Source organism: Martes martes, assembly GCF_963455335.1.
Source record: "Martes martes genome assembly, chromosome: 6".
Classification (NCBI taxonomy): Eukaryota; Metazoa; Chordata; class Mammalia; order Carnivora; family Mustelidae; genus Martes; species Martes martes.
Window position 1 is genome coordinate 22,331,079 of NC_137893.1, and position 422,836 is coordinate 22,753,914.

The window sequence follows — 422,836 nt, forward strand, 5'->3', positions numbered from 1 at the left end:
GTCACATCACGTTTGGTAAACAGAAATCCACCAGACTTTAGGATTCAGGCAAACTTGGTCCTCCCTGCATTGACATCCACAGTCCACACGCCATTCTTATTTTGCATTGGTGTTCAGGACATCTAATTTTTTAAAGGAAGATGAGGACATCTTTCTCAAGGTGGAATTCTCCATGTGGAGGCAGCCTCAACCTAAGTGGAAAGAGAGCTAGAATAAGACCCAGAAAACTTGCCTTATCACTGATGTAGCTGTAGGACCTTGAGGAAGTCATGCAGCCCAACTGGATGAAATTTTTCTCATCTGTAAAGAAGGATGATAAAGTCTCCTTCACAGCCAGGTGGATATAGTTAAGTAAATTGGTTTATTCATTCCATAGTTATCTGGGGCTGGGAATATTTCAAGTGAGCATGAGACAAGGTATCTGCTCTCATTCTAAGGTACATAAATAAGGGAAAAAGAGAATAAGTAGGGAGTAAATGGTGTGCAGATGAATAAACAGAATCTGTGAAGGAAGGATTGGACAATTGCTTTAGAAGGGGGAAGGTGTCAGAGCAGGTATTTCTGAAGAAGTGACATTAAAGCTGGAATCAGCATGATAGGTAGACACCAGCCATGCAAAGATGATGGGGGAAATCCTTTAGTGGAAGATGCTTATAGTACAAAAGCCCTGTTAAGGAACTAACTTGGGATATTGAGGAACCAAAAAAAGGGTAATAAGCTTAGAGCATGGTGCAGGAAGAGGAGAGGGAGGCAGGGTCCAGGTCTTGCAGCCCTTTGTAAAACCCAGGAACTGCACTGAGATTTTATTCTAAGAGAGATAGAAAATCATGAGAATGCTTTCAGAAGGTGTGGGGGGGCAGTATATCATGATTTGATTATTGTTTTTAAAAGATTTCTCTGGTCACTCTAAGGAAAGTGGAAATAAGAAAACCAGGTAGGAAGTTATTGCTTGAGTCCAGGCTGAAGATGATGATGTGCTGTTCTAGGATGATAGCAGAGAGAGACAGAAAGAGAGAGGAATGGATTCTTCTGAGCTATGTGTTATGGATAGTACAGAGTTTTGCTGATGGATTAGCTATGTGGGGAAAAGACAAACAGAAGGCAGGTTAGAGTTTTGACTTGCACAGTTGGTTGAGTGAAATAGGGAAGACTAGGAAAGGAACAGGTTTGGAGGGATCAAGAATTCTATTTTGTTTTAGAATCTTGGCATCCATATTCATCAAATTGGCAAAGAAGAAGCCAAACTCTCTTTCTTTGCAGAAGACATGATACTTTATATGGAAAACCCAAAGACTCCACCCCCAAACTACTAGAACTCATACAGCAATTCAGTAATGTGGCAGGGTATAAAATCAATGTACAGAAATCAGTTACTTTCTTAAACACTAACAATGAAAATAAAAAAGGGAAATTAGAGAATTGATTCCATTTACTATAGCACCAAGAACCATAAGACACCTGGGAATAAACCTAACCAAAGAGGTAAACGATCTGTACTTGAGGAACTATAGAACTCTCATGAAAGAAATTGAAGAAGACACAAAAAGATGGAAGAGCATTCCATGCTCATGGATCAGAAAAATAAACATTGTCGCTGCCTAGAGCCATCTATACTTCCAATGCCATCTCGATCAAAATTCCACCGGTATTTTTCAAAGAGCTTGAACAAACAATCCTAAAATTTGTATGGAACCAGAAGAGACTCTGAATTGCCAAGGAAATGTTGAAAAAGAAAAACAAAAGAGGGGCATCACGTTGCCTGATTTCAAGCTTTACTACAAAGCTGTGATCACCAAGACAGCATGGTACTGGCACAAAAACAGACACATAGATCAGTGGAACAGAGTAGAGAGCCCAGCTATGGGCCCTCAGCTTTATGGTCAAATAATCTTCGACAAAGCAGGAAAAAATATACAGTGGAAAAAAGACACAATAAATGGTGCTGGGAAAATTGGACAGCTATGTATAGAAGAATGAAACTTGACCATTCTCTTACACCATACACAAAGATAAACTCAAAATGGATAAAAGACCTCAACATGAGGCAGGAATCTATCAAAATCCTAGAGAAGAACATAGGCCGTGACCTCTTTGACATCGGCCACAGCAACTTCTTTCAAGACATGTCTTCAAAGGCAAAGGAAACAAAAGCGAAAATGAACTTTTGGGACTTCATCAAGATTAAAAGTTTCTGTACAGCAAAGGAAACAGTCAACAAAACAAAGAGACAACCCGCGGAATGGGAGAAGATATTTGTAAATGATAGTATAAACAAAAGGCTGATATCCAGGATCTATAAAGAACTCCTCAAACTCAACACACACGAAACAGATAGTCATGTCAAAAAAATGGGCAGAAGACATGAACAGACACTTCTCCAAAGAAGACATACAAATGGCTAACAGACACATGAAAAAATGTTCATCATCATTAGCCATCAGGGAGAGTTAAAACAAAACCACATTGAGATACCACCTTACACCAGTTAGAATGGCCAAAATCAAGAAGACAGTAAACAACAAGTGTTGGAGAGGATGTGGAGAAAGGGGAACCCTCTTACACTATTGGTGGGAATGCAAGTTGGTGCAGTCACTTTGGAAAACAGTGTGGAGATTCCTTAAGAAATTAAAAATAGAGCTTCCCTATGACCCTGCAATTGCACTATTGGGTATTTACTCCAAAGATACAGATGTAGTGAAAAGAAGGGCCCTCTGTACGCCAATGTTCATAGCAGCAATGGCCACAGTCGCCAAACTGTGGAAAGAACCAAGATGCCCTTCAACAGACAAATGGATAAAGAAGATATGGTCCATATATACAATGGAGTATTATGCCTCCATCAGAAAGGATGAATACCCAACTTTTGTAGCAACATGGACAGGACTGGAAGAGATTATGCTGAGTGAAATAAGTCAAACAGAGAAAGTCAAGTATCATGTGGTTTCACTTAATTGTGGAGCATAAGCAATAACACAGAGGACTTGGGGAGAAGGAGAGGAGAAGTGAGTTGGGGGGAATCAGAGGGAGAGACAAACCAGGAGAGACTGTGGACTCTGAGAAACAAAGTGAGGGTTTTGGAGGGGAGGGTGTTGGGTAATCCTGTTGGTGGGTATTAAGGAGGGCACGTATTGCATGGAGCACTGGGTGAGGTGCATAAACAATGAATTTTGGAACACACACAAAAAAATAGAATTAAATTAAATAAAAAAAAAGAATTCTATTTTGTTTTAAACATGGTAGGTTTGCAATAGGTCTTTTTTAAATATCCAAGAAGAAATATTATCTTAGATCTAAAGGTCCAAATTTCAGGAGGTGGGTCCTAGCTGGACATAGAAATGAGGAATTCATCAGCATGGAGGATTTATTTAAAGCATGGGACTGGATGAGGTCACCAAATGAGAGAGGATATGCAGGGACTGAGACGTCGGCCTCTTCAACATTCAGAGGATGTTGAGGAAGAGACTGAGCAAAAGGGACTGAGAAAAAACACATGTCCTACTCCCAAGTATACCCTATGTCATTGTCACCTTTTCACAGATGTCTTATGAACATCTTTATGGGAGGGCAGTTTATGTTCTTTGTCACCATATACACTGATGATGTACAACAATCATGTTCAATGCCCCTAGTGTAATATTTCACATAAAGAGTTTTTTGACTTGTCCAAATACTCTTGGAGCTCTGGGATTCATAGCTGAAATGTTCACAGTCAGTGTTGCAGATAGAGGTCTCTGAATTCGGTTGTGAAATTTCCCTCCTCAAACATGAATTTCAGTTGGTTTAGATGAGAAAATGAGTAGGTAACCAAAAATGCCCCAACAATCACCTCTCAAGGCATAGCAAACCACGTGGGTTCCAACCCATGACAGGTAGCCCCGTGCAACCCTGCAGAAGTTTGGCTCATTATTTCTCTCCTCTTCCTCTAGCTCTGTACCTTTGACTTTGTTTGTATAGTCTTCCATCTGGGGGGCTTGGACAAATAAGAAAATGTGGAATAGTGAAGATAATATTTTTGGAAGAGCTCATAAATGCTTTATTGATTTAAGAAAAAGTTGAAGGCAACTAATAATTGTATGACAATTGCTTCTGAGGAGGCTGCTGAGCCTCTGGGAAAATGGTTATGAACACATTATTATGTCAATTAGCACACAAATAATCAAATGGCCTTCTTCTCACATTCATACACCTGGATATGGCTCAGGAGATCTGTCATGGGAGTTGCTCTGCTGTGATATCTTTATTAATGAGCAAGAAGCAGAGGTAAATATTGTGCTAATTAAATCTACTGTGGATAGTAATCTGGGAGGCACAGCTAGCCAGGGGGAAGCACAGACGCCACACTAACTCACTCTGAGCTTTTAAGTATGTGCAATGAGAACAACAAAATGAGCTTTGACGGCAGAGAATGAAAATGAGGGGAAAATATCCTAGATGCACAGATTATTGGTAAGATGATAGGAAGAAAGAAATACCAGTTATTACTCTTGCAGCTCACCAAGAACACTGATCAGATCTCTAGAGGGGACTGGAATATTAGTTGGAAAATTAGTTTTCAAGGACAGGAAGAAGGAAGCCAGGTGGTTTGAGACCATGTTTACAGAATGGGGTTTGTTGAGAGCCAGTCGGCAGGGCCCTAGAAGAAGTTGAAGCAGCTTGCCTTAGTGGTAGAAGTTAGGAGGCAATTGAGGAAAAGGAGAACTGATGTAGGAGCTCCTTCCTTGCAAGCCCAAGGAGACATAGAACCATTTGACATAGAGATGGAGCATTTAGGGAGACAAGAGGATACCAGTTCTGACATGGACTGCTGTGTCCAACCTTCTTGGACCTGGAAAGTCTGTTTGGGAGTGGGGCCCATGAGAAAAGACCTCAGCCCTCCCCAGTAAAGTGCCACATTCATTCATTCAATATAATTTTATACACATCTACTGGGCAACTACTACTGTCAAGGTCTATGTCAGGATCTTAGGACATAAGGCAGCTGGAAGAAGAGATACATCAATGTCAACACGGAAAGCCAAACTCAATAACTTGTTCTTGTTCTCGTAGCATTAAGGAAGGTGCAAACCATTCATTGTTGGGCCTAACACTATCAGGGAAGGCTTCATAGAGCAGACAGTCAGTCTTGTTTCTGAAAACCATGAAGGAGAGTTTCCCAGATGATGTGTTGGGAAAGAAAGAAAGGCTAGGAGAGGTGAGAACATAGGAAAGAAGCATTCCAGAGAGTGGGAAAACACGTGCAAATCCATGGAGGCATCACACAGCAACAGATGCTACAGTGACCATTGTTTTGGGGAACACCAAGGGCACAAGGGGCACAAGTTGATATTACTAATGTTGAACCATATTTAGTTCTACTTTCTTGCCCAGCACATTTGAGATTACACTTCCTACCTTCTTTGAGGGTGTGTTGTGTTGAAACACAGTGATCTGGGGAGTTGTTTATTAAGTAGTATGTCCCAACCTATCCTGACTCGTAGAGTACATGTGGGGAATGATGAAAGGTGAGGCTGAAGAGACTGGCAGGGGATAGATCTTGGGTGGGACACTTGAGGGCAGTTTCTCTCTGTGCCAAGGAGTTTGGATATTCTGGGCCATGGAGAGATGTGAAAGGTGTTTTAAACTTGAGAGTGAAAGGACCGGGTTTGGTGGCTAGATGGGAGGGTGTGGCTGAGGACAGAGATCAGCCAGGGAGTGATTGAAGCAGCTGAGTAATACTGAAGTCCTGAACTAAGGCCATGACAGTGATAGAGGAAAAAGTTAATATGATAGAACTTGGAGGACTTAGTGGCTATTTATATAAGTGGAGAAAAAGAAAAGCAAGAATGTATTGAGAATAGTCTTTGGTCTTTGGCTTGAGTGACTATATAGGTCATTTCATCATTAACCAGGACTCTGAAGAGTGGACGGGTTTGGGAGAGAGATTATTTATTGTTTTTCTCTCCTCTGTCAATTACCCAAATGAGCTTGGTGCTACACCCAGTAAAAGGTTCAGTCCACAGGTTGTAGCTTCCAGATTCTTCCTCTACACTGTTTCTTGCCATAGCCTGGATCCAACCCCACAATTGGAATCATTCCCAGTGAGTGTTTCATGGCCCTGCTGCCCCACTGATGGAGAAAATGGTCGAGGTATCCTTTGAGAAGGTTGGGCTGTGAAATCAGAGTCTACCTAGGCTTTGCACGACACACTTGTGGCTTTTGGTGAAGTCATACCACTTGGAACAAGAAGTAGTAACAACCTGTTAGACTCCAAATGCTCAGAAGTCACCATAGACCAAGAGAAGGTGAGCCAAATCTGATCCTTGGCCCAGAAAAACCTCCCCATTACAATGGTGAAGGGAATCTCCTGGCTGGTGACTTGGGATCTAATGACCACCAAAAGCCATTTTTCCAGATGTTACTCGATCACCCACTCTCCTCACCAGTCTTATAGGTCTTTAGAATCCTATGGCTAAGTTTGTAAGTCTTGGTTATCACTTGAAATGATCACATACCAAATCTAAGAATTTACATACTCCTGCCAAAAATAATAGCAATGAGCATTCATTGTGAATTGGCCCGATATATAGAGGCACCCAGCACCTGGACTCCGTGGTCAGCTTCTGTACTTATTAGTGGGTGGATATATCCCAATCCCAGGGCTGGCTGTCCAGATTAGCACAGGGTGCAGTCTAAGGGGCTGCATGGAGAGTGGAGGGAACTGGCCATTTCTGTTTGGAAATTACACGAGGATCACGAATCTGTTCAGAAATAGGGACATGGGGAGGGGGACAAGAATTAAGGGAGAAAAGGTGCAGCTTGGTGCTCATACAAGTGCCATATGGTTACGATGGGTCATGAAGGTGCATTCTAGCCTCTGCCTATTGGCCTGCTTGGCCTGTCTTCCCCGGGTTTGGCAGCAGGAGAGACCTGAGTCTATGTTTGCTGGACATCAGAGTGAACAGAGCCCAGTGATGACCTCTGAGACCTCCATGAGAAAAACAAGCCCACAGTAGAGGCTACTTGTTCAGCCCAATACCCTTTCTTGGGTTCCCTTCCTCAGAATAAGAAATATATGGGAATTAGGGGCTGTGACAATTACCAGGCTCTTAGAGCTAACTTCTGTGTGTTTCATCCCCCCCAGAGGCTTTGGACTTCAGTGCAGTGGTCAAGAGCACTGGCTGACTTCACTATTTAAGTAATATTGGAAAATGGGCCTGTCACCTTCTCTGAACTTTATATTTATTTCTTGAAAGTGCAGATAACAAGACCTGCCTCATAGAAGTACTGTTGTGAGGGTTAAATAAGTTAAGTCATATACAAGGGAAGATCCACACTCCCACCAACAACTTCATGTGGAAGGGTGGTCTAAAAAATGGAGGATGGGAGCCCCCACCTTGGGCAGTCTTTAATCATAGAAGAACTTGGAAAGCAAATGCAGGAAGGACCTGATGGCCATGGACTTAAGTCATAGGGCCTTTATTCCTCTCATCTCCCATCTACAAATCTCTACTATAACCTTTGTCAGAATCTGCACCCAGAAATAATGACTCACTTGGGGTTTTCTTTCATTCTTGGTTGCTATGAGCAAGTCCCACATGTGTGATGAATTTTGTGCTTGTTAACTACCTGCCCAGTAGACTGGGGATGCCTGGGTAGCTCAGTTGGTTAAGCATCTGCCTTTGGCTCAGGTCATGATCCCAGGGTCCTGGGATTAAGCCCCATGTTGGGCTCTCTGCTCAGTGGGGAACCTCTTTCTCCCTTTCCCTCTGCCTGCTATTCCCTTTGGCTTGTGCACTCACACACTCTCTCTCTGTTAAATAAATAAATAAAATCTTTAAAAATATAAAAATAAATAAATCTTATTTCCATCTGCAATCACAGTTTCACAAGGTCTTTGAACTCACTCCGGGGAACATGTTTCTCCTCATACCTGCAGTTCCTGACATGTGCTAGAACACCAAACTGGACTTGCCATTTCAAAGAAGATAAGAATGAAAGCAGGATGCCCAAGTTGGCTGCAAACCTAGCTGATTAACAAAGCAGTCAAGTTTTCCAAAGATCTAGTGCAGCGGAATCTCCCAGATGTTAATCTTCACAAACACAATGTTGAGCATTCCAAAGGAACTCAGTACACACTAGTTCCGAGTGGTTCAAAATGGCACTACAAACAATGGGAATTTGGCAATATTTAGCTCAACTACAAATAAATTTTCCCTTTGAGCAAGTCACTCCACCTCTAGGATTCTTCCTCACAGATACCCTGGGAATAATACTTGATGATGTATACATGAAACTAGTCACTAAGCACAACGTGTAATAGCCAAAGACTGGAAACAACCCAAATGTCCATAGACAAGGAGTCTGTTGAATAAACTATGGAACATACTAAAATTGAATACCATGCTGCTGTCAAAGAGAATGAGAAAGATCTCCACAAACTGCTGTGGTGAGATATCCAGAATATACACGCACACACACACACACATTGACACACACATGTGTGCGTGCACACACACACAAACGCTCATTTTAAAAGAGTTTCCATTGGGGAGTGGAGAGGACAGAAGGGAAGGGAGTTGAATAGAAGCTAGACTTCTCTGAATGTACCTTGTTTTATGGTTTGATTTTGGAACCAGTAAATATTTTATCCAATTTTTAATTAGGTACAGAGTCCCCTAAAAATGGACAGCAAACAAAAAACCTTACATATCTAGTTGATAGAATAACTACTTGTAGGAGGGTTATTTCAAAAGATAATGCCACAGTATTTTCACTACACATCCTTCGTGGGATATATCCCAAGGACAAAGAAGAACCACAAAGATATCCAGAGACCTTACTCTGCATTTAGTGCTCTTGTTGTTGGTGGTAGTATTGATATTATCTTGAAACAAAAAAATAGGATAAAACAAAATATGTTTGCCCTAATCTTATTAAAAAGAAACCAAGATTTTCAGTGCAAGGAGATAAAACATAGACACATAAACAAATAAAATCAGGAAATTTAAATAAAATCCTGTCATTCTTACTTCAAATTGAAAATATCATTATTAAACTCATGATTTTTCATTTTTAAAAAAATTTGGTATTTCCTAGCGATGTCCACTGAAAAGACTTGGAAGCAATGGTAACTCAATAACAATAAACACCCCTGGTTCCCAGATTGTACTTTCTAGATGCCATTCCCCAGGAAAGGGAACAAGGGCTCCTTCAGCTGGAACATCTTGTCATGCCTGAAAACAAAGAAGCTGTCAAAGATTACTATGATCACATCGAAATGACATGGTAGCCAACATGAAGGGGCTCCCACTTGCCCAGGATGGGACAGTTTGAACATAAAGTAAATACTGCAATGAGTTGAAATATTTAGTAATAGTCCTGGCTTCATCATGATACTCCATATCCTCTACCCCCTTTTCCCACTGCCACGATAGATGAAGCCTCCTTAGTTACCCTTAAAGTTGCCAGAACACCAACTCATTATCCTGAAAATTGACAAATAAAGGAAAATAATCTAATAGTTATCCTGCCTTTCCTAAACTACACCTCATGGCAACCAAAGAGTTGCTGTGGAGAAGTTCTTTACAGAAGACACACGACTAGCAAGTGCAGTGGGAATGATAACATTGGCTTGCAAACCCTAACAAAATAATGGTTTGAGGCAACAGCCACAAATGGCTGCTAAAGCCATTTGGTTAAAGGTTAATGGGGATTCTGTAATGGATGGATCAGACTGACACCATCTGAACCCAAAGATCAAGGTTAAATAAAACAGGTATCATGTACATCCTAATGAGATGCAACAGAAGTATACAACATCACCTGTGAAGTATTCTTCCCCCTCCCAAAAAATGAAGAATCTGAATGTAATCAAATCCTAGCTCTAACTCCCAGGTCTCAGGAAATAGAGGGAATAGAGGAATGCATCAAGTAACATCATGAGTAATTTAGCCAGAAATATTAAGTACATGGGGGACGCCTGGGTGGCTCAGTGGGTTAAGGCCTCTGCCTTTGGCTTGGGTCGTGGTCCCGGGGTTCTGGGGTTGAGCCCCGCGTTGGGCTCTCTGCTCGGCGGGGAGGCTGCTTCACTTCCCTCTCTGCCTATTTGTGATCTCTGTCTGTCAAATGGATGAATAAAATCTTTAAAAAAAAATATTTGTAGGATGAATGTATGTATACAGTGGTGGAGGCAGGGTTTGATCTAGTTTAAAAAAAAAGAAATATTAAGTACATGGGAAATTCTACAGGTCAAATAACTTAGTTTAATCAGAAATAAATGAGATTTCTTAAAAAGAAGTGGAACAGTTAGAGATGAAAAGAGATATAAGACACATGCCAACTTCGGTGACATTTATTAAAAGATATACTGGTGTTAATTTATACTATTCTTTTGACTTTTCTGTAGGTTTCAAATTTTTCAGTTTTTTTTTTTTTTAATCAAGGGGAGAAAAAGACTAATCAGCCAAATGAGGTGTGTGGCTCATATTTTGAGGGTGATTTGAACAAGTCAATTTAAAAAGACATATTTGAGGCAACCAGGGCTTTATTGTGAACTATTGTTAATTTTGTTGGGTATGAAAATTGTGTTATGGTTATGTTGAAAAAGTCATTATTTATTAAAAATTCATAGTGAAGGAGTAATAAAGGAAAAAGTATTAACATAGGGCTAAAGCATGAGGTATAGTAGCAAGAACATGTTGGGTGTTGTTAGAGCTAGATGCTTGGGCTCAGATCCTAGTCCTTTTATGTTTTAATTCAGAGAACTTGAGTGAGCTCCTTGGGCTCTCTTAAATTTAGTTTCCACCAAATACCACCTGCTTTGTAGGAACTGTGAGAATTAAATGAAATAATATTTTCTGATAGTGCCTAACCCATAGATGATACTTGACACAACTTTTTATTTTTAATATAAAGGGTTATCCCATTACAGATGGATTTGCATTTAACCAATGACATCTTTATCTAGTGGCTCATGATAGATTTTCAAGCATTCACTATAGGCTAATGACTAAACTATTTTTTTATTGGATTTATTTATTTATTTTGGAGAGAGAGAGATTGAGAGCATGAGCAGAAGGGGCAGAGGGAGAGGGAGAGAAAATTTCAAGCATACTCCATGCTGAGCATGCAGTGAGACATGGGGCTCCATCCCAGGACCCTAAGATCATAACCTAAGCCAAACCTAGAGGCAGATGCTGTGCCATCCAGGTGCCCCATAACTAAGCTATTCTTTACATCACATGAGCCCAGGTCACCTATAAAAGGCAGAAATCAAGGAGAGATTTTAAGGAATGGGCAGCCCCTCATTGGTCCTAATCAGTGAGATGATTACATCATGGTTTGACGAAATGAGTTTCTCTATGTAAATTGTTTAGAACTGGGCCTGGCTCATGGTACTATCATATAAGTATTATTATTATTATTATTATTATTATTATTGATGACCTAGCAGAATATAAGCCAACTTCAACCTCTGCATATTTCTCCTTTTTCTGTTTCTCTGAGCTCCCTCTCAGGTACTGAGGTGACAATCTATAAATTGATATATTTTTTCCTAGGCTTAGAAAGGATGACTCAATCTCTTAATTCACAGATTCTGCTCTTGTCTTAGACTTGAGCCATTTTGAGTTTCCATTTTGACTGCATTATCGCTAATGGGTCTTTGGCTGTCATAGTTAACAACTGCCTTGACCCATAATGATGAGGGAATCAATGGTCCCATGGGGTCCTCCCTTCAGCCTCATCCTGCTGCTCCAAGGGAAGTCTGGTCCTTGTTGCAGTCAGTGGTAATCAGGAATAGAGACACGAGGCCTTTGCTAATACACGGAGAAGTTCTCAGAGAAGAGCTTGGGCTAACTAGCACCCTAGGAAGTCTGCCAGTTTGTAGCCCTTCTGCTAGAAAGGAAATTTCTATGTGTTTCAAATCCTTCCCCTGACCATGGCTGCATGGTATACAACTCTATGTAACATGTAACATGTGAATTGCTTTGTGGGTGGTCACTGTGGCTTAGTGATGCTGAAAACAATGAATGTGACCTTCAGGAGGACATTGGTAAAATACGGCATCCTGAAAAAAACAAGTTAGCAGCAAGACCTATGATTCTGGGATGCGTGGGTGGCTCAGTCAGTTAAGTGTCTGCCTTTGGCTCAGGTCATGATCCCAGAGTCCTGGGATCAGGTCCCATATTGGGTTCCTTGCTCAACAGAGAGCCTGCTTCTCCCTCTGCCTGCCTCTCTCTCTCTCTCTTTCTCTCTGGCAAATAAATAAGTAAAATCTTAGGAAGAAAAGACCTATGATTCTGAGGTCACATCAGTCTTAGAATAAAACATTTCATTGTCTTCACCTCAACCTGAAATTGAAGGAAAGTCAGCTCCCTAGACCCCATGGCTGCCTCAGTTATTCCCAGGTTCCACCAGGCTCACAATTCCAGCTTTCTTCCCAGAGTGGTGGTCATCATTAACCTCTCCTCTCTGGGTTCTCACCACCACGTCCACTGCCAGGCCTCTGATTCTCACCCAGAGGGAGTGGTTCCAGAGCTACTACAAAGCCTCCTGAAGGTCACTCCTTTCCCTGTCTATGATGCTGCTCCCTCCTCTGATGTCATGTTGATTTAAAGGAACAAAGATACAGGTTGGGGTACAGATGGCCCTTCTTTTCACTACATCTGTATCTTTGGGATTAATACCCAATAGTGCAATTGCAGGGTCATAGGGAAGCTCTATTTTTAATTTCTTAAGGAATCTCCACACTGTTCTCCAAAGCGGCTGCACCAACTTGCATTCCCACCAACAGTGTAGGAGGGTTCCCCTTTCTCCACATCCTCTCCAACACACGTTGTTTCCTGTCTTGCTAATTTTGGCCATTCTAACTGGTGTAAGGTGGTATCTCAATGTGGTTTTAATGTGAATCTCCCATCTGTACCCCAATGTTTATAGCAGCAATGGCCACGGTCGCCAAACTGTGGAAAGAACCAAGATGCCCTTCAACGGACGAATGGATAAGGAAGATGTGGTCCATATACACTATGGAGTATTATGCCTCCATCAGAAAGGATGAATACCCAACTTTTGTAGCAACATGGACGGGACTGGAAGAGATTATGCTGAGTGAAATAAGTCAAGCAGAGAGAGTCAATTATCATATGGTTTCACTTACTTGTGGAGCATAACAAATAACATGGAGGACATAGGGAGATGGAGAGGAGAAGGGAGTTGAGGGAAATTGGAAGGGGAGGTGAATCATGAGAGACTATGGACTCTGAAAAATAATCTGAGGGTTTTGATGGGGCGGGGGGTGGGAGGTTGGGGGAGCCAGGTGGTGGGTATTAAGGAGGGCATGTATTGCATGGAGCACTGGGTGTGGTGCAAAAACAATGAATTCTGTTACGCTGAAAAGAAATTAAAAATAAATAAATAAAATTAAATAAAAAAAAAAGATACAGGTTGGGTGACAAGTGGTGTTGTTGGCTGATTTGGAGAAAGGCATGTGGGTGAGATAGTTGGGCGGATGGATGGCTGGTTCAAGGAGCTACTGGACCATATTTGCCAGAGTAGATTGGTGAGGCTAGGTTAGGGCTTGGGTTTTATGTCAACGGGGCCTGTCAAAAGACTTAGAAAGAGCATGAGGACATCTTAATCTGACCCAAATGGCTAGGAGCAGCCCTCTACTGAGAGAAGCCAGCACCAGCTATAACCGTGCTGGTCTTAAAAGTATCTGTCTGAGCGGGGTTGTCTGCCTAGCACCCATTTTCTAGGAAAGACCTAATCTCTTCCCATGAAGCAAATTTACATACATGTCCTATCAGCGCCTCACACACCTATCCATCTCATAGCCATGAATTGAGCATAAAATACAGAGAGTTCTCAACACACCCTAGTAGAGTAGTAGTTTTGTTACTACTAATGAACCCATGTGCACACATCATAAGTATCCAAAGTCCATTGTTTACATTATGGCTCACTCTTGATGTACATTCATTTTATGGGTTTGGACAAATGTATAGTGAAATATTTCTATTATGGAGAATAGTCATGCTGCCCTGATCTCCTACTCCATCCATTTCCCTTCCCTCTCTCCAAACCCCTGGCCAACACTGCTCTTTTTACCATCTCCATGGTTTTGCCTTTTCCAGAATGCCATATACTGGAATCAGACAGAATGTAGCTTTTTCAGGTTAGCTTTTTTCACTTAGCACTACTTAAGATTTCTCCATTTCTTTCCCTGGCTTGATGGCTCATTTCTTTTTATTGCCAAATAGTAGTCCATTGTGTGGGCATACCAGTTTCTTCATCCATTCACCTACTAAAGGACACCTTGGTTGCTCCTAAGTTTTGGCAATTATAATAAAACAGCTGTAAATATTTACGTGCAGGTTTTTGTGTAGGCATAATGTTTCAACTGCTTTAGGTAAAAACCAAGGAGTGGAATTGCTGAATCACATGGTAAGACTATATTTAGTTTAATAAGTGTTTTTCATACACATCATCTGGTTTTATCTTTAGAGGAAAGCTCTAGGGTCTCTTGGATGAATCTCACATGTCACAGTTTAGCAAACTGAGACTCCAAGCAGTGAAGTGACTTCCCCGTGGTCACCACACTGAACCACGTGTCCTTCCTGAGGGCGAAGAGGAAAACTTCTTCACCACCGCTGAGAGTCACAGCCCCTGCCAGATTCTGGCCCCTTTCAGGCAGCCCCATCAGCTGGCTCCCTTTCCAACGCACCTCTCCCATGTGTTGGTGGTTGGCCAGGATGCCTAGAAATGAGGGTCCAGTGAACACTACTGCCCACCTCTGGCTCAGGGGTTCCTTGTAGCAACCCTTGCCCATTGCTCACCTCTTCCTCCCCAACCCACACTTCATACCCCTTCACCCTTGCCTTTGTAAGAACAAGAGACCATCTTTCCCCTGAAAGGCTTGGGGAGCTGCCTGGCTCCCCACACACAGGGTGACATTAGTTCAGACACACAGTTATCGTGGAGATGGAAAATCTCTAGGCTGCGCCATTCTGTGGATGCCAGAGTGTTCTCACCAGGTGAGAGCCTGCGCAATGCAGTGGCAGGGGCTGGAGAAGGCTGAACGGCAGAGAGAATCAGTTTATGGCCACTATTTTGCACACTGGTTGGCAATAGAAGGAAGTTTGAACCTTGCTTTCTCCTTGAAGGACAAGCAAACTCTAACAACAGGCAATCATTTGTCTTGTGGGTTTCTTCTTCTTCTTTTTGTTTGAAAAGACTTTCAAGCTCTGTTCTTTAAGCAATTATTTGTTTAAAATCGTTTCTTCAGAATTGCCTGTTTATACTCTCCTAAATGTACTACTTTGTGTTGCCTGTACAGTATGTCCTCTTCAGGGGACATAGAGAATCCATGCTAATAAGGACCGTGCACATTTTGTTCTCTTAACAATTTGTGGTGTGTATGTGTGTGTGTGTGTGTACAAATCACTCAGAATCTGGAAATTTTCTTTTTGTTAAGATACAGGGCAAATTGTGGTGTGATCAGGATCATCTTTTCACAATTGTGACTGAAATCAATTTATCCAGCCTGAGTCACTATAGGAAAACAGGAGGGAGGAGCTGCAGGAAAACACAGCCGCTCATTTCTCCTCTACTTCTTTTCTTTTTATTCCATGCAGTAAGGAGACAGATACAAAAGAAGGTGACATAATGGCTTTTAAACATGGACTAACCATCAGGCACATCCAAATCCACAGGGCAGAAGCTCCTATACTGAGGACTTTCTCACCCCCAGCCCAGACCTGGCCCTGCTCCATTTGGCTCCTGTCTCTTCCACTGGGCGGGTCCTGAGTTGTATCTTTTGTAATAAAACTGTAAATGGTGTGTGTGTGTGTGTGTGTGTGTGTGTGTAAAATATATGTATTAAGAAAAATCACGAAGCATCAGGATGTATTGAGCACTAAGACAAGGGTGGTGAATGTCTGTAATGTTCCCTTCGAGGAGCCTTTGCAGGATTTGGAACTCTTGGAAAGCAACTGGGTGAAACACAAGGCAAGAACAGGGACAATGAGTGGCCATCCCTGACAATGCTCATCAGTCATCATGACAAGGCATCCTTCCAGCACAGAAACGTGCTGGTGGGCCTCCACCTCAGGAGCAGTGAGCACTGTGTTTCTGGTAAGATGGAATCATCAGGACTGGTGATGTAGGTATGGGACTTCTGAGTGTCTGTGCTAAGGGGAGCAGGAGAATTAGTGGCTGTCTCTTTCATCCAGGGATCCAGGCACCTTCGGACTTAGGGGGCAAAGATAGGGCTGAGCAGGAGTTGCTAGGAGAGTAGGTCTGGGAGGGCTTTGTGGTGGAAGTGACTTTTCCCATTGGGTTTTAGTGGAGAGAGGTGGTGTGAAGAAGAATGGAGGGTTTCCTGGCTTGTGTTCAGGCAGCATGTTCATCCGTAGTTCATCCAAGCTGATGATAGTCTTGGGGAAACAAGTTGTCTAAAATGGAGTTGGATGGTGATGGAGGACAGTGAGAGCACTCTCCTTCGTACTACGTAAACAGTGCTTTCCATCGGAGGCCCAGAACCTCTACCAATTGAAAATCATTTGCAAATGGTAAAGCGAGATAATATCAGTGCTGTTGCCATTAACCAAGGGTTTTTTCCCTTTCCATTTTGTTTGGTTTTGGTTTGGTTTTTTGGGTTTTTGTTGTTGTGGTTGTGTTTTTTGTTTTTTTAAAGAGAGATTTTTTTTTAAAGGATTGTATTTATTTATCTGACAGAGAAAGAGACATTGAGATAGGAGATCATACAGGGGAAGTGGAAGGGGGAGAAGCAGGCTTCCCGCAGAGCAGGGAGCCCAATGTGGGGCTCCATCCCAGAACCCTGGGATCACATCCTGAGCCGAAGGCAGACGCTTAATGACTGAGTGACCCAGGTGTCCCTTGTTGTTTGTTTTTCAGAAGCACAGGGGGATTTTCTGCCATTCATTGGTTCCTTTCTCCCACTTAACCAGAAACATGTGTTACATTCAACTGTGGCTGGAGATGGAACTTGCGGAATGGAGAATGCTTGCTCCCTGCCCCCGGGAAATTTAAAAATGCTTTAAAAACCTTTAAATATATAAGAATGATTCTGTCAGAGACACTTGCAGGATGCTCATATTAATGTGTATTTATTTCAAAAAATATTTATATGAGCTTCTTATGCACGAGGTGTATCGCTGGGTCCTGGAAATTCAGTGCACCCAGGGATTTGAGTGGGAGTCAGGACATGCAGCTACCTGCAGTGGGACAGGACCAGGGTGTAGACACCAGACACAGGAGGCCCTGACCATGGGGGAGCCACCTCTGAGCCTCCACCTCTCCCAGCCCTTCTCTGTATCTTTAAACACACTCATGGCTCTCCCTGCAAGGAAGCAACTCCTCCTGGTCCCTCACACGAGACACCACTGGCTCTTCACCTCAGCATCTGAAAAGGATATAATGCCCATCTCACAGAGTTGTGTGAATTGAATAACTGAATGCAGACAAACTAGTCAGAATGGTGCCTGGCACATAATAAGCACCAGTAAATGTGCACTATTGTTATTAACTCAGTCTTCAGAAGGAGTAGGAGGAAAATGCATCTACTTAGTCCATCAATCTGAACCAGAACCTATTCTGTCTCTATTGGCACAGAAATAGTGCATATTAAAACAATTTTTAGAGCAAGTTACAAAACAGCCATTACATTATGATTTCCTTTTGAGGAGAAAGGTATATTCTTACGTGGAGATTAGTAGGCTGGATCCTGTACCCCCCAAATTTATATGTTGAAGTCCTAACCCCCAGTATCTCAGAATGTAACTGTATATGGAAATAAGATCTTTAAAGAAGTAATTAAATTAAAATGAGGTTATTCGGGTGCATCCTAGTCCAATCTGACTACTGTCTTTATGAGAAGAGAAAATTCAGAAACAGACAGGAGCCGACACAGAGGTATGACCGTGTGAGGACACAGCAAAGAGGTGGCCATCTGCAAGGCAAGGAGAGAGGCCTCAGAAGAAACCAAACCTATTGACACCTTGATCTTGGACTTCTAGCCTCCAGGATTGTGAGGAATATGTTTCTGTTTTCTAAGTCCCCCAGTCCATGGTTCTTTGTTATGGAAGTCCTAGCAAGCTAATACAATGGAGAAAAGTTTTTGAAGGATACACGTCCCATGGTTATTCTCAAAGTGAAGGAATTTCAGCAGGTTTCAATTTAACTTATGTTCTGATTTTGACTCAAAACAACGTTTCTTATCAATGAGTTTTCACAGAGGATGACAAGACAAAGTCATTCCTTCAGATTGAGTTCCCTGTGTGGTAAGATTTCAAATCCTGTCCACCATCCCATCATTTCCCCTGGTTCTCTGCTGCCTGTACGCAGGGCTGATAATAGGAGTGACTGGCCCGGAGCCGGCCTGCCATGGTCCTTCTTCAAACACCGTCAGGGGAATAATGAGCATCCAAACCTGAAGGATTTTACTGGGAATTGAGCAGGGCTTCGGAAAATGATTCCGTTCAAGAGAAAGGATGGTTTATTTTTACCTAACGAAAATTTGAGTCTTGGTCATATATAAAATGTTAGCTTTTTCCATGGGAATTCTTCAGGACCCTTCCAGAAACCCTCCAGAGAGGCCTCACAGCCTGGTCTGCATCCCTGGGGTTGATTGAGGACTTGAGCCCACATTGGTAGTGGGGATTCTGATTCCTGACCTGGTGAGGTCATTCCGAATGATAAGATGTCAGTCTCCAAGTACACTCTGAAAGTTCCCACATGTCTTGGCCTTTTTTCTTGCCCAAAACAGCTTGGGGACCCTTCCCCAAGGCAGCTGGACCACAGACAAATGATGGGGTGGGGGTGGGGCAGACAGTGGAGGACTACAGAAGCCTCCTCTCCCCATGTTTTCCTTGATCCCAAGAGAAAAGCCAAAGAGACGAAAGCAAATCTGTGAAGGAGGAAAGCAAGAATGCAGTTTCCCTCAAGGGCCTGGCTTCAGTCTGTCCTATTAACCCCTCCACGGGGCACACTCAGGAGGGGCGGGCTGGCAGCAGATACTCCCTTACACCCTTGTTTGCCCCCTGCTCCCGCTGCTCCCCTACCTTGGGGGCAGTGGGAGATGGGGAGGAGATTCTTTCCACCAGGTAGATCTGTGGAGTTTCTGGAAACTGTCAGTTCCTGAGCCATTTGTGAGGACCGGTACTCTGTTTCCAGCCGGTGAGGGGTGCTGGGAGTGCCTGACCTGCTCTGCTGCCCTGGCAAGAATAGGACTGTGATGGGGGTTAAAGGAGTATTTGGGAAGGCTGTCTTGAGTTGCCTTCTGCCTCAGTGATGTCCCCCTGAGCCAAAGAAAGTCAACCATGTCTAACCTTCTCATTGCTGAAGGTTGAGGATTGGCGCCCAACATTGTGTTCAATTGCTGCCCAGAGCCCAGCAGTGAATGCTTCCGAGGGAGAGTGCAGAGTAGCCCCTACGGAGCATCACCTGGTATCAGACCCCGAGCCTGGAGCCGGGAGTTTCCCTCCCACCACGTCCTAAGACACCGGCACCGGTGCTGCTATCCTGAACCCATGGGCTTTGGGGCTGGGTCACATGACTCAAGCTTTTGCAGCCATGGGTTCCTCATCTATAAAATGAAAGTAAGAATGCACATACCTCACAATTTGTCAGGAGGAGAAAACTAATGCAGTTCCTCTTTGCATAAAATAGAAGGATGGGTAGGGTATGTGCCTGCTGTGGGCTGAACCATAATTTGAAGTGTTAACTGGTCATTTTTCTTGTATTTTCCTCCTTTGTCTTGGGCCTGCCAGGTGGAAAGAGCTGAAAGTGTGGACTTGGCAGAGGCTCCCCACCAGGATCCACCTTCAAGGTCCTGGAGCCCCAGGAGAGCCAGCGATGACCTGTGGAGCCAGCTGCCCTACACCCCTTGTTGGGGACAAAGACAGTCATTCCTTAGCCCAGCAGCTTGGAAATCGGACTCCCACAACCCAGCTAGGTGCCTGTTCAGAGCCCCAGGATGAACCCTGGCTGTACCCCCATGACTTGGTTCTATCTCTGACCAATTTCATGTCGTATGTATATAATATAATATAATATAATATAATATAATATAATATAATATAATATGATATATATCTCCTCCACACCCCTACAGTGTCCAAGTACAACCAAGACTAGTGGGTGAGACTGGGATACCTGGGGAGGGATGCCTGAACCCTCCTTCCCCAGCTGTGGAACGACATGAGGACCTCCCAATCCTGGTTCTCTGGAGAAGGGCACTGGAGGAGCTGAGGTGGGACGGAGATTCACTGTGAAAGCCTCTACTTCAGTTTCTTCTACTTTATGGCTCAATTCCTGGGCATTACCCCCTGCTAGGAGCTTCCCTTCTGTTCCTTCTCCATGGCTCACATCTGCTCCATCCTGTCATAGGTTGAGGGCCTGAGGGCCCTGGGGTTGAATCTCGGCTCTATCACTGTTGTGACCACGAACAAATCATTTCATCTGCTTCCATTAGCTTCCACATCTATAAAATGGTGACTATTATAGTACCCACTTTATAGGGTCAGATTAAATAAGATAATGTTAAGTAACTGCATAACATGGGGCAGGCACATAGCGAGCATTTGGTAAACAGTAACCAGATCTACTAAAGAGAAACCTTTAAGCCAGTGGGATAATTTAATTATGAGAGTATGAAAAGATAGTGGACGGAGGGGAGAGGAAGTCCTCACAGGACACAGAGTAGTTCTCTGGAAACAAGCAGAGTGTCGTCCTGTCAGAGATTGGCCGAGGGGGAGCTAAGGTGACTTCCTGTGGTACTCCCGGCTTCCGGCTACACTGATGGGGAAGACTGGACCCGGCACAGGGCTGGTACCTGATAAAGTTTTACTGGATGGTATTGGGAGAATAGAAAACAAAATCTCTCCCGACCCAGAAAGGCCCTCCTCAAGGGGAGTAGAGACCGATGCCACAAAGGTAGTCGAATAAGCATTAAACCAGAATGTGATATGCATTGGAGGGGTTCAGAGTGTGCCGCCCCGAAATATGCCACTCTGGCATAAAGATTCTTTTCAAGCTGGAGGCAACTGAGAAAAAGCAGACACAAGAAAAACTCTCCGCCCTCCCCTTTCTACCAGGAAGGGCTGGACAATTCTTTAATCACCGGAGACAATTTGAGACTCTTACAGCCCAGAAATGGCACCAAAGGATTCACATAACAAACCCTACTAAATAACTTATTTAGTTATTGTAAGTATTTACACTGAAAAGGATGAGAAAGACACAAAGCAATCAGGGAGAGAGAGAGAAATCGCTTTCCTTATTTTCAACAGGGAGAATTAATCTCTAATTCATACTTACCTGCTCTTCTAGTCCGTGATAAAAACTACAACAACTATAAAAATTATTGAGAGCTTGCTAAAGGACAAATAGATGTTAATTTAATATTCACAGAATTATGGATCTATGTTACCGATGAGGAAACTGAGGCACAAGGAGATTCTTTTACTTGCCTAAGGTCACTTGGAGGTAGAGCTATCGATCTCATGAGTGGATGGATGAAGATGGATGGGTGGGACCTGGAAAGGGATGAGGTGTTCTTCAAACCGCAACTGAATTTGGAAATTGCTGCAGAAGGCTTGTGGGAAGTCTGCGAGAGATTGCACTCGTCTGAAGATAAACATTTTCTCTAAGTTTGGCAAGGCAATTCCTTCTTCACGCCCTTTTCATTCCAGTTTCTGGGTTCAGTACTCATCATCTCCAAAATTCTTCCATCAGTAACCATTTTTGATGTGTTTTAGCGGCAAAATTACAAAGCCAGCCTAATGGCTGATTTTAATCTTTGTACACATGTCACGCCCTCAATGATTTGTTTTCCCCAATCTTTGCAGTTTGGGAGGAAGAAGCTCAGTTGGGTTCCCAGCTGCTGGCATAGTCTGAGACTGCTGTTTACTGTGTACCCTCCGTTTACAGGAGAGAGGGGCTGAGGCTTTACTTTTAATGCCCCCTTATCTTTAATTTCCCTTCCCACCATACAGAGCCATGTCAGAGGATTTGCTTGGGGGAGGAAATCTCTCCCTTTTCTTTTCTCAGAAATATAGTTCAGCATTTTGGAAATATTACTTTAAAAATGTTTTTAATGCTTTTTTAAAAATATTTATCCCAAAGAACGTAAGATTTGCTGAATGGCATTCTGATATTAAGCACCATCGATTGTGAAATTTAAGATTATGTCCCATCCTGCCCAAGAGGCTGACATTTCCACTCTAAATTACCTGATTAGTGACATGTGTTTTAGGGAGATACGTACGAAATACACGGGATCAAAAAGGAAATGCATTCTGTGGGGTCCCCTGTACATGAAATACTGCCATTGAGTTGATACTGAAAATGGCTCAGAGTGGTCTCCGCCCTGTGTTCTCTGCAAGAGAACCGTGAGGCAGCAGACAGCCTGAGAGGACAAGAGGAAGGACACAAGGAAAAGAAGGGGGGAGTACTGAGCCTGTTCCTGAGCCGGCCATACGGTGTCATCACGCGCCGGTTGGCTCAGAAGTCAGCACAGGCGGAGAGAGCCTGTCAGTGAGGGGGGCTGTTGTGAATTCACTGTGTCCCCCACCCGCCACCCCGCCTCCTGAAAAAGATAAATTGAAGTCCTAACCCCCCAGCACCTGTGAATGTGACCTTATTAGGAAATAGGGTCTTTGCTGATACGATCAAGTTAAGATGAAGTGATTCGGGTGAGCTTTAATCTGGTATGACCGGTGTCCTTCTAAGAAGAGGGAAATTGGATCCACGGGGAGCACACCATGTGGAGACACGGAGACATACAGACACAGAGGGAAGACTCCGTAGGAGGATGGAGACGGAATAGGGTTTCACTGCCATAAACCAAAGAACACCTGGGACCACCAGAAGTCAGAAGAGGTAAGGAAGGTTCTTCCTCTAGGGGCTTCAGAGGGCATATGACCCTACCAACCCCACAATTTTGGAGGTCCTCTGTCATGGCGGCTGAAGGAAATGAACACATGAGTTCTGTAGGGTAGAAGCACAAACCAACTTTATTTCCTTCCCTCAACTGACTTTCTACAGCCACGCCGTTAGACTCGTCATGCCCACCCCTGCGTGAAGTCACAGATCCCACAGCTTTTTCTGGTCAGTTCGCGGTATGAAAAGTCCACTTCTGTCTAAAATCAAAATTTCAATCCTCATCCCGTTTAAAAATTCTTCTCTTTTACGGGGTGCTTGGATGGCTCAGTCATTGGGCATCTGCCTTCGGCTTGGGTCATGATCCCAGGGTCCTGGGATCGAGCCCTGCATCGGGCCCCCTGCTTGGTGGGAAGCCTGCTTCTCCCTCTCCCACTCACCCTGCTTGTGTTCCCTCTCTCGCTGTGTCTCTCTATCAAATAAATAAATAAAACTTAAAAAAAAAATTCTTCACTTTCCAATTGTAGGTTTAACTTAAGCTTAGAAACCTACAGTGGTCAAAGGCAGCATTGATGGTGTCTCTAGTATTTCTCCACCTGACTGGCTACCTCTTTTCACACTCACTCGCCATATTGCACATGGTTGAGGCAAGGGGGCAGAGGAAGAATGGGGAACAAAAGAGTCCTTATTTGATATGTGCACTTATTATCTGATGGTGGATCTCTAGGTAAGACAAACATCGATAGGTAAGACAAACATCTGGCTCTTTCTTTTGTGGGGAACAGATTACATTCATTTCAAATAGTGGGTCCACCTTACAGGCCTTGTTAACTGGGGCCTTCCTACTCCAGGGGACCCCAGGATGAAAGACGCTCTCTCTGACAGATCATTTATAACCCACCCCAGTGAGGCACCACGCCCCTTTCTGTTATGTTTGCCTCTCTCCTTATAAGAAACCACGAAAAACATGATCCTGCTTATACGGTCTTACATAGGCAGTTCTCTAAAAAAATAGACCATTAGCTTAACAAGATACAAAAGGATGGGACACCAGGGGGGTGCAGTCGGTTAAGTGTCCCCTCTTGGTTTCGGCGCAGGTCGGATGTCAGGGTTGTGAGACTGAGCCCGATGTTGGGATCCCCACTCAGGGCACTGTCTGCTTGAGTTTCTTTCCTTCTTCCTCTGTCCTTCCCACCACCCACCCCCTTAATCTTTCTCTCTCTTTCTCTCTTTCTCAAATAAATAAATAAATCTTTAAAAAAATGTTTCTTCTCTGAGAAAACACCGAGTGGTGGCTGACCCTGGTGCTGGGGGAGGGCCTGGAGGGCCCAGGGTGCCCGGATGCAAGAAGTTTGGAAAAGAAGAAGGAGGAGGGGGAGGGAGGAGAGGGAGAAAGGAAGGGGAGGAGGAGGAGAAAATTAAGACAAGAAGTCATTTTTTCACGTGTCAAATTGACAGAGAATTTAAACTGTTAAACTACTCAGGGTTGGTAAGGATGCAGGTACCCTATATCCTTCCAGTGGGCATGTGAATTATAACAGTGTTTCTGGAAGATAGGTAGAAATCCTTATCAAAGTGTTCACAAACGCACACCAGGTGGCTGGGGAAAGCCTTGCATTCAGGCACAAGCCCCGAATAACAGTTTTTCTGAAGGACAAAAAGGGGAAAAATCTCTGTATCCTGAATGAGCCTCAAAGTCAGGAATATCTCATGTGTATCAAAATGCCCCAGCTGTGTCCTATCGTGATTGCTGATGCCACACAACCTGAACTACAAAGTTTTCCCTCTTTGCTCCGGAGCCAGTTGTCCTGAAACCTGGACTTCCTGGCACGTGCTTGGCTATCGCAAGTAAAAATTCCACTCAGTACTCAAGAAACGGCTCGGGTTTTCCTTTTCTTTTGTAAAATGTGTCAATGTATTAATGAGGAAGAAAATGAAAGTACTATTTTAAAATGATGAAAGGAAAAAAGGAGGGGGAGTTCTTCCTGATTATTTCTAGAAAAAGCAGTTTTAGGGGTTCTCCAATTACCAAGAACGCAAACCGTAACAGAAACCACGTATCTCTATAGATCAGGTCTGTTTTTAGTGCTCTATTTTAAAGCAATTGTTTGTTACAGTTGCTTAAAAATCTCCGTCAATAGAGGAGGCAACAACTAGTCAGTTCTACCAGTTAGCTCATTCCGTTAAAATGCCAGTCAATTTTTTTTTTTAATAGTCAATGGGCAAAAAAAATCTCGCCAATAGACGCCTCCCCAGAGAAGACAGGCAGATGGCATATACGCATACCATGAGATGTTCATCATCGTACGTCATTAGGGAACTGCGAATTAAAACAATCATGAGATACCATTCCATGCCTATCAGAACAGCTAATAACCCGTTAATAACGCTGTTAATTAATTTACCCGTTAATAACACTGACAACAGTGCAGGCAAAGATGTGGAGCAGCAGGAATTCTCATTTATCTCTGTTTAAATGCAGAATGGCACAGGCACTTTGGAAGATAGTTCGGTGATTTCTTACAAAGCCAAACATACTCTTCTCATAGAATCCTGCAATAGCGTTCCTTGGTTTTTACCCCACGTTGTTAAAAACTGACGTCCACGCAAAAACCTGCACAGACGTGTTTATAGCAGCTTTATGCATAACCACCAAAATTTGGAAGCAACCCAAATGTCCTTCAGTAGGTGAATTGATAAATGTGGTACATCCAGAAACTGTGATATTATTCAGCAAAAAAAAAAAAGGAATGGGCACGTGATGTAATGAGCACTGGGTATTATATAAGACCGATGAATCACTGACCTCTACCTCTGAAACCAATAATACATTGTACGTTAATTAATTGAATTTAAATAATTAAAAAAATAAATTCCTGTAGTTTTAAAAAAGGAATGAGCTAGCGAGCCACAAAAAGACATGGAGGAAACCTAAATGCATATTGTTAGGTTAAAAAAAAGTCTGGAAAGTCTCCATAGTGTATGATTCCAACAATGTGACATTCTGGGAAAAGCAGAAGTGTAGAGAAACAGTAAAAAAAAAAACATCAATAGTTGCTCACTGGTCCCAGTGGTCCCTGCTGAGTCCAAGTGTTCCCACTAATCCTGTCAAGGGACCAGAGATCTGAGTAAGTCTTCTTGGGTCTTCCTGCCCTTTGGGGCCTCTGGACGACTACAGCTGAAACCAAATGACACGTGGAGCGGGATAATCATCAGTGGAGTCTCCCTAACCCCTAGAATGATGAAAAATAATAAACAGTTGTAGGGGCACCTGGGTGGCTCAGTGGGTTACAGCCTCTGCCTTTGACTCAGGTCATGATCTCAGGGTCCTGGGATCGAGCCCCACATCAGGCTCTCTGCTCAGCAGGGAGCCTGCTTCCTCCTCTCTCTTTGCCTGCTTCTCTGCCTGCTTGTGATCTTCGTCTTTCAAATAAATAAATAAAATCTTAAAAAAAAAACAATTGTAATTAAAAAAATATATATCAGTAGTTGCCAGGGGGTGGGGAGGGAGGGAAGGATGAATCAGTAGAGCACAGGGGCTGTTTATGGAAATGAAACTATTCTGTATGATACAGTAATGGTGGGGGCATTTGTCAAATCTATAGAAGGTAAAATACAAAGAATGAATTTTAATGTAGACTTCTGCATATAGAAACTTATAGAAGTTTAATGCAGACCTTAATAAGATAATAAAAATTAAAAACAATAATATACAATAAACATAATATTTACATAAATGTAAAAATAAACTATAAATATGCAACATAAACAACGTATCAATATTGGTTCATCAGCACTAACAAATGCACCACGCTAAAGCAATATGTTAACAGGAGGCAAAAATGCGTGTGAGGAAATGAGGGATGGGCTATACGAGAACTCTGTTTTCTGCTCAGTTTCTCTGTAAACCCAAGGCTGCTTTGAAAAATACAGTCTACTCATTAAAAGAAAGAGTCAAGCCCATTGTTCTTCTGAGCTGGCATCTCAAAAGGTAGATCCCGTTTGACATGGTTTTGGAGTAACGATACTGGGTGGGACGTTAATTTGTTCTCTAAGATCTTTGACTAGTGACTCTGTGTGTTAATTCTGTTGGGAAAATATCTATATGTTTTCTATGGTTAATTGGGAATGTTCAGGACCTGAAATAGTGAAGAAGGGGTTTCTTTATAAAAGGTTGGTCCCTTTTGTCTCCAGTGCCAAGAGTCTCACTGCCTCCGGCCCTTTCCCTGGGCCCCTTCCACGGCACAGCCAGCTCCTACTAATGCAAGGGCATCAACTTTCCCAGTTTGTCCTGAAAACTTGGCTTCTTTGAGCTTTTCCCCCTTTCATATGGGAGCAAAAGAGTAGTACAGTATTGCTCAGCTCCCATAAAGCAGTCTGCTCCTACCCCCAGAGTATATTCAGGTTGGAACAATGTGTGTGTTGGCATTGGGCAACCCAGGAGAACGCCCATGTGACGGTAAATCAGAACTCAGAGTGAACATTTGTATTAATGCCTCCACAAAAAGTCGTGAGACTGGACCTTGTGGCTGTACAATCTGTGTAGACGTCTTGGTCCTGGGCTTCCCACAGCGTACACGGACACAACCCTGGCATTAAATATGGGTAGGTCAGCCTGCAGGCAGATCGAAATCCCAGGCAGTCCTTACTGTGAGAGGAGATGCCTGGAGACATGTGTCATGTTTCTGAAGGTTTCCCTTGAAGGGAACCAAGCTTTTCCCAACCTCTGGGGCTGCGCTCCACAACTCCCTGGCCAGCCTGGGTCTCCTACACCTACTCCCTTTAGTTAAGTAGAAGTAGGTAGAAATAAGTTGAACTCTTTTTTAGCTCCTGCCCTTCTGTACCTCTTTTCTCTAGCTCTCTAATTTAGTAGCTGAAATTATAACCAGGAAAAGGACATCTAAAAAAAAGTGTATCTGTCTGAAATTGACAAGTGGACTAGGTCACGAAAGTGATCTCTTGGCAAGCATGTGTTCCCTCAACCAATATGGATCAAAGCCCTCCCATGTGTCGGAATCTGTTCTTGGTGCTAAAGATAAAATGAGGCATAGGAAAATGCAGCTCCCCCCACCCCTCCAGCTCCAGAAGCTCACAGTCCATGGGAGAGATAGACATTAAAGAGGTGATGACAATGATAATTCTCCAGAACCACAGTTCCCCTTACATGAAATTCTAGCATCTATCTTAGGAATTCCAGTCCTAGTATTTATGCATTGAATCATTCTCATTTGAACTAATTAGATTGGGGCTGGGGAAGAAGACAGAGCTTGGGGCAAGAGGGGAGAAAGGGGATATTGTGAATGGCAGGGCTGAGAGAGACATTTTCACTGCAACACTGGAGGAGAGAGCAAGGAAACTGGGAGTCTCCCTCAGGAGGGAGAGAAGTGGAGATGTTTACTAGAAAGGCTAACAAAAGGGATGTGGGTGAAGTTATCATGGTCAGACCCAAGGCTGAATGACCTTGTGTAATGGGAAGGAGTTGATATACTTCTATGCATCGAGGCTTCTCAATTCTCCAAGCTATTCTGAATAAGTGAGAGCTGGATGTCAGGAGCTAACAACTCCAAGACATAAAATCAGAAAGGCTTTGAACATTTGGGTGGCAAAGCAAGCAGAAAAGTAAACACTTGTATTGGGCATACTTATCTATAAGAAAGTAAAATTTTTATTTTTAAGCATTCTGCTGAAACATTGAGGAAGGGAAAACCTGAAGATTTTTCTCTTAACAAATGGATGTTAATTATACAGTGTGTATTATTACGACTAATGCAGGATGTGTAAATGTTATTAATATTCTCTTTAGGATGCCATCTTTATTATTTTATTTTAGTGGATATAATAAATAGTTTAATGGAGTCACATAAACTTCTGTTTCCCAATGTATATTTTCATATAAGGGGTTAAACTCCTGACTATTTGATTCCCTAGGGATTTTCTGATGTCGACTCTATGTTATAAGGTTGGAGAGAAATCTTACCATAGATACTATTGGAGAACAAAGAAGGGCAACCCCCTGTTGACCTGGGGCTTTCAAGGCTGTCTTCTCAGGGGGTGATTTTTTTAGACTGGGTCTTGAAAGATTGAGATGACATCAGCCAGGAGACTAAGAAGGAGACGCAGGTCCTTTTTGCACTCTGGTTCTTCTCGTAGTCTACACTAGACCTTTCTGACCTTACCTGGTTGTGTTTCCAATTTAAGAACGAGTTGAGTGGGGCTATCGGAGACTAGCAATACTATTAACAAGCAACACCTGCTTACATAATCCATGTGAGCGTCACAAAAACCCTATGGATAAATGCAAAGAGTTCAATTTAAAAATGAGGAAATTGAGGCTCAAAGAAATGGAACAACTTGCCTAAAATCATGCAGGTAGTAAGTAATGGAGCCAGGATTTCTCCCTGGTCTTCTGATGCTCGGCCATTTTATACTCTCAATACTGGCCTACTATTAGCCTATGCATGCCAGAAGGAATGCACCCTATCAGGACGGATGTGTTCTATTGTGACCAGAAGGAGACTGGGTAACATTTGGAACTATTTTAGAATGGAAAAATCCATTATTTGAAATCTTAAAAAAAATACATTTTGACGTAAATGACTCCAATAAATGACAGTAAGCAAGACAAGTTGGGAACGAGACAGGGCCAAGCCCAGCATTACATATTTAGAGTAATATTAGTCGAGACAACTTTTTACAAACCAACAAAAAGGAAAAAAGTCAAGAGAGCATCAGAAATCGATAACACAATTTTAGCGTTAGCTGCATTTAAGTGAGACAGCGCTGACTCATCCAACATGTGATGTCAGGCCAAGCAGGTTACAAGGGGCAAAAATATATTTTGGGGAAAAGTTGAAAAAGGAACGATAAATTTGAATGGACCACATCTTGGTAACGTACCCCTGTGATGAAGGTAAAAGAAATCATGAAGGACCTTCTTGGAGCCCTGAGGAATCTGTACTTTTTCTTAAGTCTTCAGGGCATGACAGAGCATGCATTGCACTACAGGAAACCAAGGCCGTAGGCAAATCCCTGACAAACAAGTGGACGGTAAATACTGGGAAGCCTGAAAGGGAGAAGGTTCTAGGGACAAAACAAGAAGAGTCCTTCTAGCCCCGGTGCCTTTAATCTCTGCAGGTAAGGAGTGATCTATAGCGACATAGAGAAAGAAGGAAGTATGTAACTGCCAGGAAAAGGAGGGTATCTGATGGGTTTTGGTGGTCCAACCCACGGTCTTTAATAATACTTGCCCTCAGAAGGGGGTCTTTAGTTATATTAACTTAATCTCTTGTTTACAATTAATAGACACTTTAAGCACCTGCCCTATTCTCAGAGTCCCTACTTTTTCTTTTCTCATCCTTTATCTTCTTGAGCAAACATCAGTGGCCGGACTCCCTAGGTGCTGCTGTTGGAAGACAGGATTGGCACATCACAAAACTGATGTTGCTGTTCCACTCTGAGAGGCATAGTTTGACCCAGAACTCTCTGGACCCAGGCAACAAAAGATCGGCGTAGGTTTTGTTTTACTCTATTTGTGTTTGTTATCATTTTTTGCTGGGAAGGATGTTTCACCCAACAATATTCATGAATTTCTTTCCTAAGTCATAAACGTCTCCGTTACAAATATGACTTTGCTGAGAATTATTTCTCCCCGTAGAATTCCACAGAATGTAGAAAAGATGGTTAAGATGGGCGGTGAGATTCCAGCAGGCCAGAGAAGATGAGCTCTGGGGCAAAGGATATGTGTGCACTGCTTGGTTTATAGTGAAATTCACAGCAAGTTCTGAGGTTGTGATTTCCAGGGACAGGGAGCCCTGTGCAGGAGGAACTCCAGAATGCGCCCTTTGCTGCCTCTGAGTGAACCAAGCTTAAGTCATTGCAGAGTGCCCTTCAGCTGTAAATCTGTAGAAGGCCACAGCAACTTAACTATATCGATGATTGCCTGGGTTATTGTGCCCATGAACTCAGTGTCTGGGCAATGCCTTTGGACTTGGCAGGCCAGGCCAGCTGGTCACCGTAACTGCAGGCCATACAGTTCTTTACTCTCTAAGCTGCTCAGCTTTCCCATCTCCAACACCTTTGTGTTAGATAACTGGGACCTTGGGGTGTCATGAAATAACCAATGTTCTTTTGAAATTCATTCTTTCTTTTTACCTAGAAAGGGGCAAATCCACCCATGCTCCTGGTGTAGGCTCTCAGGAGACGGAGAGTGATTCATCTCCACTGTAAAATGAAGTGTTTTACAGGATATGAAATACTGTTGTTCAACAAGAAAACCCCTAGATTGTTTGTTCTCCTTCACTTTATTGAATTTTTTAATACAAAAGTTACCCATGCTTGTTATTACAAATCAGACAGGGAGCAAACAAACCCTCTCCACCTCCCCGCCCCCTCCCCCCCATAGCCCTGCAGTCAAGTGTGTCCTAGCCTGGTGTGCATCCTTTCATGCCTTTCTCGAAGTGTGTCCACAATTTCAGCGTTCCTATGCTGGTGCCACAAAGCTTGAGTTCTGACCTCTTCTGTGGGTCTCTCCCACCTTCTCAGTTGGAAACCCTTCCTTCCTCCTAAACATCTCTATTGTGCTTGGTGTTTCTGGAGTAGCCCTTACTCAATCTGCTGGAGAAACGCGATGATGGATTGTGGAGGAAACACAGTACAGGGGATGGGCTCCCCACAGCAGTGCTGTCTGCTTCCAGTGGTCAACTAAAGGGAACAGCAGTCAAATAAATCGAGCCATTGAGTCTCTCTCTGGTCTAAGCTTGTTGAAGGTGTGAGGATCGACACAATGAGATACTTGTGTTGACCCTGGTGCAAAAAGCAGACTCTGGAGACATCTGACCAAGTGGGAGAAGCTGGGGAGAAGATGGTTGTTCTCCTTTGATAGTTCTGGAATATTCTGCAACACTGAGTGGATTATACAGGACTCTTACTTCTCCTCCACAGCCTCCTGCTGAGGACAGTGTCAGGGCTCATTAGCACTTCTACTAGAGGCAAGCCCTTGCTGTGAGAAGAGGTGAGAGCAGTCAATTTTGCCACTCATTAGCAACTCCGGGCAGAGAGTGGTGGGAAGATTGACCCTATTGGCAAAATGAGAGTCTGCTTCTCTGAGGGCATGGTTATCCATCTAGTCCCTTTGCCACCTGCATGTCACCCAGAGTGGACTGTTGGCTGGCCTCACAGAGCAATGAGCGAGGCCGTAATTTTTTAAGGTACTAGTTACTTTCAATAATAACTCGGTGAGTCGCCAGTGTTGTTACCCCCAGTGTAATGGCAGAGACGGCAGGAGGAGGACTCTCTCACGTAAAACAGACACCACAACCATCCTAGTACCTCATTGTTCTAGCCTAAATGGTGAGACAGTTTGAACTGCTTTATGTTTATTCACGTGCCCCACCACAGCCGAGTCTGATCAGCTTGCCAGGATATTTTTACAATATTTTACAGTTCGCAAAGCACTTCGGCATGTCCTTCAATTCTTATAACAACGCTCTTAGGTCATGACTTTAATCTTCATCTCACTGACAACTGAAGTTCATAGCAGTTAACTGAGTTGCCCAAGGTCACAACAGGTCTGGGGTTCTTTCTCTGACCCCAAAGTACGTATATGGGGGTATACCGGGGCTTAATAAACAACGAGAGGAAGGGCCTCTCTTGACATTGTTTGATGAATCGGGAAATGAAAGGGTCACAGAGGAAACTGAAGTGCATTCCCGCACTCTGAAGTGTATCCAACCTTAGTAAGATGGGTCATTGAAGAGGTCCCCGTGTGGCTCAGTGGGTTAAGCATCTGACTTTGACTCACATCATAATCTTGGGATCCTGGGATTGAACCCCAAACTGGGAAGTCTGCATGTCCCTCTGGCCCTCCCCCTGCTCATGCTTACTCGCTCACTCTCTCTCTCAAATAAATAAATTAAATTAAATTAAAAAAAGATTAGTCATTGAAGGTGCAGGTGGAGGGTTGGACCAGCTAAATTAGGTAGGAAGGATTTCTTTTTCCTGCCACGTCATCTTTGGAACATTGACTTGTTTTCATACAACGTAGCCCCTCATGCCACAACATGGATGATCCTTGAGGATATTTTGCTGAGTGGGATATACCAGACACGAAAGGACAAGTGCTATCTGATTCCATTTATCTGAGGAATCTGGCCTAGACACATTCACAGAAAGTGGAAGAGAGGGAGAGTGGGGGAGAGGGAATCAGGAGTTACAATTTAATGTGTACAGAGTGTCAGTTTGAGGTGGTGACAAAATTCCAGAAATGGATAACAGTGTTGGTTGCACAACATTGTAAATGTAATTAGACACCATTGAATGGTACATGTAAAAATGGTTAAAACGATGTTTTATGTCATATCTATTTCACCATGATTTTTTTTTTTTAAAGACAACTTTTTAAAATATGTTGTCCTTCTAGTGCAAAACCTTGATCTGTGGTCCTGCACAAAACTTATCTATGGCAATCTGCCCTGATAATGAATTGAATTACTTCCTTTCTGGTTGAACAAACACTTTAACTTTAAAATATTTCGCCCAAGGTTTTTGTCTATTAACTATTTTGTTTGTTTTCCTTTGTTTCGATTTCCAAGCTCAGACAAAAAGCTCTTTTGAGTTCATAGAATTATAGGTAGTTTGATAGTTCCTCTCAAGATAATCATTTCCTCTTTGTTAATTGATCGTTTATACTTAAAACAGAAGGGGCTATTAGAAAATGAATTGAAATTTCCACATGATTAAAAGCAAATGTCTCATTAGGAACTTAACAAATTTGGGAGACACTTTAATAAATACCTGAGGATAGCATCACGAGATTGTACACCTGACAGCAATATAACACAAACATGAATTATACTAGAGTTAAAAAACAAAACAAAAACCTGAGGAAACTGGAAGAATCACAACTTTTTTTTTCTATGTTAAAATCAAGTTTTATTTCAATCTGTTAAATTGGAGGCATACAATGACCTAAACACATCCCTTTAAACTCCTTTCCTTGAGAAAAGCAAATGATGGTGTAAAAGAGTATGTCTGAGGTTTGAACAAAGTAACATAGAGCAGAACCTTCGGTAAGATAGGCAAAAACCACAGCCAGTATGGACCAGAGCTGAGGGGTTTTTTGTTTGTTTGTTTAAAGATTCTATTTATTTATTTGAGAGAGAGAGAACATGCGCATACCAGTGAGACAGGGAGGGGCAGAGGAAGAGGGAGAAGCAGACTCCTCACTAAGCCCTGACCCACAACTAGATCTCAAGACCCTGGGATCATGACCTGAGCTGAAGGCAGACACTTAACTGACTGAGCCACCCAGAAACCCCCCCAACCCTGTTTGTTTGTTTGTTTCTTTTTTTTTTTTAATTGTGGTAAGAAAACACCTAATAGGAAACTTCCCTCTTAACAAATTTTTAAGTGTACAGTACACTCTTGTCCACTATATGTTCACTGTACAGCAAATCTACTTTTTCATCTTGCCTGACTGAAATGAATCTCCTCCCCTTTCTCCTGCCTCCAGCCTCTGAAACCACCATTCTGCTTTCCACTTTCATGAATTCGATTTCTTCGGATACCTCATGTAGCTGTTATCATGCAGTATTTGTCCTTCCATGACTGGCTTATTTACTTAGCACAGTGTCCTCAAGGTTCATCTGTATTTAGCTTGTGACAGGATTTCCTCCTTTTTTGAGGCTGAATGATATTCCATCATGTGTAGTCGTACCACAGTTTCTTCACCGTTTACCTGTCTGTACGCATTTAGGTTGTTTCCACTTCTCGGCTCCTGTGGATAACATTCCTTTTGAGCAACAGACTCTTCTTGGGTTGGGGAGGCATTCTGTCTCCAGAGCTATTAACTACAGGATTGGGGGCTGGGGGTAGTTTTCTTTTCTCTTTCTACTGAGTTTGCTTTTTGCTGTTTACTTATTTCTATTTCTATTTTTCATGTGAAAAACTTCCCTCAGATGTCTGAGAATACTTGAGTCATTCACGGAACCCTGAAAGGTTGAACTCTGCGGGCTGTGGGGAGGGGCCTGTCCATGGGTGCACAGGATTTAGGGCAAGGATCTATAAGGTGATTCAGGGAAGACTCGGGTTTCTTTCTCTCTTTTTCCTTCCCTCCCACCCCCCGAGAAACCCCAACTGTCATTATCCTTATACCCTTTCTTTGGGATCATTCCTTGTCTTCACAGAGAATGCGCTAGTTTCCTGCCTGCGGGCTCTATGCCAGGTATCCTGGGAGTGGGGAACAAAGCACAAGGCTGGGAGCCTCTGGTTCAGAAGTCAACGTTCACTCTCAGAACATCATTTTGCCCCCTACCCCACCCCCACCCCACCCCTACTGTGACTTCATCCCCTCTTGGTTCTGCTCTCCAACAGGAAACCCCCTACTTGAGTGGGGAGGGGTGGCCTCTGCTTGCTGTTCCAGCCCTGGGATCTAATTTCCCCTTAAACAGAATTTCAAGCAGACCTCTCGTTTTCCATCTCCTACCCACCCCGGCCTCCCGCAGCTCACAATTCCCGCCCGGTGGGTTCTGCACCCTTTGTGGGCCCTCGGCAATCAGATGGCTCTGTTCCTCTCCTTCCTCTGTTCTCCATCCTACCAAAGCTGATGACCTTTCTCATTTGCTGTGGTCTATTTTCCAATTCTCTTCGCCCCTTTTTTGTTTGTGCATACTTCTTTTTTTTTCTGTTACTCTCATTTTACTGCATTTTCAGAAGCGAGCAGAGAAACCCATGTGTGTTGAATTCACCCTGTCTCGTTGGAAGGTCATTCCATGCCACCTCTTTAGCATGTAGAAGCTTCTGCATTACGTCCAGGCTCCAATCCATGGCTGCTTATCTGCTTTTCCCGTGGACTGTGCTTTTTCCGAGGGCAGCGGTCTCCTTGTCTCCCCAACCCCTCACAGAGAGGGAGTGCGGTAATGATTTATTCAACCGAATGGAACTTAATTTACATAGTTGGTGCCGCCCATGGGAAAGCTGGAGAATAAAGCAAATGATCACTTAAAGCCTCGCTGTTCTCCCAGCCTCTATTAAAGATGGCCCCGATGAGGGACGCTTTTCAAGATTGAAGCAGAAATAGCAAAATGCTACTCGCATTGCCTTGTTTACAGTATACACAGCTTTTCCTGACTCGTTCAGAGAAGTGCTTATTTTACTTAGAAGTAATTGCTTTTTAAAGGCTGGCAGTTCTCATTAGTTACCAGGTGAGTGAATCTAATAAGAAGTCTTCCGACTGAGGTAGGAAAAGCAATGGAACAGAATGTATAGTGGGGATTTTTCCCACCTTGCAAACTAAATAGCTCCTGTGCTACATGTAATTGAAAGAAAATTGACATGTATTATCTAAGAGGCATTTTCCCATGTGCACAAAGAAAACTGGGAACTCAGGGGAGAGAACTTTGAGGTCCAGAAAAGGGCTGTGCTGAGGAGAACCTTTCCCTCTTCTAGAGAGATGTGATGGGGCATCGTTTCTCTGTTCCCCGGGGGAGACCTCTGAAAGGGCTGGTATGCATTTTCTAGGGCTGCTGGAATGAATGACTACAGGCTGGGGGTCTTAAAACAACAGGCTTATTCTCTCACAGTTCGGGAGGCCAGAAGTCCAGAATGAACAGGGTTGGCTCCTTCCAGAGGCTCTGAGGGTGAGTCCACACCGTGCCTCCTTCCTAGTTTCTGGAGGGGGCCCGAAATCCAGCAGCTACATCATACCCGTCTCCACCTCTGCCCATGTGTAGCCTTCTTCCCACTGTTTGCGTCTCCAACTCTCCCTTCCTTGTAAGAAGATGGGCTGTGGGGCCCATCCTAATCCGTATCACCTCATCTTACCTTGGTGACATCCGCAAAGACCCTAACAAGGTCTTATTCTAAGGTTCCAGGTTGATGTGAATCTCTCTTTTTTTTTTTTTTAAGATATTATTTATTTGGGAGAGAGAGCATGAGAGAGAGAGAGAGAGAGCAAGAGCGCACAAGCAGGGGGGATGAGCTGAGCAGGATGCCCAGTGGGGACTCAACCCCAGGACCCTGGGATCATGACCTGAGCCAAAGGCAGCGCTTAACCGACTGAGCGAGCCACCCAGGCGCCCAGACGTGAATCTTTTGAGGGTACGAGTCAATCCAGGAAATGGCCGAAAATGCTTATCTTCTTGCTTCTAATTGTAATTTTGGAGACCACATTTATAATCAAATGCTTTCAGATGGTTGACGGAGGAGAAGACACAGGGGACTCCCGGAAAAGGTGCCTGGAAGAGGAGGAAGGGGAGCTTGTGTGTGAGGCTCCTGGGCTTGGGCAGGGGTTCTTCACCTGGGCTGCACTCCGGTCCCACTCTGGCTTTCTGCTGTGGAGTCAGGTGTTTTTAGAGCCTCCCGGGGGTTCCACCAGGCAGACCTCAGCTCCGGGCACTTTCCCTGAAACAGCCAGAGGGAGGCTGCGTTACCGAGCTCTGCGGGCCCCCGTGGAGGCAGGTGCGGTGTACGTGCGGTCTTGCTGACTGCTGAAAAGTTGGCACCAGCACGTGCCGATTTTCTCACGGTGCCTTCATTTGCTTGGAAGGAGAACAGCCTCGTTCCTGCTGAAAACTCGGAAGTTAATAAGGAAAAAGAACATTTGGAGGGTGGTGTGGGTAAGAGGGAGGTGAACATGTAATTTTATTTTTCAGTGATAATTTTTGTGCTTATCAAAGGAGCACGTGCTCACAGAAATGTGAAAATCCCCCAAGAAGCAGAGAGAAGAAAAGAGTAACACCTATAATTCTATCCCTCTGGGAAAAACAATAGTGTGGTGAATGTTCTAATGACTTTTTTTCCCCTATACGTAATAAATTACATGATGTGTATTTTACAGATATGGAATTATGTGGCTTTGGAGTTCACGTTCTTCGTTTAATGATATATCATTAAATAGACATCAATAATACATATCAATAAATATTTCCCATTAAGTAGCCTTCAGATTTTGAATGGCTAAATTTTATTCCTTTGTAGAGAATATACCATTATTATTTAACCAGTTGCTAAAGGAGAATTTCAAATGGAGTTTTTCCCCTTGCCTGATTAATGGGGTAAGCCCCAGAGACATGCCCTATCTTTCCATCCTAGGGAGGGCTCCCACACCCAGCCCCACAGTGCTCCACTAATCTCCCTGCCGCCCCCAACCAGGTTTCTATAAACTCAAGGTGTGGAAATTAGAGGAGGCATTGGGTAGGCAGTTCCTGACCTAGGGGAGAGTGTTCCCCTGGCCCCCATCCAGTTGGATCATAGGATTTGAGGGCATCTGCAAGGAAACACAGGCAGCTCTCCTCCAAACATTTGCTTAGAGCACAATTGCTGCTCTGCATCCCATGCTGACTGAGCAGGAGAAAGGAACTGGTTAGCCATGGCACGGCAAAGAGGGGGAGCAGCCCACCTTGCTCCACACACCATCTGTCGTGATAAGGAGGCATGAGCTGCCTGTGGCCAAGTGCATGCCGTGGCAGGAAGCTGTAGGTGCTGTGTTGCTGGTACCCTGCAGAGAGGCAACAACTGGCTGCAGGGAAATGGACCAGCAGCAAAAGCCTGTGGGTTTTCCGGTGTGGGCTAAAAGTTAGTGGGGAGGGGGAGGTCCAGTGCAGGCACACCTCCCTCCCACATGACAGGAAGCGTCCCACAGACCTCTCAAAGGACTTATCCTGTGCTCTACAGGGCACTGAGCACTTGGATATGCAATACTCAGGGGAAAGGCAATTTAAGACAGAGCCGTACCAGGTACAAAGACTTTGCTCCTTTTCTATCTCTTCCACTCCTCCCCGCACTCTGCTCCAGGGGACCAAGAAGCAGGGAACATGGAGGAAGAAAAAGCAAGAAAGGACAGACCCAGCCCTCTCCCCAGGCAGCTCCCCAAGCCTTAGGGGGGAGGTAGGGCATTGAGTCAGTGATGTGACTCGACGATGCGGTCATGTGGATCAATAAAAAAATGATCAATAACACAATATGCATGTCATTTAACCCAGCAGGTCCATCTCTAGGAATTGATCTGAGAGAATAATCAGAGATGTGTGGAAAGGTTTACGTGTTGGAGGATTGCCTTCCACAAAAACATTTCCCCACATCCTGAAAAGCCATAATTTTTTGTTTAAAAAAATCACCCATTCTTTCAACAACTAGCAGGTAACAAAATTCTGATAGCTTAATTTTTATATACACAGCCCTTATAATAACCAGACTCACTCAGAATTTAAAAAATGAGTTTTAGGAAGGTGGCCATTACACGGCGGTACCGTGTTCCAGTTACTGTTGCTGGGAAAACCTACCCCAAATATGGCGGCATAAACAACGGCCCTTGGATTGATTATGCTCCTGAATTTTGAGGGTCAGGAATTTGGATAAGATACAGCAGAAAAAAGCCCATGTTGGCTCCAGGATTCTGGAATTCTAGCTGGGCAGCTGAGTGCCTGGGGTGCTAGAAACATCTGGGGGCCTCCTCACTCACACCTGGCAGGCACTCGATGGCTGGGCTCTGCTGGGACAGTCAACCAGACACCTTCCTGAGGCTCTACTTGGTAGCCACGACTTCTCACGGTGTGGCAGACGGTTTCCCAAAGGGAACATCCCCAGAGGGAGAATTCTCGGTGAGAACCAGAGGGAAGCTGCTATGATCTAGCTTTGGAGGTAAACGGGGTCGTTTCTACCATACTCTGTTGGTGGAAGCAGTTGCAAACCTGCCCCTATTCAAGGGAGGGGACATGACCTCTATCTCTCAATAGAAGGGGTGTTCTGTAATTCAGTTCAGTTCTGACACTGAGTACCCAGATTAACCCAGACCGAAGTTAAGGGCTCAGTTCCACAAATCCACCCCTCACTTCAGATCCCAGTTGCGACGCAGAGTCCCCAAGCTACCCATACTTCCATGCAATTTGGCTTCAAATTTGGGGGTTCCTGTTACTCCCTTTCAGATTTAATAGTCAGCTAGAATGACTCAGAGACCTTGGAAAAGCACTTTGCTAATGATTTCTAGCTTATCATAAAGAATACAATGCAGGAAAAGCCAAATGGAAGAGATGCATACATAGGGCAAGTTATCAGCGGTGGGAGATACAGAGCGTCCATGCCCTCTCTGGGGGTAACACCCCTCCACCCCACCCCCGCCAGCACGTCGACGTGTTCACCGACACAGAAGTTCCTCCTCCTCATTGTTTCAGTTTTGACCAAGACCTCATTACCTAGACTTGGCTGATGACATCATTGACCACTGGCGACTGAAGTCAATCCCCAAATTCTCTCCCCTCCATAGGTGTTGGAAGGTGGGGCTGAAGGTTCCAACTCTAATCACATTGTTGGTTTTCTGGCCATCAGCCCCCCATCCTGAAGCTATCTAGGCCCCCCATTGAGTCAGGTCATTGGCAGGCAAGACATTTCTACCACTCAGGAAATTCCAAGGGTTTTAGGAACTGCGGGCTAAGAACCAGAGTCAAAGAACAAGTACGTCTATTTTTTACTATAGCACAACATAATACTCCTTAGCTCTATGCCTAGCACGAGGCTGGGTGCTGGAAATCTAGATCTGGGTGCTGGAAGAAGGTACAGGGCTTGCTTTTGAGGACCTCTGGATCTAATGGAGAAGACAGGAACCAATCAGATTTCAGCAAATGCTGGGAAATACGCACCTCTTGGACTCAAAGCAGGAGTGACTAACTGTGCCCTGGGAAGCAGGTGCTTTTAGGATTGCTTCCCACTAAAGAAGAAAGTACTTGCTTGTTAATGTTCCCCTGACTGTTCAGAATGATATCAAAGGATTTTGTCATCGACTCATTGCTTATAAGGTGACGGCTTTTCATCCGACCCTAAGAGTACAATGATTTCCAAGTCAAATGGTGGAAAATCAGATAGGGGGGACTAGAACACTCAACAACCAGAAATGATCTCTATATACAGTGTTCTTCATAATACCCAGGAAAAATGCAGGAAGGCTCTTGATGTGAAGCTAGTTTGTTATGTATTTGACACACGTGGTGGCGGGTGCCCCTGAGCATTGCTCGCTGAACCTCCACACAGGAGTACGAAGGAAGGCCTGTACCTTGATATAAATCAAGCTAATGAACTGCTAATGAACTGAGAAATGTATTCTCTATTTGAGAAATGTATCTTCATAATGACTTGGATGGACCAGCTTCAAGTTTAGGATCTCTTTTGTACTTAAGTACAGAAAGTAGAATAGAGATTAATGGAACTAGATAATATCACCAAGCTGGTCTCAAAACCAATTCAGCCACAATTCCTCTAATCAGGGGCAGACGTAATATGATTTTCAAATGAAAGGTGTAGAGAACTAGACTAGTCTGAGCTTGGTGTCCTTTGGTGGCATGCGGTAGGGGCTAAGAATATTCCCAGTTTCTTTCCACAGAAGAGTCTATCTGAAAGGCCATGGGTACTTGCTTCTCGCTGCAACTTAGTCTGGTATGGGAAGGTCAGGTTTTGCAGGGTGTGCGTTGGTAAAAGAGCTGTAGAGTTTGCAGGAAGGCAGCCTTGCACTGGGCTTCCAAACTTTCCAGAAGGTAGCTGTGATGTGGGGAAAAACCAGTAGGTACGATGCAGTGCTAGTTAAAAGCAGGATAGGTTTCCCTCAAAGGAGCTCTTCAGCCCACTTCATGGGTGTGGAACCCGTGCAAGCACCCGAGGCCTGGCACTTTGAAGGTTCCCATGCGAGGTTTAATGTGCTATTGTCCCTGTCTGGAAATTCTTAATAATTTTTGGACTCCGCAGTTTTGTTTTGTACAGGGCAAATTATGGAGCCGATTCTGCTCTGGAATCAGAACTTGTCTGAACTCAATCTTCTCGTATTATTATTACTACCACCGTTCTTACTATTTCTGCAACTATTACTACTGCTAGCTATTATTTCCTGGGCACAGTAGTAGGTGCTGGGCTAGGGGCTTTCCAGCCATGGCTGTCTTGAATCCTCACCACAAGATTATGCTTGTTACCACTCATGCCTTCCTTTTACAGAGGATAAAACTGAGGCACAGAGAAATTAGATAACTTTCTAAACTTGTGTATGATCCCCAGAGTTTCATGTCAGAGCCTGTCCTTGTAACCTCTGTACTATTAAACCTTACTTGCTTTGTGACTTTGGGTAAGTTATTTAACCTCTAAGGTTTCCTATCTGTAAAATGGGTATACTCTAGTGGTGAGAAGAGAACGATCCATTCCCACACCCAGCCCACACACCCAGAACTGAAACCACACTTACTGTCTAGTAACATGACTCCACAGTCCTCATTTGCAAATCTTTAGCATGTCTTTATTAGCCTGACTTTACTTTTCTAGGACTGGACAAAGTTTGATTGCTCATTACAGGAACTTCCTAGAAGATGCATCAACTCTTCAGTGCAAAGCATCAACAGAAAATATCCTTTGAAGCCCTCCACTCCAGATCCTCACCTTGCTGTTTCCACCAATCCCGGGCTGTCATATCATGATTCTTACCCAGTCTTAATCAGGTCCTACACTGTAAGACCCACCTTGAGCCAAAGTTCTAATTCTGCATTGATTCTAACCTTCCCCTCCCCTACCCGAGACCCCACCAAGGTGGAGTGAGTGTGGCCTCCTGCATTAAAGAATAAATTCAACTTTGTTTTATCAACAGAGTCTCTTGGTGCTCTTTGGGGAGCCAGCTTGTGATCGCTGGTACAAATCTTGGACCATAAACTCACATGTGTCTAAAATAGATCTCTTTGCTTCTCCATAACTCCATTTCTATATTTGGTCCCCTCTATCCCCTTAAGCTGATGGAGGCTTACTTTCTGACACTTTTGTGTTGTAGAGGAGGAAAGACTTCCTCTACTCTTTTAGGGTCTGGGACTGGACATAAGAATTAAACTGGCCAAAAAAACAAAACAAAACAAAACAAAAAACAGGTGAAAAACACACAAGTTTTATTTGATGTGATTATTTTTATAAGTACATGGAGGCTTTCAAGTACTAGAAATGAAGCCCTAAAGAAGTAAGTAGGCCTGAGAGCTTCTACCCCATTTTAACAAAAAAAACCAATGAGTTTTGCAGATGACAGAACAGAGGAAAAGGGCAGTTGGGCTGGGTCAGGAGACAGTGGGAAAGTGACTTGGAAACATATGGGGCAAATTAATGCAAGATCAAGGTTATTTTAGTGGGTTGTTTATGCAGGTTCATCTCTGCTTTGACTCTCCATTTCCAGTCCTAAGAATGTTCTCCTCTTCCTGACATCAGGAGGTCCCCTTTCTCAGGAAATGTATGCCCTACTTTTAGGTAGAAATGGGGAGGTCAGAGAGCCATTCTTGCATCTGTTCCTCAGTTGTCTCTAGGTCAAAATGATGAGTATGACAAAGTGGCATATTTTGGGGTGACATGTTTTGATCTCTTCCAGGGTCCTGGCCATTCATATTTTCCAGAATTATGTGCTTGCCCACATGTTACTAGGAACATGTGGGACAATGAGCTGGGAAGGTCTACTAGGCACTCAATCTACTAGAACATCCGTCACCCCCTCTGTGATCAGCCATGGGTTGGCACAAGTCACCACTGAGACCTTCCCCTTCCTTTCTGCAAGCTATCGACATCCCTTGGCCGTTTGCAACTTGTAAGTCCCTCTTGACTTCAGACTTGCTAGAAGAGAGTTCAGAGTTCATAGACCTCACCGGGAAATGTCAAGGCCAATCTGCCTCAGCAGACCATGTGACCATTTCCCCTTCCAGGGCTTCTATCAAGGAAACTCAGTGTGGAACCCACCAGCCTTTTCCAACCAGGTCGTGGCAGCCTACTGCAGGGAAGAAAGTGAGTACTGGCTGAGTCCACACTCCTGTAGATCCAGAATTCCTACTCTGTTCCTTCTGGTGTCCAAGATAACTCCACCCGAGTGCACCTCAGCCTCCTTGGTACTCACTATATGGGCTCTTTATGGGTATGGCCCATCATGAGACTTGGTTTTCCTACAAGTCATCCCAAGGAAGCATGTTTGCATCACCTCCAGCTGGGAGCTACTATGTGGGACACATGCCTGCTGGATACTGAAATAGCAAATGTTTCTCCCTTTTCTCGGCACGCTGGTTCTCCCCTGGAACCAAGATTTTGTCCCTAGTCTCTAATCCTGGGAATCCAGAAGGGCTCTGTGTTCTGTAAGCAGCACAGCCAAGGATTCTTAATTGTGTCTTGGTTCTGGGAGACTCACCTGTTGCCGGGCATTTGGTGGGGCTGCAGCAGAGAGTGGCATCTGGTCTTCAGTGCCATCCGGCCACATGGATGTTGTCTGAACCACCCTGTCTGACCCTAGTCACCTGCCCTCACAGGTGACCACTTCTTTCCATTCCTTCCCATCTATGCCATGCTTGAGGATAGAGGAATTGTCCTGCTAACTCCAGAGTATGCTAAGTTCTAGAATCCAAGAGGCTGCCTAAAGCCCTATCTGCTATCATGTAGCCATATGTCTCTGAGATCTTACCCCAGAGCTCCCAGAAGCAAAGATCCTCAGTTCTGGAATCCTCTAATAGGATCTAAGATTTTCTCAACCCTGGGGGCAACTGGGTGGCTCAATAACCAAGACACAAGTGTCTATCAATGGAAGAACAAATAAAGAAATGAGATATATGGGGCACCTGGGTGGCTCAGTGGGGTAAAGCCTCTGCCTTTGGCTCAGGTCATGATCTCAGGGTCCTAGGATCAAGCCCTGCATTGGGCTTTCTGCTCAGCAGGGAGTCTGCTTCCTCCTCTCTCTCTGCCTGCCTCTCTGCCTACTTGTGATCTCTCTCTGTCAAATAAGTAAATAAAATTAAAAAAAAAAAAAGATTTTCTCAACCCTGGAAAAAGAAGGCTGGGCCCTGTTCTGGTTATTTCTGTGTAACAAATTACCCCCAAACTTAGGGCCTTAAAGCAACCACTTTATTATGCTCATGGATTCTATATGGGAACACCTGAGCTCTCTCTGCTCTGATGTCTCAGGCCTCAGACAGGCACAACTTGACAGCTGGGAGCTGGAATCATCTGGAGGCTTCTTCCCTCACATATGTGGTTGTGGATGGCAGTGGGGACCTCAGCTGGGGCTGCTGGCCAGGACCCCTTCCTGTGGCCCCTCATGTGACCTGGACTTCCTCAGAGCATGGCTGATCAGGGCTCCACAGGTAAGTGTCTCAGTTCCCAAGCAGAGCTGCATGGCCTTTTAAGACAACTCAAAGAACCCACAGGCCACTATTACCATTAGTCTCCAGCCTGCCCAGACTCAAGGAGAGAGGCATAGTCCCCACCTGTCTTTGAGAAGTCTGCCACAGTCAAATTGTAAGGAGAGCATGGGTGGTGGAGGGCACTGTTGTGACCATCTTTGGAAACTGTGACCTGCCACCTCCCCTCCAGGACCCTCCAAAATCTATTCTTATTTCTCTATCATCTTTTCCTAGTGTGGTAGGTTGGGGGAGGGCTGCAAAAGAGGATTCCTGCTTTTTTTTTTTTTTTTAAAATCCTTGAGCATTTTGGTGATTCTAACAGTCCTGTCTTCCCTTCCCTTCGCTGGCTTGTGGAAACCAAGAGAGAAATGCTCCTTTTGGGGGCAACTGGGTGGCTCAGTCAGTAAAGTGTCTGCCCTTGGCTCAAGTCATGATCCCAGGGTCCTGAGATCGAGTCCCTGCTCAGTGGGGAGTCTGCTTCTCCCTCTGCTTGTTGCTCTCCCTGTTTGTGCTCTCTCTGTGTCAAATAAATAAATAAAATCTAAAAAAAAGAAAAAGAAAAAAGAAAAGTGCTCCTTTTCTTTCCTTTGTAGTCAATGGCTGCCGTCCTTAAATGGCCTGGTGGGAACACTCAGGGGTATCTCTCCCAGTACTCTCCTACCACAAGGAAAATAACAAGGATCCCAGAGACTTGTGAGAGTTAATGTGAGAACATATCCCAAAACCCTAGCGACACACGCGAACTTGAACCTGTCTGCCCTTGCTCTGTAGAGACAACCTCATGCAAGGGCATGGCAGAGTTGCTGTTGCTAAGCAGGGTTGACTTGAGGAGAACAAATTAATATAAACTTAAACTCGATGGCAGAGATTCATAAGTAGTCCTTTAAGAGCATCTGGAGAAGGAAATGCTATTTCCTCAGGCCCTTTATGGCTCTAAACTGCCTCTCCAGCTCTTAGAATCCATTCCACTCACCAGCCTCGCAGCGCCCCAAGAGTCACTCCGGCAGCTCCTCATTTCAGACTAGACCGTCTGCCGAGGCAGCCCACTTTGGGGGGTATTTGGTCCGGCTTAGTGGTGAGCGGTGCTTTTTCAAATTCAATATCTGGGTCCCTGAAGAGCTGAGTCTTCGGGTACTGCTGCCTGTGGGAGTTAACTGCTAAATCCTGCAGCCGAGGACAGTAAGGGTAGGAACAGAGGCCACCCCTGCTGGCACGGAGTCACCTGCCCCCTCCTCAGGTGAGCCAACCTGCAGGACGGGCGCAGCCCCTGGTGGTGTCCCCGCAGGGCTCCCGCCTTGACAAGTGCTGTGGGTAATCTGTTGCCTGCAGTGACAAAAAAATCTGTTACCATCTCCTCTGCCCTTTCTTCCGAAAAATGGGAGGAAAGTCCAACTCTCATAATGAAAACAATTTTTCAAGAGAATGCGTGGAGAAATTGCTTTGTCATGTATGGCAAAGGGGCAAGTTTGCCTCGACCCTTTGATGGGGTGAGTGGTCACCGTCTCAGAGCAAGGAAGAGGCAGGCACCCGGCTCAGACCCGGGTGGTGGTTGTTCCTGATGTTGAAAGTGGAAAAGGAGACCCCTTGGCTTCTCTGTGGTTTCGGCTACAATGCGGCAATTCTCAACCGATGTTTCTGGGATTGCAACATTCTTTCCAAGGCCAGGATCTTCAGCCAGCTATGGGAAGCTGTTGGAAGGTGGCAACCCATGCAAAACCAGTCAACGATTTTCGCACACAAACCTGACCACCACATACCATCAGTGACTGTCTGATGCTACGGCCACTGCCTGTGCCGTCTGGCTGTTTGGACAGAGCGGTTGCTCCCTCGGCTGCCTCGCAAGGGCTCTGGGATCATGTCTCCCGCCGTCCCGCAGGTGGAGTCCTCCCTGTGCGGGGGTTTCAACTGTGCCTTATTAGATGTATTAATCTCGACCTAACCAGCAAAATCCTGCTGTCCTGGGTGCCCTCCTGCATGCTCACCCCTGATCCCCTATACTCAACCAGATATCACCAATGTTTGCCATTACACAGCCGAAGTACCCTTCCCTCACCTGCCTTCCCTACCAAACCATAGGCTCCTTGAGGAAAGGAATGTTTTGCTTGCCACTATATTCCCAATCTCTAGCAAATGGCCTCGCACCTAGCAGGTGTTCAGGTCTAATCCTGTAATTAATGGTTCTACTGAGCTGCATTTTCCTTTTGGAAGCTGGTAGGCATGCTGGGGGAGACCTGGTTCCTAATTCTACAGTCTCCCTATGCTTGGACCAAGTCTCACACATAGTGGATGCACCAAAAAAAGAAAAGAAAACGAGTTTGGGGAATGAATTTGCTGGAGGTGTGTTTAAGCCAAGGAGTAAATGGATGCATTCATTTAGCTAAGCTGTCATCTTCTCATAGTCTTTGGGTCCTCAGTTGGAGGAGAGTGGGGACCTCTTAAGACAGGAAGAGTGACATAGAAGGCTGCGGCTATGTGGCTGGGGATGGGAAGGGTCAATGCCCAGAAAGGTGAGCCTCAGAAGCCCCAGGAGTGCTCATCTCTGGAAGTGTCTGGAAGTGGATGTTTGTGGCTCACCGCTAAGGCTGAGAAGTTGTTCAGGGCTCCAGGTTTGTCTAGTTGGGCTCACTCTCAAGTACAGGGGCTCCCATCAGCCAGATCTGGGCACTACGGCCACCTTCCTGCAGTGTTATCCCCACCCCGTGAGGCTCGGCGGGACGCTCCATTCCACGTGGGCTCCAGGGAACACTGTTTTCCCACAGAGGAAGGAAGCCTTCCTGTGGATTTCTCCACAGAAATTGTCTGCCCCATAGAAAGTTCCATTTCATAATGTATTTCATAATGTATTTCCCAAAGAATGAAGTAGTAGACATTGGTGTCTCCTAAAGTTTCAATCAGAAAGCCTTCTCATGCTGAGGAATGCACAGCTATTTTTTTTCAAATATGCAGGCATTTTTAAATTTGAAACTGACCTCAGTGTATTAGCACACACACAGGAACTGCCTCATAAACTGGTTTCATTCAAAACCCATGGTCCTGGGTGGCTCAGTTTGTTAAGGCTTCGGCTTGGGTCAGGATCTCAGAGTTCTGGGATTGAGCCCTGCATTGGACTCCCTGCTTGGCAGAGAGCCTGCTTCTCCCTCTCCCTCTGCCTGCTGCTCCCCTACTTGTGCTCTCTATCTCTCTGTCAAATAAATAAATAAATAAAATCTTAAAAAAAAAAACCAAACACAAAAGCAAACCGACAGTGTTGACATGTACTAAAGAGGAGAGTCAGAAAACCAGGGCAATCAAGAGCCACTCTCTTCAGAGCCCCAGGTTGTATATCACTCAGACCAGGATGCCCTGGCTCCTTCTAACAATGAGAAATCTCTAGTCAACACTGGGCCTCAAACTGCGATTTGAGATCTACCCATCAGTATACGCCTAACACCCCACTCAAAAAATAGTCATTGAACTGGAGGTAGACCCTCCCATTCAATCAGATTCTCATTGCTAAAAAGGGAATCCACAATATATAATTTTTTTGTTTCTTTTTTAAATTTAAATTCAATTAGACAACATAGAGACATCACTACTTTCAGATGTAGAATTCAGTAATTCATCAGTTGTACATAACACCCAGGGCTCATCTCATCATTTTAAATAAGCTAAGGATTTTCACATATAGGGTTTTTCTCGATGCCAGATCCATGACCTTAACAGAATGACTTTCTAAAATGAAAACGAAATGGTCCCTTTGAAGGGTTAAATGTTCTGCCCCCCTCACTCACATATGCGACTTTAAGGCCAGCCTGCCATAGGAAGCAACTGGGTCCTGTTGGCCTCCTTGAGTTACTCAGTTCCTGCCTGGCCCTGCCCCCACCCCCAATAAAGAGAAGCCCCGCCCTTTTTCTCCTAAGCATATGTCATCCCCAGGAGTTGGAACCCTGATGCTTCCTGAGGTTAAGGGCTTATTCCATCGGTTCCCCTCTCCCAGAGCAGTTCTTGGTGGAGAGGGCCCGAGGGGCAGACTGTATCCCCAAGACCGGAAAACATCCTGCCCCATCCTTCTCTGTATGCTTTAAGCTGAGGGAAAGTTTGGGGGTCATTTGCTCTGAACTTGGGGTCATTGTCCTGAACTCCTGTGGTTCTGGAAGGTGCTACGTGTCTGGTCAGAGAGGCAGTCTCTGCTGTGCTTCATAGAGCTGGGGCCAAGGAGGGTGGTCCCAACTGTGCAGTGTGGCTACAGAGAGGTAGGGCTGTTGTGGCCCCCCCAGGCATTGTGGAAACAGCAGCCGTCCTCAGTTTCTAACCCAAGGCATCTTCCCCTGTCACCATGCCAGCCTTTGCAGCACATGTGTGTAACCCAGATACAACTTAGCAACCTCTAGGACCTGTCTCAGGGTGATGCCACATTTTTTAAAGATTTTATTTATTTAGGGGCGCCTGGGTGGCTCAGTCATTAAGCATCTGCCTTTCGCTCAGGACACAGTCTCAGGGTTTTGGGATCGAGCCCCTCAGTGTGAATTCACCTTTAAAAAAGTAGTCCAACATGGGTAAAAGACCTCAACATGAGGCAGGAATCCATCACAATCCTAGAGGAGAACATAGGCAGTAACCTCTTTGACATTGGCCACAGCAACTTTTTTCAAGACATGTCTCCAAAGGCAAAGGAAACAAAAGCGAAAATGAACTTTTGGGACTTCATCAAGATCAAAAGCTTCTGCACAGCAAATGAAATAGTCAATGAAACAAACAGGCAACCCACAGGATGGGAGAAGATATTCGCAAATGACACTACAGACAAAGGGCTGATACCAAAGATCTATAAAGAACTCCTCAAACTCAACACACACAAAACAGATAATCACGTCAAAAAATGGGCAGAAGACATGAACAGACACTTCTCCAAAGAAGACATACAAATGGCTAACAGACACATGAAAAAATGTTCATCATCATTAGCCTTCAGGGAGATTCAAAACAAAACCACATTGAGATACCACCTTACACCAGTTATAATGGCCAAAATGAACAAGACAGTAAACAAGTGTTGGAGAAGATGTGGAGAAAGGGGAACCCTCTTACACTGTTGGTGGGAATGCAAGTTGGTGCAGCTACTTTGGAAAACAGTGTGGAGATGCCTTAAGAAATTAAAAACAGAGCTACCCTATGACCCTGCAATTGTGCTATTGGGTATTTACTCCAAAGGTACAGATGTAGTGAAAAGAAGGGCCATATGCACCCCAATATTCATAGCAGCAATGGCCACAGTCGCCAAACTGTGGAAAGAACCAAGATGCCCTTCAACAGACGAATGGATAAAGAAGATATGGTCCATATATACAATGGAGTATTATGCCTCCATCGGAAAGGATTAATACCCAACTTTCGTATGAACACAGACGGAACTGGAAGAGATTATGCTGAGTGAAATAAATCAAACAGAGAGAGTCAAGTATCGTGTGGTTTCACTTACTTGTGGATCATAAGGAATAACACAGGACATTAGGAGAAGGAAAGGAGAAGTGAATTGGGGGAAATCGGAGGGGGAGAAGAACCATGAGAGACTGTGAATTCTGAGAAACAAACTGAGGGTTTTGGAGGGGAGGGGGGTGGGGGTTTGGGTGAGCCTGGTGGTGGGTATTATGGAGGGCACATATTGCATGGAGTACTGGGTGTGGTGCATATACAATGAATTCTGGAACATTGAAAAGAAATAAAAGAAAAAAAAAGTAGTCCAGGTATATTTTTTGTAAAATATGTTTATATAAAAAAATACATACACAAACACACTTAAAGCCTAGTGAAATTCCTTTTCAAACTCATTTTGTGACAATCCCTTTAAAACTTTTTCTCACTCTCAATCTTAGCCTTCCTTCTCTCTACTATACCTCCCAGGGAAGACTTCTCTTGCCATTATGTGCTCCCCATTTGCTTCCCCGCCGGACCTCACTGCTCATGCACACCATGTCTCCAGCGTGTGGATAATCTTCCTCTGATGATTTTTCTGGTGAGAATCTGCCCCTCTAGGACTGGAGTAAACATGCTCCACTGTGCTATATGCAGACGGATAAAGCCAACAAACCATGCCCTCCCTGCAAGGGCAGGTTGCCCTCCCATCCAGTTTAGGTTACTCTTCTAGACCCATAACCTCTGTCCAATATCCCAGTCTTGGCAGTTCTGTATGTTTCTTTTAGCAAGTATTTTCTCCCAGAAAGAAGCCTGGGACTCTTGCATGAATGAAAGAACCATTCTAGGCCCTGCTTTTCTTGGATGTATATCCTTGGATATATCTTGGATATAGCCCTTGCTACACAAGAGCCCTGCTGGTTGACAGAAGTTTAATGACACCCAAGGGCTAGTGTCTGAGTCAGCACCTTGTGTGTTAATAGTATTGTCAGAAACTTCACTGGCATCAGCTGCCTCGCCTCTCACCACCTCCCCTTGTATTTCTCATCTTTAAATAGGAGTGGAACTAGCTTCTGAGCTATAGAAGATTGCCTCGTCTCTCTACACTTCTCAAGCTTTCAGCAAAGTATTCCCCGGCTGTAGACTCTCAGATGGCCTGGAGTTTCCTCATAATATTCCTGGAATTTTTAAAAAATTATTTATTATTTATTTATTTGACAGACAGAGATCACAAGTAGGCAGAGAGGCAGGCAGAGAGAGAGAGAGGAGGAAGCAGGCTCCCTGCCGAGCAGAGAGCCCGATGCGGGACTCGATCCCCGGATCCCGGGATCATGACCTGAGCTGAAGGCAGAGGCTTTAACCCACTGAGCCACCCAGGCGCCCTATTCCTGGAATTTTAAAGTGCTTGTTATAGGCCAGGAATTCTTCTCAACTCTTTGAATGAAATGTCTCATGTAATCCTTATGGGAAACACAACGAGGTTCATACTATTCAAAAGTCATCCTATGCCATGTAACAGAAACAGAAAACGAGGCCCCCAGAGGTTGAACATCATACAAAATCCTTGTTCATGAAGTGCAGAACCAGGGATTTGAACCCAGGATCTCTGGCTCTAAATCCTATTCTAGGTACACTGTCTTAGAGCAGTAATCCTACCTTTTGAAAGTCATCGGTAACCTAATGGCTGGGCCAATAACATATCCTGAAATTACAGCATGCCAGCACCCCTACCTTTCTACATTGTATCAGAATTATCTCCTTCTGGTTTTCTTCCCTGCTCAACTAAACCACAAGCTCCCCAGGACATGGATGTTACTAGGTCTTTCTCATTGTTGTGGTCCCCGCATGGATACAGTCATGGATACTTAATCAATGGTGCAGAACTCTGTTTAGCGGTGACAGTGGGAGCCACGAAGGGACACCACTCAGCCCTACCTTTGAGAATCTTCCATCAAGCTGTGAGCCGTGCAGTTGGGTGACAGCCCCGAGCTGCAGTGGCAGAGTGTGGGAGCTGAGACTATGATCTTGGCAGACCCCAGCCCATGCTTGGGCAGGTGACAGTACTAAGGTCTAGTCATCTCTTTTCAACATGGGGCTCCCTTACGGGGCGCTCATTCCCTGGAGCTCCAGGTCAAGCTGGATGGGACTTCCTCATACCCTCATCACACTGGGAGGTCTCCACCAAGTCCTGCTTCTTTCTCCCTTTCCTCATATGGAGATCAGACTAACATTGCGATCTGAGCTTTCACTGCCCAGTCTTGCTTTGTCTCCTTCAGTCTTTCACAGACTTGCCCCCCATAAATCTCTTACATGCCTAACTTGGCATCTGGTGCTGGAAGGACCTGAACTGACAGAATGACCAATAGGATGCTCTTCAGATCTCCTGCATGGGGAGCATAGTCGAGGGAGGGCCCTGGCCACAATCCCTCTGGGCCCGCCATTGCAATTGTGCTGAGGCCACATTCCTCCAGGCTGCTCCCAGATACTCTGAGCAAGGTACTGGGGTGATGCAGAATCCCTCTGATGGGTGATTTTGGCAGGAGGACTCCCCAGCAGCCTGGCCAAATCATACTTGAGCTGTGCTGGAGTCTGGGACTCTTCCTACCCAATCCTCCTTCCATCCTGTCTCCCCTTCACAAGTGTCAGAGAGCTCCCTGAGTCCCTCTCCTTTATCCTTCACAGACACGTCCCCAGTAAATCTGTTCTACTTCTTGGAGAACCTGAACTCACATAAGTGGTACTGGGTGTATGGTTGTCAGGTCTAGCAAATAAAAAGACAGGCTCACCAGTCACACTTGAGTTTCAGACTAATAATAAATTTTTAAAGCCCAAGGATGTCCCAAATATTGCATGGACCATAGTTATACTAAAAAAATCATTGCTAATCTGAAATTCAAATTTACCCAAGTGTTTTGTATTTTATCTGGCAACCCGAGATAGGAGTAACCCAAGAAAACGGGCATTAAGATAAATTCATGCACGTCCTGGTGGCCAAAGAGAACACTGAGAACACTGAGCTCCACATACCCGAGCTGGGTTGCACTGATGACTCTGAAATATGATGGATGCCTCTGGGAGGATACTGTCTCTGCTGACCCCTTGAACTCTCAGGGGTTGAAGAACTCTTGTAAGAAGAGTGAGCCCTTCTCTCATGCTAGAATGTGCTGCCAAGGCCTGTCCCCCCACAAGGCGACAGGTGACCCCTTATGTCACTAGGCCTATAGCCAGGGTTAAATCCCAGTAAAACCTGGCTGGGGAGGTGCTAGGCAGGTGAGTGAGAGGAGGGCTCATACACCGAAGGAGCTCTATTCGTCAGCATGGGAGGCAGGAGCCAGGACGGTGCCCTAGAACTGGATTTTGATGCCTAAATCATTGTATCTGCAAGGAGACTTGCCTTTTCGAGGGGCTTGATCAAGAGGCCAGAATGGAAGACTGAGTAAGCAAGAACACACGGACCTGGGGATACTTTCTCAGAAACAGGACTTAGTTCCCTGGCAGGGACCCTCTAAGATGAGACTCTGTTGCTGCTGGTGTGGTTCTTAGAAGCCCAGGGAAAGTGATGCTCCATGCTGAGCCAAGTGGAAATGCTTGAATTGCCCCAGCAGGGGTTAGAGGAAGGAATAGAGAATAGGAGGCTCAAGCAAGTGGGAACCCTAGGATGGATTTCTTATGTGAGGCCGGAAGACATAGCTTTCAGCAGGGCTGTCGGGAACCGTCAGGAACGGGCTGGTGAGAAGGGCCTTGGCATCACCAGGAAGGGCTCTAGAGGCCTCCGCTGGCAGGCCAGGACTAGCACAGGCAGGAGAAGTGCCACAGAGTTGAGCTTGCTGATAACCAGGGGGACGGTGGGGGCCTGAAACCATAGAGGTCAGGTGACAGCACTTACCTGCCAGAGCCAGGAGGCCGCAATTGCTGTAATGACCAATCAAGGGGGACCAGCAGCTCAGGGGCTCACCCACAAGGTGAAGGTGAGAAAGCACAATGTCCCTGCGAGGGGGGGGGGCAGTAATTGGGCATCCAGCAAGCATGCTACTTCACAAGCAGAGAAAGACTGAAGGAGCAGGAGGCTGAGGATACCCCAATAAAAAAGGCCACAATAAAAGTAAAGAGCCATGATGCCTTGCTCAGTTCCCAGACCTGAGCAATTTCAGATGTAGTGCCCACTGCCCAAGAAAGGGGCTGTGTGGGCAGAGAAAAGGACACTGCTCCATGCGGCAAGGGTCCCCCATGGCTGTTGCTCTGAACCTCCCTGCCCATGACCTATGACCATTGACTTGAGTGACTAGACCCTGGGGAGGGATAGATAGACCTATCAATGCACCTTAGACAAGGAAGTGGGTTGACACTGATACCTGGAGAGGCATTGTCACTGGGCTCCCCAGTTAGAGTGAGTGGCCACTCACAGAGGCCAGGTAATAAATGGAGTCCAGCTCACTGTGGACCCACTGGGTCTGCAGTGGCCACCTCCCCCGATGTCAAGTGTGTCATTGGAACTGACGGACTTGGCAGTTGGAGTCATCTCCACACTGGATCCTTGGACTGACTGTGGGTTAGGAATTCTCCGAGTAAGCATTTGAAATGTCTCCCTCCTCATGGGCCAGGGTCAGGAATCCGAAATACCATATCCCAGGGCACGAAGTGGAGATTAGTGCCACTATTAAAGAAAAGAACAGTTTCCTACAGTCCTGGATTGGTCCCAGCCTCCTGGGGCACATGAAGGGCTCTGGGTAAGTGTGAGTGTGGGACATTTCCACTGACAGCCAGGCCTGACCCAGGTCCAGATGAGCTCTTGCGTTGTAGCTGCCAACGTCCTGCAAATTTCGTTTAAAAAATAAATAAATAAACTCACCTTAATAAGCATATAAAATGGAGATCCTTAATGCAGGTAGTAATTTGAGTGTCCTGAATAGACTAATTTTTTAGAGTATTTATGACCGTTATTTTAATACAAATTTATTTAACTGCAAGTTTATATCACTTAATTTCTTTATTTTTTTAATTCACATATAATGTACTATTTGTTTCAAGGGAACACGTCTGTGAATCATCAGTCTTACACAATTCACAGTACTCACCATAGCACATATCTTCCCCAATGTCCATCATCCCGTCACTCCATCTCTCCCTCCCCATCCCCTCCAGCAACCCTCAGTATTTTTCCTGTTTCTTTATTTTTTTTTTAAAAAAGGTCTATCTCTGAATAGACCATTTTTTTAATGCAAAAGACTCTCAGAAGATGTAGACATTTAATTCTATTATCCCAAAGATTTCATAAGGAAAAGATAAAATGGATTTTTTACCCAACCTTAATTAACCCAAAATGATGATTAGAAAGGTCACATACTTCCATTTACTAAATGTTTTCTGTGAACAAGCTGACCGGCGAATTTCTGTCCCTAAAGATACAGACAAAATTAAATGTTTTATTGAACTGAATTAAAGATGAGTTTATAATCAGGGAAGAGAGATTCATAAAAGCTTTTACCACATGTGATTTGCCAACATGTGGTATCTTTTCTCAAATTGATTTTTCAGAGGCATTAGACTTTATTGAGGCAATGCCAAACTTAACAAAATTGTTATCCATATCTTTCGAAAAAACCCAGACCTTTATAATCCATCTGGAAGTGGAAAATGACATTATAATTCTCCACAGTTCAGTGAATAGTTAACAACAACAACAAAAAAACCCACAGTGATATAATCTCTAGTATACCTTCCCCTGCTAAAAAGCCATCAAAAGTAAACACATGAGGTGAAAATATCCATAGTTAAGAATTTTCAACTTTGCCAGTACAGTATTTGATGTTACAATGACCCAATTCGACAAAATTAGGATTTGGCATGGCTGATTCATTTGGATGTGATAAATAAAAGCAAAATCTATATTCACATAAATCTCTTTTCTCCAGAAAGACAAAGTTCATGGTCTGTTCATAGCACGCCCTTGCTATGTAGCAGGTAGAGGCATGCAACAGGTTGGGGAGTGGGGGTTAAAGGAAGACACACTCAACTCTCCCTTGGATGGCTTTGAGAGTGGGAATGAATGAACATTGTTTTAATGGGTTAGACACTCGTAGACAAGAGGATGATTCAAGCCTCCTGCTGGTCCTGAGCCTCCACAGCATATACTGAGTGCCAGCCAGAGGGGTTCTGGGCTGGGAGATGCAGAGAAGTGTGGTTTGGCTCTGTCTCCCAGTGCTCAGTCTTCTTGGGGGAGATAGACACCTAACTCGCTCGACAGAACAGTGTGGTATGTACTATAAGAAGCCGGGATGCTGGGAATACCCAAGGAGAATGTGTCCTATTGAGGCGCTCTCCCAAACCCATCAGTGGGTCCCACCTGTCCCAAAGTTGATACTCAAAGCCTGTTAATCCCTTAGCATATTAGTCCTCAAAACATGCCTCACGGATGCATGGGAGTTCTTCAAACTTGTTCAGGGAGTCAGCCAGGTCAAACTATTTTCATAACGATACTAGATACTATTTGCTTTACTCACCATGCTGACATAGGTACTGAGGGTACAAAAGCAATGGGGAGAAAACTGTTGGAAGCTGAGTGTGAATCAAGGCAGGGACACACTGTTGTCCCCTGTGCCTCGCTCGCTGCCTTCCGTGAACAGCCGGCTTCACTTAAGAATGTCCCTGAGGAAGCAGTAAAAATTATTTTTATGAAATCTCCACACTTGGGTATGGTCTTTTGAAATACTGTGTGATGACAGGGGAAGGGATCCTAAGTGTTTTGGCTGCATACCCAAGTAGAGCGGCTGCCTTTGAGGAACATTGCAATTGTTTGAGTTGTGAGCTGAATTAGCCACTCTTCCCAAGGAAGACCATTTTTACTTGAGAGAAGGACTGTCAGACAAGCTATAGTTATCAGGTTTGGATATTTGGCAGCCTCTTTTCTTGAAAATGAATCAAATCAGCCTGTCATTATATAGAAAACTGGCTATATTTGTTGCCAATGATAACATTTGAGCTTTCAAGCAAACATTAGGATTTTGGAAATTCTATGTACTTGGCAGCTTCTCGGTGCTGAAAGTTGGCGATACATGAACATGTCAACATTTGGAAGATCTGCCTATCTCACTGAACAAGTATTTTCTAAATGACCAATGTGTGATGTTACAAAATCAAGCTTGGGTAAAAGATCTGTTCTAAGTATAAGTTATACCAATTTTAATGTCACAGACTATGCAAAGTTCATTGATATAGTTTTGGATTTCACCATGCAATGAACCTTTAAGGAACTACCACTTACTGGGTTTTGGTATTGTAAGAAAAATTATCCGCAATAATCCAAAAGAATTATTGTTAAAATATTCCTCCATTTCTCAACTTTGTATCTGTGAAGATGGATTTTCTTCACATGTTTTAACCAAAACAACATAATAAAACAGACTGAATGCAGGAGGTATGAGAACCCAGCTGTCTTCCATTAAGCCAAGCCAGACATTAAAAAGATTTGGAAATATGAAACAATGCCAATCTTCATTAAATTTTCTTTTTTGAAAAAGTTACTTTTCATAAAAAAATGCTATTTCTGTCAACATGGGATGGGTTTATTATTATTTTTTGTTTTGAAAAGGTTCTTTTTCATTAAAATATGCTGTTTGAGTGGGATAGTTTTATTATTGCTATTTTTAATGAATTAATAAATATTTAAGAGTTATTAGTTTCTGGGGTGCCTGGGTGGGTGCGGTTGATGAAGCATATGACTCTTGGTTTCAGCTCAGGTTGTGATCTCAGGGTGTTGCGATCGAGCCCTAGGTCGGGCTCCACATTCAGGGTGGAGTCTGCTTGAGTTTCTCTCTCCCTCTCCCTCTGCCCCTTCGGCTTGTGCTTTCTCTCTCCCTCTCTCTCGCTAAAATAAATAAATAAATCCTAAAAAAAAAAAAAGGAGTTTTCAGTTTCTGAATGTGGTCAATACTGATAACTGAGATTCATAAAAAACAAAAGCTCTTTGGAGGTCTTCAATAATTTTTAAAATTGTAATGGGGTTCTGAGAGCAAAAAGTTTGAGAACCACTGCACTAGCCCATTCAGGTCCTCCACAATCTCACCTGACCTATCTTTCCAACTTTTTTCCTGACCTTTTTCTTCCCAACACCTTCCCCTCCTTCCACCACCATCTCTCTGCCCAGCAATGCCAAATGACTTTCTGGCCCCCCAAATAGGTGGTTTTGAATGCCTTCTCTGCTATCCCTCCTTGTCAGGTTTCCACTCATTCTCTTAAAATCAAGCTCAGTAAAAATTTCCTTCATTACCCTGTAGAGCTAGTCACACCCTCCTCAGGCCCCCAGCGGCTGTGCTGAGCAGTGAGCTTGAGAAACCATTCTGTGTAAGATTGTTTACACATCTGTCTTTCCCTCTATGCTGTGGGCTCCTCGGGGCAAGGAACAGTTTTTTTTTCTTCACCCTTAACTCATTAAACTCCAGCAGCTAGCCTGGCTCTAAGCACAATGCTGGTACTCAGCAAATTCCAGAAGAAAAGTGGCAGAGGAGAAGACTTTCATCTCACTCTCCTGCCCTGACCTGACTGTGGCGCAGAGGGAGGGATGGTAGCGGGAGGTGTGGCGAGGCACTCCTCAGAAGAGGGACTGTGTCGCACACACTCAAACCCTAGCTGCCCAGCACACACACACAAACCTTCTTCCTTCCTCCATGTACTTCCAGAAATGTCTTCTAACCGAAGCCAGAGAGCTCCACACACAGATTTGTCTGCACTCCCTCCCCTGAGGAAATCCTCCAGAATCCTATCTATCTTTACTCACGAGAGATGATGTCATGACAGCCCTCTTCCCTGACTGCCAGAACTTTGGGGTGCACATGTCTTAGCCATTCTGCCACCTTGGGACACGATGGTCAATGTTAGCATCAACCCAATCATCTCTAAAGTACAATAATGGAGGGGGGAAGAGAGAGATAAGGGAAGAGAAGAAAACTCTGTGTTTAAATTATAATTCTCGTTTCGAGGAGTCAAGATGGTGGAGAAGTAGCAGGCTGAGACATCAGGTAGCAGGAGATCAGCTAGATAGCTTATCAAACCACTGCAAACACCTACAAATCCAACAGGAGATCGAAGAGAAGAAGAACAGCAATTCTAGAAACAGGAAATCGACCACTTTCTGAAAGATAGGACTGGCGGAGAAGTGAATCCAAAGCAACGGGAAGATAGACCGCGGGGGAGGGGCCAGCTCCCAGGAAGTGGCAGAGCAACGGAACACAAAATCAGGACTTTTAAAAGTCTGCTCCACTGAGGGACTTCGCTCCAGAGGCTAAACCAGGGTGAAGCCCATGCGGGGTCAGTGTGGCCACAGGTCCCGCGGGGTCATGGAAGGATCGGGGGTGTCTGAGTGTCACAGAGCTCGCAGGTATTAGACAGGGGAAGCCGGCTACAGCAACAAAGCCGAGGAGTGAGCCCTCAGCTTGGGGTTACCTTGAACCGGTTGCAGGCTGGGTGAGCTTGGAGTGCAGCCAGAGGCCAGGGAGACAGGAGTGATTGGGCTCTTTTCTCTGAGGGCGCACTGAGGAGTGGGACCCCAAGCTCTCGGCTCCTCTGGGCCGGAGACTGGGAGGCCGCCATTTTCATTCCCGTCCTCCGGAACTCTACGGAAAGCGTTCAGGGGACAAAAGCTCCCGAAAGCGAACCCGAGCAGATTACTTAGCCCGGCCCCTGGTAAGGGCGGTGCAATTCCGCCTCGGGCAAAGACACTTGAGAATCACTACAACAGGCCCCTCCCCCAGAAGATCAACAAGAAATTCAGCCAAGACCAAGTTCACCTACCAAGGACAGCAGCAGAATTCCAGAGGAGGAGAAAGCAAAGCACGGAACTCATGGCTTTCTCCCCATGATTCTTTAGTCTTGCGGTTAATTTAATTTTTTTTAATTTTATTTTTTTTCTTCTGCCAAATTTTTTTTAACTTTTACTCTTTTCTTTTTTAACGTTTTTTAACTAGTTTATCTAATATATATATATATATATTTTTCTTTTTTATATTTTTTCTTTATTTGTTTTCTTTTTTAAATTTTTTTTTTCTGAACTTCTTTTTATCCCTTTTCTCCCCCCCACAATTTGGGGTCTCTTCTGATTTGGTTAAAGTGCATTTTCCTGGGGTCTTTGCCACTCTTTCAGTATTTTATTTGCTCCTTCATATACTCTTTTTTTTTTTTTTAAAGATTTTATTTATTTATTTGACAGACAGAGATCACAAGTAGGTAGAGAGGCAGGCATAGAGAGAGGAAGGCAAGCAGGCTCCCTGCTGAGCAGAGAGCCCGATGCAGGGCTCGATCCCAGGACCCCGGGATCATGACCCGAGCTGAAGGCAGAGGCTTTAACCCACTGAGCCACCCAGGCGCCCCCCACTGAGCCACCGAGGCGCCCCTCCTTCATATACTCTTATCTGGACAAAATGACAAGGTGGAAAAACTCACCACAAAAAAAAGAACAAGAGGCAGTACTGAAGGCTAGGGACCTAATCAATACAGACATTGGTAATATGTCAGATCTAGAGTTCAGAATGATGATTCTCAAGGTTCTAGCTGGGCTCGATGGAAGATGGATATCTTCCATTGGCATGGAAGATATTAGAGAAAATTAGAGATATTAGATAAAAGCCCTTTCTGGAGAAATAAAAGAACTAAAATCTAACCAAGTTGAAATAAAAAAAGCTATTAATGAGGTGCAATAAAAAATGGAGGCTCTTACTGCTAGGATAAATGAGGCAGAAGAAAGAATTAGTGATATAGAAGACCAAATGACAGAGAATAAAGAAGCTGAGCAAAAGAGGGACAAACAGCTACTGGACCATGAGGGGAGAATTCGAGAGATAAGTGATACCATAAGACGAAACAACAGTAGAATAATTGGGATTCCAGAAGAAGAAGAAAGAGAGAAGGGAGCAGAAGGTATATTGGAGAGAATTATTGGAGAGAATTTCCCTAATATGGCAAAGGGAACAAGCATCAAAATCCAGGAGGTGCAGAGAACCCCCCTCAAAATCAACAAGAATAGGTCCACACCCCATCACCTAATAGTAAAATTTACAAGTCTTAGCGACAAAGAGAAAATCCTGAAAGCAGCCCGGGAAAAGAAGTCCGTAACATACAATAGTAAAAATATTAGGTTGGCAGCGGACTTATCCACAGAGACCTGGCAGGCCAGAAAGAACTGGCATGATATATTCAGAGCACTAAACGAAAAAAACATACAGCCAAGAATACTATATCCAGCTAGGCTATCATTGAAAATAGAAGGAGAGAGAAAAAGCTTCCAGGACAAACAAAAACTGAAAGAATTTGCAAACACCAAACCAGCTCTACAGGAAATATTGAAAGGGGTCCTCGAAGCAAAGAGAGAACCTTAAAGTAATAGATCAGAAAGGAACAGAGACAATATACAGTAACAGTCACCTTACAGGCAATACAATGGCACTAAATTCATATCTCTCAATAGTTACCCTGAATGTTAATGGGCTAAATGCCCCAATCAAAAGACACAGGGTATCAGAATGGATAAAAAAACAAAACCCATCAATATGCTGCCTACAAGAAACTCATTTTAGACCCAAAGACACCTCCAGATTTAAAGTGAGGGGGTGGAAAACAATTTACCATGCTAATGGACATCAGAAGAAAGCTGGGGTGGCAATCCTTACATCAGATCAATTAGATTTTAAGCCAAAGACTATAATAAGAGATGAGGAAGGACACTATATCATACTCAAAGGGTCTGTCCAACAAGAAGATCTAACAATTTTAAATATCTATGCCCCTAACATGGGAGCAACCAACTATATAAACCAATTAATAACAAAATCAAAGAAACACATTGACAATAATACAATAATAGTAGGGGACTTTAACACTCCCCTCACTGAAATGGACAGATCAACCAAGCAAAAGATCAACAAGGAAATAAAGGCTTTAAATGACACACTGGACCAGATGGACATCACAGATATATTCAGAACATTTCATCCCAAAGCAACAGAATACACATTCTTCTCTAGTGTACATGGAACATTCTCCAGAATGGATCACATCCTGGGTCATAAATCAGGTCTCAACCGGTATCAAAAGATTGGGATCATTCCCTGCATATTTTCAGACCACAATGCTCTGAAGTTAGAACTCAATCACAAGAGGAAATTTGGAAAGAACACAAATACATGGAGACTAAACAGCATCTTTCTAAAGAATGAATGGGTCAACCAGGAAATTAAAGAAGAATTGAAAAAATTCATGGAAACAAATGATAATGAAAACACAATGGTTCAAAATCTGTGAGACAGAGCAAAGGCAGTCCTGAGAGGAAAATATATAGTGGTACAAGCCTTTCTTAAGAAACAAGAAAGGTCTCAAATATACAACCTAACCCTACACCTAAAGGAGCTGGAGAAAGAACAACAAAGAAAGCCTACACCCAGCAGGAGAAGAGAAATCATAAAGATCAGAGCAGAAATCGATGAAATAGAAACCAAAAAAACAATAGAACAAATCAACGAAACTAGGAGCTGGTTCTTTGAAAGAATTAGTAAGATTGATAAACCCGTGGCCAAACTTATCAAAAAGAAAAGAGAAAGGACCCAAGTAAATAAAATCATGAATGAAAGAGGAGAGATCACAACTAACACCAAAGAAATACAAACAATTATAAGAATATACTAGGAGCAACTCTACACCAACAAATTTGACAATCTGGAAGAAATGGATGCATTCCTATAGACATATAAACTACCACAACTGAACCAGGAAGAAATAGAAAACCTGAACAGACCCATAACCAGTAAGGAGATTGAAACAGTCATCAAAAATCTCCAAACAAACAAAAGCCCAGGGCCAGACGGCTTCCCAGGGGAATTCTACCAAACATTTAAAGAAGAACTAATTCCTATTCTCCTGAAAGTGTTCCAAAAAATAGAAATGGAAGGAAAACTTCCAAACTCATTTTATGAGGCCAGCATCACCTTGATCCCAAAACCAGACAAGGATCCCATCAAAAAGAGAATTACAGACCAATATCCTTAATGAACACAGATGCGAAAATTCTCACCAAAATACTAGCCAATAGGATTCAACAGTACATTAAAAGGATCATTCACCACAACAAAGTAGGATTTATTCCAGGGCTGCAAGGTTGGCTCAACATCCGCAAATCAATCAATGTGATACAACACATTAATAAAAGAAAGAACAAGAACCATATGATACTCTCTTAATAGATGCTAAAAAGCATTTGACAAAGTACAGCATCCCTTCCTGATCAAAACTCTTCAAAGTGTAGGGATAGAGGGCACATACCTCAATATTATCAAAGCCATCTATGAAAAACCCACCACAAATATCATTCTCAATCGAGAAAAACTGAAAGCTTTTCCGCTAAGGTCAGGAACATGACAGGGATGTCCATTATCACCACTGCTATTCAACATAGTACTAGAAGTCCTAGCCTCAGCAATCAGACAACAAAAAGAAATTAAAGGCATCCAAATCGACAAAGAAGAAGTCAAACTATCACACTTCACAGATGATATGAAACTATATGTGGAAAACCCGAAAGACTCCACTCCAAAACCACTAGAACTTGTAAAGGAATTTAGTAAAGTGTCAGGATATAAAATCAATGCACAGAAATCAGTTGCATTTCTCTATGCCAACAACAAGACAGAAGAAAGAGAAATTAAGGATTCAATCCCATTTACAATTGCACCCAAAACTATAAGATACCTAGGAATAAACCTAACCAAAGAGGCAAAGAATCTATACTCAGAAAGCTATAAAGTACTCATGAAAGAAATTGAGGAAGACACAAAGAAATGGAAAAATGTTCCATGCTCCTGGATTGGAAGAACAAATATTGTGAAAATGTCTATGCTACCTAAAGCAATCTACACATTTAATGCAATCCCTATCAAAATCCCATCCATTTTCTCCAAAGAAATGGAACGAATAATCCTAAAATTTATATGGAACCAGAAAAGACCTCGAAGAGCCAAAGGAATATTGAAAAAGAAAGCGAAAGTTGGTGGCATCACAATTCCGGACTTCAAGCTCTATTACAAAGCTGTCATCATCAAGACAGCATGGTACTGGCACAAAAACAGACACATAGATCAATGGAACAGAATAGACAGCCCAGAAATAGACCCTCAAATCTATGGTCAACTAATCTTCGACAAAGCAGGAAAGAATGTCCAATGGATAAAAGACAGCCTCTTCAATAAATGGTGTTGGGAAAATTGGACGGCCACATGCAGAAAAGTGAAGTTGGACCATTTTCTTACACCACACACGAAAATAGACTCAAAATGGATGAAGGACCTCAATGTGAGAAAGGAATCCATCAAAATCCTTGAGGAGAACACAGGCAGCAACCTCTTCGACCTCAGCCGTAGCAACGTCTTCCTAGGAACATCGCCAAAGGCAAGGGAAGTAAGGGCAAAAATGAACTCTTGGGATTTCATCAAGATGAAAAGCTTTTGCACAGCAAAGGAAACAGTTAACAAAACCAAAAGACAACTGACAGAATGGGAGAAGATATTTGCAAACGACATATCAGATAAAGGGCTAGTGTGCAAAATCTATAAAGAACTTAGCAAACTCAACACCCAAAGAACAAATAATCCAATCAAGAAATGGGCAGAAGACATGAACAGACATTTCTGCAAAGAAGACATCCAGATGGCCAACAGACACATGAAAAAGTGCTCCACATCACTCAGCATCAGGGAAATATAAATCAAAACCATAATGAGATATCATCTCACACCAGTCAGAATGGCTAAAATTAACAAGTCAGGAAATGACAGATGCTGGCGAGGATGTGGAGAAAGGGGAACCCTCCTACACTGTTGGTGGCAATGCAAGCTGGTGCAACCACTCTGGAAAACAGCATAGATGTTCCTCAAAAAGTTGAAAATAGAACTACCCTATGACCCAGCAATTGCACTTCTGGGTATTTACCCTAAAGATACAAACGTAGTGATCCGAAGGGGCGCGTGCACCCGAATGTTTATAGCAGGAATGTCTACAATAGCCAAACTATGGAAAGAACCTAGATGTCCATCAACAGATGAATGGATAAAGAAGATGTGGTATATATACACAATGGAATACTATGCAGCCATCAAAAGAAATGAAATCTTGCCATTTGCAATGACGTGGATGGAACTAGAGGGTATCATGCTTAGTGAAATAAGTCAATCGGAGAAAAACAACTATCATATGATCTCCCTGATATGAGGAAGTAGAGATGCAACATGGGGGGTTAGGAGGGTAGGAGAAGAATAAATGAAACAAGATGGGATTGGGAGGGAGACAAACCACAAGTGACTCTTAATCTCACAAAACAAACTGAGGGTTGCTGGGGGGAGGGGAGTCGGGAGAGGGGGGTGAGGTTATGGATGTTGGGGAGGGTGTGTGCTGTGGAGTGCTGTGAAATGTGTAAACCTGGCGATTCACAGATCTGTACCCCTGGGGATAAAAATACATTATATGTTTATAAAAAAATAAATAAAAAAATTGTAATTCTCACTGTAAAAGGAAAAAATGATGATTATTCGGGGACAGCTGGAATGATTTACCTTTCAGCAGCAATGAAAACGCAGATGGTGGCACTTTCCTTGTCTCTGTAATTAACCTTGGGGCAACAGGATTTGTGATCCTCTTCTGTCAAGCCATGTTTCTCTTTGATCAGCATCTTGGCCACTGCCTGGTTTAGCAAATCCCATTTCCCATTCCTTTTTTTTCCCCTCTATAAACGAATACCAGTGGCTTAGTTTTGTGATTTTCTTTATGAAAAACCTTCTTCAATTATGGAGGCTCTAGTTTTTACTTCCCAGTTGGATGGCCATCACGTTGGGAGTCCACTCAGACGAATGTCCTGAAGAAATGAACCCATAAACTATTTTGTGTGTGGGTACCAAGAGTTAAACAGTAGCTCACTGTTCTTTATGAGTAAATGGCCCTCCAGCTTCTGAAAATGAAAAGGGGACTCAAGAGTCTATTGAGGAAAGCTGCTCGTGTGCACGTAGATAGAGAAGCCTGACCTCTGCTAGGAGCACGTCAGAACACGTGCAGTTTCCAGAGTCATCTATCAACTCTTCCAAAGGGAGCAAATTAAGTCTCAACGAGGAAGTAAAATAGATCATTTTCCCTTCAATGCAGGATTCACTTAACTATCACAATCATCCGTTAGCTCTGTCGTTTGTCAGGCAGGAGAGATTCTGAGAGGTGGTACAGGTCTCAGCAGAACAAATACAAAATGCCAGGGGGCAAACCAGAAAAAGGGAATGCATCTTGAAACTGATAACAAAAGAGGAAAATGTGATTTGCAAGAAAAGGTAATATAGGCCAGCTTTGCCTTCTCTGGCTACTCTAAGCGATTTACCCTGACCAGACAGCCCCAATGGCACACGTGAAGACAGGTCGTTTCCCAAAAGGAGAAAACACTTCTGGACTCGGCAGCTGGTAAATTCTAGGAAAGAGAAAACTCATGAATTGGGAAAATAAAGCTTTATTGTGAAACATATAATAAAATACAGAATGATTTTTGAACTCTCTACCTGCAGAAACCCAACGAAGTTGGAATCTCATCTTTAAGCGACAACTGATTTATTCACATGGAAGAATCCAATTGATTTAAATTCTGACAGGAATTGTTCTTCTGTGGAGAAATGGAATTCACATGAAACTATTTCAATATGGAGCCACAACATCTAAAATTAAACTCCTCTGAATTTAATGTTAACAGTCATACAGATTTTGCCTCACGACCACAGAACGATTTTGCATGCCCAGTCATTTGTGCCGTGGATGCTTCCAGCCTTCTCTACGGCATGGCAGCCGTGAGTGAGCGGGAAAAACTCATACCAAAACATCTCTCGGTTTCCCAAAATAAGACCTAGCTTCTTCTGGTGTGTAGATTTATATCAAGTGGCTTTAAGAAAGCACGTCCCCGGGGTGCCTGGGTGGCTCAGTGTGTTAAAGCCTCTGCCTTCAGCTCGGGTCATGATCTCAGGGTCTTGGGATCGAGCCCCGCATTGGGCTCTCTGCTCAGTGGGGAGCCTGCCTCCTCCTCTCTGTCTGCCTGCCTCTCTGCCTACTTGTGAGCTCTCTGTCAAATAAATAAATAAAGTCTTTAAAAAAAAAAAAAGCATAACCATGTCTTTCACCTTGAGAAATGAGTTTAAAGAAAAAAAGAAAGCACATCCCCCACCATCTCACACACACACGCCTAAGAATTTCACACTGAATTGTGATGTGGATGTTTTTACTTTGCTCTAAGGTATGATAACATGGTCAACAGAATTTATTTCATAGAATGTCCTCATTGTTTGCTGATATTTCAATTTCTGATCTACTGTGTTTCACAGTTCATTCATATTGCTTGATCTAAATTAAAATTAACAATGCCAAAGTGACGTAGGAAGGCTTCTCTGTTTTAGGTGACAGTGGCATGGTGACAGTGCAGAGGTGGTCTTGCTCTGAGATGATGCTCAGCACCAGGTAAGGAAGTGGTGGCAAGCACACATTATCGGTGATCTTATCGAGCGAAAGTTTACTGAATATTTGCTATGTGACAGACACCATTTCGGATGCTTTATAGGTATTTTCTCATTTCTTTCAACCACCCTCTATACTAGATGAGAAAATTGAGGCTTCGAGATTACTTGTAAGTGACAAGGGTCCCAGCTCATGCTCTTAATCAGTACAGGTTTCTTCTCTTTGGGTCTAAAAATTAGAGCAGCCTTCTATACTCTCTTGCACATATTAGCTTTTTAGTGTTTTCATAGATACATTCACTTCATTTACATGCTCCTTGAGATCAATAAGCTCTTTCAAGAGATTAAGTATTATATCTACTTTGTTATCAATTTGTACTTCCCTGTACAGCTAAAGAGGAAGTAATCTGAATTAATGACAAAATTAATAGTTCAGCTACCATCTTTGTTATGTCAAAACAATGTTCATTTGTCATGTTGAGAACCATGCTAATCATGTTTAAGCCACTGCCTTATACTGAGAACACTGTGCCACCATCACCAACCACCACCACTGCACACAGAAACTACGCATTCTCTGAGTGTCATTTATGTGCCAGGAATTGTGGCTACATGTTTCACATACATTCCCTCTACATTTCACAACACACCAGAGGAAGCATTGTGAGCCTTCCTTCACAGCTGAAGGTTACAAAAGCAGACCTAGATTCTAGATCTTCACAAAGACTTCATTCTCATCATAAGGAGATAGATCTCCCAAAAGAAATGTTAAAAATCAATTTTAAACTGAAGATCCAGGTTTGAGCTATAACTCAACACTTTCCCAGCAATCTGAGATGATTTTTTGACTTGGGAAGACTTGAGAGAGATCCCACATGCAGTAGAGCAAGCTACCGTGGTAAGTAACAAGACCATGCCAACACAAATTTTCTCTCACCTGTTGTGATTCTCTAATCCTGGTTTTATGAATGATATCAGTAAAAAAAAGGTCTGCTGATTAGGGGCTTTTAATCTGCAGTGGAGAACCTTCCACAGACTTCCAGCTTCTCAGGGTTGGAGACCCCCTAAAGGTCATTTAGATAGTCAGTTTTCCTTCTCCCATTAGACAGCTTGGTTTTCTTCTCTATTTTATTTATGAGGAGGGAGAATTGAGACAACTTATAAAAAAAAAAAAGCACAGGCATAATGAGATCACATCATTTGTGTCCAACTTTCAGGAAAGGCAGGAAGTTGTCCCTGTTATGTGTGACTCTACAGTGAGCAAACCGTGTACATGACGATTCAACCCTGACCAGACACCAGATGTCAAATCAGGTAACACAACTGCACACCACAGAAGTTCTGCAGGGTAACACATTTTTAATGTTTTATTTTGATAGATAAAAATTGTAAGAATTTTTTTATTTTGATAGAAAAACTGTAAGAATTATTAAAAAAAAAAGTCCATTTACCCTTCCCCAGACCCACTGATTAATATTTTGCCCCATTTGTTCTTTCTTCCTGAACCACTAGAGAGCACTTTGTTGACATCTTGTCTCTTTATTCATAAATATTTCAGCATTTATTTCCCAAGAACAAGAGTTTTCAAAATAATACTTTTTCTTATCAAATCACAAAGTTAACATAAAACCAGAATAAATTTTTAAAAATACATTGACTACAAAGAAAAATACTCTGACTTCATTTGCACAGAAGAGGAACTTTCTGGCCTGTTTTGCTTACTGTGATACTCCTAGACTCTACCATAGTACCTGTGTACACAGCAGGCGCTCAACAACTCCCTGTTAATTTCTTAATTATGCTGTGATATTATATTGACTGCATTTTTTAAAAGATTCTATTTATTTTAAAGAGAGACAGAGAGAGGTTGCAAGCAGGGGGAAGGGTAGAGAGAGAGAGAGACAGGAGAATCTCAGGCAGCCTCTGCACTGAGCGTGGAGCCCAACATGGGGCTTGATCTCACGACCCCAAGATCATGACCTGAGCCAAAATCAAGAGTCGGTTGCCCAAGTGACTGAGCCACCCAGGAGTCCCTGTTGACTGTATTTTCTAAAGAAAAGCAAAGGCAATAACAGCAATATATTCAATCATTTCTTTATTTCCCATCATTTATAGTTGCCCAGTTACAAAAAGGAAAAACTTTCAGAGGTAAAGGACTCCTAGGAAATTAACTCTCTAAGATGAGACAAAACAGATTACAACGTAAGCCAACTGATGGGTTGGACCTGCTCTCTTCACAGGTAGCGGTTCCTGATGTATTCTCGGTACATAGCTGTGTCTTCTTTGCCAAGGGGCTGCATGATCCCTTGACTGGCCTGAATGTGGGCTTGGAAGATCTCTGTAGATTTTCTGTCTACTCTCGGAGGCTGAACTTCATAGATGTTGTCTTGTGAGAAAGCTGAGATAGGTGTTCTACAAAAGGGAAGAGAAGACAAGGCTATGTTAAAGAGAATAAAGTGAAGGACCCACAAGGGAGCTATGGTCTCAAAGCATTCGAGAGGCGCCGACCTTGACGACCATGCGGACTTAACAGTAATAAGTGGTGGTAGTGACCTCCCCTGTATCTCGTAAGCTGGCTTCCTCTCCTGCCCACAGGACAGAGCTGGCCCAGCAACTGTGCAGGGAATCTTCCCTGAAGCACAGGCTAGGTAGGCACCCCTCCTCTGTTCCTGCAGCCCCAGGCACACCTATGACTGTGCACCCATATGCCTCCCTCACACGACCGGAGTAACTTTAGGTGGGGGCTGTACATTTTTTGCTCCTTGATACATCATAGGAACTCAGTGGGGTTTTTTTTTTTTTTTTGGTATATTAATTTTGTATCCTGCAACTTTACTGAATTCGTTTATTAGTTCTAACAATTACAGTTTTTAAAAGGAAGATTTATGAGGAATCCATGAAGTAAGGGATATGAATTCCTTCCTCACATGGAGAAGAAGAGCAGATAAGTTTATATGTATAAAGGGCTCCCTTAGCATAATGCCTGGCACAATGTAAGTGCTCAGTAAATGTCAACTATGATTAATAATTACAGGTGCATAATTCTTTATCTCTAATTCTGAAATCCTAAAAGCTTTAATGACCAAGTGTTATTTGGATGGTAAAACATGACCCAGCTGAAATTCATTTGGTGGCGTATCCTAACCTGAACCAACAATATTCATTCCACTTCGTGTGAATATTAATGTGTTTCATTATCAGACAAGTCCTCAGATCACACTAGGGATGTACCATCCTGTTATGCTAACACTCCAAAACTGTGAATTCTGAAACACATCTGGCCTCAGGCTTTTGCTGAGAGATTGTGGATCTGTAAGATCCAGCTTCCTTCCTTTCTGGGGTATTGAAAAGCACCCAAGAATCTCTTTATTCAAAAATACTCCCCCATTCCCAACCACCCAGCCTAACTTCATGTGTAGAATTTCCTTCTACCCACTGGAGAAGGTGCTGTCTCCAGAAGGGCCTTGTCAAAATGCAGTTCGGTGTCTGACACAACCTTTAATCATTGAAGACGGAACAGCTACTAGTTATTCCATCCTTAGCTGACAGCAGGCCCTCAAGGGATGAGCCAGTCAGCCAAGTCAGGTGTGATGCAGAGTGTGCATGTGTGTAGAGTGTGAATGGAGGGTCAAGAAGGGTCCACTGATGGGGAGGACAGTCCACAAAAAATGGTGCCATGAGGGACCGGTGTACAATGACAACACACTCCATCACGTACCCCAGGGCTGGTCCTGTGAGGTGGGTGGCACTCATACACCAGGGCATCAGGGTAACACAGAGAGAGAAGATCCAAATAATCTATTCTGCTGGGCTGGACCCTAGCTCTCCCACTGTTCCAGAAGCCCATCAAGAAGGCATCCTGGATGCCTGGCGGTTTGCTTAGCTGGGGTCCCTGCAGCTGGGGGAGTTGCTCTGCTGGCAGGAGCAGAATTGGGCCTCAGCCCCAGCTAGGTCTGGACTTGGGATGTCAACACTTCAAAAGACATCGGGAAGTGCAGACACACAGTGGAAGACAGGAGTTGTACAGTAATGCCCCACCCTCTTAGGACACATTACCATCAAGTGGGGGGTCTTTCTTACCCAGAAAACAGCGTGCTTTGCCTTTCCCTGGAATGCTAACACATCCTGCCATGGCTGGAGATGTATTAAATTCCATGAAAATAAAATAGAACTGGAGGTGGAACATTCTCTCTGGAAAACCAGCCTCAATTGTTTTCACCTCAGGAGATACATTTCAACTCAAATTTGGTATACAGTTTGTGAAATACTCCTATTTTTGTTTGTTTGTTTTTTATTTTTTAATTTTTTAATTTTTATTTTTTGAAATACTCCTATTTTTTAAAGCACTTAAATAATTTCACTCAATCTTAGAATGTGACCTTTAAGTAAATAAAAACCAAAGGAAAATGATTTACTCAAATTAAAAAAAAAAAAAAAGAAAGACGAAGGTAAAAGACATCCTGAGATGTCTGAACCTCAATCTGGCCTCCAGCCTAGCAGCAGAGCTTTCTTCAAAACACACAAGTGACAGCTATTCTGATGTCTGTGGAGAACACACTGTAATGGTGAACAAATAGGATGATTAATAATACGAACTCTTCTCCTCAATCTTCCCTCACAAAAACGGCAACTCTCCAGTCATTCACATAATTCACACTGAAATACTAGAATTCTTTAACGGTAGCTAATATTCAGGAGCAAACCTTTTTCAGCTGAACCTTTGACTCCATTAGGGTTCTTAGAGATTGTCATCAAAGTACCAGTCATAGACAGCAACTATGCCTGAACCGCACCATCTACACCTGTCTAGTGTCTTCCCCTTCTCAAATCTCTTTTGTATATGATCTTACTTAATTTTCACACTCATCCTGGAGGCAGGAAGCATAGGGATTAGATCCTCCATGTCACAGAGGAGATATTTAAAGTCAATTTAAAAATGGGGCTAATGGTTTCTGCCCTGCCTTTGAAGCCAGACCTCTGCCCAGAACTATCTGAGCATTAGTGACGACCTCTCTGGCAGAAATCACACCAGACATTTGATAGATGTAGGAAGATACCATCTGGGTACTCAACCTTCAGGGGTTTAGAAAGAGGAAATGTCAAGTGACCAAGGCATTGTCTGACCCTTCAGAGGCCTCGGCTGACCATGCAGGTGGGCCAGCTGTGGAATGTCATGGCGGCTGGGCACAAGCCTGTGGATGTGGGGCTGGGGCAACCTCAGATGGGGCTGGAGATCAGCTACTTCCACCCAGGGTCTTTGCTTTCTGACCAGTAAATCAACCAGGAGTCCTCACCCTACTTCTTGGTTAACTGCCTCAGGGCCAAGTGGAAGCATGGAGACCATTACCACAGTCAATATGAAAAGCCAGACATCAGCCTGAAAGGACATCCAATTGACTGGAAGGTGGGTTTAGGGTTCCAGCACCACCTCACCATGGTTTCAAAACAACGCAGGGAGTCAGAAAATGCACCAACCGTCCCCCTTGTCCTTTCTATTTTTCTAGATTCAAAGTCTATGTTAAATAACAAAGTTGTAATATTAGAATGCTTATTACTAGATTGGGACCAGAAAGACACTTCAGAGATACCCAATATCATTGGCATAATCAGAAAAATGAGGAAGAAGAAACTGATTCACAGAGAAACTTTTGTTTCTTTGTTTTACTCGGTTGTCAAGAATCCAGTGACAATGAGCTCCCCATGGTCTTAAGGCAGTGGCTCTCCAAGTGTGGTTCCCAGACCAGGAGCATCAGCATTACCAGGGAACTTGTTAGAAATATAAATTCTCGGGCCCTACTCCAGACCCACTGAGATGGTTAGCAAGGCCCGTGATTCTGACACTTGCCAAAGTTTGAGACTCTTTGGTCTAAGAAGACCAAAATGTATCTAAAATGCTAAAGAAGATCTTATTTGTGGTCAGTCAGCAGCATTGAACCCTTGGAAACAACAACTCTCTTTTCAAATGATATACTACCGCTAACCCTCCATCAAGAATCATAATTCGACATTTAATTGTAAATATACTAGACACCACACATTTCCTCATGAGGAGATGCATCTGATTTCTCCATTAGCTTACACATTTCCAAGGTGGGAAAGAAATACAAAAACATCCAAGACCCTCACAGGGGGCTGCTGGTCAGCACCTTGTCTCTGAGGGTATTAGAGAGAGATGGGTAACCCAGTAATGCTTTCAATACTACACGGAACAGTCTTTATTGGCTTCCATGGCATCTGTTTCGAAGACAAAAAAGACCAGTATTTAAACACTAAATGAGGTGGAAATTGTGAAACTACTTTCTTTTCCTCATTCCAGTCGAGAAATCTGGCTTACTACTGCACTTTCATGGTGGAAAAAATGGTTCCACTTTTCTCTCCTGACCATAAACAGACATAAACAGAGGGAATTTTGCTTTCAACTTCTCACAGCCCCCAAAGGGATAAGACCTCCTGCTCCTAGTTCAAGTAGTTCCCAGTAGTATTTCTGGACATAAAAGATTATAATTACAAATGTGTGGGCTCATTTCTTTTTATCTACGGAACCTAGTTCCATCTTCAAAGAAGAGCTCTGTATTTCCCCTCAAGGAATGTTACGGTCTTATTTAAAATAATATATGTGCCAGTTCATTTACGGGCTGCTTAACCCAGACTGCTCAGTGTGCTCAAACACCAGGGACCGAGGACACTTGCCCTCTGGGGCAGTTCCCGCTCACAGAAAAGAAACAGTTCAGGCGGAAATTCAGAAGACACACCACATGTTTTTAAAGAACATACTTATTGATGCCCTTTTATGTTCTTTCTTAAACGTGGCATTACTTGCTTGGTTATAATATGACCATGTCTGATAATAATCCTATCTTACCCTTGGCTGCAGAACTAATGTTTGAGTCCCTTTTGAAGTTCAACTCCTATTGAGGCTTTTTATCCTAACACATACCGCATACTCAATAAACAGGCTGATCAGACAATGAAATATTTAATTGGTCAGACTGAAATGTCTTCTTAATTTAGTTACGTCCCAGTAATTTGTGGCTAGTGATAGAAAAACGGGACCATATTTGTATAATTTCAACAATACTATACACGTGATACTTATGCATCTGTTAAAATCTTCTATTTTTCCCATGATTAGCATTTTGGCATACATCAGACCGATTTGGCACTTCCAGAAATTTCTGTGATGGTTCTGGTCACAGAATCTCTTTCCCATCTGTGGCTATCCCAAACTCCCAGTTTTCTGTTTCTTTCAGAGCACCAAATGATTCTTTGTTGATCATAACTGATCATTAGGTCATTTCTTTCATTATTTCCTCTGCTTTCCGAGAGGAACTATCACAAGGGCAGGTTCAAATTGCTCAGGTGCTCTGGTCTCAGTGGAGTAAAACCTTAGGAAATGCCTTAAAATCACCAGTCCTTGATTATTAGTCTATTTGTCTTTCTGCAGGTCTTACAATTACTTTTAGAAAATAGTAGAAATAATATTAAATTACCAATATTAATAATATTAAATTATTTAAACATTATTATTAAATAACATTAAACTAAATAGAAATAGAAAATAATAAAAAAATCTAGAAAATAATTTCTAAAAAATTAGAAAAATGTGGCTCTCAAAATGCATTCATCCAATATGGTGGCCATTAGCCACATGTGGCAATTTAAATATAATTAAAATTAAATGAAATTTAAAATTAGTTCCTCAGTAGCACGGGTCCCATTTCAAGTGTCTGACAGCCACACACAGCAAATGATCGCTGTTGGACACAGTATAGATAAAGAATATTTCCATCACCAGAGAAAGATCTATTGGACAGAATGTTTTCAAACCTCTTCCCTATTATTTTTTCCTCACAAATTCTTGCTAATTTTAGGTCTTTCTAAGCTCATTACCCTAATATATTTTTGTATGGTATTTATCACTCTCTGATCTTTTATTTATGTATTTATATACTTACTAGGAATATGAACACCATTTTGATCACCTCTTTCTTTATCTCCAATGGCCAGAAGAGCACCTGGCATATGGTAAGTGCTCAAAAGTTATTCATTGAATGAATGAACGAATGAAAGATGTCTGGTTAAGGAATATTGGGTTTCTAAATTCAGAACCTGAATTTAGTGTGATTTGGATTACTTGAGATGATAGGGAAGCTAGGGTTTCCCATCAGAAGCTTTCTCTTTAGTTCCTTTCTTCAGATAATCCGTAGGTGGACAAGGAAACCGAGGGCAAGCCGGAGTGCCTTCTAGTGGGATAAAGCCATCTAAGTTGCTCAAAAAACAACGGTGAGGCAGAAGGAGTAGGTCCTTACCCTCTAGAGGTGAGAAAACAGTGACTCATTCAGATTAATAAAGTTACTACATAGGCTGAAATCAAGAAGAACGTGTCAATCTTCAAATCACCTCTAATACAACAAAAGGCAAAATATATCCCTCTGTTCCAGGGTCCAAGAAAGCAGGCACAGCCTACATTCACTTTTACATACCTGTCGTGCCAATTTCAACACCAGAAATATGGGTAAGCTCTCGTCATTTGCTGCCTTGTCCCTCTAGGATACTTCCACATGTCTTCGGGTATATACATGTGATACCACAGACTGAAGGTGATGGGCTTGAGGGGCAAGTGCTAACCCGTGTAACGGGAAATTGAACCATGTTAGTAGCTGCTAATGACATTCTAAATGTTATCAAGGGAAAGAAATTAATTTCCCTTTCATTCCTACTAAAAGACAAGTCTATATTAACACACAAAATGCTATGAATCTATGGGGCCCATGGGTGGCTCAGCCAGTTAAGCCTCTGACTCCTGATTTTGGCTTAGATTGTGATCTCAGGGTCAGGCGATCGAGCCCTATGTTGGGCTCCATGCTTAGCGGGGAGTCTGCTTCTCTTCCTCTCCCTCTGCCCCTCCCCTTGCTTGTGCACGCACACACTCTCAAATAAATAAATCTTTTTTTTTTTAAATGCTATGAATCTAATATATGATCTCTAACAAAGCCCAATTATTTCAGCCTTATTATGCCACTGAAAGCTAATGAGCATGTCACAGAATAATGAACAAATCTGATTTCTTTATGTGCAAACATTTCCAAATCCTTTTAATAGCTGCTATTATAACAAGATGATTGGGCTGTCCTCCAGCAGAGACACTGAAAGGGAGGTTGGAAATCCCATAGGCAGGTTAAAATTCATTAAGGAGAAGAGGACAATAATGCCAGTCTTTAAACAACCCACCACAGAAGCAAAAAGCGGTGATAAGAAGGAAGCGAAGAATATAATCTGTGCTGGTGGGACGTAAAGGGTATAACCTCACACACCAGAGACGCAGGCTGCTCGGTGTGTATATGAGGCCCTTCAAAGGCTCAGCACTAAGGAACCTTGACTCCACAAAGCAGAGTACGTCTTTTAAGATTTTGACAGGAGAGGAGCAGGTGGCATTTGGGGAATGGAGAGAGCACGAGGACAGCACAGCCCTTCTTGGGTGTTTCTCAAACACTTATCTGCCTTCTACCATATGCATTCATCACGTCTAAGGCTGCTAAACTCTATCTTTGGAAGACTCATTTGTCATTTTTCACTGGATCCATTAGATGAAGAAATAGCATATGTTTACACACAAACATGCTACATATACAGATAAAATATTTACATATAATACAGATTGATGCTCATATACACTAAAATATAATATATATTTGTGCTTACATACATTATATACATATATGTGGTCTTTGAACACATTGCTGTGGAAAGGGCAATCTGTATATTCCAACACTCCCCACAAAATGACGTGCTTCAAATGAGCCCATGTGAACTCATTTTTACCATGTCCATTTTATGGACCTTTACAACGCACAGATACTGGAACAAAAGGATAGCTGATGAGCCTCCAGGGCAATGGAGCCAGGAAATCTAGAAAACATACTGTAACATTTGCTATTTCTTTGGGCTGGAACACCTTGGTCTTAAAATGTGACTTTTTATATTGTTATATAGAAAAGAATCAATGTAATATACATCTTAGAGGCTGTTACAGGTTTGTCGGAGTAAAGTTTCAGTGACAGTACATCTCTGCCGTAAATTAAAAGTGATTTTTATGTCAAACTTAAACAAATTAACAATGTTTACCCAATATTTACCATGGAAAAACTACTGTGTTTCAGAATTGTCGATGCATTTCACACTTTTATTGCAAAATAAAACACAGATACAGGAAGCCACACAGAACAGACACATAGAAATATTATAAAGTGGACACCACCTGGGTCAAGAAACAGAAATTTTGGCAGCTAAACCCCTTCCATGTGCCCCATTCCCGTCCAAATCATAGTAGCTATTATCCCAACTGGTATAGTAATCACTTCCTTGTGCTTTTAAAAATGAGTTTTTCATTCAAATGTGCATCTCTAGACCTTACAATTCATCAATGGAAAGATCCAGGTTGTAGAGCTTCTCTCAGCCTAGATTTTGCTGACGGTGTATTTATAATGCAGTTCAAAATGTTCCTCTGCCCTTTATATTTCTGCAAGTCAGCAAGTGCATCCAGAAGCTTGGTGAGAATTTGCTTCTCTTGCTTTGGCAAGTCTGGAGGCGGTGGTGTGCTGGTTCATCAGGAGGGCTGGACTATCTAAGTTGTTTATCTCTTTTGATGTTAACAGCCAATAATGCTCAATGCCTACATCTGTTAACACTGGGGATTGCCCATGCTATTTCTTTTCCATTAATTAGTTGAAACACTGTTTTTTTTCTTTTTAAGGATGCTTTCCCTCACCTCTTATTTGATTATCCAGTGGTATAATTCATACGATTCAAAGTGTCATATACTTGATTCTTTTTCCCTTTATTTTCCAGTTTTCTGGATAATGAAATGGTTCCCTATAGCCCTTCCAAAGTGATCAGGATTTAAAAAAAAAACATTATAAACTCATGGATTTAAACATATTTGATGAGTTCCATTCCACTGCAATTATTATTGAAGTTCAAATTATCCTATCCTTGTCCAGCGGGAGTCTCTTCAAGTTCATTCCTGAGTCCTCTTGATATGACCCCAGCAATCTTTAATGGCTTTCTTGCTATCTAGATTGACAAGATGCTCCAGGATCCTTTTGTCCATTTCCTGACACTGACCTGGAATCAGCTACTTCTCCCAGAGCTCTGGTTCCTTTTAGTAGGGGAATTGGTATTTCAAGACCACCACGTGGGTACTGGGGATTCTCCCTGTTCCTGGGGCCATTGTATGTGTGCATGCATGTACTTATACATTTTTACTGCTTTTCAGGGACAAAGAGGATGACAGAATTAGAACAGCCCATAATTATTTACTTCATGTACCCCATATTGAACCTATATCAGCACTGGAATTACAATTAACTATTGCCACCAATATGATTCCTGGAGACACTCCGCCTGTCCTTCCCACAGTACCTCCCCATTTTTTCACATACTGTACTCTCCCTCTTTTAACCTGCATTTTGATCCTGTAAGTTTATAACTCACAGTGGTCTTTATGTCACTGCCTTTCCAGTCATTTTAATTGTTTCAAGTTCCTTCTCCACTACATCCCACAGGAAGGCCTCGTGGGAACAATATGCTGAGTTCTTACTTGTAACAGTTTGTCTCTGCTTTCATAGTTAAAAGATTTGGAAATAATACCTTCAGCTCACATTTCTTTCCCTATTACTCCTTTTTTTTTTTTTTTTGATATAATGAGTTCCCCATGTAAAAAGTCTGAGGATGATCTAATTATTTTTCCAAGTCTTTCCTTTGGTTTAGATAGCTAAAGGATTTTTTTTTCCTTTAAAGTCTAGTTTACTTACTATACTGTATCATTCTGGGTCAGCATTCACATGTATGTGGTGTGCTCTCTCAATATATAGTTTTTTTTTAAGATTTTATTTATTTATTTGACAGAGATCACAAGTAGGCAGAGAGGCAGGCAGAGAGAGAAAGGGGGAAGCAGGCAGCTTGCTGTGCAGAGAGCCCGATTCAGGGCTCAAACCCAGGACCCTGGGATCATGACCTGAGCCAAAGGCAGAGGCTTAACCCACTGAGTCACCCAGGTGCCCCTCAATATATAGTTTTAAATAGTTATTTCAGAAGGTTTTTTTGGCATTACAGTTTTTAGTAAAATTTTTGCTAATATTTATTTATTTATTTTGGAGACAGAGAAAGTGGAGGGTGAGGAGGGGCAGAGGGAGAGGGAGAGAGGCAAGTAGACTCTCTGCTGAGAGCGGAGCCCCACATGGAGCTCGATCCCATGACCCTGAGACCATGACCTGAGCCGAAACCAAGAGTCGGACGCTTAACTGACTGAGCCACCCAGGCGCCCCTAGTATTTTTTGTTGTTGTTGTTCCCTTGCTTTATTTTTCTTCTTCAAGACTCTTATTATCCCTAGTAGATCTTCTTTGCCTATTGCCAGTATCTGACACTTTCTCTTAAATCTTTGTGTTTTTTTTTTTTCATTTCTTTTGCATTTTTAAGTTTTGTATTTTAAGCACGTTTTGAAACAGCATGCTTCAGTTTTGATCTGTTTTGCTGATGTCTTCCTGGCATGCTTTCATGGTCTGCAGGGAAACAGGCCTCCCCTGTCTTCTTCTGTTCTTCTTGTCACCTTATATGGTGTGGAATCTTGATACTTTTCTGATGCTCATTATGCAAAATGAGTTTTCCCGAACCTTTAGAAGGTGTAGAAGAAAGTCTGACTGACTTGACAGAACTCCCTCTTGGGTTGCTTCTGTGATGTATTCAAAGCCACGGCACACAGCTTTCCCAGAGGCCTTGCACCTCTCCCCTTTCTCTGCTTCTCTTTCCTTCATGTCTACTGTCATTGTCCTGCTCAATTTTGACTCCATGGGGAGTCAGATGGGTCACCTGACCTGGAGGGAGCTCTGGTGGTTGGTTTCAAACATCTATGTGGCCCAGACTGGTCCCACTCCTTTCAGAATCCACCCAGAAGCCCCTGCACTCAGCTGGTACTGAATCGGGTACAGCCTCCAACGGGCCCCCATGCGTTCCTGTTCACTATTCACGTGTGTCAGATACCCTGTTGTTCCTTCCCTGCTCCTTCCTCTTGTACAAACATGGATATGATGTAAGCCTGGTGACCCTTAGACCACCGCCTGCTTGTATTAGGGACCCTGTATTTAGGGACATCTTCTCACAGTTTTGAGGTAAATGCCTATGGGTATTTGCTTTTGCTACCTGGTTGTTCAGTTTTATGTGAGATTCAGAGTTTAAAACTATGTTGTTGCTGTCTTCTTCCCAGAACCAACTGGGCACAGCTGTATTTTTAGAGGCGGGGGAGGGGTAGAGGGAGAGAGAATCTTAAGCAGGTTCCACGCCCAGGGCGGCGGAGTCCAACGCAGGGCTGGATCTCAGGATCCTGAGATCATGACCTGAGCCAAAATCAGGAGTCAGACACTTAACCAACCAAGTCACCCAGGTACTCCTATGTAAAGCTATTTTTAAAAGAATATTTTTCACCTACCTCCAAAGCTGATCCCTAAATTTGACACATCACTGCCTGTGTGGCTATCCCGTCCCTGCTGCCGAGGCAGAGATCCTATCACGACAGCTCTGCCCATCCAGGGCTGCTCTGTGAGAAAGTCTTCTCCAGCTAGATTCCCGCTTCTACTCGGTCAGGACTTGCTCTCCTCTGAGACAGCTGCGCACTGCAGATGTCCAGATGTGGTAGCTGTTCAGTGATTCAGAGACTTGGGGGATGTAGGTAGAAGGTGGTGGAGCCCTTCGTGTTGTGGTTCACCTGCACCTGGCTGATGAGGCTGGGCCTCCAGAGCGGCCACAGTCCAAGCAGAGTTAGGAAAATCAGCTATTCCTTTATTGTAGTGGGTGGGAAATGGCCAGTAGATCAGTTAGATTTGGGCCACGGGGCTTAGTGGACAAGGCAGTCTTTCCTAAGAGCTGCCCAAGGACCTTACCTCGCTATCTGAGCAGGGTGCCTTCACCATTCTTGCCTAATGGGAGTTGTATGTTTCCTATTTTCTCCCTTTCTGAGTTTTTATTTTCCTTTGCAACCACTGTACATAGGGAGCAGACAGGTAGTTTTTTTTGTATACAGGTCAGTAGATTACGAGAAGCCTCATCTGGACCCGATAAAGATGGCTGCACAGAACCTAGAGACTGTGGGCATTGGGGGAAGGAGTGGGTTCTGTGGATAGCACAGGAGTAGGCATGGATACCTGGGTGGCTTATTGAGTAGACTGTGACAGATAACAGCATTTAGATTCCCTAATATCTACCTGAACTCCCCTTCTAGTGTGTGGGGGCTGAAAAGTGAAAAAAAAATCCCAGACTCCCGGGCAATTTGGGTTCAAAATGTGGTTTATGTTCTACTCAGCACTTGTACTCACAGGAGGCTTTGATTTAAAACCGAGTCATATGGAAAGAAGCAAGTTATTGGGTATTAGTTCAACAGGCGGCCGCAAAGGCAACACGTTCTTGAGTTGGCTGCGGGGATGGCGGCTTCCTGGTGAGAGCTGAGATGGTTGGTGTGGCACCCGGCAGCTACTTGGGACAGCTTCCTGATTAGGGCAAGTGCAGAAGCCACTCTGAGGGGAGTTGTTCCTTAAAAGCTCAGTCTAGAGTTTTTTCTTCACCCCTCCAGTGATTCTGAAAGTCACTTCAAACCCTACAACAAATCACTTCTGGTTTACTCTACCTGGAATGGATTATGTTTTCGCAACTGATCTCTGACCACCAGAATAGCTTTTTATTGCAGAACAAAAATGAAACAGCTCTGGCTCTCTCTTGCTTTACCAAGGGGCAGGCAGCCAGTCTTTCCAGGTGAGAGCTGTTCCGAGATGGTCCTGGCGGGAAGGGGATACTTCCAGCACTCGGGCATGGGTATGCTTGCTGCCCGAGGGGACAGAAGGGACAGTATGCCACCAGCACACCGATGAGCAGCAATGTGCTGGTACTTTCTATGTTTTGGCCATACCCATTGACATTTTTATTTGTCCATGTATGGCACAATGACACTGCACATTCTCTCAGAGAACTATCAAATAAAAATGTCATTTGTGTTTTTAAAAGAGCTTTTGGGTTCAGAGAAATGAAGCAGAATGATTCTCAGATCGAAACTATGTAAAAGCCAATTTAGGATGCAATTTATAAACTGTATGGTTTCCCTTCCGTTTAGAGGACACATTATCTGTCTTAGTACAAAAAGAAATGCAGTTTTCCCTCTATTTCAGCTCTGTTTTATGACAAACACCAGACGAGCAGCCAGTGATATTTGGCTGCATTGTTCTGCAGGCTATAAGTTGAACATTTCAGCTGTTGTATAATGAGAGCACACTTGGCTTCGCACCACAGGCAACAGGGGCTGGTTCTCCTACATAGCACTGGGACTGTCCTGCCACCAAAGGATAGGGTGCACATCAAGCACATAACAGCTGTTCTCAAAGGGCAAAGAACATAACTGCACCTCTCAGAGTCAGCCCTTCCCTGCCTGTACGCAGGCCCAAACTCTCCCCTGGGGCAACCAGTCATCCATCAGGCATGACACAGTGACCTCTGGGAACAATCTGTCCTTTTGGTCCTCAAATTTCCTGGAACATCAGCAGCAGTGGCCTGTCCCTCCTGAAAACTCAGGTCAATGGGTTACAGAAATGGTCATGTGTCTTTTCTCCCTCCCAGAGGTGATGACACCCAACTTACAGTCTTCAAGCCCACTTGGATATACTTACCTTTCGATTTACCAAATGCTACCACTGAGTTTGCTATGTCACATCAATACATGTCTTGTATCCTGCATTTTTTTTCTAATAAACTTTTTATTTTAGAACCTCTTGAGACTTGTAGAATCATTGTGCAGAGTCAAGAGAGTTCCCATACAGCCACACCTAGTTTCCCTGATCATTCACACCTTCCATGAGTCTGGGACATCTGTTGCCATTAATGAACTGATATCGACACATTATTATTAGCTGAAGCCCAGACGTGTCCTTTTCCTGATCTAGGGTCCCATTCAAGATCCATTACATTTAGTCGTGTCACCTTGGTTTCTTCTTGGAGGTAACAGTTGATTTTCCTTGTCTTTGATGGCCTTGATAGTTCTGAAGAGTACTTAGCCTACCTCTTTTCGGAGCCATCCTTCACTAACAAGGAGATTCAGAGAAAATGGTCCTTTGGAAGGAGGTATCAGATGGATCATGAGCCTTCAAAACAAAACCTAACAGTCCTGAGATTCCTGAAAGACTCCTATGGCTTTGTCTCTGTCAATGTTCACCTGTGATGGAATGCTGGGTGCGTTTCCCAGTGGACATGTGGACAGCTGCTCAGGGAACTCCTACAGAGCAGGGACTCCCCAGCCTGGCTGATCATTACATTCAATTGGAGAATTTCAGAGAACACAGATTCCCAGCTCTAGCCCAGATGTACTGAATCAGAATCTCGACCAATAGGGTCTTAATTTCTGTATTTTGTATATCTTTAAAAAATAATAATGCTAATTATGGCTTCAATATAGAAAATTATAAAGCAAGGCCCATAGTCTGTTAGTATTATTAATGTACATAAAAGTATATATGTAGAAAATTTAAAGAGTAACCAAAAGTCCAAAAACGAAAAGTGAATGCTTCCCTATAATCTATTTAACCATTTTCTAGGGACATTTTGGTTGTTCCATTTTTATTGTTGTCTCTTGTTTGCTTTGGTATTTGTATTCCAACAAGTTTCCCAAGATATTCTGGGGTCGTCAGAAATTTGGAACCTAGCACTACAGAAGAAATTCACAACTCATCTATGGAGGGAGAGAATGGCCCTTTCAGAATGACACCCTTTATAAAATCATAAAGCCCTGTTCTTCCCCTTCCTCCCCTGAACGAGTCAGCTCTAAAGCCATTAGATGGGGCAGAGCAAGGAGAGGCAGCCTGTAACAGCCTGTAGGTGTTCGAGCCCAAGTGGGGTAAGAGGGCATCCACATTGGGAGGGAAGGCTCGAAGTGGGGAATCAGAGCCCAAGCAGGGTACGGAGGGCATCTCTACAGAGGACAGGTTGAGGGGTTAAGGCCTGAGTGGGTGAGGAGGGTATCCACGTGTAGGGGCAGCCTGAGGTGGTATGTCAGGACCTGAGAGGGAGAGGAAGGTATGGGTATCCAGGGGGAGGGGTTGCCTGGGGTCCAAGGGGTTGAGGAGGCCATTCATGAGGGTGGGTACCACTGCAATGGAAGTCGGAGCCCAAATGGAGAGTGTTTGTATGGAGTAAGGGGTAGATGTAATGGTGATAGGAGACTGATCATGTCAGAGGGATAAATCATATAAATTAACACACTAAGGGTAACAGAAGCCAAGTTTCTCACTGTTGAAGAAAGGGGTTCCTAATATGGAAAGAGAGAGAAGGACAGAGACCCTGAATACCCTACAATTAGAGGTATCAATATGAACTCAGAGATTTAAATATATGTATATTTAAATTTACTGTATTTATAAATATATACATTTGTATTATGTAATATATAAAACATATGTGTAGTACATACTTGTATATACATATATGTATATTTGTGCACAAATCTGTGTTTACACATATATCTATACATATTTACATAGATACATATGCAAATAGGCACATGTCTTTTGAGTGGCTCCGGGAGCAGCAGCACCTTAAAAGCAACAGACACACCCAGTGCCCAGACCTTGGCTTTTAAACCATTTTCCACTAAAAAGAACCAGGGATCCTTGGAGAAATGACTGATCTCAGGGCTGGGGCAGGCAAAGAACATGATGAGCTTAGAACATCTTGTGCCAGAAATCAAGGGAAGTGTTCAAAGAATGATGAGGACATGTCCAAAGAACACAGGAGCCAGGTTGAAGGGGCTCAGGTAAAACTTGGGACAATTTGAGCATGAAAATAAATAAGGACAGTAACAGATTACACCCTATTTAATAAAATAGGAAGCCAAGACCTCATACTGGGAGAAATAACTGAACAAGTGGTAAGTTTGATAAAGAACAGGATATTTACAGAGTTTCAAAGTATCTCTCACAAAATATTCATCAATTAAAAGAAAAAAGATCAACTTCATAGGGGAAACGCCTGGAAGATACCACTTTTAACCAAGGGATGGAAATAAAGATCCTTAGAAACGGGGCGATTGAAATTGTGTGCCACCTGATAGGATGCAATGGAAAGAACCCACCATCACTTTCGTGATACTCCAGCATGTACTCATTTTGTACCCTCAGTCAATAAACATTTACTAAGTCCTAGTTTCTGGGGGGGTCAGATGATTGTGGTTGAAGTCAAATAGTCAGCTAGGGGGACAGTCAACTCAAGGTTTAACTGGGGCTGGAGAATCCACTTCCAAGCTCACTCAACATTGTTGGGAGGCCTCCTGGCTGTTGGGTAGATGCTTCAGTGGCCGTGCAGGCCTGTGCTTAGGGCTGCTCATGACATGGAGGCTTGCTTCTCACAGAGCACGTGATCCAAGAGCATGTCATAACTTAATCACTTCTGCTATATGCTCTGGGTCACAAAGATCAAGTCTGGTTGATCTTTGGGGTGGGGATAACAGGAAGGTGGGGCCAACATAAGGGGGAGGATAACAGGAGGTGGGGCCAGTTTGAAGGTTGACTATCATACTGCCAAAGGTTCATAACCTGAAGATAATCATGACCAACCCAAATCTTTGGCTATTCTACAAAATAACTGGCCTGTATCCATCAAAGTGTCAAGGTCATGAAAATCAAGGAAGAATGGGGAAGTGTTCCAGAGTGAGAGAGACTAAGGCAACATGACAACTAAATGCAGTGTGAGATGGGAAACAAGGTCCTTTTGGGATTAAGGACATTACTGGGACAAATGGCAAAAACTTGAATGGGGCCAGGGGACTAGTTGGTAGCAATGTATTGATGTTCATTTCCTGATTTTACTAGATTGTAAATTGTGATTTTGTTGGAGAATGTTCTTATTTATAGGAAATATCCACTCGAATGCTAGAGAGAGAGAGAACATCAGGCCTGAAACTTACTCTCAAATGGTTTGGGACATTCTTCTGTAATTGCAACTTTTAGGTAAGTTTGAGATTGTTTTCATATTAAAAATGTATATAAATTATAAAGACCTATGACAGAAATTTAAGTGTCTAAGGGAGAAAATTCTAATTCTACTATAGGTGGAATTACGTGATGGTAATTTTTATAGGTCGAAAATTGTAGGTGAATATTGCTAATTTCATATGGTTCAACGTAATACAAGAATAGTCCAATAAACTAATCAATATCAAAGATAATGAAACTATGGATTTCAATAAAAATATAAAACACAATGCCCTTTCGAGGATCTCTCTCCTGCAATCACCTCTCTTTTTCCAGCATCCCTAATATCTGCCTCTCTGTAGACCCCCTGCCATCAACACACGGAGAAGCTGCTGGAATAAGCTGATGTAAGAAAATCCCTTGATTTCACATTCCCCTCCAGATATGTTCCTATTTCTGTGCACTCCTTCACAGCATTTTTTGAAAGAATGGTTTCTATTCCCCATGTCCTCTTACGCACTCCCCATTTTTCTCTAAACTCACTCTAAGTGGGTTTGCAAAGCTACCACCCGAAAACATTTGCTCATCAAGGCCATCAATAACTTTCCTGCTGATTTTTCTGTCTTCAACACCGCTGCCCACTCCCTCCTTCTCGAGACATTTTCTTCTCTTGCCTTCTGTGAAACCACATTTCTCTTGAGTTTCCTTTTTTTCCTCTTTGCCTGTACCCTTGCCCCCTATAATTCACCCTCCAAAAAAGAAAGCACAGTCATCTTTTACAGGTGTGAACTGGAGCACGCCCCTCTACCGAAAACCTTGCAATGGCTTCCCAATGGACAGAGGAACGCTAAGCTCTCGTGAGAGCTCCTGTGAGATCTGGCCCCTACCCATGCCCACTCCCTCCCATACACATCCTTCTGGCCTCTCACTCAGCCTTCTGCCTGCTTCTCAAACCTGCCAAGCTTGTTCCTACTCTGCTCTCCCATGCATGACCTCTCTGCTTCAAACATTCTTCCCCAGTCATCCCAGGGCAGATGCCTCGTCTGCATTCCAGTCTCCGCTCATTGGTTGATTCCTCCAAGAGACCTGCCCTCTAAACCTAATCTAAAGCAGATCCCCACCCTTACCTGCTCCAATCTTTCTCTCCCATCATGCTGGCTAGTGTTTTTCAGAGCATACATCCTAATAGGAAATGGTCTTACTTATTCATTTATTCTTTCAGTGCCTGTCTGTCAACCCAGAACACAAGTGCCCGAGTGTCTTGCCAGTCTTGTTCTTTATCTCTAGTGTCTTGAACAGTGCCTAACACATAGTAGGTGCTCAATAAATATTTGGTGAGTAAATGAACCACCTGCTTTCTGTTTCAAACGGCTACTGATCTCAAGCCATCACAGGTCTCACAGGTATGATAATTACAGAATCTAAGAGATGACCTTTCTTCCAAGTCACCTTGTCCACACTCAGATCAAATGAAGAACCTCTTCACAACATGGCTGGCAGAAGGTTATCCAGCCTCTTCCTGAGCGCTCTCAGTGATGGTAGAACTCATGACTTCTCATAGTGGACTGTTTCCAGGTCATTGCTGACAGTTCAGTGTGTTGGAAAGATTCTCTCTACAGTGATCCTAGATCTTCTTCCTTCTATATTGCACTTATATTAGTCCCTAAAGCAACTTGAAAAAGCCCTGCTTCACCTGACAGCGACTCAAATATCACTTGAGGGAGTGATCACGTGACTCCGAAACCTCTTCTCCCAGATAAATACTCGCAGCTATCTCAATACTTCACGTGACATGAAAAATGGACCCACACAGCATCTGAGAAAGACCTGCAAAATTTTAGCAACTTGGTTTAAAACAGTAAAACCTTTCTGACATCTTATCTGAAAAATAAAACGTAAGAGTGCCCTGGAGTATTCCAAGAACACAGTCTCATTTCTCATGACTGTCCTTCTGTTCTCTGCACGCCTGCTCCCCGCCTCACAGCCGTCCTGGGACTGAGGGAACCTCAGCGATCACAGCCAGCCGGGCCCAGGGGCAGCTTCTCTGAGACAAAGACCCATCTCTGTCAAAATATGACTGTGGCTCTCTGTTCCCATTTCTGCATAGATTTTACATTTTAATAAGAGGAGAGAGAACTCTAGTGATGTCACTATCTGCTAATGAGCTTTGCAGTGCGGGCTCTTTGCCCAGGGCATTAAACAATTTATTCTATGAGAAAAAAAAAAAAAACAGTTTGGATCTGACTCCCCTTGGGATCTCATTGTGTGTGTAGTACGGGAGGAAGAGCAGATGGTTGTGGTTAAACAGGCAACAGTCTGGTGTATGTCGCACCCTGTGACTTCCGTCACAGAGCAAGCACTCTATAAATACCACTGAATGAAAGAGTGAGGGAGTGAATGAAGGAACCAGTGAACCACAGGGTCTCAGAACTAGCGCACTAGTCCGAGCCCTCCTTTGACAGATGAGGAAGTAAGGCCGTGACAGGGGATTCAGAGCCCAGGAGTGTCAGATGTGGGACCAGACTCCAGGGCTCCTGGTTCTCAGGCTTAGAACACTTTCCATAGATTTGCGCGGCCTCTCTTACTGGGCATCTGTGCAAGTGGATTTCCAGTTAACTGAACAGGCCCAAAGGATTTTGTTTTGTTTTGTTCTGAATAACTAAGTCATTATAGATGACTTCCTCATATCTGGCTCCCCCCAAAATGATTATTTTAATTAACAATCTACAACCCTTGGCAGTGACACAGTTAAGGACTGGATGTGACCCAATCTCGACCACTGAGGCACAAGGAAAAGTCTGCTCAGCGGGTTCAGGAGCTCCCTGCTCCTAAGGAGGAAATACAGGGGAAACATCCCTCTTCTCACTTTAGCACTACCGTGTCTCACGATGGCACCTGGACATGTTACAGCCATCTTGCTGCCACTTTGAGGATGAGGTGACACTGGGGAAGGGAAAGCAGAGAGATAGAAAGAAACTGGTGCTTCTCCTCAACCAATCAAGCCTGGGGTCTGCCCTATCTGTGACCCTTCAGTGACATGAAATTTTAAATCACCTTATCATTTAAACCAGCTGAGTTAGGTATTCTGTTATTTGGACCTGAAAGTATCCTAAGAGGTTCAAGTCATTTTTTGATAGAAACATTTAAAAAGAAAAGATTTGCTTCCTTGATTTCTGAAACAATAAAAAAAAAAAACCCCAAAACAGAAAATAAACATTTCTTCAGCCAGTCAGGGATCTCAGTCTGTTGGCAAGGACTGAGCAAGGCTGTTATGTAGAAATGCTTTGTTTGCCTCGGTGCTGCATTCTGATATAAATGGTCAAATATTCTAAGTCATTAGGGCTCAAACTTTTTCACCTCAGGACCACTTTATGCCTTTTTTTTTTTTTAAAGATTTATTTATTTATTTATTTGACAGACATCACAAGTAGGCAGAGAGGCAGGGAGAGAGAGAGGAGGAAGCAGGCTCCCTGCTAGGCAGAGAGCCTGATGCGGGGCTCGATCCCAGGACCCTGGGATCATGACCCAAGCCGAAGGCAGAGGCCCTAACCCACTGAGCCACCCAGGCACCCCCCACTTCACACTCTTAAAAGCATTCCTGAGGACACCAATAGCTGGTTTATACGGGTTACATCTACTGATATTTACCATATGAGAAATTAAAACTAAGAAATTAAAAAATATTTACTCATTTAAAAATAACAATAGTAAACCCAGTAAATGTTAACATAATATATTTTTAAAAGATTTTATTTATTTATTTGACAGACAGAGATAACAAGTAGCAGAGAGGCAGGCGGAGAGAGAGGAAGGGAAGCAGGCTCCCTGCTGAGCAGAAAGCCCGATGCAGGGCTTGATCCCAGGACCCTGGGATCATGACCTGAGCTGAAGGCAGAAGTTTTAACCCAGTGAGCCACCCAGGAGCCCCAACATAATATGTTTTAAGAAAAATAACTACATTTTCCAAAACAAAAGAAAATTAGTGACAAAGAAGTAATGTTTGGCATGTTCACAATCTCTTTAACGTCTTAATACAAGACAACTGAATTCTTAAATCTGTGTCTGGCTGAATCTGTCATGATATTTTGTTCTGGTTGACGTATATGAAGAAACTCTGTATCAAGATACAGAAGTAGTGAAAAGAGGGAGCACATGTATCCTAATGTTTATAGCAGCAATGTCCACAATAGCCGAACTGTGGAAAGAGCCAAGATGCCCTTCAACAGATGAATGGATAAAGAAAATGTGGTCCATATATACGACGGCATACTACTCAGCCATCAGAAAGGATGAATACCTTCCATTTGCATTGACATGGATGGAACTGGAGGGGACTATGCTAACTGAAGTAAGTCAAGCAGAGAAAGACAATTATCAGATGGTTTCACTCATATGTAGAACATAAGCAATAGCACACAGGACCATAGGGGAAGGGAGGGAAATCCAAAGGGACAGAAATCAGAGAGGGAGACAAACCATGAGAGACTGGACTGTGGGAACCAAACTGAGGGTTCAGAAGGGAAGGGGGGTGGTGGGATGGGGTAACCAGGTGATGGGTATAAAGGAGGGCATACGTTGTGATGAGCACTGGGTGTTATATGCAACTAATGAATCACTGAACACTATGTCAAAAACTATGTACTATATGCTGGCTAACTGAACACAGTTTAAAAAAAAAAAGGAAAGAAACTCTGACATCATGGAGATGTGTAGTTAGAAAATGAAGGAGTATTTTAATAATCATTCCAGATAATTGTGAACATTCTTCTTTGATACTGCACTATAACTTAACAAGTTTTTTTTTTTTTAAAGATTTTATTTATTTGATAGAAAGAGAGAGAGAGAGTGTGTGTGCACATGTGCGAGCACACAGATGGGAGAGAGGGGCAGGGAGAGAGGGAGAGGCAGACTCCTTGCTGAGCAGTGAGCCTGACACAGGGCTGGAGCCCGACATGGGGCTTGATCCCAGACCTGGAGATTTTGACCTGAGACCAAGTCAGATACTTAACCAACTGAGCCACCCAGGTGCCCCTTGACAAGTTTCTTGAAGGCTAGTTGCAGTGGAGATGAACAACACAATATCAACATTAACAAAAGTTTGGAAGAAGCTGATTCCAACCCTTAAGGATGGCTCTGAGGGACTCGGGGGGGGGGGCGGAGTAACTTCAGATGTGGTAGAAACAGCAAGAGATCTGGAATTAGAGGTGGTGCCTGCAGGTGGGCCTGAACTGCTGCCATCTCATGAGAAAAGGTTGCTCTCATGAGGAGCTGCTTCTGATGGCTGAGCAAAGACAGTGGCTTCCTGAGATGGAATCTACTCCTGGTGAAGACGCTGTCAAGACTGCTGCAATGCCAACAAAAGATTCAGAATATGACAGAAACTTAGCTGATAAAAGCAGCATCAGGATTTGAGAGGTCTGACTCCAATTCCGGAAGTTCTACTGTGGGTAAAATGCTATCCAACAGCATCTCATGCTACAGAGAAATCATTCATGAGAGGAAGAGTCCATTGATGTGGCAAAACTTCATTGTTGCCTTATTTTAAGAAATTGCTGGAGCACCCTAGCCTTCAGCAACCATATCCATAACCAGCAGCCATCAACATCCAGACAAGACCCTCCACCAGGGACGCCTGGGTGGCTCAGTTAGTTAAGCGACTGCCTTCGGCTCAGGTCATGATCCTGGAGTCCTGGGATCGAGTCCTGCATCGGGCTCCCTGCTCGGCAGGGAGTCTGCTTCTCCCTCTGACCCTCCTACTTCTCATGCTCTCTCTCTCAAATAAATAAATAAAATCTTTAAAAATATATATTAAAAAAAAGACCCTCCACCAGCAAAAAGATTATGACTACTAAAATGTTAGCATTTTTTAGCAATAAAGTATTTTTAAGTTAAGGTCTGTACGTTATTTTTGTAGACATGATGCTACTGCACACTTAATAGACTACACTGTGTAAACATAATTTTTATATGCACTAGGAAATGCAAAATTCATTTGAATTGCTTCATTGCAGTATTTGTTTTATTGAAGTAGTCTGGAACCAAATGCATAATATATCTGAGGTATGCTAGCAATTTTATTTAGAGTTCCCAAAAAGATACCTAAAATTACATTTTGCTCTTGTTCTATCTATTGTACATTTACTGATTCTTCTGAGATTATCAGAATGTTTTTCTTAGCCCTATTCCATTATTAAAAATAAATGTATCTAACATATTAACTATAGTCAATTTACTTCCCTGCTTCCTAACCAAATCATAAAGGAACTATCAATTTAACCATTCATCTTTTGAAATAAGCCTCAAAGTTTTATTTTCAAAGAAATATTATTTTGATGTACGGTGCTGGTTGACTTTATTTTAACTTTAAGTAACAGATTTCTAACACAATTATACATAGTAAAACAAAATGGTTAAGAAAGTCAAGATAGTCTCAATCCCTTTTTACTTCTGGAGGACAGGATACATCTTATTCAGATATTCTGGGGCTTAATTAGTGTTTTGGTGACATCACACATACAAAGTAGAAACCATGACCCCTTTCTAATGGATATAAACCATCTTAGAGTTTTTTACAAGCTAATGGAAAAGGGTTTGAGAGAAAAGATTTTTAAAAATGGAAAGATTTTCATTCTTTTCAACTGAGATCAAACTGCCATAATTTTTTAATCATAAGATTCTAAGAGTGAGGTAAATATAAAAACAAAGCAAAACTTTTAGAGCTTCATGTATTTGAAAACAACAGGCAAATGGAAATCAGGAAGTCATGGTTCTATTCTAGACATGCTGATAGGATTCTAAGAGCTAGTTATATATGGGGAAGGAATTCTTTTGAAGAATTCTTTTGAAGAGCTTCAGCAATTTGGTAGCAGCAGGCAACTGAAAATCAGAACAGCACGGCTCAAGATGGTGACATAGGTCATTCCTGACTTCAGTCCCCTTTGCAAGACCAACTGGCAAATATGCATAAGGACAATAATGTGAATATCTCAGAACCCAGGGATGAGGCTGAAGCACCGCCTGAAAAACAAAGACTGAGAAGGATAACCTTAGAAGGGTTAAGAGGAGTGGCTATACTCTGACCACATTGCCCACTCCCAGGCCCGCACAGTGCCATACCAAGAGGGGCCCCAAGGACCAATGGTTTCTACAGTGGAAGGAAAAAAGAGCCCAAAGTGGACATCTAGTTCCCCCAGCACTGCAGGGTCCTTCCCAGGAGGCCCATCTGGATGTTGCCTCACAGGGGTCATAGGAACCCTGAAGGGCTTCACCACTGAGAATCAGAAGCAGAGAAGGTAGGCAGGGTTTACAGTAACCAGTGCTCAATTTTGGCAGACCACATTTCTCTTTGGAGCTGTGCCCCAGCAGAGATCCTAGGCAGTGGCTATGCTTATTTGCAGAGCCAACCTGGTGGCCCCTTGTGGCCAGGGGCCTGGTGGGCAATGGAAATTAAAGAATGCTAATTAATATCACAAAAACATATGAATGTGTAATACTCACTGGTAATAGTAAATATATAATCAAAGTCAGATTCTCTAATACTGTATTGGTGGTGTGTAATTCATTTGCAACTCTAGTTTAAAGGTTAAAAAATAAATGTGTCTAAAAAGCTTAACTACAATAATTTGTTATTGGATAGATAATATAAAAAAGTTATAAACTGTAACATCAGTAACTAAATGCAAAGAGGAAGAGATGTTAAAGTATACAGTTTCCATATGCCATTGAAGTTGTTATCATTTTAAAATAGATAACAAATGGAGTTAAAGCATACTACTACAAAAAGTCATCAGATCACAAAGGAAGACAGCAAGAGAAGCAGCAAAGAACAAAGAAGGTACAAAACAGAAAGCAATGAACAAAATGGCAACAGTAAGTCTTTACCTATCGTTAATTACTTTAAACATAACTGGATTCAATTCTTCCATCAAAAGACTAAAGTAGCTAAATGGATAAAACACAAGATCCAGCAATATGCTGCCTATAAGAAACTTACTTTAGTTTCAAGGATACACATAGACTGAGAGTGAAGAGATGGAAAAAGATATTTTAAGTAATTTATAACCAAAAAAGCAGCAGCAGCTTTAAGTTAAAAATGGTCAAAAGAGACAAAGAAAGTAATTATATAATTGTAAAGGGGATCAATTTACCATAAAGATGTAAGAATTAAAAATATTTATTCACCCAACATCGAAGCACATAACTATATAACTAAACTAAAAGGAGAGATAAACAGCAACACAATAATAGCTGGGAACTACTGAACATAATAAAAAAATAATAATAATGCACAATAAAATACATAGGAATAAATCTAATCAAGGAGGTAAAAGATCTAAACAATGAAAAGTGTAAAACATTGATAAAAGAAATTGATGACAAATAAGTGGAAAGATATCCCATGTTCATGGACTATAAAGAATCAAGGCTGTTAAAAAGTCCATACTACCCAAAGTAATTTCTAGATTCAATATAATCCTCATCAAGATTCCAATAGCATTTTTCTTTTCTTCTTCTTCTTCTTCTTTTTTTTTTTACAGAAAGAGAAAAAACAATCCTAAAATTTACATGGAACCACAAAAGACCTGCATAGCCAGAGCAATCCTGAGAAAGAAAGGCAAAGCTGAAGGCATCACGCTTCCTGATTTCAAACTTCTTTATAAAGCTACAGTAATCAAAACAGTATGGCATTGGCATAAGAACAGAGAGCTAGACCAAAAGAATTGTACTGAAAGCCCAGAAATAATTCATGCATATACAATCAACTAATATTTGACAATGGAGCCAAGAACACTCTGTGAAGAAGACAATCTCTTCAATAAATGGTGCTGGAAAAGCTGGATATTCACATGCAAAAGAATGAAACTGGACCCCTATCTTATGCTGCAGACAAAAATTAACTCAAGATGGATTAAAGACCTCAATGTAAGACCTGAAACCATAAAACTCCGAGAAGGAAACAGGAGAAAATTTCCTTGAACATTTGTCTTGGCAATGATTTTATGGATGTGACACCAAAAGCATAAGCAACAAAAGCAAAAATCAACACGTGGAACTACATCAAACTAAAAAGCTTCTACATAGTAAAAGAAATCATCAACAAAATGAAAAGGCAACTTACAGAATGGAAGAAAAGATTTGCAAACCACACATTTGATAAGGGATTAACATCCAAAATATATAAGAACTCATGTAATAAAAAGTAAAAAAAAAATAATAATAATAATAATAAAACCCAAACAACCCAATTTGAAAATGGGCAATGGACCTGAATAGACATATTTCCAAAGAAGACACACAAAATGGCCAACAGGAACACAAGAGGATGCTCAATATCACTAATCATCAGGGAAATGCAAATCAAGACCACAATGAGATATCACCTCTTATCTATTAGAAGAGCTTTTATCAAAAACACAAAACAAAACAACAGCAACAACAAAATGATCTCGCTTGTATGTGGAATGTAAAAAATCTGAACTTATAGAAACAGAACAGATTGGTGGTTGCCAGATGCAGAAGGCAGGGGATAGCAAAATGGGTGAAGGCAGTCTAAAGCTACAAACTTTCAGTTATATACTGTATTATATATTTGAAAGTTGCTAAGAGAGTAGATTTTTAAAAATTCTTACCACACACACACACACAACACAAACACATATACACAAATTGTAACTATGAGGGGTGATGGATGGGATAATTAGCCTTATTGTGGTAATCACTTTATAATAGATACATATATCAAATCATTACCTTGTATACCTTAAACTTATTCAGTGTTGTACGTCAATTATATCTCAATACAGCTGAACTTAAATAAATGAAAAAAGAAAATCCTGGCCCTATTCTAGCTTGTTCTACTAATAGAATGTATAAGTTAACTAATAAGGACAGCAATATTTCTCAATTGAGAAACTGACGAGATATCTGACAAGAAATTTGAGTTACTACCTCTAAAACTGAAAATGAACTACAGGTGATCCTTGAACAACATGGGTTTGAATGATGCAGGTCCATTTATGGAGGTTTGTTTTTTGTTTTTATAAATATAGTATAGTACTATAAATATATTTTCTTTTCCTATGATTTTCTTAACAATTTCTTTTCTCCAGCTTACTTTATTGTAAGAATGTAATATATAATGTATAAAACACACAAAATACGTTTACTTGACTTTATGTTCTCAGTAAGGCTTCCAGTCAATAGTAGACTATTAGTAGTTAAGCTCTGGGACAGTCTGCAGTTAAACACAGATTTCAGACTGTGCAGGGTAGGGGGTGTTGGCCCCCCACACCCCCCATGTTGTTCAAGGGTCAAGTGTATAGTCCAAAGCTTATAAAGAGTTGTCATCTGTCTATCCATTTGCTTCCATTGGTTAACCCTGGTACTTCTCCCTCCCAATTATAGCATGATATTACTAAAAGAGATTAAAAAAAAACTATTAAATATTGACTAGTACTCATTCATAATTTATTTAATGCTTACTGTGTATCAGGTATCCTTTTAGGGCCTGGGGATACAAAAGCAGATAAGCTCTGCCCTCAAGGAACTCATAGTCTTTTTATTTATTTATTTACCTTTAAATTTCTTCTTCCTTTTCCTTTTAAATTTGCTTTCTTTTTCCTTTGAAGATCTTACTTTTAGGCACTTTCTACACCCAAAGTGGGCCTCGAACTCACAACCCCAACACCAAGAGTCGAATGCTTCACCAACTGAGTCAGCCAGTCATCCCTAGATTGGTTTTAGATGAAAAATACCATATATTAGGGGCACCTGGGTGGTGCAGTCAGTTAAGCATCCGACTTTGGTTTCGGCTCAGGTTGTGATCTCAGAGTTGTGAGACTGAGCCCCGTGTCTGACTCTCTGTTCAGTGCAGAGTCTGCATAGGATTCTCTCTCCCTCTGCCCCCTCCCTTTGTTCTTGCTCTCTCTCCCTCTCAGATAAATGAAACTTAAAAAAAAAAAAAAAATCCACATATTGGGTTCTATTTACCAAGGATTTTCTGTTCTCATAAAATTGGGAGGGAATGGCAGAATGATGTTTATAAAATACGAGCAGACTTCTAATCATGAAAACATAAGGCAACTGATTTCCATGGTAGTATTCCTCAAATTTCTTCATAAGACCATGAGGAAAATGAGTGATAATATAAAATGATAAATAAGAAAAATTATTTCTATTAACATCAAAAGACGACTGATGCCTATCGGTGAATATTAAACATGATCAGGACTTAATGGGATTTGTACTTCATTCTTTAAAATCATGTGTAAAAGCACTGAGGGATTCTGAATAACACACTGAATAGTACAGCTATGTTTAAAGACGAAATCAAAAGCTTTTTTGTCTTTCAACCAAAAATTTATCTCAATGAAAAGACTTCTCATATATGATCAAAGGAGGCAGGGGCCAAGAATACATCATACCCGGGCACACATTCTCTTTGTGCAAAAGGAATGAAGCCACGGTGACACAAGCACAAGGCTCAGTCATCATCGCATCTGCCCCAAACCATCCCACTCACCTTCCATACAGAAAACTGATAATTGGGTAAACTAACAAAATAACAAAAGGTTAAACAGTTACAAAATGTGACTCCTGTATACGGAGGGAAGAAAACCAATGAGTAATGCCCCTCACATGGGCCTATCAGATATTGAGATCTGCTCCCCCAGGATTAACCTGCTTGCTCATATACAAAATAAGACAGTGCTTTATGGGCTAAAAATACACATAAAGCTCTAAAATTCTTCACCTCTATCAGCAACTGAAAGATTTTTTTGTCCTCTAATATGAACATGGGTCTCCAGAAAAATTTAAAAGCATGTATAATAATCTATTTAACCTGGAACCCCTTTAGAGAAAGAAATTTAAGTTGCTTGTTTTTTAAATCAAGAGCCAAAAAAACCCCAAACAAACAAAACAAAAACACAAACTTAAATTTATCTAATCTCTGTAATCTAACAAATCATCTTGTATGTGCTCTTACTGTCATAAATGAAACAAGTTAGCCCCCAAACTTAAGTCTGTCATGCATCTCCAATCCTGGTGACCCACCGCCAGATCTAGTCCACCAAGCTAGAAAACACCTGGCCTCTTGCATGTTCCTCACACCCAATCCACTGCACCCAGTTTTACCAAGCCCTATAGATTTTACCTTTGCAAAATAATCCCCCTTCTTTATTTCAATGGCCAAGAGTGGACTGCAATTCTTTTCTTGTACTGATGTTTCCGACAGATGCGTTGTTTATCCTCCGGCCTCCAATTCATTCTCCACACTATTTCCAGAGTGACCTTTCTAAAATTCAAAACTAAGCCTATCACTCCCTGATTAAAACCAGCTTCTAGGATAAGGGCCACGATCTTCCACTTAGCATCTCCACTTGGTCTTGTTCCTATCTGCCTGTGACTCTCATTGACAACCCCCTTACTTTAGACACAGAGTTACGTATGGATCTCGAAAGCTGCTGCACCGTCAGAAGCCTCTGTCCAGAGCCGCCTTTGTCTTCTTCTACCAAATAACTCCATCTTTCCTTTGGAGTCTAGCCTGATAATAAAGCCTACCCAGGAATCTCTGTCTGATTTGGGTTCTTCTCTGCACCCCCAAAGCCTCCTCTGCTAACATCTTCATAGCACCTCCCCCTAACCCCATAGTTCAGTGCAAATCCTCAGAGGCAGGGACTGTTTCCCTTTCAACTGTGCACTGAAAACACCTAACCTAGCACAGAGTGAGTGTGCATTAAAAAGCTGCCATTGAAGGCCTTTCATGCTTTATGAGTAAGGTAAGAGCTTACCCTACACAAGTTTATCTTACCTTTCCTGAAAACAGCAACAACAACAAAACCCATGTCAAGGGGGTACTTAAGACCTCAGGTGAACCTGTGAAGGTTCCCATAAGTGGGAGTCACCAAAATAAAATAAGCAATATACATAATTTTAAAATATACAATAAAGTCATTTTGATACCTTACATTAATAACATAAGTACCTACAATTAAATTTACATTTATTGAGATTTTGCTCTCTAAGCCCCTGGAAACGAGCCTTGTAAATCCCTTTCATGAAGATGGCGCTGAAAACTAAGAGGGAAACCCCTGTCCCTCTCAAAGCCAAAGCCAAAGCAAAGGCTTTAAAGGCCAAGAAAGCATTGCCAAAGCCGTCTGCAGTCACAAAAAAAGGAAGATCCGCACATCACCTATGTTCTGAGGACCGAAGACTCTGCGCCTCCGAAGGCAGCCCAAGTATCTTCAAAAGAGCACCCCCAGGAGAAACAAGCTTGATCACTAAGCCATCATCAAGTTCCCCCTGAGTACTGAGCCAGCCATGAAGAAAACAGAAGACAACAACACACTGTGTTCACTGCGGATGTCAAGGCCAACAAGCACCAAATGGAACAGCTGTGAAGAAGCTCTACGACATTGATGTGGCCAAGGTCAACACCCTGATCAGGCCTGATGGAGAGAAGAAGGCCTATGTTTGACTGGTCCCTGACTATGATGTTTTGGATGTTGCCAACAAAATTGGGATCATCTAAACTGAGTCCTGCTGGCTAAATTGAAATACAATTTTTTCACCATAAAAAATTACATTTATTATTCCTTAAATGCTAGAAATCTTTCAGGATTTCACCTTGTTCCATTAAGTTTCTCTTAACATAGTAGGCAGACCCTATTGTAGGTAATATTCAAACAGAGACATTTGCTTTATCTCAGTATCTAATGGCTCGCTCATTCTGACTTTCCCAGGCAGCTTGCTGCCAACTCTTCCCTTTACAGGCTCATCCTAGCTCTAGATTCCTTTTACGTATGCGAATATACTTTTCAAGGCCTGCATTTACGTTACCCACTATGGACATACCGCAGAATACCCTCTCACCCCTTTCCAACTCCTTTTCTTCCTGACTCCCTTCTCTGTTTCTAATTATTCCCAAGAATAATCACTCACACACACACATACACACACACTTTCATTTAATCAACAAACACTTATCAAACACCTACATGCCAGGAACTAAGTTTTTTAATTCATGTGGTTCCAGAGAAGGTGCATTCATGTAAATCCAACCTGTGACTACCACCGGCAATAAGAAATGCGCTTTGCATCGCAAACCAATGTATGGCTGTATTCATACAGAGAAAGAAGATTCTATTCAACAAGACAACTATACTTTGTGCCTTGCACTGGAATTCTCTTTTGGATTCAGTTCAGTTTTATTTTATTTCACTGTGTGGAGGCCTACTCGATTAATTTCATGGCCCACTTATGAGTCAAGAATTACAGTTCGAAAAGCACTGTTCTTTTTTTTTTTTTTTTTTAAGAATTTATTTAAGTGAGAGAGAGAGACTGAGAAAAAGCATGAGGGGTTGGGGAGAGGAAGAAGCAGGCTCCCTGCTGAGCAAGGAGCCTGACGCAGGGTTCTATCCCAGAACCCTAGGATCATGACCTGAGCCAAAGGCTGATGCTTAACCAACTGAGCCACCCAAGGGCCCCTGAAAAGCACTGTTGTAAAATACAGGAAGGAAACTTGTGTTTTGGAGTAGCTACTATATTAAAAAGAAAAACAAAACAAAACAAAACAGCTAAAACTACCCTGGAGGGATGGAGAGACGATGGCAAGGGAGAGGAGATGGCCAGAGAGAGAGGAAGGCAAAAGTAAAAGAAATACAGAAAGGGAGAGAGTGGACAGAAAGGGATCGTTTAGGAATAGAAAATATAAAAAAGGAAATGCTAAAGAGGGTACAAAAGAAGAAAGAAAAGTAAAAGGCCAGAAGGAAGGAGGAACAGAGACTGTTATGGTAACTCCTGGGGTGAGGAAGAGATCACAGACTGGCCTTCTTGTCACCTTTCATCTCCCCGAGTGTGGAGGGAATTCACTGATTCATCACTGATCCCTGCCTCCCAACTGCTCTGAATCCTTAAACCTTTAATGACAGTACTCAGGGTGTTTAGGAAAGCAAGCAAGTGTTACCCATCAAGGTAGAAATACTGGGCCCGCAGCACAGAGTCCAGAGCATTGTCTGCAGAGCACTAGATGAGATCAGCGCAGGGAACCCCAGAGAGCGACTTGCGTATCGGGAATACACTGAAAATGACTCCCAAGAAAACAAAATTGAGTTCATCATAGCCACTGGGCCATCCTCATCTCAACAGTGTGAAAAGGTGCGCACATTCTCACTGTGATCTGGGAAGCAGGTCCCCTAACAGAAACCCTTACCCGGGGGCATTCACCTCAAGGTCAGTAAATGCTTATTACTCTGCGATGGACTGAGGGAATAAATGCAACATGATGGTCCTAATAGAGTAAATATCCGTATTTACCTTATTCATTTTCAGCTAACTCTGTGTTGGAAGAACCCTAAGCAAGAGTATTCATCCACTCTATGTATTATATTTTGAACCATTTCTTAAGAGGTTAGTTTTGAAACAAGTGAGACCTATTCCTGGAATAGGTGAGCCGTAGAATAGCAGGTACTAATAATATATGTGTTCATGTTCTTTTTAATCTGCGCTGATTGGCATTTGTTGCTCAGTGAAAAACTCCCAGAGAACTGGTAGGAGTGTAAAATGAGAACAGGTTGGTCTTGCATGAATACGGTGAGTCACCGCCGGGCCACATGTCACCCTGCCTGTCCTGGCACAGCCAGGCCTTCCACTCGGGGCCTTCTCGCTCTGCTTTTGGTCACAGGTGTATGTGGAAACAGGATAGAGGGGGGAAAAAAAGCTAAAAACTTGGTTCACTTACTTTTTTCTTCTATCAGAAGGGAACAAAGAAGTAGGGGAGGGCAGAGGGCTTATGAGCAGGAAACAGAATAGGGGAAAAACAAAAGAATGTTCAAGGATGGGGGGAGAAAGGAGCCACTGGGAGGGTGGCTGAAAACCAGGGAGATGCTGGTGAGGTGGGCTTCTAGGTCGGGATGCTCAGGGGGCCTCATACAGACTCTGAAAGTAATGGGAGGGATGGCTGGGACGAGATTCAGAACATTCCAACAAATATTTACTGAGTACTTAATTTAACATATTATTGTGGGTGCAGCCCGTACAAAGATGGGCTCCCTACTAGGAACTTATAACCTAGTAGGATAGCAGCAATCAAAAACAGTAGCAATATTGTTCTGATAATGACTAAATGGCCTCTATACCGTGCTTTACGTCATGCAAACTATCCTTGCTCAAGAAGCATGTCTACATTGGGGACAATATGCTGGGTACTAGGAAGAGAATAAAGTTGTCTTATCTTAAATATTACATTTAAATGTGAAAACAAAATTCAATATTAACAGAGCAGAAACATTACGTCTGCATGCAGAGACGTCTACAAACCCAGATGAGGTCAGAGCATCAACTTGAGGGCTGCTCGCTCTAATGACTCAGGATTTCTACCACTGTGGTTATAAAAGCAGCGGGTGACATGAGGCATGTATGGCTTAGGGCTGGGCAGCCAGCCTGTCTGGGTTTGAATCCTGGCTCTTCCACTTCCTGTTTGTGAGCAAGTTACATGATTTCTCCGTGTTTCAGTTTCCCCATCTGTACAATGAGGCTGATAGAAAGGTCATAGGGTAACTATGAGAACTGACTTAATTCAGGTGAAGGTATTAAGTGAGTGTCAGTGAAGGTCGGCTGACATCATTTCTCCCTAGTTGCCACCATTCACTCAGGAGCGGTAGGAGTCAAAGGGAGGGGTCACACTCAAACGAAATACAGCTTGGAGTGGCTGGGCTAACAGTGTAGACATGGACCAGTTTGGATTCAACACCCACTTCTATGAAATGTCCCCAGAATCTTGGATGAAAGGTGCCCAGCTACTCCGCCCAGGTTTCTGCACCTCCAGATATACCAGGGGCCCCTGCTACACTGGCTCTCTGTGAGTTGTTTACCGTCGATAATTTTTATATCTGGTGTTGTGTTTACCTAACATTTAGAAAAGGAATATTAGTTTGTCTCAGGATTTCAAGAAAAATGGGTAAGACTGCAAATTATCAAGAGATGAGTAGACACACACACACAATTAAACTTATTACTGTTTTAAAATATCTTAAAGCCTAAAACATAACAAGATGAGAAGTCCAATAATCTTATATAAATCTAATTGCTCTTGGTTTTGGCATAGCTTTCAAAATTTAAAAATGAATAGTTGACATTTTAAGATTCTAGTTAGAGAATTTCAGTTAAAAGCAGGCACCCATGCACATACACAGAGACATACATCCCCCCCCAAAAACAACCACAACTCTACTCTTGGGCAGTTGCCATGACAACACAATGCTGAACCTACTGGGCTCTCTGTTACCCTGTTGAAGATGTTCTGTGAAAAGACACTCGTGTTAGATTCTTTACTAATTAAGTGCAAAGGTTAAAAAAATTCTAGATCCATAAGGTTTTCATATGGTCTAGGACTCAGAAAAGTAAATACCAAGTATTTCAAGAAAAGAATTTAAAAGTAATTACTGCAAGGCCAATTGTGGATCAAAGCAGATGCAATATGGAAGAAAACACAAAATATTTTTATTTTGTATGTTATATTCATGTCATCTTTTTTTCCCAAGTTATGCCATACTATTTTAATGGAATAATCAATTCATATAATATAACTTAGTTAACAGAATCTATTTTTTTACCAACACATTTAAATACTTTCCTTTTCTGGCCAATCTATTTCGATTCATTTGGGAGCCCAAACTTCCATTTGCTAATTAGACTTAAGAAAGAAAAAATGGTGTCTAAATTAATAGGAGTTTATATATTTCAAAAAGAAAAAAAGAGGGAAAAAAAAGAAAAAGAAAAAAACAGTGGTGGGGAGAGAAGGGAGGGATAAGCAGGCCTTCTTCCCATTCCTCCCCCTTTTTGGATTAGCCATCTCTGCCTTCTTTGGAAGTTTCTCTCGGTCTCAGATGCTAGACTCAGATCCCCTCAAGACTCAGTTGAAGACCCTTTGTCACTCTATTCTCTTTTCCTAGGTGGTCTAAGCCCTAGCCAGTGACTTCAATTACCACCCATAGGCATGTACATCCCCAGAAGGAAATGACCATCCCCATTTGTATCCCCAGAACTTCCAGATCAGTCAACCCAACTGCCTCCTGGCCATCTAGATAGTGCTGTAAGTGCAAACTGCTTCCTCCTGCAGCATGCCTGACCTCAGTAAATGAAAGCCATGAATGGTCCAGATACTCAGTACCTATCTGCAAATGAATAAATGTTTCAATCAACCAATCAAACCCATTACACAAACCAAAAAATCGAAGGGTCATTCTTGATAAGGACTTCTTTCTCTCCTTCCATGATGAGTCAGTATCCAAGTCCCATTTTGCCTCCCAAATATTCCCCAAATCTATTCAATTTCCTAACTCCTAGCCACTACTCTCCAAGGCTCAAGTCTTTGCCTGCATTATGATAACTGTCCCTGCATTATGATAACCGTTCCCTGCAGGAACATGCAGATGTAGTACACAGAGAAGGTTAGACCATCAATATCGATCAAAAGTGTATTAAATAAACTGATAAAGTTGCTCTGAGAAAAGGGAAGAGAACATTTGCTAAACATTAACCAAAGGCAAGGCACTGATCTAGACACCTCACGTATACAACCTCATTTAATATTCACAGTGACCCATTTTCTGGAAGAAACTCAACTGAGTGAGCACATAGCATCAGGAGCCTCTCCTGGTCACAACCTTTGCTTTGTTTGGTCCCAAAAGCAGAGAATGATGATGATGATGATGATGATGGTGGTGGTGGTGGTGTTGGTGATGATTAGAACTTACTGAGAACTTTTTCCAGATACTGTTTCTCATCATTTTGAATGCATTATTAAGCTTACCACCCTCCTACAGAGTAGGTGCCATTACCAACCCATTTTGCAGATGAGGAAACAGTCATACAAACTGAAGTCACTTAATCAAGATAAAAAAAATTAACAGAGCTGTGATCTAGGATATGAACCTGAATCTGTTTAAAAATTTGCTAAACACCTGTTTAACTTACAGCAAGTCATTAGAAGCAGTGGGGAAACACGGCTAGAACAGACAAACCCATCACTGCCCTCAAGGGTCTGGTACTGAACCCGAGGAGCCTGTATCTATGGAGGGGAGCCTCCACCAACTCCAATCCCACATCCGAAGGGTACATTTCAAGTCATAGCTGCTGATCTCTTTCCCATGCCCACAGCTACCCAGTTATTCTTGGATAAGACATCAGGAGGAGATGCTTTAGTGCTTACACTAATATGGTGATAAGACCGAAAAATTTTCTTTAAAAAGTCTGCAAAAAAACCCACTACAAATGGCATGAATACAAGCATTTTTCTAACGGTCTAATCTAGTACTTACAGTTTTATAACTCCATCTGGGCACCTGGAACAGAGCTGCTGGCTGCTCCTGTCTTGTTTATGTCGACGCTGACCCAGCTGAACAAACCTACAGATTACAATGGATAAAAACGAAGCTAAAGTTCAGCAGATTACACAAAATGGTATGAGCTTTCAAATGACAGCAGACTCCTTATTCCAGAGAAGCACATGACAGTGCCCTATGCAACCCCAGACTGTCCTTACAAATGGGGACCTGATTTTACAGTGGGTTTGTTATAAATGAAGGAGGAGGAATTCTGTGTTTCAGTCTACCTCAAGGTGACACAGAACTTGAACTGAAGTGATCTTGAAGCCAGGAAGATGAACTTTCAGAGCCTCCCTTATCTAAGGGTGAATGCAGCAGGAAGCTGGGAAACATGAAGAGAGGCATTTGCAGTGAGAGATGATGAAGAAAGAACAGGATCAGGCCGGGGACCCATCTCCCAAAGCAGGGACACTGCTGGAAACTCAGCATGTGGACTCTGTCTCCTTAGGGCCACAAGAATCCCTAAGTGTATTCCAGCCACTCCCGTACTTTCAACTATGAAGGACAGGGGACGGAGGAGAACACCTGCTGAGCCCCACGGCCACACCACCCCTCCCGAGAGAACAACACCCACTCAGATTTGAAGCTAAGAGTCACAGGGACTTGCCGCCTGCCAGTTTCATAGGATAGGAGGATACCTTGGAGTAGGCCAATGAGGTGATGGGCCAAGGACAACCTGCTATTTCCCAAGCGCGTACCTGTCCTAGTGTGGTTTGTGCTCCAGGCCTCCATCTTCCCCTCAGGGACACAGCTTGTAATTTTGTTCTAAGGTGCCCCCAGGAGGTTATGCGGCAGGATTAAATTCCAGTCCCAATTTTCTACTATTTTAAATATTTTCTTTTCATAATTATTGATATTTTTATAATTTATTTTTTTATTAGCTTTTTTAAAGGTCAAGAAAAGTACTGCAGAAACTACCAATTACTAAGGCATTGGGGTGCTACTGGAAAACATTCAAATAACTTACTTTTATCCAATTTTTATCTTTAGCTAGTATAAACATTTTTTACCCATTTTGGGGGAAGAATATCACATAACACCTGTTATTTGTACAGAATTTTAAACATCCCAAATCATGTGCACCATAATTGTCAGAATATTTTTTTTAAAAAGATGCTTTATTGGGCGCCTGGGTGGCTCAGTGGGTTAAAGCCTCTGCTTTCGGCTCAGGTCATAATTCCAGGGTCCTGGGATCGAGCCCTGCATCGGGCTCTCTGCTCAGCGGGGAGCCTGCTTCTCCCTCTCTCTCTGCCTGCCTCTCTGCCTACTTGTGCTCTCTCTCTCTGTCAAATAAATAAATAAAATCTTAAAAAAAAAAAAAGATGTTTTGGCACAGGGCTGAAGCTTTGAGGAGGTAAGAAGAAAACTTTCAGGTCCAGTTGAGATAGCAAACCAAAGATATCAGAAAAGCCGAGGGCACAGGAAGGTGTAGAGAACAGGGCTAAGCGATTAGAACCAAACTACAAAACCAAGAGATCTTCAGGAGTTTGGAGGTAGTTGAGGCCAAATGTAGGAAAAATAGGCAGGAGAACAGGAAGCTAGAAGACAGGCTATGGATGCTAGTTTCAGCGCATTCCTTCCCTCCCAACGTCGTCCGGTGATTGCCTGGTCGGGAGCTGCGACAGGGAAGCCAGGCCAGGCCACTGTCTACACGCACAATCTTTGGTGGATACTAGCCAACTGGGTGCAGAACTGCGGTGGGAGAGGGCAGAACTTTTGAGGCCAGTTTAGGCCAGAACTACATGGACTTTCACCCTGTCCCTGAATCTCTGCCCTCTGGATCAGACAAGGCACTAAGAGAGCCCCAGAGCCTGCGTGGGGCAAGAAGGGTCCCAGTCAGTTCCTGAACATCCTTGGCCATCCCCTGGCACAGCCACACCCTCAATACTGATGGAGGGAGGCCTCCTCTGCCATAGCAATGCCCATGACAGATGGACAGGGGAGACGCCTCTGCCGCCAGGAGAAGTAGTCTGCCCACAGTAAAAAGCGACTCGAAGAGAGGGGAAGAGATACCAGACCTCTGTTTGTTTCCCTTTTCCCCCCAGGTCTGCATCATAAGCAGGGGCAGCTGATATTACCAAGAGAATAAAAAAGGATTGCATAGTCCAAAATCACAGGTACCCATAGAGCACAGGAAAGGTCTCCTAAATAAGTCATTGAACGGCTCTTTCTCGGCTCTTGACCTATAAAGAGGGATAATCTTTTCAGCGCACTACACAGTTGTCGGAAGAAGGAATAAAACACTGTCCGCTGTTATGCAAATCAAAGGAGGAGGTGTTGTTCTTCAGGATATCAAACACAGAATCTTATTCCAGGACATGGATTCCTCCCTTCCCGGCAGTACTCCCTTCCCCGTGGGCCTGCTACTGTCCCCTTCTTAGACTGGTTCCCGGGGGTATTGTGGCAGAACAGGGCTGTGTCTCACTCTCTGCGAAGGGAGGACTAGAAGTGGGCCTCTGAGGCAGTCTGAGCTAAAAAGGCTCCACGCAAAAGTCATGCCTGAAGCAAGAGACACTTTCTTTTTGCTTAATTAAAGTGAGCCAAGATGTCAGTCCTTGACCGAAGTGCTCTTGCTCTCTGCAATAAGCAAAGTCCTATTATTCAGTTACTAACCCCAGATAATTCCTTCTTCCAGACCATGCTGCTTCTAAGGGCTCACTTCAAATGCTGAAGAGTTGAGCTGCACCCCTGAGACAGCTGTGGTGGGTAAGTGATTGTGCACCTGTGTGTCCGGGCCTGAACTGGGTGACTAAACTGGCTTCTGTTAAGACAGTAGTAGTACGAGAGTCATACCAGTGTTTTTGCTGTTAGGAGATGCTGCGCATTTTATTTTATATTTTACATATGTTTTTATTATATTTTACATTATATTTACTTTATATTATATCACATTTTTATATTATATATTTATGTAAATGTATATTTACATATATTTTATATTATATTTTACATATAATAGCAGATCTTACTAATCTGAATGAAGTAAAAAGCATCAATATCCAGTTTGATGGATTAAGCAAATGAAATACTCCCCTTAAAAAAAAGTGGAACATCAGTGCTCATTTATATTGTAGATATTTGTATTTATTTAGTTATAATATTTATATGATATTATATAATATCATATATTATACAAGCCAAACTTGTATGAATAAAGTGGGATGGTATTCACATGCAATAATTAGGTCTTCTCAGTGCATGTATTAAGCTGAGGAAGTGTTAACAGTGGTTATCTTAGGTTCTTGAGGATTTCTATGTGAGGGATTCTTTTGAGACTTTGATAACTCTAATTCTGTTTCTCCTCAGAAACACACACACACACAATTATGTATAGGATTTCACGGAAAACCTTTTGGTGGATCCTCTTTCAGCTTAGTCTGTCTAATTAAGTTCTAGAACATTCTGACTTGACGTTTTTCCTCCTCAACTACCACTCCCACCAGCACCCCAGAGCTAATGCAAATGCAAGGTCCTCAATCGTCAGGTTCATTTTGTAAGAAGGTCCCCGATTTGGGGACTTTGTTAATGCAAGAATACAGAAATGTATGTCCACTTCAGCTTGCAGCTTGTATATAGGTGGTGAGAAGACATGGACACATCATCAATTTTTATCACTGAGGGGACTGAGAGTCTCAGGTAGTAGGCCCTTTAACTCCAAATAGAAACCAGTGTTTCAGAATTTGACCTCCTAAACACTATTATTGTATTCCAAGTGGAATTTATTTCCTTCTGTATTGTTGACCACTTTCATTTTTAGAAGTTATACTAGCCATAAGTTATTATAATAATATATTTGCATTTCTTAATTTTTTTCCATTTTATTTTATTTTATTTCTTTTCAGTGCTCTAGAATTCATTGTTTATGCATCACATCCAGTGCTCCATGCAATATGCATTTCTTAATTTCTTTTTCCTTATTTTATTTTTTTTTTAAAGATTTTATTTATTTATTTGTCAGAGAGAGAGAGAGAGAGCGAGCACAGGCAGACAGAGTGGCAGGGGGAGAAGCAGGCTCCCTGCGGAGCAAGGAGCCCGATGCGGGACTCGATCCCAGGATGCTGGGATCATGACCTGAGCCGAAGGCAGCCGCCCAACCAACTGAGCCACCCAGGCGTCCCTGCATTTCTTAATTTCTACATAGAAGTAGTTTACCTTGAATAAATGGAGAGATCCTCTTCTGAGAGACCATCTGAGAGGTTAATTCCATATACCTCTTTCATGGGTTGGACCACATTCTGGGGTTAAAAACAAAAAGGAACCAGGAAAAATTTTTAGACATCTAGCATGTTAATTATTTCCAAAGATGAAGAAAATGAACCTGTGAAATTTTCCACAAAAGCAATCACAATATTTCTTCAGTCCATTCATTAAACTTCTCAGTTAATTATTTTTTAAAAATCCGATTTTATTTCCACTAAAAATACTTTGTTTTAGGGTAAAAAGCTATTAAGTAACTACTAGTTCCTTTTGTATAATGCAGGAATTAGAAAACTTTTTCTGCAAAGGGCCAGATAGTAAATATTTTAGGTTCCTTGGGTCATACCATCTCTGCTACAACTACTCAACTGTGCAGTTATAGTGCAAAAGCCCCCATACACAATATGTAAACAAGTAGGCACAGCCGAGTTCCAATAAAACTTTATTTATAAAAGGAGGCAGTGGACTGGATTTTGACAAGTGGCTGTCATTTGTCAACTTCTGGAATTATGGATTCAATCCTTATATTATCACATTTTACTTGCCATATCTACTTCTATGACTTCCGGCTATTTCTGGGAATCAAATTTCCCTAAAGCTAAATTTGGTCCTTTTGTAGTTATGTTCCCTTTTAGGTTCCCTTATATTGGTAATGTCAAATTGAACAGGGTGAATTTCCCACTGGGGTTATGCAAAGACTGTGAGGCTCAGGTCCAAACCCTACCTTCCAAAAATATGCTAAGCAAGGAAATAAATGGATCTCAAGTGGATGTGCTGCTCAAAAGTGGACAGGATTCTCTTAAAAATTCTGAAGTGATAAGAAATTTATTGTTATACATGGGAACAAAAACACCAATTTTATTTCAAAATGAAACCATTTCAATAATGTCTATGCTAAATGTATTAATCTCTTAATGACCTAAATGTGAGACCCAAAAGCATAAAACCCCTAAAAGAAAACATAGACAGTAATCTCTTGTACATTATTCTTAGCAATATATTTATGATAAGAGAAACAAAAACAAAAATAAACTACTGGAACTACAAACCAAAATAAAAAGCTTTTGCATAGCAAAGGAAACCATCAATAAAGTCAAAAAAGCAACCCATTAAATGGGAGAAGATATTTGCAAATGATATATCCAATAAGGGAATAGTACAAATGATATATCCTCAATAAGGGAATAGTAGCCAAAATATATAAAGAACATCTACAATGTTCTGATGTTTTATCAGAACAAACGATCTGATAAAAAAGATGGGGAGAAGACCTGAATGGACATTCTTCCAAAGAAGATATCCAGATAGTCAACAGACACATGAAAAGATACTCAGCATCACTCATCATCAGGGAAATGCATATAAAAACCACAATGAGATATCACTTCACACCAGTCAGAATGGCTAGCATCAAGAAGACAAGAAACAGCAGTATTGGCAAGGATGTGGAGAAAAGGGAACAATCATGCCCTGTTTGTGGGAATGTAAATTGGTGCAATGACTGTGGAAAACAGAATGGAATTCCTCAAAAAATTAAAAACAGAATACCATATGATATAGTAATTCCACTCCTGATTATTTACCTTAAAAAACATAGTAACAATTCAAATACAAAAGACAGATGCATCCCTCTGTTTATTGCAGCATTATTTACAATAGCCAAGATATGGAAGCAACCTAAGTATCCATCAACAGACAAATGGATATACAAGATGTAGTATTTATATACATATACACATGATGGAATATTACTCAGCCATAAAAAACAATGAGATTCTTGGCATTTTTGACAACATGGCTAGACCTCAAGGGTATTATGCTAAGTGAAATAAATCAGACAGAGAAAGACAAATACCATATGATTTTACTTAGATGTGGAATCTAAAAAACAAACAGACAAACAGAAACAAACTCATAAATACAGAGAACAAACTGGTGGCTGCCAGAGGGGAGGGAGTACAGGCATGGGAAAAGCAGGTGAAGGAAATTAAGGGGTACAAACTTACAGTTATAAAATAATTAAGTCACGAAGATGGAAAGTACAGTATAGGGAATATAGTCAATAATGTTGTAATAACATCATAGGTGACTACAATCAAGGTAAGCATTAAGTAATGTATAGAATTGTGAGATCACTATGTTGTACACCTGAAACTAATATAACAGTGTATGTCAACTATAGTTCAATATAAAAAAAATATTCTTCTCTGCAGTGCCTCAAACACCACACATTAGAATGGCAAGCATGAGAAATAATGTGACTTTTTCTCTCAGCCTTCTAACAGAAAGTAGAATTTTAGAGATCATTCCCCAAGCCTCAAGCCAGACCACATAAGCTCCTCTCCTACACACCTCGGTCACTTTGGCACTGTCTCCTGTGTCTGTCATCTTCACTGGGGTGGAGCGCTGAGACACCGAGCCCTCCTCCTCCCGGTCAGTCCCAGAATCATCCTCAGAGCTGCTGGACACAGCCTCCTCGCTGGGGGGTGGCGGGGCGCTGGCTGCTGTTTTCCGTTGTAAGACAGCTTCTTCTCTATTGCTTTTGTTCCTTTAAGAAAATGAATATTGATATAAAGCATCTTTAAACCTAACCCTTGACACTCGCTATGTATGACTCTGTCCAACACCTTAGTCCTGGTGAAGCACAAGAAAATGGCTATGAGCAACTAGTTTCTGGGTTCACATTGTGATGAAGGGAAAACCTTAACATTTTACCATGTACATGTACTGACTATATATGAATTTAAGCCGTTATAAATTCAGAACATAAACTGGTAAGTGCATGTAAACCAATGCAGAAGTCTTCTCACCACTTGGTTACTGTGCCTTCCTTTGGTAACTGAAATCAGTATTTTCAAAATTTTGGTACAATAATAGAAGACTGTGTTTGGGACATTAGTAAATTATCTAGCTACAACTTGTAAAACCTTCAAGGGAAGGTCAATAGCCAAATCCATGTAAATTTCATTCCCTTCTACGATTTTTATCAATCACAGCATCAGCTGACGATTTGTACCATAGTAATGGGAAACTGATGAACATAAACTAAATTTTAAAATCCGTGTTATTAGGGTGAGTATTAAGGAGGGCATGTATTGCATGGAGCATGGGTGTGGTACATAATGAATTTTGGAACACCAAAAAAATTAAAAAATAAAAATCTTTTTAAAAATCTGTGTTATTAGTAAATAACTATATTTGCTAGACATTCCTACTAATAGTAGGGAATAGATGGGGGGCAAATAAACCTCAAATTCAGATTTATAAAAGCATTTACTTTAGTTCCAAATATGAGAGTAGTAAGAATATTGTTTTCTTTTTTTTTTTTAAGATTTTTTATTTATTTATTTGACAGATAGAGATCACAAGTAGGCAGAGAGGCAAGCAGAGAGAGAGAAAGGAGGAAGCAGGCTCCCTGCTGAGTAGAGAGCCCTATGTGGGGCTCGATCCCAGCACCCTGGGATCATGACCGAAGCCAAAGGCAGAGGCTTTAACCTACTGAGCCACCCAGGTGCCACTATTATTTTCTTTTAAACTCAGAAAATATTTTATAGTAATATTTTTGGCTTTGATGAAAAATGCTTAATATTTCAATCTTTAAAAACTACTCTCTATAAAAAAGTTAAAATACCGTAATATTCTGAAATGTTCTAGGAAAGGAAAGTGCAGTACTATCTGACCATGGGTTATTATATTACTATTATTATATAATAGCATCATATAATATTTATAATAATCATAATAAATAATGTTATTTTTATTTAATTTTATTAATTTATAATATTTACCTTTATAATAAAATATAAAGTAATAAAATATTATTATATAATAATTACTATATTATTATTATAGAAAATAAGCTAGTTTCTGACTTTCTGTAAAGTAAAAATTGAAATCAGTGGAATTTCTGTGCCATACAATAATGCAGCTGGTCATAACTTCGTGAATTCTGAACTCCTGAGGACATCTCTTAAATTTCTTAGTTTCTGGTCTAAGGCTTAACATGCAACTAATATTTAAGGCCACAGAAATGGTGTATCTGGAAATAGTAATATATATCTCATTGCATAAACCACATGTAGCTAGAACCCAACCAGGATCCCATACACACCTACAAATATGATTAGGACTCAATATCTACAGTCTGGCCAGAGTTTCTGGCCAGAGTCTAAAAAAAAAGAAATCTCATCACTGGGATCGTTCAGGTTAGCAACAATAACAGATTATGTTAGGACACATCACCTCTCAGTCCAGTTTCTAAGCATGAAGACATAAACATGGTTTGACTTCTTCCTCACATTATTGGATGTAACAGTCTTCCCCAAAACAATGTTACAGTAATACACAGAAAACTTACTAATTTCTTTATCCGAGCATATTTATTTTAGTGGTTCCTCAGGATGCCACCAAAAATAAATAAAATGATTATAAATTTTTACCTAAGTATTTTACGTTGTAGGAAACTGAGAACGCCGAGTTTTTTTATAGGACACAACACATATTATCTGCTACCTGTCCCTATGCCATCTGTGATATTCCTAATTGAAAATAATAAAATGCACCATGTTGCTGAAATTCCTATAAATTCTTTCAATGCTGAATTCTTTAGTGATCCCAGCACGATGAATAAGCTATCTGCACAGATGCAATAAATGGAATGTGCTCCAAACTATGTGACTTGAAGTTATTCTTTTTGGTGCCAATTACATTGCAAGTGCCATATCGTTTTACATGAATCTTTAAAATTTCATTCTATATGCAAATCTTACCCCAAGACTGATTTTCCGGTTTCATCTGGTTTACGCACTGTAAATGGACTTGGATCTATGCCAATGGTCTTAGGCATAAAGTCACTGAAGAACGAAAAAAGAAATGCCATATGAATCACTGTCCATCCAAAGGATACTTTCATTCAATTCACATTTTTATACTATTTCTTCTTAGCCCTTACATATATTCTGAACCAAATGTTCAGGGGAGCTTAGGTGATCAAGGCCATAAAGTCCCATGAACTTGAGTCCCATGAAGTCCCAGTGACTTCAATGCTATCGGTCTTCACTGGGCATTTGCTTCATGATTATGAGACCCAGTGGTTTTGAATTTAAGATTTTTTTCTGCTGGAACAGAGTTCTATCTAAATCACTGCCACTATGTGTACACTTTGTTTAGACACCAGAATTACTTTTCAGGTAAAACTAAACTCATAAGATCAATGGCAAAACACTAAGCTACTTGGTTTTACCATGTTTTTATTACAATAGACTACCTCGGGAGGCTGACATAATAATCAAAAACACCGGAGTGTTTGAGTTGAAGTATCAGCATCTACCTTATTAGGCTGGGGTTAATTCATTAAAACACTATCGGGACTCTTTAAATAGAAACTTCTAGTTTACCACATACTAAGATAGGCTGAAGCTCCCTCCGCACTGTGCAAGGCCTACCTCCCGATTATTGTTGTAACCAGACTGAACTCCTCAGAGGTGCCAGAAAGACCGGAGTTGCATGGTTTATGCTGATGAGACTTAATGGCCTGGCAAGGATACCACTCCAAGTGTGACCCATTACATTTTTTGAAGGAAAAGAAAGTAAAATTGAATCTGATCCAAATGCCTATTGCACTTGTGGCAAAGTAAGACATAGCTATATAGACTAGGAAAACTCAAGTTCAAAAATGCTTACAACAGTCTCAGGACACTCACAACGTACCGTGCTGAGCTTGTCATAGCCAAGCAAAAGGTATCATCAAAACTACTCAGTTCATATGGTCGAAAGAACTCGCTGTGGATGTCAATCTCTTCTTCATATCGGTGGAATTTCTTCACTATCAACTTCTTTAAGTTCGCAGCACAGATAACTAAGAGAGATATGTCTATTACTCATAAAGTCTTCAGATGACATCTGGCAAACAAGGTTCAGCTCCTGCCTCTAGCACTCATACACTTGGGAAGGAGATGACATATGTACACAGAGTATACAGTGCAAAGTCAAGTGTGACAAGCTCCAAGGAGGCAGGAAGGACCCTGGAAGTCTGGGTGGGAACAGGGAGTTGTTTTAGAAATCAAACTATTCAGCTCTTTAAATTCCTTTTTGATCATAAATAAATACCTTCTGCCTTCTAGATAAAAATTGTGCAGCTATTTCACTGTATTTTCCTTTATATTTCAAATCATGGCCGACAGTAGATTGCTGTTCATGGCCAACATTAGACTGTTAAAGTCCTTTCCTTTCTCCTAGAACAAAAACCTTCTCTGCAATATGAGCTATGATTTTTCCCAGAATTTCAAGGTTGTAAGTACTTTTTAAAAATTAATTAATAATTTACTAAGAACTAAAAATCATTTGTAATCTTCTTAGTTTATGGCCTTTACCACCCAAAGTTGGAATACCTAACCATGATTAGATGGGAGGCCTCAAGAGGAACATTCCAGATTGGGAATTGATCTTACTTAGTGCCCTTTCACAACTGGGAAAATGGACTTCTTCAAGGTCGGGGAATCAGTAATAGCACTACACTCTATTTAAAACCAAGCAATTATTTCAATTTGGAAACATCATTCAAATGTATTGTATATTTGAGGTCATTCATTTAACATAAAAAATATCCCGCCTTTCTGACAAATTAATAAAATGAAATTTAAACTTCAGTGTCTAAAATGTACTTTTATATGCACATATGTATCTTTTTCCACTGCTTAGATACAGGAGAATATTTTATTTTTCCTTGTGAGTGGGTCTTCACTTCCTTCCCATTATCCCCAAATATCTAGAAATATAATCAGTACTAACTTAAAAGGGTAAACTAATATATTATATCCATTAGACATTTCAGGGACATAACTAATAACTATAAAACACAGTACAAGGTACTGGTCTACTTGGATAAAATAAGTATAACATAATCACTGCCCTTAGAAAGCTATCTAAGATGTTAAAATCCCCTATTATAGCAGCAACATGAAACTGAGTAGTCATTCATGTCTTTTTAACGAAATATTATATGCAAAGAATTTAATGCTTCAAGTTCATTTAGGAATAATTCTAAAATATATTGGTATAAAAACCAAGAGAAAAACAGTGTACCTACCTTCATCATATGGTAGTGGTAAATGTTTTATTACCTCTGGAGTCCACCAGTAAGTGTAACTATGAAATTTAAAAAAATAAGTGAAAGGATAAGATGGGCCAAATGTAAGGGCTGGCTTTCTATAATTCACTGGGTAAAAAAGGGTTTATGGTCTATTGTAAGATGCTGCTGGGCATAGGAGGTCTTCAACATGTTCATTTCTTTCCCAACCCCTTTCTTGTTTCAGTTATGTCACAGATCTACAAAAATGCCATGAGCACACCTGAGAGTCAAGAGGCTCTGATGTTACTGACTTTTAGTTAAAAAATATTTGGGTATACCAAGCCAGATTTTAGGAGGGGCTGGTTACTCTCCCCAGAGACTGTGCCTGCATTACTCAGCAAGCCAATGAGCAGTGGGACCTTGACCCAAGTTCTATCACCAATACTGTCTTGCATGTGGCCATCTAAGAACCAGATTACTTTTTCCGCTCTGCTCTGTGGATAGGGGTCTGTGTGTATAGTTAATTACAACAGTTAAGCAAAATCATTAAGTGAATGGATAGTCCTAAAGAACAAGGTCCCTTAGAAAATAGTGGAGGCCCTGTTAATCTTTAACAGTAAATATTCACTACTTGATTACAGAGGCCAGTCAGAGGAAGGTAGGGAATTTCAATCACCTGGATTTCTGCCAGAAAACACATCTGCTCTGAGCCAAGATCTGAAATATCGGATCTAATTCTAAATCAAATTCTGATATATTGGATTTTTAGGGGAAAAACACTATATCAAAGTTCCTGAGTGCTAGGAAGGGGGATGATATGAAATAGTATATCAAAATGTATTAAAAACATAGATTTTCGGGGCACCTGGGTGGCTCAGTCAGTTAAGTGGCTGCCTTTGGTTCAGGTCATGATCCCAGTGTCCTGGGATCAAGCCCCATGTCAGGCTCCCTGCTCAGTGGACAGCCTGCTTCTCCCTCTCCCTCTGCCTGCCGCTCTGTCTACTTGTGCTCTCTCTATCTCTCTGTCAAATAAAGAAATAAAATCTTAAAAAAAAAAAAAGATTTTCAAAAGGTTCAGAAGTAAAAAAAAGAGCCTCTGACCAAAAATGCTAAAAGAATCATTTTAAATAAATGAAAAGCTTTCTAAAAATAAAACGCTGACATTACAATCTTGGATAATCCCAATTATGAAGATGTGGGGTATTTAAATGAAATGGGCAACAGAGAGAAGCCTCCTAGAGATGGCAAGCAGAATACATAACCGAGGATGATCGAAAAAAGGAACATGACGCCTAATGAACCGTGAGCGGGAAAGTGAGATGGTAACAGGAAAGATTCTTCAAGTTTTGCTTGAGACTGAAGTTATGCTTTAGAACAGTCCTTCTTGAAATTCAGTGCATGCACAAACACTTGGGAGATCCTGTAAAAGGACAGGTTCTGATTCAGTAAGGCCTGAGATTCTGTGTTGATGAGAAGGTCCTGGGTGACGCCAGAAGGGTTGGTCCTCACACTGCTTTTTGCATAGCAAGGCTTTAGAGCATGAAAAGAACAGAAAAGGATTATGCCAGCTGCTTGTGGATAATTCATTCAATCTTTCAACATTTACTGAGCACTACTGTGTGTCTGACACATAGAACAGTGTTAGAAATGCTGTGTTGAAAATAATGACAGAAAAAGGAGAGCTACTTAATCCCAGCACTCTTTCTTTCTATCTTCAACAGTCATGAGAAGTTTTCATGCTGGAAAGATAAAAACAAGAGAACAGAGTAGCATGTACAGCCCAAGAGATGAAAGGAAACAGCAGAGCATCTCTAAAAGAATTCAAGTGTCTTGGTACCACTGGGGCTTAATCATCTTTCCAAAAAGAGTGAAGAATGGAACTTATACTAAAAATGGGCAAATGCGTCTCAATGCTCAAAAGTGAGAGGGTAATAGATTTTGAAACCATACACCAATGAGTGTGATGTCAAGATAACAGAATCAAGTATTAAGTAGAGAGGTGTTGTGAGTAACCTAAAAAGAGGACCAGTGACTTCCATGAATCCACATCCAAAATACACCAGTCTAATCTCATTTGCTTTTCTAATATGAGAATCAGACTATCAGATCAGAAGAATGAAAAGGCATGGCCTAATTGTTTAAGGAGTGTGTGTGTGTGTGTGTGTGTGTATACACATGCATGTGTACATGGGTGTAAATTCTATTTTGTAATCACTTAATCTTGGCAGAGGAGGAAAATAAAGTAAGTATCGGCTAGCATATAAGGAATTTCCTAAAGAATGTTCCTCACCATTAGCTTCCCTAAGATAAAGAAGTAAACATGATAAAGAATGTGTTTAAGCTCAGAATGTATCAGGTGGAGAAAAAGAATTAAGAGAGCACCTATTAGTGACTTGAAACAGGCCATAGATTTTTTTTTTTTCCTGAATGTTACTAAACTGTATCACCCTAAGCAGGTTAAAGCAATGTAACCATACTTTTTAAAAAGTCCAGCTCCACGGGGTGGGTCTCAGAAGCACAAAAGCCCCTGAGAAACCCCTGCCCTAGGGAAGATGAACTGAGATCAATGGAAGATGAGAGCATCTGAGAGGGCTCAGCCCAAGGCAGGGGCGAGATCTTGGTTACCACCACCCCCGAGTACGTTTACTCAGAGGAAGAGACCGGAAGCAGGACAGAAACCTGCTTTGGAACCAGGGATCAGATGACTGAGACTGCAAGTTTGTGCTGCTTCTTCCTTTGCAAACAAAACCTCATAAGTCAGCTGCTCTCTCTTCTTTGGTCCCTGGTATGAAGAGTGCTCAATTCCACTGGCTCACTCACAAAGGAAGGTTAGGGAGACTTTAAAAAAAAGACTCTTTATTTCCCCTAACGAACATGGAACCCTCTGAATTAGCACATGGACTTTAGCAAAGCAATCAATATTTGTGAATGAGATAGAGAAATGGAGGCAGGAGGACAGTATAGTTAAATGATGACAGTAGAGTCAGTTACAGCCATTTCAATAATTCCAACCCAAAATTATGAAACAATGTTAAGGTGGAAGGAGTGGTCTGGTGGTGTCCCAGAGGGCACTGCCCTCTACCTTATTCTAGTCAACATTTTTCATCAAGGATTTGTATCAGGATCAAGATGACCAGCTGATTATATCTGAAGAAGCTGCAAATGTATTTGTAATGTTAATAAAAAGGTAATACATTTAAACCTTTTATTTTGGAAGCAAGCAAAGCATATATGAACATGACCAAGAATGCCTGAATGAGCATACAAGAATGGTATAGATAAGGCCTGGTAGCAGGTCACGTTAAAAACACTTGGGAGTTCTAATGGACAGGAAGCTCAGAGAGTCAACATTATGATGGCATTGCTAAAAACAGCTAGTGCAATCTTATAGTTAATGATAAACGCAGAGTAACCAGGATAAGAGGAGTAATGGCTCCAATGGGTTCCATGATATCTGGCACAAATCAGATCAAACTGTGACCATTACTGAACCCAGGTCTGGGCACCACAGTTGAAAAAGAACACTGCCGTGGACTGGGATCCATAAGAGAAGAGCATTCTGAACCCCGAAGAGACTTGAAATCACAGTCTGGGAGGAGCAGCTGGGGAGAGTGGGGCTGTTTATCCTAAAGAAGAAGAGATTCTGAGAAGGTGTGAACTTGTTTTCAAATAGTTAAAAGACTATAAAGTGGATAGGGAAATCGTGTTCTTAAGGTCTCAGCGGGTTGAACTGAGATTAGTAGGTAAAGTTACAGAGCAGCAGATCGCAGGTGATGTGGGGAAGAACTCTATAAGTGGACTGTTTGAAAAGAACCTCCTCGACCAGACGTGGCCCAGGGGACAAACCAGGACTGGTCGAGCACAGGCCAGATGAAGTCTCCTGGGGAGACACAGAGGAAACTCACATATCAGACAGTGAATAGGGCCAGGAAACCATCCAAATCTGGGTTAATGAATTAATTAGCGCTTAATATGCAAAAACATCTCAGTGACATGATAAACACTGAGTCAATAAATAGCATCTTGGATGATGTATGACATATTAACCTAAATCAGGACAAAGCTTCATCTAGTGGTTCTAGGCAGATAGATAAATGTGGGATTCTGAGTAATGGAAGTAGTTACTTCAAGAGGTCCTGGTTTGGATGAACTCTAGTCAGAGCAAGAATTATTCCCCCTTCCCTTATCATTCAATAAAAATATACCAGAGTTGGGGCACCTGGGTGGCTCAGTGGGTTAAAGCCTCAGCCTTCAGCTCGGGTCATGATCTCAGGTCTGGGAATCGAGCACCGCATTGGGCTCTCTGCTCAGCGGGGAGCCTGCTTCCTCCTCTCTCTCTGCCTGCCTCTCTGCCTACTTGTGATCTCTGTCTGTCAAATAAATAAATAAAATCTTAAAAAAAAAAATATATATATATATACACCAGAGTAAATCACTGGTAAACACAATATAAAATATGGTATGGTCACCCAGTTTGGAAACACAAGCAAATACATATAAAGTGGGTATTGATATCATATTATAATAAGTGATAAAATAATATTATCTAAGTTTCCAGATTTTATGGTCATCCTGGATGATTTTTAAATAAATTTTACAACTAGGGAATAGATTCTCCTTAAAGAATAATCACAGTACTGACATCTGTTGGGTTTGCTGTGTGGTAAGCATTTGTATTATTCCATCTGATGCTCAGAAAAATGTACAAGTTAGATGGTATTATTACCTCTATTTTACTGATAATGGCCACTGAGACTGAGACCAGTTATATAACTTGTCCACAGTCACTCAGGTTTTAACTGGACGCCATCTGTCCAGAGCCTGGCCACTTCAGGACTGCGTGGATTCTGTGTCAGACCCAGTACTAAGTAATTTCCACACAGTTTCTAACCTAATCTTCAAAATGACCCTGTGAGGTGTGTGTAGTCCTCTCCATGTTACAGATGAGGAGAAGGGTTTCCGGAGTTCGCCAGGTCAGAGGTCACACACTGTCAGAAATTCTAACTCTGCCCCATCTAACCCTGAAGTCGAAGCTCTCACCCAGTTAACTGCCTGTGGCTAAAATATTCATTTTATCTGAGAATTTTAATATTAGCTGTCACCAAAATAACCAGTTTCGTGGGTGACATCAGAAAGTCCAAAATAAAAACACTGAAATTTGTCTTACAGTATTTTTAAGTACTATTTAGGACCAATATGTACTCTTGATAGCATAAACTGATTTTTTGGAATTGTGATATTCTGGAGAAAAAAAAAACAAACACAAAAACAGAAGACCAAACCAACTGAGAGAGCCATATTATCTACTTTGATAAAACTTTATTTTCAGTGGCAGGCTTGCAGCTGATTCTTGCTGAGTCATCTAATGAGCTGAATTATCTCAGTCAAGACACATTCTCTCTGCAACCTCAGTTTCCTTTTTTTTTTTTTTAAAGAAAATGGGGCTATAACAGCAGCTTCTTTTGATGCCACAAATAAGCTCTGACCACCACCTGCCTTAGTGATCGGTTATGTAACTCAAGGTACGCAAGTGGTTTAACGTACACTTGTAATACACGAGCTATCTTCTGCAGGAGCAAATTGAGTTTTGGTTCTTCCCAACCTGTGTGTTAATAGCTTTAATACTGGAAGGTAATATTTAATTTTGGAAAATCACCCACATTTATCCATCGTCAGTTGCATCACTAGAGCTAAATATGGGTATTTACACTCATCTCTCACCCAATAAACACAATTAGTTCCACTTTTTTTAATCAGCAAAAATTCAGAGGCAATCATTTAATGCAAAAACCAACAGTGCTTCATTAACAGGGAAAGTAAACTCAAATAGTAAGTTGGTGATTCCAACAACATGCACTTACAAGAACAAATCTGAGAAACAGAAACTCAGACCCGTCCCTATATATTCTAAACACTCCTGAAGTAACACAGAATTTGATAACAGCTATTATCAAATCAGCACTTGCTAATTGTCCAGTTGCCTGTGGTCCATCCACACAATTAAGCCCAGACTAGCACTGACCCCCATAGTGTTTGGGAAGTACTATTGCACAAAATAAGGGCTATAGTAAACTGATGCTGTGAGAGAAAAGCATTATGAGAGAACTTGACATTGTAGGCCTCTAAGAAGAATGCACCAATCTCCAGCCTCCTGTGTGTGAAAATTTTGCTTGTGTGGCCAAACTCACTACATTAGTACATGACGCCTCAGTTAAAAACACTAATGAGTCTTCTCCCTAAACCCTCACAATGACTCTGAAGTGTGTCCACCATTCACATCTGCAAGTAAGAAAAATGAGGTGGGGAGAGGTTAAAATAACTAATCCAAGGTCACTCAGCTACAGAGAGTCAACCTGACCCTGAGGCTACACTACAGGTAAAAACTTTATTTCTTTTGAGAATATTAATATCAATTCAACTGTCATCAAAAGAACCTAAAATGGCTACTGACTCTAGAAAGGCCTGAGTAAAGGAGATGTTGGGGATGGTGTCTGCCACCCGGGTCACTGCTCTATTTCCCTGTCTTCACCAGTGTCACCAACAGCAGGTTGTGCTTCTGGAAAGAAACACCATTAGCATTCCAAAGTGATGCTGCTCAGACCCCTCACTTGAAAAACCAAAGACTGACTCCTTAAATATGAGGGTTCTTTTGAGTTCCACATTTGTAGGAAGCATTCAGAAATAATGTTGATGGTTTGTCTTAATAGAGCTACAACTTATGTTCCATGATGAAGTTCTGAAATTTTCTATCTTACAAAAAATGAAAGCCGCCAATTGTTAATGACAATTTCCCAGATCTAGTATCAGGACACCAACAATATGGAATTCCTCACAGCAAACATATAGTAAGACTACATTAGCCTATGCGATTATGACTCAAAAATGAAAGTATCTCATACTCAAAGTAACATCAAATCTGAGTTTACACAGTAGACTAGAAGAAAAATACCTTCTTCTTGTTGGTAAAAGTCTCATGGTATTTTTATGATGCAAATAAAAATCTGTTGGGAGTTCCCAGAGATGAGGTTTCCCTTCAGTGGGATGAAAAACCCCCAGGAAGAGATTAATGGAATCTTGTCTATCAGCATCTAAAAAACAAAAATATGCATTTTAGGAAATCACTACTGAGATATACAACTCAGGAGAATGTTTTCTCAGGAGGAGAAGGGTACAACTGTGATTTCATAAAACATACCTTTGAAAATAATAGTATTTATACTTCAGAAGTCACACACATCTAAAATCTAAAATAGTCACAAAATCTAAAATAGTCACCAAGATTTTGAGCAGAATTAAGATCTTGCTTCCAGATGTTTCCTTTTTGCTCCATTCCTTTCATAATACAGAGGACAGTGAACACACATTGCCTCTTGAATTTTGAGAGACTCTTAAAAATCAAGAACTGCCATAGTACCATAGTGATTTTATTTTTAGGTAAGAACACATTTCCACCATTCTTCAGTCTACCAGAAATAAATACATCTTTACTTTGTTACAAAGACAAGCAGAGACTGTCAGAAACAAATAAGCAAAATGATCCCACAGCTACCCCTATTCTGTTGCACAACCTTGAACAAGTTGCTCTCCATAGTTTCCACTTCTAATCCTTGAAAAGACAGTCTCCATTTCTTTAGCAGAGACAGTGTTTATAACATTTTCTGTCCCCTCAGCTGTGGGCCTGGTCCATTCCCTTCTGTGCTTGATAATGAAGGCAGAGTGGGCACATGGATAACAGCCTCATTCTAACTATTCAACCACTCCAAAATTACTAACCACATATGCACATATATTGTACTTCCTTCCTTCTATAATTATATTTTGGTAAAAATGATGATGAGCACTCAAGGGTCTCATGAAGCACCCTTCCCATTCTGCACTGTCTCCCCTCCCCTCACCCCCCACCAGCATCCTTCATTGTTTCCCCTCATTTCCTGCCTCCCATTCTTGTCTCAGAGCCCTGTATATTCAAGTTTGGGGCAGACATGCACGATTAAAATAATACCCTCTTTCTGAAAATGAGCATAGAACTAAAAAGCACAGTAGAAATGACTGCTTTCGAAACAAGATAACATTACCATAAAATCAATCTTCTTCCAACAGCTATAGTGAACACAGCTATCTCTAAAATTAGCAACATTGTTCTCATTGAACTATTTGGTCATCTCAGCAAAAGCAATAAATGAAATACGGCACATCAAACATGTATTAGTGTTATTACTTTTTGGCAGGAAGTGTTCCATTAAAGCAGCATTTACCTCTCAGGCCAAAAGTAATGTATAAAAGGGATGTGTTTATAACCTGAGCAAATTTGGGGCCTTTCTGCCACTTTTGAGGGAAAACAAGTATTAAATGATGCAGACATTACCTCCCCAATTTGTACCCTCTTTACATCATGCAAAAGTAAACATACCGCTTTTTCCCCTAAGATTTGATCGATTGATTGACTGATTGAGTTAGAGCAGGGGGGAGGGGCAGGGAGTGAAGGAGAGAGAGACTCTCAAGCTGATTCCACACAGAGCCTGGAGCCCAGTGCAGGTCTTGATCTCAGGATCCCGAGATCATGACCTGAGCTGAAAGCAAGAGTCAGATGCTTAACCAACTGAGCCACCCAGGGGCCCCCATATTGCTTTTATAGTAATTACATTCTTTATGCTTCCTGAATAGTCTTAATGGCACTTAATAATTCATGCTACGCAGGACCTCAAGACATCTTACTACTGTCTAGAGAAGCTTTCCATTTTCAGCCACGTTTTCAAGGAGGCTTTCATCCTTTAAACCTCATAGCTGCTTCTTTTAATTTTTAACAAGTATGATAAAATGTGAGCGGTGAGAAACATAACCCAATGAAGGCTACTGCTTCAAAGGATCATAATGAAGACTTGCTGAATGTGCTGCTGTTTCTATAAATACGTATCTGTGATGGATATGGTCACTAACCAAGGACTCTTAAGGCCAGTTTAACGATCCTGGGAGTCTTTTCCAGGCTAGTCTTGACTGCAAGTAAGACAACCACCCTCAGGAAGACAGTCGAACTTTGGATATGGACAAGAGCTTAACACAGGTGGGTTCTCTGCTGTTGTGGATAATAAAAGGGCAAAGATTGCCTATTTTTGTACTCAATCACACTTTAAAGGAAAAAAGAGTAATATACCATTCACGCTTCACTCAAATAGCTAAACACTAACCACTTTTATTATGTATGTATTAAATAGATCAGGCTTGAATATAACAATTTTTTTATAACAATTCTTTTTATTTTTAATTAGCAAAAAAAATTTTAGAACTAGAATATTTATTATTCTAATGTTAAATTAATTTTGTGATGAAGTGGGCTCTGAAATCAATAATGGAAAGGAATGTTACTCAATAAATAGTACTGTTTAATTACTACAGGGGAGGGAACGATAAAGTTAGATCCCTACTTCATACTATATGTTGAAATAAATACCCATTAAATGTGAGAAAGGCAAAGATCAACACCCTAACAGAAAAAGAGAAACGTGCAATTTTTGAAAGAAATAGAAACAGACAAACCTACCAAAATTCAACTTTACTAGTTATCAAACAAATGGAAATTAAAACAGAATGCCACTTTTTACTTACTTAGGCTGGCGAATACTTATCAAAATGGGCACTCCTATAACTCTGCCCAGGGAATATTAACTGCTATACAGTATCCTTTCTCTAAGGCAATTTGGCAACCCAGGGGTTCCCTGCTTTCTGAAAGTCTGCATTATGCCACTTTGCTTGGAAAAGACCTACATCAGTACCTCTCATGTTAATGGAAAGAAATGTGAAGAGGATTTTAACTTTTATGAAAATAGCTGTTACTATGCTAACACAAGTTCTTCCTAAAAGCAAAGTAGTGTAACTCAAACTTCTGGAAAGTGGGGGGATACTCCCACTTTATGTCATTTCAGCTTACCAAAGTTTTTGTGGGGTATACATACACACACACACACACACACACACGTAAATACATACATATTTATGTATAGATAGATACAGATACGGATATGTTCAGGGCTTTAAATATATATACATATGTATAGATAGATATAGTTGAGATATTTTCAGGGATTTAAATATACATATATTTATATTTATTATAAACACACACACACACACACATATTTAAAGCCCTGAAAATATTTATGCTCTCTGACCTAATAAATATGCTTCTAGAATTTCCATAAAATAACATCAAAGATATGCAAAAAAAGAATATATGTTTAAAGATGTTTAAGAGGAACCAAAATGCAAAATAATAACTAAATAAATTATGATTTGTTTCTGTGTTTCTAAAGGATAAGTTTCTAAAGGATAGACTGCCATAAAGCTAATAAAATCATGTTGTAGAAGCATATTTAGGTCATAAAGATTGCTCACATTATCTAAAAGGGCAAAAACAGAACATAAATATTATGTGCAAGGAAGGCTCATGTTCTAAATCTGAACAAATGGCTGTCTCTGGAAGGTGAAGATTATCTGACTTCATTGTGAGGTTTCTTTAAAAATTTAATTTAATTTTTTTTTCAGTGTTCCAAAATTCATTGTTTGTGCTCCACACCCAGTGCTCCATGCAATAAGTGCCCTCCTTACTACCCACCACCAGGCTCACCCAACCCCCCCACCCCCTCTCCTCCAAAACCCTCAGTTTTTTTCTCAGAGTCCACAGTCTCTCATGGTGCATCTCCCCCTCCGATTTCCCCCAACTCACTTCTCCTCTCCATCTCCCCATGTCCTCCATGTTATTCCTTATGCTCCACAAGTTAAGTGAAACCGTATGATAATTGACTCTCTCCGCTCTGGAAGGTGAAGATTATCTGACTTCATCATGAGTTATTCTGTACTTTTTATAATTAACATCTATTATTTTCATAATTGAAAAGAAGAATTACCCTTCATTCACTCACCCAAGAACCTACTCTGTTCTGCACTAACTAGGGACACAGTTATGGACAAGACTGACTGTGGCTGTGGTGGGGCTTACATTCCAACTGGCAAACAAACATACATACAAGTGAATAATGGACCAGGTACATTCAGGGGTTTTAAGTTCCGTGAAGACTTGTAAGTTCTGTGAAGAACAAGAGAGTGACATGAGAGCCAAGGGAGGGGACACGGCCCCTTGAATTGGGTAGTGAGGGCAGGGGTAGAGGCTATAGGGTCTGAGGAAGTAACAGCTGAAGTGTACAAATGAGAAAATACACAAAGCTCTGGGGGCTGTGCCCACGCAGAAGGACAAACACATACAAAGGCCTGAAGGAGGAACAGACAGCAGCTCCAGGACAGACGGAAGGCCAGGGAGGCTGGAGGGCAGTGGACAAGGTGAACGGCCATATTAGAGACAGACGGGGCCAGGCCACACAAGGCCTTGTGGGTCTCTGTAAAGAGTCTTATTTTAAGTGCGATGGAAAGCCCTGGAAGGGTTTTTAGAGAGGCACGTGATACTATCTGACTTCAGTTTTGAAAAGATCCCTCTGGTGGCTGTGAAGAACAGGAGCCTGAAGAACAGGGCTGAAGCAGAAGCGACTGTGGTTGTTCACACAAAGGGGACCGTTTCTGGCACCAGCATGGCGGCAGGCGGGACAAAAAACAGCGGAAGCATTTAGGGTATATTTTGGGGCTGAGACAATGAGATTTGCCAAGAGATGGGACTGGGACAGTGGGGATAAGTAAGGAAAATAAAGAGATTAGGGATGATTCCAAGGTTTCTGAACTGAGCAACAGGTGCTGAGGTGGGAAAGGCAAGCGGGAAAACAGGTTTGAGTCAGAGTAAGGAACTTCTGCCTCAGAAATGATTGACTTGAGGGACGCCTGGGTGGCTCAGTGGGTTAAAGCCTCTGCCTTCGGCTCAGGTCATAATCTCAGGGTCCTGGGATTGAGCCCTGCATTGGGCTCTCTGCTCAGCAAGCAGCCTGCTTCCCCTGCTCTCTCTGCCTGCCTCTCTGCTTACTTGTGATCTCTGTCAAATAAATAAATAAATAAAATCTTTAAAAAAAAAAAAAAGATCGGCTTGAGATTCTTATTAGATACTCGTGGTAGTAAGAAATTTGGGCCCCAAGGGATGCCTGGGTGGCTCAGTTGTTTAAGTAACTGCCTTCCGCTCAGGTCACGTATCACAGGGTCCTGAGATTGAGTCCTGCATTGGGCTCCTTGCTTGGCAGGGAGACTGCTTCTCCCTCTGCCTGATACTCCCCCTGCCTGTACTCTGCTCACTCTCTGACAAATAAAATGTTAAAAAGAAAGAAACAAAAAAGAAATTTGGGCCCCAAGACCTTTCTTCCCTAGCTTCATACCCATAAATGTTTCAGATCACGCAGCAAAAGGGACTTTGCAGATGTAAGTGAGGTTACTAACTACTCACTTCAAGACTGGACAATTATCCTGTATTATCTTGGGGGGGCCCACTGTAATCCCATGGATCCTTCAAAGGCAGAAGAGGAAAGTAGAAAGGAAGGCAGAGAGATTAGAAGCACAAGAAGGATTCAACGTGCCACTGCCAGTTCTGAAGATGGAGTGGGCCAGAAGTCAAGGAAGGCAAGTGGCCTTCGGGAACTGAGAATGACCCCCAGGCAACAGCCAGCAAGGCTGTTGGGACTTCAGCAGGGACTTCAGGCATGGGATTCTGCCACTGACCTCAAACCTCAACAAGCCTGGAAGCTTCCAGGTAAGAGCCCAGGCTGGCCAACACCAACTTAATTTTGGCTTCTTTTGACTTCATTTGACTTCACTGCTTTCATTTTTATCAGCCTTGTGAGACCTTAAGCAGAGAACACAGCTGAGGAATGCTGTGCCCAGACTTCTGACCCACAGAAACTGTGACATAATAAATGGGTGTTGTTTTAAGGCCCTAATTTTGCTGTAATTTATTAAGAACCTATAGAAAACTAACATAATATTCAAGAAGAGATGCTAGCTAGGTGGGCTTTTGGAAAAATGAGTCTGGAGTTCAGTAGAGAAGTCAAGGTTAGAGACGCAAAGGTGAGCGTCAAACGCACGGTATTTATGAGCTGGATGAGATGCCCCTAAGGTAAAAGTATAGAGAGAAAAGAGAAGCGGGTTTAGGGGCAGGAGATGTCACCAGGGAGACTGAGTGAGAGATCACAGAGGTGAGTTTCAAGAAACAAGGAATAGTCACCGTGATAAAAACTGTTGAAAGGCTGAGCAAGATAAAGACAGAGATATGACCTTGGATTTGGCAATAGGGAGATGGCTGGTGATTCTGACAAGCACCGGTTTAGCAGGAATGACAGGGCAGACGCTGTGAGGCAGGTGGAGAGAAAAGGACAGGAGAGGAAACAGGCACACAGATCACTCAAGAGGTTTTGCTTAGGAAACCAAAGAAATAGGACTGTCGCTAGATGGGGGCATGGGACGGGGTATGTTAAGGAAAGATCCGATGGAAAATACTAAGGAGGGCTTTCATGCATAATGGGAATGAGGCGGGGGAGCGGGGACTGAAGATGTGCAGCCATGAGAGTCTACTTTAGGCAAGCATGAAGGGATGGGATTCAAAGCATGGCAGAGGGGCTGGCCTAAGATGGGACAGGGCTGCCACATTACTGAATTGCTGTATGAGTTCTAGTAGTTTGGGGGTGGAGTCTTTTGGGTTTTCCATATAAAGTATCATGTCATCTGCGAAGAGAGAGTTTGACTTCTTCATTGCCAATTTGAATACCTTTTATTTCTCTTTGTTGTCTGATTGCTGTTGCTAGGACTTCTAATACTATGTTGAACAAGAGTGGCGAGAGTGGGCATCCTTGTCATGTTCCTGATCTCAAAGGGAAGGCTGTCAGCTTTTCCCCACTGAGGATGATATTTGCTGTGGGTTTTTCATAGATAGATTTTATGAAGTTGAGGAATATTCCCTCTACCCCTATACTTTGAAACGTTTTAATCAGGAACAATGCTGAATCTTGTCAAATGCTTTTTCTGCATCCTCGAGGAGAACATAGGGAGTAACCTCTTTGATATCAGCCATAGCAACTTCTTTCAAGATATGTCTCCAAAGGCGAAGGAAATAAAGGCAAAGATGAACTTCTGGGACTTCATCAAGATAAAAAGCTTCTGCACAGCAAAAGAAACAGTCATCAAAACAAAGAGGCAACCCACGGAATGGGAGAAGATATTTGCAAATGACAGTACAGATAAAAGGTTGATATCCAGGATCTATAAAGAACTCCTCAAACTCAACACACACAAAACAGATAATCATATCAAAAAATGGGCAGAAGATATGAACAGACACTTCTCCAATGAAGACATACAAATGGCTACCAGACACATGAAAAAATGTTCATCATCACTAACCATCAGGGAGATTCAAATCAAAACCACATTGAGATACCACCTTACACCAGTTAGAATGGCCAAAATTAGCAAGACAGGAAACAACGTGTGTTGGAGAGGATGTGGAGAAAGGGGAACCCTCTTACACTGTTGGTGGGAATGCAAACTGGTGCAGCCACTTTGGAGAACAGTGTGGAGATTCCTCAGGAAATTAAAAATAGATCTTCCCTATGACCCTGCAATTGCACTGCTGGGTATTTACCCCAAAGATACAGATGTAGTGAAAAGAAGGGCCATCTGTACCCCAATGTTTATAGCAGCAATGGCCACGGTCGCCAAACTGTGGAAAGAACCAAGATGCCCTTCAACGGATGAATGGATAAGGAAGATGTGGTCCATATACACTATGGAGTATTATGCCTCCATCAGAAAGGACGAATACCCAACTTTTGTAGCAACATGGACAGGACTGGAAGAGATTATGTTGAGTGAAATAAGTCAGGCAAAGAAAGTCAAGTATCATATGGTTTCACTTATTGGTGGAGCATGACAAATAATATGGAGGACAAGGGTAGATGGAGAGGAGAAGGGAGTTGAGGGAAATTGGAGGGGGAGGTGAACCATGAGAGACTATGGACTCTGAAAAACAACCTGAGGGTTTTGAAGGGGCGGGGTGGGAGGGTGGGGGAACCAGGTGGTGGGTATTAGGGAGGGCACAGATTGCATGGAGCACTGGGTGTGGTGAAAAAACAATGAATACTGTTACGCTGAAAATAAATAAAAAATTAAAAAAAAAATGCTTTTTCTGGATCAACTGAGAGGACCATGTGGTTCTTCTCTCTTCTCTTACTGATTTGTTCTATCAAAATCAATGTACAGAAATCAGTTGCTTTCTTATACACTAACAATGAAAATACAGAAAGGGAAATTAGAGAAATAATTCCATTTACTATAGCACCAAGAACCATAAGATACCTCGGAATAAACCTAACCAAAGAGGTAAATGATCTGTACTTGAGGAACTATAGAACACTCATGAAAGAAACTGAAGAAGACACCAAAAGATGGAAGATCATTCCATGCTCATGGATTGGGAGAATAAACATTGTTAAAATGTCTATACTTCCAATGCCAATCTGATCAAAATTCCACCAGCATTTTTCAAAGAGCTAGAGTAAACAATCCTAAAATTTGTATGGAACCAGAAGAGACTCTGAATTGCCAAGGAAATGTTGAAAAAGAAAAACAAAAGAGGGGCATCACGTTGCCTGATTTCAAGCTTTACTACAAAGCTGTGATCACCAAGACAGCATGGTACTGGCACAAAAACAGACACATAGATCAGTGGAACAGAGTAGAGAGCCCAGCTATGGACCCTCAGCTTTATGGTCAAATAATCTTCGACAAAGCAGGAAAAAATATACAGTGGAAAAAAGACACAATAAATGGTGCTGGGAAAATTGGACAGCTATGTGTAGAAGAAGGAAACTCAACCATTCTCTTACACCATACACAAAGATAAACTCGAAATGGATAAAAGACCTCAACATGAGGCAGGAATCTATCAAAATCATAGAGGAGAACATAGGCAGTAACCTTTTCGACACTGGCCACAGCAACTTCTTTCAAGATGTCTCCAAAGGCAAAGGAAACAAAAGCAAAAATGAACTTTTGGGACTTCATCAAGATCAAAAGCTTCTGTACAGCAAAGCAAACAGTCAACGAAATAAAGAGGCAACCCACAGAATGGGAGAAGATATTCGCAAATGACACTACAGACAAAGGGCTGATATCCAAGACCTATAAAGAACTCCTCAAACTCAACATACACAAAACAGATAATCACATCAAAAAATGGGCAGAAGATATGAACAGACACTTCTCCAAAGAAGACATACAAAGGCTAACAGACGCATGAAAAAATGTTCACCATCATTAGCCATCAGGGAGATTCAAATCAAAACCACACTGAGATACTACCTTATACCGTTAGAATGGCCAAAATCAACAAGATGGTAAACAAGTGTTGGAGAGGATGTGGAGAAAGGGGAACCCTCTTATACTGTTGGTGGGAATGCAAGTTAGTGCAGCCACTTTGGAGAACAGTGTAGAGATTCCCGAAGAAATTAAAAATAGAGCTTCCCTATGACCCTGCAATTGCACTACTGGGTATTTACCCCAAAGATACAGATGTAGTGAAAAGAAGGGCCATCTGTACCCCAATGTTCATAGCAATGGCTACACTCGCCAAACTGTGCAAAGAACCAAGATGCCCCTCAACGGACGAATGGATAAGGAAGATGTGGTCCATATACACTATGGAGTATTATGCCTCCATCAGAAAGGATGAATACCCAACTTTTGTATCAACATGGATGGGACTGGAAGAGATTATGCTGAGTGAAATAAGTCAAGCAGAAAGAGTCAATTATCATATGGTTTCACTTACTTGTGGAGCATAAGGAAGAACACGGAGGACATGGGGGGATGGAGAGGAGAAGTGAGTTGGGGGAAATCAGAAGGGGAGATGAACCATGAGAGACTGTGGACTCTGAGAAACTGAGGGTTTGGGAGGGTAGGGGGATAGGGGTTGGGTGAGCCTGGTGGTGGGATTTAAGGAGAGCACATATTGCATGGAGCACTGGGTGTGGAGCATAAACAATGAATTCTGGAACTCTGAAAAGAAATTAAAAAAAAAAAAAAGAAGATGGGACAGGGCTACTCCAATCACTGTAATACAGTACAGAAACTAAAGGTGCAGATAAGGACAGGCTCTGCTTTGAGAGGGATGTTGAAGAGGGAGTTCCCCTCAATGACACGCAAGGTCACAGTGGAGAGTGGGCTGCTATAGATTTCAGGAGAAGACATGAAATGGTATGAAACAGTCCTTTTGGAAAGTGGTCATTTCCCAATGGTCATTCCACTAGAAGGAATATACCAGAGAAACGAAGTAGGACTGGCAGGCTATTTTAGTGTTCTTTGGAGACCTGTAGTCAGTTTAAAATGGAGCATAATTAGCTACAGTGTTTTCTCTGTTGCAGGACTGGTGAGCAGATATTAATGTTATTTTAAAGGTTATTAAAACAAAACATTTTGCCAAGTGTCTTCTCCCTGCCAGAGCCAAACACAGCTTATCCACTCTAAACCTGTTAGAAGGATGACCTTAGTAGGCTGCCTCACTAGTCTTGATAAACTAAAATGTTCTTCTCCCTTGCACGCCTCTGTTCCAGTGGTGAGCAGAAAGTGAGTAAAACCGTTCCACAACCTTACGGCATGACCACAAAGCCGAGGGATGCCTCCTCCACGTTTCCCATGTGTGGTGAGCTTTGCAGTCCTTACCTTGTGAACGTCTCTTTTTTGAAATCTCTGTTTGAGAAGGATAAGATTCCCCTACGTGTGTGCCCACACACACACCCCCCCCACATTTTTAAACTGCATGTATGTGTATGTATGTATACATGTATGCATGAACAGAGCAGATATATTATTAACTGCTAAAGGTATCCTGTATCTTTTTTTTCTTTGTGTAACAGGACTGAAATTCAACAAGCTTCAGCAAGAAAATTCAGCTAACCAAAATGCAAAAAAAAAAAAAAAAAAAAAAAAAAGGTTAGAAGGAGCTTAACAAGTTCCTTCAGACAGTTATAATAATAAAACTCTTCCTAACACCTGAAGGGAGTTCCTAGGTATCTCTTTTTGCCATCCTCCAACTGCTGATATAACCAGCTGTGTTAGAAACCAAAGGTACTTCTTAAAGACAAACCTCAAAACATGCTACTATGTGAAGCCTCAAGAACAGTTTTTTAAATGAGCCTGAAAGAGAGTGAGGTGGGTTGCCTATATGGCATCAGTCTGTCTATACAAACCAATGATGAAATTCCCAAGGCAACAAAAGTAAAATGAAACAAAAGGGACTACATCAAACTAAAAAGCTTTTGCACAGTGAAGAAGACCCTCAACAAATGAAAGACAATCTACTGAATGGAAGAATATATCTGCAAATGATATATCCAATAAGGGGGTAATATCTTCACTATATTAAGAACTCACACAACTCAGTACCGAAAAAAACAAACAACTGATTGAAAAGTGGGCAGAAGACCTGAAGAGACACTTCTCCAAGGAAGGCATCGAGATGGCTGACAGACATACAGAAAGATAGTCAACATCACTCATCATCAGGGAAATGCAAATCAAAACCACAATGAGATATCACCACACATCTGTCAGAATGGCTACTATCAAAAAGATAAGAAATAACAAGTGCTGGTGAGGAATCAGAGAAAAGGGAACCCTTGTGCACTGTTGGTGGGAATGCAAAATGGTGCAGCCACTATGGAAAAGAATGTGGAGGATCCTCAAGAAATTAAAACTAGCACTACCATATGATCTGGCAATTCTAGCTATTTATCCAAAAAAACCAAAAACATTAATTCAAAAAGATGTACCCCTATGTTCATTGTAGCATTATTTACAATCACCAAGATATGGATGCAACCTAAGTGTCCATCAATAGATGAGTGAATAAAAAAAAGGTGATACACACACAATGGAATATTACTCAGCCATAAAAAAAGGAATGAAATCTGGATAGACCTAGAGGAATTATGCTAGGTGAACTAAGTCAGATAGAGAAGATAATTTCACTTATATGTGGAATCTAAAAAATGATACAAATTAACAACAAAACAAAACAGAAACAGATTCACAGATACAGAGAACAATCTGGTAGTTGCCAAGAGGAGAAGGGGAATTGGGCAAATTAGGGGAAGGGGATTAAAAGATACAAACTTTCAATTATAAATAAGACATGGGGTTGCAATGTATAGCATAGAAATATAAATAATATTGTAACAACTCTGTATGGGTGACAGTAACTAGATTTACTATGATTACTTCATGATTACGTGAAACTAATATAAACATCATGATTATGTGAAACTAATATAATATTATACATCAACTACACTTCAATGACTAAAAACCCTTGTGAGGGGTCCTGGATCAAAACCCCAAGGATCAAAAGGTCCCAAGGATCAAAAACCTTTTTGATCTTTGTCGATGTATGAAGCGGTACTCTATCATAATTTAATTTTTCTTATTATGAGTGAGGTTGAGCTTTCTTTCATATGTTTAGAATCCGTATGCATTGCTTTCCCTGTGAACTGTACATGTCATTTGCTCATTTTTTCTCCAGAACTTTTGGTCTCTTTATATTGGCTTATTATATCTAAAGGAAATACTGGCTCTTTACATCTAAAGGAAATTAGCATTTTTTGGTAGGTTTCAAATTCCTCCTTAGCTTGTCTTTTGACTTAATTTGCCGTTTGTCCATCTACATTACATTTTTTGGGTAATGAAAGGGAAAAAATTCCCAACAACCTAATGTCAAGTGTCTTCCTGCCCACCCCAGAGGAATAACATGAGGAGATTAAATTTTGTAAAGTTATCTTGAGTGTTTTAAAGAAAATGGCTCTAGAAATATATTAACATTATATGATATCCATTGTAATTTTAAAATAAGTTGTATGCCTCAAGGACACCATGCTTCTCAAAATAAAGTCTGTTTTAGCCACACTATAAGATAATTGCTTTCAAAGTAGTTTCTCTTTCAGTGGTACAGTTTTGCTTTATACTTCCATTATGTGCATGTTACACTTTTTCTTGACTATCTTCTATCTTTTAATAGTCCTCCCTGCTTTTTAAATCACGTACACCTCCACATTCGTTCTCTCTGTCCCCTAGTTTTATCAAAAAATACTTCAGTTGGTTCTTATCTGTCAATAATGATTCCCATTACAGGGACAATAATGTCAGAGGGCAGAAGAATGGATGTTTCCTTTCCATTGGGGCAGTTTTGCACCTTTCCCATGGTAAGCCATCCCCTGAGAGATATGTACTTGTGGGCACACAACTTACACAAGTGTAGTAGGTTGAACCGTGTCCCCCCAAAAAAGATACGTTGAAGTCTTGGGATGCCTGGGTGCCTCAGTCGTTAAGCATCTGCCTTCAGCTCAGGTCATGATCTCAGGGTCCTGGGATGGAGTCCCACATCAAGCTCCCTGCTCAGCAGGAGGCCTGCTTCTCCCCCTCCCACTCCTCCTGCTTGTGTTCCCTCTCTCTCTTCTCTGTCAAATAAATAAATTAAAAAATCTTAAAAAAAAAAAAAAAAAGATATGTTGAAGCCTTAAGCCCTGGGACCTGTGAATGTGACCTTATCTGGAAGTTGAGTCTTTGCAGATACAATCCACTTAAGATGCAGTCCCACTAGAGTAGGACAGCCCATAATCTGATATGACTCATGTCCTTACAGGAAGAGTGAGACTCACAGGGAAAATGCCATGTAGACACAGACACAAGGGGAAAATGTCAGGCAAAGTCAGAGGTAGGAATGAAAGTGCTATAAGCCATAGATCACCAGAAGTCATCAGAAGCTATGAAGCAAGTAAGGATCCTCCCCTGGAGACTTCACAGGGAGCACGGCCCTGCTCATCCCGATTTTGGACTTCCAGCCTCCAGAACTGTGGGACAATAAACTGCTGCTGCTTCAAGCCACTTAGCTTGTGGTATTTTGTTACAGAAGCCCTAGAAAGCTAGCACAACAAAGAGGAGCCAGTGAGCACGCCTTCGGGTAGATAACCCTATTTTAATCAATGCTCTAATTGGTAAAAACAAGTGAAACCCATTGTAATTTCGTGTTTTCATGATTGATAATAACCAATTACTTCTAACTCACATTGTAGCCAATTTGAATACATCAGTACATATTAATGTCCTCACTGGTAACGAGAGCATTAGGGATAATAAAAGATGATGGAAATGCTTTAATATTTTTCCTTTAGAAATCTAGAATTGAAACTTATGCCACTGGCCAGAATCTCTAAGTTCAATTTCCCTAACTCTCAGTTTCTGCTTGGATTACTCTACTTTGATTTTTAAGTTTTAAACCCAGTTCAAGGAGCAGGCATAAAGAGGAATATCTAAATTCTCATTAAGGTCCGCAGTGGACTCTGTGGTTTATGTTATACACTGAGCTTACCCAGAGTACTACAATGGGCTCAGAGATGCAAAAGAAATGATCTGAGCCGTCTTGGGGCATCACTGATAAGCTACATGTTACTAGGCTGGCATCCTTAGTCCTGTCAATTTTGTAATTCAGGGAAAAGGGGAAATTGGGGAGGACACAGGTAATAAATTAACTTATGTGTTTATTAATTCATCCCACAAATATTTAGTGTGCCATGAGCAAAGCACTGGGGACACTGTGGTGAATGAGCTGCCCACGGGGCTCTCTGGTCTCATGGCAGGAACTAATGGCATCGTGAATGATTTCACGGCAACTGTGCTAAGTGCTATGAAGGAAAAGCACAGAATGCCATTAGAACAAACCCTGGAGGACCTTCTTTGAGCAAGTCAAAGTACAGTGAGCTCTCGAGCCCGGCTAGGCATCAGGAGAAGACGGCAGTCATGTGTTCCAATGGGTGGAACAGCATATGATTAAGCAGCCCTAATTTATTCAGGGAATGCGAGAGCGTCAATGCGTCTGGAGAGGAGCAATGGAGGACAGCAATGGAGTAAATGACATGCAGGACCTACAGATTGCCTTGTACTTCCCTCCCACGCCCACCAGGCTACCCACCAGCTTCTGGCTCCTCCAAAGTGTGTGAATAGGGAAGGTCTTACTTGGTGCGGCGCGCCCCAGGGCGAACCCTATGATCCCCACCCTCCCGGTGCTCGTACTGTAGTGTGATACTCTCTGCTATACGGTGAGCTGTCTCCCCCAAAAGATACGTTGCAGTCCTAATCCCAAATACCTGTGAATGTATAATCTTATTGGAAAATAGAGTCTTTGCTGATGTAATCAAGTTAAAATGTCACACTAAATTAGGATGGGCCCTAATGCAATAGGACTAGTGTCCTCATGAGACCAGGGAAATCTGACACTGACAAAGACACAAGAAGGAAGACGGCCACGTAACCACGGAGGCAGTGACGGAGGTGCCACAGTTGCAAACCAAAGAACACCAGGGATTGCTAGCAAACTACCATTAGAAAGGAAAAAGCAAGTCCGGATTCTCACCTATCGGTTTCAGAAGGTGGGTGGCCCCACCAACAACTTGATTTTGGACTTTCAGCCTCCAGTATAGTGAGATAATAAATTTGGGCTGCTTTGAGCCACCCAGTTTGTGCTACTTGGTTACAGCAGCCCTAGAAAACTGATACTGATTTCCCTTACAAGGGGTGGGAGATATGATGTGCTTCTAACCAAAGGGATATGGCAAAGGGATGCGCCATCGCTCCCACAATTATAAGACTCTCTTGCTGGCAAACTCATTCTAGAAACTCACTTTCCCTTGTAGGCTGTGAAGAAGCAAATTACTAAGAGTCCCAAAGTCACAAAAAAAACCATGAGGAATTGAATTCCACCAGCAAATGCGCAAGCAGGGAGCAAATCCTTCCCTAATCAGACCTCCAGATGAGACCACAGCCTGCCTGACATCTTGACTGCAGCTCTGTAAGACTCTATGCAGAAAATCCAGCTAATGGGGCGCCTGGGTGGCTCAGTGGGTTAAGCCGCTGCCTTCGGCTCAGGTCATGATCTCGGGGTCCTGGGATCGAGTCCCGCATCGGGCTCTCTGCTCAGCAGGGAGCCCGCTTCCCCCTCTCTCTCTCTGCCTGCCTCTCTGTCTACTGTGATCTCTCTCTGTCAAATAAATAAATAAATAAAATCTTTAAAAAAAAAAAAAAAAGAAAATCCAGCTAAGCTGTGCCTGGACATCCCCCCAAAGACATCGTGAGATAAGAAACACATGTTGTCTTAGGCTGTTCTTAATAATTTGTTACGCAGCATGGAAAACTGATTTGCTTGCATTGTAACACAGCAAACTGACTTTGCATTCTCTCTGGGAAGGGAAAATGTTGAAAGCTGACTCTGGGTGCTTTCAGGCATGCTTCAGAAGTTCCCGTCACCAGAGACTCTCTTGCAGTTCCCTTGGTGTGCACCAAGCAACTTTTCCTATCAGTTTTTCACAACTCCTTCCTTAAGAATCCAGGGATCGCCTCCTGGTTCTTGCTGCTGGGTCCCTCCAGCCAGGACTGAGGTCAATCCCCTGCTACCACCCTCCCTCATGAAGCCTACGTCTGGTCACTAGGAAACCACTCAAAGATCCTTTGGCCCAATCATATTTAGGAGGGCAGGCCCTTCCCAACATGGCAGCCCTCTCCTCAGTCCATAGCTGTACTTCAGCTTTGCTACACGGCAATCCAAAGTTAACAGTTCTATGCCATCCCTCCAACAGAAGAATATGAGGATTTGGTCTGTGATATCTATTATGTTGGAAATTCCATCAGAATGGAGGCAGCAGAAGTACCATTTTAACAACTTGTTACTTTTGAGTATTCACAAGTCATAAAACAAAGAAAGATATAATTTAGTGTTAATGCTACTATTAATTTCTAGCTGACATTTTAAAAATTGGCTTGTCAAGACTATGAATCCTATTTTCAAAATAATGATTAAATACCCTCAAACAAATTTATCTATGTATCACAAGGTGACAGAAGCCAAGGAATCAAAATCTTTTGTATTACTAGGTGCCTGGGTGGCTCAGTCAGTTGAGTGGCTGCCTTCAGTTTCTGGGATCAAATCCTGCATTAAGTTCTCTGCTCCTGCATTAAATTCTCTGCTCAGCAGGGAGTCTGCTTCTCTCTCTCCCTCTGCCCTCCCACCCGCCCGCACGTGCTCTCTCTTGCTCTACCTCAAATAAATGAATAAAATAGACATTTTTAAAAGAAAGTCTTCTGCATTATTTAAGAGTTCCTATTATGGGTGGAAAAATGCAACACTGCACTATTTAAAATACAAAATTTATTCATTCATTTATTGAACAAATGTTTATTTAGAACATTCTAAGTGAGATTCTATTTTAAACTTTGGTTTTACTTAGCCAGATTGCTCAAAAAAGGTGTATGTATAAGAAGAAAAGTGCATATCAGGTAAAGTTTTAGAGCTGCTTATTATTCCAGAATTACCTGAAAAAGCATTGCTGTAATATCTAGACAGGGTCTGCATGATGTCTTTTGAATGCTGGGTCCATGGTGCTATCTTTCTGTAGGTTTTTACACGATGAACAAGTTGAGAACCACCATACTGAAGGGAGAGGGTGTCCCCATGATCTTCATAGAGTTCCTCAAATAACCTAAATCAAAGAAAAATAAACATACAAAATTTTACCAAAAGTATTACACACATGGTTCAGTTAGCCACATATGAATTCCTAACAGTCTTTCAAGCAGATTCTTGATGATTAAATCCATATGTAAAATATATGCTACAGTAATAGTCTAGTAAGTAAAAAAAAAGTCATAGAAAACACTAAGATGGAAGCTGGAAAAACAAAAACATAAGGCATCAAAGCCAGACCAAGGTGATTCCAACCTGACTAAAGGACTCCTAACTTTCTTCAGGCTGCCAAATCAATTTACCTCCCACAACAGAATTTGACGAGCTCTTGCCACCGACAGATAAACCATACTCTTTCCTCAGAACACGTTTGAAACCTATATTTCTCCAAGTGCCTGTTAAGATTTTCAGTGCTATGATATCCGTGGATCTGGCCACTTGGAAGTTGTTCATTTTCCTAACAGAGCCTTTATGACTACCTCAGATGACCAATAACAAGCGTCATTATATTTTCAAGAAAGAGCACTCCACGCAGTGGCATAGATCCAATGGACAGTGAAGAAACGTAATCCTTCATGAAGAATCAATCTTTCATGTATCTTATATTTTTAATTCAAAATGCATGAAGGCACATGACTTCTTTCTAATGTAATCGAAATTTTTTTTTTTTTTTAAGATTTTATTTATTTGAGAGAGAGTGCGCAAGAGAGTGCGCATCAGCCAGGGCAGGCGTGGGGGAGGAATAAAGAGGGAGAGCAAAGGAGGGGAAGAGAATCTTAAGACAATTCCATGCTGGGCACCGAGCCCACCATGGGGCTCGACTCGATCTCATAACCCTGAGATCATGACCTGAGCCAAAACCAAGAGTCAATGCTCAACTGAGCCACCTGGGCACCCCTGGATTTGTTTGGTAAAAACCCACCAGTTTTGTAATTATCTAAAGCACTCTGGATTTATATAAAGAACATAGTATTTATTCATAATTAACACACACAAAAAATAAAAACCATGGCAACAACACACAGGTCTTTAATAAAATATTACAGAATTATTTTGAAAAATGTCCTTCAGCAACATAATTTTTGAGAAATTAAAAGAAGAAACAAATTCATAGAAGTCCTTATTATTAATCAGTTTTGCTCTCTGTGACTAACAGCATTCAAAAGGTGGAAAATAAGATCTACCTAACTGCGGGGCGCCTGGTTGGCTCAGTTGTTAAGTGTCTGCCTTTGGCTCAGGTCATGATCCCAGCGTCCTGGGCTCGAGCCCCATATCGGGCTCCCTGATTGGTGGGAAGCCTGCTTCCCCCACTCCCCCGCTCATATTCCCTCTCTTGCTGTGTCTCTCTATGTCAAATAAATACATAAAATCTTTAAAAAAAAAAAAAAAAAAGATTTACCTAACTGCGTCTGTATCAAACTGCAGATTCGGCTTGTCGATCAGTCCCAAGGAGTACAGCTGGTAAGCCAGAGCGCATTTTCCCACCATAAACTGTGCTGTGTTGGTGCGGTCTAAACAGTCCACACAGTTGGTTCGAAGAACGCCAGTCTAAAGAGAAATACCATAAGACTGTCAACCGTTATTCAGTGGCCAAAACTGCTTCTATCCCACTTTAGATGTCCTTCCTTAAAAAACAGAAGAAAAGCTGTAGGCAGGGTATTATTCCTGAACAAACAATGAAGAACATTATAGAAAAGTTACATTTGCTGCTCACTTAAAATTGCTGCATTGGCATCATTATACCTACTAGTCTGTATTTGAATTTTCTTCCTGAGTTTAACATAAAACAGTGAATGTTTTCCACATGGACCAATTACTAAAATACATGCTTTTATTTGGATATATCTCCAAATAAAAACCAAATATTCAGTGGTTGAGGCCATATCTTTCTTAAAGCATAATTATTATATGTACATATATTGTGATCGTTTCTGGCTTATTTTCCAAAGTGATTCTAATTTATTCTTTTCCCATTTCTGTTTATGTTTTAATTTCCAATAATAAAATCTATCTTATGTGGAAAAAATCCACAGGCCATTATTATTTTAGCTGCACATCATTTGTAAGAGTTAAACACTAGCAGTTAGGCTTTTAAAAATCATTCCCAAACAGTTAATAATTTTGCATTAAATAAGAAGTATCTCTCTCATGGCTGCTTTCAGAAAACATCGTACAGGGGCGCCTGGGTGGCTCAGTGGGTTAAGCCACTGCCTTCGGCTCGGGTCATGATCTCAGGGTCCTGGGATTGAGTCCCACATCGGGCTCTCTGCTCAGCTGGGAGCCTGCTTCCCTCTCTCTCTCTCTCTCTCTGTCTGCCTCTCTGCCTACTTGTGCTCTCTGTCAAATAAATAAAAATTAAAAAAAAAAAAGAAAGAAAACATCGTACACTGCAAATACAGATTCTTTGTATTATTAATAGAGTAGCATCTATACCTGCAGGCGACCAGCGCGAATCACACATCCTCCTAGTTCATTCCACCTGTGTTTAAAAATAGATGTTTAAGAAAAAATTTAATAGCATAATCTATATCCATTTTTGGTTCCAGCTCTTTATTAGGAATCAAAGGAATAGGGCTGAATGCGTCAAAATAATCAACTGATTCTGCTTACTTTCATTCTTTCTGGTAAGTGAATATGCAAAGAACTCAGAAGGAAGGCTATGCATGCTCTCTTTCCTCACGGAGGCCCAGGAGAGAAGCATCTTATCTCGCCCCAGTGTCCCACACTCAGGCATTTGTCACCCATGTTCAACCCAAATCTCTCTTGCTTTAATTTAAGCCCATTTCCTGTCTGGTTTCTACAGACATGAATAGTAATTGAGCTTTATCCTTCTCCCCTCAACAGTCAGATTCTCTCCCTCCTCCAGCATTTCTTCATGGAGCTTTGCTGCATTCCTTTGGTTGTTTTTGCAGATCTCCTTATTATTTTCCTTCCTACTTATTTTCTCCATGTGCTAAGGAATGCCTGGGAATATGTTCTAAGTAATAAACAATGATATTGAGATTTTATTTTAATGATTTAAAGCATTTTAATGATTTAAAATATTTTAATTTCTTAAAATATCTTCATTATTTTAAAGAAGGTGCAGTTTAGAAGACAGTTCACACAACAGGCCTGACTGCTATTCTCAGAAAGGCCTGCTTATATGGTTGGGCCTTGGTTGACATCCGGGAACTTGAGTTCCCACCATTCCCAGACGGACGAGAGTGGCTCACTGTGCCTAAACTGTGTGTTGAAACAATATGGTTTTGCTGAACATCCAAGTTCCTTCTGGAAGTCAGGAATTTCGGTATGTGCCAAGCAAAAGCTGCCTAAGGGACCAGACTCCAGTGAAAAACCCTGGCACTGAGTATCTAATCATCTCTGGTTGGCAACATTTCACCCATGCTGTGACAACAAGCTGCTGGGGGAATTAAGCATGTTCTGTGGGACTCCATTAGGAGAGAACTCTCAGAAAGCTTTACCTATTTCCTCTGGACTTTGCCACACATGCCTTTTCCCTGTGCTAATTTTGCTTTGTATCCTTTAACCTTAGTAAATCACAGCCATGAGTACAACAATATGCTGAATGCTTTGAGTTTTCCTAGTGCATCCCTGAGCCTGGGAACGGTCTTGTGGACCACTGTCACAAGTACCCTAAAATTCAAATTACAACAAAAGGAGGACTTCTGAAGACACACAAACTATATAGTTGGTTGGGTTTTTTGCTCCTTTTTTTTTTTTTTAAACCATTATAGTTAACTTCGTAGCTGAAAATAAAATGCTGGGGATATACAATATCAGATCCTAAAAAGATAAATAAAACATGATCCTTGATCTGAAGAAACTCACAAAGTAGTAATGAAGAAAGATCTGTGAGAAAATAACTGTAATACAATGATAAACATTATTTTCATTAAAATGTTAGTATTTAGTCTATGGAAAAAAAATTACTGCTCCTATTAAATGCTGAAAAATAGGATGCACTGCAGAAAACTTCACAGAAATAGTTTATGTAATGTTTATTCCATGAAGTAAGAGATAAAGATTCCTCGGCTTCCATCTCAAGATACATGACTAGAGGAAATCCTGTGCCCACAGTGAATGTTCATTCCACAATCACCTGAATGTCTTGTCTGCCCCAATAAATTTGTCCATCTTTCAAGCAGTACAAACTGCTCATATTTAGAATAGTTATCCATGAGAGCAAAATGTTTGATTTCAGTTTTTAAATACCATACGTACTTTTCATCTGGCCGCAAGATGCTACAGTAAGAATCGGGGCGGTTTACAAAGAAACCCGTTTTCTTCACCACGCTCTCTGCAATCACGTTCAGTCGATCAAGGACATTACACAGCTTGCTGATGAGAGGAGGAAGAATGAGAAAAGTGAGAAGAATCCGTTTAATATATATTTACCCTTTATATCTGAAGCAAATAGAGTCAATAGTAATGATATTCATGGATTTAATTTTTAAAATCTCTGGTTTGTATCCAACAGAACGCTGTAATAATTAGTTTCTATCGTATAACGTGTACTCAGTAACGAACAAGATTTGGTGCAAAGAGACATGAAGGGCCTGAATCAGCTCTTGGCAAGCCTTAATCTTGGCACATTACATACCCCGGAGAGCTTTTCCCAAAGCCTTTCACTACTTAAGAGTCCCGGCAGTCAAGTCAATATGCATTCATTGGATGACTGTGAGGAGTGTGTGATATACAGTGGAGGTGGCAGGGGAAGAAAACCCTGGAAAATAAATACAAATGGTGCCCACCTGTGATCAGGCTTAGACGCGAGGACAATGTGTGCATATGTGTGTGTGAGGTTTGCATGGGTATCTAACCACACAAAATGATTCAGGAAAAAGCACAATGAGTTACAGTACAAAACAAGCTAGTAACATTAAAAATATGAACAAGACCTGAAAATAAACCTTGTGTTTCTATGATGCCTGGGAAATGAGTAAAAGGAGAAGGCAAGGTTAAAGAAAAGAGGTCCCTTGGATGATATGTTTTGAGTCAGCTCTTGACAGGTAAAGGAGGGGTGGGAAAGTACCTCAGAGAGGTGGGGGTCGCGAACAACAGGGACAGAGGCTCAGGAATGGGACCCCGGCGGCCACACTGGGAGGTGAGCACACAGTTTCAGTTTTCAGGAACAGACTGGCCCCAGAACAAAGAAAAAGTTATGACATTCTGGAACCAACCAGGCGATGGGGCTTTAACACTAAATTAAGGAGTTTGGATTCACTACCAACACTCAGGAGTTACTGCAGGTTTATCCACAAGCGAGATCGTCTGAAAGTGGTGTCTGAGAAAGTGATTAAACAGGGGGACAGGATGAAACATGGAAAAGTGAAGCCAATGCCTGTGAGGGAAAAGTCGTGGAGCAGGGATATCCTGAAGTGACTAGCTACTTCAAAGAGAATGTCCAAGTGATATAAGTCGTGGGCAAAAAAACAAAAAACAAAAAAAGAAGAGTCTTGTCAATTAATTGAAGCACTCAAATTATACATCAGTAGCAAAACAGCTCTCAAGCAGGTTCATAGAAGAAATTAAAAGAGAACATTTACTTTTTTTTTTTTTTTAACATCTTATTTATTTCTGAGAGCAAGCAAGCTAGCAAGAGAGAGCATGAGCAGAAGGGAGTGGCAGGGGGAGAGGGAGAAGCAGACTTCCCGCTGAGCAGGGAGCCTGATGTGGGGCTTGATCCCAGGACCCTGAGATCATGATGAGCTGAAGGCAGACGCTTAACCAACTGAGCCACCCAGGTGCCCACGCTTACTTTACCATAGAGATCAGTTTCCTGCTATCTAACATCACAACAAAAGGATAATGCCAGAATGAAACATATGAATATCTACTCACCTTTTGGTGTACTTGGCCATATCCCAAGGGATATAAATAATCATGTGTTCAGGAGGCAAAAACTGGTTGAGGTACGTCACAGCAGCTACAAGCTCTTCACTCAGAATTCTCTCGTGCTTTCTTTTCTCTCGTTCCTTTATCAAAAATTAAACATTTTGGGGGTTCTAATAACCTCAAATCAGAGGAACGGACTTTTAACAGTCTTACTTTTCAGCCAGGACAAGAATCCAAAGTCTTAAATATATGAAATAAAACTTAAAATAAAAATAATATAAATGCAGAGAAATAAATGCTTTGTTGAATTAAAATCAACAGATAATTAGCTTCAAAAATTCCAGGAGATGAGATTTCTTTTTAGTAACTTCCTGGAGCCCTAAGAATCCCAGTTCACCTTCCAGGGGCTGGTCTACATACTCTACACCCCACTCTGGCAGAGGACAACTCCCCAAAGACCAGAAGAAAGAAACCCCCAACTTCAGCCAGCTAAGGGTCACACCGAAATCTGCTGGGTCTGGATGGATAATCCCTCAACTGACTGAGAGTGCTTCGGCAGCCTACAGGCGTTCTTAAATTTGACTCTCACAAAATCCCCTGTGAAGTAGCCAAGGCAGGCCCTTCCCCCTCTCCCCCTTTTACACTGTGGCTGAATGAGGTTAAGAGGTGTTCACGAGAATCTTACCTTCTGCCTCCCTGCCTGCTGTATACCCGGTTACATATCACATGCTCCTCATTCGAGAGCTCTCAGGCTGCTGCCTGCTAGCCATGCAGCCTTCGGCAAGGCTCTCAACTTTCCTAGGTCTCTATTTCTTCATCTATAAAATGGGGCAACAACAGTATCTTCCTCACAGCAAAAATGTGAGGCTTAAAAGAGATAAAACATGATCATCTCTTCTCAGAGCATCTGGCACATGGGGACTATTCATCAAAATTAACTCCTTTTATTGTTATCCTGTTCAGGACTTCACTTAAAGACAAGGAAAAACAATTCAGTGATAGTAACACTGACATGGTGTGGAGGCACTACGGCTGGCTTCAAAATGGGTCTCCGCTGTTTTCAATCATGGTGATTAGCTATCAGTTGTCATGAATTTAATTAGCAAACCACTGCGGAAACAAAAAGGGCATCTATTTTGCACAGCTGAGTAAACCAAATGGGAGGAATTAGAAAAGAATTGATTAAGAAGCGTTAAATCAGTTTAGGACGAACATGTAGTTAGCTTTTTACATCTGAGAGAATTAAATATCTGGAATTTTTCTCAAAAGCACTTCACATCAACTAAGGGAAACAAAACCTTTTTGAAATTTCATCAAATCTGACATTTCATGAGATGGGGAGAACAAGTTATCCAATCAACCATCGGTCATCTCTGAGGAATTTGTTCTGTGCCCCATCTGGCTGTCGGGGGTTAGCGTTAGTGAGCCAACCTCCTTTGGGGCACAGACCCTGTTACAACCAAATGAAAACATCACACACACAAGCGGTTTTGCATATCATCTCAAGGGTTCAGAGACTCCCCCAGTGACCATCCAGGGCCCTCAGACTAAAAACCACCAAATAGTTATGCCTGACTACAGGTGGACTTCCTATTGATTCCCCAGTAACAGCACCGAAGGCACGAAGATTGTGGTGAAATGTCGACCAGCGCCTCAAACTTCCATAACGAGGGAAGTGGGGGGCAGGGGTATTCACAGCACATGGTAAGAAAGAAAAGAAATCAAGGAAAGTATTTCACTTTAGTGACTTCATATGGAGGTGGAAAAAAAAGTGAAGATCCCTCAGTATCATTCCACACACACAAACGCGTTCTTGCGCAGTAATCACAAGTTAATACTTTTCCCAATTGAACTGAATAAACACCTTCTTTTGTCCTATGAATAAAATAACTAATGACAAAAACAATAACAACAAAAACCCTTTTCTTTCCATTCCGGTAACTTAATCTTTAAACTATTTTCTAGTTAATATCCAGTTATTGCCAGGATTTTTATGACAATGGAATGATAAACAAGTATAATTTCTAAGTCCGCCGACTAGCCTTTAAAGATTAAAAAATAAATGCACATTTGAGAAACCCAGGCAAGAACAGTTTACAACCCCATGTATTGGATATTATTTTTTGAATCTAAGTATTTAATGCAGAATTATTTCAAGCATCATAGACTGAATCTCCATTTAGCCATAGCTTTTAACAACAGTATTAGGACTTTGTAAAACACGAAGTAAAGTCAGTGTTCCCTGTTTCGGTGAATGGCATCACCATCCAGCCACCTGAAGTAACCAGCAACCTAGGAGTCAAGCCGGACCTCTCCCTCTCCGTCCTCTCACAGCCAGGACATCGCCCAGTCTCTGCCCTCTGCATGCTTCTCTCCAGCTCTACCATACCACCCCAGTTTAAGCCAGGGCTACCCCTTCCCTGGACAACTAGAATAGCCTCCTATGTAGTCTTCCAGCATTCTTTAACCTTGTGCCTATCCACGTGTTCTCTTTGTTGAGGTCAGGATAGCCTTTTTAAAATATAAGTCTGATCACAATCCTCTTACTCATGTGAAACCTTCAGTGGTTTCCCATTAAACTCTAAGGATAAAGACCAGACTCATCGACACACCCTACAAGGCTCTGCATGGTCGGGCCAGAACTATCTCCTCAGCCTCATCCCACAACAGTGCCCTCATCATCTCTCTGGCCCTCATCGTCAGGACCCCTACTATACGTGGTGTTTCCTTCCCCAAACACACCATATCCCCTCTCCTGACCCAGGGCCTTGGAACCCGCGATTCTGAACTGAATACTATTCTCTCTCTTCTTGGCCTAGTTAATGCCTCTTCTTTCAGTCTGCACGGACTTATCACCTCCTCAGAAACTTCTCTCCCGTTATAAGCTCTCATGTGTTGGTACTTCCGCATTACTTCACCATCTCCTCCGTTAGACTGTCAGCTCTGTGAAGGCATGAGTTGTTTCTATGACTGCCATGGCACAAAGGAAACCTTTGAAAAGACTTGTTAAATAATGAACTAAACGGACATAGGATTCCTTGTTTTTTGTTTAAACTGAGTTACATTTATGAACCAACCTCTCAGAATAATCTCACACTATTAAGTTGTTGGCCACTGCTACAACCGTTACGTAACAATACCCTTGTTTTCAGGGTTTTCTTGGCTGTGGAAGGAAATCCCTTCAATGCACGTGGTTGCAACAGATATGGAAACAATTTATGATCTGGTTTCCTTGTTCTCCGTTCTAGGCTGTTGACCCAAGGGCCTACTCATGAACATGACATCTGCTGACCAGTGTACTCTCACAAGGAAGCATAGGACTGTAAGGCCAGGCCACCACTTTGTCCACCTTGTCCTTAAACCATCCCAGTTCCTAACTCCAGCCTTCAGATCTTACTACTGCATAGGAACCTTCCTAAGAGATCTCTGATTGTCAAGGGAATGGGTTATATCAAGGCTAGGCCGTGGCTCTGGGATCTCCATGCTTCCTTCTCCAGGCTGTCTTAGAAACTAAGGCAGAACTTCACTCGTCTCCAGTTCATCCAAGGAAATCAGAAGACTGACAGCATTGCTTTCTTCCCTTGGAAACATACTGTTGCTTCTCCCCAGGGAAGAGGCCACACAGAACCTAGGCCAATGGACAGTGGCTTAGACGGTCAGACACAGTACTCTGTCACAACACGGGAAGTCTAGAAACCTCTCCTCTGGGGAGAGATAAAGCAAGCTTGTAAACCCCTTTGTGCTGAGGAAAAATATTCCTCCATTTCATAACCAAACAGACAGGCACATCATACCTTCACTAAATTCAAGATGATGATGGGGGAGCCAAACCTTTGAAGCATCTGGTCAAAGTGAAGGGCAGCCACGTGTGCAAATGGATCTGCCTGATCCACTAAGGGGGGATAAAAAAGATGAATAAATACCAGAACGAAAATCATAAAGCAAGAATAAAAGAAGTATAAGGTTTTGTTTTCTTTTTTAATGTTTAAAGAAATGCAATTCAACTAATCTAGTCGTTTTACTTCCCAAGTTCCTCTTGAGCTTATCAGATACTCACTTGTCACATATTTACTGAATTTGACCGATTCTCACATTTCTGAAGTAAAATACAATTTACTAGCAGCCAAAATTAAAGAAAAATTATGTTACGGAATAAAATAACAGAAGTCCTTCTTCTAAATTATCTACTTTCCAGTACTAAAACTTTGATAGAATCTAAGAATTCATGGATTTCTCTAATAGTGCATCATCTCAAAGTATGGGTAAAGAAGAGTTTTTATTATTTATTTATTTATTTACTCATTTTGGAGCAATCTTTTTAATAGTAACTCTTCTATTAAAAAGAATTTTGGAACACTGAAAACATTTTCAAAAAAATAAAAATTTAATTTAATTTAATTAAAAAAAACCTGAAGCTCTCTTTAAACCTAAAACAAAACATTATAGAATTCTTGAAAGAATTGGTGTTATACCTTATGCTCTACTGTGAAATGGTAGCAAATATAGTGGAATTGATATTTTAATTAATGGCTGATATCTACAAGCATCAATGTAGTTCTTTTCTGGATTTACGGTGAATTAAACTAAGGTCTAGGAGTGCCTATGTGGCTCAGTGGGTTAAGCTTCTGCCTTCGGCTCAGGTCATGATCTCAGGGTCCTGGGATCAAGCCCTTCATGAGGCTCTCTGCTCAGCGGGGAGCCTGCTTCCCCCTCTCTCTGCCTGCCTCTCTGCCTACTTGTGATCTCTCTCTCTGTCAAATAAATAAATAAAATCTTTAAAAAACAAACAAACAAACAAAAACACTAAGATCTACCCTTAATATTATATTCATGTAAATATGGTCACTTTAAATAATAGTAATTCTCTCTGACAAAATATAGTAAGTATACGAATGCAAATGGACCTGCAAAAAAAAAAAAAAAAAGACTGCTCCAAAAAATAAATACACAAATAAATAAATAATAAAATTTAAAAAATAAAAAAAAAGACTGCTCCACGCACATGTAATAGGTGGTTTAGGCATCATAGTTGAAATGTCCTGAGACCAGTATAAAGGAACGGATCCTCTAACTTGGACATAAGAAGAGTAACTTCCTGCAGTAAAAGACATCACAGAAGCATCACAGAGTATTTGTTCCGTCTCCACTTCATTTGCAACATCGCCCTGAAAAGAAAGGTGGCATTTAAAGATATTTTATGTTCTTAGAATTTTTTAATGGAAAAAAATTTCCAAGGATACAATGAAATTATAATTCCCTTTCTTAGAACATTTTAAAAGAGGTAAATGTTGATCAATATTCAATGTGCACATTAGGAAAGGAAAACCATTAAAATGCAACAAAGGAAGGCAATTAAAAATAGCCCAGAATAGACCAGGAAAAAATCAAATTAAATAGCTAATAATACAAGTAGCAGACAGAGAACAGCTTGAGTGATATAAATGGCAGAGAGGGAGAGAAAAGGAAAACAATTACATGAAATTATACAGGAGGTTAGGAAGACCAGCAGAATATAAAACTTCAATTCTGAAGACCAGGGAGGAAGGAAAGGACAATAGAGTGAGATTCAAATAATGCCTGATGGACAGAAGGGAAAAAAAGGTCTAGAGTTAGCTTGGCTTATAAAAGTACAGACGGATATGACAAAGAATAATTTCAGAGGCATTAATAATATGTCTGCTTAATTATCCGTAAAATATTCAAAAATAAGTAACATAGCAGAATTGTGATTTTTCTCAGAGCACCAGTCATAACTATTTTCATTGTTGATACAATTTTAAGAACAATGTTGCTATTTTAACCCAGCATTAAAACCCAATGTCTCACTCAATCTGTCCACTCGATCGCACATCTGCGTAAGACTCAAGCTGTCTACTGCAAATAGAGATGAAACACTTGGAGGAGAGGACATGACTGATGGAAGGATAGGACTTCTGTCATGGTTATTTTCCAGGGCCAAGCAGACTAAGACCCTGCCCGGAGCCAAACTAAAGCAGAGGTGGGCGGGGGAAGGGGTTTCCATGCTTCGCTCTACTTTGTCTTCTCATCAAAGATGCGTTTCCAATGAGTGCTCCCCTCCCCTTACTCCTCCAATGGAGGCGCTTTGCTATTTTAGTCACTACACTAAATATGCACTACGTTTTTTCGTATCTTACAGAAATGGCTCAGCCTCCAAAACATGAGACATGTCATAACTCCCCAAGGCAATGCATAAATCGCTCTAAGATCGCTGATTTTTCAGAACGTCTGTATACTAGTCACATTCCTCACAAGTTTCAGATACCCTGGAGCATTAATTATTCTCTCCATCACATCCCAAAGTAAGAAATGCCACTTTCTAGAATTCCACTTGGCTGCCTCCGTCAGCAAGGCTGATGTGAAAGGTTAAGACGTCAGCAGTGCTGCTGCTTCCCATCTTACCTCACAGTTCGCGCCCCTCTTGAGAAAGCGGGTCCCCGCAAACTTACTGGATCTTCTAGCTATTAGAGTCACGTAGACTGGTCGTCCGTAGATCAACAGCTCTTAGAAAATCAAGTTAAAGCTATTTGAGCATTCACACCAAACTGCCACACCCCACCAAGAGAATCATTAGACCTTAAATATGCATTTAAATATAGCTTGTCCAGACGGTTAAAGAACACCCAAAAGTTCCACCCAAGAAGGGAACAGCGTTGGGTCTAACTGTTCTTCTGAATGAGGCAGGTATTAAAGCAAAAACAGGCCACCCTAAGGAGTGGTTTCCATGCATTTCAGATGAAACAGTAAAAAGGTGTCGTGTTGGTGGCCAAGGGAAGACCTGGTCTCTCCTTATCGCCAACTAAAGGATGTAAACAGGTACAATTAATCCTTCTTTAGTCTTCAGAGATCATACACCGCTCAAAGAGAGCAATGCCGCTTAACAAGGGGTTAAATATGAAGCAATACATCATACTTAGGGAATGGAGTACGTGTAATACTGTAAAAGTTCCCCAAATGTGTCACCTAACTGCAAAAACTAAACACTGTGAATTATTGAACCGATACACAGCTGATTATGTCACCTTATTTAGCTTTCTGAGCCTCAGTTACATCTTTTGAAAAATGGAGTAAGTACTAGTAAATTAACTAACTTTATGAGGTGGTTGGGGGGACTAGGTTAGGTAACGCGTGTAAACCAGTGCCTGTCCTATAGTAAATGCTGACTATACAGCAATTTCTTTTACCATCGTAAAGACTTCTGCAATTCATTAAATGCTTGATAACTAGGAAACTAGTTTCATCACCTAAGCTAATGAGCTTTAAAATTATAATCCATGGTGCTATTCGCTATTTTTAAAAACACGAACATTTACTGTGCTTAATATAGGTCTGGCCCTGAGTTATCTCTTGACGATACAAAACAGTTTAGAACTGCCTCTTGGAAAATACCTTTAGAAACTGTAGCACATTCTTTTTGGTGTCCTTGGTGGTGAAAACTTTGTGTTCTTTCCAGGTACATTTTACTTTTGGCAAAAGAAAAGGTAATTCAGGGCCAAATCTCATTATTCAGTGAACAAACCAAGCAGATACTAATACTCACTGCTTGGAAATTATTATAAATTAATGAGCCTGACTTGCAAGTTCAGGGCATAAATCTTACTCATCCTCATTTTAAACTTCCTTTGTGTCAGCATCTAGCCTCTCTTCTCCTTTATATGCCGTAAAGAAGGCACCATAGGTGCTCTTTAGGACTGATCTCTCCAACTATACCCCTCGACCCCACTCCTCCCAAATGTCCTAGTGCAAAATATGCGTAATCAAATTTACTCACTTAATGATCTCAAAACAACCACTCCTTTAAAGTTTTTACCATAGGTCTTAAAAAATCTAAGACACAAGAAAGAATGTCAACTGGAAAACAAGCTGGGTGTACAAATGCCCTACATGATCTCAAAAAGGGACAGGAAAAAACAAAATACTACTCGTAGAAAGTATACACTGCCTCTCTAAGCCTCGTAGCATAATAGCACTTTCTGCAAAGGTTTCAACCATAGCGACAAGTTAAATAAAAGGGAACAAAAGTATTTATAAAATTGAACTCAAAATCAGCTTAACCTAAGGTTCAACCTGCATCTACTTAACCTCTATGTCCCTTTCCAATCCAGGCCTTTCTTACATTATGCCTGAACCACAGCAAACTCTTCCTAACTCGTGCTCCCTGTTCTAGTCTCATCTTATTTAATCCAACTTGAAGACAGCTGTCAACTCAACCTTCCTAAGTATTCCCCTCTACGTTACCCTCTCGAAAAAGCTTTTCAAAAGTTCAGGCACCAAACCCAGAATGCTTACTTAGTCTGACCACCAAAGCAATCTGGTGACTAGCTACCCCACTACCCACTAGGTTGTACTTCCCAAGGATTTTACACCCCAAGGCAGGAGAAGACTCCCATAAACTTTTCTACCCCTACACTCATGGTGCTTTCCCCACCTAGGAGCTTGCTCCCTGCTCAGGTCTAACTTTTGCTTAGAGCTCAGGCCAGGTCTGATTTTTTCCTATGAGCCTGCTGTGTCCTACCCACCTGTCAGTGATTCTGCTCCTCCTCTCAGGTATAAATGATACTTATGGCCTATATCACTTCCTAAGCACACAGCATTTTCTTCTCTGTTGTTTATCTCTCTGTGTACATAAGAGATCTGTTTAAATGGTTTGCATTCCTCTTTGTATTTCCACTACCTGATATCATCAGTAAGTTTTCCTGCTGGGTGCAGAGAATGGTAATGAATAATCTTATAATTCCTGTACAGTCTTCTACAGATTGATACAGCTTAAGTTTAATAATATATACCTTAGCTTTTTTTTTTAAGAAAGGATACTTGACTGCCCACAGAACCCATGAATAATATACAACAGCCAGTCACGATGCACGGCATTTTTAATTATATCCAGAAGTTCACCATTCCACACGTACTTCATATAAGGCTCACTAGAGATCCCAAATACACCTGAAAAATAGAAGTTGGTACCAGAAATATAAGGAAATGGTCTATACTCATCTTTAAGTTCTAAAGTTTTTGTTTTTAACTTCAAAATAAAATGTCTGATTAAGAGCACTGTCATTTTCAGTGGATATAACTCATATCACCCAGAACACTGTGCTGATTCTGTACAAAGTAAAAGAATAAACACATTTTTCTGATTTGTGGGAGTTTTTAACCTAAGAGAAAAGTAAACAAGAGGGAAATTAAGGACACATGGACAAATGCATGACTAAGGCCGAGAGAGAGCATCAGGCAGTGGCTGGGAGCGCTGCTCTGGGGGTTCCGAGTGCCTGGGTCCAAACCCCGGCCCTGCCTCTCATCAGCAGGGTGGCAGGTGTGACCAAGAGTGCTATTTGCTACCACAGTGTCCATCTCATACATCTGTACCTGTATCACGTGGTTGTTGTGAAGACGGTAATGAAGGTAATGCACAAAAATTGCTTCGAACATGCCTGGTGCCTTACTGTTACTTCTGTAAGTGGGAGTTATTACCCTATCGGGCCTTTTCTATACAAAGAAATTAATTTCATCAAATGTGATTTTAGCATATCCAGATATACTTATTAAACATCAATGAGTTTTACAAAACTATATATAAAGGGCAAAATGAGAACTAAGTATGTTTTTGATTAATGGCTTAAAAGACTATAACAGTGGGATGCTGGGATGGCTCAACCAGTTGTGTGTCCAACTCTTGATTTCAGCTCAGGTCATCATGATCTCAGAGTCCTGAGAGCAAGCCCTGGGCCAGGCTCTGAGCTCAGTGGAGAGTCTGCTTAAGGAATTCTCTTCCTCTCCTTCTGCCCCTCCCCCTGCTTATGCCATTCATTCACTCTTTCTCTCTCTCTCTCTCTCTCTCTCTCGAATAAATAAATAAATCTTAAAAAAAAAAAGACTGTAACAGTTCTGGATAGCAGGCTGTTGTTCTTCTCAAAACATAGTATGTTAAGAGTGTTTATATACTGTAACAAATACACTTGGTTTGAGTCATAAAAATTGAACCTTCTCTGCCCTTTCAATGCTTTACACAGAGCACGAATAGTACACACAAGAATTAGAGTCCTGTCTTTGCCACTTACCAGTCTCCATGAGCTCTGGCAAGTTATTTAACATCTCTGAACCTCAATTTTCTGAATTGTAAAATGATACTATTATTCACTTCAGAGATATGTTCAGATTAAATAATACATGCAAAGTGACTAATACACTGCCTGACATGGTACAGACTTTCTAACAGATGTATTATTTTCCTTTTCTACCTACCCCTATATCTTCTGCCCTTACTCTCTGGTTCCTATCAGTTTCCCCCTATGTGGTAGAAGGCTATTGTCCCCCCAAAGATGTTATCCTAATCACCAGAAGATGTGACTACCTTATGTTACATGGCAAGGAAGAATTAAATTTGCAGATGGAATTAATGCTGTTAACTCAGATGACCTTGAGATGGGGAGAGTATTTTGAATTATCCAGGCGGGCCCACTGTAATCACAGGGTCATTATTTATAAGTGAAAGAGGAAAACAAGAATCTAAGTGTCAGAGTGATGTAATGCAGGAAAAGCCTCGGCTGGCCATTGCTGACTTTGAAGATGGAAGGGACCCCAAGCCAGGGAAGTGGGCAGTCTCTAGAAAATGGAATGGAAAGAAAATGTCTGCACAGTCTCAAAAAAGGAACACTGCCCTGCCAACATCCTAATTTTAGTCCACTGAGACCTATTCTGACTTCTGACTTCTCTAACAGTAAATTTGTATAGGTTTAAGTCCCTTAGTTTGTGGTAATTTGTTATAGCAGCTATAAAAACCTAATACACACTGTTACTCATATCTGTCATGTAGAATTGCTCCAGAGATAGTAAAAAATTAAGTGGCTTTTAGAGGCTTACTTCAGATTCCAAAACAAATATTCAAATTCAGATTTAGGATGACATACAGTACAAATTTAGAAATACTTTTAGCTTTTCTATTCCTAAGTGGGATATTTAGAATACATGATGCAAGCAAACATTCAGGCACACATTTTTTTGACCTCCACCTAGTAGTATATGTTACAATTTGGGAGTCTAAACCAGGGCAAATTTATGTGATCTTGATGTTCTGAGGTAGGGACGTTACACTGAATTTGGCCTTAGCACAAGCGATAGTCAATCTAGTAGATTAAGGGCAATGCTACAAATGGCATCCAGTTTAAGTAACACTCTAAGTCTTGGAGTGAATGGTTACCTTTGGCAAAATGCTAAGAGAGCACAGGCTCTTTCTGAGGACAAACCTGCTAGAACTTTAGATTACAGGCCTACTCTGCACCCACATCTGCATCACTATTATTCAGATTGCACAGGGCAAGGTGCCCAAGACATTATTGACTTACTATGTTTCCAAAGTATATGCAATTCAGCTAAACTGCTCTAAGTCTGAAATGATTCCTTCACAACATTCACTTTAGCAATGTCCCTGGCTTTAAAGTTCTAGACCAACCCAAAAATCTAGGGATAAGGGTACCAGTCCTGTTGTGTGACTGGTTCATTTCGGATCTCCAGGATGATGCCCACACGTGGTCCTGCACTGATCCTACAAGTGGTCCTGGAGAAGCAAGGCCTATGAGGGACACCTGGGTCAAGCTGGGACCAATCAAAATAAGGACAACTTCTGACCTGCTGCCTTGGTTCCCTGGCACATTGGCCGTGAGATCTTAATCTCTACGCCTCAGTTTCCTACTTAGTCTTTATTTCTTTGAAAGTGGCGTCGTACCTACTGAGCAGAGTTTTTATAAGAGGGTTAAAGCCTCTGCCTTCGGCTCGGGTCATGATCCCAGTATCCTGGGATCAAGCCCCACATTGGGCTTTCTGCTCCGCGGGGGGCCTGCTTCCTCCTCTCTCTCTCTCTCTCTGCCTGCCTCTCTGACTACTTGTGATCTCTATCTGTTAAGTAAATAAATAAAATCTTTAAAAAAAAAAAAGAATTAGAGATATTGTAGTAAATTTCTAGGACACAAGAGATAATCCACAGTGAATTTTTTCCAAAACTCTCTATGAAGGAAAGTAAGGTGTTGGTGTGTATTCTCCAATGTTGAAAAAAACACAATTCTCCATTCAAACTTCACCAAAAGTCTAGACCTAAATGTATTCCATTAAAAATACAGGAATGTTTGCTAGGGAAGGTCAGCATACAATTTTCCGGCTGGCCCACAAATGAAATCACATTGTGATTAATGATCTCTATAAAAATGAATTGGTCAAGTTTATATATCTAAAACCTCATATAAGGACACGGAGGAATAATGGTCAGAGAAATATGAAGGAAATGTGAGTTAATTTAATGAGGTGCCATTTCACAGATGCCATATTAACCTACATTAGATGTGCTGAAAATCACCTACCACTTCCGCCCTGTGTAATTAATCCTTCATCTTCAAAGATGTCAAAACTCTCCTGGCGAGGCTGGGTTGTTTCTGACTTTAACATCTCCAGGGGCATTCGCAAGACAGTGAGATTATACTGAAGTGAGTGGGACAAGTCATAGCTGTAACTGAGAACATAACTGGAACTTAATTAAGAATTAGAAAAGCAAAACATATTTCAGTCTTGGCTCCTATATAGAACTAAAAACTGTGAACCACATTAGCACTTGTTCAATTACTTGGGAGCAAAGCTATTCAAATAAACACTGTAAAATACAGTAAATCATGAATATAATTAGAAACTTAAAAATCATTGCATCCTCAAACAATTAAAAATAGAAATACTATACAATCCAATAATTCCAGTTCTGGGTATTTACCCAGTGAAAACAAAAACACTAATTTGAAAAGATATATGTACCCCTATGTTTATTGCAGCATTATCTACAGTAGCCAAGATATAGATACGGAAACAACCTAAGTGTCCACTGATAGATGAATGGATAAAGAAGATTGGTATATCTATACAATGGAATATTACTCAGCCATTAAAAATGAGCTCTTAGCATTGTGTGTGGTGCATAAACAATGAATCTTGAACACTGAAAATAAATAAATTAATTAATTAATTTTGGGGGGAAAAATGAGTTCTTGCCATTTGCAACAACATAGATGGACCTAGAGGGCATTATACTAAGTGGTATAAATCAGACAAAGACAAATCCTATATCATTTCACTTATATGTGGAATCTAAAAACCAAATCAAACAAACCAGAAACAGACTCACAGAGAACTGATGGTTGCCAGAGAGGAGGGGTGGTTGGATGGGCAAAAAAGGTGAAGGAGATTAAGAGGTAAAACTTTTGGTTATAAAACAAGTAAGGCACAGGAATGAAAAGTACAGCAGAGGGAAAATAGTCAATAATATCATAATAATGTTGTATGATGACAGATGACTATACTTACCATTGCAAACACTGAAAACCACACAGAATTGTCAATTCACTATGTTGTATACCTGACACTAGTAATAATATTTTATGTCTACCATGCTTCAGTTTAAAAAAATTATTGCATGACTTAGGTATTTGCACAATTAGAAATATATAATACAATGCAAATGATCAGCATTCACTGACTTGCAATGTGCATTTTTTGCTTCCCAGTGAAAGCACTCTAATTTCACAGTCTTATGCAAAGGGGTCATTCTCTCATATATATCTGAATGGAGCTCCATAGATGTTACAATATCTACAATATCCATTCTAGTTTATGTATGAACAAAAATAATTCTATTAATTATTAGTGGCAGTACCATAACCGACTTCATAATAAAACAGGAATAAGCAAATAATATAAGCCATTATGATAAAACATCTTTTAGGAGAGTAACAGCCATCCAAAAAGTTGTAACAGTCTTTGAAATGTAATTTTGGCCTTGCAGCCAAAAGAAACCCATTTTACAATCTTGATTTCACATTATTAATAATTTTTAAAATATCTCTAGCTATACATTTTAGCACAGAATTTCAGAAAGCATCTAGAATTCTTTAGATTTGCCTGGAGACTCACATATGATTTCAATTATTAGTTCTTCTTTAATTTGTTCATCTAATTTGACTGAAATTGATTTGTTTCATCTGTGAAATTCAATTTTACCATATTTGCTAGATGGGGCCATTAATTTTACTAGCATCTAATCTCAGGGATAAAAGTTGTATTAAGACGTTGATTTTTTAATCACATTTATAATAACATCAAAAAAATAAAAATATGTAGGAATAAATTTAACCAAGGAGGAGAAAGATCTTACACTGAAAATTATAAGATACTGATGAAATAAACTGAAGAAACAAATAAATGGAAAGATACTTCATATACATAGAGAATTAATATTGTTTAAATGTCCATACTATCCAAAGCCATCCATATAGATCCCTATAAAAATTTCAATGACATTTTTCACAGAAATAGAAAAAACAATCCTAAACTTTGTATGGATCCACAAAAGACCACTAATAGCCAAAGCAATCTTAAGAAAGAACAAAGATGGGGCGCCTGGGTGGCTCAGTGGGTTAAAGCCTCTGCCTTTGGCTCAGGTCATGATCTCAGGTTCTGGGATCGAGCCCCACATCCGGCTCTCTGCTCAGCAGAGAGCCTGCTTCCCCCTCTCTCTCGCTGCCTGCCTCGTTGCCTGCTTGTGATCTCTGTCTGTCAAATAAATAAATAAAATCTTTAAAAAAAAAAAATCACCTGTTTAAAAAAAAAAAAAAAGAAAGAAAGAACAAAGATGGAGGCATCGCACTTTCAGATATCAAACCTTTTAACAAAGCTACAGCATTCAAAGTAGAATGACATAAAAACAGACACATAGATCAGTGGAACAGAACTGGAGGCCAGAAATAAACCAATGCATACAGAATCAACTATTTGACAAGGGAGCCAAGAAGACATATAGGGAAAGGATAATCTCTTCAATAAATAGTGCTGGGGAAACTGGATACCCATATGCAAAGAATGAATTGGACCCTTGTCTTAGACCATTCACAAAAATTAATTCAAGATGGATCAAGACTTAAATATAAAATTAAGACTTAAAAACTATAAAACTATTAGAAGAAGATAAAGGATAAAAGCTCTTTGACATTGGTTTTAGCAAAGATTTTGTGGATATGACACCAAAAACACAAGCAACAAAAGCAAAAATAAGTAAGTGGGACAACAGCAAACTAAAAAGCTTCTGCACAGAAAAAAAAAAAAATCAACAAAATAAAAAAGAAACTTATGTAATGGGAGAAAATATTTACAAACCATCTATCTGATAGGGGGTTAATATCCAAAATACATAAGGAACTCATAAAACTCAAGAACAAAACAAAACAAACCCCCCCTAAAAAAAAAAAATCCGATTAAAAATGGTCAAAGGACCCGAATAAACATTTTTCCAAAGAAAATGGCCAATAGATATGTGAAAAAATGTTCAACATCACATTATGAAAATGCAAATTAAAGCCACAATGAGACAACAATTCATACTTCCTACAATGGCTATTATCAAAAAGACAAGAAACAAGTCTTGGGTAAGCTATGGAGAAAAAGGAACCCTGATGCACTGTTGGTGGGAATGAAAATTGGTGCAGCCACTATAGAAAAGAGGTTCCTAAAAATTTAAAAATACAACTACCATATGATCCGGCAATCCTACTTCTGAGTATATGGCCAAAAGAAATGAAATCACCATCTTGAAGAGATATCTGTAGGCCCATGTTGACTCCAAGTATAATTCACAATAGCCAAGACATGGAAACATCCTAAGAATCCAGCAATGGATGAATGGGTATAGGATATTACTCAACCATAAAAAAAAAAAAAAAGAAGGAAATCCTGCTATTTGGAACAACATGGATGGAATTTGAGGGTAGTATGCTAAGTGAAATAAGTCTGATTATTTCCATATGTTCTTCACTTCCATGCAGAACCTAAAAAAGCCAAAGATACAGAAATAGAAAGTAGAATGGTAGTTGCCAGGGGCTGGGGCATGGGAAAAGGGTAGGGTGGGAAAAATGGGGAGACGTTGGTTGCATGGTACAAGCTCCCAGTTTAAGTTAAATAAGATTTGGGGATCTAACGCATAGCATGGTAACTGTAATTAACATTAATGAATTGTAACTTGAAATCTGTTGAGAGTACGTCTTGAATGTTATTACCACACACACACTCATAATTATATGAGAGGATGGAGGTGTTGACTAACCTTATTGTGGTAATCATGTCACAATACATATGTGTATCTAATCACTATACACCTTAAACTTATAGATGTTATATGTTAGTAATATCTGAACCGGTGGCAGGGGGAGGGGGAAGAATGTTGATTTTTAACTTTTAAAAATCAATTTTTCCTAGTTAGAGTAATTACTTTATTCCAGCCTATTCTCAAGAATGTAGTATATCCTTTTTAAGGCTTACTTATGGACATAAAAACAATAACTGACATACTTTTACTTATAGGATGACTTGATCCCAGAGCTCAGTATGGGGATCCAAAGTTGAATTCATGGAGACCATTTCTAACGACACCACCAAGTTTCAGTGATAACTTGAGAATGGTATAAACATAAAATTAAGCGATAAAGACAGAAAAGCAGATGACTTGCAATAACACAATGGAAATATACATTCAATAAACATCTGTGGACGTGATAATTCTTTCTTTAGGAACCCTCCATTAGACTACTGTTAAAGTAATGAACTTCCTTCAGTTCTACAACAATGAAGACATAACCCATTCTATATAGTAAATTTGTTTTTATTTCACAGATAAATAAGTGGTTAACTATACGAACAATATAAAAATAAAGGTAAACAATGCAAAGTATCCCATCAGTGCATAACACCAATAGCCACAACACTCTTAGGCTTGTTTGGTCCTTGGGACTCAAGTCCTTTTTGAAGCATGCTATTTTGTGTTCTCAGTTTTTAGTTTGGATATTAAAGCTGACAGAATTTTCCACTTAGTGCAATAACTACATCTCCTAGGCCTACATATTGGTCACATTGGTGGTGGTATAATGCTCTATCATAATGTGCTGTTAGAATTTACTTGCCCATCGTTCAGTTACTGCTATTTGAGTTGTCCCTGCATTGACTGGTTTGTGGTTTTGGAACTATCATAAATAGTGAAGCTATATATGTCTCTTTATAAGAAAGAATTAATATTTTGTCTCCTAATTTATTTTCTTAGGATATGTTTTCATAAATACCTATGCCACATTCTTCTTCAGGAAAATTATTAATTTAAAAGACCATTAGCAGTATGTTGGTATTGCAATAATTCTTCCTTTTATGAATTTATTTTTACCTAATTTTGCTAGATTGTTAACTAAAACAATATGTGACATTGTTACAACTCTGTATTAGAAACTGAATGCAAACTTCATTTTTCTAACTAAAAATTGCAAAATAAGAATATTTCATTAAAAGCTCCACCTAAAACACAGATGATTTTTATAGTGAGAATAATTCCCCTGTAATTGGTCCATTCAATATTCAAACATTAGATTTTTCAGAGGATGAAACGCCTTTATGCTTTTAGATGAAATTACTTGGCCAATGGAAAAAAAATAGAAGAAGTATCAGTGTGTCCTCTGATTCTGTTTTTTCACCCTGGAAAATAATATAAATATTTAAGTGACTGACAGGAGAAAAACTAAGTTCAAACTTACCTAAAGTAAAAATTGCTAGATAGGTCCACATTTTGAAATATTCGTAGATACCTAAACAAACAAACAAAAAAAAGCATATTACATTCACACAATACTATTATTTTTTCACAGCTTTACACATATGTTTATATTTATAAATGCTCTCATTAACACTGAGGAATTCAGGGGTACCTGGCTGGCTCAGCTGGTAGAGCATGCAACTCATAATCTCAGAGTTGTGAGTTCAAGCCCCATGTTTGGTATAGAGATTACTTAAAAATAAAGTATTAAAAAACAACAACAACAACAACTGAGGAATTCAATCCAGAATTGCAGTAGGGATTGCTTCTGAAGCAATTTCTAAGTCTACTGATTGTCCCTTCAGAGTCCCTTAACTTTATAGTTTGACCATTTCCTCATCACTGATTATGCCAGAGAGGAAAAGTCATGCACTTACACGTGTGGGGAACTTAGACTTGGGCAAGACAGAAGTAAACACCATTCTTGTTTTTACAATTATGTGCTTTGTAAAAGCTGTGAGGTTGGAGAGAGGAGAGTAGCAAAACCAAGCAAAAATGTTTGCAAAAACCATAATTTGAAGTTGTAAAGTTTTGTAACTTAAAAAAAAAAAGTACAGAATAAAGTATGTGCATATCTACCTCACAGGATTAATAAATGTTAATTTTTTCATATTTTCTCAACTTTTTAAAGACTTGATCACAAATGGGTATTGAATTTGTCAAATATATTTTCTACAAATATTAAGATGATCATAATTTTTCCCAACAATATTTTAGTATAGTGAACTGCTCTACCAAAATTTTCTAGTGTTGATACAACCCAGTGTTGCAGGGATAACTTCTACTTGTCTTTATGTATGAAATGTTTAGCAGTACTGTATTTTATTTCCTAATATTTTACCAAATCTTTCTTTAAGTTCATTTAGTTTTTTAGTGATCTCTACACCCAACGTGGGGCTCAAACTCATGACCCAGAGATCAAGAGTCACACATTCCTCCAACTGAACAAGCCGGGCACCACCAGATCTTTTTACTTAAGTGAATTATTGAATTATATAGTTTTATATGTTAAAAGTTTTACCTATCTAATAATAGTAATTCAGTCTACCTATAACAAGCTATTAATATAATTGTATCTTATCCTCAATAATGTCTATTGCTACACAGTACTAATACTAAAATAATTTCACTCTCTCAAGAAAGTCAAGTCACTATATAGAACAACATAAGTTGTTTTACTATTCCTGGCTATAGAATCATAAAGATGAGGTTTATAAGTAATATAAACTTCTTCAACTTTTTCCCATCCCTTAGATTCATATGTGCTAGTGTGATTCACTGTTTTAAAAAAATTTATTACTGTAGTTGACAAAAAATGTTGCATTAGTTTCAGTTATACAACATGGTGATTTGACAATTCCGTACATTACTCAATGTTCACCATAATAAGTATACTTACCATCTGTTGTAATATAACATTATTATAATATTATTGACTATTTTCCCTATGCTGTACTTTTCATCTTCATGACTTATTTATTTTGTAAGTGGAAGTTTGTACTTCTTAATTCCCTTCACCTATTTCACCCACTCCCTACCACCTCCCCTCTGGCAACCACCAGTTTGTTCTCTATATTCATGAGTATGTTTCTGTTTTTTGGTTTGTTTTTTTTTTTTTTTTTTAAAAGATTTTATTTATTTATTTGACAGATCACAAGTAGGCAGAGAGGCAGGCGGAGAGAGAAGTGAGGAAGCAGGCTCCCTGCTGAGCAGAGAGCCCGATGCGGGGCTCGATCCCAGGACGCTGGGATCATGACCTGAGCTGAAGGCAGCGGCTTTAACCCACTGAGCCACCCAGGCGCCCCTGGTTTGTTTTTTATTTGTATCGTTTTTCAGATCCCACATATAAATGAAATCGTATGGTGTTTGTCTTTCTCTGATTTATTTCAATTAGCGTAACACTGTCTAGGTCCATCCACGTTGTCATGAATTGCAAGAGGTCTTTCTCTTTATGGCTGAGTAATATCCCATGGGTGGGTGTGTGTGCGTGTGCGTGTGTGAGTGTGCGTGTGTGTGTCTACCACATTTTCTTTACCCATTCACTTTTACTGATGGATACTTGGGCTGCTTCCACATCTTGCCTATTATAGATAATGCTTCAATAAACACTGGGGTACACACACCTTTTCAAATCAGTTTTTATTTTCTTTGGGGAGTACCTAGTCTGATTTTAGTGAATATACTATGTCTGCCTGTAAGCTATGTGGGATATAATTTTTTTTAGTTAGTGAAAGACAGAAGGACCACCTTATCCATTAAATTCTTATTTTCATCTGACACAGATTATTTTTTAACAACCCCATTTCCAAATATCATCAAAGACAGTATCACCAGACTCCAAAATATACTGTCTAAGAGGGTCTTAAGCAAGAGAGCCACACTATCTTTAAATTTTGGTTTATATATCTGGAACAACACTATAAAAGTATAGAGTGTAATTAAAATGTAAATTTAAAAACTAAATGGGGGTACCTGGGTGGCTCAGTCAGTTAAGCATCCAACTCTTGATTTTTGGCTCAGGTCATGACCTCAGGGTCATGAGACTGAGCCCCATGTTGGGCTCGACACTGGAGACTGAGCCTGCTTGAGATTTTCTCTTCCTCTCCCTTTGTCCCTCCCCTACTCTCTCTTTTTAAAAAAACAAAACAAAACAAAACAAATAAAAAAAAAACCTAATAAGATCTAACTTTGTTCCTTTTTAACCTTTATGTTTATAATTAACATATTTATACATTAAAATAAATCAATTCTACTCATTTCTCTATCAACTTAATAATACACTTTTTCCACATTCACAAGGGACCAATAATTTCCCTCCAAAACTTAAATCTACAGAAAAATTAGAAGGAAAAAACAGTATAATAAATATCATTCTGTCTTTCGTCTGAATTCACTGTTAAATCTCTCTCCTAAACACACACATATACATTCTCTCTCTTTAAATATACAAGTTACATTTTATTCTAAACCGTTTTTAGTAAGTAGCAGACATGATGACACTTCACTCATAAATATGAAGAAACCTTGGGGCACCTGGGTGGCTCAGTGGGTTAAGCCTCTGCCTTCGGCTCAGGTCATAATCCCAGGGTCCTGGGATTGAGCCCCGCATTGGGTTCTCTGCTCAGCGGTGAGCCTGCTTCCCCCCCCTCTCTCTGCCTGCCTCTCTGCCTACTTGTGATCTCTTTCTCTGTCAAATAAATAAATAAGGGGCGCCTGGGTGGCTCAGTGGGTTAAAGCCTCTGCCTTCGGCTCAGGTCATGATCTCAGGGTCCTGGGATCGAGCCCCGCATTGGGTTCTCTGCTCAGCGGGGAGCCTGCTTCCTCCCCTCTCTCTGCCTCTCTGCCTACTTGTGATCTCTGTCTGTCAAATAAAGAAATAAAATCTTTGAAAGAAAATAAATAAATAAATAAAATATTGTTTTAAAATATGAAAAAAAAAAATCTCCTAAGTAAGATTATCATTTTTACACTTAAAATTTAATATTGATTTAATATAACCTGGTATATTATCCATATACAAATTGTCCCAATAAAGTCCTTTACAGCTACATGTGTGGGTGTGCAAACACGCCTGTATAAGCATGCATACATTTTAATCCAGGATCCAACAGATACTCATGCATTGCGTTTTGTTGTCATGCCTGTTCTAAAGTCCAGAACAGACCTCTGACTTTTTCTGTCTTCGATGACATTGACATTTTTAAAGAGTCCAGGCCAGCTGTCTTATAGAATGCCCCATAAGGATGGATTTGTCTGATTATTTCCTCATGCTTAGATTTAAATTAAATGTTTTTAGTAAAGTATCATCAGAGGGGAGGGTGGGTGAAATGGGTGAAGGGGATTAAGAGGTACAAACTCCCAGTGATAAAAAAGTCACAGGCGTGAACAGTACAGCTCAGGGAATACAGTTAATAATAATATAATAATATCGTATGGTGACAGATGGTAGCCACACTCACTGTGGTAAGCACAGCAGAATAAAACAAAAATATATGTATTTTTAGCAAGAAAACTACACAGGTAATTTGTGTCTTTCCCACTGCTTCATATTGAAAGGTAAATAATGTCAGTTTTGTCTCATTATTGGTGATGATAAGTTTGAACATTTGGGTAATTACGTTTGCCATTTCTTTTTCCTCTTTGTAAACAAAGTGATTCATGGAGTATACGTTGAGACCGAGTGAATATTCTGTTCTTCAATGATAACATCTCACGTAATGGCTTTAGCAGCTTTTGTTGATTTTTACCTAAATGACCCATGATAATAAAGGTTTATAATAGACCTTGAACAAAATTATAGGATTCTGAGCTAGTATTTTGCATTTTTAACATGATATCTATAATCTTTTGAGTATATTTTGTCTTCTAATTGGTCTACCACATTAAAAAAAAAAAACAGTAGTAAATAGTAATTACCACCACTACCTACCGAGCTTCATCAGGATGAGTAATTCGTACAGAATCATTAGGTATATAGATCATATTTGTATCTTCAATCTTATATATCGCATGACCGCCAATATCTGCCATCTTCCTCCTTTTAGTTATTAACACAATATAATAGCCTTCTAAAAACCTAACAAAACCTACACAAAAAGAGAGACAAAGATAATGTTTCCTACACTTAGTAATGCTTTTAGATATGTATTTAGAAGGTAAAAGATTTTTGACACATTTCCTACTTTATTTCTATGATTTATAGCTGTACAAATTTTCAGTCATATTATAATTAATCTCTAGAAATATCTGTACTGATATTTATCTCACTTAAAAAATACTGTTCTAAACAATTTCGTTTCATTCATTCTTTTATAAATAGGATTGAGGTGCTGTAAGCAAAAATATACACAAGATTAAGGGGAGTTGTTATTTAATAGGTATAGAGTTTCATTTCACAAGATAAATAGTCCTAGAGATCTGTTGCACAAGGCACATATAGTTAACACTATTGTAGTATATACTTAAAAATGGCTAAGACTGTAATGTATATGTAAAATAAGTCAACATATATACTAGCAAGAAGTATATAAAAACAAACAGAATGTGAATTGTGTAAGACTGATGAATCACAGACCTGTACCCCTGAAACAAATAATACATTATATGTTAATAAAAAAACAAACAAACAGAAAACCAAGTAAGTCCTCAGAAACTTATAGAACTATGCTAACATGCACTGTGAACCTCAATGGGGGATAAAAATTAAGCACCTCCCTAGATTTGTTTGATCACAGAACCTCATCCACTTTTTTTCTTTTTTAAGATTTTATTTATTTATTTGACAGCCAGAGATCACAAGTAGGCAGAGAGGCAGGCAGAGAGAGGAAGGGAAGCAGGCTCCCTGCTGAGCAGAGAGCGCGATGTGGGGCTCGATCCCAGGACCCCGGGATCATGACCTGAGCTGAAGGCAGAGGCATTAACCCAATGAGCCACCCAGGCACCCCTCATCCTCTTTTTTTAAAAAGAAATAATTAACCAATGGATAAATGTTTCGAGAAACATACTTTGGGATATATTGCTTAAAAGGAAGAACAAACTACACAGACTCCTGATTACTAGTGGCAAAACCCAACTTGAGCCAGCTTTTAAAAAAAGAAATTTACATTAAGGATACTGAGGGGATCCATGACACCAAAGGGCAACAATAGGATTGGGCCTCAGAAAAACACCCAGTCAAGATGCATCTCTGCACATGTGCTCCATTCTTGTCTCTCTCCATAGACTAGCCTCCCCCACAGACTAGCCTCCTCCACTTCTCTGGGTGATGTGTTGAGAAACACAGCTGCTAATAGCTCTAGACTTTACATCCAAAAGCTTCACTGGGAAAAAACAAATTTTTTTTTATCAAGTCCAATTCCAGAATTCCTAGGGAAGGACTTGGACTGGCCTAACTTGGGTTGTGGGCCTAGCCCTAGACTAATCAATGGCTGCCAAGCTATAGAATCATACTGTACTGAAAGCCATTTATATAATAACTAGGTGACTTAGATGGGGCAAGGAGAGGTGGTGCCAGATCCCAGAAAAGTGGAGGGTTTTAGCAACCAATATATCCAGTAAATTGCATATCCTTCATGCAATCTTCCACAAGTATCATTTGTGATAGTTAAGCCTTTTATGAATGTTGGAGTATTATAAAGTTATATTTTATGTCAAATCATTGGAGTACACATGTTGTACATTGGTGGGTAAAGAAAGACCGTATGTGTTATGTTCAGAAGCACTAAGTTCTCCGCAACATGCCAATTACTCTACAGTCTTGGTTAACATATTTCTGGCTCCCAGAACTTTGACTTTGGGAGTAAAAACTAACTCCCTTTGGGGAGTAAGGTCATTTCCAAAATGCCAACATGGGGGCACCTGGGTGGCTCAATGGGTTAAAGCCTCTGCCTTTGGCTCAGGTCATGATCCTAGGGTCCTGGGATCGAGCCCCGCATCGGGCATCGGGCTCCCTGCTCAGTGGGGAGCCTGCTCCCTTCCCCCACTCTCTCTCTCTCTGCCTGCCTCTCTGCCTACTTGTGATCTCTGACTGTCAAATAAATAAATAAAATCTTTAAAAAAAAAATGTCACCATGAGGAGCCCAGCAGACTCTCTCTCCAGTGAAACTAATATAACTGGTGAAATTTATAAAAACAAAACAAAACTTTGAAAGTTTCTGGAAACTGTCCTAATAGCATATAGCAAATGGAGAAATATTTATTCAAGAAAATCTACTGAGCCTTCGTAACAACAGCAAGTGTGTGGTATCTGAACCATAACCTGCTTCTCTTTGACACCCCACTCCCAGTCCAGTGTGACAGAATATCTACTCCTGGCAGGAATAGCCAAGAAGATAGTGCTTTCCCTTCTCTCCCCACTTCTCATTATAAGGCCACAGTTTCTGCTCAGAAGATGCAAGCCACTTGAATATCTCATCCACTTCAGCTCTGTGATACTGGAACTCTATTCCCAAGCAAGCTGCGCTGAGATCAGGGGCTTCCTTCTTCTCCCCAGCTCCTACTCGTAAAGTGGTGGTTCTACTCCAGTATAACTGGTCAAGAATACTGGGTCTGCATTGACCTCACCTGCGCTCACTCATAGGATGAGTCAGATACAATCATACAGCTGACTTCCTACCAGAAACAATGGAGGCCACAAGGCTGTGGGATAACATATTCAAAGCACTGAAAGAAAAAAAAAACCTGTCAACCAAGAATCTTATATCTAGCATGACTATCTTTCAAAACTGACTCTCTCATCTGCACATGTACTCTCTCTCTCTGTCTCTCTTAGAATGTTACATTCTATAAAGTCTGAGCCAGAATCTTGATGCTATGAATTTTCACTCTAGAAGTGACAAATACCCACTGTGTCTTATAATTCTCAGCTGACAAAAAAAAAAAAAAAGGAAATTAGTAATTGACTATATTAACATAAATGAGCTAAAACATATAAGAGAAAGATGCCTCAAGGATTTTGTGAGCCAGACTGAGGAAAGATGCCGTTAAAATAGTGAAAAATACTTTCATTTTAGAGATTCACAAAGCACAAACTGCTTTCAACAAAGTGTTCATTTACTCCTTTCTTTGCTTTAGAGACTAGCAAAAATATTCCCTGATTAAAGATAGAGGACGTAGGATTAGGGAGTAAAAAAGCTGATGACAATCTCATTAAAAGCAAGTTAGAAAGAAGCTACCCTTTTAGAAGTATAAAACTTCTAAAAGTAAAGCCCTTGAAAGCAGCATAAAAACTTCCATGTCTCATCATGGAATAATAAATATTTCCAAAATGAATGAGTTTTCCTTTTATTCTTGTTATACTTATTTCTTTTTTTTAAATGATTTTTTTATATGAATTTTTATTACATATATTTTCACACCATAAAGGTACATGGATTAAGAAGTGAACCTGCATGTACCCACTACCTAATTTTTTTTTTTTTAATTACTTTTCAGTGTACTAGAATTCATTGTTTATGCACCACACCCAGTGCTCCATGCAATATGTGCCCTCCACAATACCCACCACCAGGCTGGCCCAACTTCCCACCCCCTGCCCCTTCACAACCCTCATTGTTTTTCAGAGTCCATAGTCTCTCATGGTTCATCTCCCCCTCCAATTTCCCTCAACTCCCTTTTCCTCTCCATCTCTCCATGTCCTCCATGATATTTCTTATGCTCCACAAATAAGTGAAACCATATGATAATTGACTCTCTCTGCTTGACTTATTTCACTCAGCATAAACTCTTCCAGTCCCATCTATGTTGATACAATATACTTATTTCTTATACAAAAAAATCTCTGTAGTAATTTCCCAACCTACATTCCAACTGAATTTTAATTTTATGTTTTTAGCTCAAGACTACTTATACCATTCTACTTTTCTCTTCATAATTTCAATACAGGAAAGAAAATATATTGCACAAAAGAGACTTTTCTACCAGCACAAATGCCTTCCGCTTATGATAAGTGAAGTTATTTTCTTCTTCTTTTTTATGACCAATGGGAATTGTCGCTCTCTTTTTTAAAAGGTTCCTATCCAAGCTAGCCAACAATTAAAAGACTTGAGTACAGCACAGACAACTTCAGGAGTCAGCCCATTCATCACTTTAACACACTCAAATGAGAACAAGTTTTTTCATCTTCATTCTGTGTACTTCTGACCCCAGACCAATTTCACTGAGTACTTCCAAGAAGCCAAGATGACAGTCATCATGCAAAAACGATTTCTCTCTCTCCAAGTAGAGAAGGCTGTTTCATCTGAAATGGACACCAAGCAAAGTATATAAAAAAGGACAGTGTAAGAGGTTGTAGTGGGAGTGCTGGTGGCTGAAGAGGATCCCACCAGCCCACCAACAGTGAAGAATGCAATATTCCTGTTTCAGAGGTCACCATGCCAGCTAGTCATTATCTTAAAAGCCTTCAGGAAGAATAGCACTTTGGCAGAGAAACATGAAAAACCTCCACAAGGTGCATAGGACCTTTGCACAACAGAGCTCTCTAGAACCAAAGTGACACTCTAATACCACACTTACTGCTCCCTCACTAGCTTGAGGCTCACACTCTGTTTTTGTTGTCTTCATTATTATCTTGGATCTGCAGTCCATTTCTAAGGGTTGTGCTTTAAACAATAATGGAGTCCATCACTTATTCTGCTACAATGATACTTATTCTACTGCCCCCCTGCAACATACTAGCAACTGAAAAGACTATCCTCAGACAGGTGACATAAGCAGAAAAAGGCCATAAACCTGAAGCTATGTACCAAAAGGGGCTGGGATGGTTACAGAGCTAAGTCTAGTGGACTACAAGTAACCAGGGGCATCTGAGTGGCTCAGTCAGTTGAGCATCCAACTCTTGATTTCAGCTCAGGTCATGATCTTAGGGTTGTAAGATTGAGCCCCACATAGGGACTCTCTCTCTCTCCCTCTGCCCCAAGACCCCCTTCTGCCCCTAAAAAAAAAAGAAAAAGAAAAAGACTACAGGTAACCATCCACTGACTCCGTCCATGTACCCCAAGACCAGGTAAAACAACTTTGGGAGGGATGCTCATGATCCTATTCAGTGGTTTCCCAAATCTCCTGCTGGCCATCAAATAACAATGGAGCAGGTCAGAAATGTACAAGGTAGACAAATTTCCCATGTCTAGGGCCCAGCAATGAGAGCAATGCTCCATAAGCTTTTCATGGGTACTAAGCCCATGAAAAGACAAGTAAATAAACTGAAACTAAGAATATAGAAACTTTAGAGCAATTCAAGATTGTTACAACATCCGAGGTGCATGACCAATGAACTTGCCTTGAACAGACACAGACTAGTCTGGGTATTACTGAACTTGTAATTGTAACATGTAATGTGTTACATGTGGCCAAGCTGCAGACTAGTTATGTACAGTAGGATCATGTGTTGGTCTGTGACACAATGGTGGAAAAAATATGGTCTATTACTACAGATAAGTAAGACTCATTACTCTCGATTCTCACCAATGGTGAACTAAATGAAGCATGACAGCAATCTAAAAACATTCCAACAAAATACTATTCACAAATCAAGCAGCTGAAAAAAATTAACTGAGAAAATATTTGGCCATAGGATAGAAGACAACCAACCATTCTAGTCATTTCTCATACACATTATTCTGACAACAAGATTATACATTTTTCAAAGATAGGCATTTTGCATTTTGCTACTAGGTATCCCTCATTATTTCTAAGACAGTACTTACTAGACAAATCATAGACTTCCATTAACTCCCTATTTACTCTTCACTCATTCTAAGCTTTATTTACAGGGCTGAACAAGAATACATAAAATACATTTCCATAAAAATAATAAATCCTTACTTAGTATGTTATTGTGTCACTTTACTGGTAGGTCAGTCTTTCAGTGACTTCATTACCCAAGGACAGTCTCAATCCTAAGAGGCCTTTAACCATAAGAGAAACAGCTACCACAACAGCTATGAATGTCAGAGAAATGTCAGAGAATGTCAGAGAAATAAGACACCTTCAGCTCTCACCCAAAGTTTACTAATATTTGTGTATACAGTGAATGACTAGTTATAACCCTAATTATTTATTGATACAAATCAAGCTTCTGGTTTTACAAGTTTAGTTATCCATAGATTTAAAATGAGGCAGAGACTACTGCTAGAAGCAACTATGCCAAGAACCATGAAGGATGACTAAAGAACCATAAAAACAAAACAGGACCAGGGTCTAGAGGCCATTTAATGTAAAGGCAAACTGCCCAGTACAACTCCAGAATACCCAAGGACAGCTATTTTTAAACAGTTCAATAACTGATCTTCACTTCATTACTCTCAATCACTAAGGAAAAAACCCTGGCTAATGAGGCATTCAATACTGCACACACCTTGGGAAATTTCCACTTAAAGAAGTTATCATAAAGTATCAGCATTTTTTAAAGATTTTATTTATTTATTTGTCAGAGAGAGAAAGAAAGAGAGAGAGCACAAGCAGGGGGAACAGCAAGCAGAGCAGGCAGAAGGAGAAGCAGGCTCTCTGCTCAGCAAGGAGCCCCATGCGGGACTCGATCCCAGGACTCTGGGATCATGACCTGAGCCGAAGGCAGCAGCTTAACCGACTAAGCCACCCAGGCATCCCAAGTATCAGCATTTAAAGAAATAACTTTAACGTAATAAGTAACTAATACTGAAATTAAACCTACTGTATTTAAGACACATTGTATTTCCAGTTTTTTTTTTTTTATTTAAAATATATGTAACACTTAAAATGGAACTTAACACTTAGGGAATTTATGGAATTTGAACACATGAACTCACTTGACTTCCATCTACAAGCACACACATCTGTTGAATATATAACTTCAACATACTTGTCAAGACTAAGCAGAAAGTGTAGAAAAGGGGCCAGTCCTAAGAGGAAACTAAACCCACCTACCATTCTTGACCTTCCCTAGACACAAAACAGACCTGAAGGGATCACATATGAAGAGCTGTGAGAGCGCACTGAGAAAAACTTCAAATACTGCAGAACGTAACCAAAGATTTAACAAATACAGAGTCACAGAATAGAAAGTGCTAATCAGAAAAATGCAAGAATTTGAAACTATATAGCATAGTTGAGTCCATATTAATTTTGTTAACATCTATAGCTACTAGTCAGTCAACATTGCATACAGTCTAGCAGGTTTAAAAAAATACAAAGATAATGTTGTTAAATGTTAAGAAAAAAAAAAAACAAAACGCAGACTCAAAATCAGGCTCTGGCAACAGAGAAGCAGAGAGAGAACTGCCCTCTGCTTGACTGCCAAGGCCCCATGCGATCTGGCCTCACTCAACTCCATGACAACATTCCAGGACCCACGGACATCTTCACGCCTATGCCTCTGCCATCATCCCTACTGGGGTTCTCTTACCTCGTCCCCACATCCATCCAAATCTTACTCCTCTTTCAGGTCCAGCTGGAGTCTCATTTTTCCCAGGAAATCTTTCCTAGACACTCCTGGTCCAAGTCATCTACCTCTTACATAATCTCCACTCCCGTTTAATTTTCACTACACAGCTTGGCTCTTAACCATCATCTTGGAGTTACCTCGTGTATATTCATTTTTGTCCCTCATCCTAGTGTTGTCAGCCTAAGACTCCCAGGGACAGATCCACAGTACAGAAAAGACAGGTGTATTGACTCACTGCAAAGAAAGATGGTGTCCACACCAGAACTGTAGGGCCTCTCACTGCTGTCCCAGAGCTAGACAGCAGAATCCTTAAAAGCCAAAACCATGTTTGACTTTGGCTGTGAATAAATGAAGTAAAGGCGTCATTATCAGATTTGGGGGAAGGAAGGAATTTAAGTAAAATTCAAATGGAGAGGTTCAAACAAAAGCAGAACTGTATCTCAAATGATCAACATCAAGTCTGGACTGTGAAGCAGATGTTCATAGTCTGAGCTAATTTTTTACTTTTTCATTCCTCATCAAGCTAGACAATAGACTTCGTAAAGGCCGAAACCACTTTTATACTTATTCATATCCTATATGAAACCAAGCAGCACATACCAGATGCTATATAAAGGCTATTTGAGGGCGCCTGGGTGGCTCAGTGGGTTAAAGCCTCTGCCTTCGGCTCAGGTCATGATCCCAGGGTCCTGGGATCGAGTTCTGCATCGGACTCTCTGCTCAGCAGGGAGCCTGCTTCCTCCCCTCTCTTCGCCTGCCTCTCTGCCTACCTGTGATCTCTGTCTGTCAAATAAATAAATAAAATCTTAAAAAAAAAAAAAAGGCTATTTGACATCTGACTGATGGATAATGAAATTTTAAACAACCAAAGGCACAGATGATAGGTTATAATTATAAAACCACATAAAGCAGTCTTTTAGTAGTCTATCTAGGAAAAATAAAAAAGAGGTAGTAAGAAGGAGGTATATTTCTTACCTACAACACCAAATGCTGAAACAGCTCGAAATAACCCGGAGGAGCCTTTCTGTCCCATCTTTGTTCTATTTCCTAGATCCAAGCGGCCAAGAAGTTCTCTGACTTCCTGTTGAGTATATACGTGCTAAAAATAAGCAAATTTAATCCGTAAGGTTGTGCTTATTCTTTAGATAATTTATTGCCTATAAGAATTACTAGCTATTTCACAGAGAAGTACATAATAGTGCACAACTAAGCTATAATGTTAAAAACCAATAAATTTTTTAACATTAGCAATTATGGGTGGTTACTGGATCACACATCGCTATACCAAAAAATTTTGTCAAAACCTCACCTTCTGGGGCACCTGGGTGGAGCAGTCTGTTAGGCGTCCAATTCTTGGTTTTGGCTCAGGTCATGATCTTACAGGGGTCATGGGATCGAGCCCTGTGTCGGGTTCTGTGCTTAGTGCAGAATCTGCTTTACATTCTTTCTTCCTCCCCTTAAGCCCCTCCCCACTTGCTCACACTCTCTCTCAAAGAAATAAATAAAATTCTTAAAAAAAAAAAAACCCACAAAACTTATTTTCTGAACCACACATTAAAGATCATAGGCAAATTTCAAGAAATCTGTGAACTTCTTAGAGCTGTGTGCAAAGTTTTGAATGTGCATACACATAGGTATTTTTATGAGGCCCACAGATTCTCAGATTCTCAAAGAAATCCCTGATCAACTGTTCCCATCCCCAAGTAAAACCAAGAATCAATACATTATATAATAAAAACATAAATAATAAATAATAGGGGGAGAATGAAGAACAATCCCCAAGAGGGCTAGAAATCACAATATACAATTTATCCAAAATTATTATAACATAGAAAATAGTCTTTTGCAAAGAACTTAAGTGAAAATGGGCTGCAAACTGTAGCTACCCACGTATTTGAGAAACCAGCAATTGGTGCGGATTCAAGATATTCCCAGACAGAAGGTAAGTCAGGTTATCTCATTTGGAAGAGTTAAAATTGTTCAATACCATCATGCTATATTTCACTTTTGACTAACAGTCTCATGTTTTTGTGTTACCTGAATTAAGTCTGTATTCCTGCTCTGGCTAATACAACAACTGGATAAGAACAGCCTCACATTTCTCTCATGCATAGCAAGTCACCAGAAGATCACCCGGAGGTGATTTTTAGCAGCATAATAAAAAGTCTGCAGCACAAAAGTCCGCCCTGACTTCAAGTAGCTTCATATTAAAGCACAGTAATACATAATCTCTCCAGTACATGCAATACTGAGTTAGATTAAATCCTGAAAATACCACTTCTTCAAGAAAATATATTCATTACCTCATCCAAAGAGTTTGCTTTGTAAAACAAATCACAATGAAGGACAAAGTGTAATTCCAGCATACTTTGTAACATCAGTAATTCCTAGAAACCAGATGAGAGATTTAAATTCTAGCCACCATGAAAAATAATTGTAATTGTCAGATGCCTGATTAAAAAAGGAAAATAAATATATCAGTAAAAGCTGTTTGTACCTTTAAAAGGTACAAAAGTTACTGTTTGTCTTCAGGTTTGCAAGATACTTACCCTATCATCAATTACGACCAAATCTTTAGGTTCTGTTCTATCAATCTTCAAAACACGGTATTTTGTTTCTGCATGATTGCTCCCAACTAGGAAGTATCTCTATAAATGAAAAGAAATGTCATTAGTTTTTTAAGGCATTTTTCCTTATACACATTTTATAACCACTTTGGTTTTTGAAATTAAATACTGTAATAAAGTCAGGTTACTTTTGGAAAGAAGGATTTCTGTTAAACATAACTGGCAGATTAAAGAAAGGCTGATTCTAAAAGGTCAATTTTAAAATTGAAATATTCTTAGTGATGTCATGATAAATATCAGTCTGGTATTTGAAATGTACCCAATAACCAGGTCAGGTTAACTTAATTAAATTATACACAGATTAACCTAACCGATTGGAGACTGATGTTTAAACTTTGCCAGGAAGAAGCAGCTCTAGTAAGAATTAGAAAGCTCAACATACAATTAGGAATGCTTAGACAATTATAGCTGTGAAAATATTAAAATTTTATCAAATCAATCTTTATAAATTTTCTGTAAAACATTTATAAAAAATTTAAATGAGTATAGTTTCCCAAATGGTTTTTTAATATTTTATTTATTTATTTGACAGAGAGAGAGATCACAGGTAGGCAGAGAGGCAGGCAGAGAGAGAGGAGGAAGCAGGTTCCCCGCTGAGCAGAGAACCCAATGCGGGGCTCGATCCCAGGACCCTGAGATCATGACCTGAGCCGAAGGCAGAGGCTTTAACCCACTGAGCCACCCAGGCGCCCCACCAAATGGTTTTTTATAAGTAAGCTACAGGAAAATAATTAATATTCTTTCTATTCTGAATACGTCCTTGGTACATTATACCTGAGCACATCAGTCTTCTTAAATAAACACTAAGAATAAAATTAATAATTAAAATATTAAAAAATAATAACCTTAAATTTAAAGAAAATGTTTTAAGAAAACTTAAAGAAAGTGAGTAACTTTAAAGAAAATAAATGAAGCCCATTAGGAAAAATACATAAAGATATTCTGCTCTAAAAATGTCTTTAAAAGTGGCGCTTTTTCAACATAGCAAAAACTGAGAAAACATTGCTCCAATCAACTGGCATCTTACCATCTCATCAGTCAATTAATATTTAGATACACAAAATAAATAACAAATAAGATTCTCTAGATTAATGGCCAAACTGAAGTATGCAGACCATGGGAATTCAGAGCAAGAAAGATTAACGTGCAGTGGTAGAGGTACAGAAAATGTCAGAGAAGTCTGGACTTGAATTGAGCTTTAAAGGATGGGAAAGATTTTTAAAAGTAAGATTTCAGTGTATATCAGAAGATGAGTGGGGTGCCTGGGTGGCTCAGTGGGTTAAAGCCTGTGCCCTCCGCTTGGGTTGTGATCTCAGGGTCCTGGGATCGAGCCCGGTGTCAGGCTCTCTCCTCGGTGGGGAGCCTGCTTCCCCCTCTCTCTCTGCCTGCCTCTCTGCCTACTCGTGATCTCTCTCTCTGTCAAATAAATAAATAAAAATCTTAAAAAAAAAAAAAGAAGATGAGCACTTGATTATAGTAATACTAGATCGGCAGAAATAGGTGGAATTTTTTATTATTAAGTATAAATCTGTTTACAAAGTTCTGACCTAGATTCCAGGCTAAACAGAGCTAAACTCTATGTTAAAAGATGACTGGTTCTGGGGGCATATACTCCAGCCCCTGCACCACCCCTGCTAAGGCCTGGGGGTGGGGAGGAGGTTGGGAGGAATGGTGTCTATAATTATTAAACACAAATTCAATTAAAAGATGATTTAGCCCAATCTTAAGAGGAAAGCTAGCAAAAAAAAAAAGAAAAGAAAATAGAATCCCTGATCTCCTAGGAGGGGTACAGTTTGAAGGACACTACCAGTTATAATGAGATAAAAATAGAGCAATTTTAATAAAAATTAGTAAACTAACTTAAGATACCCAGTGACCAGGACTTGATGCACTGGGGGAGCAGCCAGAACGCCAGGAACAATGAGAGGCAGGAGGTCAAAGACTCAGGGCATGGCTCCAGCTAATTCCCATGCCTGGGACCCCACTCTCCACTGAGAGGAGGTTGGTGGTCACCAACCCAATAAAATGAACTTCAGAAGGATGGTTTGTAAGTTATACACATTTGTTTCTTTGGTTTTTTTTAAGATTGATTTATTTGACAGAGATCACAAGTAGGCAGAGAAGCAGGCAGAGAGAGCGAGAAGCAGGCTCCCCGCCGAGCAGAGAGCCCAGTGTGGGTCTTGATCCCAAGGACCCTGAGACCAGGACCTGAGCTGAAAGCAGAGGCTTAACCCACTGAGCCACCCAGGCGCCCCAGCTATACACGTTTGTTAGCAAAAAAGGGGGCCACTTTCTTGAGGACTTGAGGAAAACAGTCCCCACAAGAGGAAACAGAAAGCACAAGGACCCAAAGGGGAAGAAGCTTGGCATGTTTGTTCGAGGAACAAGATGAAGCGAGAAAATTCTCATGAAACAGCTAATACAGTGACGAGTGTTCAACACAAAGAAGGCACTTGATGGTTGTTCATTCCTTTTCTCCCCTTCACTTTTTAAGATGTCAGTGAGTCTCTGCCACTGAATTTAGAAAGAGATACAAACTCAGAGGGGAAAAAAGAAGAGTACTTTAGAGAAAGAAAAACACATACAGGACCAGAATGGAGCCAGAATGGGAGAATGCACAAATCTTATTAGCAGTCCGTCTTTGTCCTCAGGAGAGAAGAGCATGCAAATTAACAACCGTGAATGGCATGTCATAATAGAAGGATGAACTGGGTGATGACAACACAGGAAGGACACTCACTTAACTCATCTGGGGAGGCTTCGAGCAAGCGATCCAGAGGCTGGTGTGCCGATGCTGAGTCCGGCCTTGAAGGACCTCTCATAAGGACTCCATGTACAGCGCCAAGATAAGACGAGTGATACCTACCGTCTCCACCTGCAACCATCTTCTCTCGTCGCCTGCTCCCTCCCAAAACACTTTCATTTTTATGTATAGCACTGACTTCTGAAGACCTTACCTGAATTTATTTAGGATGTCTGGCCCCTTCACTTAATTCTATGCACTAGAGAGGCTGGGACTAACTCCCTGACCTCTGGTTGGTACCTTGGTTGCATAGGCATGGAGTAAATATTAGGTAAAGAACGCCACCCATTTAATTTGCTGGGTAACTTTCTACAAGGTTCACCCATCTTCTTTGGGTAAGTTGATCTCTCAGTAAGGAAGAACACCACAGCTTTAATAAGGGAGGCAAAATCCCTGAATGAAGTTCCTAGAATTTTAACAGATCCAAGGAAATTGAAAGAGAAACTGCATTAGGACTCTGCTTTGGCAGCTTGTGATTAGAAAGACAGTTGTGATTCCTGGGTTCTAGTGGGCCTATGATCTATGGGTCTTCAGACCACCCCCATGGGAGGGCAGATACCGAACGTATCCAGCCAGACTCTCTCAAAGACTCCATGAAGAGGAGGAACAAACAGCTAAAATCCACAGAATTTACAAACGGATCTGTGTGGGGAAAAAGAAAAAGGAAGCAAATGTAACTATCCACATTTTCTCCTGAAGTGGTCTGAGAATCCTAAAACTGTTTTGTGCAGAGAAAAGCGACCTCATGTGGAGCTAGTTAGGTGGGAAAGAAAACCACAACTGCTGCTTGGCCTGTTGTGGATAGACTCACTTGGCTGCACTGCCCTCTGGTGGACAGTTGGCCACCAACTTTTACACCCATTTTTCTAAGCGTGTCGTCAATCCATTTACTTTGGTTTGAGCCTGATGGTGCCACTTACTGATTTAGGGAAGGACTGCAGGGAGGCAGGTTGGAAGGGAAACCAAAGAGTTCTGTTGTAACATGCCCAAAGAGGTCAAGTGAGAACTTCTGAGTCTGGAGCTCAGAGGAGAGATCTTAGGGTGTGTCAATAGCACATACACGGCCTTTAAACTCACAGGACTGGATTAAACCTAGTATGGAGAGTGAAGATAGAGACAGAGCCCCCAAAACACTAGCTTGAAGCACTCTATATAAAATTATTCAGAGGCTGGATATAGATAAGGAACCAGGTTGGAAGACTGAGAAAAATGGCCAGCGTTTTTGGAAAAAACCCCAGAGCAGCATGGAATCATCAAAGCAAAGGGAGGAGACCATCTGGGAAAGAAGGAAGCCATCACATCCACATCAAATGCTGCTGAGACTGGGCAGCTGCTCCGGAAAACAGTACGGAGGGTCCTCAAAAAGTTAAAAATAGAACTCCCCTACAACCCAGCAGCAATTGCACTACTAGGTATTTATCCAAAGGGTACAAACATAGTGATTCAAAGGGGCACATGCACTCCAATGTTTACAGCAGCCATGTCCACAAAGAATAGCAAAAATATGGGGACAGCCCAGATGTCCACTGACAGATGAATGGATCAAGATGGACTACTACTCAGCCATCAAACATCTGCACAACATGAACGGAGCTAGAGGGTATTATGCTAAGTGAAAAAAGTCAGTGGAGAAAGACAAATACATGATTTCACTCAAATGTGGAATTTAAGAAACAAAACAGATGAATGTAGGGGAAGGGAAGGAAAAATAAAATAAGATCAAAACAGAGAGGGAAGCAAACCCTAAGAGACTCTGAACTCTGGGGAACAAACTGAAGGTTTTTGCAGAGGTGCGGGGAAGGATAGGGTAACTGGGTGATGGGCATTAAGGAGGGCACTTGATGTAATGAGCACTGGGTGTTACATGCAAATGATGAATCACTAAGTTCTACCCCTGAAACTAATAATATACTATATGTTAACTAAATCGAATTTAAAAATTTAAAAAGAAGTTTTAAGGAAATTAAAGAGAGAAAAACAAAAATAAAAACAAAAAATGCTGAGAGGTCAAGGAAGATGAGGACACGGAAGTGCCCAGGGGATCTAACAACAGGATCTTCTGAGTGGCCGTTCTGTGGGCAATTTCAGTGATACGGTGGGGACAAAATCCATAACACAGTCGTTCGAAAAGCCAATGAATAGTCTTCTGGATAAAGACAAAGAAGTGAATACCTCTGTTCCTTACAAACACCTTACTAAAAACTATAGTAAGTTTTTTTATGTTCACTTTTTTTTTTTTTTTAGACATAAACCCCAAGGGCAAAGAGAAGAGTGGAAATAGCAACCACAAAAATCAAAAAAATCATTTGAAACTTAAAAGCATGCCCAAGAAAGCTGAACCGTAAGCGGACAGTGGAGAAGTCAAGAAAGAATCCAATTTACACTACAGAACTCCCAAAAGGCATGACATTTGTGGCATCTCTTATCTCTGGTAGTGGGAGTGTAAAATTTCAGAAAATTGAAGATAAAAAGAAGATGGCGCAAGCTCCTAAAGAGAAAAAAAAAAAAAAAGAACAGGCTTCAAACCAAAGATCAAGAATGGAGTAATATTATAAATTCTCAATAGCAACACCAGAAGACAGGAACATCACGCCTTCAGAATTCTAAGGGAAAATGCATTTCGATCTTTAATTCAACATTAAATCTGTTAATCAAATGTGAGGCTGGGATAAGGACATTTTCGGAACGTACAGGCTCAAAAAAAGTACTGCCCAGGAATCCTTTCCCATGGAGCAACTAGAGGAGGGACACCACCAAAATGAGGCCACACATCAAGGAGGACGAAGACGCAGGATCTGGGGAAATGAGTCCATCCCAGCTGGACTGCCTGAGGGCACACGCACGGGCCAGTACCTATGACCCAACACCCGCTGGGGAAAACGCTTGTGTGCGTGTTTGTACATATGCTGGGGGAGCGGGGGTTGACAGGAATGGGGGTGAAGAAGTAAGATACCCCAAGAAAGCCACATTTAAATGCCCATTAAGATGGAAAATGATCTGAGTCGGCCCTCTTCTGAAAGTGAAGTATCACTTTTCAAGAAAAAGCTTAACATTTCAACATGTAGCTTTAACGGTGGTGACTTAGTATGAAGATGAATGTGTTTCTAAAATATATACATGAGCTGCAAATGGAATATAATAGGTAATCCATTTAACAGGAAGTTCAGTATCTACTAACATTATTATCTCCTTTTATAATGACAGGCTAATTAATCACTCACTTTTCATCTGAGGGAAGAAAATCAGCTTTCTTCAAAGAGAGGAAATTTTAAAGTTGCCTGACAGCTTCAATTAATGTTAAACTTCACTTGAACTTTCAGAATAAAGATTTTATTTTTTAAAGATCACCATGAAGTTACTTCGCACAATCTAACAGTATCACGGGCCTGCCTCTTCGCCTATTCCAGCAATCCCACAATCAGTAAGGCAACTCGAAAGAAATGAGCCTCTGAGGGTCAAAAAGGATGTCTCCAGGTTCACGCTTTAAAAAAAAAAAAAAAAAAAGATTTTATTTATTTATTTGACACAGAAAGAGAGATCACAAGTAGGCAGAGAGGCAGGCAGAGAGAGGGGGGGAAGCAGGCTCCCCGCTGAGCAGAGAGCCCACTGGGATCATGATCTGAGCTGAAGGCAGAGGCTTAACCCACTGAGCCACCCAGGTGCCCCCAGATTCACTCTTTACAGCTTCAGGGTTTAACTGATGGAGAAACTTCAAATCCCCGTAGAAATAAGTGGAAACTTGGTCACCTTCAACCCCACCTTCTAAATCAGCTATAATCACTCTGCTTCTCTTTCCTGTTCTATATCCTTTGATTTCCTGCTCCAATCCCTTAGCCAACTGTGTCTTATATTGTTCTCTCCTGTTCCCTCATTACACAAACGGAAGCTAACATTCGGGCTAATGAAGCCTACATTCTTCATGATGTGGTTCTTACTTATTTTATTCTATTTAGTATGATAGGATGGACAGGAGGAAGAAACTTCCTTGAATCCTTTTGAACAAGGTAGGAATTAAATAAACAAACATGCATACACACATACTAACAATTTTGAACTAGCAAGGGTAAGGATCATCCCAACAACTTCACCCCTACACATGCAGACACAAAAATCCACCACAGTTCTGTTCAGCTACCAATTTTAAACTCAACTACTACATGTTAATTTGTTAGAAAATGATCACGGGGGCGCCTGGGTGGCTCGGTCGGCTAAGTGGCTGCCTTTGGCTCAGGTCATGATCCCAGCGTCCTGGGATTGAGCCCCACATCGGGCTTCCTGCTCAGTAAGGAGCCTGCTTCTCCCTCTCCCACTCCCCCTGCTTGTGCTCTCTCTCTCATGCTCTCTGTCTCAAATAAGTAAATAAAATCTTAAAAAAAAGAAAAAAGAAAAAAAGAAAATGATCACTTACTGCAATGGTAAGACCTGTAGGGCATTCTATATTAAGCAAGGACTATAAATTGGAAATCATCTAAGGTAAACTGCACTTTCATCCAGCGTACCTTCAGGCTGCTAAATCCACTGTGGGCAAGTCCTAGTGGCACTAGACTGTATGAGCAGTAGGGCTGCATCTGACCTTAGTTTACCTGTAAGACCAGGTCACAGGACAGACAAGGTCCAGGACATCGTCATAGGAGTCGAAGGGCAGCATGAAGGTGTGGGCGCCATAGAGAACAGGGAAGTTTTGGGAGGAAGCAGACCCTTCACAAAGCCAGAACTACAACTCCTGCATGCTATCTACCAACCCATCCCCCTTCTTCTCCGGAGACCTTAAAACCCACCTACAAACAAAAGTAACAATGAGCGTCACCGCAGAGCAGTTCTGCCCAGTTATCCTTCAAAATGAAGGCTCAGGACAAGAGGCAGCCCATCTTGTCCACTGTCTCTTTTGTTCTTTTGTTCTCCTAATCCTTTCATAACCAATTAATACACTCCCATCAACCAAAATAAGAATGCCCTTATTCTGACTCATACACTTGCCAACAATGACTTTTGTCAATCTCTCTCATCTCTGCCATTCTGACAGGTGAAAATGGGAATCTATTTTCATTTTATTGCTTTAATTATTAGCAAGTTGAATTAGCTTTTTATATTCACATTTCTTTTTTGTCAGATTACCTATTCACGTCCTTGTCCTTTTTTGGCGGGTGTTTTATTTTTCAGAACGATTTACAAAACTTTTTGTATATAGGAATATACAGCTTTATTTGTTGTCAGGTTACTGATATTTTCTTTTTTAAAGATTTTATTTATTTATTTGACAGAGACAGAGATCACAAGTAGGCAGAGAGAAAGGAGGAAGCAGACTCCCTGCTGAGCAGAAAGCCTGATGCAGGGCTTGATTCCAGGACCCTGGGATGATGACCTGAGCTGAAGGCAGAGGCTTTAACCCACTGAGCCACCCAGGTGCCCCAGGCTACTGATATTTTCATAGGCTTTTTTTTTTTTCCCCATAGGCTTTTGACTCTTGTTTACATTTATCATTTTAAATGCTTTCTATTAGAAAAGAAAAAATCTCAATGACCTAAATTTCTACCTTATAAAGTTAGAAAAAGACCAACTGATTAATCCAAAATCCGTAAGAGGAAAAAAATTAATAAGACTAAGAACAGAAACTGATTAGAGAAAATTAACCAAGCCAAAAGATTCTTCTTTCAAAAGAGTAGTAAAATTGATAAATGCCTAGCAAAATGGATCAATAAAAAATGAGAGAGAACACAAAATACCAATAACAGGAAAAAAAGGGAAGTTTTAGTACAAATCCTAGAGACATCAAAAGTTTAATAAGAGGGGCACCTGGGTGTCTCAGTCAGTTAAGCATCTGCATTCGGCTCAGGTCAGGAACTCAGGGTCCTGGGATTGAGCCCAGGTCAGTCTCCTTCCTCCGCGGGAAGTCGCTTCTCCTCCCTCTGCCCCTACCCCTGCTCGTGCTCACATGCCCTCTCACTCTCTCTCTGTCAAATAAATAAATAAAATCTTTTGAAAAAAATTAAATTAAATTAAAGAGTTTAACAAGAGATTATGAACAACTTAATGCCAATAAATTCAACAACTAAGATGAATTAGACAAATTTCTTGAAAAATACTATTTATCAAATGTGATTCCAGGGGCACGTGGGTGGCTCAGTCAGTTTAAGAGACTGACTCTTGATTCAGGCTCAGGTCATTATCTCAGGGTTGTGAGACTGTGCCCTGCATAGGGCATGGAGTCTGCTTAAGATTCTCTCTCTCCCACTCTCTCTACCCCTTCCCCACTAAGAAAAAATGTGATTCAAGACCCACTATAAATTTTCACAGCCCTATAGCTGCTATAGAAATTGATGATCAAACTTTGTCCCACAAAGCAACCCCAAGCACTTTCAGTAGTAAATTCTACCAAACATTTAAACAAAGAAATAACATCAATCTTACACAACCACTTTCAGAAAATGAAAGAAGGAACACTTCTCAACTTATTTTATGAGACCCAAGTTACCTCTACCAAAATCAGACAAAGATCTTAAAGAAAATGATAGACTAATAACCGTAATATCCTGAACATAAAAATCCCTAGCAAAATATCAGTAAATAGAATCTAGCAAAATACAAAAATAATAACATAGCATGATGGAGTAGAAAATATCCCCCCAATACAAGGCTCTTTTAACCTTTGTAAATGAACTAATATAATCCACCACACTAAGAAAATAAAGGAAATGTCATATGCAGATGCAGAAAAAACATGGAACAAAATTCAATATCTATTCATGATTTTAAAAAACTGTCAGCAAACTAGGAATAGAAAAGTATCTTCCTCAATCTGATAAAGGGCATCTCTGAAAACCTACGGCTAACATCACATTTAATAGTGAGGCTGTTCTCCCCATAAGATCAGGAACAAAACAAGAAAATGTCTGTTTTTGCCACTTTTATTCAACTTTGTACTAGAGATCCCAGCCAGTGCCAGAAGGCAAGAAAAAAATAGAAGGCGACCAGATTGGGAAGGAAGAAGTGTTCCTCTCCCTAAATGATACGATTTTTTATGTAAAAAAGCGAAGGAAATTACAAAAACAAAACAAAACAAAACACACCTATTAGAACTAATATGTGAGTGTGATAAGAAAAACAACTATTTTGTGTCAAAGCCTAAGTATTTTACAGTATGATAACCCTGTTCACACCCAGAGTGTGAACATTTAGATTAGGACCTAAGCTTAAGATTCCCACCATCATTTCCCACTTTGCTCTTCCCATACCTTTTAAAATAACTACTTAAGAATCAAGCCCACAAAAAGTTAGTGACTTCTGCTTCCTTTTAAGTAATAGGTATTTGCTACCTTGCTCTCTATCTCCTGCTCACTTATGGCTAGGACAAAGGACTGCCCTTCCCCTAGATCATTCCCTCCCCATCCCCAACCCTGCCACCCTACCACTTCTAAATCCTGTGACTCTACCTCCGTTGTGTAGGTGTACTGAAACTGTACCTTCAACCAAAATGACCCTGTGGGTTTCACTTCCCAAAGTGAAGGTTCAATGTTGAGTGAGCTGTTGACCCCATATGAGTGGCTTGTGCCCCCCAATTCAGCAGGTCATAATCCACATATTCTTAATTCAACACACCAGCTCCAGCTTCTCAACATGATGACTTTGGCAAAGTTTCAGGATATAAGGTCAATATATAAAAATTAATTCAATTTCTGTATACTAGTAACAAGCAATTGTTAAATCAAATTTAAAATCCCATTTGCAATAAATATCAAAACTCGTAAAATACTCAGGAGTAGTAAAACTTCTACACTGAAAATTACAACACATTCCTAAGAGAAACTAAATACCTAAAAAATGGATAGATACACCATAGATTAAAGGACTCTATTATGTGATCCTAAAATGTATAAATTCAGATAATCCCAATAACAAACATTTTTAAAAATTTAATCTGTAATGCAAAGTCCATGTGTTCTAAACTAACTGAAAGAAAATGGTCTCTATACACATGGTTTAAGTGTTTTTCTAGCATAATATCACCTAAAGGTAAGTTTATTTTTCTTTTTCCTTTATCAGTGTTTGCTATGCTCTGTTTCTATGTTTCTTTCCCTGTTATTTTCTCTACTACTATTACTATTACAATAGAGGTTTTTGGTTTCATCTTGTTAGTTTGCTTGCTTGCTTAAATTTCTTTATGAAAAGAAGTGCCCTATGTATGAAGTAAAAATGAAGAAAATCTTCTTGTAGTAGGTCATGTGCATGGAATTTCATTCTATATAAATCTGAATTACACACATGTGAAATATCTTAATAATTCAAATATTAATAAATTTTCATTTTTAAACAAATAATTTTAATTTATAGAAATATTTCAATTGGGGCACCTGGGTGGCTCAGTGGATTAAGCCTCTGCCTTCGGCTCAGGTCATGATCTCAGGGTCCTGGGATCAAGCCCCGCATCAGGCTCTCTGCTCAGCAGGGAGCCTGCTTCCCCCTCTCTCTCTGCCTGCCTCTCTGCCTACTTGTGATCTCTCTCTCTGTCAAGTAAATAAATAAAATCTTTAAAGAAAAAAGAAATATTTCAATTAAAATAATAATCTCATCATTTAAAAAAAAGATTCAATGTTACTAAGATTCAGTTCTCCCCAAATGGATCTATACATTCAATGAAACCCAAATCATAATCCCAACAGGCTTATTAGAAATGGAAAAGCTGACTGTAAAATTCATATGTAAATCCATAAGACCTAGAGTAGCCAAAACAACTTTGGAAAAGAATAAATTTGGAAAACTTATACTTCCTGATTTCCTATTACTATCAAGCTGTAATAATGAAAACAAGGTAGTAATGCCATAAAGAAAAATAAACTGATCAACTGAACAAAATAGAGAGTTTAAGAATCAACTCACAGTTATCCAACTAATCTTTTACAAGAGTATCAGAGGAATTCAATAAAGAAAGAGTGATCTTTTCAACAAATGAGACTGGACAATTGATGCACAGAATGCCAAGCCCTGTGGTTGCCAGCCTCCAAGAATCCTTAATGATTCTCATTTCCTGGTATTCATGCCCTTACATAGTCCTCTCCCACTAAACAGAACTGACCTGCATAACCAACAGAAATTGTGGAAATGATGGAGTGCGAGTCCTGAGGCTAAGTCGAAAAAGACATTGTAGCATCACCCTTCTTTCTCTTAGAACACCCTGTCTGGGCAAATCCAGCAACCACATCATAAAGACAGTAAGGGAGTCCTATGGAAATGTCCATGAGGTGAGAAACTGAAGCCTCTAATCAACAACCAGCTCAACCTGCCAAGCACATGAAGTGAGCTATCCTGGAAGTAAATCCTCAAGCCCAGTTAAGCCTTCAGATGACCGTAGCCTGGATGACATCTTAACTGCAATTTCATGAGACTCTGAGCCCGAACCACTTAGCTAAGTCACTCCCAGATTCCTGAGCTACTGAAACTGTGTGAAATATTAAATATTTATTGTTGTCTAAAGCCACTAAGTTTCAGGTAATTTGTTATGCCACAATAGATAAGTCATACAACCACATTAACCATAATTATTTTAATATGAAACCTACCCCTAAATGTAAAAGTTAAAAGTATAAATCTTTCAGAGAAACCACAGGAAAATATCTTTGTGCTCTGGGAGTAGGTAAAGATTTCTTAGGATACAGAAAACAATAAACACAAAAGAAAAACTTGATAAATTAAACTTAGTTGAAATTAAAAACTTTAGCTCACCAAAATATCATTAACACAGTGTGTACATATATCAGATCATCACACTGTATACTTAAAATATCTTACAATTTTGTCAGTTATATCTCAGTAATGCTGAAAAAAAAAATTAAAAAATGGAGTAGGCAAGCCACTGACTGAAAGAAAATAATCACAAACATATATCACAAAGGACTTAATTCCAGATTATATACAAAACTACAAATCAAAAATAAAAAGACAAATAGCCCCATTATTTTTAAGTGGGCAAAAGTCTTTGACATTTCACAAAGGAATATATAAAAATTGCCAAAAAGCACGTGAAAAGATGCTCAATATCATCAGCATTCAGGGGATGCAAATCAAAACCATAATGAGATACCACTATACAGGCACAAGAATAACTGAATCTCAAAAAACTAACACCACCAAATGCTGGCAAGGATATGGAGCAATGGAGATTTTCATACCCTGCTGTTGTAACCACCTAACATCGCTTCTGTGACTAGCAATTTCATTCATAGGTATTTACCAAAAGAAATGAAAACATATGACCACAAACATACTTGTTCAAGACTGTCCACAGCTGGCCTGACAACAGCCTAAATGCGGAAACAGTCTAAATCAATAAGGAAAATGGATAAACCACCTGTGGAATATGTATACAATGGACTACTACTCGATAATAAAAAGGAACAAACTACTGATACAATATGGATGAACTACAAAGACATGCCGAGCAAAAAAAAAGCTAGACTCAAATTGGAAAGTTTTTCAATAGGCATATTTAATCTAAGGTTAAAAAGGAAAGAATATTAGTTGCCACTAAAAAAAAGGGAGCAAGTGACTGGATAGGGACACAAGACAACTTTCTGGGGCAGGACAGGGACGTGGTTAACATACATGTATACTTTCTTTCCATATTCTATAGCTTAGATTTGTGCCTTTCAATTAACCTAAATTTTAAAAAAAAGAACCAGTGCGCCTGGGTGGCTCAGTGGGTTGGACCTCTGCCTTCAGCTCAGGTCGTGATCTCGGGGTCCTAGGATCGAGCCCCGCATCGGGCTCACTGCTCGGCGGGGAGCCTGCTTCCCCCTTTCCCTCTGTCTGCTTCTCTGCCTACTTGTGATCTCTCTTTGTCAAATAAGTAAATAAAATCTTTAAAAAAAAAATAAAGAAAAAGAACCTTATAAAATAAGTGATGGGTGGGGAGTGGAACGAGTTATAGCTAACAAAGTTAATTTTGTGGGTGCCTAGGTGGCACAGTTGGTTGAGTGGCCAATTCTTGGTTTCAGCTCAGTGGTGATCTCGGGGTTGTGAGATCAAGCCTGGCATCAGACCCTGTGCCCTGCATGGATTCTGCTTAGGACTTACCCTCTCCCTCTTCTCCTTTATCCTGCAGTGTGTGCTCTCTCTCTCTCTCTCAAAAATAAATAAATCTTTTTTTTTTAAAGATTTTATTTATTTATTTGACAGACAAAGATCACAAGTAGGCAGAGAGGCAGGCAGAGAGAGAGGAAGAAGCAGTCTCCCCGCTGAGCAGAGAGCCCGACGTGGGGCTCGATCCCAGGACCCTGGAATCATGACCTGAGCCGAAGGCAGAGGCTTTAACCCACTGAGCCACCCAGGCGCCCCTCAAAAATAAATAAATCTTTAAAAAAGAAAATAAAGGTAATTTTGGAGCTGGTGATAGTTATGTGGGAGTTTATTATTCTGTTTATTTTGTATTTTTTCCAAATTTCCATAATAAAAAAGCCAAAAACAAAAAACCCAAAGACACACAAACCACAAACCCAATGTTCTAAATTATTTGGTTCATCACAATCACAATTACTCTGTCAAATAGAGCCATAAAGGTTTCTAATCACTGATTCTCAGTTTCTATATGTAATCTGTCCCAATCCAGTTACAAACTACCTATGCCTGCCAACAGGTACCAGACCACACTTTCAATAGCACTGTTCTCTCTGCCTCATTCTTTTCTTCACTGAATAATAGTGAATAGTAGTGATAGTAGTAACAGGATCTCCTTCTTCAAGATTTTATGAGGATTAAATAACAAAATATACGTAGAGTTCTTTGACCAGCAGCTGGCATAAAAGTTCCATAGGCGTTAGCTATTCTTCTCATTAATTAAACCTGCTACAGCTTTTTTTTTTTTAAATTCCTAGGATCTACTTAGTTGCCAGTAATTTCATGTTTTTTTTTTTTTTTCTGAGCTATGTATGTCCTTTAAGCTTTGAGCTTATTACTCAAACAAATCTGTCTGCTTAAATTTTTAGGTCAAATATAAAAAAGAAAAGTCACATACTCTACTGATGAGGAAACTGAGGTTCAAAGATTAAATGCAGCAGACACTTCTCAGGGTGGTTTCCCTGGCCCAACCATTCCTGAAAACAAAGTCAGGATTGCCAGATCCCATCCCCGCCATGTGATTTGTCCATCCAGGGCCAGATTACCAATCACAGCTGAGTCAATCAGATTCCTTCTCCTAGTACCTACGGTCTAGTCTTTGGGAGCACCCTGAGTGGGTTCTCTAACCCTGCTGTCTTGTTCCTGCCTTTCCAGAAGCTAGGGATTTAGGCTCTTCCAGTGATTCCATGCAATGGCTCCTCCAGCATCCTTCTGATAAACTCATCTCTTGTCTCTAAGCTGGCTGGAGTTAGTTTCCATTCCTTAGGTGACTGAGAGGTGACAACCAAGTTCTAGAACACACATCTCTTCATGTTAGACACTGTCAACCAGTACCTATTGGAAGCCTACTGTCTGCAAGGCACGGTACCAGATCTGTGCTGGGCGGACCGGCAGGTTGTGACAAGAGAAGGAGGAGTGGGACTCTACAAAGGAAGAGTGGCCGAAAATACTCCAGGTAGGTATAAGGAACTGAAAGCAATACAGTTTTACTGCAGAATAAGGCACATAAAGGCACAGAGTTAATCCTCAGTAAATATTTGTGGAATTGATATTGAATTAGATATAAGACCAGACAGGTTTTGGACAAATCACCTTAGGCTTTGAATGCCAAACTAAAAGATTCAGAATCTACTCCCCTCAAATGGGGGCTATTGAAGGTTTCTGAGCAGAAGAGCCCTATAATACGAGTTGTGCTTTCGAAAGAACACTAACATCTCAGCCAGTCCTAATGAATGCTCAGCTTATTAAGGTGCTTAAGTTTCTGGGTTTTAAGCATAGTATTTATGTTTCCTACAAGGACATTTACCACCACATTGTACAGAAAACAGGTTTTATTTCAATGTCAAAATACTTCTGTATGACTTGCCCCAGAGGACAAATGAAGACATCTATGAATATTATAATTTCATCTTCTGGTCTGGATCTAATCAAATGAAGTTGCTTACAGAATTAATTTAGGGTCAACACTGTTTCTCCACTAATTGTGACCCGAGGCAGATGTGCAATAAGAACCATGTTATAACCAAGAAACTGTTAAGTACCTACTTAATCTAATGGAAAACAACTCAAGTTTCATTGAATGCGCCTTATAAAACACTCTACAGCACAACAGGAAGGTCTCTGGCATATGCAATCTTATTACTATCAAGTGCAATTTTAAACACAGATCCTAACATCACAGTTACCCCAAGTCAGAAAAGCTATTCTTTATTTTTCAATCGCACAAATGACAAAGTGTGTACTTCTATAAACACTATTCCATTAAATCTTTGAGAACTAGAATCTAAACACAAAAACTGATCTTATTCTACTCGTAACTGTTTACATGGCCACTCGAAGTAATAAAAAGTGTTGTAAAAAAGTCAAGTGAAAAGCAAAATAACGTTATCTAAACAAATGTCTTTAAACAAAGTAAGTCTTCCTTTCAAATAGAGAGAGCCAAGGATTTTAGCAATAAAAGAGCACATAATTAACCTCAATCACAGTGACTGGTATGCCATGGAATAGGAAAACACACAAATTAGCCATCCAAAGGTCAAAAATATTTTTTCATAGCCTTGCCTGTACTGTAAGTAGCGAACTGCAAAACGCTAACAGACTTTCTGAAAGTTTTTTAAAAGTATCCAGTAACTCGTTCAGAACTTCAGGAAGAGTTTCGGAGATACCACAAGCACCTGTTTCCAGTGTGTCCCAATCGTTGCTTTTAAGTGGAAACATGTACAAGCAAAAGCAGCAGTTCCCTGGGTGCGATGACAAGGCGAAGCCCCCTCAGACACATGCCCAAGGCTGGGACTAGGGACCCAGGGAGGCGGGTGCTGCCACCGTACCCCCGCGCGTGCCCCACTGTGCCTCACCGCGCAGGGAACTTACAGCTCTGGTCTCATACAGAACCAGCTTCTGGACTGAGCTGATGATGGGGGCGGCGGCCGCGGGCATGGTCGGAGCAAGTTGGGGCTCCCACGACAGGACACCAGGCCGCGGCCCAGGGTGCGGCGGCCTCCGGACTGCCCCAGGAGGCCCGGAGAGAAGACACCTCAGACCTCTGACAGCGGATCTAGCCAGAAAACACCACTTGGGCACTAAATACACAGGAGACCGGGTACAGCTCAGGTGTTTCCTGGTCCCGGCTCCCGACCTGCAGGCAAACCCCGCCCCAGGCACGTCGGAGGCGGGGCTTCAGGACATTCCGTAGAGAGGGCGTGTAGAGGCTCCCAGAACCTGCGTGCTGCCTAGGGAGGAAGCGAAGGGCGCCATTTTTGGTGCGGGCAAGAGAAAAAGTGGGCGGAGAAAAGTCTCGCGGTTTGTTTAGACTCTCGCTTTATCTGGTCCACCTCTGTGGAAAAGGGGGAGGATTTGCGACTGAATTGCTTCTTTTGAAGCGGTTCGCCGAATTGTAGATAGATCTATTCGAAGTTGGTCTTTTTTTCTCTGCCTACCTCGGCCCTCTTTTTCCTGGAAACATATAGAATAGCCCTTCATCAAGTGTCGGTGTTTTTCCCCTTGCATCGCTTTGTTATCCATTTTAACCCTTTCAGAGTCTTCTTTAAATCACCTTTTAAAAAAAAATATCACCTGAAGTTGAACGTCGTGGACTTTGCCACATATTTGTGGCGGAGACTGGCTATTTGTCAATTCCACAAGGGGACTGCCAAACGTAGCGCCCTGGGGTGTGGCACTGGCTTTGGAGACAGGCTTCCATTTGATGTGTGTGAACGTAAGTGAGTAGTGTACATACCGTCTCTAATCGTCACCTTCTATACCTGTGAAAAGGAATGTGTAATAAATACGAAGTGAAGTGCAAAAGTGAATACGTAAGATTTTAAAAAACGAATGAATTACAAGCCGGCCTCCCAGGAGGCCCTGCGCGAAGCCCCGCCAGGGGTTACCTAGGCAACCGGTCCACACGCGGAGGCACGCGAGGTGGCTGCTGTGGCCAGGCGGGTGAGGTCCTGTGCGCTCCTGAGGACTGTGCTGTGGCGGGGTAAGTAAGGGTCGTAGTCCCCCGCCCCGACGCGTTTTGTATGAATTGAATGGAACCTCACCTCCTGCGGGGATCCCAGACCGGTTAATTTTCTTATAAAACTGAACTTTGGGATCTCTCAGTAAAGTAATTTTCACACCATTTTCCCTTCCAACGACTAACGTCTTCATTCCACAACTATTTACTGAGCACCTGCTAGAAGAGTATAAGGCGTCGCCACAGCAGAAGTACTAGGTTTTCCGGGGTGGGCGGGGCGGGGGGGGGCCTGGAAACCACAGAACCCACTGCTAGAGGGTTTCCCAACGGCTAAAAATGTGAGGGAACTTTTAAAAACTCTGCTGAATTATAGTATAAACGCATAACATAATGTGATATTCGAGATTATGTTACTTAACAAGGAGATGTCAGAGATCATATTGTAAATTTAAAATTGAGAGATTACCAAATTTTTAAAACAAATGTTTAATTATTTAGTATTTTAATTTTCTTTCATAGTTTAGTCCTGCTTAAGAACTGGAAAGATGGTCAGGTCAGTTCTAGCATTTTACGTTGACTTGGATCTTTCAGCTGGGAAGAATATTTCTGTTTTGTTTCATAATGGAAACCAATTAATCTGAAATCAAGTATTAAATATATGAAATCAAGTATTAAATACATATTAAAATTTCATATGAAATCAAGTATTAATTAAATTAAATAAATTACACTAATATTTTCATTTAGGATAACAACTTTTACAATATCTGTGGATTTCTGGTTTCCAATATTAGTTTTCATTTATTTTATTATACTGTAACAGCACTTCCGTTTGAACATTTTCTCCCTTTGGTTCACCCAGAAGCAGATCCTGAGACAAAAATGCGAAGTCAAGAGCTTTATATGGGAAGTAATCCCAGGAAACAACATCAATGAGCAGAAGGATGTTGACCAAGGGGATATTATCAAGCAAATGTCTCTGTGGGCTGAAATCACTGGAGAATCCTGAGATGTGTGTCTCAGAGTAATTCACTCTTAAGGGAGAGCACATTAAGGGAAGGGAATAATGACACAAGGGTGTGATTGTTAAAGGTCGCCACAGAGTGTGTTTGCTAACCCCTCTCATAGTTTCATTCACGTGCCTGTTCCCCAGAAGTCGTTTTCTTTTGTCTTTCAATCTTGCTCCTCTAAGGCCCTGGGCCAAACCATCAGTATTGTCCTCCAACCTGAGGACCTAGGAATACTGCTTAAATCTCTCCCCACAGGGCCACCTGGGGGGCTCAATCAATTAAGCGTCTGCCTTCGGCTCAGGTCATGGTCTCAGGGTCCTGGGATGGAGCCCTGTGTCTGACTCTCTGCTCAACAGGAAGTCTGTTTCTCCCTCTCTGCATTTGTGCTCTCTCTCTCACTCCCTCTTTAAATAAATAAATAAAATATTTTTTAATAAACCTCTGCCCTCAAGGAGGATTTCCCTTAATCATCATCATGCAGGGCTACCCCTCAAGTGGGATTAAAGTCTGGAAGGATTCCATTTATAGCTTGCACTAATATATCCTGATTCATCCATGATTTTCAAAAGATTTTCTATCAGCTGTTCTTAGGGAATTCCATATGAGGTGTGAGCTACAAGAGAGACATTGGTGAGCAGGAGACAGGTGACATGGGGTCTGGGCTGCTTTTTATGAAACTTATTTGTACCCTTCAGATCTGCTTGGAACTGATCCCAGTGTTCCATTTTTATCATTTGGTGGATTGCTGCTATGACTGTCCAACTTGAGGTCTTGATCTGACAGCTCATGATGGCACTTCCATTTCCAGAGTCACCTGATGTCCCATGGTCAGGCATTCATCCTCTCCCAGAGCCCAGAGCATTGCCAAGAGCTGCTGCTTGATTGGGGGAATGGTTCTCTGCTACAGACAGCAGTGATCTACACTGAGAGGTTTCTGTTGTGGCTTTGCTAAGACTCCAGAAGAATTCTTCCAGCTCTAAGTACCTCCCTGTTGCATCCTGGGATCTGGGCAGGTATATGGCCCAAGAAGCAGGCCTCTGGTATCATACACCAAAACTTCAGCAGAACTCTCTCTTTATTTGAGCTTCTCCCAAAACTGGTAGCTTTCCAAGTCACCCATTAAATGGATCAGAACAGTATCCCCAAGTGTGCTACATCTATCTCCCAAAGTGAGAGACTTATAAAATACTACACCCCTTCTTTCAGAGGTACAATAACTTGTCCTTTACCTTGGAGAGAATATCACAGAATGACCCAGACCACTGGTCTTTTAAAACTTCACCAAAGTAACAAGCCTTTAAATCCTTGTGAATTTATCTTCCACTTTTTGCTGCTCATGTGTCTTAGGAAGGCATCCTGGACATTTTCCAGTCCCTGCTCACCCGATACTGTAGATCAACAAGACCCCCTTTTACTCTATTTGCTACAAATATGAGAGAGAGTCCTGGTGTAAAACTGAATGTCCCTTGCTGACATGAATGCAAACTGCTTCTAATATTCTTTTCTGACGGGGATTTAAAAAAACAGAACACATTGGCCAGGTGAGTAACTACCTACCAAGAACAAGAAGCTGTGTCCAGCTAGTAAAGCTCTCATCTGCACAATGGTTATAAATGAGGCTATTCCTTAATTAAGTTTTCAGTAATCCCCCATCATTTGTCATGATCTGTCTTGTGTGTTTTTTTTTTCAAAAAGCCACACTGGAGAATTAAGCAGGGCTATGCATCTTTTAAATAGTTTTGGTTAGCACCTTTCCATTCCATTCAATCAGAATGATTTACTCTTATTTATCTGGCCCAGGAGCCAAGGAGCCAGTAAACAGTTTCATGAGCTTCCACTTGGCTTTTCTACCACATTGGCTCTTACTCCACAGGCAGGGAATCACTGTGAAGGTTTTGCCAGCTGCAATCCCTGTTACGTACCAGGAAAATAATCATGAAGTGATCCTATAGACCCTGTACTATAGGATAGACTGGAGCCAAGTTTCCATTGATTACTGGTTCTCCATTTGCTTTCACTCTCACAGGAGGCCATGATGACATTTTGAATCCACTGGTGTTGGTGTCAGCTCAGAGCCTGTGTCCTATTGACTTGGAAAGAGGAGGATAGTCCCATGTCCTCTGTGTGTATTTCCCCAGTTAATGGTTATAGGTTCTTTTGGAGAAGGATTGGGGAATCCCTATTGTGAATACTTGTTAGGTGTTGTAGGGTCTATTCCTAAGGGCTCCTTGCCTCCCCTTCAAGAAATGGGTTTTGGAGTTAAGAACGGGCAAGGAATCATGATTTTCCACTGTGGCTGCTGATATCAGCCTTTGATTCATTTGCCTTTTGTCATTTTTAGATATATAAGTTCATCAGCATTTTTGCTGACTGCTTATCTGTTTTGCCCCTAGAAATTCCGTGGCTTACCAGCCATCACCACGGATCTCTGTGGATCTTGCTTGCTGCCATTCTGGACTTCCTAGCCATTCTAGTAATTACACCTACTTTGCTTCTGATAGTTAAGTGCTGCCATCTGGCTTTTGCTCTCCCAGACTCTCTCATCCCCCTGAAACATGGGACCCCAGTATCATAGCAGCCTTTCTCCTACCTTCAGTCCTGGCCTACAAAGGATAGCCACCACTGAGCTTAGTAATGATACTAGTGCCTCACTAGTTCATTCCTTGTAGTCTTAAAGAAGGGAGTGTCCTCTGGCCATCCCAAAGAGCGGAGTTGGCTGATGTGTTCTCTGGCCTCATTTAGCATGTCCTCCTTTAACAAATCCATCTAAAATGTCACCTCTGTGAACCTTTCGCACCTTACTCTATATTCTGCTATTCTAGAGGCATAGATTACATAAGGACCAGAGGCTACTTTCTGCATAAGTGCAATAAGCACAACAAACTTAATCCTTCCCCCATTGAGATGTTGTAACTGCAAACCAACTGCCAGATGGGTGGAGTGGGGTGATCCCCAGACAGTCCTTTGCTGGGGATGTGAGGATGGCTAAGGTCCATCCTATCTCTCATGCCTAGTTTCCTGCCTAACACAGATAATCATGGGGTTCAAAGTACCTAGACATCCACATAAATGTTCCATCCCAGGCCTTAGGGTCCTGGTTTTAGTGCACTTAATACTCTTTAATAAATGCACCATCTGTCTAAAAGGTTTAGATGCATTGTCTCCTTTATAACTACATTTTATGGTAGCGTTACTTATTTTTTGTTACTAAAAATAACTTGAAATTTTAGTTCTTTTGTCATGAAGTTTTCATCTCAATCTTTTTAATATACTAGTAGTAATTCTTACTATGTCTTGTTTCATAATGACATCTTAAAGTAATATTGGTATATTAAGCCCATTTGAATATTCTTAAATTCCACAGAGAAGTATAATCATATTCCATTTACCTGGAAGCGTATGGCCCACATAATCCACTTTCATTGCCATGAACATTGTCTCCGACCAATGGGACATAGTTATGTTCCATTTTTGAAGTCTGCTTATTAAAGTCATTTTATAAGATTTTGTAATTTTTCCATAAAGGGTTTATATGTCTTTTATAATATTTAATCCTGTTCACTTTATTATTTTGCTGCAAAGATAAGTCTTTTTATCCTTAGTTACATTTTTTAGCAATTCATGCTATATAGAAATGCAACTGAATTTTGAATTTTGTATCATTTTGAATCCAGCACATTGGATTAGCAGATTAATTCTCATAATTTATCTGTGATATATTTGTTTTTATGTGGGCAATCATATCAACTGGGAGTAATTACAGTTTTTTTTTGTCTTATCATGACCTGAAAAGAACATTTTTAATATTTAACCATTAAATGTAAAGTTTGTCTTTTGTTAATACTTTTTATCAGGTTAAAAAATTCCTTTCTATTCCTAATTTCTAAGAGAACTTTTTCTATATCTACTAAAATAATCATACAGTTTTTCTCTTTTATTTTAATATGATAAATTAATTTCTCATATTAGGCCAACCTTGAGTTCCTGGGGAAAGACCAACTTGGTCATGATGTTACCTTGTTATATATTGCTGGATTCAATTAGCTAATATTAGGATTTTGTAAATCCTGTTTTTGAATGAAATCAGTACATCATTTTGCTTTTTCACACTATTCTCTGATTTAGGTGAAGTTTATAAGACTGATAAACTGATGTAAGAAGTCTCCACTTTATCTGTTCTCTGAAAGAGTATAAGATTGTAAGACTTGGAGCTTTTTGAAAAACCATCTGGTTTCTTTGGTGGGAAGATTTTTAGTCACTGACTCAGTTCCCTTATGGCTATAGAACTACTCAGGTTTTCTCTTTTTTTCTTGAGAAGCTGATTTTTCTAGGAATTCATCAATTTTGTTTAAATTTTCAAATTTATTTGGGATAACTTTGGTTTATGATATCCCCACCTATCTATATTACATCTGTAGCATTGTTACTCTGCAGTCCTTCCTCTTTTATTTGTCTAATATTGTTTGATCAAGTAGACAGTAAATCAGTAGCCATTATGGAAGATTTAACCAATAATATTAACAAACTTAATGTAAACTTCATTTAAAGAACACTACATTAAAAAAAAATATAAATCACATGTCCTTTTTAAGGAATCAGGGAATTTTTTTTAAAAAACTACCATGTACTTGGCCATAAGGCAAACCACAACAAATTTCAAAAAATTATTATACCATGGAGAACATTCTCTGACTAATGACAGATATAAAAAAACAATAAAATCTTAATTTCAAGATATAAGAAACCACACTTCTAAAATTGTTTAATTATGCCTTCTATCTTCTTGATCTATCTTGACAGAAGTTTTCTATTTATACTTTTTTTCAAAATACCACTACTTAGCTTTGGTGACCCTCTCTGTATGTTTGTTTTCTATTTTATTAACTTTTAAAATATATTTTTCTATTTTTCCTGGGTTTTTTTCCTCAACATCTTAAAAGTGGTGAGCTTATCTCATGTACTTTTCAGAGCTTCTTTGGTTCTAATGTAAGTACTTAAGGTTTCTAAATACTACCTTAGTTACATCTTCTAACTTTTGTTGTATATGTTCTTTTTCAGTTTTATGTATTTTCTAATTTCCATTAGGATTTCTGTTAGAGCTATTGATAGTCCCTACACATGTACACATAGACACATATGTATCTGTGTAACATATATATGTATGTATACATATAGTATATTTAATTTGATCTTTAATCAAATATACACATCATAACATATATGTTTATGTATGTATATATTTTTTCCCTTAATTTAGTCTTGCAGAAATACTTCATTTTAGCTGTCTTTTGTACAATATATAGTTAGATTTTGCTTTTTATCTCAAACTAAGAGCCTATTATTGTTTTAATAGATAAGTTTAACTTACTTGTGAATATCAGCAAAATCCTTGTGTTTAGTGATGTGGAATGTCTTCTAGGCTAAGTAAATTCTCAGGATAGTCTCATTCTCCCTCACTTGCCTGCCTCTTCTAACTAAATTAATCACTGACAATTTTATTCTTTCTTACTGTAGTAGTTTAATTATGAATTCTCAAGAGGAGACAGAAAAACATTCATTTGCGGATATATTTAGCGAAGATGAAGCTGAATATAACTTTTTGCTGTCTAAACCTGTTTGCTTTGTTATATTTGGGAAACCGGTAAGTTATCTTTTCTAACTTATTATTTACTCTGTTTTTTTATTTTTAAAATCATGACATTATGTTACCATACAAGAATGAAAACCACATAATGTTCTAATTTTTTCGAGTATTAGGCTTTCATTGTATGACTTTAAAAACTGATATAATATTGGTTGTAAGTTCTTAACTTTATCTTGTCTTATATACTCTAATTGAAAAGGAACCTACATTGTACTTATCTTTGTTTTTACATTATGAAGAAATAGAATTCATCAAAGCATTGCACCATGACAATTGTTAGTAGTCTGTGATCAAAAGTTATTTCAAACATAATTTGCTTATAAAACTTTCTGTGAAATTTGTTATGAAGCTCTCTGGGTATGTGAAGACAGGACACTATGGAGACAAACTGGGGCTCCCCCATTAATATCTGAAGATACTGAGAGGCAATGTTTTACCTTTGCAGTGTGTTCACGAACCTATGTATTGTCTTTCCACAAAATAAAAAGAAACCAAAATGGATGACACAAGGTATCCTGCCTTACTAGGCATTTCTAGTAAGGACCTCTAAATGAACAGTATTTTCAGTCATTGAACTGGTTGGTAATTACCATTAGAGAGCCTGAACTGGTAAATTAAAGGGCCTCTCCAGAACAGCACATACTAAGGGCTGGATCCCACCCTTGATTTGATTTTATGTAGACCCTGGGACAGGTACCAAGAAATGGTTCCAGTAACTTTCATTATGTTTCTTAACATTCAGTAGAGTTTCATAAGTCAAGAGTGAACATGTATGGAACTAGAAGGTATTATGCTAAGAGAAATAAGCCAATCAGAGAAAGACAACTGCCATATAATCTCACCAATACGTTGAATGTAAGAAACAAAACAGAGGATCATAGGGGAAGAGTGGAAAAAATAAAACAAGATGAAACCAGAGAGGGAGACAAACCATAAGAAACTCTTAATCATAGGAAACAAACTGAGGGTTGTTGGAGGGGAAGTGGGTGGAGGGATGGGGTTACTGGGTGATGGTCCTTAAGGAGAGTATGTAATATAATGAGCACTGGGTATTATGTAAGAGTGATGAATCACAGACCTGTACCTCTGAAACAAAAAATACATTATAGGTTAATCAACTGAATTTAAATTTTAAAATGTTTAAAATAAAAGTCAACAGTGAGAACACTCAGATGCAAATGTTACTACATTAAAGTGATCTACCGTCTTAAAAATATTATACTTTTCAAAGATGTCCATTAAGTAGGAATTTTTTGTTCTTGGAAGTTACTAAGTGAAAGTCTGTCAAAACAGTCATGACTAAAAACTTTAGAGAAGAGATACAGTGATGGATTTCAATATAATCACAATATGTATTCAAAATTACAAAATTTGGCAGTCAAAAGAGGACAGTACCTGGAATGCCATAATGGTACAGCTGCCTGATTTCAGGGTTATTTTCTTAATTTAAAAAAGGTTATTTAAATCACTTCAAAAATGTGGCAAATGTGACAATAACTAGAGAAAAATTAAGCTATAAATATGTAGAGGCTACTGTTCATTAATTTTTGTGGACAAAAAATTCACTTGATAATATTCATGTATTGTAACCATCAATAGAGTCTTTTAAAATGAGAATATCTGTTTCACTGGCAAATGCCTGTGGGTTTTAAATAACGTCTTTCTTTTTAAGGGGGTTGGGAAGACAACGTTAGCTCATCAGATAGCACAGACATGGAAATGTATTCGTGTAGAAGGTAAATTTTACCCTTCCCCCCAATATTTTATTATAAAAACTTTCAAATATGCATAAAAATGTAAAGAATTATACCATCTAGATTCTGTGATTAACATTTTGCTGTAATTTATCACACATCACTACCAACCTAGTGAATGTTATCTTCATGATAGCATCAGGCTTATTTCTGCTTTTCAGTTAGTCTTAGTTTTGTTCATAGAAGTTAGGAGGGTGTATGGAATGTCTGACTTCATTCTATGGCCTCCAATTCTCTAATTCTGTCATTTAGAACTACTGGAGACATATGTTTTGGGTATCTCTCTATGAAAGATGAGAAGAGAAGAAACTCTCACAGCTGTTCTTAAGAGCATTTTTCAAGACTTAATTATTTTTTAAGATTTTATTTATTTATCTAAAAAAAAAAGATTTTATTTATTTATCTGAGAGAGAGAGAGCACAAGGCAGGGGCAGGGAAGAGCAGAGAGAGAGGGAGAACCAAGTTCCCCACTGAGCAGTGAGCTGGATGCAGGGCTCAATCAGAGTCCTGGGATCATGACCTGAGCCAAAGGCAAATGCTTAACCTACTGAGCCACCCAGGTGCCCCAAGACATAATTATTTTCAATGATAAATTTTATTTTTTATTATTTTGCTTTGCATTCTTTGCAGTATATAAGACAAGGACTGCTATATTTATATAAAATATTCTTTTAATCAATAAAACTATTTTTGTCCTAATAGAAAAATAAGCAAAAGAGTGAATTGTCAATTCATAAAAGTAGAAATAAAAGCAGACAAATATAAGAAAAAAGTTGTTATTCAAAGAAATGCTAATTAAAATAACACTGATCCGAGGTGCTGGGTGGCTCAGTCCTTAAGCAGTTGCCTTTGGCTCAGGTCATGATCCCAGGGTCCTGGGATCAAGCCCCACATGGGGCTCTCTGCTCACCAGGAAGCCTGCTTCTCCTTCTCCCACTCCCCCTGTTTGTGTTCTCTCTCTCTCCCTATGTCTCTTTCTGTCAAATAAATAAATAAATAAATAAAATCTTAAAATAAAAAACACTGATCCATATTTGCCTATCAAATTGACAAGGAACCTTTAAAATTTTATAATTATTTTTGGCTAGAATGTTATGAAATGTTGATTCCATGTGCTGTTAGTGAAATTGCAATCTGGTACAATTTGGGGGAGAACAATCATAGGTGACTAGCAGTGAGGGACTTAATTCAGTTCCTGAGTCTTCCCCTAGGTCTTGTCCCTATCACTTCTGTCCCGAGATGTCTTCCATAAGGGATGGAATATTTCCTCTTAAAAGGAAACAAATCATTGGAATTCCAGCTTCAGGCCCCCTTTTTCTAATCAGTGTTTACCTATTTTTACATTTCTTGATGCATAGTCCTTTCATTTAATCAGAGAGCAAAGTTAATGGGCTCTGGATATAACTCTAGGGTTATAAAAGTATATAGACTAATAATACTTTGTGTATAATTTTGAGTGACACTTTACAATTCCAAATCATTGTCCTGTACACAACATCATTTCATCTTCACATTCTCTTGTGTGCTATACAGGGGATAAGCATGCAAGGCCCAGAGGTATTTAAGAAGTTAGCTTCCTCAAGATCTTTTAGCTGAGAGTAGCAGAGACAAGTTCTTTGTGGAATACAATCTGCTGCCTCATGCTTTCATTAGCTTAAGTGACATAATGTGTATAAATGTGCTTTGTAAACTCTTAAAGTGATATGCAAATATTAATCTTTGTTACCATTATAAAACACAAATATGTTTCCTAATTTGGCAATTCTAATATCAGTTTGTGCTAATATTTTGAATTCATATTTTAGCTTTACCAATGTTGGAAGAACAGATTGCCAGGGAAACTGAATCAGGAGTTATGGTAAATCTAAGTGTCAAAATTATTACGATAAAAAAAAAAAAAAGCTCTGTGTCACAGAGGTATATACACTAATATACACTATCTTTGTTGGTTCTTAGTTGCAGTCAATACTGCTCAGTGGTCAAAGCATTCCTGAAGAACTTATCATAAAGCTAATGTTGGAGAAGCTCAACTCTCTGCAAGTTTCTCACTTTGGTATGTTTGTTTTTATAAATCGGTGGCTATCAAAGCAGCCTTAAAACTCATGCTTTAGTTGAGGCACACATAATTTCTGGAGTTGCTGTTTCCTTTGCCCTGAAGTAAGAATTCCAGAGCCTGAATTCAGGTAAGCAGCTTAGGTAATTTTTTTTAATATTTTATTTTTTTATTTGACAGACAGAGATCACAAGTAGGCATAGAGGCAGGCAGAGAGAGAGGAAGGGAAGCAGGCCCCCTGCTGAGCAGAGAGCCCAATGCAGGGCTCCATCCCCGGACCCTGAGCTCATGACCTGAGCCAAAGGCAGAGGCTTTAACCCACTGAGCCACCCAGGTGCCCGCAGCTTAAGTATTTTTGTTTACTTCCTTTCATTCTTCAGACTCTACATTTGTAAACAAATAAATAAATTTAAATGGTTCCATCTTCTTTGAGCTCTGTGTTATCCAGGAAGGGATCGACACCCTCCCGTGGTCCTCACAGTGCAGACAGCCTCTGCTGATGGCTTTCCCATTCACTCAGAGTTTTATTACTGAGTCCTGTCCGCCTTCTTTGCATTAATCCGCACTTATAAGGCAGGAATTTCTTGACTGGCGCCAGCTTACCCTCCTGCCTCAGATATTGGCAGGCTTTGGTCTGTTCACCCAGTCCACCCTCTCACTCTGGACCCAAGAAGTCTCCCTGCATTCCAACAGATGCTGAGCAGGAGTTTGGGGCCTCATTTCTCAAGACAAAGACTACTAAAGCTTAGAACGACTAAATAGAAAAGAGCATACCCTATGATATTTGCAAAAGAAGGAAGAAGAAGATGGGCTGGGGAGAAATTCACCCACCCGAAATAGATTTATTGAATTAAAGAAGAAAAACTTAGCAAGCTGCTTTATATCCTTAGGAAGTTAGGAGAGGACGTTGTGACTGTTAAGAATATAGGATAGAGCACTGGGTGCAGTGCATAAACAATGAATCTTGAAACACTGAAAAAATAAAATTAAATTTTAAAAAAGAATATAGGGATAAAAATAAAATGCAGTAAAGTAAAAACCATGATTGCCAAAGGAAGTCAATAATGGAAGTAGCAAAAGCAGATGTCCCTGCAAACTATGTCTGTATCATTTACATCTATGGTAGAAAGATTTCTCTACATGTGGATGATATACAGAACAAACTACACCTATCCAGCCACATATAGAAAAATATCATCTATTATATATGTTATTTTATATATGTATATACATATACTTTGTCTACACATCAGTCTTCTAACTATTGATCAGTGATAAAGAAGTTGAGCTTGGGAAAACATCCAGAACGTAGGAAGTTAAATGAGTAAAAAGGACAATGACAGAATTCCAACATAGGTTGGAACATAAATGACCTCCAAAAGCATAGTGATTGAAGCTGAAGCATGTATATGCATAGGCAGGCAAATATCTCCTTGTTTTTTATTTCATCTCCCCTTACCTCTTGAAAAATTTAGAGTAATTTACCCCCCAAAACATGGTATAAATGATAAATATAGGCAAAAAGAGAAAAAATAATGAAAAAATAAACCTACTCAGTTTTGCCATTCATGATGTTCAGAATCTTTTTAACTTCTTCTTGTGGAAGATTTCAAACAAAAGTAAAAGTGATATAAAACTCCCCCCATGTGTCCCTCACCCCAGCTTCAATGACAACTCTTGTCTCATTTTGTTTTATGTGACCTCCTGCCCACATCCCTCTACTAACCTACTTTATTTTGAAGCTAATTCATATCATATCAGTTCATCTGTAAATGTTTTAGTATATATTTCAAAAAGATAAGGAATATTTTTAAACCTAGCATCACATTACATTATCATACCTACTAAATTAATAGTAAATCATCTACTGACTACCTGTGGTCAGATTTCATTATTTGCCTTGTGTATTTTTTTTTCCTAGCTGATTTTTTGGGTTTTGCTGTTTGGTTTTCTGTTTTGGGGTTTTATTTTGTTTGTTTTTTGGACGGTTTTTTTGTTTGTGTGTGTGTGTTATTGTTTGTTTGTTTTGTTTGCTTAGTTTTTTTTTTTTAAGGATCCAACCAGGTTTCACATATAGCAATTGGTTAGTATGTCTCAAGTCCCTTTTAAACTATAAATTCCCTCTACCTCCTTCTATCATCTTGTGTTTTCTTTGTTGAAAAAGCAAGTTTTTTGGGTTTAAGAATTTCCTACATTTTGGATCTTGCTGACTGACATCCCTTCAAAACATTTAATGTATTCCTCTTTCCCCTAGACTTGCTGTACACTGATGCTTGCTCTGGGAGCTGGCAGAGGAAAAGCAGTATAAATGATTTCTTGAGTCTGAGGGCCACACTATTAACATGCAATTGCATGGCTGTGTTTTAGGTATGCACAGCTGGGCTTTTTAAGGGCTCTAGTGGGGATGGGACCTAGAACCCCTTCTGCCCAAACTCCCCCCACCTGTTCTATAGCATCCCCAGAGGAATTTCTGTGGAACCTAGCAACTTACTAAATGCAGTTTAAAAGTCTTTGCTCATCAAGGAGTCTTTATGATGTTTGGTCCTACCCACCAGCCTGGTAGATGGTAGGAGTGAAATTGGAAGTAAGGAGCTTTCAAAACAGGGGCATTAATTTGGGTCAGGTCTGGGTGAGGCTAGGTAACTGATGACACTAAAATCCGTAAAGACAGGTGTGTGCTGCTAGGGACACTGCACCACAGAATATTGCCAAATTCAATCTTAATTTTTTTCTGTACCAGAGCCCTTTTACAGTTGAACCTTTCTATCACTATTTAGAAATAACTTACACAATCTGTAATTACAATCCTTTCATTCACAACCTGTCATGCTGTGTTGGCTTTTGGCCCAAATCAATTTCCATGAACTACATCCTTACCCAAGAGGAAAAGGTAGAGCCAATGCCTGGGCATCCTGAGAAGTCCCTCTTTGCTTCCTGTTTCTAGATTCCAGAAAAACTCACTTTCTGCAGTAATGATGGACAGCCCTAGTCTGGGCATTCCCTGTCCCCGACATATCCCATTGTGGATGGTCTCGTAAGTCATTGGTCACCAATGTATCCACACAGAACAGGCTGGCATGAGGTCAGGTACCTATTAGGGCTGGATGAACATAAACTACTTGTTATCTCTGGATCTCTCATCACTTCAATCTGAAAGCAGTGGCATGCCATCTTCAGTTTGGTGGAAATAGGAATTCATTCCACTGTACCAGAAAGTGGGGGCAAAGGGATGGCATGGACCAAGTAGTTACCCTTGGGCAGTCATATGGACAGTATTTCAGTTTCTCCCTGGTGGGGTTGATACAGGCTGAACACTAACCTGCAGCGTGTCTACTCTGCCAATGCTGGTACAAACAGAGCCTCGCAGCAAGGAGTGGTGGGAGCATCTTCAGCATTGAAGGAAGGGGCTTGGCAATGGTATCAAGGAGATATGGGACAGAGAGGGGAAGTCCTCATCTATGCTTCCATCTTCACACATGTCTCTGGGGTTAGAGAGGCTGGCGGTGGGCTTGGCAGCTCTGATCTGTCTATAAAGAAATGTCCTTGTAAGTATCCAGAATTGGGTCTGGAGAGCTAAGATCTTCCACTCTACCACATCTCTTCCATAGACATGTTCCTAGGGCCTGGGTGTGATGATACTGGCCACCTCTCAATGGGTAAGACCCTAAAACTCATCACTCAGAAAATTCAGGCCGCCCAAATACTGGCCTATTAGCTGAGAACCAGACCCCATGGAAACAGCCCACTCTTCTGCTGCTTCCACTAGGAAAGAGACCAGGTTTTAAACTCATTCCAGTCCACATGTATGCCTGAGGTTTAGGATATCTACAAACAGTTGTACTTGAAATGCCTGATAAGCTGTCCCTGCAGTAGCCGTGACTGTGGTAATATACAGGGTCCTGGAGAGCACAGCATACAGAATGCCAAACATCTTGCTGTCATCCCTTTGTAATACACAGATGGTGGGCGGTGCTGCCAGCAGAGCAAATGAGAGGAAGTTACTGTGTAATCCCCTGTTGCTTGGAAGGGGAAGGCATGAATTCTGGAGACTGATGGTCTCTGGAAATGTCCAGTCAGGAGAGGTGAGCTGGGCAAGAGTTGCATTCAGTCTAGGACCAGGCCACTGTACCACAATACTCACCCTTAAACCAGGAGGTTAATGCCAGACATTACATCCCAATGTCTTGACAAATTTCTAATAAGGTTGTTAATCAAATGGAGGATAATTTAACAATAAGATCCAAACCAAACTAAGGAAGTAGGAAGCCAAGGGGAAAAAAAGCAAAAGCAGCAGGAGGTGGTAAGCAGAGAAAGGTCTGGCCCAGTTCCTGAGACAAGGCCAATGCATGTGGCCAAATTTTTGCAGGGGGTTGTTGGATTCATTTAAGGAACCTTGAATAGAATTGGTGCCTGAGGATACCACCAGTATTTCAAAGTCTTTCAAAGACAAGAGCAAAAGCAAAAGAATAGGCAGAGTTGGAAACTAAAGATTATAGCAAGACGGGAGAGAATCATGATTATAGCTCATGTATCGAAAACCAAAGATAATAGGTCTCCCTTTCGGCCTTTTGAAATTAAACTACTTGGGATTGCATCCAGCATATAGTTAGCAGATGGTAAAGTGTTTGAAAAAGTTTAGCAGAAATGCCAAAGGATTTGATGAGATTTTGGATTACTATGGTAGTTGTTGGTCGGCTCTTATAAAATAAAAAGATAATAATAATATGCATGTGATAAGCATATTCTAAAGAGAGAATTTTGAGATTGGCTTACTAATAAGCCAATTCATTTATTCATCTCTCAGCAGAAACTTAGTAACTTTTTAAAAATCATACTATTCTATGCATTGCATAGGATAGCAGTTCTCAAACTTTTTAGTCTCAAGACTCCTTTATACTTATAAAAATTATTGAGGCCCCAAAAGAGCTTTTGCTTACTTGGGTTATATGTATCAGTATTTATCATATTAGCAATTGAAACTAAAAAATGTTTAAAACATTTCTTTAAAAGAAGAAAATAGGGGCACATGGGTAGCTTAGTGGGTTAAGGCCTCTGCCTTCGGCTCAGGTCATGATCTCAGGGTCCTGGGATCGAGCCTTACGCAGAGCCCCACATAGGGCTCTCTGCTCAGCGGGGAGCCTGCTTCCCTCTTACTCTCTGCCTGCCTCTCTGCCTACTTGTGATCTCTGTCTGTCAAATAAATAAATAAATAATCTTTAAAAAAAAAAGAAATATGAGGAAAATCCAGCTTCACACAGATATGTAGTTAGAAAGGGGAAGTATATTTTAATAGTCTTTAGAATAATTGTGACTATTCTTGATCCTACGGTAAAACTCACCGAGGGGAACTTTCTTAAAAATTATTTGCATTGTAGAATCTGAAACCACATGAAGGAGTTTTCAAACTCTGTTCCATTAAAACCCATTTGTCTATCTTGAACTTGGACTAGGTCTTTTACCCATGCATGACTTGGAGGCACCATGCAGTGGTTATTTTGGAGAATATTGACTCACTAAGTTGTGCAGGTTTTCCAAATGTTGATACTTTTTATTATACGCTATCAAAAAATCACTTTTATTAATTTCACCACCAATTTCATTAAGAAAAGCTCTAAAAATTGGGAAGTTGTTAAGCTTATGGCAGTAGATGCACTCTTTCTAAAATTTGAATTTTTGCTGGAATTTTATCATTGGAACAAATACTGTCAGTTGTCCTCGAAGTGACCAGCTCACTCTGCTCACTTTTTATAAAATGTCTGCCAAATATCCAAAACTGAATAACCACAATTTGTCTGTCAGTTCTTTCAAGAAAAAAAGTTCCTATTAAAATAGTAAAAAATTGACTGATGTCCTTAATTCTGAGGGAATTGAGAATAATAATAAGAGAAAATTTACTCAAGCAAGAGAGCGACATAAAGAAATATATTAAGGAAATTAATGTGATGATGGCAAATGGGGTGAATTTCAATGAGCAGATTCAGGTTTCTGGGTGGGAATGCAAGATAATGTGCTAAGCCAAAATCATATTGAAAATGTTCTGTTTTTTAAACAGTATGGGGAGAACATGGGTGTTTTATTACTCCTCATATTTATATAAACACTATATATGTACATATTATATTATAAAATATTAGCTTTAGAAGGAAAATAATATACTATACACGCCCTATAATATACCTTTACAGCTTTCCTAATGTTCAAAGAATTATTATCATAGATTTTCTTTCCCAGACATCTCATATGCTTAAAATAAATTGATTTGGAATTTTTAAAGGTGTCTCCTCCTAGCTCAGTGATTTTATTTATGATCAGAAAAACAGTATTCATAATTGTGCTTCATGTGGCAATAAACTTAACAATTAATTGAAAATATTTGAAAATTTGAAGATCTACATTAATCTTTTCATCCATAAGCAAATGACATCTTATAAAGCAATAACTAATCAATGCTCTCATACATTGATAATACTATAAAACTTTAAAAATTATATATTTTACTCAACAGGTTATGTTATCACTGAACTACCAACTCTTTCAGAGGATGCCATGACTACTTTGCAGCAAATAGAATTAATTAAAAATTTAAATTTGAAACCTGATATTATAATCAATATTAAGGTAAGAATATTAGTTGTTTCATTACTATAGTTAACCATTCTTTTTGATAGTAGTGGAATTCAAGGAATGTCTGCAAGAATATTAATGGGACTCCTGAGGGGCTCAGTCTGTTAAACATCTGCCTTCATCTCAGGTCATTATTTCAGGGTTTTGGAAATGGAGCCCCGAGTTGGGCTCTGCACTGAGTTGGGAGTCTGCTTCTCTCTCTCTCTCTCTCTCAAATAAATAAATAAAATCTTAAAAATATATTAAGTAGTTAGGGAAATGATAACATATGTCAACCACAGGGACTACTGAGTTATACTTTCTGATACCTCCGTGCTTCTGCACCTGCAGCTCCATCCACAAGAAATCTCTCTGCCTCTTCAACAGTCTTCAACATAGTCATCCTCTTGAAAGTCATTTCAGACGTCATCTGTTTCCCTGATGGCCACCCCTTCCACACCAACACACCAACTAACTCTCTCGCTCTCTCTCACTCTCGCTTTCTCCTTTTCTCTCTCTCTCTTCTTCTCCTTTTCTCTTCCTCCTTATCCCCTATACCTTACTTACTGCAGAAAAGTTGAATACTTTTCTGATGACCATTCATGTTGCTCTCTTCTATCGTATTATCTTATTATATATTGTAATTGTCCATTTTCTTTCTGGACTCTGCCTTATATGAAGGCAAAAACCAAGTCTTACTCATATAAACATCAACTAACACAATATATAGTATCTAACAGACACGTGGTAAGTCTGTCAGTTAAATAAAACAAAAAAAAGAGCAAATAAGTTGGACATATGATTGTTAAAAAACATTGCTAGATTGATTAAGAATCAAGCCTGGATCCTGTTCCCAATCTCTCCTTTATTAACAGCATATGGTAGATGACATTTAGAAGACACAATTTCCTCTTTACAAAAATAATAACGGCCTCATGGGGATATGACAAGAATTCAGGAAGTCCAGGTCTGCTTGTTTATATGAAAATTAATGATAAGCTTTTATATCCATATCTGCCTGATTCTCCGAAGGGTTTGACAGCTCAAAGTAAATGAGATGATTCTCAGCGCAGATGCTGGCACCTGGGAATGTGTTAGGGTTAGCTGTGAGAGAGAGAAGGTGTTGCGGTGCTGGGCATGGTATCATCTATAGCCCACCACAGGCTGTGGTTAGAGACCAATCAAAATCCCTGCATGGACCTTGAGAATGTCACACGTGTGAAAGGGAGAGAAGAAAAGATCTCAAACAATTAACTAAAACCAAATATAAAGTCCAAGCCTTGGAAAACATAGATTGTATTGGAAATTAACACTTGGTGGATTAAAGTACAGATACACAGGCCATTAGCCTCCAAACGCTTACTAATTTGGGGCATAAATTTGCTTCTGAGTTTGATGAGCCAAAGTAGAAGGGGAAATGTGACCACTTACATAAAATTCACATTGTCCATGAAAAGACAAGACATTCCTCAGAAAAAACAAAATGAAAGAAATTAGAATTAAAATTTTAAGTGAGAGAAATATCTTACATGGGTCTTAGTATAAAAGATCATCAATGTAGGGGCACCTGGGTGGCTCAGTTGGTTAAGTGGCTGCCTTCTGCTGGGTCATGATCCTAGGGTCCTGGGATCGAGCCCAGCATGGGGCTCTCTGCTCAGCGGGGAGTCTTCTCCCTCTCCTTCTGCCTGCCACTCTGCTTCCTTGTGTGTTCTCTCTCTCTGCCTGTTAAAGAAAGAAAATAAAATTAAAAAAAAATATATCATCAATGTAGAGAATAAAGCCCTTAATCTCATTTATATTATAAATGTGATAGTGGGTATCCGGGTGGTTTCTACACATTGACCTAAGTGTAATCAGAGGGCCTAATGTGAGACAGAACTCAATACAACACATATTTCTCTGGTGGTTTGGCCTTATTTGGGGATAAATCTTGGAATTTCTAGAGCAGAAGCTCTTAGCCTAGAATCCAGGAATCCTTAAACATCTGTGAACCTTCTGAAATTATTTTATTGTGTATATCTGTTTTTCTGAAGCAAAAGCCTATAGCTTTCCTCGTATTCTAAAGGGGTCTGTACTTAAAAAAAATAAAATGAAATGAAATGATTACGGACCAGTACTGGATCTACTACAGCAGTGGTTCTCAGAGTACTGTCCCAGAGCCAACTGCATCAGCAGCACTCAGAAGTTTGTTAGGAATACATATTCTCAGGGCCCACCCCAGAACTATGACTCAGAAACTTGAGGGAGAGCCAGAAGAGGGTATCCAGCTATCTGTGTTGAAAAGCCCTTCACATGACTCTTGATGCCAATGAAGTGTGAGGACCACTGCTCTGAGGCATGTCCTTCAGACTCACTCTCATATGAGTCCCTTCCTGCAAGTGAAAGTAGGAGATAGCCGAAAGCAGTAGTGTTTGTCAAGGACCTACAGTGTGGGTATTCTGGGTTGCTGAATAAGGAAGGGCAAACACACATTATAAAGATGACTTGAGAGGGTTGAAATCTTTCTTGTGAATTAGGAAGCCTAAATAAGTCTTGCCTCAGTAAATACCCATCCCATCTAACTCCACATAGAGCTGGGCTGAAGAAACCCGAAAATGAGCAAGGAAGGTCCTAAAGTGTTGTTTCTCAAAGTGTGGTGCCTGCTGTCAGCATCAGAATCACTGAGGATGCTTGTTAAAATTACTAATGTTGTTCCTTAGTGCCCTGACTACGATCTATGCCAAAGAGTTTCTGGGCAAAGGCAGCATGGTAATACAGGGTACATCTACAGAAGAGATCAGTGGGATCCAGAAGTCATTGAGAATCGTAGGAAAAGAAGGAAAGAAGCCCAAAAAGAAGGAAAAGTAGAAGAGGAAGGGGAAGAGGAGGAAGAGCAAGAAGAAGAAGAGGTAATATCCCAGTATTATATATTACACTTCTAAAATTTGCTAAAATTAAATTAAATAATAGCATGGATAAAGAAAATAGAAGATACTATGGAAAATTACATTTGAAATTTCTATTTAATCTGGGGAATAGAACAAATATTTCACATTTTCAAGAACTATTAGATCATAATCTAGGGCCATCAAGTTTAACCTTCTTGTCAGTACGGAAGTCCTCCCACATCCTGACAGCTAAGCTGCTTCATTTCATAGCAACAGAGAGTTCTACGTGGCTCCTTAACTTTAAATTAATTAAAATTATATAAAATTTAAAATTTAGTTCCTCAGTAGTACTAGCCACATTTCAAGTGCTCATGACCAAATATGGCTGCGTCTTCCAAACTGGACAGCACAGATACACACCACTTCTATCACTGCAGAAAGTTCCACTGGGCAGCTAGTGAGTGCCTGCGCTTCTTCAGAGGACAGCTGCCTCTGAGGTCCAGCCTAGCCAACTCTTGCCATGTGGGAATGCTAGTCTATTTTTACCAGGTAGTCTGATTTTTCCAAAGAAGCCCAAATCAGCATTTTAAAAGTAGTTGGCAACTAATCCAAAATTTCAAAAACACAGTGTAGGCCAATGTTATGGGATTTAATCAAATTAATGTCTTCAGACTGAATTCAGCCCCCTGGGCCTGGTTTGCTGTGATGTCTGCCTAGTAGCACAGCCATGTTTAGAAGTCAGGCATGCAAACATGTCACCCACTTGGGTTGATGGCCAATAATTTCATGGAACTGTTCACCCTTATATACACACAACTGTTAATCTCCCTAAGCTGTTGTAATAGCTTTGTAAATGTTCTCTCGGCTTCCACTTTCCTCTCCATCCCCATTCCATTCTTTACAAAAGCCAGAGCCATGTTTTAAAAATATGACCCTTAGTGACTTTCTATTACCTATAGCTGAAAATTCAAACACCCTCATATAATTTGAAAGGCCATAGACCTGGTCTCACTGATCTCATCCCTGACCGTCTTGCCTTGCTTGCTCGCTGTGTTCCAGCTGCTCCATTGGCCTTCCAGCTAGTCTTCAACTATGCTGGACTCAATCTTACTTTCACCCTTGGGGCATTCAGTGTCTCTTAAATAAAAATCCTCATTCTCCCTTCTACTGCTTCTCATTCATCTATAGGCATGTAGATGTAATGAGAGAGAGGTGTGGCTTGTAAATTAAGTAATCATTAAGATAAAGATTTTGAAAATCTCTTTTTTTCCATTTAGGCATTTATTGCAGAAATGCAGATGGTGGCTGAAATTCTTCAACATGTAGTTCAGAGACCTGAGGATTATTTGGAAAATATTGAAAACATTGTTAAACTTTATAAGGAAATAATTCTTCATCCTTTAGAAGTAAGAACAAGATACATTGTTAAAAATAGAATTATTGATGTTTGTGTTCTCTGACTGGTTAAATAGCTTTCACATTTTTCATCCTCTGTATTATCTGATTCTCCACCACTTAATTTTGATAAAATGCTGTTAGAATAAGACTTCCATTCCAAAGGCTGTTTTACAGAACAGTATTAGTTGACGCTTTAAAAAGCTGCAGTATTGTTGAAAAGTGATAAATGAAATACATTTTTCAAAAGTCACTAGGGGAATTTATTTATGGTTGGAGGTTGGAAAACCCATGTTAAGAGACTATTTTGTAAAAACATTTTCAATCCATAATTTATGGGTTTATCAAAACAATTGTGCATTTAAGATGCATCTTTTATTCTAAATTTATTTAAATTGCAATCTACAGAATTATCCCCAGATTGGTTTCTATGGTTATCCCATTCAAAGCTGATTATATGTAAACATGATTAAGGCCATTACATATTGGAATAGGAAGGTTTTAATTAAAATAATTAACATTTTAAAAATATGATTACTAGTTACAATTATGTGAAAAGCATATTTTATACGGTCAAAAGTCCAGGGCAGACTCTGCCAAATTTGTGTTGGAGATTTATTCAACAAACATTTATCAAACTTGGGTATTTGGCCACACACCATGCTGAGCAATGGAACTACAAAGACGAAAACATCCTCAAGTTGCCTCTTCCATTCTGATAGAGAAACTAAAAGGATTTGTTTCATGCTCTCTTATAAAGCTTATATATTTTTATAGATCAATGAGTGAATCATTTTATTCTCACTGTTTGCCCCCAAGAGGGGAGCCAAATTTAGTTTCTTGCTTATGTATGACTTTCATTGCTCCCTACCTCTTCTTCTATTCCTGGCCTTTAAACATAGCTTCTTAAGAGTACTTTGCATATCTATCTATAATGTTCTACTTCCTTCAAATAGAAATATCCTGCAAACTCCTTAAGTGGCTAGCCCTGAGGATGAAATAAAGCATAATTAAAATAAGGTTTGGGGGACACCTGGGTGGCTCAATAGTTAAAATAAGGTTTGGAAAGTTAGAAAACTATTCACCGGAATAGAACCCAACCTCACATAATTTTGTGAAAAACAAAATGCTCTGGACAATTAAGGTGATTTTGTTCAGACTATTTTAATAGGGAGAACATTCACTACTGAGAAATATCTCAAGGAAAAGGAAGGGGGGACCTAGGGGTTTTATGGAGGCAGGTGAACAAGGGAAACATCTTCAAGTCTTAGGGAATGATGGAGAAGGATGAAGACAGATCTTATCTGAATCCTTGAGGAAGGGTAGAGATGGGTCTTATCTCTGAACGCTCCCTACTTTCTGGGGATACAGGGTTCAAATAGAGTTCAACATTGCCAATGTACAAAAATGAAATCCAGTGGATTTTAGATTTTAATATTAAAAACAAAAAATAGTAGAAGAAAATTTAGAAGAAAATTTAGAATTTAATATAATCTTGAAATAGAGAAAATCTAATTTCAGCAAGAAAGCAAATCCAGAAACAATGAAAATGGATATATTTTATTATAAAAATGTTTTATATTATAGAAGATTACATAAAGTCAAAAAGATAAATCTTTTTTTATCATTAATGGCAAAATATTTGCCGTTGATATAGCTTAAAGACTTTCCATGAATGTTAGGGAAAAGAAACAATCTGATTAAAAAATGCACAGACATTATGGTTAGACAGTGTACAGAGATGGATATCTAAATATCGAACCTCACCCATAGCTAGGGGAATAAAAAGTAAAACAAACCAATCTCATTTTCAATTATCAGATTGGTAGAAATTATTCTATGAATATATGCAGAGAGATAGATGCCCCAGAACATTTTCTATTTGGAAGGACTCTAAAACATCAATGTAAAGAAAAACTGAAAAGAAAAAAATCAGAAAGAGAATAAAAGTCATGATAAGAAGACTAATTTAGTGTTTTTTGAAAGAGCACTTAAAATAATATACATTATATCATGTATAAAGCAAACAACTTAGTTTTAAAGATTTCTTCATAGTATGTTAAGATTCTGATCTTATGTTCGGTTTTGCCAATGATCCTGGACCATAAGGTTTCTATTTTCTGCAGGAAGTAATGGCTGAACATGATTCCCAGTATCTCATTGAGCTAGATGGAAATAAACCCCCAGAGGAGCTCTTCATGGTAAGTGCAATGTTTGTAAGAATATCCCAAGGTTTGAAAAATCAAAAAGTTACTGACTGGGTTGTACTTATTTTAATAAACATTAAAAATGTATTTATATTTTAGCACCACTTACTTTTGGAAAATTCCTCTTGACTCTTAAAATATGATGTTATACATATTCCTCTGTCCTTATTTAAATCAAAACTACATTTGAATTTAAAATCTCTGTGTAACAAAAAGTGCCTCAAAGAAAAGTAAAAACAAATAGTGGTCAGTAAGCATAAAATGCTTACCATGAGTCCTTAAGGAAATGCAAACCAAAACCATAATGAGTTATCACTTCACACCCACTAAGATGGCTAAAATTCAAACAAACAAACAAACAAACAAAAACCAGACAATAGCAAGTGTTTGTGGGGATGTGGAAAAATTTGAGCCCTCATGTTGCTGATGGGGTTATAAAATGGTGCAGCTGCTTTGGAAAATAGTTTGGTAGACCTCCGTAAGTTAAACATGGCATTACCACATGATTCAGCAATCAACATCTTGATATATATACCCAAAATAATTGAAAACAGGTGTTCAAATGAAAACATACATGAAGGTTCATGGCAGCACTATTCACAACAGCCAAAAGGTAGAAATAAGCCAAACGTCCATATACTAATGAATGGAAAAGTAAAATATGGTCCATCTGTACACTGGAGCATCATTCAGCAATGAAACAGAGTGAAGTTTGGGTACAGACTACAAGATGAATGAATCTTGAACACATACTAAGTAAAAGAGAAGTTACAAAAGATCCCATATCATATGATTCCATTTATATAAAATATCCAAAATAGGCAGACCTATCAAAATGGAAAACAGACTAGTGGTTACCTGGATTGAGGTTTCCCACAATGGAAGATCTCAGGATAAATGTGGGGTGACTACTAATGGGTAAATGGTTTCTTTTTGGGGTAATGAAAGTATTCAAAATTCATTGTGGTGATAGTTGTGCAAAACTATACTAAAAACCACTGAACTCTACACTTTACGTGGGTGAATTATATGTGAATTGTATCTCAGTGAAGCTGTTCTTTTAATAAGGAATATACTCCATTCTACCTCACTGAACAGTCTACATCTCTCACCTCTATAGCTGGAGAATCCCGGGGCTCACTCTTTATGCACCCTTCTCTGTCTGCCCTACTAAATGCTGGTAAATTCTGAAATTCATTTTGCTATCCCAGACCTTTCCCCTGAATTACACGCCTATATAATCAACTGCTACTCGGTATATACAACTGGATGCCTAGTAGTTATCTCAGATTTAAGTGTGCAAGAAAAACCCTCTGATCCACCTACCCCAGATACGCTCCTCCCACAGTTTTCCCTTCTTGCTACGTGTTGAATCCACTCTTCAAGCTGCTTTTCTCTTTTTCTCACATCCCACATCCAAGCAGGCTTTTGCTTCGAAATATATCCAGAATTTGGATTTTACAACACAAGCACACTTTTCTCAAGGTAGAGAGCAGAAGCTCCGATAGGCCTGGTTGAACGTTGCCAAACCTTGCCAGGCCTCATTTTCCAGAAAGGCCTGACCTTTCTGCCCATTCCATTGGCCAAAACAAGTTACATGGAGAAACACCATACCAGTGGGCTAGGGAAGTGTATTTTACCCACAGCGAGCTAGGGAATTAACATGTGAAGGGAGGGAAGGATAAATTGTGAACAAATAATACAATCTGCCACAGATTCTCCATCTGCCACCATTCTCCATCAGAACTTTGTCGATCCGCCATCTCTCACCTCAGAGTCAACATTTCATATCCTTCTGCAAGGTGTCCCTGTTAGTTTCTAATTCACCATAGCGAAGTACCACAGATTAGGTGGTTTAAAATGACAGAAACTTACTTTCTTATAGTTCTGGAGGCTAAAAGTAAAAAGTCAAGGTGTTGGCAGGGCGCTGCTCCCTCCAAATCCTCTAGAGGCTGATCAGACATTGCCTCTTCCAGCTTCTGGTGGTCCCAAGCATCTCTTGGATTGTGGCAGCATAACTCCGATCTCTGCCTCCATCTTGACATGGCTGTATTCCCTCTGCCGGAACAGGCCCCATAGAGCTAGACCTTTAAGGACATGAATATTTGGGGACCAGAGGGCAGACTTTATGGGTTAAATAGTGTTCCCCCAAAAGATATGTTGAGCTCCTAACTGTTGGTACCTATGAATGTGACCTTATTTGGAAATAGGATATTTTCACATATAAACAAGTTAAGGTGAGTTCTTACTGCATTAGGCTTGACCCTAACTTAATATGGCGGGTATCCTTACAAGAGAAGAGACTCAGACACACAGGGAGAAGATGGCTGTGTGACAACAAAGGTAGAGATTGGAGTGATACATCTACAAGCCAGGGAACACCAAAGATGGCCAGCAAACCACCAGAAGGTAGAAGCAAGGAAGTATTCTATGCATAAGCTTATCACTTTAGAATATTTGAGATGTTCAAATGTCAACATATTTAAATATTTGTTCTTTAACAAATTTAGACAGTTATGGACCGACTTAAATATCTGAACCTAAGAAGAGCAGCTGTTTTAACTAAACTGCAGAGTGCAGAGGAAGAAATTACTGACATAATGGAAAATGTAAGTTCTTTTTGACAGTTGGAAAGTCTATCTTTTCACTACATTTTGTGACCTTAATGTATCCTTCCAAAGTATAAAAGGAATTTCAGGGTACCTTTCATAAAGACGGATTTAATTTTTAGGGAGAAGCTATAATATTAGCTCAATATTTTTGTGAACACTACAGAAAAGTTTTGAAACAAAGACAATAAAATCAGAACAATTAGCTACAAGAATAATGAGAAAGAAAACCAAGTTCATTTTTAAATTTGCAATCCCAAAGGAAGCAAAGACATTAAAGCCCTCAACTCTACAAGCACTCATTTATTCCTTCCATCATTCAACCCATTTTTAAAATAACTACTGTGTTCCTGACACTGATGTATTATGGATGTGACAGTGCTAAGTGCTAAAAAAGCTCCCAGGCCTTTTTTTACTTTTCTTTTTTTTTTTTTTTTTAAGGTTTCTGTCATTCATGACAGAGAGAGAGCAAGAGAGGAAACACAAGCATAAAGTAGCTGGAGAGGGAGAAGCAGGATCCCTGCTGAGCAGGGAGCTCGATGGGCTCAATCCCAGGAGGCTGGGATCATGACTGAGCCGAAGGCAGCTGCTTAACTTACTGAGCTACTCAGGTGCCCCTCAGGCCTTTTTTTAAAATAAGATTTTATTTATTTTAGAGTGAGAGAGTGAGAGAATGAGCACGAGCTGGAGGAGGGGCAAGGGAAGAGATTCTTCAAGCAGACTCCCCGCTGAGCGTGAAGCACCTCACAGGACTCCATCCCACCACCCATGAGATCCTGACCTGAGCTGAAACCAAGAGTCAGATGCCTACCTGACTGGTCCACTCAGACCCCCCATTCTCAGGCCTTTAATTGGAGGATGTTATCCACTTTGAGAAGTTCAGTTTCACCTCTATGAATAGAAATTGAACAACAAATACGAGAATCATGAATAGATACCATAATTTGAATAAAATAATCTTTGAAGGAAGAAGTTACTTTGTGATCCTGGACTGGGTCATCCTTATGTCTTAAGCACAGTTGCAGTATGTTCTGGGACTTCAGTTGTCTAGTGCTAAAGAGGAAGAAAGGTGGGCCTGATTAGAGTCTCTGTGCTAAGCCTCCTCGTCTAGGTCATCATTAGAGGAAAAATTTAAAGTATCTGTAAAACCTGGGGGAATTTCCCAGGTAGAAAATTTGTCCTTAGAAATTATTGTATGTGGGGTGTCTGGTGGTTCAGTCAGTAGAACATGTGACTCTTGATCTCAGGGTCATGAGTGCAAGCCCGACACAGGGCATAGAGGCTACTTTAAAAAAAAAAAAAATGTTGTATGCATAGGACTAAGGTTATAGTTCATAATATAGAGGACTAAAGATGACTTCCCTGTTTTTCATAAAAGGGCAGAAGTTATGACTGTGTATACTGGGGTCATTATTCATAACCCTTAAGCAGTATTTCTCCCAGACAGCTCAGATCATCTCCAAAAGAATCACCTAAGAAGCGTCCTACAAATACAGATTCCTTAGGCTCAGATTCCAGATTCGTTGAACTAGAATGTCTGGAGGTGGGACTAGAAATGTATTTTTTACAGGATACATAGAGGATTCTTATACCCACTTAAGTTTAAGAACCCCTACTTAGTTTGGGACACTGAGGGGTATCTGGGTGGCTCAGTCAGTTAAGCCTCGGCCTTCTGCTCAAGTCATGATTTCGGGGTCCTGGGATCAAGCCCCACATTGGGCTCCCTGCTCAGTGGGAAGCCTGCTTCTCCCTCTTCCTTTGCCCTCCCCCCTCCATACACACTTGCGCTTTCTCTCTCTCTGTCTCTCTCATAAGTAAATAAAATCTTTAAAAAATAAATAAATAAAGTTTGGAACACCAAGGGAACCTGATTGATCAACCTTGATCAACCTTTGATATCACTTTGATATCCTGTTCTAATTAATGCCGGAGTCCTATTCCAGATTCTGTTTTAATTGATCTGGACATTAATATATTTAAAGAGCTTCCTAGATGATACCACTGTCAGGGCTAGGAATCATTGCTTTAAACTTTCCCATTACATTGGTTTTCTAAAAATCACCTACCTTTAGCTGAAAGACATCTGTCTAAAGTTCTTTGAAATACAGGAACCATACCAAAGGTAGAGGCAACAACAAAAAAAAATAGATGAATTGGACTCCATCAAAATGAAAAATATTTATTCATCAAAGGACACTATCAATGGAGTGAAAAGATAACCCACAGAATGGGAAATGATATTTGTGAATCGTATATCTGATAAGAGATTAATATCCAGAACATATAAAGAATGCCTACAACTCAACAATAATAAAACAACCCAATTCAAAAATGCATAAAGACCTAAGTAGACATTTCTCCAAAGATTTACAAATGGCTGATAAACACATGAAAAGATATTTAACATAACTAGTTTTAGGGAAATGCAAATCTAAACTACAGTGAAATACTACTATATACCTATTAGGATGGCTATTATCCCAAAAACAGAGAGTAAGTTTTGTCAAGGATGGAGAGAAACTAGAATATTTGTGCATCATTGATGGATAAAATGACGTAACACTATGTGAAACAGTTTGGTGGTTCCTCAAAATGTTAAACACATACTTAACCATAAGACCTAGCATTCCACTCCTAGGTATATACCCAAACAAACCAAAAGCAGGGACTCAAACGGAAACTTGTACACCGATTGTCATAGCCACTTAATTCACAATAGTCAGAAGGTAAAATTAACCCAAATGTCCATCAAAGGATGAATGGATAACAGTGATATATATACATATACGTACACACACACACACACACACACACACACTCTGAAATGTTACTCAGCCTTAAAAAGAAATGAAATTCTGACACATACTAAACCATGGATGGAACTTGGAAACATGCCAAGTGATGCAAGCCAGACACAAAAAGACAAATATGATTCTACCTACATGAGGAAGAGTGGAATGGGGAGTTATTGTTCAATGGGTGCAGAGCTTCTGTTTGGGTTAATGAAAAAGTTCTGGAAATGAATAGTGGTGATGGTCACAACACTGTGAATGTACTTCAAGCCACTGAATTGTACACTTAAAGATAGTTAAAATGGTAAATATCATGTCATGTATATTGTACCACAATTGAAAAAACAAAACCCAAAAACCTCCTTGCAGATTCTACTGTGCAACCAGGGATGGGAACCACTGGTTTAAAGGGGTGAGAGAGACACAAAGACCTCATTGTGAACTCAAACTTCCTGGTGAAGAGTGAACCCTGTAATGAGTTGTTGCTGGGCAGTGGGGAGCTATGTGGGTGAGGAGGTGGGCGGGGATGGGGGGAGTGTGGTGGGAGGAAGGACAGTGTCAGGTTGGCACCCAGCACAGTAGATGGTAAACAGCATTGATTTTCAAATCAGACAGATACAAAGCCTACCAGATTTGTAGCTTACCCTTTATTCAGTCATTAAAAAAGGGATGATAGGGATGCCTGGGCAGCTCAGTCAGTTAAGCGTCTGCCTTCTGCTCAGGTCATGCTCCCAGGGTCCTGGGATTGAGTCCCACATTGGGCTCCCTGCTCATCAGGAAGCCTGCTTCTCCCTCTGCCTGCTAATCTCCCTCCTTGTGCTCTTTCTCTCTAACAAGTAAATCTTTTAAAAAAAATTTTTTTTAAAGATGACAACCTCTACCACCTAGGGTTATTGTAAAGATTATCTGAGATGATGCTTGTGAAGTTTCCAGAACCAAGGTAATATTCAGAATATCTGAGAGCTGTATTGCTGGGTAAGACTGGCTTCGTGGGCTAGCAACCCATGCAGTCACACAGGATACCATCCTTAGGACACAATTCGTTTAATGAAATTTTTTATAGCTTTAGAACAAGGGCCCAGCATTTCCATTTTGTACTGGGCCTGGTGACTTAGCTGATGGAAGGCAGGGACTTTCACCCAGCTGTGACAGAGGTGGCAGTAGAGCTGAAGAATCTCCTTTGTGCTGGGCATTAACCATTTAGTTACTGCATCATGGAAGGGTCCAGAAGTTCTTCAGCAAGAGGCTCAAGTGGAAGGAGAGCTTGAGTGTAGTGGTTGTAGCTGCCAGCTTTCTCCTGCCTGGCTGTATCCCTCTCACAAGATCCTCACAAGATCTCTCCAGAAGGTAAGCCTCCAGTTTTCTGATGAAAGGAGAAGTGGTGGGAGGATTGAGGTAAAGTTGGCTGACTGGGGAAAATGGGGAGTAGCTCTTGCCATTTTCAACCAATCCCCCGGTTTTTTGCTGTCACCCCCTTCAGAGGTACCTGATGTCAATAGGTCCTGAATCCCTCTAGGATTTTGCAGAGTAAATCAACTTGTTTCTTGTCCCCAGCCCATCTCACACCTATCCCTGCCACCACAGACACTGAGCCCTCCCTTTTCTCCAGTTTAAGTCTGTTTCCACCACCTATCTGCCTTCTAGCTTATGAAAATGTGTAGCCGCGCTGGTCAGCCGTCAGCTCCTCTGGTGTCCCCTCCCATTCTGTGTTCTTGTGAGGTCATTCCTTTTTGCATTCTCTGCTGTCATTTCTGTGAAGTTTTGGGAAAGCAGCTAATACAAACACATGTGTTCAGTCTGCCTTGTTTAGCCAGAGGCAGTCCTGAGCTCTTTTAGACTATAGTATCAACTCACTGGAAAGGTCTGTTCCTCATCACCCCTCAGCACCTACTAGATATGTGGCCTCAGAGGCTTGAGGTCAAGAGAGGAGCATGGTTTGCCATTTAAACATGTTTCCTTTGCGAGAATGCCCGCTGTCTGCTAGTCAAACACTTTTCGCAAGATTGGACAAGAAATAAGGATGATGAGGAAAGAATGATGGCTTCCTGACTTAACTAGTTCCATTTCAGTCCCTAGTTCATTGTAGACTCCATGGAGAAGGGTGGTAGCCCAGTGTGGCCCACCGAGGGGCTTCTCTGTCTCATGCAACTCCCCTAAGCATTGACAGTTTCCTGAACATTAAGGGACTTCTTTCAGCCTTCAGTTCGGGCATTCATGCCACATCCTTGCAGCATGTATGGTCTTTGCTCTCTGATGCAACAGTGGTCCAGATAAGACCGTAGCTCCCATTCTCATCTGTCCTCCCCAGTCGGCTCTGGAGCCAGCAGATACATGTGAGATCTACATCTGAAGGCTGGAGAGAGCCAACCTGGACCCTTTTCCCCCAGCAGTTGCCCACCATGCCCTCTCTCCCCATTTCTCTCATCCCTTGCTCAACAATCTGCAATCTCTAGAAATGGTTCTTAACATCTCTGGAGGTCACCAACAGAAGACTGCTGAGGGAGACTTTATATTTTAAGAAGAACAAAAGAGCTAAGTAAATGCAAAAAAAAAAAAGCCATCTGTATATTATCTTGCTATTTAATAACTTAGATTAGCTAAGAATCTGGTACATTTTCAAACTTTTTCTTTTTTCTTTCTCTTTTTTCTATTAGAGAGGGAGAGCATGCATGAGCATGCAAGTGGGAATGCAAGTGGAAGAAGAAGGAGAGAGAGAATCTTAAGCAGAGAGAATCTTCACTATCTCACGACCCTAAGATCGTGACCTGAGCTGAAATCAAGAGTCACATGCTTAACCCACTGAGCCATCCAGGCACCCCAAACCTTTTCAATAAGAATTTTTCCAAATCTGGGGCGCCTGGGTGGCTCAGTGGGTTAAAGCCTCTGCCTTTGGCTCAGGTCATGGTCCCAGGACCCTGGGATCAAGCCCCAAGTCGGGTTCTCTCTGCTCAGCGGGGAGCCTGCTTCTCCCTCTCTCTGCCTGCCTCTCTGCCTGCTTGTGATCTCTCTCTGTCAAATAAATAAATAAAGTCTTCTTTTTTTTTTAAAAGAATTTTTCCAAATCAGATAACAAAAAAATTTTAAAAACACTCTATCTACCATATGTTCATTCTACCTTATAATAGAAAATGCTTGGTAAAATTTAAAACAAGGTCTTAGAAACAGAAAACTATTTGTCTTACTAAATTTTGGGCAAGTACAGAGTGGTTCCAATTTTTTTTAAAGATTTTATTTATTTATTTGACAGAGAGAGAGAGCACAACAGGGGGAGCGGCAGGCAGAGGGAGAGGCAGGCTCCCCACTGAGCAGGGAGCCCAATGACGGACTCCATCCCAGGACCCTGGGATCGTAACCTGTGATAAGGTGCTGAGAGCCAAAGGCAGATGCTTAATTGACTCAGCCACCCAGAGTGGTTGCAATTAAGAAAAAAGCCAAAAATTGCTTTCCAAATTATCTCTTAAACAGTAAGGCACCATCAAATAAGAAAGCAAATACTTAATACCGTTAATTTTAGCAAAACTATGCCCACATTTTTAGTGTCGTATTTGTTACCGATAGGATGAGCTCTTCCGTACTCTTGCATCTTATAAACTTATCGCACCGAGATACAGATGGCAGAGAAGCCGATGGGGACGTACATGTCCTGTGACTCTAAAAGAAGGTAACATTTTTCCAGGATTACCAGATTTTTCTGTGAGGTAAGTGAGATTTTCAAAACTTAATTTTAAAACCTGCCCATACTTCTTTTCCATTGTTTGTGATTATGGCCTATTTTAAGTTTCCTAGGTAAAATATACTGTCTTTCATCAGAAGAAGCATTAAAAACATTCTTATTGAACCCACGTCCCTATCTTCTTCCACCTATGCCGGCACCACCATTCAAAGTGTTCATATTTGGGCCTCAGTCTTCAGGGAAAACAACGCTTTGCCATCTGCTTGCAGAAAATTACAAAGGAAAGGTAACTACCTACCCAGCTAGCTAGTTACCTATCTATACTTGATTAAAATTTGTAGGACTCTGGGATTCACAGGATTGCTCTGTTTTCTTAATTTTGCACTGTCAGTTGGGTAATTGTCCCACTGGGCCGGGAGTGGGGAAGACCTCTTCCTGCCTGCTTGTTGTGGCTGCCAAGACCACAGGCTCTCCCTGCTTCCCAACAGCCCCCAGACTCGACTGTTAATGTCACACCCGTTATTGCCACCCATGACCTATTTTGGTTTCCTTCATCTCCTGTTTCCTGGGTCCTCCTAGCTCTCGGTCCCTCTCCCCACACAGTCACTCGTACCTTCATTCTTATTACCTGCAAAGACGCCCCTCTTTGGTGACACATACCCTGACCTGTCAGTCCCTTGGCCTCTCTCCTCATGGATCCTGTTCTCCATGCTGAATAAAGTCAAGAGAAGTTATTTTTAGTTTAGACCAGAATGATAGCAGGAGAGATGGTGAGAAGCAGGCAGACTGGGGATATGACTAGAAGATGGAGCCCATGGAGTTCATGAGGGATTGGAATGGAGAGGATTCTGCGAAGGCCAGAGTGCTGAAGCGGAGAGCAAGAAGGGGAAGGCCGAAGATGATGGGCCGAAGGCGTCATCAGAGCAGTGCAGCCTTGGGAAGGGGTGTGAACTGATTTCAAGTGCCATTCCTTTGAACGCAGGGGTAACTTCTTCTATTTGCTTTTAACTTTTTAGTGTAAAATATGACAAACAGAAAAGTGAAGCTCAGTGCATTGTCACAAAACAAACCCCCATATAACCACCACCCAGGTCAAATAACGGTCACCACCCTGGAAGCCCCCTCATGTCTTCTCCCATTATCAGTCCTCTTACCCCTTCCACAAGGGTAACTGCTGCCCTGAACTTTTTATGACATTCACTCCTGTTCTTTTGTGGTTTTTACCATGTGAGTGTACATCTAAATGCCACAGGTTAGTTTTGCACACTTTCTTAACTTTCTAGACTTAAACAACTTAATGTTCTTTATGCCTGGCTTTTTTTTCACTTCACATTATGATTGTGATATTTATGAATGTTATTTATACATGTTACTGCATATAGCTACAGTTCATGCTTTTTTTTTTTAGTATATTCTCTTGATTGAATTATACTCTAATTTGCTCATCCATTGGAGTGTTTATGAAACTTGGGTTGATTCCTGTTTGAGTTTGGGTATTATGAATAATATTGCTATAAACATTCTTGCACCTGTTTCCTGGGGCACGCTTGATATCTTTATATATTCTGGAGATAATATCTAGCAGTAAAATTCCTGGGACATGGACTATGCATACATTCAACTTGTGTAGATAATGCTTAACTGTTTTCCAAACTATTTCTATCAATTGTGTGGGAGAGCTCTGTTAGTCCATATTCCTGCCAACTTTCATTATGGTCAGTTTTTCCAATTTAAGCCATTCTAGTAGATGTATCTCACTGTGGTTTTAATTTGTACTTCCCTGAAAATAACGAGGTTAAACATTTTTTCTTTTGTTTACTGGCCATTCAGATACTCTCTTTTTAAAGTGTTTGTTCAAGTCTGTTGCCCATTTGAAAATTTTTTTCATGTTATTGGTAGGAATTCCTTATATTGTCTATATACAAGTTCTTTTTTGATAATAAGCTTTATGAATATTTTCTACCACTCTGTGGTTTGCCATTTCATATTATATTACCGTATGTGTCAGACAAAAGAATTATAAATTTAAAATATAAAGAGCTCTTATGAATCAATATGCAGATGAAGCCCCAAAGGAAAAAATAGCAAATAAGCAATTCACAAAATAATAGATACAATAGAATAGCCACTAATCATGAGAAAAGAGTTATCACCTCCCTGATAACCAGAGAGGTGCCAAAAAACTAGAGAGATGCCATGTCAATCTCACCGTTGGTGTTGAAAGATCACTATTAACACCCAATACTGATGTGTGGCTAGGATGGGAAGAAATACATTTTCCTACACTGCTGGTAAGAGTATAACCATTAAGGATGACAATTAGATCTATGTAAGAGCCTAAAGTCCGTACATATCCTTTGAACTGTCAATTTTATTTTATAAATTTTTCCTAAAGAAACTATAAAAGATATATACATAACTGTGTTTATCATAGCCTAGTTTATAATAGCAAAAACATGTATACCTTAGTATACATTATTAGCATTTTAGTTACATAAAGTTTAATATGTTCATCTAATATAATACTGTATATCCATTAAAAAATGATGATGTGGGGGCGCCTGGGTGGCTCAATGGGTTAAGCCTCTGCCTTCGGCTCAGGTCATGATCTCAGGGTCCTAGGATCGAGCCCCACGTCGGGCTCTCTGCTTGGCGGGGAGCCTGCTTCCCCCTCTCTCTCTGCCTGCCTCTCTGTCTACTTGTGATCTGTCTCTCTCTGTCAAATAAATAAACAAAATCTTTTAAAAAAATGATGTGGCTATATATTTTTTGGCATGGAATAAAGTAATACAATCATATTGAGGGAAAAGCAAAATGGAACCTAGAAGTATGGAAATATCATTTAAACTGAAAAGTTTATAGATATATAAGTATATATATCTATATATAGAATGTATAGAAATCTACTTCTAAGATCTTAAAATCTTATTTAAAATTTCTACATGAAATTTCTATATGAAATTTCTATACTTAAAATTTCTATATGAAATCTAGGATTTCATGTAGAAATCTACTTCTAAGATCTCAATATTCAGTATGAGGTATATTATCTAACTTACAGTGGATTTATATTCATAATACATATAGAATTCTAATCCAGTTTTTTAAATGGGCAAAAGTTGAACATATGATTAAAACACAAGGTAAGTGAATGACCAATAGCACATAAAAGTAGCTCAAATTTATTTGTGATTAGAAGAATATGAATTTAAACTACAGTGAGATACTTCTTCACACACACTAGAATGGCTAAAATTGAAAAGATTCAGAGAAACAAATGTTGGTGAAGATGTGGAGTTAACTGTAATTTCCGTCATTGCTGCTAAGAATGTAAAATAGCTCAACCACTTTGGAAACAGTGGAATGGCTTATTACAAAATCAAATATACACTTACTGTATGACCCGGTAATTCCACATATAGGTATTTGTCTAAGAGAAATAAAAACATATGTCCACAAAAAGACTTCCTCAGAAATGTTCATTACTAGTTTATTTATAACAGCCCCAAATTGGAAAAGCCCAAATGCCCATCAAAGATAAGTGGATTAAAAAGAACACCACCACCACCTGTGGCATGGTTACACAGTGATACTACTCAGTAATAGAAAGGAACAGATTACTGGTGTACACAGTTACACTGATGAATCTTAAAAACATTGTGCTAAGGGGGAAAAGCTTAGAAAAGATTGCATACTCTGATTCCATTTATATGAAATTCTAGAAAAGGCAGAACTAATACATAGTGACAAAAAACAAAGTGGTAGCCAGGGGCCAGGAACTAACTATAAAGAAACATGAGGGAAATTTTTTCAGGTGATATAAATGCTCTACATCTTGATTTTAGTTGTTGTTATGTGTATATATATATTCGTCAAAACTCATCAAACTGTATACTTAAAATGGATGCTTTTTATTGTAAGTTATACATGTAAAATAGATTTTTTTAAAAATTATGTGTAACTTGAATATTTATTACCTGATATATATATATATATATATATATATATATATATATATATATAAGCATATCATACTATATGAAAAGTATGGCTGAATTTCTGTGAAAGCATGTACTCAAAAATCACTGAATTCTGAAAATAACACATCTCAAGTGACATTAAGATCTTCGAGGTAGATAAGTATAGATCTAGAAATAGATATAGTTGAACAATGTGTTAATATTCACAGTGATTTGTGCTTCTGTTGGTTTTCTCAAATATTCTTTGCAGGTAATTGACTACGCCACGTTTGTTCAACCGCGTTTTGATAAAGCCCTTGAAACATTAGTGAAAGATACAATAGCGGAGGCCACTGAGACAGCCATTAAAGCTGTAAGAGAGCGGCTATTCATTAAACTGCAAGCTAAAAAACAAGGTGAACCCCCTCTGTCACATGTGTGTTCTAAGCGGAGGTCAGCAATTCAGCCTGTCTGCCCGAGGGCTGGGACTTGCTATGCTCGCAAACACAATGTTCAAAACAGTCCTAAGGCGGTGAAACTGGAAGAAGCCTTAGTGATAATTAACACAATTCTGTAACTTGACAGATGAGGAAAACTTTTCATATAAATTGGGAAGCTTCTATCATTTTCTGTGCTTGAAACTATTAAGTAGCAAGGAAATGATCTTCCGACATGGCAATGTTAAGCTTTTGCTAGGATAGAACGGGTTACTTGCCTAATAAATCTGTCTCTTCTTTCTCAGCAGCCTATAAACAAGTAAAATAAATAAAATAAATATAAACATGGTGCCCAAGGGATTACAAAAGCAATAGCAAAAAGACCAGCATTAAAATTACATGCCATCCTTGGGGTGCCTGGGTGGCTCAGTTGATTAAGTGTCTGTCTTTGGCTAAGTCATGGTCCTGGCTCCTACGATTGAGCCCTGCCTCCTGGTTCCCTGCTCAGTTTTGCTTCTCCCACTCCCTCTGTTCTTCCCACCACTCGTGCGCGTTCTCACTCTCAAATAAATAAAATCTTTTTTAAAAAATTAGGAATAGTGTGGAGGACCATAGGGGAAGGGAGGGAAAACTGAATGGGGAGAAATCAGAGAGGGAGACAAACCATGAGAGGCTCTGGACTCTGGGAACCAAACTGAGGGTTACAGAAGGGAGGGGGGCAGAGGGATGGGATAACCAGGTGATGGGTGTAAAGGAGGGCACGTGTTATATGCAACTAATGAATGATACATAACTAATGAATCCTTGAAAACTATATCAAAAATTAATGCGGTACTATATGTTGGCTAATTGAACATAATAATAAAAAAAAATCACATGCCATACAAATGATCATCCAGATGATCCAGAATGAATTTGTTTTCAGTATATTATCTTCAAAATGAAAACTGAAAGTTTACTAAATACTCATGGACAATTCACAAACTAAAGCTCGAGAAATATTGGGGAAGACTAATAAGGTGGCTTTTTATTTAACTTATTTAAGACTGGACAAAATGAATTCATTAATTCATTCAACCTAGTACTCTGTGTTAGACATGATTCTAGGCACTGGGCTACAGAGGTGAACCAGACACATGAAACTCCTGTCTTTGTGGTTGTTACATTTTAATGGGGGTGGGGTGGTAAGTGAACAGATAGAAAAATATAATACGGTACTGGGTCAGGCAGTGACTGGGGCAGGGGTGCTGGAGTGTTAGGATGAGCAGGGAAGACCTTTCTGAAAAGAGAACATTTAACTGAAACCTGAGTCAAGAAGGAACTAGCTGGGCTCCAGGAGGAAGAATAGTGATTGATGGTGTTTCTTGGAGTCTGTAGTGATTCCTTTCACATCAAATTATGGCATGAAATCATAGATTTTAGATTTTTCCACAAATTGCTTTCTCCCACCAGAACGTAGAAATAGATGACATTTCTCATACACTGCAAACTTAAAAGCCTCTTTTTCTTTTTCAAATTTCATAATTTAGAATTCAGATGAATCTGACAGTAGAGTTCTTAAAAATTTTTTTTTTAAGATTTTATTCATTTATTTGACAGACAGAGATCACAAGTAGGCAGAGAGGCAGGCAGAGAGAGAGGAAGGGAAGCAGGCTCCCCGCTGAGCAGAGAGCCCGACGCGGGGCTCGATCCCAGGACCCTGGGATCATGACCGAGCCGAAGGCAGAGGCTTTAACCCACTGAGCCACCCAGGCGCCCCTAGTTCTTAAAATTTTTTTAATTGGAATTTTCATGCTGGTTCCACTAATTTGCTAACTTTGCGATTTCAGTCCCAAATATACTTTAAAGAAAAATTTGTCAGTGAAGATTACTGAGGTTTTTTAACATGGAAAATTCTATAATACAGCGGATGGTAGCTAACACGCATTAGGCTTCCTGCGTGCCAAGCATTTTCTTAGTGTTTGAATCTATTATCTCATTTAATCCTTACAACAATGCTTTTGGCTTGATCATCCTCATTTTGCCCAGTAGAAATTGAAACAGAGAGATCAAATGATTTGCCAAAGCCATACTGCCTGGGTCAGAACTCACACTCAAGTCTCTTTAGAGCAGAAGACTTAATCTCTATCCTTGTCTGCCTACCCCCAACTCTATTTTGCTAACGCAGCCCCTTACTATCTTTTAGCACAGTCAACTTCAAGAATACTTGAAAGAGAATTTGAAAAGAAAGAATATGACAAGTTCCCATCTGATGCCTTTAAGAGCTTAGAAGAGTCACAGTCTTCATTTGATGAAGGTGGTAAAAAAAAATATATTGCTGATGTTCTTGACCAAATCCTTTCTGATCTTTAGATCAGATTAGTTGATAAAGCATATTATTCTTTCATGCAGCGTTCACTCATGAACCCCCAAAAGATGGCTCTTTAGAAGACAAGGAAGACAAAAAGAGTTCAGAAAATGTCCTCGATGATCAATCCTCTAAGACTGGTAAAGACGATAACAGAATGTATGGTTCATGCCATGTTTATGGATCTTATTCCATGTATTTCTTGTTTTATCATGTTTATATTGAAACTTAATATTATCCCCCAAATTGGGCATTTAGGTTGAAAAATAATTAGCTTTTCTCTTATGGATTTAAACTGAACAGCTATAGAACAAAATAGATTTATTAGAATGAAGAAAAAACTAATAGGATAATAAATTCTTTCTTAAAATCTGTCTAATGTACTGGAATCAGAACATCACAAACCTAGAGTTTGAGCTGTGAAATGTTACCATTTAGTGCTTGAGAGTATACAATGTAAACTATTTTTACCTTTTTTGATTTAAAATACAACATTTAATTATATTACTTCATTACAAAATATTTTAATCCTCATTTTAAATTATTGCACTATTTCCCCGTTCATAGGCAATAATTTTAAGTAGTTTCTATGTTGTAAACTTATTTTTCAGATTTTTTTTTACTAGTTTAATGGGTATGAAGTTATAGACAGAGTCAAATTGCTTTGCATAAAAGTTATTCCAAATTTTGTTTTCCTCAGTAATATACAAAATATGTGTTATTGTTCCCTTGGCATATTTTCTTTTAAAATATAATTTCCACGATTTTTATTTGATGATTTCTGAAATTTAATATTTTAATATTTATTAACCATTTATATTTCTTCTTTTCTGAGGTGACCATTTTTGTCTTTTGCTCATTTTTCTAAATTGTTCTATCGGTTATATGTTTCTAAAAAAATTTTCTGTATTAGTCCCTTATTTTGTATATATTTTTTCCACATTGGGTCATTTGCTTTTTAAATCACTTTGCTGTTTTTGAAGTAGAGGGACTTTTTCATAGTTTTGTAGTCAAATCATTACTTTCACTTTATTGATTTCTTCCATTTACTTTCTGATCTTACCAAGTCTTCCTCTCAACCTGAGATTTAATACATACTTATATTCTTTTTTTTCTATCGGTCCAACCTTTTGGCATTTAGTGTTTAAATGCATCTATAATTCCTTTTGTTATATAATGTAGAACTGATTGTTTGTTTGGTTGGTTCCTCCTAATTCAGACAGATAGGTCCTTGGCCGGTGTTTATTTTAAGCCTAGTAGGAATAGAACTGGGCCCTGTCAGAAACTCACATATGGCACGCCACCTACGATACACACACACAGTCTTCACAAGAGGACCCCAGACATTAAATTTTTGACCAAGTAACATCTGGGAGCCCCTTCTCAGCTGCTGCAGAATTCCTAGCACCAAAACAGAAAGAAAGCCCTGGACCCTCGCTGTTTTCTCTTTGGGGGAGGTAGTGCAAGGTAGAAGTAGGAAGCATCAGTGTCTCTATCCTCCACTGAAGCGATGTCAATGCCGCCAGGATGCCCTGGGAAAAGGCATGCTCCCTGCGCAGCCTTTACCTCTTGGAGCCAGGAGACTGTTAGTTCCATCAGGAAGGGCAAATTTGATTTTTGTTTCTAATTTAGATCCACTGGCATGGTATGAAACTAAAATTACTCTTGGTTTTGTGATAAGTCACTATCTCTGTTTTTCACTCTGTATAGTATATGCCCTATTGTTGACCTCTTTGATTATTATGATTGTAATATCAGTTTTAAAAAATTGGGAACATGAGTCCTGGCTCCCTGGGCCTATCATACCACACTCTTCATTGGGAATCACCTACAATGTCTTGTTGTTCTTGGAGTGTTAACAATGTTTTATTCATAGATGAGAAAGAAACCAGTGAATCATCTACATTTAAAAGGAGTTTTCAAAGCTCTGGTCAAGATTTTAAATTGGACCCCCAAAAAGTTAATTAATATTTGGTTAATATGGTTCTCTCAGATTGTGGATCTCAAAATCTCAAATAATTCCTTCAGAATTTTGAGAAATTCTGTGTGAGAAATGTGTGATTTAAAAAATATATATAGGGGCACCTGGGTGGCTCAGTGGGTTAAGCCTCTGCCTTCGGCTCAGGTCATGATCTCAGGGTCCTGGGATCGAGCCCCGCATTGGGCTCTCTGCTCAGCAGGGAGTCTGCTCCCTGCTCTCCCTATGCCTGCCTCTCTGCCTACTTGTGATCTCTCACTGTCAAATAAATAAATAAAACCTTTAAAAAATAAATTTAAAAAAAAATATATATATATCTAGGGGCACCTGGGTGGCTCTGTTGGTTAGGTGTCTTCCTTCAACTCAGGTCATGATCTCAGGGTCCTGGGATCAAGCCCCGTGTTGTGGCAGCTCCCTGCTTCGCCAGGAGTCTGCTCCTCCCTCTCCCTCTTCCCCTCCCCACCGCTTGTGTCCCCTCTCTATCTATCTATATCTCTTGCAAATAAATAAAATCTTTAAAAATAAATAATAAATTAAAAAACATTATTAATACTCTATCTTAAAGGCTACTCTATCTTCTTTTTTAAAAATTAACACATAATGTATTATTTGCCCCAGGGGTACAGGTCTGTGAATTGTCAGGCTTACACATTTCACAGCACTCACCATAGCACATACCCTCCCCAATGTCCATAACCCAGCCCCCCCATCCCTACCCTCCTACCCCCCGCCAGCAACCCTCAGTTTGTTTCCTGAGATTAAGAGTCTCTTATGGTTTGTCTCCCTCCTGATCCCATCTTGTTTCATTTTTTTCCTTCCCTACCCCCCAAAACCCCCTGCCCTGCCTCAGATTCCTCATATCAAAGAGATCATATGATAATTGTCTTTCTCTGATTGACTTATTTCACTCAGCATAATATCCTCTAGTTGCAAACAACAAGATTTCATTTCTTTTGATACCACATCTTCTTTATCTATTCATCTGTTGATGGACATCTAGGTTCTTTCCATAGTTTGGCTACTGTGGACATTGCTGCGATAAACATTTGGGTGCACGTGCCCCTTCGGATCATTACATTTGTATCTTTAGGGTAAATACCCAGTAGTGTGATTGCTGGGCAGTAGGGTAAGTCTATTTTCAACTCTCTGAGGAACCGCCATACTGTTCTCCAGAGTGGCTGCACCAGCTTGCATTCCCACCAGCAGTGTAGGAGGGTTCTCTTAAAGGCTACTCTATGATGAACAGTTAGACATGCAAAAACACAGAAAAAAAGAAAATGTGGTATATTATTTTGATGAAAAGAATATTGGGAAGACAAGGGCTCTTTCTGTTCTGCTATCCCTGGCATGTGGCTACCAAGCTGCAAAATGGCTGGTGGTACTGCAGCCATCATATCAGTCTGCTTGGCAGGAAGAGGAAAGAGGCAAGGGACAAAAACTGGCACTCCACCCAGCCCAGTTTTTCCTCGCTAGAGAGAGGACAGGAAGACTCACCAGAAAATAATCTGGCTCCATATTATCTAAAGGCCATCTAGGTTAGAAGGGAAGTGGAGAGATGCAGTGTTTTTAGCTGGGCACATTGCTGACCCCCACAAACTCAGGGTTCTGTTATTAAGAAAGAGAAGAATGGATATTGAGTGAACAACTAGCAGCTTCTAGAACATTTGGTATATCTCTAGGAACTGCTGGTTCTCTCCACCCTTAAGAATAAGCTTCTCAGTTCCCAGCAGCTGGGCAGTAGGCAGCTGCTCTTTGAAGGCCCTTTGGCATTTTTTTCTGGGCTCGGATAGATGAGGCTCTAGCAGGAGACCCTGGTGGTGGAGTGTTAGGACAGCAGTTCAGGAAGCAGAACTGGAAAAGCAGAGGTAGAGGAGCCAAGGGCAGCTGCCGGTCTTCTGTCTTGTTAGAGGAGGGGATTAATACTTATATTCTGATGAAGCCTATGAGCCACGGCAGCCGTGTGAGTAGTCATTCAGCTTGAAATGAGGGTCAGAATGAAGTAGAACACTTGAAAACCCTGCCTGTGCCATCCTCTCTTCCATCCTGGCCAACTTGCCTACCTCTTTTCCTCTCACTGTTGCACGTGGTCCCATGCTTGTGACTGGAAGTATTCATCTTGTTTTCTGATTCATTCCCTCGATGCTCATGATTTAGCTTGACCCAGGAATCCTTTGCTCCCTCCCTCTTCTACCTGGCTTCCTGGGTTTTGGCTCCTGCTGGACATGACTTCTTACCTCACTCACTTTCATTCTGACCTTCTGATGTTTTATATTTCCTGACTTCATGTTTCCTCCCCAGTCTGTTTCCCCCTTCTTGGAGCATGTACTGCAGTAACACAAAAATCGTACTTTCTTGGATCAAGTATTAACAATCATGATCTATTGCAAGTAACATTGTCCACTAAAATAATTAATGGCATTAGGTTATTTTGCTTTAGACACATTAGAAGACTCAATAGAAGACGTAACTGCAGAGCATCCAGAGGTTCTTTCTATGATAGAGGAGACTGTGAAAATGACAAAGGACATGAACTTTGAACAGCCATATGAAAAGCATGCTGAAATCTTAGAGGAAATCATCAAAGAGGTAAGAAGTCCAGACCCAAATGCGTATGCTCTTTGGTAGTTCTTAACATCCAAACCATTATGCAATATAATTTCATAGCTTTGACATTAATCCTTCATTAACTTTTATTTTCTTTAATTGAGTTCAGTTCAGTTCATTAAAATATGGTGCCTGTGAAGCATGTACCAAAGTTAGATATTTCTTCTATGAGCTAATTAGTTGTAAACAGAGACAAATTTCACTCTATAACTAACTTATTTCTTCTTACCACCTTGAACATGCATTCATAGGGGAAATGGATGGACACACAAGTGATTGTCCAATCTAAGGGGAAAATAAAGCCTCAGATGCTATGTCCTACCACTGACAAATCAGAAGGTTTATCTTTGGTTTATAAAGAACAAGATATCTGGGCGCCTAGGTGGCTCAGTGGGTTAAAGCCTCTGCTTTCGGCTCAGGTCATGATCCCAGGGTCCTGGGATCGAGGCCCGCATCGGCTCTCTGCTCAGCGGGGAGCCTGCTTCCCCCTTTCTCTCTGCCTGTCTCTCTGCCTACTTGTGATCTCTGTCAAATAAATAGATAAAATCTTAAAAAAAAAAAAAAAAAAACCACCAAGATATCCATACGGGTCTATTTTGTACAAAGACCTTGAGTAAGCATTCAGGGCAAAAGTCAAAGACAACAAGTCTGTTTTGGACTCTCAATGAACTTCTTTGGTATTTTTCTGTAATTTGAGAATTATGTCATTTAAAATTATTTGAGAGGAGGGACACCTGGATGTCTCAGTAGGTTAAGCCTCTGCCTTCGGCTCAGGTCATGATCTCAGGGTCCTGGGATCGAGCCCCACATCGGGCTCTCTGCTCAGCAGGGAGCCTTCTTCCCCCCCACCCAACCCCCCTTGCCTCTCTGCCCACTTGTAATCTCTGTCTGTCAAATAAATAATAAAAATAAAAATCTTTTAAAAATAAAATAAATTGAGAAGAAAAAAATATTCTATGAGAGTATAAAACCACTCTGTAACACATTGGGTTGGCTCCTTGAGCCCGAGGCTGTACCCAAGGTGAGTTGCTGTCCCCCTCTGAGCTTCCCATAGAGATATTTCAACTTCTTCTGCATTCCTTCAGGTTGTTCTGTTGCTAGTTGTTTCCTTCAGAAACATTCTGAGAACCTACTATTTGCCCTGTCATGTGCTAGGGCTATGAAGATTCTAGGGCTATGAAGATGAATTAAACATAGCTCTTTAAGGAGCCATCAGGCAGGTGCAGAAGGCTGATATATAATCCAGTATTTGAGTTATCATGAAATTTGCAGTAATTAGATATGTACAAGGTGTAGGAATTCCACCTACCGTTAGGGTTCTCAGCTCTGCATGGAAAGTGAGACAAAGTGTCCCAGAGGAGAGACAGGCAAGTGAGGGACGTCTATAGCACTGTGGAAGTCCCATCCTTGCCCTTCACTGAAGATTTCCACCATTCTCTTCAGAATTTATTCTGGAGGATACACATCTACAAGGAGTACTAAAACTCCTCTGATACAGGAATGTATACAGTGTCATTAGAGGACAAGCTGCCACTCTGGGATTGCGGAGGACTCTAAATCACATGACATTTTAACATCAAATATCTCATCAGATCATCTTTCTCAAGAGAACAGAGACCTGTACAGGAGACCTTTTGACCTTTCATCAGTTTTGATGGTCTCTGTGAGTAGTCAGACTATTTTTAAAAAGTAGCTAGGTTGAAACTAAAACTGCTCTAAAAATAAATAAATAAATAAATAACATCCTTTAAAAAAAAAAAAAAGTAGCCAGATAAAGAGATCTACTCCTTTATGTCATTTGCTCATTTTTAATAATTTATCTTTGTTTTCATTTGCAGTTCTTTATGTGTTCTGAATATGAGTCCTAGATGTATTGCAACTACCTTTACAAATATCTTCTATTCTGAATAATAAGAGTTAATTTTAATGAAGTCCAACTGATTAATTTTTCTTTCATAGTTAGTGCTTCCTGTTTCAGAAATCTTTGGCTGGGGGTGCCTGGGTGGCTCAGTGGGTTAAAGCCTCTGCCTTCGGCTCGGGTCATGATCCCAGGGTCATGGGATCGAGTCCTGCGTCTGGCTCTCTGCTGGGCAGGGAGCCTGCTTCCCCCTTTCTCTCGGCCTGCCTCTCTGCCTACTTGTGATCTCTGTCAAATAAATAAATAAAATCTTAAAAAAAAAAAAAAAAAAGAAATCTTTGGCTGTCCAGGTCAGGAGGATATATATATTATTAGGTTTTCTTCTGTAAATTTTGCTTTGCCTTTCATAGTTAGATCTAAGGTTCATTTTGAATTAATTTCATGTATGCAAAAAATATATCCAAATGGCCAGTAAGCATGTGAAAATGTACTCAACACCATTAGTTATCAGAAAAATACAAATTAAAACCACAACATGAGGAAGGGGATGAAGTATAAACTTCCAGTTATGAAAGAAGTCAAGGGGATGAAAAGTACAGCATAAGGAATGTACTCAATAATATAATGACTTTGTATGGTGACAGATGGTAACTACATTTATCATGGTGAGAATTTTGTAATGTATTTAATTGTAGAACAACTATGTTGTACACCTGAAACTCTTATAATATTTTATGTCAACTATACTTCAATAACAATTATAATACATACATACGTACATATTTTACATGGTTTTTTTTAAAAACCACAACATGATGATCATGATTAATTTTTTTCTAATATGGATATCCAGTTATGTTCCAGCACCATTTATTGTAAAGACCAAATTTCCTCACTATCATAAATCAAGTGGCCTTATCTGTGTGGTCTATTTCTGGACACTCCATTCTGTTCCATGGACCTATTTGTCTATCTGCATTCCAATACCACACATATTAACTGCTGTAGCTTTGTAATAAATCTTGAAATCTGGAAAGAGGACTCCTTTAACAGCTTGTTTCTCCTGTCACTGCATCCTTCCCTGTGTAATAAGTTGTTTCGTTCTCCTTACTTTTTCAAGGGTATCTTGACTATTATAGATCCTTTTTACTTCCACATAAATTTTAGAATCAACTTTCACTACACACACACACACACACACACTTGCTGGGGTTTTGATTGGGTTGCAATGAATCTGTAAATAAATTTGATGAGAACTACCATCTTCACAATATTGGGTCTTCTAATCCATGAACATAGAATAACCTTACTTTGGAGCCTGGGTGACTCAGATGGTTTAAGGTCTGCCTTCGGCTCAGGTCACGATCTCCAGGTCCTGGGATCAAGCCCCATGTCCAACTCCCAGCTCAGCCAGGAGTCTGCTTCTCCCTCTCCCTCTGCCTCTCCCCTTGCTTGTACTCTCTTTGTCACTGTCTCTCAAATGAATAAATAAAATCTTTAAAAAAGAAGAATAGCCTTACTTTATCTCGGTCTTTAATTTCTCCCAGCATTGTTTTGTAGTTTTCAGTGTAGAAGTCTTCAGTATCCCTCATTAGGTTTATTTTTAGGTATTTGATGTATTTTGATGCTATTTTAGATACTGTTGTGGTCCTATTTTATTTTTCAATTGTTGTCTCAGTAATCATTTTTATCCTGTTTTTCTATTGTACCTCCCATTAAATTTCATATTCTGATCTGAAGGTCATAGCCTACGTGCAGAACAGGTATGAATAATGCATTTAGGCATAATGTATGATCCTGTCCAGGAAAAGTGAATAGGTTTTATTTCATTTGCAAACTGGACAGTTAGGCATGGCTCCCTGGAGTCATGGGTTAAGAAAGATTCTGGGGGCACCTGAGTGGTTCAGCGGGTTAAAGCCTCTGCCTTCGACTCAGTTCATGATCCCAGGGTCCTGGGATCGAGCCCTGCATCGGGCTCTCTGCTCAGCAGGGAGCCTGCTTCCTCCTCTCTCTCTGCCTGCCTCTCTGCCTACTTGTGATCTCTGTCTGTCAAATAAATAAATAAAATCTTTAAAAAAAAAAAAAAGAAAGATTCTGAAACACATCTGTGTATTAGCTCCTTTTAGCATTTTTTAGAATTGCAGTTTAACAATATTTTGAAACCTTAAAAATACAGAAATAATGATAGGTGTCATTTCTACCAAAGAGAAAGAAGAGTCACTCCCTTGCAGTGGAGAATGCACAGAAATTTTTCCCACACTCAAATTTGCACTTTGACCTGGTTCCTGCCCTGACAAGTTACAGAGCACACAATAGAAGCAGAGGTGGGGGAGGGGGGACACAGGGAACTTCTTTCTGCTTCTATTGCTCTGCACAGTTGTGTTAACTGAAGCTCTTACATAGACATATGCCAAATGTATTTGCCCCGTACCTCACAGAAAAATGTCAAGGGGACAACATCAAGGAAAGTGAGGCTTTTGTGTCAAACCTGCCCGAGTATGTTTTCTAGCCCACGAGCTATCCAGCGGCGCGTAGTGACCACAGCCTATTTCTCTAGTCACTGCAGCCTTCCCAGTGTGATACGTCATTTTTTGCTCTGCTTCCCTCATGACATGGTTTTTCTCTAGAGCCTCTCCATATCTGCCCTTGTATCTGTGTTCTTCACATGGTAATTGGGTTTTTCTGTGCCTCCCATGTCTCTGTGTCATGCACTCCCAGGCTGTGTCATGATTCTCCCAGTCTCTTCTCTCAGTCCCTCTCTGTCTAGATACATTTCACAGCGATAAATACTTGGATGTACAAGTGATAAACATACGTCCGTGTCTATATACGTACACACATATATGTATATCTTTATTTATGTATTCACAAATGGTAAAATTAAAAGTAATCACAGAATAGCATAGAATAAGGGAATTCAGGAATAGCATGTTTAAATGCAGGGGGGATATTTTTATTAAGTTAAAAGTCACAAAACGATAAAAGGATGAATAATGCATGAATATTTCTACTATTTTTCTAAATATTATTTTCTCCCACTCATCCCTCCCCTGGGGATGTCCGAAGAAAATGCCACTTTATTTTCATCTGAGAACCCACTTCCATGGCTCTGGTGACAGTGGGGCCAGACACAGACCATGCACAAAGGCTGCCCTGGGGCCCCCTCCCTACCACTTGTCCCACAAGGCTCAGAATCCTTCCACTCCTCTGCTGGGCCATACACTCTGAAATTCTTTCAGATGTGAAATCTTAAGGAAGGTTCCCCCTTCTCTTCACAGTGATCTCAACTGGGGAAACTTTCTCAATAGATTCCTGCACTGAAGTTGTTTTGCTGCTACTTCCAAAACCTGTATCCTCAGGCACCCAATCCTCACCTCCCAAAACTTTCCTCTCTTCAGCATTGAAATGTCCAGGCCTGAGTGCCTTGTGCATCTGCCCCCCACCCGGAGTCAGCGACCTCGCTCCCTGAGGCAGTGGATGTGCCCATAGTGTTTCACTTCTTCCTTCCGCCTGAGTCACTTGAGATAAAGTCAAAAAGACAACTTCCACGTTTGGACTGCACAAGCACAGTGGGAAAACTCTTAAAGCAAAAGTTTAGTAGAGAGGCTACTTAATAATGATTCTCTCTATAAAAACATACAAACGAACATGAAAATAATAATTTTAGGACAAAGGTCAAAAAGTATTTATAATAAATATGACCTAACAATTCCTTATACAAGGATTTCTTACAAATCAAGAAAAATGGAATACCCTAATATAAAAGCAGGAAAAAGATATAGATGGATTGTTTCATCAAAGAAGAAATGCAAATGATTAATTGAAATTGTTAATGTTCAAATTCCAAGAAAAATATGAAACTTAAAACAGTGGGATATAAGTTCTTACCTGTCAAATTGCCAAAGATTTTTTAAAAACATATAACAATCCATACCAGGAAGGCTATAATGAGATAGTCACATAGGAGAAGTGAAAATTGATACAGATGTTTTGGAAGCAATGTGGCAATGTGTGTGAAAGACCTTTAAAATGTTCATTCCTTTATGAGCCTAAAAACACATCTTCTAGGAATCTAACCTAAAAACATAACATTTAGGCATAGATTTGCATATACAGATGTTTGTCACAGTGTTATATTAAAATTATAAATTAGGTAAATATTTACCAGTGAGAATGATTAAACAGATTAAGAACTATTCATTTGATGAAATACTATGAAGGCATTAATTTTTTTCAAAAAAAATTTGAACGAGATGGCGAAATCATAAATTATCTCCCCATGTTGCTTTTATTTTCATATCTTTGAAACTGGACGGTAAAATTTTCATTAACCATTTATATTTCCTTTTTTCAGTTTTATTGAGTTGTATTTGACATATAACATTATATTAGTTTAAGGTGTATAACATAATTATATGTGTATATATTGTGAAATGTTTAACACAATAATTTTAGTTAACACCCATCACTTCACATACTTATTTTTGTGTATGTGTGATTGGAATTTCTAAGATCTACTCTCTTAGTAACTTCCAAATATACAATGTAGTATTGTTAGCTATAGTCAAACCATGCTGAATATTATGCCCCAGGGACCTATTTATCTTCTTTTTTTTTTTTTTTTTTTTTTTTTCCTATTTATCTTCTAACTAAAAATTTGTACCTTTTGCCCACCTCCACCCATTCTCCCCACCCCCACCCCTGCCTCTGGCAACCACCAGTCTGTTCTGTTTCTATGAGTTCAGTTTTTTTAGATTCTACATATAAGTGAGATTATACAGTATTTGTCTTTCTCTGACTTATTTCATTTATATTTCTTTTTTATAGCTTTTTCTTTTTCCCCTTAATTCTCTTAAACATTTCAAAGTGCTTAAAAATTTTTTTAAAAGACTCTTCAATCTGAAACTAATAATGCACTTTATGTTAACTAATTGAATTTAAAGAGTTCAAAGTTAAAAGAATTTAAAAAAAAAGACTCTTCATTCAGATGGAAATTCATAAAGTAGAGAATCTTAAGTTCTGCAGAGGCCAGTGAGTTATACCCATCCTCGTGACATCTCTTCCCCTCTGGCTTCAAATATCATGTGATTACCTGATGACACACAAACTTGAACTTCTCAGAGCTGGTATATTCCCAGGTCCATATTACCAATTTCCATACTTGCACTGAAGCCCTAGCTACTGCACGGCCCAAGGGGGGATGGGAGCAGAGTTTAGCAGAACTCCCTAAGCACCTGCAAGGTCTGTTTTGACCCGATTCCTTCCTATTTTTTAGTAACCATATCAGTACCTTCTCAGCTCTCACACTGAGGGATGGAAAGCAAAAGGGAGGTGAAGAGTGTTGTCACTAAAACAGGCAAGCTGGACTGGGCCCTTGCTACTCAAAGAGTGGTCCACGGACCACCGCCACCTTGGATCATGTTCCAAATGCATACTCCTGGGCCCAAGACCTCCTAAATCAGTATCTGAATTCTATACAGAATAACAGATAACAAAAATATACTGTTCATTTATTTAATAAAGGCTTTGCTTCCCATTCTTCATTTTTAAAACTTAGATAGCTTTATTGCTTTAAAATTAAGTGTCTTTTTAAAAATTAAATGACTCTTTTTTTTTCTTTTGAGTCCGAAGAATTCAAAAGATAATTGGTAATTCAATTCAATTTGAATTGTTAATTCAAAAGATAATTGCAAAAACGATATATCAAAGTAGTATCCTTGGGGTGCCTGGGTGGCTCCGTGGGTTAAAGCCTCTGCCTTCAGCTCAGGTCATGATCCCAGGGTCCTAGGATCAAGCCCTGCATCAGGCTCTCTGCTCAGCAGGGAGCCTGCTTCCTCCTCTCTCTCTGCCTGCTTCTCTGCCTACTTGTGATCTCCGTCTGTCAAATAAATAAATAAATAAAATCTTAAAAAAAAAAAAAAAGTAGTATCCTTGACTTCTCTGGCTATCGTGGTAACATCAGTGTGTCATTTTTCACAGGTAGCTGAAGAAAACACGAATAGGTTTTCTGGTGCCCCAAAGTTTGGAGGATGGATACTGGACAACTGCCCCGTTATAAAAGAACTGTGGATAGTCTTAGTCGAGAAAGGAATTATACCTGATTTAGTAATCTGTTTATCAGATACAGAAAACAATGGTTGGTAAATATTTATCATGTGAATCCGAAAGTGAAGTTTTTATTGCTGATAGTATGTTTACTTAAAATACAAAATAGAAAACTCTTCACTCTCCCATGGTACAAATACCACCCCAACAATCCCTTCACAATCTAGAGGTACACAAAATGAGGCAGCCTCTCACCGTGTAGATGGCCAGGAATGGCGTGCTGGGTCACTGGATGTTCCCTCAGGCCCTTATGATTCTACTTTGGAGCTGGGACTTTAACACCCCATTCTCAGCACTCTAACTTCTAAATGAAAAATATGTAAGGCTGAGAGTAAAGTCTGTATATTAGTCCTTATACACCTCCAATGGGAAATATTAAATACATAAAGATAGCAAAACTAAATTTTAATTATTCTGTCACTTTGAAAAAAGCTATAATAATTAAAACAGTATGATGCTGGCATAAAAACAGATACCTAGGCCAATAGTATAAAGTAGAGCGCCTAGAAAATACACCCAGACCTATATCGTCAAATAATCTTTGACATAGGAGGCAAGAATATTCTGTCATCTTGCCTTTTAAGGAAATATATTTGAAAAGAAGAGTTTCCAAGGGGAAAATATGATACACCACCTCTTTTCATGTTTTAGTTATTTTTACCATGCTGATGTTCACATTTTAGAAAGGATTTCAGACAGTCTTGATATTTTAAAGAACCTGGACTCTATTTAAATAAATGCTTAAAGGGAAATATATTTGGATATAGGCAGGAACAATATTTTGTCATTAATTTCCAAAGTTTCTCACTATATTTTATAGAGCTTCAAAATTAATGTTATTCTCTTTATCTGTATTTCAGGGAAATATTTACTTAATAGACTGTATTTAGAGAATAAGACTGAAGTTGACTCTAAGATTTTAGAAAGATTATTAGATGATCTACAAAAGAAAAAAAAAGAGGAAGAAGCAGCAAGGTAAAACATGCCCAGAATCATAAAACAAGTTAATGAATCTTTTATAACTATTAAATATCTACTTACAAGTTACATTTATGAAATGTCTTTAGTATCAAAACAGTGGTCTACTAAGTAGATCCAATTCTAATGAAGTCTAAGAAAAAGAGTGAGTTTACAAATATTTTCAGTGTCTGAAGTACTGAGTTGTGGATATTTTCATGGCCCCAAATCAAACTATTCTAGAGCAAATGTCTACTCTCAAAAGACACTGTAAAAAAAAAAAAAAAAAAAAAAGCACAGCTAAGATTTTTTTTTACCATATTTATCTGTTACTTTAATAATTTTGCTGACCAGTATCCACAAATTGAAGAAATAATACAATAATAAGTAAATGAAAGGGGCACCTGGGTGGCTCAGTCAGTTAAGCTTCCATTTTGGCTCAGGTCATGATCTCAGGGCTGTGAGAGGCCCCCTCCATCCCACCTCAACCCCTTACCCCAGTCATCAAGTCTGCCTTGGCTCTGCACTCAGCAGGAATTCTCTGAAATTCTCTTACAGGCTTTTCCCTCTGACCCTACCCCTGCTCACACTCTGTCTCTCTAAAATAAAATCTTAAAAGAAAAGAAAGAATGGCTTTGTTACTGTTTTCCTGACATATCTCCTGTAGGAAGTGTAGTGATGTCCTTTGAAGAGGATAGAAAGAACTAGATTTTCACAGGATGGGGAAAGGATGCCAAGAACACTGAATATGGAGAATGACAGACCTATAAAATAGTCAGGAAAACTGCCCCAGAGTGGGCAGCTGATACGAATGGGCTCTGCTTAACTCATCCCCTATTGGTGAATACTTGATACAGTTTTTTTATATTATTTTTAAAAGAGGCAATCAACATTCATATACATGTTTCTTTGTGTAGTAGTATGCTGATTCCTGAGAGCTAAATTCCTAGATATAGAATTTCTAGGTCAAAGGTATACACATCTTAATTTTTCATAAATATTACCTTTCTCCATCACTTTACTAGCTTTCCTTATACCTGTCTATCTTCACCATTAAGGCAGGCTTAGTGCTGCAACCCTATTGAAAAACAACCCTATTGAAAAACAAACCCTATTGAAAAACAATTGTCTAGAGGGATCTAGACAATTAAGTTTTCATATCTCATGTCTTTTCAAATTTCATTATTACTGTGTTGAAAAGAAAAGAAATTAGGAAATAATTTATCTGATTACAAAGATAATCATCTGTTTATTCAATATAGAAAAATTTTTAATGTAAAAAATAATAGAAGTAAAAACTCTCATAATGCCAGTATCCAAAGATAATTACTATTAACAGTTTATCCTTCTGGGCTTTTGATCATCATTTATATAAACTTCAAGTACAAAATTAAAATTGTATTATACATAGCCTTGTATTATACTTTTTTGTCACTTAACTTTTTTTGTGAACATTTCTGACTTATTCAGAAGGGAAAATGGTACAACTTCTCCCATTTACCTTTTCAGCTTAGACAATCTTTAATGAATTTTAACATTTCTTAATTAATAGCCAAAAATTTTTCAAGTATAACATTGCAACTTTTCTTAACCAAAAAAAAAGGGAAAAAAAAGAAAACCCTGAAATTAAGTGGCTTTAATATGAGCAAATTAAACATTTACATTGTAAAGTTAAAGAGTATAATGAACATTATACAAAATTTACTCAATTTTTAACCACTATAAGCCTTAAACCCTAGAATGTTGTAAAATATCTGAATTTCCAAAGATGATTAAATTTTGGACATTTTCGTTTCAGAAAAGCCACTGAAGAAGCATTGAGAATAGAAGAAGACCAAAGGCTATTGGAAGATATGAGCGAGAAATCAAAAGGCAAACACAGATTTACATCATTAATAATGTGTCATTTAATTTGGTACCGTTACTGCAGGCAACTGCAGTATTTCAAGCGAATTACGGAGAACATGACCACACTTCCCAGTTTGCCCATGAGAGTCTAGGTCTATGCTATGCCTATGGTACTGAAATATTTGTTTGACCCACTTTCATTCTCAGTGTTCCAATTTGGATAATAAATTGTGTGGTCACTAGAGTAATGGAGTCATAGGAAAAGAGCTCTGACACAGATACCTGCACTTGCTCCTTCTTGGGGTCCACAATAGACAGCTTATGCAGCATGTCTTAAAATGGCTTCCCGTGTCACATAGGACACATGGATGTTGGAATTACTTCTAGTATAAGGATCCTGCAGGAGTTGAGAAAACAGCATCTCCTGCTATACCCATCGTCTTTGAACTTAAACTTTGATCTACATTATAAAAGAACTTACTCCAACAGTTTCTTTTAAGATCAAAGTTCTTAACCTGGAGTTCACAGATAAAATACAGAGGTCTGTGAACTTGAATGGGAAAATAATTACAACTTTATTTTCACTAACCTTTACCTGGAATTTAGTATTTCCTTCACTTAATAATTAATATAGACAACAAACCATAATAATATAAGTAGCATCTTGATTTTCTTACCAATAGAAACTAAGATATTTTCATATCACGTTATAGCTCTATATATCCTGTGTATGCTTAATCATGATTCCAAAATGATGGTGATTAGACCAGCTGCTAGTTCTTATTATGTAATGCATTAGTAAAGATGCACAAATTTCCTACAGCACAAAATTTATTTTGATATCTTCATAACTATGTTTCAATATAATTGGTTTCTTATGTATTTTATTTTATGGGATTGAAAGCATTATTCTAAGGAGTGTCCATAAGTTTACCATACTGCCAAAATGGTCCATGACTCAAAAGAGTGAAAAGTACTTCAGTTTTCCTTTGTTGACAACAAGCCACCCCAAAACTGTAAAACAACTACCGTTTTTATTCTGTACACGTTTCTGTGGGTCGGGACTTAATACTGGGCTTATCTCTGCTCCCTGAGAAGTTCAGTTCAGGCTTTGAGTGGCCAGCTGGCAAGTCAGTCCTCCAGCCCCAAGCAAGCCTTCAGGGATTGCAACCCTGACTGACATCTTCATTTGACTTCAGGAGAGACCCAGAGCCAGAAGCACCAATTAAGCTACTCCCAAATTCCTGACCCCAGAAACTGCAAGGATGATATGTGATTACTGTTGCTTTAATCACTAAATTTTGGAGTAATTTATTATGAAGCAATAGATAACAAATATAACACATACTTAGTAAAAATCACAGGTAGTGTAAGGGTCTTAGAACACTTTTCAGGCCATCTGTGACTTTTCTGGCATATAGATTATCCATTAGAATTCTTGAAGAATATTAGAACTTTTTACACCTCTCTGCATCATTATAGAAACTCTGTTTATTTGTATGTTACATAAAGTACCTAATATGGATAAGAATTAAAAATAAATAATTTACATGTATGCATATTGGAAGTTTTTTTTTTTTTTACTACGAGAGATACATTGTGAGTTTTTGCTGTACAGAACATAAGTTCATTCCAAACCCTAGTAGTATTCAGCAAATGCTACTTCCTCCTTGTGTGTATCACCATCATTCCTCTATATGACACAAGAGAGTCACCACAGTTTAAGTCACATACTTAGAAGCTACATGTACTGTAGTCCTGATGTAGACCCAGAACATTTTTCTTTTTTTTTAAGGTATGTTTTGCCTTTCTTCTTTTTTTTTTTTTTCTTTTATAAGAATCTTTCATTATTATAGGGGTGGCCTGGGGGGCTCAGTTGTTAAGTGACTGCCTTCCACTCGGGTCATGATCCCAGGGTCCTGGGATCAAGCCCTGCATCTGGACTCCCTGCTCAGTGGGAAGCCTGCCTCTCCCTCTCCCACTCCCCCTGCTTGTGTTCCCTCTCTTGCTGTGTCTTTCTCTGTCAAATAAATAAATAAATATCTTTTAAAAAAAAAAAAGAATTATTATTATTTATTTATTTAAGAGAAAGAGAGAGAGAGAGAGAGACACCACGGGGGTAGGGGGTGGGGGGTGGGGGAGGAGGGGCAGAGGGAGGGGGGGAAGCAGCCTCCCCACTGAGCAGGTAGCCCAACAGGGGCTCCATCCCAGGACCTGGGATCATGACCTGAGAGGCTTAACAGACTGCCCCACCCAGGCATGCCAAGAACACTAGGTTGCTTTGCTCTGGGTGTTTTAATCATGCAGATTCAGATCAAAATTCGGATGCCAAAGGCAATCATACCTGATAGTCCTGGAAGGTACTCACTGGGGGGAGAAATTTCCACAGGAGTCCAGAAAACAAGCTCATTTTTTTTTTCATATCGTCTGCATAGAAATATCTTGTTCTTCAATTTCATGAATATATTAAAAGGAATAGTGGAGATAGGTTTTTTGACACGATTCACCCCATCTTCTTCCCGAAAGACTTCCATGCAACTACATAAAGCTTGGTATTGTGCTTTTAAAATTTACATTTGACATACTGATCTATTATTGTTCCATTATTTGTAATTAGGTATAAGAAATCCATCATTATACATTAAATCTAGCCTCATGCTGCCAAATGGAAATACAATGCAAGCCACATACATAACTGTAAATTTTCTAGCAGCTGCCTAAAAAGCAAAAAGAAACAGGTGAAATTAATTATATTTATTTTTTTAAATTATATTTATTTAATATACTATATCCAAAATATTATTTTAACAATCAGTACAAAAAGTACTGAATATATTTCACGTTTGGTTTTTCTAACTAAGTCTTTGAAATCCATTGTGTTTTCATACTTTCAGCACATCTCAATTTGGATTAGCTTCATTTCAATGGCTCCATATCAGACAGTGTTGTTCTATCCATATTCTTATTGAATGGACTTTGGGGCTGTTTCCAGTTTCTGTTAAAACCCTTAAGCTGCTATTCCCATAGGACTCTGAGCACATGTACTGCACACTGTGGCTACATTTGGATAGATGAAATATGCAGACAAAATATCTGTCTGTCCCATCAAACCCCATGCTCCAGGAGGGCAGGGCCATTCCTTATTCTTTGTTTTGGTCTCAGCACTGATCAGAATATCTAGCACCCGATTAAATATTTGTTGACCTAAACCAAATAATAATTTATTTCTCCTCATTTTTTTTCTAGAAGTAGAAGAGGCTGAACTGGAGGCTGACGAGGAGATTGAAATTGAGGAGCCTGACGTTCAGGAAGGTTCTGAGGCCTTGGAGATAGCCGAGGACACCAAGGGATCCTTACCTGAGGAGTCTGAGGCACCTGAGGTCCCTGAAACAGAACCTGAATCAGGTTAGACTCTGTTGAGGGCCGTGTCCCTCCTTCCACTCCAGTCTATTGGGTGTGTCTGTGTGTGCGCACATGTGTGTATTTGTCTTTTCTATGTTAACAAAATGGCAGCAGGTGAAGAATGGTGACGGGAGCTCCCAGAGAGCAGCCATTTATTCCAAATCAGATGGTTTGTAGTGTGGTAGGAAAGCCAGATCTCTGCCCTGGTACTGGCACTCAGCTCCAGGGCCAGCCATGTAATCTGTGAGTCACATGGTTCAAAAAGCAGGAAAAAGTGCTTTTAAACATACTAAAATATAAAGCTTCTTCTTTTCTTCCATGGCCTCTCTCAGTTTGTCATGGTGCTTTTTATCTGCTAATTAATCTTATTCTAAGTAGACAAAAATTTTAAATTTTATTCACTGGCATGAATTTTACTGTTTGTCTTTATGCTATACAATGCTATTTTAAAATGCAAATATGAGAGCTTTTAACTCATGTGCCGAATCACCATAATTATACAATTTGTATTTTGCAGCTTGGACATACATTGCCTTTCATTCTTTTTTGGGGGGGGGGTGCGGGAGGGAGAGCAGGAGCAGTGGAGGGAGGGGCAGAGGAAGGAGAGAGAATTTTAAGCAGGCTCCATGCTTAGTTCTTAAGCAGAGCCCAACACCCAGACTCCCCTTACATGCATTTCATTGTACATTCAGCTTCATGCGCAAAACTAGCTGAGCTTTTAACTTCACTTCTTAATATGCACGTAAGTTCTAGCACACTCTCTAACTTTAGCTTCCTAATGGTTAAGGAAAGACTGCAAGATAGGGAACTCTGGATTGCCCTATCTTTTCCTTTCCTTCTGTGTCATCCTTTTCAGCCTAAGTGTTTCGCTAATACAGGAAAGTAACATGAGTAAGAAAGGTTCCTTGGTTATTCATGTCTCTGAATATTATCACCTTCTTTCAGCATCTGGAGCAAATTCTAGTTTGAAGGGAAAGTGTGTTATCTCAGGGCTGCCAGCATCCTCCCCTGCCCCCACCAGTGGGTCACAATCCCTCACATGTGGTCTCCTGGAATTCTAGGGTAATGTCAGGGCATCAGGAATGTTCATGAGAACGTGAGGGCAAGGGATGGCAAACACATACTGTGCCTATTTCTGCTCACATGCCCTCTCTTTTGTCCCATTGGAGCCCCTCTGGATTTTGCTTTCGAAACAGTTCAAAGGTAAAATTACTAAAAATTAAAATGACAGGGAAGAGCATTAGTCTAAGTGTGAGACCATTCTAAGCAAAAGACCTTGTGCAAGTGCACAGGTCCCACACTCATTAAGCCAGCCCTACCGCAGGGGTCCAGTTCGGTGGACTAGTACAGGGCAAGAAGTAGTCTATGGGCAATAAAAGTCACTCTCAGGACCAGAGAGGATCTTAAAGCAGCAAGATGGGAGACCCCGCTGTGGTGGCAATGAGGCACAAAAGTACTTTCAAGCACGATTACTACTGGATTAGAAACTAATCCTGCAAACTAGAGGTCTTCAGATACCTGCAGCTGGATGCCAGTCTAGAGCAGTTAAGGGCTGGGAAACTGCTGTTAGCTGTACAAGGACCAGAACTTGTAACCAAAACTTGTAATTACAGTGAGAAATCTCAAGTTCAACACACATCATTTTTACTACAAGATTAGCATTAGCTTTATGGGACAATAAGTATAAAATCAGATACCTTGTGCCAGACAGAGGAGTTAGCAGGATGAAACACACAATTGCCTTTTAGGAGTCCCACAACTCTGTTGACTTGAGCTCCTACCTAGAAACTTCATTGTTTTTTTTTGTTTCTTTGTTGTTTTTTTTTTTTAATTTAAAATCAATCAATTAGCATATAGTGTATTATTAGTTTCAGAGGTACATTTAAGTGATTCATAAGTTGTATATCACACCTAGTGCTCATTACATCATGTGTTCTCCTTAATATCCATCATCCAGTTACCCCATCCCCTCACCTCAAGCAACCCTCAATTTGTTTCCTATAGTTAAGAGTCTCTCTCAAAAAAAAAAAAAAAAGAGTCTCTCTTTTTTTTTTTTAAGATTTTATTTATTTATTTGACAGCAAGAGACACAGCAAGTGAGAGAACAGAAACAGGAGGAGTGGAAGAGGGAGTAGCAGGCCTCCCACTGAGCAGGGAGCCCCAAACAGGGCTCGATCCCAGGACCCTGGGATCATGACCTGAGCCAAAGGCAGACGCTAGTTTGAGTCTCTTATGGTTTGTCTCCCCCTCTGATTTTATCTTATTTTATTTTTTCCTCCCTTCTCCTATGTTCATCTGTTTTGTTTCTTAAATTCCACATATAAAAGAGATCATATGATATTTGTCTTTCTCTGGTTGACTGATTTCACTTAGCATAATACCCTCTAGCTCCATCCATGTTGTTGTATATGGTAAGATTTCATTCTTTTTGATAGCTAAATCATATTCTATTGTATATACATATACCACATTTTCTTTATCCATTCATCTGTCTAGGCCATCTGGGCTCCATCCATAGTTTGGCTATTGTGGACATTGCTGCTATAAACATTGGGATGGGGGTGCCCTTTCAAATCACTGTGTTTGCATCCTTTGGATAAATACCTAAAGTATTTAGGTACACGCTGGGTCATAGGGTAGCTCTTTTTTTAACTTTTTGAGGAACCTCCATGCTGTCTTCCAGAGTGGCTGCCAAGCTTGCATTCCCACCAACCAGGTAAGAGGGTTCCCCTTTCTCCTCATCCTCACCATCACCAACATCTATTGGTTCCTGACTTATTAATTTTAGCCATTCTGACTGGTGTGACCAGAAACTTCATTGTTTTTTTGCAATACCTAATCAATTTGACTGACAACAATTCTTCCACCCACCTATGTTTTATAAGAAGACAGGCCATAAAATACTAAAAGAAATAAAAGAAACTGACATCCATTAAACATGGCACATCAAACACATCCCAATAGTTCCAATATCCACAATATCTCACAATTAGTATTTATTAATGTAACAGGTCTAAGGAACAATATAGTTTTGTTGCTTTTAATCTGATTATTTCCCCCAGAGAACCTACTCTGGATCTTTTAAAGTCAGTGTCCTACTCTAGTTAGGGTCAATCCTAGACCAATGCTAGTCAGTGTAGACATGACTGAGCTTCTCCAGGACAGGTTCGCTTCTGTAAAATGATCTGTTTTGACCACATTGAACCACATTATGTTTCACAAAAGGTCTTGCATCTGCTTTAGCCAGTGATTACTTCTTCTATTCAAAGGTCTCTTTTTCCACAAAGTCTTCTCTTCTTTTTTTTTTTTAAAAAAGGTTTTATTTATTTATTTGAGAGAGAAAGAGCACAAGCAGGGGGAGCAGTAGAGGGGGAGGAGGGAGGCAGGCTCCCCGCTGAGGAAAGAGCCCGAGGTGGGACTTGATTCCAAGACCCCGGGATCATGCCCTGAGCTAAAGGCAGACACCTAACCATCTGAGACAACCAGACACCCAAAGTCTTCTCTTCTAAATTACTTACGGGGGCAATTTTTTTTTTTTCACTTAAAACTGCCCTGTCTAATCACAAAAAGACAAAGACCCTATGATTCCACTTATATGGAGTACTTAGAGTAGTCAAAATCATAAAATCAGAAAGTAGAATAGTAGTTGCCAGGAGCTTAGGGGAGTGGGAAGAATGGGGAGTTATTATTTAATGAGTAAAGAGTTTCTGTTTTACCAGGTGAAAAGAGTTATGGGCTGAAAAGGGGTGACAGTTGCACCACAGCATGGATGTATTGGATACCACTGAACTGTGTACCTAAAATGGCTAAGATGGTAAATTTTACAGTATATGAATTTACCACATGAAAAAAAAAAGAAAAAGAAAAAAACGTTCTAATATAAATCCATTACTTTTGGAATTTTTAAATTTTATCCAGAGTACTCAATGGTAAGCAAATGATGGCTGCCAAAGAAATGTCTACATCCTAATTTCTAGAACCTGCAGAAGTTACCTCATTTGGAAGAAAGGTCTTTGTAGATGTGACTAAATATCTTGAGATGGGGAGATCATCCAGGCTTATCCACATGGACCCAAAATGCCGTCACAAGTGTCTGTATACAAGGGAAGTAGAGGCAGTTTAGACTCGCCCTCAGAGCAGAAGGCCATGTGAAGATGGAGGTAGGCATTGTCATGATGCAGCCTCAAGCTAGGAAATGACAGAGGCCCAGAGAAGCCCGAACAGGCAAGAAGTGATTCTCCTCTCGCATGGCGGAGGGGGCACAGCCCTCCCAACACCTTGATTTCTGACTTCTGGCCTTCATAATTGTGAGAGAATAGATTTCTATTCGTTTGTTTTATTTATTTTTTAAAAAATTTTATTTATTTATTTGACAGAGAGAGAGATCACAGGTAGGCAGAGAGGCAGGCAGAGAGAGGGGGAAGCAGGCTCCACACTGAGCAGAGAGCCCGATGCGGGGCTCAATCCCAGGACTCTGGAATCATGACCTGAACCAAAAGCAGAGGCCCAACCCACTGAGCCACCCAGGCACTGCCCCCCTTTTTTAAGTGTTTTATTTATTTGCTTAAACCACCAAGTTTGTGGCAATTTTTTTGACAGTCACAGGAAACTAATACATAACCAGAAAGGTTTTTTCTGCCTCATGCTAGAGAACACATCTTTTCCTTTGTCATGGGCCACAAGGTAATCATTGCCTCTGTCAATACTCAGATAGGACACCTGAAGCTTCATCTCAAACCTGTTGTCCCTCTAGCCTTCTTAGAATGGAATGACATATGTATTGCTTAGAATCAGTGCTTTAAAGGTCATTACATCCAGAGGCGCCTGGGTGGCTCAGTCAGCTAAGTGGCCGCCTTCGACTCAGGTCATGATTCCAGGGTCCTGGGATCGAGCCCCACATCGAGCCCCACATTGAGCCCCACATCAGGCTCCCTGCTTGGCAGGAAGCCTGCTTCTTCCTCTCCCACTCCCCTTGCTTGTGTTTCCTCTCTCGTTGTCTCTCTGTCAAATAAAGAAAGAAAATCTTAAAAAAAAAAAGGTCATTACATCCAGATGCATTCAGAGGCTAGTTAATACTTTGATCTTTCCCAATTTGTTATTTATGTACTAGTTAAGTATAGGCAAGTTATACGGAACTTGCAAGAAGTTGGGCTTCCAGTAACCATTGGCTCTTATCACAATGTTTTATTCTAAGCACTTCATGGTCCTAAAATAGAGTCAGCTATTAATAAACATTAGGAAATACATTCCTTTAACAAATATTTATTGAATTCTTTCTAAGTGCCAGGCAAAGCAACAGGCACTGCCATAGGTACTAGAAACTCAGCAATCAATGATCAAGATAGTCAAGGTCCCTTTCTTTTTTTTTTTTTTTTAAGATTTTATGTATTTATTTGACAGAGAGAGAGAGACGGAGAGGGAATACAAGCAGGGGAGTGGGAGGAAGAGAAGTGGACTTCCCACTGAGCAGGGAGCCAGATGTGGGGCTCTATCCCAAGACCCTAGGATCATGACCTGAGCCGAAGGCAGACACTTCATCAACTGAGCCACCCAGGTGCTCCTCAAGTCCCTTTTCAAAGAGTTGTCATTCAATGGTAAAGAATAAGAATAAACAAATAAATAACTAAAATAATTATGATAGTGTTAAGTGCTATGGATAAAATATATGAAGACACTAAAGCAGAGCCTGGGATCTAGTAGGTGCTCAATAAATGTTTGTTGAATGAATGAACAAGCTGGAGGCCAGCAGGGTAATTTGGAAGGAAGAAGCAAGGGTAAACATTATGGCCAAGGAAGAGTGTCATCTGAGAAAATGATATGTGAGGCAGAAAGACTGAAAAGGAGCTGTGCAAAGATCTTTCCACTGCGAAGGCTCAGAGGTGGGCATAACTCGATGGGCAACGAAGAAATTGAGTGTGACCAGAGCATAGCGAGCAAGAGGGAAGGGGAAGATGAGATTGGACAGCGAGACGGAGGCCAGAGGTTTAGGGAGTTTGAAGCTTTCTCTAAGTGAAGGTAATCCATATGACCTCGTTAACACTTTTTAAACTTCACCTTGGCTGCTATATGACACCTTACATCATTTGTTCTGCACCTCAAGTTCTTCATTAACCTGGGTTAGGAATAGTTACCAAACATTGTTTTTACAGGGATAGAAACATTTTATGTAAAGCGCCTAGCAAGGTGTCTGCAAGTCGTTGATGCTTCAGCAACTTCATCACTGGCTAGCAGTCAGCCTTACATAACTTCTAGAAAGGCCAGAACTCAGGATCCCTACCCCCAGATAAGGCTAAACTGAATCTCAGCATTCTCAAAGTCAATAGTCACATTCCATCCCCTGATACCAGAAAGAAAGGAACCAACGCTTTGGGCTTGTACCAATCAGGATAAATTCCTGGAGCTGGAGATGGGGTCGCCCTCTCTCAGCCGTGAGGGGAAGGGTAAACACTAGAACAAAAGCTCGGCTCTGCCAGGAAGAAGAAGAGTGAGTTACCGACAGGGTCTGCTACAGGATGGATGACAGCAAGTCCCCTTCATTGCTCCCTTGCTGAATTTTCACTAAATTCCACATTGCCCTCCAATGCGTGGTTTCAATGAGACTGTTGATGAATGTGTTAGCTTCCTAGGGTTGCCATTAACAAATTACCACAAACTTAGTGGCTTCAAACAGCAAAAATTTATTCTCTCACAGTTCTGAAGGCTGGAAGTCCAAAATCAAGATATGAATGTAGTCTCTTTCTCTCAGAATATCTTATTGTACTGTACTCACCCGTCTTGGGATACTGTGAGATGATAAAGCGCCAGCATGGTGAGATGAAGTGAGGTGAGTTATGTATGCATGGTGACGTGACCGTGAGGCTACTGTTGACCTTCTGACATCTTGTCATCTGCTTCTGGACTGTGGCTGACTGCAATTTACTGAAACCACAGAAAGCAGAATGTGGGTGAGAGGACTACTGTATATACAGTAAATGATCCGCATCAAAATCACCAAAGTCTCTGATGGCCAAAAGATACATGAAAAGATGCTCAACATCCCTCATCCTCAGGGAAATACAAATCAAAACCACAATGAGATACCACCTCACACCAGTCAGAATGACTAAAATCAACAACACAAGAGACAACAAGCGTTGGCTACGATGTGGAGGAAAAGGAACCCTCCTGCCCTGTTGGTGGGAACGCAAAAACCGGTACAGCCACTGTGGAAAACACTATGGAGTTTCTTCAAAAAGTTGAAAATAGAACTACGCTAGGATCCAGTAATCACACTACTTGGTATTTACCAAAAAAATACAAAAACACTAATCTGAAAGGACATATGCACCCCTATGTTTATTGCAGCATTATTTACAATAATCAGGTTATGGAAGCAGCCACGTGTCCACTGATACATGAATGAATAAAGAAGATGTGATACAATCACACACACACACACACACACACACACACACACAGGAATATTACTCAGCCATTCAAAAAAAAAAAAGAATGAAATTTTGCCATTTAGATCTAAAGGGTATAATGCTAAACAGAATAAACCAGTCAAAAGACAAATACCATATGATCTCACACATATGTGGAATTTAAAAAACAAAACAAATGAACAAAGGAGAGAAAAAAGAGAGGACAGACTCTTCGCTATAGAGAACAAATGGTTACCAGAGGAGAGGTGGGCAGGCAGGTGGGGGAAATAGGTGAAGGGGATAAAGAGCACAATTACCTTGATGAGCACTTAGTAATAGATGGAAGTGTTGAATCACCATATTGTTCCCTTGGAATTAATATTACATTGTATGTTAACTACACTAGAATTTAAATTAATATAAATTTTTAAAAAAGAATCACCTAGGGGTTCCTGGGTGGCTCAGTTCATTAAGCTTCTGACTTCGGATCATACAGGTAGAGTAGGGCAACAGGAAGGGTAGGTAGAGTATTTATAAGAACCACACCCAACCCCCCCGAACACACATATGTATCCATACATGTCTTTCATATATGGATACATATGTGTGTTCGGGGGGGTTGGTACTCTTTTGCCTGGTACTCTCCAACATAGACCTGAGGGTCAAGTTAATGTGCATTGACCTAGTTCAAGTGGTGATGTTTAGTAAGTATACATCTTGTCTGTCTCTTCTAGACTGTGGCTGAATCTTCATCATTTCTGACTTGCATTCTGTAATTAGAGAAATTAAGACAGTTTAGAATTCTCTGTATATTCTTGGTGTTCTTGTCTTTGCCATCATTTATAATGCTTTTCTTTAGATAATTGAGCACTTAACAATCACATGTCACCACCAGAGCAGCCCTAGGCTTGTCCTCCTCTACATCCTATTCTCTTGAGTTTTAATTATAGAATTCTGTAGAAAGAGAACCCAGCTACTACTTTAGCTTGGAAGACAGTTTCCAGTGTTACAGTGTTTTATATATATGTAAATATAATTACATATCATATAATTATATTTTTAAAATACTAGAATAATATTATTATTCTAGATATGTAAATATGATTTAATATAATGATATTGTTATATTTAATTATATTATACATTGTTATTCTGAATATGTAAATACAATTAAATATCACATTATTAGAATATTAGAATATTCTATTTCTATTTATCTGAATATTCTGGTTAATTAGAATCTATTCTAATTCTGTTATTTAGAATACTCTATTAGAATACTCTAGTAGAATATTATTCTGATATTAGAATAATATAATTAATTATAATTATAATATTATAATAATTGCAATCTATTATAATTAATTATATAACTTAATTATTATGATTGGTACAATTATGCATTCTATAGATAGATATATAATGTATACTATATCTCATATAATCTTATACAAATATAAATTTGGTCTACACAAAATTTGTGTCTCAGAACTAGAAAAGACTGTGGGGTGAGAAGATAGATAATTAGTTCTTCCTTCCCTGAACCATCTATGCTGAATGTGCATGTGAAGCAAGTCTTACATCATCCAGGAAAACAGTGTTTGCTCTCTACCTTCAACAGTGATATTATGGAGATTCTCCTGAGTTTTGCCACACTTACGCCCACAGCTGGGGCTTTGGTATATCATTGTCTTTCCTTGCCATTTTACGATCTTTAGGAGTATTTTCATGCATATCTTAAGAAATTAAAAGAAATATCAGGAACTGCTAGTCTGATGGCATGTGAACAGAAGTTTGAGTGATATTTAACAACAGTTATCTGTCAGACTTATATGTGCCATGTGTCAGTTATTATTTTGTTCCATGTCTTTTTATGTGTTGTTAAATCTTCTTCATTTTCTGCCCTACGTTATTTAATATTTAATGCCATACTTTACCTAACAGGAAAACTGTATTTTCACTTAGACATAGTATATACAATTAAACTGTGTTTTGAAATTTTCTTTGTGCCAGAAACTTCATAAAGGAATAATGTTTTAAAATTCAAACACTAACTATCAGATTTCTTTTTTAAGTAGTTGAGCCTGCTGAGGATACCACAGTTGGAACAGAAATTTCAAAAGGATCCAAAGATGGCCTGGAAACTAAAGAATTATCTGAAACAGGTTAGATTGTAAAAATAGTCTGTGAAAATACTTTTCATATTCTTTTAGAAAGGTCCAGTCCGTTATTTTAAGCACCAACTTCCTACCTATTTCTTTCTATGCTGTATGCCAGCTGATATGCAATTAATTTAGCTTACTACATTAAAAATGTATGTAGCGGGTACCTGGGTGGCTCAGTGGGTTAAGCCTCTGCCTTAGGCTCAAGTCATGATCTCAGAGTCCTGGGATCGAGTCCCACATAGGGCTCTCTGCTCAGTGGGGAGCCTGCTTCCTTCTCTCTCTCTCTCTCTCTCTCTCTCTCTGCCTGCCTCTCTGCTTACTTGTGATCTCTCCTCTCTGTCAAATAAATAAATAATAAATAATCTTTTAAAAGATTTAATTTTGTTTAGTACTCTTCTTCACCAAATTTTATTTTATACATTTTACTAATAGTTGAAGTTGCCATACAAAATTCTTATTAATTATCCATGACTTTCATCTTATTAGTAGATAATAATTCATCTAAGCCAATATAAAAAACAAAGCATAAATTAAAACATGAATTTATGCATTTATATTATTACCTAGAAAATGAAGTATATTTCTTTCAAATGTTTTTAAAATACTATAAAGTATAAATTATTTTGGCAATATGGCTAAAGATATAATATTTTAAGAATCTTTTTTCTTTCCTCTAACCTTTACCTCAGAAGTTGTACTCCCTGAGTTTCCAGAAGATGCTTATCCTGATGTTCCTGAAATGGAGCCAATTAAAGAGAAGATTAAACATTTCAACTACATATGGAAACAACTGGAAGGAACAATCAAAGAGTCTTTCGTTCAAATTTTAAACTTGGAGATTGCCGGCAAAACTCCAGAGGAACTACTTCAAAAAGTAGTTGAGACAATGGAAAGTAAGAACTGTAATCTTAACAGTTATTGTCAAGATATTATTATATCATTAAAAGCATCATGAAAGTTTGAAGCCCTCCTTGATGGTTTATGAAGTAAAGCATCCTGCATATTTAGGGTCAAGACTTCAAATATTTAAATCTGTCAATCAGAACAGCACCAGGCCCAAAGAGCACTGGCCAACCCAGCCAGTTGTCACTTAAAGAATTCGTGAAGACCTGTGTGTGTACACCTTTCAACTAAGATCATTATAATCACTCTTCCTAATCTTTGACTACTGTAATATGCCAAAATCATTTTATCCTAAAAATATCTTCCCAAAAGTTAATTTTTTATGTATTTATTAATTTTTTTTACAGGACCCTTCCAGTATGTTGCATGGGAGTTAACTATGGAAGATTATGATGAAGAAACAGAAGACTATCAGGCAGAAGCTGAAGCCGATGAGGAGCTGGAAGAGGAAGAGGAGGAGGAAGAAGAGGTATGACTTCTTTATTATTGCTCGTTCACATTGGTCACATCATTGAAAATGCATATATCCAGTGTGGTAACTAGCACTTTGGACCCCAAGAAAACAAGCAGGCTTCCTCAATTTTATAAATAAATTATTTTCTAAATTTTTCAATACACTTGGCCTCCACCCAACTTCACTTGACACCTGAAAATGCCAGGGCTTCTTAGACAACATATTACACCCATGAAAAAAGAAAAGGGAAATCTTTTAAATTTTTTCCATGGGAACATCTATAGGTGTTAGAGACAAAATTTAAGGGAAGTGAGTGTTTCACATAAGACACAGATGGCAATGGCCTTGGGAGGCCACTTGCGTGATAATAAGGGAAGTATTTGCAAAAGGAACAGGTCATTTTCAGACCCTACTCTACTCCCTTAGCACCGGAATTTTAAGAACGATTCTCATTTGATAGCCACTCAATTAAATATCTATCAGTAATTAAATAAAAACATATTCTTTTAATTTGGGGCCTTATCAGTTCTTTTGAGCTTCCTAGACCCAGTTCCAACATGGGAGGAGGCTCTCCCCAACACACCAAGCAGTTCCAGAAGATGACACCACCAGGGTGTCTGAGAATTCAGCTCAATTCTGATGCCATCCACCTAGAGATATGTCAGATTCCACAGGTTAAGGGTTCAGTACTAAAGGACTTCTCCCCCAACCCCCACCTCAGCCCCAGGTTGTTTCCTGTGCTTCTGACCAATGGGCTACAGATTAGGGATTCCAGTAACCTCCTCTTTCAGTTCAATTAATTTGCTAAAATAGCACACAGAATTCAGGAAAACATTTACGTACATTTACTGGTTTAGTAAAGGATATAATAAATAATGCTAATTAACAGCCAGATAAAGCCATACATAAGACAAGGTCCTGGACAAAGAAACTTCAGTCTTTGTGGAGCTTGGGGCCCTGCTTTGTGGCACATGGAAGCTCTTCTAAAAGAAAAGCCCAAAAAGCTGTTCTCTTAGGTTTTTATGGAGGCTTCATTACACAGTCATGGTTGACTAAGTCGTTGGGCATTGGCTGATTCAACTTCCAGCCCCTCTCCCTGACCCCATCTTGGAAGGCTGAGGGTGGGACTGAAATTCACAACCTTCTAATCATCGTGCAATAACCTGGATGAATCTGAAGATAATTATGCTAAGATAAAGAAGCCAGGCAAAAAAGAATATATCCTGTATGATTCCATTTATATAAAAATTTAGAAAATGCAAACTAGTTTAGTGCTAGGAAACAGAGTGGTGGTTGCCTGGGGATGGGGCAGGAAGGAGAGATTTTACGAAGAAGTGTGAGCAAACTTTTGGTATTCGTGAATATGTTCATTATCTTGGTTGTGGTGAATTCACAAATGAACACTTTTGTCAAAAATTATCCAATTTTATACTGTAAATATGTGCACTATTTTAATGTCAGTCATACCTCATTCAACCTGTTAAATGCATTAATGGTGGTTATCTCTCAGTGATGGACTTACAGTAATTTTTATTTTTTAAGTGCTTGTCTGTATTATCTGATTTTTTAACACTAGAAATGTATCATTTTTACAATAGGAAAAATCAACAACAAAGATATTTCCCTTTTGCCAAACAGAAAATACAAAAAGAAACAAGAGTTCTAGGGGCGGCTGGGTGGCTCAGTGGGTTAAGGCTCTGCTTTCCGCTCATGATCTCAGGTCCTGGGATCGAGCTCCCGCATCGGGCTTTCCGCTCATCAGGGAGCCTGCTTCCCCCTCTCTCTGCCTACTCACTCTCTGTCAAATAAATAAATAAATCTAAAAAAAAAAAAAGAAAGAAAGAAACAAGAGTTCTAATACCACTCCAGAATTCAGGAATCATACCAGATATGTCCAAGTGTTTGTCTTTTCTCATCAAACTTTCCTATACTTGGGGTGCCCTTAAATCTGTATGTGATGTTTTTCTATATCTGTGAGAAATTAATTCTGGCCTCTTCTCCATCTTTTCCTTTTTTCCTTCCATAATACCTGATACTAATTAGGTCTCTTAGACCTATCCTCCAAATATCTTTATCTTTTCCCTCAAATTCTCCATTTCTTTATTTTTTTTGTTCAGATATTTGTAGATATGTCTTCCATTCAGTCTTCTCATTTTAGACATTCATAGGGATCCTATTGCTATTGCAATAAATTACCACAAAGTTAGTAGCTTAAAACAACCAAATCATCATACAGTTCTCAAGGTCAGTTCTCTAAAATGAATCTTACAAGGACTGAAATCAGTATTAGCTAAGTTCCTTCTGCAAGAGGAGAAAATTTTCCTGTCATTTCCAGCTTCTGGAAGCCACCTGCATTCTTTGGTATATGGCCTCTTCCTCCATCTTCAAAGCACATTACGTCAACCTTTGCTCTCCATCATCTCATCTGCCTTTGACCTTCTTGCCTCCCTCTTAAGGACCTTTTAATTACATTGGGTCGACCTGGATGAGTTTTCCATCTCAATATCCTTAATCACACACGCAAGGTAACCCACTCACAGGTCCTGGGAATCTTTGAGGGGCCATTATTCTAACACAAGTGGTCACTCTCTTTTTAGGCTCATTTACATATTTTATTGGTGCTTGTGAACTCTTTCTTGTGTTTACCTGCATTTCTATTAATGTTTTCATTATTTTCCTACCCTGATATTGGGTTCTATCCATCTCTGTTGCAAAGTTTTGTGATCTATTTGATCTGACTGATCTTTTAGTTGGCTAGACTCCCTTAAATGGGTGGTGGCTTTCTTTTTTCTTTTTCTTTCTTTTTTTTTTTCTCTCATGGGGTTCAGGATTATTGCTGGGAGTGTTTTAGGTGACAACATTCTCAAGAATTATAAAAGGCAAGTGACGTCTCTCCCTGTAGGTCAGGAGTATAGAGGTAGATAAGGCATAGATTCATTGCTGAGGCCTAAGACAAACCTGGTTAGGATTTCTCATACTTGCCCAGATGCAGGGTTGGAGAGAACTCTTCCCACCCATATAGCTCCTTCTTGATCTTTTGTGGGCCAGAGAGACCACAAGCATTTCCCTGGTAGTTGCTGATGCTAACATTCTCCAGGAAATCCAGAGGTCCCTGCAAAAAAATTCCTCTTAGGACTTGACATCTTAATAGTCTGTTCTCTCTGATGTTTGTCTCCAGGCGCTCATCTAGCCCATAGTGGTAAATAATGCCATACAGTTTCCTTCCCACAGTTGTTGATGGATTCCAGCTGCCTGCCCAGCAGCTAAGACTAAGAAAGTGAAGAGAGAGGAAAGGGGTATCTTCGGATGACCATTTTCCCCGAATCCCTTGTTCTAAGATACCTCCACCCTCACCCCATCGCCTCTGCATACATACCCCACATTCTGTTTTAAAATTTATTTAGGGATGATTATAAATCCACCTATTATAAGGAAAAACTGGAGTCAACCAACAAAAGCCATTAAACAACTGGAAAAACAAAAGGACTCAAATAGATTGAGCTATAAAGAGCAAATGCTAATTAAAAAGAAGAAACAGCATTCTGGGTATCAGTGAAAGTGTAATTCAAGGAAAAGTGAATTAAAACAACAACAAAAAAGATACTTTACACTGTTAAAGATAAGCAAAACTGGGCACTAAAGTGGTAAGGACAGTTTTTTGTTAATAGGGAAAAGAGTCCAGTGTGAACTGAAGTCTGATTTGGACAGAGGTAGGTGGAAGTTTTAGAGGAAAAAATTGTTTAGGGAGCAGGGAGGGAGAAAAGCGGGGGCCCTGGAGATTCAGGGAAGTGAAAACTTACAAGTGTCCATTTATAGATGAATGGGAAAGGAGTGGTACACACACACACACACACACACACACACACACACACACACACGAATATTATTCAGCCATGAAAAAGAATGAATTCTTGCCATTTGCAACGACACGGATGGAGCTAGAGGATACAATGCTAAGTGAAATAAGTCAGCCACAGCAAGACAAATGCCATATGATTTCATTCATATGTGGAACTTAAGAAACAAATGAACAAAGACAAAAAAAAAAAAGATGAACAAAGAAAACAGACTTAAATACAGAGAACAAACTGGTGGGTGGAGGATGGAAGAAATAACTGAAGGAGATTAAGAGGGCACTTACCTCGATGAGCACTGAGAAACATAGAAAATTGTTGAATCATTATATTGTATACTTGAAATTAATCTCACTGTATGTTAATTATACTAGAATTTAAATAAATAAATAAATAATAAACACATACATACATTGTTTAAAAAAATGCTTTAAGTAAAAAAAATAAAATTCTCGTGAAACAAAATTATACTGACTTTCACAAAGGTCAGAACTTATACTTTCAGTATTGTTTGAGAGCATATATTTTTACTGTGAATTCCACAATACTTTTAAATAAAGTTGCGTTTTGGGCGCCTGAGTGGCTCAGTCAGTTAAGCGTCTGCCTTCCACTCAGGTCATAATCCCAGGGTTTATGATGATATGGTCATCAGGCTCCCTGCTCAGCAGGGAGACTGTTTCTCCCTCTTCTTCTACCCCTCCCCTCTGCTTGTGCATGCTCTCTCTCTCTCAAATAAATAAAATATTTAAAATTTTTTTAAAAATGAGAATAAATTGCATTTTATAATTGACTGCATTACAAAAAGTCATATAAATGAGAATAAAGGTTTGAGAATTCAACACAATTTTAAATGTCACATGACCTTATTTCAGCTTTAACAAAATCCTTAATTTTGATAGATTATACATTTCAGCTTCAAAAAAAAAAATGTTGTTTTCTAGCCCTTCAAAAAAAATCACGTATAAATGCTTTATAGTATGGCAGAAGTAGAAATTATAGTTGTTGCCAGATTTAAAAAGCACGATACCCAGGTATATTTGAATTTCAGATAAAAGAATAATTTCTATGTGTAGTACAAGTTTATACTAAAAAAATTATTCATTATCTGAAATTCAAATATAACTGGAACCCACATTCTTATTTTTTAAGTCTGGCAACCCGACCCGAGGTGGACTTATTAGCAGGGAAAATTAATTAAGTATTCAACTCGAGAATCTGGGGAAAAAGCACAACAAAATTAACCAAAAGAATGTAGAAAGGAAAGTAAAGGCAAAAATTAACAAAATAGGAAAAGAAGACAAAAACAGTAGACCTAACCTTATTTTTTCTTATTTTTATGTTTTTTAAATTTTATTTATTTTTTCAATGTTCCAAGGTTCATTGCTTATGCACCACACCCACTGCTCCATGCAATAGTGCCCTCCTTAATACCCACTACCAGGCTCTCCCACTCCCCCCCCCACCAAAACCCTCAGTTTGCTTCTCAGAGTCCACAGTTTCTCATGGTTCATCTCCCCCTCCAATTTTGGAGTAGACCTAATTTTAAAAAATGAAAAGTCAGTCCACTGGCAAGTGTAATAAAATAGGCAAACTTCTAACGAATCTAATTAGATAAAAAGAAAAAGCAAATAATATTTGAAAAAAATAAGTATACAATCAAATTTTAAAAACAGGGCTGTTTTAAATTATAGGAACTTTATACTAATAAATTTTAAAACCAAGATAAAAAGGATATTTGGAATATGAATTACTGAGATTTACTTAGGAAGAACTATAAAAGCTGAACAAACAAAAAAGATAAGGGGGATTACAAATCACTACTAATCTACCTTAGTTGATTCGATAACTCCTATGTTGCTTAAAATTTTCACATCAGAGGGGCATCTGGGTACCTCAGTTGGTTCAGTGTCAGACTCTTGATTTCAGCTCAGGTCATAATCTCAGGGTTGTGAGACTGAGGCCCCCATCATATGATGCTCAGAACAGAGTCTGCTTGGGATTTTCTTTCTCCCTCTCCTTCTGTCCCATCCCCGACTCCCACTCTAAATAAATAAATAAAATCTTTTTAAAAAAATCTTCCAAATCATAGAAAAAAGCAATACTTCCTAGCTCATTTTGGAATTTGCATAGCTCTTATATAGAAATTCAACAAGAATGGTGTAAGAAAATTATAGATTAGTTTCATTTTTGCATCTTTATAGAAAGTTGTTCATTATATCATGTTTTGGAGGGAAAAAAGAGGTTTGTTGTAGAATAGTCTTGTAAAACATTATCCCATTTATATTTATATTGGTTGGATATACTTTGAAAAAAGGGTCTGGAAGGATACACATAAAATTGTTGAGTGTTTAAAAGACATACTGTTATGGAGTAGACATTATTCAAGATGTGAACTCAGAGGGATATTAGAAACTGATGTTTTAATTAATTAATACAAGAACTGGCCTTTTGTGGATTGTTTTAAAGGCATGTTGTTATAGCCTCAATATTATTCAAGATGCATTATTTTAATTTATTTTTACTTAATTTTTAGTCTTACATCAAAATATTTTTAATACTATTCTCCACACTGAATAATATTTGTAGAATGAAGATAGAATTAAAGAGAAGAGAAGGCACTTGGGAGATACAAAGCATTTTTGTCCTGTGTTTCTCAAAGAAAACTTCATCCTACAACCAGGCAGCGCAGAAGAAGCAGCTAAATATCGAGAAAAGATCTACTACTTCTCAAGTCCTGAGGCTAAAGAGAAGTTTCTGGAGCATCCTGAGGAGTATGTGGCTCATAAAGAACCATTAAAGGTGAAAACAATATGCCTACCCAACCCTAACGATTGCTTCTGAGTGCTTTTTCAAGGACTTACTGCCAACCTTCATCATTTTACTTAATAGTGAAGTCCCCAATCTGATATAACAATATGGAGAAAATATCTAAGTTCCAAGAACAACTTTTTGAAAAATAAATAAGATAATTATCTTTTTTTATTTCTGCAGTAATGACTTGGGTCAAACCAACACATACTGTCTTTTTAACTGGACACAGCTGCATTTATTGCTTGCTACCTTAAGAGTCAGCTGGGTTAAGTGGGCAATTTCATAGGCACAGAAAATAGAATAATGATCACTAGCAGCTGGAGGCGGGGTGAGGGGGGCGGGGGGCGGGAGGTGGGAAGAGAATGGAGTTATTGTTTAATGGTACAGAATTTCAGTGTGGGATGATGAAAAAGTTCTGGAAACGGATAGTGGTGATGGTTGTACAACATTGTGAATGTACTTAATGCCACTGATTTATACACTTAAAAATGGCTAAAATGAATATCCTCAAAACTACTGAATTATATACATTAAAACGGTGCATTTTATGGTATTTAAGTATACCTTCTCAATAAAATATTTGAATTTAAACTGAAAAGATGGTTAAAATGGTAAATTTTATGTTATGTATATTTTAATACCATAATAAAAGAACACATTGTGGTAATATTTTATCCATTTTAAAAAATAAAGTACACACATAATTGCACCAGTTTTAGACAAGAACCTTCATTTTTTGAATTTTACTTTCACGGGGCGCCTGGGTGGCTCAGTGGGTTAAAGCCTCTGCCTTCGGCTCAAGTCGTGATCCCAGGGTCCTGGGATTGAACCCCGCATCGGGCTCTCTGCTCAGCAGGGAGCCTGCTTCCTCCTCTCTCTCTGCCTGCTTCTCTGCCTACTTGTGATCTCTGTCTGTCAAATAAATAAATAAAATATTTTTAAAAATAAATAAATTTTACTTTCACCCTCTTCTACATGGGTACTTCTTTCCAGGGTACATAACATTTTATAATCTGCTTTTTCACTTAACATTTATCAATGAAAGCTTATATATTTCTACATAGACCTCTGATGCTCCAACAGTTTCATATACCATTTTCACATCTAATTGTTAGACATTTTTCACAGTATTTTCATTGTGGATCATTGTCATTGTGGATATGAAATAACACTTAGGAAATCTTTGGGCATGTCATTCTTTGTTTCTCTTGAATTTTTTTATTAGTATAATTCCTTAGCATGGGATTACAAGATCAAAATAAACAAATCACAATACATAGTCACTTACACTTTTGAAAACACCAATGCTTTCTTTTTTTTTTTTTTTTCCCAATGAAGTACGGTTCACACCCAATGTGGGGCTTGAACTCACAACCCTGAGATCAAGGGTTGCATGTCCTACGGACTGAGCCAACCAGTGCCCCTAATTCCAAAGCTTTCTTAAACAGAACATATAGAACACAATTTAAATGCTTCTGAATAATTTGGGGTATTTTCATGAACTTCAGTTTTTATATGGTGCCCAGGAGGACTATTGAAATATGTATATGGTTGTCCCTTCTGACACTATTGGTGTTGTGAAGGGATAATTCAGTTTTAGGGAGAGCAACTAATAAGCCTTATGTTTTCTAAATGACTCAAAACTTCCTTGTCTTCACTCTCCTCCTACCCTACCTCTTCCCAACCCACCCCCTGTGGCAGGCTCCTCCAATAAGAATATGCCTTATTGGCCCCCATGGTTCTGGCAAAACTGTCTGTGGAAGACAGTTAGCGGAAAAATGGGGCATTTTTCACATTCAGTTTGAAGAATTTCTTCAAGAGAAACTAATGCTCAAAACCGAAAAGAAAATTGGAACTGAATTTGAGGAAGATTCTGATGAAGAACGGTTTGCAAAACAAGAACTTGAAGAACTTGCAATTCAGGCCAATGTCAAGATTGAAGAAGAAAATACAAGGAAGCTGGTAGTAACATTAATACTCTCTTTGAAGATAATTATGTTTACTGGTATTACTTTTGGGAAGTAGAATATAAGCAGTATAAAACTAAAGTTTCTAGGAAGAAGAAAAAAAATTAGCCCCCATGTGTCATCCTCCGCATATGTTAAATACATATCTTACTGCTCCATCTAGAATACAAAATGCTAAGTTTTACATGATTCCAATAAGAATCTAAATAGCTTTGCCTGACAAGACTGTCACACAACATTTATTTGGGACCCTGTTATTTGATATGTCTGACGTAGACTATAAGGTTTTCCTTTATTTTGTTCTCTGTTTTTTTATCAAATATAAAAATCTGCCCCAGCCCCAGCAGAGCTCTCAAAATATTAATTTCTAATGATGCATTGTAAGAAATTTTATATACTCTTCAATGGTTTCTTTCTGGGATTGTGAAGAGAGAGTTCTTAATTCTAATTCATTTTTAACCATTTCTGATATAGTAAGACCCTTTCCTTTCCTTCTCAAATGATCCCTTGTAAATGGACCCAGATATATATTATACTCCAGATGACTGCCTGGTTGGCCCATCCTTTAATTAGGATCTAGGTTGAAGAATTATAAGATAAATAACAAAAATTAGTTAAGCTTCATGTGTGTGTGATATAGATTGAACAAAAAAGTGAAGAGAGATATCCTGAGTCCATGTTTGAAAATCAGTCATGCTAATGTCTAGTAACTCCTCTTAGCTACAATATATAACTTAATATTTTAAACCATATTAAATACTGATTTAAAGAAAAAAGTTTAAGTTTTAAAATGTTAACAAGCAGCCATATTAAAAATGACCAAGAAGTTCTCGTCCTAATCAACTATGTAACGGACTATTATTTATTAATACAGAGTTTTAAATTTTTTTGTTTTCTGATTTTTGTTTTTAGCCTACAGATGTACAATTTACAGAAGAAGAAGAAGCAATCAGATTAAATCTAACGGAAAATGAGCCATTACCTCCCGAAATTCTTGAAACAATTCTTTCTGAGTGGTGGCTTAAGGAACCAATACGGTATCTAATTTTTTATAGAACTATACAATTGTTGACTTTTATTTGTTTTATTCTTAAGTTAAAAATGTAATCCAGCATAAATTTAAGATTTTTCTCTTACTTATAAACTAGTGATTCTACACATTACGAACATTTGAGGAATTAAAAAATACTGATGCCAGGGGCCCTCCTCCCCAAAAGAATCAAAATTTTTAGCAGTGTGAGATTGAGACCCAGGCATTTGTATTTTTGAGAGTGCCCCAGATGAGTCTATTGTGTCATCATGGTTGACTATCCATATTCTAAAATCCATGTACACTGATGGTGGGCTGGACTTTTTTCCTTGGAGTCTTTCAATAATTACAGTTAAGACCACTTAATAACTGTCCACAGTGTTATCCCTTTCTTAAAATCCAGGAACAAGCTTGACCTCAGACAGGACAAATTTAAGAACCTCCATGACATCAGAATTTAAAACTTCATTGTAATTTCCTAATCAGAATGTTTGCTTTGGTATCTGTCAGAAGAAAGAGAAATGATACTTATTATAGTACAAATAATAGCAACGCTTATCTGGAACTTACTACGTGCCAGATACTGTTCTACTTATTTTATTCACATTAGCTTACTTAATCCTTACAACTACCCAATGGAATAGAAACTTTTATTATCTCACTTTGGAGATGAAGAAACTATATTATCGAGAATTCAGGTAACTGGCCAGTCCCAGTGCTCCTCTGGGCAGTCTTTTACCTAGTCCATCGCCCAAACGATTGGTGAGGTTATTGGCCACCAACTTTAATTCTAATTTCCTGTTGCTTAAATTGTCTCGTTAGTTGTGGTAAATTCAGGCAGGTCGACTGCAACAATGTAGTCACGCCGACCACCAGGGTGGTTCCCTCTCTTAAGCATCTGACTCTTGATTTCAGCTCAGGTCATGATCTTGGTATCATGGGATCAAGCCCTGCTTCAGGCTCGGTGCTTAGCATGGAGTCTGCTTGTCCCTTTCCTTCCGCCCCTTCCCCTGCTCATGCTCTCTCTCTCTCTCTCAAGTAAATAAATAAATCTTCAAAAGCAAAACAACAACAAAAAACCAATGTAGTCATTCATGGGTTATTCTTCATTAATTTAGCTCCTGACCTCACACCATACATTAACATTTTTTAAAAAAGCATATGAGTTGAATAATTAAAAGTAAAACAGTGAGGGGGCACCTGGGTGGCTCAGTGGGTTAGAGCCTCTGCCTTCGGCTCAGGTCATGATCCCAGTGTCCTGGGATCGAGCCCCGCATCGGGCTCTCTGCTCTGCAGGGGGCCTGCTTCCTCCTCTCTCTCTGCCTGCCTCTCTGCCTAGTTGTGATTTCTGTCAAATAAATAAAATATTAAAAAAAAAACAAAAACAGTGAGGGATGCCTGGGTGTCTCAGTGGACTGGGCATCTGCCTTCAACTCAGGTCATGGTCTCATGGGATAGAGCCCAGCACCAGGCTCCCTGCTCAGCGGGGAGTCTGTTTCTCCCTCTCCTTGTTCTCTATCTCTCTCTCTCTTTAAAGAAAAAAAAAAGTAAGAAAGTGAAATTGTAAAAAGTCTAAATAAAATAGTTAAGTATTATGCAACCATTAAAATGTATTAAAATGAAGAATCTGTAATAGCATGAACAATGTTATTATGTAACATTAAGTTTAAAAAGACAAAGTTATTTATAATAGCAAGATGACACATGAGGAACAAGCTGGAAAGAAACGAAACAAAATGTCAGTAATCTCTGGGATGTGAGACTATGGATAATCTTGCCCTTTTTCATTTTTTCTCTATTTTCCAATTTTTCTAAAGTAAGATTTGTTTCTTTTATAATCAGGGGGAAAAATCAACACATTTTTAAAGGGCTATTGCATGAGTCCTGGAGAGAGATAATACGATATCTATATCTATATCTGTAGATATTATAAGATATAATAAGGTGAACCAAAGTGTAATGGTAGAAATGGAAATAGAAATAGTAGAAATGGGTATAGAGGAGGACATGCCAGAAGCATGTGAAAAGCAAGAGGGGGTTAGGGGGCAGTCGAAGTGTCTCTGAAGTTTGACACCTGAATACCAGTGAGTCAGAAGCAAGAGCAGTATGAAAGGGTAACAATGAGTCTAATTTCTAACAATAGGATGCATATATAAGTCTTGAAAGGCACTTCGATGAAGAAATTAAGCAGCTTTTTGAAAGTTCTGAATTGAAACTGAAAAGAGAAGTTGGGTATAGAGGTAGAGATTTAGAAGACATTGACAAAGAAGGGACAGCTGGAACAGTAGGGATGAAATTGTTCCTCAATGACGAGACAATGCTGAAGGCATCTCTAAAGAAAAAGGCGTACATCTTACAGCCAAAATATAAAAATTTGCCCACTTAATACAATAGGAAATATTTTAAAATGTCAGAGAAGGACTCAAACTATGAAATGTTCGTAAAAGTCCCATGAGGAAGAAAACATGTTTAAATATAAATACCAAAAACAAGCCAAATTTTAGATAAACAGGATAAATTCTCATTCAAAAGGGGACCAATATTGACTCTTTGAAATAAACAAAACCAAGTTCTTGAAGCCTGATTGTTTAATGATAAAAATGTAGTCACATTCCAGTTATTTTTCTGATCCTTATAGTTTCATCATACCTGGGCAAGTTTTACAGTTCTATTTGAACATAGTCATCTTATACATATGAGCCATATGCATACATTAGTAATTATCATTGATCATAAGGGGACCCAAGGAATGGGGTACAAACTGTCTCATGAAAGGAAGTATCACTAGAAGAAAAACTATACAAAGTGGATTCCCACAAGAGGTGAGCTGGCCAAAGCCACCTTTACCTAAGTGTGAAGTCATTAGGCAGGGCATTCCTCCCAAGCAGAGAACTTATTTTCTCTTAAATTTTTATCAAATATTAAGATTAAATTTAAAAGAACTTATCTATAATATGAGCATAAATATAAAATACTAACATTTTAATAAATTCAACACATTTGGGAGAAGACACACCATGTTTACACAAGTAGAAATATCACAAGAAATAAAAGAAACTGCAATAAACTTTTAAAACTATTTATTGCACATCTTATATAAAGTTGTGATTTATTAATATTTTTTCATTTTAAATCAATATTTGTAATATAATATTTTAAGCAAATAAATTATGAAATTTCTATCAAGTTCCACAGGTTTTATATTAGATGGATTCCCACGGTATCCTGAGGAGGCTCTGTTTCTGGGAGAACGTGGATTTTTCCCAGATGCTGCTGTTCTTATACAAGTCGATGATCAAGATATTTCTGATCGACTCCTTCCTTCCCAAATCGAAAAGTGGAAAGAGAAACAAAAGAAAAAATTAGAAAGGAAAAAGCTCATCAAAGAACTGAAGGCAAAAATCAAGGTATGTATCCGGTAAAAACATATGGGAATAAATTTGTTCAGCATCTATTCAAATTATAATGGTCTTCACAAAAATGCAGTTTTCTGGGGCACCTGGGTGGCTCAGTCGGCTGAGCTGCTGCCTTAGGCTCAGGTCATGATCTCAGGGTCCTGGGATCGAGTCCCATATCAGGCTCCCTGCCGAGCAAGGAGCCTGCTTCTCTCTCTGCCTCTGCCTGCCACTCTGCCTGCTTGTGTGCTCGCTTTCTCTCTCTCTCTTTCTAAAAAAAAAAAAAATGCAGTTTCCTGATTTTAATACCAAAGTCAATATGAAAACACTTTTAATCATATATTAATACTATTTATAATTAAATAGTTAAAAATTATTTGCAGCCTCTCTGATTTGCAATATGTTAATGCTTTTCTGTCCTAGACAAATAAAATTAAAGATAGTGGCAGCACTAACATATCCCTGTATCAGACATAGGACCAAAGTGGGAGGGGCAACATAAAGAATTAAACTTTTCAGTCGCTTTTTCACTAGTTCCTGGAATGATGATGCCATCCATCAAGATCTAGATATTGGTTTAGGACATCTTTTCTAAAACTGAAATCAGGTGTATTACATAAAATGTTCAAAAGTGTCATAGGGAATCCAGCAATTCCAATTCTAGGAACTTATCCAACAGAAATGAAAACAGATCCACATAAAGATTTATATACAAATGTTCATTACAGCATTATTCATAACAACCAAAAAGGGAAAAACACCCAATATCCATCAGCTGATGAATGGATAGATGAAATGTGGTAGATAGTATACCCTGGGATCCCACCCAAGATGGTGATATAAGAGCCTCTTGATTTCATCTCCTCCCACACACACAGCTACACATGAAGTGATTCCCTCTGAAAGAAATCCAGAAATTAGCTGAGCAACTTGTACACATCGGACAAATGAGAAAATACCCGTATCGCCCACATCAAAAGAGTTGCTACCCGAGAGTCCAGCTTCCAATCCATCTATCCAGTGTGTGATCCTCCCCTTTGGGACACTGACAGGTTGTGGCACATGCTCAATGACTGGGAGCCACTGAGAACAAAAAAAGTAGCTTGAACAATCATGAAGGTTTGAGAGACAGCCAAGAACTCAGTCCAAGCTGATTGATAAGTTTCATCTCCTACACAAAACCACTCTGTGAAGACTAGGAGTTGTGGCTTCTTTACCTAATGTGCAGAAACTAACACAGAGTCAAAGAAAATGAAGAAAGAGAAGAGGAAATAGAGCTTACTGAAACAAAGATAAGTGATTTACCTGACAAAGAGTTCAAAATAATGTTCATAAGATGCTCACAGTGTCAGGAGCACAATGTATGAACAAAGTAAGAATTTCAAGAAAGAGAGAGAAAATAAAAGAAAATAAAAAAGCTGAAGAATACAGTAACTTAACTGAAAAATTCAATATAGATGTTCAATAGCAGACTAGACGCATAGATCAATGGAACAGGACAGAGAGCCCAGAAATAACCCTATGCCTATACTGTCAATTAATTTACAAGAAAGAAGTCAAAGATATATGATGGAGGGCAGATAATCTCTTCAGTAGATGCTGGGAGAACTGGATAGCTACATGCAGAAGAATGAAACTGGGCACCTTATTGTATACTATCCACAAAAATCAACTCAAAATGGATTAAAGACTTGAACATAAGACCTGAAACCATGAAACTTCTAAAAGAAAACATAGGGGGTAAGCTCCTTGACATTGGTTTTGGCAATTACTTTTTTAGATTTGATGTCAAAAGCAAAAGTCAACAAATGGGAACTACATCAAACTAAAAGGCTTTTGCACAACAAAGGAAGCCATCAAGGAAAATCCACAAAATATGAAGACCTTATACAGCTCAATAGCAAAAAGAAAAAAAAACTGATTAAAAAAAATAGATTAAAAATATGAAAAGAATTTGGAGGATCTGAATAGACATTTTTCCAAAGAAGACATACAAAGGAAGAAGAGGTACATGGAAAAAGTACTCCGTATCACTAATCATCAGGGAAATGCAAATCAAAACCACAATAAGATGTCACTTTATGCTTGTTAGAACCGCTGTCATCAAAAGACAAAGGATAACAAATGTTGGCTGGACTGTGGAGAAAAGAAAACCTTTTGCACTGTTGGTGGGAATGCAAACTGGTGCAACCACTGAGGAAAATAGTGTGGAAGTTCCTAAAAAATGTTTAAATACAAACTACCATATGATCCAGCAATCCTACTTCTGGGTATGTATCCAAAGGAAATGAAAACAGGATATGGAAGAGATATCTGCACTCTCAAGTTCATTGCAGTAGCATTTAAAATAGCCAGAATATGGAAGCAACATGTCAATGGATGAATGGATAAAAAAGATGCTGTGTTTGTCTGTATAGTGGGACATTATTCAACCATGAGAAAGAAGGAAATCCTGCCATTTGCAACATGGATGGACCTTGAGGATATTAAGCTTAGTGAAATTAGCCAGACAGGGAAAGACAAATAGTATATGGTATCATTTATATGTAGAATCTAAAACAAATTCAAACTCATAGAAACAGAGAGTAGAAAAGTGGTTGCCAGGGACTGCAGGGTGTGGGAAACAGGGAGAAGGTGGTAACAGGTACAAACTTTCAGCTATAAAATGAATAACATCTGAGGATCTAATGTATAACATGGTGACTATAGTTGATATCATCATACTGTATAATCAAAATTTGCTAAGAGAATAGAACTTAAATGTTGCCAGTAAAAAAAAAAAAAGTAAATATTGAGGTGATGGATATGTTCATTAATTATATGGAAGGAGTCCTTTTACAATGTATGTCTATATCAAACCATCACAAAATACCCTTTAAATATCTTACAATTTTACAAAGCTGGATGAATGAATGAATGTGTGGTATATCCATAAAATGGATACTATTCAGTAGTTAAAAAGAACAAACTATTGATAACACTCTACAACATGGATGAAAATCATTATGCTTAATGGAAGAAGCCAGGTCAAAAATAAAAAATAAAAATAGTACGTACTATGTGTTTCATTCCATTATAAGATATGTCCTGAAAGGGCAAATCTATAGGTCTAGACTAGGGCAAAAAGATTGAGGCTTTCAAATCTGTAACTAGGAAGGCAAAGATGGGACATGACAGCAGCATTAAAGAATGTGAAGGGCTTTCATACTGAAGAGAGCTTGTAGGTGTTCCAAATGGCCACGGGGAATGAACTACTTGTTGGTAGGAGGAAGGGACAGGGAGATGTATTTCATTACTAGTGATAGTTTCCAAAAACGACACAAAACAAAAAAACAAAACCAAGATTGGAAGCATTGAGCTATTTGTCAATAAATAAGCTAATCAATTAACTCCAGCTCTGAGAGACACTATGACTTAAATTATTTAATAGGTTGTTAGACTGTATTTTATTAGTGTGATAAAAGATTATCAAACATTTTCAACAAATTGCTTCCAAGTACTTCCCTATTTCTCCGTGTACATAATCTACCTCTTTACCAAGGCAAACAAATAAATAATAAATTCAAAAAGGTGTTCTAATGTTTGTAGAAAGAATGGCTGCCCCCATGTGCTGTTTATCCTCTGGAAGGAAAGAGCTAATGAGAAGTTCCAGAAGTACAGGTTGTAGTAGCGTAATTACCACCATCACAAGCTTTTCTGGAAAGTTTACCATCCTTCCCTCCAAATTTTATTCCCACTTTGCGAAAAAGTAGATTTACTAATACATAAAAAGTGATTTAATCATCATCCATTAAAATGTTTAAATGTCTCTATAACAGGATGATATGATTTCTAAAAGAAGGGCTGAACTTCTAGCAGAGAGAGAAAAAAGACATAAAGTGGAGGTAAGTAAATAAAATGGTTGCTTTTTTTTTAAAAAAAGCAGGATATCCATAATATAATGTTTATATATTATATATATTTTACATATCAACAGCATAAAATAAAAAGATGTTTAGAAAAAGTCTTGAAGGAAGTACACAGAGTTTATGTCTGAGTAGTAAGATTATCACTTTTTTTCTTTATACTTTTTGATATTCCATAATTACTTATAAGGACCCTCCATTATTTTTATAATCAGAAAAATGAACATTTTTTTAAAGGAAGGAAAACCACTGAAGAAATCTAAAAAATCAAATTCAAAATATAGTACTACATTAAACTATATTTCTTTCGGATTTTCATTTCTGCCTTTCACACTTGCAGCCCATGCCCCCAGGGAGGTAGTCTGGGAGTCTGGGATTGAGGTCTAGACAGGGAGTCTGGGAAGCTTTGCTGGCCCTAAAGTAAAGATTATGTCGAGATAAAGAATGGAACAAGGCAGAACCTGTGAACTCTCAGACTTATATATTGCGCAAGGGTACTCAGTGCAGTTCCTTTTCTCCATCTGCTGATTCTTGAAAAAGACAAACCTGAAGATCATGGATTTTGTTTTGTTTGGAGAGGAGCTGATCCCGAAATGACCTCGCTGACACCAGTGCTGCAGCCAAGCTTACTCAGGGGTGCAGAATTTAAAGAGATGTGACTAGACATGCTAGTTCTAAGAAGTTACTGGAGGCTCATATTTATGCAGTCAGTTTACACGTAACCCCTGTAAACAAGGCAAACAGTAAGAGGGTTCCTGCCTTCCGCCATTTCCTTCTGGCATAAAGCACCCTGTACCATCTTTTCAAAACTGACTCTCCTGTGATCTGATTTCCAATCATATAAAAACGTTCAACCCAACAAGGGGAAGGAGAGAAGAGGGATCCCAGGAAATAGGACTTGCTGCACATGGAACCGTGTCTCCCCCTGGTATGGATGTGCTGGACTAAGTACAGAGGACTGCTGATACACAGCGACCGTAACTGGGGGTCCAAACATTGCAGAATAGGGGCCAGGACAATTGTTTCTTTGTCCAAACAAAGTATCTATAACCAAACGTCGATCAAAAACCATTAGACCGAGAGCCATCTGGCGCCATCTAAGGAACAAGAAACTTCCTCTCCATTATTTGCCTTGATCTTCACTGATCCATCAGCAGACTTTAATGGAGCACTCACTGCATGCCTGACACTAGGGGTTCAGCCATGAAGAGAAGGGACAGAAGTTTCTGGCTGCATTCTACTCTTCATTCCCTGAACCAACATGTTCTGAAATTCTACTCTGTTCAAGGAGTTATGCTGATGTTTAGGATTAAAAGAATAATACAATCCAGACATCTAACATGGGCTCATGCAAAATTACTACCTTTAGTCCTTGGGAATCCCTAGTGGTCCCCTTAAGAATCACCCCAATAGGGGTGCCTGGGTGGCTCAGTTGGCTTAGCATCTGCCTTTGGTTCAGGTCATGATCCCGGGGTCCTGGGATCAAGCCCTGCATCGGGCTCCCTGCAGAGGGAGAGCTTCTCCCTCTCCCTCTGCTATTCCCCTGCTTGTGCGCTCTCTCTCTCTCTCTCTCTGTCAAATAAATAAATGAAATCTTTAAAAAAAAAAAAAAAAGGAATCACCCCACATGTCTCAGCAACATATTACCGAAAAAGTCCAGACTTTGGGGTTGAGCTGAACTAGACTGTTATCCTTTCTCTAGTTCTTGCTGACTCTGTTCACTGCTGGCTCCCCAGTGCCTAACAGTGCTGACACATGGTAGGGACTCAACAGTTGTTTTGTTGCTATTGTATAACCTTGAGCAAGTTTCTTAATCTCTCTGAACCTAGGATTTTTTAATTGTAAAATGAAAAAAATATATTAATATCTAGTTTCCTGAATTAATAATACTTTAATTTCTCCTCTTTGCTATTTTTTAGTTAAACCTGTTTTGTTTTTGTTTTTGTTTTTTTGTATGTAGCTGAGGGGCACCTGGGTGGCTCAGTCGTCAGGTGTCTGCCTTCAGCTCAGGTCATGGTCCCAGGGTCCCGGGACTGAGCCCCACATCTGGCTCCCCGCCCAGCAGGGAGTCCGCCTCTCCCCCTCCCACTCTCCCTACTTGTGTTTCCTCTCTCACTGTCTCTCTCGCCGTCAAAAAAATAAACAAAATCTTTTTTAAAAATTCATGTAGCCGAGATAATTTATATAAAAGACACGAAACCTAGACTATAATTCTTTTATGCAGGAAAGATGTATACCTTGTTTTTAAGAACAATAGCTTAAATTACATTAATAGACATGTTGAGAGATCTGTAAGAACACAGGAAGTCAAGCAATTATATATGTGAGTGTGTGGGAGGTGTATTTATATAACTATATATATATAAACTTTCAGAGTCACATACACATGTCATTATATATATACACATATATACATTTTCAAACAGACTAATACTTTTTAAGTGATTGTTTTACTTGCAACAGCTATGCTCATTTTATTTTTTATTTGGCAGAGAGAGAGAGATCACAAGTAGGCAGAGAGGCAGGCAGAGAGAGAAGGGGAAGCAGGCTCCCTGCTGAGCAGAGAGCCTGATGTGGCGCTCAATCCCAGGACCCCAGGAAACCTTCTTTTTCTTAAGAGAATCCGTTTTCGGGATAAATTTTAAATGTTCTTAATTTATAATTTTTCTATCTGTTAACATTAGAGTGATGGGATATTTTAAACTAATTTTCATTAAAAATTTTGATATTCTATCTTATAAATTAAGTAGGTTTTTGTAAGTTAGCTCTCCTAAGACTTACTCGTTGACAAAATTGGCTCTATATCCCCACACAATTAATTTATACAAACTGACATTGGGAATAAAGTTCTTGAACTTTTTAATGAATCAAAGATGAATACTGTGTATGGATTTTCTTAACTTCTTTGATGAGAATTTTATGGTATGTCCTGCTACTGCCTCAGACAAAGAAAAACTAAACACGTGTAACATCCTAAGCCTCACCCAATGAGATTGCCACAGTCAGTTAATGGGACACCCTGACTCAAATCCATTCTGACTCTACACAGACCTTGGAACCTACTTTTATGAACAGAACCAGAGGCCTTTTCACCATTTGCCTTTTGTATAGAATGTGCAGCTCCATGACTCACCTTGACATGACAACTAATTGGGAAACCATATGCTAATAAAGCCCTTCCCAGGTTTGTCTTCTCCTCCTTAACAGAAGTCATTGCCCTCACTGTCTGAATTTTTTGCAGCAGATAATACATTTTGAACGTTAGAAATTACTTCAGTCTGGGGGAGTGGGGGAAGCAGCTTGCATTAATTTTGTAGGAAAATGTCGCCATCTTGTGGAATTTTAGTCTCCAAGTGTAACTCAAGAATAATCTATAATTCAGCCGCTTTGTATAGAGATTTAGTTTCCATACTTTCCAGTTCCTCAGAGGCCTCCCTTCTACTCCTGGTCCTCGCTCCAGAATCCTGGCCCTCGTCCTGTTCACTGCCTCCTTCTCTGGTGCCTCAGTCTCTTTGACTGAATTGTGAGTAGCCATCGACAGGAAAAAGCCAGAAAGAGCCAGGACAGGGAGCCAGACTGTAAAGGAGCAGAATTGTGAGGGACCATATCCAGGTGAATAGTTAATAGAGATAAATACCCTGAGTACTAAGGGGAAGCCAAAGTCAGGATCTGAATGAGGTTGAAACAAGGTTCAAAACCAACCACCAGGCCAAGACCATCCTCAAGGCCTTCTAGGGAGAAGGTAGAGTATATAAGCCCAAAGGTCTATATGCAGAGAGCTCTTTGGGATGGAATGGAAAGTAAAGGTGTGTATGGGGTGTACAGGTTGGGGACCGAGTTTTTTTTTTAAAGCTTTTATTTAAATTCCAGTTTAACATACAGTGTAGTATTAGTTTTAAGTGTACAATATAGTGATTAAACCCTTGCATACCACACCCAGTGCTCAAGGCAAGGGCACTGCTTAATCCTCTCACCTGTTTCACACATTCCCGACCACCGCCCCCTTCCCCGACCCCAATTCATCTCCCTTGGATTGAGTTTCAAGGTTTGAAAAACAAATGGTTTGGAATAGTGTCTCCAAAAATCCACATTTAGAAGGCAACCAGGTATAGTAAGGGAATTTAGTGTCTGCGTCCGTATTGGGAAGCCTTAGAACTCCAAGTCTTGCACTTCTCCTCTTTCCATTTCTTCCTATCTCATTTCTTCCCTAATTGTAAGCATTCTAAGTATAATTTCCATCACCCTCCCGGCATAAACTTCCACAAACTAGCCTCGCCCTTCCCTTCCCCTACAGACAGAAAGTTACGAGAGCGCTTACCCCAAATCTAGTCCTATTTCTATGAGACCGTGAATTTTGTTTCCTGTTTGTCTTCTTTATTTTCTCTTTTCCCTTTCCAGCCATCTCTGGGACTGTTTGAATGTACTTTAGAAATCCATTTTATTTATCTATTGGCTTTTAAGTTATACCTCTATGTACTGTTTTATAGTGGTTGCTCTATACACGCTTAGCTTTTCCCACTCTACTTCGAGTCAATATCATTCCATGTAATAATAGAAGCCTGTGACTATAGAAGTCCATTTACATCCAGCCCTGCTCCACTAACACTCTTTATGCTCTAGTTACTTGTTTTATAGCCAAATTTATTATAAAGTCCATAAGAAAAAAATTACAATTTTTGTTTTAAACAGTCACATGTATCTTGAAAATTTTAAGAGGAAAAATAAGTCTTTGACATTTACCCAAATACTTACCATTTCTGTAGTTCTTCATTCATTCCTGTGGTTGATGGAAACCAGAGAGATGAGAAAAGAATGTGGTCATTTGAATTGTTTTCTTGTATGATTTTTCTCGACTGTTTTCATGATTTTCTCTGTATCTTTGCTTTTCGATAGTTTATGATATACCTGCATGTCATTTTCTTCATTTTATCTACTTTGGGGTTCACTAAGCTTCTTTAATCTGTAAATGTATGTCTTTTGCTAAATTGGGAGAACTTTGGACATTATTTCTTCAAATATCTTTGCTGCTCTGTTTGCTCTCTGTCTCCTTCTGAAAATCAATTTCACATAGAACATTCACTATCATTCCACATGATCTTGGGGCTGTTAACTTTTTCAGTCTTTTTCTCTCTCTTCCTTAACTTTGATAATTTCCTTTGATTTATTTTCAAATTCACTGGTCCTTCCCTCTGTCATCTCCAGTCTGTTAAACCCATCTGGTACCTTATAATTTCAAGTACTATATTTTTTTGCTCTAAAATTTCCATTTGATTTGTTTTTGTATTTTTTTATTTCTGTCCTGGGATTTCCTATCTTTTCATGTATTTTCCTTTTCCTCATTAGTCATAGAGATAACAACTGCTTTAAAGTTCCTCTTTGGTAACTCTAATACCCAGAGTGGGTATTTAATAATATCTTTTCTTATGAGAATGGGTCATGTCTCATGATCCTTTAATATTTTGAGTAATTTTGGATTATATCCTAGAATTATGAATGTTATGTTCGGGAGATTCTGAATTCTGTTATATACCTGCAGAGACGGCTGGTGTTTTTGCTTTAGCAGGCAATTTACTTGGTAAGACTAAACCTGCAAAGTCTGTCATGCGGGCAATGGTGGCAGTTCAATTGATACTGTTCTCAAACAGCCCATATGTGCCTGACTCAGAGACGTGGACAGTCTTTACAAACTAAATATGTTGTTCCCTTATCTGGTTCCCTCAAATCTGAAGTTTACGCTCACTCTTCAGTGCCCTGGTTGTGTCTCCTTCCCCTGGTTGTCCCAGCTGAAAATACACCGAGCTCCCTATCAGAGTTTTAATCACCCTATGCCACCACCACTGTAACAGAGGCTGCCCTCCGAGCAAATGCACAAAATTAGAGAACTCATCCTAAACCAAATGCTCCCTCCTAATTTTTACTGTTTCCAAAATCTGCCTTTGTTTACTCTTAAGCCCCTTAAATGAATGAGATAAAGTGTGTGTGTGTGTGTGTGTGTGTGTGTGTGTGTGTTGGGGGGGAAGGTGTACTGTTCATGGTTTATGGTGGTTACCTATTAGAGACTAAATTAACTTCTTCCTTCATACTAGAAGCAGGTCTCTGAGACCATGAATTTTAGAATATGTATCAACTAACATAAGGCCTAAAAAGTATAATATATCAGAAAAAGAAAAAAGCAACACTATCTCAAAAAATGAAAAAATAAAAACTTTTTTCCTAAGAAGAATTAACCTGTGGATATTTTTAGGATATTAACCTTTAAAAAATTCAACATTGTATTTAAGGAACTAGCAAAAGAAATATAATAAGAAAAAAAAAACAACATACATGTTGAAAAGTTCTATAAGGATAGAACTCCTTATGTGCCTATAATTTGATTATCTAGAAAGTCCAGGAAAGTTAATTGTACAAAAATTATTTAAGGTGGCCATCACAGCTCTTCATTAACAATGACATTTGCCCCCATGAAGAAGAAAAGGAAAATAATTTCTAAAGTAATTAATTAATCCATCTTGAAGTGATAGGTGCCACGGAATGTTGGATGGGGCCCTCCCATCATTTGGAATAAGATCCATCCTGCCTGTCTCATCTCATTCTATAGCTCATTCAAATGCAAGCACAATACAACCTGCCCTGCTCACATACCCAGAGCTTGCAGACCAATTAATCAACTTGGTCCTCCATTCATAAAAATGAGTGAAAAACCAAGGATTACCATATACTTGAGAAAGATTATCAATACTAAGGAGTAACAAGATGAGCAAACAGAACAATTGAGCCTAAAATGAATAGGCAGTTCAGAAAACCTTAATAAACATTAAAAAAATTTTTCAATCTTTCTCAGAAAATTTAAGAACTTTTATCCAGAAAACAAAAACAGGATGTTTTGAAAAATCAGAGAGAAAAAAGAGTTCATAGAAGCTAAAATATATAATGTAAATTACTTAAAAATTGAATAAAAAGATCAGAAAAGTCAAAGAAGTTTCTCAAATATAGAACAAAAATATAAGAGATAGAAAACATGAAAGAAAAAACTGGAGATATGTGGGGTCAATCCAGGAGGATCAACATCCAATATGCGTTCCAAAAAAAAAAAAAAAAAAAAAGAAAGGAGAGAAAATAAAGGAGGAAATAATCTTAAAAATATTGAAAGAAATGTTCAAAATATTGAAGAAAGCATAGGATCTTCAAATTCAAAGGGCTCAATGAATACCGACTAGAACAAATTAAAAGAGATGTACATTAGCTACTTCCTCATGAAATTTAAGAGTGCTCATTATAAAGAGATTTTAAGCATTTCTACAACGAAGAAAAGATCCCTACAAAGGAATGTGGATAAGATTTGTGTCAGACTTCTCACCAACAGTACTGGATGATGGAAGACAAAGACAATGTCTCCAAAATTCTGAGTGAAAATTATTTTGGACTATTTATAATGTATGAGGATGAAATGGAAACACTTTTAGATATTTAAGTTCTTTGAAAATTAGCCTTTTGTATGTTATTCTTTAAAAAAGCAGCCAATTGATTTTGTGAATAATGGTTCTTCCATATAAAAAACAAAACAAAACCAGAAATATGGGGTAGGTGAGAGACCAAAAAAAAGCATTATCCACATACAGGGCAGATTAAAATGCATGCTCTTGCATAATAAGAAAATACGGTGTTTGACCTTGATACTTCAGATGATACACATTTGTTGATAGAGGGTTGTATCCCTGCTGTAGTGAATAAGGATTATGTAATTAAAATACGGCTGGTGCTGTTTATAGGGTTTCAATTTCTAGAATCAATCAAACACTGTTTACTTTCAATTCTTAGAATCAATTTCTACATGAAATACTAAATACTAAGGTACAGTTACAGACAAATGTAAATGTAGACCTATTGGAGACAAAAATTTGGAAACTAAAGAGAGGGAAAAGTGAAGAGAAGAGTAAGGACATTCTCTTGAATTGAGGGGAATCAAAACACACATCTAAAAATGGTAACTCAGGGGCGCCTGGGTGGTTCAGTCCGTTAAGCGTCTGCCTTTGGCTCAGGTCTTGATCCCAGGGTCCTGGGACTGAGCCCATGAGCCCTTGCCCAGCTCTCTGCTCAGGGGGGAGCTTCCGTCTCCCTGTCTCTCTTCCTGCAGCTCCCCTTGCTTGTGCTCCCTCTCTCTGTAAAATAAATAAATAAAATCTTTAAAAAATTAAAAATTAAAAAAAAAAGTTGTCGCCGCTCAGTTGTAGAATTAAGGAACTAAAAATAAGACTAACACTGGGGAAGAGGCAGAAGAGAAAGAAATGTAAGTTAGCTGAATTCCTCATCCTCCCTAGTACGAGAGAGAAAACAAACATCACAGGTGTCAAAAAAAGGCTACCTTCCACTATTTACTTTGTTAGTTCCTAACTTGGTTTCCATAGAACAGCCAAAAAAAGTGGGGGGGGGGGCGCCTGGGTAGTGCAGTCAGTTGAGCCTCTGACTCTTGGTATCAGCTGAGGTCATAATCTTGGGGTCTTGAGATCAAGCCCCACATCGGGCTCCACGTGCTCAGCTCAGCCTGGATGCTGCTTAGAGTTTCTCTCTCCATCTCCCTCTGCCTCCCCCTGCCCCTACTCCATGCACTCTCTCAAATAAATAAATCTTAAAAAAAAAAAAAAAAGCAAAGGAAACATTTTTTAAATGCAAGAATGGCTAAATAAGAATAATGAGACGTATGTTTTTATATGGATGGAAATTTAAATGCATTGCTAAATTGTATTTTTAAAAAACAAGTTGTACAATATAGAATGATCCCATTTATTTGTAAAATATAATTTTGTGTGTGTGGGAGTGTGTGGAGTTGTAAACATCTAAAAGGATCTTAATCAAATTGTTAACCAAAATTTTTTCTAGGTAGGAAAGTGGAAATAGAGATGGGAGTATGAAGGGAATTTTTTTTTACCCTATATAATACTGTATAATTTTATCCTTTTAGCAAAAATGAATCTATTTTTATTTTTTCATATTTTAAAAATATTTTATTTTTTTATTTTAGAGAGAGATGGCAGGGAGGGAGAGGGAGAGAATTTCCAGCAGATTCCACACTGAGTGCAGAGCCTGACTTGGGGCTCAATCCTATGGCCCTGAGATCATGACCTCAGGGTGGCTCAGTTGGTTAAGTGTCTGCCTTCAGCTAAGGTCATGATACCAGCGTCCTGGGATCGAGCTTCACGTCAGGCTCCTTGCTCAGTGGAGAGCCTGCTTCTCCCTCTCCCTCTGCCAGCTACTCTGCCTACTTGAGCTCTCTCTCTATCACTCTGTCAAATAAGTAAGTAAAATCTTAAAAAAAAAAAAAAAAGAGGTGGGTGCTCAACCAATTGAGCCACCCCGGGCACCCCCAAAATGAATTTTTAAACTGATAGAGTTTTTTTAATTAACAAAAAAATTGGAAGAGATATTAAGTAGAACCAAGAGGGTGGTAAAAGTTCCTTTAGAACTGAGATGCCCCTATTTTGTAGTGTGGATTCATCCCACCATACTTCCAATGATCTTTAAAAAATCAAGTCTGAGGATTTTTTTTTGTCGAAGTATAAGGAAAAGGGTAAGAGAACCAAGTGGTTTCAATATTCAAATAAAAAAAGAACAAGAACTGAAAAACACTGCCCTATAGCCAAACTCCTGTTGCAGAGAGAGGAGCTTGGGCACGGAGCAAGAAAGGACCTTATCCTCTCATCTTACTCCTTGTACCTGCCAGGCCAAATCCCATCTCTAGGTGCTCTTTAAAGGAACCAGGGTCTAATCGTAGAAAGATTAGGAAACAGGGAGCTAAGCCCCAGACTGCAGGCAAGAGATAATGAAAGGCCAAACAATGGAACAGTACTGGAAAGGACAGTCTAAGGCATTGTTTAGGATTATGGTCCTTGGATACTGGATGAGCAATGATGCAGAGCAAGGAATGAAGAAAACTACTGCCAGGTTTCCAACCGGAAGGCAGTGCTCCAGCTGATAAAAGGAATACTTCAGGGAGAAGCGTGTGGAGGCAGTGCAGGAAGAAAAATAGTAAAGCCTATACAGCACCACTTAGTGCCAATAACCTGTCGTGGTCTTTAAGAATCATTTGTGTATTATTCTTCTTTCTTCAGATCCACTATAAACCCTAAAGGGCTGGGGCACCTGGGTGGCTCAGTGGGTTAAAGCCTCTGCCTTCGGCTCAGGTCATGATCCCGAAGTCCTGGGATGGAGCCCCGTATTGGGCTCTCTCTCTGCTTGGGAGGGAGCCTGCTTCCCTTCCTCTTTCTCTGCCTGTCTCTCTGCCTACTTGTGATCTCTGTCTGTCAAATAAATAAATAAAATCTTAAAAAAAAAACCAAAACCCTAAAGGGCACATACTGTTCTATTAGTATAGTGCTTTATACAAAGTAACAAATAACAGCGATAATGTTACAATAATAGCATTAATAGCTATCATTCATGCTTTCCATCTGCCCAAGACTTTTCTAAGGGAAGGGATTTGCATATATTAAATAATTTAATGCTCCCACCATCCCTGTGGGATAGGTACTTTTATTATTCCTATTTTACAGATGAGGAAACTGATCTTGTCCGAGCTAACACAGCTGGTGCATGGTTTATTCTCTTTGAATTCCATTAAATGCTGTTATTGAAGCCTATTGAGGACATAGTTTTCATGGATGGGGTGAGAGGGTATTATGCTAAGTGAAATAACTCAGCCAGAGAAAGATAAATACCGTAAATCTCACTCACATGGAATTCAAGAAACAAAACAAACAAGCAAAGAAAAAAAAAAGACAAATCAAGAAAGAGACTCTTGCCCTTTCCGACTTCCATGGTGGTAGTGAGAGGCGCCCTGTCCACCCACCGGCAACAGATGGTCCCATGGAACCGCTCCAGCTCCCTGATCGAGAGGAACAAGCAGACACACAGCGCCCAGCCCAATAACCTGAAGGCTCACAACTCCTTCCACCAAATGGGCTGCCTCACTGCAAGGCTGTGGGTGTGAAACCACCCGCGCACTGCAAAAAGCTGATGATGGTGGTCAGGAAGCAGAGATCTGGCCAGTGAAAACGCACCACCTCCTACCTGTGGACCACCATTAGCTAGAACGTGTGGGCCCCCATCAGCAGCATCAGGCACGTGCCGCAAGAACCAAGTACCACCCCGATCTGCACGTGGCTGCCATTTGCAGAGCCGGTGCCATCCTGAGCACCAGAAGCCTGTGAAGGGGAAGAGGAAGCCAGTGCCCCACCAAGAACTCCTGCGCCCCACACCTCGACAGCAGCGAGGCTATCAACCACCGGGGGAGGTGAGGGGAAGAAGAGGAAGAACCAGACTCTTGATTGTAGAGAACAAACTGATGGTTACCAGCTTTGGAGGTGGGTGGGGGGAATGGGCTAATCAGATGTTGGGGACTAAGGAGCACCATTGTGATGAGCACCAGGTGATGTATGGAATTGCTGAATCACTGTATTGTCCACCGGAACCTAATATAACCTATGTAAATTAACTGGAATCAAGATAAAAACTCTAAATAAACAAACGCAACTTTACCACAGCCATAGGCATAAGTAACATTTAATATCTTGTTTATGTATTTACTATGGGATCAGTATGGGATCAGTATGGTGTCAGAGTCTTGAAAGGATTAAATTTCTGGGTGCCGGATATTTAACATTTTACTGCGTCACTAAAGGAATGTTGCCATGCCATACCAACCAATAGCCGGTTACACAGAATATTCCAAAGGATTAGTTAGCAGAGTCATTTGTTGCATATTGTATATATGTAGTAAAAGAGAACATGTCCTTCCTTAGGTTGGCAAAGAAGATGAAGATTTCAGTGAGGAAGAGCCTGAAGAAGATGAAGATGATATTGAGAACATCCTTGAAGATGAATTTCCAAAAGACGAGGAAGTGATGAGTGAGGAAGACGAAGAACAGGAGATGGAGGCACTTGAGCGCCTAAGAGGCGAACTGGGAGAAAAATTTGAAGCAGATATGAGTAACTTACAAGCAATCCAGGTTACTACTCTCCCTTCACTTTTCACAATTCAAAATGTAACATTTGGGAATGGAACAAATACTTGGTTTATGTCTTGGTTTCTTTTTAACATTTCAAAAGAAATGCGTGTTTTAGGGTTCGCTTCCCTTTTGCCAGCACCCCTTGCAATTATGAAAACAAATTAATAAATCAAGGGCAACATGGAAGCCACATAGAGTCAAAAGTTTTAGCTGCCGGGGCACCTGGGTGGCTCAATCATTAAGCATCTGCCTTCAGCTCAGATCATGATCCCAGGGTCCTGGGATCGAGCCCAGAATCAGGCTGCCTACTCAGCGGGAAGCCTGCTTCTCCCTCTCCCCCTGCTTGTGTTCCCTCTGTCTCTGTGTCGAATAAATAAATAAAATCTTAAAAAAAAAAAAAGTTTTAGCTGCCAATATGCAGCCACTTAGAAACTGAAAAGTATTTGTTTTTTTGTTTTTTTTTTTTTTTTGACTGAAGCATTCTGTCACCAGCAACGTCTATGTGCTGTGACTGGACTTCGTCCCATTAAAAATATTTAATTTTATTATTTTTTTTCATCAGGATGAATTTGAGAAGCTTTTGATACCAATAATTCTCATCAATGGAGCTCGGAAAATCCACATTGTACAATATAATATGAATATGAAACTGCAACCACTGGTGGAGAATCGTGAGAGCATTTTTGAAAAATGTTATCCAATAGCATCACACCTTGCGCAGAAAATGCTCAGCTATACCTATAAGTATATAAGCGCGTTTGGCTACTGGGACCCTGTAAAGGTAATGCAGCAAATGCACCTAAAAGCCATGTTCTTTCTTTTATTTTTTTAAGTATGTCTAAGAAGAAGACAGAGGGTAATTTCAAAAATCATAAGCATTATACAGTATAATAAAATATACTGTATATAAAATATACTTGCTATAAAAATATGTGATTGTTTTATCTTTCTGAAATATGGAACGTAATCAAAGGGTTTAATTTCTTCCATCTACTTCTGTAGAGATAACACAATTCCAACTTGGTTTTAACTTTGTAGCTGAAGATGGGTAGTAGAAATATTTTCAAATTACACATCTAAAGGGCTGAGCCCTGGTACTAATTTGCCACCTAATTTTAGGCAAGTCATTTAATCTCTTTGATTCTTTACTGGACCCAGGGTCTCAGACCCTGTACAAAGACCTAGTTCTATTCTAAGACCCTGCCTGATTCCTTACCTTTAAGATGAAAGAATAACACCACCAGGCCACTGTGATCAAATACAAGAGTATCAAGTGATACAAAATGTGGCATTGATATTCATAACAAGCATTTCTAAGGACCATATTTTTATGCAATGCGGACAAACAGATTTAATCCAGGTGGAATTCAGTAACCTTGAACGTGGGATGATTTTCAACAAATCTCAACCAAGAATATGCTAGTCACTGATCTAGTCCCTGGGAATACAGTAGTGAACAAAACAGACAATGTTTCTTTTATCTTCCAGCTTATAGTCTAGTTGGATTGGGAGGGAGGACAAGCAATAAATAAGTAAACAAACAAATATGTTCTTGAGAGATAATATGAAGTGTTATAAGGACAATTAAAAAACATCATGTGATAGAGACCCCATGTACCTTTTTATTTCCATCGATGATATAGCACAGTGGAAAAGATTATGGCCTCTGGAGCCAGACTGCCTAGGTTTGAAACCACTACTTATTAGATGAATGACCTTGGACAAAATTACTTAACTTCCCAGAGTCATTTCATTTGCATAATGGGAATAAGAAGAGTCCCTACCTTACAATATTGTTACAATGATTAATTGAGTTAATTATTGTAAAGTGCTTACAACAGTGTTTGGCTTTTTGTAAGTGCTCAATAAAACTTACAGCTGTTATTAATATGTATTACTGGTATTGGCCACGAATAAAAAGTATTTCGGAAGATGGGATCCAAAATGGAGCCTTGTGCATTTACTTGAAACCTCCTTCTTGGTTGATATTGACACAATCAATTTCAGTTCTACTTAATTGTGCCATCTTCTTTATCTTAGCCGTAGGATGTCAAGAGAAACATTTTCAAATATTATGCTGGAATATAGTGCCCTCCATAGAGAATTAGATAGAATTAAGCATGTATTAGAATCACCTAGTAAGCTCTTGAAAGATAGTCATGCCCTTCTCTCTGAGACAAGAAAGAAAGGGGAGGAAGCAGACAAAGTCAGAACCGTATTTAGGGAGAAAGGACTTATGTCCAAACGTAACAGGACCACACAAAACTGCCTTGTGGAGAAAGGAGTGCATGGTCATAAGAAGGGTTTAAGCATTTAAATAAGCATTTTTCAGGGCTTTTTGAATCTTTCTGGGTTCCTGACAGTTCTTTTTTTTTTTAAGATTTTATTCATTTGGAGAGAGAGAGAGCATGAGTGGTGGGGAGGGGCAGAGAGAGGGAGAAACAGACCCCCCCACCCCACCCTCCAGCTCAGGAGGGAGCCTGATGTGGGGCTTGATCCCAGGACCCTGAGATCATGACCTGAGCTAAAGACAGCCCCTTAACTAACTGAGCCAAGTTTGATATTTCTGATTTGATGACACTATGTGTAGTCTGACCTACAGAGGAGAAAGGATACATGCTAGGTATTTTGAGTAACAACAGAAACTACCGTAAGGACTCTCAGTTTGAGAATTTGAAATGGAATCATTAGACTTTCAGCTTTTTTTTTTTTATTACCAAATACAAGACATACAGCAGACAGGCCCATGCCACCCCTGTGTTTCTTCTTATACCTAGCATTTACACCAGCCCAAAAATGTTGATGTAGACAATACCATTGACCTGTGACAACAGTCTTGGTGTAACTCTGGTAAAGGAGCAATATTGAAACATACTGCTTCACACCTCCTTTGTCAAGTATGGGCTGATACTTGGCCATCTGATGCTCTAAAAAAAAAAGATATCCAAACCTAAGATCAATCAATTACCCAGTTCTCATCTTGACCTAGTGCAAATATGTGAGACTATTCCTCCCACTCCATTCCACACCTAGACCTTAAACAGGCTTGTAGGTATTTTTCCCCTTTGTGACTGCTCTTGATGTTTATGTGAGTGGTATTTGCCTATATAAAATGTGGATAAGAAGCCTGTGGGATCTGTCCTACCAGTATTCCCCTAAAGATAACCCAGGACCCCGCCTGTAGTAGTGTACTCAGGCTTCCAGAACAAAGTACCACAGACACGGTGGTTCAAACTGCAGAAATTTATTTTCTCACAGTTCTAAGGCTGAAAATCCAAGATCTAGGTGTCAGCAGGGATGGTTTTCTGGTGAGACCTCTCTTCCTGGCTTGCAGACGATCACTTTCTCACTATGTCCACACATGACCTTTCCTCCATGCTTATGCACTCCTGGTGTCTCTTCCTTTTCATATAAGGACACCAGTCTTACTGGATAGGGCCCCACTCTTACAGTCTCAACCTTATTACCTCTTTAAGGGCCCTATCTCCAAACATAGTCACTTTGGGGATTAGGGCTTCAACCTATAGAGTGGAGGGAACACATTTCCATCCATAACACCACCTTAGGAATGGACCTGTTTCTGAGGTTAAACTGGCCCATGAATATACACAAACAACTTTCCAGTCCTTGGCAAAAACACACTAAATATATGATAAAGGAAGTAAGAGAACTAAAATTGTCATAAGCTGCAAGCTAGTTGAGATTTCATCAACTGCATGTGGGTGTAAATAGTTTATTCTTTATGTATAAAGAATAAGTGAAGTCTTTAATAATAATATTTGGCTACAGTTAGTTTTCTTATGTAGTGTAAGAAAGATTTTATTTTACAAATTTGTTCAAATGTATTTGGGGGAAATCCTGAATAACTTAAATCTGTTGAATTCAATTGTGTACATACTGCAGCTAAGTGAAGGAGAGACAATCAAACCAGTTGAAACTTCAGAGAATCCAGTCCATGCTGTAATCCATCGTCAGTATATTTATTTTTTATCTAGTAAGGAAACTAAAGAAAAATTTATGAAGAACCCAATCAAATATATCCGCCAACCCAAACCTAAGCCTACTGTGCCCATTAGGATTATGATTCTGGGACCTCCAAAATCTGGGAAAACGACAGGTAAGGGTGTGTTTTTGCCTCTGTTTTTGTTGTTGTTTTAATCCCGATGTAGTTATCGTACAGTGTTACATTCACTCCAAGTGTACGATATAGTGATTCAGCAATTCCATGCATTACTCAGTGCTCATCAAGATAAATGTACTCTTAGTCCCCTTCACCTGTTTCACCTGTCCCCCCACCAACCTTTCCTCTGGAAACCATCTGTTCTCTATACTTAAGAGTGTGTTTTTTGGCTTGTGTCTTTTTTTTCTTTTTTCTTTTGTTTGTTTTGTTTCTTAAATTCCACGTATGAGTGAAATCATGTAGTATGTGTCTTTTTCTGACTGGCTTACTTTGCTTAGCATTATACTCTGTAGATCCATCCATGTTGTTACAAATGGCAAGATGTTGTCCCTTTTTATGACTGGGTAATATTCATGTGTGTGTGTGTGTGTGTGTGTGTGTGTGTGTGTGTGTACCACCTCTTCTTTAACCATTCATCTATCAATCGCTTCTCAGGCTTTTGGCTAAGATCAAGTGTATCCATTCATCTATCAATGAATACTTAGGCTGCTTCCATAATATGGCTATTGTAAACAAGGCTGCAGTAAACATAGGGGTGCATGTATCCTTTTGAATTAGAGTTTTTGTATTTTGGGGATAAAGACTCATGAGTGTAATCCCTGGATCATGGGTAGTTCTATTTTTAATTTTTTGAGGAACCTCCATACTGTCTTCCACAGTGGCTGCACCAGTTTACATTCCCACCAATAGAGCACAAGCATCCCCATTTCTCCACATTCTTGCCAACACTTGTCTCTTGTGTCTATTTTAACCATTCTGACTGGTGTAAGGTAATATCCCATTGTGGTCTTTGACTTGCATTTCTCTGATGATGAGTAATGTTAAGCATCTTTTCATGTGTCTTTTGGTCATTTGTATGTCTTCTTTGGAGAAATGTCGGTTCATGTTTCCTGCCCATTTCTTAATTGGATTATTTGTTTTTTGAGTGTGGAATTGTATAAGTTCTTTATATAATTTGTATTCAATTATATAATTTATATCCTTTATTAGATATGTCATCTGTAAGTATCTTCTCCCCTCAGTATGTTGTCTTTTAGTTTCGTTGGTTGCCTCCTTTGCTATGCAGAAGCTTTTTATTTTGATACAGTCCCAATAGTTTATTTTTCCTTTTGTTTCATTTGCCTCTGGAGGCATAAATACAAAAATGTTCCTAGGGCCGATGTCAAAGAAATTACTGTGTGTGCTCTCTTCTAGGATTTTTATGGTTTTAGGCCTTACATTTACGTTCTTAATCCATTTTATTTTTGTGTCTGGTGTAAGAAAGGGGTCCAGTTTCATTCTTTTGCATGTAGCTGCCCGTCTTCCCAACATCACTTGTAGAAGAGATTGTCTTTTTCCCATTGCATATTCCTTCCTACTTTGTCAAAGATTAATTGACTGTTTAATATGAGTTTATTTCTGGGTTTCCTATTCTGTTTCATTGATCTGTGTTGTTTTTGTGCCAGTACCATATTGTTTTGATTACCAGAGCTTTGTAATATGACTTGGAGTCTGGAATTGTGATGCCTCCAGTTTTGTTTTTCTTTTTCAAGATTACTTTGGCTATTGGGGATCTTTTGTGGTTCCATACAAATTTTAGGATTGCTTGTTCTAGTTCTGTGAGAAATCCTATTGGTATTTTGATAGAGAGTGCATTAAATCTGTTTTGGCTGATAGAGACATTTTAACACTATTTGTTCTTCAAATCCATGAGCTTGAAATATCTTTCCATTTGTGTCATCTTCAATTTCCTTCATCAATGTTTTGTAGTTTTCAGACTGCAGGTCTTTCACCTCTTTGGATAAGTTTATTCCTAGGTATGGTACTATTTTTGGTGTAATTGTAAATCGGATTGTTTTCTTAATTTCTCTTTCTGCTGTTTCATTATTAGTATACAGAAATAATACAGATTTCTATACATTGATTTCATATCCTTACTTTATTCATTTATCAGTTCTAAGAGTTCTTTGGTGGAGTCTTCATGGTTTTCTATGTATAATAAATATCATGTCATCTGTAAATAGTGAAGTTTTTCTTCTTCCTTACCAATCTGGATGCCTTTTATTCCTTTCTATTTATTGTCTGATTGCTATGGCTAGGACTTCCAGTACTATGTTGAATAAAAGTGGTGAGAGTGGGGGCACCTGGGTGGCTCAGTCGGTTGAGGGTCTGCCTTCTGCTCAGGTCATCATCCTGGGGTCCCGGGATTGAGCCCCAAATCGGGCACCCTCCTCAGGTGGGAGTCTGCTTCTCTCTCACCCTCTGACACTCCCCCTGCTCATGTTCTTGCTGCTCTCTCTCTCTCAAATGAATAAATAAAAAATCTTTTTTAAAATGTGGTGAGAGTTGGGACGCCTGGGTGGCTCAGTTGGTTAAGCGGCTGCTTTCGGCTCGGGTCATGATCCCAGCGTCCTGGGATCGAGTCCCACATCGGGCTCCTTGCTCCGCAGGGAGCCTGCTTCTCCCTCTGCCACTCTGTCTGCCTGTGCTCTCTCTCTCTCTCTCTCTCTGACAAATAAATAAATAAAATCTTTAAAAATAATAATAATAATTTTAAAAAAATGTGGTGAGAGGGGACATCCTTGTCTTATTCTTGACTTCAGGAGAAAAGCTCTCCCCATTGGTTTGTCCCCATTGAGTATGATGTGGGTTTTTCATATAAAAACTTTATTATGTTGAGGTATGTTCCCTCTAAACCTACTTTATTGAGGAATTTTATCATAAATGGATGTTGTACTTCGTTAAATGTTTTTTCTGCATCTATTGAAATGATCATAGGTTTTTATCTTTTCTCTTATTGCTGTGGCCTTTGTTACTCTTAAGTATAAAAGAATCTCCTGAAAGCTACTGGCACTTCTCCAGGAAGCCAACTATCCAAATTCACTCAAAAAGAGATAGAAAACCTAAATAGGATAGTAAGTATTAAAGAGAAATCATTTGAAAATATAATCCCATTCCAAAACAGTCCAGGATCAATCAGTAGTTTTAGAGAATAATTATATCAAACTTCCAAAGAATCAAAAAACTCAAAAGATAATTCCTGTGTTTTTGTAAGCTTTTTCACAGCAGGGGAAAAAAAGACAATGAGTTTCCCAATTTATTTCCAGTGGTTTTTTTTAATTAAGGAGTAGAGTCCTCACTAAATATAATCAAATATTTATATGGGCTAAATTATTGTCCATTTATCCAAAAAGTTATAAAGAATACAAATTGATTTTTAAATTAGCATAACTCTGATATTAAAACCTAACAAAATAATACAAGAAAAGATATGACAAATTAATATCACTTACAAATAGAGTCAAGTAACAGTATATTAATATTATACTAACATATAAATTATAGAAAAGATTTTAATATAATATTTTTAAAAATTGAAATATAATTTATTGTGCTAATGGTTTAAAGAGTAAAAATCCACTGTCTTAATCATTGTTGAGAAAGGCACAGGGTAAACTATATCCCCATAACGTTTGAATTTTGTATAACTTTGTACTGTGCATTTTTTTTTTTTAAGGCCAATAGTCCATCAAAAGGTTGGTTGTAGTATTTCAGGATGATATACAACAACATGAGCAACGGTTGGTCGCAATGAGAATAAAATGGAAAGGACAGATACAGGAGATACTTCAAAGGAAAACAATAGGACTTAAGGACTGAATAGAGAATGAAGGGGAGAGATGAGGTCAAAGATAAATTTGTCACCAGGAATAATAAAGGGGAGTTTTGTGTTCCAGTTCAAAAAGTTTGTTTTGCCCATTTAAACCTCTTAACATGGTGGAAGAGACTTTAATAGTCATATTCTAAACATTCACAAACGTAAGGGTTCCTGGGTGGCTCATTTGGTCAAGCGTCCAGTTCTTGATTTCAGCTCAGGTCCTGATCTCAGGGTCATGAGATTAAGCCCTACAGCTGGCTCTGCACTGGGCATGGAGCCTGTTAGAGAATCTCTCCCCCCTTCTCTTGCTCTCTCCCCCACTCCTGCCACTTGCGCATGTACTCTCTCTAAAAAAAATTCTTTTTAAATGTTCACAAACATTTAAAAAAACCAAATCCATTGACCTTTAAAATAAGATCCCTCAACCAGAGCAAAAGGTAAAAATGTAGATAAAACAACCTGATTTCTCATTTACTGTTTTGTGCGCCTCTTAATCTCCCTCACCTATTTCACCCATCCCTCCACCTCCCTGCTCTGACAACCATCAGTTTGTTCTCTGTATTTACAAGTCTTCTGGTTTTGGTTCATTTGTTCATTTGTTTGTTTAGATTCCACATATAAGTGAAATCATAATAGTATTTGTCTCTCTCTGTCTGACTTATTTTACTTAGTATAATACCCTCTGGGTCCATCCATGTTGTCGAAAGTAGCAAGATCTTATTCTTTTTATGGCTGAGTAGTATTCCAGTGTATGTATGTGTGTGTGCACGCGCACACACGCGCGTGCATGCATACACATGTATTACATCCTCTTTTTCCATTCATCTGTCAACGGACACTTGTTTGATTCCATATCTTGGCTATTATAAATAATGCTGCAGTAAACACAGGGGTGCGTATATCTTTTCAAATTAGTGTTTTTGTTTTCTTTGGGTAAATATCCAGCAATGGAATCACTTAATTGTATGGAATTTCTATTTTTAACTTCTTGAGGAACTTCCATACTGTTTTCAAATGGTATACTGTTTGCTGCACCAAATTATATTCCTGATACAGTTTTATTATTTTGCATGCAGCTGTCCAGGTTTCACACCACCATTTATTGAAGAGATTGTCTTATCCCCATTGTGTATTCTTGCCTCCTTTGTTATAAATTAATTTACCATATACATGTAGGTTTATTTCTGGGCTCTCTATTCTGTTCTATTGATCTATGTGTCTGTTTTTGTGTCAATACCATACTGGTTTGATCTATGTGTCTGTTTTTGTGTCAATACCATATTGGTTTGATTTCTCATTTCTTTGTTGAAATAGAAGTGAATTTTTAATAAGATATCAAGCTATGGAAGTTTATATAATATATTATATAACAATATATTATTGATATCAATAAGATATCAAGATATGCAAGTTTTTATTATTATTAGAACTTAAAAATAAATACCAAATATTAATGGTACACATAGGATGCCATGTAAATTTCTCAAAATTGTTGCTACCTGGTGCAGAAGGAAGAAGACACTTAAATGTCAGTTTGGTTATGAGAAAACTCCACAGAGCTGGCTCCTTACCAGATCCATCAGCCACATACTTGGAGGACTAATAATGATTGACCTTGGACAGTATTAACACAATAAAATGTTACAATTCTGATTATCAAAATTTCTTTGGGGAATGTGAACATTAGTTAGCTCACCATGGATGTCAGTTAACCAGAGATAGAAATAAGGTTAACTAATGAATCTGTGACATGGAGTAAGTTTAAAGTGTTAATGTTTTCCAGTGGCCCAAAAAATTTCAAGCGAATATGGCTTAAAGCGTCTGTCAATAGGGGAAGCTCTGCGCTATGTCTTAAACAGCCAACCAGACACAGAGCTGGCGCTCATGCTAAACTGGCATCTGCATAAAGGAATGACAGCGCCTGACGAACTGGCTATTCAGGCCTTAGAGATCTGCCTGATGGGGAGTGTGTGTAACACTGCAGGGTAAGTGGGGGTTGGAGGGGGGAGGTTAAAGACTCTTTCAAGAATTACTGCCAGAATTTAAAACCGTCACCTTAAACAAGGTTTAAAGCTCTTATAAAGGGTGTGATCTACTTCTCAAACCTAAGACCCCTACGTGGTTATATATTATATATTTTAATTTTCAGTCAGGCTACAACTTGACTTGAACACTCATTGGGCAGGAGAGCAAGCCGGCCACTTGCCTCGCCACAGCAACCCTGTGCTGTCCAAGACTCTCTGGGTGTACAGTGCCAACAAAGGGTGACTTCCTTTCCAGTGTGACTTCCAGTGTCTAGTAGACCTCCTCACTCCTCCATGGAATGTTGAAGGAGTGGCCCTCCCCTGTCCCCTAGAAGGTATTGGTCTAATGGAGACACAGTCTCTCACTGGCCCAGCTCTCTGCACAGGGAGCAGTGCTCCTCCCTTAATGCTACATTTGGACCTGAGGGCCCTCTTCAGTTTACAATCCTCTGTTCAACCATTACTCACCCAATGTAGCCACTGGTCACACCCAGGTGTAAAAGCCACGGCAGCCTAACGCCCTGCTCTTGAGCCCAGGTCACTGACCTAGAATCCCACTGATTTCCTCAAGCTTGTATTAAAAGGCTTTTAGCCCTTCCCTGCCACTAGTCCTTAATCAAGTCTTAGGACAGTTCTGATTTCCATTATGAAGAGCAGATTCCGGGGTGTCCGATTTTTTTCTCCTAGAGAAGGCCCTGGGAATTCTGCAAACTGAGTTTACCTCCTCCCTGGCATGCATCTTTGCACACAAGGAATCTCTGTGAAGGCAACAGTCTTATTTCACCTTAATACCAGGACAGTGACTGCCCAGTCATCCTGAATTTTTCTAATCTTGAGGGTCACTCAAGCAACCCTTCACAAGCGAAGAAATTGAGCTACTCTCTATTTTGAAAACTGCAAAACACAACCACGGCACTCCCATAACATTCTCTATTAGGTTTGCCTGACTTACAATCGTCTCTGTCCTGGAGCTTAGAACTGGTGCCTGGAGAATTTTCTGGAGAACACTGAGTAAGGGGATCCCGTGACCTCCTCTAAACCAGCCCTTCCCGATGACCAGCAGCCCGCAGACCCAGCACGCTCCCACCCCAGAGGGAGCTTCCTGACTCTGGCAGCCATTCCTCTCAGAATGTGTGGACACCCTTTATTCCTCCTCTGTTTGATAGTTACACTCTCATTATCTCAGATTGTTGGACTAGCTAAAATTCTCTGTCATTTCTGCTCAGAAGCATGATGGGTCCTGATGGGATGATTCTTTCCCAGATATCACAGGTCTCCTCTCACCAACTCCCCAGCTCTCCTCCCCTCGCCACCCTCCAGCCTTCCCACAGAACTTTCCTAGAAAAGCAAGCTTAGAGCACAGTTGTTTTCCCATATTTGCTTAATCTCTTACTAAGATACTATTTATTGTGCCAGGACCCATTCTAGTTGCTTTACATACCAGATCTATAAGTCTTTTAGACAACTCGCAGGGTTAAGTATCATTTCCCCCATTTTACTGAAAACCGAGACTCAGAGAGGTCAAACTAGGTCTCAGTCTGTGTCTGTCTGCCTCTGAAGCCTGTATTCTTTGCACTGTTTCATGCTTAGGAAAAAAGCACCAATTGAATAACACAATGTTCAAAGTCTTACATGTGTTACCTCTTGAGTTCTGTCCAAGCCTAGCTCTGCGATGCTAAGTGTATGACTTCAGAGCTGTCTCTCTTCGTATGCCATCCTACATCTGGCTGTTGGGCTAAGTGGGGTTAAAAATACAGAGATAAAGAGCACAAAGTGCAAAGAAGATAAGTCAAGTTATAAAAGAAAGAGCAAGAGATTATTCCTAAAGAGATAGCCTGGTTCTAGAAGACAGGAAGGAAGATAGGAGAGAAAAGAAATCTGGAATTATTTTCTTGTTTCTCCTTGTTAGTGTTGTCATCGACGGCTACCCTGTAACTAAGTATCAAGTGAGTCTCTTGGAAGCTAGGTCAATCATCCCCATGGTCATCTTTGAGTTGGATGTGCCTTCCAAGGAGATTTTCAAAAGATTGTTCCTGGAAAAAAAAAAGGAGCAAAGGTAATGTATGTGACGAAAGCAACGATAAAGGAATAAACTTTAATCATCCAGAAAAAAGTGTATTTTTGACAGCTTTTCCCATTCACTCTCTTTCTCTATTAGTTTGCTTTATCCACTGCACAACAGCACACAGATTACAGCTGTCAAAAACTCAAAATACCGCAAAAACATTGATGAGATTAGGAAATATTATCAAGAACAGCATCAGAACTGGTATGTGATGGATGGATTTCACAGCAAATGGTGGGTATGGAATGAAGTCATTAAGAAAGTTCATATGGTGAATAAACATATGCAGATATACCTGGAAAGAATAAAAGCAGGTAAGAAAACATTAAATTGTTCAAATAGAATAAAACATTAATTGAAAGTCTACACATGCCTGACTCATGTTACCATAATTCATTCAATTTGAACATTTGTTGCCACAATCTTAATCAGTCTTTGAAGTATTTGGTACTAGCCAATTATTATGGGCATCTATACTGTTCTCATAAAAGACCGCCACTACTCTATCATTTATTGAGCTCCTGTGTGAACCTAGCACATAAAAATAATGCATAACTTCTGACTAGAAGAGTTTATAGTGTTTGGAAAGCCATTTAAGAAGCTAAGTTTCAGAAGTGCTGGTATAGGAGAGTAGTGGGCTATGGAATGACACTTGGCAAAATTTTGTTTATGATTCTAGAATTAAAGCCATTTTTGGTATTTATATTATACCAATATAATGGTATATTTTTGTAGATTTCAGCAATGAATCTATAAAAAGTTAAACTTGAGCATAAAATGGCTTTTAATATATATTTGGAATCCATGAAAGAAAATGTTTGATCATATATTCCTATAAGTTTCTTGACTTTTCTCTAAAAATACATAAAATAGAAGGAAAGTTATATCTGATATCTCTAAAAAGAGTGATGACTCTAGAGAATTGAGCTGTAGGGTTCTCACAGACATCTGGTGAGTGACTTTGTTTAACTATGGGAATACAGAGAAGATATAATGAGGTATGAGAGCAATGTGACTAAGAGAATCTTATAAAGAAAGAATTCCGTGAGGATTCTGCATCATTAAATCTTGATTAGCTTCATTATTTGGGTATAACCAGTATCTCTGGTTCCTGTTTGTCTGCAGACTGGGAATTTGTTTTCACCTGAGGATTACAAGGCATGACAAGTACAAGGAAGAAAGAATTGAGATTTTAGAAACCTACTCGCAATAAGTTTTGGAAAGCATTGCACTTGTAAAACCCTCCACGGCAGACTGAAAGCAAACTTGTGCATCATTCATCTTTTTGTTACCCTAGTTCACCCTCCCTATTGTAGGCTGAGTTCCTTGGAAACAGACTCAAGATTAAATAAGATTAAAAGTTGTCTGCAGAAGCTTTATCAGAAAGTATTCTCAGGATTTGAGTTGCCACATTTAGCAACCAAAAATATAGGATGCCCAGTTAAATTTGAATTTCAGATAAATAACAAATAAGTTTCTAGTCTAAGTATGTCCCAAATATTGCAGGGGACATACTTAGACTAAAAACTCTTCATTGTTAATCTGACATTTAAACTCACTGGGCTTCCTGTGTGTTAATCAGGAGATACACCTATGGGGAATGAGGAACATAGAATTGGACAGAGGAAGAAACTGACCCGCCGTGGGGTGGAAAGGAAAGCTTCAGCAGATCTAATAGGGAAGCCCTGGAGCTAGGGTGGGCCTTCAGAATTTCCCAACTGAGGGGAGTAGCCAGGCTCTATAAACCTCCGTTGGCCTGCCATTGACCACAGGTACTCTGGGAGGGGGTTAACCAGTGACAGATGGGCAATTCCCAGTGCACGGGAGACCCATCAGCACTGATGCGCCCAGCATCTGGGGGATGGCAGCATCAGCCCTGAAGAGGGATCTGGATGAGGCGCCATGGTACCCACTTCATTATTCCATATACACTCGCCTCTGCCTTGAATAGTTAAATCTAACAGAAGTCAACTTTATTGCTCTTCTGCTTTAACTTCCACCTAATAATCTAACCTGTACCTGATTAAATTTAGTTTTGACTTTTTTGTTTTGTTTTCATTCCACACTTCCTTGTATGCTATTCAAATGATCCTCTCCCTATCAGAAGGCCAAAGTTTACTCGGACTAATGAGATGGAACAAGGTCAGGGCTAAAAGATTAAAGAGATTCCTCCTCATTCTGCCACATTCCAGATTAAGATATACGGACATTGCCAGATGTCATCAAGAATACAGAAGAAGAGATATTTGAGTATCTTTATCTCTTTAGGACTTAAACCATGTGATTCTAAATTACCCTGTCACTAAACCTGTCAGGATTGGTGAGGTTCAGCCCATTTGAGCTGAAGAACAGCTAGGATTGTAATACTGTAGTACCATATAGTATAATATTATAGCACTATATAATACTATACACTTTAATAATAAAACATATTATTATACCATAGTACTGTGCATTATAACACTCCAGAATAATATTATGGCACTACAATATTATAGTAGTGTCATATTCTTTGTAGGGAAGGAATATTAGGGCTTCTTATCTTTTTCATCTGTGTCAAAAATAACAGATGGGATAGCATATTAGTTTATTCTGCATAACAAATTATGAAAATCCATAAAAAAATAAAAACTTAGCAGCTTAAAATAACGGACACACACACACACACACACACACACAATTTCTCTGGGTCAGGAATCGAGTCACAGTTTAACAGGATTCTCTGCTCTGAAAGCCTGACTCGGAAGGAACCTACTATCACACTCACTCATTTATTGTTGACAAGATTTCATTCCTTGAGGAATGTTGGGTTGAGGGCCTCAGTTTCTTGCTGGCTGTGGGGCACAGACCACTTTCAGTTCTTCCCATATAGACCTTTGCAACCTGGCACCTTCGTTCTAGCAAATGAACAAGCTGTGAAAGCAAGAAAGTGCCAACAAGGCAAAAGTCATGGTCTTTCGTAATTGTCTGAGTTTCCTAAGCCTGCTGTGAGGAAGTACCATAAACTGAGTGGCTTAAACATGAGAAAATTGTTCTCTCATGGTTCTGGAGGCTCGAAGCTCAAAATCAAGGTGTTACAAAGGCCATATTCTCCCTGAAGTCTCTAGGGGAGAATCTGTTCCATGTCCTTCTCTTACCCTCCAGTTTTGCCAGCAATCTCTGCATTCTTTGGCTTGTAGACCATTACTCGAAGCCTGAGGATCGATTTTACATGTTTACATTGTCAACATAACAAGCTCTCATTTGTGATTCATAATTTTATAGTTAATTTAAGACCTTCCTAGGCATAATAATAATTTTTAAAGACAAAACTTATCAATAGTGAAAGGGACCAATAACAAAATGTATTAAGGGTCAAAATTTACTCATTATAACTAAGATGTATGAAAAAATTTTTCATTTTCTGTAGCATGTCTTATTTCTTCAGAATCCCCCTTCTGGTGCAGTACTGGGGAGAAAACTCTTAAACCCATTCACTGAAGGACCTTGGGCTCTTCCTTTTTAAATAGACTCTTTGGGGTAAACCTAGTCACTTTTGGAAAAACATTTCTTCCCTTCTCTCGTGTGCCATCTGGGCATGGTAACGTCATGTCCACAAATTATTCGTACTTTTTGAAATCTACCTCATAGAAAAATTTAAAATAGGTAGCAAATTTACATGTGTGTCTAAGTGGGTTTGCAGACAGACATATAACATATATTTACATACACATACATATATATGGTTTATAACATATATATAATTTATAATAGATAAGAATTAAAAATAACCAAAACATTCATCAACAGATAAATGGCTAAGTGAACTATATGTATATTTTTACAAGGAATACTATGTGTCAGTTAAAAAAGAATTAGGAAAATCATATAAACTGACACAGGAAGACGTCAAAGACCATATAACTGATAGAAGTTGCTGAATAATGTTTATAGCATAGTGGCAAAAGCATGCTATATGCAAAAAATAAGTTTGTATATGCAAGTGTATAGAAAAAAGTCTGAAAAAGATACAAATCAACAGTGATTACTCTCAGGAAGGATGATGAATTGAGAGGATGAAGGTGTGAAAAGAAACCTTTACTTTTCTGTTGTTTGCAATTTTACAATGTTTATGCATTTGTATTGTGTGTGTGTGTGTGTGTGTGTGTACTTGAAATCATTTTAATTTCTAAAATCACTGTGTTTTCTATGAAAAGATATACATATACATATACATATACATAAAATAGTGACTCTGTTACTGATAGGAAAAGCTGCCTGCATTGACAAGTTATGTATCACACCTCAAGAACTGATTTCTCGCCTGGGCGAATTTGGACAGTTCTGCCCTATCAGCCTGGCAGAATCACATGAACTAGTCGATTGCTCTGTAACTGACTCATTGGAATTTGCCGCCGAGTTCAGAGGGCACTATTATAAAATGAGTTCTCAGGAAAATCTGAATGTAAGTTTGTTCCTTACGCCACATATTTACCAGGGAAGGAAAATGCATGTCTTGGAATTCATCAAATAGGAAGGGGTGGGGGCGCCTGGGTGGCTCAGTGTGTTAAAGCCTCTGCCTTCAGCTCAGGTCATGATCCCAGGGTCCTGGGATTGAGCCCCGCATCGCATCGGGCTCTCTGCTCGGTGGGGAGCCTGCTTCCCTTCCTCTCTCTCTGCCTGCCTCTCTGCCTACTTGTGATCTCTATCTGTCAAATAAATAAATAAAAATCTTTTTAAAGAAAATAGGAAGGGGTGGGTGCAGCTGGGAACACCCCGGAACCACAGACCAAGATCCCCATTATTGGAAACTATGACATTAGGACCAATGAGGCAAATCGGAGGCCAGTCCTGAGGCTGCACCCCAAGATATATTTTGGCATACAGTGGAGGTTCAGAGTCGGTGATGGGCCCTCAGCTGAACAGCTAGGGAAGGCCAATGGCGATTCCCACCAATGGAGGGGATGCTGAGCATAGGGACTCAGCCCACAGTGGGGCATCCGGGGGATTAAGGTCCTACAGTACAGAAGGGAAGTCACGGGAGAAATGAAGCAAGATCTCGCCTATGTCTCTCCTGTGCTTTAAAATGTTTCCATCACTCGGGTTCCTGTATATCTGTACAGTATATTTCTGTTTAATGCAACAGAACACACGTCTGTTCTAACAGGATGTCTGTGATTTGTGAAGATAAAGGTTCGTGGCCAAAAACTAATCAGATGCCTCTGAACATTTTATTCTCCTCTAAAGAGGTAGAATTTTTAAAATCACTTTATTAAGGAGACATTTATTTCTTCCTGTGTATATAAATGGCATTCACAGAATTTTAAAACTGGAAGTGCTATTGGAGATCATGCATCCAGTCGGCCCCCTCCGTGGTGCAGAGAGCAGACTGAAGCTAGAGAGTGGACTCCCCCGCCAAACAGCCCCGAGCTAGCTCCTGGTCCTGCAGAACCAGAAGATGGGCCAGAGAGTGATGGGCACACCCCCAGTGCCTGGCAACAGAGCACGAGCTCCAGAAATACTGCACATGTGAATTAGCGAGTGAGTGAGTGAGTGAATAGTGAGAGAGATCAGGAGAGACCCTTGGATGTCATCACTTGGGACCATCACTCTAAGGATGGTCCTTCCCACCAGGAGGGAGTTACTACAGAGCAGAGATGAGATGGGAGCTGGGTTGCTGCTGCAAATGGAGAGTAGCAGGAGAGCTCCCCCCACCCCCAGGGTGTTTGACTGGCGGTGGACTCCAATTTTGAATGGTCTTATTGCTGTAATCATTTCCTGCAGAAATTTTTGGAGAACCCAGAATTGTATGTGCCTCCGTTAGCCCCTCATCCACTCCCACCTGCTGACATGATCCCCAAAAGGCTGACACTGTCAGAACTGAAAAGCCGATTCCCCAAGTGTGCGGAGCTGCAGGGCTACTGTCCGGTGACCTATCAGGACGGCAACCACAGGCAGGTCCTTGCCCCCGGGGGAGGGGAGGGTGGCATCTCTACTCAGAATAGGCAGTTCTCATAACAATCTTAACATCTGGGTCAAAAGGTCACTATTATTTAACTGGAAAATGTTGTATTTCTTCCTTGAGTTGTATAGATAGAAAATGAAACATTTTTGACATTTTATTTATACAGTACCATGTATTAATTATACAAATTTTTTTTCTTATCTTTCAGATATGAGGCCCTTGTACCTGGTAACATTAAATTTGCTTTAGAGTATCGTGATCGTATATACATTTGTGAGACTAGAGAAAAACTTGAGAAATTTTTGAGGTGAGACTATTCACCAACTTACCAATGTTGAATATCTTCTGTGTCCAATGCACCATGCCAGCATGTGTGTGTGTGTGCATAAATATATTTGTGTGTATTGACACATGTATGCATACATTCATGCAAACATCAAACATGCATACACACACATCGTGCATGCGTGATGATGACTACGAACTGGTTCTTGCTGTCCCAAAGCCCGAGGCTCTGAGGTATGTTGGACTTTACACACCTGTTTATAACAGAATGCAATGGCACTTAGATGTGGCCAAATGCCAGGGGTTCTGGTAACATGTAGCCCCAAAGTCTGACTGAATTGTCTGTTGGAGAAAGGCCTGAGTGAGGAGTGGGAATTGGGTAGATGAAGGGGAAGAGGGACATGTTCCAAGCAGAGAGACCTACAAACAAGCCTCGCCCAGGGGAATCCCAGAACGGCAAGAAATTCAGCATGGCTAGGCATGATGTAGAGAAAAGGGAAAGGACTGAGAGGTGAGTCTGGAGATGGCAGCAGGGCCAGAGGGTGAGGGTCAGATAAAATCACCATAGAGTATTTGAACTTGACCCAAAAGGCAGTATGAATACATTAACTGGTTTTGAGTATTATATTCAAATTTGCTTTGGGGAGAGACTATCACTGGAGTGTTGATAATGGATTGGAGGCAGGAATACAGTGCTGAGGCTGTTAGAATGATCCTGTCCAAAATAATACAGCACGTCTGAGGTCACCCATGAAGACTACTGTGGGGAAAGCAGTGGCCTTAGGACCAAGCTCTGAGAAACGTCAACAAATGTGAGGAGGAGAGCTCGCAAGGAGAATGATCAAAAACCTACAGAGTGGCAAAGGAGAGCCAGGTCCGGGAGGCTCTGGGAGGAGGGAAGAGAGAAGGTCTCAGCGAGCTGGGGGCGGTAGCCCTGTACACCGCCCCCCTCCCCCACCCCCGGCAGTGGTGGCCAACAAGCTTAAACACAGTTTAGAGGTCAAGCAAGAGAAGAACTGAAAAGTGTGTCAGAGTTCGGTTGTAACAGGTCATCGGTGAACCTGGCAGGAATGGTTTCAGTAGAGTGAGCTCAGTGGAAGGTAACTACAGTGGCCACGGAGGAAAGGAAGACCTCGCGGAGCCCAGAGATCACACACACACAGAGGTTACCTACAGAGGGCGAAGCCTACAGAGGGTGAAGCCCCTGGGGGAAGGCTGCTGGGTGTGAGAGCACAGGGCGCGGTGGGGTCTGCTGCCGACAAGCCAAGGAGCAGTCCCCAAGTAAGGAGAGCGTCGTGCCAGATGCTTCTGTCTCACAAGTTGGAAACCAGATTTCTTTTTCTTTTTAAACCAAATCGTTCTTTTTGTTGTTGTTGTTAATGTTCTTGACTGATCTCAATTTCTGAAAATACTGTGTGGATCAGATGGGATGGAATTTGTGCAGTAGTGTGTTACTTCTAAAGCTCACGGTTTGAAGAAGTTCAAAAAGAAAAGACACTAGTTGCTAGAAGTGATTTAGGATGGAAGGAGTGAAGGTTGTTTTTCTTTTTCCTTTTTTTTCAATGAGGAAGCTAGGAGCACGTTTAAAATGCAGGTGAATCAGGAGGATCCAATAAAGAAGGAAATGCAGAAGGGGAGAGAGAGAGATTACTCTAAAGAGGCTAGGGGGAGAGGGATCCAAAGTGGGGCAGAGAGTGGGGAGAGGGTGGAGGCAGCTCTGACCGGGAGGTTAGCTCCCCCATGGAAAGAGGAAGTGTGTGCAGCTCTGCCTGTGGTGAGCCGTTGAGGAAGTGCCATGGACGAGCTTCTGTTTGTATAACACGGCATCTGTGTCAAGGGTTCCCTGGGAGTCAGGAGGATGCAGAGAACAAAGTTTTCTATCGTTGCCGTGAAAAACAAGAAAAGTGAGGCATAAGTGAGCAGCCCTGGGGACCAGGCAAAGTGGAGGGTCACAGATCTCTAGCAGCTGCCATCTCCTCACTGGTCACATTCCCTCCAGGGGAGAAAACCAGCTGGTGAACTTCAGCTCTTAGTGCCCTCTGACACATCCCCACTCCCGTGTACTCACGGGGACTGTGCTTGTGAGCATCCGTCTGACCAACTTTGTGTTCTCAGGTTGCCAGAGAAATACTGGAGCCAGAAGCTTCCGTACAAACTGCCCCCATTGAAGGAGCCCATCCATCTCACGAGCCTTCCTTTGCCTGGATATCTGGAACAGGTTCGGTTCTGTGATTGTCTGTGTACATGCATTAGTGGAGTACAATGATCTCTTTTTTTAACAATTTTTTTTTTTTTTTTTTTTTTTGGTAACACTGCAATTCAAGGCAGAGTTTTCTGACTTGAAGCTGCAAATCCCCTCTGAACCCATTTTGGTTTTGGGTGGCTGGGAAAATAAGAAATGAGAAAGCCCCCTGCTTCTCTAGCTCATTTCCAGATATCTGCAACAAAGCGGAGAGAGAGAGGAGATTGTCGTGAAATTGTTTACATTTGACTTGTGGTTAGATTCTTACTTTGAATTTCAGGGTCTGTAAAACTTTTCAAATTTGAAAGGCGCAGATTCAGTCTCTGAGAGCTCTGCTCACCACCGCAGCTGAACCACCCAAGTCATATTTTGCCGCAAATCTAGGGGCAAATGTCCCCCAAAGCTACTCGAGTCACATTTTATTTATCTAAATATAAATCTTTTTAAACATAATAAAACTTAGCTATAATCAACCACTATTGTAAAAGCTCTTTTAAATTTTTCTATAAAATTAATGCCCGGGGCACAATTTCATACTTTTCTCAGAAACTCTTAACCACTTCCTTTTTTTTTTTTTTTGGCTTGCCTAGATGGTAAGCCTTCAATCTGGTTTAATATTGAAAGGCAAGATGCAGCTCACCCAGAGAGGAGTATTCTCATATAAGGCCACGTTTCATCAGGAGGGCCTCGCCAATTCTTTGCCCGCACAGGGCTCCAGAATCTTTACTGTGGTGACCGACAACGGTGGTCTCTGGAATTTCTTGCAGGTGGTCAAGGGCCCTGACAGCAGAGGCAGTCTGGCCAGTTCTGGAAGTAGAAAATGGGCCAAGACAACTCAAAGCCTAGGGATCCCTTCCTTCTTTGATATTTTGTTATGGAAAATGTCAAATGTAAAAACAGAAAGAATTGTGTAATGAGGCCCCTGTCTCTATCAGCCACCTGCCATTCAGCCAATTTGTAATTTTCAGTCTTTCTAATCAAAAGTACTTTGTGTTCCTTTCCACGTTGGTTAAGTGGTCATAGAACCACCTTATAAGCCCCATTCCCGACACCAAAGAATAACCTCTTTATCTATTTGCCACTAAGAAAAGAAGCCAAACTCACATATGCGCGTGGTCTACATTGTGCCGCCTACAGGGTATTGCAACCTCACTGATTAAAGCAATGAATGCCGCAGGGAGCTTAAAGCCCAAATTCCCCTTCTTGAGTGTAAAGAGATCTGCACTACTGTATATAGCATTTCACCTAAAAGGTATGTCTTCTTTAATGAGATGCTACTCAGAACTAATTTAACATTATTTGTAGGGTATGCCGTAAATATATAGAATTGTTGAACTGAGTCAGCTGCCTGCATTAGCATGTGTGTTTCTGTGTTGACAGCGAATACTTTACTGAAAATATCAGATTTGAGTTTCTAGCCTTTAAAGCAAGGACTACGAGTAATACAATTGGCTTTCAATAATCCACGCCATAGAGGAAGGTGAATAGAGGTATTTATGATCTAAAATGGAATAATCCTTAAATCTTACTTGGGATTTGGATATCTTCTCAGCAATAGCTGTGCAACAATCTCACACACAAAGTTCTCTTTCTTTTCAATTTAGTGATTCACTAACCTAACAGAAAACATTCAGTTCTGTGACATTTTCTGCAGCCTTCAATCCCCAAAGTTCTGAATATTCAAGAAGGAAGTATAAGAAGAAATTGGAGCAGTTTGTGGAGAGATGTGAACTCATCACATACCTGGGTGCCAAGATGACCAGAAAATACAAGGAACCTCAGTTTAGAGCCATTGACTTTGATCATAAATTACAGACCTTTCTCTCTCTTAGAAATATAGACCCAGTTAATGGATAGTTTGCTTGGGCAACTGCAACCAGGACGTCAAGAGTTATCTGAAAGGGGGAGAAGGAAATAGGTTGAAAATCTGGCCCTGTCTGCTGTACTTTTCCCCTTCTGAGTGCTATATGTGGCTGCGAGCCCCCAAAAGCTCTACTGGCCCAGAAGTGCTCTTCTGGAAGCATACATCTTGACATAATTTAAAAATGTATTGCTCTTTGCCTGAACATTCATGCTTTAATGACATAGTTATTCCATTTAGAATATTTAGGTAACTTATTTTACTTAATAAATCTATTGTTCAATTTCCTTTTTAACATTTTCAGCCTCTGTTAAAGAAAATTACTCAGTAAATGTTAGAAAGCTTCAAGAAAAAAATTAACATTCATATAAATAAAATAGAAACATTGGTTACACTTTCTTTTTTTTTTTTTTTTTTTTTTTTTTTTTGGGTTACACTTTCAACATAAGGAGCTGTTTGTAAACTTCATGAACCTAAGATACTTTATCATTTTCCTAACAAAATAAATGCATTTAAGATAACTGAATGGCTGCCTCTTTTCTTTTTCTTAAATATTCAAGGAGCAAGCTTTATACAATATTTTGTAATTAGAAGTCACTGGGAGTTTTGAGAAGGATGAATCTGGAGTCTTATCACTATCCAGAAGTATATATGTTAGAGGAAAACTCACTAAATTGCATTTGAATGAGATTTTTTAAATATTATCAATTTTTCAACAGCAGTATAAGAAATGTAGAATATGAAATAGCAAGATTGGCTCTTCAAAAAATAAAGAATACAACCACTAACTGTGTCATCTTGGGTAAATCTCAGTTTCTCTGAGCCTTTGTTTTTTAATCTCTAAAATGAGTGAGTGAGTTCATCTTTTTCCAGCTTAATGAGGTTAACTGACAAGATTATATATATATTTAAAATGTACAAGATGGTGATTTTGATACAGGTATGCATTGTGAAATACGTCCCACAATCAAGTTAATTAACTCATTCATCACCTCACATAGTTACTTTGTGTGTATCTCTATGTGTGTGTAATAAGAACCCTAAGAGCCACTCTGTTAACAAAATTTAAGTATAGAATACAGTATTATCAATTATAGTCACCATACTGTACATTAGATCCTCAGATTTTATTCATATTATAATTGAAAGTTTGTACCATTTGACCAATATCTCCCATTTTTCCTACTTCCCAGCCCTTGGCCCCAGCCCTTTCTACTTACTTTTCTTCTAATGACCTTGAACTTTTTGGTACCATGTATTCCACAAATACATGATACCATTCAGTATTTGTCCTTCTCTGTCCGGTTAGCTTATCTCACTTAGCACAATATCCTTCAGGTTCATCCATGTTGTCTTTGACCCTACAATTTCAATAATGTTATTTAAAAACTAGAAGACTATCCTATATATTTTTGTATAATATATTTTCATAACAAAATATGTCGAAACAAAAGAAAAAATAAGAATTGAGATTCTAACCACAGAGTGAAAGACATTCCGGGAATTAACAAACACGTGTATTTACCACATGTGAGCCAGGCATGGTGAAGTCTGCTCAGTCTATACCAGCATGTATATATTTACGAGGACCTCTCTCAGTCCAGGGTAAGAAATAAAAATGTCAACAGATACACATCACCCCTACAAAATTCAGGAGATATGGGGCCTAGAAATTGCAGCACTACTGAATTAGTCTTATAAAATCTCTATAAAGTGCGGGTATTGTCCCTATAAAGATGCCCTATTGGCACTGAACAATGTCAATTACTCTTCTGTGCCCCTCAAATACATTTAAGTCACGAGCTTTGGACTATAGTTTCCACCTGCTGCAGTTATCAGTCAACCGTCACAGCCTGCAATGATGTTTTTGATGCCCTTCATAATGTCGAAGGACTTCTGCCAACTGCTAGTTGCTAGATGACTGTGACCCTCTCGTTCCTTCAAACTCTAGCTGGGTTCTCCATTGACCCAATTCACCCTGAAGCCAGTAGGTACTGGGCTTTGTTGAAGTCTGTGCAGCTTCCAGGGCCAAAAGATGGGGAAGAAGGGTGGAGATTGAATTTGGAGGGGAAAAAGAAAAAACCTGGTTAGCCTCTTCCGTATCAATATTCACTCTGTAAGTGATCTTACAAGAATTTACAATCTAGGGGCGCCTGGGTGGCTCAGTGGGTTAAGCCTCTGCCTTCGGCTCAGGTTTATGATCCCGGGGTCCTGGGATCAAGCCCCGCATTGGGTTCTCTGCTCAGCGGGGAGCCTGCTTCCCCCTCTCTCTCTGCCTGCATCTCTGCCTACTTGTGATCTCTGTCATATAAATAAAATCTTAAAAAAAAAAAGAATTTACAATCTATATTCTGATAACTCTAATATTAATACCCCAAATTCTGTTCTCACCTCTGAACTTCAGACTCCTGTCTACATGTACCTACTGTCTATCTTTACTTGGTTATCTGGTTGACATCTCAAATTTAATATGCTCACCCCATACCTGTTATTCACCCAGCTTCTCTCTCTCCAGTTTTCTCCCAGATTACTTCACGGTAATAATGTACACTCAGTTGATTTGGTCCCAAACCTAGGGATGAAACTGGATTGCATTCTCTCCTTCACTCCCCACATCCAGTCTTTCAGCAAGTCCCGTCAAAGGTTACCTCCAAAATATACCACGAGTCTGGACTCTTCTCATGTTTTGTACTGCTCTCACCTACTTTCCATGCTTCTGCTCATGTTCCTCTGGTATCAACTTTCCATCCAGCACCTGGAACACTCTTTAAATATATAAATCAGATTTCATCATTCTCTTTTCAAAATCTTCCAATGGCTTCCTACTTCAGTTAAAATAAAATCTAAACTCTTTACTCTTGTCAGATGTGTGATTAATTTTATATATAAACTTGGAGGGTTTTTTGGATGAGATTCAAATGTAAATCAGTGAACTGAGACTAAGAATGACCTCCATAATGTGGGTGGGCCTTATCTAATTAGTTGAAGGCCCGAATAAAACAAACAGTGCAACGTCCTTGAGTAAAGGCAATTCTCCAGTAGACTGCCTTCAGACTTTATTTGCACCATCAACTCTTCTGGCTCTCAAGCCTGTCAACTGACACTGCAGATTTTAGATTTCCCAACTTCTATTATCATTGAGCCAATTCCTTCGAATAAATGCAAATCTCTTTGCATATCACATTGGTTCCGTTTATCTTGAGAACTCTGGCTAATATAGCATAAAACACCTTGCATGATTTAGTCCTGCCTCACTTTCAACATCTTCTCCACTCTTTTATCTGTTCCCTCCTTCTTTTGGATTAAGGAGGACTTCTTAATTTCATTTCTCCTCTGAAGTTTTTAAAGTTATGCATTCTATTTCTATCCATTGGACAGTTATCACTTCTCTTAACATTATGCTTAGTCTGAAGATAATCAGTGCCTCTATCCTTAAAACACTTAATACTATTCACTAGTTTGCCATCTTAAATGTTATTTTATTCAGTATTTCAGACCTAGTTTATTATCCAAATTTGACATTTTCTTTTCATAATCCATGCTTATAAAGATTTCCCTCATGTTTGCTATTTTTCTCTCTGTCACCTCCTCCAGACATCTTAGACTTTCCTTGTAGGGTTATTTTCCTTCCTATAGTAAGGGTTTTTGTTGGGGGTTAATACTTTCAATTTTTGTTTGTCCAAAACTGTTTTATTATTGTCCTTGTTCCTTATGATAGTTTTGTGGTATTAAAAAAAATAGAAATAGACAATCTCAATAAGGCTATACCTATTTAAAAATTGAATCAATAAATAGTAAAAATGGGAAGCACCAGGCCCAGATCCTTCACTAGTAAATTTTATAAAATATTTATGAATTATTTAAGGAAGAAATTATACCATTTCTCTACAAAATCTCTATCTCTCTATCAATCTCTTTCAGAAGACAGAAGCAGAGGGAATACTTTCTAATTCATTCTTTGAGGATACAACTGCCCTAACACCCTAATACCAAAACTAGACAAAGACATTACAAGAAAAGAAAACTACAGACCAACAGCTCTCATTAACATGGATGTAAAAACCCTACACAAAATATTAGCAAATTGAATCCAGTAAGTATAGAAAGAATTATACACCATAACCAAGGAATTTATCCCAGGTATGCAAGGCTGGTTCCACCTTCAAAAATCAATGTAATCCTCCACATTAATAGGTTAAATAAAAATTATATCATCATATTACATCACTACATTATATAAACAAAAATTACATCGTATCAATAGATGCAGAAAAAGCATTTGACAAAATCCTTCATACTCATTCATACTAGAAACTCTCACTGAACTAGGAATAGAAGAGACCTTCAACTTGATAGATCATTTACAAAGACCTGAAGCTTACACCATATTTAATGGTGAGAAACTAGAAGCTTCCCCACTAGAAGCAAACATAAAGATGTTCCCTCTCACCACTCTTTCTCAACATTATACTGGGAGTCCTAACTAATGCAGTAATACAAGAAAAGGATGTAAAAGTTATACTAATTGAGAAGGAAGAAATAAAAATTCCTTTGTTCACAGATGACATGATCATCTATGCAGAAAATACAAGGAAACAACCAAAAAAACCCTGTAATTAATAAGTGTTACAGCAAGGTTACAGTAAACAATGTTAATATATAAAAGTTAATCACTTTCAGATATGCCGGCAATGAACAAATGAAATTTGAAGTTGAAAACACAATACCATTTATATTAGCACCCAAATAAAATACTTAGGTATAAATCTAATAAAATATGTGTAATATGTATATGAGGAAAACTTTAAAACTCTGTTGACTGAAATAAAAAAACTAACTAAATGGAGAGATATTCCACGTTCACAGATAGGAAGACTCAGTATTGCCAAGATCTCAGTCCTCCCAACTTGATCTGCATATTCAACGCAATCCCAATAAAAATCCCAGTTAGTTAGTTGTGAATACCAACAAACTGATTCTGAAGTTTATACGGAGAGGCAAAAGACCCGGAATAGCCAGCATAATATTGAAGGAAAAGAATAGAGTCAGAGGACTGACACCACCCAACTTCAAGATTTATTATTGGGCTTCAATAACCAAGACAGTGTCGTTTTGGCAAAAGAATTGACAAGTAGATCAGTGGAACAGAAAAGAGAACCCACATAATTATATATACCCAACTGATCTTTGACAAACGAGCAAAGATGGTCTTTCCAACGAATGGTGCTGGACATCCACATGGGAAAAAATGAATCTAGACACAGATTTTTACACCCTTCATAAAATCACCCCGAAATGGATCACAGATCAAAATGTAAAATGCAAAACTATAAAATCCCTAGAAGATAACACGGGAGACACGGGAGAACCTAGATGACCTTGAGTAAGGCAATGACTTTTTAGATACAACAATGATTGATAAACAGGACTTCATTAAAATGAAAAACTTCTGCTCTGCCAAGATCCAGGCAAAATAATAAGAGGACAAACCTCAGACTGGGAGAAAATAGTTGCAAAAATATATATCTGATTAAAAACTGTTATTCAAAATATACAAAGGACTCTTAAAACTCAATAATGAGAAAACGAATAACCCAGTCTAAAAATGAGTAACAGATGCGAATAGACAACTCACCGGAGAAGATATACAGATGGAAATATGCACATGAAAAGGTGCTCCACATTTCCTTAGGGAAATGCAAATTAAAACAATGAGATACCATTACACACCTGTTAGAATGGCCAAGATCCAGAACACTGACAATACCAAATGCTGGTAAGGGTGTGGAATAATGGGAATTCTGTTCCTCACTGGTAGGAATGCAAAATACTACAGTCGCTTTGGGAGACAGCTTGGCAGCTGATTACAAAACTCAACAGCTAAACGTACTCTTACCAGATGAGCCAGCAACAGCATACCTTGGTATTTACCCCAAAGAGCTGAAAACTTATGTCCTCACAATGATGCTGGAGGTTACGGTAGGAGAGGTCATGCATGTTGGGGACAGGGGGTGTATGGAAACTCTGTACTTTCTGCTCAATCTTGCTGTGAACCTAAAACTATTCTAAAAAATAAAGTCTATTTAAAAGGCGAAAAAATAGGTGAATTCTGAAAAGATCACTCCACTCAAGACTTCTTGCTTCCACTGTTGCTGTCGAAAACTCAGCTGTCAGTTAACTGGGTTTCTTTGATAGGTAATTAGTATTTTCTTTCTACATCCTTTTAAGATCTCTTTATCTTTGATGTTCTGCACTTTGACTACAAGGTATCTAGTTGTGAATTTTGTTTGTTTAGCCTTCTTGGACTCTGTTACGTTTCCCAAATCTGGAGACTTGTGTTTTGCACCAACTTGGGCAAATTCTCATCAGCATCTTTAAATATTGTTTCTATCTCATTCTCACTAATCTTTCTATCTGGAATCCCAATTAGATTATATGACAAATCATTCTTATTCTCTTCTCTGTGTCCCTTGACCTCGCTTACATACTTTCCATCTCCTTTTTTGCAGACTGGCTTTCTGGGAAATATTTTTAGATTTACCTTTTAGGTAGATCACTTCATCTGTTTAATCTGTCCATGGAGTTTTGTGTGTGGTTATGTATAAACATTATTGAACTATTATCCATTGATTTTTAAATTTCATTGATTCCATTTTAACTTCTGGAAGGACTTTCCAAGTAGTGGTTCTTTTAAAAATTCTGAATGGTTACAAATTTTTGGAGGAGACTTGTCCTTCTCACCTGGAGCCAAGACCAGGGAAGATGTGTTCTCTTGCTATCTCCCTTTGCCAGGAGGCATATTTTTTTTCCCCCCTAGCGCACCCTTTCATGAGGATTATAGCCCTTCTAAGGGGCCTGGTTTCTGCAGAAGCGTCTCTGTTCAGACTCCCTACCACATACACATCAAAGGCGTTGTCTTCTGGTCCCAGTTTACCCATTAAAACCTAAGCCTCTAGCTTCTGGTTTCGCTAAACACCATGGCTAAGGATTTCCATGGCTCCAAAGCTAGTTTACTACTCTGATTTCAATTCCATTTTTCAGCCCTTTACTTTCCTTTAAGTTCTGTTACACATTTTCTGCTTGTCATTTCTAGCTATTCCGTAGTGGAAGTGTTCTTCATAATTGTCATAAAAGGCTTTCATAACTTCCTGTATTGTCAGAATCAGACATCTTTTCCAATGAAGATAGTCAGATAAAACACAGAATGCTCAATTAAGGGACGCCTGGGTGGCTCAGTCGGTTAAGCGGCTACCTTCGACTCAGGTCATGATCCCAGTGTCCTGGGATCGAGTCCCGCATCAGGCTCCTTGCTCCGCGGGGAGCCTGCTTCTCCCTCTGCCTCTGCCTGCCACTCTGCCTGCCTGTACTCTCTTTCTCTCTCACTCTAACCAATAAATAAATAAAATCTTAAAAAAAAAAAGAATGCTCAATTAAATCTGAATTTTAGATGATCACATAACACACATTATTTTAGTATAAGAATGCCCATGCTATATTATTCATTGTTTATCTGAAGTTCAAGTTTTGCTGCATGTCCCCTGTTTGTATTTGCAAAATGTGGCAACCTTACTTCTGATCTCCTCCCCACTCTCTGTGCTCCCAGCCACAGGCCTTTCTGTCCCTCAGAATCAGCAAGCTCACTTCCAGTCTCAGAGCCTTTATACTTGCTTTTCCCTTACCTGGAACATTCTTATCCCAGACCTCCACAAAGCTGGCTCCATATCATGGAGATCTCAGCTCAACGTCACCCTACTCCCTCCACCTGCCCTGTCAATCTTCATCATCATTATAAAGCTTAACACTTTCTGAAATTACATGATCTGTTCACTTGTGTTTTTGTCCTTCCTCTTCTTTGTAGAGTTTAAGGCTCACGAGGGCAAGGGCCTTGTTAGTTGCTGCACCCCCAGCACCTGACACAGAGCCTGGTACTTAGTAGGCACCGAATAAATATTTGTTGCATGAATAAAAGTGGCACCCCAAAACCTGTTCTGCAGGATGTAAAGTTATGAAGATCAGTGGGAGGTAGAACAGCCGGCTATAACCAAAGAGAACAACAACGAATATGTCAAGAAAAGTCAATATGGGTCCTAAACAAAACTGCCTTGAAGAAAGGACTGATCTCGGTGACGAGTGGCAGACGCTGGGAGATCCCCCAGACCCACCTCCTATCATGGTGCTTGGGCTGTAGTGAGCAGGGGCTGAAACAGAGAGTGGGAGTGCTTGGTTACCTGGGCTGTGATCTTCAGCTGGATTGAGGACCTGCATAGGACCAATGCTTTTCCTGCACTTCTGTGGCAAAGAGAAGTAATGGGGTAGCTGACCCCTCAGATTGACTTTTCTGCTGATGTAGAAGTCAGGCAGGGCACCCTATCCCACGTGGACCCCCACAAACCCTGGGGTTTAGAGGCAATTCAAGACAAAAGGAAAAATTCAGAAAAGGGGCTAATTTAATACAAACTAGTGAAATTTTAAAAGAACCAGGCTGGTAAATCACATCTTCAGTTTCAAAATCTTGGAGGCCTGGGCGTCTGGGTGGCTCAGTTGCTAAGGGTCTGCCTTTGGCTCAGGTCATGATCCCTGGATCCTGGGATAGAGCCCCACATCGGGCTCCCTGCTCAGTGGGGAGTCTGCTTCTGCCTCTGCCCCTCCCCCTCTGCTCCTGCTCTCTCTTTGGCTCTCTCTTTCTCAAATAAATAAAAATCCTTAAAATAAATAAATAAATAAATCTTGAAGGCTAATAGGTAGCATGCTGGAGATCTGGAAGTGTATATTGGGAGGGATAAATTACAGATGGTCCCTGACTGATGACAGTGTGACTTGGAATTTTTTGATTTTACAATGATTTGGAAAGCAATACATATTCAGTAGAAACTGTACTTCAGATTTTGAATTTTGATCATTTGCCAGGCTAGTGGTTCTGGTCACTGGCGGCGAGCTGCAGCTCCCAGTCAGCCACTTAATCACAGTGAGGGTAAACGACCCATACACTTACAACCATTCTGTACCCAGACAGCCATTGGTTTTCACTTTCAGTGCAGTATTCAATAAATTACAGGAGTGAATAACGAATATTTACTTCAAAATAGGCTTCCTGTTAGAAGGCCAAATAATATGATTTGGCTCAGCTGCAGGCCAATGTCCGCGTTCTGAGTACGTTTAAGGTAAGCTAGGCTAAACTATGATGTTGAGTTGGTTAGGTGTATTAAATGACTTACAATATTTTTAACTTATGATATTTTCGAATTACAATGGGTCTATCACTGCACACCTTCATTGTAAATGGAGGAAGATCTGTGTAAGCAATTAGGTATTGGTGAATCATAAACTGAGAGAATGAAAATGCTGAAATAGTTGGAGAGAGAAGTAGGAGGGGACTGAATTTGGCTGGGGCTGGTAAACCATATGGAGAAGCTTGGCCTTCAACAGGAGGGTACATGGGAGTCACGCTGGATTTTAATCAGGAGAGTGACTCCAGTCTCTGGATGTGATCTGTACTTGGAGAGATCTCCCTACTCCTGTGCATTGGAGAGAACAGGACGGCAACGAAGACTGGTCAGAAAGACAATGAAAGCCTGAATAACCATAACGATAATTCTAATCCTAGTAGATATGAATTCAGCTAAACACTAAATCCATTACCTACCTAATACTGTTTACCCCACAGCTACGCAACCCAGCTGACACTGGTGTTAACTTGTCCATTTTACAGGTACGGTAACCAGGTTGAGAGGATGAGGGCTCTGCCCAAGATTACTCAGTACCCAGTTCCGTCTGACTAGATCGCCTCTCTCCACTCCCGTGGACTAGGCATAGGAAGTGGGAAGGAAAAGGAGAAGACAGATGTGCAAAATAATTAGGAGACAAATAATAATTATTATATTAGCATCAGATGAAGACAGTGGTGATGACGGTAACGAATGCAAAGGCAATTTCATTCATTCGTCACACACTCGAGACCTCAACGCGAGCTTCCGCGTTTGGGAAAAGACAAAGCTGATTAAGGTGCCGATGAGATACATTCTGTCTAACACGACAGAAAACTTACACCACCGCAGAGTGACAACGCCACTCCCCATCCGCCGCCCCGGTTCTCCGCAGTCGCCAGAGCGGCCCCGCCCCGGGCGCCTCCGCGGCCACGTGGTCCGGCGTCCGCGCGCAGGCTCCCGGCGCCGGCGCTTCCGGGTTGGCGGCGGCGGCGCGGGGGCCCCAGTCCGGGGGGCGCAGGAACCCCGGCGGCCGGTTCTGCGGAGCGGGGCGCCAGGGCGGCCCCGGCGCGAGTGCTCCCGCCAGGCTGCGGGGTGGGCCGGGCGCCCCGAGAGGTAGGTCTGCCCCGGACCCGCCAGCCGTGGGCGCGGAATCGCGGCCGTGTCGGGCGCTCCCCAGCCCTGCGCTCTCCTGTCCTGCCGGTGGGGGCCCAGCCCCGCGGGCCCGGAGCTCGGGAGAATCGCCTCCCGCCAGTTCGGGCGCTGCTTGGCGGCCAGTCTGGGTGATCGTGCCACCCCGTTTCCGAGGGAGGCCCGATGCGCCTTCGGTTATTACTCAGTTGCGGCTATCTCCAGATTCGTGTACATTTTCTTCGCCTCTTTTTATGTTTTCACAGGCAAAATGGTTAAAAATGCGTGAAATCGAGACACCGTAGTTCCCACTCTAATCTGTGCAACTGTGGAAAGTTAGTGCTGGGAAAGGACTTTCAAGATGGTTGATTCCCATTCCTTAATTTTACAGAGGAGAAAACAGACCCCCGAGAAGTAACATGGATGTTGGAAATTCACCTAGCTAGGTAACGGTATGACAGGGATGAGAGTCGCAGTCTAAGTTTTTAAGTCCACTTCTGAAAGTGGTAAATGGTCAAATTCATTTAACCGTGTGAAGTGAATAGTAGGTTCGCTTGGGCCAGGTTTAATCTGTTTAGATGATGATTCCTCCTTTTTAATCATTATTTTCTTATTTCAGGCTTCACGCTTCTTGGCCTCTAAAGAAAATGGCAGAAACGTCATCAGAGCCTTTGGGGCAGCTCGTTGTACACTCAGACACTCACAGCGACGCAGTTCTGGCCAGTTTTGAGGATCAGCGGAAGAAAGGCTTTCTCTGTGACATCACGTTAATCGTGGAGAATGTGCATTTCCGGGCTCACAAAGCCTTACTCGCCGCCAGTAGTGAATACTTCTCAATGATGTTTGCTGAAGAGGGGGAGATCGGCCAGTCCATTTACATGCTGGAAGGCATGGTTGCCGACACATTTGGTATCCTGCTGGAGTTCATCTACACGGGTTGTCTCCAGGCCAGTGAGAAAAGCACAGAACAAATTCTGGCCACTGCTCAGTTCTTAAAGGTCTATGACCTGGTAAAGGCTTACACAGATTTTCAGAATAATCACAGCTCCCCAAAGCCAACGCCTCTGAACACCGTTGGCGCTCCGGTGGTGGTGATTTCTAATAAGAAAAATGGTCCTCCGAAACGGAAGCGGGGGAGACCGAGAAAAGTCAACAGTGGGCAGGAGGGGAAATCACAACTGGCTGCCGAGGAAGAAATACAGCTGAGAGTAAACAATTCCGTTCAAAATAGACACAACTTTGTGGTGAAAGAGGGAGACGGTGGCACACTGAATGAACAGATTCCAGCGAAAGATATGGAAGAGCCGGAGCCTGGCTGTGAGCCGGGCAGAGGGGAGGAAATGCCTGCTGAGAAAGACGAGAACTGTGATCCCAAGACCCAGGACGGGCAGGGCAGCAAGAGTCGGTACAGCAAGCGGAGGATTCAGAGGTCCGTCAAGCTTAAAGATTACAAACTTGGCGGGGATGAAGACGAGCAGAGTTCAGCCAAAAGGGTCTGTGGAAGGAGAAGACGCCCGGGGGGCCCTGAGGCCTGTTGTAAGGACTGTGGCAAAGTGTTTAAGTACAATCACTTTTTGGCAGTCCACCAGAGGAGCCACACGGGTAATTGTCCTTTCGCAGCTTAGTGGAGCGCGTTTTGGCGGGATGATGGTGATAGCGTTTGTTGATTGTACAACTTCCGGGTGAAAGGCCTTATAGTAAGGCCTTTATGCATAAGGTACTGCAGCTAGTTCTCACAACAGGCCTGTGAAAGAGGGAATGTTATCCCCATTGGACAGACGAAGAGACCAAGTCCCAGAAATGATTTGCCCAGGTCAGCCATTTAGGGACAGAGCTGGGATTTGAACTCAGGTAGCCTGATGGCAGAACCCTGTTTTTACTTGGCATCATTGGTTCAAGGCTTTAATACCCGGATGTCACACTCTAGCCAGATTTACTCGGCTTTCTGATTTGTGAACATTCTTCATCTTGACTGCTATAGCTATGCTTTTGCCCAGGTCTGTGGGGACAGCTATCTCACTCAGCCATCTAGCTGTAAATGTCTTCTCTTCGGTCCTTCTGGCTCAGCACTGGCCAGTAGACCCGTTTGTGAGGACGGAAATGTTCTGTCTGCGCCATCCAATATGGTGGTCAGTAGCCATGTGTGATTTTGAGCACTTGACGTGTGGTGAGTGTGACTGAGGAACTGAATTTTTTATTTTAATTAACTGGCACCATATTGGACAGTGCAGCCCTAGGCAGAAATCCCTTCCTCCTTTTGAGCTCTCCCTTACTTAACCCACTCTGCCTTGGGTCAGGTTGTAGTTAACCAGTTAAATACCCCTCAACCTAATTGTAAACTTCAGTCTAGGGACTAGAGCTAGTTAAGTCTCCTCTCATCCAGCAGAGCTAGCCGTGTGTTTCTCAACCTGACCACACAGTAGAATCACGTAGGGAGCGTCTAAAACTGCCTGTGACTGGGCGCCCGCCCCCAGAGCTCCTGGTTTAATTGGGGCCTTGGTATTTTTGAAAAATGGGCTGAGAACCCTGAATTCTGGCTCTTGAAACAAAGTAGTCACTTGGGAAATATTTATTGAACTGTAATAGAGGATAGTTTAGAGAGTTAAATAGTTCTGTAATATTTGTTAAGGAAAATAGCACTTAGGATCTTCCCTTTTGCCCCCAGCCTTCTGAAATTTTGCAGTGACTCACTCTCGCCTGGGTCTGTGTTTGTCCCATTTCAGTGGCTACCAGTAGATCCAAGACAGTTTGGAAACTCCCATCTTTCAGTTCCAGAAAAATTTTCTGGGACTGTTTCATGGATAATATCTCCTGTTGGTTTTCTGTGCTCTCTTTTTTTAGAATTCCCTGGAATTTGGTTGTTGAACCTCTGGACCCACCCTCTAAAGTCCTTACCTCTTACATCCCATCACTTTCAGCTCCACATTCTGGGGGATTTCCCCTTTATCTTTCAACTTTTAAGAGTTTTGTTTCTACCCTGTTTTCCCTCTAGGAACCCCTTTTTATTCTCTATATATGCTCTTTTTTTTTTTTTTTTAATTATCATAAACCCTCTTTTTGGTTCCCAGTGTAGTATCTTCCCTCTGTGAGCTCGTTAATGACAGCAGTCGCTTGTTTGTCAGTCCCTAAGGTTTTCTTTCCTTTGGGCAGCCTCTGTTTCCCGCAGGTTGCTTTTTTTTTCTTAGGTGATTTGGTATCCATTTCAGCTACTAAAAGGCCTTCCTTGAATGGTGATTTTTTGAAAAATCTCATTTAATCCTATGTTGGAATGGTTGACTACTGGTTGACTACAAGCTGCTGGCCACCACGTGGGTGTGGAGCGGGCCTGTGGCCGGCGACCTCACTGGGGGCGGCATGGCTGGACCCCACCCCGTCCCCCACACCTGGCATCGCAGCTGCAGCCCTCTTACCCTGGCCCACCACGTTCCCGAAGATGTTCTGCCCTCCCACCTGAGGCTCTGGGCCTGGCTGCCAGTGTCTAGAGCAGGAGCAGGGGAGAAGGCTGGGCAGAGTCTCATCACCCCAGATGTAAACTTGGACTTGCTGTCTCTGGGGCAGTCCCACTCCACTGTACCTGGAGACCCTCAGTCCAGAGACTTTTATCCTCTTCAGAGAACAGCCCACATCCTTTGTTGGGTAGCAGGCTGGCATTCTGGCTCCTTCGGCCTTGTCGGGGTGTCTCAGTGCCTTTGGCACAGACTGTCATATAGCCCCCCTTACCCCCTTTTTCAGAGATGAGAAGTGCCATCGATTCCTGGGCATTGTGAAGGCTCTGTCTTGGGTTGTATCTCAGCGCTCCTCACCGCTGGTGTCGGATTCATCTCTTCCGGCTTGCCAGACTTTATTGCTGAGGTTTTCTCTCCTGTTCTGGGCCTTTGGGAGATGTGCCGGTGAAGAGAAATCCCTCTGTTGTTTTAATTTAAGAGGAAACCAAGATGTGCTTGTTCATGCTCACACCGGGCTTCTGGGGCTCTCATTCCAGGGGAGCGACCTTTCAAATGTAACGAGTGCGGAAAAGGCTTTGCCCAGAAGCACTCCCTGCAGGTCCACACCCGGATGCACACAGGCGAGCGGCCCTACACCTGCACCGTGTGCAGCAAGGCTCTCACCACCAAGCACTCGCTGCTGGAGCACATGAGCCTGCATTCAGGTAGCTGGGCTTGCACCAGAGGGCCACCTGCCGCCGGGGTCCTGGGTTGGGCCTTCCCGTGGTCACAGTGGTCTTTTCTCCGCCTGGCGGCATCTCCCATGTGGTATCTGCCTCTGCCAGGCCATAGTTTAGAGTTGTGCACAGTGTTCTGGCTTAACCAAGGGCTTATAAAATGGCTGCCAGGTTAAAACATATTTTGATTAACTCCCAGAGCTTAGAATTTTTTTACTTGGGTGACTTTGGGGGAAGCTTGAATTCTCTAGTTCTGCCCCAGTCCCCACCACTCCCTACTGCCTCACGTACCTTTGCACATTTATGGTACTGTGCTTTGACTCTGAGGGCATTTGGGTACGTAGGCAAGTCACTTGCATCATTCATGGAAAATGGGGACCTGGGCCCACCGTGTTATTGTTCTTTATAGTTTTTGCGGGTTTTAGTGTCTTGTTTTTTCTTTGGCAGGACAGAAGTCTTTCACCTGTGATCAGTGTGGAAAATATTTCAGCCAGAAAAGGCAACTAAAGAGCCATTACCGAGTTCATACAGGTACAATAAAGGGAGAGAAAAATTTGGTGGGGGAGAAACATAAATACAAATTACTTCTGAAATAGTAGGGTCCTACTGTGGAAGATAATTATTTAGGGAAAGACTCTTAAAAAGCAATGTGAATTAGAGGTCCTTGTGTAATTGTCTACTACCTTGTAATTTATATTTAATTTTATACTACAGTTTGGTGCCATACACAGAAACCCTACAGGATTGATATCTTTCAAAAGTGCTAGTTGAGGGGCGCCTGGGTGGCTCAGTGGGTTAAGCCTCTGCCTTTGGCTCAGGTCATGATCTCAGGGTCCTGGGATGGAGCCCCGCATTGGGCTCTCTGCTCAGCAGGGAGTCTGCTTCCCAACCCTCCCCCCCCACCCCCCCAGCTTCTTCTCCCCTGCCAACTGACCAGAAATAAATGAGGGGTTGGGAGTAACACTGGAGTCAGTTGACCACAGTCACACCCATGCTTCAGGGGAAAAAAAAAATTACTTTTAGGGAGATTGGAAGGGGCACAGCTCTCCTGGGGAAGCAGTGAGTTGCAACGCATAGGAAAATATTACCTGTCCCCAAATTAATAAAAAAAATTGTTGTTGTTTTAATTAAGGTGCCATATTTAAAGTGATTATTTTTCAGGGCAGTGCTTTAACACAAATCACTGAAGAAATGCAGGGAGAGAGCGCATACATGCACTGACACTTTTTTTATTGTTGCGACAAGGCCACTCATTACCGGAATGCAACCACTGCCATCGCAAGTTCATGGACGTGTCTCAGCTAAAGAAACATCTGCGAACACACACAGGTAATAAAACTCCCATCTCGGCCTTCCTTTCTGGTACACGTCACGTTTTCAGAGGGATGAGAAGGAGTCCCCTCCTCAGGCTCCATTTATTACAAATAGGGTGGGAATTTTAGATGATCATTTAAAAGCCCAAGGCGGAAGGCTGTCAACACCATTCTGTGGGGAGATCCCGACCCTATTTCTTAGCAACGCAGAGATGTGCTTACTGAGCACTATTCCTGTATGAAAATTCATTTGAGAGGCGCCAGGGTGGCTCAGTCGGTTGAGCGTCTGACTCTTAATCTCAGCTCAGGTCTTGATTTCAGGGTTGTGAGTTCAAGTCCCGCGTTGGGCCCCACGCTGGCTGTGGAGCACACTTAAAAAAAAAAAAAGAGAGAAAAGAAAATCCATTTAATACCACAAAATAGTACAAGTCTGAATCTGGTTCTGTTCTCTGGTTCTCAGTGAAGTACACTGAGAGTGTACTTGAGCGCTGAAGATGACTGAGATAATTTTTTTAAGAAAAGAAAGTAAAACAAAACAAACACAAAGGTAGCATAGGCACCAAGGGTTTTCCCACTTGTTCCCCAAAACCCGTACTTAAAACTTAAGCATCGCCACCTCTAGAAAAATCAGCTTCAGGGATAAAGAGGAGGCAGGTCAAATTCCTTCATTTAAGAACAGCAAAGAGGGGCGCCTGGGTGGCTTAGTAGTTAAGTGTCTGCCTTTGGCTTAGGCCCTGATCCCAGGGTTCTGGGATCGAGCCCCATGTCAGGCTCCCTGCTCAGCAGGAGTCTGCTTCTCCCTCTCCCCCTGCTTGTGTTCCCTCTCTTGCTGTGTGTCTCTCTCTCCCTCTGTCAAATAAATAAATAAAATCTTAAAGAAACAGCAAAGGAAAAGTGCGGGTCTTTTAGACCTTTTGGTAAGGAACACTTCTTACAAGTGAACCTGTTAGATTTTCTAAGAGAAGTTTCCTCTTACAGTTTGGTTCTTTAATGATTCAGTTAACTTGTTTCCTAAAATTATATATCAGATTAACTTACGCTGCTTTGGACTTTTTTTTGTAAACACAGGTTCTTCTCCTTAAACGTAATTTGTTTTCTTAAAATAAGTGGCTCATAGGGTAGGAGTTCTATGAAAAGGGATCTCTTTACAATCTTTCTGCGGACGTTATCATGAATAGGTTCTGTGACATTTAATTCACCCATTTACCCCGTATTTGCAGAACAGCTCCCGGGTCCCAGGCACCGCTCTGTCTGGGTGCTGAGGCTGCAGCGGTGATGAGGTGGCCGGAGCCCCCGCTGCAGGCCAGGGAAGACAAAGGACAGTGACTACTTAGCATGTTAGGTGGGGCCCGGGCCCATGGAGAACTAAACGCAAGGGAAGGGGGTTCGGATGTGGGAAGCGGCGCTGCCCTTCTCCGTGGGGACGTGTCTGAGAAGGCCTCACTGATGAGGGCACACCTCGGATAGAGATCTGAATGCTCTGGGGAGGGAGACAGCCATTGCGGCTGTGCAGGGGAAGAGCATCCCACGCAGAGGGAACAGCAGGTGCAAAGCCCGGAGACACAAGAGTTTCCAGCTTGTCCGAGAACTGCCAGAAGGCAGTCGTGCCTGAGCCTGAGCCTGAGCCTGAGTCTGAGCCAGGCCCGTGGGCATCGGAAGGCTTCGGGTAGGGGCACAACCACGGCAACTAGAGTCTGTGTAACAAACAGGGCTTCTTGGCTGAGCGGCTGAGGCTCAGGCCTCAATCCCCTGAGACGCTTTGAAAAAAGAAAAAGCCTGGTCCCAACCCCAGAGATTCTGAGTGAATTAACCCGGGGTAGTGCCTTGGAACTGCTAGGTGTAAAAATGTCCTCGGGGATTCTGGTGTGCCCTCAGGCTTCCAAACGCTGGAGGCCACAGTGAAGACTGGATTTTGTTCCGAGTGAGGTGATACGACTTAGAATTTGTATAGGATCATCCCAGCTTCCGTGTGGGGTGGGGCGAGCCAGGGGCTGAGAGACCCGTTCGAAGGCTGTTGCAGTAATCTGGGGCTTGCACAGTGCGGTGGCCGCGGAAGTGGTCCCGAGTGGCCCGGTCCAGGTAGATCCTGGGGGCCTGTATGTTCCTGGAAAGAATTTCCATGATTTTAAACACTTGCAAACAGAAAGACTTCTGAGATGTTGTCAACCCAGATGGCACCGAATGGTAGGGTGAACACTGTTAGTAGGTTTCCAAAACGGACCTTGACATGACAAGCAGGTCCTCAGTCTTTGCATCTGGAGAAGGGAGCACATACACCGGTGTCAGCGTGGGCCCCAGCTCTGGTTTGGGAAGCCTAGCGAGGAGAACGGCAGTGGGCTGGCTTTCACCTTCAGAGTGGTAGAAGTAGCTGATGCGGAGATGCCGACTTGCCCAAGCTGGCACCGGCGTGCTGTGCCCGGACGGAGCTTGGAGAGCTATCTGGCATCAGTTTTCCAGCAGAGGCTGTGAAAGGGAAGCCAAGTTTCCAACTGCACCCACCCGAGGCTGTTACCTGGTTAGGTGAGATTTCGTTCGGTCTTTTCTTCAAATGCATAGTTCCCTTGCGTGCATGAGGACCACTTCCTTCGGTTTCCGGAGGACGGGACAGTCTGTCGGGTGTATGCGCGGTGTACAGACTAATGCCGAAGAAATGGTTGTTGAAGCTTTATGAATTCCTCGTGGAGTCTGGAGCAGCCTTGTTTTGCATGGGCCTTAGTTTCCACCCTGGGAAATGCATTCATTCAACAGGGGTTTCTGGGACAGTGTGCCAGGCCTGATTGCAGGCACAGGGGTAGTGGGAGTGGACGAGCCCACAAAGTCTCCTCCTGCGAACGGGGGAGATGGATGAGAAAGAACACGGACAGTCTGCGAAGTGGGGCTAGCACTGTGGGGACACGGACGGGAGAAGGGGACTAAAGACTGTTGGCCCCGGAGGCGGGAGGGGAGGACAGTGCTTTCGGTGGTGGTGAGGCTTCCATGCTGGGAAAGTGACATTTGAGCAGAGACTTGAAGTCAGTGCAGAGGGTGAACCACACTGGGAATCCCTTAGGTGACATATGCTGGGGGAGGGGCGCTGCGTGCAGGAGCCCCGCACGGGGCTTTCTCGGGGTGGGGTGTCTGGTGACTCTCCATTGGGCCTGGGAGGCTGAGCAGTGAGCAAAGGGGGAGTACCTGATGAGGTTAGAAAAGCTTAGGGCAAGGACTGGGGGTGGGCAGACAGATACGTGATGCCTTGTAGGCCTAGGGCTTTGGTTTTTATCTCCGGATGGGAACAGGGGGCCTTGGAGTGTTTGCATCAGAAGTGTGAAATGATCGGACTGCCTGCAGGGTCACTGCGGTGGCTGCATTTATTGTGGACAACAGGGAAGTTGGGACAGAAGTGGGCAGACCCGTTCCGCTGCTGCAGTGAGACGGGGGGGTGGTAATGAAGGTGGTGAGAAGTGGTCAGACTCTGGGTACGTTGCAAGGCAGACATAAATGTGAATGATGTGCAAGTCACCCCGGTGCACCGGTATCCCTGGGAAGGTCAGGTATGAGAGTTGTGAGTTATCTCCGGGAGGACCGTAAGGGAGTAAATGTAGTGTGTTCTCTTGTGTCCCGTGTATAATCGTGTTCCTCCTTGTCTCTGGTTTTAAGGGAAGGAACTCTATCTTATACTTTCTCTGTATCCTTTTAGCACTTAGCACCCAGTGCTTAGGTACACAGTAGGTGCCTGGTAAGGGCTTCATTCATTCATGCTCATCAAGGAATCAAGTGGTATTGCCTTTTTTTTTCCTCCTCATATTGTGAAATTGGGTGATTGCCTTTTGCTCTGTGTTGGATGTATATTTCTAAACGCTGTCCCTTTTTTAGGTGAGAAGCCATTTACTTGTGAAATCTGTGGCAAATCTTTCACAGCAAAGAGTTCTCTTCAGACCCACATCAGAATCCATAGGTAAAGTTTTACAGATATTTTTCTTATATGGGAATCCTCATTGAACCCTAGTGTTCAGTTGGATGACATATGTTACTTATACAATCTTTTTCCCCAAATTATTACACGGGTAGAACTTTCTGTGTAGTTTACTATATTTTATCTTTTCAATAAAGCAATTCGTCACTTGGGCAGAAATCAGGAAAGCTGGTTCTGGCCAGCAAAAGTTTGCATTACTGATTTCATTTCTTGAATTTTTATTTTGTGCTGGGGGCTGATCCAAAGCTTAAATCTTCAGTTAAAAATAAATATTCAGGGGGTGGACAGCAGGAAGAAAAAAAATTAATGTTTTCTGAATAAATGTTTTTGTTCACACAACTTCCAGATTTGATTCAGTAGTTCTTCTAAGACATATAATTAAAGGTTACTCAACTTGGATTTTTTTTTTTTTTTTGAGAGGGAAAGAGGGAGGGAAGGAGCTGGGGGTAGAGGGAGGAGAGGGGCAGAGGGAGAGAGAATGTAAAGCAGGATTCACACTCAGCAAGGAGCCCCAATACAGGGCTCGATCTCACAACCCTGAGATCATGACCTGAGTGGGAATCAAGAGTGGGAAGCTTAACTGACTGAGCCATCCAGGCCCCCTACTCAAGTTTTCAGTATTGAAGTCAATCCCATATACTTAAATTTAGCCACAAGAATCTAAAAAGTTGGCCATGAAGATGAAAACAAAACAAAAAGGAACTTTGTGTTTAATATATATTTGCTTTCTTATCTAAAATACAGACTACAGAATCATAAAATGTTATCACATGTAGCCCAGCCCCAGCCACCACCCTTTCTCAGCATCCCCGCCTTTTCCCTTTAGGGTTAGAAACGGAAAGCCCTGAAAAGTGGTGACTTGCTCTGACTCCTTAAGTTAGTAGAACGCATGACTTACGACTCCCAGTTGAGTTACTTTTCCTCTACTCTTGACTTCTTCTCCCTAAATAATCAGGAAGTAATAAACAGAGCTGTTCTTAAAGTCCAATGTGTATTTTTTGTAGAGGAGAGAAGCCCTACTCCTGTGGCATATGTGGCAAGTCCTTCTCGGACTCTAGTGCCAAGAGGAGACATTGCATTCTGCACACGGGCAAAAAGCCTTTCTCCTGCCCGGAGTGTAACCTGCAGTTCGCGCGCTTGGACAACCTGAAGGCTCACTTGAAAATCCACAGCAAAGAGAAGCCCGTGTCAGATGCCCCCGGCGGTCCTAACACTGAGGAGGTCAGGAATATTCTCCAGCTGCAGCCGTATCAGCTCGCGGCCTCTGGAGAGCAGGAAATCCAGCTTCTCGTCACCAATTCTGTACACAACATCAACTTCATGCCCGGCCCCAGCCAGGGAATCAGCATCGTCGCCGCGGAGGGCTCTCCGAACTTGGCGGCCGAGCAGGCTGCCGACCTGGCCCTGCTCACGCAGCCACCGCAGCCGCTGCAGAACTTCCTTCTCTCCGCCCCGCAGGAGCCCACGGAGCACATGCAGGGCCTCAGCGTGATCGAGAGCCCGCTGGAGCCCGCGCAGACCGAGCCCGTGCATGTAATCACGCTCTCCAAGGAAACCCTGGAGCATCTGCACGCCCAGCGGGGGCAGACCACGGAGTTGCCTTTGGCAGACGCACCGGATGCCGCGCCGCACCTGCCGCTGACACCCGCTGCCCACGTGCCCCCACCGGCTGCCCACGTGCCCCCGCCCACCCCGCTGAGCCCCGACCGCAGCTGACCTGACCTGGACACGCCGTCCGTCCATGGACCTCTTCCGTGGACCTTGGTCCGAGGACGGCAGGCTTTCTGAACCACTCCGAAGGCAGCCTTCGGGTCCTGGGACCGCTCGCTGACAGTCCTCCCGCTTTTCACCCAGGCCGCGAGATGTGCGTTTCGTGTCCTGTGTGCTGTCCTGATCTGGATTTAGCCTTCGATGCTGATGAACGGTCTTCATTTTCCTCGACATCTCTGAAAGTCCTGGTAATTTTGATTTGGGGGCGCTGAATTAGACTTCTCGAAGTCTTGAATGTCCACGGCCACAGGTTATGTGGTCTTGCTGACCTTTCCAGTTAGCTTTTCTAGAACAAAGGAACCCCTGTACTGGTTGAATGCGGTAGAATGGTTTGTTCCACTTCTTTATTTCTCGTAAGCAACACAGTTGCTTCTTTAAGGTAAGTCAGGGCTGAATGTGACAGATGACAACCTTGGAGAATCTGTCCTTCTAATATCTTCTAATTCCCTAAGACAGAGTCACTGTCAACATTTAATCTCTGTGTGGTACAGTGGGCTCTTTATGTCATATTTAAGGGAGATTCAAAGACATAGAAACTGAAAGTCTGTTGTAACTCAAAATGAATATAATAAAGTCAAAAAAGGTACAGGATTATTTTAAAAATTTTAACTCAGCTTTTCTGAGAAACATGGATTTATATATTTTTTGGATTTACATATTTTTTAAAAGCAGGTTATTGAAAATTTAATTTAAAAGTCTAATGAAATTGGATCAAGACATTCAGCCCATAAATTCTGAATTTTTGTCAGCAGTGATACTTGTTTGATGAAGTTAAGACTCCATTATCCTGGAATATAAGATTTTATTCAATGTAATTTAAGTGTCAAATATACTCTACTGAATTCTAATTGATCCTGAAAGTGATCTGTGCATTGTGTCTGATAACTTTCTGGAGATGGGACCTTATAATCTATTTTTATTGCCAAGTAGGTTAAATCTCACAAAATGGACATCTCATTTTAAAAAGTAAATATCATCACCTAATCTTAAAAATAATCTGAACCTCAGAGCCTTAGTAACCTGTCTATAACTGTGGTATGATTTTAAATTTAATTGTCAAAAGTTGAAATTATGTGTGGGTTAGGTTTTCAAGCCCAGTGTACTTTTTGAATACTTCGATTGCTTTCTCTCAAGTGAACTGATAGATTTTGGAGAAAAGAGGGTGGGCACTAGTACATCTAAGTTAACATAATGCTAGTGGAGAGTAGGGCTAATCTGTCCTAAAATGAACAGGATCTTGAGATCAGTTACTTTCTTGCTTTAGACATCTTTGATTTCTACCTGAATCAAGAAGGTTTTTTTAGAGGTTAAGTTAATACATTTCTTCAGGTTTGAGGGAAGATGAAAGCTTTTTTTTTTTTCCACATATTTGCCAAATTAGATTTGATTATATATAATTCACAAGATTTCTAAAATGTTTATCTTAACATGTATCAGCCAAAGTAATGTTTAAATCACCCCTGCGTGGAGCCAAGATAAAATTTTTACAAATACAGTTATGACCTAAATGCTATTTCAGGTTCTTAGTCATTTAAACTATCTACTTTAACCTTATTCTTAAAATGCAAAGTTTTTACGAGCTCTTCGAAGCTTGCTGGCCCCCGGTTTCTCCTGGAGGTACACAATATTAACGTAAATGAATTTTTTAACTACTCAGTCTGGAGAGCTGGAGAATTATTCAGGAAATATGGTCACATAAGTCAAGCTTAACTAGCTTTGTGACAGTCTACCTCTGCACTAGGAGAAATAGAATATGGGCCACATGTAATTTTAAATTTTCTAGTAGCCGCATTAAAAACAAGGTGAAATTAATTTGAGTAAAATGATTTAATCCAACATGTGCCAAATATCATTTCAACATGTAATCAATATCAAAATATATTAATAAGATATTTTATATTTTTTCATATTAAGTCTTCAAAATCTGGTGTATATTTTCCACTTAGTGCACAATTTGGATGCTAATGTTCTTTGGACATACATGATCTGTATTTAGAGTTCATACAATTTACAATTGAAAACCTAGATTCACATACAGTTGCAGACATACTTAATTAATAATTAATAGAAAATAATAACTGAAGTAATTACTGGTTTAAATTTATATTAAAATTAAAACCTGGGGCACCTGGCCAGCTCAGGCAGAAGAGCATGTGACCGTTGATCTCAGGATCGTGAGTTCAAGCCCCACATTGGGCAAAGAGATGACTAAAAAAAAATACTGAAAAAAAAAAAAAAAAAAACCACCCACCACCAGTTCCTCAGTCACACCAACCACATTGTGAGTCCTTGATAGCCACATGTGTGGCTAGTGGGTTCTGTTGTGTATGACATAGGCGTACCTGTTTCTAACTTGAGAGCCAGTCTCAGCCATAAAAGTATCTTCCGTCAGAGTTCTGGTTTGTTTGACCAGCTGTCAGAGGGAGAGGAGGAAATGAGAGCTTTATAAATGTAGCCTCTCTTTTGTGTCCCAGATACACATTCTGCCCTCTGAAGTTCCAAATTCTAAAGTTCAGTGCCTCTGTACCCAGAGTAAATGTCATGTACATAAAAATGTTTCTATTGTTTGAGAAATTGCCGGCTCAGTGTTTCACAACTTATTTTGTACTAAACTTGTACAGTTTTTTAAATTGTTTTAACAAATGCAGAAATACAAAGTGTGCTTCATAGGATATAGAATATTATGCTTTGGGTTACTGAAATGCACATTCTCACTTTCAAAAATGAATCTTTGGTAGTGGGCTCTTAGTAGAGGGCTAGCCTTGGAAAGACTGGCACTCCCACCATCAAAATGAGTTATTTATTCATTTGATTGCATCTGCTGCCTTTTTTTTTTTTTTTTTTTAAGTACTTAAGGACCATGCCAGACCGGGGGCTTGAACTCATGACACTGAGGTTGAGAGTCACATGCTCTACTGACTGAGCCAGCAAGGCACCCCTACATCTATTTCTTGAAATTTTCTACCTCTACTCTATTTAATGCAGTTGGTTCCTGGGATTCTAAGTGTTGTGAGCAACCAGTTAAATAATGCTGAAGAATATAGTGATATTCTCATTATAGATGCTTACATTTAGGTTTTCATAAATTGGATGATAATAATGTCTGCCACTTACTGAGTCTTTACTACAGGCCGGGAGTGAAGCCAAGTGTGGTAGGTCTGTATCTTATCTAGTGCTTCTCCATTTTCTCCTGTGTCGTGGCGCACAAAGTAGGACTTACACGGCAGCCCGCGGTTAGGGAACTTCAGGGAACCCCCAGTCATGACTGGCCTGTTGGCTTGCGAGGGCTGCCGTGACAGATACTACAGACTGGGTGGTTTAAAGCAACAGAAATATACGTTCTCAGTTCTGGAGGCTAAAAGTCCAAGATCAAGTTGTTGGCAGGGTTGGTTTCTTCTGAGGCCTCCTGACCTCCTTTCCTCCCTGTGTCTTCACATGGTCTTCCCCGTGTGTGTTTTGTCCTAATCTTAGAAGGACACCAGTCACCACTGGATTCGGGCCCACCCTAATCCTAACGACCTCATTTTCACTTAGTTGCCTCTTTAAAGGCCCTGTCTCCAAACACAGTCACATTCTGAGGTGCTGGGGTTAGGACGTCACCATGAATTTGGTGGGGGACACAGTTCAGCCCATAATAACACACATCTGGATCGAGGAGAGAAGCAGCATCTGGGAGGCACCTATACCCTGTCTGAAGCACAGTCTTACTTTACTTAATCTTCATGACATTACCAAGGGGTCTGTAATGTGCCTATTTTGCAGATGAGAACATTGAGGCCCAAACAGATGAAGTAACTGGCAAAGCCAAACTGATGCACAGGGCCAGCAGAGCCCACTACACTGCTTCTACCAGATGGACTTTCCATCATCAGTCTTTTAATACTTTAAGCTGGATTTCTATTTACATATGATCTGCTTGATGTAATAGGAAATTTTTTGACTAAAATTGAGAATCTGAGGCACCTGGCTGGTTCAGTCAGTTGAGCATACATACAGCTCCTGATCTTGGGGTTTGTGGGTTCACGCCCCATGTTGGGCATAGAGCCTACTTAAGAATTGATCTGTGTCTGACATTTTAGCACACCAACTTCTTACATAAAATAATAATTATAAAAGGTACATAGTCTTTGTCTAATGGAAATGATTACCATATTAATATTCATATTAGTATTTTACTACGGTTGGTTTAAAGCTTAACAGAAATTTACCTATTGGATGAAAGTTACTGCTAACATGAAAATGTCTTTTTTTTTTTTTTTTAAAGATTTTATTTATTTATTTGACAGACAGAGATCACAAGTAGGCAGAGAGGCAGGCAGAGAGAGAGGGGGAAGCAGGCTCCCTGATGAGCAGAGAGCCCGATGTGGGGCTCGATCCCAGGACCCTGAGATCATGACCTGAGCTGAAGGCAGAGGCTTTAACCCACTGAGCCACCCAGACGCTCCTAACATGAAAACGTCTTAACATGAGCTTTTGTGAGCCTCTTTTTCAAACTCCTATCAGGATGTTTTACGTTTAGGTCAGAACTTTTTTTTTTTTTTTTTAAAGAGGGCGAGAGAGCATGGGAACAGGGGAGTGGGGGAAGGAAGAGGGAGAGAAAGAATCTTAAGCAGGCTCCACACCCAGCTTGGAGCCTGATGCAGGGCTTGATCCCACAACCCTGAGATCATGACCTGAGTTAAACCAAGAGTCAGACACTTAACCAACTGAGCCACCAAAATACTCTTATTTGTTAAGCATTGAGGTGAATTGTTACCCTCACTTTTCAGACTGAAATAAGCCTAAATTCTTAAGAATTGAAAGAAAACTCTTGGTCTTACTCTTGTAAACAGCAGGCTTGAAGGAATGACCAAAAAAAATCCCCCTTGCTTTTTGTAAACAGCAGATGTTGAGGAATGACCTCTAAAAGATGCAGGAATGTCACTGTGATAGTTTATCTAGCTTTCAAATTCTTTGCACATAATTAAGCAACAAACACTTTTGTTGGCTGTAATATATATATAATGTAATATATATTGTATATATATAACATATACACACACACTGTATATCTAAAATCACTGTCACTTAAAATGTACCACATTAGGAGAGCTTTTTTTTTTAAAGATTTTTTTATTTATTTGAGAGAGCGAGAACACGGGAGAGAGAGCATGCCTGTGAGCAAGCGAGCGCATGAGCAGAGGGGAGGGGCAGAGGGAGAGGGAGGCAGGCTCCCCCCTGAGCAGGGAGCCCAGTGAGGCCCTGGATCCCAGGGTCTGGGATGGTGACCTTGGGTGGGGGGGGCAGGGAGGCAGACGCTTAACCAACTGAGCCACTCAGGTGCCCTAGAAGACCTTTCGAGTTAAAGTTCATTAAATCATATTTTCAACACAAAATGTAGGAACTTGAACACATTTAGGTAACTAACAAGACTTTGTAGTCTTTTTCTTTTTTTTTTAACCTGAGTCTGAAAAGTACTACTATATCCAGTATGACATGCAAAAGGAGGGAAAAATTTGCAGGGGTCAAGACAGCGAACTAACTTCCTTGGTCTTAGATTATGGGTTTATTATTTATTTTAAGTTTTAGTATCCATAGATTAGTATCTTAATATCCAGTAAATCATTTAAAATATGGGTTTGAAGGGGCGCGTGGGTGGCTCAGTGGGTTAAAACCTCTGCCTTCAGCTCGGGTCATGATCCCAGGGTCCTGGGATCAAGCCCCGCATCAGGCTCTCTGCTCAGCGGGGAGCCTGCTTCCCCCTCTCTCTGCCTGCCTCTCTGCCTACTTGTGATCTCTGTCAAATAAATAAAATCTTTTAATAAAATAAAATATGGGTTTGAAGATTTTAAAAATGAATAGTTTGGCCTTTGGTTTTAGTTTTTTTATCCTTGTTGAATGAAGTTAAACTGAAGCCTCCTTAGGCTAAACTAGAGTTCAAAACAAAACTCTCCACTTAAAAAATCTCCCTCTCATGGGCGTCTAGGTGGCTCAGTTGGTTAAGCGACTGCCTTCGGCTCAGGTCATGATCCCAGAGTCCCGGCATCGGCATCGGGCTCCCAGCTCCATGGGGAGTCTGCTTCTCCCTCTGACCTTCTCCCCCTCATGCTTTCTCTCACTCTCTCTCTCAAATAAATAAAATCTTTTTTAAAAAAATTAAAAAAATAAAAATCTCCCTCTCAGATAATTCTAGTACGATTAAATGGCTTCTGGACAAATTTAACCCATAATCTTGCCTGGGCTCCTGCCAAGGCCTGAGCTGCCTTTTCTACCCCTCCCCCACACCCTTTTCACCACTGGAAGTGTCATCTATTTGGGCTCACCAGGGTGCCTTCAGTGGCAAGCAGAGGGTCTTGCTAAACGAATGGGTATTATCTCATTAAGGCAAATATCGTATCTCTGCTTAAAATCCTCCTGCAGACTCCCACTGTGCTCAGAAGAAAATCCAAAATGCAGCTTCCTCTTGGGCCCCTTCCCCATTCTCACTTCCAACCACACTGGCTTCCTTGCTGTTCCCCAAACACACTCAGCGATATCCTGCCTGAGAGCTGGAGGCTGGTGGTTTCTCAGGCTTGGAAGGCTTCAGCCCCTACTTCCTGGGACTCATGTCTGCTCATCTGTCAGAATTCAGTGTGTCACTTCCTCGGGGAGACCTTCCCTGACCATCTAACTGCAATTAAGGTGCCCTGTCCTGTCAGCTCACAGGACTCTACACTTTGGACTCTGCTCATAATTACATTTACATCAGGAAGAGAGTCCGCCTGGTCACAATGCAGCCATAGCTCCGGGCCCGGGACTGTGGCTGTGCTGTTTGACCTCACGGACCTACAGGTGGGAGGCCATATTACAGGGTGGCTAAGACACGTCACCCGCAGGACAAAGGACGACTTTGCTGAGACACAGAACCCAATGTGGGTCAAAGGAAACGGATCCTGTCTTAACGGCTTGGGGTTTAGGCCGTCGAGTCTGTACATTTCTTGGGGTCACCAGCATTGAATCACGGGATTTTAGAATCGAAATGGGCTGAGGAGGTTGAGTTCTTCAACTGCCTCCATTTAGAAATGGTAAGGCTGGAGCCTGCTGGTTGGTGACTTTGTCAAGGTCACACTAAGCTCTCGAAGCCGAGCTGGAAGTCTGCCCACACCTTCCCGATTCTAGACCGGGAGACTCCCCATCACTCTGTGCTCCCAGTGTGTATCTTTAATAGGCAGAGAGTGAAACTCCAAGTCAGCAGATTTTTGGCCTTGAAGTCGTTACTGTCCTGTGATCTTCTTTAAAGACAAATTTTACCATTTATCCTTCAGAGGGCCACATAATCCTGTTTGGCTGCAAGGGCAGACAAAGTCACCAAGTCAAGGGCCAGATCCTCCTGGGCCTTTGCAAACACACGAAGTTGGGGCAGCCCATTGTTTACATCTGCTAATGAAAGGGAAAGGCAGGAGGGGGTTCTAGAAGCCCGCAACCCATTTCTAGTGGATTACAGAACACTTTTGACACTGTGTATTTAAGTATGGGTGTGGCTGATTTTGGGCACATTCATTTCAAGCCAAATGACGAGTCACACTCAAGAGCTAGGAATGGCCCCGGCTGGGAGGCTGCCCTAGTTTCCTGAGTGTGACCTGGCTGAATTCCCTGTCTCTCCAAGCAGAGAGCAGGCATTTCCCCTTGCCGGCCTTCGCCTGCCTGCTTCTCAGCTAGAGCTGGGACCAGTGAGTGCTCAGGCCCTGTGGGTTTCCAGGGGAAAACAAAGTGAGAATGAAGAGGAAGGGAGAACCACAGGTCACCCAGCTCTTTCTGGTCCCTGGAGCTCAAGGAGAGGGACCCTCGCATTTATTCCTCTAATGTCTCTCATGTAACCGTGTCACTTCCTCTAAACAAGAAACTGCTTCTTCTAATGCCAGCCTTTCATTTGTCCTACTGGCTCCGCAGGGGTGTGGTGGAGTGCACACGGACCTGGGCCCCACGCCAGCTAGCTCTGCCACTTGCTGCCTTTCATGCTGCAAGTTACAGAACCTCTGTGACCCTCAGTTTCTCTTCCAGTAAAATGGGACTGTTGTGATCATTGAAATTATAGTTATACTCATAGTAGCTGCTCCATACATGATAATTGATGTTTTATTAACTAGGTGAATGACCTCGAGGACCTTCACATTCAGCCCTGTTTCCTTATCAAGAATTTGAGGAAGCTGATCCCAAAGATTCCTTAAGCCCTTTTCAGTATTGACAGTTCTGTGGGTCCTTTCTCCAAAGCCCGCTTTAACACCGGAGATCCAGCCTCTCTTCCACACACCCCTCCTATTTGCCCCTTAGTAGCGGTCGAACCCCACCCTCACCCTCACCCCCACCCCACCAAGACCCCGTTGCCCTCTCACTTCTCATGCCGCTGTGGAAGCTGCCGACTGCCAAGTTCCCAGAACTTTTTAATCCGTGCCCATTGCCCTCAGCCCGGGTCTAGGAGCAGATTTGTCGCAGGGGAGCCCGAGCCTGGATCCATCGTGGGAGCCCGGGCCGGGCCGTGGATCGCCTGGTAAGAGAGGTGAAGAGAGCACCTACGGACCCGCCAGCTTCTGCAAACTTCCTGCCCAGCCCGAGCGCCCCCTCCGCCCGGCGTTCGGAAGCGGCTCGCAGAGTTGGTACCGCGCAGGAGTGGGTGGCCTCGCCCGCCCGGGATGGGCTAGGGACGAAGACTCGGGTGTCGGGATGCAGCCGGGGGCCGCGCTGTGCCGTCGGGCGCCGGGCGCCGGGCGTCCGGGACTCCGGGCTCCTCGGTCCCCGCCAGCCACGCCCGGGTTGCCGACCCCCAAGCGGAACAAGGCGTCGGCAGCGCCACGCCCTCAGGCACCACCCAGCAGACGTGGGCGGCCCTGGGGCTGCCCCGAGCCCGGGATCGCGGGGGTAACGAGATGCTAATGAGGCGCGAATAAAGCCTCGCGGGCCCGGCGCCGGGCCGAACTCCCCGCCCGGGCGCAGCGGGCGCACCGCTCCGCGTCCGCCGCTTTCCCTCCGCGTCTCCGCCGCCTCCCCTTCGTCCGCCCCCGCCCTCCCCCACCCGCCCAGCGTGAGACGCCGGCGGGGCAGGAAGCGGCCCCTCCCCGCTCGCCCGAGGCCGGGTAAGTCCTCTTAGCTGCGCGGGCTGCGCGCCCCTGCCCGCGGGGGCCGGGGCTGGGGGCGGGGGCTCGCTTCCGGGGAAACGCGGTCCCCGGGGCTCGGGAATTCCGCCTGGCGGGTTCGGCCCGTCTTTCCTCGCCTGCTCAGCCCCTCTCCAGACTTTCCCGTCCCGAGCGTCGACGTCCAACCCCCCACCCCCACCGCAACTCCGGTGCCAGTGGTCCAGCTTCCTCTCCATCCTTCCACATTGCGCCCCACTCGCACATCCTTTGTCCTGGCCTTTCCAGGCTGAGTCGCCCCTCTCTACCCCTTCACGGAGGTTTTCCTCCTTCCATTCCCCTGAACCCACTAGAGAGACCTTTGCCCTTCCTGATGTTCCGGCTGCCCACATCCAGGTGACACGCAACGGGTAACTTTAGTCTCCTCCTTCCTCGCCGGGCTCCAGCAGGGACCGGTGGGGTGGCCGAGTGCGCGTGGGGTCAGTTCCAAGGACCTGCCCCAACGATGCCACCGAGTTACCCCGTGGGCAACCTCTTATTTTTCCCAGTTCCATCGTGAGAGGCCCCCCTCGACACCCCTCAAGTTGCGTGGGGGCTCGAGCGAGGGAGAGGGGGACAAAGGGAGGCCTTGTCTCGGGAGATTCCTGGGAGAGCGCGGCCGGGCGCCCGGGGGCTGGGGCGGAGCGTCGCTGCGAGTGGGAGGAAACTGGGAGCAGCTAACCCCGGCTGTCGTCCCCCCCCCCCCCCCACCACCGCTCCCAGGCCCACCGGAGCTGCCGCCAGTCACAGGGGAAGTGTTTTAACCACAGTGAGTCAGAAATAGACCCAGTCCTCCGTCACGCCAGTCAGTCGCAACATCCTCCGACAGTCTGTTGAGGTGGTTTGGGCGGTGGGAAGTGGAACCTAGGGAGTTGGGGACTGTCTCCTCCTCTACCTCAGGAGGCAATCACTGGTGCTCTGGAGGACAGCTTTGCTCCCGGCATGAGTCGCACCCCATGCCCGGCGTGGTGCTGGGGTCCTTGAGGGGTGCCGGCACAGGGAGCCGTGGGGGGAGAGGGGACAGGATGTGTGCCCAGCAGCTGGGATGGCAGGTATTGGGTCTGTCCGGGTCTGCCCCGCAAGGACAGCTCTCTTCCTGGGCTGCCTGCCCTCTGCACTTCTGAGATCTCCCATGCCCAGCTTCCAGGGCCCCATCGAGGCAGGGTAAGAATTCCTGCTCCTAGTGCCCCAGAGATGGAGGGGAGCTCATAGCTCCCTGGACAGGGAAGGTGAGCTGGAGACTCCCCGTCTTCCCTCCTGCCTGCTGTGCCCAAGACTGCTGATTGTTCACTTACAAATTTGGCAGATTTCACTTGGGAGTGGAAGGACTAGCAGCTGTTTCTGGAGCAGACCGGGAGTGGGCAGGGAGAGAGGAGCAGGGCCAGTCAGGGGTGGACCCAGAGCCCCCTGGGGACACCAGCCTGCTCTCTTCTCCTCCCCATCCTTTTCCTTTCTTCCTTTGTCCAGCCTCTTCCCCTTCTCTTCCCTCCTCTCCAGCAGCTGCCTGCCTCTGCTCAGCTGCTCCCTGCCTGGGAGCCTCAGGGCCTCCATGGCTGAACCCGCCTCCACCAACCCAGCGCACGCCCACTTTGAGAGCTTCCTACAGGCCCAGCTGTGCCAGGATGTGCTGAGCAGCTTCCGGGGCCTATGTGAGGCCCTGGGGCTAGAGCCCGGTGGGGGGCTGCCCCAGTACCACAAGATCAAGGCCCAGCTCAACTACTGGAGTGCCAAGTCGCTGTGGGCCAAGCTGGACAAGCGAGCAGGCCAGCCAGTCTACCAGCAGGGCCGGGCCTGCCCCAACACCAAGGTGGACACATGCTGCCTGGGACAGGGCTTGGGCGGCTGGGTGGGAGTGAGAGCGGGAAGACGGGACGCCATGCCCATACTGCCGCATGTGTGTTTGCAGTGCCTGGTGGTGGGTGCCGGACCCTGTGGGCTGCGGGCTGCCGTGGAGCTGGCCCTGCTGGGGGCCCGTGTGGTGCTGGTGGAGAAGCGCACCAAGTTCTCCCGCCACAACGTGCTGCACCTCTGGCCCTTTACCATTCACGATCTTAGGGCCCTCGGCGCCAAGAAGTTCTACGGGCGCTTCTGTACAGGCACCCTGGACCACATCAGTGAGCACCACGTGGTAGCCTAGAGGGGCGGGTGAGCCTGGGCCTCCAGACAGGCCAGTGGGGGGCTGCTGGGACCTCCAAGGGGCAGAGTGGACGAGATCCACTCTAGCCAGGCGACCTGCAGGACTCAGGTTCCTCATCTGTAAAATGGGCAGTGGAACTGAGTGATCTTTAAGACCTTTTCCACCTCTGACTGGGAGCACACGGATGCTTGGGGGCCCTGTGCAGCCCTGGGGTCCCTGTTTGTAATCTCCTCTCCCTTCCAGGCATCCGGCAGCTTCAGTTGCTTTTGTTGAAAGTGGTATTACTGCTCGGGGTGGAAATTCACTGGGGCGTCACTTTCACTGGCCTCCAGCCCCCTCCCAAAAAGGGTAAGTACTTTTCTGCTTCCCAGACCCCCCATCTGCTAAGGATATTTGGCTCGTGGAAGAAAAAAGGGAAGAAAAAGGGACTCTGTGGGATTCGGAGTCAACCGAGCCCTTTGCAATAGTGTGGCCTTGTGCAAACTACACTGAGCCTCATTGTGAGCATCTGTAAAATATGTCCTTCCTTACCTACTTTACACAGCTGCTGTGAAGGCGTAAGTTGAAAGACAGTGTGTCATTGCTTGCTAAACTGTCAACCGCAAAGGGCTTTACGCGTTTGTTTCTTTCCCTGGCTTGTCCTGGGAATGGAGAGGCGCCTTCAGACTTCCACACCTTTGTGCCTCTCACACTTTCTGCCCCAGGGAGTGGCTGGCGTGCCCAGCTCCAGCCCAGCCCCCCAGCCCAACTGGCCAACTATGAATTTGATGTTCTCATCTCCGCTGCTGGAGGTAAATTCGTCCCTGAAGGTGAGTGATCCCTTCTTTCAAAGAAGCCAGCATCTTAGCCTCCTCCTGTGCCTTTCTAGGCTGTATCACGCTCCTCATTCTCTTGCTGATACCTACTACCCTCACTTGCCCCCACTCCTAGGCTTCACGGTGCGAGAAATGCGTGGCAAACTAGCCATTGGCATCACAGTCAACTTTGTGAATGGACGCACAGTGGAAGAGACGCAGGTGCCTGAGATCAGCGGCGTGGCCAGGATCTACAACCAGAGCTTCTTCCAGAGTCTGCTCAAAGCCACAGGTCAGGACCCCCTCTCCAGGATCTCCCCTCCCTCTGGCTGACTGTAGGCTGGTTCCTCCCCCTCCCACCCTGGGCCTGAGACAGAGGGCCCCTCATGCCACCAGACCTCCTGGCCCCTGTGTGGGGGGCACCCACCGCAGTCTAAGCTGTGATCCCAGATCACAGAGGTCAGGCATGGCTGGGTGTTTGGAGAGGTGACATGGAATGAGGAGACCCATCTCATCTCCCCTGGTGTTGCCCTCCCCAGGCATCGATCTGGAGAACATCGTGTACTACAAGGATGACACCCACTACTTTGTGATGACAGCCAAGAAGCAGTGCCTGCTGCGTCTGGGGGTGCTGCGTCAGGTGGGCCCGGGCCTCGGGGGGTAGAGGCCAGCTCTGGACACAGTGTCTCACCCTGGTGTGAAAGGAGCCTATCCTCTTCCGTCTTTGCCCTGACATTTTCTCTACCTCAACAAGCTCTTCTCCCTTGGGGTGTACATGGCAACCTGAATCATATTCTAGGCTAAATGGTACCAGCCACAGAGCTACATATGTAAGCTCTGCGAGGGCAGGGGTTTTGTGGCTTCATCCTTTTTGCTTGCTGACGATTCCCAGGGCCCGGAATGGTACCTGAGTGTAGTCAGCTCCCAGTAAATATTTGCTGAATGAACTAGTTGAAAACCTGCTATGTGCTAGGTACTGTGTTGAGAACTTTATGTGCATATCCTCACCTAAATTCTCATGAATACCTTGAGAAGTTAGGTATGTCATTTCTAAATGATGGGGAAACTGAGGCTGAGAAGTTCAGGACTTGTCCAGAGAAAGTGCACCATTAACAGCCATGGTCCTAGGCCTTGGGGGCAGGGTGGGGCCGGGGCCCATGCTGAGGAAGGGGCTGGAGGATGGGAGGCAGGTGTTCAAATTCTAGTCGAGCCCGGCTGACCCTGTGGGTTCTGCTCTGTCGGCCTGTAGGACTGGCCGGAGATCGACCGGCTGTTGGGCAGTGCCAATGTGGTGCCTGAGGCTCTGCAGCGCTTTGTCCGGGCCGCAGCTGACTTTGCCACCCATGGCAAGCTTGGGAAGCTGGAGTTTGCCCGGGATGCCCATGGGCGGCCTGACATTTCCGCCTTTGACTTCACAAGCATGATGCGGGCAGAGAGCGCTGCTCGAGTGCAGGAGAAGCACGGCGCCCGCCTGCTGCTGGGGCTGGTGGGGGACTGCCTGGTGGAGGTAAGGGGGCCAGGGCTCTCTGACTGGGCGGGGCGGGGGGAGAGGTTGGGGCTTCCAGAAACGGGAACTCTTTGTAAAGAGTTGCAGGGGTTCCATGGTTGTGGGGAGGAAGGTTGCCTCCTGGTAAAGGAGGGGGTGAAAAGGTTTGCTGGTTGCGGGGAGGAGCTGAGGGCTGCTTGGTGTGGTGTCAGACCCCATCAGCTATGATTTTGGGGGGCATCAGGGCTTGGGCGCTCCTGTTGGACTCTCATTGAACTGTTTCCTATCTTTTTGATCCTACAGCCCTTCTGGCCCCTGGGCACAGGGGTGGCTCGGGGCTTCTTGGCAGCCTTTGATGCCGCCTGGATGGTGAAGCGGTGGGCAGAGGGTGCTGGGCCCCTAGAAGTGTTGGCAGAGCGGTGAGACCCGAGTTGGGGGGTGGGGAGGGCAGGGCTAGAAATAGGACAAGAATCAGGAAGAGGGTGGGATGCTGGGTGGATAAACGGGGAGGGGGGGGGCGGTGAGAGAAGAAAGAAAGGCGTAGGGGTTCTCAAGGGGTGGGTGCTGATGGGTGCCCTCCCACGTGTGCCCCTGCCCTCCCTCACACTTCCTCCCTCAGGGAGAGCCTGTACCAGCTCCTCTCACAGACCTCCCCGGAAAACATGCACCGCAATGTGGCCCAGTATGGGCTGGACCCAGCCACCCGCTACCCCACCCTGAACCTCCGGGCTGTGACTCCCAATCAGGTCAGACCCCCTGGCACCCACCAGACTCCTCCAGGGCAGACCCCTACCCACGGGCTGAGGCGGGTGGTCAGCCTGTCTGGAGACCTGAAGGGGGCTGCCTTAGGTACGAGACCTGTATGACGTGGTGGCCAAGGAGCCTGTGAGGAGGAACAGTGACAAGACGGATGCAGGAAAGCTGGCCGCAGGTGAGCAAGCCTTCCTTGGCTGAGGGTGGAGGGTGGGGGGGGCGGGTTGTCTAAAATATTTGCCACCCAGTGTGGTGCCAGCCCCACCCATCAGCCCAGTGGCAGGCGGAGGGAGGACGGTGGGGAAGTCCGGGGCATCCAGAGGGCATGGGGGCAGCAGCACGCAGAGCAGGGGCCCATCTGCGCGCCCGTAAGTCAGTATGGTACCAAGCCCTACAGCCCCTCTGGCGGCAGCCCATGGGCCGCTGAGCCCTCCAGCCTTGCAGACTCCAGACCCACCCTCCTTGAGGCTCCGGGCCTCCCGTGTCCCTCAGTTCATGGCCTCCTGCCCTCTCTGTGGTTAGCGGGGATTCCACTTGATTGGTTCCTCCACTTTATTCCATACAGAGACAGCTGGGATGAAGGCAGTGTTGCTCAGTGAGCACTAAATTGGCGCCCCCGGAAGGGATGGGCCCTGCCTGCCCCTCCCAGACTGACCTCCGTGCCCAGCGACCGGGCTCCCTTCCAGCCAGGGCCCTGGGGCACAGCACAGCATCCTCTCTCAGGGTCGGCAGGCACCCAGGAGGAATTGCTACGCTGGTGCCAGGAGCAGACAGCTGGGTACCCAGGCGTCCACGTCACTGACCTGTCCTCCTCCTGGGCTGACGGGCGGGCTCTGTGCGCCCTGGTGCACCGGCTGCGGCCCGGCCTGCTGTGAGTTCAATTCAGGCTTGGCGCTCCCTGGCAGACCATACCTCTCTCGTGCCTCTGCAGCAGCGTGGACTGGGACAGAGCACTGTGTAGGAGTAGCCCCCCACTCCCCACTGAGGGCCAGTGCACCACTTGCTGGCAGTCTTCCTGCCCAAGTCACTGCACCTCCCCGAGTCTTGTGGGAGTCAGATGCATTCAGCAGGGAGGCTTGTGAGCGCTGGAGGCCCCCAAGGCCAGAAGTCGTCAGTGGGCAGGTGGGGAGCAGGTCTAGGGCGGAGAATAAACCCCTTGTGCCCTAGCCTCCCTTCGTGCCCCACCAGCCCCTGCCTGCTGCTCACTCCTCATCCTCTTCCCCTTTGCTGGGTCCGGTGCTGGTCTCCCATGGACTGTTCTCCCCAATGTCACACAGGGAGCCCTCTGAGCTGCAAGGGCTGGGGGCCCTGGAAGCGGCTGCTTGGGCGCTAAAGATGGCGGAGCACGAGCTGGGCATCACGCCTGTGGTGTCCGCAAAGGCAGTGGTGGCAGGGAGTGACCCACTGGGCCTCATCGCATACCTCAGCCACTTCCACAGCACCTTCAAGAACGTGCCCCACAACCCAGGTGGCCTAGAGGGTAGGAGCAGGGGAGGGGGGGTGGGGGGATTGGAGGGTGAGGTGTCCTCTGAGGGACAGCTGGGAGCGGGGTCCTGGCTGGACCATAGCTGTCTGGAGGCACAGCACTGACACCCCGTCCACCCGGACACCCCCGCTCTCTGCAGGCCCTGCCAGCCAAGGCTTTCCGGGGAGCTCCAGTGCTGTGCTGTTCCTGGGCAAACTGCAGAGGACCCTGCAACGGACCCGGGCCCAGGTGGCGCGTCTGGGCAGGGCCGGAGCTGAGCAGTGGGGGTGCCTGGGATGATGGGGAGGGCATTCATGATGGCGGCAGGGCTGCAGCTCAGAGCGCCATGCTGAGTGTAGGTCTTGTTGCAGGAAAATGGGGAGGATACTGGTGGAAAGAAGCCGCGCCTGGAGGTAAATGCATATAGGGCTGCAGTTCCCTGCTCTCTTCTGGGTGTTCTCTCCTTCGTTCTCTAATCCTCCTACCCAGGTTCCCTTCCTGGCTCACTTCTCTCTCACATCTTTCTAGTCTCTGCAAACAGCCACTCTCCTGCCCCTCCACCTCCCTCCCTGAACACTTACATCCTTAGGTAGAAGCTAAGAGCCCAAGTACTGAGGAGCCACCTGCCCCAGAGTCTGGTGTACCCCCGACACCCCCATCCCAACCCCAGGAGGTGAGAAAGGGGGCCCTGTCTGCAGAGACCTGGGAAAGGCAAAAAGGGGTGTTTCAAGGATAAGGAAGAACTCCACAGCTGGCCTTGACCCCAGCTGACCCTGTGGTCTGGGGGTCGATGCAGGCCGGTGCCGGGGACCTATGTGCCCTCTGTGGGGAACAGCTCTATATCCTGGAACGCCTCTGTGCTGATGGCCGCTTCTTTCATCGGAACTGCTTCCGCTGCCGCACCTGTGAGGCCACGCTGCGGCCGGGTGACTATGGGCAGCACCCAGGAGATGGTAAGCAGGCCTGGCCATGTCTGGGGGCATGGAACTTGAAACTGGAGGGAAACTAGGGTCCTGGGTGGTGGCAACAGGATCAAAATGGCACTTTTGTCCCCTGAGTTCAAAGTCTTCTCTGTCTCCTCCGTATCTCCGAATGTGGGGTTCTAAGGAACTGGGCCAGCAGAAATTCACCTGCAAATCAAGTCCTGTCAGTCCTGCCCTCACTGATCAACAGAGTATCTGGGCATCGGGCTGCCAACATCTTATATCTGCTCCCCTCCTCTACCCTTCCCAGGATATTTCTACTGCTTCCAGCACCTGCCCCAGCCAGGCCACAAGGAGGATGGCCCTGACCCAGGCCCCAAGAGTCAGGTAAAAACTATGAAACAGTGTGTTGGGGGTGTGGAAAAGAGTAAAGGGTTCTCTCCAAGCCTAGCAGACTTCGCTGGGGGTAACTGAATGTTCTCCTTTAGAAGGAAAGCTGCATGAAGGCAGAGATTTTTATTACTGACGTACCTCAAGTGTCTTGAACACTGCCTAACACCGCTCACTGAAGGGTATCAGTGAATGAATAATCAGGGTCCACATCTGTCTAAAGGGGCGGCCTTGGCCCCACAACGGGCAGGTCACTGACCAAACTACATGGTGGCTTTTCTAGGACCTCCCCACACCGGATGAAAATAGCATGCCATCGGGGCCCTCAACTTCTGTCATCCCCCAGGAGGGGACCAGTGCTGTCCCAAACCCCAGCCAGCCTACCCGTCGGCTGATCCGCCTCTCCAGCCCAGAACGCCAGCGGCTGTCCTCCCTTAAGCTTACCCCTGACCCAGAACTGGAACCTCCCCCCAAGCCTCCCCGCAGCTGCTCTGCCTTGGCCCGTCAGGCCCTGGAGGGCAGCTTTGTAGGTTGGGGAATACCAGTCCAGAGCCCTCAAGGTACCTGCTTTACCCAGACGCACTCACCCAGGGTCGGTGGTACTGGGATTTCTGAAAGGGGAATGCCAGGGAATGGGAAGGGAGGCCATGGGGCCCAGGCCATGTCTACTCCCCTGTTCAGCTGTTGTGACCATGAAGGAGGAGCAGGAACAGAGTCCTCCCTCCAGTGAGGAGGAGGAGGAGGAGGAGGAGGCAGAGGAAACCATGGCTTTGGACTCAGACACACAAGAGGTGAGGAGGAACCTGGCCACCTATCCCACCAAAGCCAGCACATCCTCTAAACATGCCCCACTGCCCACCCCAGGAAAAACCTATAGAATGCTCCCTCTGAGCCAATCTCTCAGAATCTCTAAGCCTTTGTCTGTTGTACCAGAACTTACCTTATCTCCAGCCCAGGAAGTTTTGTCTCCTTCCAGCTTTCCCAGCCCCTATCCAACAAGGGGGCCGGGAGGGGGGCAGGTCCTACCTCTGACTGGCCCGACCCTGCCATAGGCTCTGCTGACCTTCGCCAAGAACTCAGGCACCATGAGCAAGTACCCAACATGGCGTCGGGCTCTGCTGCGCCATGCCAGGGAGGAGGAGATGAAGCGGTTCTGCAAGGCCCAGGTGAGGTCTAGGGGTTCGCCATTCTGACGGGGTCAGAGTTTCTCTGAAGCTCTGCACTTGAGCCATCCAAAGACTCCTGGGCCTGTCTTGTCCTGCTCAGGCTGTCCAGCGGCGACTACATGAGATTGAGACTGCTGTGGGGGAGCTGGAGGCCGAGGGCACGAAGGTGGAGCTGGCCTTGAGAAGCCAGAGCAGTGAGTAAAGACCGGGGGGTGGGGGGGGAACAAGCTAGGACATCCCTCCACACCCAGCACTCCCTCCAGCCACCAGACTCTGCCCCCGCAGGCTCCACTCCTCATGCTCCTGACACCTCTGACCCTGGCTAGAGGCCTTCTGACCCGCCGTCCCCATTCTTCGTTCCCATCAGGATCCCCAGAACAGCAAAAGGCGCAGTGGCTGGAACAGCTGCTACAGCTCGTTCAGAAGAAGAACAGCCTGCTGGCGGAGGAGGCCGAGCTCATGCTCACGTAAGGCGCAGGGGTGGGGACAGCTGGCACCGGAGCCAGACCCTAGCCGGGTCCTTGGACACCCTGGACAGCTGTGCCTCTTCGATCCCTGCCCTCCACAGGGTGAAACTGCTGAACCTGGAGGAGCAGCAGTGTGAGGTGGACCAGGAGCTACGAGGCTACATGAACCGGGAAGGTAGGTGGGACAGGGGGAGAGGCTGGCGTTCACACAGCCTCACGACCTCAGATACTGACCAAAGCACATGGTCCTCTGGTCTGAGTGCCTCTGAGGCATTTCAGGAGGAAGCCAGGGAAGGGGGCGCCAAGCCCCTACTCTGCCTTCACTTCAGCTGGGGCTGCACAGCTGGGCTTTTAAGTTAAGATTACTTATTTTAAAAACGGTGCTACCGCAGGGGCACCTGGCTGGACGAGCATGTGACTCTTGATCTCAAGGTCGTGAGTTCAAGCCCCATGTTCGGCGTACAAATTACACATATATCATATGTATACAGTATATACCGTATCAATCAATCACTCGACCTAGACTAAAAACAGTGCTGCTACTACCAGTGCGAGCAAACCGCTCATGTGGACAGACCCAATTTTACAGATGAGGAAACAAAGCCCAAATTGTGAAAGTCACATAGGCTGGGATTAAGCTGTGCCTTTCCTGCCTCCTTGCCCAGTTCCCTGTTCTCTAAGCTTTGTCGTCTTCTTCAGAAACTCTAAAGACCCCTGCTGATCGTCAGGCTGAGGAACAGCTTCTGAAGAAGCTGCTGGATGTGGTGAAGGAGCGAGATGAAATTATCCGCTTCCAGGAGGAACGCAGGCTCAGTGAGCTGGCCTCAAGGCCGGGGGCCCAGGGCTAAAAGGGCGGGCTGCCTACCCTCTTCCCTACACGGAAAACCACCTCAACCCAGGACTGTGCCACCCTGCCCATCTGGGCTGCCTGGGATGGGGCCTCACTGTTTACAATAAAAATGTTTCTGCCAGACAGGGCTTAGGCTGCCTACAGGTGGGAGGTAGGGTGTGCAGGGAGAGTAGACATGTAGGAGGCCTGACCGTCTATATTATGACAGTCACAATGACCCGTGGCCCCAGTTGCTGCCGCTACAAGGAAAAACCGGAGCCACGAAAGTGTCAAGCTTTATTGTTCCTCAGTTCCATCCCCCTCCTGCTGCCCTAGGAGCAGGGCTGGCTGAAACTCTGGGCCTGAATCCCGGGCCTCCCTTGCCCTTCCCAGCACATGCTGGAGCTCAGCCCGAGCCCCAGATAAGCCCTTGGCCTCCTGCATGTGGAAGAGGTAGACCGCCCCCGCCCCTAGCAGCAGTCCTACACTGGGAGTCCAGAGTAGTATGGCAACTTCCCTGACGCCTCCTCCAGCTGCCAAGGCGCACAGCAAGGCCAGGAGAAGCAGCCCTAGACCAATCACGTAGCCGGCGAAGGTGGCCCACCAGCGGGCTTGAGCCACACCCAGGTCCAGCTCTCTCCAGGCCTCCTTTAATACACTGATCAACTGTGACCCTTCTGGTCCTAGAATAAAGCAGGGCAGTGGGGCAGGAGAGAGAGGGTCAGCGTGGAGGGGCTGCCTTGTGGTAGGGAGGGACCCAGGGAAAGGGTGGGGGTGGCTTACCATGAGTAGGGCTGGGGGTGTGCTGGGGGGGGCTGTGTCTCACACACAGAGTAGCCATCAGGGCCTCGTGATCAGAGAGGGGGCTGCCACTGTGAGGATCATGGCCTGTAGTGGTTCTAAGAGTCTTACAGGAGATGTAGAAGCCAGAAACCGCCTAGTTAAAGTCAGGGCCAGAAACATCTTTGAGGGCCTCTTCCCATTCTGTAGGCATCAGTGATCTAAGACTAGACTAGCTGGACAGAAGACGAACACAAGCTGGTGAAAGAGACACGGTGGGTGAAGACATATGGAGAAGACTGACCTTATACAGCACGTAGTCAATGCGGATGCCAAACGGAAATGGCTCTAGCTCCCGCTGGTTGACGTAGCAATTCTCAGGTACCATGGTACAGCCTTCCTCAGAGCCCTAGAGAAACAAGTGGTTCACACTAGGATGTGGGGGAGAAAGACGAGAGACGCTGGGGGACTAGGCATGGAAATAATCAGGCGGGTCCTCACCTTGAAGTCCCGGGTCTCCAGGTAGGCATCATGCAGCCCCGTCCACTCCTTCAGCAGGCGGCAGCCCAGGTCCTTTGGGTGCAAGTTGAGGTCCCCACACAACAGAACCACATCGGCCTTCTTGGATGTGTGGCTGGGGGAACCAGGTCGGTGAGGCAGGCGTTCCTCCCTGACCAGCTCTGCCCTCCTATAAGTGGGGCCCTGGCCACCCCTCAACCCCTGATCCCATCCCACTTCCCCTGTCAAGCCCAGGCTCACACACTGGATGAACTGGGCCAGTTCCCAAGCTTGGGCCACACGGTGTGTTAGGTAGATGTCCTTCTGTCGACTGTACTCGGCATGGAGCTGAGTGAGACAGGTGAGCGTATAGCACATGAGGCTGACGGTCCCTACTGAGGATCTAAATCACGCATGTGTCTGTCTCTTGGCATGATACTTGGTTAAAAAATGGGCAAACCTTGCCCGCTAACCTCAGGCGATCCCGCCCCCCAGCCTCACCCTCAGGCAGCCCAACTAGAGGAGTCCCATCTCTCCCTCCCAGGACCAGGACGCCTGTCCCAGCCCTGCCAGTTTCACTCACATGGGTCACGTAGACATTGAGCACCAGTCCACTTAGATGGAGCACCAGTAGCCCCACAGCCTTCCCGCAGAACCAGTCTCCATGATGGATCTACAGGCAGGAGGGAGCAGGAACTCAGGGCACCGCTATCTTCCTTCTACCCATGCCCTGCAGCCCAGGGAAGTCGGCCTCCTTTACCATGTGTTACTGGGGTGGGGATGGGGGGGATGAAGGTGGAAGAGATCTGAGATAAGGCTTACCATGTAGGGGTACCCGTTGAGGGTGTAGACGTGCTGGGTGAATTCCTGGATAGGATGTTTGGAGAAGACGCAGAGGCCACTGCCAATGATACCACTGCAAACCAATCCCTGATTAATAGCCCAGAAAAGCAGAAAGAGAAAGACCCAGGCCTGCTCCCTTCCCTCCTCTCCCAGCTTGTATCAGCTTTTCCTTCTCCGTTTGCTGCTGAGATCAGCACCACAGGAAAGCTCCAGGCAACAGCCTTTGTGGGATGATACAGTGTGTCCTGATAAGGCTGGGATGGGCTGGAGAGCGCCAATCTTCCTGATTCCACCTACTCCCGCGCCCACACCCAGAGGACAGAGGGAGGGTGCAGGTAGGATAGGGAAGGGCGGGTGGGACCGAGAGCTTCCCGAACTGAGAACAGGCTTCCAGACCGGTTAGGCGTCTCACCTCCTGAAGTAGTGGGCAGCCGGGTAGGTGGGCAACAGCTTCTGTCTCAGGTGCTGGAAGTCCTGCTCACTCCACACCTGAGGAAAGAGGTGAAGCTGCCTGCCTGCCCCGGGAGAGGTCCCCTCAAGCGTCCCCAGCCGCCCCCTAGCCCGTCCCAGTCAGGGGTGCACACCAGCTCCACACTGCCCACCTCTTCCAGGAGAGCTAGGTCGAAGCTCTCCATGTTCAGAAAGTCTCCCAGGCGCTTCATGCGGTCGGCCCGGCGCTTGCTCAGGTAGGGAATGCCCCTGAGGACGACAAGGGCCCGGGAAGGCGATGGCTGGAGGCGCGCGGGAGCTGGGGCCGGTGTGGGCCTGGAGGTGCGGGCACCCCCCGTCCCCGGACGCTGGAGGACAGGGTAGAGCCGGGGCCCGGATGTGAGGGAGGCCGCCTTCCTCCGGCTGAGCGTGCGACTGGAGCTGTGGCCCCGGACCCCCCCCCCCGCCGGCCCTCTCACCAGCAGTTGAGGTTAAAGATCCTCAGTCGCAGAGTGAAGTTGGGCTTCATGGCGAGCACGCTCCGCGGACGCGGGACGGCACGGCCTCCCCGGCGACGGCTGCGGCGGGAACCGGGGCGGGCGGGCGGCGCCGCCTCCCGGGGCGGTGCGCACAGGTGGTCGGCCCCGCCCCCGTGCGCCCCGGAAGGTCCCGGCCTCCCAGCCCGCGCCGCTCAGGCCCTGGGCCGGGGTCCGACTCCGCGGGCAACCGGCCCACTCCCCGCGGCCCCCGCGCAACTGGCTGCACGCCAACGCGGAAAGGCGATCTACCGCGAAATCGGGCGCTGCCGGCGGGCGAGGCCGCGCGCGACGTCCCTGTAGGGGGAAGACCAGAGGGGTTCGGGCGGCCGGCCGGGCCGACGCACGCGGGGCTCCCGTGGAGCTCCCCGTTCCTTTTCGCGGAAGCTCCGTCCCCCGCCACGGCCGCCCGCGCGCCCTCTCCCGCCCCTCGCCCGGCTCACCAACAACAGGACCAAAGTTGAGAGACGACCGGGCTGTCGCCGCCGGCCCCCTCGCGTCCTTCCTCCCAGCTGGGGACGGGGGCGGAGCCGCGCGGTTGCCCCGGCGACGCGCAGTGTTTGTGCTCCGAGCAGTCCCCCAGCGCCGCCATGGCCAGCCCGAAGCAGAGTCGGCCCAGGTCGGCCCCGTGCCGCTCGCGGTCGCCACCCGAGCAGCCGCTGCAGGTGAAGGTGGTGGGGCTCTTCAAAAGCTCCAGCTTTCAGGTGGCGAAGAGCGCTGCTGAGGTAACCGCGAGAAAACCGCACGTATGGGCGGCCCTTCCGGTCTCCCGGTCTCGCGCCTCCTGGTGACGGGGGTCGATGTTCCGGGAGGTAGTAGGGATGTGTCCCGGCCGGCCAGGCTCAGTCCTTAAGTCCCAGGGGGCAGGGTCGGGTCGGTGGACGTTCCACTTCGAGAAGGGCTACCTTTAAAGGGGGATCGGAGTGAAGGAAGGTTCAGAACCTTGCTGCGTGAGGGAGGGTAATTCCCCCCCTCCTTGGTTATCCACATATTTTATTTCCACATCAATTTTTACTTGCGTTATACATTTTTTAAAATTCATGAAAAAATGTTTAGGAAAAAGTGATACGGTATAACCACTGATTTTTGTTTTTTGTTTTGTTACGAACTCCCTCCCCAAGCGATTTTTGGAAACTTCATTTGGCAAGTTTTTTGGGACCCCGTCCTTTTAAATTTTCTCTAGCATTTACTGCATTCCAATCGAATTAGGTGCTTAAGGGATTTCTCAACAAATGACCCACAAGTGCTTTGGAGAATCCAGATATTTCTTTGTAAACACACGGAACGATATAGAATGCTACTGTTAAGATTATCCCCAAATTCTCTCCTTCAAAACCCCACCAGACTCTGGGACCATGCCCTGTGCATGTTTGTGTATCCCAAAGTATCTAGCTGGATACCTGACACAAAATGTTCTCTAACAGAAGAAATCTTAAGCAACTCCTGCGTTCTTGCTGGCTCTAAGTCCACAAAGTTAAAGAAAAGTTATAATTATATCAAGCACAGAAATAGTAACTGTCGACCTTAAAACAGCCAGTTATTTTACTAGCAAAATGGGTACATTTGATAATAGCACAAGAGTTGCAATTTGGGACATAGAAGCTATGGCAAACCAAGGCAATCTGGGAGATCAAAGGACAGGAACATTATGGAGAAGAGGAGGAAGCTGGGAGGTGCTGCTCTGAAGAAAACTCCATTGACAGTGAGAGAGTTCAGGGTGGTGACAGTTTCTCACTGGCTGATTATCTTATTGGCTGCGCTTGGTGCGGAGCAAGGAGACGTTTTTCCCTTCCTTCTGCTGGAAGAGTAAAATAGACTCATTCCTGTTGGGAATGCAAGGTTTGTCTCCTCCTGACCTACTCAGGTCTGCAATTGAGGAGGGGTGGTAGTAAGGCATGAGAGCTCCCCCTTCTGGCCTCCCGACGCCATTTTAAGTGAGGTTTCCTGTGCTCAAGTTTCAGAGTAATTTGTGGAACAGGTGAGGTTTACATCAAGAGGAAGAGAATAAGCAGTAAGTCTGTGAAAACGATACATGGATCATCAAAATAAGCAGAAATTGTGGGCTGTTAGCTGGGCTGATGGGATCTATAAAGTTCATGGCTCAGGCTGTATTTAATGAATTTAAGGAAAAAATTTTTCCCTTGTTTTTCTTTAGCTCCTTTTCTGAGGGCACAAGTTTTTTGTGCCTGCTCCACACTGTAGAGAAGGTGTTGGCAATTTTATTCTGTAAAGCCTAGATGTTAAATTATTAGGCTTTCAGGGCCACAGGCTGTAGGTATCTCAGTCACAACTAGATTTTGAACAAAAGTGGCCAGACAATATGTAAATGAATGGTGGTCTTCCAATAAAACTTAATTATGAATACTGAAATTTGACTTGCATATAATTTCACATGACACGAAAGATGTCAACTTTTCATCTTTTTTCAACTCCTTAAAATCTGAAAATTCTTCTTAGCTTTCAAGTCTTAGAAAAACAGACAGATTTGGCCTACTGGCCATAGCTTGCCTACAATGTCTTTGTTATATTAGTAACGTTAATTTTCCCTTGCTTAAGCTATGGCCTACTGTAGCTCTATTTGGATATGAAAACCTATCACTGTAAATTGAGTTAGTTTGACCTTAATAAAGGATATGGCTTTGAATAATTTCTCAACATGATCATTTGGTCAGCAATCCTCAATACCTAATTTACTGTCAGAAATTTAGATTTGTGAAGAGTATTACACAGATTCTAATTTGGATGTAGTCTGTTCTAGATGCTAAATTATGAAGAAAGTATGACGAAGTATGCTTAATTTGAAAACTGTTGGGCTTATTAGTTATTCCATATGGTCCCCCAGTTAGAAACACAATTGCCCCAAACGGAGCATGGATCCTAGAACTGCGACAAAGGACACATCATCACCTGTCAGTTGGGCAAGAGTCTAGGAAGGAAATGACCCAACTGCTATTGCCCTCTGGTCCCAAGGGCAGGATACACTTACGCCCTGGCTTTCTCCCACTTGGAAATCCACCCCGATGAAGCATGCCAGGCCAGTGTCCTCTTTTAGGCCACAGTCGGACCGCTAAGCTCTGTCCTTAGTGGAGACGGCGCCCAGTGCAGCCTCCAGCTGTCACTTTTCCCTGTTGGGCAGATCTCTTCCTCAGCCCCCCTCAGAAAGATGAGGCCTGTTCATGCCTCACCTGCCTTCTCCTGCTTGACCAGGAAACAAAATGCAACATACCAGGAATTAACTTTTTTTTTTTTTTTTGACAGGGATTGTTAACCAGTAAGAATTTTCTCTGATCCATATAGACAAAATAATATATGTTAAACCAGAACATGCTCAGGATCCAAACCTAACATATTTAGTATTTACTTCACTTTTTTGCAAAGGGTGTAACCATACCAATATCCTTTTGGTCATTCTCCACATATCAATAAATTAAAATAATAACATTTGCTTTAGTTCAAAGTATCTGTAGAGGGAGGGGGATGGGTTAAACAGGGGCTGGGGATTAAGGAGGGCACTTGTCCTGGTGAGCACCCATTGATGTATGGAACTGTTGAGTCAGTATACTGTACACCTGAAACTAAAAAAACACTAGTTAAAAAAAAAAGTAACATCGTCTTTTCATTAAAAAAAAAAAAGTATCTGTAGATCCACTACAGTTTAATAAGAGTTTAATTTAGGGAAAAACTGGTCCTAAAAGAACATGCCAAATCACAAAATTTATTTGTTCATTTGCTCATTCGTTTGCTATGTGTGGATGGTCCACTGTGTGCCAGATGTTGAGACCAGTAGGAGTACATGAAAACTAGGACATAGTCTTGGCCCTCAAGGAGCTCATACTCTAGAAATGAGAGACAAGTAAGCCAGAGCCCCGGGATGAGCCAGGGAGTGACTTAATGGAGGTAAACACAGGGGCCTCTGGGAGCAAGAAGGGGGCATCTAAGCCAGATTGTGTGGCCTGGGTATGTGCTGTATAAAACCTGAAGCCCCCATAAAAAATGGAAATGATTTCAACTTTAAAAGAGAACTCACTCTAAAATAATTATTCTATTTTGAAACCTAGACTCTGAAGACTAATTATCCATCCAAATTTGAAGATCCTATAATAGTTCCTCTTCAAGAATTTGCATGGGATCAATATCTACAGGAGAAAAAAAGGGTAAAGGATACTTGGGGTATGGGGAATGAGCAAAGTTTTGCCTCAGTCACTCAACTATGCATTGTTTTGTAAAAACAGGAGTACTGATTTTAGAGCAACTAGATTTAATTTCTCTAAATTATATACTTTTCCTAAATCATTTCAATCATTTTACCAGGCTGATTTTAAGAAAAAGTAAAACATTTACAGGATTTTCTTTTGGAAGCCATGGGATAAAGGTAAGTTTCAGACTCTCAATGCTGCTAGTTAGCCCTGCCAATGGTTAGCCCGCTCTCCCTGCACACTGCTTACTCACACTTCCTGTGACACCCTGGCACTTGTGGTCTTTACTCCGGAAGGTCTTGGTGGTCTACAGCACAGACACAGTGGGGGGCTTGTGGCCTTGGGAGCTCTGTGACAGGCAGCAAGTTCCCATACGACCACCTTGTCCTAATTAAGCTTCCTCTCTGCCTTCTCCCCACTAACAGCACCCTTGGAGAACCCCAGGCCCCAGGGCTAGCAGAGCCTGCCTAGAGACAGCAGATACATTTCCTCTTGGGTGTGAACCCTGACCATTTGGTAATGCTGCCTAGAACATGTGACACGAAGAGTTCTAAGGTGGCATCCTGGCCCAGCCATACCTCATTCTGGGGTGAGGTGGAAATGGGGTACACTTCCTGCTTGCCATCCCTGGCCCAGAACTATAAAGTCCTAGTCCTGGTTTCCCTGCCCCACCCCATCTCCCCTGTGGCTGATGAAATCCCATGTTCCCTGACCAGCGCTGGTTGCATGAGGATGTCCTGTGACCCTGTGGTCATCCTGTAGATAATGCTGCTGTACAGTACCATGCCACTGTGCAGTCATATGAGTGCTGCAGGATGGAGTGCACAATACATTTGTTAGGTCTCATACCATTTTCAGAGCCATAATACATTCTCATTGAATTCAGATAGAATAGTAGCAAACACCTACATATGGCGCTTATTATAGGCCACACACTATTCTCTTGACGTAGGTATAGATTAACTCCAATCCTTACAACTGGGGCGTCCAGTGGTCCTGCTTTGCCTGGTTCTGAGGGCTTTCGTGGGAGCCAGAATTTCAATGCTAAAGCTGGGGCAGTCCTAGACAAACTGGAACAGCTGGTCAGGACAGTTGGTTACCTTAACAAAAATATGTTTTTCTTAATTTTTATCACCAAACTACTTAAACTGCCTACGAGTCTCACGCTCTCCACCTACAGGAGAGCCATGATCTCGAGCTCTGTGGTCTGTACCCACTCCTCTTACAGATCCCACTGGATTCTTAGACCAGTGTGGATTCTTTTCTGCGGTTTCCTGTCATCTCAGCCTGGGTTACTGACCTTGGGATGTTTTGTGTTCTCTTCCTTCTGCTCTTCTCACGGGGCCTGAAAGAGGCTTTCTAGGTAATCACCGCTGCTTCTCCCCACCTTTTCTTTATTCCCTATCCTTCCTTCCTTCCTTTTCCCACCCTCCTCTCTTGGACACCTGTCACTTTATCCTTTTCTTGTTTCAGGCCAGGTTTTGTCCTTCCTCAATGTAAGCATTGTGCACTGTGCCATATGTGGTGCTTCTTAGCATATCTGAGGTTAGGTCTGTGCTGGCCTGATGTTTTAGCAGAATGTAATGCCTCCCCTGAGTGGTGGCTTCTGGGCCTCTGGGAAGGCCTTTATCTCCCCTCTAAAAAGGGCAGCATCTTATGTCTCAGTGCTGGAAAGCCCCAGAAACCACTGGGTCCAGGCCATTATCTAGAGGCATAAGAGGAGCCTCATGCACAGAGGACACACGAAGATAAAGCATCTGCATCATCAGGCTCTGAGTAAAGCATACCTTCTACTGCATTTCTCCCACCAGGTTATTTTTTTTATTTTTTATTTCTTTATTTATTTGACAGACAGATCACAGATAGGCAGAGAGGCAGGCAGAGAGAGAGGAAGGGAAGCAGGCTCCCTGCTGAGCAGAGAGCCCAATGTGGGGCTCGATCCCAGGACCCTGAGATCATGACCTGAGCCGAAGGCAGAGGCTTTAACCCACTGAGCCACCCAGGCGCCCCCCTCCCACCAGGTTAAATAAATATCCACGTTAGCCATAGCTGGGATAAATAAAGGTCCCTTTTCAAAGTTATGCATTCTATAAAATGTGATAACACTGATAAATCTAAACAGTTTAGGGGCTATTGACCCACATGCTTTATCAGTGATTTATAGTTCAGCATGAAGAAGTTTATTCTTTTCCTCGAACCAGGTTTTGATATGGGTGTCAGGATGGGATATGAAATCTGGGAGAAGAGCTGGGAGTGCAGCAAATTGGCAAGCTGGAGGTAAACTCTTCCCCAAATCAGCAGTTCCCCAAGTGTGGTCTCCAGCCCTGCAACATCAGCATCTCCTGGGATGTTGTCAGACATGCAAATTCTCAGGCCCCATTCTAGAATCAGAAACTTGGGTGGGGCTCAGGAATCTGTAATTCTGCTTGCCTGCTAAAATCTGAGAACAGCTGTCCCAAATTATTCATACTTTTGCCAGGACTGGGACTGGGTCATGATAAACCGGATCTATCTTCTGAGGGGGCATTACTCATGGTCACACACTGAGGATGTAGGAGGTTGACCGTTAGTGTTTGGATAAACACACCAGTGTACTTCATTTTAAGGGGCTTAGATTTAAAAGTGTTGACAAAGGTGAGCTCTCTTCCTCCTTACACTGGGGTGCACCAGAAGTCCCTGCTGGCCCCCAGGAGGCATTTCCTTTCCCTGACCCCACTCCCCGAGAAAATCATTCTTTCTATCCTTGGCACTGCAAACCATGCATTACTCAGAACCCTTAGCCTTTCCAAGTATACACACAGTAAAATGTACTCAGAAAGGAAGCCAGAGACTACATTTTGTTTTCAAGTTGACATAACACATATGCTATGCACAAAAATTTTTATTACCAGATCACTGTCTACTTTTAATGACGGTACCATTTTTAGTATTACTTTCAGGTCCTTCTTTGCTTTCAGTGATGTTGGACTCTTAAAAATAGTCTTAAATTCTTAAATTCTAAGAGAATTGAGAGCAAAATTCTAAAAGATGGCAATAAAAAATCCATTTTTTCAAAGATTCGATTAGAGTCTATCCCAAGCTTTGGCTTGTGCTTATAGCAAGATAGGTTCCCCCCACAACCATGACCACAATACACTTTTTTTTTTTTTAATCCTTTTCCTTTATAGGAACTCAAGAATGAAATCTGGGAATATTCTTCCTATGTGATGTGTTTTGTTAACGATCAGCTCCTGGGTGATGCATTTGATCTTCAGAAATGGGCTCAGAAGATGTGGGATATAGTTGATTTTAAGCCCCCTGAACTTTATGAGGCACTTACTGTGGATTATGCTGCTAAATTCTTAACAGGCACCAAGGCAAGTTACACTAATTTTTAAAGAAAAATAGTGGAATCTTTGAACATTTATATTGATTCAGCATAAATTACTGATATCCTCACAGAGGAATATAAACGGTAGAACACTAGGTTTTAAGTTCTCAATGGTCTATAATCCAGTTGTAAAGGATTATATATAATATTGCAGGATTTGGCTGAACAGTGTGCAAAGCAAGCATACCACACAGCAGGCAGACTGCGTGGGGAGAGCATCCCTGTTCAAACATTTCTACTCCCCATTAGAGATTTATATGCATTAATTAGCCACTTTAAAACATAAAGAGCCTCCCCCTGCTTCAGGGAAGTTCGAGCCAATCATCTATCCCCCTTTAGTATGAACAATTTTAATTAGTACTTTCTAACACCTAAGTGAGAGGTACTGCGCTAAGCAAATGGAAAGTTTGAGAAGAAAGGTGACGTTTTAAAGATTTTATTTGAGGGAGAGAAAAAGAGCACAAGTAGGGGGTGAGATGGGGTAGAGGCAAAGGGAGAAGCAATTCCCCACTGAGCAGGGAGCCCAATGTGGGGCTCGATCCCAGGACCCCAGGGTCATGACCTGACCTGAAGGCAGACACTTAACTGACTGAGCCACCTAGTTGTCCTGAAAGATGACATTTTAAATTATGACACATAGTTGGCAAGAGCAGGACCAGACAAGCTGAGGCCCTGGAGAGGTTTCCAGTGGACAGTCATGAAGCTTGAGGTCCAGGAGGGTGAGAGACAGATATCAGGGTGGAATGGCAATAGAGTTAAGAGTCCTTTGTAGTTCTGCTCAGAAGCTTGTCGCAACACCAAGAACCACGTGCCGAAGATCATTTCATGCTTATAGTGGCCTGTGCCCACAGAAAGACCCAGTGCTAGGATCTGAGCCATAAAAAGGCAAAGACCTTTGTTTCCTTCATCTTCATTTAACTATTAATTGCCTTAAGCACAATCTGAAACATAGTATGAACTCAGTAAATGTCTGATGAATAAACAATGTGCCTGGAAAATACTAGAAACTCTGTGGTAAGGGGAGGAATGTAATATTCACAGCAGTGAATTCCCAAAAGGACAAGGGTCTAAAAGTGCACGGTGTATTCAGGGAAGGGTAGGGGACAGCAAGGAGGCCAGAATAATAGGAAATGAGGCTGGGAAAGTGAGCATATCAGTCACTACCAATACCAAGACTTAAAGAGAAAAGGTATGCATTGAAAGGATATTGGTAACCTCACAACTGACAGGAAAGCTGGAGAACCAGGTTTTGGAAAGCAGGTAGGAACCAAGGGAGGCCTGGCAGCAGGAAAACATGGCCAGAGTCCCGTTCCAGAAATGTGCAGCTGGGATGCTGCCATGGGTGCCTGCTGGCCCTGTGTTCACATTGCAACCTTCACTGAGAAGTACTTCTCAACTGGTGTCTTTGCATCATTCCCTGGAGATCCAACGCCCTAGGCAGGAGCACCAGACTAATCCAACCCAACTCATAACCCCACACACCCTGGCTCTCACAGAGTTGGGGGGAGGGAGAATAGTGTCTTTAGTGTCTTGAAAGTGTCCAAATAGGAAACATCCCCAGATGTTAAGGAGGGGGAGGAAAAAAAAAAAACCCAAACAGATCCACTAAAGAAAGGTTGAACGTAGTCCATTCTGAACTCCATTCAAAACTAAGGAGTTAGCTTTTTTTCTAGAAGGAAGCTGAGTCAACAGAACTTTTCATAAAGAGTATGACTTAATCTTTGCTTTTTTCGGAAAAAGTTTTAGGGCTGTGCAAAAACAGGGTGGAGTAGGGAGAGCTTGGTGGCAAGGTGATCCCTTGGAACACTGCTAGTGTAGTGTGGCTTCGAGACGATGACAGCCTGAATTTATGGCAGTGAGGAGGGAGGATCCGGATTCCAGAGAAAATCTTTAAATTTTTTTGTGCAGAGGCTAGATTTTTCCTGCTGCCGGGACTTGTTTACTTCTGGGTTGCAATGATATACCAAGTAATTATGTTTACATGTTTGGCTGCTAGGTGACATTACCTGGTGGTGTGCTTATTTACTCTTTCATTAGAATTGTCAGAATTATCTACTCTTGACAACTGCATGAAGATAATATATTGACACACAGAGAAGTTTAATGATGCCTGAATGGACTTACCCATTTCATAAATGAATCGTGATTTCTAGTGTATCATCTTTTTCTGCCCAAGCCTGTGATGTTTACTATGTTATACCTCTTATAATGAAGTTATAATATTCTTTTATAATTTAGAACTTGTAGTACAGAAGCTGAGAGGCACAAAAAAGTTAATCATAATTACTATGGACATAATACTTCATTCCTGCGTGCCAGATAACACAATATTATTACAGTCTCTTAATTTAAAAAAGAAAGGCTTAAGTGACATAAAGTAGTGACAGTGATACCATAAAAGTGATCTTATTTATATTTCCTAGGTTCTTAAGAAATGGGGCAGGGCAAGTTATGCAGCCTGTTAAATCAGGTGCCATCTTTCTGTATGAGAATAGTGCCCGAGAATTGAAATGTACCCCATTAGATGTGCTCTGCTCCCTAAATGAATGCTACCATGATGGAGACCGTGTTTTCATTCTGGATGCCTCTTTGTAACACTAGACGAGATCACACAAACATTAGCTGTCTTTACCAGAAAGGATGCCAGATGAAAACGGGAGCTGGGAGCATCTGGGAACATGAGATCATGACTGAAGTAATACGAAAGCACAGCATATTCTCTTCCCTTCCCCCGGTCCCATACCTCCTATGGATATGATGTCCTTGTTTTCCCACCCAGAAAGGACGTGGCCTTGGCTCTGGGTAGCTCCTTGGCGCTCTCTCTCAAACTCTAGCACACATGTAACCAAACCCATGGCACTCGTGTTGGATGTTTCCCAAAATTACTCAGGACAGAAAATTCCCAAAGGGACCCACTAGTGTTCCTTTTCACATCTAGCTTGCAATGTAGGGGATAACTAGGCCATGTGCTCTCAGTCTGGCGTGCAGGTAAAAGTTATTTAAAGCTTCACTACTAAAGGGTTTTAAAGAGCGTGTTATTTAAATAGGTTGGAAAGACTTGATGTAATAAAATGAAACAAACTTCTTTAAGTCATTCCTTTAACTTTGCTGTTACATTATCCACTGTTGATGCTTTTGAATTTTTTCAGAGAGCAAGCGTGCGCACAAGCAGGGGTAGTGGCAGACAGAAGCATAAGCAGGTTCCCCACTGAGTAGGGAGCCCAGTGCGGGTCTTGATCCCAGGACCCTGGGATCATGACCTGAGCTGAAGGCAGAGCTTAACTGATTGAGCCGCCTAGGCATCCCTGCTTTTGAAATCTTATCACCAAAAACATTATTCTGTGGTATTTTTGGTCATTTCTAAGACTCTTCTAAGACACTGACATGCATTCTCTTTTTCTCCCTAATTTTAATAGCATGCTTTTGTGTTCTTGGACATTTCTATTGATTTTTATCCAATTGGAAGACTGGTTTTTGAGGTAAGAGGCTTTTTGTTGTTCTTATTTTTGCTATTTTTTTAATAAGTGGGAGGTGGAGGTAAGAATCTGTAACTGTCAAAATACTAAATATTTAATCTTTGAAACTTTTATTTTTATTTGTAGCTCTACTGTGATGCATGTCCCAAGACATGTAGAAACTTTCAAGTCTTGTGCACAGGAAAAGCAGAGTATTCTCAAAGTGGAATCAGGCTACATTACGTAGGTTCAATTTTTCATCGAGTAGTACCAAATGGTTGGATACAAGGAGGAGGTAAGTTGAAAATCTTAAATGCAACTTAATTTTAACATCAAATCAGAATGTCCAGAATTTTATCTACCTTTGTGAAGTATGTATAGAATTAGATATATTTATATTAGATATTACATATATTGAAAGGATATTTTATATGCCCGAATGATTAAGATATTCACTTTTTAAAAATGTCATAAATTTTGAAATAAACAAATCTATAAAGTTTTGTTACCCAGAATATTCCAAATTAAAAAGTGATATAAGAAAGGAAGATACCTTTTATATAAAAAATACAATTTTAAATGTTCATCTAAATAGGGGCACCTAGGGGCGCCTGGGTGGCTCAGTCCTTAAGAGTCTGCCTTTGGCTCTGGTCATGATCCCAGCGTCCTGGGATCGAGCCCCACATCAGGCTCCCTGCTCGGCAGGAAGCTTCCTTTCCCTCTCCCACTCCCCCTGCTAGTGTTCCTGCTCTCACTGTCTCTCTGTCAAATAAATAAATAAAATCTTTTAAAAAGTAAATAACTAAATAAATAGGGGTGCCTGGGTGGCTCAGTTGGTGAGCATCAAGCTCTTGATTTCGGTTCAGGTCATGATCTTGGGTCATGAGATCAAGCCCCCAAGTCATCGAGCTCCACATCAGGCTCCATGCCCAGTGTGGGGCTTGATGAAGATTCTCTCTCTCCCGCTCCCGCACCTCTTTTTAAAAAAAAATGCTCACCAAAATAAATAGGAGTACCTAGAAAATACAGTGCTTTTAAGACACATCCTAAAGGTAGGAATTTGAAAACAACTTAGTTCTCACCAAAGGTGTGACATTGTTACAGTATAAAAGAAAGAGGTAAAGCATTTTGTTCTCCATTTTCGCTTTCTTTTCAGGTCAGTCCTTTGACTTCACACAGACTAGCTCTCTAACAGCACAAAATTAAATTTCGAAGGCCTTTTGGAAGGTATCCCACAGGGAACAATCAGGCAGCAATTTAAAAATAATTGGCTTAGGGTGTAAGGAGATTTGCTTGAATTGATGAAATACGCAGAGGCTTAAAATTAATAATGCTTAATTATTTTTCTGCAATCTGGAACATTCTGAGGCTGATGAGAAATATGCCAGGCATTTGTATGAAAATTAACTGTTTTTCCCCTCAGTTTCTCCAAAACTGAGATCATATCACCCATAGTGTTATCTAACCTCATTATTTTCTCACTTCATATACATATATGGTATGTCTTCCTGTGTCAATAAACATAAACATGTACAATTTTTAGGGTATGCCTAGTTTTTCATATATTGCTATACTAATTTGCAGTTGGCTCTTGAACAATAAGGAATTTGAACTGTGGGGGTCCACTGATTTTTTACACTACAGTACTGTAAATGTATTTTCTCTTCCTTATGATTCTCTTTTTCATATTTATTTATTTATTTATTTGAGAGAGTGAGATAGAGAGCATGAATGGGGGAGGGGTAGAGAGAGAAGCAGGCTCCCTGCTGAGCAGGAAGCCTGATGCGGGACTCAATCCCAAGACCCCGGGATCATGGCCTGAACCAAAGGGAGACACTTAACTGACTGAGCCACCTGGAAGACCCTTTTTCTTTCAAAGATTTATTTATTTGAGAGAGAGAGAGTGCGCACACACGGGGCAGGGGCAGAGGGAGATGGGGAGAGAGTCTTAAGCAGACCGTGCTGAGCACGGAACCCCATGTGGGGCTAGATCTCATGACCTGGAGATCATGACCTGAACCAAAACCAAAAGCTGGATGCTTAACTGACTTTGCCCCCCAGGCGCCCGCCCCTTCCTTATGATTTTCTCGATAACTTTTTTTTCCCTCTAGCTTCCTTTATTGTAAGAATACAGCATGTAATACATAAAACACACAAAATATGCATTGACTATTTATGTTACTAGTAAGGCTTCTGGTCAACTGTAGACTATTAGTAGTTAAACTGAAATTTAATTTAACCCCTGCATTGTTCAAAGGTCAACTGTAACTAATTCCCCATTGGTGAACATGTAGATTGTTTTCAAGTATTTTTTAGCATAAAACCATCCTCAAGGGGGCCAATATCAGGGTCTCCTGAAACTTAGTTCAGTGTTGACTATTATGTTCTGGGCTCTCAGATGCCATGTTCTTTTTTGTTTTATTTGGTTTCTGGTTAGAGGTACACCTCCCCTTCCAGAGCCCCAGAGCAAGATTTGGGAAAAGTGGGTCATATGACTTGTTTGTTTACTTATTTGAAATAAAATTTCCAAATAGTAGCATGCACAGATCTTGGTTCATGATTTCGAATGACAAAGCAACAATGTTAGTTAAGGACAGTTTGAGAACAAGTGCTGATTACTAGATTCAAACCTAACTGATATACACCAGTTGTTCCACTTAGGACATAGGCACTTAGCATCTCTCAATCAGTTTCTTAATCATAACATGGGGGAAATTATGATATCATAGGATGTGGCAAAGATTCAGGATTCAGTGACATGGTATATTGGAAGTACCAAGCTCTATAAATGTTCTCCCTTCGGATACCAGATTTGCACAGGGCTGTGGAGAGAATTTTGGAATATGGTTAATGTGGGGTTTTTTTTTTTAAGATTTTATTTATTTATTTGGCAGACAGAGATTACACGTAGGCAGAGAGGCAGGCAGAGAGAGAGAGGAGGAAGCAGGCTCCCTGCTGAGCAGAGAGCCCGATGGCGGGGCTCAATCCCAGGACCCTGAGATCGTGACCCAAGCCGAAGGCAGTGGCTTTAACCCACTGAGCCACCCAGGTGCCCCGGTTAATGTGGTTTTATGCTAAATGTGGTTTTATGCTGTGCTTCAGGATGCCTCCCAACACTGCTGGTTGCCTGATGGGACCAGCAGGACCTACATGGTCTACACGACCCCTAGCCTCACCTCATCCTCTGACATTTCCTCTTGCTCTGCTCCACACACTGGTCTCCTTGCTGTTTCCTAAGCACATCAAGCATTCATGAGCTTAAGGTCTTTTGCTTTTCCTCTGCCTGGGACACACCCCACCCAGCTATGCCTCGGTGAGCCCCTTACTTCAGCCTCTAATCTGTTTTGGATTTTTGCCCAGAGTTCATCTCAGCAAGACTTCCTGACCATTCTATTTAAAACTGCCACTTTCCTATCCACACAGGTCTCCTCATCCTCTTCCCTGCTGCTCTCCTATCCCCTAATTTTTATTTTTAAAATATTTTATTTTGGTTCATAGCACTTTTCATCACTGGACATACTATTACATAATTCCTCAAGAGTTTGTTTAGTGTCTGTTTCTCTTCATTAGACTATAAATAAGTTTCACGAAGGTAGAGGATTTTATCTATTTTGTTCACTGTTATAACCCCAGGTTCCAGAACAGTGCCTGGTATATAATAAATGCTTAAAAAAATATTGTTGAAAGGATGAATAAATAAATGGACAGATAAATAAGAAATATACATTCTACTCATTTGTAAAGTACAAAATGAAAGAAGATATCAAGTTGTGAAGCCACTTTGGTGGGATTCTCTGTCTGTGGCTCCCACAAGGAGCTTTCTGAAGGACTTCTTGGGATAGAGTTTAATACATTTGTCATCATAATCGTCATCAATATAATGAGGGTGCAGATGGTGGTAATGAGAAGATGCATTCCCTAAGCACGCAATGCTGCATGACCATGGCCACCCGTGGCCTGATCCTCTGCCCAGCATTGCACTAAGTGCTGTCAGTAGAACACGATTTCCTTTAATCCTCAGGATTACCTGCAAGGCACTGACCATTATTCCTGTCTATACAGATGAGGAAACAGGCTTGAAAAAGGTAACTAACATCAAGATTGAAATCAAAGTCATCTGATTTTAAAGTTTACTTTGGACCACTACTCTGCATTGTGGAATTTTTCGTCAGAAGTACTGAAATAACATTAGATATAGAAGGCTGAATTTAAGTACTGATTGAAAGGGTGTCAATATAAAATATTTCCCTGGGAGATGGGAAGCAAAGGGCAAGAGGAATGGTGGGTGTTCTAGAGAGACAGGGCAAAGGAGTACCACAGATGCTGAAGTGAGTCAGTAGGGGTGGTGAACCACAGGCAGATCTGTCCGAGCAAAGTGAACTCTACGATCAGAAGGAGTTGGTGCTGGAGGACCTTCGACTTCCCCAATCCTGGATTTAGTCTTCAGCCACTGCAGAGTGCTCCTGAGAGATGGGTGAACCACGCGGGGAATATCAGGCAGAGCAGGGTTGAAGACTTCCAGCTCAATGATCAACTTCTGAGCCCGTTCATGAATGGAATTTAAATGCCACATGCCTGTCCTGAATCAAATCTCTACGCATGCTTGCTGATGCATCCGATTTCTTTAAAACAGTGCACATTTATTATAGGTAACTCACTCACACTGAGTTAAAATGGCACAGTCTTTCAACAGAGATGTATTGTATGCTGTACTCCAGGAAGGTGAACGAGAGAGAGGAAGAAGTAAAGAGGTGCTGATGGGGAGGCTGGGGGTACAGAGCTTAGAGACCCTTGTTTCTACTAGAGTCCGCTATTTCCAGTAGTCTGCTCTGTTTCCCTTTCAGCGGTGGATAGAGAAAAAGTCACTTGTGTGTGGAGGACGTTTACAGTAGCAGCGCTGCCTGAGCCCAACTACGAGCATGATGCACACAATGCAAACCGGGACATGATAAATACTTGTTAAAAAAATCCCCCTCATTACGTTATAAGGGAACTTCCTTTCCAGGATACTGCCTAATAAATGAATTATCACACTGGGGGTTCCAAGGAATGAAAATTTGAACACTGACTCTTTTTAGAGCATCTATTTTTATTCCTCCTCTAAAAAGACCTCACTGTTCCTATTTCATTTTCTCAGTCTGGTCTTTCCATTTTCCTGAAAAGCAAGAGGGACTATGGAATAACTTGTGAGGCAAGCAGAATTTATATGAACACACTTCCTCTAAATTGTGACCACAATTATAATTAAATACGTCATCATTTCAAAGGTTCTGCATTATAATTTAGCCTACTTCAAAGAGTTATTGTCGGGGGAAATGGGATTCATGAGTGTTAAAGTGCTTACAAAATGCAAGTCAAATCACTATAGTAATATTTTCATGGTTTAGATATTGAACAATTATGTATCTTATAACTTACTCTAGTCATTGGTATAAATGGAATCACAATTTAAAGCTTTTTCCTCCAGCCTTTACTCTACTCTTTTTTAGGCTCAAAATTCTAATGTTTGTTCATTGTTATTTATCAGATATAGTAGAAGGAAGAGGAGACGATGGAGAGTCGATTTACGGACCAACGTTTGAAGGTATGTGTCTTTAAATTGTGTCCGTCTATATCAGCTGATAAATCTAACAAGACTGGATGATTCATAACTCCAAAAAGGATGGTGTTTGGGATAACACTGAAAGTGGGAGTTAAAAGTGGGGTGGGGAAGGTGCCCCAGTCCAGTCCAGAAGAACTTTGTATACACATTTTTTCCCTTGCCTAATTATATTATTCCTTTAGGCTAAATTCCTAGAATTAGTATTGTGGGGTCAAAGGGAATTTATATTTTTAAGCCTTCTAATTTGCCATGCCCGTACCCAGAATTTGGTACTTTGATAATCATCCCATTAAGACTGCTGCTGGGGATCCTTGGAAGATGGGGTCGTGGTGATGGCATAGTTTTTGAATTTTTTGAAATTCTAACATAAAAACACTGTGTAAGTAGACAGAAAAACTAGAAACCCATGGATGACCTTTACAACAAAACTAGGTGACAAGGTATCTAAATGAATTCTCAATACAAACAGATGAGGACAAACTACCTATAGCTATGAAATCGGCATGGTGTCAGCATCCGTGTGGGAGAAAGAAGCACATCTGGTGGACTTGATGATAGCAGAACCTCCAAATAGCCAACAGTGGGTGAGTGTAAGAGGTCCCTGGTAAGGTTTGAGGCTGGAGCAGCCTAACTTCTCTGAACTCTTGAAACTGATCTGAAAGGACTCTTCCAGGACAGGCCCACAATGAGGAGATGTTACTGTGAATGGAATCAAAGTAATGCAGGATAGCAGGGCAACAGTGACAAAGGGAATGGGGACAGAGCCAGGAAATCGCAGAAAGCAAGTTGCCATATTGTCGAACACTACATGAAAACAGCACAAGAGGGAGCTTTATGAATTGAGAAAAGCGACCTCCTAACACGTAGGAAACCTAATTTTATATGAAAACTGGCAACAAAAAGTTTCATGGTTATTAGAAGTAAAAGAGAATAAGGAGCAGAGGAACATCACTACAGATCATGAAAGTACACTAGAAAGACATGCTCACAAAACAGATCAAAATTGTACAAATTTTCAGAATGAGCCAGAAGACACCGAGAATATGATACAAGACAGGAAAGAACTCATAAGTCAGAATTAGAAAAACTTAGAGGTTGCAGAATTAGGGAAGAATTAGCAGTAAAAGAACATTTCAGAAATAAACTCAAAGGAACATAGGTCAAATAAACATGACAGTTATGCATGTCTTAAAAGAAGTAAAAGGTGGAAGGGGGGAATTTTTAAAACCAAAAAGTAATGAAGATAAAAGGATTTATAAGAAAGTGACAAAGAGCTAGAAAGAGAAGATCCAACATATGGATGGCAAGTTGTCCCTAAAGGATTAAATGAATGCAAGGGAATGGGACAAATACTAAGAACTAGTGTTGAAAAAAACTGTCCTGAATTTAAAAAGGATTTGATGAATTTCACACAAATTATGAGAGACCTTGACATAAAGATTGGTGATGAGCAATAATCACATAGTTACTGTGAAACTAAAATTTAATGAGGAATAAAGGGTGAGAGTATGATATGTAATGACTGTATCTTTAGCCTACCTTTTCAAAACTGGAAGAAAATGTAGAGAATGTATGCAAAAACTTTTAACTATTTTCAATAATTACACTGGTGATGGTATTATTTTGAGACTTTTGTATATGTAATATGGAAAAAGTAATTATAGCATTTCCTAAATTCATCATTTCATGTGTCCTTGAGAATCATGATTTTCAATGTGCAAGAAGGGAGATACAAATGAAATAGACAGAAGCCAATAAGTCAAATATTCTGTACTGGAAATACCCGTTTAAACTCACAAAGTATCATATCTACCTGTATAGCTCTATCCACTGAATTGGACAAGGACTAACTTAGTAGCATCACACACTCCTAGCACATAGATTGGTGTTCTGAAGTGTTAATTCTCACTTAAAGAAACCAGGGCTCCTAGGGGAAATGGCAGGCCTCAGTTCCAGGACAGGACATTATAAAATGAGCCTTGAAACTCATGTGTAGTCATGCTATTATCAGATAGCAAGAAAGCTATTAAAGATTTACTAGGGTCATGTCAAAGGCCTTGGGAGACAACTTGAAGAGGCTCTCACTGGCCAAAGATTTGAACTTCAAAAAGAATACTAATCGCAAATAATTGAAACCCAACAAATATTTTAAATCCATGAATTCATAATGACATCATATTATAAAATAAAGCCTAATAGCTTATCTTTGAGGGAATGATGGGAAACAAATTCATTATCTTAAAAACTGATAAACAAAAGCAAAGAATCAAGCATTTATCTTGCCTTTCCTATATGAACTGTACCAAATTGTAGGTAAGAGAAAATTGCTACTTACAACAGCATTCCAATAGATAGATGAGAAAGAAATAATAGAATTAGAATAGTACCATTTTGCCGCCCCCAGTGAAATAATGGATCTAGGCCTTTGCTGCATTGTTATCTGTTAACTTCACAAAAACAGGGGCAGCCAGACATTATGAGCCTTCTGTGGAGAGAATGCACCACCAAAGGGACAGAACATGAGTCTGATTAAGCCTCTGGACCCAGCTGCCAATCTGTAGGAAATACAGCTAGTTCTGATGTCATGTGGTCCTAAAGATCTTTGCACTATGAAAATCATGCATTAAAAACTGCAGGACTTATGGCAAACATGAGGTACCAAAAAACCCTTTATCAGTGACACATTAAAATATAGAGTAACCTCATAAAACCAGAAGCAGTTTAACATCTATTTTGTGGTCAAGAAACACAGAAATACTAGAATAAACTTGACACTGTACCTGAAAGCTCCCTGACGTCTGAGGAGGTGGTGTGGGAAGAGGTGTAGCATGTGACTGGTTGTGAGGTGGTGGAAGGAGGGCTCTCTGAGACTGGAGGCAAAGCTGTAGCATCAGACGTGGGTGGACGCAGCTCATACTGAGGTCACCCGTGGCGGATGTCTGAGGTGTGGGTGTTTCGATGCAGCTCAGTTCAGCTGCGAGCCATTTTCTACATTTACCTGGTGTTTCTCCTAGACATTGCACATAAACATGGGCAAGATTCGTTAAGCTCAGATGTTCCCAATATATCAAACAAGCTGAAATTGACTTGCCCTCTCAACACAAGTATTACAGGCAAGAGGACAGGACAGAGAACACAGAAACATACTGAAATGCCCCATGCAGGTGCAGTCAGCAAACTTTGGACTGGGAAAAATTCTAGAGGTTAAACAGCTCAGGTTTATTAACAGATAAAAGTTAAGTAAAGGAAAACAGCAGTCTCTCTCTACTGAGTTAAAAAAAAAAAAAAAAAGTAAAGGGATAGAGGCAGACCTTGAAGATTAAGAGACTTAAAAGGCATAACAAGTCTTTTAAAATGCTAAAGACTGGGGAACCTGGATGGTTCAGTCAGTTATGCATCTGCCTTCAGCCTGGGATACAGCCATGCACTGGGCTCCCTGCTGAGCAGGGAATCTGCTTATCCCTTCTCCCCCCTACCTCTTCCCCTGCTCTCTGTCCCTCTTAAAATAAAAAAATAAAATCTTAAAAAAAAAAAAAGGGAAAAAATAAAATGGCAAAAACTATACTACCTAGTAACTACTAATAGCTGTGGACTAACTACTAACACTGTTGACCTGAAGCCTTATCAAAAACACAAACAGTTGATTAACCATTTTCTCCCAACCAACTACTAACCAGGCCCAACCCTGCTTAGCTTCTGAGATGAGATTGGGTGGGTTCAGGGTGGTATGGCCGTAGACTGATTAACCATTTTCTTACAATGAAATAAGCTAAAGAAAATGTTAAGAAAATCATAAGGAAGAGAAAATACATTTATAGTTCTGTACTGCACTGAAAAACATCCGCATATGGGTGGATCCCTGCAGATCAAAGCTAGTGCTATTCAAGGGCCAAGTGTATAAGGAAATATTAAGCATGAGAGCATTTCAAAATCAGGGAAGTGGTTACTTTTGAACTAGACAAGAAGGCACTTTTGGGAAAGCGGGCCTGAGTGGGGATGAAAAGGGTGTTTCCCTTATAATAACTAATAATAACTTTAATTATATATTAGTTTTCTATGGCTTTTGTCTCAATTTTAATACAATGAAAAGGTTTTTAAAAAGTAATATTGAACCGATACCAAAGTGAAGGGAAAAGGGAAAGCCAATTTCCTTCTAAGTGCACGTGGAGCCAGCTTTATCACATGGAACCGGGCCAGTGACATCATTTATTTATTTATTCATTAATGAAGATTCAACTCTTGGGTGTCTACATGGTGCTAGGACCTTAGGAAACAAAGATGATACGACCAAGCTTCTGGCCTCGAAGGTTTTAGGTTTGGTGCAGACAGATACTCAAAGGGATCAGCTACCGGCACGGTGCCAATGGCGGTTACAGAGGAAGAACTGAGCGCTGTGGAAAAGAACCAACAGCTGCCTGGGAGAGTTGGGGGCTTTTGAGTTGGGTCTTAAAATAAAACATTGCAGATGGGGAAGGGATGTTCCTGGATGCTTTCCTAATAAGCTGAATCCCTGACGAAAATCCATGGTATGGGTCCACCCCATGGCCGTTGTCAGATCACCTGGAGTCCTGTTCGGAGTCACTGTCTCAGACAACTTGGGCTTTCTGCCCAGCAGGAGACACATCTCTTAGCTCCTGTCCTTGCCTGCACCTTGGACAACCTGTGCCTCTGGTGATTGTCCCGCACTCCTATTCTTACACTGTTACAGAGGAGGCGACTGTCCTCTCGTGCTGGGGGAGGCCCAGTGTGTTCAGGGAAGCCTCCATTACTCAGGATATCTGCGGGTGCAAGATTAGAAACTCAGTAACCCAGCAAATGAAAAGGAGAGATGCCCCCAAGGAGAGATGAGTAACTGCTCAGAACAGCAAAGCTTTGCTGGGTTTCCTCCCTCATCCACCTCCCGGGGAATATGTACACAAGGGCTAGCCAGTCCTTCCTCCTCCACATGTCTCTCATTGAGCCCTGTTACTACGAGCTGCAGATCTGAAACCCGGGGCTTGTTAAAAAAAAGACTACAACCACTAAACTCACTTTTATTAAGCTAAGCACAGTTAATTTAAAAGAATGTAATAAATAATAATTAGATGATTGTTTTATAAATCGGTTAATCATTTTTTTTTAACTTGAGGGAAGTCTGCTTTGCTTTGTTTCAAATCGCAAGTTTTTAAAATTGTCTCCCCAAATCCTATTCTGAATGTTAAGAAACTGAATATTAGCCCTTTCTTTCCTCCATGTATAATATCCCTAATCCTTCTCCTGGCCAAGGATTGGCAGTTAAGTGGTTTGGGCTGACTAGAGAAAAATGTCATTTATATAAAAAGCAAAAGAAAAATATTTTAAAATATTGGATTATTCTTGTCACATTAAGTAGACCAGTTTGTTAATGTCAGCTTGAGCCCTAATTCACAGATACAGCACTTAATATCCATTTGTCTAGTTCTTAGATCTCCTTGCCTTTAAATGAAAGTGTTCAGGGCACCTGGGTGGCTCAGTTGGTTAAGCATCTGCCTTTGGCTCAGGTCATGTTCCCAGGGTCTTGGGATCGAGCCCCACATCGGGCTCCCTGCTCAGCGGGGAGTCTGCTTTCCCTTCTGCCCCTCACCCCTCTCATGCTCACTCACTCTCTCTCATATAAATAAATAAAATCTTAAAAAAAATGAAAATGTTCATTAATAAATGGTACACAGCCTGATTTACTGTCAGTACTGAATAACTGAAAATAGTACAGTCTGGGTAGCCATTTAAGGGCTATTTATTTTTTTAAAAATTGTGACACTTCTATATGGAAAGTGCATAAGTACAATTAAGATATAATTATAAAGAAAATCCCTGTATTACCATCCTTGGCAAGGAAGAAAATTTGCCAGCATACCAGAAGCACCCTATTTGTCCATCCTCAGCAATACCCTACCTCCCTCAGAGGTAACCGCTAGCCTGCCTTTCTTCCTTGCTCTCCTTGATAATTTAACCACCCAGGTAGGTATCCCTAAAAAATATAGTTAAATTTTGCCTGGTTTTGAATTTTATGTAAATGGAATCACACTGTAGGCATTCTTTGTGTCTTAATTCTTTTGTTCATCCACTGCCTATGAAATTCATTCATGTTCTCTATAGCTGGAACCCTCTCATTGTCACCAGTGTTCAGTGTTATAAACATACACTAAGTGTTTATCCCCTTAAGTGTTCATGAATACTGGCTATTCATTCCTAATGTCACACACATGATCAACATGTGTACTTACAAATGCTTCATTAAAGCAACAATTAAAAAATGCCAAGTAGCACAATTTCATGTACTTTAATGTAATAATAAAGAATATATAGCTGTTATTATTTAAATATGATAGTAAAAATAGAACAGTTGGTTTACAAAATTAATATTGCAATATTCAGGTCAGATTTTGACTTGATATTACTGCCTTCAGCAAATTCTATGGAAATGTCCTAAACTATCTGATTATACTTTTACCAGAGAGAATGCATGGCAGTTTTCCCAGACTTGTGGTAGTTGCTTCCTTTATAAGCATAAGAATGACTTTATTTGAAACAGATTCAGAAACTGATTTTCTTCAGCCCATAAATTGATTTTTTTCCATAAATTCTGATTTCTATTTCAAATAGTTACATGTTGCCCTTCCCGTTGTATGTTATAAATGAGGCCAGTTTTGACCACAGAGCAGTAACTACGATTCCTATTTTATGGTAAGTGGCAGAGGCAGGAATTCCTGAGTCACAGACAACGGAATGAGAGGCTCCTGAGATCCTACATAGCTTTTAAACTTCCTTCCATGCCTCAATTAACATGACCTAAAAATAAAATTAATATTAATTATGCTACTTTAGCCAGCACTCAAATTTTAAAATTTTTCTATTTTTGCCCAGCAATAAAAAAGATGTTTTTTGTTCTTCCTACTTCACTTTCTAGTAGGTTGTTGAAATTTTTCCTTTCCATTCAGGGCTGCTGATAGAGTTAAACTAATCTAGAACAGTTAATTATCCCATTCAGAAAAAGTTGGGGGGGGGTGAAGGGTTGGTTGACTTAAGGATCCATTATTTTCCCTGTCCTCAAAAAATTTTGTGAGCACATTAACTTTACATTTTTTATATAACTGAAAAGCCTGAAGCTCTGCACTTAACCCTCAGAACACACTAGGCACTGTAAAAATATTTGTCAAATAAACAAATGTTGACGTAAACCTGGGATTTTTCACTCTTCATCTTGTTACTGATTAAAAAAAAAAAATACTTCTCTATTAGTGTAAAAATACTGTTCGGATAGCCATTTTTCAGGAAAGCTTCTCTAAGGGCAGAATTTTATGTGGAACTCTATTTTGTCACTGGTTCTGGTCTTTAAGTAGATAATCTGTTCCTGCAAAGCTGGGGGTCCACTCCGTACCCCAAGTGAGCTGTGAAGGAGGCACCAAGGGCCCCGTCCTAGTGGCAGCTCATGCAGAGTTCATATGGGAGGGGTCACTACAACCTGTTTCAGAGCAGAGACTCCCACCAGTAACTGTGTAGAGAACAAGAAGGGGAGGGGTGACCCTCCCCCCCCGTGGGAGCTTTCCAAGAGTAGGAACAGGTGGAATTCTACCCAAGGGCTTTACCTGGTGTGGCAGAGTCACCAGCTGAGTCCCCCCTGTCATGCCGTCACTGCCAGTCTTGAAGTGACAAGCCTCGGGTCCTTAAGTTCCATGGCAGCACTCTGTTAAAACAATTGTTATCATAATTATTTAATTTTCACACATTTTTTGAGGTGAACACATTTTAAATTTGTAAGTCAAGGGCTGCCTATACCTATATATTAACTTTAAAAGTTAATGAAACTTTAAAAGTTCTCCCATAATCACAGAATTTTGGGTAAAAAAATGTTATGCTATAAAATTTTCTTTTTTAATGTTTACAGAATTTAAGAAACATTTATCATATATCTAAGAACAATGACATACCATTTTGTTAAAACTCTGAATTTTTACTTTGGGCAGATATCTGTGCCACGTAATTTTCTGTAAAATTAATGGATTATTTCTTAATTGCTCTGAAATGAATACAGAGCATCAATGTAATTATACAGACTCATTTGTACAAAAAGTGCTTTATTTGCATTTCACAAGATTTCAGAGGTTTTTACTCAGTTGCAATTTAACAAGCTAAAAGCTACTACTACGGATATGGCTTAATTGCTTAGTTGGTTTAGCTGTGAAACTTCAAATGCTTAGCAACTGCAGCTTCAGAAAATCTTGACACTTAATGCTCATACCTCCCAATTACTCCCAGAATCTTATAAGGTTATTGAATGAAAACTTTTCATGAATTTCTCTTCCACCACTTCCTTCTGTGTTTTTGAGTTTGGAGGTAAATGTAACCTCATGCTACAAATGGCACATCCTGAAACAGCAGCCTAATTCACCACCATACACTTCTCTTTACTTGTTAACTTTACACAAAAAAATAAAAATAAAAATAAAAATCACTTTCCACAAAATCTTGGTCAATCTACATAAAGTTTGAGATTAAAATTTATTTAAAGTCTCCAAAAAAAAATTATGAATCCCCTTCCTTTCATCACCAACATTTAAGCCCACATACATACCAGTTAATGTGCTAGGAGGCCCTAGGAGTAAGGCTATCCTGAGACAAGGTCCCTGCCCGCACACACTAGAGAAGAAAAGCCATGTGAATGACGGCACAGGTCATAAAGACGACCACAGATGTCTGTGTAAGATGCTGTGAGGAGAAGGGTCAGATCCAAAAGCCTTCTCGAAGAGGGTATTTTTAATGATCACATCGGTAGTTTGAATGAACTACTACTGCCAAACAGCACAAGAAAATGTGCTGACCTTTATTCCTCAGCAATGTACTTCCTTTTACATTATTAACCTAAAGTACTTCCTTTTACATTATTAAGTTTCTTAGCACACTTCTTTTTAGCTACAATAATGATAAAGTAAATGTAGAAAAATGTTCAAAATAGTTCTAATGAAGATTTTCTAGCTTATCTTTTTTAACAGCCCAGTTGGAGTGAAATATGAAGCAATACAATTTGGAAATATTTTAATGAGCTACTATTTACTGTCTTTTCTAGATGAAAACTTTTCAATTCCTCATAATAAAAGGGGAGTTCTTGGAATGGCCAACAAAGGCCGTCACACCAACGGGTCACAATTCTACATCACACTACAGCCAGCACCCTATCTAGATAGAAAATATGTGGCTTTTGGGTATGTACATTATAAGTTTGTCTATATTATATATATATATCTATATATGTGTGTGTGTGTGTATGTCTATATATGTCTATATAATATAGATATATACATATGGTTTGGGGCATCTGGGTGGCACAGTCAGTTAAGTGCCTGACTCCTGATGTTGGCTCAGGTCATGATCTCAGGGTTCTAAGACTGAGACCCAAGGAGGGCTCCACGCTCACCATGGAGTCTACCTGTCCCTCCCTCTCTGCTCCTCCCCCTGTTCATGCTCTCTCTTCAAATTAAATAAATAAAATCTTTTTAAAAAATGTGGTCCACATAGTTTACAGATAACTGAAGATATAATTTAAAAGCAAAAATAATACAAATACAGACAAACATTTAGAATAAATATTTCATAAGAATCTTGCTATCTATAAAAAACACAGAAACCATTAAGGTCCAGCCATTATAATGTCCTGACTATCCATCCATCCATCCTTCTATCTTCAGCCTCAAGGATACTGTCATTCTTATTTACTATGGAAATACCATAGTGCTTAATCACATAGAAATATTTAGATGCAGAAGTGAGGTGAAGCCATTTAAGTGCCTGTCCATGAACACGGTGAAGAGATAGATGAAAACTATCCAAATTCCAAGTAAGTTTTTTAACTGAACAATTTATAGTATGGAAACACCTCAGGTAATAATGATTAGAATATTATTAGTAAGTTGCTTACAGGCATGTGGACCTAAAATGGATGATGGATATACTGTTTATCACTCCAGTGTTTATGTCTCTATTTGATTAGTGGAGTGAATATAAGTTGAAGCTTACTTGGTCTTCCCTGAAATGATGCAGAGTATTGGAATTTTTCTGAATAAGTATTAGATTATTCCAACCACTCCAAAGGGATAATTACTGACTCTTCAATCCATGAAGAAATTTCTTAACAGTTTTAATTTAAACCACAATTATACCTTCAGTGTAATGCAAGTGATATTTCTAGACTGAAAAAGCAGAAAGTGTATTTTCATCCAAAGGAGATTTCTTTAAAAAGATGATTTTATGGGGCACCTGGGTGGCTCAGTGGGTTAAGCCTCTGCCTTCTGCTCAGGTCATGATCTCAGGGCCCTGGGATCCAGCCCCGCATTGGGCTCTCTGCTCATCAGGGAGCCTGCTTCCCCCTCTCTCTGCCTGCCTCTCTGCCTACTTGTGATCTCTCTCTGTCAAATAAAAAAATAAAATCTTAAAAAAAATGATTTTATATTAATAGACGCATAACCTAAAATGATGTGTTATCTTCTATTTTCCCTGGTCCTAATAAACTGTATTCTGATTTTGAAAATGTATTCTTCAATTATTTAAAATCAAAATAATATTCACAATATCTTGGATCATTTAAGTGTCTTCCTATCATCTTAACCACATGATTAGGTGATCCTTCCTATCTTTCCAAAGGTGCCTTCCTCAAACACAAACATGACTACTTTGAAATGTCTAACATCTCCTTCTTCACTATCTGCCCCCTCTCTGGATGCATACAGCTTAAAGTCTACAGTGGCATTCTGGGCCTTCATTGTCTGGCCCCACATCTATTTCAGCTTTCCCTTCTGTTAGCCTCTTGACTCATTCATTCAACCAGCGTTTTATTAGGCACCTACTATATGCCAGTCATGGTGCTCAGTTGTGGGGAAAGAGTGAAGAGGCACAATTTATGCCCTTTAGGGAGTCTATAGTGATTTAGAAAACCAATAACTCTAAGCCAGTGAGACACAGGCTATGGCAGTTCTGTGAAGAGCGCACTGGGGATACAGGAAAGAGGGAAGACAGCTCCTCTAGCAAAAGCGAACACAGATCCCTAGAGGATGGCAGTGGAGTGGAGGATGTGATCTCCTTTTGATGACTGTTATTTTCCATGTGATTCACCTTCCTCCAGGGGAATCTTGCTCACTCAATTTTGTTGTTGCCACCACACTGGTTTGGGGGGGGGGGACACTGCACCTCTTTTATTGTTCTAGCCCAAGTATCATCTCGATTGATCTCTTAAATCCCCAAATCAGAGCTGAGTCTGAGCTGAAATATTTAAACAAGACCTTAGAGAACACTAGGGAGCAGAAAGGTGATACCTTAAGAGGCAAGTAGATACTCTGACCAAGTGTAACTCCTTCAGGGGTACTGTCTCTCCCCACTGCAGGGCTGCTTCTGGTGTTAATTAATGCTTTCTATCATCTCAGATAATCCCCGGGGTATTGTGAGTTTCTAGAATTCCAGACATGGTTAGCAAGGTCCAGAGAGAGACAGACCTTCTTTTTGAGCCCTAGTTTCTGGTACATGAACTTTTCCCTTCAGATAAATGACACTAGAAATGCTCTTCAGAGGAGACTGTCTTGCTCATTGGCTTCATAAGGAAAGAATGTCAAAACACAAATCTGTAAGATTTCCATTCATACATGCATAGGTAGAAAGGGTAAATGTTGGGGACAGTGATGGGGGGAATTAATTTTATTATAGGGGACTCCCAAATGGGAGTGGGCATAGAAAGCTGCATGAGGAGGTGAGATAAGTATTGAAATTCAAGTAGAAGTTAGCCAGAGAAAGCTGAAATCAAAATGAGTAAAATCAAATTTTAGGAAGAGTGAGGAGCATTTGCAGAGGAGCCCTAAGGAATAAGGAGAGCCTCTTATCTACAAGTCATTTGTTCTGGCTAGAGCTTAGCACACCAGGGGTGGATGGAGAGAGAGAGGAGGGTAGAGAGGAGGAGACGGTCAGGCCCAGGTCCCAAAGGCTATTTGTGTCATGCTGTTAAGCAGGGACCCCCACTCAAAGGGGATGGGAAGCTATGGAGGGATTAATCGGGAGCCACATGACTAGGTTCTCATTTTGAAAAAATACTTTTCAGCAGAAGTGAGGAATTAATTGGCAAAGGATGACAATGAAATTGGAAAGGCCGGTTAAGAAGCCTATGGCTTCTACAGCACTATGATAACAGTGCCATAAATGAAGTCCTGGTCCAAAGCACCGGCAGTGCAGAGAAGTGAGGGTAAACAGAAAGATTCAAGCGATACTCAGAAGTTAGATTCAACAAGACTCTAGTGACTCTTTCAATGGTGGTGGTGAGATCATGGAAGAGTATCGGGCAGTGGTATGTCACAGAATCTTCTGCAGTGATGTAAATGTACTAAAACCTGTGCTGTCCACTATGACAGCTGCTGGCCACATGTGGCCACTGCCCACTCGAAATATGACCGGTACAGCTGAGGAACTAAATTTACTAAGTTTCAAATTTAAATACCCACCTGTGGCCAATGGCTACCATACTGGGTAGTGACAGTCTAGAGAAACTCCTAGATTTTTAGAACTGCTTGGATGGTTGATGCCATTCACCAATATAGAGAGTATGAGGATATGGGAGAGAAGATCATGGATTTAGGATAGACAAGTTATGTTTCTGATTAGGATACCTACAGGTGAGGCAGAAGGCAACTCTGGGATACCATAAGTAGGTATTCAAGGGGGGCAAGGCCGGAAATAGAGATTTGGAAACTCACCATGGCAGCTGACCTATAGCCAGACCACAGTACCATCACTCCCAGGACAGCCTCTGGGCCTTTGCTTATCTTGTCTCTTTCTGCCTCTCTCGAGTCTGCCAAAATCCTTTCAAGGCTTAAGTCAGAAACCTCCTGATTACCGGAATCAACATGCTTCTTTGTCCTCCTTGGCACTCTGTACAAACTTGCATCTTCTATTTTAACACCTGTCACAGTGGAGAGATGCACATAGTAAGTGCTCCTTCAGTATTTGTGAGACCAATCTGGAGAACAGGCTCTACAGCCTCTTTGGTCAGAGGTGAATCTGTCCATTTGTCCCTGCTCATCCTCAGAATGTACCTTGTGTTGGGCTCGGTGTCCTGGCTTCTGTTGGGGACAGCCAGAGGCGGACGGAGTTGCCTAGAGCATGAACAGTGTCAGCACTGCCGTGTGCCTATAAAAGTTCATGAAATGGAAACTGTACCTTCCCCTTAGCCACTGCCTCTGCTCAAATAGTGCCAAAGGGAACCAGTCCCGTGTTTAGCACTGTCTCTCTAGCCCATGTTACTCTCTTTCAGTTGAGAGAACCATCCTAAGTCTAGTTCCACTCAGGGAGTTCTAGCTCATGGCCAGCGAATGTCTAGAGATCCAAACTAGCATGGCTCTGAGCTTTTGTTCATGTATCCAGCGGTGTTGATGAGGTGCCTACTAGGTGCCCCGCAGTGTGTTAGGCACTGAGTACTAAGTAAAAGCATGAACTATGTCCTCATGGGAAAATCAGAAACTAATCAAAGCAGCATACAAATAAATGTCAAATTAACTTTGACAACTCCTATAAAGATGACGGGGAGCTTGACATAAGCAAGGAGCGATGAGGAGCGAAGAGTAAACTGAGATCTGAAGGGAAACCAGGAGGTGGGGAGCAAAGGGAAAGTTGAGGGCAGGAGCACAACAGATAGACACAGCAGGGAAGCAACATGGGATACTGAGGTACTGAAGTCAGTCCCGCTGGGGCAGAGAGCCAGGGGAGCATGGCCCAGGAAAGCACTGGAAGGCAGCAGGGAGGCAGCCCATGGCGGGTCATGGTGGAGATTTTTGGTCTTTATCATAAGGATAATGGGAAATTACTGAAGTATTTTAAGCAGGGAAGTGAGATCAGACTTGCAATTTTTTTTTAAGGTTTACATTTTTAAGAGATAACCCTGACAGCAGTGAGGATGACAAATTGGAAGGGTCCCAGAACGGATGTGAAGGAACCGTGGCAAAGTGGACACATCTGGAACTATTTATACTTATGACTGATAATCTGATTTACAGGAAGTAGTCATAGCTAAACAGGATAACACTTGATTTAGGGATGGAAGCTAATGTGAAAATTTATGACTAAATTCTCCATTTTTTCCTCCTATATAGGCAATTGATTGAAGGAACGGAAGTTCTTCAAAAATTGGAATTGGTTCCAACAGAGAATGAAAGACCAATACAACGATGCGTAATTATTGACAGTGGAGATCTTTATGCCTGATTTTCATATCAGTATTTTCTGACAACTTATTATTATGCATCTGATCAGCTGTTTTCTATATTTAATTAAACGGTGCTTGATAAAATTTAATTTGAAAGCTGTACAGATGCTGTAGGTTGGCCCTCCCAACACCCAATCCCTCCCCATTTTCCTTTCTTGTCTCTGCCACAGACTATAAAAGCAAAACACTTAATTTCCCACCCTCTTTTGTAGCCAGTAGTGGCCATGGAATACCATCTCGCCAGTGAGACAAGAGTAGAATGCCAGTGATCCTGCCCCTTCCCCTCAACCAGCCTTGAATGCAGACAGGCCAGAGCTGTGAAGGAAAGGCGAAGAGAACTGGAGATGTCAGCCCCAACTCCTGGGCTGCAGAACCAGTGCCAGCAAGTACCTATCTCTGGCTTCTTACTGTGAGACAAATAGACTCCTGCTTGTTGACATTACTATTGGTTGATTATTTTGCTACTTGTAGCCCAAACCATTCTTAGCAGCAGGACCTAATGGCCTTCCAATCCTACAGCACTTGGAACGGAATTATGTTGTCTATGAACTACATTTCTGCCCTAAGAAAGTTGGTAAATAACCAAATAGAAAAGAGGCAATAGAAAAATTCACTGTAATATTTCATAGTTTACATGCAGCATTCAGAAAAAGGCATCTACTTTGGATATTTTTATCTGACATGAAGAGGATGCTTATCTCTGAGCCACACCAACCATATGAAAACCAAAGGCTTGGGTTAAGCATCCCAATGCAAATCAGCCCTGTGCTTGTTGACTCCTGAGATGTTATTGGGGATCCTGCTTCATCAGCTGCTCCTTAATCTGAGATTCTTAAACCCATCACCAGGGGAGCTTTTAAAACACAGACTGCAGGACCCTGTCCTTGATCTACTGAGTCAGAGTGTCTAAGTGTGGGAAAGGGACTCTGTTCATTCATTTAGCTCAACCCAGAAGTTCCTGCTTGGTCAGCTGGGCACTAGTCATTTAGAAGTCACGGCAAGACGTAAGTGACTAGTTTCAGCCTCCTCTTTGTAGTTACTGAAATGAATGACTCTGTTGGTGGTGACCTTGCTCAGCTGCCTCCACCACTGCTGCCATCGCATTCATGCTATGCCCAAAGCCATTAAGATTTTGGGTTTTCCTTGCCCTTTGCGGAAGGTCTGTCTTCCAAGAATGATCTCTTAAGCAGACAGGCCTCTACTTGATTTGGGGTTGCCAAAAGGAGGCATATGCTTTCTTTGACTTTTCATTTTGAAAGGATTATAAATTTACAGGAAGTTGCAAAAATAGTACAGAGCAGTCCTGTGTGCTGATCATCCAGGTTCTCCAATGGACATATCTTACACAACTATTGTACAATATATAAACCAGGCAATCGACATCAGTACTGTGTGTTATCATTTTATCATGTGTAGATTCATGTGACTGATACCGCAGTCAAGTCACGCAAGTTTTCAAAAAGACCTCCCGTGGGCTACCCCTTTATACTTACACCTACTCCCCTGCTCCCCACCATCCATCTCTAACTCCCGACAACCGAAATGTGATTTTTTTTGTTGTTGTTGTTGTTCAATCACAGCTTTATTGCTATTTGGTATATGCCTTTATAGTAAGATTGGAGGTGGATGGGGAGAAAGCATACTGCCTATGTCACATTCAGCAGAGTGTTAAGAATGTGCGTTCTGGAGCCAGACAGCCTCGGTTTGAATCCTAGCCCTGCCATTCCCTAGATGCATGCATTCAGGCAAGAACTTCCCTGTGCCTCTATTTCAAATCTTCATGTCAAAGCATAGTCACTACCATACAGAGTTGTTGTGAGGGTCCAAGGAATCAATAATTTATATGCAGCATCTAGAATAGAACCTTTTTATGCTATATGTGCTCATTAAATGTATGCTTAATAAATTACTGGTATACCTTCAGGAGTTGGCCTAGGAAGTTGTATTTTTTAAAAGCTCCTCAACGACTCTGATTAATAACAAGATTTGGGAAACACTAAAGAGGAGATAGTTCTTCTTCCTCTGTTCTGAAAAGTTTCTGCCAACCTGAGAGGTTAAGCTATTTGCATGAAGTCTCCAAATCCTCTCTCTAGGCCTTTGGATGGGTTCCTCTGGTCATTCTGGTGACATTTCAAAGGGGAGCTAGGCTTGCCACAGGGCCTCTCACCAACTAGTGAAGTGTGTGATGAACGAAACTGATGCTTTGCAGAGATCCTAGTTAAAACAAATTAACAAGCATTAGTCATGTAATAACAAGCAGCACAGCAGTTATTACTTGCTCTTACTTGCATGAACCCATATACTGGGGAATTAAGCATTTTATCTGATATTGTGAAAGAATGGAGATATCTGCATGGGTGTAAGAAACTGATTCCAGCTCCCTTTATTTTTCAACTTACCTGCAATGGAAAGGTAGATCTCTACCGACTTTCTTAAGGATGGCAAGTTCCCAGTCCCTTTGTCCACTCCCACCTCCTCTCAGGCTGTGTAGAAACTTAAATCATAGATGTGAATATGCAGTGGTTCTTCTTACCACCATTTAAAGGTTCACACAGTGATACTTCTGTATTAGAATGTATTCTGTATCAGAACATGTATGTTAGCCATGTAATTTGAAGAAATTAATTCAAAGATTCAAAACCTTATCCCTATTTAACTCCAAATATGACTTTGATTTAACCAAATTGACTTTGATTTGATTCAACAGAAGGAATTATAGACTGTTCCACGTCTACAAATATGAAACGCATTCTGATAATTTATACAAAATGTTATATGATCTTGCCCTAATTGCTGATATGGCAGAGCCAAACTCATATCCTGTAACTTACACTAAGTCATGTTAATAAGGGGCGTGTGGTATCTGGACATTTTTCTTATTATGGGAGATTTGAGATAAACATTTAAAATTTGATCTAAAGAATTTGTTTGTCCCAACTGCAAACCATGCCCATTATTTGTTAATGAATGAATGGTCTGGCAACCTCAGGATTCCATATTGAGTTTTTGTACTTCATACATATCTTAAATTAGGAAGAGTTTTACTCCTAGTTACTTAGTAATGTAGTAATCAAATAACTTAGTCTTTCACCTTCCTCATTTAGAAAGAAGAGATCGAAGTAAAGAAGCTGTTAGCTCTGTCTGACTCTAAAACTTTAGAGATTCTCTGAGTAAATTTACGAAATCAGTAATAGTACTACTTACTTTGGGTTTCAATTTTTGTAAAATGGGGGTACATCTATCTCACAGTGGTTTGAGGGCTGAGATAATATATGAAGACACTTCTGATGACGCTTGACACATAGCAACTATTCAGTAAAAGTGAGCTTCCCTTCTGGAATGTTAACCCACAAAACCCCGTCAAGCTGCCACTGACCGAAAGAATATCATCACCACCACTTCAAGAAACCCCAAGTCTCTCTAATGCTCAGTCTTAGCTCATCACTAACATCACATTTTCAATTGACTGGATTTATTCAAAAGTATATCCTCAAAATTAAAATGGATTGCCATCACAGCTAGTGATATGCTCTCTTTATTTTTAAAAACTACTATGTTAATTATATAATCTACCACCCTTCCTAAAATGGAATCTTAAATTGGGCCAATCTAGCCAGCCATCTCTCACATAAATTTTATATATCATACAAAATATCTGAAACAACCTTAAAAGTTAACATATATAACATGAAGTACAAAGTTTGGTATTTGATTAGAGGTCTTTGAAAATGTGATAAATCACAGGTTTTTCTACTTCAGTGTGCATGAGAAATGCTTGAGCCTATCAACAAAACATGGGTTTCTGAGTCTCATTCTAATTTCTGATCCAGTGGGTCTGTAGTGGGCCAGAGAATCTGCATTCTTAACATGTTCCACATGGTGCTGCTGCTGCTGCCCTGGAGACCACACATTAAGAACCACCGGGCTGTATTAAAGACACACACAGGGGTGCCTGGGTGGCTCCCTAGGTTAAGCACCCAACTCTTGATCTTGGCTCAGGTCATGATCTCAGGGTTGTGAGATTGAGCCCTGTGTCAGGCCCTGCACAAGGGTAGAATCTGCTTGGGATTCTCTCTGTCCCTTTCCCACTGCCCCTCCTCTTGCTTGCACATGCTCTCTCAAATAAAAAAATCTTAAAAAAAAAAAAAAAAGACAGGGGCACCTGGGTGGCTCAGTGGGTTAAAGCCTCTGCCTTTGGCTCAGGTTATGATCTCAGGGTCCTGGGATGGAGCCCCGCATCGGGCTCTCTGCTCAGCAGGGAGCCTGCTTCCTCCTCTCTCTCTGCCTGCCTCTCTGGCTACTAGTGATCTGTCAAATGAATAAATAAAATCTTAAAAAAAAAAAAAGACTGGTATTGGGAGACTTGTGGCATGCAGGTACGTGCAAGAAAAAGTTATAACATGCAAGATGTGACAGCAGAATACAATGAGGAAAAATGGTAAGACAAGAAACTTTGATTTCATCAAGGTAGCACAGACCTAGGCAAACACTGACCAATCAGAAGGGACAGCAACTAGAGGCCTGGTTCAGGGTCCTGGAGCTCCTGCTGGACTGGAGGTGAGCCCTCCAGCTGCAGGAGAGGCAACAAGGCAGACGGGTCTTAGGTCAGGGGGACTGGGACACGTGTACTGCTCAGCGCAGTGCCCTCTAGCAGTCAAGACAAAATCCCTTGAATATTTTAAAAACCAGAATATCCACCTGGGAGTGTTCTGGCTGAAAATCAGCTCTCCAAGACAGGATGAGGAGGAACATAATACCCGGGTACACGGAGAGGTAGTAGTAATGCACAGTATCAGAGAGCTGCCTGAGGTGCAGTTTAGCCTGAACTTGGGTTGTTCCTAAGGGATATGTTAGAAAAACGGATTCCATCTGTTTTCTAAAGGACTGAGACCTGTAATGGAAAAAACTCCAGCAGACCCAGGGTTTGAAGCAGAGTAGAAATAAAAATAAATATGTCTCAGGTGCCAGCCTAGAGAGAATCTACATCCAAGAGTCTTGCATTTGTACCCTGCCCTTACATATATTTATAAAACAAAACAAAAACTTTACATGTTTTGCTGGATGTTATCTTGTAGAGGAGTCACGATTAAGAAATGCAGCAATTTAATAGTTCTCCACAGGTTATAACATAAAGCAGTCTTCTCAAACTTTAAAACACACGTACATATGGATTTCAAAAAAAAAAAAAAAGCAGATTATCATTTGGGAGGTCTGAGGTGAGGCCCAAGATTCTGCGTCTCTAACAAACTTTCAGGCGATATGAATGTATTAGTTCATGAACCATACTTTGAGTAAAGCTGTGGTTTTCAACCTAAGCTGAAGATTAAAAACACCTGGAGAGCTTTGAAAAATCCTGATGCCCAGGCATTTTTCCAGAGTAATTAAATTGATACCCTGGCATCAGGATTTTTCAGAACCCCCCAGGTGATTCCTATGTTCAGCCAAGGTTGAGAACAACTGCTCTTAAGCGTAATGCTCCCTTCTGAAACCCTAGCACAGTCATGGAAGACATATCCATAGCCAGTGAAGAACTTCTCTAATGACTGTATCTCTAGGATTTTATCATCAATCCTAGTCACAGTGTTAATAGTAAGATAGTAAATCTACAATTATAGCTCACTATTAATCTTTGACTCATTACCACCCTTTGTTGAAACGTACTTAAAATATTTACAATGTTTAATGCACGTTGTTAAAACTGTGTTATAGATGCCAGTCCTTGCTCTGGAACAGTGAAGTGACTTTGGAAGCCTTCCCTGAGCTAGTGCAACAGATGCCACGTAACATAAAATAAGCCAGTGCTTTTCTAGCCTTAAAACAAGACAGTGAAATGTCTTCTTATAAAGACTATAAAAATCTGAAGACTAGAGTTGAACACCCAGATGACAAATTGTAAAACAATGTCTTCCACAATGGGGCGTATTCCTCCTAGAGTGTAAACAAGATGATCCATGGGGGTATTGGGAAAAAAACATAACTTCTGTTGTGTTTTTAACCTTAAAGAAGAAAACCCACAAAGTTGACTAGTGCTTTCCTTTGTCTGGGTGTCAGATAGTCAAGTGCTTACTGTGGAAGCCATAACCTGAGAAGAGGAGGCAGTTCACTGAAGGCTGATAATGGGACCTCATTTAAATATCTGGCTGCACTTTTTTTTCCCCCAAGTTCCAGAGGGCAAAGCATTTAATTATATTTCACAACAAGAGATGAACTGTTGTGACTCAACCAAATACGGAACATAGTTCTCTCCAAATTCTATACAAACCACTATTTTCTTAATTTATTTAATTTGATGAACAACGAAATCAAGTTTTCCTTTTTAGCATTTATCTAAGATGTAGAAATAACAAAGTAGGTGCAATAAAGTAGTGAAATATTTAATAAGATTATACAAACATATAACCAACATAAACTGAAAAAAGATAAAAGGCTTTCATCTTCAAACAACCCATTTTTCTAGAATGAAAACAGTCAGCTCTCCAATGGGGAAAATGATCTGCAGTTGAAATAAGTCTCCCAAGCAGCGCTTGTTTTCTGCACTCGGTCTTTGCAATGAGAAATGATTACTTAACAGAAAACTTAAATTGAACAGCATATATAAACATCATATTGCTCTTTTCAGTTAAGGAGGCAATATCTAGTGATCTGTCAAAGCAAATTTGTATTCATGAATTGTCAAAAGACCCACAACATAGCCATGTCTTCTTTGAAAGTCTTTCAATAATTCTGGCCATAGGTTGGATCGGTCAAACACTGTATCGTGTTTACATCAAGCGAATCGCCAGCTAGTGTAATCAACAGAACTAATACTCAGTGACGAAGGTACAAGAGGACCCCGCAGATCAGATTCTAGAAAGTTTTAAAGCCTTCAGATTGAGGCAAAAAAAAGCTAAAACATTTAGAGTCAACTTTTTTGTGCTGTTTTCATAGCAAAGCAGATCTCATAAAAGCAATTAATGTTCGCGTGTTATTTTATTAGGGTAAACGTGCATAATTAAACTTGCCGGATAAATGCAAGCAACGGGGGAAAAAAAACCCGGCACTAAAAACAGCTTTTATAATCCAGTTTTTACTCGTTAATATAAGCGCGGCTGCAATTGTGACTATTTTGTGAGGCTGGACATCAGGTGGCGCTCACCCTTCCTAATTAAGCCGGAGCAGTCCCAGAACATTAACGGGCATTTCCAAAATCCAGTCCTGATGTCAAGCATCGAATTTCGGGCAAGTCACTTTGTCTGAGTCTCGGTTTACCTCACCTGTAAAGTGGGTTGGGAAAGGACCAGATGGATTTCCAACCCAACTCGTCTCTGATTCTCTGTAGTGGTGGTGGCGTTGATTGACTGCGGCTACCGCTGATTTAAATAGCAAGAAATTCGGAAAAGACAGCCTGGGAAAGTGGGATAGAGGTAGACGGTGTAGACAGAGCTCTGGCTGGAAGGCCAGGGGCCGTTTTCGCTGTTTTGGCCGCTCACCGTGAGTGGGCGGCGGAGCAGAAACTCAACCACGTGGCTTCTTCATTTCCCTGAGGGATCCCAACACAAGGTTACTTCCAGAAAAATTCGAGAGAGAGAAGCGCGGGCCCTACTAAAAATCTGTGCGAGCACCTTCTGAGTAAGGGAGCACACCACAAACTTGATTCACTGGGTGGTTCTAAACGCACCCCACGGAAACTAGCGCCAGGCTGACTCCGGTCCCAGAGGCGAAGCCCGGAAAGTCACGTGGGGCCGCGGATTTACGGCCTCCCTGGTTGCCCGGGCGGACGCCGAGCGCCACCTCATGTAGATTGTTCCATCCGACTCAGGGTGGAAGCTTTCCCTATCGCGGGAACTAGAACAGCCCAGCTGCATCTTGGATGGTAACCTAAGAGCAAAGGAAAGAGGTTCTTGCTCCTGGGAACTTCTTCGCTACATTTCGCTAGTCGCTGTGATGGAACAGCCTCCCTCCATTGCCTCTCGCTGTCCCTGTTCCCCCTCCTGTAGGAATGCAGTTGGTATCGTCCGCAGCCGCCCCCGCTCCGCCCCGCCCCGCCCCCGCACTCCGTGGCCTGGGGGCCCCTCACGTGACCCCGGCGCGCTCTCGCGGGGGCCCAGACTCTCCGAGGCGGTGCCGCAGGGGACAGAGGGACGGACGGAGTAGAGTGCGTCGCAGCTTTCGCCCGAGCACCAGTGCGGAGGACGTGATGTCGGGGCTCTCCCGCCAGCTGCCTTGGGCCGCCGCCTGCCTGGCCGCGCTCTGTGTGCTGACCGCGGCCCAGAACTCCAGCCTGGCTCCGACCGTGACTGCGATCCCTCTTTTACCGAACACCACCACCACCGCCAAAACGACAGTTCCGACGACGGTGACGACTCTTGCGCCGGTGACCATTCCAGCACAAGGTGGGCGCCGGCCCAACGGGCTTCCTGTCCTCGCCCGCCCGCCGCGCGGAGCCGCCCGCCCTGCCCGCGGTGCGCGCGGGGCCGGGGCCGGGGCCGGGACGGGCCGCGCTCCAGCAACATGGCGGCCCGTCCGAGTCCAGCCCGGGCTGGGATCTGAGTGGCGGGGGTGAGGGAGCGCCCCGGGGAGCAGGGGCGGCCGAGCCTCGGTGGCCGTTGGGCTCTGGTCCACCCCGAAGTGTCCCACGCCGAGGTGCTCTTAAAAAGTGCCTCGTAATCCCCAGTCTCACTTCAGCTTGGGAAGAGGGGACGTGGCTTCCTCCCGCGGTGGCGGCAGTGGGGTTGATCGTGGGGCGAAGCGACTCGCCTCCAAAGTTGGGGATCAGTTCGAACTCCCTGTGTTTGGGGCTAGTCATTTGCCCACCCGGATCCTGTCTCCGCAAGGGGGCTTCTCCGGGAGTTGGCAAAAGAGGAAAAAGAAACTGAAGACGTGAATGCTCGCCAGTGTCTCAGACCTGAGTCTGAGAAAAGTTGCCTGTGATCTAACCATATTGATTTTGCAGATAGGTGTGGGGGTATATTTGAGGTTTGGGCATTTGATTAGTTAAAACTTTAAATTTGCTATGTGCCAAAGAAGCAAAGTACCCATTTGTGTATCCGATGCTTCATATATTCGTTTTGGTATTTTAGGCTAAACTGGAAGATAGGTGGTGAAATCTGGGAGGAAGATGGAAATAAAGTGGCTTGCGGGGAGCATAGGTTTAGTTGATTGTGAGCTGGGATTGAAACCCAGGTTGTCGATTTTTTAAACTCTATCAGGAACACGCCCTTTGTTAAGCTCTGCGGTCGATTTGGGTACTGGTTGAGTTGTACACTGAATCTTAAAGCAGAAATTGGCAATGCCGTGACAACACAAAAGAGAGGGGAGGATAAGTTCGAGGTGAAAACTCTACATATATAAAACCTGATGTAGTGTGATTGGTTATTCTAGTTAATATTGAGTAAGGAATAACTGGCATCTTGACCGAAAAAGTGCTCAAGTGTCAGGATTTTTACCTTGGCTTTCTTCCCCTCCCCGAGACAAATGTCTTCCCTTGGTTTTTGTGTTTTATAGATAAATGAAGTGTATAATTAATATTCGGAAAGAGGTAATACTGAAGTTCAAAAACTGTTAAATAAGGAAAGTACATTGCCGTAGAATGCTGGACATTCTAACTGCACTGTTTTTAAGATGATAGAGCACAATATGTTTTGTCTTCTGCTTATTTGACAGTTTCTTTCCAGAATTGTAGTTTTGGAGTGTGTGTTTTTCCAAAGAGAAGCATGGAGATAGCCAAGTTAATTGCCTTTTTGTAATTGAAAGTCATACAAAGGAGATGATTTGTTTTCTGTAAGTAGCAGTTGCATAAACTGCAGTCTAAAATGAAAGGTAGCAAGTTTAGTTCATTGTAAATAACATTGTGCTGTTCAAACATATCAGGCACAAAAGATTTTAGACAACTAGCATTTTTTATCAGTACACAAACCTCTGCAGAACTTATTTTCTACTTTGTGAATCCCTTACTCAAGGGTACTATATATGTCCTTGTCCCTGATAAATATTAGTGATAAAATATTGAAATGCATGGCCTCTGTGCAGAACTTTTTTTTTTTTTTTTAAGGCACAGGGAAAGCAAATGTGAATGTTTTTTGGAGGCATCTAGCTTCCAGGAAAATGAAGAGCCCTAGACTTTTTGGGTCATTTGGCCTAAATTAATGACAGAGACCCTCCTACTTTGTTAAATTGTATGCACATGAATATAGCCCCTTCCAGAGTTGCTGTCTCTTATTCTTCAGTTACAGCGGAGAAGATCACTTACGAATTACAAATCTCTCGGGTTTTCAGAATGGGCATCATCCGAGTTTCGGTTCAACCTGTAACAAGTCTTTTTACTATTAAAAATTCCAGTGTCTTAACTGATATTTGGGGGCAGTGATTTCTCTGTGTGTAATGTTGGCCTTATAACACAACTTTTTTCCCAATATTTTTATTTTTTTAAGGATGCTTTGAAATGATTCAAGAAATCCTGAGTGTCTGTGAAATAGTTGCCCTGTAAAAAAGGGTTGTTAGATACTGAGCATTTCCACTAGCTTGTGGGTTTTTTCCGCCCTTTCTCTTGAGTTTATTTCAGCGTCATCAGTCATTAATTATGGTTTGAATTTCTTATTAAGCCAATTAATGAAGTGTTTTTGTGTGTGCAGTTAAAAACACAGAAGACCTACCATCCTAACAATGTTTTAAGTGTACTGTACGTTATTAACAGTAAGCACGGTATTATACAGATCTCCAGAACTCTGCATCTTACTTGAAACTGTACCGTGCTTGAGGAGCAGATCTCCATTTCCCCTCCCCCTAGCCCTGGCAGACATCATTCTACTTTCTGCTTCGGAGTTTAACTATTTTAGATACTTCATATAGGAGAGAATCATGCTGTACTTGTCCTTCTTTGAATGTCTAACTTAGCATAATGTCCTTAAGGCTCATGGATGTTGTAGTGCACGGCAGGATTCCTTTCTTTTATATGTTGGAATACTATTCTATTGAAAAATGTATACCACATTTTTTAATCCATTCATTTGTTGATGGGTTATAACGTTTTACCATTTCTCTGAATTAAGTCTGGTACTGTATGTAATGCTCACTTTAGTTTAAAAAAAGTAAGTTGTACAAACTCAAAAGTGAGGTACCAATTGATTGGTTTTATATACCCCTCCCCACCAGATACCTGTGAAAACCGCAGCAGCTGTGTTTCCTGTGTGAGCGTTAGCCTTCATAATTCTACCTGCTTTTGGATAGAATGTAAAGGTAAGAAGCTTTGGGATGGCTTTAATTTTGAGAATGCAAACTGTTTTATCATTTTAAGATATTCTACAGGGTATTCCTGAACACTTAAAAATTATGTAGAAAATTAGGTATATTGTGTACTATCTATTTTGCAAATCAAATACTTTTCCTTTAAAGTTCCTGTTGCTTAACATTCCGGCTAAAATCTCCGGACTCCCATTCTGTCCCCACCCCTTTAATTCCTTAGACTTGATAATTAAGGCTGAGTGGTTTTTAAAGGAAGAGAGATTTTAGAGCTTTGGAAGATTAAGAGGACAGGTACACCAAAATCAGCTGTGAAAGAAAGTTGGGAAATTTTCCCCTAAAAATGGTTTCCCAGAAAAAGAAGGCATTTATCTTCTGCAGGTGTTCTGCTAGATGAACTATAGAGACCTTATAAAACTTAGTTGGATATTTAGAATATGGGAAAGAGTGAGATGGAAAGAGTTGGTGTTTTTGTTCAATTTTAAAATTAAGCTTTAATTTGAGGAGTAAAGAGCTAGTTAAAGATACTTTGAAATGCCAATAACGTTTTTGTTAGAACTATGGGATTACAGCAAATTCTGTTCTCAATGGGAAGTAGTTGCTTTTTTTTCTTATCAGTAAAACCGTTTATCGGGTGTGCGTGTGTATACGTAAAAAGCCAAAGCTATGTATTAAGTGTCTTTATTTGTTTAAAAGCAATCTAATATGAGTTCTGGGCAGAATCCTTATGTCACGACATAACGTTGTTTAAGAACTTCTTATAAAATTAAGGTATTAGCTTAATTTGGGGTTAAATTTTTTTATTGTGTGAGAATCACTTTTTTTTTAATGTTATAAAATGGAATTTAAGTGCGCACCTCTCTCCTGCTGTGTATAGCAGAGTTGGCATGTTTTGGGGGCTTGAATGCTCTACTGTAAGATATGTTGAGGAAGAGTCTCCCTTACTCTTGCTACAAGTTTGGCTGTCAGGAAAGCAGTTTTATTAGAAAGTGTAGAAAACCAAGAAGAGAGGTCGTACTGCTGCTAATGGGGTACCTCCTGTGGTTACTAAGCCTTTATTAGATCCTTTCGGCTTCTCCCTACTCATGTGGAATCTAGCAGCCTTTGCTATGCAGGAGTCGTGCCCCAATTCTGATCTAAGTGTTTCCGATTTATCTGTTTAATGTATTCATGTAGGTTGTAGACAAATATTTGGAGGGATCCTGGGTAATCTTTCTTAATCAATGAGGGAAAGAGCATAACAGTATTTTCTTGGTCCCTGGACTTCTGAAGCGTTTATGCCTGAGTTTGATTTTTGGAAGCAGTTCTGGAGCTTAGTAACAAAACAAAGATAATATAAACAAGTGATTGGTGCTCTGTGTCTTTTTCCTCCCATAACAGAGAAAAGCTACTGTTCACATAATGCAACAGTTAGTGATTGCCAGGTGGTGAATGGCACACAGTTCTGTTCTGGTAAGTATTCACATTGGTTGCTGAGGAAAGTGGCCAAGAGGTGAGGAAGATCTTTGCCTCAGAAGCCTTCTTTCAGTATTTGGTTTGCTATTTCTGGCAGTCTAAACTGACTATAGTTTAGACCCTCTCCATTTGCATTTTACTGGACTGGACAATCTTGTTCTGGCCCTTTTCCAGATTATGGTGTTGGTGATTGTCGCAGTCTCTGGCATATTTTGTGTTATGGTTGAATCTTTCCTGTATTCATCTGTTTTCTCATTTTTGTACTTTAGTTTGAAGAAATTGGTTACTTTTTAACCTTAAGTCTTTGCTCAGAAAATAGTTAAAAATTCCTAGATGAAGCAACTGATTTTCCTAACAAGATTACAAATGGATAGAGAAGTCAAACTTCTGATTTGGTGCTTAGTTAATAAATAGAGCAAAAGAGCTTTCTGGAGTGTGTCAGTAACCTTGAAAGACTACCTATAACAGTTTTACTTTTAGTAGGGGATTTCCCATCCAAACTTGAACTTCATGACTGAGAATTTCATTAGTGTGAGGTCAGTTACCCCTTTTGTAGAATGTGCATAATTTGGTTTAGGTGGTAAAAAAACAAACATTTTTAGTATCTATTTTAATGTGTCAGAAAATAATAATTATATCAAACCTGTGGTTTCATGAAAATAATTGCTTAGAAACAAGGTTAAGTAAAACATTTTAAAAGATACTAATTTAGAGAAAAATTGAGTAAATAATTCTACTTAATTTGATGATGTATCAGAATTAGTTTGGACTATGTAGCACTCTACCCCCAGTAGGGACCCAGGCTGTTTACTGTCATTCCTTAAAAATATCTTTGACCTTACTCTCCGAGGTGAGTGCTCCTGTTCCAGCCATCGAATTGGTTTCCCTGCCAACAGAAAGAGGAAAGAGGCCTGTATCTACCTACAGATGCTTTCTAAAAGTTATACTGGGCTACCTACCTGCAAGGGAGGCTAAGAAATGTGTGTCTTTCTCCAGGTGGGGAATTGTCAACTATAGATTGGTGCTTCTATTTCTAAAGAAGGGGAGATCAGTATGGATTAGAGCAACTGTCAGTCTCCTCCACAAGGTGGTACTTAAATGTAAACATTGTAAAAGTGGTACTCACATGACTGCAGTTTAAAAAAAAGTGTAATGGATTGTGATATTTTTTATTGTGCTTTGACTTAGTGTTTGTTTGTTTTAAATAGCACCCGAGCCCACTCTGATGCCAACGAATTCTACAGGTAATACAAGATAATTAACTCTTTCCTCCTCTTTCAGGATTTGTAAGGTCTCTCGATGGACTTTTGAGTAATTAAATACCTAAAAGTTGTTAGTATAATTTTTAAAATTAGTAGATGATTTGGTCTTGAACCGTAACGATTACATTAGTACGAACTGTTGTTGCCAGTGTCATGGAATTCCAGTGTTTGACGTCTATTGACTATGGTAGGATTTGCTGTGGACATTGAGTCCATAAACCGCTTTTTGTGGATTTTTTGAAGATCTTGGGAAATACAGAAGCCTAAAGAAAATTAAAATTCCCTGTAATTCCCATCATCCAGAGGTACACCAGGATGTTTTCAGTGATAAGGTTTTCCCAGTCTTCTCTCTGTGTATCTCTCAATAGATTTATTATGAACTTGCATAATATGCCCATGCACATTTGAATTGTTTTCTCTTTTACATTGTTGTATACACTTTTCTTAACCTGCACTTGGTTGGATAGTTAGGTCATCTTTCATTCTTCCTGCATCACACGTTCCTGTTTTGATGTTATCCCTGACAGAATTGATTGAAACAGCATTCCTAGGTCAGAGGATAGGATTATTTTAAGACTGAATATTGATTGCTTTCCAGAAAGATATGCTTTTCATTCCCATCAACAGCTGGAAAGTTTTCACTACCCCTTCAACAGGATTAGATAATTTCTCCTTTTAAAAATCTTTACTGAAGTGATAGGAGGAATAAATCATTAAAAAACTAATACTCCAGGACAATAGGCTGGATGATAGGGACTGGACACAGAAGACAGCATTTTGTCTATTGTAGGAACTGTGACATGGGTAAATGAGCACAGTGTTTTGAGACATTTGTAGGAAGGTGTATATATGGAGTAATATGGCAAATGTGGTGACAACTTCGTGGAGATGTTGACTGACTCTTGAAATGACCCTGGTAAAACATGACGGTAGCTTCCCAGGTGGAGCATGGCAGTCGGTACGCTTGAGGAGTGTAAAGGAGTATAGTGAGGTCGGGGAATTGCATTTGGGTGTGCACGGTGAGGAAGGGTTGAGCTGAATAGTCAACAGGCCAAGAGCCAGATTGGGAGGACAGGTTGGAACAGGAGACAAGAGTGAACACAGGGAGATTGGAATAGATGACCCATGGGGGGAATTCTGGAGAACTATATGGCAATAGTTGCAGATATATGCAAATAGACGTAGGAGGTAGGAAGGATAGGACTTCATGGAGGTGATGGCAGACTCTTAGCTGACAGTGCAGGCAAAGCTGATCAGTGTAGGCAGTAGTGGTGTCCCCTGGAACAGCTTGTAGAGAGAATAGGACTTGAGGACCAAACTCCAGGGGACGGTAATGTCTAAGGGTTGAGAAGAGGATCAGAGAGGAAACTGAGTAGGGATGGGCAGAGAGGTGTGTCCAGGAAACTGTGTGTGTGTGGGTGTGTGTGTGTTTTAGGTATAGTTTTTCAGAGGAAAAAGTGATCAGATGCTGAATCAAGGACCAGAACTCATTGAAAGACGTCAGTGCTGGTGAGCTAGCTCACACTAGCTTGCGGTGGCCAGTTGTGCATAGCTCTTCCCAGCTACACATTTAGCGAGACTGTGTCGGGAGCTTGAATTATGGTGGAAATATTCATGCCATAGAAATCTGCAAATGCCACAGCACTTTCGGAGAGCACACAGTGGTAGCACCCATCGGTAGTCACTGACTAGGAGGATGTTAAAAGATTGATGGAAGCAGAGATGTTAAGGAAAAGTTAATTTCCAGAAGGTGGGATGTGAACCAAAAGGGGAAAACAGTTTCTTCAGAACCATTGTGGGTTCACTTTTAATTTCTTCTCCATGAACCTTGATGTAGTTTTCGTGTTTTATCCACGTGGGGTTCTCCAGTGAAATACCACGGGGTCTCTCTATTTTTCTCTCTCTCATTCTGTAAGTGGAAAGAGGCCAGGGTTTGCTTATAGAAAATGCATCTGTTGAGTGGCAGTTGTTCAAAAACCTTTACATGGTCTCTGCATGGCTACTGCTGAAAGAGAGTAAGTGAGAAATTAAGGGATTATTAAAGAAATGACGCAAAGAGAATTTGATTTATGTAGGAAGGTGTTCAGTGGGGTTAATTATAATAGTCTTCTGTTAGTACCTGTAAATATTATAAATAAAAATAGTTGTAAATAATCTCTTACAGCAGGATGACTAGATTACATCAGATATATAGTGGGAAGTTTTCATAATACATTAAGTGGAAGACAGACTGTTAAGTTCTGCTACTTTTTAAATTTTTATTGTTACATAATTGCCTAGTGAAATGGCTGGCAGGAAATGACCTGTTATTCTGCATGATGGGATTACTTAGTTTACTGTGTTTTTTTAAATTTTCTATCACCAGTAGCAGCTTTTGTTAACTGCTGAATTACTTTTTTTTTTTTTTTTAATGAAAGGAGCATACTGTAGGTTAGTAGACATATATTCCCTAAGTATTGCATAATTTTGAAAATTCTGTCAAAGTAGTATTTCGGTCAGAAGTAGAAGTGTGTAAATGTTTTGCGTGTTTACAGAAAAAAAGCATTAGTCTGTGTGGTGTTCAGAGGGCTTGGTAGTAAGACTCAAAAGGCAAATTTGCAAACTTGATTCCCTACCATTGTCAGACAAAATTTAGTGTTTTAAGATTGAAAAGAATATACGTTTGCTTAGTTTGTAAAGTGTTATTTTTTGCAGCAACTTTAAAGGGATTAAAAATCTAGGAATTCTGTCTAAGAATCAGCCCTGCCAGAGGTGAGGTCAGGTATTTCCCTGCTGGCAGAATGAGAGGTGACCTAATTGTCCACCCAAGAGCAGGGTAGGGAAGATGTGTGCAGTAGGGCTCATAGTGAGAGAAAAGGATACAAACATGTAATCCCATCAGTATTGTTAACATAACATTGATTAGAATCTGTTAGTAGTATTGGTACTAATAGAAGTCTGTTAATAAAGTGCTTTGGTTCCTAAAATGTGTTTACATTCAAATTAATTCTTCTCACAAGAGTTCATTTTCTTTACAGGCATTGTCAGATAATTTAAATTGGGGGATCTGTGGCCCCAGGGGACCTGTTTTTAAAATAACATTTTATTGGAACAGAACGATGCCTGTTGATTTGCATGTTGTCCTCGGCTGCTTTTGTACTACGTGCTGCACAAAGCCGAAAATGTTCACTGTCTGCCAGCCCCTTGAAATGAAGAACATAAGCCAACCTTGATACCTACTTGAGAAATCCTGAGCCCCACTGGTTTCTTACCATGACTTTTTAATAGTTTTTGTCATAGAAGCATTAAAAAACCTGTTGTTCCCTCACCTGACCACTGATTCTTGCCCTCCTGTGTGTCTTTTTGCAAACTTTATCCAGATGTATACATAGATTTCATACTCCGATATATACATAGATGTTAATACAGATAGTTTTATGCTTGCTTCATGGTAATTTAAAGACTCATAGTCTGGCTGCCTAGATGTGTTAGTGAGCCACTACCTGAAATGTGGCCTTTAGTCTTTGGAAAATAGAAAGCCTGTTGAAGTTGGCAGCATTATTTTAAAAAGACAAATGGCTAGATACTAGGAGGTTTGGAAATGTAAGTTACTAATAAGTTTTGTTTCTATTGCAGCCAAAACCACCACCCTGCCTGCCTCCTCAACCACCACCACCTCAACTCCCACATCAGGTAAGGAGGGGGTTTGAACTGTCGGTGATGGGGTACGTGTGTGGCCTTGCCTTGTGCTATTTTTGCTCCCATTGTCCAGTTTCATTCATGAATGGTTGTGAACTAAAACTCACCTCTTATATTTGGAGGACCAGGATGGTAGGCTGTTAATGCAGGAATGGTAGGTTTGCTGCGAGTCCCCATTTTTTAACACATAGCCGTATTTGGCCTGACACATTAGAGTTAAGAGATAGTGTTTTTCTAAAACCTTTTTACTATAGCTTGTTGGTGAGATCTCATTTCTTATAACTTAAAAATTAAATACTGATGACTGTTAGGGATTAATTGTGTGCTGTGTTTAGGTCATGACAATTGGAGTGAAGATAATTTAGCCATTCTTTTTATTGAGAAAGGTCTAAAGAGCCAAGATCACTGCAGATGGGCACCTTGGCCATGTTTCTCGCTATTTCTTTACATTCCTTTATAACTATTAAAAGTGCATGTGAAAAGTAATGTTTATTAATTAATGATTTGCTGTGTTGTAAACAAAATCACATTTAGGTGATGCCACAAGACATTGCAGATACACAGGTTATGAATCCTTCTCTCTATCCCTATTTGAAATACTGGTGTTTGGTTTTGATTTTTTTTTTTTTTTAAGTTTTTTGGCTTATTCTTATGCAACCATTCTTGGTTTCAAGGAAACCATTTTGTCTTTGCAAGAATTACAGAATAGTTGTGATTCATTTTAAAGTTTGGGGTACCTGGGTGGCTCAGTCGGTTAAGTCTCTGCCTTCAGCTCAGGTCATGATCCCAGGGTCCTGAGATTCAGGCCTATATGGGGCTCTCTGCTAGGCCGGGAGCCTGCTTCTCCCTCTCCCTCTGCCTGCTGCTTCCCCTGCTTGTGCGCTCGCTCTCTCTCTCTAACAAATAAATAAAATATCTTAAAAAAAAAAAAAATTGAAAGCTGGCCACCTTATACAGCCACCAGAACCAGTGTTTATTTGAAACTCTACTTAGAAAAAAAAATTATTTTAATTTGAAACTGCTTTTTATTAAAATGGATGGTGTTCTACTTGAAACCTTTTATTCCCTAAAAAGAAATTCATGTTCTGTTTCCTATTGAAACATTTTTTTCCCTGAAAAGGGAATTCAAACTTTTGTGCTTTTATTCCATATGGTTTGGTAATGCTCATAATATAAAATTTTAGAGTAAGATTTACAATACCTTTAATAACAAGTTTATTTGTTAAATTTATAAATTGCAGATACTTAAGATAATTTTTGTACTTTGAAAAATTGCAACCGAATTTTTGCTTACCTTGTATATTTAATAAAATTCCAAAGTTACATGAATTTTCAACGCAAATATTAATATTTAGTGTAACAATTAACTAACAACATGTTATCTGAAGAAATTACAAATTTTTAAAGTGCTTGACATGTTCTCAGGGCATAATTTATGTACCAGGAGAATTTTTCTTTGTCATTTTCATACTTGAAGTTGAACGGCAGCTTTGACCACTTGATATTGCTAGATGGAGTGAATGGGATAAATTCTAGTTGTAGGGACTTGACTCAAGAGGAGATACACTATAGAATTTAACTCATGGCAGAGTTAACGTATAAGCTCATGCGGGTCTTAAAATTCTGGGTAGAGGATCATGGGACTTTCTAAGTCTCGTTATCTTTTCTTCTTATTTAACAGGTACAACTAATACCACTTTAACTCCAACTTCACAACCCGGGCGGAAGTCCACCTTCGATGCAGCCAGTTTCATTGGAGGAATTGTCCTCGTCCTGGGTGTGCAGGCTGTAATCTTCTTTCTCTATAAATTCTGCAAATCGAAAGAACGAAACTACCACACTCTGTAAACAGACCCATTAAATTAACAAGGACTGGTGTGTAACTCACTGAAACCAAAATATTCTCTTTCAAGATGTCCCACATGGAAGACGCTATTCCAGGATCTGTACATGTTCAAAGGATGCATATAGGATACTTGGGAGCATCATCCTCGAAGAAAAATCACTTAAATCATTTTGCTCAACAGGAATATTTAAAATATTCTGCATGAATCCTTGTGGCTGTCTTCTTTTATTTACAATGGCTGCTGCTGTGGGATTATGTTCTCTCTTCTTGACATACCAAATGTAACTCTGTAAGTGGTGGGAAGCATTGTCCTGCACAGACACCTCATGACTCTTCTGGCAGTTTAAATTTAGTCATTTTAAAGCCTGAAAGCTGCATCATTTTCATCCTATCTCAGGATGTAGTTTAGTGACCAGAATTGAGAAGAATGTGCCAAATGAGCATCAGTCGGGTGGACTTTTGGCTGTCCTTTCAAAAGTGGAATAAATCGGTAAATCTAGTATCCTTAGAGTAAACTGTATCCTTAGTGTAAAATTTTGTGCTTGATAACAGTTATTTTTTCTACATTAGAAATAAGATGCCACACGGAATTACATTCCAGATTTAAAGAAACGAATGGAAAGGATACAAACCATTAACAATACAATAGCAGGTTATCATTCATACTTGCAAAGCACCTTAAATCACTGAGAAAATAAAGAACAGTGCCTTAAAAGACAGACTGAAAGGTAGGCTGTAACTTCAGATGTTCCTGATTTGTTCTTTCACATTAAGGAGGGTAAAGGTTGGTCTGATGATACAACTGTTGACGAGCTGTAGCAAACCTGCTTTTAGGTACCATGCTGGTAGTAACTGAAAACTTAACTATTTTGTTTCAGACCTGAGCAAGTTAGGCTAAAGGATGTTCTGCAAAGTTGAAAGCCTTCGTATATTGAACTTCCCAACATTTTTCTTAGGCTGTTAAAAAGTATAAAGCTAAAGTTGATTTTTCTTATGTTTTCCTTTGTATTTCAGGAAGTATCCCAACACTGTTGTACCTTGAAAGGATTTTTCACCAAGCTTCCTTGAAAAATAACTTTTATTTTTTATGAGGCAAGAAGGAAATAAGTTGTTTTAGAGTCATTTACAGCTCTTGAATGAGACAATCATTTTAAGTTTTGAGACCAGAAATGTGACCAGTATAATATCAGAAAATCTGAGGATTTTTCGGTTGATTGGATTACCGTAGATTTTTTAATGATGATTGCCCTGGATAGACAGATTGTGCTTTTTCTTTCTTTCTTTTCTTTTCTTTTTCTGTCTCCCTCCCTTCCTTCCTTCCTTTCTCCTTTTCTCCCATCCTTTCCTTTTAGTTGCAATTCCTATAGTATATTAAGCATGCTTACTTTATTATTATTATTTTTTTTAGTTTCTTTAGGAAGCACTAGTTTTTTCAGTTTCAGAGGGATACGTCTCCCCTGCCTTTGACATACTGGATTAGTTCAGAGGTTTTCATTAGTTTTAAAAAAGCTTTTGCTTTTCTAGGTCATTAAAGGGTTTTTGTTTTTTTTTTTTTGTTTTTTTGTTTTTTTGTTTTGTTTTGTTTTTAGTTTCTTTAGCCTATAAGGGGCTGAGTTTAGCACTTGGTTTTCAATATTTTGTAGTCGGAAATGAGTTGCTTTGGTCCATTTCATAAGCCAAAATTCCTTACATTTAGATATGATTATATTCAAGGTTCTTAAAATGAAGATTTACTGTTTCTTTGTTACTTGCTGGTACAGCTAGTTTGTTTTACTTGCACATTTGTACATACACTTAATGTTTTCAAGTGCCTTAATTGTTTAAAATCTCTGGCTTCAAAGGTTTTTGGGAAAAGGTAGGTTTACCTCACATTTTTGTGTTTTCATTAGTAATATTCTGATACCAGTTTTAGGAACCTCACAAAAATTTTTTATTATGGTGCCATGGCTGTTAGTTTTTAGTGAGTGCTGTAAGATCCAAGAATCATTTGAAAAAATACAAGAGTCTCCATTTCTCCTAAAGCAGCAAAATTTAGCTACAGTGATGTATAATTATCATTTACCTAGATATGAATACCTTGTCACACATTAATGTCAGTACATCTGTTTTTGTGAAAATGTAGCTGATGAAGCTTCTCATCTTCTGTAATCTTGAATCCTGCTCTGACAACAGAACCATAATATGAAACCAGTTAGATTTTGCAAGAAGAGCTCTTAAAACAGAACTCACAGCCTTTTTCCCCCTTTCTTTAGTATCTTGAGCCATTAATAATTTGGTTTGTTTTTTTTTAATCCAGAAGGTACAGAAACGTTTTCAGATTTTTCTCCTGATTTGTTCATGTGGATGTAGTTCCATCAAAACATCTTATTTTACCTTACAGATACTTGTTACACAGGCAGACACTGCTGTATTTAGAAATTTCTATTTCAGTTCATTAAAAACTGCAAAACCAATCTGTATCATGTACCAAACTGATTTAAAATAAATCTATATGTTAATTGAATTAATCTGTTCTTTTTTATTAACTGAAGTGTTTTTGCATTTTGATGATGAAATTTAATGTTCGTGAATTTACCTTATCAGTCTCTTTGGGGATGGGTTGTCTGCTCACTCTTTATTGCTCTCCAAGACCAGTGGCTAGTAGCAGATCTGCATTCGTCAGAAACTTGTAGTGCTTTAGTGCTCTCAGCATGGTAATGTTGGTCCGTTGTGTTCTCACGCGCATTGTTCTCTGAGAAATCTGTCCTCTTCTTCTTCTGTTCCTCTGCACATGTCTTTGTTTTCCTTTGTTGCTTTTTAAGATTTTTCTGTATGGCTGGTTTGAGCAATTTGAAGTGATGTGCTGTGCTGGTCGTTCTTGTGCTTGGGGTTTGTTGGGTTTCTTAGATATATGCTTTTCATCGGATTTGGACATTCTCAGCTGTTATTTCTTCAAATATTTTTTTTCTATCCTTTTCCTTCTCTGTTGGGGATTCTGATTACGTGGGGGCTGCTGGAAGTTGACCCACAGCTCATTCATGCACTGTTTAGTTTTTTAATTTAATCTTTTTCTGTTTCATGTCAAATTATTGTGTTCAAGTTCATGAATGGCTACAGTTTAGTCTGTTAATCTTACTCAGTGTGTTTTTCATTTCAGATGTCTTCGTTTCTAGAAGTTCATTTTGGGTGTTTTTATATCGTTCATGTCTCCATACCCATTCTTTAGTTTTTGAGCATGCAGTTGGTTTTTTTTTTTAAATGCCTATGTCTGCTAATTCTAATACTGGGTCAGTTTGATTTTTTTTCCCCCTCTTTATGGGTCATGCTTCTCCTGTTTCTTTGCGTGCAAGATGTAAATTACAACCTGTTGGGTGCTGGTTATTTTTGTTCTCGTACAAAGAGAACAGTTTGATCCTTTTTAGGTCTTGGCGTTTTAAACTCTTTTAGGTGGGAGCAGAGCAGCATTTATTAGAGGGCTAATAGTTGTCCAGTTCTTAGGCAAGACCCTTCTGAGTACTCAGTGCCCCTGGATTATGAAGTTTCCTAGTCTGGGCGAGCGGGGACAGGCTCTTTTCCTAAGCTTGTGCGGGCTTCCGCGTACGGTTTCCTGGAAACCGTTCCTTTCCTAGCCGTGGGTGGCTACCTCGTGCGTCTGCTGATCGGCACGTTGCTGAGACTGTACTCCACAGATCTCTGGAGTTCTCCTCCTGTGGCCTTCACCACGTTGCCCTGCTCTGGAACTCCAGCTGCCTTCAACTGCTGTGACTTCCAGCTCCATCTCCTCAACTCAGGAAGCGCACTGGGCTCTGTCTGCATGTCCTCTCCCCGCATCATGGCTTAGAAATTCGGGGCAGTCGTCTGGATCCATAGTTTCCTGTCCTTCAAGGATCGCTCTCCTTTGCCCAAAGTCCAGTGTATTGAAAACTACTGTTGAATGTGCACTGTCCAGTTTGAGGGCACATGCAGTCTCAAGATGGGACTTCTAAAGTTTTCGTTTTTAATTCAAGGAATATGTAATACATATTCTTAATTTTTTTTCTTAAACCATACAAGATAAGTGTGCCTGCTTTGACTGTTCCTCAATCCCTTCCCCTTGCCGGCTCCTCCACTTTGCAGAGGTAATTACTGGGACTGGTCTGGTGTTAAACTCCCTGCTCCGCCAGCATTTTTTTAATATATTGTATGTACCCTTAGAAAATACATAATGTGGATTTTTGTGTTAACATCAGCCTGCAACTTCTCACTCACTACTTGGAGATCCTCTCAAGTTAGTGTATGTAGGTATACCAAATTCTTAAATTCTCTGAGGGCATATGTAGTATGGGTATCATAAGTATCTGCTTACGGAAGGATAGTAGGTTTGCAATTTTTAGTTTTTAGTAACACTTTTGCAGAGCAGTGTCTTTGCACCTGTCCCCTTGTTTATGTGTGAATTTCTGTCTAGTGTAAAGGTAGAGAAGGGAAGATCTGTGTCATAGGGTTTACACTTTGAGCTTTTTATATTTAACTCATTTTTTAATTTAAATTCAATTAATAAATAGTGTATTGTTTGTTTCAGAGGTAGAGGTCAGTGATTGGTCAGTCTTATATAACACCCATAACATCATTGCCCTCCTTAATGTCTATCACCCAGTTACCCCATCTTCCTACCCCCCTCCCCTCCAGCAACCCTCAGTTTGTTTCCTATGATTAAGAGTCTCCTATGGTTTGTCTCCCTCTCTGATTTCGTCTTGTTTTATTTTTCCTTCCCTTACCCTATGCTCCTCTGTTTTGTTTCTTAAATCCCATATATGAGTGAGATCATATAATTGTCTTTCTCTGATTGACTTATTTTGCTCAGCATAATACCCTCTAGTTCCACCCACACTTTGTACATTTTAACAGACTGGCATTGCCTTCCAGTTCCCACCAGCCAGGGTACCTGAGAGTTTCTATAGCCTTTCCATCTGATATTGGCAAAGTTTTAATACTCTGGTGAATGAAATGATTTATTTGGTTACTGTCCTTAATTTGTACTTCCTCTGTGAATTGGCTTTTTCTATTGTCTTTTATTAATTGTAGGATTTTTTCTCTTAAAACATGCTGGGTGCTCATCTATGGTCAAATGGATTTTCTTCGATACATTCTTCAAGTCTTTGTCTTTGATTATGGTGTCCATATCACCAGAGTACAATCAGGAGATAGAAGCCACATAATATGAACAGGGGGAAGTTTGACCTAAGAGTGGATTGGAGGGGTAGGACATATTATCTGTAATGTTTTAAGAAATACAAACAAAGCAGTGAAGAACTCTGAAGAATACTGGCATAGCAAATATAAGAAGTGGCTGCTGTCTGTCCTCCCTTAAGCCAAATTCCAGAAATATTAAGGTTACAACCTTGGCTCTCTGGATGAAGTTTGTGGTAGCTGCAAATCTACCACCGGGTAGCTATGGGGAAATGATATGCCAGTGGTGACCTGCGAAGTCATCCAAGGGGATGCAGGGGAAGCCATGTTCCAAGAGGGTACCACACCAGTGACACCACAGTGCTCAGATGTGTGCGCTGCTAAAGTTTTGCCCAGAACCAGGAAAAGAAATTCCTACAGTACTGTCTGACAAAACATCACGCCACCTAGCAAAGAAGTATTCATTCAACTCCATTGTCATAATGGTGGAGCGGGCAACAGGTGGATTCAAAGCTTAAAGCCCTTTTTTCTGTCAATTTATGACCTCCCACTACTTACTATTTATTTTGCCCTTGCTGAGAATCTCAAGTGGTCAGTTCTCCTGGTGGTGACCCAAATATTACTACCAAAGGGTGTGAGTCTTCTACTGTTCTATTTTGGTTGCGTAGATTTTCATTAATCTTTCCTATTGGGTGTGGAAGTGCTCAGGCACATAGAGAACCACCATGTTCCAGATATGGCCTTTGCCTCCATTGTGTACCAGCACTACAATCTCCCCTTGGTAATAAGGATTGACCATTCCAGCCAGTAGGGTAACACCTTTCACTGCCTGTTGGTTTAGTGGCTTATGAATCCCAAGATGGCCAAGTGGCAGTCTCACCTTAGATCCTAAATCAATAGACCCATTGTTGTGTCTCTGGTTGAAACAAACCTTGGGAACTAAGACCTCCAAACCAGCTCAGCTTGAGGTTCCTGAGATGAGAAGTATCACCGTGAGTCACACCCACTTCTACCTCTTGATTCCTGGGTACATATGCTACCTCTATGAGACCACTCCATCCTTTCAAGGTGGTTACAACTGAGTTACAATGAGTTTTCAGTGAATTATCCCACCTTTCAATCAGCCCAGCCACTTCTGGGTGTTGGGGCATGTTAATTTCACAGGCATGAGTTTACTGCGACATTTCCTTTACTGTGAAATTGATTCCTTAATTAGAAGCAGTGCTATAGGAAATGCTGTGACAGTGGATAAAGCATTCTGTGAGTATGTGCATCAGCTAGCAGTGCTGGCAGGAGCATTATAGACCATATTCAGAATGTGTGTATTCTACTAAAGAAGAATCCCTGTCCTCCATGATGGAAAAGGCCCAATATAATCAAATTGCTATCACATGGATGGTTGTTACACACAAGATTAATACCATATTCAGCCTCAGTATTGGTCTCTGCTCCTGACAGATTAGGCAGTAATCAGTAGTACATGTCAGCCTTGGTAAGGGGAAATCCATGTTGTTGAGCCTATGCATAGGTCACGTCCATGGGTCCATTGAACAAGCACTGGGGTAGCTGGGGGAAGAGACTGACACCCATAGAGTGCATTATTTTATCTACTTGATTAATAAGAGCCTTCTTTGCTGTAGATACCCTTCAGTGACACGGGTTACGAATATCTTGAGTGTGTTCCCATTCCGAGATCCATCCACATGCCTTTTCCCACATTTACGTGTCACCAACCTTTACTATCTCTTCCAAGTCTGACTGTCCAACCAAATCACTAGCAACTACCCAAGAATTTGTGTGGATTTGTACTTCTGGCCATGTCTCAGATCAGACACCATGGACAATCAAATGCACTACTTGCAGTTCTCACAGGGAAAATTCTCTTGTGCCCCTTCTATTTAGATCCATTCCTGAGCTCCGTGGTGCTGCAGCTGTCCACTTTTGGGTGGATCCAATATATCATACAGACCTACCTATAAACCAGGTTTAATTTTTTTTTTTTCTTGGCTAGCTAGTTGTTAGAAACACTCCAGACCAGAGGTGTTGATTGAGGAAGAGGCAGCAACAGGCATTGGTGTTGAAAGAGTCTGAGCCACATGTTCATGGAAGCTATTTGTACCTTTCAGACCTGTTCCGGAAAGTTGTCAAGTGTATACTATTTCCACTGATAACAGATTGCTGCTGTGCATGCTCAAGTTTATGACTAGGTAGACTCTCAAACACCCAAATCATGATGTGAAGCTTAGGCAACCTGCTCACCTACCACTCCTTGGCTGGGTAATCGGTCTCTACAAGGCACAGAAGGAGAATAGTTACCTTCAAAAGAGGGCAGAGATTTGCTCCAGAATCCTAAGGTTTGCCCTGTGTTTCTGCTTGAGAAGGGCTCCATATATGCCAGGATACTTCTAGAATCACTGGCTCTGCTGGATCATAGGACCTATATGGCAGAGCAGCTTATACTGTAACTCAAGTTCATGACAGAACCTTCTCTTGCTCTGCTCCCTGCTCAAAACTTACAGGTAACTCTAGAGGAGGGTTGAAATAGCCAACTCAAATATTGCACATGTTGCCTTCAAATCCAAAAAGGCCTACTGAGCATCATGCCTTTTTTTCACAGTATATGGTGTAAGCCTAAACAAACTGCCTTTCTCCTTAGAGGAAGACATTTAACATGCTCCAAAACCTTGAGCTCCCAGAGACTTCACTGGGGTTAATAGCCCTAAATTTCTGTGGAATTTGTCCTTTACCTTCTAGTTTTTGTATGTCTTACTAAGACACCAAATACTACCTCCTACTCATCATATCCAATCAGCATGTTATAAACATAGTGTCTTTTGTAGAATATCATGATGATCAAGGTCTCTACAGACTATATCATGGTAGAGAGTAGAATTGACAAAGCCTTAAAGCAAGACTCCAACGGTATACTGCTGCCCTACCAGGTAAAAGCTAACTGCTCTTCATGGTCCTTACAATTTGTTAAGGAGCAAAAGGCATAACAAATTGGGTTAACAACTGCATAACGAAGGCCAGGAGGATATTCATTTGCCCCAGTAAAGATACTACATCTGAGACAGCAGCTGTGGTTGGAATCACTACCTCGTTAAGATGGGAACCTGATAGTCCCTAGTCATTTTCCAAGATTCACCTGTTCCCTGCACAGGCCAAAGTGGTGATTTAAGTGGCAATGTGATAGGTCTCATCATCCTTGTTTCCTTAACGTTTTAAAGGTGGCATTAATCTCTGCAGTTTCCCCAGGGATATAATTTTGCTTCTAGTTTACTTTCCAGAAAGGGGAAGTTTCAGGGGATCCCAATGATCTCTTCCTAAAATAACGAGGCTTCAACTCATGGGTTAAAAACCAGTAGAGGAGTCTTTTCAGTTGTTCGTGACGTCTATTCCAGATATATATTCAGGAACTGTGGAAATAACCACATGGTGGGCCCATGGATTGACTGGGTCCACTGTAATTTGAACCTGAGACTCCTGCTACCTCGCTATAAGCATTCATTTTGACTGTTGAGCCACCGTGTGCTTTGAGTTCCCAGGAATCAAGATTTTATTTTTTAGGAAGACTCCACACCCAATGTGCGGTTGGAATCTGGGTGAGAGAGTATGACTCTCCTCTGTGCTGACTCAAGCCAGGTTTTTGGCTACCAGAGTTTCTCCTGTTGTATAGATCAAACAATATTCTAATTGGCTGTCCGCGTGATTTCATTTGGGGGGACACACTGACCACCAAAGATCTCTATGTGCCAGGTCAATAATCTGACTACTGACAGGTCCCTGCTGCCCGTTATGATAGACATACCTATCTCGTCCTTGGCCATTGTCTTCTGCTATTCTGGGACTGCATCATAACCACTGAAATGAGAGAGCCCATCTCAACAGCAATGAGAAATGACAAGATTGTGATTTCAACTGTCATTGTCATTAGCATTCTGTACAATTAAAAATTGTGCTTGATTTTTTTTTAGCAGTATTACCCCTATGACTACAAGAAATAAGAGATTTTCTTGAAGGCTGCTATGGAAGGTCTCTGGTTTTCAGACCATGATCTGAGCTGAGAATTAAAGGACCAGAGCTTGTCATTTTCTTCTGTAAGTGCTAAAGTGTATCCAAGAAAGTCCATCCCACACCCCAGTATTTACGGTCATGATTATTGCCATGAGAGTCAGTGCGGTAACAATTTAAGCTCCTGAAGCACATGCTTCAAGTACGTACTTCATCACAGTCAACCACCGGTAGTAACTTGGTTAATTGTCATGCCACTGCATGCAAAGGATTACTAGTCTTCCATTTCTTATTGTCAAGGAGCTCAGCACTGTGTCCATGCCCAAGGGTGCAACCAAGCAAATCCCCAAATCCCATCCTTATGAGTCTGTCCCCTAAGACCACTCCACTACTGGTATCAGTTCTGTATTATTGAACTGTATCAGTTCTGTATTACTCATGGGTCAATTAAAAGATAGAACCCCCACAGCAATCCAACTGTGAGAAAGTTTAATAGAAAGGATTATTAACTATAACAAGGGGTTGATGTAATGGGAGGACTGGCTGGGAAGCAATAAAGAGAGCTCTGAAGAAAACAGGGATAGATATAGTCAGCAGCCGCGACCCTCCAGAGCTGACATAAACTCAAAGGCTCACTGGATGGCAGAGCAGTTCACTGAGGCTGGGAAGTAGCCCTCAGGAAAGGAGAAGCGGGAGGAGAAAGCCCTTCACGGAAGGCGCCATGCCAGTGGCCCTCCACCAGGAAGCTGCGTGCTCCCCTGCGCATTCTCACACAGAAGCGTGTCAACGTGGCAGGAACCTGCCGAGAGAAGCACCCCAGAACCTCCTTCGTCAGGGTCCCTCCAGTACCCTCTCCTGACAAAGCTTAAAATCTTGCAGTGGGCAAAGAAGAAAGATTTACAGGGTCCATATTAATTACATTATAGCAGACAAGGAAGAATTTAGAGCCGAGAGGCATAAATTGATAACTGGTACCATATTGTCATGTTGAA

General features: G+C 41.1%; 7 protein-coding genes and 1 pseudogene across 13 annotated transcripts; 6 read left to right on the forward strand and 2 right to left on the reverse strand.

Moving 5' to 3' along the window:
- Positions 1-70,004: 70,004 nt before the first annotated feature.
- On the reverse strand, positions 70,005-197,170 carry FIG4 (FIG4 phosphoinositide 5-phosphatase). The gene is made up of 23 exons (XM_080806331.1): positions 196,886-197,170; positions 180,028-180,126; positions 178,454-178,577; positions 169,991-170,147; positions 165,503-165,553; positions 160,256-160,404; positions 156,720-156,848; positions 154,308-154,408; positions 152,890-153,052; positions 151,682-151,779; positions 147,894-148,027; positions 146,274-146,390; positions 144,483-144,528; positions 143,449-143,597; positions 141,899-142,065; positions 124,521-124,659; positions 117,590-117,648; positions 116,212-116,359; positions 115,272-115,355; positions 112,855-113,050; positions 110,458-110,540; positions 106,240-106,326; positions 70,005-70,336 (listed from the first exon to the last, which is right to left on the reverse strand). The coding sequence occupies exons 1-23, from the start codon at positions 196,949-196,951 to the stop codon at positions 70,159-70,161; spliced, it is 2,724 nt and encodes a 907-aa protein (XP_080662457.1). The 5' UTR covers positions 196,952-197,170; the 3' UTR covers positions 70,005-70,158.
- LOC308344064 (large ribosomal subunit protein uL23-like) lies at positions 99,984-100,451 on the forward strand (annotated as a pseudogene). The gene has a single exon. The product of its transcript is annotated as a large ribosomal subunit protein uL23-like (transcript).
- Positions 197,171-197,924: 754 nt separating the features above from the next.
- AK9 (adenylate kinase 9) lies at positions 197,925-318,722 on the forward strand. Its single transcript, XM_080806437.1, has 40 exons — positions 197,925-197,996; positions 204,497-204,623; positions 206,299-206,362; positions 208,186-208,238; positions 208,337-208,433; positions 214,939-215,051; positions 217,736-217,924; positions 219,181-219,309; positions 221,425-221,499; positions 224,016-224,114; positions 230,465-230,604; positions 230,685-230,865; positions 234,810-234,954; positions 237,161-237,271; positions 237,367-237,462; positions 241,738-241,886; positions 249,742-249,898; positions 250,728-250,842; positions 252,623-252,696; positions 255,919-256,077; positions 265,556-265,645; positions 266,338-266,538; positions 266,896-267,017; positions 273,443-273,655; positions 275,369-275,629; positions 276,547-276,671; positions 279,852-280,071; positions 283,878-283,943; positions 295,760-295,966; positions 296,529-296,747; positions 299,870-300,083; positions 305,567-305,768; positions 307,717-307,863; positions 307,966-308,186; positions 312,120-312,316; positions 313,636-313,805; positions 314,025-314,123; positions 316,217-316,319; positions 317,481-317,595; positions 317,998-318,722. Exons 2-40 carry the CDS (start codon positions 204,507-204,509, stop codon positions 318,198-318,200), a joined length of 5,658 nt encoding a protein of 1,885 aa, XP_080662563.1. The 5' UTR covers positions 197,925-197,996; positions 204,497-204,506; the 3' UTR covers positions 318,201-318,722.
- Positions 318,723-328,389: 9,667 nt separating this feature from the next.
- On the forward strand, positions 328,390-340,592 carry ZBTB24 (zinc finger and BTB domain containing 24). 5 transcript variants are annotated; one of them, XM_080805633.1, is made up of 8 exons: positions 328,390-328,523; positions 328,805-328,984; positions 329,158-330,140; positions 332,521-332,688; positions 333,148-333,231; positions 333,946-334,029; positions 337,866-337,947; positions 338,970-340,592. In XM_080805633.1, exons 2-8 carry the CDS (start codon positions 328,962-328,964, stop codon positions 339,679-339,681), a joined length of 2,136 nt encoding a protein of 711 aa, XP_080661759.1. In that variant the 5' UTR covers positions 328,390-328,523; positions 328,805-328,961; the 3' UTR covers positions 339,682-340,592. The 5 variants fall into 5 exon arrangements, 3 of the variants coding, with proteins under 3 accessions (XP_080661759.1, XP_080661760.1, XP_080661761.1); XR_013966967.1 differs by lacking the exon at positions 328,390-328,523 and having other exon boundaries at positions 328,830-328,984; positions 333,862-334,029; positions 338,970-340,586; XR_013966968.1 differs by lacking the exons at positions 328,390-328,523; positions 337,866-337,947 and having other exon boundaries at positions 328,830-328,984; positions 333,862-334,029; positions 338,970-340,580.
- Positions 340,593-350,409: 9,817 nt separating this feature from the next.
- On the forward strand, positions 350,410-359,413 carry MICAL1 (microtubule associated monooxygenase, calponin and LIM domain containing 1; the record flags this gene model as incomplete). Its single annotated transcript, XM_080806435.1, has 24 exons — positions 350,410-350,667; positions 350,767-350,974; positions 351,241-351,345; positions 351,702-351,806; positions 351,928-352,083; positions 352,331-352,431; positions 353,041-353,298; positions 353,581-353,696; positions 353,897-354,023; positions 354,127-354,208; positions 354,754-354,901; positions 355,308-355,498; positions 355,656-355,744; positions 355,867-355,908; positions 356,085-356,168; positions 356,292-356,448; positions 356,729-356,805; positions 357,092-357,368; positions 357,490-357,599; positions 357,861-357,974; positions 358,075-358,168; positions 358,342-358,441; positions 358,543-358,616; positions 359,141-359,413. The coding sequence occupies 24 exons, from the start codon at positions 350,410-350,412 to the stop codon at positions 359,287-359,289; spliced, it is 3,222 nt and encodes a 1,073-aa protein (XP_080662561.1). The 3' UTR covers positions 359,290-359,413.
- A 135-nt stretch (positions 359,414-359,548) lies between these two features.
- SMPD2 (sphingomyelin phosphodiesterase 2) lies at positions 359,549-362,519 on the reverse strand. Of its 2 annotated transcripts, XM_080805558.1 has the most exons (11): positions 362,300-362,487; positions 361,994-362,090; positions 361,804-361,880; positions 361,371-361,464; positions 361,132-361,221; positions 360,814-360,896; positions 360,552-360,684; positions 360,355-360,459; positions 360,054-360,207; positions 359,749-359,953; positions 359,556-359,614 (listed from the first exon to the last, which is right to left on the reverse strand). In XM_080805558.1, exons 1-11 carry the CDS (start codon positions 362,347-362,349, stop codon positions 359,578-359,580), a joined length of 1,125 nt encoding a protein of 374 aa, XP_080661684.1. In that variant the 5' UTR covers positions 362,350-362,487; the 3' UTR covers positions 359,556-359,577. The 2 variants fall into 2 exon arrangements, with proteins under 2 accessions (XP_080661683.1, XP_080661684.1); XM_080805557.1 differs by having other exon boundaries at positions 359,549-359,953; positions 362,300-362,519.
- A 292-nt stretch (positions 362,520-362,811) lies between these two features.
- Positions 362,812-393,347, forward strand: PPIL6 (peptidylprolyl isomerase like 6). The gene is made up of 8 exons (XM_080805560.1): positions 362,812-363,081; positions 366,415-366,510; positions 369,720-369,908; positions 373,339-373,401; positions 373,525-373,672; positions 378,905-378,961; positions 388,062-388,197; positions 393,115-393,347. The coding sequence occupies exons 1-8, from the start codon at positions 362,947-362,949 to the stop codon at positions 393,224-393,226; spliced, it is 936 nt and encodes a 311-aa protein (XP_080661686.1). The 5' UTR covers positions 362,812-362,946; the 3' UTR covers positions 393,227-393,347.
- Positions 393,348-401,279: 7,932 nt separating this feature from the next.
- CD164 (CD164 molecule) lies at positions 401,280-415,188 on the forward strand. Its single transcript, XM_080805632.1, has 6 exons — positions 401,280-401,599; positions 404,358-404,441; positions 405,825-405,896; positions 407,108-407,143; positions 410,777-410,833; positions 412,521-415,188. Exons 1-6 carry the CDS (start codon positions 401,404-401,406, stop codon positions 412,685-412,687), a joined length of 612 nt encoding a protein of 203 aa, XP_080661758.1. The 5' UTR covers positions 401,280-401,403; the 3' UTR covers positions 412,688-415,188.
- Positions 415,189-422,836: the final 7,648 nt, after the last annotated feature.

Excerpts from the sequence above, each read along its gene's own strand:
- FIG4 (XM_080806331.1), bottom strand. The coding sequence starts at position 196,951 with ATGCCCGCGGCCGCCGCCCCCATCATCAGCTCAGTCCAGAAGCTGGTT. Across the intron at positions 156,849-160,255 it reads AATTACACAGGGCGGAAGTG|GTGTATTTGGGATCTCTAGT; the intron begins GTAGGTGATTTT and ends TCTATTTTTCAG. Across the intron at positions 113,051-115,271 it reads ACCGGAAAATCAGTCTTGGG|GAACAAAAGCAATAGAGAAG; the intron begins GTAAGATTTGCA and ends ATTTTCTTAAAG.
- AK9 (XM_080806437.1), top strand. The coding sequence starts at position 204,507 with ATGAATTCTCAAGAGGAGACAGAAAAACATTCATTTGCGGATATATTT. Across the intron at positions 250,843-252,622 it reads AAAGAGGAAGAAGCAGCAAG|AAAAGCCACTGAAGAAGCAT; the intron begins GTAAAACATGCC and ends TTTTCGTTTCAG. Across the intron at positions 252,697-255,918 it reads TATGAGCGAGAAATCAAAAG|AAGTAGAAGAGGCTGAACTG; the intron begins GCAAACACAGAT and ends TTTTTTTTCTAG.
- ZBTB24 (XM_080805633.1), top strand. The coding sequence starts at position 328,962 with ATGTTGGAAATTCACCTAGCTAG. Across the intron at positions 330,141-332,520 it reads CCACCAGAGGAGCCACACGG|GGGAGCGACCTTTCAAATGT; the intron begins GTAATTGTCCTT and ends CTCTCATTCCAG. Across the intron at positions 333,232-333,945 it reads CCATTACCGAGTTCATACAG|GCCACTCATTACCGGAATGC; the intron begins GTACAATAAAGG and ends TGTTGCGACAAG.
- SMPD2 (XM_080805557.1), bottom strand. The coding sequence starts at position 362,349 with ATGAAGCCCAACTTCACTCTGCGACTGAGGATCTTTAACCTCAACTGC. Across the intron at positions 362,091-362,299 it reads ATCTTTAACCTCAACTGCTG|GGGCATTCCCTACCTGAGCA; the intron begins GTGAGAGGGCCG and ends TGTCGTCCTCAG. Across the intron at positions 360,208-360,354 it reads TTGACTACGTGCTGTATAAG|GCGGTTTCTGGCTTCTACAT; the intron begins GTCAGTCTTCTC and ends GACTTTAACTAG.
- PPIL6 (XM_080805560.1), top strand. The coding sequence starts at position 362,947 with ATGGCCAGCCCGAAGCAGAGTCGGCCCAGGTCGGCCCCGTGCCGCTCG. Across the intron at positions 378,962-388,061 it reads TTACGGACCAACGTTTGAAG|ATGAAAACTTTTCAATTCCT; the intron begins GTATGTGTCTTT and ends TGTCTTTTCTAG. Across the intron at positions 388,198-393,114 it reads AGAAAATATGTGGCTTTTGG|GCAATTGATTGAAGGAACGG; the intron begins GTATGTACATTA and ends CCTCCTATATAG.
- CD164 (XM_080805632.1), top strand. The coding sequence starts at position 401,404 with ATGTCGGGGCTCTCCCGCCAGCTGCCTTGGGCCGCCGCCTGCCTGGCC. Across the intron at positions 404,442-405,824 it reads CTTTTGGATAGAATGTAAAG|AGAAAAGCTACTGTTCACAT; the intron begins GTAAGAAGCTTT and ends CTCCCATAACAG. Across the intron at positions 407,144-410,776 it reads GATGCCAACGAATTCTACAG|CCAAAACCACCACCCTGCCT; the intron begins GTAATACAAGAT and ends TTTCTATTGCAG.